Here is a 407,592-nt window from a genome sequence, read left to right on the forward strand (position 1 = left end):
TGAGGTGTTTCGAGAGGGGTGGGGTGGGGTGGCGTTCGACGCGGCGATCGAGCAGGCCCACCCAAGCGATATGTTGGTGTGCTCGACCAACAAGATGGGGGCCCTTGTTCAGCAGCGATTGGTAGAGCACCACAGAAAAAACTACCCCCGATTGCCAGCAACCATCCGCTTTGACCCCGATCCTAGCGTCGCGCATCGTTATCGCAAGCAAGGGCGGCCGGTGCCCGTGCCAGGCAAAAGGGGTGAGAAGGTCGACGCGTACAAAGGCACGGTAGTCGAGGTTCCTCTCGACGCGGTCCTTAACGGGCTTCCCCTCGAGTTGAAATACGCGGGCTGGGGGGCAGTCCACCAGGTGCAGGGAAAGACTATCCAGACTCCAAGACGTCTGTTTATCATAGACCACAGCTTAGAGGGCTGGATCACGAATGCTGTATACACCGGCATCTTCCGCGTGCGGCGCGCCGACCAGATAGTCCGCGTGATCCCCCCCGATAACACCCCCGGTGCCTTGGTTCCCAAAGGACTGCAGGCTACGCCCAGTGAAGAGCTCATTATAGCGCGAATCAAGCGATACGCTATAGACGACAGGCAAAAGGGTCGCACAAAGTAAACGGGACCGCACCACGTTCTGACGGTAGACCACGTACTCGGCATGATTGCTGACGCGGAAAAGAAGTGCACGGTCTGTGGCACTCAGCTTCTGCTTCAGGGGTACACCAAGGGTCATCCCCAATGCTTCAGTATCGACCGGTTGGACGACAGTCAGGGTCACTACAAGTGGAATGTCAGAATCACGTGCCTCAGCTGCAATAGAAGGCACAAGCGCTGATCACGCTAGCGTCACGCTACGCAACTGCGAACGCGTGAAGCCGTGCTTAGAGTACGCCGTTTAATACAACACTGGATGTCCGGGCTCCATGACCCTCTTTCGTATTGGGTATGCCTTGCTTGTCCACCACGGGTCCGTCGCTCGCCGTCGGCCCTTGTCCTGAAGGTCTTCCTCGTTTACGGCGATGTACACCTCCGTTCCTACCTCTAAGGGGGGCTTTTCGGCTTTGAGAGGCACGCGCCTCAGCTTTATGGCGTCTTTAGGCGCAAAGCCAGTCATGCGAGCCTTCGTTGCGTTTATGTCCGAGATGACGATTGGCAAAGCAGTAACCCACTCGCGGTTTGTCTCGCCGGATGCGAGCTCCTTCGAGTACTGCGCACGAAAGAGGCGCTGTGCCAGCCAGCGATGGAAAGACTCGGCGAAAGCTTGGCTCCTGTGGTGCCCTGGCTCAGCCCGTCGGACCTCAACCCCGTGGTCTGTTAGGAGCTTTGTGGTAGCACCCTTGAACTCCGTGCCGTCATCAACCATGAGGACTTTAGGCCATGTGAAAGGTCCCTCTGCATAGATGCCAGCGAGTTCGCGGGAGACGACGGCCGCGCTCTTAGTCCTCAGTGGGCGGGCGGCTTTATATCGTGAAGCAACGTCAACGACAGTCAGGGCATACTTGTACCCGCGGTCGGTTGGCAAGAATAGCAGGTCCGACTGGTGGATACGGTTTCGTATCTGCTCCGAGAAGTGGGCGTAGGTAGTCGGAGGAGGGGGTGTCTGTGTGTAGCCCCCGACGGGCTGCGAGCTTACCCACTTGCGCACTCGATCTATGGAGGCTGAGCCCTTGGGAAGTTTGGCATGCAGAGTGGTCACTCCCTAGTAGCCACCTCTGGCGTAGTATATAGGACGAAGGAACGCATCGTGATCTACGTCGGACATGCGCTTCGCCGCCATTACGTGTCGGCTATAATGTATCGCGATACATTGCAACAGGTGTATCAGTCTCCAACCGGCGGTTGCCGTCTGCTCGGGTAGTGCCGAGGTGGTCTTTCTGAGGCCGGTCTGCAATCATCTGCAATCATCTTCTACGTATACGTATACGAATACGCGTACGTATACGCATGCGCATACGCGCAGCATGGAAAAAGGCCGCCTAGATGCAGCGCCGGAACGGCAGCTACATCACAGCTGAACGCCAAGTTGACGAGCTGGTCAGAGCGCCTCTTTACGTCTTTCGAGGCCGCACAGTCGTCAAGTATGATTAGCGTATTAGTGCCTTCGAAGAGAGCAGAGACAAACCTCAGCAGTATGTCGATCTGATGAGAGCGTTAAATGGGATGTTTTTCGGGTCCATATCGCTTGCCGTTCCGGCGCAGCGCTTCGCGCAGAAACACGTTTCGGTGTCTGTGCTCAGTATTGTATGGACTCTAGCTGTTCGTTCATAAGGTTCACTTGGGCGTCGGCCACCACAAACACGTGACAGTTTACGGTACCCGTGCCGCTTGCCGTGCGTTTTATCTCGAGGTGCACACCGTCGCGGGTGTTGACCAATCGGAGACCACCCCCATGGATAGCACTGTCGTCCGTCGTTCGAAGGTCGATCCACAGAGCAAACTTGTCATCGCCATAGAACGACTCGGGGCCGATTGCCGGGGCGGCAGGCGCTCCGCTGTGCCCCCCCGGGGAGGGGCGGACGGACCGCCTTTTCGCCTCCCTCCAGAAATCCATGGGGCGCAGCCCCTGGCTGAAGACCTTGTTTGGCATGCCGTCGATCGTAACGCAAACGCTCTTGATGTCGGGGTACACGAACGAACGTTTTGGTAGGCGGCGGCTGCATACCGGGCGAGGTTGTCGTCCCTCAGGCTTTCGTATTCCAGCTCTAGATTTTTGATGCCATAGGATAATTTGGTAGCATCGCTTCCGACCACTACCTGGTCAACCGTTGCGAGCGTGATCTCGGAGAGCAGCGCCTCGGAGAGCGCCCTTGGGTACAGTACGCCGTGGTCCGTCAGCAGAGAATGGTCTAGCGGGATGGGGTACTTCGCCTCGTGGGCGGCGTTTAGAGCGTTTTCCTTGGCGTTACTAGTCGCTTTATCGCCAGCCTTGGAGCGAAGCTTGCGCATGTTTTCTGACTGTATGCCCTGCTCCAGGCGGTCCTCTCTCTCGACCTTGAACAGGTAAAGCTCCTCATACGTCTTGAAGACGTCGTAGCGGTTGGTGTCCTGGAGCGTTTCTCCTGCAAACGTGATTTTCAGGCGGCTCACGAGATTCCGGTCGACGTTGTTCACGACGGTATTATTTGCTTGGCCTGAGATGGAGAGATCGAAAGCGACCCTCAAGGAGCCAGGTACGAGCGTGACGCCTTCCGATAGCTTTGGGACCGCCACATATAGCGTCTCGCCTGGGGAGGCCGTCGACGGGTTGAGAGTGACCCGGTGAACAGTTCTCTCGGCTTTCAACCCCAGAGGAGTTCTGGGTGTTCGCTGGGGGTCAAGTTTATCGCTGACTGACATCCCTATTATATATCGTATGCGTATGTATACATAAAGTACGAAGCCGCATGGCTATGGTGCGGACTGTTAGACATGTCTAATATAGCATAGCACGAGTTATGCGCACGCATCATGGGTGATGTTGACGTCGACATTGACGATACCTTGCCGGGTACGTCCACCGATCGCGGAGCGGGGGACGACGAGACGACGCCCCTTATCCCGTTTGACCCCGACGATGGGGAGTCGATCCCAATGACGAGCACGTTATCGCGTATGCATGCTGCGCATAGCATGGCTACGCGAAGCGCAACGCAAACGACCGCTGAAACCTCGTTCATCACAGAGGGTGCAGCGACAAGACTCGGTCTCCAATCCCTCAGGGAGGAATACCCAAACCATAACGAGAATCTGATACGGTTCCAGTCAGACCGGAGGGGAAAGACGCTAATACAGCTTCGCAACCTCGGCAAAGGAGGTTGGACTAAACCAAGACAGCTGTTCAATGAGGACGGGGGCGTTCGACAGGACGTTGCAAAGCTGAAAGGCTTCAAGCTGGCGATGGGGTCCGTGGTCATCCAGGAGAACACAGAACGAGTCCAAGAGCTGCAAGGGGTGGTAGCCACAGACAGGGAGACCATCGACGACCTTAACACGTCAGAGAGTCGCCGCCAAGAGGCCCGTGAGCGCAACGAGGAGAGGCTATCCGAGATTGCTGAACTAGAACGCGAATACCGAGAGCTCGAGAACCAAAAGCCGCTAAGAGAGCGCATCAAAGCCATCTTCAAAAAGCCCGGCCTTACCGTTACCGCTATCGGGTTGGCCGTAGCGACGACGATCGCAGCCATTGTGAAGTCGCTCGGCAGGTCGCTCTACTCCGTGGCCAGAGTGGTCGGTAACGGGCTTAAGGCTATCGGGAAAAAGCTAGGCGAGGAAGAACCCTGGGCTAGTAGGCAGCATCACGAACTTCGTGTTTAAGGCTGCAGGGGAAGCGGTGAAATTCCTTGGCGAAAATGCGTGGCTGCTCATTCTAGCCGTAGCCGCGTTCTTGGTTCGTCGAATGCTAAGCAATCATCGGAACAAGTAATACGCCGCGGCCACTGCGAGTGCCGACAAACCCGCCTTGAGGGCGGTGTGGTAACTTTTTTCGCCCGGTCCGGGTGCGCTTGCCGTTCCGGCGGCTGTCATGCTATGCGCAGCATGCATACGTGGAGAGGGGGCAGGCGCTGCGCCCTCTGCGTGCACCTTCGCAGGGGCGGAAGCCTTGCTTCGCCGCCGGGACGGCACGCGGTCGGTCCCCGGATCAGTCACGTGTTGCACCCTAGGATGCCCACCGGCCATGTTATGAGTACCGACTGGCTTCGTCTCGGTGTTGATCGCGTTTGGGCCGAGCGTCATGGTATCTGTGGCTTTCTGCAGCTTATTGTTGTAGCCCACGACGCTCTGCGTGTTTATCACCAGATCGCTCGGCATCAGCCACACTCCTGGTGCGACCGCAAGACTCAGTCTCACCTTGGCCTCCTGCACGGCTAACTGGTACCTTTGCACGCTTTGAGCGATGTCGTTTTCTATGATCGCGTCTTCAAGCAGCTTCGTGAACTCCGCCTGCGCCTCCATGGCCGGCCCACCGGCCCCGGCGATAGAGGAACGGACGTTTACCTGCGCGCCAAGCACTGTGTAGACGAACGCCTCGACCGAGCGATCGAGTCTTCAAAGCCCTGCTTTTGTCAGCCCCTCACCTTTGGAAGGCGCAAACCAGCTATATTGCACACCCCATGGTCGTCGTTGCGTATGTAACCCACCTGCTTCCCACTATTGTACGTCCCACCTTCGTCGCTAAACAGATTGAGGTGGCTCGGGTACTCGTCCGCCGCCGTGTCGTAGCCACGGATCACGTGCACGTTGCGATACCCCTCCCCCGGGTAGAACACAAACACATCGCCTAGCCCGTGGTTCCGCCCGCCTTTCCATCGGAAGTCCGGCTTACGCGGCAAACCGAACTCTATACATAGACGCTCGAAAGCGGCCTTCTTGTAGGGGTTACCTTTTTGCGTGAACGGGCTGTCGCCAGGCAGGGTGGCGCCGAGCTCGTAGAGTATTCTCCGGGCGGTAAAGTAGACGTGAAACCTTAGAAAACCTCTGATGACAGAGGGGAGCGTGGCGAAAGCGCCGTCGGTTAGGGACACCCCGCACCCGGCGGTTGCGCACCAGACCGCAAAGTTGAGTTGCTGTGGCCAGTACCCATAGGAAGGCTCCGATAGCCACCGGCGAGACTCCTTGGCGGACTTGTGCGTGACTACCGTCTCTTTGAATATGTCTCGGACCCTAGTCGTGAACGATTTGTCCTCAGCCACGTGTATCTCTAGCTGCGTGAGTAGTGGGGTAATGTCTGAGGCCGTGCTCTCCACGGGGGTCGCGGGCACGGCGTAGAGCAACTTTTGCGCGAGGGTCGGAGACCTAGGGAAACCGGGTTTTGCGCGTTTGACTTGTTCGGCTATAGCGTGTTTGATATGTTCGGCTATAGAGGCTCCCGCCGCAGTTGCCGCCTTCTTCCTCTCTTCCACCTCCCTTCGGGGAATCGCCTCCTCGTTCAGCATCCGCCAGCCTTCCCAATCCATGCTCAGCCCTATTAAACACGAAGGCGGGCTATGTTCAACACAATGGTGGTCCTACATACTGTGTTCACCAAAGGCGAACAGACGCTCTTCTTCGAGCTGCCGATAAGGCGCCCACGCTTCGTGGCGCTCCGGCAGTGCTCGCTGTTTAACAGCTGGTATAATCTCGAGCGGGAGCATCAGATAACGACTATAGCCTCCCTCCCGCTCATCGCTACTCTGCCAGCCGGGCACCACACGGCCGAGTCCATCGTGGAAACGATCAACCGCGCTGAAAGCAAGATTCTGACCGCGAAGCTGGATCCCCTCACCGGGAAGATCGCGCTCATGTCCAATGGCGTTGCGTTCCTGAATGCCGAGCTTTGCGCACTATTTGGCCTAGAGGCTAAAGACGATCAGTTGGGGGGGGGGGGGGGGCTCGCACTGCCCCTTGGGGTGCCCCCACTTAAGGTGACTTTGCCGAAAATAGAGGCCCTCTACATCTTCTGCGATATCGTAGACCGCACGCAATGCCTCGCCATAGACGAACCTTCAAACGTTCTCGCTTGCCTAGAAACCCGCGGGAGGCCGCACGAAAAAGTCGTCTATGGACCCGACATCCCCGTTTGTGTCGCAGCATCTTCCTCTGAGTTTGTCTCGAGTATCGAAATATGGATCAGGGATGACCGCGGTAGACGGGTGGACTTTAAGGGCAAGCCTGTTCGCCTCGTATTAGAGAAAACCTAGGTCCGACATAACAAGCATGGCAAACAGCGAAGTTAGCAGCGGTGCCATATACCCCTCGCTTCCCAGAGTCTGCCCCCCGATTTGCCCGCAAACGCACATGACGCCTACCGCTCCGGCAAGCATCGGCGGCGACGTGCAAAGCTTCCGACTCCAGAAAATATGTGACACTCAGGCGGTTCTAGACAACGAGATAAAGCATCATCGACAGGTGCGGAAGAAGTATAAGCGCGCCTTTGCCGTTACCCATGCTGTGTCTGTGGCATCCGGCATCGCTGCAGGGGCGCTTTCCAGCGCCGGGGTGGGGGTCTCTTCGAGTGGGATAGGGGTTCTGATCGGCGGTCTGCTGGCAGGGGTCGCTGGGCTGGTCGGTGTCGTGGGCGCGGGGGTAGTCTCTAGGGGTCTTACGAGCAAGGTGGCTAAACACGAAGACACGATGGTTTTAGCGGAGAGTAAGAAAAACTCGATCAGCGAGCTGGTCTCTAAGGCTCTGCAGGACGGGCATATCTCAGACGAAGAGTTTCGGCTAATACTTCAGGAACAAGAGAGATACTACGCGCTCAAGGCCGCTATCAGAGCTCGACACGGCCTCGCACCGCGTGAGAAAAAAGCAGGAAAGGGCCCTCCCTGGTGACACGCGAAAAGATGAAAAAGAGGCTGCGAGAAATTCGCGAGGAGTTCGGGAGCGAGGTGTTCGAGTAAAACTCAGGTTTAAACGCCACGCCAGCGGCTTTGAATTTACGGCCGAAAAACGGTTATTCCGCGCTCCGTAGGTTGGCGGCCAAATCCACGTTCCTCGTTTTCACGGCCCTAGCACAAGGCGCTGGCGTCCCCGACATAGATTAATGATTGCTAACCATCTCTAATTTACCCATCTACGCGAAGTGTGTTTTGCGTAGATTTACCCATCTACGCGAAGTGTGTTTTGCGTAGATTAATAATCGGCAATAATTAATCTACGCGAAACGCGTTTCGGTGCCACTGGAAGCCCCCACCCTGGAATGGGGCTGGGGGGTCGGAAGGGGGGGGTGGGGGGGGGGGGTTCGCGCCTCCCAAGCCTAAGACGGGGGTGGGAGGCCCGGAGGGGCGATCCGCGCCTCCCACTCGTTTCTATGAAACCCCCCAGTCCCCCCCGATGCGACACGAACGAGATCCCCGAAGAAAGCACAAACTCCCTCTATAACGGGCGAACCCCGAACGCTGTTGTTCGACCGAAGACCGGTAGCACACGCAAAAGTATATATGGCTATTTCTAAAACTTGAGATATTGACTTAGGTAAGCATTTGGCTGTAGGTTCTGTTTGCGTGGATGCACAGGTCCCCCAAGCTAATATGTTTTATTATATGGCTACGATAGTACGCGCGCTGTGATTGCCTTATTGGTAGTCGTGACATTCCCGTATTGCCCGTCTCTGAGGGCATTACGGAATTCCGTATTGCCCTACAAAAAAAAAAATTACAATCTTCTGTTTTTTGAAATTTTTCCCACCTTCAAACTGCAAAATGAGCGACAGCGAACATTCGAGTAGCGAATTCTAACACCCAGACAAAGCAGAAATGGTTGGTTGGCGGGCCGTCTTTTTCCGGAACGGGACATTTTGTGAGCGCGCGGAGCTCCATAGGTATAGAGAAATGGAATATAACTATGCGACTTTTTCTTGGTCATCGCGCGGGTACACTGTGTGGTCGCCCGCCTGCCCGATGATTTTACAATGTCTCCTTTACACTTTTCCACTATCTGTGAATGTTGAATTATTTAATAAAACCCTGACAAATACAGTAAAACCTACAATAATTGGACTTTTTGTGTGTTTTTATTTTGAACATATGGGAACCCTGCGCCTGTTTCATTTCGCGCGCTTTTCGCAACTCGCTTCCCTCGTAATATAAGCACAACTTTGCTAAAAGAAATATTCGCTCGACAAATAATCCCGCAAACCTTCAAAAATTCAAGATATGGTAGGAGAAGCAAAGGAGGACTATACTGATAGAGAATGGACTAGTTGAGCTCTAAATTCCATCCAAATCTTTTCACCGACGAACTATTCAGAAATCAATGGAACATTGAAACCTTTAATTTACTTAACAAATTGCTGTCACAAACTCCCAAATAGATACCAGAATCTTGGCAAGACAATGTCTAATGACGAAAGGGGAACTAAAGATACCAGAATCTTGGCAAGACAATGTCAAATGACGAAAGGGGAACTATAAAGAAAGGAGAAAATATTTTGTCTCTATCAAAACGATGGAAAGTGCTAAACCGACGTAAGCTGTGTAAAACTTTATAATTCTTACTAAGTTCAGTTACTCGATAATTTTAATTGCTCATTCTTATAATGTATTTCCCTGTAATCCCTAGTAAACAATTTTAACTCGATGCATTGTATCAAGCGGTCTTTCGTCTTTTGTTTGGTTGATATTGTATTTTCATATTAATATACTCAGTGTTTTTTTTGTACGTTTGAGTTGTTATTTTTTTTATAGAAATGGTTATACTTACATAGAGAAATACAGGGTTGTGTCGTAAAGCGAGTAATTACAAAACCAAACAATCAACCTACAAGGCTGACAACTCACGCATTAGGCGGGTGTCACAAGATTTAGGACTTCATTACCAAGCCTAGTTTTTGTGAGAATGTTCATACATATTCTATATTTCACCCGATTTCACAAGATTTCTGTCCAAATTAGGTTGTCAGCCATGAACCTACAGCATTTATAAAGGACATAAGAAACAAGCCACCACTCGGTATCATCGACCACGCAAAGCCTCGGTCGATACACCAAAGCCTCAGTTTGATATTTCCCGGCATGACCTCACTCTCGGTTAGTAAGTAATTAATATTTTACGTGTCTCATTCACTGTAAATATAGGGTGCGTTATAATAAAAAAAAATTGGGGCGAAAAATATAATAAAAAAATTCCCTTCAAACTTTTCTAACCAGTTTGTGGAGTTGTTATTTAAATCCCTGTGAATTTTCAATCCATTTGGGGCAATATTGAGCGATTGAAGTTTCCAAACTGGTTAGAAAGGTTTAAAGGTACTTTATTATATTTTTCGTCCCAAATTTTTTTTTGTAACGCACGATATTTTTACAGTGAATAAGGACATTTTTATGTACTCACAGCATATTTTATGTGTTCATGCTTTGTTCAGTATCCTGTATATATTTTATGCACACAAGAAAATAACTAGATTCCTTAGATAACTTGATTCCTTAGATTCTAACGCAGAGCATAGCGCGCGATAGATAGATACACTGTTAGTTTCATGGAGTTATTTTTACTCCACTCAGAGAGTAAAAACTACTCTTTGCGATGGAGTACTTTTAAAGGAGTAATTTGAACTCCTTTATTGGAGTAAAAACTACTCCACTGAGGAGTAGTTTTTTTGTTTACTCCCTTAACGGAGTAAGTTTTACTCTGCTGAGAATTAGTATCGAATGTTTATTAGAAAAAGAGTAATTTTCACTCTTGTTGGTCAAATAATGGAGTAAAAAGTACTCTTTTCTGGGAGGTAATTTTAGCAGAGTAAAAGCTGCTCTAACTATCTGAAGTGAAAAGAGTTATTTTTACTCCAGATGGCCAAGAAATGGAGTAAAAAAGTACTCATTTGAGGGGGTAGGTTTTGAAGAGTAAAAACTACTCCAGCCATCTCGTGTTGAAAGAGTAGTTTTTACTCCAGCTGTATCTTTTTAGAGCAGTAACAAACCACTCTAAATATATAAAATAAAGGGAATTGTTTTTTTACTCTGAATTAGCTGAATTTAAGAAGGAAAACGATAGTCTTTATTATATAAGACAAAAGATAAAAAAAATAATTTATCGTATTTATTGGTATTGAGACAAAAAACTCTACCCTGTGCCTAGGAGTTTCCTAAGATTTCCTAAGTTCGATCAAAACAACAAAATATGATTAAACTTCCTAAAAATTCCTAGGATTTCCTAGTATAAGCAGTAGACCAGAAAATCGGAATAATTTGGATATGAAAATGTTAGGAAGAAGATTTGAAGTTCTACAATTTAGGAACTCTTAGGAAATTCTTAAGAAATCCTAAAAGAACATTTTCAATACAAGAACAGGCCTCACCATACTTGCATATATTGTCAGCTATACTATCGGCAAAGAGCAGGGCATTCAGAATGACCTGGAGACTCAGAAGAACTGGGACAAGGGAGTCATGGACATCCAGGCCATCCAATGACGTCACAGCACCTTGTGACATCTCAAACAAGTCTGCAAGCTAATGTTATCGAGAGCCCGCATTGTATTAACATGATGTATCAACAAAGTTTGGGTCTCAATGGACGCAAGTGCAAACATGCTGGTGAGAACCAACGGACATATCCAAGTCACCTTTCTTGTACACAGATCTATCCTATTGTCCTTCTAATAAACTATTCAGATAGGATTTGCAGGAGTAGAGTCAAGTTAAATTCATTTCTAAAAAACGTCACTAATAGTTATGAGAATATTCCTATAATAATTAATTACTCGATTACTACTTACACAGTCTCTCAGTATTTCTAATTAATTATTGGTATTTTTAAAGTATCTATAGAGAAATATTTTGGCTATTTGGGCATCTTACAACACCTATAACTCAGCTGTTTCCTTTGTAGGACACTTGAACTATAGTGTCCATGTTAACAAAAGGACAGGGATTAATAAATCCCTGAATACAAAAAATACTAGTTATCAACCTTTTTTATACCCATGACTACCCAGGGTCATAACATTATGTAACATGGGGGCAGCAGTGCCGTTATCTTTGCTAAGAATATCCATGATTGTCAGGAGTATTCATTTCCCTTGTAGTTCGTACACATCATCTCGCTTTTGGGACTGAACTGGTATCTGTGAGCGCACCTCATTTAGATATTTCAGATCTAAAAAGAAGATGATTAAATCAAACAAGAATACAGGAAACTTAGCTCTTACTAAGAGCCCATATTTCTTACCAATTTCAGCATATAAAATCTGCTCAGTATGATCGGCTTTTGACACAATTTTTCCCCTGAAACAAAAAAAGAAACTGTTATAAGGGCAACACAGAATAAAACAACACAAAATCATGCTAAGCATAGATATGAAATCCAAACAAAATAAAGAACTTGTCAGAAATTGACACAAAAATAGGAGTGAAAAAAAAAACCCTCCTTAACCACCCCGTATCCCTGGAATTGAACACTTACATCACCTCAAGCAGCCACTTACCAAGGGTTTACGACAGTGGAGTGTCCCCAAGCGATATAGGTAGCATTGTCATCCCGGGCAGGAGATATTGTGGCTACATATAACTAAAAGGTAAAGTGATATCAACATGAGAGAAGTAAAGTACAAAATACCACACTTAGAGGGGCCTGTGTGAAATGTTGAGGTCATTAAACGTATGATCTAATATTGGTGGATAAAACAGGCTGAGATCTGGGTTATCCCAGGTATAGTACAGGAAAGCAAAGAGATTTGATTACCCAGACTTGTCTTTGTCTTTAGTCAGCTGAAAAATGTAATCACCAACTAAATTATGTTGAAAACTTGGCTTAATAACTTGATTAATAACTGTTTTAATTTCCAAGTAATCCAGCAGTCAAATTCAGACCAGCCACCCCTAAGCATCCCTCTGATGGACATTTCAATGTAAAGGAGGTAACATTAAATAGCATCAAAATGTGTCTATGCAGGAGTTAAGGTGCAGCAATATGTGATTACCTGATTGTCCAGTGCTCTACAATAAAAACAGATATGTTATTTAAAGTGCAATGGCAAGGACTAAGTTAATTGTAAACTAGAAAAACAGTGCTTAACTCTATTGAGTAAAATATGATTAAAGCTACTACCACAAAATCATCTTGTTTATCTACATACTCTTTGTTAACTTTGTTAGCAGATTCTGGCTGTGTGAGAAGAGGTTTATCATAATGGCACATCCCCCTCTGGGGGGATGGGGTTTACAAATACGATTTGTAAAGAGAGTGACCAAGCCATCATGTTCAAAATCATGCAAACTGAGAAACAACATTCATGCTAAAGACCATTGGTGCAAGCTGTCTGTGCTCACATAAAGGGTGCACTACCTCTATGTATGGGTGTATTTCATATGTACCTTGCTCTTGTCAAGAGCTCCCAGTGTGCTGGCCCAGTTGTCATGTTGAATGCACCAGGATAGAGCAAGAGATGACAGCCTTAGAAAAAGAGCTACTTTTAAAATTTTTTAATTTGATTGAAAAATTTTCAGAGGAATGACAAAACAAAATTACAGAACTTCAAAGAACCTTCTCCAGGGAAGCACTGCTTGTTCTTATTATTTTTGGTCAGTGCGTACAATGATTAATAATGGTATCAAGGAACAAAATTAAACGAATGATACTGTACTATATGTATACTTACCCTTTTTAGCATATAACTGTGCCAACTCAGGAAATCGCATGTCGTAGCAGATACCAATTCCAATTTTGCAATATTCTGGTCATCAAAACATATTTTAGAAAAAAAAAATATATTATTAGGCAGGTGGAAAGGGAGCAGGTATGGTAGAGCAGTATTTTTAAAAGGTCATCAGTTGTAATTGTGATTGTAACTCTTTTCTATGCAGCGGATACTCAGATATTTATTTCAATGACAGGGATCAAACTTATTTCAGGGCTGAGAACATTGACTGGGATTTTTTTTTACTGTGAACATTGAGCAGAAGGATGGTGCATAGGGACGAAATCCTTATTTAAATCATGATACTGTAAAGTTGTGCTGTTTAGAAATTAGTACTAAGAAAGTAGTAAAAAATCAGGTACTTTGGGAAAAATAGAACTCAGGGTCTGGTATTTTAAAGGGCTGCGAGTTTATATCCTTTGTTTAAATACTAACCAGGACATGGACTAAGAAAATTTCATGGAATTTCATCTCTACCTGTGTCTAGTATGGTGAGATTTTCCCCAGGAGAGAGAACTTCTGATTCTTGAAATCGAATCTTGCCTGGGACATCAATGTCAAACAAGTGAATCTACAAAATCAAAAGAAATTCATGTTTCAAATACTGTGAATGGGTCTTTATCTAAATTCTAGTCAAAAGGGAGAGCTTTTCTGAAGAAGTGCACTTATTTCCTAAGCTGGGATGCTAGATTTTTGAGCAGAGATACAACATGGTCAAAGGCATACATGGTGCATACAGCAACTGTATCTAAATTGCTGGTTCTTGTGGGGGCAGAAGGCAGGGGAACCTAGACAAAAATCTTCGGAGCAAAGGCAAGCATCAATTAACTCAACTCAAGCCTGAACCAGGAATCAAACCTGAAACCAAGAGTCACAGGCAATATAGGGGACACTGGCAACTGGGCCACCCTACCAAAATTTGAAGGAGAGGTGAAATAGATTCCATAGGCACTTTTTTTAAGCTTGTCACTGTAACAAATAGATATGATACTGAATCTGCTTGTAGCATTGTGAAAAACATGAATGCATAACAATAACTTACCTTCCTGTGCTTTCCCATCAAGTTTCCTGACGGATCATAGGAGAGAGATGTGTTATAGAGCTTTCTGTTACTGGCCCGTTCAGGGATGGACCCTCCGACAATATATGCCCCAGTTTCCTTGGCAACCTCTGCTAGCATGTTGGAGCTTTCCCCCGGGATTTCCTCAGCATAGTCCTTAAAGTACTGGGTACCATATGGTGAGTTGAAGCACTCCTATCACAACAAATCCAATAACATTAACATTTACTTTGACTTACAGGCAAAGCAACAAACAAATTGACTTACTGGCAAAGCATCAAACAAACTGACTTACTGGCAAAGCAACAAACAAATTGACTTACTGGCAAAGCAACAAACAAATTGACTTACTGGCAAAGCATCAAACAAATTGACTTACAGGCAAAGCAACAAACAAATTGACTTACTGGCAAAGCATCAAACAAACTGACTTACTGGCAAAGCAACAAACAAATTGACTTACTGGCAAAGCAACAAACAAATTGACTTACTGGCAAAGCAACAAACAAATTGACTTACAGGCAAAGCAACAAACAAATTGACTTACTGGCAAAGCATCAAACAAACTGACTTACAGGCAAAGCAACAAACAAATTGACTTACAGGCAAAGCAACAAACAAATTGACTTACTGGCAAAGCATCAAACAAATTGACTTACAGGCAAAGCAACAAACAAATTGACTTACTGGCAAAGCATCAAACAAACTGACTTACTGGCAAAGCAACAAACAAATTGACTTACTGGCAAAGCAACAAACAAATTGACTTACTGGCAAAGCATCAAACAAATTGACTTACAGGCAAAGCAACAAACAAATTGACTTACTGGCAAAGCATCAAACAAACTGACTTACTGGCAAAGCAACAAACAAATTGACTTACTGGCAAAGCAACAAACAAATTGACTTACTGGCAAAGCAACAAACAAATTGACTTACAGGCAAAGCAACAAACAAATTGACTTACTGGCAAAGCATCAAACAAACTGACTTACAGGCAAAGCAACAAACAAATTGACTTACTGGCAAAGCAACAAACAAATTGACTTACTGGCAAAGCAACAAACAAATTGACTTACTGGCAAAGCATCAAACAAACTGACTTACTGGCAAAGCAACAAACAAATTGACTTACTGGCAAAGCATCAAACAAACTGACTTACTGGCAAAGCAACAAACAAATTGACTTACTGGCAAAGCATCAAACAAATTGACTTACAGGCAAAGCAACAAACAAATTGACTTACTGGCAAAGCATCAAACAAACTGACTTACTGGCAAAGCAACAAACAAATTGACTTACTGGCAAAGCATCAAACAAATTGACTTACAGGCAAAGCAACAAACAAATTGACTTACTGGCAACGCAACAAACAAATTTACTTACTGGCAAAGCAACAAACAAACTGACTTACTGGCAAAGCAACAAACAAATTGACTTACTGGCAAAGCATCAAACAAATTGACTTACAGGCAAAGCAAACAAATTGACTTACTGGCAACGCAACAAACAAATTGACTTACTGGCAAAGCAACAAACAAATTGACTTACTGGCAAAGCAACAAACAAATTGACTTACAGGCAAAGCAACAAACAAATTGACTTACAGGCAAAGCAACAAACAAATTGACTTACTGGCAATGCAACAAACAAATTGACTTACTGGCAAAGCAACAAACAAATTGACTTACTGGCAAAGCAACAAACAAATTGACTTACTGGCAAAGCAACAAACAAATTGACTTACTGGCAAAGCAACAAACAAATTGACTTACTGGCAAAGCAACAAACAAATTGACTTACTGGCAAAGCAACAAACAAATTGACTTACTGGCAAAGCAACAAACAAATTGACTTACTGGCAAAGCAACAAACAAATTGACTTACTGGCAAAGCAACAAACAAATTGACTTACTGGCAAAGCATCAAACAAACTGACTTACTGGCAAAGCAACAAACAAATTGACTTACTGGCAAAGCAAACAAATTGACTTACTGGCAAAGCATCAAACAAACTGACTTACTGGCAAAGCAACAAACAAATCGACTTACTGGCAAAGCATCAAACAAACTGACTTACTGGCAAAGCAACAAACAAATTGACTTACTGGCAAAGCAACAAACAAATTGACTTACTGGCAAAGCATCAAACAAACTGACTTACTGGCAAAGCAACAAACAAATTGACTTACTGGCAAAGCAACAAACAAATTGACTTACTGGCAATGCAACAAACAAATTGACTTACTGGCAAAGCAACAAACAAATTGACTTACTGGCAAAGCAACAAACAAATTGACTTACTGGAAAAGCAACAAACAAACTGACTTACTGGCAATGCAACAAACAAATTGACTTACTGGCAAAGCAACAAACAAATTGACTTACTGGCAATGCAACAAACAAATTGACTTACTGGCAAAGCAACAAACAAATTGACTTACTGGCAAAGCAACAAACAAATTGACTTACTGGCAATGCAACAAACAAATTGACTTACTGGCAAAGCAACAAACAAATTGACTTACTGGCAAAGCAACAAACAAATTGACTTACTGGCAAAGCAACAAACAAATTGACTTACTGGCAAAGCAACAAACAAATTGACTTACTGGCAAAGCAACAAACAAATTGACTTACTGGCAAAGCAACAAACAAACTGACTTACTGGCAAAGCAACAAACAAATTGACTTACTGGCAAAGCAACAAACAAATTGACTTACTGGCAAAGCAACAAACAAATTGACTTACTGGCAAAGCAACAAACAAATTGACTTACTGGCAAAGCAACAAACAAATTGACTTACTGGCAAAGCAACAAACAAATTGACTTACTGGCAAAGCATCAAACAAATTGACTTACTGGCAAAGCAACAAACAAACTGACTTACTGGCAAAGCAACAAACAAATTGACTTACTGGCAATGCAACAAACAAATTGACTTACTGGCAACGCAACAAACAAATTGACTTACTGGCAAAGCAACAAACAAATTGACTTACTGGCAAAGCAACAAACAAATTGACTTACTGGCAAAGCAACAAACAAATTGACTTACTGGCAAAGCAACAAACAAATTGACTTACTGGCAAAGCAACAAACAAATTGACTTACTGGCAAAGCAACAAACAAATTGACTTACTGGCAACGCAACAAACAAATTGACTTACTGGCAAAGCAACAAACAAATTGACTTACTGGCAAAGCAACAAACAAATTGACTTACTGGCAAAGCAACAAACAAATTGACTTACTGGCAAAGCAACAAACAAATTGACTTACTGGCAAAGCAACAAACAAATTGACTTACTGGCAACGCAACAAACAAATTGACTTACAGGCAAAGCAACAAACAAATTGACTTACTGGCAAAGCAACAAACAAATTGACTTACTGGCAAAGCAACAAACAAATTGACTTACAGGCAAAGCAACAAACAAATTGACTTACAGGCAAAGCAACAAACAAATTGACTTACTGGCAAAGCAACAATCTTGGCGCCAGCTGCAACTGCCTCTTTGATTTTCTCTCTTGCTCTCTGCAAGTTCTGCAACTTGTTGGCTGTGACGGCTAGCTGGACCAGGCCAATACGAAACACTAGGATAGGAACAGCCATTTTCACACTAAATACCTACGTGTATTGGGACTAGCTACTGTAAGCTACCAGCCCTTAGTGTTGAACCTAGAAAATCTAAAGGCTTTGAGAAAAAAGTGGTTAAATCCTCACCTTCCCCCCCTCCCCCCCCCCCCCCCCCCCCCCCCCACACACACACACACACAAACTGCCCGCACCAGAAACTTTGGAGCAACTATAGAATACAACGGCCAATTCGACATTGCACCTTGATTTCTATAGTACGGCGAATAAATACAATGGAAATGCATATAAATACAATGGAAATACAAATAAGTTTGGATGTGGCCTTAAATTCTATAGTTTAGCCGAAACTTTGCCAGCAAAAAATGGCGCTACACAAATTTTTTTTTCATTACTTACTAGTAATTAACAAGCAAAGTTCTTATATCCTTTATTTCCATAATAGAAGAATTTTCGAAAAGAGCGGACAATGATTGATATCTAATGTTATCCATAAGTGAGATAGATCTTTCTCCACTTTTAAGACTGCTAGGGCATTAAAAGAACTGTCTTGACGTTATTTCACGTCTTTGGAAAAGTCAAGTAACTACAATCGTGGAATAATTAGCAAAAATCGACCAAAATCTTATCCAAAATACTCACCTAAGGCGGCCATCTTGTCACCCAGCGCCTAAACCATAAATGGCTATGATTGCCTTATATGGACCGAGATAGTCGTGTGGGAAGTGCGAAAATACGCGCGAAAACAAAAGTCGAGCAAGAAAGCAAGAAATACAAAACTTGCAGGGCTCACCGTTGAATACCTTCTGTTTCATTGTCGATTATTTCCTGTAGATGATAACAGATCGAGATGACACCGTTCGTGGAAGGTTGGGATTTCATTGAGACACTCGGAGAAGGCGCTTATGGGGAGTAAGTGAGATTTATAACTGGAAATTTGACTTATCGAATGCAACACGTGTGCAGGAATGTGTTTGTTGTAAATATGTCGTATGAAATCAGTAATTATGGCTTTTATTGGCATTGATGGCTCTGATCTTTTGATGATCTGTTACAGAGTTAAGCTTGCAGTTAACCGAGAGACTCAGGAGGCAATCGCTGTAAAAATAATTAATATCGAACGTGTCAAGGCCGCTAGCTCACAAAACGGCACCAGCATACAAGACGATATCAGAAAGGAGGTAAAGTAAAAAGCTTTTGACTTTCTGTTAATGCAAGACCAATCTAATCTTGATGCTAAGTTGTTAGTGGGTAGAGTAATAATATCCCGACAACTGAGTATCGACTTCTTGTTTAAGACTTCAATCAAGCTATTGTTCGAGATTGTTATTGTTTTGGTCTACTGAGTTTGTATAGCTAGAGCGTACCTATCTAACGTCTTAAAAAAAAACTCATCCTTATATAATTAAACGTGAAGATTAGCTAATGTTTTTTTTCACAGATCTGTATTCACCGAATGCTCCAGGATGTCCATGTTATCAAGTTTTATGCCCAAAGAGTGGAAAACAGCAAGCAGTACCTCTTCCTGGAGTACTCCTCTGGCGGAGAATTGTTTGATAGAATAGGTAAAGTATCTGTTAACCTCTGGTGAATAATTGTTTGAAAGAATAGGTAAAGTATCTGTTAGCCTCTGGTGAATAATTGTTTGAAAGAATAGGTAAAGTATCTGTTAGCCTCTGGTGAATAATTGTTTGAAAGAATAGGTAAAGTATCTGTTAGCCTCTGGTGAATAATTGTTTGAAAGAATAGGTAAAGTATCTGTTAGCCTCTGGTGAATAATTGTTTGATAGAATAGGTAAAGTATCTGTTAGCCTCTGGTGAATAATTGTTTGATAGAATAGGTAAAGTATCTGTTAGCCTCTGGTGAATAATTGTTTGATAGAATAGGTAAAGTATCTGTTAGCCTCTGGTGAATAATTGTTTGAAAGAATAGGTAAAGTATCTGTTAGCCTCTGGTGAATAATTGTTTGAAAGAATAGGTAAAGTATCTGTTAGCCTCTGGTGAATAATTGTTTGATAGAATAGGTAAAGTATCTAAAACCTGTAAGTGGAGGGGTTATAAGCCTCTTCATCTCTGGCCCTTAGCCATGGTTTTGAATAGAGTAGGGTTGTTTGCCCATTAAGCAGAGCATTTTCTTGTGCATAGGTATCTCACTCATACTAGAACATTTTTTACTTACTTTTCTTTTCTTTGTGCTGACCTTCCAGTGTATTTTCGAAATCCCACTATTCCCAATCTCACTCGTCACACATTCTCGTCACACATTCTCTCACTATCCATTTGCAAATTTAGGTTCTGTATGTGAGTTAAGTTGAAGGGAATTATTGGCAATAATTTGGATTCCAAAAGATTTTGTTCCTTTTAAGACACATCCCGATTTTTAAATGTCTAAATATTAAACTCTAGAAAAAGTAAAATGGACAGGTAGGACTGGCTTCTCACAGCTGTGGCCCAGGTTTAAATCATGAATGAAAAACTTTGAATCTTTTGTTTCTAATGTCTCATTTCAGACTTAGTGTCTAAAGCAAGTTTGGTGTCTTTCGTCAAGGCTGCATTGACAATGTTCCCCCAGATGGCTTATGACAACACTAAATGAAGAAACAGCCACTTATTTCATTCTGTCAGAGTAGTAGACTGACACTACACGTATTGCAACTGATATATTTATCTTTGCTCAAAGCCATGAAATTATATTGTTTCCAGAACCTGACATCGGGATGCCCCAAGCGATGGCTCACAAGTACTTCAAACAGCTACTTGCAGGAGTGGAATACTTGCACAGACAGGGTGTGACACACCGTGATATCAAACCTGAGAATCTGCTCCTAGATGCTGATGGTATGCTCTGACATTTTTAAGAGGGCTCAGAGTTAGCAAACTAATGGTTGCATTTGCAACTATATGTATATTTGTTTTCAAAATTTGACTGAAAAACTTAACTTGTTGATAAACAAGCAACTCATGCTAATTGCATATTTAACAGATATTGAAGAAAATTATTATTTTTCAAATGAAATATGCCAAATCCATTGCAAAAGTGATATGGAAATCTGTGTCTGTCTACTAGGGTGCACTGCTTCTGTTCTAACTAGACCTTCTGTGACTAAAAATTTGCTTCATAAAAGTCACGAGCATTAAACTTTGTATAGAGGTGACATATTTTAAAAACATATACACATTTGTCACCCCAGATAACTTGAAAATCACAGACTTTGGATTTGCAACTGTATTTCGACACAAGGGGAGAGAGCGACTGCTGGGAAAATGCTGTGGAACACCACCATACGTCGCCCCAGAGGTGTGATAAACAAGAGCTACATTCAACATTTTTTGTAAGATTAAAAGAAGAGTACCTGATTTTTATTTTTTAATATTTCTTGATCAGGTCTTGGGGAAGATGGACTACCGTGCCCAGCCAGCTGATATCTGGTCATGTGGAATTGTGTTGGTAGCCATGTTAGCAGGAGGTTAGTCTTAGTCTAGTGAAAGGCAAAGAAGGTACTTCAGGTAGCTACAGTAGCATGTGACTCATGTCTGATCTCAAAATTGTTTGTTTTTGAAGAGGGAGGAAAGCCAAAACTCTCAGAGTATATGCAAGAATTATCAGACTCTTCTCACATTTGTACTGAATCGAACTTGGAATCTAGTGACACAAAGCAAAAGCTCTAAGAGTGATGCTTCATGAAGTGTGCCACCTAGATTCCCACATCTTTCTGTGAATCTTTTGATGTGTATTCTTATTTGAATGATTCCTTGTTTTAAATTGTAGAGCTCCCATGGGATGAGCCATCGCCAAGAAATAGAGAATATCTTGCATGGATAGAAAACAAAATAAATAGAACACCATGGGTCAAGATTGACCCACAACCTTTAGGTGAGTGAATTAAATTTTATTATGTATTTAAACCTTTAGGTGAGCCAAGTAGAGGTGATGCTGTAATTAGTGAATTGTTCTCATTAGGGGGGAGGTGGTCCAATACTATCCGATATTATTTAATACATAACTGCACACACCCCCCTCAGCAAATCCTGGGCACAGGCCTGCTAAAGACACACAGCTATTTGAATCCTGACAGACAGACTGAATATTATGTTGTTGTTATCCAGCACTTTTAAAGAAGATTTTACTGGCAAACCCTTCTAAAAGATGCACCATTCCACTGATCAAGGCCGACAGATGGTTTGATAGGTAGGTTCAGTTCTTATCTATTTCTTTTCCATAGTTTTAAATGGTCTTCATTTACTGTGAAAGCCCCCCCCCCCCCCCCCCCCCCACCCTCAGAAACACACTGATTTTTTGACTATGCAGTGTAATGCTCCAGTAACTGTGACTTCATACTTCATATGTGTTATCTAAAGTCCTTGTTTTTTAGGACATTTACTGTGACTACCAGAAGCCCTGGCAATAGTAAGTCAATATGTAATTTCATTATTTATTTATATGTTGAATTACGTGACAACCATTGTAGTAAGTTGGAATGGTCATTTTGTGGCCACAGTTGTATATTCATTGGGCCTGCTTTTGCTCGTCAGACTCCCGAATTGAGAGCTCACCTTGTAGTTCACCATGTAGCACTGGACCCTTTAAAAGACAGAGGTCAGAGGCAGACACACCTGTGCTCAAAGAAAAGAAGTAAGTAATTACACATGTAAAAAGGTCGTTCACTAAACAGCAGTCAAAGAAAAAGGATAACTGAGATGTTGTACATGCTGTATCTTTACATCTCATACACTTTATATCTGTGTTGATGCATTTTTTTAACAAACGAACTTGAGCACATAACTATATGAAGAGCAGACCCCATCATAATAAAATACTATTGTCTCTTGCAGCGAGGCACACATCTCTGCATCACAGCCCGAGCCTCGGCGGCACCTGGATAGTGGTTTAGGGAGTGCCATTGGCTCCACTGAGGATTGTGGTGAAGCTAAGGAAGCCTTGTGGTTCTCACAGCCAATCCACCCAGACCACATGCTACTTAGCAGCCAGTTGCCATGTACGCCGGGGTCATCACAGGTGAGCAAGGAAGCTACATGGTGTTGATAGAAGTTCTTTTGAGGAAGATGATGATGATGATTGTTATGGGGATCATGAACCATCATGAATGTGATCACAGTGATGTTCATGGTCAAGAAAGTGATGGTGATACTACTGTAACCAGCGCTATGACTTTGATGATGAAAACTTTACAGTTACTATGACAGGGTTCAAAGTTTTTTTTCTAAATGGGGTTGAAAAACTGCCTGACTATGTGAATATGGTTTTCAGACCCCGTTCCAGAGATTAGTGAAGAGAATGACAAGAATTCACTCCAAGAAAAACCAAGAAACTACCCTAGCCAAGTTAAAGGACGCTTTGGATAAGCTTTCTTACTCTTACAAATGCACTGGTGTTAAACTGGTATGTAAATAAGTAAGCAACAAGATAACAATTCAATTCTTTGTTGTACGGCTTCCACAAATACAGTTATTAATTACAGTATGGGTAATGATGACATTTTTGTCACATTTGTGTGTGAATTAATACTAGTTTGTTTCCTATGTATAGGACAGGGTAATGTTCCACAAAAATGGCAAACATTTTTTGTTTCATTTGATGTTTGTCCATTGATGAGTCTGATATTAACGCATTTTTTGCCTTGTAGTTAACAGTAGAAACAATTGACAGACGGAAAAATAAGATTGTGATGAAAGTGAGTCTGATTGATATGGCTCCTGCTGTCCTAGTGGACTTCAGACTTTCTAAGGTGGGTACCAATGAGAAATATATTAAGATGAGAAGCCTACAATGCGTGCTGTATGGCATTGGATCATTTTTTCATTCTCATAAAACATTTTTTGCTTTTCAAAAGTACTGCAAGCTGGATATACAGCCATTTTGGGAAGCCAAACATTGTTCTATCAACTAATAATGCACCTGTATGCATGTTAACATTATGAGCTAATAATGCTAATAAATATGATGTGCCTGTACGCATGTTAAACATGGTTCCATGATCTACTTTCATGATCTACTTTCATGATCTACTTTCAGGGTGATGGACTCGAGTTCAAGAGACAGTTTCTCAAGATAAAGGCAAACTTGAAAGACATAATGGAGCGATAGCATCCAAGAAAACACATATATACCATGATAACATAGTGCCATCCCTCAATTAGTCATATTATTGATCAAGAGGACCTAAAAAGTCAAACTAAAATGTCCTCGTTTACGATATCTTCAATCTGTGATGGACCTGGGAAAATGTTATAATCTAAAGAAAATATTATCAAACATACTCCCTATGCATGAAATAAAACAAATTTTACTAATTGATTTTAGTTAGACCAGTTTTGCTTCCACAAACTAGAACTGGTACCCTAGAATGGTGTTGCCTAAAAACATAATCAATAGCACAACTAGAAGAACTACAGAAAAATTGTAGAAAAAGCTAGATGGTCTGCATAGGGATGGTGTAGACAAGCAATAAATCAACACAAGGTTGAAAAGGTATGTTTTATTGCCTTTGTGAACTACTCTTTTTAAGAGGCATACAGCAAATTTTTTAAACTTGTGTTGATTCAAAGCATAGTCAATAGCAGTCGATTTTTATAAAGAATTGTTGATCTTTTCAATGCCAAACTGCTTAGCTAACCACAAGATAAAGGAAATGTTGGTAAAGTACTTCACTACCTCCCAACACGGTGTAGAAACAAGGACAGCATTCCAGGCTCAACAGGTCAGTACGCAGCTCTTACAAGCTGCAATTTGATTGGGCAAATGGACAATACCCGCACCTCGACACAAAGAACGAGAAGAATAGAGACAAAAGAACTCCTTTGTAGAACAAAGATAATAGGAGACAAAGTAGCTGCGTACTTACTCGGCTCAACACAGTGTAGAAACAGTGACAGCATTCCAGGCTCAACATAGTGTAGAAACAATGACAGCATTCCAGGCTCAACACAGTGTAGAAACAGTGACAGCATTCCAGGCTCAACACGGTGTTAGAAACAATGACAGCATTCCAGGCTGAACACGGTGTAGAAACAATGACAGCATTCCAGGCTCAACATGGTGTTAGAAACAATGACAGCATTCCAGGCTCAACATGGCGTTAGAAACAATGACAGCATTCCAGGCTCAACACGGTGTAGAAACAATGACAGCATTCCAGGCTTAACACGGTGTAGAAACAATGACAGCATTTCAGGCTCAACACGGTGTTAGAAACAATGACAGCATTCCAGGCTCAACATGGTGTTAGAAACAATGACAGCATTCCAGGCTCAACATGGTGTTAGAAACAATGACAGCATTCCAGGCTCAACACGGTGTAGAAACAATGACAGCATTCCAGGCTTAACACGGTGTAGAAACAATGACAGCATTTCAGGCTCAACACGGTGTTAGAAACAATGACAGCATTCCAGGCTCGACACAGTGTAGAAACAATGACAGCATTCCAGGCTTAACACGGTGTAGAAACAATGACAGCATTCCAGGCTCAACAGGGTGTAGAAACAATGACAGCATTCCAGGCTCGACACAGTGTAGAAACAATGACAGCATTCAAGGCTCAACACGGTGTAGAAACAATGACAGCATTCCAGGCTCAACAGGGTGTAGAAACAATGACAGCATTCCAGGCTCAACAGGGTGTAGAAACAATGACAGCATTCCAGGCTCAACAGGGTGTAGAAACACTGACAGCATTCTAGGCTCAACACGGTGTAGAAACAATGACAGCATTCCAGGCTTAACACGGTGTAGAAACAATGACAGCATTTCAGGCTCAACAGGGTGTAGAAACAATGACAGCATTCCAGGCTCGACACAGTGTAGAAACAATGACAGCATTCAAGGCTCAACACGGTGTAGAAACAATGACAGCATTCCAGGCTCAACATGGTGTTAGAAACAATGACAGCATTCCAGGCTCAACAGGGTGTAGAAACAATGACAGCATTCCAGGCTCAACAGGGTGTAGAAACAATGACAGCATTCCAGGCTCAACAGGGTGTAGAAACAATGACAGCATTCCAGGCTCGACACAGTGTAGAAACAATGACAGCATTCAAGGCTCAACACGGTGTAGAAACAATGACAGCATTCCAGGCTCAACATGGTGTTAGAAACAATGACAGCATTCCAGGCTCAACAGGGTGTAGAAACAATGACAGCATTCCAGGCTCAACAGGGTGTAGAAACAATGACAGCATTCCAGGTTTTTTTATTTCACCAGCAATGCGGTGCTGTTATACTGTAATATCACGCTTGTTTATAGCAATTTTGTTTTCCATGATATCTATTTTTTTATTATACAACAATTTGTTAGATAATTACTGAAATCCATAAATTACTCTTGATTTTAGCTGCAAGACTGTAAAATACAAAGAATGTATTATTGCTTCTACATACTTACTAAAATATGATACACATTTTAATTTTTTATATATTGCTTTCACACCAATATATTTTAGGTGATCACCTTTTTGCTCATTGCTCAAACACTAAAAACTCAATTCATTGTATCCTTGAAAAAGATCTTGCCACAATGCCATCCAAACAACAAAAATGTGCTCTTTCGTTGTAAAGAAAAACATTTTAGATCAGGTCATGAAATATTAGAACCTGTCTAGCTGAACCTTCCCAACACTTGACAGGATCTGTTGTCATTATCCTAATAAACAATACTCAGAATTAATAAGCATGGTCACGCCCCTAGTGGCCATCCCCTGTCTGAGCTATTGGGGGGAGGGGGGCACAGCCACACCCATACTGGACATTTCCTTATAATTATAATAAAATATAATTTTAAAATACTGGGGGGCACGTGTGCCGAGTGCACCATCTGCTACGAACCTGCCAGTAGACATCCTGTATAGGGTTTGTTTCCCATTTATTAGATGGGCATTTTATGTTTGGATGGTATTATACTGATTTATACTAAAAATACAGTTCAACATTATCATTTTGCATGGTGTTCCTCCACATCATAGAATAGTCTCACCAAATGGTATCTAATGATGAAAGCTGTGCAGCTACCAACCAGCTGAAAACAAGCAATGGGGAAAAAGTTTAGCATCAAGAACATGGCACCTCTGGAACAATAGGGGACCTGCACTAAGAGATCTTTCTGGGCGGCAAATTCAAAACAAAATTATCACAGAAATGACTGTGCCCATCACACCAGAGAACGACGAAAAAATAAAATCCTTAAATGAAACAAATCCTTTCTGGAAACAAAGAATTCTGTCTTTTCCTAAGAGCTGAATAAGTTTCTGTTATTTTGCGCTAAAACCCTGAGCGTGTGCTAGTTTGCCACCAAAAAATTAATTTGATCCCTTAGCGCAAGTCCCCTATTGACAGATTCAGGGGCGGCAGAAGGGGAGGGGCAGCCCCCCCCAATTTTCTGAGCAGATGTTTCTTTAGATGTATATGAACGTTTTTTTTTTAACCCACAGGGTTCAAGTGGTATTTATGCAACCGACAACAAATTTGTTGAACAGTTCTTATAAATAGGATTTGGAACCACCACCCATCCCTCCCCCCTGAAACCACAACCCACCCCTCCCCCACAACTTTGCCTCCTCCCACTTATGGGACCACTCTGCCGCCCCTGAGATTGAACAGGCTTATCATAAAGGGTAGGTTATCTGTCTTTTCCAAATGCTGCAAATACACCATCCTCACCTGTATACCCAGTATGATATACACCAGCATCTTCTCATGCGTAGGACCTAACAACTTTATCAGCAGGTTAATGATAGTAAAGTTACTGACTCTGGTGTACTTCTTGTCTTCTCCTATGCCATGCTCGACATGGATCAGTCTGAGTAGGCCGAATACCGTGATGACAAGTCTGCCGATAGGGTTAAGGTCTTGGGTCTTGAATGGTGCTGAGTAGCTCATGCCAAGCTTACCAGTCTCTGGATTTAACCTACACATGCAAAAATTTGCTGTAAAAGAGTGTTTGCAGAGTAAGATCAAGCCCATCATTAGAAGAATCTGATACACAGGCAGAGCAATTTAGAATTCATAAAAAAATTAAACTCAAAATTCATTTGAATGAATTTCATGAACTTGGCTTTTGAACTTGGACTTGGCTTCATGAACTGGAACTTGGCTTTTCACAAAATTATTTCTGAGACAAGTGCCTGACTGCCTAATGAGGAGGCTTGCAGGCATCAAAGTATGAGGTTGCATCTTTTCCATCAATTAGTTTGCAGTAGCTATCGTGATATATGCTTTTTAATCTTATCTACCAGGTGTGGCTAACTAGCAACAAATGTTTACTGTTAAAACAACCCTTAGAGGGGGTGGGTAAGTTTTTTTAAAAGCTTCTTTTCTATATATTTTCCAAAAATATCGATAGTTCCATTTCAGCCATATTAAATACCTTTTTTACTTAACAGTGAATCCCCCACAAAAGCATGTATAAAATGAAAATAAATTTCACCTTGGTAATCTGTGTCTTGGGCAGGGTACAAATTTGAATAGCTGAGGCAATGAGAAGACGAAATTGAATACTTGTGGGATAAAGAAGAGAAGCATTGTTTTGCTGAAGTGGCCGAGGATCCCAACAACAGCGAATGCCATGCCAGCAAAGTAGCAGAAAGTATCTCCCACAAAGATACTAGAGGGGTACCTGAGCAGAACAAAATAACGCTATATCAATAACGGGACAAAATAACCATATTTCAATAACAGAACAAAATAATGCTATATTTATGACGGGACAAACCATATATCATTAACCATATATCAATAACAGAACAAAATAATGCTTATGATGGGACAAAATAACCTACAGTATCAATAACAGAACAAAAAAATGCTATATTTATGACAAGACAAAATAATATATTAATAACAGAACAAAATAATTATTTATTTCTGGCGGGAAAAAATAACCATACATCAATAACAAAATTAAATAATGCTATATAAATAACCAGAAAAAAATAACCATATATCAATAATAGAACAAAATAATGCTATATTTATGACGGGACAAAATGGCATGCCACATGGGCGTCGGAGTGGTTGGCCTTTAAGTGATGAGGGAGAGGTCCAGTAAAAATATGAGGAGAAGGACAGGATAACATCTCAATCCCTCCATGCAAGGGGGCCATTGGGGGTAGCTTTTATGTGTCCCCCTGTGGTTGGCAAAACAAGTTGGGAGGAGGGGAAGGGATCACACTGATAATAATTTGTTTTAGCAATCCTTTGTATTTTTCAGGAAAGTAGTTGGGAATGGAGGAGAAGCCTGTGGTGGCCTGGTTTTAGAGTGCAGGAAGGGTTGTCTTCTTGAAATATTACACCAAAATAGTAAAAAATTCCAGTTAGTAACCTCCCAAACATGGCCATAACCAAAAATAAGTAAGGACTTAGGCCAAGGGTATGGGAGAGCCCTGTACTAAAGTATCATTCTAGATATTCATCATGACTGAGGTAAGAGCCTTGTTCTGTCATATACTGGCTACAACCCTGTTTTATCTAATAATGGTTTACAATAATCTGAGTAAGAGAATTCTACTTACCAGTTGTAATACAACAATGCAGAACATACTGCTATAAAAGGAAGCATGAAGTACAAAGAGAAAAGATGGTTTTGCCAACAACATGTTCCCTGCAGCTCCAGTAAGTTGAACAGCACAATAGACATGGCTATTATTAATGACTGTCCAGCCTCTACACCATTAATTCCCGCCAGGATGTTGATTGCATTTGTGCAAAAGACGGCAAGCATGCCCATGTACACATAGTACAGTATTCCTGGTACACAAGAAAAAGACAATAATCTCAGGGTGTTATCATTGCACAAAGAAAGGTTTCTTATCTGGATTGATGATAGAACATAACAAAATTGACTGTCTTTCTAAATAACACAAATTTTGACTGATTGAAAGTTCTAAGGTATATCTCACTGGTGGTAATAAAATAAATTGTATGGCAAATAGTAAAAATTTTCAACATTTTTGGGACCCAAAGCAATCAAAATCAAATACATGCTTGTTCTCCTATTCAGACTCGAAGACTAAATGTTTATTTTCTGTTAGTTTATGTTACAAAATTTTCTAGATACAAGAGGTAGTAGTACATTGATGGAGTACAATCCAAAAAATAACAATTATAGTCAAGTATAGACAACTAAATATAAACTGGTGCACATACCGAGATCAAGGTCAAATCCAAATATAAACCTGACAGGTTTAGGTACAATGATTGTGGTAATGCCGATATTCACGAAGTAGACCATGAGGAGGGGTAAGGATGCCATTGTGGGGAGGATGAGTTTGTCCCGCCATTTCAGGTCTAAGACATCATCGGCAAAGCCCAGGAAGATCATACAGCATATAGACAGCAGTGCAGCAATGAACATCACAAACTATCAAGGAAATAATTGCATTAAACAAGTACTATTTAAAAAGAAAGAACACACCCCTTTGATATCAGCATATGCACAAGTATACTATCCTGGTTAAATCAAAAAGAAAAAAAGGAAAATAAATGAAAAAGTCTAGGTAATGATGGGTTGGCAATTTAGGGTTTTCATTGTCACAAATCAAGCACAAACTTTAGGATAAGGCAAAATAAAGGATGCAAACCCACAACATTGAAATATTACAAGGCAATTCTTGTTTTAACCAAGTATTCGATGAAACCACCTAAATTAGCTGTTACGTGATTACTTTACTGATTGTTCTTAGCGCTATATTAAGACGATTGACAACTCAATGATACTGTATTATATTACCTACTCCCATGTAGATCTATTCTCTCTCTTTGTGAATAAACTATTGAACACAACACGTAACATTAGCTAGCTTTATTATCGCAAAAATATATTAAAATTTAATAAAATCAATAAACAATAAAGCAAGATGAATTGCATTTTTTTCAACCAAGAAGATTTCCCCTCTTTTTAATTGAAAGAAGAGGAAGAACAATTGAAGAAACTGTGTATAGCATACCTCATGGTGTGGAAAGTCAAAGTCTCCTTTCTCAAGCCAGATAGAAAGAAAGGGTAGCGGGATGAACAGGAACATACAAATAAGAAAGAGAGCACCGCCAACTGCACCCAGACCCTCAGGGCTAGAAATGGTCATTACAACAAATTCAGCATCAGACATGGCCATAAATAGTACAGCAGATATTTATTCCTGGTAAAACATGGCTTTGTTCATTCATATTTAAAGCATAGAAAAACACTAATGATTGTATGTTGGGTAAAAAGAACATGGTAAGAATGGTGGGGATGATAACAAATAATGGACCAATATAGTTTCATGGATTAGGCTAAGTTCAAACGTCGTATTATCCATGAGCCATATTCAATGCAAATGCATGCAAATGAAAATAAAACAATCGACTTAATTCATTCGCATGCATTTGCATTGAATACGGCTCATGGATAATACGATGTTTTAACTTAACCTCACAGATTAAAATATTCTAGGTCATTAATTCTTGTCATCGATCTATCATCTTTTGGGAATGTGTTTTAGCCTTATGCCTTTTCATTGTTTTGTCCCCTTAACCTTTATAGGTAGATATTAACTTTTCATGGTACACAATAACCGTATATTTGATTTTTGAATAATTGACAAGGAAAGCTGTGCACATATCTTTTTGATTTGAGTGTTTTTTAATTGACAGAAGAGGGGAGTTAAGAATGCACAGAGTGAGAGATAAAAAAACAGAGAAACTTATTCAGTGCAAGCATTCAGATAAAATTCAAGATACCTTTCCAACGGGGTGGTCTAATTGCAATGTACAGTATTTCCCAACAGTGATAGGATAGTCTGGGTCATGTGCTTCAAGAATAGATTACTTATCGGTTTCCTTGGTGGTGAACCAAAATAACATACTCGTCAAGGCGGTAGCATAAGCACTACAACCATGCAGGTATGGCATGGAACAATAATTCTGTGATGTAAAACTTGCAAAAGGAATGACTAAAAGGACTAGAATTTCACTCACATAGGGTCCTTGTTGTCCTTCTTGTTCATATCTTTCCCAGCCAATCCAGCAAAAGCAAAAAGCATTTTCACTCGCGGAATGACTTTCATTGCTATTATGAATGTAATTAAAGACATCAAAAGGTTTAAAACCAAGGGGTATACCATTCTATAGATCATTTTTAAGGCGAAATGTCGATATAAACAAATCAACAGATCAAATTTTCGACTTAGAGAAAATCATAACATTTTGGGGATAGCCGCTGGCCGTATTGGAGGCGTAACACAGAGATGGCTTCCATGCTGTGATTGGCCAAAAGATGTGTCAATTATTATCAATGCCTTTGTTATTATTGGCTATTGAATTATGGCGCGTATATTTCACCGCGGTTCACTTTGCTGCTGCTCTCGCAAGGAGACATCTCGTTTCTACCAAAATGTTGTTACAACCTTTGCGCAATTTAATAGGGTAAATTTATAATTTCAAGGTAAGAATCGGTCTCTTTTCGCAACTGTAGCTTCTGGGAGATGCATTTTGCTCAAGTTTTGAGATTTATAGTACAGAATCCGCACTTTATTTATCAACCGCTTCAAGTTGTCAAAGTCGAACAAGTCAAGAGCTCATTCATTGTTTAGGAGTATTTATTTTTGTTGAATTTTCCTTGTTCTTTGTATGAATGAAATAAGAAAGAAACGCCTTCTGAGCTGAACTTCTGAATTTTATATAGCTATTTACGTGTGTATGAAAATATTTACGATATTTACAAAAAACGTATTAACTACTAAGAAAATATTGACAATTTCATTTCAATTTGCAAGTGCGTTTGATTACTTAACTTATTTGATTGATTTTTATTGATAGGTATGTAGAACACAAAGGAAGAAAAACCTGGTAGGAATATTTCAAATTCAACAGTCTGGAGAACATAAAAAAAACTCCAAAGAATCCGCACTATATAGTAGATAGAGCCGAGATGAAGAAGAGAAATGGTTCTCGCAAGTTGTCCATCCCGGGAGCAATGGAGGGAAGCAAGCATAACATGAGCTTCCAGGACAAAAGCAGGCGTAGGAAAAGTGTGGCTGCGCAGTTTGCACACCCAGTGGCCGGAGAAACTGTCAAAGAGAGACAGGTTTGTTGAGTAGCATTTTATAACTGTTGTATATCTGTCACACGTAACATACACTAAAAGGCCAACACAAACTCTGACAACTCTAGTTTTCTTTTACTTTTTATCAAATGTTTTCTACAGCAACGGATAAGAGAGAGCCGAGAGTCCAGAAGGAAGAACATTAAGGATGAGCATAAATTTATCATGCGCATTGTCAGTGACTACCTGGGCACAATAGATGCAAGTGCAATTGAAGAATTCATTGTTGATTCCGATGAAGTAAGTAATGAAAATATGACAATTTCAATTGTTTTACAAAGAAGTAGAAACTATTGTTATATTTTTTTTTTCAGTCTATGGAAATTTTCCAAAGTTTCTTCAAAGTTGGCGGAAGAAGGTCATTGATGTTTTTCTTCCAAGAGTGCACTGATGAAGGGGGCGGTAAGTGAGATAGGCTTAGATCAAATGGCGTGTGAATTGCAGTCGCACCATTCTAAACAAAATTGATTAAGATTAACCATTGAACTGGTTCGGTCGAGATATGACCATGGAGCGGTAAACATGGGATCGAGCTTCTCGTTAATCCAATTTTTGTGTGCAATAAACAGCCATCTAGTCATTCCTAGGGAGGCATCGTAATAAAGCGTACCTGGCACACCATTTAATCTAGCCATAAACTTTTTAATCCATATCCAAAGGAATCATTACTTATGTTGTTTTGTAATGGTTTGTTAGAGCTGCGTGCACGTGCAGTGATGCAGACGCCAAAGGCTTCTCCTGCATACATCTTGCATCTGACGGACGGCATGTCAGAAGGCCTTCATGGTCAGATGGTGTATTGTATTAGGGCAGATAATAAGAAAGAAATGAAAATGAAGATAATCGGTGAGGTAATAAATTGTATTGAACATGTTTATATCATTATCAAATCCAAAATAATCAGAACCATCAATTCATCATTATCAGGATTTGTTGTTAAAGGTTACCGAAAGGTTGTAGATAATTGTCTTGTCAGTTTGTATGTGCAAGCACTCAGGTAGCTTTCTTTTTCAGGAGTGCTCTTTTGGAAAGCTAGATATTTCCAAGGATGGTATGCTTTCTTCAGTTAAGAAGCATCTTACATCAGTCTACGTGCCATCCATTCAGGCAATGGAGAGATGGGGCGATTTATCTGACACACCGCAGGGCATGCAAGTCAGGCAGGAATTCCTTGATTCCTTGGATAGCTTTGTCAAATTCACGGATAGTAAGTCATAATTACTATATATAGTTCATTTGCATGAAGTGATGAAATGTCACAATGAATGGAGGGTAATATTTTTTAGCATGTATTGTAAAAGAGGCCAGCCTAAATATTGTGCAATAGAAATCATTGAATGCCGGGGATTAGCCTATAGTACCTGAGAGCTAACATCCAATACCCTCAGGTGCTAGTGCTGGTGCTGCAGAGGCTGTCAAGCTGCATCCATGTGAAGTGGTAGACTTCTTAGATTATGAGACTCATGCAGACTTCCAGCAACTCGCTGCCAGTCAGGAGATCGTTACTGCTCTAGAAGAGCTTGTTGAGTCCTGGTGCAAGCAGGTTGAAAAGGTAAAATAATAGCAATCTACATAATACTGGTTTGGTGCCATGTTGGCTGAAAAGATCACAGCGCTAAAGTGAAATTCTAAATACGGAGGTGGACTTCTCTTCACCTACATGGCTGTGCTTGTGAATTTAAAAGATGCTGAAAGATGTGCGTTTCCTGGGTCTCATCTTCTTTGAGTTGATTCATAAGAATCTTCGCATAGAAGGAGATGGAGTTATATGGAAGAAGAAGACGATGATCATGGTCATTGATCTTAATCTTGTAGGTACTTGCAGAAAGTGAACAGATGCGCCGTGAGGCCGATGACACGGGACCCATGGCGGAACTCGAGCACTGGAAGATGAGAATGGCCAAGTTCAACTCGCTTGTCGAGCAGATCAAGGGGTTTGAGTGTCGCTGTGTCATCAAAACTCTGCAAATTGCCAAATCAAAAGTACTTAAGGTGAACAAATAGAACGGTTATTGGAAGGGGAAAAGTCTTAACCAAGCGCCTTATTTTGTCAGTCAAACCCTATTCTTCAAATTTTGTGGATTGTGGTGGTCAAAAAAAGCTCGCATTTGCGAAAATGCCATCCAGGTGGTATAGATTAGTCGTTTGTTTTCTCAGGGCTTTAGCTTGTGACTAATGCTACAGTAATGCAGTCCAGTCTAAGCACTTCAGATAAAATGGTGCTGTGGATGTTCTTTTTACCTTTTAATATTATCGTTTCTCCTTTTTTATCTCTGAAGTGGTGGCGCCAACTGGATTCCCGAATCACAGACGCTGCTAACGAATCTAAAGATAACGTCAAGTTCTTGTATACACTGGAGAAGGCGTGTGAGCCGCTCTACCGCACTGACCCGGTAAGAACCCGATAGCATGACAAGTACCACTTATACATCATCAGAACATCACCGAAATGAACTGAACTGAACCAATGGAACAATCGCAACAACAGCAAGAAAAGGGTATTACGTATCTAAGAATGTCTAATATTCCCAAAATAGAGATCGCCTAAACGGAACTCGCATATACAGTACGGAACACATTTCCAAGTCCCTGCTTATCATATCAAATTGCCTCAGATATGAGCTATTTTGTGTATAATTTAAAGTAATCACAGGTCTCAGATAAGCCTGTTTATTCGGGTTCTACTGTATTTCTTATCTAACAGACTATATCGATGGTTAACAGATTGTGGTATGTTTCAGGCGGGTATGATTGACTGTATCGCGGTGCTGATCAACTCGATCCAGATGATTCATTCGATCTCTCGTTACTATAATACCTCGCAGCACATGTCTGCCTTATTTGTCAAGGTCAGTAAGTCTGTCTTATATATGGAATAACAAATTAGAAAACCGACGATGGGATATCTCAGCAAACCTCTTAGCAAAAATAGCTTTCTTTCGTCAGCTGTAAGACAAACATCAAGCCAAACCTGATTGATATAGAATTCTCCCTCATACTCATGTTAATGTTTATGCGCTTCACATTTGTCGACGTATTCTTGGGGCTTGGAAGGGCTAGAGTATGTCAACTGGAAGATGCTAGATGTGTGAAGTTTCCTTGAGTTTATGTTGAATTTGCATTTAGGTGACAAACCAAATGGTGGCAGCGTGTAAGATTTACGTCACGGACCGTGGCATGACACGAGTGTGGGACCACCCCAGACAACCTCTCATTGAGAAGCTCAAGGTCTGCCTCAAGCTCAACGCCGAATACCAGAACTGCTTCCAAAGGACTAAGAAGCGGATCGCCCGGGACCCAGGCCAGAAGTCATTTGGCTTCTCTGAGATGTACATCTTTTGCAAGTTTGACGCGTTCTGCAAACGAATTGAAAAGGTAGAAAAATTCTAGCTGTTGCTACACAAAAAGCTCTTTACTGTTTCTGTGCTGTTGTGGTCTATGATATCTCAGCTGTTGTGGCCTACGATATATATATATTTTTTTTATTGTCGTTGTTCTTCTTGAGTTGGGCTGAAGATGATTATGATATTTCAGTAAAGACTATGATGCCAATGAGCTTCTTTTACTGTTTTCGTTTATTTTATTTTTTTTTTGGGGGGGGTGGGGGGTGGTATGAGAAACTTGATGGTGGAGCTTATCTCCGTCCTTCCGGCCCTTACCCAGCCAGCTCTTTGTGAATTCTAGATCATCACGGTCCTGAATGCATTGGAGACGTTCTCCGTCCTCTCCAAATCCAAGATCGAAGGCATCGAATCTATTGCACAGAAATTCAACCACATCTATTCGACTCTGCGCAAGAAGCCCTACGATCCACTTGACCATCGCAGATTAGATTTCGACACAGATTTCACTGAGTTCTCACGACAAATGAATGAACTGGAGGTAACAGATTCTTAGTAAACTGTCACACAATTCAGTCTCCTGCTTGATTTCATGTCTCATTGTCCTTGAATCATAATATAGGAATCACGGGTGACCCAGTGTGTCAGCGCGTCAGCGTATGGGGCCTCTCACCTCTGCTCAAACGAGTTCGATTCCCGGACGAGACATGGATAGTATCTTTCTGTTTCTCGGCCCTGAATTTGACTTGTTGAACGTTTGTGAGCTTACTAGAAGCTTGTGTTCCTCAGTTCCAAGATGGTTCATTATTAATACATTAGGATTTTAAATGTGAAGCGCTTAGAACATGGTTGGTATAAGCGCTATATAAATGCTAATTTATAATTTAAGTAATCTCTATTTCTTCCTATTTCTCCTCAGTGCTACTTGGAAAACTTTATGAATGCTTGCTTTGCTAAGATCAAGTCTACATCGATTGCCTTGGAACTGTTGTGCAGGTGATGTATAAACAAGTGTCTTGGATGTGACCAATAATTTATTTTATTTTATGTTGGTAAGGTTGCAATAACTTGTGTTTGGTTTGGGAATAGGTTCGAGAAGCTTGGCATCCCGAGACTAAAACAACCAATAGAAGACAAGTTCTCTGATTTGCTCCAGATGTTTGGCAAAGAGATCGAAATCATGAAGAAGGTATAACTCATATATAGTCGGTCCCTCCTCGAAAAGGTTACCCTAGATAAATAAGGGCTTGGCTGCCTTTAATTATAGGTGATGAAGGAGGCCTACATGTGCGAGAGGAACAGGGATTCACGTCTTTGCTTCTGTTTCACTGAAAATGATAGCACATCTTTTTGAAATATTTCTCCTCTCACTGTTTGCGTATTTCAGGTGTATCAAGCACAGTGCAACTCACCCGAGGTGGCACGTGACCTTCCGCCAATCGTGGGCCGCATCACATGGGCTAAGCAGATGATGCGTCATATCCGGGACCCAATGGACGTGTTCGAGAGGCATCCCTCTTGTTTTCGGACCAACGAGGCCCGTTCCATCATCAAGAACTTCAACCATCTGGCTGCAGTGCTGACTGAGTTTGAATACATTTATCACCAAGGCTGGCTGAGACAGGTTGATCAGGCCAGGAGTGGTAAGAAGACTTAAGATCAAAATTAAATTTGCCCATGCGATAAAACGCAAATCATCATCCGTCGTAAGGAGTATAGTATGTTATAGTTAGTTAAGATAAGTTTGTTAAGACATTTTTTATTGAGAGTGACACTTCACATGAATACAGATAGTATACATGTGGCTCACGGAAAATTATTAAATTATTACAAATATACATAACGATAATATAATCATAACAAATATACATATCGTTTTACAAAAGTGTTAAACGAAACAATTTTCAGTAGGAACAGTTTTTATATGTTTAACTATAAAGCCTTTAGTTCAGCACTAAAAGTAGCAAGGGATTTTGCTTTCTCTAACATTCAATGTTCTGTCCTAGTACCACACCCCCATCGATTATCAGCTTGTCGGCATCACGTATTCTTTTACATCGATAAGTCATTGTCACTGTTATCGATCTCAACGCACATTATCACAAATTTGCACCTCGCTTTATAAAACTTGAAAGTGAAAAGAAGGACCAGGGACAGTAAGAACCATGCAGATCACCGCATGATTCTTGTTCTAGGTCTGCAAGCGTCTTTGCTCGTTCGGCATCCGGACTCGGGCGAGCTGTACGTGAACTTTGACCCTCAGTTGTACCAACTTATCCGCGAGACGGAATGCATGATGAAGATGAACCTACAGGTCCCTAACAACGCCAAGCTTCTGTACATGAACCGTCACCAGCTGAAGAAGACATCCAGCAAGCTCAAGGTAACAATGTTAATAACATTGTTCTATAGGAGATAGGTAGACAGTTATTTTTTTAGGAGAATTAGGTGATAGGAAAAAGGGCAAATGTGGGAAGGACAAGATGGGAATAATGTGATCAACAAGTTTACTCCAATTTTTTCATTTTAACTCATGTTAGCTCATGTTGGAAGAAGTTGTGTCGGTGAAGGCAAATATCCCTAACATCTTCCAACCTCTGATGGCACCGCACATCGAAAGGGTATGAGCGTCCAATTTGTTGAATCTTTATCTACCCGTGCTAGGTATTCATTGTTATCTAATTCATCCTTTCTTGGTTATGTTGTCGCTTTTAAGGTGGATGCAGCTATCAGTCCAGGCATAACTATGCTGAACTGGAACTCACTAAACATCGAGAACTACTGCAAGAACGTCTACACGCGCCTTAGAGAACTGGATCTGCTCATAAAAACCGTATGTCGCAAATAAAAAAGACATTTCACAGAAATTCCTTTTTTTTACTCTTACCATTTTTATTATAGGTAAATGATATCCGTGACTCACGGATCGATAGTGTACTGAAGGAGATCAGCGAGATCACTTTGTGCGAAGTCCCTGATGATCAGCCTTGGACAACTGACGAGTTTATCACCAAAACTCAGGTAATACGAATAAGCCTTCAGTAGATGTGTCTACACATGAACAACAGCTGTAAGCATGGTCGCGGTTATTTGCTTTTTGTATATTGTTTTGGTTTCAGAAATCGTAAGAAATCGTAACGTTTTAATTATACGGTTACTACTATTGAGTTGCTCAAAATCGCTTATTATTTAGGAATCCCTTTGATATTCCCGAAAAAGTAAGCTTTTGGTGAGTCCGTTTCTAAACTAATGCTGAATGACATGATTCCAATTACACCAATTCACTTAAAACCTCACAGAAAATCTGTAACCGAGTGGGCGGCATCCTCGATAAGAAGAGCCTTCAAGTGGAAGAGGCTGTGCACGAGCTCGTCGACATCTTTAAGTTATCCCTCGAGCAAATAGGGGTCCACGAGCTTGGCAGCAAGGCCAAACCCCCGGACAAGGAGAAGGAACGGAAATCTGAAAGCCGAGAGGGTAAAGAGAAGGAAGGTCAGCGCGAAAAGACACCCAAGCCGACCGACGAGAAAACTCTAGAAGAGGAGATCGGGGAGCTCATCCTCTATTTCAATCAGAGAACGTTTGACGCGCTGCTTAGAGCGACACGGAATGCTTTGGACGGTATCAAGCGACGCGTGTTTTGTAGCAGGTACGCTATTAATCATCTGCACATTCTTACGTTCTTATACACCGACCAGTGGGTGATTATCTATATTTGCCTCTTAAAAGTTTGCCTTCCGAAAAGGGTCATGTCGAAAATGGTGTTTGTATGATACTTGCCAGCTAACTCAACAAAATGTGTAAATTGCAAATGCAAAGGATTGTCGTTGATCTACTAAGTACAGAATATATTAAACTAACGGGTTGCGGGTCTTTCAGAAAATGAATTAGTTAAATAGAAACAGCTTACCAGCACATATTTCCTATGGATTGACCTGACATTACTGGTTTTGTTATTACTGCAGCTCTACGCGGTCGTTCTCCAAGAGAGCCTTCTATGTCAGCAACGCACTTGCTGTCGAGAGCTACACCAAAGGACCTTTCTTCAAGGCGGAAATCACACTCGCTATTCCACAAGTGGTAAGAATCAGGCATAGTAACACTACACTCTTGATCGCCTTGATAATGTTTCTTTAATCTTACCGAATTTAAACTGGGCATACTTGTAAATTATTGTTTGCTGTTGTTGTTAGATTATTCAGCCATCCCTTGAAGATATCCAGCAGGCGCTGAACAAAGCCGCGCAGAGAGTGCTTGAGGTCAGTCGCTCTGTCGGGCAGTGGGGACAGAAACGCTTCAGGACTCTGGGTTTCTACGATGAGCCAGACCCAAGGGGGACCTTTCAACACACCAAGAAAACTGAACGAGCCGCAACATCAAGTAAGATGGGGTTAATTGTTATATGGAAAGTGTGAGAATTCCTGTTATTTTATTTCGTTTACGCAATAACATTTGCAATATGATAGCATTGTTTATAATCGTGGTTACCCTTATCAACTCGCTTTTCTATTGACGGAACGAAATGGCTGTTGTACCGATTTCAATACATTACGCCATTTCTGCAGATGAGGAGCTCGCACCTTCCAAGCTCAAGAACTACTACAAAGCGATATCGGAGCACAAGGACGTTACCAAACTTCTGATGATTCTCACTTCATCTATCAGCTCCACCAAGGCTGAAGTGATTGGATGTCTGGATCAGTTTAGCCAGTACCACTTTGTCTGGGAAGGGGACAAGGAAAGTGTTGTCAAGGTAAGCTGGAGAAAAAGAAGTATTTGGAGATATGCTAATAGCGAGAAGTGGAACAAGCTATCATTTTCCTAATCTTGTATTCAGATGTGCGCATTACCTCGGTAAATGGAGGTTCGAACTTCAGTCCTTTTGAGGAGTGATTGTTGTCCTCTACCTATATCAAGTCTTTGAACCTTAATTTTGTTCTCGTTAGGTATTCGTGGCGTCGGACCCTTTGCTGTCTGACTTCAGAACCGAGATCTTGAAGTACCAAACTTTAGAACAGGAGATTGAGAACATACCAGCATCATTCAGAGTGGGACACGGAGCGATCGAGTTATATTCTGGTAACATCAAATGTAGTAACAGCATTATTGATTGAACTGTACACTGTTACCTTGGTATGTCAATCCTTTGATTTGTCTAAAACTTCAAGCCTGCACTGTCTGGAATTCATACATACATACTTGCAGGCTCCTTGTATTACAAAGGTTATTCTTTGTTGGTTTCATAGAACCGTTGAAGATCGCGCTTACTGTTGAGATTCGCGGCTGGAAGTTGTTGTTCGGTCACAGCATCAATAACAAGTACCGTGTTTGCATGGATGAGATCTCGCAGTTCCTGGGAGACTACAGCAAGAGGCTGGGTAGACCTATCCAGGACTTGGAGGACGTGCGGGGTGCCATGGCTGCCTTGGAAGACGTGCGCCAGAACGAGATACGCATCGATATGACACTAGGCCCCGTAGAGGTAAGACATGCAGGAGAAGTAGCTGACAGTAGTTGAAGCAGCAGAAGAAAAAAAAAACAATGCTGTAGACAATGCCTTTTATCAACACAGCCTTCGACGCTCATTTTATGCAAGATGGTTTGGCGTGTGTGGTGTTTCGATTTAATACAACTTGACGACGACAAGCATGAGTGTAAACGCATTTGGGTCCCAAGGAAATAGTTTACCATTTATGCCAACTAAAATTTTATCTAGGAGTTGGTAAATTCTCAATGTTTTAATTACAGGAAGCGTATGCCATGCTGAACAAATTCGAGGTCGCTGTCGCTAGGGAAGAGGTGGAAAGAGTGGACACCTTGAGATATTCTTTTGAGAAGCTTCTGGCCCAGGCGGTAAGCACTTGTTTGCCAACTCTTTACTAACATTCCTTCAGTAAAATAACACGTTTTTACGTTATCAAACCAGAGGGATATTCAGAGCCACCTTGTCAAGATCCAGCCCAAGTTCAAGGCAGACCTCTTGGGCAGCGTCGAAATTTATCAACACAACGTCGTCGACTTCACAAGCAACTACGAGGAGGTAACGCTTTGCTTCGACTTAGATCTCCCCTGGGCAACCTAGAAATGACTGAGTCCATGTGTTTACAGATCGGACCAATGGTTGGAGGAATAACTCCGCAGGAAGCTAGCGAAAGACTCAGCGTTTTCCAGGTAATATATACCCTAGGTTTATGCACATAGTATTTCATGTTATGTTTTCCATATATTCTAGGCATCTGAAGACTTATAAGGTAACAGGTGGGGCACGGCGACTTGGAGGCATGGAAACTGTGATAAGAGTATGGTCTGTTTCCCTTCTGATATCACAGAGTGACAACATGCCTTTCTATCTGTAGAGTCGTTTTGACGATCTCTGGCGTAAGTTCGTCACCTACTCTGGCGGAGAGCAGCTGTTCGGCCTGGAAGTAACCGAGTACCCAGACTTGGTACGCATCAAGAAGGAGCTGGGCTTACTGCAGAAGCTCTACGGTCTGTACAACGCGGTGATTGACGGTGTCAACGGTTACTATGACATTCTTTGGACTGAGGTGGATATTGAGAAGATCAACAATGAGCTGCTAGACTTTCAGAACAGGTAGATTTGTACTATACTCATATAAAAATAATAATACGTCTTGCACTTAATTAATGCAAAATGGCTTCACTGGACAAACAAACATTTACGACCAAAGCTTTCAGGATAGACAGTAATTTTGAAAACAGTGATAAACCCATGTAACTTTCTACTTTTGGTTTAATTATAGATGTAGTCAAACGACAAAAAGTGCTGTTTGCTCATACCATTCTTTCTTTTCAGATGCCGTAAGCTCCCTAAAGCTTTAAAGGAGTGGGACGCTTTCAATGAGCTCAAAAAGAAAATCGACGACTTCAACGAATGCTGTCCACTTCTTGAATTGATGGCGAACAAGGCGATGAAGGAGAGGCATTGGGAACGCCTTTCCAACCTAACCGGCCATAAGTTTGATGTGGAGAATGAAAACTTTCTGCTTCGAAACATCATGGAGGCGCCTCTACTCAAACACAAGGAAGATATTGAGGTAGGTAACGGTCGTTTAAAAAAAAAGGTGGTTCTCCCTAGGACGTAAGCGAACAAGCGAGAATCGGACGGTTGCAAGCACAAGAAAAGCAAGCATTTGTTTACTTACCCCTTTTATTGCGTTTAAGTCGGAATCAAGCATTCTTAAGTTTTGATAGCTTTGCGAGAACCATAAGTTTTGATATTCATAATATCCTTTTTTAGCATAACTTAATTTTTTGTTCAAAGTAAATATGCTTGTGCGGACGCAGCAAAAGTCACCTCTTTGCAGTGATATGCTTTTATTTTCGCATAAGTTTGTAGGACTATATTTTTGTGATTTTTTTTTGCAAGCTCGTGCCTTTTTATGCGCTAAAGGGGATAGCAGAGTAATTTAGCTTAAGGCTGTGACTCTAGAAAGGTGATATTTTCTATCTTCCTCTTTTGCGTAGGATATCTGCATCTCGGCTGTCAAGGAGAAGGATATTGAGGCCAAACTGAGCCAGGTGGTGGCAGACTGGAAGTCACAAGAGTTCAGCTTTGCAAGCTTCAAGAATCGCGGTGAACTGCTACTGAAAGGTGGAGAGACAACTGAGATTGTGTCACTTTTAGAAGACAGCTTGATGGTCCTGGGTTCTCTGCTTAGCAACAGGTTTGTTGTCAACAAGTTTATTGATCTCTATTCTTCTCGTCTATTTTTTATGCTTAAAAATCAAACTTGAATCAAACCAAAATCCTTCACTAATCGGGTCCTAGCTAGACATTTTGGATTGAAACCCGATTTGCTATTGCAGCAAAAGAACGGATGATCTTTGTAAATAGCCTTTAGTTTTTTTTTTCTCAAGAAGCATGAAGTGCTGTTGTCTTCCATTTTATCACCTATTTTTTATTTCTCTTTTAAAAATATACTTTACATTGATGCAATAAAAACATTTTATTGTTACCCCTTTCAACCATTTTAATTGTTCTATTAACCGTGATTTCGATGGAATTTTGTTCCAATTCAGATACAATGCTCCATTCAAAAAGGACATCCAGTCATGGGTGCAGAAGTTGTCAAACACGTCGGACATTATCGAGAACTGGATGGTGGTGCAGAATTTATGGGTCTACTTGGAAGCCGTATTCGTGGGTGGTGACATCGCTAAACAACTACCTAAGGTACGGCATTTTGTTATGAGATGGTGCTAGCCATAAATGATTTTTATATTAATAATTATTGTGGTGTTGGTTATTATGTCGATATGTGATACAGTCATATCGTGATGACTGTACAATGCTGAAAATATTGTATTGGAGGGGGGGGGGGGGGGGGAGCGCGCGAGAAATGACTTACATTGAATCGTCAATGCAATGAAAAATTAAAAAAAAGGCGACAACATTTTTTTTTCAACATGGTAGCATGTTTTTTTAATGTTCTTAAGGGAAGATTATTTATGAAGACGTTAAAACCAACTCATTTGTTACTGTAGGAAGCAAAGAGGTTCGGGAACATCGACAAGTCGTGGGTGAAAATCATGACACGTGCGCACGAGACATCTAATGTAGTCACGTGCTGTGTAGGAGACGAGACCATGGGCCAGCTGCTACCTCATCTACTAGAGCAGCTTGAGCTCTGTCAGAAATCCCTTACAGGGTAGGTCATGTACCTATTGAATACTACTTTTTTTTACTAGAACAACTAAAATCTCTTCGCTTATTAACAAATATAGCAGAGTGCTATAGTGATATAGAGTGCTATAGTTGTAGGGTGGCTTAATTGTATGTATATAATTTAACTTGCTAGTGACATATTCTAAACAATATTGGGGCGTTTTGACTTAAAATTGAAACACATGATGATACACATAGTTTACCCGGTAAAGGACGCGAGCCCTCTTCTTAAAACGACTTTCCACACTACAAGCAACCAATCACACTGGTGTCATGCTCATGGTTGCCTTCTCTTTCAGATATCTCGAGAAGAAGCGACTCGTGTTTCCTCGATTCTTTTTCGTGTCGGATCCTGCGCTGCTCGAGATTCTCGGTCAAGCTAGTGACTCGCATACAATCCAGGTAACCAGCAGGGTGTATTGTTATAAGTCTTCCTGAAGCACCTGCTGGGGCAGGAACTCAAGGGGCATTGTAATCAAGGGAACCAAAGTTAAGGCAACTCTTTCAACCTGTTTACAGGCTCACCTGTTAAACGTCTTTGACAATGTGAAAACTGTGGATTTCCACGAGAAAGATTACGACAGGATTCTATCCATTGTGTCGTCTGAAGGTGAAACCGTTCCGGTGAGTGTGAAAATGGCAGTAAAACAGTGCAAATTATTTTTATACTACTGACAGCAGTAATATAGCAAACGATGGCAATAACGTTGGGATTCAACACTATACAACATTGTTGTCCCGTTCTAGGGAGTTTCGTAGTAGCCCTGTAAGTTGCAATAACTGTTTTTTTCAAGAGGCTATTCTTTGTTTTAGCTTGAGACAGCCGTGATGGCAAAAGGCAACGTCGAGATCTGGCTTGGTGACCTGCTGAATCAGGCAATGAGTTCCTTGCACGGTGTCATCAGGGATGCGTTCCACGCCATCAACGACCCTGCGTTCGCACTCATGTCCTTCATGAATACCTTTCCAGCCCAGGTAGGGTCATGAAGACAATCTTTTTTTTTTTTTTTTTTTTCAGGCATCACTTCTTTGATCCTTTGTTTTTATCACGATTTCATCACATTTGCATACACAGTTCTCGCTTTACTTGAATCTGCTTTTCTACGTTACGCGCTTTTCTCGTGGCAGGTTGGCTTGCTTGGCATTCAGATGATATGGACCCGGGACGCAGAAGAAGCGCTCAAACACGCGCGTCACGACAAGAAAATCATGGCGTCCACCAACCAGAAGTTTCTGAACCTGCTGAACTCCCTTATCGACGTCACAACTCAAGAGCTCACCAAGATGGAGCGCACCAAGTTCGAGACGCTCGTCACCATCCACGTGCATCAGAGGGACATCTTTGACGATCTGGTAAAGTGCTCCTGTGACAAACAAATGATTATAATGAATTATAAACGGGTCGATTGGTTATGAATGTACCAGTACAGTAAACGTAGAAATTATCGCGCTTATCTATTTTCTCTCATGTCGAAAACTAAAAACAAAAAATGCACAAATAACTTAAATTTGTGTTTATGTTAAGATAGGGAGTAATGAAAAGGGTGTTTCACGAAACACTGTATGCTAATATTATTAATTTAAAAATGTCAATGCCTTTGAAATTCTTGTAGGTAAAGATGCATATCCGGTCAGTTACAGACTTCGAATGGCTCAAACAGTCTCGCTTCTACTTCAAAGAGGATATCGACGACTGCATAGTTTCCATTACTGACGTAGATTTCAGCTACCAAAACGAGTTCCTGGGTTGCACTGACAGGCTTGTCATCACCCCGCTAACCGATAGATGTTACATCACGCTCGCCCAGGCGCTGGGCATGTCCATGGGAGGAGCTCCCGCCGGCCCTGCAGGGACAGGCAAGACGGGTAAGTTACTGGACACAACAAGTATATGCTCTGTATTCAAAGGTCAACTAGAACGCTTATCAATTGGTGGGCGATTTGATTTCTTATAGAGACGACTAAAGACATGGGTAAAGCCCTTGGCAAGTACGTGGTGGTATTTAACTGCTCTGATCAGATGGACTTCCGTGGATTAGGAAGAATCTACAAGGGTATTTTGTCTCTGTTATCTTTGTTGTTATCTTGATTATTAGTATTTACGTTGTCATAATAAAAATCACAATCGTCCACGTTTTATCAACCATTGACACATTGATGATTTTTTATCTTTATTTTCTATTTTTACTATTGCACATCGTAATGGATCGTCAAGAGTTACTGCCACAATAGCACTCCTCTTACCATACCAAATATTTTGCTGATAAAAAATCATTGCTTTCATTACTTGTTTTAGGTCTTGCTCAGTCCGGCAGTTGGGGGTGCTTTGACGAGTTTAACCGTATTGAGCTCCCTGTGCTCTCCGTGGCTGCGCAACAAATCTACATCGTGCTGACCGCCAAAAAAGACCGAAAAACGCAGTTTATTTTCTCTGATGGGGACGTGGTTGACCTAAATCCTGAGTTCGGTATCTTCCTCACAATGGTACATAACAAGCGTTTTCAAAAATATGAAAATGTTCATACTAAAAAAAAATAGATATAATCACAACCAAACGTCAGATGTTTGAACTTCTTATCAAGTGGATACAATATGAACAGACGGTCTTTGTTTTTTTTAACGCTGTTTGACTGTAATTGTGATTGTTTAGAATCCTGGCTATGCCGGTCGTCAGGAGCTGCCTGAGAACCTCAAAATCCAGTTCCGAACTGTCGCTATGATGGTTCCCGATAGACAGGTAGGCCAATCATTATCAAACCTGTACCCGCGATTCTACGTATTCGGGCACAGGAAACGCTAATCACGACACAAACTTTGATTACTCACCCGATCGATAACAACAACTCTGAACTTTATTTCGACACTACCGCTTACTGTAGCGATGAAAGGATATATGTATCTTGAGTCCTTGATCCTTGGGTTCACCAACTGTAGTCCCTGAGTCTGTAAACTATCCGTAAATCCGTAGACTGACTCTGAAACTGTCGTATTCGTTGCCGGGTTTCTTGTGAAACTGCCTTATTCGTTGCCGGGTTTGTTGTGAAACTGCCGTATTCGTTGTATGTTTCTTGTGGTATCAAATTCTACGAATGGGTAAATTATCAACAACTATAACCTGTAAAAATTATAATGAAATGTCAACGCTTACATTTGTGTCCTTGTAAAACCTTGAAACTAAACGCCTTGACCGTGTTCTTGTAAAACCTTGAAAGTAAATGCCTTCACCGAGTTCGACTGCTGTTCACGTGTTCTGAGCAGGGGTAGGCTCCTTGCCGGCCGTAACTAAACAAGTAACTCGAGGGTTGTGGAGTCAGCACATTCAGTCTTTATTCGTTTTGCAGATCATCATGCGTGTCAAGCTTGCCAGTTGTGGTTTCATCGAGAACGTCATCTTGGCACAGAAGTTTTACACGTTATACAAACTCTGCGAAGAGCAGCTCAGCAAACAGGTAAGATCGTAAAGGGGCGCCTACATCCTGTGTTGGAACGTATGGCGGGACGATTCGACCTCCAAGTACTGATTGCACTCTGCTTTGCAACAGGTTCACTACGATTTCGGTCTGCGTAACATCCTGTCTGTGCTTCGTACACTGGGCGCAGCCAAACGTGCTAGTCCTCAAGACAGCGAGTCCACAACCGTCATGAGAGTGTTGCGTGACATGAACCTCTCCAAGCTGGTGAGAATAATTAAATATTAGATTATTGTGCTCAAACCTCCAACTTTGTAATGGATGTTGCGTGACATTGTTTCACTTAATGGCCAGTTAACGATAACGACGCTATTTCAAAGGTCGATGAGGATGAGCCACTTTTCCTGAGCCTCATAAACGATCTCTTCCCTGGCATCACCTTGGACAAGGCTGGTTATCCAGAGCTGGAGGCTGCCATACAAAAGAACACGGAAAACGCCGGACTCATATTCCACCCACCCTGGGTACTTAAACTCATTCAGGTAATAAACAAATCAAATATCATTTGAAACTATGGGAAAAAGGAAACAATACAAGTTACCTTTTTTGCATTTTTCCAACAACAGCTCTTATATTTCTGTCTTTTTTTGTTTAGTATGGGTGTATGTTTGTTAGTAATTCGGAACTGACCTACAAGTGTCGTCTTGTTAACAGCTTTACGAGACTCAGCGTGTGCGCCACGGCATGATGGCACTCGGTCCTAGTGGCGCAGGCAAGACGGCTTGTATCAACGTGCTGATGAAGGCCATGGGTGAATGTGGACAGCCTCATCGCGAGCTCAGAATGAACCCCAAGGCCATCACGGCGCCGCAGATGTTCGGGCGACTTGACGTCGCCACCAATGACTGGACAGACGGTATCTTCTCAACTCTATGGAGAAAGACTCTCAAGGCCAAGAAAGGTAATGAAACTCTTCTTTGGATAAACAAAAATGTAATAAATTAACTTCTCTAAAGCGAACACGCTACTAATAGTACCTTGTGTTTTAAAGTATAGCCTTTCTGATCATTCAGGAAACCCAAATCCCTTTCCTGTTATGATGGGCTTGTAAATGGAGAACACGGAGCCTATTTTCTACCTACGCTCTCTTATCCATCTATGCTCGCATGATATATTGTCGCCATTTAAATTCTCTCTGTGCATTCCAGGTGAGAATATCTGGATCGTGCTGGACGGTCCCGTGGACGCCATCTGGATCGAGAACCTGAACAGCGTGCTGGATGATAACAAGACCCTGACGCTCGCAAACGGAGATAGGATTCCTATGAGCCCTCAGTGTAAAGTCGTGTTCGAGCCACACAACATCGACAACGCGTCACCCGCTACTGTGTCACGCAACGGCATGGTGTACATGAGCTCTTCCGTCATGGACTGGAAACCTATACTCAAGGTAGACTGTTGCTTCGTAGCTTCGTTTGTTTTTAAGGCAAAATCGCAACTTCCGAGCAACACGTTTCCCGAACATGTAGAAATAACTGTCGTTCCCCTTTCCTAATGCTACATTTTGTGTGTCTCCATATAAACATAGTTAAATATTATCTATCAACTATGATATAAAGGATTTCCAAGGTTTTACCACTCGCCATATGTAATCCGTCATTTGACCTTGCTCTTTTTTGTGTGTCTCTTCTTGTAGGCTTGGTTGAACTCCCGCGAGCCTAAAGAGCACGACGTTTTTGAGCAGCTTTTCGACTGTGTCTTTGATGAATTGCACACCTACATGAAGCAGAGCTTGCACCCCAAGATGGACGTACTGGAGTGTAATGTCATTGCGCAGGTACACAGACTTACACGGGCCTATGACGTTATGATCGTAGGTCATTATGTCGTAGTAAGGGAATGTAATGAGTTGCTTACCCTAGGGGAAAAACGCCATTATTTCGTAGTAAGGGAATGTAATGAGTTGCTTACCCTAGGGGAAACGCCATTATGGGATAAATGGATAAAAAGCACATTTATTCCTGAAAAATTACTTCTCAAGGAACAGGAGCCAGGTTTATCGAAAACAAACTACTGGCGCGACGCAATCAAAACGCGTATCATATGTTTCATCTTTTACACGTCAGCTAATGACATGTCTTGGTGAAGAATATTGCATGATAATCTATAATTAACTTCATTGACCATGGCCATGATGATGTTACCACTTAATAAAAGCCTACTAAAAGGTATCTGCGAATGTAAAATTGATCCTGTCTTTCCTATTCCAGTGCCTTGATATCCTTCAAGGGTTAATCCCTTCCAAGGAGGAGCACGGTATCCTTTCCGCCTCCCATCTAAGCCGCCTGTTCGTATTCGCACTGATGTGGGGCGTAGGTGCCTTGCTGGAGCTAGAGGATCGAGCCAAGATGGAGGAGTTCCTAGTTGATCATGGCAAGCTAGATCTGCCCAAGCTAGCAGAGGGTAGCCATGAAACAATCTTTGAGTTTGTTGTCGATAGTAAAGGTAAGAGGAAATTTAGATCGAGCTTCATTGTTAACGTGCATTTACAAAGCGGATATGGTATCAGTTTAAATATTAACAGGTTATAGGTTTGGGCTTATTACTCGGGCTACCTGTGGTAGCACGAGTCTAGGCTTGCCTTTCATTTAAGGTAATTCCCTTGAAATAGTTCTACAACACAGAATTTTTTTTTTAAACTTGGCATAAACAATATTGAATGTAAGGGCTTTCAAAAAATGTAATAAAAATGGGGGTACCGAACTCGTTTTTACAACAGAGGGGCGTAGAGATGACGCGTTTTTACTGATCGCGCAAGGAAAAATCCCTAGTCTTAGTTTTCAAAAAGAGTGCCTATTGTCTTTAGAAAATTATGTTCTGTTTGTCGAGCTGCCAAAATCCGATCTCCTAAACAATAACCCGTAGTAGCTAATGTTCAAAACAAATCACATTTTAAGAGATCGCACTAAAAGACATTGTTTTCGCCACTATTCATACAGTAAAAAGCGCCATTTTGAAGTATTTTTACGGCTTTCAAGAGAAATAACAAAACTTCTTCAACCCAACTTTTTTTCTTCTTTCAGTATATCATTTTTCCGTATATATTTAACTATTTGAGCAAATAAAAAATGGGTGTAACCGACTTCGTTTTTCTGTCAAATCGATTTTAATTAAAAAACGCGCGCCTTTTGCTGTGTTTTCTTGTACAACTGTGGCGCGCTCGCGCACTTAATACCGGAAAATTCGAACAAACAGCGCGCGCAACTACGCACAAAAACACGCAAAAACAACATCTCGATCTGGTGTTTTCGTCAAACCCAGGCCCAGAAGGGGTGCGCAGTGCAATTCAAGGGAATTACCTTAAGTCTAATCTATCTATCCATGTCGAAAACTTTTAAGCCTCCCTGAAAGCGAGGCGGCTTTTGTGGAGGACTCTTTTCGTTTGCGAAATTCGGAGGGACGCTCACCACTCACACAAATGCACACGCCGTCTGCGATAGACCCACACTAAAAAATGTGTATAACCGTATATTTTGGCCAGGGTTGTTTCAAGGACTGTCTAGCATGTTCTATAACCAGATTTTTGATGAAGTTTGAATTGTTTTGCTATAGACTTGCTCCGCCTCGGCCTTTTTTCTCTGCAGGTCGTAATGCAAATATTTCTTAGTTCTAACAAATTCAAAGGATACATGTGATTCCGAAAGAAGAAGAGAATCAATAACAGAGAAGATAAATTTGGATAAACTTTGTTTTTTTTTTTGTTTTGTCGAGCATTTTATCGCTCGTTAATCACTCGCTATCAGTAGCGTCATGCGTCATTCTCGGCGGCGACTTCAAGTGCCCCGGAATCGATTGGTCAAGCGGGGAAGCGCTTATCTCCTCTGCGCGCTCTTGGGACCACAAACTCATCGAAACAGCAGACATGATGTTTAGCCTTTCCCAACACGTAAAAGCCCCGACACGCAAAAACAACTATCTCGATCTGGTGTTTTCGTCTAACCCAGGCCTTAACCAGGCGTGTCATGTTACCAACGGCTTGAGCGACCACGAGGGGGCTGTTCTATTCGAGGTTGATACATCGCCAAAGTATATCCCAAAGGCGCCCCACAAAATCTACCAGTACCATAAAGCCGACTACGACGGCCTGAGGTCCTACTTGTCTACCTTCGGAACCGATTACATGGCATCATTCCCGCTAAGATCTGTCGATGAGAATTGGGCTGCACTTTTTGAAGGCTTGAAAGATGCTCTGGACAAGTTCGTCCCACACAAGATGTCGAAGGGGAAACGCCACCTTCCCTGGGTGAGCCCAGCCATCAAGCGGCTTATGCGTATACGAGATAGAGCTTACAAAAAAGCCAAACGCTCTTCGAAGGAAAAAGATTTCCGCTCGTACAGACGTATACGGAACTATACAACCAAATGCATCAGAGACATTCATAATATATAATTGAGCTATGTCCTGGGTGGGCTTGCGCCGGACCCTAGTACACCTAATCCTGGCGGAGCAAAAAGGGCGTGTTCGTACCTCAAGCTGCTGCGCTCCGAGTCCTTGGGTATCCCGACCCTCTTTCAAGGTGACCAGATCTGCGCGTCAGATTCATCCAAAGCGGAGGCATTGCGCGCCCAATACGACAGCGTTCCTGTTCTTGGTGATCCCCCTACCAAGACGTCGCTGACATGACGTTTACAGCTAATGGCATCTATAAGCAGCTTAAGAACATCCAGCCCAACAAGGCCTCCGGTCCCGACTCTGTGCCAGCTCGTATCCTGATAGAAGCCGCTGGCGAACTAGCCCCGTTGCTAGCGCTGCTATTCCAACAGTCTTATGACTCGGGATCTCTACCTGCCGCCTGGAAGGATGCCAACGTAACAGCCATCTTCAAGAAAGGACACAGAGCGGACCCCACGAATTATCGCCAAGTATCTCTTACATCTTTGATCTGTAAAGTCATGGAACACGTAGTCTGCAAGCATGTTACAAACCATCTTTGTGGGAATCAAATAATAACGCATCTCCAACATGGATTTCAGCAAGGTATTTCATGTGAGACTCTTCAGTGATCCACGACTGGGCCTCCGTCTTAAACGCCCATGGTCAAGTTGATGTTGTGTTTTTGGATTTTGCCAAAGCGTTTGACACTGTTCCCCATCAGCGTCTCCTCCCTAAAGCTCAATATTACGGGATCAGGGGGAAACTACTCACTTGGCTTCATTGCTTTCTTACGGATAGAAGGCAACGCGTCGTTGTGAACGGGTCTTGTTCAGAATGGTCAGTGACATCCGGAGTCCCCCAAGCCATTGTCTTAGGCCCGGTCTTATTCTTGCTCTTCATCAACGACATGCCAACTGGTCTGAAGTCGCATGTAAGGCTGTTTGCCGACGACAGTGTATTATACCACCCAAACAACTCAACTGACGACCACGATATTCTCCAAGAAGACCTACACCTCCTGGAACTCCTCCTGGAAATGGCAAATGGCTTTTGCGCCAAAAAAGCGGTTCCGTCCTCGAGAGCGTCACGTACCAAAAATACCTAGGCGTCTACATCACATCAAGCCTACGTTGGGACATGCAAGCTGAGGAAGTTAAAAAGAAGGCGAATCGAGTCCTAGTAGTGCTACAGAGGAACCTTTCATCGTGTTCCGTCCGAATCAAGGAGCGAACCTACATGTCCCTCGTCCGCCCCATCCTCGAGTACGGTTCGGTGGCATGGTCTCCACATACCAAGAGGGATATTAACACGTTGTAATCTGTCCAGCGTAGAGCCGCACGCTTTACAACAGGGGATTACCAAATAACAAGTAGCGTTACCCAAATGATTAATGTGTTAGGCTGGCAGTCACTCCAACATCGAAGAATAGTTAGCGACCTCGCACTTTTTTATAAGATAAACTCCGGCCTCGTCAAAATTGATTTTCCGCCGGATGTTTCACCTAAGCCTGACGTCTACTTCACAAGAACCAGTGCCTGTAATAGCTACCAATTTTTACTCCTGACAGCTAAAATTAATGCTTTCCAGTTCTCCTTATACTCACGCACTATCCCCGTCTGGAATGCTTTACCGCAGGCAGTTTATCCCTTTCCACCATTTGAAGCCAACTTTGTAGCGGCCTTACCTAGTGAGCTAATCCTATGATGGGCTTTCATCGTGTTTTTCGTTTGTTTGCTATTACATGTCACGTTAAGTTTTGCGCATCGCGAGTATTTTCATTGTATTATCATTGTTTTTGTATAAGTTGTCGCCCGTTATCGTTCTCACGCGCCAGCCTCCGCTGACCGCCAATTGCCGGATTAGCTCGCTAGTGGCAATTAAGTTTTTTAAAGTTATAGCGAGCGTGTCTTATGCCAATAAAGAGTCAAATTTATTACAAGAATACCGGTCTCGTTATGCTAAATCCCATACTCTTCAGTATTTCTAACACCGTATTACGGCGTAAAGCCCCGTGCATACTGCGCCAGCACAAGCCAGCATTGCTGGCGAATTCTTGCTCGACTGACCACAAGACAAAGGAAACGTCAGAAAGTCAATTTCCCATTTTGACATTTCCTTTGTCCTATAGCCAGTCGAGCGGAAATTCGCCAGCTATGCTGGCTGGTGCTGGCACTGTTTACACGGGGCTTTTAAGTGTACGAGCCCCCGAGAAAACAGCTCACCAGCAGGTATAAAATGCAGACTACATTTTTTGGTGAAATCTTTTGTAGCCCGTGTTAACGCTGGTGCAGCGTCTAGTTTGAAATCTTTCAAGATCTTAAATGAGTCATCAGGAGTTTTGTTGATATTGCCCGCGTAGTTTCTTCCAGTATAGGCATAACTTATCTAGCTTTCCACGCACAAGTATGTTAAGTTTATAACCGCATGAAAAATTTTATGTTTAAGGCGAGTGGGAGCATTGGAATAACCGAGTGGAAGAATGGGTCTACCCCACTGACTCCAAGCCAGATTACGCGTCGATCCTTGTGCCCAACGTGGACAACGTGCGCACCAACTTTCTAGTCGACACTATCGCCAAACAGAGCAAGGTAAATGTCCTAAGGGCCAATAGCCCACCGATAGAACAAGCTCCAACCCTGATTATACAGATAGCTAAATTTCAAGTCTTTTCTATATTCTATTTCTTAAGGGGCTTTTATAAACCAAATACCGTAAATAATTACACATGCATTCTGTTAGTTGAATTAATCTAGCTTTATTTATTGCTTATAGGCGGTACTTCTGATAGGTGAACAAGGGACGGCCAAGACGGTCATGATCAAAGGCTACATGTCGACCTATAACCCTGAGCTGCACATGACCAAAAGCTCGAACTTCTCTTCTGCTACAACGCCTTTACTTTTCCAGGTGTGTCTTTCTCCCCACACGGCTAGAAGCGTGACCTTTACTGATTGATACTGCTTGAAAGTGGTCACCACACTGCTCAGAACTACACCTTAAACACGTCTAATATTTGGAATCCTGACAACTTTTCATTCATGTTGATTGACTATATTAGACAGGAAGGTGCGACAATTCATAGTTCCGATGCGCGTACCAATATCCAATCAGAAAGCAGAAAAAAGAAGCCAGCTAAGTGCAACCCAAATGTCCCACAGAAGTCCCACAGAAATGCATTGCCGAGTCGACAAGGGAGGGCAAAATATTGAGACATTTTTGTGGGGCTTTCCAGCCACTTTAAAAATTGAAACACCATTTCGTGACTTGTCGGTAGTCGACAACCTGTCTTGTTAACAAAGCTGGATAAAATGATTGTAAAGAAACGAAAAAAAAGGAAACTCTACCTTCTAGATGGGAGGATGAATAGCATCGAGATGACAGCACATGAATACTGACACAAATATGAAACGATACACAAATACGAACCAATAAGATAAAGCAGTGCTCACTTTGGTAGGTAACTGTTATTTTCGAAGTTATTTTCGCCAACTTGCAGTGGTTTCAGTGCGGGAAAAGAAGAGAGAAAGGCACTTTTGTTTGACTCCCGACTACGAACTACCATCGGCGAAAATCATATAAATTTGCAGCTTTCTCTGATAATCACTAAAAATACAAACGAAAACATCATTCTTATATGTAGTTGAAACAACAAAGGGTAATACGATACACCATGTAAACAACAGAATTAGAAAATAACAGTTTTAATGGTAAGACTTAAAACCTTCTTGTCAGTGTTTTTGCATTTTACTTTTCGCTGCTTCATAATCATAGTAAACTTTTCGCTTTGTCTGCACTTAGAGTTTTATTTCAGAGCCTCTTAGGTGGCTTGTCAAAGAAAACAAGTTTAGCATTATCTAAGCTGTCCGTCAAGTCTTCATTTACCTCCGAAATTCGCCGGAAAACACCTCAAACCCATATTTTTTGTCGTCGCGATTTCAGTCTCTGTGAAACATTTTTGTGGGACAAAATGGCTGCCATAACGTCACCTCACTTCTGATTGGTTTATCGCCCAAGCGCGCGCAAGCTTAATTGACATGTCGAAACTATGAATTGTGTTAATGTTTGACACATACATTGCATACGTAGAACTGGACGTATAACTTGCACACAAAAAAGACGTTCCCTTATTGATTATATGCTTTGCTGTGTTGTGATAGCGTACTATCGAGAGCTATGTGGACAAGCGAGTCGGCACGACGTACGGCCCCCCTGCGGGTCGCAAGATGACAGCATTCATTGACGACATCAACATGCCAATCATCAACGAGTGGGGGGATCAGGTAGGGTCTTGATGGAATTTGTATTTTTTTTCCTATTACGATACTACGGTAGTTGTTTTTTTCCCGTCTGCTATAATATATGGAGGGATTGCTCAATAAAATAAAATAGGATACATTATTAAAACTTATTTTTGAAACTCCAATACATCCGGGTTTTTGATGCTGATAAATGGTGCTAATGCTGATAAATGATGTCAATGCTGATAAATGATGATGATGCTGATAAATAATGATAATGCTGATAAATGATGACGATGATGATTTGTTGATGTTACCATTGTTAGATGTTGTGTAATTCCCCCTTTTTCAGATCACGAATGAAATCGTCCGTCAACTGATGGAGATGAAGGGCTTTTATAACCTCGAGAAACCTGGCGAGTTCACGCACATCGTAGATATCCAGTTCCTTGCCGCAATGATCCACCCGGGTGGAGGGCGTAATGACATTCCTGAGCGACTAAAGAGGCAATTCTCCATCTTCAACTGCACGCTACCCTCTAACACCTCTATCGACAAGATCTTTGGTAAGGAAATCTACCGTTTCTTTTTTCTTTGGTACGTGTAGGATCATCTAGAAAAAAGCCTCTTTCAAATAGCGCCAACATCCTCTACTATTGCTTACACAGCCTTGCTTGGTCAAATTACTAGGCACAACAATGCTGTGTGGTTTTCCCTGTTTCCTCAGGGGTTAACGGTGGCAAAAAGAAAAGAAATATTTTCACCTTTTGTCAGAGATAACGAACGCTAATATCGTGATCAATATCGTGATGACTTCGTTTGCTTCTAAATCTTTCTTGTCTGTTTTTGTAGGTGTGATTGGATGTGGGTGGTTCTGTCCAGAGCGATTTAACTCAGAAGTTTCTGACATTATCAAGCAGCTTGTGGTGTGCACCAGAATTTTGTGGCAGCAAACCAAGGTACGCAAAAAAAAATATAATTTGATTAAATAAAGAGATCTAAATTAGTGCAACAACGCACCAAGCAATAACCATCCGGGAACAAAACATGTATTTTATACACAACATCAAACATAACTGGTGCTAGATTTGAAAGATTATATGCTTGATTTATTCTCATGGAGATTCTCAGGTTGAACTTTTACACAACATCAAACATAACTGGTACTAGATTTGAAAGATTATATGCTTGATTTATTCTCATGGAGATTCTCAGGTTGAACTTTTCATCTGCAGATCAAGATGTTACCGACACCTGCAAAGTTCCACTACATCTTTAACTTGCGTGACTTGTCACGAATCTGGGAAGGCATGCTGAACGTGACAGGCGACGAGATCGACAGTAGAAAGCTAGCATTGGCATTGTGGAAACACGAGGTCACCCGAGTAATCGCCGACCGCTTCACGAACGAGGTCGACAGGGAGTGGTTCGAAAAGCAAATAACCAAAACCCTTGTCGATACAGTAGGCGATGACGCAGCCGGCGAACTCATGGCAGAGCCTTTCTTCGTCGACTTTCTTAGGTACTGTTGACTGGTTGATATTTGAATAGATAGTTGGCACAGATATATGTGATGCTCTTGATTCGATCCAGGGATGCGCCTGAGGTAACGGGAGAGGAACCTGAAGATGCTGACCTGGATGCGCCGAAGATATACGAGTTGGTGGGTAGTGTATCAATAATATAATGCTGTTTGCACTCAATGTTGCATGATTTACATAGTGTTGAAGGATATGGTTCTGCTATTTGTGCATCCTTTGACCCAGCAATGCTACGGCTATGCACGCATCTACTTTTTCTTGTAAACTCAGAGGAAGAAATTATAAATACATTTTACTACTGTTATCGCCATAGTAATGTGTCATTAGTATATTGGGCTACCTTCGAACTTAATAACCTCTCTTTTATAGGTGCCAAGTCTGGAGTTCTTGAACGAGAAGCTCGGCATGTACATGATGATGTACAACGACACCGTGAGAGGAGGTCACCTCGACTTGGTGTTCTTCAAGGATGCCATGATTCATCTGGTTAAGGTATTACCTTGTAAGGTTTTATAGCACGATAGCCATCATAGCAATCGTTTGACTACTTAACCTTACTATACATTTGGCAGGTGTCCCGAATTATCCGTACACCTTGCGGTAACGCACTGCTCGTGGGTGTCGGAGGGTCGGGCAAGCAATCTCTCACCAGACTCGCCTCCTTCATTGCTGGCTACAAGATGTTCCAGATTACTCTAACAAGGTAGCGGCTGTTGAGGTGTCGACTTGGAAGATTTTAAAGTCCTCTCATGCTATACACAACTCTATTGTGTTAAAATAACAATCAAAATAACTACAACAGCGCAGAGTTTTGCAAAACCTTGAACGTGTATTGTGATTGGCCAGGTCGTACAATGCTACTAACCTGATGGACGACCTCAAGTATTTGTACCGCGTGGCGGGGTCAGACGGACAAGGGATCACCTTCATCTTCACCGACAACGAGATCAAGGATGAGGCCTTCCTCGAGTTCCTCAACAACGTCCTGTCTTCAGGAGAGGTGGGGTTGATATCTCAGTGAACAAAATATCGGGTGATGGCTATGCTACCATTGTCAGTGTATGTCTTTTATAAAAAGAACCATCTTAGTAGTGCTTGCGAGTATTTACTGCGTGATGAGCACCGCGAGGAATACACCTACTTTCTCGCATTGTGGCCTAATCTATATGTTCACTTCATCATTTATCCTAATGTACTAATGACACTTAATACTTTCCTTTCGTCGATTGTTGATTTAGTTGTGTTGCAAACGTATATCTAATGAGTTTCAGTACAAAAAGCCTCTCGTATTTAAATATGAATGATAATTGAGTGAGATGATTTTATTAGTATTGTATTTAGATTTATGAGTATTGTTGATCGCAGGTGTCCAATCTTTTCGCTCGGGATGAGCTGGACGAGATCACGCAGAATTTAATTTCGGTGATGAAGAAGGAGTTGCCGCGCGTGCCGCCCACACAGGACAATCTGTATAACTACTTCATCTCCCGAGCACGCAAAAACCTGCATGTCGTCCTCTGCTTCTCTCCGGTACGTATCATTCGCTGTGTCTCTATATTCGGCTGTTAATAAGCAGATAGACCAATGTTCAGATTTTACCAATAGGTAACAAAACTCCTCCCCAAAACCGATCGTAAAGTAAAGGATGCCCCCCCTAAATCATTTCATATCGCCCATAATAGAGAACATAGACACTAATTGATTCTGGTAGAATGTGGTTTGCACCAGGCCAGATGGTCACGATATTTTCAATAACACCAGTTGCCTTAGGCTTCTTCGAACTTCTTAACTAACTTGATGAATTATGACGTCGCCTAGTTGTTTTCGCTTAGGTTGGGGAAAAGTTCCGTAACCGTTCACTGAAATTCCCTGGACTCATCAGTGGCTGCACCATGGACTGGTTCACGCGCTGGCCAAAAGACGCGTTGATCGCTGTCGCAGACTACTTCCTGTCCAAGTTCGAGATCGTCTGCTCAGCAGAGATCAAGCAAAAGGTCGTGCAGACCATGGGTGTAGTGCACGACATGGTCGCCGAGGCCTGCATAGAGTACTTCGATCGGTTCCGCCGTCAAACACACGTGACCCCCAAATCCTACCTGTCCTTCCTTGACGGATATAAGACTATCTACGCTGAGAACAAGGGCCACATCGGCGAGCTCGCAAACCGCATGAAGACTGGGCTGGACAAGCTGGTAGAAGCGACTATGTCTGTTAATCAGCTATCTAAGGAGCTAGTGGTGAAGGAGAAAGATTTGGCTGTGGCTTCCGTGAAAGCTGACAAGGTACATCATTGTATGCATCGCCTCGCTATAAAATGGTCACTAATCATACTTTCTCAGCTTTCAACCATTTAACGAAAATCGCCATCTGTTATCCTTCAACTTTTAGCATATTTTCTTCGTCATGTTTTGAACTAATCATCTAGTGTGACACCATTAGATACATTCGAGCAACAGTGTTAATAAATATCCTGACAACACCTTCTTTGAGATAAAAGTGTTTCTCACCGATGCATGCATGCATGCTGGCTCACAGCGATGTTTTGTCTCAGGTGTTGGCAGAGGTGACAGTAAGTGCTCAAGCCGCGGAGAAGGTGAAGGCGTCCGTACAGAAAGTGAAGGACAAAGCTCAAATCATCGTAGATGAGATCAATGTAAGATTTCCAATAACGTCAATGTAAATTAGATAGAAGTAGTAGAAATGTTATTTTCTTATTAGCTTTACTTGAATATTTTATGCAGATTCAATGTACCTCCATTAAACGCCCTCCTTTTAGCGGCCAGTTAACCTAGGATCGAAATATCTCTTAATAATGTAATGTATTTGTTTTCCTCAATTAAAGTCCAACCTTTTGCTGTATCGAGGGTAGACGCTTAAAAGCGGCACCACTGTAGTAGCAACAAGGGCCTTGGCTCGGAATTGGGGGAGGGGTGATGGCAAAGCTGATATGATTTATTCCCCTCCTCCCCTTCCCAGAAAATATTCATAGAAACACAGTCGCACGCTTGTTGCTGTTGCATACTTGTGGTTAGTCTATCCTCTTCTTACAGTGATCCTGAACCTTTTTTTCTTTAACAGGCAGACAAAGTTGTAGCTGAAGGCAAGTTGGCAGCTGCAAAGCCTGCTCTCGAAGAAGCAGAGGCAGCGCTACAGGTAAGTGATACAATACCAATCCATCGCTGTTCTAGTTATGGGTCCGAGACTATCAGTTACAAGAAGCAGTGCGGTGAGGATAAAATTGACACTGCATTACCTCTAAGACACAGCTGAAACATTGGCTAACTACCATTCCAAACCGGTAAAATAACAGTGATCCATACATATCTTTAAAACGCATAGATGCCGTGTGGTTAAATGATATAGATAGTGTGTAACGAGAAATTCAAAATGTGTTCATGGTTTCATCACAGACCATTAAAGCGGCTGATATCTCTACCGTGCGTAAGCTGGCTAAACCTCCTCATCTCATCATGCGCATCATGGACTGTGTGCTACTGCTCTTCCGACGCAGCATCTCGAATGTGGTCCCTGACTTTGATCGCGGCTGCCCCACGCCCAGCTGGGGCGAGGCCCAAAAGGTAAGAGCAGCTTATCGCGTTTTGCATAAAAATCGTATTATATGGTACGAGCCCTTTATTGTTGTTTTCATTCAATAATGAAGGACAAGGTATCGGAATGATCCAACACGGCCGCCGTGGCGCGTTTTAGGTCACACGCTCGGAGCCTATTGGGGTGGCACTGTGACGTATCCACATTTATTTTCGCTTGAACCACGTACAGTCTTCAAGGTTTTATTTTGTCTTATGTTTCTCCTCTATTTCCCAGCTCATGAGTTCAAGTGGATTCCTGCAAGCGCTCATGAACTTTCAGAAAGACACTATCAACGAGGAAACAGTGGAGCTGCTACAGCCATATCTTGAGATGGAAGACTACAATCTGGAGACCGCCAAAAAGGTATCAGGCATTCTGTTTCGATCTATATTCTATCCCTTAAAAAATCCTAGATTAAATACCAGATTTCGAAATGAAAACCCAAATTTTTAGTCATTCACCTATTAACCATAGACATACTTCAGCGCTTACTCGTCATTATTTTCAGGTTTGCGGTAACGTAGCCGGCCTTTGCTCATGGACACAAGCAATGTCCTTCTTCTACGGAGTAAACAAAGAAGTGCTGCCGCTCAAGGTACCATTAGCGATAAGTAGTAAAAGCTCCGTCTGTCCTCTGACTTGCCTTTTCCGTGCAGGCAAATCTGATCGTACAAGAGGCGCGTCTCAAGGTTGCCATGGGAGACCTGAACAAAGCTCAGGGGCAGCTGGACGAGAAGCAGGCGGAGCTGGATAAGGTGCAGGCCATGTACGACGCAGCCGTCGGCGAGAAGCAGGTACGCATTCAATCATATACAGGGCATCATGTAACACAGCAATCATCAGGCATTCATTCTGAACTCCACCTTAGTGTGTAGTGGTAAGTTTTTTTTTTATTATCGTTTTTGCAATCTTCCCAATGGATCCGCATCGTTTTTCCACCCAGACTCTTCTGGACGATGCTGAATCGTGCAAGAATAAGATGGTTGCCGCGTCTGCGCTCATTAATGGACTCGGTGGGGAGAAGGAACGTTGGACCCAGCAGAGCAAAGAGTTCCAGGCTCAGATAGGAAGGTGATCAATTATGTATACATCCAAAATAGTGTTGTTTGGGTTAACATCTTGCTTGTTTGCTTTGTGCTACATGAATGGTTATAGGATATTCCAGCTCGTCCCTGTTCCTTAGACATGTGATGGACATGCATTTATTGTTCTCTGTTCCTCAGACGTATTGTTACGTGCTCTCATTTTTGTATGTGTTTCAGACTTGTCGGCATATTTTCCTTGTTCTCTTTTTCTCAGACGTATTGTTGACGTGCTCTCATTGTTCGTTGTTCCTCAGACGTGTTACTGACGTGCTTTTATTGTTCTCTGTTCCTCAAACTTGTCGGTGACGTGCTATCAATGATGCTCTCTGTTCCTCAGACTTGTCGGTGACGTGCTATCAATGATGCTCTCTGTTCCTCAGACTTGTCGGTGACGTGCTTTCAATGATGCTCTCTGTTCCTCAGACTTGTCGGTGACGTGCTATCAATGATGCTCTCTGTTCCTCAGACTTGTCGGTGACGTGCTTTCAATGATGCTCTCTGTTCCTCAGACTTGTCGGTGACGTGCTATCAATGATGCTCTCTGTTCCTCAGACTTGTCGGTGACGTGCTATCAATGATGCTCTCTGTTCCTCAGACTTGTCGGTGACGTGCTTTCAATGATGCTCTCTGTTCCTCAGACTTGTCGGTGACGTGCTATCAATGATGCTCTCTGTTCCTCAGACTTGTCGGTGACGTGCTATCAATGATGCTCTCTGTTCCTCAGACTTGTCGGTGACGTGCTATCAATGATGCTCTCTGTTCCTCAGACTTGTCGGTGACGTGCTTTCAATGATGCTCTCTGTTCCTCAGACTTGTCGGTGACGTGCTTTCAATGATGCTCTCTGTTCCTCAGACTTGAAGGTGACGTGCTTTCAATGATGCTCTCTGTTCCTCAGACTTGTCGGTGACGTGCTATCAATGATGCTCTCTGTTCCTCAGACTTGTCGGTGACGTGCTATCAATGATGCTCTCTGTTCCTCAGACTTGTCGGTGACGTGCTATCAATGATGCTCTCTGTTCCTCAGACTTATCGGTGACGTGCTATCAATGATGCTCTCTGTTCCTCAGACTTGTCGGTGACGTGCTATCAATGATGCTCTCTGTTCCTCAGACTTGTCGGTGACGTGCTATCAATGATGCTCTCTGTTCCTCAGACTTGTCGGTGACGTGCTGTCAATGATGCTCTCTGTTCCTCAGACTTATCGGTGACGTGCTATCAATGATGCTCTCTGTTCCTCAGACTTATCGGTGACGTGCTATCAATGATGCTCTCTGTTCCTCAGACTTGTCGGTGACGTGCTGTCAATGATGCTCTCTGTTCCTCAGACTTATCGGTGACGTGCTATCAATGATGCTCTCCGTTCCTCAGACTTGTCGGTGACGTGCTGTCAATGATGCTCTCCGTTCCTCAGACTTGTCGGTGACGTGCTTTCAATGATGCTCTCTGTTCCTCAGACTTGTCGGTGACGTGCTTTCAATGATGCTCTCTGTTCCTCAGACTTGTCGGTGACGTGCTATCAATGATGCTCTCTGTTCCTCAGACTTGTCGGTGACGTGCTATCAATGATGCTCTCTGTTCCTCAGACTTGTCGGTGACGTGCTATCAATGATGCTCTCTGTTCCTCAGACTTGTCGGTGACGTGCTATCAATGATGCTCTCTGTTCCTCAGACTTGTCGGTGACGTGCTATCAATGATGCTCTCTGTTCCTCAGACTTGTCGGTGACGTGCTATCAATGATGCTCTCTGTTCCTCAGACTTGTCGGTGACGTGCTGCTCGCCACGGGCTTCCTGTCGTACTCTGGTCCGTTCAATCAGACTTTCCGCACGCTTCTGTCAGCGAGATGGCAACAGGAGTTGGAAGCAAACAAGATCCCATTCACCGAGAATCTGAACCTGACGTCTATGCTTGCAGACCCCGCAACAGTACGTCCCTATTATCCGTTCGTTTGACAGTGTAGTTCATTCATCATTATGATACTTTTGGATATATACTCGAGTCACACCGCTGTACTAAAAATTCTATTTACTAACACTTCTTTTGTGTCAAAAACGCGCAGAATCGTTTCATTATCTTATACTCAATCAAATAACCCAGATGAGTAAAGCGTATTCGTTCTCGTATACTCATCCAAATTATCCAGACGATAAAGCGTCTGACTGCATGAGGAATCGTGTTGAATTCATTTTACTCTTTCCGGTGTTTAGATTGGTGAATGGAATCTCCAAGGTCTCCCCACGGACGATCTCTCTATTCAAAATGGCATAATCGTCAATAAAGCTACGCGGTATCCACTGCTCATCGACCCACAGACTCAAGGAAAGGCTTGGCTTCTTAATCGGGAGAAAGCCAACGATCTACAGGTATATTGGATATTGGGGATGCTGCTATTTGATCTTATGAATAATTTATTTAACTTTTACATTGTTGTCGTTAAAGTACACTACCGACACCTCTCTTGATTATTGTATTGTTTCATTTACCCCTAAAATCACGTTTATCAGCTTTGGATTGTTTTGTTGCGTGCTCAGGTAACATCGCTAAACCATAAGTACTTCAGGAATCATTTGGAAGATTCCCTTAGTCTCGGCAGGCCTATGCTGATTGAGGACGTTGGAGAAGAGCTTGACCCCGCCCTGGACAACGTACTCGAAAAGAACTTTATCAAGTCCGGCTCCACATACAAGGTAAAGCCACGAAAATACATGCTTCCCATTTCAATAATCTCATTGCTCTAGCGTTGTTACCTACTTGGTAACAAGAAACGCCTGTATTTAATTACTATGACTTTATCCATATACTGAAGGCTACTCTAACTTCAATCTCCCTCTCTCTTTCTCTCTGCAGTTGTTTTAATTTATCTTTATCCATGTTAACGTTTGCATGTGCTTACCTCAAGGTCAAAGTGGGGGACAAAGAGTGCGACGTCATGAGCGGGTTTACCATGTATATCACCACCAAGCTTGGCAATCCGGCATACACACCAGAGGTAGCCTTCAAACTACTTAGCATACAAATGTACAGCTTGTGTATGAGACGATGATAGTGAATACTTGTTAATTTGATACAATTTAGATCAGTGCCCGTACTGCTATCATCGACTTTACCGTGACCATGAAGGGTTTGGAAGAACAGCTCCTAGGACGCGTCATCAACACTGAGAAGGAGGTCGGTTCTCTTATTACCAGTGTATAGAAAGTTTTGAGGAAATGCCCATACGAGGGAATTTATTTGAAATAAAAGCTCCATTTTCAAGGGAACAATATTTCGAACATAAGTATTTATGTAGCAATTTTCGTACCTTTATGCCAGGAACTCGAGGCGGAGCGTGTGAAGCTAATGGAGGACGTGACCAGTAACAAGAGAAAGATGAAGGAGCTTGAGGACAACCTGCTATACAGGCTCACGAGCACCAAGGTGATTAATAATCAGCGGATACACTCAGTATCAATAACGACGGCGATAGCAACAGCAAAAAACTATTCTCTTGATACGTGCTCCTGACTTCGCTGCCAATTACGATAATAAGAGCAAATTTACCTTATTTCCTTTGCCCGCTGCGCTTTGGTGGTTTCATTCTCAAAGGGGTTAGAACACGGTGCGTAATGTCATGCTGTCTCTTTAAGGGTTCCCTTGTTGAAGACGAATCTCTGGTAGCTGTGCTCAAGATAACCAAGGAGACAGCTGAAGAAGTGAGCGAGAAGCTGGCGATTGCTGCTGAGACTGAGACCAAAATCAACCTGGCTCGCGAGGAGTTCCGTCCGGTGGCAACGCGTGGCAGCATCCTGTACTTCCTGATTGTTGAAATGAGCATGGTCAATATCATGTACCAGACGTCACTTAGACAATTCCTGGGCGTGTTCGACATGTCCATGGCAAGGTGAGGCTATCTCGACGTTCTCTAATGTTGATTCGCTGCCGTCGTCTCTGACTCTGACCTATCAGGGGTTGCTAATCGTTGCTTATTGGCTGATCATAAGACACGTGGACTTTCCCTCTATAGCTAAAAAAAATTGTGTTCATAGTATCAACAGCTTAAGGAAGAACGAGTAGAAGTAATCTCATTACAAGCATCCTATCTATAACGCCGGTGATACAAGATGCAATACCTTGTATCCTGTATTCAATCAATAATAACTATTGCTTTATTGTTGTCCCAAATTATTTGAATAAGATATTGTGATTTGCATAGTTGTCGATCAAGTACTCAAAATTCAAGGGGTCTTTCTATCTGTGCAAAAGGTCTGAGAAGTCGCCGATCCCGGCTAAGCGCATCCAGAACATCATCGAGTTCCTGACGTATGAGGTGTTCAAGTACTCGTGCCGCGGTCTGTACGAGAACCACAAGTTCCTGTTCACGCTGCTGCTGGCGCTCAAGATAGAGATCCAGGACGGCAAGGTCAAGAACCAGGAGTTCCAGACGCTCATCAAGGGTACCTAATACATGTTACCTGTTACTGTTACCATATTTGTTTTCATTTACTCTCTTCAACGTAGGGCCTATGATTTCAGAGAGTGCAAATATTTCCCAAGGATGTGTATTTTATTTCCTCTGTCTCGGGTTATTATTCTATGTCGTTTTAGAAGCTACTTAGTTCAAGTTCTATGGAAATAGATAGAATGGTATATAGAAGAAATACAGTAATACACCTTGATAGTGTAATACACCCCGATAATTATGCCTTAATGACAAATTCTCAGTCCTCCACCTCCTAAATGTAAACAACAATGGAAGGATGAAAAAGTTGGAGTTTTTTTTATGTACCTAGTATTTAGGATTTAGTTCAGCAACATTGATAGTCTAACTTGGGTTTAAATGTCGGGCCGTGCGAAGGTGGCGCGGCGCTTGATCTGAAGGCGTGCCCTGCGAAGCCGTTCAAGTGGATCACGGACATGACATGGCTGAATCTAGTCGAGCTGAGCAAGTTACCGCAGTTCTCAGGCATCTTAGATCAGGTTTGTAGGCAGGCAGATAAACATGAATAGTAACACATCGGGATAGGCTACGAGAGGTAATCCACCTTAAACTAGGTTAGAAGTTTAGTAGCATAATGTCACTGATTTACTGAGAAAGCGCTGTGCGAAGATTGAACTACATGCGCGCTTTTTATTGAACTTTATGCGCTCTATTGTGTCAGGTGCGGCGTAATGACAACGGGTGGCGGAGCTGGTTCGATAAGGACGCACCTGAAGAGCACCCTATCCCTGATGGCTATCATACGTCACTGGACACCTTCCGTAAACTGCTGCTTGTCAGGTGTGTCACCATTATACTATAGCCAAACTTAGGATAATAGATAACCACGCTTTTATTCACCGGCCCCGATAGTACCGACCATATGAAAACCAGTAATGGGTTAGAATGGTTGTATTAATTGATAACTTGTTATCACTGAGAATGTGATTTAATCTCCGTAACAGATGTTTTCCTTTCTCGTAGGTCTTGGTGTCCCGACCGTACCCTCCCCCAAGCGCGTAAGTACATCGCGGACGCCATGGGCGAAAGATACGCGGAGGGAGTCATCCTGAACCTGGAGGCTACCTGGGAGGAGAGCGACACCAAGACACCGCTCATCTGTTTCCTGTCCATGGGTTCTGACCCTACAGGCTCAATCGAGTCCCTGGCGAAGCGCAAGGGCATAGGTAATGGCCACACTGAAATCCCTGCTAGCTCACTTGAAATCATAATAATTACACAACAATGCTATTTTTATGTACAGAGTGTCGTGCAGTGTCTATGGGTCAAGGCCAGGAAGTGCACGCAAGAAGACTGATCCAACAGTCCTGTGCTACTGTGAGTACCATGTCTTGTTCTGGCTTCTACACCATCATATGTAACATATCTCTAAAAGAAGGCAATACATCAAGGCTGGAATTCGACTCTGCCAAATTTTCGTCTTTAATAAGACTTGTTGTGCCCTGAAGAAGTCTTATTAAAGACGAAAATTTAGCAGGGTCGATTTCCAGTTTTTGGTGTATTGTAATCATTCTTCTGGTTCACGAACACGACTATTTGGGCTTTTTGTATTTATTCTAAGACAAGGCAAATAGACTACAAGGGCGACATGTTTTTGTTCAGTCTAGAGAGATGAATATGTATTTTTATTACTTCAGGGCGGTTGGGTGCTGCTACAAAACTGCCATCTTGGACTGAACTTCATGGATGAGCTGTTGGAAACCGTGACTAATACAGAAAACGCACATGAGACGTTCCGCACGTGGATCACATGCGAGGCCCACCCACAGTTCCCCATCAGCCTCCTACAGGTCAGTTGTCATAGCATTCTAAAAACAACCCGCACTTTGTATGCAATGCGACAATTACCGTTCAGTTAATTTCATGACATTACCCGGCTTAAATTTATGACTAAGCCGTACCATATCGTGATCTCTATTTAGGTTTCTAGCGGTTCTAATGATTTATACTTTCTTTTATTATAGTCGTCCATCAAGTTCACCAACGAGCCGCCTCAGGGCGTGAAGCCGGGTCTAAAGCGAACGTACGCCGGCATCACTCAGGACCAGCTGGATATCACGAACATGCCGCAGTGGAAGCCTATACTCTACGCTGTCGCCTTCCTGCACACTGTTGTACAGGTAGCGTACTCCTGATGTACCTTGGTGATATTTGTTGAAAGATAGCTAGGGTTTAGGCTTTATAGTATGGCACATCTTGAAGCTGAGCAGTTGTCCATAGTGATTTGTGTATCACTTTGACATGTAAATGTTTCCATCGTAGGAGCGTCGTAAGTTTGGCCCTCTGGGTTGGAACATTCCGTACGAGTTCAACCAGGCAGACTTCACGGCAAGTGTACAGTTCATACAGAACCACTTGGACGACTTGGATATCAAGAAGGTACGGCCTAAGGCTCCAATAACATCTAGCCACAAGACCACATGATTTAAAAATCGAAAGATGTTCAAAGTTATCATTGAAATATGAGCTCTTCATATGATAGTTCTTTTTTTTTTTCGTAGGGGATCTCGTGGAACACAGTGCGCTACATGCTGGGTGAGGTACAGTACGGAGGACGTGTCACAGACGACTACGACAAGAGGCTTCTCAACACCTTTGCCAAGGTACTATGCTCTAGTGTGCTGAATGGTATTTTTTATTGCTCTGAAATATGTTTTTCGTTCCAGGTGTGGTTCGGGGAGCACATGTTTCCAGATGACTTCTGCTTCTACACTAGTTATCCGATCCCCAAGTGCAAGACGCTTGAGCAGTTTATGGAGGCAATACAGGCAATGCCCTCCACTGACACGCCGCAGGTGTTCGGCTTGCATCCAAACGCTGACATCACGTGAGTAACAGATCTCTCTACATACTTTACCCATAATATTTTTCGCTTAGATGTTGTACCAACTTTTTATCCCTTTTCCCTACTCCTTGTTTTGCTCTTTCGTCGCTTACTCCTCCTTTTTCCTACTTTCTCCTAATTCTTCCTGCTGTACTGTTCTTTTTCCATCTCCTGCGCCTATAAAATCTTAATCCTCCACCAACTCCGTCCCTATGCCGCTCACAAACGTACTCTTAAAATGTTGTAACACCCTCACTTACGCGTCATCGTCAATAAAATACCATCCTGTTTGCCAGATACCAGAGCAATACCGCCAAAGAGGTACTGGACACCATAATGAGTATTCAGCCTAAGGACAGCGGTGGTGGCGCAGGCGAGACACGCGAGAGCATCGTCATGCGTATGGCTAACGACATGCTGGAGAAACTTCCGCCAGACTACATCCCGCATGAGGTACTCCTCCTCCTTCTACTATCTCTATGCTATCCTTTATTCGAATTCGATTTTCTCTACAGAACCAAATGTCCCAGGCCTCGATTAAGAATGTCTTCTTGTTTCTTCAGGTTAAATCCCGCCTGCAAAAGATGGGTGCGCTGACCTCCATGAACATCTTCCTGCGGCAAGAGATCGACCGGATGCAGCGTGTCATCACCTTAGTCAGGCACACCTTGACCGACCTCAACCTTGCTATAGAGGGCACGATCATCATGAGTGAGGTATGAGCCACACCTTGACCGACCTCAACCTTACTATAGAGGGTACGATCATCATGAGTGAGGTATGAGCCACACCTTTACCGACCTCAACCTTGCTATAGAGGGCACGATCATCATGAGTGAGGTATGAGCCACACCTTGACCGACCTCAACCTTGCTATAGAGGGCACGATCATCATGAGTGAGGTATGAGCCACACCTTGACCGACCTCAACCTTGCTATAGAGGGCACGATCATCATGAGTGAGGTATGAGCCACACCTTGACCGACCTCAACCTTGCTATAGAGGGCACGATCATCATGAGTGAGGTATGAGCCACACCTTGACCGACCTCAACCTTGCTATAGAGGGCACGATTATCATGAGTGAGGTATGAACCACACCTTGACCGACCTCAACCTTGCTATAGAGGGCACGATCATCATGAGTGAGGTATGAGCCACACCTTGACCGACCTCAACCTTGCTATAGAGGGCACGATCATCATGAGTGAGGTATGAGCCACACCTTGACCGACCTCAACCTTGCTATAGAGGGCACGATCATCATGAGTGAGGTATGAGCCACACCTTGACCGACCTCAACCTTGCTATAGAGGGCACGATCATCATGAGTGAGGTATGAGCCACACCTTGACCGACCTCAACCTTGCTATAGAGGGCACGATCATCATGAGTGAGGTATGAGCCACACCTTGACCGACCTCAACCTTGCTATAGAGGGCACGATCATCATGAGTGAGGTATGAGCCACACCTCGACCGACCTCAACCTTGCTATAGAGGGCACGATCATCATGAGTGAGGTATGAGCCACACCTTGACCGACCTCAACCTTGCTATAGAGGGCACGATCATCATGAGTGAGGTATGAGCCACACCTTGACCGACCTTAACCTTGCTATAGAGGGCACGATCATCATGAGTGAGGTATGAGCCACACCTTGACCGACCTCAACCTTGCTATAGAGGGCACGATCATCATGAGTGAGGTATGAGCCACACCTCGACCGACCTCAACCTTGCTATAGAGGGCACGATCATCATGAGTGAGGTATGAGCCACACCTTGACCGACCTCAACCTTGCTATAGAGGGCACGATCATCATGAGTGAGGTATGAGCCACACCTTGACCGACCTCAACCTTGCTATAGAGGGCACGATTATCATGAGTGAGGTATGAACCACACCTTGACCGACCTCAACCTTGCTATAGAGGGCACGATCATCATGAGTGAGGTATGAGCCACACCTTGACCGACCTCAACCTTGCTATAGAGGGCACGATCATCATGAGTGAGGTATGAGCCACACCTTGACCGACCTCAACCTTGCTATAGAGGGCACGATCATCATGAGTGAGGTATGAGCCACACCTTGACCGACCTCAACCTTGCTATAGAGGGCACGATCATCATGAGTGAGGTATGAGCCACACCTTGACCGACCTCAACCTTGCTATAGAGGGCACGATCATCATGAGTGAGGTATGAGCCACACCTTGACCGACCTCAACCTTGCTATAGAGGGCACGATCATCATGAGTGAGGTATGAGCCACACCTCGACCGACCTCAACCTTGCTATAGAGGGCACGATCATCATGAGTGAGGTATGAGCCACACCTTGACCGACCTCAACCTTGCTATAGAGGGCACGATCATCATGAGTGAGGTATGAGCCACACCTTTACCGACCTCAACCTTGCTATAGAGGGCACGATCATCATGAGTGAGGTATGAGCCAAACAATTTACAAATCACTTATGTCACAGAAGAGAACAAACCGTGTAGATAATTTTAAGTTGATGATTATTTCAGAATCTTCGTGATGCGTTGGATAACATGTACGACGCACGGGTCCCTGCACTCTGGAGAAAAGTAAGAAAAGATAGACTTTTAAAGGACAGTATTTATCTCTTGCGTGTCCAGCACTTGCCTTTAATCTGTGTTCTCCTCGTAGATCTCGTGGGAGTCGTCCACGTTAGGATTCTGGTTCACTGAGTTCTTGGAGAGGAACTCTCAGTTCTCCGCATGGCTGTTCCAGGGCCGTCCGAACACATTCTGGATGACGGGTTTCTTCAATCCTCAAGGTTTCCTGACTGCCATGAGACAAGAAGTGACGCGTGCGCACAAGGGCTGGGCTCTGGACTCGGTGGTATTACACAACGACGTCATAAAGCAGATGAAGGAGGACATCACATCGCCTCCAGCGGTAAGCAAACCTTAGTTCACTAAGACGCTTAAAGTCCATATAACCTTTCAAAGTTGATAGACTTTGTCAATTCTTTATATTTTCATCTTCGAAATGGTATGTGATTCGTATGGACCCTATAAAACACGCGTTTGCGCGAATAACGCAAATCTGTAATATTGTGGTATTTTGTTCATCCTTCGAAAAAAAGGCCGTGAACTAAAAGGCCCGGGTCCAGTCATTTGTGACGTAGATCGAGACGTCAAGCAAACTACATGAGAAAACATATGCGCGCTCTAAACCGGTTCCCGTCTTCATGTCTTCTTAGTTATTGCTGAAGAACGTTGTGTGGTTACAACTTTTACCGTCATCTTTATATCTCAACCTGGTAGTCAAATTATTATTTAACCTGCAAAATTTAGCAGATATTTTTTAGTCTTTGAATTGTTTTTGCATTGTGCGCGCGCGCTGCATTCGCAATCAAGAATGGCGTTTTCTTTTTTCGCATACAATTCTCGACTTTAAGTTATTCTTAGCTTCATTGTGGGTAGCATTGAAATATAAAACAATTCACCAATATCTTGTGGTATTGCCGTCTCTGAATTTTAACGGATTTAAGTGAAATACGTTGTTCTCAGTGTTTCCCGCCAAAACTTGGAATTATTCACTCGATTCAATCTCCTTTCGCGCGGCTAGATCTGTAGAAAATTCAAATTTCAATCATATTCAATTCCCTTTTCAGAATTTTAAAGTTTATATATATGCTTTGTTTTGGCTAGATTGATATAAGTGAAAGGTTTTAAGAACTTTAAACGTCTACATTAAGGAAACAAATTGCTGCGGCAGTATATAGGTTGTCGCTTTCAAAATGCCAATCCAAATAATTTTATTAATGTGTCAGTTTATTTAGCTTGTAATAGCTAATTTTGGACACTGGACTTTAAGTCCTCTCAATAGAGGACCTGACCTTGGTTCAAATCTTTGTCTTTTTGCTTGGGAGATGACGCCCGTACCATTAGCCCAAGCCTGTATTCCGCCATCGCGCCACTCTACTTTGTATCGATGAACCGTGGTCTTTACTTTCTTGACGCGTTTGAATTGGTTTTATCAAATGTGTTGACATGTGGCAAAAAAGGGCGTGATTCCTGTTTGTATTAAAAAGGGAATTGTGTCGCTTTTTGATTTGTTTAATTGGCTATACGAAAGCGGTTATTTAATTACGATAAATATATAATAAATTACTAATAGTGCTTATGTTTCCTGGGTTGACACCTATCTAACGATCAACGTTCGAAGTAAATCCTGGTATAAAGTAAAATGCAGTATGTACATTTCTTACACGATGAAATTGTTGCGTGCAACTGGTTGATGTTTCTATGTATGGTGTTCACCTATACAGGAAGGGGTATACATCTATGGTCTGTACCTAGACGGTGCCAGTTGGGACCGCCGCGGCTGCAAGCTTGTCGAGTCGCAGCCCAAAGTCCTCTTCACCAACCTACCCGTAGTTCACGTGTACGCGGTCAACTCCACCGCGCCTAAGGATCCACGCCTGTACCAGTGCCCCGTGTACAAGAAGCCTCAGCGTACAGACCTGACTTACATCACACCCCTGTGGCTCAAGACCGTGCAGAACCCCGACCACTGGATCATGCGTGGCGTGGCTTTGTTGTGTGATATTAAGTAGAGATGGCGCTTCTCGCCGAACTTATTCATAGCCGTCACGTTTACTTTGATGTACTTGCTTATGATTTCCTGGAGTTTCTTGTGAAGGATAACAATGTTATGATTATACAGAGAAGAGAACAATAAATTATGTAACTATTGTGAAAAAAAGGATTGTAATTTACTCTCGAAACTACCCCCCCCCCCCCTAAATGACAGCCGTTCAATAAAAATGCAAGATATCAAAACTGGTAAGTTTACCGTCTTTTTTCTATGTTTTGTAATTGGTTCAAATCAATCTGTTTTATTTGCCTTATAGATCTTATCTTGAGAAACACACTGATATGCAACGAAACGGCAAATGGTATGTGTCTTCTGTGTTATTCGATAAATAAATATATAATAGATGACTGAATTAATTGGTTACATTATGGCGGATGACAAAAATTCATGTTCAGGCTAGCTTCCGTTTCTAAATAGGAGTTGTTGAGTAAACCTGGGGTCATGAAAAACGCACGTTTTAGCGTCGTTGAAATGGAGCCATTCAACTGCCTTTCAAACTTTAAATGTAACTTCTGTGTTTTAAGAGACTATTTTATTTCCATATTTGGTTGCAATTTTGCACGGACTTAAAAATGATCCACAGTCGGTACAAGCGCCTCGCTGCGACCTTTTCTAGTCTAATTTGTTTTCCAACAAAAGAGCTACAGAACACATTAATTTGCAGTACAGGAATGTTTTGAAACAGGGTTACGGTCACGATATATTGCATTTTGTTGTCCTGCGGTTCGTAACATGGCTACGGTCACGGTTTCTTGCATTTGTCGCCTTGCGGTTCGTAACATGGCTACCGTCACGGTTTATTGCATTTGTCGTCTCGCGGTTCGTAACATGGCTACGGTCACGGTATACTGCATTTGTCGTCTCGCGGTTCGTAACATGGCTACGGTCACGGTATACTGCATTTGTCGTCTCGCGGTTCGTAACATGGCTACGGTCACGGTATACTGCATTGTGCTGTCGCTCGGTGAGCATTGCTGGATAGTCCGCTGATGCAATCTGCCGGTCAAGCCAATACATCAAGTAGCGATCGAGACTACCTCGACAGTCCTTTTCGTGTGACTTAGAAATTTTGTGAACTTTGCCAGTCATTAACTTGTCACTCTCTCAACTAAAGTGGCACCTCTATTAAAGGGGCTTCTTTTCAAAGTCCTGAAATATTTGACACTCAAACGCTTTCCAGTGTGATTTGGGCATTTTGCGGCGGCAAAATCTTAAAGTATATACCGTATTTTCAGTTTTATTGTTTCCCCTTTAAGTCTCTATTTTACAAGCAAGCTCCCAGGGTGGCTGCGGTATTTGTCACAATCATAGTCACAATCGCTGCACATCACAAAACGTCACCAGATCGTTCTGCTGAAGAGCCTTACTTGAAGGCGGGCAAAGCTCACTGGGTTCATAAACTTAGAAGAAGGTCGCTCTTTCGTAGGCATTCGCAGTGTGCTGCGTATAGTTGCTTATAGTCTATCGGACTTGACACATCAACCAATAAAGTGGACGATGGTTAAGATATTCTCTGTGATCTTCTGTAAGGGTTCGGAGCTTTTTCTCACGGTGTTTAACTCTCTGTAACTAGTTCTCCTGCTGTTCGAATCTTGACTCTTGTCGAGCAACTGCTGTGTGACCTAAAGAGGAATTAGTTAGATAACTAGAAGTAAATATATGATGGGAGTGTCACAAACAACACGAAGACCTAGGTATAAATTAGGTCACTCGCAAAATGGTCTTTCTGGTCTTTTATTTATTTTTACTGGTATTCACTGTTTGCGCACTTGCGAGATATCGTTTTTTGGGGGAAATAGAAAACGAAAAAGATGGCTAAACCTTAGAACCATCCAATATGTGGCTGGAACACCGTAAGGGCTCACCCTTGTACGAAAAGGTCCCTCTATAGTCTACAATATGTAGTTTTATTTTTGTTTATATTAAGTTTCGAATTCATATCAAAGTTCCTTTCAAATAGTTAATTTTCACGATGGAATTTTTTTAACCGCCGAAAAAGGTAAACCGCAGAGTTTATTATTAGTTAAGGCTCACGCTTCATGTGTCCGAACATCAATTTCCAAAAATGAATGAATGAATGAAGACCTCAAGTTATATATGCTTTTTTTTCTAATAAGCATCACCTTTAGAATGAATGAATAATTAAAGATAGAATGTCAATACTTCAAGTATTTCAATTCGTGGAAGTCTCATTAGTTGTTAATTATTAATTAAGATTGTTATTGGACACGCAATTTTGCCCTGTCATGCGCCGACTAGTCTGCTTTCTGCGCACATCAAAATTGTGACAATTTAGACAGCCTACATTTGGCTATCGGTGTTCAACTCCAAGACCAATATAAAACACCATTCTTGCGTTTACTAAATATGCTAAATTATGCCATTCACTGAACGTAGTTCAATGATGCGAAAAGAGATAGAACTTCCTTAGAACTACAACGGGGTTAAAAAAAAACTTGGCCTCTTTGAGAGCATACTTATTGTAATATTAAGGCCGCTTCCATTGGTAAGAATCACTACAGTGTATCAGATATGACCATAAAAGGCACCGCTATCCACAGCGCGAGCTATGCACAAGGAAGCCCAGCAAATTCTATCCAATATTGCGCCCAATCACGCCATAGAATAGGTCTTTTGAACAACGCAACGTTTCTCTCAGTGTACTATTGTGTTGCTTAGATAGAGGTACGACTGTACTTTGCATGACTGATCACGCCACACGTCATACTGCGAGTTACGGAGTCTATGTTTTTATATGAATAAAATAAACTCGTTTACACAGCAAACATTTTTTACAGGATAGCAAAAAATTTTTTACAGAACTCCATTTATCATATCTTTATTGCACTTGGCCATTTGTTCCTAAAACAGGTCTGGACAATATTTTTATCTTTAAAGAATTAGAATTGCCACCTGTGACCTGGCACCTACGGCGAGTTGCGAACAGAATAAAAACGTCACTATGACACCTTACAAAACAACCAAGGGTTAACTTCGCGCGTCGTGTACGACGTGAAGCCTACCATTCAAACACCTTCAGGTTTCTTTTCGTGTTATTTTGTTCTTGGCATAGAATTTCGTAATGTTTTAGTGCATAGAAAACAAACATAACATTGAAAGCTGCTCTCCGGTGACGTTAATTTTTTGCTTTACCTCAAGCTGAGCTGCGGCGAGGCAGAAAACGAATACAAATAAATCGCGCCTTATTTACAGCAACTTACAACAAGCCCTTAGGTTTTAGGCGTCCTTCGTCTGAGATTAATAACATTTTGCTACGAGAGAACGAATGAATGTTATTAGCCTCAAGAAATGAATTGTAATAAAGTGTTAAGTTGTGAAATATTTTGAGAAATGCTTCAGTTGTTGTTTATGCATAGTTGATCTCAGCGAGAGAGAGAATCGGCTATGATATTGTAGACCAAATTGCCATAAATTTCGTTGAGTAAGAAAAATAATATGCACACCTTTCCTTAGGCACAAAGCACTTAGCATATCGTAAGGGTGCCTAAAAAACTATTAAATGCAGGTACCAGTTAAGCATGTTGATGACCAATTGGGATATCAAGTATATTTGCCAGCTCTGTTAATAATACCAGCTCTATTTCAAGCCAATTCTAACCCCTTTTTTTATAAGTTAGTCAACTGAATTTTTTTTTACTAAATACATAAACTAAAATTTTAGTGACAAACAAATGTCACCACGGATACCACTAGCTGTGAAAGTATTTTCTAAAATTGTCGAAAAACTTAAAGAAATAAAGGTAGAGAAAAGGGACCGTAAAGTAGTGATAAGCCAATAATTTCTAATCTCGCGCCTTTCCCTTGAGATCGCGCTACAATCCTCTTACTCTCTTTTATAAAGAATAAAGTCAAGTGTGGGACAGCAAAAACTTTCCACTCCGTTCAATATTCATGTGTTTGGAGAAATTCAGAATTATTTAGCCAATAAAGTTTGAGCTTTTAATAACAACTAACCACAAAATTAAAGCAATTTCCGAGGGCCGTTAAGAACTTGCGTCCAATAATTACATAATAGCTTGTACTTGAGATCGGTTTCCGATATTCTCTGCCTAAAATACTTTTCAATAGAACGTAGATAATGTAAAATGCGTGGGACTGGAATCCAAGTCGTTAATTTGCATATAGTTCCTGCTCGTTGTTTTCATTTGCCTCGGCGACCCAGATACGATGCAGTGAGATTGAAAGCTTGCCTTCATATGCGTACTTAGCCCGATAACAGAGTATTAAGATATAGCAAAAGCATCTTTTGTTGGTCCCTAATCTCGGCTTGGCGTCCGCCATGTATTTACTCGGGGCCCCTCGCTCATGGCTTGTCACCGGGTTTATTTTCATCGTATCGTTTCTTCCGCATACAGGTAGGACGAGCAACGAACGTTTTTACTTCCTCGTCAAAAGATACTTGGAATCGTGATGGTTGTTTGAGATGATGGCTGTGTAAATAAGGCCTTTGTTGTTAATCTGTGAATTTGTTTGAACTTGTCGTGTGTTGTAGGTGCAATACGTATTACATCCAAGCCGGAAAATATTACCAAAGTACTGCAAGGGACGTTGATCTATAATGTGAGCTGGTACTGGAACATTACACCACCGGCTACGATATCTATTCGTGTGGCTGATATTCTTGTCAAGGGTGTTAAGATTGGGGCATTGATGGACGGATCCCCTCCAACTCCAGTAGTTTTCACCGATTTTAAATCTCGGTACAGCCTCAGTACAGCGACGTTCAACCCCATAACACTGATCATTAAAGATGTCCAGCCTCAAGATGCTGGGGAGTATGCGATGATCTTGGCAGATAGTGGCGGAAAAAATACTTTTGAGGCATCCAAGTTCACCTTGGACGTGCTAGGTATGTTTCGTGCCATCTAGTACTAATTTAAGTGAATAATTTTTTTTAGATTATTGCTTTAGTCGATCTTTTCTTATACAATACCGTAAGGAAGACATTTTTTTGTGACCGTTCATTGCTCTGGCATTTTCCTCTTGTGCATGCCTGCAAAATACCTGGCACTAACCTTCATCTATTTAACTTTTATTTTTTAATAACAACTTAGAGGTAATTTGAGATAACAAATTTTTCACTTTCATAATACATATATTTCCTAACAAAGAAAGTTAAAAAAATATTCGCTATAAACGCGGGCATAAATATGCATGCTATGATTTCCGTATTCCCGGTTTTTTGTCCTTCATGCTTGGTATAACACGGAGCTACGAGTAAAACCTAAAACAATGACAATTCCTAAGGGATGGAACAAAAGTTATGTGTTTTTACAGATCCTCTCTAAAAGCTAGACAGACAAAGCTTGTTGTTCGTAATAAATTCTCAATTGTTCGCATCAGGAGGTGACTCTCCTTGCCGACGATTCATTGACTTGCGTATAACGGCGCGGTGTAACGTGCCAGTCACTTCACATTATCAAGGGTCTGTGATTCTAAACGAGATATCTCATCACGTTTACCATCATGTCGCGCCTAACAACCAGCTGGAGATGCGTCCATAGTTTGAGTAAAAAAAAAAAAAATTAAAAGGGGTCACAAACTTGTTATTCTTAATGTAAGATTTGTCAGCTGCGATAATATGCTGGATAGTTCTGAGCCCTTTTGGGTGCTTATTTTTTTTAAACATGGATATACATTCTGGCTCAATCGGATAAATAATTAGTGAGTTACGATGTTGAAAACTATATTTTTGAGGCGTTTATTAATGTTATTGTTCAGTACCTCTTACGATTGCAACAGAAATAGATCAAAACCGGGATGTTGAACCAATCATTTCGAGACAGAAAAGGGAATTTCTTGATGTTTTCAATGATGTCATTGATCAAACAATTTATGTTGCATAGCAAATACAACGATACAGCGCAATCTAGTTACTAATTAAAACCAATAGCGATCTGATTATGTAGTCACCATTTTCAGCATCAATGAAACACGTGTTTCTTTAAGACCCAAAGTGGCATTATAAGCCTTATCTAACCCTGAAAAAAACTTAACCAAAATCGGATAAACAAAAACAATAAATTTGAAATTCTTTGTCTTGGGGAGTAAAATCAATTAGGCCTAAAGGATCTGTTGCTACAATTTCACATTTAAAATGCTGCATTTGCAATTAATCATGTTGAAAAAAGAGTGTTTTTTAACACTTTTAAAAAATTCAAGTAGAGGTCCGGTGACCACATCCATTTGTGTATGTTATTCTCAATTCTAGAACTGGCCGCGTTTAGATATTCTTGAAGTGAACTCTAACCTGAGGGTGACATCTGATATATTGACGTGCCATCCTCGGCCAACGCCCTTGTTATATTCCACTGTTTTAAGACGAACACTCCTACACTATATCCCATAATTATATTCCCCAATTTATGGACATCTAATCAGTATGTAAGTACATATTTAATGGCTAGCATGGCTTGACCATGAGATTATGAAAATGTTTCATTATGTGGTCTGTGAAGTTGAACGATTTTCTCAAGTGTTGCCCATGCAGCAATCGATATTATAGTAACAGTATAGCAATTAGTAGAACGTATGCAACCGTTGCGTTGTTATGACAACCTCGCTGCAATCATTGGAAGAGGCGTGGTCACCTGCCGGTGTAATTGCCGTCGACGAGTGTTGGGCATCCATGCAAAGAGAATTGGTTTATTTTCTAGAATACATATAGATATATTGGCTAAGTCTTATTTAAGAAACAGACATTGAACGGCTCGCTTTAGTTCACCTATAACCAATTTCTACGGCTACGCGCCTTTCCAAATTTTGCATTGATAGCGACGGTGGTTTTTTCTTCCTTGAAAAATTTCACTGATAACGCTTGGTTGCTCGTTCTGAATTGCTATTATATTATTTGAATATGCGGTCATCAAAGATGACCGCATATTCAAATAATCAAGAGATAATCAAAACACTTTTAAGGTTTCAAGCAAAACAAAAACATGGAAATAAGGAATGCCCAAAGGCTAAAAACGCGTCATTATTCCGTTATCTGTCTGGAGACAGCATTAGGCGCTAAGACAAGTGAAGCCTGTCCTCTAATATATGTTTTGACATCAGTTTTTTATTTATCTTAGATCAGAAATTTAGGAAATCGATGTAATCCATCTAACTAAAGAAGACATTTTAAGATGACAATCGCGTTATTTATTAAAGTTTTGTCTTTCCTTCATATTATGTAGGTTTTTTCAAGGAATTACGTTTTGGACTATAGGATGTGATTACAAGGCATACAAGGCATTATTAGGCGGAGTAAATTGCTGCGAAAGAAAATCACCATGTTACTTCCATAACCCTAATGGGTTACATCTCATGTCTATCACAGGCTGTAAAACATTTTGATCTTGTGATTATTCTAATTGCATCAAAGTTATCTGTCAATGTCTGATAACATCGAAGGTCCTAGTTATTGATTTACTTGCTTTGACAAATCAGTTAACCATTTAAAAAAATACATGCTGAATAATAGTCATCATGGTAGTCTTAAGGCCTTGCTAAAATAGGCGACATGACGAGCGCGACATGTAGTGGCGACATGTCTCTTAAATGTTTCCTAGTTTAGCCACCACCAAAAACATGTAGGGCACGAAAAATTTTGTAGAGCGCGACACGAAAATGTTTCTCAACTATCGAAGAATCATTTTTTTGTCGCTTCTACAAGATTTGGCGCGCGCTACAATGTCTCTGGGTGGCTAAACTAGGAGACATGTCGCACACTACATGTCGCGCCCAACATGTCACCTAGTTTAGCCAGGCCTTTAAATTTTCAGGTTAAGTAGATAAAACTAGAATGGAAGTAACAACTATTTCATGGTGGAGTATTTTTACTTCCTAGTTTCCTTTATCTTCACTTCCATAGCAATATAAGATAAATTCTTGAAATTTACTACTTTTTCTTCAAAACCTTATTCAAAAGGAAGCTTCGATACGTTATATCGGTATTAAATTATTGTACAAAGCGTTGACATTATTAACACTGAAGCAAGTGAAACCGTGGCTGCTGATTTCACTGAGTTTCATAAATATAAATTTAAATATAAATATATGTGTTGTCTTCTCTAAACGATTGTGCCTTTAACTCCTACTCTTTTTCTACAGTTCCACCTGGCGTCACTCCAGGAGCTAACGTGACTGTCAACAAGACAGATAAGGCCGAACTGAGCTGCTCTGCCACAGGGAACCCAACGCCTAACGTGACCTGGACCAGGAGCGGAGGAGCCGATGTACTGGGGACTGGGGAGACTCTCACTATTAGCGATGTCAAGATATCGGACGGAGGGTGTTACGTGTGCACCGCTTATAATAACATCGGTAGTGAGGCAAGTGGCACCGTCTGCCTTACCGTGCAATGTAAGTTGATGCGGTCGTAATGCATAGGTACAATGTAAGTAAGAGGTACATAATGTAGATATGTATACAAGAATTACAGATACGTATACATATACATATATGTATGCAAGATAGATCATCTAAATTTCGCAAATAAAACTGTCTTAGCTTTTAAAACCTGTGGTTTTCGGGAAGAGGGTCAAGTATTTCAGGTCGTTTCTTCAAATTATGCGAATAGCACTGTTGACCTGTCTCGTATTTTCATTCTTTTAGATTATTTATCTTTGATGCTTATCATAAATATATATTAATTATTATTGAATATGTGACATGTAGCCAAATCCTTACTATTATAAACCTGTGACTCTCCCCTCGAACTCACTTGTTTTTTTTCTACAGACGCCCCGAATGCTACAATAAGTGTGAATACCACTTTAGTTTGTCAAGGCGACCACGTGGCATTGACGTGTACAGCCGACGACTCATTCCCTCCAGTCATCGGCTATCACTTCTACAGGGGTGGCACGCTAATCGTCACCAGCTCTAACAATGAATACACTGCCGCGGCATCCACAGGACTCCCAGAATTCAACGAGTTCACGTGTGCGGCATATAATCTTGCCGGTGGCGGACATAATGCTTCCGTGACTGTTCAAGCTAAAGGTATTGCTATTTCAGTTTTTGTCGCCGTTGTTATCATTATTAGCGAACTAAAAATTTACGACGGCGAAGAGACGACGACAGTGCACACGTTACATTTATCAATGCGGTGGAAAAAAAAAAGGTAGTTGTGCGCATTTGAACGCTGTCCGTAGAATCTCCGCCGTCATAAATATCAATGTCTCTACTATTTCTGTTGCTGCAGACGCTTTGTTTTTTTATCTTGAAATTTTACATGTTAGTGTTAATAGGTGGACTATCTATAAAGTCCATTTCTAATAAAGCTTCTTTTACAGAGCCTGTGTACTTCTGTCCTTTAAATTTGCTAAATTTGGCACACGTTAAAGGGTGCAGGCAGTGATCACCGTTTGGTTTCAGTTCCTCCCGCGATCACCGGATTCTCCCCGCCCCAGAATGTAGCTGAGGGATCCGAAGTAATGCTGGAGTGTAACGCGACCGGCTCCTCACCCAACATCACTATCGAGCGCAACGGAGAAGCTCAGCTGTCAACCACAGGAAAACACACGTTTGCAGCTATCAGCAGACGCGAGGAAGGCAGTTATAGATGCATCGTGCATAATGGCGGAGAATGTCCTACTGTGTATAGCACAACCAATATCACCGTCAACTGTGAGTAGTAACCACCAAAACCAACCCCGCTAGCTGCAGATTGCCCAGTTTACTGGGAAGGTAACAAATATACCTTTCTATCGTCGTTATCCTCCTTATGTTTAGTTGATGTCCTAAACATCTGTTCATTTTAGTACCGCGCATGCTCATCTTTCTTTGGAATAATGTTTTTCGGTCTTCTTCTGTCACACCTACCCTGCAATTAAATAGTTTTTTTTGCGCCTTATAAATTAAGGCTCTTTTTATGGTAAGTAATACTATATTGTTTAACCCTGTCAGGTGCATCATGTAGACATTGCACACTAAACTATTTGATACGATAGAATATGTACGGTGTAACTACGTGCATGTATGTACATATTGATTGTTGTGCTGCTGTTCTCACCAGACAAACCTGAGAATACGACCCTCACACCCAGCACCGCCTCATCCTGCCAGCACGACATGGTCACCCTGACGTGTGACGCCGCCGCGAAGCCTGTCGCCAGGTACCACATCTACGTCAACGGCGAGCTGAACACGACCACCACCAACAATACCCACACAGTGAGGCTTGAGAACACCGGAAGTGTGCAGTTTACCTGTGTTCCCGAGAACGATGTGGGGACTGGAAAGAATGCAACTGTCACTATCAACGTCAAGGGTGAGTAAAATCTTACTTGGACAGTTAACGACTGAACGGTATAATTTGGTAAACTGCTAGCATAGAATAGTATCCGTATTCGGAGTTCTGTATTTATATTTTAAAACTATACCATATAATTACTTAACTAATATTTATGGATTTCTCTTCCGTCTTCCAGCTGCTCCAAGCATTACGTTCATAACCGCCAACATGACGGTCACCGAGGGCTCTCTTTTGAACCTACAATGCAACACGAGTGGATCGCTACCGCTGAACGTTTCGTGGAGTAAAGTGGGCGCGGCGGGTGTTCTCGCGTCGAGTGGGAGTCAAGAGTTCAGCTCGATAACTCGCGCACAGGACGGGACGTACGAGTGCATGGTACACAATGGCGACGAGTGCCGAGCAGCGAGTCAACGAGTTACCATTACTGTCAATTGTAAGTGATAAACATTGAGATGTGTTTTCATTTGTGGAAGCATAAAGGAAGTATTAAAGGAAGTATTGAATCGGGTTTGAGTAAAAAGACAAAAAAAACCTACATCACCACTTGGCTGGCATTTTCAAATAACCAGCATCCCACCCAAATATTATATTCCCCTGTCAGTTTTGTATTTGTATCTGTTTTGTTATACAAAAAAAAAAACTGTAAATTCTAAACCTTAAATCATCAAACTGTAGCTCTCAAGCAGCCCCTTTAATTACAATAACATTATAAGCATGATAAATATGATTCGAACTAAATGTAGCTCAAAGCATCAGATCGCGTGTAACACTAGCATGTCTGCTAGGACAACTTCTAACGCTATAATCTCACGAACACCTTTAAAATATTTAAAACGATTTGCTTCTAATATTTTGTAAATAGTAAAATTGCTAGCTAAATGCATTATGAACTAAATTCTAAGAAACGCATAGGTGGCATAATACGTTTTTGTTTAATTTGTTTAATTTAAACTAAAATTTTCTAAAGCTTTTTTCATGTGTAATTGTATTAGTGAATTATATCAGTGTGAATATGATTAAAGATTTTTGATCAGCCAAGACCCTTTCACAAAACAGTTGTCTACTATGCTGTGTAGTATTTACGGATTTCAGGGAAAAGCCGAGTCGAAGAAATAGTGGTCTCGCGCACAAGCGAGTTTGATATATCCGTGGCGTTATTCTGTTAGAAGTTGATCTGAGCATGGCTTCGTGTGATTGTGAGCTTGTCGCCATAATGGCACAGTGCTCGTCTTCGCTTTCCTTGTTTCTTTGATGACAATACAGAAGTGTCTTTGAACACTGAATCTTTGTGTTTTCCCTGTCTTTTTTGTTGCTTTGGAAATATTGCATGGTCAAGGTATGTACTATGTTTTATTGATTTGTAAGTAATTTGCACAAACGTAGAATTGCTATGCACCTAGTCATGTCATTGCTAGAGAAATGTGTTACTTTAAGCACGTTAAGTTCTAACGTACGATGTTGTCACTGATTATATTCTTTTTACGGGATTAAAGTCTTATTCATAACTAAATACGTTACATTGATAGCATGATCACGGAGTTTTTGCCAAAATTTTACCTACCTGCCCCCCCCCCCTTTATCCTGATGCAATTTCACTGATAAGCTCCCATAAAGGGTATCTCCTATCACATTAAACACTCACCTGGTACTGGAGGGGGGAGGGTTAGGAGTGGGATAAGGGAGGCAGGTAGGGAGAATTCTTATACAGGGAGGAGGGGAGGCACGAGAGTATTCTGACATTTCATGGTCACGGAGCTCTAGCGTTCACATTTATCTCATATTCACTACTTGTAGACAAGCCTGAAAACTGCAGCCTGACCACAAACACCAGCTCTAATACCTACCTAAAGGGCGACGACGTGATGTTCTCTTGTCACGCTCACTCCAAGCCTTCAACGTGTAACGCAACGCTCCTCCACGACGGTACTTCCGTCACGTCACTCACTGACCAGACGTGCAGTGGCCTGGTGACCAGTCACGTGGTGCACAATATCCAGGGCTGCAATGCAGAAAGGTACTCGTGCAGGATGTCGAATGTGGCGGGACAGTGCGATGAGTCTATCACTCTGACCATCAATGGTAAGTAATTCCAACAGTGTTTGGTTATCTTTTATGTGTAATCATGGTTTCGTCTCCATTTCGTAGAAATTGTATAACGCTACCCAGTACAGACGAGCTGCAGAATGTGGTTTGCATAGGCTGGGTGGACGCAAGGAACTTTCGCATCTTTTTTCTTTACTTGCTCATGTACGGCCATGGAATAACAGTATCTTTAAAGTAAAATGTAATAAAATATTCTTTCTTCTTTCTTTGACGATGGTTCTCTATTTACCGTAAAATATATCTCCCATCTGATAGATCCAGCTTCGGTTCACGTGACATCAACTACCCCCAGCGGAGACACCTTCGCTTCAAACATCACCGTTATCGAGGGTGAATCCCTCACCTTGAACTGCACTGCAACAGGGTGCCCAACACCCAACATCACCTGGACCAAGCAGGGTGTATCTGCAGCCCTTAGGAGCAACATCACCACGGAGATAATACATCAGATCGCGAGTGTGCAGAAGTCTCACGCAGGGCGGTACACGTGCGCCGCTAATAACGAGATTGGCGCGGTCTCCAGGACACTCTCAGTAACGGTTCATTGTGAGTTCAATTAGATTATGCATTTTGATTACCGGACCGAAAATGGACTATTGGTCCAAAAACGTGGGAAGCACGTTAGTTTAAGTAACTTTTTCAAACATATTATTGGTCGACTTTCAACCCCATGTGACTCACTTCCAACTGTTTTCAAATAAGTGGAACCACTCTATCTGTGACCAAGCCACCTCCAGCTTACCTTTCGTAATAACTTACACGAGTAACGTTTAGATTAGATCCCTTGAATTCATCTTGAATTAATCACATGTATTATATTTTTTTCAGACAAGCCAATCAACACACAGCTTACTAGCACCAAGACAAGAGCATGCGTGAATGATTCCATAACGCTGAACTGTACGTCAGAGGCTCAACCTGCCGTTTACGAGTATCTGTTCTATCGTAATGGCGTCCACCATCAGACAAGTGCTTCCGGTGTACTGCACCTAAACCCACCGCTGGCCGGGGATCACGTGTACACATGTGTGCCCAATAATACCGTGGGGACTGGGGTGAACAAAACCGTACAGATCGCAGTGAAAGGTAAAAAATATTGTTTTCACTTTATAAAAAGAGTTATTTATTATTATATATTAGAATTATATAATATCTTTATTATGACTATTATTTTTAAGAATGATTATTAAATTTTGAAATGAATTTCCTCGTATTTTGCCGCCGTTGAGTTGTACAACACTTTTTGAAACACATATCTTTTTTTAAATGGCTTATCTGGTGAATACATACTTATCGATTTTGGAAATTTGGACGGCAATTTCCCTCTAATTCATTTGATATTAATCATCCTTCTGATAAATCCACTTCCAGCTGCTCCCAGCATTACGTTCATAAACGCCAACATGACGGTCACCGAGGGCTCTCTTGTGAACCTACAATGCAACACGAGTGGGTCGCTACCGCTGAACGTGTCTTGGAGTAAAGTGGGCGCGGCGGGTGTTCTCTCTTCGAGTGGGAGTCACGAGTTCAGCTCGATAACTCGCACACAGGACGGGACGTACAAGTGCATGGTACACAATGGCGACGAGTGCCCAGCAGCGAGTCAACGAGTTACTATTACTGTAAATTGTAAGTAATGTTCACGTTATTGTAAGACTGAGTATAATCGGAGTTTGGTAACGGAGATTTCGACTGCCGTCAGTGAAAACCATCATTTAAAAGAGTTTTAGCTCTTTTACCCTGCTGTCAGAGTTACTCTCTTCCCCGCTAACAGAGGCAAATTCTAGCAGTAGAAATATGACCACTGGAAAATGTCACTATTATAGTCAGTAACTTTATTGGCGTTTTTATCACAGAGTTGGCAGTATATATGGCTCTTTTATATGCTTTGTTTCGCAAAGTGGGTATGTTTGCAGGCCTTTTTTGTTCTTATTAATTCCGGCATGAAACTGAAATAGTCTAGATCTCTACACCTGTATTGAATTAGTACTCTTATCTCATTTTTCAATATTTTTCAGACAAGCCAATCAACACACAGCTTGCTACCACCAAGACGAGCGCATGCGTGAATGACTCCATAACGCTGAACTGTACGTCAGAGGCTCAACCTGCCGTTCACGAGTATCTGTTCTATCGTAATGGCGTCCACCATCAGACAAGTGCTTCCGGTGTACTGCACCTAAACCCACCGCTGGCCGGGGATCACGTGTACACATGTGTGCCCAATAATACCGTGGGGACTGGGGTGAACAAAACCGTACAGATCGCAGTGAAAGGTAAAAAATATTGTTTTCACTTTATAAAAAGAGTTATTTATTATTATATATTAGAATTATATAATATCTTTATTATGACTATTATTTTTAAGAATGATTATTAAATTTTGAAATAAATTTCCTCGTATTTTGCCGCCGTTTAGTTTTTGAAACACATATCTTTTTTAAATGGCTTATCTGGTGAATACATACTTATCGATTTTGGAAATTTGGACTGCAATTTCCCTCTAATTCATTTGATATTAATCATCCTTCTGATAAATCCACTTCCAGCTGCTCCCAGCATTACGTTCATAACCGCCAACATGACGGTCACCGAGGGCTCTCTTGTGAACCTACAATGCAACACGAGTGGGTCCCTACCGCTGAACGTGTCGTGGAGTAAAGTGGGCGCGGCGGGTGCTCTCTCGTCGAGTGGGAGTCACGAGTTCAGCTCGATAACTCGCGCACAGGACGGGACGTACGAGTGCATGGTACACAATGGCGACGAGTGCCGAGCAGCGAGTCAACGAGTTACTATCACTGTCAATTGTAAGTGCGAAGTGACGAAGGTATCTCACGTTTGAGGAAATCTTAACAGTCAGCTTGTCATCCTTTGCACTATAACAATGCTTTGCACATTGATACCACTTATATCGAAAAGATATTATCATGGAATTCGATAAATCTTTATTATCGTATCGTCAGTGCTTTTTGTCACATTGCATGCCCCACTCATCACTATCATCCGCATGTTACCCTCATCTTTACTTCGTCCAAACGACTCCAGATAAGAATTCTCCCGCCTTTGTTCACTCTCCTCACCGGGCTTCAAGAAATGGTTTAGCCACGATTAATCACGGTCACACAAATTTTGGTTTTGATTGGTTCTGTTACTAAAAACAAAGATTAAAAAAAAAAGATGAAATCTGAAAAGTACCAGAGTACTTAAGCCTAAAAAAAATACTTTTCGATATTGGTGCAAGTCATGACGACGTCCATCACCCAAGATGCCATTCTGTTTTTCCTTTTGTATGTTTTCGTGCGCGGAGTCACGTGACTGTCAGGTAGGTAAATCTTTACTACTCTTATTTCTTGTTTTAAAGCGAATAAGCCAAATTAAAGGAACATCTGTCATACGATCATCTTACTAATCCATTCCCATATTGCTTACTGCTAACCCATCGCTGCGGGTGATAGTTATTTCTTCTTTTTTTCATATACTTTATAAAGTTTGCATACTTCTATAAAATTTTATGACATAGCTTTGAATATCTATTGTAAGACAATTTACGAAATAATATTAAGTAATTTCTCTATTGCCGCCTAAAAATCTTGTTTTGTTGTAATAGAATTACCATAAAGACATGTAACAACAATGTTTGTTTAATTATTTTCTATTGATTGTTACTATAGTTTAAAAATCATCAATACCGCTGACAGTATCGTTATCATACCTGTCTTTTTAAAGATAAACCAGAGGCTACACAGTTCTCTCTGAATACATCGGATGGAGCTTATCTAAAAGGAGAGCCCGTCTCTCTTTACTGTAACTCATCCGCTAAACCCGCACTCTGCCACGTGGTCTTCCGGAAAAATGACGTCATCATCAAGAACTACACGAGCGACACGTGCTCAGCCAGTCACGTGATCAGTAGTGTGGAAGGCTGTGACAGGGAGAGTTTTTCGTGCCAGGCTTTCAACATTGCGGGGACTGGGGACGAGGTGTTTTACAATGCTACTATCCAAGGTGAGCTGTACTTCTGTAGCTACTATCGCATCATAGACAGGAAATCTCGAATTTTACTTTTAGATCAAGCATTTAAAGCAGAGTTCTTATTTTTAACAGTCTCTAAACAAATCTAATAATTTAAGGTGAACCTTGGTATGTAAGGCTTTGATGGCACCTTATTAGTGTATACAAGGACTGTTTTAGAAATAGCCAAACCTAGATACTTATCAGGTAGCCAAATTCCAAACTTAGATTACTGAATAATTGACTTGGCTCATTTGCGTTTTGTGTTTTTAGATGACCAAATGTGCCTCCCGTATTCTCATTCTTTTCTTATCTCCTTAGCCATGATATCACATCTCTTTCAATCCCCTTACACATGATAACTATCTTTTCTTCAGATGCCCCAGCAATTATAAGCGTGATGTCCCAGACCCCTCAAGGACCAAAGGCAGCCTCGTCTATCGCGTTACCAGAAGGCGAGACACTAACGCTGAACTGTACCGCTTCTGGCTGCCCCGCCCCCAACATCACGTGGTACAAGCATGATAGTGCTAGTTATCTGTCAACGGTGATAGGACGGGAGCTTGTACATCAGTTCCCAAGTCTGAAGAAGACGGACAAGGGAAGATATGTGTGTACTGTGGGAGCCGAGAATAAGACCATTACCCTGGATGTGCAATGTGAGTATACACGGTTGAATATGTGTTTATAGTCATGAGTCGATACGAGTGTTTATTGTGGGTTTATGTGTTGATACATGTATAAAGTTTTGGAGTTCATTAGTCGATATGTTTGTGGTCTGGGATCCGAGAATAAGATCATTACCCTAGATGTCCTATGGGAGTACATGGATTGAAATACGTGTGTATAGTTGTGACTACACGGCTCGATATGTGTGTGTTATGGGAGGCAAAAGTAGCATAACCCTAGATGTGTTGTATTGAATTTCGTACACTAATCTTCTTTTTTCGAATTTTTCAGACAAGCCAATCAACACACAGCTTACTAGCACCAAGACAAGAGCATGCGTGAATGACTCCATAACGCTAAACTGTACGTCCGAGGCTCAACCTGCTGTTCACGAGTATCTGTTCCATCGTAATGGCGTCCACCATCAGACAAGTGCTTCCGGTGTACTGCACCTAAACCCACCGCTGGCCGGGGATCACGTGTACACATGTGTGCCCAATAATACCGTGGGGACTGGGGTGAACAAAACCGTACATATCACAGTGAAAGGTAAAAGAATATAAACAATTCCTAATTTCTCGTTGAAGTCATTTGCTAGATCAAATATCCGTTTATATGGCAGCTTTGGAGATTTGCTAATGATAATAGTACTTAAAACACCTTGTATAACAAAGGCTATCTTTTTTATTATTTTCTTTACCATCTCCCAGCTGCTCCCAGCATTACTTTCATAACCGCCAACATGACGGTCACCGAGGGCTCTCTTGTGAACCTACAATGCAACACGAGTGGGTCCCTACCGCTGAACGTGTCGTGGAGTAAAGTGGGCGCGGCGGGTGCTCCCTCGTCGAGTGGGAGTCACGAGCTCAGCTCGATAACTCGTGCACAGGAAGGGACGTACGAGTGTATGGTACGAAATGGCGACGAGTGCGCAGCAGCGAGTCAACGAGTTACTATCACTCTCAATTGTAAGTGCCAAGTGACTATAACAATGCATTACATATTGATATCGGAATTATCACTTATATCGGATGGATATTATCACGAGCCATATTACTCCCCTAGATGCCCTATGGCAGTACATGGATTGAAATACATGTCTATAGTTGTGATTACACGGCTCGATATTTGTGTGTTATGGGAGGCGAAAGTAGCATCGCCCTAGATGTGCAATGTTAGTGTCTGTGCTGTGTGCAATGTGAGCAGACTAGTACAAGGGGGGTAATGAAGTGACAGCAAGGGGCTCGGATCCCTATAATGCTTTGTATATAATGCGGTGTATATAATGCCGTGTATAGTGTTGCGCAATGTCGCAACAGCGTTGCATCAGTATTTTAGGTCGTAATTGTAATCTGATTTTCATTTCATTTTGCTTTCTAGACAAGCCTCACGGGACAAAACTGTCGGCGTCAACTGCCAGAACGTGCGCAAATGAGACCATGACACTGAACTGCACAGGCTTAGCTAGTCCGCCCGTCCACGTGTACCACTTGTATCGTAACGGCGACGTGGTAGACGAGAGCGCAACGGGGATGTTTGTGATTAGCCCAACCCTAGCAGGAGATAACGCCTACACGTGCGTCCCTAATAACACTCTGGGTACAGGCCAGAACAGCTCGGTGCATATAACCACCACAGGTTAGTATATATCACACATTACATGGCAGAACAGCTCGGCGCATATAACCACCACAGGTTAGTATATATATCCCACATTACATGGCATAACAGCTCGGTGCATATAACCACCACAGGTTAGTATATATCACACATTACATGGTTGAACAGCTCGGTGCATATAACCACCACAGGTTAATATATATCACACATTACAGGGCAGAACAGCTCGGTGCATATAACCACCACAGGTTAGTATATATCACACATTACATGGCAGAACAGCTCGGTGCATATAACCACCACAGGTTAATATATATCACACATTACAGGGCAGAACAGCTCGGTGCATATAACCACCACAGGTTAGTATATATCACACATTACATGGCAGAACAGCTCGGCGCATATAACCACCACAGGTTAGTATATATCACACATTACATGGCAGAACAGCTCGGTGCATATAACCACCACAGGTTAATATATATCACACATTACAGGGCAGAACAGCTCGGCGCATATAACCACCACAGGTTAGTATATATCACACATTACATGGCAGAACAGCTTGGCGCATATAACCACCACAGGTTAATATATATCACACATTACAGGGCAGAACAGCTCGGCGCATATAACCACCACAGGTTAGTATATATCACACATTACATGGCAGAACAGCTTGGCGCATATAACCACCACAGGTTAGTATATATCACACATTACATGGCAGAACAGCTCGGTGCATATAACCACCACAGGTTAGTATATATCACACATTACATGGCAGAACAGCTCGGCGCATATAACCACCACAGGTTAGTATATATCACACATTACAGGGCAGAACAGCTTGGTGCATATAACCACCACAGGTTAGTATATATCACACATTACATGGTTGAACAGCTCGGTGCATATAACCACCACAGGTTAATATATATCACACATTACAGGGCAGAACAGCTCGGTGCATATAACCACCACAGGTTAATATATATCACACATTACAGGGCAGAACAGCTCGGTGCATATAACCACCACAGGTTAATATATATCACACATTACAGGGCAGAACAGCTCGGCGCATATAACCACCACAGGTTAGTATATATCACACATTACATGGCAGAACAGCTTGGCGCATATAACCACCACAGGTTAGTATATATCACACATTACATGGCAGAACAGCTTGGCGCATATAACCACCACAGGTTAGTATATATCACACATTACAGGGCAGAACAGCTCGGTGCATATAACCACCACAGGTTAGTATATATCACACATTACATGGCAGAACAGCTTGGCGCATATAACCACCACAGGTTAGTATATATCACACATTACATGGCAGAACAGCTCGGCGCATATAACCACCACAGGTTAGTATATATCCCACATTACATGGCAGAACAGCTTGGCGCATATAACCACCACAGGTTAGTATATATCACACATTACATGGCAGAACAGCTCGGCGCATATAACCACCACAGGTTAGTATATATCACACATTACATATATCACACATTACATGGCAGAACAGCTCGGTGCATATAACCACCACAGGTTAGTATATATCACACATTACATGGCAGAACAGCTCGGCGCATATAACCACCACAGGTTAGTATATATCACACATTACATGGCAGAACAGCTCGGCGCATATAACCACCACAGGTTAGTATATATCACACATTACATGGTTGAACAGCTCGGTGCATATAACCACCACAGGTTAGTATATATCACACATTACAGGGCAGAACAGCTTGGCGCATATAACCACCACAGGTTAATATATATCACACATTACAGGGCAGAACAGCTCGGTGCATATAACCACCACAGGTTAGTATATATCACACATTACAGGGCAGAACAGCTCGGTGCATATAACCACCACAGGTTAGTATATATCACACATTACAGGGCAGAACAGCTCGGTGCATATAACCACCACAGGTTAGTATATATCACACATTACAGGCCAGAACAGCTCGGTGCATATAACCACCACAGGTTAATATATATCACACATTACATGGCAGAACAGCTCGGTGCATATAACCACCACAGGTTAGTATATATCACACATTACATGGCAGAACAGCTGGGTGCATATAACCACCACAGGTTAGTATATATCACTATTAGTATATATCACTATTAGTATATATCACATGGCAGAACAGCTTGGCGCATATAATCAGCACAGGTTAGTATATATCACTATTAGTATATATCACTATTAGTATATATCACATGGCAGAACAGCTTGGCGCATATAATCACCACAGGTTAGTATATATCACACATTACATGGCATAACAGCTGGGTGCACATAACCACCACAGGTTAGTATATATCACACATTACATGGCATAACAGCTCGGTGCATATAACCATCACAAATTGCATATATCACACGGCAGAACAGCTTGGCGCATATAATCACCACAGGTTAGTATATATCACTATTAGTATATATCACATGGCAGAACAGCTCGGTGCATATAACCACCACAGGTTAGTATATATCACACATTACAGGGCAGAACAGCTCGGTGCATATAATCATTACAGGTTTGTATATAACCACCACAGGTTAGTATATATCACACATTACATGGCAGAACAGCTTGGCGCATATAATCACCACAGGTTAGTATATATCACACATTACATGGTTGAACAGCTCGGTGCATATAACCACCACAGGTTAGTATATATCCCACATTACAGGGCAGAACAGCTCGGTGCATATAACCACCACAGGTTAGTATATATCACACATTACAGGGCAGAACAGCTTGGCGCATATAACCACCACAGGTTAGTATATATCACACATTACATGGCAGAACAGCTTGGTGCATATAACCACCACAGGTTAGTATATATCCCACATTACAGGGCAGAACAGCTCGGCGCATATAACCACCACAGGTTAGTATATATCACACATTACATGGCAGAACAGCTCGGTGCATATAACCACCACAGGTTAGTATATATCACACATTACATGGCAGAACAGCTCGGTGCATATAACCACCACAGGTTAGTATATATCACACATTACAGGGCAGAACAGCTCGGTGCATATAACCACCACAGGTTAGTATATATCACACATTACATGGCAGAACAGCTCGGTGCATATAACCACCACAGGTTAGTATATATCACACATTACAGGGCAGAACAGCTCGGCGCATATAACCACCACAGGTTAGTATATATCACACATTACATATATCACACATTACATGGCAGAACAGCTCGGTGCATATAACCACCACAGGTTAGTATATATCACACATTACATGGCAGAACAGCTCGGTGCATATAACCACCACAGGTTAGTATATATCACACATTACATGGCAGAACAGCTCGGTGCATATAACCACCACAGGTTAGTATATATCACACATTACATGGTTGAACAGCTCGGTGCATATAACCACCACAGGTTAGTATATATCACACATTACATGGCAGAACAGCTCGGTGCATATAACCACCACACATTGCATATATCACACGGCAAAACAGCTTGGCGCATATAATCACCACAGGTTAGTATATATCACTATTAGTATATATCACTATTAGTATATATCACATGGCAGAACAGCTTGGCGCATATAATCACCACAGGTTAGTATATATCACACATTACACGGCAGAACAGCTTGGCGCATATAATCACCACAGGTTAGTATATATCACACATTACATGGCAGAACAGCTTGGCGCATATAATCACCACAGGTTAGTATATATCACACATTACATGGCAGAACAGCTCGGTGCATATAACCACCACACATTGCATATATCACACGGCAGAACAGCTTGGCGCATATAATCACCACAGGTTAGTATATATCACTATTAGTATATATCACATGGCAGAACAGCTTGGCGCATATAACCACCACAGGTTAGTATATATCACACATTACACGGCAGAACAGCTGGGTGCATATAATCATTACAGGTTTGTATATGACCGCCACAGGTTAGTTTACATCACACATGTACATAGGCTGGTTATATTCGGCAGATCACATGCACTAACAGAATATACATTTTTATCTCATTTCAGCACCACCAAGGATTCACGGGATAACTTCAGACCTTACTGTCACAGAAGGCTCAAATGTTGCGTTACAATGTAACGCAACAGGCAGCGAGCCTCTTAACGTGACATGGCGAAGCACGAATGGGGCTTTTCTTTCGTCTGGCGTGACACTAAACCTGAATATTTTATCGCGTAATGACGAGGGGTCTTATCAATGCTCTGCTAGCAATGGCAATGAGTGCCCTGTAGCAGAAGAGAGCGTGTTTGTGACCGTCATTTGTGAGTACTGCATGCTCAATGCTCAGCGGTATCCGAATTCACGAATTGGTGACTTCCATCTCTTACTTTGAGAAAAAATAAAGATGTTTTCTTTTTCTTGTGTGATGCTTGCATTTTTTAATGATATACATTCATTGTAGGTGCAAGCTTTCCTTCTTGCGCCCGCTAAATGGATACTTCTCTAATAGCAATATAGCTAACTACTCCAAATGACTTCTTTTGTCATGGAGCTATGCTTTCTAGAGAATGAAAATTTATATTTTAGCAAATATTGTATCTCTCGTACAATATATCAAACATGTCCTTCCTTTGAATTCTATAGCTCAATGCTCAGCATTACACTGAACATTTACTTAATATAAATAACTAGATTAACTTTCAGCCGGTTAGGGTTAGTCAGTATGTTTGCCTATTGAAATTAATGAAAAAAACTAAAAAGATGAATGGGGTTAACTATGCGTATTAATCTAAACCAATAAAGTGGTTAAATAGAATTAAAACTATGTACACCTTAAATGGTTAACAAGGATTTTATGACATAAAATTAGGAATTTACTTATGATATTGATTATTGTCCATCTCGTCATCATTAAATCATGTTTCGAATAACATACCTTGATAATAAATCAAATTTCTAACGATATTTTTTCTAGATAAACCTGAAAACACATCAATCACGGCTTCCAAGAGAATGGCTTGTGTGAACGACTCAGTAACCCTGACGTGCTCAAGCACGGCCAAGCCAGCCGCTGATAGGTACATATATTATCGCGGCGACTCACTGATTCATAATGGCACCAGCGGAACGCACACCTTCACCCTGTCCGCACACGGGACCCACGAGTACGCATGCGTAGCCAGCAATACCGCTGGCACTGGGGATAACAGTAGCGTGGTCATAACTGTGCAAGGTGAGGTTCTGCTCAAGAACATAACGGGTCATAACGATTCAAGGGAGAAAACTTTATCGTAAAAAGATAACTGGAGCCCAAACAGAAAACTGTATCGTAATATTAGGGCATCATTAAACGGAGATTCATTGATAGGTATTTGAAGATTCGTGTCACTGCATTTTTTTTCTAAACTCTATAATAAAATCGGGAGATCGTATCGCTAGATCTGGTATCGTTATGTTATAAAGTAAAATTGTAGAGTTCTCGGTTTCGGTTAAATTTTCCCTAGAGAAATACGTCTGTAAACAGCAAACTGATAAAGATATTACATTTCGTAAAGCAATATATCATTTCATTTTATCCCATACTCATGAATAAAAAAAGATCCGATCCTCTCCATTGTTCGATCATCTAATTTCGAAGTATATCACTCTGCTTTAATCACATGGAACGTCACCTCCACAGACCCTCCTACTATAACACACCCTCCAAGTGACGTCACAGTTGCCAGAGGCAGCGCCGCCTCGCTATCATGCAATGCGAGCGGCACGCCACCCCTGAACATCTCGTGGAGCAGGCCAGGCAGCTCGTTCTACTATGAGGGGGCGGTGCTTACGATCGACTCAGCCGCCACACAGGATGATGGTGTCTACCGGTGTGTGGTGCATAATGGAGCTCACTGCGCATCCCGGTCTGCTTCTGCCACGCTGAACGTCAACTGTAAGTACAGGCGCATGTCCAGAAGGGGGAGCCGAGGGGTCCGGACCCCACCCTGCTCATGTGACGAGATGAGTTTGGCTCCGGTTGAACCCCTTCGTAGTTAAGAAGTTGGTCAATTTTATGTTTGTATTTGTTTAGAAAAAGTTTCTAGATAGACCTAGTGCCCTATTACCCGAGCTTAGGATGTCAATTTGAACTTAACTGATCCATGGTCAGTGAATTTCTCTGGACACAACCCTACGATTTTCTCTAGACCTTCCCCTGAAGTAGTCGTCAAATAGAAACAAAGAGCTATTTAAGAAAAGAGAAAGACCCCCGAAACCAGAGTGAAGTTAGTTCCTTATTCGCAGTTCCTTTTTCGTCTGTTTCCTTATTCGCTCAGTTCCTTATTCAAATCGGGGGGGGGGGGGGGGTACTTACATGATACCTTTTAATTCGAGTTGAAACAGTATTTAGGTATAAAAGTTTATTCAGAACAAGTCCAACAACATTTTCGTCGGGTAAATTTCGATGCTTTAACGTGCTCGCTGCTAAGCGGAGCTGTGAACATGAGACTCTATCTGCTACAAAAGGTCAAATTACGAAATGCGTGCAATCGCTTTCACAAATGAATCTAGCAAAAGAGAGGAAATCTACCTCTCATCTAATAAATGTATTTGTATCTTGGGCTTTATTTCCAAACGCATTAATATATTTAGAGGAGAAATATTAACGCTTTACTTGACTACGTACGTATGTCGTGTGAATTTGACCTTGCTAACAAAACCACAATTTGACAGATAGTGCTTGTTGTCAATTAACACCTTGGCTACTACATAAGGCTCTGACAAAACAAATAGATTAGTGCAGTGACACGAATAGGGAACTGTTCCTTATTCAAGTTAGTTTTCGCGAATAAGGAAATGGAATCTCCAAACGTCTCATTTCGTTTTACGACTTATCCGAATAAGGAATAGACTATGAAGAGGATTGTCAGTGTTTGCTCATCATTTCTCAATAAAGGAAAGGAAATTTCATAACTCCCGATTTCGCTTTAACGACTCCTTTCGAAAGAGTTCTCGAAAAAGGAAATGGTATTTCATAACTCCCGATCTCGTTTTAACTACTTATCCGAATAAGGAATAGACTTAAAAGAGGGTCGTTAGTGTTTTTTAAACATTTCTCGAAAAAGGAAATGGTATTTCATAACGCCTGATTTCGTTTTACGACTTATTCGAATAAGGAATAGACTAAAGAGAGGGTTCTTTAGTATTTTCTAAACATTTCTCGAAAAAGGAAATGGTATTTTATAACGCCTGATTTCGTTTTACCTACTTATCCGAATAAGAATAGACTAAAGAGAGGATTCTTTAGTATTTTCTAAACATTTCTCGAAAAAGGAAATGGTATTTCATAACGCCTGATTTCTTTTTAAATATCTATTCGAATAAGGAATCTACTTTAAAGAGGATTGTTAGTATTTTCTCACAATTTGTTTAGAGGAGTATATTCGCGCTTTACTTGACTACGTACGTATGTCGTGTTAATTTGACCTTGCTAACAAAACCACAATTTGACAGATAGTGCTTGTTGTCAATTAACACCTTGACTACTACATAAGGCTCTGACAAAACAAATAGATTAGTGCAGTGACACGAATAGGGAACTGTTCCTTATTCAAGTTAGTTTTCGCGAATAAGGAAATGGAATCTCCCAACGTCCGATTTCGTTTTACGACTTTATCCGAATAAGGAATAGACTATGAAGAGGATTGTCAGTGTTTGCTCATCATTTCTCAATAAAGGAAATTAAATTTCATAACGCCTGATTTCGCTTTAATGACTCCTTTCGAAAGAGTTCTCGAAAAAGGAAATGGTATTTCATAACTCCCGATCTCGTTTTAACTACTTATCCGAATAAGGAATAGACTAAAAAGAGGGTCGTTAGTGTTTTTTAAACATTTCTCGAAAAAGGAAATGATATTTCATAACGCCTGATTTCGTTTTACCTACTTATCCGAATATGGAATAGACTAAAGAGAGGGTTCTTTAGTACTTTCTAAACATTTCTCGAAATGTGTACTGCGTCAACTGCGTTGTTTACCAGCACCCTGGCGTCGGAAAGTAGCTTTTCTGCAACGTTTCGATTGATATGGACGTTAATACCCATTTTGCGTGCTTTAACGACATAACTTCCCTGTCTCTTAGCCTTCCATTGCTAGCAAGCTAGCTACAAGGGGACAACGTTCAAATGATGGACTTGTATATTACAATGATACCATGAGGTAATAACGTGGGAACCATCCTTATCGAACATTTATATCAGTGTCAGGGTGTAACCTAAACTGTGAAACTGGTACTGTTGTAAAACGCATTGGTACAATGAGGAGTATAAATCTCCATCTACAGGCTGCATAGCTGTCTTAATCCAGTGGCTTTCTATTGGGGTGGGGTATCTGAGTTGCGCTTTGCAGCCTTATATTTATTTTCATATTTATTTTTATATTTATGTTATCTGTTTAATGTTCTTCGGGCCTAGCCCTAACCCACACACGAAGCGTTAAAATTCAAGGCAGGGGGGCCGCTAGAGTATCTAGTTACAAGGCCGATACACCTAAACAACAAACTATTTACCATAAGTAGTGTTTATTTACTTGTTGAGAAAGAAAGAACAGGGAGCCTTCCTATCACCGGCTTTGCTACATCATCTGATATAACCAGAGACCATTCAAATTAAAAGCATAGAATATGTATAAATTACCTTACTGACAGCGTTAACAAGAGCACGATGATAAAGATAAGCTGGACTACATGTCCTTGCGGCTTGGACATAGGACGCAAAGCGGCAATTTACTTGCTTGTATCGTGTATCATTTGCCAAAGTTGGTTAGAAAGTGTTGATCTTGGGCAACACACTGTACAGTGTTTTTATTGCAATAACATAGAATTAAACAAGACTTCAAATAATGGTACAAACTCTGTATTTTATTATATTTATAAATACATTTATAGCACACACTTGAGCTGGGCCAGAACCGTAGCATGCCATATAAGATTGCGGGGGGGGGGGGGGGGGGGGGGGGGGGGAGCACAATACAGAAACATTAAGAAAACTATTAGGGGGTACAGTCCCTACTGGTCATTTCCTTAAATTTTGTGAAAATATTGAAAGGGGGGGCACCCCCTGCTACGGTCCTGTGAGCTCACTATTTTCAACAAGATAAATTCTCTTAAACTAATTCCCCATTTAATGCAATACCATATTATAGTTTTTAAAAGAAAAACATTTTAAGAGTATCGTAAAATGAGCGCGAAAGCATTATAGCATTATTTCCAATGTGTGTATGCTAGTGTGCTTCTAAAGTTCACATTATTTCCTTATTTGAATAATTCGTAAAAACAAAAACGGAGTTTTTACATTCCATTCCCTTTTTCAAGAAATGTTAGGAAACCCAAACAAGCCGTAACATGAGTAGAAAATTTTGAAGGGGACACGGTTAAAGGGACATTATTTGGGAGACAACCATGCCCTTCTAGTCATTCGGCCTTATAATTCGCGTCGTTAAAGCTAATTCCATTTCCTTATTCGAGAAATTCGTTCCATTCCTATAATTCGTAAAAACAAAATCGGTCGTTATAAAATACCATCTCCTTATTCAAAAGATGTTGAAAAAAAAAAACACGCTAACAATCTTCTTTTTACTCCATTCCTTTTTCGGTAAAAAATGAAGTAAAAACGAAATCAGGCGTTATGTAATGCCATTTCCTTTTTCAAGAGATGTTGAAAAAACACTGACAATCTTTTTTTTGAGTTTATTCCTTATTCGGATAAGTAAGTTAAAACGAAATCGGGAGTTATGAAATACCATTTCCTTTTTCGAGAACTCTTTCGAAAGGCGTCGTTTAAGCGAAATCAGGCGTTATGAAATTCCATTCCCTTTATTGAGAAATGATGAGCAAACACTGACAATCCAGTTTTTAGTCTATTCCTTATTGGGATAGGTAGTTGTTGCGTTAGGTTCCCGTGAGGATTTCGCCACAAACCGTATAACAATCCAACGATGTGTAAAGATATATTTATTCGATCTAGAATGAATGAAAGTAATTTGATTTACATTGATTGCATGGAATCAAAGCTTATTTACAGTTATTCAAACTCACAAATTAACTTACTTCTGTGGCGTATCCGATCGTGTTTTCTGATTCTCAAAGTCCTGGTTAGCTGTAGGTTTTGTAATCGTACTGGTTAGCTGTATTTCAGAGTTCCGATCTCGGTTACTGTTGATCTGACTGATTTACAATAGATTATAATCACGTGGTTGAAATCGATATTAACGAAACTGTCACTTGTCACTTGTAATAGATTTATGCCGAAACAGTAGTTAAAACGAAATCAGGCGTTATGAAATACCATTTCCTTATTCGAGAAATGTTTAGAAAGTACTAAAGAACCCTCTCTTTAGTCTATTCCTTATTCGGATAAGTAATAAAACGAAATAGGACGTTGGGAGATTCCATTTACTTATTCGAGAAATGTTTAGAAAGTACTAAAGAACCCTCTCTTTAGTCTATTCCTTATTCAGATAAGTAGGTAAAACGAAATCAGGCGTTATGAAATACCATTTCCTTTTTCGAGAAATGTTTAGAAAATACTAAAGAACCCTCTCTTTAGTCTATCCCTCATTCGGATAAGTCGTAAAACGAAATCGGACGTTGGGAGATTCCATTTATTTATTCGAGTAATGTTTAGAAAACATTAACGACCCTCTTTTTAGTCTATTCCTTATTCGGATAAGTAGTTAAAACGAAATCAGGCATTATAAAATACAATTTCCTTATTCGAGAAATGTTTAGAAAGTACTAAAAAACCCTCTCTTAATCTATTCCTTATTCGGATAAGTCGTAAAACGAAATCGGACGTTGAGAGATTCCATTTACTTATTCGAAAAATGTTTAGAAAACATAAACGACCCTCTTTTTAGTCTATTCCTTATTCGGATAAGTAGTTAAAACGAGATCGTGAGTTATGAAATACCATTTCCTTTTTCGAGAACTCTTTCGAAAGGAGTCGTTAAAGCGAAATCGGGAGTTATGAAATTCCATTTCCTTTATTGAGAAATGATGAGCAAACACTGACACTCCTCTCTTTAGTCTATTCCTTATTCGGATAAGTAGGTAAAACGAAATCAGGCGTTATGAAATACCATTTCCTTAATCGAGAACTCTTTCGAAAGGAGTAGTTAAAGCGAAATCAGGCGTTATGAAATTTCCTTTCCTTTATTGAGAAATGATGAGCAAACACTGACAATCCTCTTCATAGTCTATTCCTTATTCGGATAAAGTCGTAAAACGAAATCGGACGTTGGAAGATTCCATTTCCTTATTCGCGAAAACTAACTTGAATAAGGAACAGTTCCCTATTCGTGTCACTGCACTAATCTATTTGTTTTGTCAGAGCCTTATGTAGTAGCCAAGGTGTTAATTGACAACAAGCACTATCTGTCAAATTGTGGTTTTGTTAGCAAGGTCAAATTCACACGACATACGTACGTAGTCAAGTAAAGCGCGAATATACTCCTCTAAACAAATTGTGAGAAAATACTAACAATCCTCTTTAAAGAAAATTCCTTAATCGAATAGATATTTAAAAAGAAATCGGGCGTTATGAAATACCATTTCCTTTTTCGAGAAATGTTTAGAAAATACTAAAGAACCCTCTCTTTAGTCTATTCCTTATTCGGATAAGTAGGTGAAACGAAATCAGGAGTTATGAAATACCATTTCCTTATTCGAGAAACGTTTAGAAAACATAAACGACCCTCTTTTTAGTCTATTCCTTATTCGGATAAGTAGTTAAAACGAGATCGGGAGTTATGGAATACCATTTCCTTTTTCGAGAACTCTTTCGAAAGGAGTAGTTAAAGCGAAATCGGGAGTTATGAAATTTCCTTTCCTTTATTGAGAAATGATGAGCAAACACTGACAATTCTCTTCATAGTCTATTCCTTATTCGGATAAAGTCGTAAAACGAAATCGGACGTTAGGAGATTCCATTTCCTTATTCGCGAAAACTAACTTGAATAAGGAACAGTTCCTTATTCGTGTCACTGCACTAATCTATTTGTTTTGTCAGAGCCTTATGTAGTAGCCAAGCACTATCTGTCAAATTGTGGTTTTGTTAGCAAGGTCAAATTCCATCTACACGCGTACGTAGTCAAGTAAAGCGTGAATATTTCTCCTCTAAATATATTAATGCGTTTGGAAAGAAAGCCCAAGATACAAATACATTTATTAGATGAGAGGTAGATTTCCTCTCTTTTGCTAGATTCATTTGTGAAAGCGATTGCACGCATTGCGTAATTTGACCTTTTGTAGCAGATAGAGTCTCATGTTCACAGCTCCGCTTAGCAGCGAGCACGTTAAAGCATCGAAATTTACCCGACGAAAATGCTGTTGGACTTGTTCTGAATAAACTGTTATGCCTAAATACTGTTTCAACTCGAATTAAAAGGTATCATGTAAGTACCCCCCCGGATTTGAATAGGGAACTGAGCGAATAAGGAAACAGACGAAAAAGGAACTGCGAATAAGGAACCAACTTCACTCTGGTCCCCCGAAAACATAAGATCTAACCTTATCTTTTAAATCTATTGTTTCAAATGACCAAATTTTCATTATAGATGGCCAGATAATTGAAACAACTTATTTACATATCGGCGGCAGCAGCATTAGTAGGAAGATGGAATTTCATAATCAAATGACTCGGTTGCTAGAGGCCACTCCATTTTTGTGGTAATAGGCCATTAAGTCATGGCATGCTCTTAGTTGGGATTCAGCCTATCACATTGTCTCTCTCAAACTTTATAATAACATACTATTTTTCTCTGTTCAAGATAGTAGTAAAACATAATTTGGTTTCTCATTAAAGGCATTTGTTATTCCAGACAAACCCAGTATTACCTCTCTGTCAAACACCACCGTTATAGCGGGTGACATACTCAGATTGTACTGCAACACATCAGGCAAACCACAGGCGAACATCACGTGGTCTGGACCAAGCGGAGCCGGCAACCTACCGAGCGGGAACCCTTTGGTTCTCACCTCTGTCATCAAAGAGCATGCTGGGAAGTACCTGTGTAATGCTAGTAATAGCATGGGTTGGGCCGTGGAGTCGGCACACGTAGATGTCCAGTGTAAGTATCATCATTCCCTCTTACTCCTTCTCTCTAAGTATCCTGTTATGTTATCATCATTCCCTCTTTTACTCTTTCTCTCTAAGTATCCTGTTATGTTATCATCATTCCCTCTTACTCCTTCTCTCTAAGTATCCTGTTATGTTACCATCATTCCCTCTTTTACTCTTTCTATCTAAGTATCCTGTTATTTTATCATTATTCCCTCTTACTCCTTCTCTCTAAGTATCCTGTTATGTTATCATCATTCCCTCTTACTCCTTCTCTCAAAGCACCCTGTTATGTTATCATCATTCCCTCTTACTCCTTCTCTCTAAGTATCCTGTTATGTTATCATCATTCCCTCTTTTACTCTTTCTCTCTAAGTATCCTGTTATGTTATCATCATTCCCTCTTACTCCTTCTCTCTAAGTATCCATCATTCCCTCTTTTACTCTTTCTATCTAAGTATCCTGTTATTTTATCATTATTCCCTCTTACTCCTTCTCTCTAAGTATCCTGTTATGTTATCATCATTCCCTCTTACTCCTTCTCTCAAAGCACCCTGTTATGTTATCATCATTCCCTCTTACTCCTTCTCTCTAAGTATCCTGTTATGTTATCATCATTCCCTCTTACTCCTTCTCTCTAAGTATCCTGTTATGTTATTATCATTCCCTTTTACTCCTTTTCTCTAAGTATCCTGTTATGTTATCATCATTCCCTCTTACTCCTTCTCTCTAAGTATCCTGTTATGTTACCATCATTCCCTCTTTTACTCTTTCTATCTAAGTATCCTGTTATTTTATCATTATTCCCTCTTACTCCTTCTCTCTAAGTATCCTGTTATGTTATCAATATTCCCTCTTACTCCTTCTCTCTAAGTATCCTGTTATGTTATCATCATTCCCTCTTACTCCTTCTCTCTAAGTATCCTGTTATGTTATCATCATTCCCTCTTACTCCTTCTCTCTAAGTATCCTGTTATGTTATCATCATTCCCTCTTACTCCTTCTCTCAAAGCACCCTGTTATGTTATCATCATTCCCTCTTACTCCTTCTCTCTAAGTATCCTGTTATGTTATCATCATTCCCTCTTACTCCTTCTCTCTAAGTATCCTGTTATGTTATCATCATTCCCTCTTACTCCTTCTCTCTAAGTATCCTGTTATGTTATCATCATTCCCTTTTACTCCTTTTCTCTAAGTATCCTGTTATGTTATCATCATTCCCTCTTACTCCTTCTCTCTAAGTATCCTGTTATGTTACCATCATTCCCTCTTTTACTCTTTCTATCTAAGTATCCTGTTATTTTATCATAATTCCCTTTTACTCCTTCTCTCTAAGTATCCTGTTATGTTATCATCATTCCCTCTTACTCCTTCTCTCTAAGTATCCTGTTATGTTATCATCATTCCCTCTTACTCCTTCTCTCTAAGTATCCTGTTATGTTATCATCATTCCCTCTTACTCCTTCTCTCTAAGTATCCTGTTATGTTATCATCATTCCCTCTTACTCCTTCTCTCAAAGCACCCTGTTATGTTATCATCATTCCCTCTTACTCCTTCTCTCTAAGTATCCTGTTATGTTATCATCATTCCCTCTTACTCCTTCTCTCTAAGTATCCTGTTATGTTACCATCATTCCCTCTTTTACTCTTTCTATCTAAGTATCCTGTTATTTTATCATTATTCCCTCTTACTCCTTCTCTCTAAGTATCCTGTTATGTTATCAATATTCCCTCTTACTCCTTCTCTCTAAGTATCCTGTTATGTTATCATCATTCCCTCTTACTCCTTCTCTCTAAGTATCCTGTTATGTTATCATCATTCCCTCTTACTCCTTCTCTCTAAGTATCCTGTTATGTTATCATCATTCCCTCTTACTCCTTCTCTCAAAGCACCCTGTTATGTTATCATCATTCCCTCTTACTCCTTCTCTCTAAGTATCCTGGTATGTTATCATCATTCCCTCTTACTCCTTCTCTCTAAGTATCCTGTTATGTTATCATCATTCCCTCTTACTCCTTCTCTCTAAGTATCCTGTTATGTTATCATCATTCCCTTTTACTCCTTTTCTCTAAGTATCCTGTTATGTTATCATCATTCCCTCTTACTCCTTCTCTCTAAGTATCCTGTTATGTTACCATCATTCCCTCTTTTACTCTTTCTATCTAAGTATCCTGTTATTTTATCATCATTCCCTTTTACTCCTTCTCTCTAAGTATCCTGTTATGTTATCATCATTCCCTCTTACTCCTTCTCTCTAAGTATCCTGTTATGTTATCATCATTCCCTCTTACTCCTTCTCTCTAAGTATCCTGTTATGTTATCATCATTCCCTCTTACTCCTTCTCTCTAAGTATCCTGTTATGTTATCATCATTCCCTCTTACTCCTTCTCTCAAAGCACCCTGTTATGTTATCATCATTCCCTCTTACTCCTTCTCTCTAAGTATCCTGTTATGTTATCATCATTCCCTCTTACTCCTTCTCTCTAAGTACCCTGTTATGTTATCATCATTCCCTCTAACTCTTTCTCTCTAAGTATCCTTTTATGTTATCATCATTCCCTCTTACTCCTTTTCTCTAAGTATCCTGTTATGTTATCATCATTCACTCTTACTCCTTCTCTCTAAGTATCCTGTTATGTTATCATCATTCCCTCTTACTCCTTCTCTCTAAGTATCCTGTTATGTTATCATCATTCACTCTTACTCCTTCTCTCTAAGTATCCTGTTATGTTATCATCATTCCCTCTAACTCTTTCTCTCTAAGTATCCTTTTATGTTATCATCATTCCCTCTTACTCCTTTTCTCTAAGTATCCTGTTATGTTATCATCATTCACTCTTACTCCTTCTCTCTAAGTATCCTGTTATGTTATCATCATTCCCTCTTACTCCTTCTCTCTAAGTATCCTGTTATGTTATCATCATTCCCTCTAACTCTTTCTCTCTAAGTATCCTGTTATGTTATCATCATTCCCTCTTACTCCTTCTCTCCAAGTATCCTGTTATGTTATCATCATTCCCTCTTCCTCCTTCTCTCTAAGTATCCTGTTATGGAGATTCTGGACCACATACATGTTTTACTACATTCTTGGCTATCTAAAATTCCGTCATCAAGATCTTTTGCCCAAAACTCTGTCTGTACACACGCTATCGAACTATTCATGTCATATCCATTGTTTTTATTCTCAACTAATATATGGCTTCAGATGCACCCGAGATCCATTATCGTCCCACCAACCTGACCGTCCAAACCGGTGACATGGTCACCCTGTTTTGCAACGCCACAGGAAACCCAACTCCGAGCATAATGTGGTCAAAACCTTCGGAACCGAGCCTGGCTTTCCCTCCTGGCGAAAGCTTGAATTTTACTGTGAACAGCGGAGCGGATCAGGGTATCTACCGCTGTACGGCGGAAAATGGCGTTAACCCGAATGCTCAAGCACAAGTCACGGTCACAGTCAAGACTTGTGAGTGAAAATATGGAAAGATTCCTTTAATTTTGTCTTCGGCAGATAAATCGTTTTGTTTTTTTTCTATTGCGATTGGTTATTGCGATCATTATCGAGAAAGGTTATTAAAACAAGTTATATGTTTTCTTTTGTTTTACTTTTGAAGTTTTGCTTTCGACAAACTGCTGTGGGATTATTAACCTTGTTACCGGTTTTGGTTGACATTTTTGAGAGTTTAGAATCTAATAAAGAATTCAATTTATAACCCAGCTCCATTGCCCATAACCATGTAAGTGAACACTCACCCAACGAAACCTTAACATTTCATCGCACGATTCTTATAATGTACCTAAGACATGGTAAAGCGATGGTATGAAATCCATTCACACTGTATAATTATAATTTATAATAATATAATTTATTGCATGTTGCAATCTCTAACCGATAAGCACGTGAAGAACACGTAACAAATTAAATAGTTGTTAACACTAAAATGAACGACAGCACTGAGATATCCGAATAACCTTAAACCTAAAATAAATAAAAATGATGACATCCAAACAAGAAGATAAAGTTAGGTGATAAGCCTTTACATCCAACTTTAAAAAACTTACGTCATATTCCCCATCAGATCCTCCTACTATAGTTACGACACCCAAGAACACGACAGCCTATCTTGGAGGGAATGTAACGCTGTACTGCAATGCGTCTTCTCATCCCGCGCCGCAGATTTACTGGGCAAAGAACGGTATACACATTGCTATGGGCGAGGTGTTGAGAGTGGCTGTCAGTAGCAGTACTGCTGGAACCTACACGTGTACGGCATCTAACGGAGATGGAGCTAATGCTACTGCATCTGCAAGCGTTACTGTAGAATGTAAGTATTTCGTATAATTTTATTAGAAATGTATGATCTTCATGTGGGTCAGTTGTCATTTTAAATTTCATTTTGATACAGCACTTATCAAAAAACTTACTTAAGAACTAGTTTGTGCATTGTTTGATAATGATGTTGCTTTCGTTGTAATTTACTACATTTGAACGTGAAGTGGTAGTAAACAATGGGAGTAGGTTAATCAAAATGTAGGTCTTGATGCAGTTCCTCTATAAGTACTCCCTCAGTCGTTGGATCATTATATCTAATTTCTCAACTTCTTTTAGCGTCATGCCAATCGAACAGTTGCAAAAATGGTGGCACGTGCGTCAGCAGAGGGCGGACGTTTGAGTGCACTTGCACTTCAGATTATACTGGAAGCACATGTGAGACAGGTAAACTAGCAATGCAACAGTTTCTACTTTTAATTTTTTTGTTGGTCGTAGCCTGATAGCACATGTGAGACGGGTAAACTTTACTAGCAATGCAACAGTTTCTACTTTCAATTTTTTTTGTTTGTCGTAGCCTGATAGCACATATGAGACAGGTAAACTTCACTAGCAATCCAACAGTTTCTACTTTTTTAATTTGTTTCTGTTGGTCGTAGCCTGATAGCACATGAGAGACAGGTAAACTACGCTAGCAATTTAACAGTTTCTACTTTCAATTTGTTTTTTGTTGGTCGTAGCCTGATTGAGCATATAAGAAAACAGTTATATCACAGCCAATACGCTTTCTTTTTGTAGTTTTGTATAAATCCACACAAGGTTGAAAAGTTCTGTTAAACGCCTCTGTGAAACAAAGCAGTTGCGCTGACGTGGTGAGCGTTATCCCGCCGTCGGAGCCAAAGGTAAAGTGGCGAACGCTCGAAACGTCAGCGCAACTACTTTGTTTCACCGAGGCGTTTAGCATACCTTTCCAACCTTGTGTGGATTTATACCTTGTCTACACCACGCCTACGTAGACCAGTTTTTCTACAGCTTGTCTGTATAGTCTTTCTAGTACACCATCTTTCGTTTTGGTTTTAGTTTTTATAATCACATAGTAAAACATTACACTTCGTCTAATTTAAATGTATATGTTTCTAAAGCTCGAAATTATGGCTAGTGCCGCCTATATTTATATATAGGATTTTATCATTCATGTTGAGTTTTCGCGATTTGGTAGTAGCGAATTGCATTTTTACGACCAAAATGTGCTATGAGTTTTATTCTTTCGCTATATACTGATCGTTATGGACAAGCAATGTCACTATTTTGTCAGAGTTCAAACATCACTGAAGTTTTCTTCTGATATTTTCTTGCCACGAGCATGTATAGCATGGTGTGCCATTCACAGGGATGTTTGTACTAAGAACAGTAACTCACGGTGTTTTTGTGCTGTATTATTGAAAACATCAAATATACTTTTACAGAGCTATCTACGCCTATGCCTACCTCTCCACCCAATATAGTGTATGAGGCTGAAGTCAGTGTGAGATGTAAAGACGAGCTATACGTAGCTGAATTGAAAAACAAGGACTCTCCACAGTTCAAAGACCTTGAGAAGAGGTTCCTTGAACAAGTAAGCGAAGAATATTTGTCTAGTTCTGTGATTTGAAGCGATAAGGTGATGCTTTAAGACCTTTAAGAGCCGCAAATTGTAAGCACATGTTTATTCTTATTCTTGTTTCTTTAACAAAGACATTGAAGTTGTGTTCAGGCCCGTATCCAGGATTTTTCTCGGGGGGGGGGCGGGGGTGCGAAATCATAAAAAGCGGATCTAATTCTTCTGGGAAGGGGGGGGGGGTCTGAAATCTGAACACCCCCGAAAAAAAGGATGTTTTTATGCTTTTGCAGAATCTCCATGGGATGTATATTGTCGGATTTGGCTACATACCAGAGTGATCTAGCTTATGCTTTATAGTTTTGTCTACAAATAGCACGTCTATTTAAAACCGAAAGTGGACCTTCGGCCGTTTGGTACGGGCCTGGTGTTGATCTACTTTTTTGTATTTCAGAGCTATAGAATCTGGATTATAGAGAAAAACTTTTTGAGATGCTCTGTGAAGTCATTCAAGTAGGTGTATTACTGTAACATGATAATTTGGTACCTTAACAGGGCTGGAAAAAGTTCAGAAACGTTAAATAAGTGGCGGCACATGCAAAAAAGTTTTTGATCATGAATTCTATAATATATATCATAATAGGAATTCTTTCCTTTTTAGCAACGGTAGCGTCATTGTCAACTTTATAGTGTCGTTTAACGAGACGAAGAGTGAGGAGGCTGTTTTACAGCGCATGCAGACTACGGTCTCAAGCGGGTACTATGGCACCTTCAAGGTGGACCCAGACTCCGTCAAGGTCACCTCCGTCAGTAAGTCTTGATTCGTGCCATAGAATTGATCCTTTGTCGCGGTCCTTATTCCTAGCTTAGATTCTATGGTTTGGACCAATATTAGTGAAAGATAGTTGTGGTGTGTTTGTTGAACAGGGGGTTTCCGTAAACACCTTATCGGATAAATTTTTGATTTCCAGTAAAATTGCTGAGTTTGAATGGCATGAAATCTGGACTTTGGAAAGTGCTCGTTATATAGATAATGTCAGCCTTGTAATGCCCCTTCTCCACTATACCTATTGAAGAAAAAAATGGGCGTAGCCCCATAAAAATGTGTCGGAGAAGTCATTCCCTTACTCCATCTGTCCTCGTTCCCCCATAGAAATGTGTCGGAGAAGTCATTCCCTTTTTCCATCTGTTCTCGTTCCCCCATAGAAATGTGTCGGAGAAGTCATTCCCTTATTCCATCTGTTCTCGTTCCCCCATAGAAATGTGTCGGAGAAGTCATTCCCTTACTCCATCTGTTCTCGTTCCCCCATAGAAATGTGTCGGAGAAGTCATTCCCTTATTCCATCTGTCCTCGTTCCCCCCATAGAAATGTGTCGGAGAAGTCATTCCCTTATTCCATCTGTTCTCGTTCCCCCATAGAAATGTGTCGGAGAAGTCATTCCCTTACTCCATCTGTTCTCGTTCCCCCATAGAAATGTGTCGAAGAAGTCATTCCCTTATTCCATCTGTTCTCGTTCCCCCATAGAAATGTGTCGAAGAAGTCATTCCCTTATTCCATCTGTTCTCGTTCCCCCATAGAAATGTGTCGGAGAAGTCGTTCCCTTATTCCATCTGTCCTCGTTCCCCCATAGAAATGTGTCGGAGAAGTCATTCCCTTACTCCATCTGTTCTCGTTCCCCCATAGAAATGTGTCGGAGAAGTCATTCCCTTACTCCATCTGTCCTCGTTCCCCCATAGAAATGTGTCGGAGAAGTCATTCCCTTACTCCATCTGTCCTCGTTCCCCCATAGAAATGTGTCGGAGAAGTCATTCCCTTACTCCATCTGTTCTCGTTCCCCCATAGAAATGTGTCGGGGAAGTCATTCCCTTACTCCATCTGTCCTCCTTCCCCCATAAAAATGTGTCGGAGAAGTCATTCCCTTACTCCATCTGTCCTCGTTCCCCCATAGAAATGTGTCGGAGAAGTCATTCCCTTACTCCATCTGTTCTCGTTCCCCCATAGAAATGTGTCGGAGAAGTCATTCCCTTACTCCATCTGTCCTCGTTTACCCATAGAAATGTGTCGGAGAAGTCATTCCCTTACTCCATCTGTTCTCGTTCCCCCCATAGAAATGTGTCGGAGAAGTCATTCCCTTACTCCATCTGTCCTCGTTCCCCCATAGAAATGTGTCGGAGAAGTCATTCCCTTATTCCATCTGTTCTCGTTTCCCCCATAGAAATGTGTCGGAGAAGTCATTCCCTTACTCCATCTGTTCTCGTTCCCCCATAGAAATGTGTCAGAGAAGTCATTCCCTTATTCCATCTGTTCTCGTTCCCCCATAGAAATGTGTCAGAGAAGTCATTCCCCTACTCCATCTGTCCTCGTTCCCCCATAGAAATGTGTCGGAGAAGTCATTCCCTTACTCCATCTGTTCTCGTTCCCCCATAGAAATGTGTCGGAGAAGTCATTCCCTTACTCCATCTGTCCTCGTTCCCCCATAGAAATGTGTCGGAGAAGTCATTCCCTTATTCCATCTGTTCTCGTTCTCCCATAGAAATGTGTCGGAGAAGTCATTCCCTTACTCCATCTGTCCTCGTTCCCCCATAGAAATGTGTCGGAGAAGTCATTCCCTTATTCCATCTGTTCTCGTTCCCCCATAGAAATGTGTCGGAGAAGTCATTCCCTTACTCCATCTGTCCTCGTTCCCCCATAGAAATGTGTCGGAGAAGTCATTCCCTTACTCCATCTGTCCTCGTTCCCCCATAGAAATGTGTCGGAGAAGTCATTCCCTTACTCCATCTGTTCTCGTTCCCCATAGAAATGTGTCGGAGAAGTCATTCCCTTACTCCATCTGTCCTCGTTCCCCCATAGAAATGTGTCGGAGAAGTCATTCCCTTACTCCATCTGTTCTCGTTCCCCATAGAAATGTGTCGGAGAAGTCATTCCCCTATTCCATCTGTTCTCGTTCCCCCCATAGAAATGTGTCGAAGAAGTCATTCCCTTACTCCATCTGTCCTCGTACCCCCATAGAAATGTGTCGGAGAAGTCATTCCCTTATTCCATCTGTCCTCGTTTACCCATAGAAATGTGTCGGAGAAGTCATTCCCTTATTCCATCTGTCCTCGTTCCCCCATAGAAATGTGTCGGAGAAGTCATTCTCTTACTCCATCTGTCCTCGTTCCCCCATAGAAATGTGTCGGAGAAGTCATTCCCTTACTCCATCTGTTCTCGTTCCCCCATAGAAATGTGTCGGAGAAGTCATTCCCTTATTCCATCTGTTCTCGTTCCCCCATAGAAATGTGTCGGAGAAGTCATTCCCTTATTCCATCTGTTCTCGTTCCCCCATAGAAATGTGTCGGAGAAGTCATTCCCTTACTCCATCTGTTCTCGTTCCCCCATAGAAATGTGTCGGAGAAGTCATTCCCTTATTCCATCTGTCCTCGTTCCCCCATAGAAATGTGTCGGAGAAGTCATTCCCTTATTCCATCTGTCCTCGTTCCCCCATAGAAATGTGTCGGAGAAGTCATTCCCTTATTCCATCTGTCCTCGTTCCCCCATAGAAATGTGTCGGAGAAGTCATTCCCTTACTCCATCTGTTCTCGTTCCCCCATAGAAATGTGTCGGAGAAGTCATTCCCTTATTCCATCTGTCCTCGTTCCCCCATAGAAATGTGTCGGAGAAGTCATTCCCTTACTCCATCTGTCCTCGTTTACCCATAGAAATGTGTCGGAGAAGTCATTCTCTTATTCCATCTGTCCTCGTTCCCCCATAGAAATGTGTCGGAGAAGTCATTCCCTTATTCCATCTGTTCTCGTTCCCCCATAGAAATGTGTCGGAGAAGTCATTCCCTTACTCCATCTGTCCTCGTTCCCCCATAGAAATGTGTCTTAGAAGTCATTCCCTTACTCCATCTGTCCTCGTTTCCCCATAGAAATGTGTAGGAGAAGTCATTCCCTTACTCCATCTGTCCTCGTTTCCCCATAGAAATGTGTCGGAGAAGTCATTCCCTTACTCCATCTGTCTTCGTTCCCCCATAGAAATGTGTCGGAGAAGTCATTCCCTTACTCCATCTGTCCTCGTTCCCCCATAGAAATGTGTCGGAGAAGTCATTCCCTTATTCCATCTGTTCTCGTTCCCCCATAGAAATGTGTCGGAGAAGTCATTCCCTTATTCCATCTGTTCTCGTTCCCCCATAGAAATGTGTCGGAGAAGTCATTCCCTTACTCCATCTGTCCTCGTTCCCCCATAGAAATGTGTCGGAGAATTCATTCCCTTACTCCATCTGTCCTCGTTCCCCCATAGAAATGTGTCGGAGAATTCATTCCCTTACTCCATCTGTCCTCGTTCCCCCATAGAAATGTGTCGGAGAAGTCATTCCCTTATTCCATCTGTCCTCGTTCCCCCATAGAAATGTGTCGGAGAAGTCATTCCCTTACTCCATCTGTTCTCGTTCCCCCATAGAAATGTGTCGGAGAAGTCATTCCCTTATTCCATCTGTCCTCGTTCCCCCATAGAAATGTGTCGGAGAAGTCATTCCCTTATTCCATCTGTTCTCGTTCCCTGTTCCAGCGACTCTGTGCAGCTCAAGCCCCTGCAAGTATGAAGACAGCACGTGCGTCGTCCACGGGAATGGGTACAAGTGTGAGTGCTCCACCTTCAGATACGGCACGCACTGTGAGAAAGGTAAGGACGTGTAAACAAAATTAATTGATAGTCATTCATGACTGGGCCGTGGTGTTGTCAACCTGGGGCGTATCCTTGATCTTTGGAAAACGGAGGCCTATATAAAAAAAAACATTTCATATAACTATCGTTATGAAAACGCAAATTTAACTGTGCCTCCTTTCACAACAAACATGTGTTGTTTCTAACGCCACAGATTTAGATATGAAATTTTGTAGTTTCCATTCTAAGTTTGGGCATTTCTTCGGTAAGATATGATCCATTTTAGGCTGTCAAGTTAGGGTGAGGGATGCAGGCGCCCGCTGTACCAGCCCCTAGCTACTCTTTTCCAGTCCTTAAATTTAAACAGTATAATTTTCCTTGTATTTTTTCTTCTCAGTATGCGCTACAATTTTTATGGGGTATGCAACCAAATAGTCCCTTTGATATAGTTTAGCTTTATCCTTGACGTTAACACGCCTTTGACCATGTCTCCTCTGTTGGCTGTCGCATTCTGATAGATGTTGGTGTCCTTCCTGGAATAGTCCCTTTGGTTTGGAGTATTAACCCATGTCTCCTCTGTTGGCTGTCGCATTCTGATAGGTGTCGGTGTCCTTCCTGGAATAGTCCCTTTGGTTTGGAGTATTAACCCATGTCTCCTCTGTTGGCTGTCGCATTCTGATAGATGTTGGTGTCCTTTCTGAAATACTCTCTATGGTTAAAGTATTAACCCATGTCTCCTCTGTGGCCTGTCGCATCCTGATAGATGTTTGTGTTTTTCCTGGAATAGTCCCTTTGGTTTAGAGTATTAACCCATGTCTCCTCTGTTGGCTGTCGCATCCTGATAGGTGTCGGTGTCCTTCCTGGAATAGTCCCTTTGGTTTAGAGTATTAACCCATGTCTCCTCTGTTGGCCGTCGCATCCTGATAGGTGTCGGTGTCCTTCCTGGAATAGTCATCATCGCCGCTTGTGGTGCTGTTATCTTTGTTCTGCTCGTACTTCTCATTTGGTGCTGCTGCTGTTCCAGGCGCTCTTCATATCCCAAAGGTACGTGGCAACGATAGTATGTGCACAAAGATACTTTGAGGCATAACCATAGATAAGACTGCAGGGGTTTCATTAGGCCCCGGCGGCCGGCGGAAGCGCTAGCTATTTTCCACCGAGCGCCGGCTACTTTTTTTTAAATGTCAACTTATGTTTTATTTGAACTAAAAAGATAAGAAAAAACTTCCACCCCCTACTAATCAATCTCCACGGCCTACTTTGAAAATTAATGAAAGCCCTGTTAAGATGACACCAACCCTATGTGCACAAAGATACTAACCCAAAACCACACATAGTACAGTATGTGAAAACGATCCCTCGTGCACAAAGGCAATGGAAACCATAAACGTACAGTACATGAAACTGAGCCTTTTCGCACGATTTAAAGACATATTATCAATACAGTATGCCTCAGTAGTATATCTGCGACTTTGAACACGTTTTCGTGACGCTGCTTCGTTTAAACGGAGAAAAAGGGCAAACATGTCGATGAAAAGTTGCCACTACATTTTTGCACTGTTACAAGATTAACAAATAGACTCTGTAACGCTCATATGTTATGCTATAGCTCAGATATGCAACCTTGTAAAACCGCTTCTTTGTTCTTATATACAACTGAAAATTATTTATATTTTTACCTATAATAGATCTAGAGCAGGATGGGACGAACCTGTAAGTATTCACCCTATACCCTTGTATTTCCTCTTCACCGAGACCTGCTCACTCCTGGTTACCACCCCTTACAGGAATACATTTAGCACCAATGACCACCCAAACTCACTTATCTTTTACCGCGACCTGCTCGCTCCTGTTTATCTTACAGGAATACATTCAGCACCAATGACCACCCAAACTTACTTCTCTTTTACCGCGTTCTGCTCACTTCTGTTTACCTTACAGGAATACATTTATCACTAATGACCACCCAAACTCACTTCTCTTTTACCGCGACCTGCTCACTCTTGTTTATCTTACAGGAATACATTCAGCACAAATGACCACCCAAACTCACTTCTCTTTTACCGTGACCTCCTCGATCCTGTTTGCCTTACAGGAATACATTTATCACCAATGACCACCCAAACTCACTTCTCTTTCACCGCGACCTGCTCGCTCCTGTTTGCCTTACAGGAATGCATTCTGCACCAATGACCACCCAAACTCACTTTTCTTTTACCGAGACCTGCTTTTCTTTTACCGAGACCTGCTCACTCCTGTGTATCTTACAGGAATACATTCAGCACCAATGACCACCCAAACTCACTTCTCTTTCACCGCGACCTGCTCACTCCTGTTTATCTTACAGGAATACATTCAGCACCAATGACCACCCAAACTTACTTCTCTTTTACCGAGACCTGCTCACTGCTGTTTATCTTACAGGAATACATTCAGCACCAATGACCACCCAAACTCACGGGTAAACCGAGGCGCCGATCATGTGGTCCGTAACGGTGCTGCTAATCCATCGGGGACATTTAAACCGGTAAGATTCGTGTTCAAAACCAATAAGACAAGTTTTGTTCGCCTGTAATACGAGTCAAACTGTTGGAGAAGCCCAACTTTCCCGGGAATATCTGTAAGTCTGACTCAGCTTCCGGGTTACTCTTTAGATTGAGGGCGAAAAAGCGGTTGCATTGAATACCGACGATTATGATAAGACCGTAAGGATTAATACTGAGTTCGTGTTGAATGCCGATGCTGATGATAAGATGAAGATTATGATGATGATAATGACACTCTAGTGTTAGTATGAGTCCCTATCTTGATACAATGGCATGCTACGATTACCGAATGCATGCAACAAGGGGACCTGGTTTGAAAAGAACAAAAAAAAATTGTTTGGAATTGTGTTGGCATGGCGGTGCATAGAAAAATGACGTCACAAAAATAAGTATCGCAGGTATATGACGATATGACGTCATTGGTAGTGGTGTGTATGAGGTTACGTGCACATGACATCATTGACGTCAATGATACGTGGATATGTTGGACATATCATATGCTTGGAAATTGATTATCATTCAAATTATGTAGCTTATAACTCCAATTTGCCCCATTAAAATATCGTCACGTGATCAACATCATAAAACAACACGTCATTAAAGCACAACAAGGTCATATGAAAATCGATTAAAAACCACATTTTTTGGTGGCTAAACTCGAAAACATCGAAAAGACGTGTCTTCTAGTCGTGTGTCTTCTAGTCATGAATACCGATTATTAACTTGAAAACGAGGCCAGAACGTCATCACCTCAGCTATCTAGTTTTGCTATCAACAGTTTGTAGAACCAAGCACCTTATTTGTAAAAAGCATAAAAAATGAAGGTTAATCATGAATATAACAATTAATCCATCTTTTGTTTATTTGTTTAATCATTAATTAATTAATTGAAATCATTTATTAGTCAATTTCCCTAGAAGAATGAAGCATGTAAAAGAAGCATCGTGACCTTTACATCTCATTTCACCAGAATTGCCATAACATGCGTCACACTAAGAAATGATCAAAACATAACAAAGCTCGTTGACGCGTTTTATAACCCTTTCAGATTCAGAGCTGATTCTCTTAGTATCTGAGGTAAGATAACGGTGGTGAATAGCGGGGCGAAGATTACAGTCGGGTTATAATCTTAAAATTCTATAACTAAAATTTTAACCTGTTAATAATCAATTTCTCTGTAACCTTTTTTCATCTATTTTGTCACTGTAACAGTTGTTGATACTGTCTGTTCTTTGGTTCTTTCGACTCTATTGTGGTTTTATTGTTGATAATGATGATGTTGATACAGTCTGTTCTCTGGTACTTTGGACTCTGTTATTGTTTTTATTGTTGACAATGATGGTTGTTGCCTCTAGCGTGATTCCGTTGTGGCTTATTTGTTGTGGTTTCGTTTTGTATTACTGCTGCTAATTAGTGTTGTAAAGTATATTTCGTTTCCTGTACAGTGTTTGTTGGTAATTGATGATAACAAGATAAATGTGTGGTGCAGTTCAAGAACCTACAATTAAACTCTAACAGTATTTCCCATTATAATGTTAAAAAAATAATCTAACTGCACCCGCAAGCACGACTAGACGACTGCATGATAACCGATGGATGATTTGCATGATCACTTAAACAAGCAAAAAGACTGTTGTTGTTGTTGTTCATATAGTATCACTCGGAGTGTCTGGGTCCTTGAATCCGTGTTGTGGGAGTCTTTTGATGGGGTTTATGGCTGCATTTTTCGGATTATGTTGAGTCCCTGCCAGATCCTCCGAAGGGAGGGGGAAGTGAACAGTGTTTCAGAGTGTTCAAGTACAAGTAGCCCTCTAAGTGAATCATGGTATAACCAAGTTAGCCTTCCCCGAAAGGTTTTTTTAAATGTAAGAGGTCATCCATTGTGGGTTCTGTAGTGCGTTTAATATGTGTGTTCTGTAGTGCGCTTATTGTGTTGTACTATTGACTTGCGACTTTCAGGATGGCACTGAAGATGACTCTGAGCTGATGTATGCAGACATAGACTTTAGTAATGCAAAGAACAAAGACAACAATAAGATTCCTTCTACCGATGACAAAACACTATACGCAGATATCACTAGCTTTGATAAGAAGGGTAACACGTTGAAAAACGGAGATGCACCAACCAACGGTCAATCAACGAACCGTCAAACCTCTTCGACCAACTGCCAAACCTCATCAGCAAACGGCAAAACACCATCGGCTAACGGCAAAACACCATCGAGCATCGGTCAACCAACATTAGTCAATGATGTTGAACAATCGGTCAGCGAAAACGTCCAGGGCGATCATGAGCAGGCGCATACGAATCCCGTCGCAGACGACACAGATGGAGCGGCCACTACAGGCCTTGTCCCGAAGATCGCTTATCCAACGAAGACTACCAAAGTTGACTTGTACAATATTGTATGAAAGAAAGGCAGTAGAATAACAGGGTTTTTAACAATTGACTTCCCTATGCACCTGGGAGACTTTAGCATCCGAAGGAGCACGCACTCAAGTCTTTTTGTTATTCGCACATCTTATGCATCGCGTATAATATTTCTCCTACGGAGGACTAACGGTCGTAGCGTCAGCGAAACCACGCCTACACAAAATCCTCTTAGAAATGCGCACAGCATAAAACTCCAACCTTTGCTACAGAATACCAGGTGATCTTCTGACTTGTCGAGTCATGTGTTATGACCATACCACTGTAATTCAGTATCACCTGCGATAGTGGTAGTTGAAATAAACTATTAGACCTTTTAGACCCTATTAGACCTTTTTTACAGAATACCATGTGATCTTCTGACGTGTCGAGTATTGGCCCTTCGTCGGCGCACTTCAACCTGGTGTTGATTTATTTGCCTTGTTTCCACCACGCCTACACAGACCACCAAGTATTTTTACTGGTTGCCTGTAGTCTGGAGTTCGCCTGTAGTTTTACCGTGATTTAGTAATAGAGAAACAAGGAAGGCTTTCAGAAGCGCTGCGTTCAGACTTCAAACTCTGAAATCTTTCACTGGTAACGGATTTTCCCCGTTTGAAAGGTATATTCTTTTAGGATATGGAGATCTCGATCTAGGGATACCTTGATGTTGATTTGGGTTGATGAAGACATAGTTTTTTTTAAAATCTTGTTTTGATTGGAGTAGAAGTGTTTAACGACTGACTGGAATTTTTTTTAATATTCAAAATTTCTAAGAAGCCTTTTCAGACACACGTCGCATTTTTTATTCCGATGTTTCAAACCATACGGCAGGGGCGGATCTAGGGTTTGGCCGAGGGGGCCCAGGCCCCCCTATTTTAAGACATTTGGCTTAAAAATAACAAGAAATACAAGGGAATCCACAAAAGGACAATGAATCCGGGCCCCCATTTCTTGAAACCCTTGCTTCGGCAGCATCTTTCTAGAGCTCCTTGATCCGCTCCTGATACGGTATACTTTATAAAATACGGATTGCTTCTGAAAAGAACTAGCCGCCATTTTTTTAAACCGAAATATTTTAACGGGCATCGTGCATGTTAAAAAAGTCACCACTCAACTCCATCCAGAAGTGAATGAAACAAACGCTTCTATAAAAAAAAAATATTTTTAATGTATAATAAACATTGTGCAACAATATTACTACTCGCCAAAAATGTCAATACATTGAAACTTGTAACATAGTGTAGGGTCTTAGGCCTACGTCACTAATCAATTTGTGCAATAAACAAACATTATGATAAATTGAGCATTACTTTGTAATCGCTGCAACCCCCTAACTGACTGAATATTCTGCCGTCGTGTGTGACTGCGTGAAATGCATGACATAGTGTCTGACTGCAGGAAATCCGTGACGTTTTGTCTGACTGCGTGAATTGTATGACGTTTTGTCTGACTGAGTGAAATGCATGACGTATTGTCTGACTGCGTGAAATGTATGACGTATTGTCTGACTGCGTGAAATGCATGACGTATTGTCTGACTGCGTGAAATGTATGACGTAGTGTCTGACTACGTGAATTGGATGACGTATTGTCTGACTGCGTGAATTGCATGACGTATTGTCTGACTGCGTGAAATGCGTGACGTATTGTCTGACTGCGTGAAATGCGTGACGTATTGTCTGACTGCGTGAAATGCGTGACGTATTGTCTGACTGCGTGACGTATTGTCTGACTGCGTGAAATGTATGACGTATTGTCTGACTGCGTGAAATGTATGACGTAGTGTCTGACTGCGTGAATTGTATGACGTATTGTCTGACTGCGTGAAATGCGTGACGTATTGTCTGACTGCGTGAAATGCGTGACGTATTGTCTGACTGCGTGAAATGCGTGACGTATTGTCTGACTGCGTGAGATGTATGACGTATTGTCTGACTGCGTGAAATGTATGACGTATTGTCTGACTGCGTGAATTTTATGACGTTTTGTCTGACTGCGTGAAATCCGTCACGTAGTGTCTGACTGCGTGAAATGCGTGACGTATTGTCTGACTGCGTGAAATGTATTACGTATTGTCTGACTGCGTGAAATGTATGACGTATTGCCTGACTGCGTGAAATTTATTACGTTTCGTCTGACTGCGTGAAATGTATGACGTAGTGTCTGACTGCGTGAAATCCGTCACGTAGTGTCTGACTGCGTGAAATGCGTGACGTAGTGTCTGACTGCACAGTGAGAATGCGCAGTACGGCGAACTGCATCCTGGGACACGCAAAGCGACCACGCCTGGTGGCAGGAAAGAGAAGGGAGTAGATTCAGCGATGAAAGAACTTCACTACTAGGAGCTGAACAGGGAGACCGCTAGAGGCCCGTGCTATCAGCGTATTGTTGCAGCACGTATCACAAATGCGTGAATAGACTTTCTTAAAGTCTTTCCTCAGCCTGCTTTGCTCTCTGTCAATTCAAACCAATTACGCTGGATTCTCTTGCTGAGAACTCAACGTCTACCGTCCTAGGAGAACGTGGACTTGTAGCAAGTTAAACGAATGCAGTATTCAGATAAATTCACAGACTTTACATTAGCAGTGACAGTGGAAAATGTGTCGTACAAAAGATTTTGTAGTATTTCTAGGGAGATACCTGGATCCAGGATCTCTCGGGCTGTCCGTGCAACAAGGACTCTACGGAATGCTTGGTCGGGCTCTGGACCAAAGCAATATTTGGATTCATGTGAACTTTATTTTAGTGATAATAGGTTTGTTCACGTTGAATTCGTAAAGGAAATCAGACTATTTAGCAGTTTCGAATTGATTGCCTTTAGTGCATCGTATAGAAAACTGTTATTATTGATGTCTTTGAAATGGATCAAAGCAGTATTAAACTAACCGCGGTGATCCTAGAGCCTAAAATTTCTTAGAACCTAAACAGAAACTAATAGCAAGGGGCGGTAATTGTTAATAACAAAAAAAATTAAAATTACCTATTTTTTTTACAGAGTAGGGCTGGAAATACGTCAAAAAAATTGCAGCGATTTGTTTCGCTATTCAGCGGCTTTAGGCTAGATTTCTATTTCAGTGATCTCTAGCGTGAAATATTCAAAACGCGATCCTACACATACACATAGCTTAATACAACTGAATAGAAAATACAGGGGAACGAATTTGGATTTTTTCGTATAAATAGCAGCTGGGTATGAACAGTTTTTTTCTTTATTTTTTGTTTGTTTGTTTGAACAGATCAGAAACTGGTCCAGAAAATTATGCAGATCTCATAAGGATAAAAATCCCCTTCTTTCGGATGATTTGATTTTATCCCGGCCAATTTGAGCCCAGTTTATATTTTGTCTGTAACTCAGAGCGCGTTCAAGACCTAGCGTATTCAGAGAACGCCGATATTGTCTTTATTAACGAAACATGGCTTAACAGCAGTATTAGTGATGAAGAGGTATTTCATTCTGGCTACACCATCTATAGAAGAGATCGCAACGATCGAGAAGGCGGGGGTGTGCTTATTGCAGCGAAATCAGACAGTTTTAAGGCGATAAAGGAATGGAAACCGGACATGACTTTATTTCAAGATCTTTAAGTTGTATCAGCAGAACTCACTACAAGTTGCAATCGGAAAGTCCTGTTCTCGTCGTTTTACTGGCCTGATCCAGACTCCGACCCTTATGTATGGCTTGAAAAATTTAATAACTATCTTGATTATGCCTGTGACTCATTTGATACTATGCTAATTTCCGGAGACTTCAACATGTCAAAAATCTCTTGGGCCTCAGAAGAACAATCATTAGGTGCCAGAGAGCGTTCTTTCACTGAGATTCTTAATGACCACTATCTATCACAAATGAACCATTTTCCAACACGGGATGATAAAATACTTGACTTGGTTATTACTAATGCCTCCGATCAAGTATGTGTGAATGAGGTATTGTCTCCTAATGAAGCAGGAGTGTTTTCCGATCATGGTGTGGTCTGTTTTGAGTTCTCTGCGTTTGTTAAAGCACCGTCCAAATTCCACCGTTCAGTCTACAACTATACAAAAGCCGATTTTGATGGCTTGCGCGCCTCTCTCAGTGCATTAGAATTGACAATGAGCTCTAACGAAAACAGCGATATTGACACGGACTGGCAAAATTGGAAAGATCTATTTTTGGCTGCCGTAGCAGATCACGTTCCATCCAAAAAGCTTAGGGGTCGCAATCCAGTACCTTGGATGAATGGAACTATTCTCGACCTAATTAAGAAGAAAGAAACGACTCGAAGGCGTCTAAAAAAGACCCCTGCTAAAGCGTCTCTGAGGGAAAAATTCAAAGCGCTGCGTGCGGAAGTCAAACAAGCACTGCGGGAAAGTCGTGAAAACTTTTTCCAGTCTCTCGAACGGGACTATAAAAACAACACCAAACGCTTTTGGTCTGTTCTAAAACAGAAATCCAAATCACGTGGGCTCCCATCTCAGGTCTCTATGGCAACCGTAAATCCACCCACTGGTTCCCAGGACCCCACGCCACTAAGAACCACAGCTGATGATCCGGAAGCAATTGCAAATTTATTTAATAAATACTTTGCTTCAGTGTTTTTAAAAGATTCTCTTCAAGACCTAAACACTGACCCGGAACATTGTGCACCCCCTGTACCCGAGCTATCTAATATTTCATTCGATATAAATGATATATTATCGGTTATCAGGGGGCTGGACGCCAGTAAAGCTTCTGGACCAGATAACATCCCCGTCAGATTACTAAAAGAGACCGCGGCTGTGATTGCTCCCTCTCTTTGTCAGATTTTCAATAAGTCTATCAAGCTTGGCAAATTTCCTTCTGAATGGAAAATTGCTCATATCGTTCCTGTTTACAAGAAAGACTCTGCTCAACAAGTTGAAAATTACAGACCGATATCACTCTTGTCTGTTGTGTCGAAAATTATGGAACGTTGTGTATTTAATAAGATAAGAGAGAGGGTGCACTGCCTCATCCAGAGGTGTCAACATGGGTTTATTGCAGGCCGCTCTTGTGTCACCCAGCTGGTGGAAGTCCTTGACACTATTGGCTCTCACTTAGACAATGGGAACCAAATTGATGTTGTATACCTTGATATGTCAAAGGCTTTCGATAGAGTAAGCCACCGTATGCTAACACGGAAACTAGTCCAATATGGTTTTGGCGGAAATCTGTTGAAGTGGTTTACATCATATATCACCAATCGGAGCCAACGCGTAGCTATTCCAGGGGGGGTCTCAACATGTCAACCTGTGACTTCCGGCGTCCCGCAAGGGTCAATTCTCGGTCCTATACTGTTCGTCCTCTTCGCAAATGACTTGCCAGATTCAGTTTGCTCATGCAGTGTTGCGACATTTGCAGACGACACTAAGGTCTTTAATGTTATCAACTCGGCGGACGACACGGATGTGTTACAATCTGACCTGAACAGTCTAAATGGCTGGGCGGCATCGACAGGCATGACATTTAATCAAACAAAGAGCAAAGTCATGCGGGTTTCGCGAAAGCGTAAACCAGTTCTCAAAACATATTCGCTTGGCGGTTTGCCTTTAGCCTGCACTGAGACGGAGAAGGATCTCGGCGTCTGGATGTCAGACGACCTCTCTTGGACTAAGCAAGTTGACGAGGCATGTAGTAAGGCCAACAGGACGCTGGGGTTCGTTAGAAGACACTCAAGATCCATAAAGAAAACCAACATAAGAAGATCGATGTATCTCGCCCTAGTACGTCCTCACCTAGGATACGCAACACAACTGTGGGCACCGCAGACAAAGGACCTGATTAGACGAGTTGAAAGAATCCAAAGACGAGCTAGCAAGTACATGTTAGGACTCCCATTTAGATGCAGCCAAACATACAAAGAAAGACTTATTCAACTTAAATTATTGCCACTATCGTATTGGCACGAATATTTGGACATGTCATACTTTTATAAAATCATAAATGGGCTTGTCAATATTAATCCATCAATTGTTCCCAAAGTCCGCTCAGTCCGTCCTACTAGATCATCTACAAACTCAAGCGCACCACAATTCTTCGCTCGCAAATGCAAAACTTCTGCTTTTTAAAAATCATATTTAAACCGTTGTACAAGAATATGGAACACTCTCACTAATTTGTTAAATAGTTCTAGCTACTCTGACCATGCTTCTTTCAAGCGCGCTTTATTAAATTACTACTTAAATGCTCTTTCGATAACTTACGATCAAGAGGATCCGCGCTCATGGAAATCTGTCTGCCTCACCTGCAATCAGGCCAGGGTGCTAACGCACCAAATTTCATGTTGTTTCTAATTTAGTTTTTGTGACCTTGTAACTTTTACACATTTTAAACTCGGGTCCGCCGTAATTGGCCTAGCTGTGGCGGATACCCTGCCCTTTCGTTATTGTATGTATTCATGTTCTGTTTCTCATGTATAACGTATTATGTATGTGTATTTTTTTTTTCTCCGTGGGCAAAGTCAATAAATAAATAAATAACTCTCCGTAATTTAAGCGCAGTTACTGTAGTTGATGTAGCTAGCGTGACGTCCAATCGCGTGATCCAAGCGTGACTTCGACTTGGGTGGTCTTCACCGTTCACAGCATTCATTTATGTCGTCGCCAAAAAGTAAACAAGTAGACGATTGCTGTTTGAAAACTCAGCAATAACTAAGAGCTAAATCGGTATAGAAACGTTTTAGAAATGCATATTATTGCTATTTCCTTGCGTATTGCATAGAAATTTGCAATCGTCTAAAACCAGACAAGGGATTCTAATCAGACATTAGTCTAAGATCCACACAAATTACAGAAGTTGCTATAAATAACTCAGGAAACCATATTTACATAATGTCGTCATCAATTCTAGCTGATTTAACTCGTTAAAAAGGTATTTTTTATTATTTAATTTTTTTTGAAGTACCCCCCCCCCCTTCCCTCCTGACCGTTTTTAGTTTTTGTTTAGGTTCTTAGTATTAAACTAACCGCCGAACGCTTTCTGATTGCTCCACAGAGAACTTAACGGACATAAACTTGACATCTAGTAAGTTCAACTCGGTGGTTGAAAAACATCTCACGATCCCTTTTAACTTTCCATGAAACATTTCTTGCACGCTATTGGTGGATAAGGATCACTGTCCTCATCATGTGACCCAATTGATCTGCCAATCAGATGAAAGATGCTCGAGATAAAACTCAACGAATAATTCTCAATTGCTCCTCGCTAATGAAGTCATTTGGTCTAGAGGTGTGGAACCATCTCTTTAGTATATTCTTGGCGGGAACTTCATAAGAACGCGCGCTCTGATTGGTTTGCTATCTCGGAATAATGGACAGTATTCACCGCTAAAACTCGGAACAATGGGTCCATTTGTGAAATTTCAATTTAAAAAAAACTTACTTTTAGCCCCCAAAGTTATCGAGCTTCACATTAAAACGGCATTTTTTGATAAAATAATCTAGATTCATTGTTTTTACGGAAAATAGGCTTCAAATTCCCTGTGTTTTGACAAATTTAAGCCTGTATGACGTATCAAAATCAAGAGAAGTATTTCAGTGAATTTACCTTCTTATCGTCTGTGGAGGATTTAAAGCGAAAGAAATAATTTCTCCGGTCGATTCGTGAAAACGAGGTGTCAAACGGGACTAAATAATGTTGGTCAAAATTCGTATATTGTCTTCATTAGAGGTTCGAGGTGGTTAAAAGCATTGTGTGGAAAAGAAGAATGGATTTGGTGCCCTCATTGTTCAGAGCGAGCAAAATCTTTAAAAAGATACGAACATCGACAACTCTCAGAAGCGATAACTCGTTTCGATAAAATAATTACAGCAAAATGTGTATTGTTCAGTTCTCGCCAAGTATATACTAAAACAATTATCCTCCTCAGACTTAGCGACGCTTCGCGTCTTGGGGAATATCCACCGCTATACACTTCGCCTTTGGCGAATAATTGTTTTAATAATTAAAATTATTTGCAAGGAAATTTCTTCAAAATTCAATATTGCATCAGATTTATCCTGTCAACCATGTGAGTCAAGTCGTGACCCAATCAGATGCAAGATTCTCGACTTATAACACCATAAATAATTGTTCCATTGTTTATGGTAAATAAGTTAACTGACCTATATATTGCAAAGGTCCAAAATTTCTCATTATCGAAAAACAATAGACAAATTATTCGTGCCGTAGTACCCTTGATTCTAGTGGAAACCTCACCAAACTTTTAAGATAAATTAGGCCTGGCCCTCTTTATTAACCTACCCATGTAGTAGGGAAATCAGATTAAAATTACTTGAGTTATGGGGCGGTGAATAATTTCCCCATTGTCTTTTGATAACGAGGTCAATTTCAACCTTAAAAATAACAACAACAACAAAACAAACTACACAAATCTGATGATGCATAAGGTTCACTGACTCGAGTTATACCATGAATAATTTGCTTATTTTTAATCTCGTTAATAAGCGTGTTCGTTGCAAACAATAGAATTGTTCAATCATGCAAAGAATGAAATTCGTCCTTGGGTGGGCTTGAACCACCAGCCTTTCGGTTAACAGCCGAGCATATGGTAAGCGATTGCGTACACAGACTTAGACTCTGGCACTACTTTTTAAGTAGAAAAAAAAACAATATTTCGTCCCTGTGTGGGATTGAACTACCAACCTTTCCGTTAGCAGCCGAACGCGCTAATCGATTGCGCCACGGAGACTTTAAGGGCGGGATCTTTCACTTTTTCTAAACACTGACCTCTCTCACAAACTAATATATGAATAAAATACTTTATTGAAGTAAAATAATCCAAGATATGCTTTTTGATTATTCAATTTGTGCAATAAACAGACGCCATAATAGATTGACTGTTGCTTGGCAACTATTTTAATTCACTGTGACGCGCGCTACTTTGGCCGCTCGCCTTTCCGGGTTTTCTGTACCCGGAGAACCGTGAGGCCTGTGACTGTCTGTGACGTCACAACACTAACCGACAAGAGGAAACTCAAGCACAAACCCGGATAAGAACGCGCGGGACTTGGCCTGGCCGCTTCTTATGTAATGCCTCACCGATCCTTTCAGATTAAGTACTGTGGTTTGGCTACTACAGAGACTCGTCATTATCAATGGGCTTTGGCGATAAGGACGCCACTGAGAGCAAAATGCAATTTAAAGAGACACCATGACGTCATAATATCCATGCAGTCATACTATATATGATTTCATAATATCCATGTAGTCACACTATATATGACGTCATAATATCCATGTAGTCACACTATATATGACGTCATAATATCCATGTAGTCACACTATATATGACGTCATAATATCCATTTAGTTACACTATATATGACGTCATAATATCCATTTAGTCATACTTTCCATGACGTCATACTATCGGGGTTCGCGGGCTGCAAGGCTGTGTATTCTCCTCGCTCTAGTCCTATTACATGTCATCGTCTCTGTAGCCATTATTTTCGAGCATTTCTTTTTTAAACCTTTTGGTTGGACTGGAAAAAAGAAGACAAATGGGCTGAGAATGCGGTATACTGAATAACTCTCAAAATCTTTGTTTTCTACATCTGTTTATTATTAATTTATCTATCTATTCATTTATTCACACATCCATTAAATGTGGATAATCCTGGTGTGGTTTCACCGGGCTTGGAAGACTTTGTTAGATTTTTAAAAATTGAACCCCTTGAAAAATTCTGGCCGGTAGCCGTACGACGCTGGTGTACGGCCAAGGGAGCACGGCAGAATGTATTCCTATTTAACGCGCGGTTGATATTGTTACGACAATAAACGCGTCATATGTGTTTGTTTTGTAAGGAGAGATATCAGTCGCGCTGTTGGGGGTGTGGGGCTCGGATTATGAAGTGGATTATGTTTGTCAACAGGGTCTTTGTTCATATAATGCACTTCGTGCATCTTTTGTCGGCACTACGCGTATCCGATTTCTTTGGGCCGATGATACGAACAAAGACCCTGTTGACAAACATCCAACAGCGCAATTCATGACTCTCATAAAACAAACACACATGAGGTGTTGCATAAGAAAGTGGTTTATTTTCGTAAAAAATATCAATCGCGCGTTGAATAGAAACACATTCTCGCCGTGCTCCCTTGGTACGGCTAGGCGATCCGCTTACAAACCCTACAATTTATGAAGTCGTTTTGAATAGAAGTTTACCAAAATTCGGCGCGAATACCACAAGAACAATTTCTCACCTGTATGTCGCCTTTTTGCGATCTGAAAACATTAAATAAATGTTGTTTAAGTCTGTAGCTCACGATATATTTGTCTTGGAATTTGGATTTTTAGATTAATTCAAATTTCTAAAAAAAAATTTCAAAGAGTGCATCAACGACAAGGAAGCGTTAAAACAGATGTATGCAGACGCACATATCAAAAACCTTTGGGACACCTCGTAATTACCTTCAGCTCTGCAAGCGTAACAGCAAACGACCATAAAGATAATGAAGATGAGAATACCCCCCGCGATGGCGAAACCCATGATGATACGGTTGACCTCGTCCTCGGGCGGGCACGACACCACATCTGACACGTGTTAACATTGTTAGCACGACACCACATCTGACACGTGTTAACATTGTTAGCACGACACCACATCTGACACGTGTTAACATTGTTAGCACGACACCACATCTGACACGTGTTAACATTGTTAGCACGACACCACATCTGACACGTGTAAACATTGTTAGCACGACACCACATCTGACACGTGTTAACATTGTTAGCACGACACCACATCTGACACGTGTTAACAATGTTAGCACGACACCACATCTGACACGTTTTAACAGGGAGGGAGGGAGGGAGGGGAAACAGTAACAAGTTAACAGTAGCTATTACATTCAGGCAAGCCATTCATTGCTGAGAATAAGAACCGCTTTAACACACAAGAACATGAAGCAGCTCCTCCATCCCCCACGATTTGTATCTAATTGATAACTAGTCTTGCGGAATCCACGCTCAATTACATCACTAACAAACAGCACAAGACGGAAAGCGTCGAGCAAGCAGGAATCTACAGAATCATGTGTTAGAGATAGATGATATAACTACTGCATGATAAGCCAGTCATCTGCCCATCACCATATAAAGCACAATAGATCAGTGTTTCTTACCTATCGTCTTCGCGTACGTGGTAATGTTATTGAAGCCGAACTCATTACGACACGTGATATATACCACGTGACGCTTTCCAGGATCCAGCCTGTCAACTGCGCATGACAGTTTACCAGTGGAGCCCTCGATTTCGCAAGTCCGCTGAACACTAGCGTCGTGTAATCTACTAACGTCAGCCTTACACTGGGCCAGTAATGGAGCCTTGGGGTACGCCCAAATGAAAGCGAGGCCGTGGGTCTGGAGTGTGATGTTATACAGCACAGGCATCGCTGGAATAAGAGAACGAGCGGAAACCCTTAGTCTAAAGCGTGCTGCTTTTAATTGTTTCCTTATTCTTTCTAAAGCATATCAACATATGCTTACTTTTACAACGATTTGGACTCTCAGGCCGGCAACAACCATAAACAAACCATCAAACGATAATTTTCATAATTGAAGCAATGGCTGTTCAGCCACGTGAACAACCCTACGTGGATCAATGACTTTTCAATCACGTGAACAACTCTACATGATTTTTTGGCTAGATATGAAGCATTCTCTTTACCGTTGGACCGTTTGCTTACCTAGTGGGAAGTAATAGATGAGATCTACGAGAGTCCCATTAATGTAGCCTCGGTTCCGTGCTGCCTCCAGCCTTAGAGGTAACAGAGGGTCACGTGCGTACGCCAGCATGGTCAGCGTAAACTCCACCACCAGGCTACCATTCCTGTCAATCAAAACCACCATCGGACCAATCAGGAGAAACGAGTTTGAGAAGATGCTTGGATTTTTTAAATTATCTTGTATGCTTGTCAAACAGATTGTTTAGTGGCGGGGCCTGGGGAGGGGCTGGGGTCGCAGCCTCCCCTCCCATATGAAAGAAAATGATGCTATAGAAATGGCTATACTTTGACCGTAATCTGGCAATCCTTTGGAAAAAATGCACCCCACACGATGTACGCTTACCCAAATCCTGTGACAGTGACGTTAGCTACGCCTGTGTTGTTAGCATACTCTTCAAACCACCCTGAAAGCTGAAAATGACACGTTAACGGTCCATTACTTATGCTAATGAGGCAAGTCAAAACGTTAGAAATCGTTAAAACTGAGTGTTTTGATTTTAGATCAAAAAGCTGTGGTACAAATATAGAATGACGATAACGCACACTAATCGTCTCTTTCCTAACAATCGATCCATCCTTTATCATTTGTACTAGTATTCATACATTTCTCGCTTTCTTGTGACCAAGATTTGTCAAATCTGGACAAGGTGCTTGTAGTAACATTCTTTCTAGAATTTTTTCTGCTCACCAGAATTTGGTAATACGCCGCTTGGTTCTTGTACAAGTCAGAGGTCGGGTCACTCAGCGCTCCTTGGAAAGTCTCATTGGGAAGCTTTATGATGCAGTATACCGTGTAGACTGGACCTGCGAGACAACGCACGCCACAAACACACGTATTAACCCTGACCTATGAGACAACGCACGCCACAAACCCGCATATTAACCCTGGCATGCGAGACAACGCACGGCACAAACACACGTATTAACCATGACCTGCGAGACAAGGCACGCCACAAACCCGCATATTAACCCTGACCTGCGAGACAATGCACGGCACAAACACACGTATTAAGCTTGACCTGCACGTATTAACCTTGACCTGCGAGACAAGGCACGCACGCCACAAACCCGCATATTAAGCCTGACCTGCACGTATTAACCTTGACCTGTGAGACAATACACGGCACAAATACACGTATTATACCTGACCTGCGAGACAATGCACGCCACAAACACACGTATTATACCTGACCTGCGAGACAACGCACGGCACAAGAAAAGTATAGGTGAATTCAAAATCTTTTTGGCTTTTTATCTTACAGTCTAACGCACGCTACCGAAACCAGCTTGACAGGTATGAGAAGCCAATGAGGATACAAGAAACGTAATTTTACATGAACATCACAAGCCAACAAGCGAACCAAAGGATGTGGTATTATATAAACAAAATATTTTGTCTAGTTTACAGGGATATGGCATTAACACAACCACATGATAACAGTACTTACTTTGCACTAAGACTACAGCACTTGAGTTGACGGTACGTCCGGCGGTAGAACGGACCGCGCATGTGTAGACGCCACTGCTAGTGTTCGTAGCGACAAACACGAGTGAGGACTGGTTACCAATAACTACTCCTTGGACGTCAAACCACGTCACGTGGGGGGAGGGGAGGGAAGTGATGCACTCTAGTGTAACGGTCTCGTTTTTGCGGACTTGGGTCAGCGCAGGTTGTACAGATACTGAGACAATCTGAGAGGATGCTAGATGAAAATGAATCGGTGAATGAATATAGAAAATGAATCGGTAAATGAATAGCGGAAATGAATCTTTAAATGAATAGCGAAAATGAATCGGTAAATAAATAGCGGAAATGAATCGGTAAATGAATAGCGGAAAGGAATCGGTAAATGAATAGCGGAAAGGATTGGGAAATGAATAGCGGAAATGAAACGGTAAATAAATAGCGAAAATGTATCAGTAAATAAATAGCGGAAATGAATCGGTAAATTGGCGGTTATGTTAAAAAAGAAAGTGTAAAATATGCTTGAATGAGGTCGAAATTTGGTCTTCGCCAATTTCCTTAATCTCGTGGTCAACAGTAACACAGATTCGCTGGGTCTGTATATATATATGAACAATAAAGAAATGTATCATGTGGAACTACAAAATTACGAGGAGTGGGGAGCGAACCAACGCGTACATTTGTACATTTGAAGTCTAACGCCTTGACCGCTCGGCCATCCCGGTTGCACATGATAATCTTGAAGTTATTAAAACGTGAACACTTACATTTGACAATGACGTTAACGTCGAGAGTAGCATTCCTACACTGATCCCCAGTGCTCGCAGTGCATCGGTAAACCCCTGCCTCCCCTCGGGAAATATTCGGAAAAAGGATCGGCGAGCCGAACCACTGCCGACCATCTCCTAGTCGAGTCCAGTTGATGTTAGGTGTTGGGTAACCTGTGGCGTTGCAGTAGAGAGAGGCCTGGTCTCCCTCGTTGAATGAGTGGGATGATTGCTCGGAGGTTATCACTGGTATTCCTAGAACATTTTAAGGTACAGCTTTACCGGCCTTTCGCACTGGGGCATTAGCAACATGCAGAGGAAATAAAAAATCTATTTGCTTTAGCTTCTGCTTATGCTGTGAAACTCCAGCGTGGGAACAGGAAAAATAAAACTCTGCAAGGCGCCATTCTTTTGTCATCGAGTCACTTAGCCCTATATGTTTGGGTTGTGAGCATAAGCCATTAAGATATACCTTTACCTTCTACCTCTATAGAATGCGTTATATTTACGGCGCTCCCTGTAGAAGTTTGGGAGACACATCTGAACATGTTAGGTCCGGTACTGTTGAGTCTCACACTCTGGCTCAAATTCTCAGAGACTGTCTGACCTATCTTGACCTCATTGAGATACAGGCTGTGATTGGCTGCTGGTTTAGCCGTCGATGAACACGTGACTAGCACGCTCTGTCCTTGACATGCGCGGTGGATGCTTGGGCTCAAGGTCAGGGATATGTTGTCAGGTTTGTCTGTAATGTGGAATTATAGAAATCATAAAAGATAAGGACGTGGGGGGTTTGACTGGGAGAAAGAAATTGACCCGTGATATTCAGAACCAGTGCTTACACAGTTAGTTCGATATCTCAAATATTTAGGGATAATCCCGGGATTTTAAGCCTACTGCAATTAGCGCCAGCATTGTGTCCAGAACAGCCAAAGCTAGCGAACATTGCTGGCCCAGTCATGCTTGTGCTGTAAGCATACCAGTACCATGTAGTGAAGTACTGCGAATCAACTTTCCTTTATCTCGGCGAAGGCAAGGAAGGCGGTATGAGAGATGTTTGCGTTTCCGTGGTGGTTAAGTCAATAATGAAAATGTTTAAACTGAAATGTTTATGTTGAGAAATAGACGACAGCAGCTCGCCCTTATGATGTTTTGCTGTACTTACTGACAAACACCCTTATCTGCTGCCGTGGATGACCTCCGCTGACTCCATTATCCGCTATGCATCTGTATTCACCCTCGTCACTCAGCTGTGCATTCGAGATGTTGATTGGCAGAGCGAAGCCACGCCCTCTAGCAATGATTTGTGATCCTTTCAACCACGTGAGTGTAGGTATTGGGCACCCTGTGGCGGAGCAGTTCAACTGAAGATTATCCCCAATGTTAAGGGTTCTATCTGCGTCTGGGCTGATGGCAGTTGTTGGTGGATCTGTAGAATAAGGAAAACAGGAATTGTAAAAGTGATCAAGCATCTTTTTCAAACTCTTGCCTCAAAACATTCTTACTCTACAAGCAAAGGAACACACAGGAATACAACCGCATGTTATAATTAAATTATCAAACTATCTAGCTTTACCATTTGTGTTTACATATATAAATCGAATAAAACATACAGGGAAACATGAGTTAAAAGTGTACCAGGAGTTGTGATGTAGTGATGTATTTCTTACCCTGTATCTCAAGTGTGATGTTCGACCAGGATCCTTCGCTAATCATGTTTTTGGAAAGACACGCGAATGTAGTATTTCCGCAGCCCCGGACACTGTTGATCACGTGACTCGTCACGCTACCCTCTTCACAAATACCAGGCAAGGTGACGAGTGCCACGTCGTCTTGGTAGAAGGTGAAATCACAAGAGGATGGTTTGGAGCGTGACTCACAGGAAAGGGCTAAGCTCTTGCCTTGTAGGACCGTCACGTCACTAGCATTGGTCAAGAGGGTGGTATTTCTTGGTTTAACTGGAAAAACAATGACACAACAGAATGACGATGATAATGGTAATTGATGATGATGATGATGATGATGATGATGATGGTGGTAATGATAATGATGATGACGTTTGAATCAGCCAGGGCTGATTTTATTCTCCGACTGATGAAAAGCGATTTTGTTGATGATAGTGACCTTAGGATTTTCGACAAAGGCCGGCAAGACTACTAACTGCAACTACTAACAGTTGAAAGCAATCTTAAGGTCCCTTACAGCTTACAGTAACTGCTTACAGTTAACAGCAATCTTAAGGTCCCTTACAGCTTACAGTAACTACTAACAGTTAACAGCAATCTTAAGGTCCCTTACAGCTTACAGTAACTACTAACAGTTAACAGCAATCTTAAGGTCCCTTACAGCTTACAGTAACTACTAACAGTTGACAGTAATCTTAAGGTCCCTTACAGCTTACAGTTACTACTTACAGTTGACAGCAATCTGCACAGATCGTTCATGTGACGCGCACTCGTCTCCGTTATCAGCTCTGCACGTGTACACGCCCTCGTGTACAGGAGTGACTGACGTCATATTTAGCCACGCCCCCTGCACCAGCAGTGGCTCCCCATGTCTAGACCACGTGATGTTCACTGGTGGAGAACCTGTGACGTCACAGTGAAGAGAGAAATCTGATGTCTCGTTGACGGTGAACTGGGATGCTGTAAACGGTGCTATGACGGGCGGAGCTAATTTGAAATGAATTAGGAAAATAAGCAAAAAAAAATTGGTAATGTGTAGCAAAGGAAAAGGAGTTTGAGAATATAACGGAAACGAAATCTACTTTCCACTCGTGTATAAATCAATAGATCAACGCCATGGAGACGCAAGCGGAGAAGAAAGCAGTAGGAACTTTCTTTTTGTGTGTGTCCGGGTCTTTTTCCGCGTTGATAATCACACGTGCGTTATCTTCGCTTCCTTCTTCGTCTACGTTTCTATGCTAATGGAAGCAGGTTTTGTGGGTTAATTGGGAAAAAAACCTGCTCAGCATTGCACTACTTAAGACAATCGAATCTCTTTTATTAACCGAACTCAAACCAGAAGCTAGGAGTTTTCGTAACCGCATTAAGTATCTTGACCCTTCAGCAACTAACATGCTGTTGCAGTATCTTTGGAAAACGACCACTCAATAACTACGACATGTGGACATCCAACAAATCGTTTGGTAAAACAAAAAAGAGAATCCTGACATCTTGTAGAAAGTTGTTGTCGGAAATAGAACAAAATCATAGACGTACCTTTCACCAACACGGTAACTGTAGCAATCGCACCAGTCCCTGCTACGTTTTCTGGGACGCAGCTGAACCGATGGGTGCCCTGTGTAGACAGGGTGAACGTGATATTTCCCGAGGATGTGTTGGCGATCTCAACTCCGTTTTTGTAAAACGTAAATTTTGTGGTAGCAGGCTTGGAGGCCGAGGTGCAACTTAGGCGCATGGAGCTATTGACACACACCGCTGACCCAACGGACTTTATTAGCGATGTGTTTTCAGGTTTAGCTGCAAATTAAGTTAGACTTTATACAGGAAGTGTTATGATAAGGCCAAATATGAAACTTAATTAAAGAAAGGTGAATTAATACCAATAATAAGAAAACCAATTAGACGCCATATTGTGATCAGGAAATAAATCAACAAAAGGTTGAAATGCTTTACGCCTCTTTAAAAACAAGCAGACTTTTAAGCAGATGAGACCTTCTTATCAGCAAAAGACTTTTAAGTATATGAGACCTTCTTATCAGCAAATTGAAAGTCTCAACCATATGCTGATGTATTTTCCAGACTCCATCACTGTCTACGGAGACCACCAAAACTTATAAAATAGGCAGTGTTTACGTACAAGTACAAATTAGCCTGCTTGTGTTTTTTTTGCTATTTGCCGTGTCGAAGGCCGCCATCTTGTTTTGTTCTGACCGCGCGCGAGCTGGGGAGAAGTAGAGGGGTTTCTCACGCGCAACGAGAACAAAGCAAGATGGCGGCCACGATTCGGTGCATAGTGAAAACACCGGGTAATCGCTTGCAAGCAGGCTACAGGCTTATTAGGAGAGACCTTGTTGTTAACATAAGGATGACATTTTAATTTTTAATTAAAATTCTTCACCAACACTTACAGTTCACGCTGACGTGCACATCAAGAGTAACGTTCCTACACTCGGCCCCAGAAATCGCCACACATCGATACACTCCGTCGTACTCTCGGGAAATGTTTTGGAATACAATCTGCGAGCCGAACCACTGCCGACCGTCCTCGAGTCGAATCAATGTCACTTCGGGTGTTGGGTACCCTGTTGCGTTGCAGTTGAGAGTAGCTGATTCGCCCTCGTTGAACGTAAGTGATGTTTTTTTAGATGTAATAACTGGTACTCCTGAACAGGGGAAAAGGAGATAATAAATAAAATATTCGGCAGTAACACAGAATGGCTACTACGCAATTTTAATTTTTAATATCCGTCTGGCTTCCACCATTCAAACTGACAGAGGTGGTGTGATTGGAAACAACTCAGTGGGCCTACAACTAAAGCAAAGACAGCAAAAGGATATCTCTATCCTCTGCCCTTAAGATAGAAGCTCTAAATCAGCACTTACCTTTCACTAACACAGTAACTGTTGCATTTTCCCCAGTCCCCGCTACGTTTTCTGGGACGCAGGTGAACTGGTGGGTTCCCTGGGTCGACAGGGTGACCGTGATATTCCCCGAGGACGTGTTTGCGATTTCAACGTTGTCTTTGTAAAATGTGAACTTAGTAGCAGCAGGCTTGGAGGTGGAGATGCAACTCAGACGCATGGAGCTATTGACGCACACCGCTGACCCGATTGATTTTGTGAGAATAGTATCTTTTGGTTTAGCTATGTGGATAGAAAACAGATCTTCAAATAAATAAAACGAAAACAGAAGATGCCGCAATGCCACTTAGAAATCAACTTCTTCTCATTTTCCTGGACAGAATAGTAAAAGTTCTCAAAACAGGCACAAATATCAGAAGGCTTGAATTGGCATGGACACGAAAAATAGACAAATAAAAAGTGGTATTTGGAAACCAATGCACGCAAATAATAATTGACGCGCATCATCAACTGGACATGAGAGAAGAAAATTCTATTTTTATAGAATTATAGCATTACAAAAAAATTAAGAATTTAAAATATAGCATGACATTTGTATATTGCAACTAAGTCCAACGCCTTAACCAATTGACCCCTGGCTATCTCAATAAGGAGAATCTCTATTTTGATCTAAGCAAAAAGACACTCACTATTAATGATGACATCAATATCAAGAGTAGCATTCCTACACTCGTCCCCAGTACTTGCCGTGCATCGGTAAACGCCTTCGTCTCCTCGGGAAATATTTGGGAAAACAATCGGCGACCCGAGCCATTGCCGACCATCGCCGAGTCTAATCCAGGTGACATTAGGTGTTGGGAAACCTGTGGCGTTGCAATGAAAAGAGGCCTGGTCTCCCTCGTTGAATGTGAGTGATGACAGTTTAGAAGTTATTACTGGTATTCCTAGAAGGGGAAACCGAGCTTAGGTTTTAAATCTGTTAAATGCTTATATTATTTAAGTAGCGAATCCTTCGTTAACTTATCCTAACGGAGACTGAAACTGAAATCCTTTTTTGCTTTTATACTCAACTATCTGCCAACGGAAACCGCATTAGGTAATTTTCCTTAAAACTCAATTTTTCACTCAGCCACATCTTTGTTATAAAGGACAATTTTTGCCGTTTTTCGATTTTAGACTGGCATGTCTAGCTCTAAAATAAATATTCTTTCTTGAACACTAAAAATTAATACTCTTTTGCCTTCGATTTTCTTTCCTTATCTTCGATTTTCTTTCCTTACCTTCGATCTTCTTTCCTTGCCTGCGATTTTACATCCTTTCCTTCGATTTTTTTCCTTACCTTTGATTTTCTTTCCTTACCTTCGATTTTCTTTCCTTGCCTGCGATTTTCCTTCCTTACCTTCGATTTTCTTTCCTTACCCTCGATTTCTATGGAATCAATTGTCTCCGTGTCGCTCCCTGCCTTATTTTGCGCGTCACATCTAAACACGTTGGACCCGGAATTGTTGAGCCTTACGGTAGATCCCAAACCCCCAGAGACTGTATGAGCAATAAGCTCTCCATTGAGATACAGGCTGTGATTGGCTGCTGGTTTAGCCGTTGATAAGCACGTGACTTGCACGCTCTGTCCTTGACATGCGCGGTGGATGCTTGGGGTCAAAGTCAGGGATAGGTTCTCAGGTTTGACTGTAATGGAATTTTCACACTTGAACAAGTTGCAGTAAAATGTAACAAAGAAAATAAAAATGTTAAGTTGGAGAGGTAAAAGTAGAAGAAAGGAAAGGAGAAATAAAGGATCACGAACTTTTCTGTTTTGCCCCATTCCTCTTTTACTTGTAATATTGTTAACAGTTTGAAAAAAGCGACCAAATTATCTGCGCCCTATTTACTCGGACATCCTGGATTCTTTATAGCGATACTTAAAATCTCTCAACTCTACTATGGGGTGTTATCCAATCTCATTAAGGAGAATCTCTATTTTGAACTAAGCAAAGAGACACTCACTATCAATGATGACGTCAACATCTAGAGTAGCATTCCTACACTCGTCCCCAGTACTTGCCGTGCATCGGTAAACGCCTTCGTCTCCTCGGGAAATATTAGAGAAAACAATCGGCGACCCGAGCCATTGCCGACCATCGCCGAGTCTGATCCAGGTGACATTAGGTGTTGGGTAACCTGTGGCGTTGCAGTGGAGAAAGGCCTGGCCTCCATTGTTGAATGTGAGTGATGACTGTTTAGAAGTTATTACTGGTATTCCTGGAAGTAGAAATCAAGGTTTAAAATCTGCCAGCCGGCCCAGGGACTTTTGTTACATAAGTTGATAGTGAACATTTCGTTATCAACAGTTACTAGGTAGACGAATATGAATGGTATTCGCCTTGTAGAGTACAAGGCACCAGGTACTTTTTCACAAAACCCAATTCCAAAATCATTTTTGTCACAATTATTTAATCATATTATTTAACCACATATACATTCTCGATTTCCAGTTTTATGCTTCTTAAAAGAAATCCTTTATATCGCTTAGTATTACTTAGTATAAAAATTAGTGTTTGTATTTAGGTCAAAATTAATTAATAACAATACGTGACACACGTTTATGAACCAGTTTCTACCTATACATCACACGATAAATGAGACATAAAAGAAATGCAGTATCACAAAAAACTGCTCACTTTGAATGTCTTACCCTCGATTTCTATGGAATTAATTGTCTCCGTGTCGCTCCCTGCCTTATTTTGCGCGTCACATCTAAGCACGTTGGACCCGGAATTGTTGAGTCTTACGGTAGATCCCAAACCCCCAGAGACTGAATGAGCAATAATCTCACCATTGAGATACAGGCTGTGATTGGCTGCTGGTTTAGCCTTTGATGAGCACGTGACTTGCACGCTCTGTCCTTGACATGCGCGGTGGATGCTTGGGGTCAAGGTCAGGGATAGGTTCTCAGGTTTGACTGTAATGGAATTTTCGCACTTGAACAAGTTGCAAGGAAATATACAAGAGGACAGAAAATAACAGTTGGATTGAAGGGGAAAACGTATACCAGGAGTGGTTCAAGTCCAACGTCTTAACGGCCATCCTGGTTAACTGTGTATATTTCCATTTGTGTTTACATATGAAGTTCGAATAAAAAAAACACAGAGAAATTAAAGTTAAAAGTATACCAGGAGTGGGGTTCGAACCCACGCGGACATCCATACATTTGAACTTAAGTCCAACGCCTTAACCACTCGGCCTTCCTGGTTAACTGTGTATACTTTCAGTAGTGTTTACATATAAAATTCGGATAAAGAAACACAGAGAAATAAAAGTTAAAACTCTGTATATTTCCAGTAGTGTTTACATATAAAATTCGGATAAAGAAATACAGAGAAATAAAAGTTAAAAGTATACCAGGAGTATACTACATTGGAACTTAAGTCCAACGCCTTAACCACTCGGCCATCCTGGTTAACTGTGTATACTTTCAGTAGTGTTTACATATAAAATTCGGATAAAGAAACACAGAGAAATAAAAGTTAAAACTCTGTATATTTCCAGTAGTGTTTACATATAAAATTCGGATAAAGAAATACAGAGAAATAAAAGTTAAAAGTATACCAGGAGTATACTACATTGGAACTTAAGTCCAACGCCTTAACCACTCGGCCATCCTGGTTAACTCTGTATATTTCCAGTTGTGTTTACATATAAAATTCGGATAAAGAAACCCAGAGAAATAAAAGTTAAAAGTATACCAGGACTTGGGTTGGAACCCACGCGTACATCCGTACATTGGAACTTGAGTACAACGCCTTCACCACTCGGCCATCCTCGTTAAATGTGTATATTTCGAGTTGTGTTTCATATGAAATTCGAATAAAAAAAAACACAGAGAAATAAAAGTTAAAAGTATACCAGGAGTGGGGTTCGAACCCACGCGTACATTCGTACATTGGAACTTACGTCCAACGCCTTAACCACTCGGCCATCCTGGTTAACTCTGTATATTTCCAGTTGTGTTTACATATAAAATTCGGATAAAGAAACCCAGAGAAATAAAAGTTAAAAGTATACCAGGACTTGGGTTGGAACCCACGCGTACATTCGTACATTGGAACTTAAGTCCAACGCCTTAACCACTCGGCCATCCTGGTTAAATGTGTATATTTCCATTTGTGTTTATATATGAAGTTCGAATAAAAAAAACACAGAGAAATAAAAGTTAAAAGTATACCAGGAGTGGGGTTAGAACCCACGCGTACATCCGTACATTTGAACTTAAGTCCAACGCCTTAACCACTCGGCCATCTTGGATAACTGTGTATATTTTCATTTGTGTTTATATATGAAGTTCGAATAAAAAAACACAGATAAATAAAAGTTAAAAGTATACCAGGAGTGGGGTTCGAACCCACGCGTGCATCCGAACATTGGAACTTAAGTCCAACGCCTTAACCACTCAGCCATCCTGGTTAACTGTGTATACTTCCATTTGTGTTTATATATGAAGTTCGAATAAAAAAAAACACAGAGAAATAAAAGTTAAAACTATACCAGGAGTGGGGTTCGAACCCACGCGTACATCCGTAAATTTGAACTTAAGTCCAACGCCTTAACCACTCGGCCATCCTTGTTACCTGTGTATATTTCCATTTGTGTTTATATATGAAGTTCGAATAAAAAAACACAGAGAAATAAAAGTTAAAAGTATACCAGGAGTGGGGTTCGAAACCACGCGTACATCCGTACATTTGAACTTAAGTACAACGCCATAACCACTCGGCCATCCTGGTTAACTGTGTATATTTCCAGTAGTGTTTACATATAAAATTCGGATAAAGAAATACAGAGAAATAAAAGTTAAAACTATACCAGGAGTGGGGTTCGAACCCACGCGTACATTCGTACATTGGAACTTAAGTCCAACGCCTTAACCACTCGGCCATCCTGGTTAACTGTGTATATTTCCAGTTGTGTTTACATGGGAAATTCGGATAAAGAAATACAGAGAAATAAAAATTAAAAGTATACCAGGAGTGGGGTTCGAACCCACGCGTACATTCGTACATTGGAACTTAAATCCAACACCTTAACCACTCGGCCATCCTGGTTAACTGTGTATATTTCCATTTGTGTTTATATATGAAGTTCGAATAAAAAAAACACAGATAAATAAAAGTTAAAAGTATACCAGGAGTGGTGTTCGAACCCACGCATAAATTCGTACATTTGAACTTAAGTCCAACGCCTTAACCACTCGGCCTTCCTGGTTAACTGTGTATACTTTCACTAGTGTTTACATATAAAATTCGGATAAAGAAATACAGAGAAATAAAAGTTAAAAGTATACCAGGAGTGGGGTTCGAACCCACGCGTACATCCGTACATTTGAACTTAAGTCCAACGCCTTAACCACTCGGCCATCCTGGTTAACTGTGTATACTTCGAGTAGGGTTTACATATAAAATTCGGATAAAGAAATACAGAGAAATAAAAGTTAAAAGTATACCAGGAGTGGGGTTAGGACCCACGCGTACATCCGTACATTTGAACTTAAGTCCAACGCCTTAACCACTCGGCCATCCTGGTTAACTGTGTATATTTTTAGTTGTGTTTACATATGAAATTCGGATAAAGAAATACAGAGAAATAAAAGTTAAAAGTATACCAGGAGTGGGGTTAGGACCCACGCGTACATCCGTACATTTGAACTTAAGTCCAACGCCTTAACCACTCGGCCATCCTGGATAACTGTGTATATTTCCATTTGTGTTTATATATGAAGTTCGAATAAAAAAACACAGATAAATAAAAGTTAAAAGTATACCAGGAGTGGGGTTCGAACCCACGCGTGCATCCGAACATTGGAACTTAAGTCCAACGCCTTAACCACTCGGCCATCCTGGTTAACTGTGTATATTTTTAGTTGTGCTTACATATGAAATTTGGATAAAGAAATACAGAGAAATAAAAGTTAAAAGTATACCAGGAGTGGGGTTAGAACCCACGCGTACATTCGTACATTGGAACTTAAGTCCAACGCCTTAACCACTCGGCCATCCTGGTTAACTCTGTATATTTCCAGTTGTGTTTATATATGAAGTTCGAATAAAAAAAACACAGAGAAATAAAAGTTAAAAGTATACCAGGAGTGGGGTTCGAACCCACGCGTACATCCGTACATTTGAACTTAAGTCCAACGCCTTAACCACTCGGCCATCCTGGATAACTGTGTATATTTCCATTTGTGTTTATATATGAAGTTCGAATAAAAAAAACACAGATAAATAAAAGTTAAAAGTATACCAGGAGTGGTGTTCGAACCCACGCATAAATTCGTACATTTGAACTTAAGTCCAACGCCTTAACCACTCGGCCTTCCTGGTTAACTGTGTATACTTTCACTAGTGTTTACATATAAAATTCGGATAAAGAAATACAAAGAAATAAAAGTTAAAAGTATACCAGGAGTGGGGTTCGAACCCACGCGTACATTCGTACATTGGAACTTAAGTCCAACGCCTTAACCACTCGGCCATCCTGGTTAACTCTGTATATTTCCAGTTGTGTTTACATGTGAAATTCGGATAAAGAAACAAAGAAAAATAAAAGTTAAAAGTATACCAGGAGTGGGGTTCGAACCCACGCGTACATCCGTACATTTGAACTTAAGTCAAACGCCTTAACCACTCGGCCATCCTGGTTAACTCTGTATATTTCCATTTGTGTTTATATATGAAGTTCGAATAAAAAAAACACAGATAAATAAAAGTTAAGAGTATACCAGGAGTGGGGTTCGAACCCACGCGTACATTCGTACATTGGAACTTAAGTCCAACGCCTTAACCACTCGGCCATCCTGGTTAACTCTGTATATTTCCAGTTGTGTTTACATATGAAATTCGAATGAAAAACCCAGAGAAATAAAAGTTAAAAGTATACCAGGACTTGGGTTGGAACCCACGCGTACATCCGTACATTTGAACTTAAGTCCAACGCCTTAACCACTCGGCCATCCTCGTTAACTGTGTATATTTCGAGTTGTGTTTCATATGAAATTCGAATAAACAAACACAGAGAAATAAAAGTTTAAAGTATACCAGGAGTGGGGTTAGAACCCACGCGTACATTCGTACATTGGAACTTGAGTACAACGCCTTAACCACTCGGCCATCCTGGTTAACTGTGTATATTTTTAGTTGTGTTTACATATGAAATTTGGATAAAGAAATACAGAGAAATAAAAGTTAAATGTATACCAGGAGTGGGGTTCGAACCCACGCGTACATTCGTACATTGGAACTTAAGTCCAACGCCTTAACCACTCGGCCATCCTGGTTAACAGTGTATATTTTTAGTTGTGTTTACATATGAAATTCGGATAAAGAAATACAGAGAAATAAAAGTTAAATGTATACCAGGAGTGGGGTTCGAACCCACGCGTACATCCGTACATTTGAACTTAAGTCCAACGCCTTAACCACTCGGCCATCCTCGTTAACTGTGTATATTTCGAGTTGTGTTTCATATGAAATTCGAATAAACAAACACAGAGAAATAAAAGTTTAAAGTATACCAGGAGTGGGGTTAGAACCCACGCGTACATTCGTACATTGGAACTTGAGTACAACGCCTTAACCACTCGGCCATCCTGGTTAACTGTGTATATTTTTAGTTGTGTTTACATATGAAATTTGGATAAAGAAATACAGAGAAATAAAAGTTAAAAGTATACCAGGAGTGGGGTTCGAACCCACGCGTACATTCGTACATTGGAATTTAAGTCCAACGCCTTAACCACTCGGCCATCCTGGTTAACTCTGTATATTTCCAGTTGTGTTTACATATGAAATTCGGATAAAGAAACAAAGAAAAATAAAAGTTAAAAGTATACCAGGAGTGGGGTTCGAACCCACGCGTACATCCGTACATTTGAACTTAAGTCCAACGCCTTAACCACTCGGCCATCCTGGTTAACTCTGTATATTTTTCAGTTGTGTTTACATATGAAATTCGAATGAAAAATCCAGAGAAATAAAAGTTAAAAGTATACCAGGAGTGGGGTTCGAACCCACGCGTACATGCGTACATTGGAACTTAAGTCCAACGCCTTAACCACTCGGCCATCCTGGTTAACTGTGTATATTGCCAGTTGTGTTTACATATGAAATTCGGATAAAGAAATACAGAGAAATAAAAGTTAAAAGTATACCAGGAGTGGGGTTCGAACCCACGCGTACATTCGTACATTGGAACTTAAGTCCAACGCCTTAACCACTCGGCCATCCTGGTTAACTCTGTATATTTCCACTTGTGTTTACATATGAAATTCGGATAAAGAAATACAGAGAAATAAAAGTTAAATGTATACCAGGAGTGGGGTTCGAACCCACGCGTACATGCGTACATTTGAACTTAAGTCCAACGCCTTAACCACTCGGCCATCCTGGATAACTGTGTATATTTCCATTTGTGTTTATATATGAAGTTCGAATAAAAAAACACAGATAAATAAAAGTTAAAAGTATACCAGGAGTGGGGTTCGAACCCACGCGTACATCCGTACATTGGAACTTAAGTCCAACGCCTTAACCACTCGGCCATCCTGGTTAACTCTGTATATTTCCAGTTGTGTTTACATATGAAATTCGAATGAAAAACCCAGAGAAATAAAAGTTAAAAGTATACCAGGACTTGGGTTGGAACCCACGCGTACATCCGTACATTTGAACTTAAGTCCAACGCCTTAACCACTCGGCCATCCTCGTTAACTGTGTATATTTCGAGTTGTGTTTCATATGAAATTCGAATAAACAAACACAGAGAAATAAAAGTTTAAAGTATACCAGGAGTGGGGTTAGAACCCACGCGTACATTCGTACATTGGAACTTGAGTACAACGCCTTAACCACTCGGCCATCCTGGTTAACTGTGTATATTTTTAGTTGTGTTTACATATGAAATTTGGATAAAAAAATACAGAGAAATAAAAGTTAAATGTATACCAGGAGTGGGGTTCGAACCCACGCGTACATTCGTACATTGGAACTTAAGTCCAACGCCTTAACCACTCGGCCATCCTGGTTAACAGTGTATATTTTCAGTTGTGTTTACATATGAAATTCGGATAAAGAAATACAGAGAAATAAAAGTTAAAAGTATACCAGGAGTGGGGTTCGAACCCACGCGTACATCCGTACATTTGAACTTAAGTCCAACGCTTTAACCACTCGGCCATCCTGGTTAACTGTGTATACTTCCAGTAGGGTTTACATATAAAATTCGGATAAAGAAATACAGAGAAATAAAAGTTAAAAGTATACCAGGAGTGGGGTTCGAACCCACGCGTACATTCGTACATTGGAACTTAAGTCTAACGCCTTAACCACTCGGCCATCCTGGTTAACTCTGTATATTTCCAGTTGTGTTTACATATGAAATTCGGATAAAGAAACAAAGAAAAATAAAAGTTAAAAGTATACCAGGAGTGGGGTTCGAACCCACGCGTACATCCGTACATTTGAACTTAAGTCAAACGCCTTAACCACTCGGCCATCCTGGTTAACTCTGTATATTTTTCAGTTGTGTTTACATATGAAATTCGAATGAAAAACCCAGAGAAATAAAAGTTAAAAGTATACCAGGAGTGGAGTTCGAACCCACGCGTACATCCGTACATTTGAACTTAAGTCCAACGCCTTAACCACTCGGCCATCCTGGTTAACTCTGTATATTTCCAGTTGTGTTTACATATGAAATTCGGATAAAGAAATACAGAGAAATAAAAGTTAAATGTATACCAGGAGTGGGGTTCGAACCCACGCGTACATGCGTACATTGGAACTTAAGTCCAACGCCTTAACCACTCGGCCATCCTGGTTAACTGTGTATATTTCCAGTTGTGTTTACATATGAAATTCGGATAAAGAAATACAGAGAAATAAAAGTTAAAAGTATACCAGGAGTGGGGTTCGAACCCACGCGTACATTCGTACATTGGAACTTAAGTCCAACGCCTTAACCACTCGGCCATCCTGGTTAACTCTGTATATTTCCAGTAGTGTTTACATATAAAATTCGGATAAAGAAACAAAGAAAAATAAAAGTTAAAAGTATACCAGGAGTGGGGTTCGAACCCACGCGTACATTCGTACATTGGAACTTAAGTCCAACGCCTTAACCACTCGGCCATCCTGGTTAACTCTGTATATTTCCACTTGTGTTTACATATGAAATTCGGATAAAGAAATACAGAGAAATAAAAGTTAAATGTATACCAGGAGTGGGGTTCGAACCCACGCGTACATGCGTACATTTGAACTTAAGTCCAACGCCTTAACCACTCGGCCATCCTGGATAACTGTGTATATTTCCATTTGTGTTTATATATGAAGTTCGAATAAAAAAACACAGATAAATAAAAGTTAAAAGTATACCAGGAGTGGGGTTCGAACCCACGCGTACATCCGTACATTGGAACTTAAGTCCAACGCCTTAACCACTCGGCCATCCTGGTTAACTCTGTATATTTCCAGTTGTGTTTACATATGAAATTCGAATGAAAAACCCAGAGAAATAAAAGTTAAAAGTATACCAGGACTTGGGTTGGAACCCACGCGTACATCCGTACATTTGAACTTAAGTCCAACGCCTTAACCACTCGGCCATCCTCGTTAACTGTGTATATTTCGAGTTGTGTTTCATATGAAATTCGAATAAACAAACACAGAGAAATAAAAGTTTAAAGTATACCAGGAGTGGGGTTAGAACCCACGCGTACATTCGTACATTGGAACTTGAGTACAACGCCTTAACCACTCGGCCATCCTGGTTAACTGTGTATATTTTTAGTTGTGTTTACATATGAAATTTGGATAAAAAAATACAGAGAAATAAAAGTTAAATGTATACCAGGAGTGGGGTTCGAACCCACGCGTACATTCGTACATTGGAACTTAAGTCCAACGCCTTAACCACTCGGCCATCCTGGTTAACAGTGTATATTTTCAGTTGTGTTTACATATGAAATTCGGATAAAGAAATACAGAGAAATAAAAGTTAAAAGTATACCAGGAGTGGGGTTCGAACCCACGCGTACATCCGTACATTTGAACTTAAGTCCAACGCTTTAACCACTCGGCCATCCTGGTTAACTGTGTATACTTCCAGTAGGGTTTACATATAAAATTCGGATAAAGAAATACAGAGAAATAAAAGTTAAAAGTATACCAGGAGTGGGGTTCGAACCCACGCGTACATTCGTACATTGGAACTTAAGTCTAACGCCTTAACCACTCGGCCATCCTGGTTAACTCTGTATATTTCCAGTTGTGTTTACATATGAAATTCGGATAAAGAAACAAAGAAAAATAAAAGTTAAAAGTATACCAGGAGTGGGGTTCGAACCCACGCGTACATCCGTACATTTGAACTTAAGTCAAACGCCTTAACCACTCGGCCATCCTGGTTAACTCTGTATATTTTTCAGTTGTGTTTACATATGAAATTCGAATGAAAAACCCAGAGAAATAAAAGTTAAAAGTATACCAGGAGTGGAGTTCGAACCCACGCGTACATCCGTACATTTGAACTTAAGTCCAACGCCTTAACCACTCGGCCATCCTGGTTAACTCTGTATATTTCCAGTTGTGTTTACATATGAAATTCGGATAAAGAAATACAGAGAAATAAAAGTTAAATGTATACCAGGAGTGGGGTTCGAACCCACGCGTACATGCGTACATTGGAACTTAAGTCCAACGCCTTAACCACTCGGCCATCCTGGTTAACTGTGTATATTTCCAGTTGTGTTTACATATGAAATTCGGATAAAGAAATACAGAGAAATAAAAGTTAAAAGTATACCAGGAGTGGGGTTCGAACCCACGCGTACATTCGTACATTGGAACTTAAGTCCAACGCCTTAACCACTCGGCCATCCTGGTTAACTCTGTATATTTCCAGTAGTGTTTACATATAAAATTCGGATAAAGAAACAAAGAAAAATAAAAGTTAAAAGTATACCAGGAGTGGGGTTCGAACCCACGCGTACATTCGTACATTGGAACTTAAGTCCAACGCCTTAACCACTCGGCCATCCTGGTTAACTCTGTATATTTCCACTTGTGTTTACATATGAAATTCGGATAAAGAAATACAGAGAAATAAAAGTTAAATGTATACCAGGAGTGGGGTTCGAACCCACGCGTACATGCGTACATTTGAACTTAAGTCCAACGCCTTAACCACTCGGCCATCCTGGATAACTGTGTATATTTCCATTTGTGTTTATATATGAAGTTCGAATAAAAAAACACAGATAAATAAAAGTTAAAAGTATACCAGGAGTGGGGTTCGAACCCACGCGTACATCCGTACATTGGAACTTAAGTCCAACGCCTTAACCACTCGGCCATCCTGGTTAACTCTGTATATTTCCAGTTGTGTTTACATATGAAATTCGAATGAAAAACCCAGAGAAATAAAAGTTAAAAGTATACCAGGACTTGGGTTGGAACCCACGCGTACATCCGTACATTTGAACTTAAGTCCAACGCCTTAACCACTCGGCCATCCTCGTTAACTGTGTATATTTCGAGTTGTGTTTCATATGAAATTCGAATAAACAAACACAGAGAAATAAAAGTTTAAAGTATACCAGGAGTGGGGTTAGAACCCACGCGTACATTCGTACATTGGAACTTGAGTACAACGCCTTAACCACTCGGCCATCCTGGTTAACTGTGTATATTTTTAGTTGTGTTTACATATGAAATTTGGATAAAGAAATACAGAGAAATAAAAGTTAAATGTATACCAGGAGTGGGGTTCGAACCCACGCGTACATTCGTACATTGGAACTTAAGTCCAACGCCTTAACCACTCGGCCATCCTGGTTAACAGTGTATATTTTCAGTTGTGTTTACATATGAAATTCGGATAAAGAAATACAGAGAAATAAAAGTTAAAAGTATACCAGGAGTGGGGTTCGAACCCACGCGTACATCCGTACATTTGAACTTAAGTCCAACGCTTTAACCACTCGGCCATCCTGGTTAACTGTGTATACTTCCAGTAGGGTTTACATATAAAATTCGGATAAAGAAATACAGAGAAATAAAAGTTAAAAGTATACCAGGAGTGGGGTTCGAACCCACGCGTACATTCGTACATTGGAACTTAAGTCTAACGCCTTAACCACTCGGCCATCCTGGTTAACTCTGTATATTTCCAGTTGTGTTTACATATGAAATTCGGATAAAGAAACAAAGAAAAATAAAAGTTAAAAGTATACCAGGAGTGGGGTTCGAACCCACGCGTACATCCGTACATTTGAACTTAAGTCAAACGCCTTAACCACTCGGCCATCCTGGTTAACTCTGTATATTTTTCAGTTGTGTTTACATATGAAATTCGAATGAAAAACCCAGAAAAATAAAAGTTAAAAGTATACCAGGAGTGGAGTTCGAACCCACGCGTACATGCGTACATTGGAACTTAAGTCCAACGCCTTAACCACTCGGCCATCCTGGTTAACTCTGTATATTTCCAGTTGTGTTTACATATGAAATTCGGATAAAGAAATACAGAGAAATAAAAGTTAAAAGTATACCAGGAGTGGGGTTCGAACCCACGCGTACATTCGTACATTGGAACTTAAGTCCAACGCCTTAACCACTCGGCCATCCTGGTTAACTCTGTATATTTCCAGTAGTGTTTACATATAAAATTCTGATAAAGAAATACAGAGAAATAAAAGTTAAAAGTATACCAGGAGTGGGGTTCGAAACCACGCGTACATGCGTACATTTGAACTTAAGTCCAACGCCTTAACCACTCGGCCATCCTGGTTAACTGTGTATATTTTTAGTTGTGTTTACATATGAAATTCGGATAAAGAAATACAGAGAAATAAAAGTTAAAAGTATACCAGGAGTGGGGTTAGAACCCACGCGTACATCCGTACATTTGAAGTTAAGTCCAACGCCTTAACCACTCGGCCATCCTGGATAACTCTGTATATTTCCATTTGTGTTTATATATGAAGTTCGAATAAAAAAACACAGAGAAATAAAAGTTAAAATTATACCAGGAGTGGGGTTCGAACCCACGCATAAATTTGTACATTGGATCTTAAGCCCCACGCCTTAACCACTCTACCATCCTGGTTAACTGTGTATATTTTTAGTTGTGTTATATATGAAAGTGGAATAAAAAAAACACAGAAATAAAAGTTAAAAGTATACCAGGAGTGGGGTTAGAACCCACGGGTACATCCGTACATTTAAACTTAAGTCCAACGCCTTAACCACTCGGCCATCCTGGTTAACTGTGTATATTTTTAGTTGTGTTTACATATGAAATTCGGATAAAGAAATACAGAGAAATAAAAGTTAAAAGTATACCAGGAGTGGGGTTAGAACCCACGCGTACATCCGTACATTTGAACTTAAGTCCAACGCCTTAACCACTCGGCCATCCTGGATAACTGTGTATATTTCCATTTGTGTTTATATATGAAGTTCAAATAAAAAAACACAGATAAATAAAAGTTAAAAGTATACCAGGAGTGGGGTTCGAACCCACGCGTACATCCGTACATTGGAACTTAAGTCCAACGCCTTAACCACTCGGCCATCCTGGTTAACTCTGTATATTTCCAGTTGTGTTTACATATGAAATTCGAATGAAAGACCCAGAGAAATAAAAGTTAAAAGTATACCAGGACTTGGGTTGGAACCCACGCGTACATCCGTACATTTGAACTTAAGTACAACGCCTTAACCACTCGGCCATCCTGGTTAACTGTGTATATTTTTAGTTGTGTTTACATATGAAATTCGAATAAACAAACACAGAGAAATAAAAGCTTAAAGTATACCAGGAGTGGGTTTAGAACCCACGTGTACATTCGTACATTGGAACTTAAGTCCAACGCCTTAACCACTTGGCCATCCTGGTTAAATCTGTATATTTCCAGTTGTGTTTCATATAAAATTCGAATAAACAAACACAGAGAAATAAAAGTTAAAAGTATACCAGGAGTGGGGTTCGAACCCACGCGTACACCCACGCTTTGGTTCGAACCCCAATCCTGGTATAATTTTAACTTTTATTTCTCTGTATTTCTTTATCCATTCGGCCATCCTGGTGAACTGTGTATATTTCCAGCTGTGTTTACATGGGAAATCCGGATAAAGAAATACAGAGAAATCAAAAGCGAAAAGTACACCATGACTGGGGTTCGAACGCACGCGTACATTCTTACATTGGAACCTTAGTCGAACGTGGGGAAACCGTGAACAGAAATCATTAAAGACTAGTATAAAATGCTAATAAGTTACCTGTGTAAATGATAATAGAATGCATTTATCTATTGGTCCTATGAGAATTAAAGAGCATTTGCAGAAATTGTTAACGAGCTCGTATCATCAATTGTAAATGTTAAAATGAAATTTTTGCCACACTTACAGTCCACTTGAATTTGTGCTGTTGAGTTTGCTGCTGAGCAGGAGTTCTCGGCCTGACAGACATACTCCCCCTCCTCGTCACGACCTATGCTGGGAATCAATAAATTTTCTCCTGAAGCCACAATCCTGCCATCCCTAAGCCACGTGGTGTTTAGAGGACTGGAGCCCGTCGCGTCGCACACCAGGGTTACATTTGCTCCCTCTACTGCTGTTTGTGATGGCGTTGGCCTTGTGATCATTGGGGGAGCTACGGGGATGAAAATAAGCATTTATATGTAAATAGAGCTCATTGTCCCATTAAAGTTAAATGAGGAAAATCTATCAAGATAAGTTCTCGCTGTATGTGACCGCGGTGATTTCTGGGATCACTGGTGGAGCTACAGGGATGAAAATATGCATCTATATGTAAATAGAGCTTTTCAAGTGAAAATATGACAATCTATCAAGATAAACTCTCGCAAGATAAACTCTCTTTTTGATTTCACTAGTGAGGTATGGGGATTGAAATATGCATTTCGTTTATCACGTGAAATGCTGGCTACCTGGATAGATAGATACAGTTTTTATATATTATAATAGCAAAGAGAACCTCATAAAGATCAGCTGTTTTAAAAATCCGGACAACAGGAATAGTAAAATCCAGTCATTTTGAGTAATAGTGATGTAATAGTTTTTTTAACCTAATTTATTCGATAACATCTTTATTTCCCTAGATAAAAAATGTAAAATTTAACATTCTGATACTTGCCTTTGATCAGAACTTCTACCGTGGCGTTCTCCCCAGGTCCCGCGCGGTTCTGCGGTACACATGTGACATGCATCACCCCTGCTGCTGTGGGATTGTGGGTAAGGGTGCCCGTATTGCTGGTGTAGGTCTTCTCGTTGATAACAAAGTCGTATGAGTAGGGCGAGGGGTTGGATGTCCCGGTACAGCTTAGGGCTACCTCTTGATTGACACACGTTATGTATGTTGAAGACCTCAAGGTTACATTTGTAGCTTTATCTAAATAAATGAGATTAGGCGTAAGTAGGCATAATCTTTGGAATAAGGTTTCATGCAATTTAGGTATAATCTTTGTGAACGTAGAAAGAGGACATGGAGAGTTCACTCAATTAGGAATCGGGATAGTTATTAGGCGCTGACTACACTAGGCTTGATTTGATGATGTTTTCCTGGCAATGGCAGCATCAGTGCGGGATGATGATTTGGTAAATATTATCAAGCACAAAATGCATGGTACATAAAACGAGTGTCCCTGGGGCCAATTTTAACAGCTAATAATTCAATTATTAAAGGAAAACAAGATTCCCTACAAGTTTTTCAGACGGTCTTACTCTAAGATGCGGACTTATTCAATTAAATCAAATAAATACCCGATCAAAAAAAATAGTAAAAGCTTTAAAGCAAACAAGTCCGATACTCACACTGTACGTTCAGGTACACGTCATCGCTCACTACTGGCTGGTTACCAGACCTCGCCGTGCATCGGTAGCTACCCGTGTCCGCTCTACCAGCGCTAGAGATAGTCAAGCTGTCACCAGCACCTCTTTGCTGTCCATCACGAGACCACGTGACGCTTGGGGGAGGAGCAACGTCCTCAGAGACGGAGCAAGATAATACCGTTGACTCGGTTTCGTTCACTGTGACGTTACCATTGGAACGAACAACCAATGGCACTTAAAAGAAACAATTTTATTGTCTTTTAAATCCGAATCTATTTTGACTATCAGGCTGTGACTCAAGAGAGAATGCGTGACAGAAGACGTGCCCAACATAGAAAATTTGAAAGCAGGGGCTATTTCAGTGCCGATTCCTAGGGGCAAAACAGCGTTCTTCCACAACAAAGATATATTTTGGTCAATTTTAGAAAGGGGAGATACTGGGTTCTTTCACAAAAAAATTCATTATAGGCATTATTCCGGAATAGCATGATGGACCATCTCAGAGATTGTAATTATTCTCTTTTTTTAAAAAAAAGAGTGCTCACCTGTAAACTTCACTGTGGCGTTTTGTTTGTAAGTGTTTTGATTAATGTCTATAATCTCGCATTGATAAACCCCTTCATCAGATTGTGTCGCGTTTTTGATAATCAGTGTCGCTTGCTCAGATTCACTAATGTCCAGAGACGATCCGAACCCTTGACGAATGAGCTTAGTATTGTTTGAGAGCTCTCCGATCTGGACACCATCTTTCCAGAACACGACTCGATCAATCGCCTCCGTCGTTCTGTACGTCCATTTTAGAGAACTCAGAGTTCCTTTCAAGATGTACACTGGGTTATTGAAGGAACTTGTGAAGGATGCAAATCCTGGAAAAAATATTGGTCGAGGAAAATAATAAATTCATGATAAAAAATATATATAAGGCGTATATAATGTATTGAAGGTGTGAGGCCAAGGGTGTATAGACTAATGACGACGATGATCATACGGGTGATTATATGATGGTGGGGGAAGATGCTGATTGTGTTGACTTTGACGATGATATAATGACATTTGATGATAATGACAATGGTGATGACGATTAATGTTATGATTATGATGAAGATGATGATGATAATGATGATTACTGCTATGATGATGATGATGATGATTACTGCTATGATGATGATGATACTAATGATGGAGGAAGAACAGAAGAATATTTATCCACGATTATTGATAAAAACTTTAATGGTCCTGGTGATGATGACGGTTTTGATGATAAAAGTAATGATGGTGCAAACGATGATTATAACAATAATGATAATGGAATGATGTAATAAAAAATAAAGAAGACGACTGTAGGAGTATTCACTGACCTTCTACTCTGACGATGACAGATTTTATGTACGTCGTCCCATCGGTCGCGTCAGTAAGTTCCACCGAGTAGTTCCCCGCATCAGACATCGTCGCATTCTTGATGATCAGAGTCGCCTGATCAGTTGTGCTGATGTCATGAGAAGACGCGAAACCGCCAAACATGGTCACCTGCCTTGTTGAGATTCTCAGAGAACCTATTCTCGTGGATCCTTTGTAGAAGTAGATGAGATCTTCCAGGTTTCTCCCTCCCACCAAGTAAGTCCACTTGAGCTGGTAGTTCTGCGTGCCTTGTGTTATTGTGACAGGACTGCTCGGCCAGATTCTGAACTTTATGAATGCTTTTAAAACAAGAAGCACAAACAATTGCCTTCTCAAATAGATATTTTTGTCTTGTTAGAATAAACAATTATTTCACAAAATAAATGGAGAGCTGGAATCTAGCGTATAGTTTGTCGGCACTTTTGGAAAGCTTGCCGGGCAACGCACATCTTGACTTTGTTCTGTCAAGCTAAATGATCCCACAGTCCCTTCCCTTCAGGCTCTCTAAAGCTAAGCCATTGAAGCAATCATGGTCAAGGAGAAAAAAAACTAGTAGAAGTTTCCAAAGATATTGCCTTTAAGTAAAAAAGAAAATTCGATTTCAAAGGTGCGGCCACAATGTGACTCTGCTAAAATATGTTTTGCAATTATAACATAAAAAGCCGTAATTCACCCACCTTCTACCCTGACGATGACACTTTTAATGTACGTCGTCCCATCGGTCGCGTCAGTAAGTTCCACCGAGTAGTTCCCCGCATCAGACATCGTCGCATTCTTGATGATCAGAGTCGCCTGATCAGTTGTGCTGATGTCATGAGAAGACGCGAAACCGCCAAACATGGCCACCTGCCTTGACGAGATTCTTAAAGAACCGACTATCGTGGATCCTTTGTAGAAGTAGATGAGATCATCCAGGCTTCGTCCTCCCACCACATAGGTCCACTTGAGAAGATAATCTATCGCCCCGTATGTTATATTAACGGGACTTTGGGGCCAGCTGGTGATCTTTAGAATTTCTATAAAAGAAGTTACAAATGTTTGCGATGTCACAGTTTGAGATCTAATTGACTAAAATATGCAAAGAGAGCTGTTTGATTACTCGCTACAAGCAATCAAGTGTCTTAAACCATTTTAAAACGAATAAAGATCACCGTGTCACGGTACCTTCTACTCTAACGATGACAGATTTAATGTACGTCGTCCCATCGGTCGCGTCAGTAAGTTCCACCGAGTAGTTTCCCGCATCAGACATCGTCGCATTCTTGATGATCAGAGTCGCCTGATCAGTGGTGCTGATGTCATGAGAAGACGCGAAACCGCCAAACATGGCCACCTGCCTTGACGAGATTCTTAAAGAACCGACTCTCGTGGATCCTTTGAAGAAGTAGATGAGATCTTCCAGGCTTCTTCCACCAACCAGATAGCTCCACTTGAGCTTGTGGTTTAGTTTCCCGTATTCAACTGTTACGGGGGAGCTTGGTGAACTGGTAAACTTGATAAATTCTGCAAAATATGAAAAAAGCGCATTAAAGCTACTAACACAACTTCCAACATTTTCCAAGTGTCTCCTATATAAGTACTAATTTATCATGATGAATTAGATTTCAGTAAATGCCCATTCTGTCTTCGTCTTCATAATTGATTTCTTTTTTAATGTGTAATCTCCAGAATTCACACGTGTTTGCGTCTGCGGACCCACCCCTCCCTTGTCAGCCTACGCCTCTCTGCTCTTGGAGGCCCCGATTTCTCACTACCCATTAAAACAAACTTATGATACTAGGATTCGCTAGAAAAGACGCTATGCACTCTATGCCAACTTCTAATACGCTGGCAATAACACAATTAACATCATAAACATATCATGAACTTCTGACAGGTTATTTAACAAATGTAAATACCTATTCAAATGTTTCAAATTATTTAGATTTTCCTAATCATATCTATATAACATACACGAAGATCTAGCTTCTTCACCTTCTACCCTGACGATGACACTTTTAATGTACTTCGTCCCATCGGTCGCGTCAGTAAGTTCCACCGAGTAGTTCCCCGCATCAGACATCGTCGCATTCTTGATGATCAGAGTCGCCTGATCAGTTGTGCTGATGTCATGAGAAGAATTGAAACCGCCAAACATAGTCACCTGCCTTGTTGAGATTCTCAGAGAACCCATTCTCGTGGTTTTTTTGTAGAAGTAGATGAGATCATCTAGATTTTTTCCTTCCACCAAATAGGTCCATTTTAGGGGATGGTTTTCTGTACCGTATGGAATAGTGACAGGACTACTCGGCCAGCCAGTGAACTTCATCACAGCTTCAAATTAAATCAGCTTATTAAAGCGCTTGATAATCTCGATACTATTTACATAAACTCGATACTTTTTACAGGTGAGGTGGGGAGTGAACTAAAGTAGATAAGAGATGAAGATGATAATATATAAATGGCATTTTTAAAGAAACACACATTTTTCCTTGTGGATATTCTGCTATAATAGATACTAGCCTGTCAAACAATAAAACTGACCGAGACTTGCCCAAAATTGGGTATCATTTTTCCTCAGCCAATCCTGGTTATGAGTCTGCCGATTGGAGAGATAAGAAGAAGGACTATTGCAAGCTATAGACGGATTCGTTGTTTTGTTTCGACTAGAATTGGAGATCCTTGTCGAGTCTGGGAATCGGGCGCACCCAATTGACCATCTAAACCAATCAATAGGTGGATTTAATGTTTCCACTGTCACAACATACATCATTCGACTACACACAGATAGGCAATTGATTGATTACTCTAGGTGGCATGGTTGGCTACGCGCCTTTCAGCAATTCAGCACATTCATTGCGAGGGAAACTTAAAAAAATTATGATTATTATAATCATAAGAGATACATTTTTTAATTCTGGGCTACGATTATTCTCAAAACTAAGAATTCAAGTAAAATGAAACCCACGTAAATGGAATTTTTATATACACAGCCGATCTTGTAAAGGTTGCCCGCCTTGAAAGACCTAAAAAGTCACGTGATTCATTAGATATTTATTTTTCGGGAAGAAATTGCATCACATTTAAATTTACACCGCCTCCACCTAAAACATGTTTGACAAAATGGCATTCCATACGTGCGGAAATCGATTATAGAACGATGTCTTTGAAGGTGGACAGATGGAAGATGAAAATCAGCTGTTTATAAAAAAACATCAATTACCTTGAACGTTCACGACAACGCTCATGATATAAGTAGTCCCGTCGTCTGCGTCAGTAAGTTCCACCGAGTAGTTTCCCGCATCAGACAGAGTCGCATTCTTGATGATCAGAGTCGCCTGATCAGTTGTGCTAATGTTATGAGAAGACGCGAAACCGCCAAACATGGTCACCTGCCTTGTTGAGATTCTTAAAGTACCGACTCTCGTGGATCCTTTGTAGAAGTAGATGAGATCGTCCAGGGTTTTATTATTAACTTCATAAGCCCAACTGAGGTTATAATCTCTTGTTCCGTATTCAATAACAATTGGACCTCTTGGCCATCTGGTGAAGGTGATCCCGGCGGCTGCAGAAAAGAACAGCATCAAAAATCACACCCATGCCTCCGGTCTTTGAGTACGCTGGATACAAGTGGCTCCGAGCTTCGCGGCGACAACGATTTGAGCGCTTCACTCAAATGTTGTCGCCGCGAAGCTCGGAGCCTTCGGTACCCAGGGTAGTCTTTGGACTGAAATTATTTAAACAATTGTATAACGACTGCCATATATTCATAATGAGATTATCTCCCCGAAAAATCCGAAATTCTGAATTCCTTCATTAGTACTACCATTACTAAAGGTACTCATTGTAAAATATATACCTAGATGGATATATATAGGTACTGTGCAACGCGAGCTTTCATGTCGATTAGCGGTATGGGGATGTACTTTGCAGTAGAAACCTTCTTAAAACACTGTATGATAAATATCGTATTGTCCTCGTTTGCTAATGTCGGTGGGGACCCTGTGGGGCCTCGAATTTCCGATCGTTTAATGGTCCGCAAGCTGTCTATAAAACCAAAATAAAGCCAAGAAAACATGTTTCAAAGCAAAGAAAGGCTGAAGTTACATAAAAAGTTGAGTTACTTAGAAATGCGTGTTGGATTCATTTCCTTTTTACTTGAGTATCAGAGCAGACAATTATTTAAAGAAATTGCTTAGAATATTTGTAAATGTTTAAAGGTATTAAATAAGGTCGAGTTCTCAAGGGTTTTCAATGATTGGGAGTCGACTCTTTTAATGTATTGAAATATTAATTAAAGATCTTTTATGGGAACGTCTTGAGTTCAGATTAAGGAATTCAGAGTATTTTGTCACAGTTTACAAATATAACAATACGGAACAAAATTCAACGAAAGGAATGAAATATTATAATTTAAGTAACAATGGCGAATATATATATAATTTAAGAAACAAAGTCGGAAAAAGTTTTTTGGATCATCAGACAGAAACATAGTTAGCAATGTTTCAAAATTCGCCCTAACCTTTTCTTGATATCAAAACCTATCACATGCACACCACGAAACCTATCTAAAACAAACCTGAAGATTCCTGAAGACAAGCAATCAAAACTACAACCATACATGTCCATCCATGACTTGGTATTAATAGGGCCATGCCTCCTTGAGGTTGTTGCCAATTGAATTTAAATAATTCACAGCCTAAAGCCTCAGCAAACTTAGCTTCATTTCAGGAATATAGTGTACATTCGCTTGTTGTTTGTGAATTCGTGAGCAGTTGGATGCCAGCTAGCGATGCTGTATTTCCATATCTGCATGATGTCTGAGTTGTGTTCACGCTATAGCGGGCATGTTGTCTAATGTGTGTTTTTGTGTAGTGTCTGTTGGACGCCGAAGTCGCCTCATACATAAAAGCGTAGCTTGACATACAAAGATATAGCAAATCTTTATTTTCACATCCTAAAAATGTCCTTTGAAAACACCAACAGGTAGTGCTCTTGTTGTATGAAGACTTGAGCCAACAAAAGTGTCATACTTTTATTATTGTGGGCTGAATGCTTCTATATTTGTTGATGTGGAGATTTCTTTGTAATTTGTCTAAATGTTACAATTGGTTTGGCAGGGCCCTATCTATAATCGCGATCGGACTTTACTGGAGAAACACTTAAAAAAAAAACGCCATCCGCCATGGTTGCGCTGCAATAAAACGCCTACAGACCTCCATTCTGTCGATAAACACTATTATATATCTAATCGTGCGACCCAGCAAATTTTGCAAAAATCTTCCAGTTTGCGCTTTATTTTTTCGGGTGCAAGTGCATCCATCACAACACAATTTTAATGGAATTCTGCCGGCATGTTGTCAAAAAAACTTGAAAAGCTCATGGTAAGAACCCAAAATATTGCGTGCTATATTGCAGGCGGTGGCAAACCGGTGGGGCATGTTGAGAAGTTCCCCGCAGCTTCGGTTTGCTTATCCACTATGTGCTAGCATGGATTTTCCGGTAGCGCTCCTTCTAGCAAGTGGTAGGGAGAGAGCTCTCCATAAAAGTAGACGATATGGTGATCGCCCTATCTTTTAGGGCATTCAATTCAACCAACTGCTATAAATTTCTTACGCTTTTGCTATCTATTAGGGGGTCTCACCGGTCTTACAGTGATTTTAGAGCAAAGGATTAGAAATTGCTTCGACCACATCCAATGTATCTTTTAGGGTTAAAAATGTTGTTGAAAAGTGCTTTTCTGTTCCGCCAGTCAGAACATTCTGATTCAAAATGCATGCCTTGTTTCGCCTAGTGCAGTGGCCTGGCTTTCTGTCACGAACATTGTCTGGTTTTTGTCCAGTGAATAGCATCGCGATAGATCCAATTCGGCAATAACGATTTGCAACGATTTATATCTTTATGTTTTTAAAGCCTTTATTTTTCGGCCAAAAGGGGGGTCACATGTCACCCCCGTCACCATCTAAGTGGTCAGTTATTGTCATTAGATGACTGAGTGAGAATCTTCACAGTATCATTATGTCCTTTCTTTCACATGAAATCCTGGTCATATCTCACATAGATAAGAGATTATTTCCGAATGGTCTTTGGCGAGCACCCCGTTTATTATGCGAGACCGAGCATTTTTTAGTTTTTTAATAAATCGAGCATTCAAGCACAACAAAAAATGGTACCCAAAGAGTACATGAGTCTAGGTGCCAACCAGCCTGCATAGCTGGCGATTATGTTGAGTTTCAAGTCTGTCCGAGAATCGTTCATAAAAAAACATTGTTCTGACAGTGTCTCTTGTGAATTTTATCATAAGAAAACATGTTTAGTAACTTAAAATTGAAAGTGAAAAAGGGGAAAAAATAACGAGAATAAAATGTAGTCAAGGTCTTGAACCTGCGCTTCGCAAAAATTTCGCATTGATGGACAGCCGATTGGACCACTAGACTATCGTAGCTTTGTTAAAATTGAAGGGACTATAATTAGAGTCATACTCTTTGTGTCGTATTATCGTTCGAGACTTTGAACTTTGAACAACATGTCAAATTTCACCTTTTCTTTTCGTACTCAAACTAAATAACCCAGCACATTTAATTGCCCTACCGTTATACAATGTGTGTTGTGAATGTAAATAATCTAGAAAAGTGCAAAACCGTAATTCGATCAATAAGGGAGGGGGGCAATGTGTTTGGACCTTCTCACCTCAAATAAACAATCGAACGTCGAGATGCGAATTGGCAAGTAAAGTACTAAAAAAGCTCTCCTAGCATTGTATTTTTTTGTTGACAAACTAACAGCTTAGTTAAACCGCAGAGGACACAAACTGCTTCAAACATAGTCACACGCTCTTCAAAACAAGCACTAGTCCTTACTAACGCAGTCGCGCTCTCTTCAAAAATACACGCGCTGCTTCACGAACTCAGTCGCTACCTTTGCTATCTTCAAAACATGCACCAATTGATTCAAACGCAGTCGCGCTCTCTTCAAAAATACACGCGCTGCTCCGCGGACTCAGTCGCTACCTTTGCTATCTTCAAAACATGCACCAATTGATTCAAACGCAGTCATGCAATTCTTCAAAACTGCACAAACTCAGTCTAGCATTTCTTAAAAAAATACAAATTGCAAACTTGGTATACGGCTCTCTAGAACAAGTGCCAATTGCTTCCAACCAATAATAATAATAATAATAATAATAATAATAATAATAATAATAATAATAATAATAATAATAATAATAATAATAATAATAATAATAATAATAATAATAATAATAATAATAATAATAATAATAATAATAATAATAATAATAATAACAAAAATAATACTAATAATAATAATAATAATAATAATAATAATAATAATAATAATAATAATAATAATAATAATAATAATAATAATAATAATAATAATAATAATAATAATAATAATAATAATAATTTATTGCATTTATATTGCGCAATTATCAATATAAAAATTTTCAACTGCGCATTACATCGAGTAAATAAAACTAGTAACAAATGCCAAACTACAATAATATTACGATAAAACTATGAATAATATAATTACAATAGACCTATGATAAAAAATAAAAGGAATATATATGTTGATTATAAATTAAACATTTCTTTAAATACAAATGTCTTAAGTGCCTTTTTAAAACTACCTAGAGAACTAGTGCATCTTACTTCATCCGAAGAATGTTCAAACGCAGTCGCGGTCTCTTAAAAAGAGACTGCTTCAAAATCAGTCAAGCTTTTTTTTCAAAACAAGCACAAATAATTAACGCAGTTTTCTTTATCTTACAAAGAGTATGTTGACAATTTTGAAACAAAGGGCGCGTAAAAGGTAACAGATACTAAGACAATGCGCATGCGCACGCACAACCCACATAGAAATCTTTCTTGCAGAAACCTGCTTATAAATATTTTTCGGCTTTACATTGAGTATAGAGGGAGATCACAGGTCGACAGAAAGCATTTTATACTTCCTATAGGCTTTAACCGAAAGTTACCACGCCAGAATGTTAAAAATAATTCAAGGATTACTGTACCGGGCAGGGAGGGGTTGCCGACATCGGGGATGTGGAATCTCCAAAATCCAGGCAGTTTAACCAGTGGAAAATGTTGTTGATGTCACTTGATGGTAAAAACTAAATACAAATACTACTGTTAACAGAGACTCCTACTGAGATTTCTAAGGTAAAAAATCGAGCTAAATGAAAGATTGTAACTTACGTCTGATGTGTCTCCTAAGGATGTGATTAAATATAACTTGAACTCCTTTATAACTCCGATCTGCTCCAAACTCCATGCTACCAAAAAGCGCTTATGTAACTAAACACCTTGTAACTGCTAATTATAAATCAAAGTTAATTATTGAATGTGAATATAATCTAAAAACAAAACAAGACAACAGTCCTTTCTGTAGGCTAGTCTATTTACACGTCCATGACAATTACTGTGTTGCGAAAAGCACAGAAAGACCACAAAAAGTTCACGCGGGCAGGCAGACAGGCAGGTAAAACGCGGACGCTGACATATAGAGAGGATGCCTAAAGCACCTAGACTCAAAAATACAATGCGAGCACGGCGGAAAAAATTGCGCGAGCATTCGAGCATTAGCCAAAAGCTGCGAGCACACCTAAATTTTCGGGGACCATCCGGAAGCCCTACAGCAGATAAACGCACAGTTTTGTGGGATTCGATGGTTCGGATGCTGATTTCGACTATCTCCGAAGTGTTGGGGAGTCTCGGGCCCTCTCGGCCACATACGCTAGTAGGATTCCATCCAGCCACGACTTGTTTCTTTGTCAGGCAAGATCGCGGGCTCTGGCCACAGTACACGCATGCGCAGGGGGCCGAAGCGCACGTTTGCCTGAAGAGAGGTTAAAATCCAGACAAGGCGCCAGATGACAAAGTATCGATAAGCTCATTATCCCATTAAGACCTCGGAGAATATTAGCTGCTGTCTCGACTCTAGGAGAAAAGTCAAACGATTTTTAAGTTGTTATCATGTGAATGTCGTTCGTTCTTCTTCTCCATCTATTCTTATCGAAAGTGAGGGAATACGCATTATCAGGAACATATTTTTGTATTTGAGAAATAAAAAACTATATGCGTACCTTTTTAAAAACCGCGGTGGTTCTGTTTGGTAAAATTCAAAAGCAGATCAGTGGCGCACGAGACCACAGGTCTCGAGAATTCCTCAAACACATACCGAGCCGCCCAAAAGAATGATAATTTTTAGTGATAAAATGCCAGAGTTTGTCGTAATTCACGGGGTTGTTGACTGATGATGCACGAGTTCTCCTTATATGAATGTGACCTTGCCGGATGCGAGCGTCTGGAAGTCCCAAAATTTTTACTTTTGTAACAGCGAAACTTCTGAATTAAAAGTTCTCGCAGGGGAAAGAGGGCTCAAGCAACTCTACATTTTTACGCAACCAGCCTATAAGCACTGATGTATGATAAAAAATATAGGCTCAAAAATATATTCAAAACTTCATGACTATATTCTAAAGAAAGGGCTTGGATATTCTTAACAAAGAAAATTTGTTTTAGAATAGATATTAGTTGAATTCAACAAGAAACATAGGATTATTTCGGACTGCCGAACTGCGCCTTTTTTTCGTTAACAGCAAAGGCTGTTGATGTCACATGACCAGGGATGAAAAAACCTACACTTAGCCAAAAAGCGCTCCTGTATGAATAAAAAAAGTCGTTCTAGAGAATATGCAGAACTGTTTTAGGGAAGGATCATTTGAAATATGAATGCATTTGTGATGCTCATTTTGGATTTGCTTGAGCCTGGGAGGGGGATGAGCCACTTCCCCTTAAGTATTCTGATCAATTAGATCGCCAATGAATACACTCATAGCTCTCATATGATATATATTTCAATGATAAGACCCATAGAGTATTGCTCCGGCGTGTGGGCTGGTTGCGGGAGGTCAACAGCGGAATGTTGGAACGCCTCCAAAATCGTGCGGCGCGCATTGTTTGCCCAGCCACCTGACATATTCTGAAATCGGTAAACAAGAGCCAGCATTTTAGGAATTATAACAATTTAGGAGTTATAACAATTTAGGAGTTATAACAATCTAGGAATTATAACAATTTAGGAGTTATATCAATTTAGGAGTTATAACAATCTAGGAGTTATAACAATTTAGGAGTTATAACAATCTAGGAATTATAACAATCTAGGAATTATAACAATTTAGGAGTTATAACAATTTAGGAGTTATAACAATTTAGGAGTTATAACAATCTAGGAATTATAACAATTTAGGAGTTATAACAGGGACATGTCAAGAAGAACGACCCGCCAAAGTAATTATCTGCACCATCCTCATGTGCGGACACAGACAGCTAAGCGTTCTTTTTATTATCGTGGCTGCACAGTTTTAGCCAATTGAAAAGCTTAAAAATTATATTTTTAGAGTTACTTAGTTACTTAGATTATGTGGCAAATGAAATAAGTATATATTTTATATATTCTTGGTTTCTCTGCACATGCAATATATATATGCAATATATATATATATAATGCGTGAGTGCAGGCGTTCTTTTAACAGTGCTTTTTTTATGTATTAAAATACATAGGTGTAGAGCGGGATAAATCTAGGTTTGTAGGAAAAAACACGCGAACTACCGTTTCATCTCTACAAGCCTGTTTCGTGGTTGCCCACCCATTAGGAGATGATATATATATATACAATAATATAATATTATGTAATATATATGCAATATATATATATATATATTGCATGTTAGCTATATATATATACATATTTTTAATTTTATATTTATACATATAACATTTTTGTTAAAACCCAGGGCTCCTATTGATAGCAGAATAGCCCTTTGTGGGGATCTGAATGGACTACCCTGGGCATTTTTCGAAATTTTGATTTTTTTTTGTAACCTCCCACCAGATTTTCTAATAGTCCGTCCTCTCTATCGATAAAACCGTGATATCGTAATTCGATCACCTTTTGACCCTTCGTTACCTTTGCGTAGACATATATTGCCGGGTCATACATTAGCATGAATTAGCGGTGTAAGAAATCCCGGGCGTATTTCGACTCGACAGTCAAATCCATGTGGATCGCATTTCGTTATTATCCTATCAAAAATAAGCAAATTAAACGGGAAAAAAAGGTTTTCACCACCTCGCACTGTAATTAGCGTTTCAGTCCCGTGTTATTTGTAGCAGTTTCAACGTTGTTTGGTCATTTCATATTCCCTGGGTTATTTTACCTATCAGCGGTGTTCTGGGAGACATTTACCAAACAGCGCCAGTTTTCTCCTTCAAGGTAAGAAAGCTATTATCCGTAAAGTTTTTTTTCTCTGCTTAACTCTATATGGCTGTAATGCAACGGTAATCGAAAACCTCGGACTAATATTTGGGCCGACAAACAAATTAGATTAAACGGGTTATCAAAAAATGCGGCGTTTGCTTAGAAAATATCTGTTGTTTGGTTTAAAGGTTGATAGAATAAGCTGCTCGGGGATGTTGTCCTTATAATAATCTTTAGTGGTTATATAGCTAAACAATTTGTACGGGATCAAAACTTTTAAGTGCTACACGCCCAGAGTTTAGAAAGCTTGTCAACCATATTGAAAGATTCCCCCCAAAAATATTGTAAGTTAATGACATATCACTTGGTTTGAATGATTGATATGTAAGACTTTAAAAGGGTACATACGAGCTTAAACATTTGTCGAACTCGCTAAACTAAACATTATCATTTAACTTTTGATCGCTTTTCCGATTTTGACGATCATAGACGCGTATGATCTTTGAGATACCAGGCGCTACAAGACCGTGCCCTTCGTCTTGCCTTTCGCCGTCTCTTTGGCGTCACTAACAGAGTACTGTGTCTTCAGCTGAAGTGTTTTATCAAGGTAGGATATATTGACCAAGAAAATATAACTCTCGCTACCTCGGGGCTCGATACGGTTAAATTTTCACCAGGTGCGCGTGCAGTAACGTACTTAACAACTGCTCCAACTGCTCAAATACTCAAAATCAAAAATACTCTCTTGCTATAAATATTTGCTATTCGAGATCGGCACTTGGAAAAATGAAATCGCCCATGCGTAAATCCGAATAATCGTACTCACCATAAAAGCTACTCGTTTTTGTTAAAAAAGGCCTAGCGCTTCCAGACGATTCAAATCTGTTGTTTAGTTATTGTGCAAGAATCAATTTTCGGGCCGCACTTATATTCAATTGTGTCCTGTACAATGTCAATAAAATATCAAACTGCTCGTTAATCAAATAATATATTAAAATTTAAATTTCATATATTCAGAAGAAAGGGCTTGGGTATTCCCAACAAAAAATTGTTTATAGGGCTCCGTTTATACAGTAGATATTACTTGAATTCAAGGAGAAACAGAGAAATATTTCTGACCGTCGGACCGTTAGTTTGTTTAGGACACCATCCTGCTGCCGGACCTCTCAATCACCTCGTATGATAAAATAGACATCTTCTTATTTTCGTAAAATCTATCGGGTTCCCCCCACCATTTATTTTTTTACAATGCTTCGGCAGTAATTGATTCTAAGATGTCTTTAAATGGCAAAGCTAGTCGTCTATTGCGGCACCAGGATGCAATATTTCCCTCTATTTTCACTAAACGATGACAGAGGAATGTTTTTGGTCAGTGCCTATGCCCTCTCTATTGGGCTATTAATTCAATGAATCTATCAATTGGGTTAGCAAATATCGTCCAATCGAGTGCGAGGCGTGATACGCGCAATAAGACGTTTTATGGTGGTTGTTGAGCTGGGTATAGCCATAGTAACTATGGAATAGCCAATAAGGGCGCGCTTGAACGCGCTTGCACTCTATATGGGGTCAGAGATACAAAAAGTCGGATTGATAACGACTAAATCGTGCCTTATGAGCAAGGCGATGGATTTTTCTCGCAGATTTGCCACCCTGTCGGGGGCGCCCTTGCCTGGGGCAAGAATAATCAAAAGAAAAACGCTGTCTTGACCCCAAGAGCAAGGACGCCCGTTGCGCGCATGGGAATATACTCCTTCAGTGTGATTGAGCGAGACTCGCACACGACCTCCCTTGATCCTTTTTGACCACAAACGTCGAGTGTCTTGTAAGCCACCCCATCCGAGAACTAAAGGGAACGTTATATCACCCCACGCTGAACTAGTCCGTTACCCGTCGCTATGAGAATAGGGTACCCTATTTAAAATGATACCGTTTCTACAGTTGTTCTTTAAGATTGAAATCCCCTCCACCCCCCCCTCCTCCAATCAGCCCTGCTCCCCCTCATGTTTTAAGAAAATTTAACATGACCCTTTTAATTGTGTTTGCACGTCTCGAACTTATGATCGGAAACCAGCGCTCTTTGCGTGCGTCAATACTGACTCTACAGCAGAAGTTTGGGCGTGACTCCTGACTCTGATAAGTGAGCGTTGGAACTTTGAGCATGTATGGAACTTATCAGTGCCAGCGTGGCGCAAACGAAAATACAATAGTTAATGGCTAATTCTTTATTACTACATTTTTTTGCTCTTTTTCTGAAAGTGCAATTCGCTGAAAGAGCCCCCTCCTACCACCACACACACAAAAAGTTTTCAAGTGGGTAAATATTAGAACGATACAGTGACAGCGCGTGAAAATCCCTCCTCCGCCCATGGCACTCTGTCGACGCTTACAAGAGGGTTTTTACACGAACACGAGCAAGTGTGTGTACGCGACTTTGAGAGACTAAAGCTTGCTCTCCTCTTTTTCAATGTTTTACCTTTTTGTATGGGACTTTATTCGGATGTTTTACTGTATTTCGATTGGACTTTATTCGGATGAGATTTAATTCGGATGTTTCACTGTATTTGTATGGCTTTATTCGGATGGGATTTTATTTGAGTGTTTCACTGTATTTGTATGGAGCTTTATTCGGATGTTTCACTGTATTTGTATGGCTTTATTCGGATAGGATTCAATTCGGATGTTTCACTGTATTTGTATGGCTTTATTCGGATGGGATTTTATTCGAGTGTTTCACTGTATTTGTATGGCTTTATTCGGATGGGATTTAATTCGGATGTTTTACTGTATTTCTATGGGGCTTTTTTGAATATTTAACTGTATTTGTATTAACGCTTTATTCGGATGTTTTACTGTATTTGTATGGAGCTTTATTCGGATCAGATTTAATTCGGATGTTTCACTGTGTTTGTATGGCTTTATTCGGATGGGATTTAATTGGGATGTTTCACTGTATTTGTATGGGACTTTTTTGGATATTTCACTGTATTTGTATTAACGCTTTATTCGGATGTTTTACTGTATTTGTATGTGGTTTTATTCGCTTGTTTCACTGTATTTGTATTATTAGGATGTTTCACTGTTTTTGTATGGCGCTTTATTAGGATGTTTTACTGTATTTGTATGGGCGTTTTATTCGTTTATTTCACTGCTGTATTTCTATGGGGTTTTATTCGTTTGTTTTACTGTATTTGCATGGGGCAATTCGGATGTTCAGAAGTACTCTTCGCCGGATGCTATTCTCTCATATTACCTGATGTCTGGATGTTTTTCTTCTCCTGTCATCACCTCATACTATTGCGGACCATATACCATTTTCCTTCGCAGAGATCATAACATGAGCGCTACGCAAAAAAGCGCCAAGGTGAAAAAGCCTTTAGGAGACGCCTCCGGTGGCAACATGGCCTCGGTAACCAAGACATTGGTTCAGCTGATGTTGGAATCCCCTGGGAAAACCATACGGTTAAATCAAGCGTTTGCACATATCTCTGCTCCTAAGCGACGGGTCTGTGACGCGATCGAAATCCTGGCAGGAATCGGACTGGTTGAAACGGAAGGAGACGAAATATACTGGCTCGAAATGTGGGATATGATAAGTGTTTTAAACTTAGCTCGACCTGGTAATACCCTGGTTCCAGAGCCTCGTGCGTCTCTCTAGTGGCCAGCGAGCTGAATAGAGAGACGCTCGAGGCTCTGGGATCAGGGTAACCTGGTAGGTATGCTTTTCAAACTCGGGCCAGAGGTATTTATAGGCGGTATCTGAGACAAAATAGGCTTTAGTTATACTGATAATAATAATAATGGTAATATTAATGATGATGATAATAGTTATATTGATAAGACCATATACAAGGCCATGATTTAGTCATAATTTATGATAATTTATGAGCATTTCTTTTTTCTAGGGATGACCCGCCCCCTGGCTTAAGAAGTACAAGTCACTCGACAGAAGAATTGAGAATGGAGCTGAAACTCCTTGACTCAGAGGAGAAACACTTGGACGAATTGATCGAGCACGCCCGAGAAGAACTAACAAGCGTAAAGACAGACCCAGAAAACAGAAAATATCCTTTTGTTAATTTGCTGTTCAATAACGAGAAAGGGACATTCATTTGTGCCAAACGTTGTATCGTTAACGTGCATTGTACGTTCATCAACATCGCACGAAACATCCTTAGCGTGACTAGACTTTCAATAACAATGATTGAATATGCGCGAACATTCAATAGCATCAACGGACAATCAATAACGCAATTGGGCATTCATTCGGGATGGGATGAACATTCTTTTGCATGCAATCGAAAATTCAATTAAACGTTTGGACAATCAGTAGCGTTTATTGACAACCAGTTATGAAAAATAGAAAATTAATTAGTGCTTTTAACATAAACAAAGACAATCAATAAGCCTTTTAGACAATCATGTTCATCAATGTGACATTCATCAATGTCTCTGACAAAGCTTCTAATAAAAGCCACCTTTTAGGTGTCTGATAAAACTACAGAATCTAAGGCGTGCGGAAACAATTGTAAAAAGTATTTTAGTTTTCTAATTGGATTAAAATAATTTGTTTCGGCGCAAACATGACACGACGAGTTTCATGTTTATCTTTTTTCCCGCCTTTTCAGTGTTATGGTTGTTCCCTTCCTTGTAGGCGCGCCGACAGCATCTATCTCCCCAGAGATCTGTTTCGGGAAGAGAGCCTATGGGGAAATTGTACAAATTGAACGAATTGTTTTGACGATCTTTACACCGAACAGTTTTCTAAACCGCCTTTTTCAAGATTCACGATTTGAACCCTTACCAGAACGAATATCGAAAAGGGCACGGCCAGAGAGCACGCAAAAAGTAAACATAAACACAACACAACACTACACACGTCTTTTCAATAAGTTGTTTTTTATTTTCCACTAATTTTGTTTTTGCCTTATGTTTTCCGTAAAAATCATTAGGGACAAATAATGAGCTTTGGCAACCTGTGGTCAAACGGGACTAAATTTGTCTACAAAATAATGTTGATCAAAATACGTATATTGTATTCATTGGAGGTTCTGTATTTCGTGGTGGTTAAAAGCATTGAATGGAAAAACAGAATGGATTTGGTGCCAAAAAGATCAACAACTGTCAGAAGCGATACCTTGCGTCGTATGACCATTTAGGAGAACAAAGTTGTAAAATTCGATCAAATTAGTACAGCAAAATGTGTCTTGTTCAGTCCCCGCCAAGTATATACTAACACAATTAGTGAACAGCGGTGTAAAGTCCCCGAGACGCGAAGCGTCTGAAAAGAGCAAAGTCGTCGTCTTTCGATTTCCCATTTAGCTAAAAACAAAACTTACTATTAGTATTTCTACCAAATTCCAGAGTTCTTCTTGAATGCTTTCGCCCAGTATATTCACCTTCCTTAGCGCTATCGCTGAACTAGACTGAACTAACATGAAATTCTTACTTATTTAGTATTAAAAGATTGTTTTTTACGCTGCGTATATGAAACAATATTCTTACCTCAATTTTCATTCAACATTCGTTTCGTTTTCCATAATTGTATTCGTGTATTTTCGCTGTGTTTTTGTAATAAGCTGCGTATAGCTTTTGTAGCAAACGAATGATGGAAATAGGAAAAATATTTTTCCCGTAGCTTTACGCGCGCTCCCACTTTCGCGCCATTTAATATTTTCGACCAATCAGAAAAGCGAAGGCCACAGACAACGACTAAAAAAACACACAGGTATCCTTTCGTGACCACCAGAACTTTATCGTAAAGCTTTTCCCTATACTCACTTCTATATACATCCACTCAATAAGAAATTACAAGGAAACAATCAGTCGTCATCTTGTAGAAGAATTCCACCGTGTACGGAAAATTTGCACAATTCACAATAGGCAAAAAAAACACCGTCCTCGTGTTTTTTCCCTAGACACGCCCCTCCTGAATATTTTTCCTGATAGAGTTGAAATGGGATAAAATTTCTTGGAACGCCACTGAGGAATGGTCTTATTCCACAATAAGTAAAAAAAAGAAATCAGTGAAAAGCCTTAATGTGCATACATATCTTTTCATCACTAAGACAGACATGCAGGGAATGAAAGCTTGTGCGTCATCAGACGGGGCCGATGAAGATGGACAAGACGTGGACCAAACGGAGGAGGAAAATGAATCAGTCAACATTTTACCGAACAATCTTTACCACGGTGTAGAAAACTGAAGTAGCACCAGAAGATCACCGCACAAATTGAGTGTGGCTCAGACATTTCAGGGTTTGTCATCCTGGGAGAACATATATATTCTTACTGCGGTTTTGAGTATGCTGCGAGACCTCGTAGACGATCTCTAACACCTTTTAAAATCGTCTTCAGGCTTCCGTCATTGAAAATATTAAAGCGTTTTTATTGGCAAGCACTGAGATGGCTTCCGATAACACGACCTCAAGGCGCTGACCAATCAAAAAGAACCAAATGAACCGTTTGTTTGAATGACGGTAGCCAGAAAGCGGAGCAGATAAACATCATTAACGAGAGCTCCGGGATATTGAGAATCGCTGTCACAAAATGTTTATTCTGGTTCTACCTTAATAAGTGCAAAAAGGTATTGTAGGGATAGAAAATACTACTAGCACTAAAGGGTATTAAGGAGATCAAGTTCTTACATGACTTGAAGGTAGAAAAATATGATTGTGAATATAACGAGCGAGTGATTACAAATGCGGCGATTTCTGAAATTTGGTAAAACGTTTTTATCATAACCTTCGCGCGGTCTAACCACATTAATTATTACTTATATATATAAAACAATTTCTTCAATAACTGGGTTGTATTTTCTCGACATTCCGGTAATCAGGATTTATGAAGGCAGCATTGCCGAAATGTCGAAAAAAAAAATCAGTGATTCAGTCCACCAAAAACTTCAGGACGACTCTACCAAACTTGTTTTTACTAAGACTTTTTCATGGCAGAAAGGGTAGACCAACCACACTTTTATAAAGTGTGCGAATAAAATGTTATAACCAATAAATTTAACAACATTTTTTAAAAATATTTGTGAATTTAACTAACAAGAGGTTGTAGTAATATTACACACCATAGCCCCAATAAAAGTGCTGAGAAAAATAAAACTAACGCTAAGAAAGTCCCGCAAGCCATCTTTATATATGACGGTACATTATTTTACCCACAGGAACACAGTTCATGCTTAAAGTAGTCATTATGGATGCACCACAAACGTTTTCCTCGGGGAAGTTATACATTTTAATTTTTTTTCTGTATTTTTTACTCCATGCATGGTGTGTGCAATAAACCGAATGATAACTGACGGTTATTGATATCCATCTATCTTACGAGATTGTTGTAAGGTAAACTTCCATTGCATTAAACACTAAGTCATTATCTCTCCCTGTCATTATCTCTTTCTTCAGTCGCGAAGTGTTACCCTTTCTTCCTTTTTTTTTGCTAGAGAAAAACAAGCGACACAGAAAGCTCTACGCATGAGTGTACTTTCTTTCCAGCGCTCCTCACATCCTAAAACTATGATGGTTGGAGGACTCTTGGGAATCAGGATTTCCAGGAATGGTACCAGATATACTTGTGTCTCTTAGGGAATCAAGATTTCCAGGAATGGTACCAGATATATACTTGTGTCTCTTAGGAATAAAGATTTCCAGGAATGGTACCAGATAGACTTGTGTCTCTTAGGAATCAAGATTTCCAGGAATGGTACCAGATATAGATATGTCTCTTTGCCATATCAACACACATGTAGGCAAAAGTCTGGTCATGTGAATCATTTGACGGGTAGAGCACGGTGCTGTCTTCACTCTGAATGGATAAGCATTCATTATCAATGCATAAGGGGACTTGGGCTGAGAGATCATGTGACTGTTTGGGTGGCAAACTAGCGCTCGCTCAGCCTTTTAGCAGCAAAATAACAGCAACAAAAAGCAACTTATTAAAAAAATGATGAAAGTGATGATGACAATGATTGGCTTGGTTGTATCACCATCTTCAACTATTTTTCTTTATTGATTTTTTATTTATGTTTTTCTCTTAATAATTGTGACTTTTTCCAGAGGCTCACCTCTGCCAAAAAGGAATTCTTTTTGATGTTTTGCTTGATAACATACTCACCATGCTAGCTATCTTCAAAATAATGGACCCTATTTGTAGCTTCTTTGTCTTCTGGTCTTTATACACACTATGGTGAATAAACAGATCAGTTTTCTCTGAGAATATGCTGAGTTGAGGGCAATTGAGACATAACTTGGATTTGAATTTGGAGGGTCTGACAGCATCAGGTCATACAAGGTCCGATTGGGTGGCTTTCATCACCCATTTTTGGTTTATTTTTGGTACATCCCTTATGATGTACACCCCTTATCTGTTTTTCAAAGCTTACATTAAAAGTCCAAATACAGTTATTGACTTCTGTAGCACCTGGAAACGTAATAATTGCCCGCAAATGTAAGAAACCTGCAAATGTAATAAGGTTTTACCGCAAATTGTAATAAACCTGCAAATGTAGTAAGGTTTTACTTGCAAATGTACGAAACCCACAAATGTAATGTGGCACCTGACTAAAAATAACTTTTCTATTTCATTCAAGGCCTTATAACATTTGCAGGGAAAACCATATTACATTTGCCGGTAGTTATTACTTTTGCAGGCATTACACTTCTACATAATACTAGAAATCAAAGAACCCAGATGAAGAAAATAATTGAGTTGCACTCACTTTGGCTTGAGTTGTCATGAAAGTTTTTGGATTTCTTTTTTATGATACTTATCTTAAAATATATAGGTGGCATGGAGGAAGTGTCCATGCCCAAAAGCACTGTAATAATTGAGTTATGTCTGATTATGTTCATGTGTCATACCTGACCAAGTCTTTGTATAGTGTTCGTGCTGTTTCCATATAGGGCTGAACAGAATCCTCGTATTGACACACTTGTCCACCCAAGCAAAGATGCTTTAAGATCTTAAAAAGAAACTCTGACCTTTCCTCTTCACTAAAAATGTCATAGTTTTCAGAATCTTCAAGGAGAAGCACCTGATAGGAAAATAAAAGATGTTTATGGCATGGAATGGAATTTTCATTAGCCAATTGCTCAAACTGTTATAGTCTAAGTTTGTGGGCTGATGCAGTATTGGCAACCAGTTACCCAATTTATGTCCTTAGAAATAAATGTAGATAAAATACCTTTCTTAGCTCATCTGATATGATAAAGTCTTCAAAATATTCATCAAAACACTTCCTAATATTACCAGATTCTCTCACAATTCCTAAAAAGTTAAAAGAAAAGTACATCAACTTGTTTAATGGTAGCACACATTTGCAATTGACTTGACACACACCTTCACTGTATAACTTATCAAAAAAGTCCATTGATGTGCTTGTACAGGGGACTTGCTCAGCCTCATACTTAGCCCCTTTTATCCCTAAAACAGAATACAAATAATCAAAAACAAATCAGAGAGATGGACAGACAGACGGGTAAAAACCAATGGACAAACAAATGGACACGCAGATAAGAGTCAAGTATTTTAGCATGGAATGATCCTACCAAGAGAACCCCAGGTGTTGGTAGATGAGACAACCTAAAAAAAGTGAAAAAGTTAATACATTGAGTAATTTATAAGTAATCATATAAAAATTAATCCTACAGTACCTGAAGGGTTGATAAGACATTTTGGTCTTCAAAGAAGTCCTGGAAAAAGAGTGGCAAACCCTTATATTACTTATAAATCAAAACATTCCAGTCATCAGCTCAAAAAATCTACAACTAATGGACGTAACTAACAGATAAAATTGTTAATAGGTATCAAAATTTTTTTATAACAATTAGATACCTAATAATCAATAATTCATATAAAAAATAGATAAAAATTGATAACCAAATACTTCACAACCTCCACCCCTCAGCCTACAGCCTGGCAGACTGACCAGATCTCTTTATATCATCATATAATATATAATCATTGCCAATCACCATACTGCCAATCACCATACTGCAAATCATCGTACTGCAAATCATCGTACTGCAAATCACCATTAAGCCCTGGCTAAACACGCAAACATGTTTGTCAAACATTGATAATTTGAACTCTTGCATGAGAATGTTTTGCGAGGTGGCTAGACATAAAAACATTTTTATAAAACATGAGCCCACGCAATTTTTTCGTTATGCAAGAGATCGAAGTGGCGCCATGGGAATTTCAAGCTGCGATTGGATAAAAGCACAAAGAATGCGCAATGTTTTGTGTGGTGAGTGGCTAAACAATAAAACATGTATGCTCAACACAAATGTTTGAAGAAAATGCTTTGATCTTGTTCAAACATCTGGACTTATTGTGGAAGCGGATTTAGTACCAGGTTTTGTGGGTGGCTTAACGTACAAACATTTGCATCAAATGCAATGTTTGACAAACATGTTTGAATGTTTAGCCAGGCCTTTAGAGCAGGCCCCCCTTCTCTTGTTCTCACTAACTAGTGATAAACGCTTTTTTTGTGAAACCTGAGCACGCAATGCAGAAGAGTGTTTAAAAAGATTTTATTCATGCCAAAAGAGTAAACAATTGTAAAACCTTGACAAATTCGTCCTTCTCGTATGCCTGAAAGTACTGTTCGTATGTGTACATCTGTATACATGTCCGTTTATCCATTCCCCTGCAAAAAAGGAATAACAAGATGCGAAACAAGGGTCGATGGTTTTGTAAAACATAGAAGAGTAAGTATCGCAACGACCAACTCTTGGCACGGCTTCAAACGCTAAAAAAAGGCAGATTAGCTATCAATAAAATGGTCCCAAATGATTTTTCCGGGACTGGGCGATGCATTGATGTGCTTACCATTTCAAGAGGAGCTCTTGTACTTCTGCGGATTCGAATCCTTGGAATTTTTTACCAGGGACATGTGTAAAGGTGAATTTTGCTCCTTTCTCTTCCGCCATTTTTTAAATGTGAGCCGCAGTGCTTTGTGGGTAATATTTGTTGACACGCAAATTCGATTGTTTTCTTTTCGATTTCTATAACAAAAATTTTTTTTAAAATATTTCTTATTTTCTAGCCCATAAGAATGAACAAAAATAAATCAAATTGCATTTATTTTCATATATTTTTTCGATGTTTCTGAAATTATGTGGGGTTTCTGGGGAAAGCTATCCCGTTCTTCGAGGAATCCCGTAGTCGCGGGATCGACGCAAACATAAAGCAAAGTTGCTTAGTTACTCCAATGCGTAATGGCGGCCGTCTCAAACTTTACAAGAAAACTAGCATAAGGTCTAGTTAGAAACGCCAGACGTGCCAAGAAAACGGAGTATATCCTGCTTGTTTCTTAATGATATTTAAGTATTGATCACATTGGGAAAAATCCTAAACGAAACTTCAAATTTAACCACCGTTCCTTGTGCCGTTCAAAGAAAGGGGTTTACACGGTTGTTGTTGTTTGGTTGTAAAATCTCAACATGGATTCTGAAAGAGAGGATGCTCCTAGCGCTAACGCAAGGGAATCTGTAGATGATATGTCAGAAGTAACAGGGCAAGATTCTGTGTCTGCCGTCCCAGAAAAGAGCAAAAATGGCGACTCTTCGTCCGATAATGGCGGCGAACAGGAATCCCCGTTCAACGGGTTTGGCAGCCCGCGCTCCGCAGACAACATCGAGATAGATCCAGCAGAAATGGTAGGCATTCGAGATTTGATAGTTCTCATTTGATATTTACTCCTTTTAGTGTTATTTATATACATATTTATATATATGAAGTGCTTTACTGTTTTGCGCGCCAAATAGGGATGGTGTACTTTTAATCTTTTTGGCTTCAGTATTTTTTGTCCTTTATTTTATTATCCCCAGAAACTTCAGAAGAAACCAGGTTATCTTATTCCATCTTTATCTTCCTTTATCCCCAGGTTCCCCTAATCAAGGAGAGAGTAACCCTCACTAACTTGACTTCCGATCTTTGGACGACGGAACATGATGACACGATTATCAAATTTCTAAACGACATCAGTTCGCGGTTACTGGTTGTGTACATAGATAAACTTCTTGGACTTCAAGTGTCCACATGCGTTCCACCACATCCCGTTGAGGAGCTCACCTATCTGATCCGTTTTGAAAATGCAGTTCTCACTCCTGATAATTTAGAGAAGACGTTGCAGTTTGGAACAGTCAAATCCAACTATGTTGAGAGCTTGCTCAGGCAGATGTCAAATGTCTACGCGCCTCTTCTCTTTGGAAATCAAAGTTGGCCGGACAGCATCAAAAATGATTTTTTGGCTCATCTTCACAAGTTCATGGCAAATCTGACAGATACTCGTTATAAGATGCAAGGCAAAACAGTGCTTTATGTTCCTAGTGAGAGTACAACCATCAACATTGAACAAGCTTCCAAGAACAAAGAGTTTGTACAACGCCTTGAAGGTATTATACAATTCTCTTGTTGGTTATGTCATTACAGGTTTTTAATAGCCAAATATATAATGGTATGCATTATTATCACATTCTTTTCAGTGCAACTCTTCTCTTCGTGATTGACACACTTTCACATTGTTTGAGTAGAATTGTCTACATTGGACATGCTTGAATTTGTAGTATTTCCTTATTATTTTGATACCTTATTCCATTGTTGTCCTGATTTGTACAGCGGCAATGATTCATTGGACAAGACAAATCAAGGAAGTGTTAAGTAGCCAAGACACATTCGAGACAGCTGAAAACTCTGGTCCTTTAGAGGAGATAGAGTTTTGGCGCAGTAGGTGTGCTGATCTGTCGGGAATCAGTGAGCAGCTGGACAAGCCAGGCGTCAAGCGTATCCAGGCAACCCTGGAGTTATCCAAGTCTTCTTATGTTACTCCATTCTTGAAGCTGTCCAAACTTATTCAGGTGAGTTTTTTATCAACAGTGACAGCACCGTAAATACTTATTAGTGTCAAGCTCCCAGTAACCACCAATAGTGCAGTGGGAATGATTCATTTGTAGTGTTTCCTCATTATTTATCACCTTAACACATTGACCCCTCAACCGGCCTGTACCGGCTTTGGGAAGTACCCACAACCCAAAAAATTCATAAATGCAAAATAAACACAACAAGATGAAGATACTCAGGCATCAGTCTAAGGGATAAATGGTCTTGCAGATATGCATCCAACCAAGGTGTTGGCATCTACTCTTAAGCCAAATAATAGCACAGGTTCTTTGACAAATCTCAAATCGAACAAGGAGAGAAAAGCAGAATCACCCCTCTCAATAAAATGCTCAAAATACCACACAAGGGAGAGAGATCAGCAAGTGGTAATGATTCATTTGTAGTGTTTCCTCATTATTTATCACCTTAACTAATTATTGTGCTGATTTGTGCAGTGGAAATTATTATTTCGTAGAGAATCCTTCTTATTTTATCATCTTATTTCCATCATTGTTCTACTTTATGCAGTGGAAATGATTTATTCATAGTGTTTCCTTGAATGGAAAGTGTGCTAAAATTGTAAGTCGTATTATATGTTACATACTTTGCTGACGAAGCCTGATAAGCCTCTGGCTTCGGCTTTTCCCTTATTGTATATACATAAAGAAATCCAATAAAGATTGATTGATTGGACTATAAACTCTCTGATGCAAATTATTCAGGATGGCTCATCCCAAGCACAGAGCAACTTGAAATTTCTGTCGACCCTGAAAGGTCCTTGTGAGGAGCTAGCGCAAGCTCAGCCCAAAGATGTGCCTGCCATGTTGCCACGCATCCTCCACACTATTCGGATGGTCTGGATGAACTCTGAGCACTACCGAAGCAGGGAAAGGCTCACAGGTATCTTGAGAAAGGTAATGCTATTTACACTGCTCAAAATGCCTGGAATCTTGGTGGTTATTCAATGGAATCTCAATTCTCAACATACAGCAATTTTACTTCTACTGTATTAATTATATTTTGGGTCCTGACAAAGGTGGAATACATAGTGATGCAATTGTACGGTATATTGCAATACAGATTCATACAGTAGTATCAAGGTATTTTGTAATGATAACTTGAACTGAAGTCTCTAGTATGGCATGGCAATAAAGCAGTCACTTCCCAAAGTCCTCATATATATTGTCATATTTTTATTCGTGAATGCTTGTAATTGGGGGGACTACTGCGTGACTCCATCGTCAGATGGATTGATGGTGCTGTGCTTTTTCAACACAGCAATCCTTAGATCATCCTGTAAACTTCCGGTGTTCAACTTCCGGTTAGAGCTTAGTACTATAAAAGGGCTTTGTCATTGACCTGTGACCACTTCTTCCCAATCAACTAAACTAAATATCAAACAAAACTTGTACAAACACATGGCCCCTGCTTATTCATTGAATAATGATTTTGCACCTTTCTAGAATGTTTAAGGGTATACTGACATTAGTGTTGCTCAGTAACGACGTTGCTACGCTGGTTACGTTGAGCGCGCGCATATAACACATTCCAAGCTTTCCTGAAGTAAAAGCAATAAAAATATGCGTTTCAAGGTTCCCAAAAATTGACTTCAAGTTGATCTCAGCCTTTTGGGGTGATGATATTTCCAATGTTTTGTAAAAACGAAGATTCAGCGAAGATTTAGTCAAGCCAACCTTTTTTAAGCCAAAGTTTTCAATTCACTACCTACGCGCTGCAAACACTAAACGCTCGCGCACGCACTGAAAATTTTATTTCAAAGTAGCGAGCGCTATATCAGAATTTAAAAATACTTTTCCAATTTTAATCATGACATGACAGATGTCGTTCCTTTAATGTATATATATACCATGAAACACTATTGGATTTTGTTTTTAAACTTCATTTAAATTTCATCATGTGAGATATCAGTGTGTCTGAGCAGGGCGAATGAGCACGCGCAGGCTTTGTTTCACTTCCGGTTCTGCGTTTTCTAAAAAAAAAGCTTTTTTTGTCGCCAAGTTATTTCAAAACACAATATTTTTCTGTATTCCTTTTTATGAAATTATAGCCAAGCATGGTTTTAGTGTTAATCTAACAGAAACCAAAATTATATCAAATAATCTGAATTTCAGGACCTTTGAAAAATCATAAAAAACAATTACTCAATCATTTCTAAAACGCATGCTTGGCTTAATGTGCCCATCCCTCAAGATTCATAAAACCTATTTAATATTTGTTTTCGAGCAATTTTACTTGAAATATTTGCTTTTATCTGTATCTATGACGTCACATTATGACGTCACTGAGTAACGTCATCATAATAGTCAGCACACTTGTGGTGGTCAACTTTGCAAATATCAGACCCATATAACTTTCCACAAAGCTTTTATGCTATATTCAATTTTCCTTAGCAACAGATGTCAGTACACCCTTAACATGCATAAAAAACTTTGTTTGACAGAAGTGTGATAAATTATTGCGGGTATTTTATTTTATTTCCGTAAAAAATATGCTGAAATTTGACATGCTAGCAAAAAGCAACAACCTGAGTTTTATTTCCAGTGATAGCACATTTTTTTTTACTTTTTATAATAGTAATAGTTATACTGTTCTTGGTGTGTCATGACAACAAAAAGATGTACTCTCAGCATCTTGGATGTTTTCATGCTTTATTCAGTATCCTGTATATCTTTTTTAATATATTTTTTTCCAAGGTGCATGGCCTACATACACCTTGAAAAACTGTCTGTTTCTTGTCACATTTGTAACTTTTCTCTTTCTCCAATAAGGTGAGCAATGAAATCATCAAGCGATGCAGCACCAAGATCAATCTTGATGACATCTTTGAGGGGCGTATCCGCACCAGTGTGGACGGCTTACAAGAGAGCATCCAGTGCTGTGAGGCTTGGAAGGAGATTTATGAGAGGGTAAGGGTTATCTTACCTGTTAACTGCAAGGCTTGAAAGGAGATCTATGAGAGGGTAAGGGTTATCCTACCTGTTAAATGTAAGGCTTGGAAGGAGATCTATGAGAGGGTAAGGGTTATCTTATCTGTTAACTGTGGGGCTTGGAAGGAGATCTACAAGAGGGTAAGGGTTATCTTACCTGTTAACTGTGAGGCTTGGAAGAAGATCTATTAGAGGGTAAGGGTTATCTTACCTGTTAACTGTGAGGCTTGCAAGGAGGCCTATGAGAAGGTAAGGGTTATCTTATCTGTTAACTGTGAGGCTTGGAAGGAGATCTATGAAAGGGTTAGGGTTATCTTACCTGTTAACTGTTGGGGCTGGAAGGAGATCTATTTGAGGGTAAGGGTTATCTTACCTGTTTACTGTGAGGCTTGGATTAGTCTATTGTGGCAAAGGGGTTTTTGTAAATTCTCCTAACATACATATCTTTTTGGTAATTGGATGTGGTAAGGATAGTTTTTTTATAGCTCATCACAAATTAATAGCAGTAGAGAGAATACTCAAACCATTCTGTCTTTTTGGGGACATTTATGCACATAAAGCAAAAATTTAGCACTTCGCATGTATGTAAGATCATCTTAAAGGTTGAGTGTCATCTTGACCTTCACAACTTGTGATGTGTAATGCTGCTTACTGTAAATGTTGCTCTTTATTTGTTTATTTATCAGATCAGCCGAGTACACTCCAAGCTTTCAAGTGAGCTGTGGATACTGGATCACAGTAGTATCTTTGCACAAGTTGATGCCTTTGTTCAGAGGTGCAAAGACTTGCTAGAGGTAAGACATAATGTTATAGTTACAGTATCTAATGGCTTATTATATGGCAATGACTGTACATGCACTGTGATTGGCTAATAAGCCTTTCAAGCTATAAGCATGCACGCCCACTCACCATGGAAACCTACCTCAACTACTGTCATGCAGCGCACACTTCATTTAGTGCAAGCTTAAAAATGCACCTGCTGCATTCTGTTAGTTGAGGTAGGTTTCTATGGTAATGTGCGCACAAACTTATAGCTGGAATGGCCTATTGGTGGTCATGACTTTCTTGTAGACATTAGGGAATTTTACTTCCCTACAGAAAATTAAAAAAGGAGAATTTGTAAAAAAAATACCCAATAAGAAACAAATCACTAACCTCGATCATTAGGTCATCAACATAAAGCCTTGTTAAATACACCAAAGCCTTCAGTTATTTCTTGGTGTGACATCATCACTCTTGGTTAGTAAGTAGTTAATGATGGGTGCATCATAGGAATGATGATATTTGCGCCATAATGGTTGTGTTAATGTTTCATTTAGGTATGTGAAGGGCAGATGCACTTTGCCCGTATGTACAATGGAGAACAATCTCCCCTTCCATGTTTCCATGGCGTGCGTGGACCAGAAATTGTGCGCAACTTGCTTGAGATTGAGGCCACGTTTGAAAAGAACATTCAGATTCTCAAGGCTGTGAAAAAGACTATCCTTGATGTCAAGGCAACAACATGGCATGACGACTTCAACAGGTATTTTAGCACCCGGAGTGCCTTATGTAATGTAGGTTAAGTGTAATGTAGGTTAAATAAAACTGAATCCTCATCACCATCAAGAGGCTCCACTTCTAAAGCTGTTTGTTTCTTAGGTTCCGTGCTGGTGTCAAAGATCTGGAAGTCATGGTACAAAACTTGATTGCATCAGCATTTGAGACCGTCACTACTGTCAAGGAAGGGGTAGAGATTCTAGACATCTTCCAGCACCTGTCGACACGCGAGGTGAGTTTAGAAATTGAAATTAAAATTAATTTTAGCAGAAGGCCTCACGCTGGAAATAAAGGTTGCCATTATTTGTTACCTAGTACATATCTTCTTGTTTGCTATTGACCAAAAGGCAAAAGGCATCACGCTGGAAAATGGTTTCACATTCACTTGGATTTTATAACAATTGAATGTCAAAGTATGAAGAAATAATACGGTATTCCAAATTGAAGATCTGATTGCTAAATGCTGCTCTTGGAAACATTTTACTTAACCATAGCTTATCTTTGAGTAAGAAATTGGAAAATTTAGAATACTGTAAGGCACAAGAGAAGTGAATTTATTAAACATTGACAGAAGTATTAGCTAAGACTGTGGCTGTAATATATAAAGCTTATTATATGAACCTGATAATTGTACTGCCATTACTTTAGGCAATACGAAGGACAATTGACAAAAAGACAGTTGAGGTCTACCAGCTTTTCAATGAGGAACTCAACCTTGTGAAGAAAGAGTTTAACACCAAGACAGTCGATCTGCCTCCACTCTATCCTAAGTATGCTGGCTCTGCTAGCTGGGCACGTATGTTGAAGAGACGCATTGACAAGTCTATGAATGTCCTTAGCAAGGCGTTTTTCCTGCCACAAATCGGCAGTGGCGATGAGATCAGGACGCAGTACCAGCAGCTTGCTCAGGTATGGTACAAATGTTAAAAACAATATCCTAAATCTGACTTACAAAGAATAGTCAATAGTGTCTACCACTAGGCGTGGCCACTGTGTTCTTCTCATATCCCTTGCCTCTCTTATCATGGAATAAATTTTGTTGTTGTTGTTGTTTTTGTTGTTGTTTTTGTTGTTGTTGTTGTTATTTGTTGTTGTTGTTGTTGTTGACATTGTCCCTCTTCCTTGGGTGTAAAATAAGATAAAAGAAATTCCACTATTGCCTCATTTTTGTTACTCAGGCTCTGGATGAATTTGTGCGGAAAACATTCAATGAGTGGACAGCAACAGTAGATAAGGTTTGTCCCAGACAAAACTGCACTAGAGTACCTTGTGTTATTGGATAACACACTCACACTGTACTAGAGTACCGTGTGTTATTGGACAACACGCTAACAATGCACTAGAGTACCTTGTGTTATTGGATAACACGCTAACACTGCACTAGAGTACCTTGTGTTATTGGATATCACGCTAACAATGCACTAGAGTACCGTGTGTTATTGAACAACACGCTAACAATGCACTAGAGTACCATTTGTTATTGGACAACACGCTAACAATGCACTAGAGTACCATGTGTTATTGGATATCACGCTAACAATGCACTAGAGTACCTTGTGTTATTGGATATCACGCTAACAATGCACTAGAGTACCATGTGTTATTGGATATCACGCTAACAATGCACTAGAGTACCTTTTGTTATTGGATATCACGCTAACAATGCACTAGAGTACCATGTGTTATTGGACAACACGCTAACAATGCACTAGAGTACCATGTGTTATTGGATATCACGCTAACAATGCACTAGAGTACCGTGTGTTATTGGACAACACGCTAACACTGCACTAGAGTACCATGTGTTATTGGACAACACGCTAACAATGCACTAGAGTACCTTGTGTTATTGGATAACACGCTAACAATGCACTAGAGTACCATGTGTTATTGGATATCACGCTAACAATGCACTAGAGTACCGTGTGTTATTGGATAACACGCTAACAATGCACTAGAGTACCATGTGTTATTGGATAACACGCTAACACTGCAATAGAGTACCGTGTGTTATTGGATATCACGCTAACACTGCACTAGAGTACCTTGTGTTATTGGATAACACGCTAACACTGTACTAGAGTACCATGTGTTATTGGATAACACGCTAACAATGCACTAGAGTACCATGTGTTATTGGATAACACGCTAACACTGCACTAGAGTACCGTGTGTTATTGGATAACACACTCACACTGTACTAAAGTCCTTTTGTTATTGGACAACACGCTAACACTGCAGTAGAGTACCGTGTGTTATTGGATATCACGCTAACAATGCACTAGAGTACCTTGTGTTATTGAATACCACGCTAACAATGCACTAGAGTACCATGTGTTATTGGACAACACGCTAACAATGCACTAGAGTACCATGTGTTATTGGATAACACGCTAACAATGCACTAGAGTACCATGTGTTATTGGATAACACGCTAACAATGCACTAGAGTACCATGTGTTATTGGATATCACGCTAACAATGCACTAGAGTACCTTGTGTTATTGGATAACACGCTAACAATGCACTAGAGTACCGTGTGTTATTGGATAACACACTCACACTGCACGAGAGTACCTTGTGTTATTGGACAACACGCTAACAATGCACTAGAGTACCTTGTATTATTGGATAACACGCTCACTGCACTTGACCATGTGTTATTGGACAACACGCTAACAATGCACTAGAGTACCGTTTGTTATTGGACAACACGCTAACAATGCACTAGAGTACCATTTGTTATTGGACAACACGCTAACAATGCACTAGAGTACCTTGTGTTATTGGATAACACGCTAACAATGCACTAGAGTACCTTGTGTTATTGGATATCACGCTAACAATGCACTAGAGTACCATGTGTTATTGGATATCACGCTAACAATGCACTAGAGTACCATGTGTTATTGGATATCACGCTAACAATGCACTAGAGTACCTTGTGTTATTGGACAACACGCTAACACTGCACTAGAGTACCTTGTGTTATTGGACAACACGCTAACAATGCACTAGAGTACCATGTGTTATTGGATATCACGCTAACAATGCACTAGAGTACCTTGTGTTATTGGATATCACGCTAACAATGCACTAGAGTACCTTGTGTTATTGGACAACACGCTAACACTGCACTAGAGTACCATGTGTTATTGGATAACACACTAACACTGCACTAGAGTACCGTGTGTTATTGGATAACACACTCACACTGTACTAAAGTCCTTTTGTTATTGGACAACACGCTAACACTGCAGTAGAGTACCGTGTGTTATTGGATATCACGCTAACAATGCACTAGAGTACCTTGTGTTATTGGACAACACACTCACACTGTACTAGAGTACCTTGTGTTATTGGATATCACGCTAACAATGCACTAGAGTACCATGTGTTATTGGATATCACGCTAACAACGCACTAGAGTACCTTGTGTTATTGGACAACACGCTAACAATGCACTAGAGTACCTTGTGTTATTGGATATCACGCTAACAATGCACTAGAATACCATGTGTTATTGGACAACACGCTAACAATGCACTAGAGTACCGTGTGTTATTGGATATCACGCTAACAATGCACTAGAGTACCTTGTGTTATTGGATAACACGCTAACAATGCACTAGAGTACCATGTGTTATTGTACAACACGCTAACACTGCACTAGAGTACCTTGTGTTATTGGATAACACGCTAACAATGCACTAGAGTACCATGTGTTATTGGACAACACGCTAACACTTCACTAGAGTACCGTGTGTTATTGGATAACACACTCACACTGTACTAGAGTACCTTGTGTTATTGGATAACACGCTAACAATGCACTAGAGTACCATGTGTTATTGGACAACACGCTAACACTTCACTAGAGTACCATGTGTTATTGGATATCACGCTAACAATGCACTAGAGTACCTTGTGTTATTGGATAACACGCTAACAATGCACTAGAGTACCTTGTGTTATTGGATATCACGCTAACAATGCACTAGAGTACCTTGTGTTATTGGACAACACGCTAACACTGCACTAGAGTACCTTGTGTTATTGGACAACACGCTAACAATGCACTAGAGTACCTTGTGTTATTGGATAACACGCTAACACTGCACTAGAGTACCTTGTGTTATTGGATATCACGCTAACAATGCACTAGAGTACCGTGTGTTATTGGATATCACGCTAACAATGCACTAGAGTACCTTGTGTTATTGGACAACACGCTAACAATGCACTAGAGTACCGTGTGTTATTGGATATCACGCTAACAATGCACTAGAGTACCTTGTGTTATTGGACAACACGCTAACAATGCACTAGAGTACCGTGTGTTATTGGATATCACGCTAACAATGCACTAGAGTACCTTGTGTTATTGGATATCACGCGAACAATGCACTAGAGTACCGTTTGTTATTGGACAACACGCTAACAATGCACTAGAGTACCATTTGTTATTGGACAACACGCTAACACTGCACTAGAGTACCTTGTGTTATTGGATAACACGCTAACAATGCACTAGAGTACCATGTGTTATTGGACAACACGCTAACACTGCACTAGAGTACCTTGTGTTATTGGACAACACGCTAACAATGCACTAGAATACCTTGTGTTATTGGACAACACGCTAACAATGCACTAGAGTACCTTGTGTTATTGGACAACACGCTAACACTGCACTAGAGTACCATGTGTTATTGGACAACACGCTAACACTGCACTAGAGTACCTTGTGTTATTGGATAACACGCTAACACTGCACTAGAGTACCTTGTGTTATTGGACAACACGCTAACACTGCACTAGAGTACCTTGTGTTATTGGACAACACGCTAACACTGCACTAGAGTACCTTGTGTTATTGGACAACACGCTAACACTGCACTAGAGTACCTTGTGTTATTGGATAACACGCTCACTGCACTTGACCTTGTGTTATTGGACAACACGCTAACAATGCACTAGAGTACCATGTGTTATTGGACAACACGCTAACACTGCACTAGAGTACCTTGTGTTATTGGACAACACGCTAACACTGCACTAGAGTACCTTGTGTTATTGGATAACACGCTAACACTGCACTAGAGTACCATGTGTTATTGGACAACACGCTAACACTGCACTAGAGTACCTTGTGTTATTGGACAACACGCTAACAATGCACTAGAGTACCTTGTGTTATTGGACAACACGCTAACAATGCACTAGAGTACCTTGTGTTATTGGACAACACGCTAACAATGCACTAGAGTACCATTTGTTATTGGACAACACGCTAACACTGCACTAGAGTACCATGTGTTATTGGATAACACGCTTACACTGCACCAGAGTCCTTGTTTAATTAGATAACACGGTCACAATGAACTTGAGTACCTTGTGTTATTGGAGAACACTGCACTAGAGTACATTGATTATTGTGTTTCTTATTATTTGTGTTTTTTTTTATTATTTCACTCTTGATTGATCCACAAATTCTACAGCTACTGTAATCCTACTGTTGTGTTTTAAAGGACTGTGGCAGACTGCTCGAGATTCCTCTAATGAGGCGGAGTGCAGAGAGAGCAGGCACACTTGACCTGAACTTTGACAAGTAAGCCTTTATTCCAGTGCCCTGAAATGCTGCTGACGATTTTTGCATAATTATGTGTGTGGCTTTGTATGTCAACATACATGTATATACATTATTGTGTTCAGCTTCTTGTTAGTGCTCGAATAATTAAATATTTGCACTCTATATTTGCACTCCATATTGTGCACTTCCGATTGGGTATGAATGATTGTATATTTGTGTCTTAGTATTTGTGTTTTTTATTTCCATTGGATGATGAGATATTTACACCTTACTGTGTACGGCCTTGTTTGTCTACTGGATGGTGACATATTTGTGCTACAATTGTGCAGGGTGCTGCTGAAGCTCTTTAATGAGATCCATTACTGGGAGAAGCTGATGTTGGAGACACCGCACTATGTGTCTGAGGTGTACCAGAAGAAGGAGGATCTGCGCATCCTCAGAGAGAACGTCCTGCTCGTGGTCAGAGACTACAACAGGTACCCCACACTCACCATTCACGCACTGGTGTAGGGTAGCCAGCATCGGACACACCCCCTATTTCCAGATATTGAGTTTATAAATATAGAGAAGGAAATAAAAAAAAACATTTTTTCTTAGGATAATTGCTGTCCTGTCACCTGAAGAGCGGGGCCTGTTTAGGGAGAGAATCCGGTCCCTGGACAAGAAGATCCATCCTGGCCTCACTAAACTATCATGGGCGTCTAAAGGCATCTCTGATTACTTCATTGGCGAGTGTAGGAACAACTGTAGCAAGGTAAGAATATCAACAATTGCTCACTCATCTGATTGGTGTTCACAACAAGTCTGTTAACCATTGTTTGTGTACAAATTTTAGAGAAGAGAAGTTCATCAAATCAAGATGATATGTTTCTTTCACGGCTACCTTCACTTCCAGCATCTTACATTTTTAAACAGCAACTACATAGTTTGCTACATTTGTTGACAATTTTTTCTATTCAATTAAATAAATACTCATCTTTAGGTTCAAGGTATTGTTGACGACTACAAGAACGCAAACCTGGTGATCAGCAAGAACTGCATCAAGATCAGTGAGATGTTACTGGTCAAGATAGACAGCAAAAGAGTCTATGATAACCTGGAGTTTGAAGAGGAACAAGTAAGTGATTTATTATGAACACCATGCAGGCCTGTAATACAACACCATGTACACCATGCATCATACCTGTGTGATTGATGTATTTTCTCCATCACAGAAAAAGCACATGGGTCTTGTGCAGACACGGCTTCAAGTTGCGCACGTTGAGATTGTTGGCACCATGAAGAACACTCACGAAGTCTTCAAGAACGATGGACAAGAGGTACAATAAGGAAAGCAATAGATCGCCCCCAGTTTACAGTACAGAGAGCTGAGTTCAAAAGCTCTCCTGTTGTTGTTGCGCTACACATGTTTTATACTGAAGTTTTTGTTGTTTTGTTTCACATGTCACTTTACTCATTGTTTTTATTGGTTCTAAGCATAATTGTTGCATTGCACATGTCACTGTTCTTGTTGCGTTACCTAGGTCCAAGCGCACTGGTTGCGTTACACTGAGAAGATGGACCGCATGGTGGAAGAAGCCTTCCGTCTGAACGTCAAGTGGTCGCTGCAGGAGTTGTCACGTGCTATTAACGGGGATGGCAAGAGTATTCCTAACCCTTTGCTACGAGTCAAGGTCGTACTGGAAGGAGACAAAGTGGAGTTCTCACCGACTCTAACCAAGCTTGCCAGTATGATGGATAACATCGCAAGTACACTCACCACATGTTTGCAGATCTTCAAAAGACTTCCAGACCTGTTAACACGAAAAAAGTCCATCAAAGAGGTAAGAGAGGGGATTGATATATAGGGCAAGGAGGTAGATTGGCAATTAGTAAGTCACAGTAAACGAAGGAAGCTCGCGGCGCTCGTTACTGTTTAAACATCTTCTAACACTGAGCCACAGGCTCTCATTGACCAACTCGGGTTCTGAAAAGTCCTGAAAGCTGCTGAGTTAAGGTTCCTGAACTCCTGAAAAGTTATGTTCATTTTCAGCCGGTACACCTGGTGATAGAGAGAGATGAGGAAACGAAAAAGATCCAAACAAGCATCAAGGCGGGCATGTCCGCTAATGCGTCACACTTGCAGTCATACCTCAGTACTTGGGATGGGTAAGTAAGGCAGACATGTTTGGTAATTTGGTTTGTCTTTTGCTCCGACGAAGGGCTAACGCTCGATACGTCAGCGCAACTACTCTACGGCGTTTAACATACCTTTTCAACCTTGTGTTAATTTATACCTTGTTTGGTAATGCGTCACATTTGCAGTCTTAGCTCAGTACTTGGGATGGGTATGTAAGGCTGGCATGCCAGCAGAACATCTTGGAAACAATTACTGCATAACACATAACGAGTGCCTAATTAATATTATGGGAATCTATAATGGGAATCTTGCAAAATCCGAACAACAATCTGTTTTTTATTTCCTCTTCAGGTACCGGGAAATCTGGGAGATCCAGAAAGACGCATTTATCCGTCGCTACCAGCGCTTGAACCCACCCGTATCATCGTTTGATGCTGACATAGCAAGATACACCGAGATCGCCAATAACTTTCAGAAAGAGGAGACAGTGTTGAATATCGACTTCGTGCTGTTAGACTGCTCGCCCCTCAAGTTTGCTCTCCTGAGTCACTGTAACGAGTGGCAGAGCAAGTTCACCACTCTACTGCGGGAAATGGCTAGCCAGAAGCTCATGGAGCTCAATAACTTCCTCAAGGGCAACGCCAAAAAGTTAGTATTTTGTCAAAGTTTCACAGATTTGGATTCTCTTCACATCCAAAGTTTACTTGCCCTACACTTACACTAGCAGAAATATTATGAGGCGAAATTCTAAGGATGGGAAAGTATATATAAGACAGGACAAGGCAGGAGGAACAGAGTTTTTAAGGCTAAGTTCTGAACCACGAAATTCTCTCTAATTTGGCTGAAATGCGCAAAGCGCTCTCCATGTTTTCTTAGAGTTGGTAAAGTTACGAGTTTGGAGAGTTCCTATGCTGATCACGTGTATTTCTATCCCAGGTTGAGTGCACCCCCTGAGACACTAGACGAATTGGGTGACAGCTTGAGCCTACTGGAGCAACTACAGAATGACTTGCCGAATATTGAGGCAAAATTCGCACCTCTCCACCAGCAGTTTGCCATCTTGGAGAAGTATGAGGTCGCCATCCCCGAGGAGGTTCGTGTTTGGGAAGTGTGCGGGAACTTATCCTGAAGTGATCACACCGGGGTTGGGGTGGGCGAAGGTGCCAGGGGGGTTGTAGGGTACAGTGGTGGGCGTGGTGACAGGAGATGGGGTGGGAGAAGGTGCTTGAGGGGGGGCTGTGTAGGGTACAGTGGTGGGCGTGGTCACAGGAGACGAAGGTGCCAGGGGGTGCGTAGGGTATAGGGTGGGCGTGGTCACAGGAGATTGGGTGGGCGAAGGTGCTGGAGGGGGGGGCTGTGTAGGGTACAGTGGTGGGCGTGGTCACAGGAGACGAAGGTGTCAGGGGGTGCGTAGGGTATAGGGTGGGCGTGGTCACAGGAGATTGGGTGGGCGAAGGTGCCGGAGGGAAGGGGGGACTGTGTAGGGTACAGTGGTGGGCGTGGTCACAGGAGATGGGGTGGTTGGTTGTGCAAGGGGTGTGCATAGGTACAAGGGTGGATGTAGTTTTAGGGGGATGAGGTGTGCTGGAGATTCAGGTTATTGTCATCTTGGATTTTTCTATATAATCATTTCTTTATTGAAATACTCTCTTACAAGTATATGTAAATTCTGCATCCGTTTTTCGTGTTTTCTCCTAGCCTCACTTACAGACGCCTTTTCCCTTTCTCCCCCGTATCTCATAAAACTAATCAATCAAGCAGTCCTTTTGTCTGTCCATCTGTCTGTCTGTCCATCCGTCCGTCTGTCTGTCTGTTTGTCCATCTTTTTAACATTTCTTCCTTACTGCAGGTCCAGGGGATGCTAGATGCGCTCAGTGGAGAGTGGTTGTTGTTCCAGCAGTGTTTGATTGACAGCGATGCGATGTTAAAGAAGAGTAAGGAAAAGTTCAAGACTGGCCTCATCCACTCGTCAGAGGAGTTCAAGAAGACTGTGAATGGTTTGTTTGACGACTTCCAGTCCAAGGGGCCATTCAGTAGCTCTATCGGTGTCAAGGAGGTGAGGTCCGGTAACTTATTTGTTAGCCAATGAGGTACGTGTCTAAGAGGTGAAGAAGTATTCTTATAGCGGTTCCCGTTTTTTATGGACTAGAGTAACCACATTCCAGAGATATTTATATAGCGTGATGTTAATAAGGCTGTCAACATTGTGTTTAAGACGAGCGTTCTATATTCTCGTAGACCAATGTTCCGATTGAGGTTTTTGTGGATGTACTCCAATTCGGATTTTATCTCTTGCGTTCGTGACATTCTTCTCTGCTTTTAAAGCTTTATTAATTGTTTTAGATTACAATTGTAGTCAATATCTGTGTTAGCAGCATAGGCTTTGAAGAACCTATATTAAAATATGAAACTTGTTTAGGCGAACTATTGAAATTTTAGATTCTTTGGGTTTTTATCGTATTCAGGCTCTGGAACAGGTCACACAATACCATGAGCAAGTTGTCAACCTGAAATCCCAAGAAACCAGTCTGAGGCGAGGCCTTAACATCTTCAAGATAGAGCAGGCGTTATCTAAAGACCTGCAGAACCTGGAGAAGGACCTGGAGCACCTGGAGCAAGTGTGGACTGTCACCAAAGAGTGGGAGGAGCTATGGGACACATGGAAAGTTGGCAAGTTTGTGGAGCTGGTCACCACCGACATGGAAACGCAGGCTCAACTACTGTTCAAGAGACTGAACAAGATCATCCGGGAGGTTAAGGTACGTTTGTAGACAAAGTAACAGCATGTGTAATTCTAAGTATGTATCTGATCTCTGTTTTTTTCTCTTTAGGATAAGAACTGGGAGATCTGTGACTCTATCAAGTCTCGCATTGAACAGTTCAAGCGCACAATGCCGCTCATCCAGGACCTGAAGAACTCGGCCATGAGAGACCGTCACTGGAGCCAGATCAAGACAGAGGTGCAAAAGCCTTTCGACCATACGGGTAAGCAGTCACCAATGAACCACTGCACCACACCGCTACACGCCGGCTTATTTATTTATTGATCAATTTTGCTCCACCTTTACAACATTGAACATGTAAAACCTTATTACATCTTCCATCAACTTTTTTTTTCACCAACTTTTTCATCCCCTTCCAGTCATCCATGAACCACAGCGGCTTATTTATTTACTGTATTTCAAGCGCATTTAACTTGTGATACAGGTGACTACTTCACGCTAGAGAAGATCATCGAGCTTGGCTTGGATCAGTTTGGAGAGCAGATTTGTGAGATTTCTGGTGCGGCAAGCAAGGAGTTGTCGATAGAACAGGTGAAAGCAGATTAAGAGATGGTCTTCAGACATCGAAACTGTTAACGTTTTTTTTAGAATCGTATATATATATTTGCTTCCATTTAGTAATTACTAAGACTACTGGATAAATAAAAAAGTAGGTAAAGTGGGTTGGTCTTTAAAAGGGAGCATAAAAATAACCCCCTCACCCCCAAAACCAGCCTACAGACCTGATATATGTATCATGTCAAATAGGAGTGATCCAAAAAGAACACATCACCATTACCGCTTCAGCAAAAGTGATAATGGATAAACTAATGTTTTTTCCCAGACCTGATGTATGTATCATGTCAAATAGGAGTGATCCAAAAAGGACACGTCACCATTACCGCTTCAGCAAAAGTGATAATGGATAAACTAATGGTTTGTCCCAGACCTGATGTATGTATCATGTCAAATAGGAGTGATCTAAAAAGAACACATCACCATTACCGCTTCAGCAAAAGTGATAATGAATTGACTAATGGGTTGTCCCTCTCGTCCAGGCTATTTCAGGCATTGCTTCAATCTGGGACCAGGTTTCATTGGATATCGGTCCCTACAAGGACCGCGGACACTTCAGACTCAAGTAAGACTCCACCCAATAGATTAAGAGTAATTCACAGAAGGGGGAGCAGTTTTGTTGAGGAGGAGTGAATCAGTTTTTTGAGGAGCAAATAAGTTTAATTGAGTAATCCAGTTAATTTGATAAGAAAATCAGTCTAGTTGAGGAGTAAATGTAAAATCTTATGGTAATCCCTGTTTTATTTCCGCGCAGGCAAACAGATGAGGTGTTCCAACAACTGGAGGATAACCAGGTGACATTGTCCACGATGAAGGCGTCCCGATACGTCAAGGCGTTCGAGGCGGAGGTGGACAAGTGGGAGCGGACCCTGTCCCTTATCTTGGAAGTGGTGGAGATGATCCTCACAGTGCAGCGCCAGTGGATGTACCTGGAGGTAGTTATCAAAGCGTTTGATATCTAATGGGGAAACTAGTTGATATATCTCTCAATGATTGGCTCTAGAGGGGCACGCTTGACCTGGTTTGACTGCAAGTCTTTTTGCTTTTCTTAGAATATATCTCCAAGTTGTATAGAAACTTAATCTCTTGTTTTTCTTAGAGTTTATCTCCAAGTTGTAGGATACTTAGTCTCTTGTTTTTCTTAGAATATTTTTCTGGGAGAAGATATACGAAAGCAGCTGCCAAGGGAATCTGCTGAGTTTGATGACGTCAATGCGAACTGGAAGGTAATACATCGATCGTAGTAATGATAGAATTGAATTGAATTGTGTTTACTCCTAACGATGTCGTGTCTCCATAGATCATCATGCAAAGACTCAACAAAGATCCTAACGCCCTCCGAGGCACTCATTATCCAGGTATGTAGGTAGTTTGCTATGGACCTAACGATTTTTATCAAGAGTCATGTTATGTTGCGTTTTCTGCATGATGTCTGGTTTTGCGGTGTTTCCTTGGCGGGTCCTTGTGTTTCATCAAAAGACGCATGATGCGTAAGGCCTTGTTGCTTGACATGTCTGCTTGACTCACTTCACTTTAATAAATTGCGCAACCTATTGTACAATATGCCAGTGCGCAGCGCTTTGTTGCGTGACATGTCTGCTTTGTTGCGTGATACGTCTGGCCATGTTGCGTGATAAGTTTGGCCATGTTGCGTGATACGTCTGGCCATGTTGCGTGATTCGTCTGGCCATGTTGCGTGATTCGTCTGGCCATGTTGCGTGATACGTCTGGCCATGTTGCGTGATACGTCTGGCCATGTTGCATGATAAGTCTGGCCATGTTGCGTGATACGTCTGGCTCTGTTTCGTGATACGTCTGGCCATGTTTCGTGATAAGTCTGGCCATGTTGCGTGATTTGTCTGGCCCTGTTTCGTGATATGTCTGGCCATGTTGCGTGATTCGTCTGGCCATGTTGCGTGATTCGTCTGGCCATGTTGCGTGATTCGTCTGGCCATGTTTCGTGATACGTCTGGCCATGTTGCGTGATACGTCTGGCCATGTTGCATGATAAGTCTGGCCATGTTGCGTGATACGTCTGGCTCTGTTTCGTGATACGTCTGGCCATGTTTCGTGATAAGTCTGGCCATGTTGCGTGATTTGTCTGGCCCTGTTTCGTGATATGTCTGGCCATGTTGCGTGATTCGTCTGGCCATGTTGCATGATAAGTCTGGCCATGTTGCGTGATACGTCTGGCTCTGTTTCGTGATACGTCTGGCCATGTTGCGTGATACGTCTGGCCATGTTGCGTGATTCGTCTGGCCATGTTGCGTGATTCGTCTGGCCATGTTGCGTGATACGTCTGGCCATGTTTCGTGATACGTCTGGCCATGTTTCGTGATACGTCTGGCCATGTTGCGTGATACGTCTGGCCATGTTGCATGATAAGTCTGGCCATGTTGCGTGATACGTCTGGCTCTGTTTCGTGATACGTCTGGCCATGTTGCGTGATTTGTCTGGCCCTGTTTCGTGATATGTCTGGCCATGTTGCGTGATTCGTCTGGCCATGTTGCATGATAAGTCTGGCCATGTTGCGTGATACGTCTGGCTCTGTTTCGTGATACGTCTGGCCATGTTGCGTTATACGTCTGGCCATGTTGCGTGATTCGTCTGGCCATGTTGCGTGATTCGTCTGGCCATGTTGCGTGATACGTCTGGCCATGTTTCGTGATACGTCTGGCCATGTTTCGTGATAAGTCTGGCCCTGTTTCGTGATAAGTCTGGCCATGTTGCGTGATAAGTCTGGCCCTGTTTCGTGATACGTCTGGCCCTGTTTCGTGATACGTCTGGCCCTGTTTCGTGATAAGTCTGGCCCTGTTTCGTGATTTGTCTGGCCCTGTTTCGTGATAAGCCTGGCCATGTTGCGTGATACGTCTGGCCATGTTGCGTGATACGTCTGGCCATGTTGCATGATAAGTCTGGCCATGTTGCGTGATTCGTCTGGCCATGTTGCGTGATAAGTCTGGCCATGTTGCGTGTCACGTGTGGTTTGTTCATGTTCCCGATGTTCTTGCAGGTTTACTGGAAACTTTGAACGACATGAACACGAAGCTTGAAGAAATCCAGAAATCCCTTGACATGTACCTGGAAACCAAGCGGCAGATATTCCCGCGATTCTACTTCCTCTCCAATGACGACCTCCTGGAGATTCTTGGACAGTCCAAGAACCCTGAAGCAGTGAGTAAATCCGCCTCTCCCTGCTCAACTACTTAGTTCAAGCCGGGCGTAATCAGTTCTTTAAGGAAATGCGAATATCGGATGGTGAAAATAGTAAATTTTGGCCTATGTGTGTGTGCGTTTTTTTTAATTTGGTTTTGTTTAAAGACGTCGGAGCTAGCGGGAGTTGAATGCCAAAAGCTGCATGAATGGTAGGTGCAAGTTTCTCATTAACATTCATATTAACATGTGATACTTTTGCGTTTTTCAGGTTCAGCCTCACCTGAAAAAGTGCTTTGATAACATCAAGACGCTTAAAATGGCGAGGGTAGGTCTGACATTTGATGTGCTTGTAAATGTGTCAAATACTCCACGCCTTTTGATGACGTTTGCTGTGCTTGTGAATGTGTCAATTCATGACGTCTGATGTGCTTGTGAATCTATCAAATAATCCACACTAGAAGAGGTGCCCTATGCAAAGGAAAACTCCCATGATCTTCTTGTTCCTGTAGATGGGCATAACGCAGAAGACTGAAGCAGTCGGGATGTACTCGGCCGAGGGTGAATATGTGGAGTTTGGCCACTCGGTGCTATTGGAGGGACCAGTAGAGGCCTGGCTATGTGATGTCGAACGGAGCATGCGCTGGACGCTGAAGGAACTGTTGAAACACTGCAGGCTTGGCTTAAAGAAGAGCTTGAGTAAGCGAGACAAGTGGGTCAAGGAGTGGCCCGGACAGGTAATGCATACCGGACAACAGGGTGACCGGACAGGTCATGCATACCGGACAACAAGGTGAGCGGACGGGTCATGCATACCGGACATCAGGGTGACCGGACAGGTCATGTATACCGGACAACAGGGTGACCGGACAGGTCATGTATACCGGACAACAGGGTGACCGGACAGGCCATGCATTCCGGACCTCAGGGTGACCGGACAGGTCATGTATACCGGACGACAGGGTGACCGGACAGGTCATGCATACTGGACAACATGGTGACCGGACAGGTCATGCATACCGGACAACATGGTGACCGGACAGGTCATGCGTACCGGACAACTCAAAGTCACCTACCTGTGAAAAAAGATCTTTTATTTGGTTGTCCTGCTTGCTAACGTTGTATCTCGTTTTAGCTGACGATCACATCAAGCCAGATGCAGTGGACGAGTGACTGCAATAAGGCTCTCAGCAGTTCCAAGGAACGTGGCGACAAGAAAGCCTTGAAGAGTCTCAAGAAAAAGCAGGTAGTTATATCTGCCGGAATACTTTACAGCACTTTACCTGTTAGGCCTAGATTAAACAGCGGGTCAGAGTCGCACCGCCCTGGTTTCGGTTGAGGTTGGGCCATAGAGTGGTTTCACAGTAAAGGTGGGGTAGAGGTTCTCATTTTTTCGATTGCGTGTACATTATACTGCGTGCCAACATTGCATTATCCTCTATCCACTTTTCTAGAGCAGCACGATGCGACTCAGTCGATCCCCATAATCTAGGCCTAAGACAGGAAAAGGGATAGGGTTGAAGGTGTTTTTCTTCTTCTTGTTAAGTGTTTCTCGTAGATTCATCGTGTTGAGAAATGTTTCCCTGCAACACAATTTACTTGATTACCAAATCTCCCGACGTGTAGGTGTCCATGCTGAACAAGTTCTCCGAGATGATCCGTGGCAGCCTCACCAAGATGCAGCGCCTGAAGATCGTAGCCCTGGTAACCATCGAGGTGCACGGACGTGACGTCATAGAGAAGCTAATAAAAGCCGGCTGTAATGACGTAACAGCGTTTGAATGGCTGAGTCAACTGCGGCTGTACTGGGACAAGGTGAGATAACAACAGCATGCTTTGAATGTGTTGAGAGAGCTTGCAAGTATGTTATCCGCATTGTATTGACGTAAAGCCATACCATTCATTAGGTGTAGTCGGTGCTAAAATCCAGACTGTTATCATTTTGGACGGATTCAATTGCAAGGTTTCTCTCTTGCTCGACCTTCTAATGCCAATCTCTGAGCAAAGGACCAGTGTTATGTGGAATCTAGGGCCACTTGTGCACAGTGTGCTAGCGTGTCAGGATATGGGGCCTCTCACCTCTGCTGAAACGGGTTTAATCCCTTGTCGAGACACAGGGAGTATCTTTCTGTTTCTGGCCCTCCAACTCTAGGCCGTTGGGTCCCCTCTGTGTCTGTCTAGTAATTGCTATTCTGTGTTTGACAGGATATCGATGACTGTGTGGTACGCCAGACCAACACGCAGTTCCAGTACGGGTACGAGTACCTCGGCAACTCTGGACGTCTCGTTATCACTCCACTGACAGACAGGTAATCACCTAGTGAATACCACAAAACGACGGAGAAACCTTGACCAAGCGCACTGCGAAGAGATACTAAGGAACCCACGATTTCGTTGAATGATCATTGGTCCTTATATTCCTGACTGATTCTGCCTACTCAGAACATTAAAACTGTGATGCCGAAATGCACTCCTCCAGTTTTTAGTGAATCTTTCCTGTGATCATCCTTCGAGCTATTTATGAACGCTTGGAAGAAATCTTCAAATTTCAAACACACATAAAAAAAGTCGCATTTGATATTTTGTATGTTATTACTTGCAATTTATATAAAATGAGTTTATTTGAAACATTTTCCTTTAGTAACTACACGCTCTAAATATGTACAGGTTTTTAGGCAACCTAGGACATCTGGTAATCTTTCCACTGGTAAAAATTTAAAATGTTATAGAATATATTTCCCGTTGCATGTATTGAACATAGGTATCTTGAGCATCCCTTGATTATTCCAAAAAGCCCAAACAGTCGTGTTCGTGAACTAGCAGAATAAATCAATACACCAAAAACTAAAAATTTAACTCTGCCAAATTGTCGTCTTTAATAAGACTTCTACAGGGCAGAAGAATTCTTATTAAAGACGAAAATTTAGCAGAGTCGAATACCAGTTTATGCTGTATTGTCTTGATTATTCCATGTACAGACAACACACTTTGGCATACACTTATGTGCAAATTCTATGGCATGTCCTTGTGGAACCTCAGTAACGTAACGGTTTCTAGGCAGGGTTTGATACTGTGCTGTATTTCCTCTCCAGGTGCTACATGACCCTGACCACGGCACTCCACCTCCATCGAGGCGGCAGCCCGAAGGGTCCCGCAGGTACAGGTAAGACCGAGACGGTCAAGGATCTGGGCAAGGCTCTTGGCAACTACGTCATCGTTGTCAACTGCTCTGAGGGCCTCGACTTCAAATCTATGGGCCGTATGTACAGCGGTCTCGCACAGGTAAATATGCGCTCTGGACGTGAGACTAATGCCCGTATGCCCTGTATCCTAAAAGGCGATACAAAGTTAAACATAGGAGATTTTAGCGAGAGGGTCATTTGATGAATATACTGTAGATGTTTGCTGGTTTTCTTAGATTTTATTTTCATTTGACTTTCTTATTTTTGCAAGGAAAACAATTCAAGAGATTAACACAAATCACAAGACTTGTTGTTGCCTTAAGTTCTGATGTGTTTGTTATCACTACAGACTGGTGCTTGGGGCTGTTTTGACGAGTTCAATCGTATCAACATCGAGGTGTTGTCTGTAGTAGCTCAGCAAATCCTGTCTATCTTGTCTGCTTTGTCCGCCGGCGCAACTCGCTTTGTGTTCGAAGGTCGTGAAATCAACCTAGTGTGGTCCTGTGGTATCTTCATCACAATGAACCCAGGTAATTCACAATGAACCCAGGTAAATCACAATGAACCCTGGTAAAACCCAATGAACCCATGTAAATCACAATGAACTCAGGTAAATCACAATTAACCCAGGTAAGCCAAAATTAACCCAGGTAAAGTCTGTTTTAGCATCAAACGGATTTTTTATTGGCTGTACCGAACATCATGTTCAACATCTCCATGTGCTACACTTTGTGCTCATAGATTGTATTTTTGACTAGGTTATGCTGGCCGTACCGAGTTACCTGATAACTTAAAGAGCATGTTTAGACCCATCTCCATGTGCGTGCCTGATTCGGGCATGATCGCCGAGATCATCCTCTTCGCCGAGGGATTTAACAACACAAAGGTGCCTACCCCCTCTCCCTCCAATAAGGTTTTCACCTCGACACACCAAACCTCTTCACAAATTCCACCTCACCCACTGCAAACTGACATGACATAGTACTAACACCGTCTTGTTATCCCAGGTGCTCGCCAAAAAGGTGCACACCCTGTATACGCTACACCTCACTACTACTACTACCTCATCGACTGCAAACGACATGACATATTACTAGCACCATGTTGTCACGCCAACTGATATAACATCGTCTTGTTACCCCAGGTGCTCGCCAAGAAGGTTCACACCCTCTACACGCTACACCTCACTACAACTACTACCTCATCCACTGCAAACGACATGACATATTACTAGCACCATGTTGTCACGCCAACTGATATAACATCGTCTTGTTACCCCAGGTGCTCGCCAAGAAGGTTCACACCCTCTACACGCTACACCTCACTACAACTACTACCTCATCCACTGCAAACGACATGACATATTACTAGCACCATGTTGTCACGCCAACTGATATAACATCGTCTTGTTACCCCAGGTGCTCGCCAAGAAGGTTCACAACCTCTACACGCTACACCTCACTACAACTACCACCTTACCTACTGCGAACTGACATGACATATTACTAGCACCATGTTGTCACGCCAACTGATATAACACCATGTTATTACCCCAGGTGCTTGCTAAGAAGGTTCACACCCTCTACACGTTGGCTGTCCAGCAGCTGTCCAAGCAGGACCATTACGACTTCGGTCTGCGTGCTCTTACTTCCGTACTCCGGTATGCCGGCCGTAAGAAGCGGGCCAATCCAGACATGTCAGACGAGGAGGTATGACATTTTAGCCAATCCGAACTTATCTTTAACAATTTTGCTAGAGATTCATGTGATAAGATGACGGCTTCATGGTATAGATTGTTATACATATAAACAATCAAAATATTTTTGAGGATCTCATTAAAATCATATGTACTGAAAGTGTGCATATATTTCCGATGATTTTTTTAACACAGCCAAGTAACGTTTTGTGCAAATCGCCTCCTATAGTAGGTTTCAACTTGTGTACGACCCGTTTATTCAGCTAGATCTTGCTGCTGTCCATGGTCTATTTTTTTCGAACTGTACAGTAACCCGTTTATTTGGTTAGATTTTGCTGTTGTCCATGAAAGACATGAACGTGGCTAAGCTCACTACCCAGGATGCCCCGCTGTTCAATGGCATCGTCTCGGATCTGTTTCCTGGCATCGAGGCGCCAGTTATTGACTATGGCAAGGTTAGTGAGGTCTCAAGGTCTCCAGGACCTAAGGGGGTGGGGGACTGGATGTGCTTAAAGGATAGTAATGCATTCTCTCCGTGACAAAGTTAAATGGGTCACGCAAACTTCCCCTATTTTACTGATGACTTTTTGCCTCTGGTTTGTAATTGCGTAACTCAGCCTTTATCCGTTGTTAAATTGCTTTTTTGTCTTTTGCATTGTGGAGTCATTGGCCTATCTAATGATTGTGTGCTTCTGTTTTTGTTTTTTAGCTGCGTAACGCGATAGTGGCGGAGCTAAAGGATGGGGGCTACCAGCCTACCCCTAACACAATCCTGAAGATCATTCAGCTTTACGAGACCAAGAACTCCAGGTAAGTGTAAGGGTTCTAATGCATGTTGTAATGGTACTAAGCGTGAGGCGTGGTTTTGCCAGGGGTCTAATGCATGTTGTAATGGCACTAAGCATGGAGCGTGGTGTTGCCAGGGGTATAATGCATGTTGTAGTAATACTAAGCATAGGGCGTGGTGTTGCCAAGGGTCTAATGAATGTTGTAATGATACTAAGCGTGAGGCATGGTGTTGCCAGGGGTCTAATGCGTGTTGTAATGGTACTAAGCATGGAGCGTGGTGTTGCCAGGGGTCTAATGCGTGTTGTAATGGTACTAAGCATGGGGCGTGATGTTGCCAGGGGTCTAATGCATGTTGCAATAGTACTAATCGTGTGGTGTTATGCTGTCCAGGCACTCGACGATGGTGGTAGGCCAGACAGGATCTGGTAAGAGTGTGACATGGCGGGTTTTACAGTCTGCCATGACTAGGCTGAAGAGAGATGGGGAACCAGGCTTCAACGTGGTCAGGGTGAGTGTTCTATCCTTGACTTGGGTAGACTTGGCAAGGCTTAAATAACTATAACAATAACAATATTATTTACAATAACAACAACAAAAACAATCATTTTCATCGTGGTATTGTGGGTTTGGTCAAGCTAGAATAAAATGGCCTTTTTGGAAGATTGTTGCAAGATCTCTTTACAAAAATATCACTTCTTCAATGGAAGAATAGAAATTATATGTTTCTATTCGCTTTACAGGAGTTCCCTATCAACCCTAAGGCAGTGTCCCTTGGCGAGCTGTATGGTGAATTCGATCTGAACACAAACGAGTGGACAGATGGTGTGTTGTCAAGTGTGATGCGTCAGACGTGCTCAGGTGCGTGCTTATTATAATCCTATTAATCCCTCTCTTGCCCAACACTGCCCGACTATTGTATTATAGTCACACTATACGAGACAACACGTGTATAATTTTATAACATAAGCCATGTGAACAAAGACATTCGACTAAGCGTTGTCAGTTGTCACTCCTGAGTGACTTTCCGAAGTGTCAAACCGAATCAACCAGAATTGAAACTGACTCCGGGGCTTACAGCGGCAATCGCACCAGTGTACTGCGCGTCAATTACTTAACCATCCTGGACGATTATTTATAACTGAAAACGCGAAAAATATCTCAAAGTTGTAAAAAAAGCTTTTCTTTTGCCTTGTCTTGGTTGAGTCTACGCCGGCCAGCCGGAAGTAAACTGGTACGTTTGCCGCTTTAGATCGTCACCACAACTTGTCTTTGCCTCAGTTCCTCTGCTAACTTGAAAAAGTTGGGCCGGTTACATGGAAAATCTTATCTCTTTGATGGTAGACATTCTTGGGAATGATGAAGGCAAATCTCAACAGATTCAGGTCATTGTACCATTTTTTCCTTATTACAGACGAGAAGCCAGAAGAAAAATGGATCCTATTTGATGCACCTGTCGACACGCTATGGATCGAATCGATGAACTCTGTCATGGACGACAACAAAGTGCTGACACTCATCAATGGCGAGCGTATTAGTATGCCAGACATGGTAAGTTCCACGGTAAAGGTATCAGTGTGTCAGACATGGTAAGTTCCACGGTAAAGGTATCAGTGTGCGAGACATGGTAAGTACCACGGTAAAGGTATCAGTGTGCGAGACATGGTAAGAATCACGGTAAAGGTATCAGTGTGCGAGACATGGTAAGTACCACGATAAGGGTATCAGTATACCAGACATGGTAAGTACCACGATAAGGGTATCAGTATACCAGACATGGTAAGTACCACGGTAAGGGTATCAGTATACCAGACATGGTAAGAATCACGGTAAGGGTATCAGTATGCCAGACATGGTAAGTACCACGGTAAAGGTATCAGTATGCCAGACATGGTAAGAATCACGGTAAGGGTATCAGTATACCAGACATGGTAAGTACCACGATAAGGGTATCAGTATCCCAGACATGGTAAGTATTACGGCAAGAGTATCAGTATACCAGACATGGTAAGTACCACGATAAAGGTATCAGTATCCCAGACATGGTAAGTACCACGGTAAGGGTATCAGTATACCAGACATGGTAAGAATCACGGTTAGGGTATCAGTATACCAGACATGGTAAGTACCACGGTAAGGGTATCAGTATGCCAGACATGGTAAGTATTACGGCAAGAGTATCAGTATACCAGACATGGTAAGTACCACGATAAAGGTATCAGTATCCCAGACATGGTAAGTACCACGGTAAGGGTATCAGTATACCAGACATGGTAAGTACCACGATAAGGGTATCAGTGTGCCAGACATGGTAAGTACCACGGTAAGGGTATCAGTGTGCCAGACATGGTAAGTACCACGGTAAGGGTATCAGTATCCCAGACATGGTAAGAATCACGGTAAGGGTATCAGTATGCCAGACATGGTAAGTACCACGATAAGGGTATCAGTATGCCAGACATGGTAAGTACCACGGTAAAGGTATCAGTATGCCAGACATGGTAAGTACCACGGTAAAAGTATCAGTGTGCCAGACATGGTAAGAATCACGGTAAGGGTATCAGTATACCAGACATGGTAAGTACCACGATAAGTGTATCAGTATGCCAGACATGGTAAGTACTACGGTAAAGGTATCAGTATGCCAGACATGGTAAGAATCACGGTAAGGGTATCAGTATACCAGACATGGTAAGTACCACGGTAAGGGTATCAGTATCCCAGACATGGTAAGTACCACGGTAAGGGTATAAGAATGCCAGACATGATAAGTACTACGGCAAGGGTAATCAGTATGCCGGACATGGAAGTACCACGGCAAGAGTATCAGAATGCCAGACATGGTAAGTACCGCAACAAGGGTAATCAGAATGTCCAACGTTTTTATTTCTATCAAGCGATTTAAAAGTTTGCGTGTTGAAGGCTATCATTATTATTAATTGCCAAGAAGATTGAAACGGTGTGACTACAAAAAAGTAAGCTGCTGGGCGTGGTGGAATCAGGGAACACAAGGTTGAAATGCTATGTTATGTCTGTTGGAGCCAAACAAAGCAAACAGTTACTTGATTCAATGCTTTCAACGCTCGAAACATGTTTAATTTCAATAAAGCGTAAAACATACCATTTCAACCATGTGCTGATTTATTTCCCGCACTTCTGACTGGCACTAACCACAAGTCAAAACCGACTACGACTACTGCCGCCTGTTAACGTCCCTCCCGTCCACTTCAGTGACCCTATTCCACCACGAGACTAAGGTACTGACCACGTATTTCCACCAGGTGTCCCTACTGTTTGAGGTAGAAGACCTTGCCGTCGCATCCCCAGCCACTGTCAGTCGTTGTGGAATGGTGTACACAGACTTCAGAGACCTCGGCTGGCAACCGTACGTGGACTCGTGGCTGGATCGCCGTGTCGATAAGCAATCTGTGGAACACCTGCAGAGGCTGTTTGAGAAGTTCGTTCCCAAAGTTCTGGAGTTCCGCAAGCATCACTGCAAAGAGCCTGTGCCAACATCAGAGCTGAACTCTGTCGTCTCGCTTTGTGTGCTGTTTGATGCTCTGGCCACAGAGGAGAATGGGGTAAGAATGTCTTATCCAACAAATGGGGTTAAAATGTTTGACCAACTTATCCAGCTTATTTATCCAATGAATGTCAAAAGAGATGTTTGTTATTCAAGTGGTTTTCTAAAGAAAGCAAAGCTAAACCGACTAGACCTTTTCTCGATGTCTCATATACAGTTTCTGAATGGTCTTTTTTGTAAGTACTTTTTCTTACGTTTTAAATCTTTCAGGTCCATGCCCACGAGGAGAGCTATGCGCGCATGCTGGAGCTATGGTTCTTGTTCTGCCTTATCTGGTCTGTGTGCGCATCCGTAGACGAGGACAGCCGAAAAAAGATGGACAACTTCCTACGAGAACTCGAGGGACAGTTCCCTGCCAAGGTAAGCAACATTGTTTGGAACCAGATCTTTACTGTTTCACTCTGTTACTTTGCCATGTTATTCCACACGTGTCGTGAGAGAAACATCAGGATATGTTATTAACTCCTGTCTTAGGACACGGTGTATGAATACCACGTGGACATCAAGCAGAAGACGTGGGCCTCATGGGAAGACAAGCTGAGAAGTGGATGGCGCTACAACCCAAGGTACCCTTCCCCTTCCCTTATCGAACCCCCTTCCTCCTACCCCAACCCTAGCTACCCCCCTTTCCCTCCCTGTTCTATCAAAGTCTGTTACAACGAGGTATTAATGATTCTTCTTTGTCTTATCTGATTGTTTTTTTCTACGTGTAAAGTATATCAATTAGTGGTGTATTTTTTACAAGCTTTGTACTCTATCGCAGTGTCCCGTTCTACAAGATCATGATCCCTACAGTAGATACCGTCAGGTACGACTTCTTGGTCTACAACCTGATCCAGGCTAAGCGTCCGGTCCTACTGACCGGTCCAGTCGGCACTGGAAAGACGTCAGTGGCGCAGAAAGTGCTGCAGAAGCTGGACCCAAAGACCTTCGGGCTGCTCGTGATAAACATGTCTGCGCAGACGTCATCCAACGATGTGCAGGAAATCATAGAGAGCAAGGTGGAGAAGAGAACTAAAGGTAACAATCACTCGCACATGGGTGTGTTTATTACATGTCGACCCCCCTCTTACTGTATACCGTAGCTCACAGATAGCAAGTAGGTGTTATCCTCCCCCCGCCTTTTCCTTTTGGCCATATATGTACGTGGATATTTCTTTCTCTTCCTCGCCAGGGGTGTACGTGCCTATCGGAGGCAAGCAGATGATCACCTTCATGGATGACTTCAACATGCCTGCTAAAGATACGTTCGGTTCCCAGCCTCCTCTAGAGCTGATCCGACTGTGGATAGACTATGGCTTCTGGTATGACAGGATGAAGCAGACAGTCAAGTACGTTAAGGTAAGGGTGGAAATCCGGTGCAATACAATCTGCTCAGGAACAGAATAAAAAGGGAAAGAAAGCTTGCCGTGCTAAGTACTACGAAGCAAAAGTAAAAGATCTTCAAGGCTGCAAGCCTGTCCAGTGGTGGAAGGATATTAAACAGCTTAGTGGCTTTTCTAAGATTGAACGCAAAATCTCCATCACCGATCGCCAACACCTTGCTGGTGAAGAACAAGACTCCAAGCGGCTGGCCAACGTCATCAACGACGAATTTTGTCACCAATGAGCGTTTACATAACTTTTTTTTCTTAATCTCTTTTAGTATTCTTTATATAATATAGTTTTTTAATAATGAAATATACATTTTTAAATTAATTTTGTAATTAATTATTTATAGTTATATCTTACTTTTTGTAATTGTCCGTAATTCAGACTAGTGGCTGCCATGGATTTTAAAATAAAGCTATTGCACAACTATTGCTGCAGGCTTTTTCTAATACAAGATTTGATGATGGCCATTGATTGAAATTGCTCGATATTCTGTTGAAATCTCAACTTGTTACAGGATATGCACTTGTTGGCGTCCATGGGTCCTCCTGGCGGTGGCAGGATGGTGATCTCTAAGCGACTGCAGAGCAGATTCAATTTGATCAACATGACGTTTCCACAGGTACCGACCCAATTAGCCCCAAGCTAATAAGTATAAATGTCTAACAGCCACCCCGCTTTTATTGACAAATCTCTGACAAAATTCAACCATATGGATGCGCCTACTATTTTTTATTACCCATCTCTAGGAGAGCCAGATCAAGCGTATCTTCGGCACAATGATCAACCAGAAACTGCAGGATTTCGAGGAGGATGTCAAACCACTGGGCGATATCATGACCCAAGCCACCATCGAGATCTACAACACTATCGTGGCCAAGATGCTGCCAACTCCCACCAGGATACACTATCTCTTTAATCTTAGAGACATTTCTAAGGTAAGCCATAGGGTGTTTCCAAATATACGCTATCCAATCAATCTTAGACCTTTATCGTAGCTCGTAGTATTCCATACCACCTCTAGCAGCTATTGGGAGAATTTTGTTTGGTATCTCGATGGCATGTTTGTTTTGTATTCTTAGCTACGGGTATAGGAAAGGGTTAAAGATTGGGACTGACTATGGAAGGACCTTTTGTCAGAGACATTTTTAAAGCCAGTATATGAGACCTGTCTAAGGCAAATACTGGCTATGGGGACTACAGATATGTCTCATGCTAATTGAGTCTTCTTGTCCATTGTGACAGATTTTCCAAGGGCTTCTCCGCGCGAACAAAGATCTGCATGACACCAAGACGGCCATCTCCCGACTTTGGGTGCATGAATGCTTTAGGTAGGTTCTTCTGCTTTACTTGTGAACTACTACTACTTCCCTTTTTTTACTTATGAACTAATAACTAAAGTATGTCGGGATAAGGTTCCAGAAAGTGAACTGTTTGTTGTATATTTCAGAGTGTTCTCGGATCGTCTGATCGACAACACCGATCGCGAGTCGTTTGTCACGCTGCTCAGCGACAAGCTCGGCTCCATGTTCGACCTGACCTTTCATAACCTCTGCCCCAACAGGCAGTCGCCGATATTCGGTGAGTAGACATACCAAATTACCGATATTCGGTGAGTAGACATACCAAATTACCGATATTCGGTGAGTGGACATACCAAATTACCGATATTCGGTGAGAAGACATACCAAATTACCGATATTCGATGAGTGGTTATTTTGAAGTTCTCTTAAAAATATACGGTTGTTTTTAGAATATAAACAATAACAAAGGAGTGGCTGCTCAAGATTCTTTAATGTACAGGTAACTTCATGAAGGACGACACGATGTATGAGGACCTAGTAGACTTCAAGGCAATCAAGAGGTACATGGAGGACCAGATGGAAGATTACAACATGGAGCCAGGCGTCATCGCCATCAACCTCGTGCTCTTCCGTGACGCCATAGAACACGGTATGCATTACTACAATATCACACACACGCCATAGAACAGGGTATTCATGACTACAATAATAAAAACACGTCATAGAACAGGGTATGCATTACTACAATAACAAACAAACGCCATAGAACACGGTATGCATTACTACAATATCACACACACGCCATAGAACACAGTATGCACCTGTCGATGTGTGCTCACAAACAAACAGTGAAGACATTACGACACCGATTAGCTAAGGCCTGTTACGCTAGCAATTTTTTGCTTCGCGATCACGCTTACCTTGTTATTAGCTTCTTGTTTATTCTCACTAGTTACGCGTATCGTCCGTGTGATTGGCCAGCCTCGCGGTAACATGCTACTTGTTGGTATCGGCGGTAGCGGCCGCCAAAGTCTCACTCGTCTGGCATCATACATCATCGAGTACAAGGTGTTCCAGATAGAGGTCACTAAACACTACAGGCGACAGGAGTTCAGAGATGGTGAGTAGTATACACGTACCGAGTGACGTCTTTGTTCCTTTACGTACCGAGTGACAACATGCCTCCTGACATCAAGTTGATTAATCTTCTTGTAGATCTAAAGCGGTTGTTCCTGACATCTCGTTGATGAATCTTCTTCTTGTAGATCTAAAGCGGTTGTTCCTGACTTCACGTTGATGAATCTTCTTCTTGTAGATCTAAAGCGGTTGTTCTTGACATCTCGTTGATGAATCTTCTTCTTGTAGATCTAAAGCGGTTGTTCCTGACATCAAGTTGAGGAATCTTCTTGTAGATCTTAAGCGGTTGTTCCTGACATCAAGTTGAGGAATCTTCTTGTAGATCTAAAGCGGTTGTTCCTGACATCCCGTTGATGAATCTTCTTCTTGTAGATCTAAAGCGGTTGTTCCTGACATCCCGTTGATGAATCTTCTTCTTGTAGATCTAAAGCGGTTGTTCCTGACATCACGTTGATGAATCTTCTTCTTGTAGATCTAAAGTGGTTGTTCCTGACATCTCGTTGATGAATCTTCTTCTTGTAGATCTAAAGCGGTTGTTCCTGACATCACGTTGATGAATCTTCTTCTTGTAGATCTAAAGTGGTTGTTCCTGACATCAAGTTGATGAATCTTCTTCTTGTAGATCTAAAGTGGTTGTTCCTGACATCAAGTTGATGAATCTTCTTCTTGTAGATCTAAAGCGGTTGTTCCTGACTTCACGTTGATGAATCTTCTTCTTGTAGATCTAAAGCGGTTGTTCCTGGCATCACGTTGATGAATCTTCTTCTTGTAGATCTAAAGGGGTTGTTCCTGGCATCAAGTTGATGAATCTTCTTCTTGTAGATCTAAAGCGGTTGTTCCTGACTTCACGTTGATGAATCTTCTTCTTGTAGATCTAAAGCGGTTTTTCCTGGCATCATCTTTATGAATCTTCTTCTTGTAGATCTAAAGCGGTTGTTCCTGACTTCACGTTGACGAATCTTCTTCTTGTAGATCTAAAGCGGTTGTTCCTGACTTCCCGTTTATGAATCTTCTTCTTGTAGATCTAAAATGGTTGTTCCTGACTTCACGTTGATGAATCTTCTTCTTGTAGACCTAAAGCGGTTGTACTACCAGGCTGGAGTGGATAACAAGCCAACAGTATTTCTCTTCAATGACACCCAGGCCCTGGAGGAAGGCTTCCTTGAGGATGTCAACAATATTCTCAGCAGCGGGGAGGTGCCCAACCTCTATAAACCGGACGAGTTTGAGGAGGTGGGTATATGCTGATATGCTGTTGCACCTGATAAACCGGGCATGGTCGAGTCGGATAGAGTTTATGTACGCTATTCCAAGATAATACTTTTTTGGTTGACACGAAACAACGACTTTGGCTGTAGATAAACAACCTTGACAAGTTGTTTGATTCAGCTTATTATTTCCCTTGATAATTTTTACTATTTCTTCTTTTGCGTGGATGATCCAGGGGTTAAAGTTATAAGCAGGAACACGCTAAGTTTTCATTTTGTTTACGGCCTTTTTTTTTTTGCTTGATGTTTATTGCTTCGTCTGGTATCATGTTCTGCTAACCAAAACGTTTAGTGTACAATCATGAACATGTCACATGCTAAGGATTTGTTTGTCGTCCAGGTCTGTACCGCGTTGCGTGAAATACTAAGGCTTTGTTTGTCGCGCAGGTTCATACCGGGTTGCGTGACATGCTAAGGCGTTGCATCACATGCTAAGGCTTTGTTTGTCGTGCATGTCCGTACCGCGTTGCGTGACATGCTAAGGATTTTGTCGTGTAGGTCCGTACCGCGTTGGTGACATGCTAAGGCTTTGTTTGTCGTGCAGGTCCGTACCGCGTTGCGTGACATGCTAAGGCTTTGATTGTCGTGCAAGTCCGTATCGGGTTGCGTGACATGCTAAGGCTTTGATTGTCGTGCAGGTCCGTATCGGGTTGCGTGACATGCTAAGGCTTTGTCGTGCAGGTCCGTACTGCGTTGCGTGACATGCTTAGGCTTTGTTTGTCGTGCAGGTCCGTACCGCATTGCGTGACATGCTAAGGCTTTGTTTGTCGTGTAGGTCCGTACCGCGTTGCGTGACATGCCAAGGCTTTGTCGTGCAGGTCCGTACCGGGTTGCGTGACATGCTAAGGCTTTGTTTGTCGTGCAGGTCCGTACCGGGTTGCGTGACATGCTAAGGCTTTGTCGTGCAGGTCCGTACCGCGTTGCGTGACATGCTAAGGCTTTGTTTGTCGTGCAGGTCCGTACCGCGTTGCGTGACATGCTAAGGCTTTGTTTGTCGTGCAGGTCCGTACCGGGTTGCGTGACATGCTAAGGCTTTGTCGTGCAGGTCCGTACCGGGTTGCGTGACATGCTAAGGCTTTGTTAGTCGTGCAGGTCCGTACCGGGTTGCGTGACATGCTAAGGATTTTGTCGTGCAGGTCCGTACCGCGTTGCGTGACATGCTAAGGCTTTGTTTGTCGTGCAGGTCCGTACCGCGTTGAGTGACATCGCCGCAAAGGAAGACGTACAGGACACCCCCGAGTCCATGTTCCTCTTCTTCATTGAGCGCGTGCGCAGTAACCTCCACATCGTGTTGTGTATGAGCCCTGTCGGCGATCCTTTCAGGTGGGTTGCCTGTGGACCGCATTTTTTCTTCTTCTGTGAAGACCCAGCAAACTAGAAACTATCGTTGAGAAAGTCTAGATGAAGCTTTTTTTATAGTTTATATTCAGTCCTAAGCTATTCAAAAGATTCCACCTAACTTATAAAGTTTTGTTATTGATCAGATCATCTTAGCGCTGTGTGAGAAATGCCATTCTACTGTTCTTGTCTTAGAAATCGCATTCGTATGTACCCCGCCTTCGTAAACTGTACGACGATAGACTGGTTCAGCGAGTGGCCAGGTGATGCGTTGCTCGAGGTCGCAGAGCGATACCTGGAGAATATCGAGCTAGGAGATGAGGAGACGAAAGCCAACGTAGCGCAAATCTTTGTGACGGTCCACCGCTCAGTCGTGGACATGTCCGCCCGTATGTTGCTAGAGCTGAAAAGGCACAATTATGTCACGCCCACGAACTACCTAGAGCTTGTGTCTGGCTACCAGAGGTGAGGGGACCTTTACACAACGACTTTTAACAATTATGTCATCCCCACGAACTACCTAGAGCGTGTCTGGCTACCAGAGGTTAGGCGACCTTTACACAACGACTTATAACAATTATGTTACACCCACGAACTACCTAGAGCTTGTGTCTGGCTTCCAGAGGTAAAGCGACCTTTACAAATCGACTTACACCAATTATGTCACCCCCACGAACTACGTAGAGCCTGTGTCTGGCTACCAGAGGTGAGGGGACCTTTTCATGTTTAAGGACATTTAGTTTCCTTCGAATAACGTCTGTTATTTCACAGTGAAGTTGTGTTGTTATGAGTGGGTTTTGGGGGCGTGGTGAAGAAATGGGTGGGTGCTTGGGTCGTGCGCGAGCCCCCTCATGAAAAGTTTTAAAGTTGCCTTCATTCCATACTCCTAGCAGGACTTCTTTCTAAATTAACTCTTACTAAAGTAGGTTTTTCATTGGAGATGAATTCCCTACTGTTTTATTATAATTGTTGATTAACTGTTTCTGCACAGTCTGTTATTTTACAGCGAAGGTGTGTTGGTATGGGTGGGTCCTAATTAAAAAACGGTTCCCTTGATTTCATACCTACTTCATACTGAAGTAGGTTATTTATTGGAGATGAATTCCCTACTGTTTTATTATTATTATCATTGTTGATTAACTTCTTTATAGTCTCCTGGGAGAAAAGAAAAAGACGGAGCACTGTTATTTTACCTTCGAAAGCAACTGCCACTTACATAACCACAATGTCCCTTTTGTGTTTAGTCTTCTGGCGGAGAAAAAGAAGGAGCTTGGTGACGCGGCGAGTAAACTTCGTAACGGCTTGGACAAGATCGATGATACGCGCGCTAAGGTGGAGGTGATGTCCGTGGAGCTGGAAGACGCCACACTCAAGGTTGCCGAGTTCCAGAAGCAGTGCGAGGAGTACCTCGTGGTCATCGTGCAGCAGAAGCGAGAGGCGGACGAACAGCAGAAGGTAGGTGCTAAAGCAGACAACGACTCGCTCATCGAAAGACGCAATGGAATTTAAGTGAGAAGCATGTATTTATTAACCTTCACCTCCAAACGATACTTTCCTGGACAAATGGCACAGACGAGGAGTGATGCTAGGCTAGTATTCATGTAAAACTCTCGTTGATCTCCTTACAAATGGCAAAGCCGTGATGTTATTCTATTATCCATGTAAAACTCTGGTTGATCTCTTAACAGATGGTGCAGGCGAGAAGTGAAAAGATCGCTATTGAGGAAGACAAGTGCCGCGTGATGGCAGAGAATGCTCAGCATGACCTGGACGAGGCGATCCCCGCACTGCAAGAAGCAATGAAGGCATTGGAGTCGCTCAATAAGAAGGACATGACAGAGATCAAGTCGTACGGCCGCCCCCCTGCACTCGTCGAGAAGGTCATGGAGGCAGTCATGATCCTCAGGCAGTCGGAGCCCACATGGGCGGAAGCCAAGAGGCAACTAGGTAAGTGTTACCCCACATGGCGGAGGCCAATATTCAACTGGATAAGTGTTACCCCACATGGCGGAGGCCAATATTCAACTGGATAAGTGTTACCCCACATGGCGGAGGCCAATATTCAACTAGATAAGTGTTACCCCACATGGCGGAGGCCAATAGTCAACTAGATAAGTGTTACCCCATATGTCGGAGGCTAATATTCAACTAGATAATTGATACCCCACATGGCGGAGGCCAATATTCAACTTGATAAGTGTTACCCCCCATGACGGAGGCCAATATTCAACTAGATAAGTGTTACCCCACATGGCGGAGGCCAATAGTCAACTAGATAAGTGTTACCCCACATCGCGGAGGCCAGTATTCAACTAGATAAGTGTTACCCCACATGGCGGAGGCTAGTATTCAACTAGATAATTGTTACCCCATATGGCGGAGGCTAATATTCAACTAGATAAGTGTTACCCCACATGGCGGAGACCAAGAGGCAAGTAGGTGGGTGTTACTTCTCATGTGTGTTTTTTTTCCTCAAAATACGTACCTTTTAAGATTCCGTCAATACATTCGATTCTTTCAGGTGACGGCAACTTTATCAAGCAGCTTGTTAACTACGATAAGGACAACATGACTGATCGTATTCTCAAGAAGATCGGTACATATTGTGCACAGCCTGACTTCCAGCCTGAGATCATCGGCCGCGTGTCTCTTGCCGCCAAGTCCCTATGCATGTGGGTACGGGCTATGGAGGTATACGGCAGGATCTACCGGGTGGTGGAACCCAAGAAACAGAGACTTCACCAAGCTACTGCTCAGCTAGAGGAGAAACAAGCCATCTTGGCGGAGGCTAAAGCCAAGCTCAAGGAGGTGAGGCTAGGGGGTGGGAAAGGTATTATTGGGCTTTGGTGAAAAAAGGTAAGGCACCACATCCTTGTAGAAACAGGGGGAGGGAGATGGAATATAAGATGGTAAGGGGGGGAAATGGAATATGAGATGGTGAGGGGGGGAGATGGAATATGAGATGGAGGGTGGGGGAAGGTGGAATATAAGATGGTGATGGGGGAGATGGAATATAAGATGGTGAGGGGGGGGGGGGAGATGGAATATGAGGGCAAGTTGACTTGGGCGCTAAGGCATCAAGTTACTACTCAGCTCGAAGTAAATCTTGGCAGACACTGAAGGCAAGCTGACGGAGGAAGTGTAGCATGGGGTTTTGTTGAACTGGGTGGTAAAGGTTGAAGCTCAAAGAGAAACAGGGCACGTTTAAGCCAATATCAGGGACCCAGGGAAGTGAGGGGTGGAGGGGGAGCGTGGGATTGGGGTATATAAGTTTCAGGGTGTTGTTTTGATGAATTTATGACGAGTTGAGGCATTGCGGCAAAGTTTTAACAGTACTCGAAACTTGCACTTTTTTATCCTTTCAAAAAAGGGACTTCTAAGGGTTAGATCACGGTATATTCTTTTTATTCAAGCTACTTGCTGACTTACAATGAGCCATTTTCTGATCAAATTGAGTTCTGTTTATCCAGGTTACAGACCGGATGGAGGAGCTTAAGCGCCAGTACGACGAGAAGTCCGCTCAGAAAGAAGAGCTGCGAGCGAAAGCCGAGCTCCTGGAGATCAAGCTCGACCGTGCTGGCAAACTGGTGTCTGGACTGGCGGGGGAGAGGGACCGATGGGAAGCAAGTGTCACGGTGAGTCGGCATTTTTATCAGCAGTTTAATATCTTCCTTAAAGCCGCATTGACACCAGTTTACTTCCGGAGGTCCAACGAAAACCTCAAACGTTAAAAGACAAAAGAATCTATTAGAATCCGAGATATTTAACAGGCCATCCGCTCTAAATTATCAATCACATCCTCAAAGAGACTTCCAATAGGCACAATGTTACGTAATCGACCGGAAGTAAACTGGTGACAATGCGGCTTTAATGTCTTGTCCAATGGAACAATAGCCATTAAAGGGCGCCACCATTTAAGGCAAGTTAAGTTCTAGGTCTTCCTCGGTTGTCCAGTGGAGCAATAGCCTTTCGTGTGGCGTGGAAAACTTTCCTTTGTTAGGCTGGCCCTACCTCCCATATTACTAGCACTGTATAATATTTCGTTTGTGCCATATTATGCATCGTGTTACATCTCTGTGATTACATCTCGCCTGTATTAGACTTATTGCGCCACTCCTACTTTTTAAATTTTTCGCTGGCAGTAGGTTTTCCCCGTATGGTCTGTTACTTGTATAAGGGGCTCCATTTAAAACTTTTCGCCCTTACTGACAAAGTGTATTTGTGTTGTTTAGATACTGGAGGAGAATATCGGTTATCTGGTGGGAGACTGTCTGATTGCCGCTGCCTTTATGTCATACGCTGGTCCTTTCCTCTCCAACTACCGGGACGAGCTGGTACTCAAGACGTGGCTGGCACAGGTCCGGCAGCTAGGCGTGGCCTGCAACCCGAACTTCTCCTTCTCGGGGTTCCTGGCCAAGCCTACCACAGTTCGGGAATGGAATATCCAGGTAAACCTTCTGCAGTACGTTAGTGGAATATCTAGGTAAGCCTACCACAGTGCGTTAGTGGAATATCCAGGTAAGCCTACCACAGTTCGTGAATGGAATATCCAGGTAAACCTTCTGCAGTCCGTTAGTGGAATATCTAGGTAAGCCTACCACAGTGCGTTAGTGGAATATCCAGGTAAGCCTACCACAGTCCGTTAGTGGAATATCCAGGTAAGACTACTGCAGTCCGTTAGTGGAATATCCAGGTAAGACTACTGCAGTCCGTTAGTGGAATATTTTTATTTGCTTACCGTCTCATGTCTTTTTTTGAGCATATATCTTTGTTACAGGGCTTACCGTCTGATGCCTTCTCCACTGAGAATGGTGTCATGGTAACACGAGGGAACCGCTGGCCACTGATGATCGACCCTCAAGGACAGGCGCTCAAATGGATCAAGAACATGGAGGGGAAAAGTGTAAGTCGTGATGTCCTTTCTACAAAATCAGACACCCATCCGACACCATATAAGCTCATTTTTCTAATTTACTTATAAAGCAATTGTGTCTCTAGCAATGTTTCGTCAGTTTGCTTAAGAGGAAACACTACAGAAACATGTTGCACTTGCAATGCTTTGTTTAGTTTTTTTTAACCCGTATTTCGTGGTTTTCTCTCAGGGTCTCAAGATAATCGATTTGCAACAGTCAGATTACCTCAGGACTCTTGAGAACGCCGTGCAGTTCGGGAGCCCTGTGTTACTCCAGAATGTGCAGGTATGTTCTGCTACACGCCCTCTTTTGCGGGTATGACAAAAAATATTCATTTTGGTCCAAATCCTGGTCATGGTGCGGCCAGGAAATGAGCAAGACCTTTATGTTAAACTTTGAAATGAGCAATCCATTATGCTACGTTACACTGTATGCATCATTCTATTCTATAATATCTCTCATCCGCAGGAAGAACTTGATCCCTCACTCGCTCCTATCCTCAACAAGTCTGTCGTCAAAGTCGGTAAGAAAGGGGATACAAAACCATGTCAAACCATGTTACTCACCACACTATGGTTTTCCCCCTCCAGAAGTTATTACCATCGTAAATAAATCCAGAGAAACGCTGTTAAGCCTAGCATCACTTATTCCACTAGCTTGCGACCACTGCGCATGTCAACACTAGCATTCGTCCCTTTTCCCACATGCAGGCGGCCGCTACCTGATCAAGTTAGGCGACAAGGAGGTTGAGTACAGCCCTGACTTCCGGTTCTACATCACCACTAAACTTAGTAACCCTCACTACACCCCGGAGATCTCTACCAAGACCACTATCGTCAACTTCGCCGTCAAAGAGCAAGGTAAGATAACAGCTGAGCAATGGGCAACCTTGTAGCCGAAAACCTCAGTATCGTAAACAGGTGGGGCTTCAGCTAGAAAAAGAACGATCCGCAGTGAGCTCTGAACCAAGAAGTCCTCCAGTAAGAGAACGAATGTCCCTCTGTGGAGCGGACAAGCTCGGTTCAGAAGAGTTACCAATAGTTTATGTGATACCTATGGCCAGTACATTGGTTTACGTGATATCCGCTGATTTCTAATTGGCTAAAGTATATACCGCTCATTGCTTGTAGTAGATCTCGCCAGCTGATTGGTTGTGATATTTCCCTTAGGTCTCGAGGCACAGTTGTTGGGTATTGTGGTGCGAAGAGAGCGACCGGAGCTTGAGGAGCAGAAGGATGCGCTGGTCATCAACATCGCTGCTGGCAAGAAGAAGCTGGAAGAGTTGGAAGACGAGATTCTCAGGTAACACTCAATAGCAGTACTGCCAGTCTAACATGACCACATTCTTTGCTCAGGCTACTAACTAGTCACATCGGCCCCTGTCTAACATGACCACATTCTTTGCTCAGGCTACTAACTAGTCATATCAGCCCCTGTCTAACATAACCACATTCTTTGCTCAGGCTACTAACTAGTCACATCGGCTCCTGTCTAACATGACCATGTACTTTGCTCAGGCTACTAACTAGTCATATCGGCCCCTGTCTAACATGACCATGTCCTCTGCTCAGGCTACTAACTAGTCATATCGGCCCCTGTCTAACATGACCATGTCCTTTGCTTGGGCTGCTAACAAGTCACATCGACCCCTGTCTAACATGACCATGTCCTTTGCTCCGTCTACTAACAAGTCACATCGGCCCCTGTCTAACATGGCCATGTCCTTTGCTTGGGCTACTAACTAGTCACATTGGCCCCTGTCTAACATGACCATGTCCTTTGCTTGGGCTGCTAACAAGTCACATCGACGCCTGTCTAACATGACCATGTCCTTTGCTCAAGCTACTAACTAGTCACGTCGACCCCTGTCTAACATGACCATGTCCTTTGCTTGGGCTACTAACTAGTCACATCGGCTCCTGTCTAACATGGCCATGTCCTCTGCTCAGGCTACTAACAAGTCACATCGACCCATGTCTAACATGACCATGTCCTTTGCTTGGGCTGCTAACAAGTCACATCGACCCCTGTCTAACATGGCCATGTCCTTTGCTTGGGCTGCTAACAAGTCACATCCGCCCCTGTCTAGCATGACCATGTCCTTTGCTTGGGCTGCTAACAAGTCACATCCGCCCCTGTCTAACATGACCATGTCCTTTGCTTGGGCTGCTAACAAGTCACATCCGCCCCTGTCTAACATGACCATGTCCTTTGCTTGGGCTGCTAACAAGTCACATCCGCCCCTGTCTAACATGACCATGTCCTTTGCTTGGGCTGCTAACAAGTCACATCCGCCCCTGTCTAACATGACCATGTCCTTTGCTTGGGCTGCTAACAAGTCACATCCGCCCCTGTCTAACATGACCATGTCCTTTGCTTGGGCTGCTAACAAGTCACATCCGCCCCTGTCTAACATGACCATGTCCTTTGCTTGGGCTGCTAACAAGTCACATCCGCCCCTGTCTAACATGACCATGTCCTTTGCTTGGGCTGCTAACAAGTCACATCAGCCCCTGTCTAACATGACCATGTCCTTTGCTTGGGCTGCTAACAAGTCACATCGGCCCCTGTCTTACATGACCATGTCCTTTGCTCAGGCTACTAACTAGTCATATCGGCCCCTGTCTAACATGACCATGTCCTTTGCTTGGGCTGCTAACAAGTCACATCGGCCCCTGTCTTACATGACCATGTCCTTTGCTCAGGCTACTAACTAGTCATATCGGCCCCTGTCTTACATGACCATGTCCTTTGCTCAGGCTACTAACTAGTCATATCGGCCCCTGTCTAGCATGACCATGTCCTTTGCTTGGGCTGCTAACAAGGCACATCGACCCCTGTCTAACATGACCATGTCCTCTGCTCAGGCTACTAACTAGTCACATCGACCCCTGTCTAACATGACCATGTCCTTTGCTCCGTCTACTAACAAGTCACATCGGCCCCTGTCTAACATGGCCATGTCCTTTGCTCAGGCTGCTAGCTTGTCACATTGGCCCCTGTCTAACATGACCATGTCCTTTGCTTGGGCTGCTAACGAGTCACATCGACCCCTGTCTAACATGACCATGTCCTTTGCTCAAGCTATTAACTAGTCACGTCGACCCCTGTCTAACATGACCATGTCCTTTGCTTGGGCTACTAACTAGTCACATCGGCTCCTGTCTAACATGGCCATGTCCTCTGCTCAGGCTACTAACAAGTCACATCGGCCCCTGTCTAACATGACCATGTCCTTTGCTTGGGCTGCTAACAAGTCACATCGACCCCTGTCTAACATGGCCATGTCCTTTGCTTGGGCTGCTAACAAGTCACATCCGCCCCTGTCTAACATGACCATGTCCTTTGCTTGGGCTGCTAACAAGTCACATCCGCCCCTGTCTAACATGACCATGTCCTTTGCTTGGGCTGCTAACAAGTCACATCCGCCCCTGTCTAACATGACCATGTCCTTTGCTTGGGCTGCTAACAAGTCACATCCGCCCCTGTCTAACATGACCATTTCCTTTGCTTGGGCTGCTAACAAGTCACATCCGCCCCTGTCTAACATGACCATGTCCTTTGCTTGGGCTGCTAACAAGTCACATCTGCCCCTGTCTAACATGACCATGTCCTTTGCTTGGGCTGCTAACAAGTCACATCCGCCCCTGTCTAACATGACCATGTCCTTTGCTTGGGCTGCTAACAAGTCACATCCGCCCCTGTCTAACATGACCATGTCCTTTGCTTGGGCTGCTAACAAGTCACATCCGCCCCTGTCTAACATGACCATGTCCTTTGCTTGGGCTGCTAACAAGTCACATCCGCCCCTGTCTAACATGACCATGTCCTTTGCTTGGGCTGCTAACAAGTCACATCGGCCCCTGTCTTACATGACCATGTCCTTTGCTCAGGCTACTAACTAGTCATATCGGCCCCTGTCTAACATGACCATGTCCTTTGCTTGGGCTGCTAACAAGTCACATCGGCCCCTGTCTTACATGACCATGTCCTTTGCTCAGGCTACTAACTAGTCATATCGGCCCCTGTCTTACATGACCATGTCCTTTGCTCAGGCTACTAACTAGTCATATCGGCCCCTGTCTAACATGACCATGTCCTTTGCTTGGGCTGCTAACAAGTCACATCGACCCCTGTCTAACATGACCATGTCCTCTGCTCAGGCTACTAACTAGTCACATCGACCCCTGTCTAACATGACCATGTCCTTTGCTCCGTCTACTAACAAGTCACATCGGCCCCTGTCTAACATGGCCATGTCCTTTGCTCAGGCTGCTAGCTTGTCACATTGGCCCCTGTCTAACATGACCATGTCCTTTGCTTGGGCTGCTAACAAGTCACATCGACCCCTGTCTAACATGACCATGTCCTTTGCTCAAGCTATTAACTAGTCACGTCGACCCCTGTCTAACATGACCATGTCCTTTGCTTGGGCTACTAACTAGTCACATCGGCTCCTGTCTAACATGGCCATGTCCTCTGCTCAGGCTACTAACAAGTCACATCGGCCCCTGTCTAACATGACCATGTCCTTTGCTTGGGCTGCTAACAAGTCACATCGACCCCTGTCTAACATGGCCATGTCCTTTGCTTGGGCTGCTAACAAGTCACATCCGCCCCTGTCTAACATGACCATTTCCTTTGCTTGGGCTGCTAACAAGTCACATCCGCCCCTGTCTAACATGACCATTTCCTTTGCTTGGGCTGCTAACAAGTCACATCCGCCCCTGTCTAACATGACCATGTCCTTTGCTTGGGCTGCTAACAAGTCACATCCGCCCCTGTCTAACATGACCATGTCCTTTGCTTGGGCTGCTAACAAGTCACATCCGCCCCTGTCTAACATGACCATGTCCTTTGCTTGGGCTGCTAACAAGTCACATCCGCCCCTGTCTAACATGACCATGTCCTTTGCTTGGGCTGCTAACAAGTCTCATCCGCCCCTGTCTAACATGACCATGTCCTTTGCTTGGGCTGCTAACAAGTCACATCCGCCCCTGTCTAACATGACCATGTCCTTTGCTTGGGCTGCTAACAAGTCTCATCGGCCCCTGTCTAACATGACCATGTCCTTTGCTTGGGCTGCTAACAAGTCACATCCGCCCCTGTCTAACATGACCATGTCCTTTGCTTGGGCTGCTAACAAGTCACATCCGCCCCTGTCTAACATGACCATGTCCTTTGCTTGGGCTGCTAACAAGTCACATCGACCCCTGTCTAACATGACCATGTCCTTTGCTCAAGCTATTAACTAGTCACGTCGACCCCTGTCTAACATGACCATGTCCTTTGCTTGGGCTACTAACTAGTCACATCGGCTCCTGTCTAACATGGCCATGTCCTCTGCTCAGGCTACTAACAAGTCACATCGGCCCCTGTCTAACATGACCATGTCCTTTGCTTGGGCTGCTAACAAGTCACATCGACCCCTGTCTAACATGGCCATGTCCTTTGCTTGGGCTGCTAACAAGTCACATCCGCCCCTGTCTAACATGACCATTTCCTTTGCTTGGGCTGCTAACAAGTCACATCCGCCCCTGTCTAACATGACCATTTCCTTTGCTTGGGCTGCTAACAAGTCACATCCGCCCCTGTCTAACATGACCATGTCCTTTGCTTGGGCTGCTAACAAGTCACATCCGCCCCTGTCTAACATGACCATGTCCTTTGCTTGGGCTGCTAACAAGTCACATCCGCCCCTGTCTAACATGACCATGTCCTTTGCTTGGGCTGCTAACAAGTCACATCCGCCCCTGTCTAACATGACCATGTCCTTTGCTTGGGCTGCTAACAAGTCTCATCCGCCCCTGTCTAACATGACCATGTCCTTTGCTTGGGCTGCTAACAAGTCACATCCGCCCCTGTCTAACATGACCATGTCCTTTGCTTGGGCTGCTAACAAGTCTCATCGGCCCCTGTCTAACATGACCATGTCCTTTGCTTGGGCTGCTAACAAGTCACATCCGCCCCTGTCTAACATGACCATGTCCTTTGCTTGGGCTGCTAACAAGTCACATCCGCCCCTGTCTAACATGACCATGTCCTTTGCTTGGGCTGCTAACAAGTCACATCCGCCCATGTCTAACATGACCATGTCCTCTGCTCCGGCTGCTAACTAGTCACATCGGCCCCTGTCTAACATGGCCATGTCCTTTGCTTGGGCTGCTAACAAGTCACATCCGCCCATGTCTAACATGACCATGTCCTCTGCTCCGGCTGCTAACTAGTCACATCGGCCCCTGTCTAACATGACCATGTCCTTTGCTTGGGCTGCTAACAAGTCTCATCGGCCCCTGTCTAACATGGCCATGTCCTTTGCTTGGGCTGCTAACAAGTCTCATCGGCCCCTGTCTAACATGACCATGTCCTTTGCTTGGGCTGCTAACAAGTCTCATCGGCCCCTGTCTAACATGGCCATGTCCTTTGCTTGGGCTGCTAACAAGTCTCATCGGCCCCTGTCTAACATGACCATGTCCTTTGCTTGGGCTGCTAACTAGTCACGTCGGGCCCTGTCTAACATGACCATGTCCTTTGCTTGGGCTGCTAACTAGTCACGTCGGGCCCTGTCTAACATGACCATGTCCTTTGCTTGGGCTGCTAACCAGTCACATCGGCCCCTGTCTAACATGGCCATGTCCTTTGCTTGGGCTGCTAACAAGTCTCATCGGCCCCTGTCTAACATGGCCATGTCCTTTGCTTGGGCTGCTAACAAGTCTCATCGGCCCCTGTCTAACATGACCATGTCCTTTGCTTGGGCTGCTAACTAGTCACGTCGGGCCCTGTCTAACATGACCATGTCCTTTGCTTGGGCTGCTAACTAGTCACGTCGGGCCCTGTCTAACATGACCATGTCCTTTGCTTGGGCTGCTAACAAGTCTCATCGGCCCCTGTCTAACATGACCATGTCCTTTGCTTGGGCTGCTAACTAGTCACGTCGGGCCCTGTCTAACATGACCATGTCCTTTGCTTGGGCTGCTAACTAGTCACGTCGGGCCCTGTCTAACATGACCATGTCCTTTGCTTGGGCTGCTAACAAGTCACATCCGCCCCTGTCTAACATGGCCATGTCCTTTGCTTGGGCTGCTAACAAGTGTCATCGGCCCCTGTCTAACATGACCATGTCCTTTGCTTGGGCTGCTAACAAGTCTCATCCGCCCCTGTCTAACATGACCATGTCCTTTGCTTGGGCTGCTAACAAGTCACATCCGCCCCTGTCTAACATGACCATGTCCTTTGCTTGGGCTGCTAACAAGTCTCATCCGCCCCTGTCTAACATGGCCATGTCCTTTGCTTGGGCTGCTAACAAGTCTCATCGGCCCCTGTCTAACATGACCATGTCCTTTGCTTGGGCTGCTAACAAGTCACATCGACCCCTGTCTAACATGGCCATGTCCTTTGCTTGGGCTGCTAACAAGTCACATCCGCCCCTGTCTAACATGGCCATGTCCTTTGCTTGGGCTGCTAACAAGTCTCATCGGCCCCTGTCTAACATGGCCATGTCCTTTGCTTGGGCTACTAACTAGTCACGTCGGGCCCTGTCTAACATGGCCATGTCCTTTGCTTGGGCTGCTAACAAGTCTCATCGGCCCCTGTCTAACATGACCATGTCCTTTGCTTGGGCTGCTAACAAGTCTCATCGGCCCCTGTCTAACATGGCCATGTCCTTTGCTTGGGCTGCTAACAAGTCTCATCAGCCCCTGTCTAACATGACCATGTCCTTTGCTTGGGCTGCTAACAAGTCACATCCGCCCCTGTCTAACATGGCCATGTCCTTTGCTTGGGCTGCTAACAAGTCTCATCGGCCCCTGTCTAACATGGCCATGTCCTTTGCTTGGGCTACTAACTAGTCACGTCGGGCCCTGTCTAACATGACCATGTCCTCAGGTTGCTGCAGACAGCACAGGGTTCACTGCTGGACGATGAGCAGCTGGTGAATACGCTTAACTCCTCCAAGACCACATCGCAAGAAGTGGCGGAACAGCTAACAGTCAGCGAACAGACAGAGATCAAGATCGACGCTGCACGTGAGGTGAGGTGACACCTGTCACGCAACACTGTCTGTCAAGTTCTCTTGTCATACACCTACACTATAAGTGATACAATCACAATTAGTCACACCACTACAGCTCTCATGCAATGCAGTGTCCTTAAATTTCATGTCACGCTCATTTCTTTGAGGGATAAACATGCAACAATACCCTGTTGCGCTATAACCCTTGTCACACAACACTATTTGGTCACGCCACAGCACCGGTAACTTAGCAATATCATAGCATGCGTCAAACCCAAGTCGATTAGTGACAGTGCTATAAGGGTATCATTTAGCATGCGTAACCTGTATGTTATCTTACCACAGGGTTACCGCCCGTGTGCTCAAGTCGATTATTGACAGTGCTATAAGGGTATCATTTAGCATTCGTAGCTACCTGTATGTTATCTTACCACAGGGTTACCGACCGTGTGCCCAACGTGCGTCCATTCTGTTCTTCGTGCTGAATGACATGGGGCGTATAGACCCTATGTACCAGTTCTCACTCGACGCCTATATTGATCTGTTCAACAACTCGATCGAGAAGAGTCAAAGAAGCCCCAACCTCGACAACCGAATCCAGAATCTCAACGAGTACCACACTTATGCAGTGTATAAGTAAGTGCCATATTTACTGGAATAAGTGCCGCCCTCCAACGGCCCTAATTTTGCTCATGATTTATAAGCAAGTGTTCTGTACTCTTATTACTTTCTGATCAAGTGTTCTGTACTCTTGCTATTTCCTGACCAAGTGATCTGTGCTCTGGCTATTTCCTAATCAAGTGGTCTGTACTCTTTTTACTTTCTGATCAAGTGATCAGAAAGTGTTCTGTTGTCTGATTATTTCCCGACCAAGTGTTCTTTCATCTGATTATTTACTGATCAAGTGATCTGTGCTCTGATTATTTTCTGGTCAAGAAATCTGTGGTCTAATTATTTTCTGATCAAGTGTTCTGTGGTCTGATTATTAACTGATCAAGTGATCTGTGGTCTGATTATTTTCTGATCAAGTGATCTGTGGTCTGATTATTAACTGATCAAGTGATCTGTGGTCTGTGGTCTGATTATTTTCTGATCCAGTGCTCTGTGGTCTGATTATTGTCTGATCCAGTGTTCTGTGGTCTGATTATTAACTGATCAAGTGATCTGTGGTCTGATTATTTTCTGATCAAGTGATCTGTGGTCTGATTATTAACTGATCAAGTGATCTGTGGTCTGTGGTCTGATTATTTTCTGATCCAGTGCTCTGTGGTCTGATTATTTTCTGATCCAGTGCTCTGTGGTCTGATTATTTACTGATCAAGGGTTCTGGGGTCTGATTATTTACTGATCAAGTGTTCTTTCTCAGGTACACGTGCCGGGGTCTGTTTGAGAGGCACAAGCTGCTCTTCTCATTCCAGATGTGCTCCAAGATCCTGGAGGCCGCCGGTAAACTCAACATGGACGAGTACAACTTCTTCCTCAGAGGAGGGGTGGTAAGTACAACCCCTCCCCCCCCACCACCACCACCATCACCACAACCACTACCACCATCACCACCACCACCACCCCTCCCACCACCCCTCCCACCACCCCTCCCACCACCCCTCCCACCACCCCTCCCACCACCCCTCCCACCACTTTATCCCGGTGTGGAGGCCTCAGAATGTGTCTTTTTACATTGTAAAGCTTCGCACTTCAAATTTGTATTTCTGTCATCTATCCGTGATTGTATTTCTTATATTTGTAATTGCATAGGTTCTTGATCGCGAGGGTCAAATGGACAATCCGTGCACGCAGTGGCTAACAGACACCTCTTGGGATAACGTAACCGAGTTGGACAAGTAAGACCTGCAGGCCATCATGGTTAAAGCCGCATTCTCACCACTTTACTTCCAGAGGTCCGACGGAAGCCTCTACCGTTAAAAGACAAAATAATATATTAGGATCATCCCTTCTACATTATCAATCACATATTCAAAGAAACTTCCAATAGACACACTGCTTTCGATATTTTGAAATATTTTTTGCGTTTTTAAAAACCATAGAAGATTGTTACGTAATTTACCAGTAAAATGGCGACAATGCGGCTTTAAGGCTAGTACGAGGTGATGTACTCAGTTAGATCATGCTTTTTTCCACAGGCTTCCCAATTTCCATGGCATCGTGACGTCATTTGAGCAGTACCCACGTGACTGGAACCAGTGGTACACAAGTTCTGAGCCCGAGAACACACCCCTTCCTGGTGAGCAAAAAAATGTTGAATAAGAATTCCCCTTCTCTGATTCTAATTTCTTGGTATATTTCGGTATGTTTGGCAGCAAATATGTTTATTTACTTCCATTCAATCATAGCACAGCTTAACGCCGTTCGAAGCCGTTTTGGATCCTGAATACCTTCCGCCCTGGAATAGTAGACAATATTTTTATATATCGAGTCACTCTCGTAACTCAACTTTCAAAGTTGTCTCAAAGAAAATATTGAGCTTCTACATGTTGCCAAGCGTTCTCTAACCACAATATAGCTGGCGATAACCGTTCTCACAGGTGTCAGCTTGCGCTAAGGAACAACCCTGATGTTTTGTTCAATTGCAGGCGAGTGGGAGAATGCTTGTAACGAGCTGCAAAGGATGCTGGTAGTTAGATCACTCAGACCAGACAGAGTCTCATTCACGGCTACCTCCTTCATCGTCAACAACCTCGGATCAAAGTGAGTCCGTCTATAACTATCTAGAACCATCTTAATCACTGTTATCAACTTCGGATCCGTCTATAGCTATTTAGAACCGTCCTAGTCACTGTTATCAACTTCGGATCAAAGTCAGTCCGTCTAGAACCGTCCTAGTCACTGTTATCAACCTCGGATCAAAGTCAGTCCGTCTAGAACCGTCCTAGTCACTGTTATCAACCTCGGATCAAAGTCAGTCCGTCTAGAACCGTCCTAGTCACTGTTAACAACCTCAGATCAAAGTCAGTCCGTCTAGAACCGTCCTAGTCACTGTTATCAACCTCGGATCAAAGTCAGTCCGTCTAGAACCGTCCTAGTCACTGTTATCAACCTCAGATCAAAGTCAGTCCGTCTAGAACCGTCCTAGTCACTGTTATCAACCTCGGATCAAAGTCAGTCCGTCTAGAACCGTCCTAGTCACTGTTAACAACCTCGGATCAAAGTCAGTCCGTCTAGAACCGTCCTAGTCACTGTTATCAACCTCAGATCAAAGTCAGTCCGTCTAGAACCGTCCTAGTCACTGTTATCAACCTCGGATCAAAGTCAGTCCGTCTAGAACCGTCCTAGTCACTGTTATCAACCTCGGATCAAAGTCAGTCCGTCTAGAACCGTCCTAGTCACTGTTATCAACCTCGGATCAAAGTCAGTCCGTCTAGAACCGTCCTAGTCACTGTTATCAACCTCGGATCAAAGTCAGTCCGTCTAGAACCGTCCTAGTCACTGTTAACAACCTCGGATCAAAGTCAGTCCGTCTAGAACCATACTAGTCACTGTTATCAACCTCAGATCAAAGTCAGTCCGTCTAGAACCGTCCTAGTCACTGTTATCAACCTCGGATCAAAGTCAGTCCGTCTAGACCGTCCTAGTCACTGTTATCAACCTCGGATCAAAGTCAGTCCGTCTAGAACCGTCCTAGTCACTGTTATCAACCTCGGATCAAAGTCAGTCCGTCTAAAACCATCCTAGTAACTGTTATCAACCTCAGATCAAAGTCAGTCCGTCTAGAACCGTTTTAATCACTGTTAACAACCAATGACAAAAGTTCAGCTCATTCTAATATAAGTCGCTCTAGATTCAGCTTGTGTGTTATAAATGAACTGAGTCTGTGTGCTATAAATTAGTTGTTTTGTGCATATTTTAATATATGTCACTCTAGATTTAGTGCATGTGCTATAAATGACTTGAGCCCGTGTGCTATAACTTATTGTTTTGTTCTCATTCTAATGTCTTTTGCTCCAGGTTTGTCGAGCCTCCTGTTCTGGACATGTCCTCTGTGGTAGATGATTCCTCCACACGTACGCCGCTGATCTTTGTGTTGTCACCAGGAGTAGTAAGTACCCTGTTCCCTAGATAACCATCGCACCTTAGCTCTGACCAAGAACTTATGCACGTCTGCAAAACCACTCTGTTTTCACAAGGCGTAAAACGTGACGTCCTATTCGTGTGCTGATTTATTTCTCTACCCCATCATGTTTGTTTTTAAAACAGAGATCTCTATTTTATTGTACCTGACATTAACTAAACTGTCATGTTGGCAAATATTTATAGTTAGGTAAAGGGCTTATTAGGAACGTCTACAAATAAATATGAAACCCTTTCATTCTTCTATCGGCCTAAATCCCCCGGACATAAGAGTGCCGCCTTGCTGTTTGTTGTGAGTAACCTGTTTGTCATTTTTATCCTAGGACCCAACAAGTGCTTTGCTTCAGCTTGCGGAGAACTGTGGCATGTCCAACCGGTTCCATGCCCTCTCCCTGGGTCAGGGCCAAGCCCCTATAGCCACACGCATGATCAAGGAAGGTGTTAAAGATGTGAGTCTCAGCCTTTACATTAACCAGACAATTGTTATTTAAGCTGTTTCCTGCTATCTCACCATTGTCAATAACAGTGCAGAATGAGCTGGATCTCCAGATTAATCTTTGAACGAGCAGATAAGCAGTATAGCAGTAATGGCTTCATATGAAGTTTACTAACTTCTTCTCAGGATCACTGGGTGTTTCTGGCTAACTGTCACTTGTCGCTTGTAGGGTAACTGGGTGTTCTTGGCTAACTGTCGCTTGTAGGGTAACTGAGTGTTCCTGGCTAACTGTCGCTTGTAGGGTAACTGGGTGTTTCTGGCTAACTGTCCCTTGTAGGGTAACTGGGTGTTCCTGGCTAACTGTCGCTTGTAGGGTAACTGGGTGTTCCTGGCTAACTGTCGCTTGTAGGGTAACTGGGTGTTCTTGGCTAACTGTCGCTTGTAGGGTAACTGGGTGTTCCTGGCTAACTGTCGCTTGTAGGGTAACTGAGTGTTCTTGGCTAACTGTCGCTTGTAGGGTAACTGAGTGTTCTTGGCTAACTGTCGCTTGTAGGGTAACTGAGTGTTCCTGGCTAACTGTCGCTTGTAGGGTAACTGGGTGTTCTTGGCTAACTGTCGCTGGTAGGGTAACTGGGTGTTTCTGGCTAACTGTCGCTTGTAGGGTAACTGAGTGTTCCTGGCTAACTGTCGCTTGTAGGGTAACTGGGTGTTCTTGGCTAACTGTCGCTTGTAGGGTAACTGGGTGTTCTTGGCTAACTGTTGCTTGTAGGGTAACTGGGTGTTTCTGGCTAACTGTTGCTTGTAGGGTAACTGGGTGTTCCTGGCTAACTGTCGTTTGTAGTGTAACTGGGTGTTCTTGGCTAACTGTCGTTTGTTGGGTAACTGGGTGTTCCTGGCTAACTGTCGTTTGTAGGGTAACTGGGTGTTCCTGGCTAACTGTCGCTTGTAGGGTAACTGGGTGTTCTTGGCTAACTGTCGCTTGTAGGGTAACTGGGTGTTCTTGGCTAACTGTCGCTTGTAGGGTAACTGGGTGTTCTTGGCTAACTGTCGCTTGTAGGGTAACTGGGTGTTCTTGGCTAACTGCCGCTTGTATGGTAACTGGGTGTTCCTGCCTAACTGTCGCTTGTAGGGTAACTGGGAGTTCTTGGCTAACTGTCGCTTGTAGGGTAACTGGGTGTTTCTGGCTAACTGTCGCTTGTAGGGTAACTGGGTGTTCTTGGCTAACTGTGGCTTGTAGGGTAACTGGGTGTTCCTGGCTAACTGTCGCTTGTAGGGTAACTGGGTGTTCCTGGCTAACTGTCGCTTGTAGGGTAACTGGGTGTTCTTGGCTAACTGTCGCTTGTAGGGTAACTGAGTGTTCTTGGCTAACTGTCGCTTGTAGGGTAACTGGGTGTTCTTGGCTAACTGTCACTTGTAGGGTAACTGGGTGTTTCTGGCTAACTGTCGCTTGTAGGGTAACTGAGTGTTCTTGGCTAACTGTCACTTGTAGGGTAACTGAGTGTTCCTGGCTAACTGTCGCTTGTAGGGTAACTGGGTGTTCTTGGCTAACTGCCGCTTGTAGGGTAACTGGGTGTTCCTGGCTAACTGTCACTTGTCGCTGAGCTGGATGCCGCAGCTGGACAAACTTGTGGAGCAGCTTCAGGTGGAGGACCCACATCCGGACTTCAGACTCTGGCTCAGCAGCAGTCCCCATCCCGAGTTTCCCATTTCCATCTTGCAAGTTGGCATCAAAATGACCACCGAGCCGCCCAAGGTGGGTCGCCATCTTCTTAACGTAGTTGTTTGGCTCTGTGACTTTATGGATTGGATCTGAAGGCGAAATTAGAGCCTTTTCTTTGAACCTTAGACAAACCAGTAGTTGAAAGTATTTTTGCTCTGGAGGCTTTGCGCGCATTTTTTTGTATTTGCCCAATCTCCCCCTTAAATATATAATGGTCCGTCCTCATCTTGATTTGTTTGTTACCTTGTTTTGTTTTGTGTTTGTACACGGCTTTGCAGCCTTATCCTTGTTTGTTTCTGTGTGTGAACAGGGCTTAAAGGCGAACATGAAGCGTCTCTACCAGTTGATCACCGAGCAGCAGTTCTCCCGGTGCCATAAGCAGGACAAGTACAAAAAGTTGTTGTTCGGTTTGTGTTTCTTCCACTCCGTTCTGCTTGAACGACGCAAGTTCCTTATGCTCGGCTGGAACATCGTCTACGGGTTCAACGACTCCGACTTTGAGGTACATGGAGTGTAGTCTATTCAGTCTAACATGACATTTACATAAAATCAGGATGCATTTACACAAAACAAAATCTTAGAACCACATAACCCTGAAACTTATAAAAGCAACGAAATCTCAAACAGGGTTCACTGTTATTGTTTTATCTCCACTCGTTAGGTATCCGAAAATCGTCCGAGCATCTACCTAAATTGACTGGGTTCTTTGTTATTGATTAGTTTGCATTCCTTAGGTATCCAAAAATCTTCTGAGCATCTACCTAAATGGACTGGGTTCTTTGTTATTGTTTAATCTGCATTCGTTAGATATCCGGAAATCGTCTGAGCATCTACCTAAATAAACTGGGTTCTTTGTTATTGTTTAATCTCCACTCGTTAGGTGTCCGCGAATCTTCTGAGCATCTGCCTTAATAGACTGGGTTCAATATTATTGTTTAATCTCCACTCGTTAGGTGTCCGCGAATCTTCTGAGCATCTGCCTTAATAAACTGGTTTCACTATTATTGTTCAATCTCCACTCGTTAGGTGTCTGAGAATCTTCTGAGCATCTACCTAGATGAGTACGAAGAGACCCCCTGGGACGCGCTAAAATATCTGGTATGTCACATACGATTACTGTTTTGTGGTTTGCATAGCAAGTTTTTCAATGCATTTTATGGGTTTCGATGCTCGCTCATAATTCTCGTATGTCAAATATGAATGCTACATTTCAAATGCAACTATATGCGCAAGTTCAATCAAAAGAAAAGCTTGAAAAAGAACCAACTTAAAAGTGTTTATAAATAACGTTACCGTGTGGTAGAAAAACGTGCACGTGTGTGAGAATAACGTGAACGTGTGTAAAAATAACATGGACATGTGCAAGAATAACGTGAACGTGTGTGAGAATAACGTGAACGTGTGTGAGAATAACGAGAACGTGTGTGAGAATAACTTGAATGTGTGTGAGAATAACGAGAATGTGTTTGAGAATAACGTGAACGTGTGTAAAAATAACGTGAACATGTGCAAGAATAACGTGAACGTGTGTGAGAATAACGTGAGCGTGTGTGAGAATAACGAGAACGTGTGTGAGAATAACTTGAATGTGTGTGAGAATAACTTGAATGTGTGTGAGAATAACGAGAATGTGTGTGAGAATAACGAGAACGTGTGTGAGAATAATTTAACTTATAATCAGAAACTGTAGAAAACATGACACAACAACTATGTACAATATATATATCAATCCTTTATTGTTTTGCTGGATATAGCAAAGCCACATCGCGCAGGGGGTAGCCGAAGCCGCGCCCGGCGCGATGTGGCCCGCCCAAACCGCCAGACAACAAGGAGTTCACAAGAAAAGGGAAATTATAGAAGAGGGATAATAGGTAGATTGTGGTAATTAAGGGGAGGAGATAATGTTCGAAGCAATAAGCTTAGCCACAGAAAGGCGGCGTTCCAACGGCTGAGCAATATATAGCAAAACCGCATCAGAAGACCAGTCCCCAGTCCCCTTGGAGGCTGATCAGTTCAACAAGAGCGCCACATTTAAACGCGTAGGATGCGCCACCGCGACGGAGGGAGTGTGCAGAGTACATGGAAGCGTTCAAGCCGGTGGCAGTAAAGACCCTTCGTAATTTCGAACTAAGTGATTCATGACTAATTGGTGCACTAGCGCCCTTGGAAGACTGTAGGAATGCAGGCGAGGATGGTGGGGCCGGATAGCAACGTAGTGGCGCTCATAGGCCTGGACTGGACACAGTGGATGGCCCGCTGTGAGACGAACAACAGGAATCAGTAAACGGCGCTGTTTAAACTGGATGGTTTTGGACCAACGCACACAAATAACCATTCCCCACGCGCGAATAGAAATGTCTGACCGTGACAAATTGCTCGAGGGATCATACGATTTGGGAGACTTTGGAACGAGGTTTGATTTACGGAAAAAGGTGTAAAATTCGACAAGGATAGCAGCCAAGAAACCGGAATCCGCATCGTCAGACAGGAGGGGGTGAATGCGATGGAGTATATCCGGTGTAATCGGCAATTTCTGCTCACGTGCGTCGCCCAAAATGCGACGCAGGCCACGAGTAATTTAATGGCGAAGAATTCTTGAAAGGTTACGGGGTAACCAAAATGTCGATGAAGGACAAATAGTTAGCAATGGTAGAATATTTGCAGTAAGTAGACAGATGAATAAGAAACCTGACAATCGTTCGGTGTTGAGCGGGAATGGGAACCAATCCGTACGCTGAACAAAATCGTAGGTAGACACGCCACTGAGATCGTCGTGTGCCTAACGTAGAGGCCGCATATGCGGCAGCGGAGACTAATTTGGCTAGCTCGTCGGGTTGGTACAGGTATCCTGGAAAGGAAGCGAAGAGACGCCATTAGAATCATAAAGTAAACGACTTAGTCTGTCCGCAAAACAGTTAATGTGACCACGCAAATGTCGAGAAAATAAGCGAAAGTTGTAGCGCACACTTAGCCAGAATAGTTCACGAAGCCAAGACATGGCGGATGGGTGTTTGATGGGTGTAAGTCCCCTTATTTACAAATGCCATGGCCTGAGTATTATCTGTTTCGACGCACACACGTTTATTCGACCAGCTAGAGCCCCAACGACGAGCGGCAATGAGGATTGGGAACAATTCTAAATAGTTAATATTTGAGCGTAGCGCAGGGTTAATTGCGTGACCAGCAGAGCACCAGTTGTGAGGGTGTAGCGACTGGTAATGTGTAACAAGAGAATTGGGAGTCCATGCTCCTGCAAACCAGTCATCGGAACAAACCGCGCCAAACCCAAGAAGGGATGCGTCAGTTTTAAAGTATATAGGCGTGCTGAAGTCTAGCATCATAGAGCGACCATGTGACGAGAAATTCCTGCCACCAGGATATGTCAGCGCGAAACTGAGAGTTAAGGCGACAGCGATGAGAAGAACTTCTAAGCTTCTTAACACTATCAATAACGCGCCGTAAAAACGTGCGACCTCCGTGCACTACGTGGCATGCAAAGTTAAGAGAGCCTGCGAGCGACTGTAGTTGACGCTTTGAGGCCGAAATCTTCCGTGAAAAATTATCCACAAGACACTTGAGACGTTCGAGCTTATCTCTAGGCAGACGGAGAGACATAGATAACGACTGTAATTCGATGCCCAGGAAGGTGACACGCTGAGTGGGTGAGACAACTTTCTTCCAGCTAATATTAAAACCGAGATAATAGAGCAGATGGATGAGAGCGATAAGGCCCCGCTGGCACTCGTCCTTAGTTTTTCCAACTATAAGGAAATCGCCCAGATAATTTACAACTGAGGTAAAACCTCGATTAAACATCATACGCACTATTGCGTTAGAGAGGCGTTTGAAAATCGACGGGGCGCAAGACAAACCAAACAAGAGACGGTTATCATTAAAATATTCATATTTAGAGGGGTCGAAAGCCCCAAACATCCAACGAAATCCCTGAAGCTGTCGATGAGGCGGAAAAACCGGGACCCAGCGCCAGGCGGCCATGTGGGCGACTGCAATCGGTGATAAGGCGAGATTTTCCGGAGTCCTTCCTCGGGACACGACCAATAGAATGAATACACTTGGGCTTTTCGGTAACACGCGAGATTCGCCCAAGCGCAAGTTCCTTTGCAAATATTTCGTCCATTTCGTGTTTGAATTCCGTGCACGTAGCACTAGAGTAATTTTTATTGTCATAACCATCAATACGTGAAGCGACAGAATGGGAGGTTAATTTAAATTTATAGCGTAGACCATCCAAAATAAACGATTTATCAAAATCGGTCGATAGTTCTTTTTCCCAAGCGTGGAAATGTAATGGGCATTCCTCTAGCGGGGTAGACATAGTGAAAGGAGATAAATTCACAAGCGGTGCAGAATGATTAGAATACGTAGATAAAGGAGATAAAGCCACAAGCGGGGCAGAATGGATAGAGGTCATTCACTTCTTGTTGCTATTAGCCCCGGTGGTTGATGCTGACCAAGCCTCGCCCTGGTGGTTGATGCTGACCAAGCCTCGCCCCGGTGGTTGATGCTGACCAAGCCTTGCCCCCGTGGTTAATGCTGACCAAGCCTTGCCCCCGTGGTTGATGCTGACCAAGCCTCGCCCCGGTGGTTGATGCTGACCAAGCCTTGCCCCCGTGGTTAATGCTGACCAAGCCTTGCCCCCGTGGTTGATGCTGACCTAGCCTCGCCCCGGTGCCCCGGTGGGAAGGTCGAGAGCACTGAATACATGCATGCTTGTATTTGCACGAAAGTGGGTTTGGGCAACCATCGGGGCTAAAGTTCCATCTGAAGCAATACTCCTCGGATGATGGTGGGTTTCGCTTGTCCAAGGGACGTGAAAAGCCGGTATTCACTGGCTTTAACGCGACAGCAGCGTCAAAGAACTGCGCACTGAGGTCATCGAGATTCGACCCCCAAGGAAAGTTTTCTCGCCGCCGGGTCGCTCGATAATCCTGGTCAAAAGCCAGGATAGCCCTTGTTTGAAATCGGGTCCCCTTGACTGCGAGAAACTTGAGGTAGGATAGATAGTTGCAAGCCTCGATTATGGAGCCTTGATGTCAATGCCCAACATCGATTCCAGAATTTTAATGTTCGCTAACATAAATACTAAAGTGGCTTCAGTTGTTTGCCATCGGCGCCCAAGATCAAATCTGACGGGAGCAATGGTTTACCTTCAGCCTTGTCGTCGGGAGTCGTAGAGGAAGAACTAGCGGCGAGTTGGGAGTCGTAGAGGAAGAACCAGCGGCGAGTCGGGAGTCGTAGAGGAAGAACCAGCGGCGAGTCGGGAGTCCTAGAGGAAGAACAAGCGGCGAGTCGGGAGTCGTAGAGGAAGAACCAGTGGCGAGTCGGCAGTCGTAGAGGAAGAACCAGCGGCGAGTCGGGAGTCGTAGAGGAAGAACCAGCGGCGAGTGGACCAAGGGGTGCCTTCTCCACGTCCTTCGCATTGAACAAGGCCTCAATTGTTGCTAACTCACCCTCTAAAAGAGGGGGATTGTCCCTCGATGAGGACGCGACGGGACTACGAGTCCCCAATTCCTCCTCTGTGTGTCCTGGGTTCCCAGCCTTCTGTATAACCTTGGCGATGACTCGCCGCAGGAGAATCTTGTGTCCTACAGAGAGCCCAAGATCAGAGATGTCTCTTTGTCATACCAGTGAGAATGTCCACGGAGGAGACTTAATTTGAGGCCAGCACGTCCAACAGCGTGTCTGGAAGTTCGTTTTCTGCCACGAACGAGAACAACCAAGAAGAAGAAAAGCCGAGAACAAGTGATACTACGACGGCGAAGTCTAAATAAAACTGATTCTAAATCACGTGCGTCCAGGCACTTGAGTCTAGCTCAAACAATTATTAACTGATGTAAATTATACCGCTATTGGACGAAATCCAATACCACACATAACGAGAACGTGTGAGAATAACGAGAACGTGAACGTAAACGTGTACGAATAACGTGCACGTGTGTGAGAATAACGTGAACGTGTGTAAAAATAACGTGAACGTGTGTAAAAATAACGTGAACATGTGCAAGAATAACGTGAACGTGTGTAAGAATAACGTGAACGTGTGTAAGAATAACGAGAACGTGTGTGAGAATAACGTGAACGTGTGTGAGAATAACGAGAACGTGTGTGAGAATAACGAGAACATGTTTGAGAATAACGTGAACGTGTGTGAGAATAGCGAGAACGTGTGTGAGAATAGCGAGAAAGTGTGTGAGAATAAGGAGAACGTGTGTGAGAATAGCGAGAAAGTGTGTGAGAATAACGTGAACGTGTGTGAGAATAGCGAGAACGTGTGTGAGAATAGCGAGAAAGTGTGTGAGAATAACGAGAACGTGTGAGAGAATAACGTGAACGTGTGTGAGAATAACGAGAGCGTGTGTGAGAATGGTATCATGTACTATCTATGATACAGTGTATCATCATGTGTTGTATACGTGTCTCTCTTAGGTGGCTGGTGTTAATTACGGTGGTCATGTGACTGATGACTTTGACCGCCGCCTGTTGCACTCGTACATCAACGAGATGTTTAATGACCAGGCCATCCAGACGCCTTACTATAAGTGAGTTCTATTTGTTGGCGAATACTTGAATTAACCGCCATTTTAGGTGATAGTTTTGTAAATAAGTTTTAGCGCGGAAACAAATAGTTATGACATCACAACTCAATGTTTTCAAGGTGTCATTTACGGTTTCACTCAGGCCGCGCCCGTTGAGGAATTGTAAAATGGCGCAAATGGATAAGAAAGGCCAAACACACAAACCAGGTTGTCCTCTCGGTAGTAAGAACCTATTGTCCTCTCGTAATAACAATCTAAAAACATTCATTATTTACGATATTCATTCAGGGCGGGTTGGACTCAGCCAGATGTATAATTATCACAGGAAATTGACTATTTCGTCGCGAACAAGTTCAAGTAAATCGTCCGTTGGTCAATTAAATTTGGAAAGAGTTTTTGCGCAAAATAAATACAATACAGATTGTACCTCCCCTAAATCCGTAAAAGCCGTATTGGGCTTTAACTTTAGTTTAGTTCATTGTCAAAAGAATTCTAGAGTCGAGAATGCGTCCTACAAACACTCCGACGTTTGACAGCACCTTGAATTGACTTGTTACTTGGCAACAAGTCAATTCAAGGTCTCACCACCCCAGAAAATCAGACAGCCCGTTAAAATTCCACTTGCCTTTTACCTAACAACATTCAAAGCTCGCCTTGACAACATGCTGTTGTGACGTCAAAACTTTTATTTATTTATTTACGCAAAAACTTATCGACAAAACTACTGGCATTTCACGGAGCCTATCCTATCCTCAACTGGATAGAGTAATATCTAAGATTGTCTTGGCATCACACCGTTGGCACCTTGATAGAAACTGTGGTTGACTGGGTGTCCAGTAGAGGGTAATTAAGCTGTTTTTATGCGCTTTTGTCACAGGTTGTCTTCATTGCCCACATATTACGTGCCCAAGGATGGACCTCTGTCCACATACAGGGTTAGTGTTATACTATTGATGTACATACAGGGTTAGTGTTATACTATTGATGTACATACAGGGTTAGTGTTATACTATTGATATACATACAGGGTTAGTGTTATACTATTGATGTACATACAGGGTTAGTGTTATACTATTGATGTACATACAGGGTTAGTGTTATACTATTGATGTACATACAGGGTTAGTGTTATACTATTGATGTACATACAGGGTTAGTGTTATACTATTGATGTACATACAGGGTTAGTGTTATACTATTGATGTACATACAGGGTTAGTGTTATACTATTGATGTACATACAGGGTTAGTGTTATACTATTGATGTACATACAGGGTTAGTGTTATACTATTGATGTACATACAGGGTTAGTGTTATACTATTGATGTACATAAAGGGTTAGTGTTATACTATTGATGTACATACAGGGTTAGTGTTATACTATTGATGTACATACAGGGTTAGTGTTATACTATTGATGTACATACAGGGTTAGTGTTATACTATTGATGTACATACAGGGTTAGTGTTATACTATTGATGTACATACAGGGTTAGTGTTATACTATTGATGTACATACAGGGTTAGTGTTATACTATTGATGTACATACAGGGTTAGTGTTATACTATTGATGTACATACAGGGTTAGTGTTATACTATTGATGTACATACAGGGTTAGTGTTATACTATTGATGTACATACAGGGTTAGTGTTATACTATTGATGTACATACAGGGTTAGTGTTATTCTATTGATGTACATACAGGGTTAGTGTTATACTATTGATGTACATACAGGGTTAGTGTTATACTATTGATGTACATAAAGGGTTAGTGTTATACTATTGATGTACATACAGGGTTAGTGTTATACTATTGATGTACATACAGGATTAGTGTTATACTATTGATATACATACAGGATTAGTGTTATACTATTGATGTACATACAGGGTTAGTGTTATACTATTGATGTACATACAGGGTTAGTGTTATACTATTGATGTACATACAGGGTTAGTGTCATACTATTGATGTACATACAGGGTTAGTGTTATACTATTGATGTACATACAGGGTTAGTGTCATACTATTGATGTACATACAGGGTTAGTGTTATACTATTGATATACATACAGGGTTAGTGTTATACTATTGATGTACATACAGGGTTAGTGTTATACTATTGATGTACATACAGGGTTAGTGTTATACTATTGGTGTACATCCAGGGTTAGTGTTATACTATTGGTGTACATACAGGGTTAGTGTTATACTATTGGTGTACATACAGGGTTAGTGTTATACTATTGGTGTACATACAGGGTTAGTGTTATACTATTGATGTACATACAGGGTTAGTGTTATACTATTGATATACATACAGGGTTAGTGTTATACTATTGATGTACATAAAGGGTTAGTGTTATACTATTGATGTACATACAGGGTTAGTGTTATACTATTGATGTACATAAAGGGTTAGTGTTATACTATTGATGTACATACAGGGTTAGTGTTATACTATTGATGTACATACAGGGTTAGTGTTATACTATTGATGTACATAAAGGGTTAGTGTTATACTATTGATGTACATACAGGGTTAGTGTTATACTATTGATGTACATACAGGGTTAGTGTTATACTATTGATGTACATACAGGGTTAGTGTTATACTATTGATGTACAGGGTTAGTGTTATACTATTGATATACATACAGGGTTAGTGTTATACTATTGATGTACATACAGGGTTAGTGTTATACTATTGATGTACATACAGGGTTAGTGTTATACTATTGATGTACATACAGGGTTAGTGTTATACTATTGATGTACATACAGGGTTAGTGTTATACTATTGATGTACATACAGGGTTAGTGTTATACTATTGATGTACATACAGGGTTAGTGTTATTCTATTGATGTACATACAGGGTTAGTGTTATACTATTGATGTACATACAGGGTTAGTGTTATACTATTGATGTACATAAAGGGTTAGTGTTATACTATTGATGTACATACAGGGTTAGTGTTATACTATTGATGTACATACAGGGTTAGTGTTATACTATTGATGTACAGGGTTAGTGTTATACTATTGATATACATACAGGGTTAGTGTTATACTATTGATGTACATACAGGGTTAGTGTTATACTATTGATGTACATACAGGGTTAGTGTTATACTATTGATGTACATACAGGGTTAGTGTTATACTATTGATGTACATACAGGGTTAGTGTTATACTATTGATGTACATACAGGGTTAGTGTTATACTATTGATGTACATACAGGGTTAGTGTTATACTATTGATGTACATACAGGGTTAGTGTTATTCTATTGATGTACATACAGGGTTAGTGTTATACTATTGATGTACATACAGGGTTAGTGTTATACTATTGATGTACATAAAGGGTTAGTGTTATACTATTGATGTACATACAGGGTTAGTGTTATACTATTGATGTACATACAGGATTAGTGTTATACTATTGATATACATACAGGATTAGTGTTATACTATTGATGTACATACAGGGTTAGTGTTATACTATTGATGTACATACAGGGTTAGTGTTATACTATTGATGTACATAAAGGGTTAGTGTTATACTATTGATGTACATACAGGGTTAGTGTTATACTATTGATGTACATACAGGATTAGTGTTATACTATTGATATACATACAGGATTAGTGTTATACTATTGATATACATACAGGATTAGTGTTATACTATTGATGTACATACAGGGTTAGTGTTATACTATTGATGTACATACAGGGTTAGTGTTATACTATTGATGTACATACAGGGTTAGTGTTATACTATTGATGTACATACAGGGTTAGTGTTATACTATTGATGTACATACAGGGTTAGTGTTATTCTATTGATATACATACAGGGTTAGTGTTATACTATTGATGTACATACAGGGTTAGTGTGATACTATTGATGTACATACAGGGTTAGTGTTATACTATTGATGTACATACAGGGTTAGTGTTATACTATTGATGTACAGGGTTAGTGTTATACTATTGATGTACATACAGGGTTAGTGTTATACTATTGATGTACATACAGGGTTAGTGTTATTCTATTGATGTACATACAGGGTTAGTGTTATACTATTGATGTACATACAGGGTTAGTGTTATACTATTGATGTACATACAGGGTTAGTGTCATACTATTGATGTACATACAGGGTTAGTGTTATACTATTGATGTACATACAGGGTTAGTGTTATACTATTGATGTACATACAGGGTTAGTGTTATTCTATTGATGTACATACAGGGTTAGTGTTATACTATTGGTGTACATACAGGGTTAGTGTTATACTATTGATGTACATACAGGGTTAGTGTTATACTATTGATATACATACAGGGTTAGTGTTATACTATTGATGTACATACAGGGTTAGTGTTATACTATTGATGTACATACAGGGTTAGTGTTATACTATTGATGTACATACAGGGTTAGTGTTATACTATTGATGTACATACAGGGTTAGTGTTATACTATTGATGTACATACAGGGTTAGTGTGATACTATTGATGTACATACATGGTTAGTGTCATACTATTGATGTACATACAGGGTTAGTGTCATACTATTGATGTACATACAGGGTTAGTGTCATACTATTGATGTACATACAGGGTTAGTGTTATACTATTGATGTACATACAGGGTTAGTGTCATACTATTGATGTACATACTGGGTTAGTGTTATACTATTGATGTACATACAGGGTTAGTGTTATACTATTGATGTACATACAGGGTTAGTGTTATACTATTGATGTACATACAGGGTTAGTGTTATACTATTGATGTACATACAGGGTTAGTGTTATACTATTGATGTACACACAGGGTTAGTGTTATACTATTGATGTACATACAGGGTTAGTGTTATACTATTGATGTACATACAGGGTTAGTGTCATACTATTGATGTACATACAGGGTTAGTGTTATACTATTGATGTACATACAGGGTTAGTGTTATACTATTGATGTACATACAGGGTTAGTGTTATACTATTGATGTACATACAGGGTTAGTGTTATACTATTGATGTACATACAGGGTTAGTGTTATACTATTGATGTACATACAGGGTTAGTGTTATACTATTGATGTACATACAGGGTTAGTGTTATACTATTGATGTACATACAGGGTTAGTGTTATACTATTGATGTACATACAGGGTTAGTGTTATACTATTGATGTACATACAGGGTTAGTGTTATACTATTGATGTACATACAGGGTTAGTGTTATTCTATTGATGTACATACAGGGTTAGTGTTATACTATTGATGTACATACAGGGTTAGTGTTATACTATTGATGTACATACAGGGTTAGTGTTATACTATTGATGTACATACAGGGTTAGTGTTATACTATTGATATACATACAGGGTTAGTGTTATACTATTGATGTACATACAGGGTTAGTGTCATACTATTGATGTACATACAGGGTTAGTGTTATACTATTGATGTACATACAGGGTTAGTGTTATACTATTGATGTACATACAGGGTTAGTGTTATACTATTGATGTACATACAGGGTTAGTGTTATACTATTGATGTACATACAGGGTTAGTGTTATACTATTGATGTACATACAGGGTTAGTGTTATACTATTGATGTACATAAAGGGTTAGTGTTATACTATTGATGTACACACAGGATTAGTGTTATACTATTGATGTACATACAGGGTTAGTGTGATACTATTGATGTACATACAGGATTAGTGTTATACTATTGATGTACATACAGGGTTAGTGTTATACTATTGATGTACATACAGGGTTAGTGTGATACTATTGATGTACATACAGGATTAGTGTTATACTATTGATGTACATACAGGGTTAGTGTGATACTATTGATGTACATACAGGGTTAGTGTGATACTATTGATGTACATACAGGATTAGTGTTATACTATTGATGTACATACAGGGTTAGTGTGATACTATTGATGTACATACAGGGTTAGTGTTATACTATTGATGTACATACAGGGTTAGTGTTATACTATTGATGTACATACAGGGTTAGTGTTATACTATTGATGTACATAAAGGGTTAGTGTTATACTATTGATGTACACACAGGGTTAGTGTTATACTATTGATGTACATACAGGGTTAGTGTCATACTATTGATGTACATACAGGGTTAGTGTTATACTATTGATGTACATACAGGGTTAGTGTTATACTATTGATGTACATACAGGGTTAGTGTTATACTATTGATGTACATACAGGGTTAGTGTTATACTATTGATGTACATACAGGGTTAGTGTTATACTATTGATGTACATACAGGGTTAGTGTGATACTATTGATGTACATACAGGATTAGTGTTATACTATTGATGTACATACAGGGTTAGTGTGATACTATTGATGTACATACAGGATTAGTGTTATACTATTGATGTACATACAGGGTTAGTGTGATACTATTGATGTACATACAGGGTTAGTGTTATACTATTGATGTACATACAGGGTTAGTGTTATACTATTGATGTACATACAGGGTTAGTGTTATACTATTGATGTACATAAAGGGTTAGTGTTATACTATTGATGTACACACAGGGTTAGTGTTATACTATTGATGTACATACAGGGTTAGTGTTATACTATTGATGTACATACAGGGTTAGTGTCATACTATTGATGTACATACAGGGTTAGTGTTATACTATTGATGTACATACAGGGTTAGTGTGATACTATTGATGTACATACAGGGTTAGTGTTATACTATTGATGTACATACAGGGTTAGTGTTATACTATTGATGTACATACAGGGTTAGTGTTATACTATTGATGTACATACAGGGTTAGTGTTATACTATTGATGTACAGGGTTAGTGTTATACTATTGATATACATACAGGGTTAGTGTTATACTATTGATGTACAGGGTTAGTGTTATACTATTGATGTACATACAGTGTTAGTGTTATACTATTGATGTACACACAGGGTTAGTGTTATTCTATTGATGTACATACAGGGTTAGTGTTATACTATTGATGTACATACAGGGTTAGTGTTATACTATTGATGTACATACAGGGTTAGTGTTATACTATTGATGTACATACAGGGTTAGTGTTATACTATTGATGTACATACAGGGTTAGTGTTATTCTATTGATGTACATACAGGGTTAGTGTTATACTATTGATGTACATACAGGGTTAGTGTTATACTATTGATGTACATACAGGGTTAGTGTTATACTATTGATGTACATACAGGGTTAGTGTTATACTATTGATGTACATACAGGGTTAGTGTTATACTATTGATGTACATACAGGGTTAGTGTTATACTATTGATGTACATACAGGGTTAGTGTTATACTATTGATGTACATACAGGGTTAGTGTGATACTATTGATGTACATACAGGATTAGTGTTATACTATTGATGTACATACAGGGTTAGTGTCATACTATTGATGTACATACAGGGTTAGTGTTATACTATTGATGTACATACAGGGTTAGTGTTATACTATTGATGTACATACAGGGTTAGTGTTATACTATTGATGTACATACAGGGTTAGTGTTATACTATTGATGTACATACAGGGTTAGTGTTATACTATTGATGTACATACAGGGTTAGTGTTATACTATTGATGTACATAAAGGGTTAGTGTTATACTATTGATGTACACACAGGATTAGTGTTATACTATTGATGTACATACAGGGTTAGTGTGATACTATTGATGTACATACAGGATTAGTGTTATACTATTGATGTACATACAGGGTTAGTGTTATACTATTGATGTACATACAGGGTTAGTGTGATACTATTGATGTACATACAGGATTAGTGTTATACTATTGATGTACATACAGGGTTAGTGTGATACTATTGATGTACATACAGGGTTAGTGTGATACTATTGATGTACATACAGGATTAGTGTTATACTATTGATGTACATACAGGGTTAGTGTGATACTATTGATGTACATACAGGGTTAGTGTTATACTATTGATGTACATACAGGGTTAGTGTTATACTATTGATGTACATACAGGGTTAGTGTTATACTATTGATGTACATAAAGGGTTAGTGTTATACTATTGATGTACACACAGGGTTAGTGTTATACTATTGATGTACATACAGGGTTAGTGTCATACTATTGATGTACATACAGGGTTAGTGTTATACTATTGATGTACATACAGGGTTAGTGTTATACTATTGATGTACATACAGGGTTAGTGTTATACTATTGATGTACATACAGGGTTAGTGTTATACTATTGATGTACATACAGGGTTAGTGTTATACTATTGATGTACATACAGGGTTAGTGTGATACTATTGATGTACATACAGGATTAGTGTTATACTATTGATGTACATACAGGGTTAGTGTGATACTATTGATGTACATACAGGATTAGTGTTATACTATTGATGTACATACAGGGTTAGTGTGATACTATTGATGTACATACAGGGTTAGTGTTATACTATTGATGTACATACAGGGTTAGTGTTATACTATTGATGTACATACAGGGTTAGTGTTATACTATTGATGTACATAAAGGGTTAGTGTTATACTATTGATGTACACACAGGGTTAGTGTTATACTATTGATGTACATACAGGGTTAGTGTTATACTATTGATGTACATACAGGGTTAGTGTCATACTATTGATGTACATACAGGGTTAGTGTTATACTATTGATGTACATACAGGGTTAGTGTGATACTATTGATGTACATACAGGGTTAGTGTTATACTATTGATGTACATACAGGGTTAGTGTTATACTATTGATGTACATACAGGGTTAGTGTTATACTATTGATGTACATACAGGGTTAGTGTTATACTATTGATGTACAGGGTTAGTGTTATACTATTGATATACATACAGGGTTAGTGTTATACTATTGATGTACAGGGTTAGTGTTATACTATTGATGTACATACAGTGTTAGTGTTATACTATTGATGTACACACAGGGTTAGTGTTATTCTATTGATGTACATACAGGGTTAGTGTTATACTATTGATGTACATACAGGGTTAGTGTTATACTATTGATGTACATACAGGGTTAGTGTTATACTATTGATGTACATACAGGGTTAGTGTTATACTATTGATGTACATACAGGGTTAGTGTTATTCTATTGATGTACATACAGGGTTAGTGTTATACTATTGATGTACATACAGGGTTAGTGTTATACTATTGATGTACATACAGGGTTAGTGTTATACTATTGATGTACATACAGGGTTAGTGTTATACTATTGATGTACATACAGGGTTAGTGTTATACTATTGATGTACATACAGGGTTAGTGTTATACTATTGATGTACATACAGGGTTAGTGTTATACTATTGATGTACATACAGGGTTAGTGTGATACTATTGATGTACATACAGGATTAGTGTTATACTATTGATGTACATACAGGGTTAGTGTGATACTATTGATGTACATACAGGATTAGTGTTATACTATTGATGTACATACAGGGTTAGTGTGATACTATTGATGTACATACAGGGTTAGTGTTATACTATTGATGTACATACAGGGTTAGTGTTATTCTATTGATGTACATACAGGGTTAGTGTTATACTATTGATGTACATACAGGATTAGTGTTATACTATTGATGTACATACAGGGTTAGTGTTATACTATTGATGTACATACAGGGTTAGTGTTATACAATTGATGTACATACAGGGTTAGTGTTATACAATTGATGTACATACAGGGTTAGTGTTATACTATTGATGTACATACAGGGTTAGTGTTATACTATTGATGTACATACAGGGTTAGTGTTATTCTATTGATGTACATACAGGGTTAGTGTTATACTATTGGTGTACATACAGGGTTAGTGTTATACTATTGATGTACATACAGGGTTAGTGTTATACTATTGATGTACATACAGGGTTAGTGTTATTCTATTGATGTACATACAGGGTTAGTGTTATACTATTGGTGTACATACAGGGTTAGTGTTATACTATTGATGTACATACAGGGTTAGTGTTATACTATTGATATACATACAGGGTTAGTGTTATACTATTGATGTACATACAGGGTTAGTGTTATACTATTGATGTACATACAGGGTTAGTGTTATACTATTGATGTACATACAGGGTTAGTGTTATACTATTGATGTACATACAGGGTTAGTGTTATACTATTGATGTACATACAGGGTTAGTGTGATACTATTGATGTACATACATGGTTAGTGTCATACTATTGATGTACATACAGGGTTAGTGTCATACTATTGATGTACATACAGGGTTAGTGTCATACTATTGATGTACATACAGGGTTAGTGTCATACTATTGATGTACATACAGGGTTAGTGTCATACTATTGATGTACATACAGGGTTAGTGTTATACTATTGATGTACATACAGGGTTAGTGTCATACTATTGATGTACATACTGGGTTAGTGTTATACTATTGATGTACATACAGGGTTAGTGTTATACTATTGATGTACATACAGGGTTAGTGTTATACTATTGATGTACATACAGGGTTAGTGTTATACTATTGATGTACATACAGGGTTAGTGTTATACTATTGATGTACACACAGGGTTAGTGTTATACTATTGATGTACATACAGGGTTAGTGTTATACTATTGATGTACATACAGGGTTAGTGTCATACTATTGATGTACATACAGGGTTAGTGTTATACTATTGATGTACATACAGGGTTAGTGTTATACTATTGATGTACATACAGGGTTAGTGTTATACTATTGATGTACATACAGGGTTAGTGTTATACTATTGATGTACATACAGGGTTAGTGTTATACTATTGATGTACATACAGGGTTAGTGTTATACTATTGATGTACATACAGGGTTAGTGTTATACTATTGATGTACATACAGGGTTAGTGTTATACTATTGATGTACATACAGGGTTAGTGTTATACTATTGATGTACATACAGGGTTAGTGTTATACTATTGATGTACATACAGGGTTAGTGTTATTCTATTGATGTACATACAGGGTTAGTGTTATACTATTGATGTACATACAGGGTTAGTGTTATACTATTGATGTACATACAGGGTTAGTGTTATACTATTGATGTACATACAGGGTTAGTGTTATACTATTGATATACATACAGGGTTAGTGTTATACTATTGATGTACATACAGGGTTAGTGTCATACTATTGATGTACATACAGGGTTAGTGTTATACTATTGATGTACATACAGGGTTAGTGTTATACTATTGATGTACATACAGGGTTAGTGTTATACTATTGATGTACATACAGGGTTAGTGTTATACTATTGATGTACATACAGGGTTAGTGTTATACTATTGATGTACATACAGGGTTAGTGTTATACTATTGATGTACATAAAGGGTTAGTGTTATACTATTGATGTACACACAGGATTAGTGTTATACTATTGATGTACATACAGGGTTAGTGTGATACTATTGATGTACATACAGGATTAGTGTTATACTATTGATGTACATACAGGGTTAGTGTTATACTATTGATGTACATACAGGGTTAGTGTGATACTATTGATGTACATACAGGATTAGTGTTATACTATTGATGTACATACAGGGTTAGTGTGATACTATTGATGTACATACAGGGTTAGTGTGATACTATTGATGTACATACAGGATTAGTGTTATACTATTGATGTACATACAGGGTTAGTGTGATACTATTGATGTACATACAGGGTTAGTGTTATACTATTGATGTACATACAGGGTTAGTGTTATACTATTGATGTACATACAGGGTTAGTGTTATACTATTGATGTACATAAAGGGTTAGTGTTATACTATTGATGTACACACAGGGTTAGTGTTATACTATTGATGTACATACAGGGTTAGTGTCATACTATTGATGTACATACAGGGTTAGTGTTATACTATTGATGTACATACAGGGTTAGTGTTATACTATTGATGTACATACAGGGTTAGTGTTATACTATTGATGTACATACAGGGTTAGTGTTATACTATTGATGTACATACAGGGTTAGTGTTATACTATTGATGTACATACAGGGTTAGTGTGATACTATTGATGTACATACAGGATTAGTGTTATACTATTGATGTACATACAGGGTTAGTGTGATACTATTGATGTACATACAGGATTAGTGTTATACTATTGATGTACATACAGGGTTAGTGTGATACTATTGATGTACATACAGGGTTAGTGTTATACTATTGATGTACATACAGGGTTAGTGTTATACTATTGATGTACATACAGGGTTAGTGTTATACTATTGATGTACATAAAGGGTTAGTGTTATACTATTGATGTACACACAGGGTTAGTGTTATACTATTGATGTACATACAGGGTTAGTGTTATACTATTGATGTACATACAGGGTTAGTGTCATACTATTGATGTACATACAGGGTTAGTGTTATACTATTGATGTACATACAGGGTTAGTGTTATACTATTGATGTACATACAGGGTTAGTGTTATACTATTGATGTACATACAGGGTTAGTGTTATACTATTGATGTACATACAGGGTTAGTGTTATACTATTGATGTACATACAGGGTTAGTGTTATACTATTGATGTACATACAGGGTTAGTGTTATACTATTGATGTACATACAGGGTTAGTGTGATACTATTGATGTACATACAGGGTTAGTGTTATTCTATTGATGTACATACAGGGTTAGTGTTATACTATTGATGTACATACAGGGTTAGTGTTATACTATTGATGTACATACAGGGTTAGTGTTATACTATTGATGTACATACAGGGTTAGTGTTATACTATTGATGTACATACAGGGTTAGTGTTATACTATTGATGTACATACAGGGTTAGTGTTATACTATTGATGTACATACAGGGTTAGTGTTATACTATTGATGTACATACAGGGTTAGTGTCATACTATTGATGTACATACTGGGTTAGTGTTATACTATTGATGTACATACAGGGTTAGTGTTATACTGTTGATGTACATACAGGGTTAGTGTTATACTATTGATGTACATACAGGGTTAGTGTTATACTATTGATGTACATACAGGGTTAGTGTTATACTATTGATGTACATACAGGGTTAGTGTTATACTATTGATGTACATACAGGGTAAGTGTTATGATATACATACAGGGTTAGTGTTATACTATTGATGTACATACAGGGTTAGTGTTATACTATTGATGTACATACAGGGTTAGTGTTATACTATTGATGTACATACAGGGTTAGTGTTATACTATTGATGTACATAAAGGGTTAGTGTTATACTATTGATGTACACACAGGATTAGTGTTATACTATTGATGTACATACAGGGTTAGTGTGATACTATTGATGTACATACAGGATTAGTGTTATACTATTGATGTACATACAGGGTTAGTGTTATACTATTGATGTACATACAGGGTTAGTGTGATACTATTGATGTACATACAGGATTAGTGTTATACTATTGATGTACATACAGGGTTAGTGTGATACTATTGATGTACATACAGGATTAGTGTTATACTATTGATGTACATACAGGGTTAGTGTGATACTATTGATGTACATACAGGATTAGTGTTATACTATTGATGTACATACAGGGTTAGTGTTATACTATTGATGTACATACAGGATTAGTGTTATACTATTGATGTACATACAGGGTTAGTGTGATACTATTGATGTACATACAGGGTTAGTGTTATACTATTGATGTACATACAGGATTAGTGTTATACTATTGATGTACATACAGGGTTAGTGTTATACTATTGATGTACATACAGGGTTAGTGTTATACTATTGATGTACATACAGGGTTAGTGTTATACTATTGATGTACATACAGGGTTAGTGTTATACTATTGATGTACATACAGGGTTAGTGTTATACTATTGATGTACATACAGGATTAGTGTTATACTATTGATGTACATACAGGGTTAGTGTTATACTATTGATGTACATACAGGATTAGTGTTATACTATTGATGTACATACAGGGTTAGTGTTATACTATTGATGTACATACAGGGTTAGTGTCATACTATTGATGTACATACAGGGTTAGTGTTATACTATTGATGTACATACAGGGTTAGTGTTATACTATTGATGTACATACAGGGTTAGTGTGATACTATTGATATACATACAGGGTTAGTGTTATACTATTGATGTACATACAGGGTTAGTGTTATACTATTGATGTACATACAGGGTTAGTGTTATACTATTGATGTACATACAGGGTTAGTGTCATACTATTGATGTACATACAGGGTTAGTGTTATACTATTGATGTACATACAGGGTTAGTGTTATACTATTGATGTACATACAGGGTTAGTGTTATACTATTGATGTACATACAGGGTTAGTGTGATACTATTGATGTACATACAGGGTTAGTGTTATACTATTGATGTACATACAGGGTTAGTGTTATACTATTGATGTACATACAGGGTTAGTGTTATACTATTGATGTACATACAGGGTTAGTGTTATACTATTGTTTTGCCACAGGAGTATATTAGCATGCTACCCAATGTGGACCACCCCGAGGCTTTCGGTCAGCATCCCAACGCAGACATTGCCAGTCAGATCATCGAAACGAGGTGCGTTACTCAGTCTCGCATCATCATTTGCGTCTCCCTGCCAGGGTGAAATACCTGCACTGATTGTTATGGTCTTTGTTGGTGTTCGTTGAAATGTTGATGTTTGTTACAGGACGCTGTTTGACACGTTGTTGTCACTTCAGCCACAAGTGTCAACAGGTGGACAAGGTGAAAGCAGAGAGGAGAAGGTAACTAACCTTTGTCTTACGACCTTAACCCCTTCTGAGCCTTACCCCTATTCGCTTGTCACAGCTCTCTCATCCAGTCTGTGAATGACATGTTTCATAATCATGTAGGTGCTAGAGCTTGCTGCTGATGTCCTCAAGAAAATACCTGAAGAGATCGACTATGAACAGACAGCCAAGATCATGTCAGAAGACCCCTCCCCTCTCAATGTTGTGTTGCTTCAAGAGGTGTGTTGCAGCTACGTTGTGTACTGCAATTTTCAATATTGTGCAAACTCTTGTCAACAATTTTTAACTGCTTTCTGGTTTCCTTCACTCCAACATATGAATTACGTTTGGTTGTTTGTTATACCAGATAGAATAGACAAAATCCATGCTAAAGATTTGGTTGTTTGTTATACCAGATAGAATAGACAAAATCCATGCTAAAGATATACAAGATAGAATAGACAAAATCCATTCTAAAGATATACCAGAAAGAACAGACGAAATCCATGCATCTGTTTCTGGCCTCTTTTATAGCGATTTTCTGCCATCATATATTATTGCTGCTCTTAGTGGGTTCAGGGTAGCACTGTTGTTTTTAGTTCTAAATTCTGTGGTATTTGCCATAGATTGAGGGTTATATTTTCCCTGTTTGCCTTATTATTACTATCATTATTATAGGGTGTGATAATGTCCTCCTTTGCATTATTATTGCTTTTTTTATTATTATAATCATTATCATAGATTGAGCGTTATAATGCACTCCTTCGCCTGATGAAGAGGTCCCTGATAGACCTAGAGCGTGGAATCAAGGGCTTAGTGGTCATGTCCTCTGACTTGGAGGAGACCTTCAACTGCATCTTTGATGCCAGGGTCCCCTCCCTATGGGGCAAGGTGAGTATTGCAAAAAAGAAACAGCATCGCCCTTGACGCCCAAAATGAAGTAGAATCTTTTTATTGTGAAGACAAAAATTTCCCACCATTAGCATATCGGACGCTGCCCAAGGCTGAAACACCAATGCACTCTAATACCATTTTGTTTCTGGAATCAGACTTGCCAGTCATTCTAATCCAATTTGTTCTCGGAATCAGTCACTCTAATACCATTTTGTTTCTGGAAGCAGACTTGCCAGTCATTCTAATCCAATTTGTTCTCAGAATCAGTCACTCTAACACCATTTTGTTTCTGGAAGCAGACTTGCCAGTCATTCTAATCCAATTTGTTCTCGGAATCAGGCATATCAGTCACTCTAATACCATTTTGTATCTGGAATCTGGTTTTCCATCACTCTAATAACATTTCGTACCTGGAATCAGGCTGTTCCATCACTCTAATACCATTATGTTCCTGGAATCAGGCTTATCCATCCAGGAAACCTCTAGCTGCGTGGACTAGGGATCTGGTCGTGCGAGTTGAGCAGTTTGATAAGTGGGCCACAACTGCACATCAGCCCATCATATTCTGGATGTCGGCATTCACATTCCCAACAGGCTTCTTGACAGCAGTACTGCAGACATGTGCTCGGCAGAACAACATCTCAGTGGACTCGCTATCCTGGGAGTTTGTTGTGTCTACTGTAGACGACAGTAACATCACCCAGCAGCCTAAGGTGAGCAAGTAGATGGTCACAGTGATCATTGTGATTATTACAGGTTATTGCTTATGATGTTTATTGCTGTAGGTGATGGTGGTTGTGGTGGTAATGATTATAATGATTTTAGTATTGTTGTTGATGGTTGTGAATGTTTAGAATGGGGGGGGGGGGGGGGTGCCTATGGCTCATACTATGGCCATTTTGTCCAGCTGATGGCTGTTTCAAACCTGAGTTTCTGGACAAGATTGTCACTTTGTATGGCAAATGTGCTTTCCTCTTTTAGGATGGTGTGTGGATCAAGGGACTATACCTGGAAGGTGCTGGCTGGGACAAGAAGAATGCGTGCCTGGTGGAGGCGGACCCCATGCAACTTGTGTCCAAGATACCCACAATTCATTTCAAGCCCGTTGAAAACAAGAAAAAATCTGGCAAAGGTAGCCTTTACTGGGGTTTTCATCTTGAGAAGCTTTCATCTTGTAAAGTATTTGACTGATACCCCTACTAGCTATCAAATTTAAAAGAGTATAAATTAACAAATCTTTCCCCAAAAATGTACATCGTAAGACATAACGGAAAAACAAATAAGCCAATTCAAATCTAATAAAGCGTAAAATTTCTCTGCGTACTTAGTAATAGCAAACAAATTATCAAATGCGACTTTTTATTGGTGTGACTTTTTGTAGTGTCATTGAAATTTGAGCTTTTTGTCCCTAAGCCCAAACATAGCTGTAGGATGATCATGGAAAAAAAGCCCAAATCTGGGTATATGCATTTCAGCCTCACATTATTTTTGTTTTGGAAATCATTCTGGAATACAAAGAAGCGATGGCCATTGTAAGAAATTGTCTTCTTTCTCTATCTGGAATTGCGCATTTTCCAGGTTTTTCTGTCACGTCCCATCATGATCAACCTTATCTCTTTGATGTCACTGTAATAAAGTTTTGGTAATCACTTCTAGCAGTGCAAGGATGTAACTAAGGTGGCTTAGGAAATTATTTGGAGAAATCTTATAGCAATTCATGTCATAATTAACAAGGTATGTATCATGATTTTTTTCCTGCAGGAATGTACACCTGCCCTTGCTACTACTACCCTAACCGCGCAGGTACCTCTGACCGCGCCTCCTTTGTGGTGGCCATTGAACTCAAGGCGGGAGCTATGACATCTGATCATTGGATCAAGAGAGGCACAGCTATCTTAATGAGTTTGGATTACTAGGGTTGCTATCCTAATGAGTCTGTATCACTAGGGTTATGATTAGTTTCTCTGAATAACCATAATGCAACTCTGTTGGAATAGAAGTATTAATGTCTACCTAGATTTCAAAAAAAAGAAATGTAAAAAAAATGTATGTGTAAATAGTTTTATACCTGAGAATAGGTTTCCTTGTGTTTTTTTAAAGTGTGTATTGACATAAATTATTTTTAAAAATAAAGTTGGAAATATTTAAGAAAAAGCTACTTCCACTGCCATCAAATTCACACTTTCAAAAGTCAATATCCGATTCACCCATGCTAATTTTGTTTCATTGTTATGTAATCATCTTCCATGTCACCCTCGTTGCTCACTTTGAAACAAATGTGTCTGATATAAAGGTAAAAACACTTACACAAACAAGCAAATCAGTACAATTACAAGTTTATTTACAAATATGTTCTGTATAAGCAGTAGACTCCAGGTTTTAAACATTCCTTCACCAACATCTTGCACCGTACATCATAGTCCCTGAAAACAAGACATTAAAATATTGAATCAAACTAAATAGCTTGGTCACACCTCATAAGAAAAAAAAAAAACAGACCATAAAAGCTCTATCTGCTTTTACAGATTTTTTTTTATGGAATTAATATCTCAGTTCAGCACAGTGGAATTTGAAAATGGTCAACTGTTCATTTCTTTGGATTTGAACCAGAAAATGAGCAATTGTAATAAAAAATAATCACTGCACCTTCTGAACATAGTCACTTCCAGTTATAGCCTTATCTCTCTCCATCATCCTCTTGGCAAATTCATCCACATTATACCTTCTAGGCTGTGGATAAAAAAAGAACAACTTTTGAGGGTAACACAGAAAGGTCGTGTCATTCTGACAAGTTAGGGCAAGGTAGTGATGGGAGGAAGTGAGGAAAGTTTGAAGGTCATGTCATTTTGACATGTTAGGGCAAGGTAGTGACGGGGCGTGAGGCAAATTTAAAGGTTGTCACATTACACCTGATTTCAAGATGGTTCAAACGTCATATTATCCATGGGCTGTGTTAAATGCAAATGCATGTAAATGATTCAAGTCGATTGTTTCATCTTCATTTGCATGCATTTGCATTGAATACAGCTCATGGATAATATGACGTTTGAACTTATAGCCTTAGTGAGGCTAACAGATATAGTGAAAGTGATGCCTTACAACCAATCTTCCCACATCACTTGAACAGGAGTGTTTTAAATGTTAGGGTGATTTAACAACAGTGAGGGCAATCACAGAATATAACCTTACGCAAGACACGCTTTTGGTTCAAAGAGAGTCCCTTTGAACTACCCCCCTCCCTCCTCTTCACTGTGTTGTTGATTTACATTGTGTTTGTGTGATTAGCAAATTTACCATAATTTGTATTTGTTATCACAGTTTTCACAACAAAATTATAGGTTAAAAGAAAATATGTAATCATTATCATGGTTATAAGTTTAAGTAGCTAAATAACTTAAGTAAAGCAAACCCATGTTCACTATCTGTTGAATAAACTCAATAACTCAACTCAATAACTTTAATTAGCAATTTAAGTCAATTTACAGCAATACTGCCTGCAAATAGCTAAGGCTTATCGAGGTGGGCAGCAAAAAGGTGACAAATACTTATGAATATAAACATGAAGAGCTATTTATGAACTAGTCAATTGAAACCCCCCACCCCCATGGTCCCGGGGAAGGGTGGGGGATTAGACTTTGAACCTGTACAAAACAGAGAAAAGCCCCCACCCCCTCGGAACAAAACTCTGGTCAAATGCTTCTGCTCTACGGGATGCAAACTATTGGCAACTACCAGACAAACATTTGACAAAAGCCTCTAACTTTCAAAGCCAGTACACTTGAGGGAGAACTTTTTTTCTTAGTATACAAAACTTGGGAACCTTGCAAGAACAAGCGATTTGATTGGTTGAGAAACTTGTTTTAATATGCTAAAAGAACTATATAATTTCCATTTCGGAGGATAGTGGCTCTAAAAATATCAACCTCGAGCCTTCAGCTCTCGGTAGATATTTTGCCACTATACACCTCAATGAAAATGGTATAATTGTTAATCATAAATATGAAGATAACAGTTGCCAAATTTATATATTATTATACAATTACCAAATTATATATTCGTTTTGGCACATTCCGCCATGAAGCTTGCCACATGCTGATATACATGGAATTGCTTGCTACATAGTCAGAGTCTCAAACCAGAAACTGACATGACTTTTGCGAAGTACATTTGTGATGTTATTTATTTGTCCCCACCCCAATAGTGGGAACAAGTCTTAAAGTAAAAACCTGTCAATTCATCCACTCGGGACAGCTTATTGTTCAAAAGTGCTCTAACGTTAACCCCACACTTCCCAGGGACCATGGGGGTGGAGGTTTCAAATGACTAGTGCATATAACTTGTATTTCTTATGGACAGGAATGTTCTCCTACCTTGCCTTTGTGAAATAACTTGTCTACTGTCTTCATCCCTATCCCCGTGACTGTAATACAGCCAATCATTATGGCAAATGGCGGTAGAACCTCCCACCACATCGTCTCGGAGAACAACCAAGATGGCGGCCAAGGACCTCAACCCAGCATGCCTCGCAGGACGGGACGCCAGAAATGCATTGCGCTATTCACCACAGGGGTCCCGCAAGGATTTGTTATTTAATCAAAATAGTGCCATCTGCAAGAAATGAAATAAAAATGCGTGTAAAGTATCAGAAGAAAAGGGCACTTTGGCTTAACTTATGCTTATTGTGGTTTAGAGCGATATGTGTTTTTTTGCCAATGGTTCCCGGCTCAGCCAATCCAGCGGTGCTGCGTGTCAAAAGAGTCCACATCTGAATCACTCTCAAAATGAGTGCAAAGAATCTCTCGCGCTTCCTGCGACGATCAAACCTTCCATTCTACGCTAGACATATACCGCACACGGGGCAACTCATATACACGACTCCAACAATGAAATCCAGCCAAATTATACGGAATTTATCTCTCTTTGCCTTGCTAGTTTTTAACCGAATTCGGAGCTCTGGAGCTAGCGTAAATTGTACAACGATGACACCAAGACAACGGTTCACTCATATGTTAGGAGTTACCGAAAGGGGACAGTGTGCTTGTGCTAAACGGACAATTACATCTACTATTCCTATCAAGGACCCTGAGACAGAGGTATCGATAGAAGAGCTCCAGCTTTTGATCAAGCAACAAGCAATTCAGTTATTCGACGTGCGTGAGCCTTATGAGCTAGAGGAATCAGGGAAGATCCCTTTTTCTATCAACATTCCGTGTGAGTAGTGATGCTGCTGGTTAATACTGTGCTGATTGTGAGTCGCACTTTTGTTGCTAAGCTCCAAATGCCATAACATGTCTTTACCACCAGTGAGAATTAACACTATGAAGTGATAATTCTTTTTATGTTGTTTTGTTACGAGGTTGAGAAGGTTCGCACTGTTTAAAAGTTAATTTGTATTGCTCTTAAGTTTGAACAATTCATTCATTTTTCATATCTCCCCATTCGTATTAATGTCAATTTTAAACAATTCATTATCGTTCAGATGAGCAAAGTATTGTGTTAGCAAACATTTTTCGAGCTTTTTTTGTATCGTACAAAATAGTCTTATTGTATTTATTGTATCCCTTGAAAAAAATTATGACGAATGATTATGTGAATTAAATTATCTACTTTTTATTTGGTGTACATCTAAGCATTAAGGTTGCAGTGTGCTTTGAGTCAATGTGATGCAGAATTGTGAACACAGAATGTGAACACAGAATTTCAACAAAAAGTTGATACACGTGTCATTTGGAACCTTTCAATCCTGTTTGTTCTAAAGGTCACTTATTGATTGTTTTGAGGTTTCTATAGCTTGTTTCTAGCAAATCCCTTGTCTGCATAATGAATGTAATAATAGCTGCCTGTTTTTTTTTTGTTGTTGGGGGAGGAATTTTGCCAAACAATAAGTGCTCTATGAGTGACTATGACTATAAGTGGCCAGCTGCACCTACACCAGGTTGTCACATGTGTGACAGTGAAAGGTGTCATGCCCATGGTCAGGGGGGTTCAGAAGAATCCCCCACTCAACTGGAAGGTCCACTCTAATTAAGGAAAATTGAGTATCGCTGCGAGCTAGGGCGAGCTACTTAAGAGAAAATTGTTTGTCCTCTTTATGGGTAAACAGACCCTCTCCCCTGCTTGAAATCCTGGCTACGGGCCTGGGTGTAGGTGTGTAGCTTTATGGCAGGTTAGGAGTTTTGTAGTACTGTTACCAGTAATAATAAGTGATTAATTTTTACTTAGACTGTAACTCTGAGTCTCAGCATAGGGAAAGAAAGGGCTGATGCATGGGCTTATTGGTCTAGTTTCCATCACAGGGTCTTACTAGTGATGGGCTTATTGGTCTAGTATCCATCACAGTGTCCTACTAGTGATGACTTATTGGTCTAGTATCCATCTCAGTGTCTTACTAGTGATGACTAATCGGTCTAGTATCCATCACAGAGTCTAACTAGTGTAACTTATCGGTCTAGTATCCATCACATGGTCTTACTAGTGATGACCTATCAATCTAGTACCCATCACAGGGTCTTACTAGTGATAGGCTTATTGGTCTAGTATCCATTAACCTGAGTATCAGGCCCTCCTATGTTCCTATCGCGCCGGCGAGGAACAAGACAAGGGCCTGATACAAGTACTGTTCAGATTGCATGTTCTCATGCCGGATTCCGGCATGGCTCCTGATTGGTAAGAAAACAAAGGGTACTAGAATGGGACGCGCTGATTGGTTCAGCTATATATAGTACCCTAACCCGTCGACTGCTTGTTCTCAGAGTAATGGCGGACTCCAAAAGTACTTTTGACCTTGCCTTAGCAGAATCAGAGAAATCGTTTTCTATAACATTAAAAAAACATATATTTTCCTCTCTTCATTTTCTTGAGAAAAATTCTGCCTGATATCTAAGGTTAGATGTTCAAATGTTTTGCCAAGGCCAGTCATTGCATGTGTTTATGTCTCATTGGTATCGTTTTTCGAAGCAAAGATCTACTAGTTAGATCAAAGGCGCTGGATGTCATAGAAGCTGCTACTACTGCTACTACTACAGACATCATTAGTCGTAGCTATAAATTTTTTTAGACAGACCAGGCGCCGAAAACTTTGTCTGTGAGAAATTTGTCTGTGAGAGCAGGAAGAATGCTTGGGATTTTTTGCACTTCCCGCTTGTTGTTGATTGAGTGAGCTTATCAAATAATGGCATTTGTGTTCAAGCAGCGGTTTGTCTATTTAGACGAAAACGCCTTTAGTAAATTGGTGATGTGAATACCCTGTAGTAATTTAGTGATGTGTGGATCTGCAGTCGTATACTTAAACCGTAAATCTCCTGAGCCGTGAACTATCTTTGCGTTTCAAAACATTTAGCATAGAGTAACCCTTACCGGGGTTCGTCGTTACTAAAATTATTGCCCTTGCATATAATACCAATGCTGTTTTGATTTGATATGGGAATTTGATTGTGCCACCACGCGAGTCATTGGAAAATTTACAGCCGATGTATTTTGACAGTGGCCTGAAAAGGGGTGGCAGGCGTCGCGTCTAGTATTTGTGTCAGGCGTACTTTTATTTTTCCTCTCCGACTTTTGAAAAATAAAATTACCTGATACTCAGGCTAAGTATCCATCACAGGGTCTTCCTAGTAATTACTTATAGGTCTAGTATCCATCACAGGGTCTTCCTAGTGATGACTTTCTATTTAGAAGAAACCAACATAGAGATATTTAAATTCTTTTTTGATCTAGAGTGAGCACACCGCAACGGTTGTTATGTTTTGGTGTCTTGCCCCACTAATTTGATGTAAAAAAGCTTATTCACCTATTCAGTCTGCCCGGGAGAGGTTTTATTAGACAAACATTTTGCAGAACTGTGTACCAGTTTTTGGTGAACCATATTCTCTACTCTGGTTAATGTGCACAACTATTTGGGTATTTTGATTGGTATGTTACACATGGATGTATGATGATTTTTTTACAAATCTGACCATATGACATATAATGTTGATTTGTGCTAAACTGAATGTATTTTTTTTTACAGTAAGACAAGTTCCAGAAGCATTCACCATGAAACCAAAAGAATTTAAGCTTAAATATGGAGCAAAAAAGCCAAAGAGAAAAGATACTGATATAGTGTTTCACTGTAAAGCTGGGATTAGAAGCAAGACAGCATTAAAGGCTGTAAGAAGCATGGGATTCAGGAAGTAAGTTGATTCAATAAATCATAAATAAATAGAGTAAGTAAGCACTTACTACAAGTTTGTACTAAGCTAAAACCTATACCTGCGATAAAAGCTGACACAATATGTTAAAAAAAACATCCCCACTAATACTAGAACTGGAACCTTTAATACCCTGGGTCAAAGTTTCATGATTGCACAAAATGTTAAGCTAGATAAGGTTAATGCATTGCATTTAAATTCTTGTTATTATTGCTTTTTTTTAATGACTTTTTATATTTCAGAGCTAAGCATTACCCCGGAGGATTTGATGAGTGGGAGACTTGCATTAAGAGAGGTGGAGCTGTTTAGAATAATTTGAAAATTCTTATACCATGATAATAGCTGCATTCATTGTTGAGCCACTGTGAATTAAAATCCATTTCTTGTCTTGGTATAGTGCGTAAGTCAATCATACAACTTTGACCAATCAATAACCTTGCTGTGTGCAGTCAAATGGTCTGTGACGTGACAGTGAAAACATGAAAGCCTTTGATTGGTTTAGACAGTTGATTGACTGCACACTATTCCCAAATGAGACAAGGATTTTGGATTTGCCAAGGTCGTGCAACAACAGATCTGGCTATAAAACAAATGGAACCCTTCTGAGGAATGGCTAAACAACATGGATTCTCCTTTAAGAAGCCTTCTCTAATGTTTCACCTCCCTACCACTCCCCCAGAATGGCTTGCCAAGTCAGACCTTTGGGAGTGCCCCTGAATTATCTTATCTTGCACAAAAGAGCAATGTTCATAAATTGTGATTATAGCACAAATAAGGGTTTTTATAATTAAATACACTTTCATAATTAAGAGGTTTCTCATTTGATAGTGATTTGTAGGGTTTGACGTAGATAAAATGTGGTGAACTCAAAGGCATAATGGCCATGCCATACTTACGTAGAATCAAAACATCAAAACCTGTGAAATAAAATTAAAGCCAGGAACCAACAAACTTAAAGTCATGTTGGAGCCATGACTTGAACCTGAAATCAATGGTGAGAGGCACAGATTGTGCAATATGATGAAAGTGACCAAACCTATCTGGGTGTTCTTGGGGTAGTTTTTCAAGAAATAAAAGAACAAAAAAGTCCAGGTGAAGACAATGCTATTCTTGCTGGCATTTCCCACCCCAACCCCACCCCCACCCCCACTCACCAACCTCTATGTTGCTTTTTTTAAACCCATTGACCTCTGGCAAATTTTTAGCAGAATTTACAAAAAAGACAGACCAAAAACAGATACCTTCACCCTTGATACTACCTACAGCCCGTGTGAGGTGTCATTGGGTTAACAGGCTGTAGCGGATCTAAGAGCTTTCCCCCCCCCCCCCCCCATTATCAGACATTTGGCTAAAAAATAACAAGAATTATAAGGAAATATACGGAAGAACAATAAGTTCGCCCCCCCCCCCCTCTCCCCCCTTTTTTGAAACTTTTGCTTCGGCCCCCACTTTTCTAAACTTCTGGATCCGACGTTTTTAAACGTTTTCCTTGTTTTTTGTTTTGTTTTTCTATATGTTCTATATTTTAGATTATGGGTTTTGTCCATTTTTTTAATTATCATTAATTACGGTCATGGCAGTCACTTTTCTGTCAACGTCACGTTGATGAAGCATGTATAACGTCATTCTCGTGATGTACACGAAACAGCGGGTTGTGTAATCAGATCTGTCAAGTCACTCTTATACAGATTTGAAGGTCAAACCGCCTGCGCGAACGACACTCAAAAACCTGCAATTTCAACTTTTAAATATCTCTTTTTGGCATTTGTTTCCGTTTTAGTAAAGAGAGCAATCCTTTTAGACGACAAATTTCGGCATATCAGCGTTATAATAGCATGACGAGAAATGACCATCATTCTGACTCAGTAATTACAAGATTTCGTGACGTCGACGTTACTAGGCAACAATTCAGCGAATAGAATGAAATGCTGCAAGAATATATAATTAGGCAAAGCGCCTGTCACGTAAATCATCACAAGTGCTAAGGAACGACATCCCGTTCTATCATTTTGTGCGATTTTTCTGAGTCTTTTAAAATGGCGTCTTTACGGATCCGACCTGTGCTTAGCCTTTCCCCACGAGTCGTCACAGGCGTTCGTGCCGTTTTCTTACGACAAGCTCCAGTTATCAATCGAAATCTGCTTGCATTTTACGCAAGTCAAGAACAACAAGACAAAAATTCTAAGAGACCTTGTTACGATGAAAATGGCGGTGAAGTGACGTTAACGTGTTTAAAGGAACTTCTTTCGAAGGCAGATATTCAGCTTTTCGATGTTCGAAACCCCGAGGAATTACTCGAAACTGGCCAAATACCTGGAGCAGTTAATATCCCTCGTAAGTAAATTTGTTTTTAAGAATTCAGTCACTTTTATGCTGCTAAGCTAGCTCATTTATTTATTTTCTTATATATATATATATATATATATATATAAGCTCAATTTCGTTTAAAGAATCAAGGTGTAAAGATCTTATAGTTCACACTACCTTTCCTCCCCCATACTCAAGTGCCGAGACACTCGGTTCTATTCTACTCTCTAGCATATTAACACAGGAAACCCAGCAGCTTGTATAGGCCAACTCGCGCACCCTCGCGCACTCGGGCTTTTAGTCCAGCCAGACTGTCGAGCGCAAAGAGAGTCCAAAGTCTGGACAAAAAGCCCGAAACTGACTTTCAGAAGCTGCTAAGTGACAGCAAACTGGCTTTATTGGTCTTGTTTCAGCTGTTGGGTAGCATCAATTTTTTTTGTAAAAACGAGAAAATAAAGTAAATTTGAACTTCAAATTTGTGAAATTTTTACTCTGAGGTCACAAAATTAAAGACTCGCAAAATGGGCCAAGAATAATTTTGCAAAAATAAAGGCCGCGAAAATAAAGGCAAATAAGGTATATAAAAACTACTAAGGTTTTAATGTTTTTATAATTCTCTTTCGCAGTTTCAGACATCACTGCAGCATTTAGTTTGCCTCCTGCAATTTTCGAACAGATCTACGATGTTCCAATGCCAAGCAAAACAGACAACAACATTGTATTTCACTGTAGAACTGGTGTAAGGGCCCAGAATGCCATAGACACCCTGAAAAACCTTGGTTTCAAAGGGTAAGAACATTATGATATGATACAATAATATGATATCAAAAGAGTTGATAATGGGGATTTACTGGAAGTTGTATTATTATTTTGTTGTTAAATCACATTTATGTGTATTTCTTACTTTTTTTTTGTTGCAGGGGGGGGGGGGGGGGGGGGGGTGAGAAAAGATCATTCTTATCAAGCAACCCCAACCAAATATCCCCATGCCTGCCTGTTGTTTTTATATAGCTTTTCAATTCTGTCAATTATTGTTATTATTTCATTGTGTGTTGTCAACTTGAATGCGGTGTTTAAACAAGTCTACAGACTTAACAAGTATGAAACCAAGTTTTACTTTTCGTTTTTAGGACACATAATTACACCGGAGGGTGGGTAGAATGGCAAGAAGCAATGAAGAAAGACACAGAGTCAAATTCCTGACTCAGGATTATTAGTTTATTGATCTAAGATTTTTCTACCTTCTTCATGCATGGATATCCACACCTCTGCCTAATCCTTTAAAATTAAGGTGTTATTTGAAGTGTTTGTGTGGGTTGATTTAATGTAATGAGAATTATATTTTAAATTCTATATTTATATAATATTATTTGACAATCTTCAATAATCAAATAACTCACTTTTTGGTGGTCAGGGAAAGTACACAGCCTGCTCCTTTGCTACACACCTGATGTGCCTGTAGTTTATTTATTTTATCATTTTCTATTTTTGGTAGCTGTAGGCCTCTGTTATTTATGTATACAGAAAACATATATTTTAATGTACAAAAAAACATGCAAACTACCGCTTCATCCCTAGAAGCTCGTTTCGTGGTTGCTCACTCATAGATGAAAGCAGGCCAATAGCCAGAATTTTGACTTGGGTGGGGGGTTCGTTTACCCATTTAGCAGACCATTTCCTCTTAGATAGAGCTCTTCCTAGTACTCGTAGTGGTATTCAATTTTTCTTTATTAGAGCGAACCTTCCAGTCTTCTAGGGGGGGGGGGGGGGGTCTTGTTCTTGTTCCCACTTGGCTATGGAAATGGAAATATTATATATATAGATAAATTATATATATCACTACTGTAAATAATTTTTAAAGCACTAAATAAAGTATGTAGTTGCTGTCTAGCTGATCCGTTTGCCTAAGAAAGTATCGGAAAAAACTTCAGCTTCTGAAATAATTTAATAGTCATGTAAACTCATCTCTTCACTGCCTTTTATTGCATACATTATTATGTATGATAAAAAAAAATAAAATAAAAAAACATTCTAAAAAAATTCAGGCCAAGGTTGTTGCAACTTTGATCTATGCATTCAAATTTTGAATGCATAGATCTAGTAAGTTGCTGGTTTGGACCCCCAAAGAATGAAGGCGAAACAGATAAATGCGGTTCGTCACCGCGTTATACATACACTGGCTATCATGGTTATCACCCATGTTGGAAATATGCGGTGCTCGCTCTAGTGGCAATTGTTTCAATTAAAAAAATATTTGGGAATCTTTAGAATGATTGAAATTTCAAAGACTCAGAACAAGGCATCACTCCGTCTGATTCAGCCACAACATATTTTATTTCACGCAAGTGTCACGCAAGGCATCAGCCTTGTTAGTGTGACGGAAATGGTCTCACGATGACTAAGCAAAATTTGCCAGATTCCGTGACCTGTCAAGCTAGCAACCAATGAACAAAAAGAAGACTACGTGCCCCGAATATAAATTACTGGAATTGTGCTCGTTTCACGATAGAAAGCGGATTATTTTTTGTAGACAGCATCACAATTTTAGGTAGAGGACGCTAAGGATTTTTTCTTTTTATTCACTTGAAATGGCGTCCTTACGGATCCGAGCTGCGCTTAGCCTCTCCCCGCGAGTTGTCAGAGGCGTTTGTGCCGTGTTCTTACGACAAGCTCCAGTTATCAATCGAAATCTGCTTGCATTTTACGCAAGTCAAGAACAACGAGATGAGGGCTGGAGTCGTTGTTACGAAGAAAATGGTGGCGAAGTAACGTTATCGTGTTTAAAGGAATTGCTTTCGAAGGAAGATATTCAGCTTTTCGATGTACGAGACCCCGAGGAATTACTCGAAACTGGCCAAATACCTGGAGCGGTGAATATTCCTCGTAAGTGAATCAATCTTTGTTATTTTCTGCTTATATAAAGAGACAATTTTATAAAAAGATTTGGCTAAAAACATCTAAAGGTTCTTTTATCAATATCGAAAGTACGTTTGACTTTTTTAATAAATTCTTGCTTCACAGCCCCTCCCGTGTAAGGGGCTAGTAATGTCAAGGCCAAATATTTCCTGTCTGACCCTATTATTTCTTTATAAGGATTGAAAAATGGTGTTAAGTTTCACCGAAAACACTTGTAGACTAGCTGTCATGTTTTTAAATAGAAAAGTTTTGTTCAAAATGTGCACGCGTACCCTTGGTACCACAGGCTCGACCTTCGCTTGCGGCTCATTTTGACGGAGTGAAGCCGTGAGTGCACACAAAGAATGCAAACAATTTTCTCCATTGTTCGTCTCTTGTTCTGTTCTTTTTTTTGTTTTTTGTTTTGTTTTTGTTTTTGAAAGACATTGCGCAAAAGACAGGATTACCTTCAATAAATATCACCTCAATATTACGTCAATAATTAGTGACTTCCATTTCCAGGCCAGTACCCAGGGGGAGGGGGGGTGCGAACGCCAAAGGTCCACTTCCGGTTCTCAATAGACGTGCTATTTTTTTTGTAGACAAAGCTATTAAGCATCTGCTAGATCACTCTGGTATGTAGCCAATCCGACAATAAACGTCCCATGGAGATACTGCAAATGCATGGTTAGATTTTTATCAGAGAAATCCCTTCCCCCTGGAAATATAAGGTCCACTTTTTCGGATTTTGCACCCCCTCCCAAAAAATAATCCTGGGTACGGGCCTTATTTCTTAGGGTCACAGAATAACCATTGTTGTTTCATGTGTTTCTCAGTCTCAGACATCACTTCAGCCTTCAGTTTACCACCAAACATATTCGAGCAGATCTACAACGTCCCCATGCCGACTAAAACAGACAACAACATCGTTTTCCATTGCAGAACTGGTAGAAGATCGCAACAAGCCATAGATACTCTGCAAAACATTGGTTACACTGGGTAAGAAAGCTTCAGCTAGAGTGTGTTTTATGTGTCCCTAGTGTTTTCCCATTGTGTCCCTAGTGTGTTCTTGGGTGTTCAATTTGCACCCTTCCCCCCCCCCCCCCTAAAAATGCCAGACTCAAAGACTCATACGAGCAAGTTGGTAAGAACTCCCGGGGGGGGGGGGGGGGGGGGGGGGGAAAGAAAAGAAAAGTAGACGGGGGTGTTCGACCTATCTTTTAGGGTATAAAATTCTTAGCAACTGCTATCTCTTAGGGTGTGTTTTAGGATTTTTTTTTTTCGATTCTGCTATCTTTGAGTGGTTTTCACGTCTGGGGAGGAGGATTTTTCCGATTCTGCTATCTTTTAGGGTGTCTTACGCTAAATGTTGGCCCAATCGCTTGAAACTAATTTTAAAATAAACAACAAGTCAACTGATCAGTTAATACAGTCGACTTTATTGTCGGTAACATATCAATATATCCGTCAGCTGATCAAAACAAGCTTTGTTTTTTAATGCTATCTCTCAGGGTTAAAATTCCTTCAACGACACCCAATGTGCTATCTTTTAGGGGTAAGAATTGTTGTTGACCACACCCTTAGTGCTATCCCTTAGGGAAAATCATTTGCAATACTTTGTTTAATTTTTCTGCTCCAAAATAATCCTCTGGCCCTATTCCCGCTTCATGGTATTCTCCCTTCATCTCTAAATTGTTTGGGTTTCATTTTGGTTTCTAGGACACATAACTACACTGGCGGTTGGGTAGAATGGCAAGAAGCAATGATGAAAGACACAGAATCTGAATCCTGAGTCATGTAAATTGATATTTCTACCACTTAGACTATCCAAAAACAATGTTTCTTCTTTCGTACACAACTTTTATAGATAGAGTAAGGCAGGAGGACTTGATGGTGATTATATTTATTTATTCAATGTGAAATGTACAAAATAGAAAATATTTAAGCAAATGTAGAGCTGGTAATCTACATTGGCTACCTTAAAATATTAGTTTTGTGAAAATTAGGAACAGTTTTCCCAATATTGTAATGACTTTTATCATATTGAGTTCTTGCTTTTTTGTTGTGTCATGCGTGAATCAATTAAACGCGTCATGTAATTTGAAGAAAAAAACGCGTTCTTCATGGCTAAATTATACATTGTCATAAGATATTGTTACAGGAATGTGAAAATTATCATTACTGGATGCATTATTAGGTAATCTAAAAAAATATTGTAGCAAAGGCGTTTTCATCATATTAAATGATTTCTTGAACTGCGTCCTAATGGTTTCTTCTTGTAACCTTGGCCTCCTGCCCCCAAACTACCACATTGCATGACTGACTACAGCTAATGAACCAATCAGATTATTGTGACGTCATGACGAGTGAGGCATTCGATGCGTTACGGATGCAGTGCTGCTGAGGTAAAAGAATACACACGACTTGGGAATTGCAGAATTGTTTAAAAAACAATTCCTTATCGACGGTAGGGTGAATTATCTTACGATTTGAGACGTTTTGAAAGTTATGAAAAAATTTTGAACTGATCAGTTTTAATGTACGCGTGATTTTAATATTGATACATGAACATGCATATTTACAACAATGTATTCAGATCCTTATTCGCTTTGCTTTTAGTTCTAGGGAGCCATGGAGGGAGAATCATCCGAGCCGTGTTACAACGACACTCCTGGACGGGTAACTATATGTTGCTTGAAAAAGCTTATTTCTGAGAAAAACATCCAACTCTTTGATGTGAGAAGCCGAGAAGAGATCATGCAGTCTGGCGAGATTCCCATGGCTGTGAATATCCCACGTGAGTGTTCAGAGAAAACTCTGCAGTTCTAATAATCCACTTGAGGCGAAATTCCACAGGGAGCTCACCTCTACGGTTTAAATAAAGTTAGAGTTTTTTCTTAGGTTTTATGCGCTGTTGTCACGCTGACGTCACTCTTTAAAACCACTTCCGCTCATTTCACATCCGTCCACCGCTGCTCGAGAGCCTAGCGACAGAAACTTTAGCGAGAGTTTCATTCCTTGTCTCTTTTACTAGGTATGTCGTGACACGGAAGCTATTTTGCAGTCGAGACGGCCGTTAGACCGCAATGAGAGAGCGCCAAAAAGCACTGGGCGCCGAAAAAGTAGACAAGAGATACAAACACACGCACTAATAATCATAAACCACGCCAAAGCCAAAGAAACAACTCATTTATTCAATCCGTAGAGGTGAAAATAGTTCCAGTACCGCGCAAGAAAACCCACCCTGGTCACATTTTACCAGAAACTGTAATATTTGCAGGAGAAAAAAACAGCTGTTAAGTCTGCGTTTTACTCGTAGATTTAACGATACCATTTTGCCGCCACAACAGCCACCGCGATATCGTTCTGGCCGCGTTTTTTACCGCGGAACCTGCGCCGGCTGCAAATAGAGCCTACATCAGCGAACACCCTCACACCTATAGACTGTGTTACGTGTTTCGCGCGCCTGTAACCTAATTCTTTCATTTTTCCTTCCCCCCAGGCCGGCATAGCCTCTTCTCCTTTAGCCCCCAGCCTTTTGCGCTTATTCATTTTTGTGAATGGGTAAAAGAAATGACGATTCATGAAGCTTTTGCGAATCCTATCAGACGTCTCCAAGAATATGTTCTTTTTTTCACGCGCAGAAGGTGTTTCAGTATGCGCAGAATATAAAGATAACCTGGCTCCAACCATGTCAATCAAACAGTATTTCACTTTCGCAGTTTATCAAATACATGCTAAATTTATTTTGAAATGATGCCATGTTTATTTGAGGTAACTTATCCCTCGGATATTCTTGGAATAATCTCACTTTACGATCATACTTGTCAGTGTGATTATCAGCTGATACACCCTTAGCCAATCAGGGCCCGCTAAGCGTTAATAAACTTTTAGTATTCCGGCAATTGGTGTTATTTGCTCTATTTTGATATATTTCTATACTATATTTCTCATTAGTCATGTCTAATTTTGCAGTTTCTGACATCGCGTCTGCGTTCAGCCTGACACCTGAGAAATTTGAACAGACCTACCGCGTACCGATGCCAAAGAAAACAGACAATAATATTGTTATTCATTGTCGATCGGGTAGACGTGCAGAAAGAGCTATGGAAATATTGAGAGAGCATGGATTTACTGGGTAAGAACTGTCAAGATGCTGAACTCAATGCGAATACCGTCACTTTCCTTGAACTTTGTTTGACTCTCTAGGGGTGGGGAGGATAAGTGGAAATAGCAACGTAACTCTTCCTTTAACTCCTCTTATTGTCCACGAATTGATTGAGTGCAAATGGAACTGATTGTAATAGAAAAAATATGTAGCTACTCCGTCGTTTATGAGATAGAGTAGCAGAAAGAACCACACCACTTTCACCACCACCTACTTCTAGCTGCTTTTTTTCCAGAACCCATAACTTCACAGGTGGTTGGACAGAATGGCAAGAAGCGATGAAGAAAAGCGCAGAAATGGCTCTCTCCACTGTGTCGTAGTCATATAAATGGAGGGCAAGAGAGCTGAATAAAAACAATTAATGAAAACAATTTAAAAAATAATAAAATTAAGGCGATTTCTTTTTCCCGTTTTACCCCTTCAGAACCCTGCTCTTTAACATACCGTAAACTTTTAATGATATCGTGCTCGCCGGCACCTGCTGAGTTTTCAAATATGCCCCTCCCAATGTTCCGTATGCCTTGTGCTCAAAGGAAGATGGCTTCCACGACCAGGTTTCTCCCGATTGGCCCGGACATACGATAAATGATATAAAGATTAAGCCTTGAAAAACATTTGGAGAAAACCTGTTGAAAATTTAGCCTCGCAAGATTACAAATCATATTGATCGATGCCTAATAGAATCAAGGATTATTCTAAAGCCCTATTATCTATCTAAAAGTCGCCTCAGATGTACCCTTACCACGGCTCAATTCCAGCGCCTTCTACACATGCGCAGTGGGGTAGTTAGAGGGAGGGATAAGAATGACCTCACTCTCCTTGACATGCCCTACGTCATCACACCATGGCAGGGCGTGGCAAATATCGGGGTCATTTAGTATCTATCAATCGCAATAGTGTTTCTAAGAAACATAAGCATATAGGGGATCAATTACTAAATTTTCCATTCCCGTTTGTCTAGCCTGCGTAGCGACCCAAGGAGAGGGACTGGAGGAAAGGCGACGAGGGAAGAAAAAGCGAGCGTGCGGCCTCCTCTTGAGCCGCTACGCAGGCTAATGTTTGTCCGACCTTGTTTACGCACCCAACCTTCCCGGGAACTTTTAGGGGAAGATTGTCGTACCTCTATACATAACATGCCCATGCCCCTAAGACAGCCTTCCCCCTTCCCCGGGAACTTATAGGGGAAGATTGTCGTACCTCTATACATAACATGCCCATGCCCCTAAGACAGCCTTCCCCGGGAACTTTTAGGGGAAGATTGTCGTACCTCTATACATAACATGCCCATGCCCCTAAGACAGCCTTCCCCCTTCCCTGGGAACTTATAGGGGAAGATTGTCGTACCTCTATACATAACATCCCCATGCCCCTTAGACAGCCTTCCATCTTTCTTATTTGCCTTATGCATAGGGGAAGATTGTCGTACCTCTATACATAACATGTCCATGACCCTAAAGACAGCCTTCCCCCTTCCCCGGGAACTTATAGGGGACGATTGTCGTACCTCTATACATAACATGCCCATGCCCCTTAGACAGCCTTCCATCTTTCTTATTTGCTTTATGCATGCTCATTGTCATTTCATTTTCTGGCCCATGTCTCCCTGTGGCAAGTTTTGGAGGTGAAAGGGTGGATCACCCAAGGATAAGGATGATGATGGTGTACTTTTTCGTCGCTAGACACAACTCAAAGCAGTAGCGTGGTCTATAACACTTAAATGGCATGTTAAGTTGATATCTTTGTTGATATATTCCAGACAAATGTCGATTTGAAGGGGTAATGATTTAGCTTTTTACGTGTGTTTTTTTTTTGTGTGATTCTATTCTTAGATTTCCTTTTATCCTTACATTTATAGCAAAAGCTTTAACGTTGACCTACATTCAGATCTAGTTTTTTTGATTGTCATTTCTGTTGCAAGCGCAATCTCTTTATTGAAAAATTCAATTCAGGTAAAAGCCAGTCACTGGAATGGGGAAATTAAAGTATCGACACTGTGTGAAACAATAACGAAAGAAAACAATGCTTTAGAACTTAGGAGATGTATACCCTTTTTAATAAAAAATAGAAAGTCAACACTTTTTTGTTAAGTCTACTTAGCTGGCTAGACTTTGGCGTGGTACTGTATTTATAGGTTATCTTGATCAGAATGATTTTTACAAATCTGACAACTAAGAACTAAATTGCGTGACAATCTTCAGCAAAGGACCAATCAGATTGTGTTTACGTCATTGTAGGTCGAGGTTTGGGATTACGTTACAGATGCGGGAGTGGATGTATAAAGACTTGGACGTGACCAGTGAATTTTAGAATTGTTTATATCAACTGATAAACGGTACGATTTGAAAATTAGTTTTTACACATTGTGATTCAAGGGGATTTTTGAGCAAATGGCGGCGTTGCGAAGCCGTTGTTTTTTCGTTCCACGGGTGGCAGGATTCGTACGAGCTTCGCTCCTCGCACCGAACACAAAAACTACAAGTAACCCGAACTTATTCGCTATTTATGCCGTCAAAAAACAGGAAAACTATTCTACAAAACCATGCTATAGTAAGGAATCTGTCGGAGAGCCGCTGTTTTACTTGAGGAAGCTTATGGCCGAGAAAAACATTCAACTGTTTGACGTGCGAAATCCAGAGGAAGTATTTGAAGATGGTAAAATACCTGGCGCTGTGAATATACCGCGTAAGTAATATAAAGCATAACCAAACGATTAAACACGGTGAGGGGTTAAAAGATCCTTTAATGTCTAGTGAAAATGATATCTTCGAATTCAAGACCTTGGCAGCCCGTGTGATTGAGGAAATCTGAAGTTTTACTTTTGAAACTGCTTTCCGCTCGCACAAAAATTGAACGCGCGCGAAAAATTCATTCTTTGCTTCTCATTAGAAGAAGAGATTTAAAAAAACGTGCAAGATTTCATGTGACCGCGGTTTATTTGAACTTGAACCGTTCATGTCATGGATCTGTAAGCTTTGAGAATTTACGAGCCGTTTTTCACGCCTCGGCCATCGAGCGTGTTGACATGTCAATTGCTCAGTCACACGTCTACGCTTTTATTAAAATATGGCGTGACAACCAGTCAAAACGAACCATCATAAATGACAATAAAGAATAGACTAAGAAGAAAGATGTAGAAAAAGCCGTGGTGTAGTTTTTTAAAAGTAATAAATTATTACTTCTTATGGAAACATTGGATTTCTTATTAACCAAAGGTATGCATTTACAACTTTCGCAAAGTATTAAAGACTGTGATTTTGTATTTATTTATTTATTTATTTATGTATTTATTTATTTATTTATTTATTTATTTATAAGGCTTCTACCACTATTATACATATTGAAATAGCGGTAAGGTTGACACAACAGAGCACGGCTCCGACTCAAGTGTAACCCTTAGTATTAAAGACTAAAGTATTAAAGACTGTGATTTTGTGTGGCGCACGTTAATTCATTTCTTGTGAAAACATTTGACACATTACGAAAATAGAAGAATTTCTACATTAATATGACAATAATATTAATAGCCGTATTAGAACAGGTCCCTGCGAATACTTCAAAAGATAAAAAAAATAACATAAATATTCAAAAGCTCAACGTAGCGTAACTTATGATACGCAAAAAGACACGTTTCTGAGCAGATTCCTTCAAGATTTTTCTTTTGCTGGAATTTTCTGTTTGACGGTGTTGTTATATTGAAAAACGATTCTGGTTTTTCCATCAACTATGGCTGACTAAAGGAGAGTTGGTCATATTTGCTACAGTAGTTTTGATTACTCAGGAATAGGAGGAAATTCTTTACTTTGCTGCAAAAGTTTAAGCGGTGAAAACAAACTGACAAAAGTCCGTATTATAACATCCAGCTTTCTACAATTTATGCTGAGAAAATATATTTATTTAAAGTTACCTTTGTAACTACCTTTATAAAAAGAGCCAAAATAATGAACTATTTGTTTCTACCGTATTCGTGTATCCACGTTCTAGTCTCACCCCTTGTCACGCTACTACGCTCCTTTTCCTTGTCACGTTACTAGCATAGTAATGCTCCTAGTCACGCCACTACTAGCAGACTTATTATTACCTCCTGCTGTAAAGATCATTGATAACGTACAGTTATAAAGTCATTAAGCCTAGAAGTAGTTCCTGTAAAGGTATCAGTTCTCTGTGTTCTGTGTACCAGATCTAGGAGAGTAGCCATGGCTTTTTGTATTGCCTCTAGGAAAAAACATAGCACAGAGGAGGAGACGTTCTAGCATTGGTCGCAAATAAGCGACATAGGTAATCCGGGCACTCAGCAAGGGACCTAGTCCAGAGCAGTGAAGGGCGGCGATATACCCGAGCTGCAGGAAAATGATGCGCATCGCCCACCTCTGAACTGTTTCAAGCATGTCTGATAGATAGGCAGGAAGCCCAGCCCAGACGGGCACGGCATATTTAAGGACAGATCTAAATAGTGAGCAGTATATGCGCACCAGATCATCAGGCTGGATACCTGCCCTCTTGAGTGATCGTAACGCATTAAGGTGTTGGTTTGCCTAATAAAAAAGTCGACGTGCACATTCCACCTGAGGTCGCTTCATAAATGAACCCCAAGAATCTTATAACTGTCCACTTTCTTCACAGGAGTTCCAAAAATGTCCAATTAGACCGATCTAGCTGGGAAAAACTTCAGGAAATTTATCTCTAGCTCCCTACATTTTTTAGGATTTAAACGCATACCCCGACTTTTGGCAAAGGCCTTATATCAAATAGCTATGACTGCACCGTTATATACTTCGAAAACGTTCGTATCATCTACGTACTTCAGTCGCACAGGCTAGCCGATTAACTAAGATCGCTAATAGCATGGGCGCAAGTTTGGTCCCCTGGTTCCCAGGGGGTAAACGTCCGGCAAAAAAGACTGCATAAGTGTCAGATGGAGTTTGCAACTGTCTCCTAATTATTATTATTAGGTATTTTTATATTTTGCGGTTTCTTGGATGAACGTTATAAAAGCTCCTGTGATCGGTTGAGCGTGTAAGAAAGTGGGAGAAATAATAAGGTCTCGTCCTGGTAAAGAAGTCGCATTTTTTTGGAGACAAGACAGTACTAATAGGAATAGGAAGTAAGTTTTGCACACTCATTTTCCTCTTGTCATAGCATTCTCTAATTCTATTTTAACTAACAATATTTTTTTCATTTTTTTTATGCATCACGTCATGTGGTTGTGCGTTTTTATTATATTTTGGACAAAATTGTGAGAAAAACAGACTAAAAACAGAAACCTCCCCCTCTTTCCTCCTTTTTCAAGATCGACACTAGACCAGTCAAGATAAGCCACCGCTGACCCAAGTCGGTATGTCTTGAAGTCTCCAACAATGCACTGCGGCGTCTCTTTTGTCTAGCGATGGTGCTATCACGGTGTTATGGCCAGTTGCTCACAACTTGTAATTTGCTCCAAAATTACAGTTTTTTCACATCAGGAGAGTGCGCTAGGACATCATTAAACCTATTTGGGCATAATTAATGCTGTGCTTATAGATGTTTGCACGCTGAGGTTGATTCAATGGGATGATTTCTTGTCTGGGCTTCAGCGAGTGAGATAGGACTTTTCTAGTGAATGGCCTCCTACTCTCTGAAGTGGAACATTTTTGCACCCTACCTTATCCAAAAATTGTTTTCAGGCTTATTCTTGGTTCCTTGGATCGGTAAATGTTTTTGGGGGCAACTAAGCCTCCCATGATGCAATGCAGGCATGTAAAATAGCGGATAAAAACGTCTTGGCTGTCGTGATATCAGTATTGTCGAGATATCAGTATTAATAATTGTTGTTGATGGCTGTAAAAGACCTGATTGAGTGCAATAAAGGTTTCTATTTGGGACTTTAGCAGTATTTGCTTGTTTGTTTTTTCTTAGTTTGGTAGTATTTTACGAATTGTTCAGAAATCAAGGTTGATATTTTGACAGCAGATTTAATTCTATTCCCCGCGCATGAGCCAAATTGACAATAACTCCCCTGAGACCCTGTATGTAGCCTGAAAGCCCGTATGTAGCCCCTTGCCTCACACTTTTAAGACAATAGTGAAAATTTCGGCGTTTTGGAAATCATTACCTGAGGACTCGACGGGTCGGGTACAGATGTGCAGCTATTGTTTCGGGGACACGAAATACGAGTGCATTTCATGCGAAATGCCGTTCTGTAATTAAAAAAAGAAAAACAAGAAAAACAGAAGACGCAGCAGGAGTCGTCGCCTTTTTATCCAATCTATTACGTCATGTAATAAATTTATTCCTATTAGACCATATTGCTCTGACCAAGAAGGCTTTTCTTGTCATTTCTAGTCTCCGTGTTCTGACCCCCATTTTAGCGTCATAAGACAAAGCAGCATGTATTTTGTGCCTAATGACTATATTGTTACACTCCATACCCATGGAAGTTAACAAACAAAAAGTTCGACGTTTATTGTAGGGCCGCTCTACGATCGAACCTCTACCGAAACAGAACGGTGCGACTCTGGCACGCCGTTTAATCTAGGCCTAAGGCACTCTGTGCAACTCACCCTCCCTCCGGTCTGTGTGCGCGCCTGGGAACCTCGTATCACCGTGCGTACTGCTAAACTGAAGCGCCAGAGAACCATTTATTCTGACCGGTATCATTAAGCAACTTTCAGTAATCCGATTAGGCAAAACTCAGCATACCGTTATCCGAACAAATGTTCGAGAGAGTCTGGAGTGTTTTCTGAGGTTGAATATTAACGGTTATTCGCAGTAGCTCATATGTAATACGAGATTATGGACATTTATGTAAACAGCTTCACTAATAGAATACGCCTATTGTTAATTAATATACGCACATTTTATAAACTAAAAACGTCTGTAGTCCGAACTGTTATAAACTTGCATTTTAATCAATTTCATGATGCTTTTTATAAAGTGCGTTTTTTATCACAAAGTGCGTCACGTTTATTAAGTGCGTCACGATTATAACAAAGTGCGTCATGTTTTTAAGAAAGTGCGTCACGATTATAACAAAGTGCGTCATGTTTATAACAAAGTGCGTCACGTTTATAACAAAGTGCGTCATGATTATAACAACGTGCGTCACGATTATAACAAAGTGTGTCATGTTTATAACAAAGTACGTCACGTTTATAACAAAGTGCGTCACGTTTATATAACAAAGTGCGTCACATTTATAACAAAATGTGTCACGTTTTTAACAAAGTGCGTCACGTTTATATAACAAAATGTGTCACGATTATAGCAAAGTGCGTCAAGTTTATATAACAAAGTGCATCACGTTTATATAACAAAATATGTCATATTATAGCAAAGTGCGTCACGTTTATATAAAAAGTGTTTCACATTTATAACAAAATACGTCATGTTTATATGACAAATGTGCCAAACACAGCTATTTTTTGTGTGTGAGTGAGTACGGTTAAGGTAAGGTTAAGTAAATCAGCTCAGGTATAGTTTATGCATTTGCATTTGCTGTATTCCTGTTAAACCCAAACCACTTACTAAATAGTTTGTGGCTTCTTCAAACCCCAAACCCAAAAACAGCAGTTACTTTACAATTTTCGGCAATTGGTGACTGTAATCCCCCTTTAAGGTGTCTTTGTCAGTCATGCTTTTTCACTCTTGTTACTTTCCTAGGATGAAAAAATCGTAGCTGACAAGAGGCTTGTTAATGCAATATTCTAGCTTTTCCCTTGAATCTTTCATAACCCCTGACCGGCGACCCCTTGTAACCCTCTAATTATGTATTTGCAGTTACTGACTTTGAGTCTGCATTCGCACTGTCACCTGTGGTGTTTGAATTTGTCTACCGAGCACCCATGCCAAAGAAATCAGACAACAACATTGTCATCCACTGCATATCAGGAGAACATGCCCAAGAAGCTATAGACATACTAAAGGAGAATGGATTCACAGGGTGAGTTAACTTATTGCGGAAGGACTTCAATTATTAGTTGCTTGAAACCATCCAATTATGGTAGCACTCTAATTCCATGGAAAACGTATTTTGCAAGGAAACAGAGGGTAAAATATAGAAAACATTCTAATAACCTACTGAATGACCTTATTGCAAAGCTTTCTTGTGAGCAAAGCTAGATTTGTTGGTAATATTGAACAGAACACTGCTTTTTGTTTGGCAAGAGGTTACTGGCAATGTGCTTATTCCCCTGCCACCTGTCTAGTGTCTGTAGAAATTATTTTGCCAAGCCATTAATGTACCTCAGTATCTCTTAGTTTGCAAGGTATCAATTTTTCTTTCATTTCATTGGGCCTTGCAGTTAAATGTGAGGGGTGGGGTAGGGGAACTTGTCAAGTGTGAAAAGCTAGCTGTCAACAGAAAGTATTGGGGTATGGGGGAGGTACAAGTAAACTATGAGTGGAAAGGGGGGTACCAACCAATCAACAGTGATTGGGGAGGGGGGGGGGGCTACAAGTCAACTCTGAGTGGGGAGGGGTGGGGGGGCTAGCAGTCAACCTTGGGTGGGGAAAGGGTTTGGCTGCCAGTAACTGTGAGTGAGTAGGGGGGCTACCTGTTGAGCATGTGTGTGTTGGGGGAGGGGGATTCCAGTCAACTGGGAGGGGGAGGAGCCTGCCACTCAAATGATAGTGGGATTGGGGCTACCATTTGATTGTGTGCTTCGGGGTGCCTACAAGCCTAGTTTAAGGGGGAGAAGAAGCCACAAGTTGCCAGGTGAGGGGCCTTAAGGTGATTGTGAGAATGGGGTTATCCTATCCTATAGCTGAGAGAAAGTGGCCTCTGCTAGCAGGGAAATTGGCCGACTTTTTTTTTAAACTTTGTATTGGTGGCTTTAGTAGCTTGTGTTGTACTGTTACCAGTCAATGACTTTATGTATCATCTACCTTTTAGGGAGCACTATTTCACAGGCAGTTGGGATGAATGGCAAGAAGCCTTAAGAAAAGACACCGAGTCAGCCTCTTGTTGAACTAACTGTACATACAAATTATAGAGATGTCAAAGACAACTCTACTTCCTATTTATCTATCAAATTTGAATAGTTGTAGATAAAAAAGTATATAGAAGAGATGAATCAAAGAAAGCCAAATGGTAGTTTTTTTTAAAAGCCATGAAACGAAAAGAAGTATGTAGCTGATTCAGCAGACGCCTGAAAACCGTTTTTCTTTCCTCCCCTTGACACAAACTGGTAAGCAAAGCTGAGAGAAAAAAAAAACTGGAAACTCTCTGAAAAAAAAAGATGTTTGAATAAACCAAAACTGAGCATGAATAATTAGGGGTTTAAATGGCGATTATGACAGCATCAAAGTTAATGGACAGTATGACTTCTTAAAATGACAGGAAATTGTAGAAATGAAATACAGATGTTATGATCACTGTAAAATACCATAGGTATTGTTGCACCCCTTTTAAGCGCATCACCCATTTTGCCAGAGGTTTAGAATAAAGTATTAATTTATTGTCTTATTGTCTACCCTCAGTTCTTATATCCAGCCCCCCCCCCCCCCCCCCATATTTTGGATGCACTTTATAGGTGCATACTATTTTCTCACCTCCCTTACCAAAATATGTAAAATGATATTTTTCATGCCCCCCCCTCTCCCCCCTATACACACACAATCAAGTACACATTTCCCGCTGGTGAATTCACGTGAGCTTTAGGAGACTATCTCAGTTTAGTAGAAGTTGGATTCAAGAATATATCTTTTTATGTGTATCTTGTCTCTAAATTTAAAATGAATAAGTACAATGTACAGACAAGTACCGAACATAACGTAGTTTCCGTCACAAAGCATTTGATCTTTATTACGTTACTTAGTCTGTTCATTGAATGAAGAGGGGCGAATCAAACAAGATTTATAAAGCTTTTTGATTTACTAAAGTTAATGGAACGAAAATATTGGACAAGCGACTCGACTGTTTTGCCCTTTGAACAATCTAGGCTCTTTCTTACATCAGGCGCAAAAGCCCTCGCCGCGAGAATACATCGCTTGATGGAGTTCACAGTGAGAGATCAAGAAAAATACGTCCGTATAACTACAAACTAAACTACTTCAGGTAGGAATTGGGAATTTGGACGATATACGCAAAGAAAATACCGAGAAATTCCAGCGCCACAGTCCGCCACGTTGCGAAAACAAAAGCGACCAAGAAATAATATTTTCGCCAAGACATGCGCAGTAATGAGAAGTACTATAAGTAAGATTACAAGGGTCCCCTAGGTATAGTCAGAGGTTTTGTTCATGATCCCAAGGGCACCCCGGTGCGTAGTGTTTTGTATCACGTGGTTAGCTATGCATCGTGGAGGCGTAAGTTAGCTGCGCCCCAAAGCAGCTCTATAGCGGGCGCCATAATGGTCAGGGGAAAAATATGCTCTCGTTCTCGAAAACTAAAGCCTTTCAAAATCAACTAACCACCCAAAACAATCCATAACCCTTCACCAAACACTATGGTGATATTAGTTTTTGTTGTTGATACCTCTGCTTCTATGAACCAGAGAACGTCTCTTGGTACAACTTTGCTAGATGTCGCCAAAAATGCCGTGGAAACCTTTATTAAGGTAATGATAAGTCGATTATAAGTGCCAGGACATGTAGTCCGATGATGGTTGTGTTTATTTATGGGGTTATTTTGCTTATGGATAGATTCGGCAGCGAGATCAGTCGAGTCGAAATGATCGCTACATGTTGGTGACGTTAGACGAACCGCCGGCCTCCATCAAGGTGAGGGATTGGGTCAGGGTAGCTATTGTCCACCCGGACCCAGATCTAATACTTCATCAAGTTTTTCCGAAATCCCCGTCACATATCTCTCTGTACACGCAGAATCAAACTCTCTGCGCCTTATTTCAGGTGTTTATAAAAATTATTATAAGTTTGCGTAGTTTTCAGGGAAAGTTTCCAACTTGTGGCTTTGTGTTGTCCAGAGGTTTGCAAAGGATCATGGGGTTTGTTTTGAGGACATTTTATTGTGGGACAGAGTTTTCATTCAAAACTTGGAAAATGATCAAGTCATATTTGATCTCCAAACTACACTTTCAAACCATTTTGCAAATCTTGCATGATCTGAACACCTAATGTAAACATTATTATGTAAATATTTGAGGTTATATTTTGCAACAGCTATTGAAATAGTTTTACAACTACTATAGATTACTTATATTTTATTCCCTTTCTATGGTGTTTGGTTATCTTTTATATATTTTTTTGTATTCATAAATTTATGTTCGCAGTGTTGTTCCTCACAACTATATTATACATTTTTTGCTCATTTTACATAATGCTGGTTTGATTTTTGACTCGTTGAAAAGTTGTACCAGAAACTTTTTAAGCTATTAATGCTGTGTGCCAGTGTCTTGCTTTTGTTAACAATATTTTCCATTGTTCTTCAACTCTCCTTCTTTCATGAGAACCAATTCTTGACCCCCCCTCTTTCTAGTTAAAGGACCCCCTTCCCCAACTAAAGGGCCTTTCCCAGTTAAAGGACCCCCCTCCCCAATTAAAGGGCCTTCCCCAGTTAAAGGACCCCCCTCCCCAATTAAAGGGCCTTCCCCAGTTAAAGGACCCCCCTCCCCAATTAAAGGGCCTTCCCCAGTTAAAGGAACCCCTTCCCCAAGTTAAGGGACCTCCTCCTTTGAGCCCCCCTAATCAGTTAAAGGATCCCCCCCCTTTATCAGTTAAAGAAGCCCTCCCTTGATCAGTTAAAGGATCCCCCCCTTTATCAGTTAAGGAAGCCCTCCCTTGATCAGTTAAGGGATCCCCCCATTATCAGTTAAGGAAGCCCCCCTTTCATCAGTTAAATGGAAAGTAAATCAGCATTGCCATCAAAATGATAAATTCAATGTCATAAAATTCCATCCATTTGTATGATTAGACTTTCCCTGCTAGCAGAGGCCTCTTTTCTCTGTATTTCGCTGGGCTGGAGTTCGCGAGGAAAAGATACCTCTGCCATGGGTCGAGACTGTTTCTGTTGCGCATGCGTGAGCGTTAATAAGCGACCGACGTGCCAAAACCCGTACCATCGCGCGAAAGCTGTCAATATGCTTTGCATGGGTTTAGTCGGAAATCATGAATCAAACTCCGGTTAGTTCTCCTCTTTGAAAAAAAAAACAACTGTTCAATTTCAATCACCTAAAACGTCACTAAAAAGATTGAGCAACAAACGCAGCAAAGACGAGTTTTGTCTTGTTTGTGGGATTAATTTCAAGACATCTGGGCAGGCGAGTTTCTTCAATGTAAATATCGCACAGTTGGATTCGAAGAAAATGTTACAAAACTTTTTGGTAAAATTAGATCAGCTATTCCCAGAAGAATATGCAAAACCTGTAAACGGAAGATTGACTCGTTTGTCAAAAGAGAGAAAATTCTGAATGAAGATAAGGCATTGAATGGCTTCTTTTTATAATTCGTCGCGTGATATTTCTACGGAGGACGCCGTTTCGAATGCGGGCTTATTATCCGGCAGCGGATATACGTTTCATGCATGCGCTAGTCATTGTAGGCTCAAAATAGTGGCCAGTAATTAATGAACGGAGCATGCGCTCTGGATCTCGTCCATGATCGTGGACGGCGGTTTGATCAAACGAACGTGCGACCCATGGCAGAGGTATCTTTTCCTCGCGAACTCCAGCCCAGCGAAATACAGAGAAAAGAGGCCTCTGCTAGCAGGGAAGATTAGACTCAATTTAGACTCATTTCTCTACATATAGTTATCACTATGTAATCACGCTAAATCTATATTGATTATAACATTAAACTATTTCAATTTCCTGTTAACATGAATATATTAAAATGAAAGAATGTTATTTTACACTACCTAATTTCTACCTTTATTTGTCCCAGTTAACATGACTCTGTGGTATATAATTTTTCACTGATTGATCATCTCAACAGGCTGGGTGGCGAGAAAACCAAGCAATATTTATGAATGAGCTGAGAAATCTGCAGGCTACCGGACTTTCCAAACTTGGCACAGCACTCAAAGAGAGTTTTGACCTTTTAAACCTGTACAGGTTGCATTCAGGCATTGACAGTTATGGCATGGTATGTAAAATTATCTATCAACATCCCTCAAAGATAAGTACAATAAGTATAAAGTCTCTCTCAACAGCAATTTAAGTGATTTGAACGTTACTTGATATTTAAGCTTTACTTGATTTGGTATTAGCAAGCCAGTCCTACGATAGGTTGAGCTGCTAATTTAAAATATACCGTTAAATATGTTAGGGGCTAAAATTACTTAGGATTGTACAATATACCATAAATGTCACTATTGAATGTTAGCCAATGCAAATTAGATCAACAAAAATATTGAAATTATCTGTTTTAGACTAATTTTTGATCTGTTATACTATAAACAATACTAGCAAGTAAAGTAACAATGAATGGTGGGAATCTTTTTTATTGCATCGAATGCCCAGTTTTCTATGGTTTGTTATTGAGACTATATTACCGGTTATTCCTACTGTAGCCATGTATATGTAGAATAATTGTGTCAAATATGTGTAACGTATTACTGGCAACTGCACAGGAATGTATTGACTTTTGTCACTTCACATGAAATTTCAGAGGACTAGAAAGTGAGGTTCATTAACATATTTTCTAGATCTCTTTATTAGCATGTGAAAATTGACTCCCTGTTTTATTTAAAGGGCCGTAATCCATTCTTTCTGGATCCTGCCATGGTTATTTGTATAACCGACGGTGGCCGATTCTCAACGCAGGCTGAGGTTGAGGAGGAGGTAATGTAATTCATTATATTATAGATTTGATTTAACTGTAGATTGCTTCAGCTGGGCTTTTGTCAATTCAAAGTGTTGTAAACGACAGACTTGCAACTAGTAATTTGTAACTCGCTGATAATCCAAGAGAGCATCCTTTTTCGCTGAAACAATCAAAACAAAACAAAAACAATTAAACTCTTCCTACACAACATTAAATTGGGTATTTTAACTTTGAGTGTGGATTTTAGTGGACTTTAGTCATAAAGTGAAACATGCTTTAGCACTTAATCAAATTTACTAGAATTCTACAAGTATCTAATTAATAAGGCCTGTTTTTTTATGTCTACTCTGTGCTGTTAGTATTTTATTCCATATATTTTTTCCATTCAGCTTCATCTACCTATGCACTCAAATCTTCCTGGCAGTGAGTTGACCAAAGAACCATTCCGCTGGGACCAGAGGCTCTTTGGGTTAATTCTGAGAATGGCAGGTTGCCGTGGTAACTCTCAGGCCAAACCAGGAATGCCGGCGTCTTCTGTCACTACCGAGTCTGCGATTGGAGCCATGTGTGAAGTAACTGGAGGTATGGAATATTCTTCACAAAAAGATGAAAATGATTAGAGTCTAATTAAGTTGGGAAAATCAACACCAATAAATACAAAAAAACCCAAATTGTCGTGTTCGTGAATCAGAAGATTAAATACAATACACCAAAAACTGGTATTAGACTGCCAAATTTTTCGTCTAAAATAAGATTACTGTAAATGATCTAATAAACGCCTGGGGCATTTATTAAATTTTGACAGGCCGAGGGGGGCATTCTATAGAAAAGAGGCGTTTATTAGAGAGGGGTGTTCTTAACAAACTATAAAAAGACACCAACCCCAAGTGCAGTGGGTTTCTAGTCTCACTCAGGATCATGTTAAAATTAAAGCTTCCATAGCAAGCATTTCTTAAAATTAAGCAAGTCTCACCCAGTAGAAGCCAAACACAGATTAATTTAAATTTGATATATTACCCAAATTACTATGCTGTTTGTTTGTTTTTTGCTGGGAGGGAGGGTAAGGGCGTTTATTGCAAAAATGTAAGCTTAGGGGGGCGTTCATTACATAGGAGGTGTTCTTTAGATTGGGGGTGTTTTTTAGGTCATTTCGGTATTTGTAAATTTTTTATGCTTTTCATGACTACAGTTATTATCCATCGATTGTAATTTGTTAGTGATTTTTGGCTAGAGAAGGGTTTTCCTTATTTGGAATGTACAGTACATCCAATTGACTCAAACCCTCCCCCTCTGGGGAGTTGTTGACCTGTCATGAATCTAAACAAAGATGGCATATCAATGGCATTTCTTGCTGTCATCAGATGTACTGGTCGCCACTTTTTGTCTCTTGCTAAGAGTGGACGTGTTTGACCCGCCTCCTCCCCTATACCGCCACTGACCAGTTAGGATAGTGGGTTTTTAGTTCAACTTGTAAGCGTTTTTTCTTTGCCCTCACCTTTGTGTGGCAGATTTATTTAATAATATTTGTAATGTTATATTGAGAATATATTTGAATAAAATATGTTAACGGCTATACCTTTGTATAGCCAATATATCCCATATGGTTGTTTGCAAACAAAGCTCAGCATCTATAACTTATCGTTCAATATATGGTAACAATGGAAAAGCATAAATAAGAATTTTACAGGGCAGACTCAGATTCTGCCCTGAAGAAATCTTATTTAAGACAAAAATTTGGCAGGTCGAATACCAGTTTTTGGTGTATTCTAAGTTGGGTTAGACTATTTTGATTGTTACTTACTAACAAGTTTTGATCTAAAATGTTTGTATATGACTCAATAAGATACTAAGATTAGATTAAAAAAGTTAAGAATTTCCTGTGAATTTATTATATTTGACAAATAAAGTTAGTTGTTTCTTTAAGAATTAATTGTTAATTTCCTTTGTTAGAATAGGTCCATGTTCTTTTTGCATATTATTTCTTAAATTGGACAAAAAGTTGTCACTGATTCATAGTTATTGAATTCAATCAATGCTAGTGAATGTTCTATATGGTATATTGTCCCTGATCTCTACTAAGTTATTACCCCTCTTGTTGTAGGCAAATGTTACAAATGTTCCTCCTCCAAGTCTCTTAACCAAGCCCTTGAGTCCGTCGCCCAGAAAGTCCAGTTTGGGATTGTGGTCAACTTTGAGAAGATTGGAGGTCCAGAGGCCCCTCCCCCTCCGGTGATGTCCGATAGTGAGTATAATGTACATAGAACTACCCCTCCAGTGATGTCGGATAGTGAGTATACTGTACAGTGGACTACCCTTCCAGTGATGTCGGATAGTGAGTATACTGTACAGTGGACTACCCTTCCAGTGATGTCGGATAGTGAGTATACTGTACAGTGGACTACCCTTCCAGTGATGGCGGATAGTGAGTATACTGTACAGTGGACTACCCTTCCAGTGATGTCGGATAGTGAGTATACTGTACAGTGGACTACCCTTCCAGTGATGTCCGATAGTGAGTATACTGTACAGTTGGCTACCCTTCCAGTGATGTCCGATAGTGAGTATACTGTACAGTGGACTACCCTTCCAGTGATGTCGGATAGTGAGTATACTGTACATTGAACTACCCTTCCAGTGATGTCGGATAGTGAGTATACTGTACAGTGAACTACCCTTCCAGTGATGTCCGATAGTGAGTATACTGTACAGTTGACTACCCCTCCAGTGATGTCAGATAGTGAGTATACTGTACAGTGAACTACCCTTCCAGTGATGTCGGATAGTGAGTATACTGTACATTGAACTACCCCTCCAGTGATGTCGGATAGTGAGTATACTGTACAGTGAACTACCCCTCCAGTGATGTCCGGTAGTGAGTATACTGTACAGTGAACTACCCTTCCAGTGATGTCCGGTAGTGAGTATACTGTACAGTGAACTACCCTTCCAGTGATGTCCGGTAGTGAGTATACTGTACATTGAACTACCCTTCCAGTGATGTCCGGTAGTGAGTATACTGTACAGTGAACTACCCTTCCAGTGATGTCCGATAGTGAGTATACTGTACAGTGAACTACCCCTCCAGTGATGTCGGATAGTGAGTATACTGTACAGTTGACTACCCCTCCAGTGATGTCCGGTAGTGAGTATACTGTACAGTTGACTACCCCTCCAGTGATGTCCGGTAGTGAGTATACTGTACAGTGAACTACCCCTCCAGTGATGTCGGATAGTGAGTATACTGTACAGTTGACTACCCCTCCAGTGATGTCCGGTAGTGAGTATACTGTACATTGAACTACCCCTCCAGTGATGTCCGGTAGTGAGTATACTGTACATTGAACTACCCCTCCAGTGATGTCGGATAGTGAGTATACTGTACATTGAACTACCCTTCCAGTGATGTCGGATAGTGAGTATACTGTACAGTGAACTACCCTTCCAGTGATGTCCGATAGTGAGTATACTGTACAGTTGACTACCCCTCCAGTGATGTCAGATAGTGAGTATACTGTACAGTGAACTACCCTTCCAGTGATGTCGGATAGTGAGTATACTGTACATTGAACTACCCCTCCAGTGATGTCGGATAGTGAGTATACTGTACAGTGAACTACCCCTCCAGTGATGTCCGGTAGTGAGTATACTGTACAGTGAACTACCCTTCCAGTGATGTCCGGTAGTGAGTATACTGTACAGTGAACTACCCTTCCAGTGATGTCCGGTAGTGAGTATACTGTACATTGAACTACCCTTCCAGTGATGTCCGGTAGTGAGTATACTGTACAGTGAACTACCGTTCCAGTGATGTCCGGTAGTGAGTATACTGTACAGTGAACTACCCCTCCAGTGATGTCGGATAGTGAGTATACTGTACAGTTGACTACCCCTCCAGTGATGTCCGGTAGTGAGTATACTGTACAGTTGACTACCCCTCCAGTGATGTCCGGTAGTGAGTATACTGTACAGTGAACTACCCCTCCAGTGATGTCGGATAGTGAGTATACTGTACAGTTGACTACCCCTCCAGTGATGTCCGGTAGTGAGTATACTGTACATTGAACTACCCCTCCAGTGATGTCCGGTAGTGAGTATACTGTACATTGAACTACCCCTCCAGTGATGTCCGGTAGTGAGTATACTGTACATTGAACTACCCCTCCAGTGATGTCGGATAGTGAGTATACTGTACAGTGAACTACCCTCCGGTGATGTCCGGTAGTGAGTATACTGTACATTGAACTACCCCTCCAGTGATGTCCGGTAGTGAGTATACTGTACAGTGGACTACCCCTCCAGTGATGTCCGGTAGTGAGTATACTGTACAGTGGACTACCCCTCCAGTGATGTCTGATGGAACTTCCCCTGGTAATTACGTCTTGTCCTCCTTGTTTCCTTCTCTCATTGCTCTTTTCTGTGCACTTATACATTGATGCTGTATAAGCAGATTTTTACTGACATTTTCTGAATCTAACCTACACTGCCTGTTGATAGTTTAAATCTTTGCTTGCTGCTCTTCTTGACCTGATTGGCATTCATGTTTTCCCTTAGCCACCAAGGCCATTGAGTCCAAGGGCCAGAGACACACTGATTCCCCTACCCCTCCACTCCAGCTTGACTTACCCAATCACTTGAGTAATAACTTTGATGCTGTGGAGGAAGAGTTAAAGATTGAACCAGTTGAGAATCACGTGGTCATCAAGACAGAGGGGCTCCCCACAAGGTGAGCTCATAACTGATTCATGTGTCACAACACCACGCAGTTGTTATGTCCTTATAACTGATTCATGTGTCACAACACCACGCAGTTGTTATGTTCTTATAACTGATTCATGTGTCACAACACCACGCAGTTGTTATGTTCTTATAACTGATTCATCTGTCACAACACCACGCAGTTGTTATGTTCTTATAACTGATTCATGTGTCACAACACCGCGCAGTTGTTATGTTCTTAAACCTGTTTCATGTGTCACAACACCACGCAGTTGTTATGTTCTTATGACAGGCCTTCTAGAATTTTTTTCAGCCAAATTATGTGCATTTTGAAGTTATTTCTGTAATACAAATAGTGAATTATGTATTGGTAATTTTCTGAAAGAAATGCATGAAAAGTTGGACATAGACATTTGGATGTATATGAAGTGACTAAGCTGTTTTCATTGGTGTTCTTATTTTTCGAAATTATATGCTATTATAGTCTTTTTGGCACATTATTCTGGATGGCCTGTTGTTGTAAAAGGTTTTACTCATTGTTGCAAAACAAAAGCAAAATAATATACTGTATTCACCTCATGATTCTCAAAGATAATGCACCCCAATAGTTTAGTTGTCCATGGGGTTTTCCGTTGGCGTGATAGTTAATGGTTTAATTTATTTCAATGTTAATGATTAATAATTTTCCTTTTACCTAACTTTTAGCCCCTTCACAAAATGCGAATTCTCTTGCTAACTACGTTTGCCACAGTGGCTAATGCCCCTTTCCTATACACGTGAATTTTGAATCTTGATCTTTCACCTCTTCTTCTTTCACTTGTTTCCTAGTTCCAGGTGGCATAATATTTTCACGAAGAGGATAATTCTTGACAATGTCCAGTTACTATTGGTTACAATATTGTACTATGTTTCACAGGCACTTAATTTTGCAAAAAAAAGAATCGGCATATTTTGCGAGATTTTGTGATTTGGGTGCAAAATCATTTCGAGATAATTTTATTAAACAATACAGCAAAACTGTAGAACTCATATTGTGCTTGATGCTATTTTCTAAGACATTTACATACATTGAAGCTGTATGATACTATAGTTAAGTCACAGCATAAGTAAGCTTGATTGTCTTGGTCTTGGTGGTCATTAAAAAAAAAAACAAGGAAAACAAAACGGAAAGGGTATTGAATTTTGTGATATTAAAGTTTGTAGGAATAGGATTTCGTTGGGCTTAAATGTTGTGAAATTAAAGAGACCAATAAGGTATTTTGATTAAATTTTTCCCTATAACTTCCCAGTTGTCGCTTATTCCCCATCAGTGTGGCTAATTCCTTTGGCTTAAAATAAGGCACAGTAACTTGAGACCTCAAGATCCTAGCACAAACGGAGGGATTAATGATGAGGATTATTAACTGTTTACTCTTTTCAGCGGGCTTTCCTCCCCCGGCAGCCCACGGGGTGACAGTTTGAATTGTCAGTTACTAGAAGAACCCAGTGCATTGGGCATAGTCAACTCCAGATCCACAACAGCCTCGCCTATCCCCCAATCAGTACAAAACACAGCCTGGACAAGCTGCTGCCGAATGATTTACGTCAAGACCAACCCCAAACTCAACACCCCTGTGGGCTTCTGGCCAATCCCAGAGTCCTTCTGGCCTGACCCGTCACTTGCGACTTTGGTATGATATGTTAGCATTATCTATTTTATCACTGCTTTAATATGATATGTTGGCATTATCTATTTTTATCACTACTTTGATATGATATGTTGGCCTTTGTTTAAGAGGTTTGCTATAGACTGATAACATATTTTTTAGCTTTCACATAACATTCCCCCTCTTTGTCTATTACACCCAATTTGCTTAATAATATCACACTTGCCCACTTAATCCACACTTGTGTTTTGTGTCAACTATATTTCTAGAACAATTTTGTACTTATCAGGTTGTACATTAATTTTTCAGCCATCTCGGGATTCCCACCCATCCGTATATTTTTCGTGTGTAGACACAGAACCCCTTGTGCTTGATAACTTGCCATTTGATAAGTACGAACTTGAGCCGTCTCCACTAACTCAGTACATACTGGAACGCAAGTCTCCCTCATCATGTTGGCAGGTGAGAAATCTTATCAAGCGCACCCAACGACCATTTTTGGTCAAATATCTGTTTGGATACATGGTCACCTAAAGATTTCGGGGTTGCCCTAGAAATGTCTACTTTCTCCGGAATTTGTATTTCTAGATCACCTATGTTTCTGGTAAAGAGTGCTGGATCACCTATGTTTTTCGGAATTGCTTTTGTTACCGCCATCACCATTTTCGGGAGATTTTTACTTCCGACATGCTTTAAAAAAGGAACCCTAGTATTTTCGGGAGTGAGTATACAAGGGACATAACCTAGAAATTTCACTTAAGAATCTTAGAATCGCTAGGAGTTTCGGATGCCTCTGGATGAGTACCTAGATTATTCGGATGGCTGTAATTTTGCCTAGCAAATCCGAACAGATAAAAGATATCTAGGAAAGCTCTATATTGAATAAGAATGACTGCAAATGAAAAAAACGGTATCTTAACTCATTCTAGGCCAGTTGTGAAATTTTTGTCCTTGGGTGCCCTTGTCTTTTAACTTTAAAATCTTTTAACTGATGATGAAGGGGAATCTACATTAGAAGGGAAGTAACAATAACTGATAATTCCCGACACAACATTCTAGCTTTGAATGTATGTTTTGTTGATGGTTCTTTCGAGGGCATTTTTACTCTTTGCACATTTTGAAAGTAAAACGCACCACAGCCCTTATTTGAGAAATTGTGGTAACTTCTTCCCTTCTTTAATTGTGGTTCATGGAAAACAATTTGGGTAGTCCCTTGAATACTTTTTAAACTACTAAAACTACCATGCCATGACTCAGTAAGCATAATTAAGGCGGCAATTGCAGAAGTCTACTCCCAGTCAATTACCCAGGCTCCTTGAAGCCAAGATTTTTAACAGAAAACATGAAAAATATTTTAAAGATGTAAAAGCAGTGTGCTTATTGGACGTTTTTTAGAGGATGTGATTGATAATTTAGAGTGGATAAATAGCACAGATGCTAATAGATTCTTTTGTCTTTTGTTGGTTGAGGTTTCTGCCAGCCCACCAGATTGTTAGTATTTGACTGGAAATTAACTGGTGCAATTGCCGCTTTAATAACTTAATAAGCTAATTGATTATTTTAATCTCTCTCTAGAAATACATTTCCTTCACTTGACTTGATTAGCTATATTTAATCCATGTCTTTTGTCTTCAGACATTCATTTGTAACAGTGGTAGAAGGAACGGTGAGAACTCCCAACTTGGTGCACCATTTGGTTACCTAAAAGCCAGCTCAAACCTGTTGACAGTCAACTTGTTCGTAATGCCCTACAACTACCCTACTCTCTTCCCACTTATTGGTAAGTTTTGGTACTCTCTTTCCACTCGTCCGTAAGGTTCAGTACTCTCTTCCCACTCATTGGTAAGGTTCAGTATTCTCTTACCACTCATTGGTAAGGTTCAATACCCTCTTACCACTCATCCGTAAGGTTCAGTACTCTCTTACCACTCATCCGTAAGGTTCAGTACTCTCTTCCCACTCATTGGTAAGGTTCAGTACTCTCTTACCACTCATTGGTAAGATTCAGTACTCTCTTCCCACTCATTGGTAAGATTCAGTACTCTCCTCCCACTCATCGGTAAGGTTCAGTACTCTTTTCCCACTCATTGGTAAGGTTCAGTACTCTCTTACCACTCATTGGTAAGGTTCAGTACTCTCTTCCCACTCATTGGTAAGGTTCAGTACTCTCTTACCACTCATTGGTTAGGTTCAGTACTCTCTTACCACTAATTGGTAAGGTTCAATACTCTCTTACCACTCGTTGGTAAGGTTTGGTACTCTCTTTAAATTTATTATTAGTGTTCTCTTCTACCTTAAAATTAATAGGTAAGGCTTTTTATTTTATGCTCCCACTCAATGTAGAGTCGCACAAAGCATCTATTTCCTTTGGCTAAAAACTAGGATATTTTTAATCAAATATCATCAATAACTTATCATACATTATCTGTAGATTGATATTTTGTAGTTTTCTTGCCAAAAAACTGTTTTATTCTTGCTAAACAATAGCAAAGAGGTGGTTGATCAACATTCTTTAAAGCTGCATTGTCACCAGTTTACTTTTGGAGGCTTGATGAAAAACAAAACAACAAGAGACAAAAGAATCTATTAGAAATCGCACTGTTAAACAGGCCATCCCCTCTAAATCATCAGTCACATCCTAAAAGAAACTTCCAAGACACAGGATATTGTTATGTAGTCGACTGGAAGTAAACTGGTGACATTGTGCTTTTATATTCTCTTTTATTCCATCATTTGTAAGATGCATATGTGTGTACCGTTATAATACAAGAAAAAAAAATATTGTTGGTTCTTGAAATTGTTCAAACAAGGTGGGGGAATACTGAACATTTTTTTTGCATTATGCAAGTATATAAGTATATAAATGTATTCTTTATAGGTTAGTGTCGTAGAAGCATTACCTTTGTTTATTTGTATTTTTAGATGAATTAGTCAAAGTTCACAAGATGAAGCCTGTCCCTCGGTGGAAGCAAGCATTTGAAGCATATCTAGATGCCACGCCTTGTTACTATGCTGGGGTAAGTTTTATCATGACTCCTTACTGTAGTAGCAAATAAAGACAAAACATAAATAATAATAATAATAATAAAGTTTATTCAAACCTATCACAGTCATGACTGAATTAAAGGCTGATTACATAAATAAGTATTGGATGCGCAAGGAATAGTGCCTTAACAAATAGGCTGGTACTTTACACTAACAAAATTAGGGAGCGTTCAGTATTAGTTAGTACAGGGTAGTTGATGGGGTTTGGTAAGGTTAGGTTAAAGTGGCCAGAAGACTTTAGAACTCTGTTACTTATAAGAGGGAAAAAGAGGGTTATCACTTCCTTTCCTACTTATAAAAAGTTTACATGCATCAACGCGGCGACTACTAAGTGTTTGGATCTGTGCCCTTTCCACGGCGTCATTGTAAAAAAAACATCATAAAAAACATCCTTGAGGCTGAGAGAGGAGTTCTGAGATTTAACCTACAATGGACGTTGAAGAGTTGTTATTTCTTACTTCATTACTTGTTTTATGCATTGGCACTTAAACATTTGTAACATCTTCATATTGTCCTTTTTGCACAACTTATGATAATGAGTTTGTATTTTAGCCTTTACGAAATGCATTCAAGCGTATGGGCCTTCCGATATCGCTGATCCCTGATCACATTGATGGCTCCCTTAGTGCCACAATTTTAAACTACCTCAAGAAGATCAAGCAACAGGTTTGTTAACATTTGAACTAGGAACAAGTGTTGAGAGAAGAGCTTGTTCAATCCTCAATCTGTATTTTTACATGCAAACTAGGAACATCCATTGAGGAAAAAGGTTGCTGAATCCTCAATCCGTTAATAATCAAACTAGAAACAACCAATTGAGGGAAAAGGTTGTTTAATCCTAAATCTTATGTATTTGTTTATTTTGTGATTATCTTTTATTTATTTCTTTATTTTATGATTTTTTAAATTTTGCAACAGGTAGCAAGTTAAAAGCTTTTGGTCTTTTAAAAGTCTGTTAGGAAATTAGTTGTGTGATACTGTAGTTGCTGATGTCATTGATTATTCTGATTTTTCTAGGGGAAGATAGAAGCAGAGCGTATGGTAGTTCTTGTCACTCAAAATCTTTCACGAGAGAATGTGGGCAGAGTACAACCAAGGTATGCCATAAATGTTGTATACTTGTCCAAACTCTTTAAAAAAAAGCCTAAGAGACGGGAAATTGTATACCATACAGTATTCACAACAGCCACAGAGATACATATCATCTGAAACAGAAAAAACGGCTTTCTTGGAGTTGTGCTGTACTTGTTTATGTTATCGTTTTGCTGTAGACAACCTCTAGGAATGTGTTGATTTAGGGCATTTGCAGGTCAAATGCATACCCCTAATTCAAATTCAAATGGTGGATGGCAGTTCAAAGGGAGAAGGGTGCTTAGGTGTGATAATTGTTTTAAAAAATGAAGATTATAAATCAACCAGATGCCAGGGCTAGGTATTAATGTCCTTCAGTGGATTATCACATGATAGACCCATATTCTCCTGCATTTGGTTGAAATACGAGACCCAGGGGACCCTTCTGTTGTCTCATCTGCCATTTACCAATGTGAATTTGCTGTTTGCAATGAAAAGGTGTATACTGCCCAAGAGAAGAAACTAAAAAACCCACAACTGGTGGCCCCTACTCTATCCAGGATGTTATGTACTGTAGGGAGAATACACCTGTGAAAAGCTTTCACTTATACATACTCATATAGTAAATACATGATATTATTTTTTTTTTCTTATTTTCAGTAATGTTCAACTTCAACTTCCTGAACTCTCGGCATCAGATAAGAAAGACTTTTACAAAACGGTTCAGGATTTGAAGAAGAAATCTAAGGATAAACTGCACTCGGGGTAAAAACCTGTTTCACCACAGTGATTTATTTGATTTCTTAGGGAAAATTGGATTTGTTTTGTTAGGGGAAAAGGTTGTTTATTAGGGGAAATGGGATTTTTTTCTTAGGGAAAGGGGGGGCAAAATGTTGATTCTTAGGGCAAAGGCTTGATTCTTAGGGGAAATTGAGTTTGTTTTGTTGGGGAAAAGGGTTGATTTCTTAGGGAAAGGGGGGGGCAAAGTGTTTATTCTTAGGGCAAAGGCGTTGATTTTTTAAGGGAAAGGAAATTTGATTTCTTAGGGGAAAGGGGTTTGGTTTATGACATTATACTTAGTGTAGAAGATGCTTTTAAACGTAAAAATATATTCTTGTGTATTTCTGTCTGTTTTCCCCTAGTGATATTGATATTCCAAGTGAACCAGTCAATTCAGTAAAAGAGGTAAGTGTTTTGTACCTCTTTCTTCAATTGAATACACAGAATATTGTTAATCGCTACTGTCTGTTTGTTGTAGAACCTGACATCCAAGAGTTACAAAAACCCATTTGATATCACAAGGAAGGAGTTATTAGACCAGTTATCCCGAATGCGGATCAACTTCTTTCACATGGCTGCAACATCAACAAGACTTCAAGATGAAGGTGAAGGATATAACAAGCAATACAAATAGTTGTGTGGGATATTTCTTTAAATTTTTTGACTTATGTACCTACAAATCACTCTTCTGTCTTGCAAGAGATCCGTTTAATGCAGATCAGGCTAATCTAATGGATCTGCTGTTTTTAGACAATCGACACACTGTTGCTATTGCTGACATGGGGAACTACCAGGAAGTCCTGAGACAGGGGAACCAGTTACGGGAATTAGACCCTGGCCAAAACCGTGTTCACATGTTTGGCAACCCTTTCAAGCTGGCCAAAGATCAGGTATTTGTCACATGATCTCACCAGCACTTCTCCCTACTTATCAGTCAAAGTGATCAACTAAGAAGAATCAGTCAAAGTAATTAACTAAGGGGAATCAGTCAAAGTAATCAACTAAGGAGAATCAGTCAAAGTAATCAACTAAGGAGAATCAGTCAAAGTAATCAACTAAGGAGAATCAGTCAAAGTAATCAACTAAGGAGAGTCAGTCAAAGTAATCAACTAAGGAGAATCAGTCAAAGTAATCAACTAAGGAGAATCAGTCAAAGTAATCAACTAAGGAGAATCAGTCAAAGTAATCAACTAAGGAGAATCAGTCAAAGTAATCAACTAAGTAGAATCAGTCAAAGTAATCAACTAAGGAGAATCAGTCAAAGTAATCAACTAAGAAGAATCAGTCAAAGTAATCAACTAAGGAGAATCAGTCAAAGTAATCAACTAAGGAGAATCAGTCAAAGTAATCAACTAAGGAGAATCAGTCAAAGTAATCAACTAAGAAGAATCAGTCAAAGTAATCAACTAAGGAGAATCAGTCAAAGTAATCAACTAAGGAGAATCAAAATGAACAAGTAAGGGAATTTATTATGTATGCTATTCTGTGTGTTATAGTAATATAATTTTAATTGGAAGTATCATTCCGGCTATTAACAAAAACACCTGCGCAATGGAATGTGTGTGTTAAAGCGGAGATAGTTACGTAATCGACTGGAAGTAAACTGGTGACAATGCGACTTTAATTTTCTATTCTTCAATCTCAGTTTTCTATTGGCTAATAGCTTGGAATTGTGTGCTTATTCCTCTATTCTTCTGTAGCGTGTTATGGTCGATGAAGCAGACGTGAATGAGGCAATGGCAGGTCCGCCGTCTCGCAAAAGACAAAATGACAGCCGGCCTGGATCCCCCAGGGATAAACGAAAGAGGCCTGATTCACCCCCTGTCAAATGGCCCAGCACCACGAACAATCACACGGCCACACCCATTAATCAGATTCAACCGCAGAGACAGCAAACTCCAAACAATAAACCTGTCACTAAGATCTCTACTCTGAACGACATTAAGCCAAATAATGTGGTATCCAACAAACCAAAGAAGAGAAAACCTTCTGAGGACCTTCTTGATAAAACGGATACTGGTGTGAGGCCTGCAAAAGTTGTGCGTCATCACATAAACCCTCAACTGAAAAAGCTCCAGAAACTTCACCAAATCAAAGGACCTAACAGTAAAACTCCATTAAACAATCTAGAGAAAGATAACGCATCTTCTGATATCTCTTCTATCTTAAGGAACTCTATAGAGTCTCAGGGACGGACTGAGAAAGGTTTGGAAGAAAGCAAGAAATTACTGAACTCTCACAAAGATGCTTTAGGTGGCGACGGTAACAGCTCAGGGAGTTCCAAGGAGTCCTCCCCAGTTGCTGTCTCCGAGCAGCAGCTGATGCGAGAGTCGCATGAAAGCAACATCCAGATCAGGAAATTGGTCTCAAGGAAGATGCGAAGGCCAGAAAAAGGTGGATTATTTTTAGTAATGATAATCTATCATTAAACTGATAATCTCTCTGTTAAAGTTAGTCTTGTGCAACGAGAGTACAGTGGTGCTTATTCGCTATTCTTGCGTTGAGTGAGAGATTGTTTTGGTTGATGTGAAGACAGCATACTGTTATGATTTCAGGGGGTGCAATTCAACATGGCTTCGAATGATGCCAATGTTTTTTTTTTTTTAATCTAAATAAAGATATTCCTGGAGAAGAATTTCCTAAACCTTCAATTTACTAGCTTTAATTCAGTATTACATCAACATGTTTATGACACCAAGATTAATTGTGTTCCCTAAAATCTATTCTGATTCATGACACTACCCACACTCACGTTTTGCCAGCCAAGGAGGGTTGCATGCCCCCACCCCCACCGCCCCCCCCCCCCCCCCACCCCTGTGTTCATACCTGCATACTGCTAACACTGTGTTAATTCTCTAAACAGTTGATGATGCGGTTATGGCCCAGGTGGCTAATCTGCAAGGACCTGCTGAGCTACAAGTACCTTATCTACATGACATCATCGAAGAGGCCAAGGTGTTCAAGCGCCGGACATTGGTCACAAAGCTGTTGGTTCAATTGAACTCTTTGAAAGAAGTGTCATCATTAATAAGACTTGAACAAGATGGTCCAACACGGAGGTCCAAGAGATGACATCAGTAGATCTTTGTTAATGTATATAGCTAGCAGGAGTGAATTTTGTACAGCTTTGTCAGAGTATTTTTCCATATTTCTATGCCAATGTTCTGGAACTTGTACAAAATGTGCCTTTCTCTTTATTAGCAAGAGACAAATCAAACTAGGAACAGGAAGAAAGGAAAACAAACAGGCTTTGACACAATGAGTTATGGCAACTCTTTCCCTCATAAAGTATGCAGTTTTGTCTATCTTGTTTGCCATGTTGTCTTACCATGCCCTTCCAATGCTGACCTTCTGTCTTTGTATTATCAATGTATTTCCAAGGCTTTTAGCATGCACAGAGAACATAACAATAAAAAGCTATGCATACATTTTGTGCATTTCTCCCTAACATTGACTGACTTCATAGGCAGGTCTGGCCTCAACTCTAATAATGATTATTATATTATTATGATCCATTTGATCTAGTATATCATTATGATGTCTGGGTGGTAGAGCGATAAAATGAGAATGCCGTTCTGGATTTGCCTTCATCAGATCACGGACATCAATGCCCTTTTTCTGTAATTCTTAAGCGTGCTTGAGCTCTCTATTGAAGCACTAGACAGTCATTCTAGAATCTCAAGTTTTTGTTTTTCGTAAGCCCCCCCCCCCCCCCCCCGTAAGGGAAGCATGACCCTTGACTTCTCTTAACACCCCCCCTCCCCCCCCCTCTCTCCTATATGTCAGTTAGGCCCCTAAAGGAACCACCTAGATTGTGGTGGTTCAAAAAAAAAAGGAAAGGCATATTTTGTTGAATTTAAAAAAAAACATGTATTTTTAAGCCTCTTATTTTCCAATACTTCAGAACAGCAATTTTTGTGAGTGACATATGCCACTCAAAAAAAAGTAGTTGGTAAACCGAGGTCAATAAAATGCATTTTGCTTACATGTCTAGTGTCTGAGTGTAAACCACCTAATATTTCTACATTTACCCCCCCCCCCCCCCCATACGCAATATTACAGATACTACTTACTCACGAATTCACTAAAACAAGAAAATGCTTTGCCTTCAGCAGGTTATGAAAATGATATACCACAACAACAAAAGATATTTCATTCTTTACCTTTTAATTCATCATTAATTGAAATTCTTATGGCATTACCAAAATCAAAGGGCACCCTGGGTGAGCTCGTGGAGTGCTTTTATTAATAAACACAACAAAAGATGTTCTGAACGTATTTCTATAAACAAGCAAAAATGATACTATCTAAGAACAGATATTCTTAGTTATAACAGTGACTTAGGTTCAACTTTAACGAACATTTTGAACTAACTTTGACTAACATCTAAGGATGCATCCATTTTAGGCAATGTAATTTTAAAAGCTGACTTTCCATACTATGCATTGGAAATTAATCACCGATTATAACAATAATAATCATTGCTTTATTATTGTTATTATTTCATTATAAACGTAATCATAATTTGAGATCTATTTTGCATTTAGAACGAAAATGGCTTAAAACATGTACCATTAAACGCAACTATTATTTTGGAACGTATCAAATAACTAAGTTTTTCAATTCCAACAATACTATTTGGGACAGACCAGTTAAAAGTGTGGGGTTGGGTCGTTTCGAACATGCAACTGACCCAACGTTTTTTGGGTCAGATGGCACGAGTATGAAAGTTTCTTAAGAATTTTTCCTTCAAGTTGGTTCCTTACATGAATTATTGAACTGCTCATTGACCACCCCCATTTCTGTCCTGATGGTTCGTCCCTTAGTTTATAAAATAACGTTTATTCTGAACTACTATCAATGTTGCTATAGTTAAATACTGGAAAATATTGGTTTACATTGTAAAATGTCCAGTATTAGAAGCCATTATTATAAACATAACATGAAGAGGTCATAGCCTCACAAATATAAATAAACTGTAACAATAACTTTGTAATAGCGTGCGTAATCAGTTCATTTCTTGTTCCTTTCCACATTTGGTGGTTTCACACTCTTCTGCTTGCTTTCTCGTGTGTGTTTCTTAATGGGCTGTTTCTTTTTCGTTTCAGGATTTTCTCTTTCTGGCTTATCCTATTCTTGTGGTTCGAACTGATTATCTATGTTCATCGCCAGGAGATCCTCGTCATTCACTTGATCTTCTTGATTGGTAGTCTGATTTTCTCCTTTCTTCGGTATCAAATCAGACAATGGCTGCCGTTCGTCTAGCATAGGTTGTTGTACATGGTCTGTTTCTGGTGAGTGATCCGACAATGGCAGCTGTTCGTCTGGCATTGCTTGTTCTGTTCGGTCTGTTTCTAGTGAGTGTACTTTCATGTTGGTCATGAGTTTTTGGCTTGGTGACAGCTGGAAATCAATACATTCAAGGAGTAAAAGCTTTTCTTCCAGCGCACCTGTGTTGTCTTTGAAATTATAAACTCGGGGGGGACTGGGGACTTTCATAGAACGCGAATCGCCCCTCCGGGCCTCCCAGCCCCATTTTAGGCTTGGGAGGTGCGCTGGGCCCCTCCGACCCCCCAGCCCCATTCCAGGCTTGGGATTTTCGTAGACACCGAAACGCGTTTCGCGTAGATAAATAATTGCTAATTATCAATCTACGTCGGGACCACTTCGCGTAGATAAATAATTGGCAATTACTAATCTACGTCGGGACTACTTCGCGTAGATAAATAATTAGCAATCATTGATCTACGGCGGGACTGGGGCCTTTCATAGAAACGGGTGGGAACCTTGCAATTAGACCCCCGTCTGTCCTGTAGTATATATATGTATATAGCATGTGCATAGCATTAGAAGGATGAAGTGCGGAAAAGATTACTGCGGGTGGCTAAAGGTCGGCCATGCAGACACGTGCGGCCAGAGGTGCATGGACACCTACTGCAAGGTGCACCTCCAAAGGCTCCATAAGGGCAGCCCCCTCCCCGTGCCGTGCAGGATCTGCGGCATAGGGACGCAGTCGGAGACGCGGTTGTGTCGCCCCTGCGGAGCGAATCGCGTAGGGCAGAGGATGCGCGGCACCGAGAGGCGCGCTCGGGAATGGTTCGCACTCGTCCTGTCTGACATCGCAGCCCGCGATACGGGCAATTAGAGATTAGGTGGCACAAGGCATACCCAAACACTCGTCCCGCCGGCTTGATACGGGCAATTAGAGACTGAGTGGCACAAGGCGTACCCAAACACTCGTCCTGTCTGACGTCGCAGCCCGCGATACGGGCAATTAGAGACTGGGTGGCACAAGGCATACCCAAACACTCGTCCCGCCGGCTTGATACGGGCAATTAGAGACTGAGTGGCACAAGGCGTACCCAAACACTCGTCCTGTCTGACGTCGCAGCCCGCGATACGGGCAATTAGAGATTGGGTCGCACAAGGCATACCCAAACACTCGTCCCGCCGGCTGTGATACGGGCAATTAGAGACTGGGTGGCACAAGGCATACCCAAACATGGACGCCTACATAGAGGAGGTTCTCAATAGCATGCCTGACAAAGAGGCGCCTGCCGTACTAGCAGGGCTGGTCCAGAACATCCTGGACGAGGACATTCCCAACGATGTCAAACACAAGCTGCTTAAGCCGCTCGTACCGGCGAAAGCGTGGACAGAGGAAGTCTGGCGCGAGTTTGACCCATTGCTGCTGGAACGGCGGCAAGAGGGCCCAGAGGGCTTAGACCCCGAGAAGTACTATTCTCTCTTCGTCGGCGGCGCCTATCTTTGGTCCCCAAGCGTGGATGCCACTCTTCGGGGCCAAGACATAAGCGCCGGTGTTTACCAGGAGATACGAGATCTTGGTGGAGTAGGTGTCATTGCTCTAAAGCCGGTTATGCGGGGGCCTGATATTAATGACAATGGCTCGTTGTGGTGGGTCTCGCACGAGCGAGAGTCTCTGCGGACAAACGCAGTGTTGCCACCGGTGCTCGAGATGGTAGACCCCGACCGGCGTTACAGACTCTTTACGGTCGTTGGTAAGGCCCCCGCAGAGCCATTGGCGCCAATCACAGAGGAGGAAGGGCGCTCGGAGCACAAGATTGGTGGGTCATTAGTCAAAAGAGGAGACCAAATCGCAGTCGGCGCTCTGGAAGGTATCGATGCGGGTATTTGGGGGAAAGGGCGAAAGTGCCTCGTTTACGTGAAATACGAGCTTCGCCCTTTACCTGAGCAAAATGGTGAGCTTGGGCCAATGTTTGAGCGAGAGGGGGGTGAGGGGGGTGACACCTTCGCTAACTGTGTTGTGAGTTATGTTACCGACTTCTTGAGGAATCGCGGCACCTCTCGCTCCCTTGGTCTAACCAAGACACGAGGCAAGATCCTCGAGCGATATTACAAGAAGCTGGCCACTACGGGATGCACCAAAGAAGACCTCTTTGAGATGGAAAAGAAGCTCGAGGTAAAGCTAGTAGCCGTGGACGCCCTGAGTAACGTTCTGTGGGACTCGGGGAAGTACAAGACTAAGGCGAGGGTCACTATCCCTTGCCACAATAACCACGCCTGGGCGGAGCTTCCGACCGAACCACCTGCGATCACGAGCGTCCACGGCCAAGACTTCGAGGCTGAGGGGGAGCTTCGTTCGTTATGTCAGGAGAAGGCAGCGCTTCGCGCTACCAGTGCCGCCACAAAAACGCGCGAGGCAAAAGTGCGAGAGGTGCTCATTCGCTTTATAAACAGGGCGATCCCCAGAAGCACGAGGATCTGGCTGTGCGGGCGTGTTATAGTCACGCACGAAGGCAAACTGTACCGATCGGGACAGGACGGAGCGGCTATCGACAGGGCGTTTACAGACGAGACAGGATATGATCCTCAATGGCTCCCTGATGACCACCCAGCCTACCAAGAGTACACCGAAGCTACGCACTCGATGGGCGCTGCAATAGGGTATCGCTTCAAGAAGTGGACCCAAAGAGAGAACATCAGGCCAACGCCCCTTAAGTACAGGGACGTCTGGCGAGCGGCGCAGGTTGAGTCCAAAGTGTGGAATAGCAAGGAAAACTTAGGGGCGCAGCGTCATGCGCACATCGACATGCGTGCGGCGTACCTAGGATGCGAGGACAGTCTCTCCGGCGGCGCCTTGGACGCCATTGATTTGGTACGAAAATACGGCTTCCCTACGAACGTGTATCGTATCGCGGATGTTGTGGGACGGCCATTGAGCGAGGTTCTTCAACTAACCGGGGTCATTCAGCTGACCGAGTGGGAGTTCTCTGAGGCCTGCCACCCCTACACTTCCGGGAGGGTAGGGCAGCACTTGGAACAAAACGAGGGCTGGATCACCACGCCAGAGCTCAAGGACCTGTTAGACTCGGGTGACCTCGTCATGGCCACGGCGAGGGAGGTGTTGTATAGCGTCGGAAAAAAGGACTCAATCAAGTTCCCCCACTCCATCGCGTGCCGCCCCGGCGGCGAAGACTCGCAGTACCCTGAGGGTCGAGATCTCGCTGTCCGTTTCGTAGGCAAGTGCGCTCGCCATGGCGACGAGTCCTCGATCGTAGTCCGCGACCGTGAAGAATCCGCGTATCTGACAAAGGCACCGACCAATAACTTAACTTCGAGCATGCCAACGGGGCTCATCTGATCCAATACAAAGACGGTGTCCGACGCTCACAATGGTACCATATCAGGGCCTTCGTCTTGGCGTACACATACATAGCGTTGCGACGCATGTTGAGGCGGATCCCTCGCGAAGACGTCCTCCGAGTGTGCACAGATGCCATATACGCAAAGGGGGTGCCCAGTGGTGTAAAGCTCGTGGAGCGAAATCCGAGGTATGGAGAGTGGCGCCACAAGAAGCCTGGGTACGAGTGGCGACCCGAAGCGGCTTGGGGTCCGAAGAAGTCGGGGAACTTGGCCAAGGAGCCAAGCACTGCGCCGAGTCTGCCGTGCGATCTAGTGGCCGCAACCTCTGCAAAGATGTATCTAGCCTGCCAAGGAGGATCGGGGAAGACCGAGTGGGCATTGAGCATGTTCCGCGGCCGCAACGTTGTGGTGCTCACCCCCGAGAACGACCTCGCCCACGACCATCGCAACAACCCGGGCCTCGCGGTGAAGGCTCAAACCTACCACAACTACCTCTGCATACCAGCGGAGAAGCCGATAGAGGAGTGGAGACCTTCCGAGCTGGGGCACAAACTCGACCGTCTCGCAGAAGTGATCATCATTGACGAGTGCTGTAAGGTACAGACTAAAGTGCTACGCGCCATCCTAGGGTATCTCGCTACGCGGCCGTGTCAGGTAGTGTGTTGTGGCGACTATGGGCAGGTCCCGCCCTGGAGAGATAACGAGGGGCCTCACGATATGCTCAAGGAGTGGGCACAAGGGAACATCCGCTGGTTCGAGTCCGACTACCGCTGCCTGTGTGAAGACTGCGGAAAGCCGTACAGTACATGCGACTGCGGCTCTGCCGCGCCCTCCTCCAGGCTCCACGACATAAAGGGCCGGATTTGGAGTCAGCCATATTCCCAACAGCTGGGAGGTGTTTCGAGAGGAGTGGGATGGGGTGGTGTTCGACGCGGCGATCGAGCAGGTCCACCCAAGCGATATGTTGGTGTGCTCGACCAACAAGATGGGGGCTCTTGTTCAGCAGCGATTGGTAGAGCACCACAGGAAAAAAACTACCCCCGATTGCCAGCAACCATCCGCTTTGACCCCGATCCTAGCGTCGCGCATCGTTATCGCAAGCAAGGGTGGCCAGTGCACGTGCCAGGCAAAAGGGGTGAGAAGGTCGACGCGTACAAAGGCACGGTAGTCGAGGTTCCTCTCGGCGCGGTCCTTAACGGGCTTCCCCTCGAGCGGAAATACGCGGGCTGGGGAACCGTCCACCGGGTGCAGGGCAAGACTATCCAGACTTCAAGACGTCTGTTTATCATAGACCACAGCTTAGAGGGCTGGATCACGAATGCTGTATACACCGGCATCTCCCGCGTGCGTCACGCCGACCAGATAGTCCGCGTGATCCCCCCGATAACACCCCCGGTGCCTTGGTTCCCACAGGACTGCAGGCTACGCCCAGTGAAGAGCTTATTATAGCGCGAATCAAGCGATACGCTATAGACGACAGGCAAAAGGGTCACCAAAGCTACATAACCCACCCATCGACGGCACCTTCGGTGTTACTCGCTTAGCAGCGGCTGCTACCTCGTGCATAGCACTCCACAACTGGTCTGCAATCATCTTATACGTATACGTATACGCATACGTATACGCGCAGTATGGAAACAGGCCGCCTAGATGCAGCGCCGGAACGGCAGTTGCATCACAGCAAGCGGCTAGCTGTGTAGCCGATGGCGAGAGCGTCGGCGCCAATGTACGCCAACTCGGCGTTTTTCTGCGTTTTGCTGGGGATGTAGTAGTCGGACAGCTCAGGAGCCCGCATCGACTCCAGGGATTGTTTTGGTCGGGTCTGGTTGGAGAGTTTGAGCGCGTAGTCAGTGTCGGTGAAGTTTTGCTTTGCGAGGGCCCTTCTCTCGCGACTTTGCGCTTGTCAATCGAGGATTTTTTGTCCCCGCTGTTGGTAGCGTCCATAGTCTTGTTGGTATTTCTCTAGGGCCTTGTCATGCCTCTCCTTCTCAGCTAAGGCAGGGCTCTCATCGTTCGACAGGAACTTTGCGAGATAGTTGCCACAAACGAATGCAGTCGCGTGTAGAACGGCGCCACCAACCAAAATCGCGATGGAGGCCATTGAGTAGTGTAGCACACTTCACGTGCTGTGTGTACGTGAACACGAGTCTAATACATGGCCTACACATGTAGTAGTGTGCCACAGTACACTACTACATGGGCAGGATCTTCTGGTCCTCAAGGTAACCCTTCAAAGCGACAGCACCTGCAACGGCGGCAGTCATTTTTGCGTAGTTCATGGCGTTCGCAGAGGGGTCTTTGGTGAAGTCTTCGCGCAAGACCTTGCGCCCAACCCAGCCGATACCGGCGAAGAGGCCGGTTATGACTGCGGCGTCGGTGATGGTCTTTGTAATCTTGCTTTGCTGCGTCGTCGACATATATACGCGTGTACGTATACGTATAAGATGCACGGACGTACGGATATGGGTGGGGCCCTTGTGTTTAAATGTCTGCTTACTCCACTGCTAACAGTCGAGATTTGCACTGTCCGGGTCGGCTCGCCGGAACGGCCAATGGTCGATCCTTGAGATCTACTGTGCATAGACACGAAGTGTCGGCGGAGTCACGTCGTCGGTACCTTCGGTTCCGCTGACCCGTTTGCAGTTCCGGCAGGCTGAGCACTAGTACTTCCTTGAGGTCCCTCCATTGAGGTCCTCTCCATGTGGTGCAACTACTTGGTTGCTGAAGAAGTGGTAAGCTTTCAAATGAACTTTTACTCTGGGATGGCAGACTCGCCAGTGTGCGTACCCTTCGGGGGGCAAACCACTGGTGGGTCCGCGACTGCTACCTCGTGTTGGCACCGCGTTTCAGCGCTTGCCGTTCCAGCGGTGTTCACATGGCGTGCTACGTGTAACGCCCCGACGGCTAAAGCCATCAAACGACCGCAGCGTAGAGACAGGCTTCCGCACAATGTGCGGAGCTCGTTGTTGATGATGTAGTCGGACACAAGGTCGTTGTGGAGATCGACCACAATGTCTATCGGCAGCGCCATGCCTACTAGCTTGGTCGTAAGCTTCAGAAAGCTGTCTGCCAGGGCGTCTGTAGTCCGGCTGGCTAGAGCGGTCTCGTATCGCTTCTCGTACTTCCTCACCTCCTCGGCGCTCATGCGTTTGACGTCGTTGTGAATCAGGGCCTTGCCTACCATTTCTCTCGACTTCCCCGAGGCTACGAGAATCGCGAGTTTCTCCCTCGCGTCTGCTATCTCAGTTTGCTCACCTCCGGTAGCCGTCCCGGCTGGCTGCTTCGAGCAGCCCAGCGACTCAACGGCTGGGAGGCCGGCGGCGCCCTCCTCAAGAAGACTCTCAAAGTATTCGTTGCTCATCATGCCTTCCTGCCGTGGCTAAGGTGCAACACGTGTGTATATATACGTATACGTATTCACGTGCCTTGAGGGCGGTGTGATTGTCTTCTATATATATATACGCATCGATCACACCGCCCTCAAGGCACGTGAATACGTATACGTAAATATACGTATACGTGGGCGGTGGTTAAAGGCGCTTACCCTTCAACTAGGGCGATGGTATAAGGGTGACGCGAGCAAAACTCTAACTTCGAGAACTTTTTCGTCTTGAGGGCCTTCATGTACTCTTTCATCTTCTCTTCTGAGACCTCCGCGCCGTAGTCATGCAGGATAGCTTTCATGTCCGCCTTGCTCGGCGTATAGAAGACCACCAAGGCCGCGATGTTGTCACGGAACGGCTTCGTGATGCTGGTGAGGTGCTGCGTGATCACCCACACGCTAATACCCACGTGGCGCGCGCTGAACGCCAAGTTGACGAGCTGGTCAGAGCGCCTCTTTACGTCTTTCGAGGCCGCACAGTCGTCGAGTATGATTAGCGTATTAGTGCCTTCGAAGACGGCGGATGCAAACCTCAGCAGTATGTCGATCTGACCCGCCTCAGGTGTGACGACAAACAGACGATTGTCTCCTTCGCCAAAGACGTCGTATGTTTTGTTGTAGGTAGGGCACACGAGTACCATGTAGTCAAACTTGCCCAGGAAATGGCCGCACAGCCGGTCCACTATGAATCGGGTTATACCGCATGACGTCGGGGCCACGATGAGAGCGTTAAATGTTATGTTTTTCGGGTCCATACCGCTTGCCGTTGTGCCCCCCCCCCCCCCCCCCCCCGGATAGGGGCGGACGAACCGCCTTTTCGCCTTCCTCCAGAAATCCGTGGGGCGTAGTCCCTGGCTGAAGACCTTGTTTGGCATGCCGTCGATTGTAACGCGGACGCTCTTGATGTCGAACTTCTCAGAGTCGCGAGCCCCTGCCGTGTATGGCTCCACAAAGAGGAGCAACAAACCACTCATAGACCTTCGCGGCAGGTTGACACTCTCGTTAATTATGCTGTCCGTCCCTTTGCTAATCACGAAGGTCTTGTGGAGGTTCACTTGCTCGTAGAAGAACGTTGTGCAGTTTTGGCAAGCGGCGGCTGCAGACCGGGCGAGGTTGTCGTCCCTCAGGCTTTCGTATTCCAGCTCTAGGTTTTTGATTCCGTAGGATAATTTGGTAGCATCGCTTCCGACTACTACCTGGTCAACCGTTGCAAGCGTGATCTCCTTGGGTCCTTGGGTACAGTACGCCGTGGTCCGTCAGCAGAGAATGGTCTAGCGGGATGGTGTACTTCGCCCCGTGGGCGGCGTTCTCCTTGGCGTTACTAGTCGCTTTATCGCCAGCCTTGGAGCGAAGCTTGCGCATGTTTTCTGACTGTATGCCCTGCTCCAGACGGTCCACTCTCTCGATCTTGGACAGGTAAAGCTCCTCATACGTCTTGAAGACATCGTAGCGGCTGGTGTCCTGGAGCGTTTCTCCTGCAAACGTGATTTTCAGGCGGCTCACGAGATTTCGGCCGACGTTGTTCACGACGGTATTATTCGCTTGGCCTGAGATGGAGAGATCGAAACCGACCCTCAACGAGCCAGGCACAAGCGTGACGCCTTCCGATAGCTTTGGGACCACCACATATAGCGTCTCGCCGGGGGAAGCCGTCGACGGGTTGAGAGTGACCCGGTGAACAGTTCTCTCTGCTTTCAACCCCAGAGGAGTTCTGGGTGTTCGTTGGGGTTCAAATTTATCGCTGACTGACATTCCTATTACGTATATTATATATATAATATATATAATATATAATATATAATATATAATATATAATATATAATATATAATATATAATATATAATATATAATATATAATATATAATATATAATATATAATATATAATATATAATATATAATATATAATATATAATATATATACATAAAGTGCGAAGCCGCTTGGCTATGGTGCGGACTGTTAGACATGTCTAATATAGCGTCGCACGAGTTATGCGCACGCATCATGGGTGATGTTGACGTTGACATTAACGATACCTTGCCGGGTGCGTCCGCCGATTGCGGAGCGGGGGACGACGAGACGACGCCCCTTATCCCGTTTGATGCCGACGGTGGGGAGTCGATCCCAATGACGAGCACGTCATCGCGGGGGGCCCGGACGCAAACGACCGCCGAAACCTCGTTCACCACAGTGGGTGCAGCGACAAGACTCGGTCTCCAGTCCCTCAGGGAGAAATACCCAAACCTTAACGAGAATCTGATACGGTTCCAGTCAGACCGGAGGGGAAAGACGCTAATACAGCTTCGCAACCTCGACAAAGGAGGTTGGACTAAACCAAGACAGCTGTGCAATGAGAACGGGGGCGTTCGACAGGACGTTGCAAAGCTGAAAGGCTTCAAGATGGCTATGGGGTCCGTGGCAGAGATAGACGCGGTCATCCAGGAGAACACAGAACGAGTCCAAGAGCTGCAAGGGGTGGTAGCCACAGACAGGGAGACCATCGACGACCCTAACACGTCAGAGAGTCGCCGCCAAGAGGCCCGTGAGCGCAACGAGGAGAGGCTATCCGAGTTTGACGAACTAGAACGCGAAAACCGAGAGCTCGAGAACCGAAAGCCGCTAAGAGAGCGCATCAAAGCCATCTTCAAAAAGTACGGCTTTACCGTCACCGCTATCGGGTTTGCCGTAGCGACGACGATCGCGGCCATTGTGACGTCACTCGGCAGGCCGCTCTCCTCCGCGGCCAGAAGCGTCGGTAACGGGCTTAAGGCTTTCGGGAAAAAGCTAGGCGTGCTTCTCCCTGGGCTAGTAGGCAGCATCGCGAACTTCGTGTTTAAGGCTGCAGGGAAAGTGGTGAAATTCCTTGGCGAGAATGCGTGGCTGCTCATTCTAGCCGTAGCCGCGTTCTTGGTTCGTCGAATGCAAAGCAATCATCGGAACAAGTAATACGCCGCGGCCAACGCGAGTGCCAACAACCCCGCTTTGAGGGCGGTGTGGTCACTCTTTTCGCCCGGTCCGGGTGCGCCTGCCGTTCCGGCGGCAGTCATGCTATGCGCAACATGCATACGTGGAGAGGGGGCAGGCGCCGCGCCGCGGTTGCTCTTTCGCAGGTGTTAAAGCCTTGCTCCGCCGCCGGAAAGGCACGTGGTCGACCCTCGGATCAGTCACGTGTTGCACCCTAGGATGCCCACCAGCCATGTTATGAGCACCGACTGGCTTTGTCACGGTGTTGATCGCGTTTGCGCCGAGTGTCATGGAGTCTGTGGCTTTCTGCAGTTTATTGTTGTAGCCCACGACGCTTTGCGTGTTTATCACCAGATCGCTCGGCATCAGCCACACTCCTGGTGCGGCCGCAAGACTCAGTCTCACCTTGGCCTCCTGCACGGCTAACTGGTACCTTTGCACGCTTTGAGCGATGTCGTTTTCTATGATCGCGTCTTCAAGCAGCTTCGTGAACTCCGCCTGCCCCTCCATGGCCGGCCCACCGGCCCCCGCGATAAAGGAACGGACGTTTACCTGCGCGCCAAGCACTGTGTAGACGAACGCCTCGAGCGACCGAGTCTTCCTAGCCCTGATTTTGTCAGCCCCTCACCTTTGGGAGGCGCAAACCAGCTATATTGCACGCCCCCGTGGTCGTCGTTGCGTATGAAACCCACCTGCTTCCCACTATTGTACGTCCCACCTTCGTCGCTAGACAGATTGAGGTGGCTCGGGTACTCGTCCGCCGCCGTGTCGTAGCCACGGATCACGTGCACGTTGCGATACCCCTCCCCCGGGTAGAACACAAACACATCGCCTAGCCCGTGGTTCCGCCCGCCTTTCCATCGGAAGTCCGGCTTACGCGGCAAACCAAACTCTATACATAGACGCTCGAAAGCGGCCTTCTTGTAGGGGTTACCTTTTCGCGTGAACGGGCTGTCGCCAGGCAGGGGGGCGCCGAGCTCGTAGAGTATCCTCCGCGTGGTAAAGTAGACGTGAAACCTTAGAAATCCCCTGATAACAGAGGGGAGCGTGGCGAAAGCGGGGTCGGTTAGGGACACCCCGCATCCGGCGGTTGTGCACCAGACCGCAAAGTTGAGTTGCTGTGGCCAGTACCCATAGGAAGGCTCCGATAGCCAACGGCGAGACTCCTTGGTGGACTTGTGCGTGACTACTGTCTCTATGAATATGTCTCGGACCCTAGTCGTGAATGATTTGTCCTCAGCCACGTGTATCTCTAGCTGCGTGAGTAGTGGGGTGATGTCCGAGCCCGTGCTCTCCACGGGGGTCGCGGGCACGGCGTAGAGGAGATTTTGCCCGAGGGTCAGAGACCTAGGGAAACCGGGTTTTGCGCGTTTCACTTGTTCTGCTATAGCGTGTTCGATATGTTCGGCTATAGAGGCTCCCGCCGCAGTTGCCGCCTTCTTCGTATCTTCCACCTCCCTTCGGGGAATAGCCTCCTCGTTCAGCATCCGCCAGCCTTCCCAATCCATGCTCAGTCCTATTAAACACGAAGGCGGGCTGTGTTCAACACAATGGTGGTCCTACATACTGTGCTCACCAAAGGCGAACAGACGCTCTTCTTCAAGCGGCCGATAAGGCGCCCACGCTTCGTGGCGCTCCGGCAGTGCTCGCTGTTTAACAGCTGGTATAATCTCGAGCGGGAGCATCAGATAACGACTATAGTCGCCCTCTCGCCCATCGCTACTCTGCCAGCCGGGCACCACACGGCCAAGTCCATCGTGGAAACGATCAACCGCGCTGAAAGCGCGATTCTGACCGCGGAGCTGGATCCCCTCACCGGGAAGATCGCGCTCATGTCCAATGGCGTTGCGTTCCTGAATGCCGAGCTTTGCGCACTATTTGGCCTAGAGGCTAAAGACGATCAGTTGGGGGAGCGGGGCCTCGCACTGCCCTTGGGAGGGCCCCCACTTAAGGTGGCTTTGCCGAAAATAGAAGCCCTCTACATCTGCTGCGATATCGTAGACCGCACGCAATGCCTCTCCTTAGGCGAGCCTTCAAACGTTCTCGCTTGCCTAGAAACCCGCGGGAGGCCGCACGAGAAAGTCGTCTATGGACCCGACATCCCCGTTTGTGCCGCAGCATCTTCCTCTGAGTTTGTCTCGAGTATCCAAATATGGATCAAGGATGACCGCGGTAGACGGGTGGACTTTAAGGGAAGCCTTTTCGCCTTGTATTAGAGCTAACCTAGGTCCGACATAACAAGCATGGCAAACAGCGACGTTAGCAGTGGTGCCATATACCCCTTGCTTCCCAGTGTTTGCTCCCCGAAGGGTACGCACATGACGCCTGCCGTTCCGGCAAGCATCGGCGGCGACGTGCAAAGCTTCCGACTCCAGAAAATATGTGACACTCAGGCGGTTCTAGACAACGAGATAACGCATCATCGACAGGTGCGGAAGAAGTATAAGCGCGCCTTTGCCGTTACCCATGCTGTGTCTGTGGCATCCGGCATCGCTGCAGGGGCGCTTCCCAGCGCCGGGGTGGGGGTCTCTTTGAGTGGGATAGGGGTTCTGATCGGCGGTCCGCTGGCAGGGTTCGCTGGGCTGGTCGGTGTCGTGGGCGCGGGCGCAGGGGTAGTCTCTAGGGGTCTTACGAGCAAGGTGGCTAAACACGAAGACACGATGGTTTTAGCGGAGAGTGAGAAAAACTCGATCAGCGAGCTGGTCTCTAAGGCTCTGCAAGACGGGCATATCTCAGACGAAGAGTTTCGGCTAATACTACGGGAACAAGAGAGATACTACGCGCTCAAGGCCGCTATCAGAGCTCGACACGGCCTCGCATCGCGTGAGAAAAAAAGCAGGAAAGGGCAATCCCTGAAGACACGCGAAAAGATGAAAAAGAGGCTGCGAGGAATTCGGGAGCGAGGTGTTCGAGTAAAGCTCAGGTTTAAACGCCACGAAAGCGGCTTAGAATTTAGGGCCGAAAAACGGTCGTTCCGCGCTCCGTAGGGTGGCGTCCCAACCCAATGCTATACATATATACACGTGTCTGCATGGCCGACCTTTAGCCACCCGCAGTAATCTTTTCCACACTTCATCCTTCGAATGCTGTGCACATGCTATATACATATATATACTACAGGACAGACGGGGGTCTAATTGCAAGGTTCCCACCCGTTTCTATGAAAGGACCCAGTCCCGCCGTAGATCAATGTTTGCTAATTATTTATCTACGCGAAGTGGTCCCGACGTAAATTAGTAATTGCCAATTATTTATCTACGCCAAGTGGTCCCGACGAATATTGATAATTAGCAATTATTAATCTACGCGGGGCCTCATCTGCATGAGACGGGGCTGGGGGGCTCGGAGGGGCGCGCCGCGCCTCCCAAGCCTAAAATGGGGCTGGGAGGCCCGGAGGGGCGTTTCGGTGTCTATGAAAGTCCCCAGTCCCCCCCAACTTCTACTTCTACAACTCGACTGATTAAAATTTGGTCATAAACGGGGAGATTTAAGGTAAAACCGGGAGATTTGGTAAAAAACCGGGAGTCTCTCGGCAAAACCGGGAGAGTTGGCAGGTATGAAGGGAGAATACCGTTCTAGATTTGCCTTCATCAGATCACGGACATCAATGCCCTTTTTCTGTAATTTCATAAGCGTGCTTGAGCTCTCTATTGAAGCACTAGACAGACATTCTAAAATCTCAAGTTTTTGTTTTTCGTAAGGCACCCCCCGTAAGGGAAGCATGACCCTTGACTTCTCTTAACACCCCCCCCCCCCTCCCCCTCTCTCCTATATGTCAGTTAGGCCCCTAAAGGAACCACCTAGATTGCGCATAGCTCACAAGATAGTGTTGTTAATGAGACTCGAGAAGAGTGAGAAACATCAGTCGACAATGGTTATGGAAATGACATACCACAGCAACAAAAGAGATTTCATTCTTAACCTCTTTTAATTCGTTATTAATTACAATTCTTCTGCCATTACCAAAAAAAGAGTTTTGTTTTATTGTGTCGGGAAGGCAGAAGGGCTCGCTGAAATGCGTAAGGCTTCCAACCTTATCCCTGTCTGCGTACAATATATGTATACGTAAAAACTACAAAAGAAATACACAGACAACAAGATTTATACAACAGATTTAAAAAAATTCAAGCCAGATCAATTTCTAGTTTAGTTTAACAGTTTTCAATAATTAGTTGTGTCTACAATATTTTCGTTTACACCTTTTCGAGAATGTTTGGTCTGATTAGGTAATAGTCCAGTAGTTTACCCATCTCAATAATGTTTGTGTTTCACTCTCTACTTATCCTTGAGAACCTTCAGCTCTCGGACTGGCGGTAACGCCGGAGCATTCCTTTTCTTCGCCTCAAAGTGCAGCTTGCCTTCCTTATCAAGGCGAGTAGTGAGTGAGTCCATGTCGACCTCTCTCGGCAGTACGAACTGGCGATTGAAGTGCATGGCATGGTAATGTCCTTCGTGTTCAACTTCGTGGTTTGCAGACACCAGCAACTCGTTACCGAGAACTTGGACCTTGATGCTGTCTGGAGGGAAACCCGTTACGTCCATTGCCATACTAAACTTGTCGTCGCCCTTGCTTTCTTCCTCTCCGCCGTCTGGTCCTGGTAGTGCTTTCATCGCCTCTATGTGTAGTTGTCCATGGTTGGAGATTCGAGTTTTCACATTGCTCGCCTCGACTCCTTCAGGCAGAGCAAATGTGCGTCTGAACTCTTTCAGCTCAAACCCAAATGGCCCCTCGTTCACATGTCTGCCTTGCACTTTCACAAATCCGTTTTCCACTTTGAAGGAGATTTCCTCCGGTCTATACTCCCTCACATCCAGCTTGGCAATCTCCAGCTTGTTTTCGTTGGCCATAATATCTTATTTTGCTGTTGTTGTGATCGTTTGTTTTGTGATCTCTTTCTTCTGCTTTGGTTCTGTAAAACATGCTTAAATCGCAAACTGTCTTTCTTTTATACCCTTTCACTTGCTATTCTAGAAAACTCGGTCCGAAAAAAGTATTTTTCGTCACTTGGAAGTTTCTTGAAACTTCGGGAAAAGCCCGGAGAACACTACCACAGGAAACCCGCGACCAAGATTTTGCAAAGTCGAAGAAAAAATACATTTTTCCTAATAGATACCTATTTTTGTCGTCAAATCCATTGTTTTGTTTTTATCTTTATATGCATGCATGCATATAGCGTTAAATTCATTATTTCTGTAGAAATGAGCTGTCGTAAAAGCTGTCGGGTTTTTTTTTAGTTTGTGAGAAGCCTGGGTACTAATAATGGCGAGCGTAAATTCTAGAATCGGCTCGAATAATGTCTTGTTGACAAATTTCATCATGTTTTCTCGTTCTCTCTCGATCTTTCGATAGTTTACCTACTTTTTGCCGAGTCATCGCACGCAAGGAGTTATTTTAAACACTTCTAGAATTTTCTGGACAATGTCTGTACCGGGTATAAATATGAGCGGACTACCGAGAGGAGAAAAAGCAAAACTTCTACAAGAGGTACAGCGAGACAGAGGTGAAAAGCAGCGAAGCGCCATTTTGCGCACATCATGTCACAAGCAGGCATGGATGCGGATAAATTCCAAATCGCTACTCTAGACGTCAGAGAATTTAAACCGGAGGAAATCACTTGCAAAGTGGAAAATGGGAAGATCAAAGTCTCCGGCTTACAGCGACATGAGAGCGAAGAGGGATTTGATTCCAAGGAATTCCGTCGATGCTACAATCTTCCCGAGGGAGTTGACGAGTCTTCCATCTCCACACGGATTGCAGAGGATGGCATGTTGCATGTTGAAGCCCTAAAGAAGTCACCTCCTGCCACTACAGAGAACAAAGCACCGGCCACTAAAGACGATACCAAGTTTACGCTTGCACTAGATGTGAGTGACTTTAAGCCAGAGGAAGTGGACGTCAAGGTGTACGGGCACGAGCTATCAGTAAGGGCCAGACAGGAGTGTGAGGAGCATGGATTCTTTACTGCACGTCAGTTCAACAGGCACTTTGTGTTGCCGCGGGAGGTAGACATGGACACCCTTGTGCCACGCCTTGCGAAAGATGGGGTGTTGTACATTGAAGCAGATAAGAGACCTCTGAGACAGCTTGACATTGTCATGGAGAAGTGAGATGTTTAGCATTATCGACAGAACAAGTGTTATGCATCAACAGCAGACAGGAATGGACTATAGTGGATAAATAGACTTGGTGAATGATTGTTAACTTGGCATTGTCGGTGCAAAAAAGTTATGCTTTGTCTACATATGTAAAGGATTTTATCAGTCAGTGGTAATAAGAAGTCTCTTTAGCAGGGCTAGTGAAAGTGCTCTACTGTTTTGTGAACAATAGATTATGTAACCTCTTCTTGTCTTTGCTGTATAAATTGTAGCTTGCCCAAAGTTAAAGTTTGTTTGTTAGTTTTTTTGGTATGAAATGACCTAGAAAGAGTAAATCTATTGCAGAGTGTCCACAAATAGAAAAATGTAAATCTGTAAATGTTAATAAATCAAACTAGTTTGAATGTTTTTATTTATATCTTTATTTTTGTTAAGTCACCCACTAGCATTTGGCAGACAATTCCTACTATGTATGTCCAATTAAGCTAAACAAGGCGGCAAGATACTACCTCATCCAACTGAAGGTAAACAAGACAGCAAGATACTACCTGTTCCAACTGAAGGTAAACACGACGGCAAGATACTTCCTCATCCAACTGAAGGTAAACAAGATGGCAAGATACTTCCTCATCCAACTGAAGGTAAACAAGGCAGTGAGACACTCTGCCTCCTTACTGTTGTATTATCCCTGGTCAACAATGAGGTGGTATTAAAATAACAATAACCAACAAGACTTATCAAGGCCAGACCATGGTAGCCAAACCAACAAGATTTCTCAAGGATAGATGAGGGTAGCTGGCGTGTAACCAGGAATTGCTGAGGGGGTTGCACAGTCATAGGTATCATATCGAAAAAAAACATGTAAAACCATAAGCACATGAGGGAGGTTTGGGACAAACCTGTCCAAAGAAATTATTTATAAGCTTTATACTATTAATTTTAAAAAGATAATTATTACAACTGTGAGCTAGGATAAATGTCAGAAAACCTGGATGGGTTAATGAAGCCAATACCATAGTTAAGACTACAGGCCCTTATCCCGGATATATTCTTACTGTATTTATATATTACAGACTATGTGCCCTTATTTCGGATATAATCTTACTGTATTTAAATATTACAGAAGGAAATCATGTGTGGAAGAAGTTTGAACCATCACATTACAATGGGATTTTGCATAATTCTTGCATAGATGATGATAATATGATAATCAAAATGTTTGATGCAATCAACAGATTTGAGAATTTTATCCCTACAGAGCTTAAAGTCCTACAAGTTTATGGGCTTATTCAACAGAATGTGCATATAATTACAATTATTTAGGGGCATCCATTCTGTTATTTAACCAAAACTAAACAATGCAAACAATAATAGTCATGAAAATAATAAAAAGCATATTAATATATAACACTCTGAATCATGATTGAGAAGGGGGCTACCTTCAAACTGCTAACAGAGTTTTCTTTATGTCTTTTTTTGTGTCGTTTTTTGTTGTGGCCTTGTGGCTCAGAAATGGACCTTTTCCTTTTGTTGGGGGTGCAAGCCCACCCCTTGCCCCACCCTCCTCTGGGCACAGGCCTGGCAGCTAAGTAATACGTATTTTTAAACAGGTAATAAAACATATAGGTTTAAAATTTTTCACTCATTAAATATGAAGTTTTGTCAGGTATTGATCATGAATTTCTTCACGGTACCCACTGTTTTTGTTTGCCATGTTGTCTTACCATGCCCTTCCAATGCTGACTTTCTGTCTTTGTATTATCAATGTATTTCCAAGGCTTTTAGCATGCACAGAGCACATAACAATAAAAAGCTATGCATACATTTTGTGTATTTCTTCCTAACATTGACTGACTCCCATATGTAGGTCTGGCCTCAACTCTAATAATGATCCATATGATCTAGTATATCATTATGATGTCTGGATAGTAAAGCGATAAAATAGCATACCTGCCAACCCCCAGACTTAAAAAAACCGGGAGATTTTTTAGGGGGGAGGGGAGGGGGTACTCTTATTGTTGTTGGGTACCCCGTGGTGAAGTGAAAGACAAAAAAATGAAATCGAAATTTTCGAGATTCCCCCCCTCCCCCCCCCCCCCCGAGAACTTTGGAGAACTTTTGGGGAGTTAATAAGGACATGCTACTCTGTCATTTAAGGGCACAATCACTTGAAGTGCAATAACTTTTTGGTAAAACACTTAATTGACTCGACTAATGGTTCGAGAGAACATCAATTTCAACTACTTTTTGAGAGGCCAGCGTTTTGATTCCATCATATCCTGACCACAGAGCGCCGAAAAATTCTCTTTGAAGAGCCTTGAAGTTTGTGGCTGGCATGATTTACAACTCCAAAGGTAATTTATTATCTATCTAAAGCACAAAAATGGTGACCCTCCCATAAAATGGTGACGCAAAATTGAATGCCCTCCCCCAAACAAAAAAATCTCAAAGAAGCGTATTCTTAACTTTCTTCAAATTATACTCTAGTCGTGCAATGCTCTAGCTACACGGCACGGTTTTTCAGGAGCACCAGCAAATTTTATAACCGTATGGAGCACTCTTTTATGAGCCGTGACGTGTTACAAAAATAGTAAGGGATGAGGCACTTTGTTAAGAAAAGAAAATATATGCTTTATATTTTTTAACAAGGATATGGCGTGAATGTCGTTGCTTTCAGCATAATTGTGGGGAGAAAGAATCTGTGTTTGAGGTGGGGAGGGGGGCACTGACTTATTTAGGAGCAGTGGTGATTTAAAGCCCATATTCCAGGGATATAAATAAAATTGTATAGGGTGGGCATGCTCTCCCATGAAAATTTTGCCATTTTCAAACATTTAAAATGCTAATTATTGCTAAAACCACATGGCGGAAAAACATGAAATAACGCTTGAAATAAGACGGAAAAGGCGGAAAATTTCTACTTAGTGAGTGATCAGGTGATAGCAAACAAAATATCAAATACATAGCGCAAGGATAATCATGAAAAAATATCTTAAAAAGCCAAAATCTGGGTAATTGCATTTCGGCCACACGTTATTTGTGTTTTGAAAATTCCGGAATACAAGGAACCATTGTAAGAAATCGAGTCTTCTATCTCGAATTGCACAAGTTTTTCCGTCATTTTCCAGGTTTTTCCGTCATGTCTGCTACCTAAATATAAAACAGCGTCATTAGCTCCTTCCCACCAGAATACTTATTTTTTTTCATACCGCCAATGAAAAGATAGTGGGCAGGTAGGGGAGAGGAGAACTTTGACATGAATGGAAATTTGTTAATTCATTGATGGAAATTATCAAAACCAAACTGCAATAGACAAAAAGAGAAAAAAAAAATAGAAGCAACACGTCTGGGGTTCTCCTTAGAAAAATTTTGAGATTCCAGACTTTAAGGAGTCTTGGAAATTGATCAGAATACCTGTTAAAAAAATAAGGGCCTTTCCTAATCCTTGTATTAAAATTTGAGACCCTCCCCCAAAAAGGAGCTAAAAAAATCGCAACCCTCCCCCTGAACATAGCAGCCATCCCCCCCGTTAAATAATGACCCTTCCCTTACAAACTCGCGCGAAGACACGGCTCCAAAGTATGAGCCAATTTCTCAACAGTTCGCGCGAAAATTGTCTAACTTGATTGGTCGATATCTGCAATCATTTCGGTATTGCGGTAGTCCTGTGTTCTGCAAGAAACGCCTGGAAAAGGCTGCTCTTTGACTATTTAGTTCGAAAAAACTGAAAACGTCATAACTTGAATTACAAACTATGAGATTTGCAGAATTTTGGGGCTAAAATTCAACTTCTACTTAAAAAACAACTCGACTGATTAAAATTTGGTCATAAACCGGGAGATTTAAGGTAAAACCGGGAGGCTTGAGCTCTCTATTGAAGCACTAGACAGACATTCTAGAATCTCAAGTTTTTGTTTTTTGTAAGGCCCATCCGGAAGGGAAGCATGACCCTTGACATCTCTTAACACCCCCCCTCCCCCCTCTCTCCTGTATGTCAGTTAGGCCCCTAAAGGAACCACCTAGATTGCGCATAGCTCACAAGATATTGTTGTTAATGAGACTCGAGAAGAGTGAGAAACATCAGTCGACAATGGTTATGAAAATGACATACCACAGCAACAAAAGAGATTTTATTCTTAACCTCTTTTAATTCGTTATTAATTACAATTCTTCTGGCATTACCAAAAAAAGAGTTTTGTTTTATTGTGTCGGGAAGGCAGAAGGGCTCGCTGAAATGCGCAAGGCTTCCACCCTTACTCCTGTCTGCGTACAATATATGTATACGTGAAAACTACAAAAGAAATACACAGACAACAAGATTTATACAACAGATTAAAAAAAATTCAAGCCAGATCAATTTCTAGTTTAGTTTAACAGTTTTCAATAATTAGTTGTGTCTACAATATTTTCGTTTACACCTTTTCGAGAATGTTTGGTCTGATTAGGTAATAGTCCAGTAGTTTACCCATCTCAATAATGTTTGTGTTTCACTCTCTACTTATCCTTGAGAACCTTCAGCTCTCGGACTGGCGGTAACGCCGGAGCATTCCTTTTCTTCGCCTCAAAGTGCAGCTTGCCTTCCTTATCAAGGCGAGTAGTGAGTGAGTCCATGTCGACCTCTCTCGGCAGTACGAACTGGCGATTGAAGTGCATGGCATGGTAATGTCCTTCGTGTTCAACTTCGTGGTTTGCAGACACCAGCAACTCGTTACCGAGAACTTGGACCTTGATGCTGTCTGGAGGGAAACCCGTTACGTCCATTGCCATACTAAACTTGTCGTCGCCCTTGCTTTCTTCCTCTCCGCCGTCTGGTCCTGGTAGTGCTTTCATCGCCTCTATGTGTAGTTGTCCATAGTTGGAGATTCGAGTTTTCACATTGCTCGCCTCGACTCCTTCAGGCAGAGCAAATGTGCGTCTGAACTCTTTCAGCTCAAACCCAAATGGCCCCTCGTTCACATGTCTGCCTTGCACTTTCACAAATCCGTTTTCCACTTTGAAGGAGATTTCCTCCGGTCTATACTCCCTCACATCCAGCTTGGCAATCTCCAGCTTGTTTTCGTTGGCCATAATATCTTATTTTGCTGTTGTTGTGATCGTTTGTTTTGTGATCTCTTTCTTCTGCTTTGATTCTGTAAAACATGCTTAAATCGCAAACTGTCTTTCTTTTATACCCTTTCACTTGCTATTCTAGAAAACTCGGTCCGAAAAAAGTATTTTTCGTCACTTGGAAGTTTCTTGAAACTTCGGGAAAAGCCCGGAGAACACTACCACAGGAAACCCGCGACCAAGATTTTGCAAAGTCGAAGAAAAAATACATTTTTCCTAATAGATACCTATTTTTGTCGTCAAATCCATTGTTTTGTTTTTATCTTTATATGCATGCATGCATATAGCGTTAAATTCATTATTTCTGTAGAAATGAGCTGTCGTAAAAGCTGTCGGGTTTTTTTTTAGTTTGTGAGAAGCCTGGGTACTAATAATGGCGAGCGTAAATTCTAGAATCGACTCGAATAATGTCTTGTTGACAAATTTCATCATGTTTTCTCGTTCTCTCTCGATCTTTCGATAGTTTACCTACTTTTTGCCGAGTCATCGCACGCAAGGAGTTATTTTAAACACTTCTAGAATTTTCTGGACAATGTCTGTACCGGGTATAAATATGAGCGGACTACCGAGAGGAGAAAAAGCAAAACTTCTACAAGAGGTACAGCGAGACAGAGGTGAAAAGCAGCCAAGCGCCATTTTGCGCACATCATGTCACAAGCGGTAATGGATGCGGATAAATTCCAAATCGCTACTCTAGACGTCAGAGAATTTAAACCGGAGGAAATCACTTGCAAAGTGGAAAATGGGAAGATCAAAGTCTCCGGCTTACAGCGACATGAGAGCGAAGAGGGATTTGATTCTAAGGAATTCCGTCGATGCTACAATCTTCCCGAGGGAGTTGACGAGTCTTCCATCTCAACACGGATTGCAGAGGATGGCATGTTGCATGTTGAAGCCCTAAAGAAGTCACCTCCTGCCACTACAGAGAACAAAGCACCGGCCACTAAAGACGATACCAAGTTTACGCTTGCACTAGATGTGAGCGACTTTAAGCCAGAGGAAGTGGACGTCAAGGTGTACGGGCACGAGCTATCAGTAAGGGCCAGACAGGAGTGTGAGGAGCATGGATTCTTTACTGCACGTCAGTTCAACAGGCACTTTGTGTTGCCGCGGGAGGTAGACATGGACACCCTTGTGCCACGCCTTGCGAAAGATGGGGTGTTGTACATTGAAGCAGATAAGAGACCTCTGAGACAGCTTGACATTGTCATGGAGAAGTGAGTTGTTTAGTATTATCAACAGAACAAGTGTTATGCATCAACAGCAGACAGGAATGGACTATAGTGGATAAATAGACTTGGTGAATGATTGTTAACTTGGCATTGTCGATGCAAAAAAGTTATGCTTTGTCTACATATGTAAAGGATTTTATCAGTCAGGGGTAATAAGAAGTCTCTTTAGCAGGGCTAGTGAAAGTGCTCTACTGTTTTGTGAACAATAGATTATGTAACCTCTGCTTGCCTTTGCTGTATAAATTGTAGCTTGCCCAAATTTAATTTAAAGTTTGTTTGTTAGTTTTTTTGGTATGAAATGACCTAGAAAGAGTAAATCTATTGCAGAGTGTCCACAAATAGAAAAATGTAAATCTGTAAACGTTAATAAATCAAACTAGTTTGAATGTTTTTATTTATATCTTTATTTTTGTTAAGTCACCCACTAGCATTTGGCAGACAATTCCTACTATGTATGTCCAATAAAGCTAAACAAGGCGGCAAGATACTACCTCATCCAACTGAAGGTAAACAAGACGGCAAGATACTACCTCATCCAACTGAAGGTAAACAAGGAAGTGAGACACTCTGCCTCCTTACTGTCGTATTATCCCTGGTCAACAATGAGGTGGCATTAAAATAACAAAAAACAAAAAAAACAGTTGATTGCTTTAAAGATGACGACATACGAAATTTAAAGAAATAGATGTAGAGCTGATTTGCAAGAATGCTTCTTCTGAATTAACTGCAAAACAGGCAATTAAAAGTGTTGACTCGCAGAGTGTTGTATTTGTCATTACAGTAAGGAGAAATTGTAAGTTGGACGTACTGTAGTGTTCTGTCTAGGATGTCTATCTGGTTTATCCTTATTTTATTAAATCTGTTTTTCATCCAAGTACAAAACAACACGCCTCTGTTTACAGAATTATCTCCAACTATGCTCCCAGCATTGAACATGTCGGTACAAGTCAAATGCATGTCCCCCACCACCACCATCATCATCATCATCAACTTCATTGTCAACTTCCTCTGGCCCAGGGAACACACATCTTGATGTCTCCTCCTCAAACTCTTCAGAAAAAAAGTCCATGATCTGAGGCTCATTATCAGGTACCTTGGGTTCTCTGGGTTTAAATGATGCCCTTTGCTGAGTATGTACCCCAATAAGGTCCTCAGCAACTAAATCCAAGGGGACTAGGTCAGAGTACTTGTTTTGGTCCCTTTTCACGTTCACTCCCAATGCAGCCCGTTCAAGCAATGCAGTCTTTGTCGTCTCTGATTTTTCCAATTCTGCAGCAATTGCAATTGCAGAGTTAAATTTGCATTCTTGGAGCATTTGTAGTTTATGGCTGATTCTTGCTGAAGAGTTGACACATGGTTTGTTTAGTCTGGGGAAAGGAATTTGCAAATATAAGTTACTCTTTTTATGCTATTTTAAAAGGTTAAGCTTTTATGCTAAAAATATCAGTCAAATTGTTTTACATATTTACTTAGTAGAAGACTGCAACTTAGGATAGGTTGGCCATGAAATGGTCGCCAACAAGATTTATCAAGGCCAGACAATGGTATCCAAACCAACAAGATTTATCAAGGCAACACAATGGTATCCAAACCAACACGATTTCTCGACGATAGATGAGGGTAGCTGGCGTGTACCCAGGAATTGCTGAGGGGGTGCACAGTCATAAGGTGTCATATAGAAAAAAAACATGTAAAACCATAAGCACATGTGAGGGTGGTTTGGGCCCAGATCTCTAATTCCTTAACTTAAGATAGCCCCCTGCTCAACTGGAAGGTCCGCTCTTATAAAAGACAATTTATAACAACTGAGAGCTAGGATGAAAATCTTAAGATAAAGCAGAATGGATTAAGGAAGCCAACATCATAGTTCAGACTACAGGCCCTTATCCTGGATATATTCTTACTGTATTTTATATATTACAGACTACGGGCCCTTATCCTGGATATATTATTAGTATTTTATATATTACAGACTACAGGCCCTTATCCCAGATATAGTCTTACTGTATTTATATATTACAGACTACAGGCCCTTATCCCAGATATAGTCTTACTGTATTTATATATTACAGACTACTGGCCCTTATCCTGGATATAATCTTACTGTATTTATATATTACAGAAGGGAATCATGTGTGGAAGAAGTTTGAACCATCACATTACAATGGGATTTTGCATAATTCTTGCATAGATGATGATAATCTGATAATCAAAATGTTTGATGCAATCAACAGATTTGAGAATTTTATCCCTTCAGAGCTTAAAGTCCTACAAGTTTATGGGCTTATTCAACAGAATGTGCATATAATTACAATTATTTAGGGGCATCCATTCTGTTATTTAACCAAAACTAAACAATAGTTAGTAATGCAAACAATAATAGTCATGGAAATAATAAAAAGCATATAAATATATAACACTCTGAATCATGATTGAGAAGGGGGCTACCTTCAAACTGCTAACAGAGTTTTCTTTATGTCTTTTTTGTGTCGTTTTTTGTTGTGGCCTTGTGACTCAGAAATGGACCTTTTCCTTTTGTTGGGGGTGCAAGCCCACCCCTTGCCCCACCCTCCTTTGGGCACAGGCCTGGCAGCTAAGATATATGTATTCTTAAATAGGTAATAAAACATATAGGTTTGAAATACTAATGCACACATTTCGCATTTAGAGCAAAATGTAAACATTGTAATTTATTTATACTTTATGTGCATAGTACCTCACACTTATTCCTCCGTTTTTCCCTTTGTTTGGCACCGTAGTTTCTAGAGGTCTAATGTCTGTGCTGTTTCTCTCTACAAATACACCTGTCTCAGGCAAGGCACTGCTGTATGCAGTTCGTTTGGGATGCTTTTTTTCGGGCGTTAAGTCCAGTTGTGGACTGAAATTTGGTCCAGCGAGAACGGACGGTTTCGATGATGGTTTTGGTGCGATTCTCACGACATCGCCGCTCATGCTGAAGGTACACCCTACTTAGTGTTAATCAGTTCTATTCAACCTTCCAATGTCGTTATTTAGATCTGATTTTGGTTTCGCGACTAACTTTTAGCCCAAGATAAAAACTGTAAATAAAACTGATTTGGATGCCCGCGCGCCTTTTTGAAGAGCTGACATTAGTTCCAGTCCCTCCAGAAAGACACAGGCTACCCACAAAATAGCAATGCATGTAGCTGACCCAAGACAACCTAACTATTTGTTTTTAAATAGTGGCACGCTCCCATGGCAACTATGTGTTAGTGGTTTAGGGTTAGAGATATGGGGTTAGTGTTGCGATTTGTGTTTATTTATAAAAAGCCGCCCGCCCGACTGCTCGATTTTTTTAGAAATCCGGAGGGGAAACATTTGTTTATTTTTACTTGGCCTAAGTGAAAGCCGAGCCTGCAATGTATATGCTGTGGGTTCATTATGATAATGGTTCAAATATATTCAAACCAGTTTCAATATCAATTTCAACCATCTTCACTGTGTCCAATGTGATGTTGGCTCAAATTTATTCAAACCACATTCAATACTATAAATGAAACCAGTTTATCATTGAAACTGGTTTGTCTACAAGAAAACCAGTTTAGTTATAATAAAACCAGCACTTACATTGAAAAGTCGAGCCGTAAAAAGTCGAGCCGTAGAAAGTCGAGCCGTAGAAAGTCGAAAAACTTGAACTCGATCCAGTAAAATATAAACACGAAAATGTGCACGATCACATGGACCTTCTAAGGCTTCGTATAAGTGTGATATATCACATGGACCTTCTAGGGCTTCGTATAAGTGTGATATATCACATGGACCTTCTAAGGCTTCGTATAAGTGTGATATATCACATGGACCTTCTAAGGCTTCGTATAAGTGTGATATATCACATGGACCTTCTAAGGCTTCGTATAAGTGTGATATATCACATGGACCTTCTAGGGCTTCGTATAAGTGTGATATATCACATGGACCTTCTAAGGCTTCGTATAAGTGTGATATATCACATGGACCTTCTAAGGCTTCGTATAAGTGTGATATATCGCATGGACCTTCTAAGGCTTCGTATAAGTGTGATATATCACATGGACCTTCTAAGGCTTCGTATAAGTGTGATATATCGCATGGACCTTCTAAGGCTTCGTATAAGTGTGATATATCGCATGGACCTTCTAAGGCTTCGTATAAGTGTGATATATCGCATGGACCTTCTAAGGCTTCGTATAAGTGTGATATATCACATGGACCTTCTAAGGCTTCGTATAAGTGTGATATATCGCATGGACCTTCTAAGGCTTCGTATAAGTGTGATATATCACATGGACCTTCTAAGGCTTCGTATAAGTGTGATATATCACATGGACCTTCTAAGGCTTCGTATAAGTGTGATATATCGCATGGACCTTCTAAGGCTTCGTATAAGTGTGATATATCGCATGGACCTTCTAAGGCTTCGTATAAGTGTGATATATCGCATGGACCTTCTAAGGCTTCGTATAAGTGTGATATATCACATGGACCTTCTAAGGCTTCGTATAAGTGTGATATATCGCATGGACCTTCTAAGGCTTCGTATAAGTGTGATATATCACATGGACCTTCTAAGGCTTCGTATAAGTGTGATATATCACATGGACCTTCTAAGGCTTCGTATAAGTGTGATATATCGCATGGACCTTCTAAGGCTTCGTATAAGTGTGATATATCGCATGGATCTTCTAAGGCTTCGTATAAGTGTGATATATCGCATGGACCTTCTAAGGCTTCGTATAAGTGTGATATATCGCATGGACCTTCTAAGGCTTCGTATAAGTGTGATATATCGCATGGACCTTCTAAGGCTTCGTATAAGTGTGATATATCACATGGACCTTCTAAGGCTTCGTATAAGTGTGATATATCACATGGACCTTCTAAGGCTTCGTATAAGTGTGATATATCGCATGGACCTTCTAAGGCTTCGTATAAGTGTGATATATCGCATGGGCCTTCTAAGGCTTCGTATAAGTGTGATATATCGCATGGGCCTTCTAAGGCTTCGTATAAGTGTGATATATCACATGGACCTTCTAAGGCTTCGTATAAGTGTGATATATCACATGGACCTTCTAAGGCTTCGTATAAGTGTGATATATCACATGGACCTTCTAAGGCTTCGTATAAGTGTGATATATCACATGGACCTTCTAAGGCTTCGTATAAGTGTGATATATCACATGGACCTTCTAGGGCTTCGTATAAGTGTGATATATCGCATGGACCTTCTAAGGCTTCGTATAAGTGTGATATATTGCATGGACCTTCTAGGGCTTCGTATAAGTGTGATATATCGCATGGACCTTCTAAGGCTTCGTATAAGTGTGATATATCGCATGGACCTTCTAAGGCTTCGTATAAGTGTGATATATCACATAGACCTTCTAAGGCTTCGTATAAGTGTGATATATCACATAGACCTTCTAAGGCTTCGTATAAGTGTGATATATCGCATGGACCTTCTAAGGCTTCGTATAAGTGTGATATATCACATGGACCTTCTAAGGCTTCGTATAAGTGTGATATATCACATGGACCTTCTAAGGCTTCGTATAAGTGTGATATATCGCATGGACCTTCTAAGGCTTCGTATAAGTGTGATATATCGCATGGACCTTCTAGGGCTTCGTATAAGTGTGATATATCGCATGGACCTTCTAAGGCTTCGTATAAGTGTGATATAACTACCGTCATTAGGCCGGGGGGTTTCAAGATTGAATAGAAAATTGTTTACAGGAGGTGAAATTATTTGCGATAAGACTATAAGTTTTGATTAAACAAACATCCATCCGTCGTCAAGCCAGCGAGAAGCATCCGTACGGGACCTCTATTGGTCCCCAAAATACAATTTATAGTACCCGTATTTGTACATCGTGTCTAAGAAGTTTGCGGAAGTTTGTGGAAATAGCTCTAAGTTTATACATCCATATAAAGCGCCCGCAAACTCTCGAGTCTATCGAGTTAATCGATTTGCACTTTGACCACTAATGATTTTATTAGTTTGGCCTTTGGCCATCAACATTCAAAATCTAATCTATAATAGAACTACATACGTTTGCTCCTCCAATAGACCCTGGCGGTAGCTCAGTCCTGATCAAAACTACCACTAGATTCCCAGAACTGATGAAGAACTCTTGCAGGATTCAACTGTTTCATGTTTGGGTTTCATGTCGTTATTTGTCAAGTGCGTCAAGCGCCTTTTTATTGCGAGCGTTGACAGACAGATTACAAAGTATGTAAACAAATATAGCTAATGCGAAGCGCCGAGCAAACGATCGTTCCCAACGGGCAAATTGAATCGTCCAGCTAAGCACGTTAGAACGCTGTCAAGAATTACACTTCAAGGGCAGAATAGAGTCGAAGATGGGCCTGCAAATCCCAGCCTTGGCAGGGCTTTTTATCGCTTGTAAGTCAGAGTTTAATAGTTTAATACTTCGGAGGGTGGTCCATTGCTACCCTTATTTAAGTAAACGAAATTGTCAATTCTCTATCATTTCTTCTTCCTTCTCAACTCTTAGTGTTACTGGGTGTGTTTTCAGGTCTCTTTTCTACAGATGTCATCGTTTCTGCAGCGGCTCAAACCTCGGGTTAGTAGCCTGTTCACGATTAATACATGAATTAGCAACAACTGACTTTTTAAACTAGCGAAGTGAAAAACCTTATTATTATTGAAATGCCGTTTCTTTGGAAAGCTTTTCTGTCTCGTTAACAAATATCATTTTTACTTTAAAATTACAGCTTTCATTAAGCGTCAATTAATCACGTATGGATCAAAGGTTTCGAATATGTTTTTGTTACTCCTCACATGCAGTTGTTTGGCGCGCTTTTAGTCATAGAATATTAAAATATCAAATGCATAAGAATTGTTTGCTAAACCTTATTGCTATAAGGCCTTAGGGATTGTAGTTTTACCAGACGGTCTTTGCTATAAGGCCTTAGGGATTGTAGTTTTACCAGACGGTCTTTGCTATAAGGCCTTAGGGATTGTAGTTTTACCAGACGGTCTTTGCTATAAGGCCTTAGGGATTGTAGTTTTACCAGACGGTCTTTGCTATAAGGCCTTAGGGATTGTAGTTTTACCAGACGGTCTTTGCTATAAGGCCTTAGGGATTGTAGTTTTACCAGACGGTCTTTGCTATAAGGCCTTAGGGATTGTAGTTTTACCAGACGGTCTTTGCTATAAGGCCTTAGGGATTGTAGTTTTACCAGACGGTTCATTTTATGCCATTCAAGACTGTGACAAATCTGTCCATACCAAAAAGCAAAGCCGTTAAGAACATCATCTCTCAAGTGTAGGATGACACAGACCAGAAAGGACAAATGCTGATGCGGTGAACTGTAACTAAGTAGCGGTTTATTTATTTGAGCAAGAGAGCATAAGATATCTTATAAGATATCTTAAGATATCTTATGCTCTCTTGATTTGAGTTTTATTTATTTTTGAGTATTGTTGGAAACCTTATAAACACAAAACTTAAAGAGTATGAGACAGCCGCCATTTTGTCATATCCTAGCAAAATGCTAATTACATACTGCTTGCCTGCTTGAATTTTATCTTATGGATTCCCTTCCAATTTTTCGGACTTGGATTTCTCTAAGTCACGTGATGTTAATGGGTGACAGGTTGCCCTAGCCCCCTTGGAATGCAAAACGGCTGGATCGACGACAGTTCCGTGACAGCCACAACTTTCCTGTCTTTGGAGCACGATCCAGGCCGCGCGCGGCTTAATTCGACCGGGGCCTGGATGCCTAGGACCCAAGGTTCTAGCGAGATTCTACAAGTCCATTTCCACAGTCAGACCAATGTATCTGGTGTTGCGATCCAAGGGCATCCGACCCAGGACTACTGGGTCACGCGGTATAGAGTTGACTTCAGCAAGGACGGTGTCACGTGGGAGTCATATCCACAGGTGTGCTGATATAGTAGTGTGGCATATAGCAGGGGGTCATGGGTGTGGAATATAGCAGGGGTTTATGAGTATGGAAAATAGCAGGGGGTTAAGGGTATGGAATATAGCAGGGGGTTATGGGTATGGAATATAGCAGGGGGTCATGGGTGTGGAATATAGCAGGGGGTTAAGGGTATGGAATATAGCAGGGGGTTATGGGTATGGAATATAGCAGGGGGTTAAGGGTATGGAATATAGCAGGGGGTTATGGGTATGGAATATAGCAGGGGGTTAAGGGTATGGAATATAACAGGGGGTTATGGGTATGGAATATAGCAGGGGGTTAAGGGTATGAAATATAGCAGGGGGTTATGGGTATGGAATATAGCAGGGGGTTAAGGGTATGGAATATAGCAGGGGGTTAAGGGTATGGAATATAGCAGGGGGTTATGAGTATGGAATATAGCAGGGGGTTATGGGTATGGAATATAGCAGGAGGTTATGGGTATGGAATATAGCAGGGGGTTATGGGTATGGAATATAGCAGGGGTTTATGAGTATGGAATATAGCAGGGGGTTAAGGGTGTAGTATATAGCATAGGGGTTATGGGTGTGGTATAGCATAGGGGTTATGGGTGTGGTACATAGCACATGGGAGCTAAGCCTGCTATATAGCAGGGGGTTATAGCTGTGGTTAAAAGCACATGGTAGAGGAGTTTAACTTGCTGGATTGTGCCAAATAAATATCGTTGACTGCACATGGTATAAGAGTTAAGCCTGCTGTTTGTGCCTAATGAATATCGTTCACTGGTATAGGAGCTTACTGGAAGTACGGACCGGAGCACGCCAGTCAAGTCCCAATTCACAGCAGTCAGGCCTGTACGGTACTTACGGGTGAAACCTACCGCGTGGAACAACGGTATTGCGATTCGACTGGAAATATATGGATGCGAGAAAGGTAAAAGGGGGATAACGAGTAAAAATAAAGGGGGGGGGGTCGAGTTCACAGGACAAGATGGAGCATAAATTAAGAAGTAGGCGAATAGGCAATATGCCTCTATCATACACTTACGGGCTAGGCGCGCCCTCATTAGTTTCGTTCTCGTTTTCTTGGGACGTATGGAAGCTCATTGCGCGAGCCTCGATTTTTCCATCGTTCTTATTACCGTTTAATTACGAAAGTTCAAAAGATTCCATAAGTTCCCATACAGCCAGAACACTCAATCTAAGACCTATATATAGCGCACTCGATCTAAGACCTATATATAGCGCACCCGATCTAAGACTTATATATAGCGCACTCGATCTAAGACCTATATATAGCGCACTCGATCTAAGACCTATATATAGCGCACTCGGTCTAAGACCTATATATAGCGCACTCGGTCTAAGACCTATATATAGCGCACTCGATCTAAGACCTATATATAGCGCACTCGATATAAGACCTATATATAGCGCACTCGATATAAGACCTATATATAGCGCACTCGATCTAAGACCTATATATAGCGCACTCGATCTAAGACCTATATATAGCGCACTCGATATAAGACCTATATATAGCGCACTCGATATAAGACCTATATATAGCGCACCCAATCTAAGACCTGTATATAGCGCACACGATCTAAGACCTATATATAGCGCACTCGATCTAAGACCTATATATAGCGCACCCAATCTAAGACCTATATATAGCGCACTCGATCTAAGACTTATATATAGCGCACTCGATCTAAGACCTATATATAGCGCACTCGATCTAAGACCTATATACAGCGCACTCGATCTAAGACCTATATATAGCGCACTCGATCTAAGACCTATATATAGCGCACTCGATCTAAGACCTATATATAGCGCACTCGATCTAAGACCTATATATAGCGCACTCGATCTAAGACCTATATATAGCGCACCCGATCTAAGACCTATATATAGCGCACCCAATCTAAGACCTATATATAGAGCACTCGATCTAAGACCTATATATAGCGCACCCGATCTAAGACCTATATATAGCGCACTTGATCTAAGACCTATATATAGCGCACTCGATCTAAGACCTATATATAGCGCACTTGATCTAAGACCTATGTATAGCGCACTCGATCTAAGACCTATATATAGCGCAACCGATCTAAGACCTATATATAGCGCACTCGATCTAAGACCTATATATAGCGCACTCGATCTAAGACCTATATATAGCGCACTCGATGTAAGACCTATATTTAGCGCACTCGATATAAGACCTATATATAGCGCACTCGATGTAATACCTATATATAGCGCACTCGATCTAAGACCTATATATAGCGCACTCGATGTAAGACCAATATATAGCGCACTCGATGTAAGACCTATATATAGCGCACTCGATAGAAGACCTATACATAGCGCACTCGATATAAGACCTATATATAGCGCACCCGATCTAAGACCTATATTTAGCGAACTCGATCTAAGACCTATATATAGCGCACTCGATCTAAGACCTACATATAGCGCACTCGATCTTAGACCTATATATAGCGCACTCGATCTAAGACCTATATATAGCGCACTCGAACAAAGACCTATATATAGCGCACTCGATCTAAGACCTATATATAGCGCACTCGATCTAAGACCTATATATAGCGCACTCGAACGAAGACCTATATATAGCGCACTCGATCTAAGACTTATATATAGCGCACTCGATCTAAGACCTATATATAGCGCACTCGATCTAAGACCTATATATAGCGCACTCGATCTAAGACTTATATTTAGCGCACTCGATATAAGACCTATATATAGCGCACTCGATCTTAGACCTATATATAGCGCACTCGATCTAAGACCTATATATAGCGCACTCGATCTAAGACCTATATATAGCGCACTCGACCTACGACCTATATATAGCGCACCCGATCTAAGACCTATATAGCGCACTCGATAGAAGACCTATATAGTTCATCTCTCTCTAAACTGTGTCAAATTTTTATTATCCTACTTGTGTACTATTATACTTGTCCTATTGTATTATAATTGTACTATTATATTATAATTGTACTATTATATCCGCCAGCTAACTCCAACTGCGGCAAGAGACCACTGTATGATCCACGTGAAGAACGCATAATCGGAGGTCAAGAGGCTGCCAAGAACACATGGCCTTGGATGGTGGACGTGAGTCTGTACTAGTATACTATGGGGGGGGGGTCTGTGAAGTACTAAGGTGGTACAAGTACTTAAGGGGTAAGTCTGTACTACATTTACTGCTACTAGGGGAAGTCTGTACTAGTACTATGGGGGGTAAGTCTGTACTAGTACTATGGGGGGGGGTAAGTATGTACTAGTACTATGGGGGGGTAAGTCTGTACTAGTACTATGGGGGGGTAAGTCTGTACTAGTACTATGGGGGGGTAAGTCTGTACTAGTACTATGGGGGGTAAGTCTGTGCTAGTACTATGTGGGGGGGGGGTAAGTATGTACTAGTACTATGGGGGATAAGTCTGTACTAGTACTATGGGGGTAAGTCTGTACTAGTACTATGGGGGGGGGGGGTAAGTCTGTACTAGTACTATGGGGGGTAAGCCAGTACTAGTACTATGGGGGGGGTAAGTCTGTACTAGTAGTATGGGGGGGTAAGTCTGTACTAGTACTATGGGGGTAAGTCTGTACTAGTACTATGGGGGGGGGGTAAGTCTGTACTAGTACTATGGGGGGTAAGCCAGTACTAGTACTATGGGGGGGGGGTAAGTCTGTACTAGTACTAGTACTATGGGGGAGGGGGGGGTAAGTCTGTACTAGTACTATGGGGGGTAAGTCTGTACTGGTACTATGGGGGATAAGTCTGTACTGGTACTATGGGGGATAAGTCTGTACTAGTACTATGGGGGGGTAAGTCTGTACTAGTACTATGGGGGGTAAGTCTGTGCTAGTACTATGTGGGGGGGGGGGTAAGTATGTACTAGTACTATGGGGGATAAGTCTGTACTAGTACTATGGGGGTAAGTCTGTACTAGTACTATGGGGGGGGGGTAAGTCTGTACTAGTACTATGGGGGGTAAGCCAGTACTAGTACTATGGGGGGGGTAAGTCTGTACTAGTAGTATGGGGGGGGTAAGTCTGTACTAGTACTATGGGGGTAAGTCTGTACTAGTACTATGGGGGGGGGTAAGTCTGTACTAGTACTATGGGGGGTAAGCCAGTACTAGTACTATGGGGGGGGTAAGTCTGTACTAGTAGTATGGGGGGGGGGGGTAAGTCTGTACTAGTACTATGGGGGGTAAGTCTGTACTAGTACTATGGGGGGTAAGTCTGTACCAGTACTATCGGGGGGTAAGTCTGTACTAGTACTATGGGGGGGGGGTAAGTCTGTACTAGTACTATGGGGGGGTAAGTCTGTACTAGTACTATGGGGGGGGGGGGGTAAGTCTGTACTAGTACTATGGGGGGGGGGGTAAGTCTGAACTAGTCAAAAAGAGCGCTCACACTGCATGGCCCGAAATCTGATTTTGGTATGGTCTCCAAGGTAACTGTCAATAATACTGGTCACTGGTGCGGTGGCTCAATCATCGACCCTCACTGGGTTGTGACCGCTGGCCATTGTGTGGTACCGTGGAGTCCTCGCGCTATCGGCACTCGTGTTTTGCGGTTCGCCGAGCATGATTCTTCGCGAATGGAGGGCTATGAGCAGTACGCTATTCCTGACCGTATCCACCTACACCCGGGATTCGTCATAGGGGGAGTATCACACCCAGGTACCAGGGTAACATTAGCCTTTTCTGGTAGCAGTGCAGAGGTGCAGTGCATAGGAAGTCAAGAGGCCGTAGCAGGGGGTGGGGCACTGGGGGCTATTCCTCCCACCCCCCCCCCCCCCCCCCCACCACCACCCCTAATCTTACGTGGCCTGCTACGGCTCTCCTAGTTCCTACATGTGTAAACCTGTGCGGTGCAAAATGACAAGACAAAATGCCCGCAACCTAAAGCAGGGAAGTTTATAAACAGGGTTTAGGTTATGTGTTGTTCGCTTCTCGGAAAACGGAATTGTTTCGAAGGAAGTACACATAGAACTTAGCTCGTCTTTAGTCTTCCTATTGGCTTTAATCAGTCTTGTACAAGTACAAAGAAGTCCGTGACGCCAAAAGCTCAAGTATCGTTCTCTACTATCCTCTTATCTGCTCTACTTGATATTACATATGCAGGTTATTATGACATTGCTCTTCTACACCTGGGTAAACCTATCCAGTTTAGTGATCGCATTCAACCAATATGCCTCCCGCAAGATGACACCGAGTTTCCCGCGGGAAAGATGTGCTATTTGACAGGCTGGGGAGAAACGGTGCTCGACAGCGGAGTATTTTCTCCCACCCTTAAACAGCTCAAGGTACCTCGTGAATGTTTTTTTTGTCTCTAGATACTCCCGGATAATCAAGAGGCTATTTCTCGGTCAATCAATAGGTCTCTAGCTGCTCTCCAACAATCAATATAGCTTAATTCCCGGACAATCAATAGTTTATTTTTCGGACAATCAATAGTTTATTTCTCGGACCATCAATTGGTCTCTCGATATACTGTCGGACAACCAATAGGTCTCTAGAGGTCTTTAGATACTTTCGGAGAGTCAATAGGTCTCTAGATACTCTCGGACAATCAATAGGTCTCTAGATACTCTCGGACAATCAATAGGTCTCTAGATACTCTCGGACAATCAATAGGTCTCTAGATACTCTCGGACAATCAATAGGTCTCTAGATACTCTCGGACAATCAATAGGTCTTTAGATAGTGTCGGACAATCAATAGGTCTCTAGATACTCTCGGACAATCAATAGGTCTCTAGATACTCTCGGACAATCAATAGGTCTCTAGATACTCTCGGACAATTAATAGGTCTCTAGATACTCTCGGACAATCAATAGGTCTCTAGATACTCTCGGACAATCAATAGGTCTCTAGATACTCTCGGACAATCAATAGGTCTCTAGATACTCTCGGACAATCAATAGGTCTCTAGATACTCTCGGACAATCAATAGGTCTCTAGATACTCTCAGACAATCAATAGGTCTCTAGATACTCTCGGACGATCAATAGGTCTCTAGATACTCTCGGTCAATCAATAGGTCTCTAGATACTCGGACAATCAATAGGTCTCTAGATACTCTCGGTCAATCAATAGGTCTTTAGATAGTGTCAGACAATCAATAGGTCTCTAAATATTCTCGGTCAATCAATAGGTCTCTAGATACTCTCGGACAATCAATAGGTCTCTAGATACTCTCGGACAATCAATAGGTCTCTAGATACTCTCGGACAATCAATAGGTCTCTAGATACTCTCGGACAATCAATAGGTCTCTAGATACTCTCGGACAATCAATAGGTCTCTAGATACTCTCGGACAATCAATAGGTCTCTAGATACTCTCGGACAATCAATAGGTCTCTAGATACTCTCGGTCAATCAATAGGTCTCTAGATACTCTAGGACAATCAATAGGTCTCTAGATACTCTCGGACAATCAATAGGTCTCTAGATACTCTCGGACAATCAATAGGTCTCTAGATACTCTCGGTCAATCAATAGGTCTTTAGATACTCTCGGACAATCAATAGGTCTCTAGATACTCTCGGACAATCAATAGGTCTCTAGATACTCTCGGACAATCAATAGGTCTCTAAATACTTTCGGACAATCAATAGGTCTCTAGATACTCTCGGACAATCAATAGGTCTCTAGATACTCTCGGACAATCAATAGGTCTCTAGATACTCTCGGACAATCAATAGGTCTCTAGTTACTCTCGGTCAATCAATAGGTCTCTAGATACTCTCTGTCGATCAATAGGTCTTTAGATAGTGTCGGACAATCAATAGGTCTCTAGATACTCTCGGACAATCAATAGGTCTCTAGATACTCTCGGACAATCAATAGGTCTCTAGATACTCTCGGACAATCAATAGGTCTCTAGATACTCTCGGACAATCAATAGGTCTCTAGATACTCTCGGACAATCAATAGGTCTCTAGATACTCTCGGACAATCAATAGGTCTCTAGATACTCTCGGACAATCAATAGGTCTCTAGATACTCTCGGACGATCAATAGGTCTCTAGATACTCTCGGACAATCAATAGGTCTCTAGATACTCTCGGTCAATCAATAGGTCTCTAGATACTCGGACAATCAATAGGTCTCTAGATACTCTCGGTCAATCAATAGGTCTTTAGATACTCTCGGACAATCACTAGGTCTCTAGATACTCTCGGACAATCAATAGGTCTCTAGATACTCTCGGACAATCAATAGGTCTCTAGATACTCTCGGACAATCAATAGGTCTCTAGATACTCTCGGACAATCAATAGGTCTCTAGATACTCTCGGACAATCAATAGGTCTCTAGATACTCTCGGACAATCAATAGGTCTCTAGATACTCTCGGACAATCAATAGGTCTCTAGATACTCTCGGACAATCAATAGGTCTCTAGATACTCTCGGACAATCAATAGGTCTCTAGATACTCTCGGACGATCAATAGGTCTCTAGATACTCTCGGACAATCAATAGGTCTCTAGATACTCTCGGACGATCAATAGGTCTCTAGATACTCTAGGACAATCAATAGGTCTTTAGATACTCTCGGACAATCAATAGGTCTCTAGATACTCTCGGTCAATCAATAGGTCTCTAGATACTCGGACAATCAATAGGTCTCTAGATACTCTCGGTCAATCAATAGGTCTCTAGATACTCTCGGACAATCAATAGGTCTCTAGATACTCTCGGACAATCAATAGGTCTCTAGATACTCTCGGACAATCAATAGGTCTCTAGATACTTTCGGACAATCAATAGGTCTCTAGATACTCTCGGACAATCAATAGGTCTCTAGATACTCTCGGACAATCAATAGGTCTCTAGATACTATCGGACAATCAATAAGTCTCTAGATACTCTCGGAGAATCAATAGGTCTCTAGATACTCTCGGACAATCAATAGGTCTCTAGATACTCTCGGACAATCAATAGGTCTCTAGATACTCTCGGTCAATCAATAGGTCTCTAGATACTCTCGGACAATCAATAGGTCTCTAGATACTCTCGGACAATCAATAGGTCTCTAGATACTCTCGGACAATCAATAGGTCTCTAGATACTCTCGGACAATCAATAGGTCTCTAGATACTCTCGGACAATCAATAGGTCTTTAGATAGTGTCGGACAATCAATAGGTCTCTAGTTACTCTCGGTCAATCAATAGGTCTCTAGATACTCTCGGTCAATCAATAGGTCTTTAGATAGTGTCGGACAATCAATAGGTCTCTAGATACTCTCGGACAATCAATAGGTCTCTAGATACTCTCAGACAATCAATAGGTCTCTAGATACTCTCGGACAATCAATAGGTCTCTAGATACTCTCGGACAATCAATAGGTCTCTAGATACTCTCGGACAATCAATAGGTCTCTAGATACTCTCGGGCAATCAATAGATCTCTAGATACTCTCGGACAATCAATAGGTCTCTAGATACTCTCAGACAATCAATAGGTCTCTAGATACTCTCGGACAATCAATAGGTCTCTAGATACTCTCGGACAATCAATAGGTCTCTAGATACTCTCGGACAATCAATAGGTCTCTAGATACTCTCGGGCAATCAATAGATCTCTAGATACTCTCGGACAATCAATAGGTCTCTAGATACTCTCGGACAATCAATAGGTCTCTAGATACTCTCGGGCAATCAATAGATCTCTAGATACTCTCGGACAATCAATAGGTCTCTAGATACTCTCGGACAATCAATAGGTCTCTAGATACTCTCGGTCAATCAATAGGTCTCTAGATACTCTAGGACAATCAATAGGTCTTTAGATAGTGTCGGACAATCAATAGGTCTCTAAATACTCTCGGACAATCAATAGGTCTCTAGATACTCTCGGTCAATCAATAGGTCTCTAGATACTCTCGGACAATCAATAGGTCTCTAGATACTCTCGGGCAATCAATAGATCTCTAGATACTCTCGGACAATCAATAGGTCTCTAGATACTCTCGGACAATCAATAGGTCTCTAGATACTCTCGGGCAATCAATAGATCTCTAGATACTCTCGGACAATCAATAGGTCTCTAGATACTCTCGGACAATCAATAGGTCTCTAGATACTCTCGGTCAATCAATAGGTCTCTAGATACTCTAGGACAATCAATAGGTCTTTAGATAGTGTCGGACAATCAATAGGTCTCTAGATACTCTCGGACAATCAATAGGTCTCTAGATACTCTCGGTCAATCAATAGGTCTTTAGATAGTGTCGGACAATTAATAGGTCTCTAGATACTCTCGGACAATCAATAGGTCTCTAGATACTCTCGGTCAATCAATAGGTCTCTAGATACTCTCGGACAATCAATAGGTCTCTAGATACTCTCGGACAATCAATAGGTCTCTAGATACTCTCGGACAATCAATAGGTCTCTAGATACTCTCGGACAATCAATAGGTCTCTAGATACTCTCGGGCAATCAATAGATCTCTAGATACTCTCGGACAATCAATAGGTCTCTAGATACTCTCGGACAATCAATAGGTCTCTAGATACTCTCGGTCAATCAATAGGTCTCTAGATACTCTCGGGCAATCAATAGATCTCTAGATACTCTCGGACAATCAATAGGTCTCTAGATACTCTCGGACAATCAATAGGTCTCTAGATACTCTCGGGCAATCAATAGATCTCTAGATACTCTCGGACAATCAATAGGTCTCGAGATACTCTCGGACAATCAATAGGTCTCTAGATACTCTCGGTCAATCAATAGGTCTCTAGATACTCTAGGACAATCAATAGGTCTTTAGATAGTGTCGGACAATCAATAGGTCTCTAGATACTCTCGGACAATCAATAGGTCTCTAGATACTCTCGGTCAATCAATAGGTCTTTAGATAGTGTCGGACAATTAATAGGTCTCTAGATACTCTCGGACAATCAATAGGTCTCTAGATACTCTCGGTCAATCAATAGGTCTCTAGATACTCTCGGACAATCAATAGGTCTCTAGATACTCTCGGACAATCAATAGGTCTCTAGATACTCTCGGACAATCAATAGGTCTCTAGATACTCTCGGACAATCAATAGGTCTCTAGATACTCTCGGGCAATCAATAGATCTCTAGATACTCTCGGACAATCAATAGGTCTCTAGATACTCTCGGACAATCAATAGGTCTCTAGATACTCTCGGTCAATCAATAGGTCTCTAGATACTCTCGGGCAATCAATAGGTCTCTAGATACTCTCGGACAATCAATAGGTCTCTAAATACTTTCGGACAATCAATAGGTCTCTAGATACTCTCGGGCAATCAATAGATCTCTAGATACTCTCGGACAATCAATAGGTCTCTAGATACTCTCGGACAATCAATAGGTCTCTAGATACTCTCGGTCAATCAATAGGTCTCTAGATACTCTCGGACAATCAATAGGTCTCTAGATACTCTCGGTCAATCAATAGGTCTCTAGATACTCTCGGACAATCAATAGGTCTCTAAATACTCTCGGACAATCAATAGGTCTCTAGATACTCTCGGACGATCAATAGGTCTCTAGATACTCTCGGACAATCAATAGGTCTCTAGATACTCTCGGACAATCAATAGGTCTCTAGATACTCTCGGACAATCAATAGGTCTCTAGATACTCTCGGACAATCAATAGGTCTCTAGATACTCTCGGACAATCAATAGGTCTCTAGATACTCTCGGACAATCAATAGGTCTCTAGATACTCTCGGACAATCAATAGGTCTCTAGATACTCTCGGACGATCAATAGGTCTCTAGATACTCTCGGACAATCAATAGGTCTCTAGATACTCTCGGACGATCAATAGGTCTCTAGATACTCTAGGACAATCAATAGGTCTTTAGATACTCTCGGACAATCAATAGGTCTCTAGATACTCTCGGTCAATCAATAGGTCTCTAGATACTCGGACAATCAATAGGTCTCTAGATACTCTCGGACAATCAATAGGTCTTTAGATAGTGTCGGACAATGAAAATGTTATTTTGTTACGATTTTAATGGGCCCGCTGTGACTAATCAAAAGTAATTGTGTATTGTGTAATAAGTGTATTATTAATTTGCAATTCTAAAAAGGGTTGATTTCGCACTTTGGGCCTAAAAAAACTTATATTAAGCGAAATAAAGTGACTATTTTACGAGATAAATACAGTTATTCAGCTTAAAAACGATGTAAAATTTGTTGGTGTTAGCTCATCGTCGTTCCCAGGGTAGTCCTCTCATATCCCCCTTGGGGGTAGGGGATGGTGGGACCCTGGGAACAAGGATTGTGTTAGTTTTGATTCAACGCGAGCGCGAGCGACGAAACGATCGAGTTTATCACGGCACGGGTCTACGGTTTCCTTAACAGAGATATTTTTAAAAATGTACAAGGAATAATTATGTCCTGACAACCCTTTTAACACAGATAACTCATTTCCAGGTCCCCCTCGTCAACAAATCCGTCTGCAATAGTAACAACTCGTACAGCGGTATCATCCATGAGCAGTTCATGTGTGCCGGGTACAACCAAGGAGGTCAAGACGGCTGTTTAGGCGATAGCGGGGGTCCTTTGTCGTGTCAGACCGAGTCAGGAGATTGGGTACTGACAGGTTTGATGAGCTGGGGCGAGAAATGCGCACTCCCAGATAAATATGGAGTTTACACAGATGTCAGGAGAATGTTACCTTTTATAGAAAGTACCTTGTATGGTAAGCATGCCCTTGTATTCCGAGGGGGGGGGGGGGGGGGGGTGTTGCGTCTTCCCATATGTAGACCTGATAGGGATACTTGTCGCAATTTTTAAAGGGGTCAAAATTTGGCCTCGGGTATTTTTAGGGGTATTGGCTTTTCTACTCTTTTTTTAAGGGGTTCACAGAAAAAGGCGCTACGAGCTAACGTTTTCTAGATTATTTTTTAATATTTTCGATTTTTAAACAAAGTACTTGTGTAATTCGAGACCTTGCCATACAATAAGACACTTAAATCTGCGTTTTGGTATTTTTAGGGGTAATTTTTGCTTCTGGGATATTTATTTAGGATGTTCAGGCATCCCAATCACTTCCCTATCCCATAATAAAATATCTAAATGAAAATAAGCCCTTTTTGACAGATTTATTAGCGCTGAATAAGTTGCTCCGGATTACGTGAGTTTGCCACCCAACAAATCACGTGATCTCTGCGTTGCATGTGCAAATCATCTCCAGGTTACCCTAAGTGCGGAATACGTTACCTGCCCTCTGGCCCTCCCCCTGAGTCGCGTATCGTGGGGGGGAGGGAGGCACCTCGCAACTCCTGGCCGTGGCAAGTGGAGATTATCCTGAAGACGCCTAACCTTACTACGCACTACTGCGGGGGGTCCCTTATCGACCCCTACTGGATTCTGACGTCGTCGCATTGCTTCTGGACTTACAACAACATCTCGACGCAATTTGAAATAAGGTGAAGGTTATTGGTCTTCCTGTGTCCTAGGGCAGCTGGCGATGGCACATCCTAAATACACAGTGGGGAGGAAATAACAAATCACCTTATGTTTCTTAAATTGCTTTTGCTTACCTTCTGTAAAGGCGTATACAAGGGGAGGCTACTTAGACTATGCTTGTATACCTTCTGTAAAGGCGTATACAAGGGGAGGCTACTTAGACTATGCTTGTATACCTTCTGTTAAGGCGAATACAAGGGGAGGCTACTTAGACTATGCTTGTATACCTTCTGTTAAGGCGAATACAAGGGGAGGTTACTTAGACATGGTTGTATACCTTCTGTTAAGGCGAATACAAGGGGAGGCTACTTAGACTATGCGTGTATACCTTCTGTTGAGGCGAATACAAGGGGAGGCTACTTAGACTATGCGTGTATACCTTCTGTTAAGGCGAATACAAGGGGAGGCTACTTAGACTATGCTTGTATACCTTCTGTTAAGGCGAATACAAGGGGAGGCTACTTAGACTATGCTTGTATACCTTCTGTTAAGGCGAATACAAGGGGAGGCTACTTAGACTATGCTTGTATACCTTCTGTTAAGGCGAATACAAGGGGAGGCTACTTAGACTATGCTTGTATACCTTCTGTTAAGGCGAATACAAGGGGAGGCTACTTAGACTATGCTTGTATACCTTCTGTTAAGGCGAATACAAGGGGAGGCTACTTAGACTATGCTTGTATACCTTCTGTTAAGGCGAATACAAGGGGAGACTACTTAGACTATGCTTGTATACCTTCTGTTAAGGCGAATACAAGGGGAGGCTACTTAGACTATGCTTGTATACCTTCTGTTAAGGCGAATACAAGGGGAGGTTACTTAGACATGGTTGTATACCTTCTGTTAAGGCGAATACAAGGGGAGGCTACTTAGACTATGCTTGTATACCTTCTATTAAGGCGAATACAAGGGGAGGCTACTTAGACTATGCTTGTATACCTTCTGTTAAGGCGAATACAAGAAGACTGTACTGTACTCAAAGAAGGGTGCACTTTCATGATGAGCAATGCATACTGGGAAGGCCGGTCTAGCTTATTCTATTTATTCACTTTCTCCCCTTCAGCTGGTTTGTTCCTCTTCTAGGCTGGGAGAACATGATGTGCGAAAGTACGAAGGGTTTGAGGAGATCATCCAAGGAGACAAACTCTTCATACATCCGGGACTTGTCGTTGGTGACCTGATATCCCCCGGTGACTATGACGTGGCTCTGATCAAACTCAAACGTCCTGCTGTCTTCCATAAGCGCGTGCATTCCGTCTGTCTGCCTAGCGTGACAGCGAACCTTACCACCGGGACCAAGTGTTACGTGACGGGGTGGGGTAAGACCGCTGAGGGGAGCCCGTACTCGCTTGTCCTGAACGAGGTTGAGGTCGATATTGTCTCTAAGGAAGTGTGTAACGCCAACGACTCCTACAATGGGACCATAAATGACAGGTGAGTTTACATTATAAAGGGAAGCAACCAGAGAAGAGAATAGATAAGAGAGAATAGATAGAAGAGTATAGATAAAAGAGAAAAGATAGAAGAGAATAGATAAAAGAGAATGGATAGAAGAGAATAGATAGGAGATAATAGATATAAGAGGATAGATAGAAGAGAATAGATAGAAGAAAATAGATAGAAGAGAATAGATAGGAGAGCATAGATAGAAAAGAATAGATATAAGAGGATGGATAGATGAGTGAAAGATGGTGAAAGGCGCAGAAATATCACATTTGTCTTATTTTGTTTTAGGTATAAGTGTATCTGAAGTTACTTTTAGAGGTGGATTCATACTTTCAGGGGTAGGGAGGGGTATTCATACTTACAGGGGTAGGGAGGGTATTCATACTTTCAGGGGTAGGGAGGGTATTCGTACTTTCAGGGGTAGGGGGGTATTCATACTTTCAGGGGTAGGGAGGGTATTCATACTTTCAAGGGTAAGGAGGGGTATTCATACTTTCAGGGGTAGGGAGGGTATTCATACTTTCAGGGGTAGGGAGATGTATTCATACTTACAGGGGTATGGAGGAGTATTCATACTTTGAACTAAATTACTCATGGCTTTTTCTTTATCATACAGGTATTTTTGCGCAGGGTTCCCACAAGGAGGGCGGGATTCCTGTGGTGGGGACAGTGGAGGACCACTAGTGTGTCCGAATGCTGACGGGCAGTACGTCCTAAGGGGTGTGGTCAGTTGGGGTGAAGGGTGCGCCCGTCCCAAGAAATACGGGGTCTATCTGGACGTGAGGAGGATCTTGCCTTTCATCGAAGGAACAATTGAGGGTAGGAAATAATTTTTTTAAATCAAAGATACCCCACCCATTACACCCCTGCTCCCCCACCCATGTCCCCCTCTCCACGGATACCCAACCCCTGTCACCCCTCCCCCTCTCCACGGATACCCAACCCCTGTCACCCCTCCCCCTCTCCACGGATACCCAACCCCTGTCACCCCTCCCCCTCTCCACGGATACCCAACCCCTGTCACCCCTCCCCCTCTCCACAGATACCCAACCCCTGTCACCCCTCCCCCTCTCCACGGATACCCAACCCCTGTCACCCCTCCCCCTCTCCACGGATACCACACCCCTGCCACCCCTCCCCCTCTCCACGGATACCCTACCCTTATCACCCCTCCCCCTCTCCACGGATACCCCACCCGCCACCGACGGAATCTTAAAAATAGCAAGAAAAATTAACCAAAAATTGTAGTTTTTGTGAAACGCGGTCACTTCCATATAGGAGATCTAATGAGTTCCTTATTTGGAGTACCTGCAGGCTAACGTTATTGTTAAGATGGTCATACCGCGGGCGCATGGTAAACTTTATGACTTGTAATCAGAAGAGAAAGACAGTGCTTGTGACCATTTTTAGTCAATTGAAAAGGTCTTTCAAAACAAAAGTTTTTTGGGTACCGAAGCCCCAAAACGACAACATTTTCTTTATATGTAGGGTATTCCCAGAAAGACAACCGAGAAGCTCATAATTCTAAAATAATCTCCAGGTTACCCTAAGTGCGGAATACGTTACCTCCCCTCTGGCCCTCCCCCTGAGTCGCGTATCGTTGGGGGGAGGGAAGCACCTCGCAACTCCTGGCCGTGGCAAGTGGAGATTATCCTGAAGACGCCTAACCTCACCACGCACTACTGCGGGGGGTCCCTTATCGACCCCTACTGGATTCTGACGTCATCGCATTGCTTCTGGACTTACAACAACATCTCGACGCAATTTGAAATAAGGTGAAGTTTGAGTGGCAAACACGCCGAAATTTACACACGGCGAAAAATAAATCACTATTTCCAATTTTCCAGCATTCCCTTGTTCAAGACAATGAGAGATATGTATCACTATTTCCAAGTTTCCAGCATTCCCTTTTTCCAGGCAATGAGAGATATGTATCACTATTTCCAATTTTCCAGCATTCTCTTTTTCCAGACAATGAGAGATATGTATCACTAGTTCCAATTTTCCAGCATTCCCTTGTACAAGACAATGAGAGATATGTATCACTATTTCCAATTTTCCAGCATTCCCTTTTTCCAGGCAATGAGAGATATGTATCACTATTTCCAATTTTCCAGCATTCCCTTTTTCCAGACAATAAGAGATATGTATCACTATTTCCAATTTTCCAGCATTCCCTTGTACAAGACAATGAGAGATATGTATCACTAGTTCCAATTTTCCAGCATTCCCTTATTCCAGGCTGGGTGAGCACGACGAGAGAAAGATCGAGGGTTACGAGGAGATAATACAAGGAGACCAACTCTTCATACATCCGGGACTTGTCGTTGGTGACTTGGTATCCCCCGGTGACTATGACGTGGCTCTGATCAAACTCAAACGTCCTGCTGTCTTCCATAAGCGCGTGCATTCCGTCTGTCTGCCTAGCGTGACAGCGAACCTTACCACCGGGACCAAGTGTTTCGTGACGGGGTGGGGTAAGACCGCTGAGGGGAGCCCGTACTCGCCTGTCCTGAACGAGGTCGAGGTCGATATTGTCTCTAAGGAAGTGTGTAACGCCAACGACTCCTACAATGGGACCATAAATGACAGGTGGGCTGTAGTAACGTACTATGTACATCTGATATAAAGCGGTGTGATCGTGCGGTTAGGTTGTAGATTGTAGTGAGGATCAGAGCAAGGGTTAGCGTAAAGGTAAGTGTTAGTAGTGTTCTTGGACATGACTTACGCCAGGTGTGTCAGCGTATTCATTGCGCCTTTTATTGTATTGCAGGTATTTTTGCGTAGGAATATATACCTTTATCTAACATCTGCCTTTTGCTTTATCATACAGGTATTTTTGCGCAGGGTTCCCACAAGGAGGGCGGGATTCCTGTGGTGGGGACAGTGGGGGGCCGCTAGTATGTTCGAATGCTGACGGGCAGTACGTCCTAAGGGGTGTGGTCAGTTGGGGTGAAGGGTGCGCCCGTCCCAAGAAATACGGTGTCTACCTGGACGTGAGGAGGACTCTGCCTTTCATCGAAGGAACAATCCAAGGTATGAACGTAGCTCGAAAAATACCAAAAAGGTGTTTTAGTGGAATTGTCAATATGCACACAAAACGATTCCGTTTTGAGACTGAATTCATGGGACCAGTGCACTCTTTTATATCTCAGGGTACCCGAAATGTTTCTTCCTTTATGCCACAGGGTACTCAAAATGTTTCTTCCTTTATGCCACAGGGTACCCGAAATGTTTCTTCCTTTATGCCACAGGGTACCCGAAATGTTTCTTCCCTTTTGCACAGAGTAAATTGTCTTGCTTAATTCCTCAGGGTACCTAAAATGTGTCTACTTTAATGCCACAGGGTGCCCGAAATGTGTTTATCTTCATTCCACAGGGTGCCTGAAGTGTTTTTATACCATGCACAGGTAACGCGAAGCCGTGTATACGTTTTTCCACAGGGTACCCGAAGTGTGGAGTGCGTTATCTTCCTCCGGAAAACAACAAGCCTCAACCGCGTATCGTGGGGGGGAGGGAGGCGAGCCCAAACTCGTGGCCTTGGCAGGTCGACCTTGTGGTTAACGGGACACGTCATAACTGCGGAGGTTCTTTGATTGACAAGCAGTGGGTGGTTACCTCGGGACATTGTTTCGACCAGGTACGGATTACCGACAATGCATAGTATGTGTAGTCGAGTTTGCTTTCTGTTCCTATTTAATATTTATATGGAGACAGGTAAGAACATTACTGATATGTTTAAATATCTTCCTTTTTTTAAATGTATAGTCCTCTGCAGCCACTTTTTAGGCGGTTGGAAGCAAGGAGTTGGCGTAGGGGCGCGTGTACCCCTTATCAACATTCCCATACATATATACACTGTTACTGTACTTCATAACAAAGACCATATGCGTACATCCTTCAATAATACATGACCCTGTTACACAGAGACCATATGCGTACATCTCCTGAATAATGCATTACTTTGTTCCACAGAGACCATATGCGTACATCCCTTTGTCGTATTACGAGTTCCGTCTTGGTGAGCACCGTGAGTCTACGACTGAAGGCTGGGAGGAAATCATCAAAGGAGAAAAGCTTTTTATCCATCCCAAGTACAAACTCGGCGGCCTCGACTATACCGGAGACTACGATATAGCACTTGTCAAACTCAAACGGCCCGCCGTCTTCTACAAGCGTGTCCACTCTGTGTGTTTACCGGAAAAGAGCTGGTCCCCACCGGACGGGGCAGGGTGCTATGTGACCGGATGGGGCCGGACGGCCGAAAATGAAGGATACTCCGACGTGTTGCGCGAAGCACAAGTGAGACTAGTGTCACGTGACACCTGTAATGCGTCATATAGCGGAATCATCAATGAGCGCTATATCTGCGCAGGGTACCCTGGAGGTGGGGTTGACTCCTGTGGGGGGGATAGTGGGGGACCATTGGTGTGCCCTAGGGGGGATGGGAGCTTTGTATTAACTGGTATCGTGAGCTGGGGAAAAGGATGCGCGAGGCCTAATTATGTTGGTGTCTATCTCCAGGTCACGAGTATGATGTCGTTTATTAATGAAACAATATCGGCAAACTCGTGATGAGAGAATCGAGATAAGAGAATCTCTTATTTCGCTAACGGGTGAGCCTATTTCCAGTATCAGTGAGGACTAGTAACGAGCTCAGCTAGTACCAAGGACGACAAGGCGCCTGGCTAGGGGTAGAGACGTGTTCCCCTTTACATCATTCAAAGAATGTCAACCAGCCAATTAAATGTTGTTGTTAACATGAAAAAAAAAAAAGAGAAGACAGTCTTTGATAAATACAAATGCATGCACGAAGTGTTCCTTTGGATACCAGCGGGTCGGTCCATATGACGGTTATTTTTATGACTTTTTTAACACCTGCTTTGTATGGCAATGGAGTTTACCTCGATAAAAACTGCTATAAACGGTATTAGTTTAGTGACATTTTATTGTAATTTGTGTACAATTATGTATGTAACCGTGTCTGTCTATTACTTCAAACATTGTAAAATAGAAACTTTAAAATAATAAATAGTCAACTGAGTATCTCCTAAGCTTCCCTGACTCCCCCAAATATTGTTTGATGATTTTTTTATAGAATTTACCTGACACCCCCTCTGTGTCATTTTAGATTTCCAGCTGATAATTATAATTACTTTGTTATACAGATTATACAGGCAATACAGGTTATACAGGTTATACAGGTTATACAGGTAATGTGCTGCCCCGCCTTATTGGTTGTTAAGTGGGTCTTACAAATCGCTTTTATATACACCGCTTTTATATACACCGTGTTAAATAATATATTAATAATAAATGTATGTTTATTATGTAATATATTCTAATTATGTTAATACATAATATGTTTATGTCCTCGTTTGTGCGGGCCGTACTGATACTTGTGGAGCCTCATTTTTGATCTTCTATGAGCCCAAGAGCTTCCGTAATTGGGCCACGAAACGATGGAAAAAACTATCGGGCCCATGCCGCGCAACCGCGAACTCCGACAAGAGCTAATTACCCTAGAAGATGCATCATGGGAAGGGTATCCGTCCCCCCAAGAGATAATTACCATACAGGATGCATCATGGGAAGGGTATCAACCCCCCCCTCCCCAAGAGCTAATTACCATACAGGATGCATCATGGGAAGGGTATCGATCCCCCAAAGAGCTAATTACCCTACAGGATGCATCATGGGAAGGGTGTCGATCCCCCCCCAAGAGCTAATTACCATACAGGATGCATCATGGGAAGGGTGTCGATCCCCCTAGAGCTAATTACCCTACAAGATGCATCATGGGAAGGGTGTTAACCCCCATCCCCCATAATAGTTAATTACCCTACAAGAGAAAGCGCGCGCTCTCAGCGAAAATGGGCCTGAACAACAGGTATCGGTATGTATTGGCCAGCAGGTATTAACGCTAGGTTCGGTTCCACGACAGCGACTCAAACGGTCAACAGGTCGTTACCAACAGGTGACACGCGAACCAAAACAAGAAAAATACAAAATGGCAGACGCAAGAGGATCAAAACTATGTGTTTGGTCAACACCTCGACGCAAGTAAACACGGATTTTGGAACTTTTCGCTGGCAGGGTTTCGTGTACAGTATTTTTGTGTCGGATTTTTATCAAACGTGCAATGAAAAAGAGTAATTTCTTGAAATCTTGAAATTAAACGCGTGTAAAATTCTGTTTGTGTTTGGAGGTATCTCAAGATCACCTGTCTACACTGATATTGGACGCGTTGACAACCCAGTTATCAAATGTTTACTCTCGAATTATATGTTATAAAGGCTGGATGTGGACGGGCTTTTAGGTAGAAAATCTTTGATGTCCTGATTTCTACTCTATATTTGGTACAGCCGGAAATGAGGCGTGCGCCGATGTTTGGAGTTGTTTGGTTGGTTCTATTCACTGCTAGATGCCGCTCCTCGCCACAAGGGAAGAACAGACTAGCGCATTTATTCAATTACACGAAAATCGCAGCTCACCTTTTATCTGAAGTCGAGTCTCGCGGGAGCAATCTATCGGCTTACGAGATGTCTGCGCTCTGGGACTTTATGACGGATATCCGTCCATCCACGAAGAACGCCGTGGTCCTCGCAAGCACCCTCGTCAAGGAATTCACGCTTTCCACGAGTAGAAATGCGTCCGCCATTAAAGAGCTAGATCTTCCGCGGGACGTCGCGAGACAGATTAGAATTCTTAGGCGAAATTCGCAGCCAAACGATCAGGCAGATGTCGCGAGGCTACAGTCCTTGATTACAAACATGACCGAGATATACAGCACGGGGAAAGTTTGCCTCAATATCACACGGAACAACACGTGCATGTCGCTAGACCCAGATCTAGGGAACCTCATGTCGAGATCACGTAACCAGGACGAGTTGGTGTGGGCGTGGCGGGGATGGCGGGACGCTGTCGCACCCCCTGTGCGCGGGATGTTTCAGCAAATGGTTGATCTCTTGAATAAGGGCGCGCGCCAGCATGGCTTGGGGGACTACGGGCATTTCGAGCGGGGCGAGTACGAGATGGGAAATGATTTCACGGCTGTCATCAAGAAGCTGTGGACTGACGTAAAACCGCTGTACAAAGAATTGCACGCTTATGTCAGGTGAGGTTAACGGCAAAACTTATTATCATTATCATCACCATATCAACAACATTATTATCACCATAACAACAATATTATCCTCACCATTATCAACATAACATTAACGAAAACATTATCACCATAATAACGACATTATCATTATCACTATAACGACATCATCATCATCACCATAACAACAACATTATCACCACTATAACGACATCATCATGAACATCGTCACCATAACAACAACATTATCACCACTAAAACGACATCATCACAATCTGTTCAATCAATTATCATTATCATCACCACTACCATCATTACGAATTCGTTGTTGCGCGACTTTGGCGAATCCAAAATCCTGGTCTCATTTGGTTCAATTAACCGTCTAAACCAATCGATGGCTTTTATGTTTTTACTGTCGCGTCATAGACAATTTGACTGAACACAGTACCCGCCATTCCCAGACGAGAAATGCGTTTGAACTAACGGCGTTCGCGCAACAACGATTTTGGCTACAAAATCATGATAATCAAATAGAAAAATAATCATTATCACAATTACACTGCATTACTCACACGATGATTAGCAAAAGACAATGGTGCTTTTTTAATATAACATATTAACAATCAATAACTTGATTGAACTTCTTGTTTATTGGTTTTCTAACAATGATCTTTGATAAGGTATAGCGTCTAAGCAAACGGTTCTCTTAGCGTCTAAGCAAACGGTTCTCTTAGCGTCTAAGCAAACGGTTCTCTTAGCGTCTAAGCAAACGGTTCTCTTAGCGTCTAAGCAAACGGTTCTCTTAGCGTCTTAGTAATGTTCAGTGGTCTAACGGTTCTCTTATCGTCTAAGCAATGTTTAGTGGTCTAACGGTTCTTATAGCGTCTAAGCAATGTTTAGTGGTCTAACGGTTCTCTTAGCGTCTAAGCAATGTTTAGTGGTCTAACGGTTCTCTTAGCGTCTAAGCAATGTTTAGTGGTCTAACGGTTCTCTTAGCGTCTAAGCAATGTTTAGTGGTCTAACGGTTCTCTTAGCGTCTAAGCAATGTTTAGTGGTCTAACGGTTCTCTTAGCGTATAAGCAATGTTCAGTGGTCTAACGGTTCTCTTATCGTCTAAGCAATGTTTAGTGGTCTAACGGTTCTCTTATCGTCTAAGCAATGTTTAGTGGTCTAACGGTTCTCTTATTGTCTAAGCAATGTTTAGTGGTCTAACGGTTTTCTTAGCGTCTAAGCAATGTTTAGTGGTCTAACGGTTTTCTTATCGTCTAAGCAATGTTCAGTGGTCTAACGGTTCTCTTAGCGTCTAAGTAATGTTTAGTGGTCTAACGGTTATCTTAGCGTCTAAGCAATGTTTAGTGGTCTAACGGTTCTCTTAGCGTCTAAGCAATGTTCAGTGGTCTAATGGTTCTCTTAGCGTCTAAGCAATGTTTAGTGGTCTAACGGTTCTCTTTAAGATTTCAGCTGAAGAAGAAGTACGCAGGAATGAGTGGGTCAGGCCCAATCCCCGCTCATCTACTAGGCAACATGTGGGCTCAGAACTGGGACGGTATCTACGACATGGTACAACCCTATCCTGACGCCACGCCCTTGGATGTGACCCCCAGCCTGATCAAGCAGCACTATACCCCCGAGAAGATGTTTAAACTCGCACAGTCATTCTTTGTCTCTATTGGCCTCGATCCCATGCCAAAATCCTTTTGGAATAAGTCAATGCTGAGAAAGCCTGGGAACAAGAGTGTGGTGTGTCACGCCAGCGCTTTTGATTTTCTCAAAGATGACGTCAGGTGCGTTTAACTTTGTAGCTATTAGTACTGGTTGTTTATATGTGTTTATGTTTATTGCCTATTTTTAGAAATCTTTTAATGAACACAGTAAAGCTGCACGTTTCTGAAGGGAAATCAATAATCTTTCATCAGCATTTGTTTAATTTCAACCCTCATTTTGTTGATTTAACTACCCATATTTCTCTGCTCGCCTTACGATCATTTTTGTTCATTTCATTGCAAAGAAGAATTTAGAAGTAGCTTTAGCAGATTGTTAACAACTACATGATAAAATACTCAAGCATCTAGACGGCGAAAAGTGACGAAAAGGAAATCGAATGTATTGTCATTTGATTGACAGGATAAAAATGTGCACGCGCCTCAAGCAAGAAGACCTGATTACCATTCATCACGAGATGGGGCATTGCGAGTACTTTCTCGCGTACAAAGACCAGCCGTACGCGTACAGGAATGGCGCCAACCCGGGCTTCCACGAGGCGATTGGCGATACCATAGCCCTATCTGTGGTCACGCCCAAGCACTTAAATTCTGTTGGCTTGCTGTACACGCTTCCTAAAGGCGATGGTAAGAACTTACTAAAGGAGATCGCAAGAACTCTATCAATTTGCTGTACACATTTCCTAAAGGCGATGTTAAGAACTTTATCAATTTGCTGCACACATTTCCTAAAGGCAATGGTAAAAACTCTATCAACTTGCTGTACACATTTCCTAAAGGCGATGGTAAAAACTCTATCAACTTGCTGTACACATTTCCTAAAGGCGATGGTAAGAACTCTATCAATTTGCTGCACACACTTCCTAAAGGCGATGGTAAGAACTCTATCAACTTGCTGTACACACTTCCTAAAGGCAATGGTAAGAACTCTATCAATTTGCTGCACACATTTCCTAAAGGCGATGGTAAGAACTCTATCAACTTGCTAAACACACTTCCTAAAGGCGATCAACTTGCTGTACACACTTTTTAAAACACACTTCCTAAAGGCGATGGTAAGAAAATGGTAAATTCATTGGTAAATTATTTCTTTATAATATATATTATACAATTCAATGTATTTCTATACATACCGTCTCCCAACAGAAGCGAGCATAAACTTCCTGATGACGCAAGCCTTGAGTCACGTGGCACCCCTCCCGTTCACGTACCTCGTCGACCAATGGCGGTGGAAGGTTCTGGCGGGAGAAATAAGCCCATCCAATTACAACTCAGCATGGTGGCGAATGCGGACGCTCTACCAGGGCGTTAAGCCTCCGGTGGCGCGAAATGAGTCGGACTTTGACCCCGGCGCCAAGTTCCACATCGTGTCGAACTCGCCATATATTGGGTGAGTCAGGTTTTTATCTTCAAGAGTACGAAACAGTCCTCCTTAGATAGCGAAAAATATATTGATCTGTGAGCGATACACAGCGCATTTCGTCACCCCCCCCTCCGAATAAATGTGTCCTACCTTTAGTTTCATAGATCTGTTATGTCGTTCCTTTTATTTAATATATTCTTTATGTAGTTCCTATTTCATAATGACTTTATTTCATAGATATAACTTTATTAAAAAAATATGACTTTTATTTCATAGATATGGCTTTTATTTCATAGATATGGCTTTTATTTCATAGATATGACTTTATTTCATAGATTTGACTTTTATAGATATGGCTTTATTCCATAGATTTGACTTTTATAGATATGACTTTATTTCATAGATTTGACTTTTATAGATATGACTTTATTTCATAGATTTGACTTTTATAGATATGACTTTATTTCATAGATTTGACTTTTATAGATATAACTTTATTTCATAGATTTGACTTCTATAGATATGACTTTATTTCATAGATTTGACTTTTATAGATATGACTTTATTTCATAGATGTGACTTTTATAGATATGACTTTATTCCATAGATTTGACTTTTATAGATATGACTTTATCTCATAGATTTGATTTTTATAGATAGACTTTATCTCATAGATTTGACTTTTATAGATATGACTTTATTTCATAGATTTGACTTTTATAGATATGACTTTATTTCATAGATTTGACTTTCATAGATTTGACTTTTATAGATATGACTTTTATAGATATGACTTTATCTCATAGATTTGACTTTTATAGATATGACTTTATCTCATAGATATTTCGTCAGCCTGATACTACAGTTCCAGTTCCACCGAGCCCTTTGTAACCTGGCCAAACACACGGGACCTCTGCACGAGTGTTCCATATACCAATCGAAAGAGGCGGGGAAGAAATTCAAGTAAGTCAGTGCTAACCACTAAATACGGTAACATAGGAAATCGGCAAATAAACATTTCCAATCGCACATTTTTCCATCGCAGAATGTCCAGCACGGGACCGGGACACGAGACACCCCCAATCATATATTTGATGCGTGAATGCCACGTGTTTGATACACATATTTGATGTGTGAATGTTACGTGTTTGATACACATGTTTGAAGTGGGAATGTCACGTGTTTGATACACATGTTTGATGTGTGAATGTCAGGTGTTTGATACACATGTTTGATGTGCGAATGTAATGTGTTTGATACACATGTTTGAAGTGTGAATGTCTCGTGTTTGATACACATATTTGATGTGTGAATGTTACGTGTTTGATACACATGTTTGAAGTGGGAATGTCACGTGTTTGATACACATGTTTGATGTGTGAATGTCAGGTGTTTGATACACATGTTTGATGTGTGAATGTCATGTGTTCGATACACATGTTTGAAGTGTGAATGTCTCGTGTTTGATACACATGTTTGATGTCTGAATATTACGTGTTTGAAACATATGTTTGAGGTGCGTATGTCACGTGTTTGATACACATATTTGATGTGTGAATGTCATGTGTTCGATACACATGTCTGATGTGTGAATGTTACGTGTTTGATACACATGTTTGATGTGTGAATGACACGTGTTTGATACACATATTTGAAGTGTGAATGTCTCGTGTTTGATACACATGTTTGATGTGTGAATGTCTCGTGTTTGATACACATGTTTGATGTGTGAATGACACGTGTTTGATACACATATTTGAAGTGTGAATGTCTCGTGTTTGATACACATATTTGAAGTGTGAATGTCTCGTGTTTGATACACATGTTTGATGTGTGAATGACACTAGCCTGAGTATCAGGTGATTTTATTTTTCAAAACTCGGAGAGGAAAAATAAAAGTACGCCTGACACAAATACTACACGCGACGCCTGCCGCCTCTTTTCAGGCCACTGTCAAAATACGTCGGCTGTCAATTTTCCAATGAATCGCGTGGTGGCACAATCAAATGCCCAAATCAAATTATAAACAGCATTTATGTCAAACAAAACTACATTGGTGTTATAGGCAAGGGTAACAATTTTAGTAACGACAAACCCCGGTTCGCTCATAATTTGAAACGCAAAGGTAATTCACGGATCAGGAGATTTACGATATGACTGCAGATCCTCACATCACTAACTTACAACAGCATATTCACATCACCAATTTACTACAGGCTTTTTCGTCTAAATAGACAAACCTCTGCTTGAACACAAATGCCATTATTTGATAAGCTCACAAGATCAACAACTCGCGGGAAGTGCCGTAAACAATCCCAAGCATTCTTCGTGCTCTCACAGACAAATTTCTCGAATATTCGGCGCCTAGTCTGTTGTAAAATTTGATAGCTACGACTAATGACGTCTGTAGTATTAAGCAGCTTCTATGACATCCAGCGCCTTTGATCTAACTAGTAGATCTTCGCTTCGAAAAACGATACCAATGAGAAATAAACACACGCAACGAACGACCTGGGCAAAACATTTGAACATCTAACCTGAGTATCAGGCGGAATGTTTCCGAAGAAAATGAAGAGAGGAAAAAATATTTTTTTTCAATGTTATAGAAAACGATTTCTCTGGTTCTGCTAACGCAAGGTCAAAAGCACTTTTGGAGTCCGCCATTACTCTGAGAACGAGCAGTCGACGGGACAGGGTACTATATATAGCTGAACCAATCAGCGCGTCCCATTCGAGTACCCTTTGTTTTTTCGACCAATCTGGAGCAATGCCGGAATCCGGCATGAGAACATGCGATTCGAACAGTACTTGTATCAGGCCCTTGTCTTGTTTCTCGCCGGCGCGATAGGAACATAGGAGGGCCTGATACTCAGGTTAGAATGACACGTGTTTGATACACATGTTTGAAGTATGAATATCATGTGTTAAATACGCATGAAGTGTTAATATCCCGTGTTAGTGGGAATGTCACGTGTTTGATACACATGTTTGATGTGTGAATGTCAGGTGTTTGATACACATGTTTTATGTGTTAATGACACATGTTTGATACACATGTTTGAAGTGTGAATGTCATGTGTTTGATACACATTCATAGGGAGATGCTAGCCGCAGGCCGGAGTCGTCCTTGGCCCCAGACTCTCTTCAAACTCACGGGCGAGCGAGAAATGTCAGCCGATCCTTTACTTGAATACTTCGCACCACTGAGAAAGTGGCTTTTCAACTACCGCATTAAAAACAACTACACGCTGGGATGGAAACAAGCCAAGAAAACAACAACAACAACAGGAGGAGTACGAAAAACGCTGACTTCTTCTACCACGGGCTCACCTGGGTCTAAAGGTGGCCATCAGGGAAAAGGAGTCTCATTTACAAAGACGGCTCTACCGAACGACGGATTGAATCTAAAAAAGCCGGATCTGAAGACGGCGCTAGAGGCGATGCAACCAAACACGGCGGCGAACTCGGCAAGAAATCGGATAGTCGAGGGGGAACTGGAAACAAAGTCTATTATCCAGGAAGCGAAGCCCATGTTTGTCCCGAATAAGGTCAAAGATCAACTGGAATTGAGATCGGGGAAGACCTGGAAGAAAAAACCGGGAGAGAAAACTATTTGAAAACCCTACCTGACTTGAGATCGGGAAAGGAGAAGAGCTTTTTTAACACACGCATGTTTTAATATGAGGACTAAGGCTATTGACTTGATTCATTTGCGTGCATTTGCATTGAATACGGCTCATGGATAATACGATGTTTGAACTTACTTACTCACTCTGCCTATTAAAGAGCAACAGTCAATACTTCGTACTCATCCACATTCGTTAGGCTCATCAGGGGCTCGTTTCTCAAGTGCCGCTAATCACTGGGCCCGTTAGGTTACCGGGAGAGTTTTGGGATACTTTTACGGGTGCGGAAATGCTTTTCTCAAAGCTAGCGGTAGCCTACCGTTATGAATAGATTTTATGAATGGATTGGCTGAAGAATTATTAAATTTCGATAAAAATCCTAGATTTGTCGATTTCTGCATCATCTGCAGTTTTCAAAAAAGGGAAAAAGAAAGAGAAAGAGGGAGAAAGTCTCAGAACTTCGCAAACTTGTTTACAGCTACATATAAATGACAGCTACATACAAATGATACAAAGATTGGTTGGTTGGTTGATTGATTGATTGGTTGATAAGTGGTCTCATTATGACATAAAATGATGTGAGCCTTGATTGCATTGGTTCACTTCTTCCGGGTTTGTGTAAAAGCATTGGAATGGTTGTCTCTCTGGATTCTGTGACACAAAATGTTACCGTCGATATGGAGAGACGGGCCTTTTTGTTTTTACTGCTGCAATTAAGAGTTCTCGCTGGTTTTCCGGTTTCTAAATAAAGATAGGAAAGGGAGCATTTTTAAAGTCAAGCTCAACAGTGTTAGTCCCAGGGGCAGTCTCAAACTTGATGAATGGGTCAGAGTCAAAGGGAGGTTTTAACTGTCTACTAGTCGAGAATGAAAGGGGATCGAATGCTTTGAATTATGAAATACTCATTGCGCTCCCCAACAAGGGTTTATTAGCACTCGACTTTCTCGAGTAAATGATAGAAGATCTTACCATGCCCATCCAGAACCATACTCTCAGAGCATTCCTCTGTGTTTATATTAAAGTGCAACAATTTCCTGGAAAAGGCTGGACTACGGCTCGCTTGTACAAACTGCTACTAAAATTCTTTATCCTTGTATGTCAGACTACCCTATTTTTTTTTTTGCCTATCTTTAAAGCCCATTTTGTGTACTTACAATGAACTTTATTACTTGAGTCCAAGACAAAAGACGGATTACAGTAAGTAGAGGGGCGCATTCGCGAGCCGTCAATAAGCACATGGAATGAGAAATATTTCCCTCCCCCTTGCTCTATTTGTTTGTATCGATGGCCTTTTATGGTGCATTATTGCCCGCGGGCGGGTGTTCTTGTCTAGTAATTGAGTCTGGAATGGTACATGACTGCATTATGAGACTACTGCCAGTTGCTGCGTGGCATCGATTTTTATATCTGCGTTGTTACACTCACGTTAGATGTGTTATTTCGATAGTAATTCACAAATGTTTGACTTTTTTCCAATATCAAATATACAGTGGTGCCGAAAGTAAAGAAATTAACATCGAAATAACAGAGGGCATAATAATGACAATCTCTAATTGAGATAATTGACAGTTTCCATGACAACTGGTATTATTCTCTTACTCATCTTGTAAAAATATACATTGTTGACAGTTTATTTTATCGTTGTCTATGGCCTGTTTTACTTTCATAAACTCATTAGCATTACCTGCTATATTTTGAGAATGTTGAAGCCCTAACACCCATTTTATTGTGACATACGAGCCTGATATAAATACAAATGGTATCTTGTTTACATCTAAAAATGCAGAACTCTTAGACACTTTTGGACAGAACTGTGACAAAACCAACATTTCTATTATAAAAATTAAACTATATTGGCTGTAGAGAACATAAAATTTTTCTTCGAATTTGTAATGTATTATTCTGAATTTTGCAATCATGCATTTGGACAGGTTGTCACATATGTTTGTATAATATTAAAAAACGAGACTACCCGACGAGTCAAGAGACTTCTGTCGAGATATCAGCTCTACTTATCTATTCTTCCACCATGCATTGCTTTGACGAGTTTATCAAAGCGTGGGAATATTCGAGAGAATTGTGTAAACTATGCTCTATTTCACCGGGCAGATATTTGAAAAGTTGAACAAAAACGTACGTCCTAGGGGTTATGATGGAAACAAACAGCGCTCAGAAAGATTATTATCGTATCTCAGCTTGCTACATTTGTAGGAAGTTGGTTTTAGAATCGCAGTACAAATATCTTTTGAAATCACTTCCAAAAGCAATCATGGAAGAATTTGTTAATGCTAAAGTTGTAAAGCCCGCTCTTATCGAAGCATGAACTTCAACGACATCGCGCCGAAAATTTATCACTCGGCGATATAAGGTATTTATGGATGGTATGCAAAGAGGGCATTTCAAAAGAGTTCTTTATCGGTTTAGTTTCCTATCATCGTGTTTGTCATCCTTTTAGGATTCCGTCTTCTGGGTTTGTATTACATGCGTGACTGGACTTGATACCTTATTATTGAAGCGTGACAGCGAGCCGTTGGGAGTATGCAAATCATCGATCACTAGCTTGTGTCGTAAACGGTCTGGAACTCAGCATAGCTAATTCTGCGACCTGTGACCAACTGTTTGGCGCTTATAGCTATTGTTGGCAGGATTCTTTGCAAATTCTCGCCGCTTTTTCGCCGAGGAATCAGTGTTCGAGAGGGTCAGCGTCTTTAGAGAGTAAGTATTTTAGTGGTATTCTGGCCAATTCTTAAACTTCGTGCACGCATAAACGTATCTTTTGTAAAGTTGTCTTGAATTTAAGTTCTTATATGAAGCCATAGCCTCGGTAATTGTCTTTGTTATGGTATCTGTCTTTTGAAGTTTCATATAGGCGTGTGAATACCCTCAAATTCCTTCATCAGTCATCGCCGAGTTGTTGTCAAAGCAAAGCAAACTAGGCGAGTGTAGCCGTTAGCTCGCTCGATATTGATGCACGGTTGAAAAAAAAAGGATATCGGAAACTATCATGAAGTAGATTTTAGGCATTATATGGAATTATTATTGTTCATTTTATAGCTTGTATATCCATCGGCAAGGTGTCAAGGACGACGCGAAGAGTTCACCGTAAACACTGACTTGTGATATTTGTCAGTTTAATGGACTTGCATTCAAGAGCTTCGTCTATTTATATGCCCTCGGTGTAGACGGGTTCTTAATTGCCGCTATTTTACCCCTGGTTGTGGTTTTTTGCCAAAGTTGTCGCCATGAGTCAATATAAACAACAATCCAAAGCTGATTACCGAGATTCCGAAGCAATTGGGGTTGGTAATGGGAACGCAAACGGGGCCAAAGACCCAAATAAGAACGACGAATTTGATGTGTACGAAACAAGCTCAAAATCTACGAAAGTTCAGGAAAGTCATACAACTGTGATCACTGAATATAGAAGCGAAGAACAAGACGAGTTGAAGAAAAAGTTTGAAGAGGCAAAACTTCGACTGGTTGATTTGGAAGGGGAGCTGCGAAACACCCGGGAAAAACTCGGGAATTTGCAAGGAGCATGCGAAAGCACGGAATTGAAAATCGGATATTTGAAAGATGCTACGATCATCTACCAAGATGTGGTAAGCTCTCATGAGTACACATTCAAGTCGATCACGGAAGAAAACAGGATCCTAAGGATTCAAGTTCAGCGTACGAAAGGCCTGGAGGAGGAACTCGAGAAAGAGAAGGACAGGAATAAAGTGCTGGAGGAACGCATTGCAGGGCTGGAGCGAGATAAAGATGACGCAGAATCTGCCATTGATCGCCTCACGACTCAGTTGACTGATTCCGAGTTGGGTTCGAACAAGTTGCGTGAGCGCGTGACAGATTTGGAAGCGGAGTGCGCGGAATTGCGTGACATGCTTGCCGCGTCTGAAGACGAGTGTAAGAAGTTGAGAGGTGACCTTGTTGACCGAGACGATCAGATTGACGCTCTGAAAGAGGAATTGGCGCGAAAACACGACGAGTGTACTATTTATGTCACGCAATCCGAGACGCTCTCCCAAGAATGCGACACGCTGAAGCAAGACAAGATCGACAATGAGCAAAACTTGTTGAAAGAAATCGAGTCGTTGAAACTCAAGTACGATGAAATAGAAAAAGAAAAAGGCGTATTGGAAAAGGAAAAAATCGAAATCTTTGACGAGTTGAATAAGTTGGAGGAACGCTTGCAGGATTTGGAAGATCTTCAAGCGCAGCGCTTCGAGTTACAGAAGAAATACGACAGTCTCAAAGAGAAATACGAGACTCTACGAGCGGAGAATGACGACTTTGTGGGTCAGATAAACGCCTACGTGGACCTGGAAGCGAAAGGAAGAGAACAGTTCGCAAGACTGCAGGCCAAGTATGATGAGCTTGTGGCCGAAAACGCGGAACTGACGGAAAACTGCGACTTGCTGGAGAAGAATGAAGCGAGGCTGAAAAAGGAAATTGATGACCTGCGCGCACAGCTTGCGGACAATGACGATCTGGAAAAGAACCTAGACGACATGCGAAAGCTCGAGTCTAAATACGAGCTCGTGATAATCGAAAAGGAGAAGCTAGAGAGGGAGATCATAGTCCTCCGCGAAGTAGAGACCAAGTACAAGCTACTTGTGATCGAGAAGGAGGGACTGGAGCGGAAGCTGAAGGATGAACAGAAAGTTGTCTCCGAGCTCAAGATCAAGTTGGAAAGGTTTTCCGAAGACGGGACAGAGCTCGAGGAGAAAATCAGATCGCAGCGCAACAGGATAACCGAACTCGAGCGTCGAGTTAAAGAACTCGAGAGAGAGAAGAACCTTCTAGAACAGCAAGTGAAGACCATGAAGAACAAGTCTGATGATGATGACAAGAAAATCAAAGATTTGAACGAAAAAGTTCGCGTTCTTGAGAAGCAATTGAAGGAAAACGACGCTGAGATCCAAGGCTTGAAGGACGATAACGAAAGGTTAGAAGATGAATTGGAGGACTTGTCAACCACCATAAAGCGCGGGAGAGCGGAATACGAGCGTATTTTGAAGGAAAACGCCGAGCTTAAAGATGAAAATGAGGCTCTAAAGGCAGAGATTGACGCATTAAAACCGAAAATTGAGGAAGAGGTTGTGGTGCAATCCGCGGCTCCCGTGGCTGCCGGCGAACCCGACTTTGACGATAAAGAACAGCTAGACATGCTTGAAAACGAGCTGAGAGAAGTCAAGCAAAAGCTAGAAGATGTCGAAAAAGAATATCAACAATACAGGGAAGAAAAGGAACCGGAGTTGAAGTCACTACGCGACCAGGTCAAAAATCTTGGGGAACGGCTTAAGGACGCCGAGTTCGTCAAGAAGAAGCAATTAGACGACTTGAAAAAGCTACAGAAGAAATACGACCAAATGGTGGAGGACTTTGAAAAACGAATCAAGATTCTAGAGGACAGGAGTGAAGGCCAGAGGAAAGACTTGATCGATAAAGAGATTGTGATCAGTCAACTTAAGAAGGACGAGGCGAAGAACAAGATTCAGATAAAGCGCTTGGAAGACCAGCTTGCTGACAACAAGAAGGAAATGGACAAGGGGCTCGCTCTGGTAAATAAGCTCCGAGACGAGATTGCTGATCTAAAAAAGCGACTTGCTGCAGCAGACGACAATGACGAGCTGATGAAACAGAACGAGAGCCTCCGTAAGAAGGTGAGCAAACTTGAAGACGAGGTTCGTTTCCTCAACGACGAGCTAAGGGAAGCCGACAGTTCATCGATTAAAGACACAGAGAAGCTTAATGCTGAGATTCGTGAGTTCAAAAAGAAGATAGTGGAACTCGAGAAGTTGGTCGATGATCAAGAAGAGGAGATTAAAAAGTTGGAGGATGAGTTGAAAAATGTACCGAAAGATAAAAAGGACGGAGGCGATGGCGAATGGAAGTCGCGGTATGACATCCTGTTGATTAAGTTTGAGGGTCTTGAGCGCGAGAGAGACTCACTGAAGCGAGACAAGGACAAGTTACACAAGGATTATATCACTATTGACGACGAGCTTCAGAACGTCCGATCGCGATACACTAGGACCAAGAAACAGCTCGAAGAAACTAACATCGAGATCAACTCGTTACGGATCCAGATCAACGAGTACAAATTCGGTGATGATGCATCTGCCCTCAAGCGTGAGATCAAGCGACTCGAAGACGCACTCGACAGAAAGGAGAGAGACTGCAAGGAGCACTTGAGCGAACTCGACGAATGGCGAGAGAAGTACGAGTCCCTGAAGCTGAAATACGACGAGTTAGAGTACGAAAAGGGATCCCTACATAACGAGAAGAACGCGCTGCAGAGCGAGCTCAAGACCAACGCAGAGAAACTCGCCGAGATGGAGATCAAACTGAGTCAGGGGAACAAGGACGAGTTGCGCCTGCGCAATGAGATTCAGGTCCTGAAGATCAAGATTACGGAGATTGAGCAGCGGGGTGGCGATACGGACGAGGTCGAGCGGTTGCGCATGCGCGTAGTGGAGCTTGAGAGGGAAGTTGGACGGCTGAAGAAGCTGTTGATGGATGCGAGTGATGACAACAAGTCACGTGACGCGCTACAGGGGGAGATAGAAGACCTGGAAAAGGAGGTAAGGAACGCGCGTTTATTATCATTCTAGAAAAGTTACTTGGAAACTAACCATTTGCATAGAAGTGTTCCTTTGAAACGAACCATTTGCACAAAAAAAGTTTCTTAGAAACTAACCATTTGCATAGAAAAGTTACTTGTATAAAGTACGTTTAAAAATTTACTGTTTAGACACGATTTACAATGAGAATTTCCATTGGAGAATTTCCATTTTTATAATATATCTGTACATTATAGTAGTGTCTACCTCTATATGTAGAATTACTAATAAGAAATACCGAGACCTAAAATTCAACCCCGCTAAACTCAAGAGCTCGTTGTTACCAGCCTGAAACAAGTCATTTATATAAATCATCTTCGATCATCTTCGGTGAGAATCTTGCATTGTTGTGCCAAAAGCTTAACCTGTTCTCAGAACAGTCCATAAACAGGAATTCAAACTAAATCATGCTAATTCTGAGTATTTAAGGCTTGTGATGACACCAAACAACTAATTCATGAATGCTCATAGGAATAATAAATAATTGATATCTGCGGTAACTCGAGAATCTCATTTATTTTCAAAGTGACACAAGACTGTGTTGTGTTGGTTTGAACTTTGTGAGGTTCACTACAAATAAATATTGTTTTAATTAGAGTAAATTTGCTGTCTCCTGTTTTGACAACAATTTTAACGACTTGTGGACAGAATCTGGCTGTAGATCGGGTCAGTACTTGGTCCAGAGTGGTTGTTTCAACTGCAAATTAAAAGCTTAAAGTATGAATGTATCCACCATCAAATCATTAGCAGGTTTATGTCAGAAAAAGGTCTAAGTTAAGGTTTAAGCGGTTCCCAAAAATGTTTTTTTAGCCTCACCTTAACTGATCACGTTTAAACTCTTGTTATTTTTTCGGATGCTAGTCTGAATTTGGTCGATTCTTTCTTTAATGTGCTAGCTATTTGTACTTTTCAAATTTAGCATTAATTATCAGCGTGACTATCTCGGTATGACATCGTTCCTATCTCGTATAAAATCGTAACTATCTCGATATAAAATCGTAACTATCTCGGTATAATATCGTAAATATCTCGGTACAATATCGTGACTATCTCGGTACGACAGTAACTATATTGGTATAACACCGTAACTATCTCGGTCTAACATCAGGGGCGGATCTATGGGGGGCCGATTTGGCTTAAAAATAACAAGAAATATAATTAAATATACGGAAGACAAAAAAGTCCGCCCTTCCCCTTTCTTGAAACTTTTGCTTCGGCCCCCCCTTTTTTAAACTTCTGGATCCACCCCTGAACATCGTGACAAGACCGTCTCGGAAACCTGTTAGTTTCTGTGCTGTCGATTAGTTCTCAAGAATAAGTGTTAATCACGCCGCCATTTTACGCTCCAACACAGTATCGAGTCACACAGTATCAATTTACATCGGTTAATTTAGGCGAGTAACTGATATATTATTAATCAAATACAGGGGCTCATAAGTAGGGGCAATCATCTGCATTACATAAGTGTCACGGCGTTTCCTAGGATCAGGCTATTTTTAGACGCGCGCGCACGAACGGGCCAATCAGCTACGTTGACGTTGGTCGCGCGCGCCAGTGACGTGAGGCTGCACGCGCAAATTTCAGTTAGGAAGAATATATTTTTATCGATAATCCGTCGGTTTTGTTTGTTCAACAAAAGAATTGCAAGCCAGAATTTAAATTCGTAGGTAAAACTTGATTCATCAATGAAGAAGAGAGCAACAAAAGTCAAAGTACCGAAGAGAAAACATAGCTTTTTTGTCTGAGACTGCGCGTGCAGTTGAGCTCAGCCAAAACGTAAGCACTAAGGTCGCATCTAATTGGCTAATACGCGTGTCTAAAAAAGCCTGATCCTAGGAAACGCCCTGACACATATATAATACAAGAATGTGAGGAAGTTGATTGCCACTACTTATGAGCCCCTGTCAAATATTATTAATCATAATCATAGCTATTAATACTCAAATCCTAACATTACCCTTTATAGGTGATTATACTGACACACGAGATTGAGCTGAAAACGGCACGTCTCAACGAATCAAAGAAGGAAAACGAAAACTTGAAAAACCGGATAAACGAGCTAGAGAACCAAGGCGTAGCCGTGCCGATGATCCAGCCTCAGAAGATTGAGACGGTGCAAGCGGTGGTGGAGGAATCAGTGCCTCCAGTTCCCATGATCCCCGCGTGCCGCGAGACGTCAAGGCTCGTCATTGACGTGGAGGAACGCCTGGAGGAAATCGTGCTTGGCGTGTTGATCAAGAGCCGGGTTCATCGCGTCGTGCATCGCTACCAGGGCCGCGGACGCGAGCACTCGAAACTCGACTTCACTGTGGAGGCTCTACCCGGCACCGTGCTTGTCGGTACCCCTGTGGCGGTCAAGGTTGATGCCGCGGAGACACCCTCAGTACAGAAGCCTGACCTGATAGACGGCTTTCGGGTACCGGGTTTCGAGCAAGAGGTGGAATCGCCGCTCATGGCAGACTTCAACCTATCGGCCCCGCCCAGTGTGTATCCACAGGAAGACCGCAACATCTCCCCTGTGGCGTACACCCTTCAGTCTTCGGATCTGGAAGAGACTCCCGCCGGAGATGACTACATCCTCGTGGACGCCATCCCCGCACACCGCCTGCAGAGCGATTCCTCAGACGGTCCCTACGGGGGACACGGGGAACCTTATTACCAGTACCCAGGGGACCACGAGGGATTCCGTCCCTCTCCGTCGAGAGAGCCCGAGGACTTGAAGGTCCCACGAGGAAAACTGGTTCCCATCAGAGCCGTGATTCGCGACTCTGGTGTGGTGATGCGCGCAGAACGACCCCCTACCCCTCCCGGGGTCAGTCACCGTGTTCCCAGCGATCAGGAGATTTTCAGGTAAGCCTTGTTTGTGCTGCGATTATCGCTCGCTTTTGCTGTTATTTTCTTCTTATTCTTATTTCGCATTTAACTTTGTCTGAATGAAATTTAGACGAAGTTAAACCGTGGCCGTGTTAGCGCGAGCCTAGGTGCTGGTCCGTGATTGAGGCCTACGGCCACCCCTCCCCTCTTGGGCAAACTGTCCTTTCAGAGTTTGTAGATTGAGCAGGGCTTGCAATTTTGTATTGATCACACTTTTTATTTTAAACCATTTAAATAGCACTTTCGGGAACTGGAAACCGAATAAAACTGATTATTTCTCGCATTGACATCCGCACATTACAACGATATTGTAGTCTATTTATAAACAATGAAATCCCCTCCATGAATGTACTATATCAAGTCTAAAACATTTCAAATGCCATTTCAGTTTATCGCAAAGAAAGTTTTTTTCTCAATCGATTCAGAAGCTGGTATTTTCCGCCGAAATGAAATAACCGCCCCCACCCCCAAAGACCCGAAAACAAACATAAGCGATATATATTATTATTATATCCTCATCCCTCTTTAGTTATATGATATCCTTATCCCTCTTCAGGCCTATAATGATTTGATATCCCTATACCTTTTCAGGCCAATTGCGGCAGAAATTACGCATGAACAACATAATGAGCCAGTGTTCGAGGACCAGCGGTATCCCGTTCGTGAGGAGATGCCACAGGCAGACCGCTATTCGCCAAGAGAGCGAGTCCCCTCTCACGAGCGTCACACCAAGGGACGCTACAACGGCTATTCCAACGGCTACAACGACAACCAACCGAAAGGAAAACGATCGAGCGGGTACCAAGACGACCCTAGGAATAACCGAGACAGCTACGGAGATTACTCGAGGAGCTCCCGAAGCAGCTACGAGGATCATCCGAGAAGTTCCCGAAGCAGCTACGAGGATCGCTCGAGAGATAGCCGAGGAAGTTATGGTGCCAGGGATTCATACGGCAGTTATCCCGAATATTCAAGAGGTTCCCGCGGAGGATACGCCAACCTATCGAGGGATTCTCGACATGGCTACGACGACCATACGGGGGATAATCGAATGAGTGGAGATTACGAGCCGAGAGATAATCGACTGATTTATGAAGAGGAGCGAAGGGAAGCGAAGTCGTACCGAAAGGTTTCCGATGGTGATGGAGTGAGGCGGCCATGGTACGGTGGGAACTAATTTGAATAGTCACTGTAGAATATCATACTGTTCTTATTAGTTCGAATGATAAGCCGGTTGTCAGAAAAAGATGGGATTCGAGGCCATAGATGAACAGGTAGCATAAACCCTGTATAGAAGGGCGGGATTCGAGGCCATAGATGAACAGGTAGCATAAAACCCTGAATAGAAGGGTGGGATTCGAAACCAGAATTTCATAGATAGCATATAGAGCTTTTTGCAACACCTCGAGCACATTTTGATATTTAACAACGCACGATTCAAATTGATCTTAATCCTTTGTAGTGATATGCTTTCAATAAAGATTTAACACCCAAGGAATAAACTAATGGCACGAAGACGGTGAAGCCACGAGGGCACGCCGAGTCCCTTCGGAAAAACTAACGGAACGAGGACGTTACGAGGACACGACCAGTCCTTTCGTTTTTGTTGTAAAAATGGGACCTTTTAAAAGTATTCCGATGCGTAAGGGACCAAAATTTACTAACCGGCTTGGACTTAAGATTAGATTTAGTCGTAGATTTAGTGACTACATAAACATTTCACTTAAAATACTTAAGGAAGAAGTAGAAGTATTGTAGATTAGTATTCGGAGTATAACTATTTCAAGTAGTATTAATATTTTATTGTTATAAACACATTTTGCTATAAAAAGGCATGCCCTATTTTACCACTGCATATTTTTCTGCGAAAGTACAATATTCTTTGCATGACCTGGAAGCTAGCTTTCTAATTGCCCTCCCCTTCCTTATGGAACTAAAAAATGTCGGAAAATCTGTTAAGATAAGACTCTAGTCTAGACTCGATCACCATTTATTAACTTTAAGCATTATTTCTACCTTTTTAGAAACAGTAGATTTTGTAAACGTTCAGATGTGAATTTTTAGAATAAAAGTGTAATTTAACGTTAAATTTCATTAAGAGAATTAAGTGTTAGTTAGTGGAGGGGGCCAACATTTCTTTCGTTAGGGGACTTGGGGGTGGGGGGGGGGGTATCTCTGAACATATACCACACGGTACCACCCTGAAAGAAACAATGCGTTGGCCTGTGGTATGGCATGGGCTACCTGTGCTAAGGATTGGACTTCCTGTGGTATGGGATGGGATAATAGTCGCACCCAGTTCTCCACCCATACACCACACAGTGGCTCGCTAAAGAAGACGGTTGAAAGGTTTATTTGGCTCGGTCCCAATAGTCGTCATACATTTGCATATGAAGGCTTGTTTTGTGCCTCAAAGATCGACAGAGTCAGGGAGTGCTGAAAACTTAAAATACAAAACATGAAAATTAATCTCATTTTTGACGTCTGAAGCACTAAATTGTCCCAAATGCTTGAATACTACTATAGTAAGAAATGTGATACTTATTCCTCTGAAATTAAAGCTATTGTGAGATGTTCTTTATATTTTTAGAATATGATCTTTCTCATATGTGAGTTAAAATTCAAATAAAAATTGTGGGTACCCAACCATGTTTTTGTGAATTTCTGAAACAAGTTATGATGAGATCTTTGTAGAACGACTAAAGGAACAGTATTTTGAACTTAAAAATTGGGGTACCAGGATTGGTTTTAGCGCAAAATCTAAAATGCGTTATTTTCTTCAATGATTATAAAGTTTCCTCACGTGATCGTCTTTTCCAAGATCTCCGGACCCTCCGCTATCCGCGAGTTCTCTCACGTGATCGTCTTTTCCAAGATCCCCGGACCCTCCGTCATCCGCGAGTTCTCTCACGTGATCGTCTTTGCCAAGATCCCCTGATCCTCCGCCATCCGGGAGTTCCCTCACGTGATCGTCTTTTCCAAGATCTCCGGACCCTCCGCTATCCGCGAGTTCTCTCACGTGATCGTCTTTTCCAAGATCCCCGGACCCTCCGTCATCCGCGAGTTCTCTCGCGTGATCGTCTTTGCCAAGATCTCCTGATCCTCCGCCATCCGGGAGTTCCCTCACGTGATCGTCTTTTCCAAGATCTCCGGACCCTCCGCTATCCGCGAGTTCTCTCACGTGATCGTCTTTTCCAAGATCTCCGGACCCACCGCCATCCGCGAGTTCTCTCACGTGATCGACCTTTCCTAGATATGCACTAATGACTAGCCTGCTAGCTAGTAAGGTAGTCAGAGCGTGAAGCAGAACAAGTCCAGTCACCATGGCGACTAGCACTCTTGTAGCTCGTATGCCAAATGAGGCATTAGTACATAAGAAGTCGATTTGAGGATCGAGACTTATGTACTACCACCAACAGCTGTTACGACAAAAGAAGATATTATGCATAATTAACGATGGCAGGGGGGGGGGGGGGGGCAGCGTGAAGTACTCACTGGGTCTCGGTCGAGCAAAAAAAAAAAAAAAACATTGAAATGGATGTAAGCGAATTAATCAATAAAATATAGTGAAATAAAAAAAGTAATAATATATTGAATATCTTTTGTTGAAAAATCGTATTTTTTAGGATCAATCAATAAAATCTTTTTGTCTTCTTCTTCGAGCGGTCCCATCCTCCCATCCTCATCCGGTCCGGTCCGGTCCGGCCCCCCCCCCCCCCACTAGAACCCTCTCCTGTTGTCAAGTGCACTGCGAGCCGTCATGTTGATATAGCTGTCAGGCTGAACTGCTTGAAAACTTTAATAAACTTTTAGTTAATAGAAATGGTCGAATTTACAGATTTATTTGCAAAATTTATTTTGTTTTAAACAAATATTGGACCGATTATATATTTAAAAAATCACTTTTGGTGTACAAAAGCTTTTGAACGCTAATCAACTGCAAAAATCAATACAACATATTAAAAAAAATGAATGATTATCAAATTGAGTTCACATCGCGCTTTTGTGTTATTTTTAGATAAAGGACTCTAAGGATTTTTGTACTCTTGTGACTTTTGTGCAATGACATGGAGCACTATCTGTCGTAGGATGACATTCCACAGTGATTCAAGTGCATTTTGTTCGCTACATCTAATTTGCGCTTTTCCCACTAAAAGTTTTGCCGCTCTTCGTCGGCCACAGAAGCTTTTGATATGCCGGTAAATAAATGACAAACTACACACGTATCGATCAAACACCTTCTAAGAGACCAAAGAGTCTAGCAAGCCTTTCTTAATATTGACTTCTCGACTTAGCAAATCAAATTAAAGAAACAAAAAGAAATCACGAGTTTTTACCGCTTAGAAAATTTAATTCTGGTGGTATTGAGCAATAGAATAGTTTGGCAATTTGGTACCCCCTCCAACTACTTTGAATTTTACCATTTCTGTTTTTAATGTGTTTGTGTTTTTTTTTTCACTTTTTTGCGGAAAAGTACGCGGGGGTGAGGGGATTAAACAATAAGAAAAAAAAATTGAAATAAAAAAAAAGTAATTGGCCTGGAATCGAACCCGGCCTGAAGAACAAAACGGAAACCATACATTCGGATTACCCAATCGGTATGGCAGCACAAGGCTTTTACGGAAGGCTTGTAAAGAACCCGAAGGCCCCAAGCACCGTTATTTCCGGCGAATATGCTGTACAATACTCTTGCAAGGTATTCCAACCCGCGCATTAATGGGGAGGCAATAACTAGGATCCCAGGCCTATATTACGGTTACGCCATTCACAGCTCGCCGGGATATTGAAGGAAAAAAAAATACAGGTCTATTTGGGCGTCTTGGGTCCCTTGGGGGCTGCCTTTGTCGCCGTGGCCGTCTTTTATTGTGTACAGGATATCAAATTTAAAAAGAATAAATGACGCTGTTTTGGGAACCGTTGTTTTTCATATGAAAAGCAAAAAAATACATAGAAATATATAAAGTGCGATCCTCTTTTTCTTTATGGTTTAAGCTTATTAACCCATTGACCGGCCTAAATCAGCACAAGCAAAAAAAAAAAAAAAAACGAAAATGCAAATAAAGACGGGGATGTAAGAGGAGGGGGGGGGGGGGGCGTTTAACCACAAAATTCGCAATACTGAATACGCTAAAATATGGGGAATACCCTTAAATATGGGGAAGATCTTTTTATTTTTTTTAAATACCCTGCTTAAAATAGCCAGGGGTCAAAGGAAAGAGTCCAATCCACTCCTATTCTCGGAATAATACAGCTAGACATATAGTGTCATCCAGGCGAGAACGCCCTCCTTGGCTGCCAAGAAGTGGGTTATTCCTTATTGAAGGACCATCAGATACTATACTTTTTCCATGTTATACCCATGAATGCGCATATCCAGAATTTTGTCAGATCTCTCATCTTCGCAGATGGATCAAATGACTATATATTTTTAAATTATAAGATGGACCAAGCTTAAATTTCCCAATAAGCAACTAGTACAAAAGATATTGGTTTTGCAGTCTTTTATTCAATATATTCCAGGTTATCTTGCGATTCCGTAGTTTGACTGCAAATATAAATTTTTTTTCTTTTCATTTAAAGTTTTATGTACAGTGTGACCATAGCTATGATTATAATTATTGTTTTTACCTACTAATAGAAAAGAAACTTGACTGCAAAACACTTACTGCAGGGCATTCTATATTAGGCATTTCTTTCATGCGGCTGTGCTGTGATGAGCCACACCCAACTCGGAATCATGGGGGCCCATGAAAACATGGTGTCGCATGTCAGTACTTATACGCTGGCCTCATTGTTTACAAAATTTATACATCGAAACAGATCAGTTTATCGATGATAATACTCCGTCTTGTGTGTGACTTTTAACAACCATGTCTCTTTATCATACAGTAAAAAGCTCGATTATTAATTACCTAAGATCAACCCTTCAAAATATTTACATAAGCGATTGGAATAAAATCATAGCATGGATAAAATCAATGAATAAAATAGTAAAATTGAGTAGAATGTAGCTCGTAATATTGAAATGTTCGGGGTGCATAATAATGCCTGTATTATGGGACAGGTAAGTCCCAGTCTCCTGCATAGCCGCCCTTAGGGTGAGTGAGTCTCTATCATTTGGGGAGGAGATGGGAGGGGGGGGGGGGGGGGAGCTCAGTTTCACACTAAGGACGGCTGGGCGGGAGACTGAGTACCATGGTCACGTGATGCACCAATTGCTCTTTCCATTATCACGTGATGCACCAACATGTACCGAAGTTGACAATTTGCTAAACGTGATCAGGAATGCACTCGTAAAAATATCTCTTAGCAGTTGATCCAAGCTCACGCAATCATTTCTTGGTTTTAACACGTGATTAAACCACGTGCCGCCTCGGTAATTCGTCGCAGGTTCACGTGATCACTTCCCATTCTGCCCTTCCCCAGGCTTCAGTCGTTCGTGTGCTTCTCTTCTCAATCTGCTCACCAGACGCCTTGGTAATGACCCGGGGAGCTCAAAACAGTTCTACAAAATCGTATCAATCAATACAATTGATATGGCTCCGGTATCAGTTAACATAACATAACATAACAAACTCTCAAGTTACCGTCATAAATGAATGGCAATCCATAACATAACATAACATAACATAACATAACATAACATAACATAACATAACATAACATAACATAACATAACATAACATAACATAACATAACATAACATAACATAACATAACAAACTCTAAGTTACCGTCATAAATGAATGGCAATCCATAACATAACATAACATAACATAACATAACATAACATAACATAACATAACATAACATAACAAACTCTAAGTTACCGTCATAAATGAATGGCAATCCATAACATAACATAACATAACATAACATAACATAACATAACATAACATAACATAACATAACATAACATAACATAACATAACAAACTCTAAGTTACCGTCATAAATTAATGGCAATCCATAACATAACATAACATAACATAACATAACATAACAAACTCTTAAGTTACCGTCATAAATGAATGGCAATCCATAACATAACATAACATAACATAACATAACATAACATAACATAACATAACATAACATAACATAACATAACAAACTCTAAGTTACCGTCATAAATGAATGGCAATCCATAACATAACATAACATAACATAACAAACTCTAAGTTACCGTCATAAATGAATGGCAATCCATTACATAACATAACATAACATAACATAACATAACATAACATAACATAACATAACATAACATAACATAACATAACATAACATAACAAACTCTAAGTTACCGTCATAAATGAATGGCAATCCATAACATAACATAACATAACATAACATAACATAACATAACATAACATAACATAACATAACATAACATAACATAACAAACTCTAAGTTACCGTCATAAATGAATGGCAATCCATAACATAACATAACATAACATAACATAACATAACATAACATAACATAACATAACAAACTCTAAGTTACCGTCATAAATGAATGGCAATCCATAACATAACATAACATAACATAACATAACATAACATAACATAACATAACATAACATAACATAACATAACATAACAAACTCTAAGTTACCGTCATAAATTAATGGCAATCCATAACATAACATAACATAACATAACATAACATAACAAACTCTTAAGTTACCGTCATAAATGAATGGCAATCCATAACATAACATAACATAACATAACATAACATAACATAACATAACATAACATAACATAACATAACATAACATAACATAACATAACATAACAAACTCTAAGTTACCGTCATAAATGAATGGCAATCCATAACATAACATAACATAACATAACAAACTCTAAGTTACCGTCATAAATGAATGGCAATCCATTACATAACATAACATAACATAACATAACATAACATAACATAACATAACATAACATAACATAACATAACATAACAAACTCTAAGTTACCGTCATAAATGAATGGCAATCCATAACATAACATAACATAACATAACATAACATAACATAACATAACATAACATAACATAACATAACATAACATAACATAACATAACATAACATAACATAACAAACTCTAAGTTACCGTCATAAATAAATGGCAATCTATAACATAACATAACATAACATAACATAACATAACATAACATAACATAACATAACAAACTCTAAGTTACCGTCATAAATGAATGGCAATCCATGACATAACATAACATAACATAACATAACATAACATAACATAACATAACATAACATAACATAACATACCATAACATAACATAACATAACATAACATAACATAACATAACATAACATAACATAACATAACATAACATAACATAACATAACATAACATAACATAACATAACATAACAAACAAAGTTACCGTCATAAATGAATGGCAATCCATTGTGGACGGTGTAGTAGTAATGTCCTGCAAAAAATCACAAAGCTCATGTAAATAATATAACTTTAAATCAACCTTTTTTTGTACAAAGTGTGGGGCCCGTTTTTTTTGCGCATTTACTGTTCACGTACAGTTCCTTCCATAGGGCGTGTGGTTTGCATACAATCTTCTTTTATAAGAACGTCTAATTTTTAGTTGAGTTTGGGCAGTTCTTAAGGTAATTCCCTTGAAATAGTTCTACAACCCAGAATTTTTTAAAACTTGGCATAAACAAAATTGTAGTAAGGCTTTCAAAAAATGTAATAAAAAAATGGGGGTACCAACCTCGTTTTCACAACAGAGGGGCGTAGAGTTGACGCGTTTTTAATGATCGCGCAAGGAAAAATCCCAACTCTTAGTTTTCAAAAAGAGTGCCTATAGTCTTTAGAAAATTAAGTTCTGTTTGTCGAGCTGCCAAGATCCGATCTCCTAAACAATAACCTGTAGTAGCTAATGTTCAAAACAAATCACATTTTAAGAGATCGCACAAAAAGACATTGTTTTCGCCGGTAAAAAGCGCTATTTTGATGTATTTTTACGGCTTTTAAGAGAAATAACAAAACTTCTACAACCCAACTTTTTTTCTTTTTTCAGTATATCACTATTCCGTATATGTTTAACTATTTGAGCAAATAAAAAATAGGGGTAACCGACTTCGTTTTTCTGTCAAAGCGATTTTAAGTAAAAAACGCGCGCCTTTTGCTGTGTTTTCTTGTACAACTGTGGCGCGCGCACATTTAATACCGGAAAATTCGAACAACAGCGCGCGCCAATATGCACAGAAGAGGTGCGCAGTGCAATTCAAGGGAATTACCTTAAAGTTGAATTTACCTGAGAGCAAATCATGTGTTGTTCGATGATCGCATGTGTCTGTTCTTCTAAGGAAAGTACCAGGCGCGTACACAGGGGGTGCACGCGCACCCCCCCCTTGGCGACCAAAAAGTGATTCATTTCTCATTAAGAAATCTTCAAATACTATGCTTTTTCCATATGATACCTATTACTGCGCACACCTGTGTGCGCGCCTAAATACCATGTACAGATAACAAACCAACATCGAAAACAATAGTCCTAAATCTTCGCCAAACTCTGGAAGCTCAAATTTCGGCTCGCTTAAACTGCCGAAAATACCGTAACCGAACTTCGGCGAAAACATCTGAAATTTCGGATTGAGAACAAAAGGCCGTAATTCAGCGAACTTTGGCTAATTTTGTTTGTATTACTTTCCGTCAGTAATGTATACACAACCGCGATAGAGCTATCAAAAAACCTGTTACAGCAGCTGTTCTTTTTTCGTCTATCTAGTTTGCTTTAATCATCAGACATTCTAAAGTAGTCTGCTTAGCAGTCTTTACTGAAATTTTTATCTTACAGTATCACCATTCATAATTTATCAAAGGTAGCCACCAATAGATCACTCTGACTGGTACACCTAAATAAGCACTGTTCTGAGTATGCGACAACCTACCTTCATGACATTGCAGAGCTGAGGAAAGTCTTTTGCGGCGAGCAGTTTGTCTTGGTGAAGGGCTAACAGAGTGATAGCCACTCTTAACAAGATCTTGGAGCCTTCATAAAACAGGCTGTCCCATATCCGAAGAACCGTCTAAATAAAACAAGAAAATTAGCCTTACAAAGATTTGATTGAAATGTGTTTCCTTGACAAAATATGTGTCAGGTGGTAGCCATATACCTAACATGGACGAGATACTAGAAAGAAAAAAGATCTGCTAATAAGCTTAACAAACCCTCCAGCTTAAAACCCTGGATACTGAAATTCGTCCCTTCTGCACCAACTGTAGCTGTAGCTTTGCAAGAGTGAATAAGATCAGGGGCCTAGCCAGGGGGGGGTGCTAGGGTGCCCGGGCCTGGCCCCCCCTTTTCAGTAGCCAAAAATACAGAAAATGTATGAGACATTATCTAAAACACAGAAGAAAATGCTACGCGGCTGAAGATGCTGTGATGAGAGACAGTTTTGCATGGGCTGAAAATGGTAAGTTGTACTGGAGCACCAAAATGCATGGCTTTGCAAAAGGTATATTTACCTCAACAGGTAGGACGTCAATATAAAGGCAGATAAACCACTTAGTAGAGAATATGCTGTAGGATAGACCGATAGACTCGATGTGATGGTGAAGGGTTGGTAGCTTAATTCTGAAATGAATAAATATGACTTCAGTACATATTGTGTGTTCAAATGTGATACACAAAAAGTCTGAGTACTTGATGAGCTTTGGTATAAAAATTTTTCAAATAAATAAATGAAATTTAATGGCCCTGAAGGGAGGGTGAACTTGAATAATTCCTCAACCAGCTACCTTCATTGAACATAAGGAACAGTCCCAGAGAGAGGGTTGGGGTTAGATAAGTTACTTAGATGAAAACTCACTTGACAAGTTCCGAGAGGACCTCTTGTTCCACCTGCAGACCCATCATATCTTTGGCGTAATAATCTAGAGAATCACAAATAGGATGGTGAAAGGGTTTCATATTTATTTGCATAAGGGATTGAAGAATAATATGCAATGGCACCTGGGGATAGGAACAATGGTGTTGTGATTTGAGATAAGATTCTTTACTAGGTATTTACAAACCTTAAAAATATGACCCCCAGTCCATAAAAACAACAGAGATCATGCATCTAAATACCTGGTAGCCTCTTCATCATCATAGCTTCCAGTAACCAGAAGGCAGGCTCCTCTGTCTTGATTATGAGCAGAAGTAGACCAGCTATGTAATTCAACCCCTGTGATAGTGATGACAAAGGTAGTGGCATTAAAAAAAACAAAAAAAACAGCTGTGTCCACTTCTTATGTATCAGGGGAGGATGTGTGGGAGAATCTGTTCTGTGTTGGATGTTCCTACCTGACAGTAGCCAATCTTAGGATTGTGATGTATCAGGGGAGGATGTGTGGGAGAATCTGTTCTGTGTTGAATGTTCCAACCTGACAGGATGTGTGGTAGAATCTGTTCTGTATTGAATGTTCCTACCTGACAGTAGCCAATCTTAGGATTGTGAACTGCATAAGCAACTAAAATGTTCTTTAATTTCTGTTTAAGGCTATCAGATGAGGAACCAAAGTAGATATTTTCTGGAAAGGTCCTGTCAATATCTGTGAATACAACAAACATGAATGCGTCAGCTGCAGGTACAACTGCAAAAGAAAACAGTTAGGTATTCTTAGGTATTGATGAAGGGTTTGCCTTTAAGCCTGTCTTAAACAAGCATGAAATGAGCTACAAATGATTGTGGCATAGCCAGCCCCATTGCCTGTGCAGTGATAGAGGGGGCTAAATAACAAAGTAATATCAGTTTTGTAGAGGGGTTACAGCCCTCCAGCCCCCTTAAATGTGTGGTGTGTAAACATACACAAGGGCGTTTACAGGGGGGTGCACAAGGTGCATGCGGACCCCCCTTGGTGGTCAAAAAGTGGGTCATTTCTCTTGGGATATTTAAATGCTGTGCTTTTTCAATATGTTACCTATAACTGTGCACTCCCCTCAGCCAATCCTGGGTAGGTGCCTGATACATGTGTGCTTTCCCTATTTCTGTCTTTCATTGTTAGGCACCCTAAGTCAAGCCAAGCTCACCTGTTAATATACTGTTCCTCACAATATCATCCAACTCAGATTCTAACAGTGATTGATAGTATCCCGGAAGCTTCTTCATTCTCTTCCGGGCCCCACTTATATCCATCCATACCTAAATACAAGGAAATACATATTACACACTGTTGAAAAACCTAAACATTATACACACTTGTTGATAGATAGCAGAAAGGAATTGAATAAGATACTTGAAATGATTGATGCACACTTATTTACTGTCATTACAAACTAATAGGGAAAAAATGACAGACATCAAAATTCAAGAATATAAAAATGTATATGAACCGAAAATTAAAGAGTCAAGAAAAAAAAACAGACAAATGTCTACAGAGAGATGGACAGACATACAAAGTCAGTCAGGAGTCAGACAATAGCTTCCAATTGTAGTAACACTCACCTGTGCTCTATGACTTGAAGGCACTCCTTTCCTAACAAATCTCTTGACTGAAAGACAAAACAATCACTTTCAAGCTACACTGCAAGTCAGGAAAATAGAATATAGTGACACAATACAGTAGCTCATTGATATGGACTTTTTTTTCTCTCACAAAGGTGTGGGAAATTGGCTACACATAGGAACTAGGAATCCTTCCACTTTTTAGATAAGAACATCAGGCTTGTGGTCCCATCTCTAACTGCACTTTTTTCTTGTATTGGTAAAAGAAAAGTTGTCCAATCTTCAGTGACAGTACTAGCTCTCACTCATGGTTGTAAAATATGAGAATCAGTCTGTATCTACATACCGATGAGTAAAGTCTGTCACATGTGAAGTGCAATTGATTATGTCTCATAGTGTAAATTTACATTCATTTTCATTTCCATGCATCCACACTTACTTTTTCTAGACTTTTTAACTTTTGAAGAACCCTTTAATACACTGCCCCATCGAGTAGCTCTATGTGCCAGGATACGTATGTAAGATGACATAAATTCGCTGTAGGTTTTGTAATCAAAGTCGTCTGGTCGGTGGAAACCATACTCATCAACTGGACTTTAAAAGAAGAACTCAATAATCAAGAGCTGATCTGGTTAATTGGCTAATGGGAGAGGGGAGGTGTTTATTCGATGGTAATGGGGTGTGAACCTGCAATTATTATTTTTTAATGGAGAGTTTTTATTCCAAAATAATAAATTTTATACTGTACTGTATTCCTGATTAGCTGAGCTATTTCAGTGATAATCTGTACTCTATTATATGCATTATGTCTGTGCAGCCTAACATCATTTGCATGTGCAACCAACATCAACACAGCTGATTGGCTCATTTGTGCGCTCACATCTAAAGCTAGCCTGCTTCACCAAAATGCTGTGACACATAATCCAGATGACTTGACATACTAATATGCCCTTGCTTACATTTTATAACAAAATAAAAAACAGGTTTAAAATCGCAATATGGGCAAACGACTATGCAATAATACTGAACCTCTGAGAAATGTCAGGAAGAAAAATATTCTCAATAGACATACTTTGTGCAGATCAACACGATTCGTTGTGTACCTTCAGTTCTTTTCAGCACTACATGTGATACATGTAAGTTCTATCGATTCATGTGATTTCGACGTGGCTACATTAGATTTTAATCATTTACTGCTCTAAATGGTATAAATATTACATAATCTAATTCAATCTAATCCTGTAACTCTTAGCAAAGGCCCAATATTGCCAAGTTAGCAAGCGATCACTAGTTCCGCATTACCTCCATCGCCGTTCAAAAAGCTGATCAGGATGTTGTGTGTCAAATTTGTTTTCATTCATACTCACCAAAAACGACCGATTTAGAATAGAAATTGAATCGGTAGAGAAGCCAAATATTTGGTTATAAGCTTACCTTTCTATTGTAGACATATTAATGTCTTGATATGAGGAATGGAAGCTGAAAATAGTACGGCCCCTTACGTTCTTGTCACGACCAGAAATTGATTACAAACAAATCTACACTAAACACGAATCTAATTGGTCTAGAGTTATCTATTGTCTGCAATATACCAATCATGCTACTTGTTATTTGCAATTACAATGGATTGTGGGTAATGACGAGGCGATGTCTAACAAAATGGCGGTCTTGCTTTCGATCGAGAATCACAAAGACGAGAAACAATGAATCGCAGATCTCCTTAGAATGAGGACTGCGCATTTTGGAGTATTTTATTGATAGCGCGTGTCTGCTGGTTGTGTGTTCTGCGCGTTTTGTCACGTCATGGCGTCTGACAGCGATTCCGAGGGGGAGTTCTATGATGCCCCCGATTCGCACTGTGACAGCAGGTACGATGTTCTACCTGGGACTTTTTTTATTCCATCCCACTTGACCACTGCCTGAAATCACCCCATGTGTCACATTTCACCTGTGCCTTTGTTGCATTTTAAGACTAAAAAAAAATGAAAATAACGCCCACGAAAGAAATTCTAGTATTATATAAACAATAATCCAAAGATCCAAACTCGTTGTGTACCTGAAAGAAAAACAATTCACGAAAGTATTATTAATTTTTCAGTTTTGGGACGCCAAAGGGAGACATGAATATTGAGGTAAATATGAGGAATTATTGTTTATATCGTAGTATGTGATTTTGAATTGAATAATTGTATAATTTCTGTCCTCCAAAAGAGTTGATAAAAAGAAACCATGACCACCGTCATAATCTATGTTATCAATCTGAATAATGCGCAATAGCCAATTATAAAACTAAGCCATTTTTTATATTTATTACATACCTTAAATTTGAACAACTTGCACTTTGGTATGTTTAATTTTAAATCCATACCAAACACTTATAAGCTTCCTGAAACAATAAGCACTTCAAAAACAAATCAAACAAGGCTCACAATAGAATACTTATCATCTTATGGCATTGTCTTGTATTGAATTATTGAAGGGAGCGTTGTTTGATTTATTGAATTTGTGCTGATTTTTTAGTGTTGTTGTATAGAGGGTGCTAAGTATTTTAAATCATAGGTGTGTTAAGCTACCACAAAACCCCAGGGGGATGGGAAAAGGTCTGCTATGATCAGTCACTAGGAGGAAGGGGGGGGGGGGGGGGGGCAGACCCCAAAATATTGTACTACCAAAAATACTAAGTATAGAAAAACTCAACTTCTCCAAACTCCAGAATATTCAGCACATATCAAATTACTTGGTTCACAACAACCAAGCAGCACTTTTTCATGAGTTGAATACAAAATATATTTCTTACCCAGGCCGCTGGGTAAAATATCTTAAAAGCCCCCTAAGCTCTTGACACCCCAAAAAATCCAAGGCAAGGTTTTTATGGCAAAAACAAGGAATATATGATCCCTAGACACCCTGTCATGCTACTGCGATAAACACTGGAAAATGCTTTTGACAGAATTTTACATGTTTGATTATAATCTAAAGTCGAGCAAAAAAAAAAAATACAATTAGATTATTCTGTTACAATATGAATGTTTGTGTTAACAATAGTATATATTTAAGTAAACTATATTGTGATTTGAATAATAAATGAGGTATTTTTATTTTAGTCACCAGTTAAAGAACTCCTGCTAAAGACAGATAGTGAAGTGATAAAAAACAAAGACTTGGACAGACCAAGTACTCATATAAGTGATGTCATAGTCCCAACTTCAGACTCATTAGAGATTTCTTGTGATACCCAATCAACCCAATCAGACAATGCTGAATCTAATCAAGACTGTGGAGCTACAAGTGGAGGTGAAAAAAACTCTTCTTACCAAGCAGAACCAGCCCCACTGACCTCACCCCCTGCAGATGTCCCCCCTGTTTGTCTCCCAGTTGTTAGTAATACTAGTTTACCAAATGAGCCTCAGAGCACTGAAGTAGTAAAAAATACAGTAGGTGATCCACCTCCCCCTGTTGCTCCGCCCAGGAGGAAGCGAAAGAAAAAGTCCGCTGGACAAGTTGAGGATAAAGTTGATGGGCCGGCAGCCTCAACACAGCAAGATCCCTCGCAAACCGTTGCTGCAGTGTTAGCAGCACCCTCTAAGGAGTCCGAGGGTGCTTTAGGTGTGGCTGTTGCCTTAATCTCTAACGACACAGACAAACAAACAGTGTTAGTTGCTGGTGCAAAATGTACTGATAATGGAACAATTAAAACTGCTGTGGGCTCTGTTATCCAACCTGCTAGTTCTATCAACAATCCTGCAGATCCTAGCATTCAACTGGACTACAAATCTCAGGAAATGAAGGAAATTTTAGCAAAAGCAAGCTCCACAGAGGTCATTCCTGCCCTTACGTTAGACTCCCGCTTAAAATCACACTCCGTTACTTCACTGGGGAGCAGTGGTAATAAGTCAGATAGTTTCATGAGTTTATCAAGTAATGCATCTAATGGTCCAATCATGCGCAAGTCAGGTTCTTCTGCTTCTGTTGGAAGCATCCATTCTTTTCAACATGGTGAGCTTGTGCGCGTCAGATCAGCTTCAGGACGGCCACTTTCTGACATTGTAAGTATCCGTGACTTGAAGTCTCCCCAGAAATGTATTTATTGATGCATTTATGCGTTTTTGCCAAAAGAATAAAAAGGGTAAATATGTTCAGATGTCCACCACAATAAAGAACTTTGTTTCAGATTTTTGTAATAAGTCAAATCACTTTTAATCAGTGCCCAGTGTAAGCAGAGCTTGAGCTTCTCTGTAAAGTTGAAGGCTTTGTTATGACAAAATGTGTGATTAAATGTGTTTTTTTGGTTAAGGAAATTCTTGAGCAAGTGTTGGTGAAGAACCTGGATACGGGAGAAAGTATTCCACTTAGTCTTGCTGAGGAACGGCTTCCAAAGGGCACTAATCCGCTTGCTTTACACATCATGCGACTCACCTCAGAGTACCACAGGTGTGTGCTCAGCTATGAATATAAAAGCGTAGAGGGTTGGGTCTGCCAGAGCCCAAAATTTAATACACACTTACTCACCCAATCCCTATCTGTTACGTCATTTATACACTTCTGAGTGTGTTTGCAGTTGCATGGTACTGCACTGCTCGGCCAGGGTATAGGCCCCATAAAGCTTAACCTAGCCTACAGTACCCCTGACTTGATCTACCCCTGACCTGAGCCACCCCTGACATGATCCACCCCTGACATGATCCACCCCTGACTTGATCCACCCCTGACCTGATCCACCCCTGACTTGATCCACCCCTGACTTGATCTACCCCTGACCTGATCCACCCCTGACTTGATCCACCCCTATTTCATTTCTTCTCAATTTAACATTAGTGGTTACCCAACCAACAAATACCGTAGCTTTATCATCAGTTTGGATACAGAAGAACTCATATAAACTGGACTTGTTGATACACCTGATTTAGGAATAGGAAATCCCTAATGTAAAGTGAGTCTCGATAGTAGTTTTCATAACACTGTAAGGGACTTGAAAACCAGATTTTTTATGCGGTTATCCTTTATATATTAAAGGCAAGCTTTAAGGGGGGGCTCATAAAATCCTATGAGGGAATGTTAAAACATAAACTCTACTTTGCAGCAACTCAAATTTGTCTACAATTGATGCTGAAGATGGCATTGAGGTTGGTCGTAAAGTCAAGAAAAAGACGTAAGAGTTATTCCCAAGAATAGTGATAGTGACAAAGGATGAGAGAAGTTAGCATTTATATATAACAGTTATTTAAAAAAGCATTTCTTTACTCTTCTTACACAACAGCAAAATGGCAGAAGATTATTATAAGTTATAGCATGACACAAGGGGAATTTAGTGTTTAAATGTCCCCGCAACCGAGGGATGATTAGTTGAAGTCCCGACGCTGCAGGCTGACCATGATCACCAAGGAAATAAAATTGTGACTACGAGTAATATTAGGTTGGATTAGTGAACATGGTTTAATGGATCAGGGCATTGCATATGCATTGTTCTTTTTATCCCTCTAGAGACCACACATTTTCACTTACAATTTTCAAACCAAACATAGTTGATTTACATAGTTGCCTACTTATTGACAGTTTAGTTCTTTGACGTCATTAGCACACATGTGTATAGCAATCAAAATCATCTTACATGGATCTAGTTTAACATTGTTTAGGTATCACAAGATGAAATATTATTTTTCTGCATTAATCAGCAAGCTGCCTTCTATTTATTTCCCTGGTGGAAACTAGAAGACAATGATCTTGGTTCTAAATTTCTCTTATGCACTGATGTAGGGGGAAATTTAGAAGACGAAAGATTTTTTTGTCTTTTTGTAAATTTTCCTCATTATTAATGTGTGAGGGAAATTTAGAAACTTAATCTCCCTCATTAATAATGTATGAGGGAAATTTAGAACCATCTATTGTTTTCAAGGAAATTTCGCTAGTAATCATCTCTCAGAAAACAAAAGAATCTGAGGTGAGGGTAGTGTTTTATAAGTGCGTCTTAGGACATCTGAATTGATAAAAATGATTATTAAAATTGTAAGGTGGAGTATAAATTGTCTTACTTTACCATTTTTGTATCAGGAAAAAGCTGAAGAAGTTCTTAGGTAGGACAGTCAACAAGATGAAAGTTGAGAAAAAGATGAAGGACATGACAATCAAGGAGGGCAAGGAATGTAAGCACTGTTCAAATGAAGGCCGTCCTATGCCAACCATTCTTATAAAGGGAAATCTTACAGCATATCAACAATGACAACAATCAAACAAAAAGTCACCACACACAAAATAAAGAAAGAGATCAATAGCATTTATTAGCACCTAAACCCTACAATGATTTACCAACAATTGTTGTCTGAGGAAATGTCCTTTACAATGACATTTGAGCACATTATAAACTAATAAACACTACCTACATACATGTATAACATTATTTTGATGGTTTGTTTTGTTTTATCTCTCTGTTGTTTGCAAGACCCCCACTTATACCAGGCCTTTTATGAAGAGTTTATCTTAGTTGCTAAATAGAAAACTATTGAATAACCATTTGTGTTCTTATTACAGCTGTTCGCAGTGAAGAGAGTTCTTCTAGTGATGAAGATGGAGCTTCTCAGGAGACTCCTTCTGTCCCATTCATCAAGGTGTGGTCAGGAGTGGTATCCTAGGAAAACAAATTTTGATACCATACAGCACTGGTGACAATTGATTCCCACATCAGACGCTGTCTCTATATTTCGAACTCTTCATAGCTCTTGTGGTCAGATTGTTTTAAAAGGTTTTGAATTGGTCAGGCATGTGTCATGCATGCCCCCTTGATTGCCCCTTGATTGCCAAAAAATGTTATTATGTATTGAAAAAATTTACCTCTCCCACCAAATCCTGGCTACATGCATAGTGCCTGCTGCATTGAAGAGAGTGTATCAAGTAAACTATGTTACTATCACGTCAAAAAAGCAATGTTATAATGTTTGACCTGGCACATTCCTCGAACATAATCAGATTTTGCCTGTTGAGACAATATTTATTTTTAGATCTGTTATTTATTTTGACTGTTTTTTCAATCTGTTATTTGTTTAGACTGTTTTTTGTATCTCTGTTATTTATTTAGACTGTTTGTTTTGTAGATAAAGTCTGCCCATGGCAAGGGCCCTGTGGAGTTTGAGAAACTCAAGTTGTTACAGGACCTGAGTGGGGAACATGTGGTGAGTGATGCACAATATAAGCCATGCATATTAGAGGCTGGGTTGCACAATATAAGCCATGCATATTAGAGGCTGGGTTGCCCAATATCAGCCATTCATATTAGAGGCTGGGTTGCACAATATAAGCCATTTATATTAGAGGCTGGGTTGCACAATATAAGCCATTCATTAGAGACTGGGTTGAACAATATAAGCCATTCATATTAGAGGCTGGGTTGCACAATATAAGCCATTCATATTAGAGGCTTGGTTGCACAATATAAGCCATTCATTTTAGGGGCTGGGTTGAACAATATAAGCCATTTATATTAGAGGCTGCATTGCACAATATAAGCCTTTCATATTAGAGGCTGGGTTGAACAATATAAGCCATTCATATTAGAGGCTGAGTTGCACAATATAAGCCATTCATATTAGAGGCTGGGTTGCACAATATAAGCCATTCATTTTAGGGGCTGGGTTGCACGATATAAGCCATTTATATTAGAGGCTGCATTGCACAATATAAGCCTTTCATATTAGAGGCTGGGTTGAACAATATAAGCCATTCATATTAGAGGCTGGGTGGCGCTTTTGACAGAGCGTCCTTTTGAGATGCCTGTGCCTTTCACTAATAGGTTCTGGATTTGATTCCTTGTTATGACGTGTATTGTGTTGGTTTGTCTGTGCTTTTTGTGAGGTTTTCCTCCCTATAGCAGTTTTTGTGGTCAGACATGAATTATATGGCAGCAACCTAAAGTGCCTTCTAATTGACCATGTCCAGCATTCAGCTGCAGTGAGAGTGCGTTGCTTCCTAATTGACCATGTCCAGCAGTCAAGCTGCAGTGAGAGTTCATTGCTTCCTAATTGACCATGTCAGCAGTCAAGCTACAGTGAGAGTGCGTTGCTTCTTAATTGACCATGTCCAGCAGTCAAGCTGCAGTGAGAGTGCGTTGCTTCCTAATTGACCATGTCCAGCAGTCAAGCTGCAGTGAGAGTGCATTGCTTCCTAATTGACCATGTACAGCAGTCAAGCTGCAGTGAGAGTTCATTACTTCCTAATTGACCATGTCCAGCAGTCAAGCTGCAGTGAGAGTGCGTTGCTTCCTAATTGACCATGTCCAGCAGTCAAGCTGCAGTGGGAGTGCGTTGCTTCCTCAGTTGTCTGTAAGCCCACAAGAGGCTCTATACCCCTACATTAATTTAAGAGGTGGTATGGCAGAGAAAAGAACTCATCATGGCTTACTAAACTTTTAAAATTACTTGTCAGTGGGTGTGTTAGGGTAAGGCATGTCCCCAAGTACTTATGTCAAAGCCAGGAATCAGTGGGATGAGACATATTATAATTTTTATGTTTTCTCCTTTTTTTATTACACTATGTTGATGCCTGCATTTTCTATCTCCAGGGAGCTGTGTGGACTATTAAGTTTTCTGTCTGTGGCAGGCTTATGGTATGTTGTTCACAAGATAGTCTAGGGTGTGGAAGGGGTGGAGGGGGGGTGGTAGTCTAGGGTGTGGAAGGGGTGGAGGGCGGGTGGCAGTCTAGGGTGTGGAAGGGGTGGAGGGCGGGTGTTAGGCTAGGGTGTGGAAGGGGTGGAGGGCGGGTAGTAGCCTAGGGTGTGGAAGGGTGGAGTGCGGGCAGTAGTTTGGAGTGTGGAAGGGGTAGAGGGCAGGTTAGTGTGGGGTATGGAAGGGGTGGAGGGCGGGTGGTAGTCTAAGGTGTGGAAAGGATGGATGGCGGGTGGTCGTCTAGGGTGTGGAATTGATGAAGGGTGGGTGGTAGTTTGGAGTGTGGAAGGGGTGAAGGGCGGGTGGCAGTCTAGGGTGTGGAAGGGGTGGAGGGCGGGTGTTAGGCTAGGGTGTGGAAGGGGTGGAGGGCGGGTAGTAGCCTAGGGTGTGGAAGGGGTGGAGGGCGGGTGGTAGCCTAGGGTGTGGAAGGGGTGGAGGGCGGGTAGTAGCCTAGGGTGTGGAAGGGTGGAGTGCGGGTAGTAGTTTGGAGTTTGGAAGGGGTAGAGGGCAGGTTAGTGTGGGGTGTGGAAGGGGTGGAGGGCGGGTGGTAGTCTAGGGTGTGTAAGGGATGGAGGGTGGGTGGTAGTCTAGGGTGTGGGAGGGGTGGAGGGCAGATGGAAGTCTAAGGTGTGGAAGGGGTGGAAGGCGGGTGGTCGTCTAGGGTGTGGAATTGATAGGGGGCGGGTGGTAGTCTAGGGTGTGGAAGGGATGGAGGGTGGGTGGTAGTCTAGGGTGTTTAAGGGGTGGAGGGCAGATGGAAGTGTTGTGGTTTGAAATGCTTCTTGGTTTGAAATTGTTAAAACCAGTTTGAAAAAAATTCAAACCATGCCACATTTGTTGTGGTTTGAAATGCTTCTTGGTTTGAATTTTTTCAAACTGGTTTTAACAATTTCAAACCAAGAAGCATTTCAAACCACAACAGAAGTCTAAGGTGTGGAAGGGGTGGAGGGCGGGTAGTAGTTTGGAGTGTGGAAGGGGTGGAGGGCAGGGTAGTCTGAGGTGTGGAAGGGGTGGAGGGCGGGTGTTAGTCTAAGGTGTGGAAAGGATGGATGGCGGGTGGTCGTCTAGGGTGTGGAATTGATGAAGGGTGGGTGGTAGTTTGGAGTGTGGAAGGGGTTGAGGGCAGGGTAGTTTGGGGTGTGGGAAGGGTGGATGACGGATGGAAGTCTAAGGTGTGAAATTGATAGAGGGTGGGTGGTAGTCTAGGGTGTGAAATTGATAGAGGGTGGGTGGTAGTCTAGGGTGTGGAAGGGGTGGAGGGTGGGTGGTAGCCTAGGGTGTGAAATTGATAGAGGGTGGGTGGTAGTCTAGGGTGTGAAATTGATAGAGGGTGGGTGGTAGTCTAGGGTGTGGAAGGGGTGGAGCGCGGGTGGTAGTCTAGGGTGTGGAAGGGATGGAGGGTGGGTCATAGTCTAGGGTGTGGAAGGGGTGGAAGCGGGTGGTAGTCTAGTAGCACCTAATTTTTTTAATTTTGTTGTGTTTTAGGCAACAGCTGGACAAGACCATATGGTGGTGAGTAGGTGATAGGGGTTATTGCAAAAGAGTACACAACTACGTTCAATGCCTCCTCCTTCATATTGCAACAGAGGATGTTCTCACCCTCTCATTATTATCGTTTATATGTTTATATTAACCACTGTTGGGGTACAATCCATGGATTCTCGAAGGCGACCTTATTTAAAATAGGTTCACAAGACTGACTTTACTTTTTTTAACTCAAAAGGATGGTGGATATCCACCAACCCTTTCTCTCTTTATCCACTTTCTGTGCCAGTTGTGCTTGGCCATATTGGATACTATATGGTTACTGTATTTTTCTGCATTTGGAGGGTTTGGGTAGCAGTAGAGTAATTATTGCCTGGTTATTTTTCTGCATTCAGAGGGTTTGGGTGTTGAAAGAATGCCAAGAATCCTTCGAGGAGATGAGGACAAAATACTCCAAGCCTGCAGGTGAAAAATATATAGTGTTTAGCTCCAGCTCATGAAAATGCTTGTGTGAGTGTTCAATTTCAATGTTTGACAAAGATGTTTGCATGTTTAGCCAGGCCTTAGCCACGCAGCAGATGTCTCTGTGTTTGTACCTTCTTGTCAGGTTTTAAATTAAACATTTTTTGATAATGTTAGTAACATAAGAGCCCTATTCTGACAAATTAGGGGAGTTTTTTCCCAGTTTTACCTTGGAAATCGCACAGAATGGCGATGGTTCATGCTGACTGTTTTTTTATGCCCTCATTTAATGGCAGCAGAAAATTTAGAAATGATTTGAATATTATCTCAATAGGCACATCATCTCAAACAAACTCTGAGGAGGATCTAGAGAAAACACCCAAACATGATACAGAGGATGCTCAAGAAGATGGTAAAACTGAGGATCAAGCATCCCCAAGCAAAAAGGTGAATGAAGCTCACCTAAAATTCCATAAATAAACATTACAGGGGCCAGGAGAGCCCCTAAAGGCTAATAATGACCAGCCACCCCCCCCCCCCCCCCCCCAAATACTTGACTTGTTCAAGTGAACAATGATAATGACTTAACTATGTTGGAATTGAAATGCAACCAGCTCTGCTTCCTGTTTACTAAAAAGCTTTTATTCTAGTGGCACTAGTTAAAATACTGACCCCTCCCCCAAAAAGGTACCTTAATGATGTATTCTAGTCCACAAAAATTATTTTTATACCACGACCACACCCCCTAGTCATGCTGATAGACTGATGTCTGAGTAGCTACCTGGGGGTGATGATGTTGTTGATGGCAAATGTTATTGAGTATGTTTTTTGAGGTAGATTTTTTACTTGTACAGGAGGAAGAAGAGGACACTGGTCCATTCATGAAAAAGCCATTTTGTACATACTGTGGACATACGGGGGATGTGCTAGACCTCTCCTGGTCTAAGGTAACTCCTATGAATCGTACATGTTGGAGATGGGGTAGGCGTGGCTATGATTAGAGGGGTAACATACAGTATTGTGGTCACGCACATGATGGGCTAGACCTCTCCTGGTCTAAGGAGATTACTGAAAAGCAAATCCTGTTATTACAGAGTCCTAAGGGTGTCTTTGATAGTGGGAGCTGACTATTAACTTTCCTGGTGAAACCTTTCTCATAGATGTGGTAGGGAGGGGTTGTAGAGCAAACAATGGTCAAGTCTCTATTGACAGTCTTTTTTGTTTCAGAATTATTTCCTCTTGTCTTCTTCCATGGACAAGACAGTAAGGTGTGTATTACTGTTTGGTGAAGGGTATTTATTTTTTACATTGTATAATATCTAACATCTATGTGCCTTCCCACAGACTGTGGCATATCTCAAGAAATGAATGCTTATGCTGTTTCCAGCATATTGATTTTGTAACAGCAATAGTCTTCCACCCAAGGGTAAGTGCCTATCTATTGTAAGCTATGTTTAGCTTGTTGTTTAGTTATAATGACAGCAAAAGGGCTAATGCTCAAAATGTAAGCGAAACAATATTCTTTCACAAAGGCCTAAAAAATACAACTTCAACCTTGATTTACCTACCAAGATTTCTTCCACCAAGCCTTCGAAGACCACCTAGTTCTTCTCCATCTTTATTTCCTGGATATACCATATTTTTATTATAATTTTTTCATATGTATCTTATAGGATGATAGATATTTTCTAAGTGGGTCATTGGATGGCAAGATAAGATTATGGAATATCCCAGATAAGAAAGTTGCACTGTGGAATGAAGTTGAAGGCACAGGTATTTAAGCATGGCAAAAAAAATAATATTTTACTAGTTTTTAGATATTGATTCCCCCCATAAAGCATAGAAAATGCCATATAGGCAAATGATTTTAAAACAACTATTTTGAGCCTTGGCGTCAGTTTTTATTGGCAAAATGAGTAACTGAGATGCTTTCAACCAAATTTCATTGATAAAAAAAACATCCTTTAGTTGTAGATGGTTATATGAAGTGTTTGTGGGAGAAAGTTCAATCTCATCAATAACAAGCAGTGGGTTGATCAACTTTAAACTGAGTTGACTAATTCTTGCTGGGCTTGCTCATTCCAGGAAGCAACCTGATCACTGCGGCTAATTTCTGCTTGCAAGGCAGGTTTGCTGTCATTGGCACCTACGATGGTAGATGCATTTTCTATGAAACAGAGGTGAGTGATTTAAAACGATGTACTATGGTGTTAGTAAAACCTTTCCTTTCCACCAGCTTTTTATCAGGTTGTTTTAGAGTTCCTAGCAATACTTGGTCAAAGATCTTGTTACATAAACGATTGACAACTACTGCCTTTTTTTGTATGGATATTAAGGTTCCTGGTGGGAAATTAATCAACAGATTTTGTTTACCCATTTAGTAGACCATTTTAGATATTAGCTTATTCTACCTCGCAGTGATACTAATTTTCCTTCATTAATTGAAGTGGACCTTCCCAGCCCCTTAACCAGCCTACTGTACGTAGGGTAGCACTATAACCCCCCCTGGCTACCGGCCTACTGTACGTCGGGTATCACTATAACCCCCCCTGGCTACCGGCCTGCTGTACATAGGGTAGCACTATAACCCCCCCTGGCTACCGGCCTGCTGTATGAAGGGTATCACTATAACCCCCCCTGGCTACCGGCCTGCTGTACATAGGGTAGCACTATAACCCCCCCTGGCTACCGGCCTGCTGTACAAAGGGTAGCACTATAACCCCCCCTGGCTACCGGCCTGCTGTACGTCGGGTATCACTATAACCCCCCCTGGCTACCGGCCTGCTGTACGTAGGGTAGCACTATAACCCCCCCTGGCTACCGGCCTGCTGTACATAGGGTAGCACTATAACCCCCCCTGGCTACCGGCCTGCTGTACGTAGGGTAACACTATAACCCCCCCTGGCTACCGGCCTGCTGTCCATAGGGTAGCACTATAACCCCCCCTGGCTACCGGCCTGCTGTACGTAGGGTAGCACTATAACCCCCCCCTGGCTACCGGCCTGCTGTACGTAGGGTAACACTATAACCCCCCCTGGCTACCGGCCTGCTGTACATAGGGTAGCACTATAACCCCCCCTGGCTACCGGCCTGCTGTACGTAGAATAGCACTATAACCCCCCTGGCTACCGGCCTGCTGTACGTAGGGTAGCACTATAACCCCCCCTGGCTACCGGCCTGCTGTACATAGGGTAGCACTATAACCCCCCCTGGCTACCGGCCTGCTGTACGTAGGGTATCACTATAACCCCCCCTGGCTACCGGCCTGCTGTACATAGGGTAGCACTATAACCCCCCTGGCTACCGGCCTGCTGTACGTAGAATAGCACTATAACCCCCCCTGGCTACCGGCCTGCTGTACATAGGGTAGCACTATAACCCCCCCTGGCTACCGGCCTGCTGTACGTAGGGTAGCACTATAACCCCCCCTGGCTACCGGCCTGCTGTACATAGGGTAGCACTATAACCCCCCCTGGCTACCGGCCTGCTGTATGAAGGGTAGCACTATAACCCCCCCTGGCTACCGGCCTGCTGTACGTAGGGTAGCACCATAACCCCCCTGGCTACCGGCTGAAACCGGCTACCTATGCTGAACCTGTTTTTTTTTCCTTTTGTCATTGTTCCAGCGTCTGAAATACCACACTCAGTGGCAAGTTCGATCTGGGCGTAATAAACGATCTCGTGGAAGAAAAATCAGTGGAATTGAACCAATGCCTGGGGAAGAAAAAGTTTTGATTACATCGAATGATTCCAGGATACGCCTTTATGATCTCAAAGATAACTCTTTATACTGCAAGTACAAGGGCTGCTCTAATTCAAGTAGCCAAATAAAGGCCAGCTTCAGGTGAGGAATAGATCTATAGAGATTTATTTAACTGATGATATAGATCTATAGAGATTATAACCATATTGAAAGCAAATGGAATCAGAGGCACTCGTTGTTGAATGATGGTGAAAATTCAATCCATCCTGCATTAAAACTGGCTCCTTTCTTTTGCTAAAATTAACAAATAGATCTCAGACTGCATTTCGTTGCATACTTTTTTGTTCATGACCTGCTGTTACACATCTGTGCATCTTTTAGAGGACAGACACACATAAAAATGAGATCTTTTTGTTTTAAACAGCAGAGAAAATGTTTTCTTACATTACTATCTATAGTATTGGGGAGCGCACATGCATACTGACACCATGCAAGCATAAATCCTCTAATAACACATGGACCCTTGACCAATCAGAGCGTGTAATTTACAAGTGTTGTTGTATAACATAAAATACGGTATTCTATGGGTGATTTTGTTTCAAGATGATAACACATTTTAATATTCAAGTACGTAATTTGTGGCTCAAAAGATCTTTAAGTGCTCATGCCTCAAATTTTGAAAATGTTCTGCTCATTTGTGTTGTAGCCATGATGGCCAGTACCTGATCTGCGGCTCAGAGGACCACTTTGTGTACATTTGGAGGACCCAGCATGGAATCCCATCTTCACGTCGCGACAAAAATGAATTCTATGAGAGCTTCTCAGGTAGAATGAAGGTTACAGTACGGTAGTTACTCGGATAAGAAAAACAAATTCAAATACACCAATAAAAAAGTCAATGCAAATAGGATTTAAATAACAAATGAAATTCACTTAAAAATTGTTATATAATTCTATATTTATTTTGCAATAAAACAACTCTATTTCATTGCTTGAGCATAAATTAATGTATGAATATGAGATAAAATGATATCTTCCAAAAAGATTATTATTTTGTTGACTTTTCTATCTTGTTTGCAGCCCATGACGCCGTGGTAACAGCTGCCATATTCGCGCCAGTGCCGTGGCTAGTAGTAGAGCCTGACCAGAGTGGGAACCCTGTGTCTTCTGAAGTCCTTGTCACAGCAGATTGGGGTGGAGCCATCAAGTTGTTTGTCAATAGATAGCATAACATCAATCATGGTCACATAATGGGAGTCAAATAATTCAAGGATGGCTTTGTCAGTATAATACATCAGCTGTAATTATTCAGGGCTCATTTGACTGCAAGGTCAAATGATTCAGAGGTCACATGAATTCAAAGTCACATGATTAATAGGTCACATGACAGGTCACCTGATCCGTGACTCACTTGACTTCGAAGCCCTATGACCCAGAAGTCACATGAATGCAAACATGGCTCACAGCTCAAAATTAAATAATGGGAAAGCATTTGCTTTATAATTTTGCTGCCCATTTGAAAGGGAAAAAAGATTAAATGGTCATATGACCAGGTTGATGACGTGTGACCAGACAACTATGATTATGTGTTTTGAATGAGGTATGGTGATTAGACTCGAGAAATTTCAGATGTTTTAGAATCACAGATTTGAAAGACCTACCAATAGAGAAAATGTTTTCTGGCTGGATTATTTCCTCTTGGCCATGAGTTTAGATAACCACAGTTTAAATTCTACTTCATAGATAACCTCCAATTTGAAAACATATAAAAATTAGCTCCCTTAGAGGGGAGAGGCTAGGCATGCTGCCTAAGAGGGGAGGTCTGCTGTTCTGTTCTGGTGCAGACTGTGTCTGTAATTCAGCCTCTGTGAGGAATACAGGACAGTATACTTTTAATAGCGGGCAGAACTGGACAAAGTTATCCATTGTTATGATAGAATCTCACTTGCAGATGATAGTTGGGATGGATTCAGGTTGGTTCAGAGGGGGGTTAGGGTTTGGTTGATTTTTGGGCACATTGATTTGGGGGGATGCAACACATAACAATGGTGAGAGTCAAAAGTTGACTTTCTTTTTATAGCATTTCATTACTTTAGTAGAGTGATTTGCACCCCCCCCCATGACCCCCCTAGACCCACCACTTGGTAGGTGGTGCTTTTACCAGACAACATCAGTCACTAGTGTTTGTAGAGAGTACATGGTAATAATTGTATACATTCTATCGATATAACCAGCAAAAACAGTTGAATTTTAGTTTTTTTTAACTGTCTTAAGCGTAACTACAAGAGATCTTCTATTCCTTCTGTATGATAAAGTTAAGCTTAAGTCAGTATACACCCTATCAATATCCAACAGATACAATTGAATTAGGTCTTTTTTTTTGGAAACTGTCTTAGGCGAGGGCTAGAAAATATTTAGATTGATTCTTTAATTGTATAGTACTTTCTTTCAGTTAGAAAATATAACTTTGTAAGCCATAAATAGGAGAGAGTTACTTCTTCGAAAGAAGTGAGAGAAAGTGGAGGTCTGGAACCCCTGGCTATGATTTTGTGAGTGTGGAGAAAAAAAGACAAACCTTATGCGTTCTTGATGCCATGAATGTCTAAATCATCAAAGCCACTCTGTAAGTTCTCTTAATGGTTTTGAAAATAGTATGAATAAACTGATATTTGAATAATGCAAAATGTTACATTGTATTCATTGAAAACAGGGGAAGGGGGCTTGGCTAAACACTACTAGTAATTTAGAATATGGGGGTTGGAGGGGGGGGGGGGGGGGGGGGAATAGCCCCTCCCACTGATATTGTCCTGCAGTGGTAGAATGGTTAGGGGGTCACCGTCATTTATGTTGCTACTTGCTAAAATATATAAACACAGTTATTTTTGCATCTGCTCTTAGAATTACTGCAAACATTAATATTGTAAAGATCATAAAGAGTTGTTTTACCTAAAAAAGAAGCTGATTGAAAAACCATTTAAAACAAAGACCCATGTTATATTCTATTGTTTGTAGAATTATATTTCTTATTTGTAGTTTTTTTGTCCTACATACAATTGTTGTTTTGTTGTTGTTGCTGCTGAATCATTATGATAGTTTTTATATGTTTGAAGAAACAAATTATTTGTGATCTTCCTAAATGATCACTATGCCTAATTTTTGCAGCGGAAATTGATTTTGCAGGCATTATTACTCAAACAATATAACTCAAACTGTGAATCCGTGCCCTGATTGGCTCAAACACAATACCAATTGTCTGAGCTGTCGCCGGAAAAACAAACGCGCACAATACGCGCCTTGTAGCTTTCAGCCTGTAGTCCGATGCTCTTCATTTTGATAATATTGAGTTGATGTGCTCGGACAAAATACAAATGGCTTGACTTGACAGGAATAAGGCGTAGAAATGCCGGGCAAAACTTCCATCTTTTTTTTGGCAGTTTTTGCATGCTTTACTCTCGGCCATGTGTCTGCGAGATTGAATCTCTACATGAACGAAACCGAAGCGAAAAGAGTCCTCGGTTAGTATGTGAAGTCTCTTACAAGGGTTATTCAGTTTGTTGCTAGTTACTCTGTTTATATTGCTTGTGTTTGTGGTATAGTTTACGACGGGGTTTCTTTCAGGCTTTAAAGGTAAATTCTTCTTTGTTCATGACGGGGAAGTAAAGAAGAACGCCGTGTTCTACCGAATGCGTGTTCCATCCTCAGTTGATTGCCTTGGCTTCACATGGTTTCGCGAAGACACGGTGAGACATTTATCCGGGTCTTTATAACACTGGGAAGCATCGGGTTTGGCTCAAGGGCAGTTAAACTGTGGTCTATTCGCTAGCGGCTATCGTAGGGCAGTACTAGAGACAATACGATCAACTGTTACCATTTTCACACTGTGCATCATGTACTCGCAAGATCAATCACTATCGTCCCTAATTCTTATCTATAACATGCATCACCAGGTTTCGCAACTTTAACCTAAATAGCCATCTCAGTATGTATTGTTGAATTCTAGTATAATGAAATTGAGTGCTTTGTGCGGCCTTGGCTTTGTTTACATCTTTCCATAGCCACTCGAGCTAACGGCGTCCCAAGTGTTTACCTACACTATTTTGTGTTTCTTCACAGCCTACGACCTACTCGATCCTCATAGAATCTCTCACCCCAAGACTCGTATATCCCCCGGAACTCAACATCCAATCGACCGGGCAAGTTCCTCAAAATGCTCAGAGTAAGTTGATTTATACTGTTTGACGAAAGTGCTTGCGCTGTGTCAAAATATGTCACTTTTTGCTTTGAAAGTAATCACTTTAACGCCATTTTAAGTAGGTGGAATATAAAATAGTGCAAAATTAATACCCGATTGGTGCTGTTTATGAAAAAAATATTTTGCCAAGCCTCGTTCAAGGCATATAAAGCTTGGTGTTTTCTTGCAGGAAACCATTTCGCAATAATTAAGGCACGTACTCCGGAAAATAAAATGTACAAACGGATTCCTCAAAACATACGTGTGCCTTACCCCTAAAATATGCTCACTAGGATAGCATATTAAGCGTAATGTGTCGACCTTTTGACTTTTGACCCGGAATATTGTGTTTATTAGAAATTTAATTCAACTTTTTTGTTTAGACTTTTGAATATGGGTAAATAAACACTGCAGTTTCATTGTCAAAAAATCTAAATGTTCCTTGCAGGATTATAGGAAATGCAAGAGGGGGGGGGGGGGGGGGTTAACTCTCTCTTTTCTTTACTCCTACCCTTTTTTTACAAGTGTAGAGCCTACTTCTATTAGCTATCTCTTATCATCTAATTCCTGTTATTCTATCTCCTTCTTCATATCCAATGTTAAATCACTTTTCCTTTGTACTTGCAGCTTTTTGCCTGCAGTTCAAGTGCCGGCAGGAGAAAGTGGGTGAAGCACAGATACAGATGAATGTGACACTCTTTGCTGGCTCCACTCTTAGGGTTCTATCTTTTCTAAGAATCAAGTCCTGTCGTAGAGAAGGTGAGATCAGTGCTTGTTGTGAAACTAACACTCAGGCCCCTATCAGAGCTAAAACTCCTAGGGGGGGGGGGGGTATGATCTCTGCCCCTCTACCCCTACTAAAAACATCCCATCAGCATGAATTTTAAAGATGATATAGGGTCAATACATTCAGTTAACTTTCTGCTAGTATTTTGTTTACTTTGTAATTGAAAAGCTGAGGAATTTTAACAGAAGCTTACCATGCTTTTAGCATTATCTCATGTTTGATTTATATCTCTCCTACTTCAGTTGTTGCTGACAAGTTTTCTGAAGCCAACCCTACGGCACAAGCCAAACCAAATACAGGTATGCCTTTCCATAATTGGTAGATAGATTACTCTTTTCTTTACATATCACCAGGGGGTTACCAATGCCATAGCCAGAAGGGGACAGGGAGGGGCTACTGGACTGTCACTAGTACTACGAGGGGGCAGGGGTTAACTGGACTGAAATCTTTTGATAATTTCAATCCCTTTACAGATGGTAAGACCTCTTTCTCTGCATCAGAGAAAACCAAAGTTTTCTACATAGCAGTGGGTGTGGCCTGTAGCGTCATTCTTGTCATCGCCCTAGCTGTCGCTGCCATCCATGTACACTCAATGCCTTCTCCTTCACAAAACAAAGATAGAGCCAGGTATGTAACATCCTCAAAAAAATAAAAAACTTCAATTGGAATTTAAAATAACAGCATTAGGCTCAGATTATCCAGGACCACAAGAAAGATGTGGTCAGTGACCTTTGGCGAATTTGACAAGGTGTCCTACAATCCTCTCTAAATATCTCTTTGTTTGCCTTCTAGTCATTGATAAGAAATAGAAATATATATAAGCATGACATTGTACAATTAAAAGCATATCATCACCTTTTTGGACTGAAATTTTAGAATAGATTTATATTAGCTAAAATTTAGGAATTCCAATTCCAGATCACAATTCCAGATAATTGTTTTTGAAGGTTATAAGCATTGATTGTTCTTCTTTCATTTGTACAGCATCTCTGATGGCAGTGAGTTGGGCCATGGGGGCAGTCCCAATAAGATGGCGTCTGCAAAGAGACCCTTACTTAATGGCTCCGTGAAGAATAAAGGACAGTCTTCTAGGCCAGGAGATGCTGTGCAAAGTAAGCCATGTCCATTGGAATGCTTTTAGCTGTAAAACGTCAGCAAATGAATATTGTGTTTAGATTATTTGGGGTTTGACCTAGTGGTAAAGGCAGTTACATAGATAAAATGCTCTTGGCAGAACGAGAGTGGGAATTAAACCTTCTAATTTCTCCCCTGTATTTAAACATAAAGAATGGGATAAATCATTCCAAAACCAAAAGATAGTTTGACCCCATAACACCTGTCTAAACAGCCTTGATGGTTGGTTAGT

At 41.6% G+C, this 407,592-nt stretch overlaps 26 protein-coding genes, 3 long non-coding RNA genes and 58 other non-coding genes across 109 annotated transcripts in view; 17 read left to right on the forward strand and 70 right to left on the reverse strand.

The window, feature by feature from the left end:
- Window positions 1-10,417: 10,417 nt before the first annotated feature.
- LOC5501529 (omega-amidase NIT2) lies at window positions 10,418-18,450 on the reverse strand. Of its 2 annotated transcripts, none has more exons than XM_001622759.3 (10): window positions 18,385-18,450; window positions 17,623-17,741; window positions 14,124-14,336; window positions 13,559-13,652; window positions 13,043-13,117; window positions 12,759-12,837; window positions 12,365-12,380; window positions 11,870-11,952; window positions 11,614-11,669; window positions 10,418-11,541 (listed from the first exon to the last, which is right to left on the reverse strand). In XM_001622759.3, exons 1-10 carry the CDS (start codon window positions 18,395-18,397, stop codon window positions 11,456-11,458), a joined length of 834 nt encoding a protein of 277 aa, XP_001622809.3. In that variant the 5' UTR covers window positions 18,398-18,450; the 3' UTR covers window positions 10,418-11,455. The 2 variants fall into 2 exon arrangements, with proteins under 2 accessions (XP_001622809.3, XP_048588545.1); XM_048732588.1 differs by lacking the exon at window positions 18,385-18,450 and adding an exon at window positions 18,142-18,284.
- A 16-nt stretch (window positions 18,451-18,466) lies between these two features.
- On the forward strand, window positions 18,467-24,057 carry LOC5501525 (serine/threonine-protein kinase Chk1). Of its 2 annotated transcripts, XM_048732586.1 has the most exons (14): window positions 18,467-18,654; window positions 18,800-18,923; window positions 19,184-19,307; window positions 20,447-20,581; window positions 20,935-21,041; window positions 21,129-21,210; window positions 21,513-21,617; window positions 21,851-21,932; window positions 22,117-22,151; window positions 22,277-22,376; window positions 22,577-22,760; window positions 23,013-23,144; window positions 23,389-23,490; window positions 23,778-24,057. In XM_048732586.1, exons 1-14 carry the CDS (start codon window positions 18,593-18,595, stop codon window positions 23,847-23,849), a joined length of 1,446 nt encoding a protein of 481 aa, XP_048588543.1. In that variant the 5' UTR covers window positions 18,467-18,592; the 3' UTR covers window positions 23,850-24,057. The 2 variants fall into 2 exon arrangements, with proteins under 2 accessions (XP_048588543.1, XP_048588544.1); XM_048732587.1 differs by lacking the exons at window positions 18,467-18,654; window positions 18,800-18,923; window positions 19,184-19,307 and adding an exon at window positions 19,756-19,767.
- Window positions 24,058-26,018: 1,961 nt separating this feature from the next.
- LOC5502982 (UDP-N-acetylglucosamine--dolichyl-phosphate N-acetylglucosaminephosphotransferase) lies at window positions 26,019-31,930 on the reverse strand. The gene is made up of 7 exons (XM_001624050.3): window positions 31,713-31,930; window positions 30,704-30,824; window positions 29,904-30,117; window positions 29,270-29,504; window positions 28,186-28,374; window positions 27,420-27,666; window positions 26,019-26,778 (listed from the first exon to the last, which is right to left on the reverse strand). The coding sequence occupies exons 1-7, from the start codon at window positions 31,868-31,870 to the stop codon at window positions 26,695-26,697; spliced, it is 1,248 nt and encodes a 415-aa protein (XP_001624100.3). The 5' UTR covers window positions 31,871-31,930; the 3' UTR covers window positions 26,019-26,694.
- Window positions 31,931-32,070: 140 nt separating this feature from the next.
- On the forward strand, window positions 32,071-75,214 carry LOC5502981 (dynein axonemal heavy chain 8). Of its 2 annotated transcripts, XM_048732130.1 has the most exons (89): window positions 32,071-32,178; window positions 32,553-32,820; window positions 32,941-33,078; window positions 33,153-33,240; window positions 33,535-33,689; window positions 33,853-34,045; window positions 34,227-34,390; window positions 34,654-34,830; window positions 35,118-35,231; window positions 35,580-35,687; window positions 35,965-36,213; window positions 36,523-36,720; window positions 37,099-37,175; window positions 37,269-37,368; window positions 37,567-37,822; window positions 38,375-38,562; window positions 38,720-38,800; window positions 38,896-39,012; window positions 39,081-39,200; window positions 39,479-39,828; window positions 40,145-40,259; window positions 40,373-40,559; window positions 40,745-40,932; window positions 41,126-41,258; window positions 41,426-41,661; window positions 41,928-42,032; window positions 42,106-42,219; window positions 42,288-42,350; window positions 42,536-42,774; window positions 42,997-43,237; window positions 43,668-43,867; window positions 44,223-44,376; window positions 44,688-44,851; window positions 45,168-45,270; window positions 45,388-45,492; window positions 45,682-45,843; window positions 45,997-46,221; window positions 46,482-46,734; window positions 46,824-46,922; window positions 47,165-47,352; window positions 47,519-47,605; window positions 48,210-48,317; window positions 48,411-48,545; window positions 48,659-48,820; window positions 48,993-49,239; window positions 49,487-49,728; window positions 49,975-50,115; window positions 50,549-50,783; window positions 55,159-55,301; window positions 55,486-55,620; window positions 56,871-56,993; window positions 57,304-57,517; window positions 57,804-57,910; window positions 58,187-58,473; window positions 58,545-58,614; window positions 58,862-58,984; window positions 59,065-59,195; window positions 59,339-59,492; window positions 59,858-60,022; window positions 60,325-60,774; window positions 61,044-61,145; window positions 61,571-61,645; window positions 61,903-62,070; window positions 62,318-62,446; window positions 62,592-62,678; window positions 62,740-62,877; window positions 63,027-63,154; window positions 64,925-65,093; window positions 65,376-65,531; window positions 65,700-65,855; window positions 66,068-66,157; window positions 66,244-66,336; window positions 66,481-66,585; window positions 66,795-67,048; window positions 67,411-67,601; window positions 68,003-68,124; window positions 68,307-68,425; window positions 68,609-68,811; window positions 68,889-68,962; window positions 69,283-69,435; window positions 69,610-69,765; window positions 69,908-70,024; window positions 70,147-70,248; window positions 70,312-70,472; window positions 70,766-70,922; window positions 71,033-71,185; window positions 73,006-73,065; window positions 73,148-73,399; window positions 74,778-75,214. In XM_048732130.1, the coding sequence occupies exons 2-89, from the start codon at window positions 32,665-32,667 to the stop codon at window positions 75,063-75,065; spliced, it is 13,920 nt and encodes a 4,639-aa protein (XP_048588087.1). In that variant the 5' UTR covers window positions 32,071-32,178; window positions 32,553-32,664; the 3' UTR covers window positions 75,066-75,214. The 2 variants fall into 2 exon arrangements, 1 of the variants encoding a protein (XP_048588087.1); XR_007313627.1 differs by lacking the exons at window positions 68,003-68,124; window positions 68,889-68,962; window positions 69,283-69,435; ... (7 more) ...; window positions 73,148-73,399; window positions 74,778-75,214 and having other exon boundaries at window positions 68,609-68,638.
- Window positions 44,597-48,195, reverse strand: LOC125572162. Its single transcript, XR_007313629.1, has 2 exons — window positions 47,695-48,195; window positions 44,597-46,713 (listed from the first exon to the last, which is right to left on the reverse strand). It is a non-coding gene; the product is annotated as an uncharacterized LOC125572162 (long non-coding RNA).
- Window positions 75,215-79,127: 3,913 nt separating the features above from the next.
- Window positions 79,128-123,700, forward strand: LOC5502977 (hemicentin-1). Of its 9 annotated transcripts, XM_048732134.1 has the most exons (33): window positions 79,129-79,482; window positions 79,620-79,976; window positions 83,222-83,473; window positions 83,852-84,115; window positions 84,491-84,742; window positions 85,131-85,385; window positions 85,546-85,803; window positions 87,165-87,449; window positions 87,729-88,019; window positions 88,302-88,559; window positions 88,845-89,102; window positions 89,492-89,749; window positions 90,023-90,280; window positions 91,200-91,478; window positions 91,862-92,143; window positions 92,445-92,702; window positions 92,864-93,121; window positions 93,534-93,791; window positions 97,900-98,154; window positions 98,808-99,065; window positions 99,513-99,767; window positions 106,690-106,938; window positions 111,010-111,255; window positions 111,540-111,647; window positions 112,667-112,815; window positions 113,252-113,310; window positions 113,459-113,607; window positions 117,347-117,460; window positions 118,370-118,486; window positions 119,131-119,155; window positions 119,867-119,969; window positions 121,037-121,065; window positions 121,948-122,006. In XM_048732134.1, exons 1-32 carry the CDS (start codon window positions 79,407-79,409, stop codon window positions 121,046-121,048), a joined length of 6,756 nt encoding a protein of 2,251 aa, XP_048588091.1. In that variant the 5' UTR covers window positions 79,129-79,406; the 3' UTR covers window positions 121,049-121,065; window positions 121,948-122,006. The 9 variants fall into 9 exon arrangements, with proteins under 9 accessions (XP_048588090.1, XP_048588095.1, XP_048588091.1 ...); XM_048732131.1 differs by lacking the exon at window positions 121,037-121,065 and having other exon boundaries at window positions 79,131-79,482; window positions 121,948-123,700; XM_048732133.1 differs by lacking the exons at window positions 119,867-119,969; window positions 121,037-121,065; window positions 121,948-122,006 and adding an exon at window positions 119,307-119,496 and having other exon boundaries at window positions 79,128-79,482.
- LOC125572161 lies at window positions 103,688-104,095 on the reverse strand. Its single transcript, XR_007313628.1, has 2 exons — window positions 103,919-104,095; window positions 103,688-103,831 (listed from the first exon to the last, which is right to left on the reverse strand). It is a non-coding gene; the product is annotated as an uncharacterized LOC125572161 (long non-coding RNA).
- A 7,443-nt stretch (window positions 123,701-131,143) lies between the features above and the next one.
- Window positions 131,144-168,068, reverse strand: LOC5502976 (hemicentin-1). 4 transcript variants are annotated; one of them, XM_048732396.1, is made up of 32 exons: window positions 167,817-168,068; window positions 167,411-167,527; window positions 167,227-167,325; window positions 162,409-162,750; window positions 161,181-161,519; window positions 160,371-160,709; window positions 159,884-160,222; window positions 159,167-159,505; window positions 158,354-158,674; window positions 157,791-158,042; window positions 157,114-157,368; window positions 156,367-156,612; window positions 143,600-143,866; window positions 142,912-143,166; window positions 142,327-142,593; window positions 141,597-141,851; window positions 140,929-141,189; window positions 140,454-140,708; window positions 139,582-139,842; window positions 138,775-139,032; window positions 138,031-138,318; window positions 137,526-137,789; window positions 136,839-137,105; window positions 136,361-136,615; window positions 135,577-135,831; window positions 134,817-134,932; window positions 134,472-134,539; window positions 134,090-134,232; window positions 133,526-133,795; window positions 132,810-132,932; window positions 132,602-132,623; window positions 131,144-131,880 (listed from the first exon to the last, which is right to left on the reverse strand). In XM_048732396.1, exons 4-32 carry the CDS (start codon window positions 162,569-162,571, stop codon window positions 131,817-131,819), a joined length of 6,807 nt encoding a protein of 2,268 aa, XP_048588353.1. In that variant the 5' UTR covers window positions 162,572-162,750; window positions 167,227-167,325; window positions 167,411-167,527; window positions 167,817-168,068; the 3' UTR covers window positions 131,144-131,816. The 4 variants fall into 4 exon arrangements, with proteins under 4 accessions (XP_048588353.1, XP_048588351.1, XP_048588352.1 ...); XM_048732394.1 differs by lacking the exons at window positions 167,227-167,325; window positions 167,411-167,527; window positions 167,817-168,068 and adding an exon at window positions 163,765-163,975; XM_048732395.1 differs by lacking the exons at window positions 131,144-131,880; window positions 167,227-167,325; window positions 167,411-167,527; window positions 167,817-168,068 and adding an exon at window positions 163,765-163,975 and having other exon boundaries at window positions 132,602-132,709.
- Window positions 144,075-144,157, reverse strand: Trnal-uaa. Its single transcript has one exon. It is a non-coding gene; the product is annotated as a tRNA-Leu (tRNA).
- Window positions 144,808-144,890, reverse strand: Trnal-uaa. Its single transcript has one exon. It is a non-coding gene; the product is annotated as a tRNA-Leu (tRNA).
- On the reverse strand, window positions 144,967-145,049 carry Trnal-uaa. The gene has a single exon. It is a non-coding gene; the product is annotated as a tRNA-Leu (tRNA).
- Window positions 145,286-145,368, reverse strand: Trnal-uaa. Its single transcript has one exon. It is a non-coding gene; the product is annotated as a tRNA-Leu (tRNA).
- Window positions 145,447-145,529, reverse strand: Trnal-uaa. The gene has a single exon. It is a non-coding gene; the product is annotated as a tRNA-Leu (tRNA).
- On the reverse strand, window positions 145,765-145,847 carry Trnas-uga. The gene has a single exon. It is a non-coding gene; the product is annotated as a tRNA-Leu (tRNA).
- On the reverse strand, window positions 145,924-146,006 carry Trnal-uaa. Its single transcript has one exon. It is a non-coding gene; the product is annotated as a tRNA-Leu (tRNA).
- Window positions 146,243-146,325, reverse strand: Trnal-uaa. The gene has a single exon. It is a non-coding gene; the product is annotated as a tRNA-Leu (tRNA).
- Trnal-uaa lies at window positions 146,402-146,484 on the reverse strand. The gene has a single exon. It is a non-coding gene; the product is annotated as a tRNA-Leu (tRNA).
- Trnal-uaa lies at window positions 146,720-146,802 on the reverse strand. The gene has a single exon. It is a non-coding gene; the product is annotated as a tRNA-Leu (tRNA).
- Trnal-uaa lies at window positions 146,879-146,961 on the reverse strand. The gene has a single exon. It is a non-coding gene; the product is annotated as a tRNA-Leu (tRNA).
- Window positions 147,039-147,121, reverse strand: Trnal-uaa. The gene has a single exon. It is a non-coding gene; the product is annotated as a tRNA-Leu (tRNA).
- Window positions 147,358-147,440, reverse strand: Trnal-uaa. The gene has a single exon. It is a non-coding gene; the product is annotated as a tRNA-Leu (tRNA).
- Trnal-uaa lies at window positions 147,517-147,599 on the reverse strand. Its single transcript has one exon. It is a non-coding gene; the product is annotated as a tRNA-Leu (tRNA).
- Trnal-uaa lies at window positions 147,677-147,759 on the reverse strand. Its single transcript has one exon. It is a non-coding gene; the product is annotated as a tRNA-Leu (tRNA).
- Window positions 147,993-148,075, reverse strand: Trnal-uaa. The gene has a single exon. It is a non-coding gene; the product is annotated as a tRNA-Leu (tRNA).
- Window positions 148,152-148,234, reverse strand: Trnal-uaa. The gene has a single exon. It is a non-coding gene; the product is annotated as a tRNA-Leu (tRNA).
- Window positions 148,311-148,393, reverse strand: Trnal-uaa. The gene has a single exon. It is a non-coding gene; the product is annotated as a tRNA-Leu (tRNA).
- On the reverse strand, window positions 148,469-148,551 carry Trnal-uaa. Its single transcript has one exon. It is a non-coding gene; the product is annotated as a tRNA-Leu (tRNA).
- On the reverse strand, window positions 148,628-148,710 carry Trnal-uaa. Its single transcript has one exon. It is a non-coding gene; the product is annotated as a tRNA-Leu (tRNA).
- Window positions 148,787-148,869, reverse strand: Trnal-uaa. The gene has a single exon. It is a non-coding gene; the product is annotated as a tRNA-Leu (tRNA).
- On the reverse strand, window positions 148,946-149,028 carry Trnal-uaa. Its single transcript has one exon. It is a non-coding gene; the product is annotated as a tRNA-Leu (tRNA).
- Window positions 149,105-149,187, reverse strand: Trnal-uaa. The gene has a single exon. It is a non-coding gene; the product is annotated as a tRNA-Leu (tRNA).
- Window positions 149,264-149,346, reverse strand: Trnal-uaa. The gene has a single exon. It is a non-coding gene; the product is annotated as a tRNA-Leu (tRNA).
- On the reverse strand, window positions 149,423-149,505 carry Trnal-uaa. The gene has a single exon. It is a non-coding gene; the product is annotated as a tRNA-Leu (tRNA).
- Trnal-uaa lies at window positions 149,739-149,821 on the reverse strand. Its single transcript has one exon. It is a non-coding gene; the product is annotated as a tRNA-Leu (tRNA).
- Window positions 149,898-149,980, reverse strand: Trnal-uaa. The gene has a single exon. It is a non-coding gene; the product is annotated as a tRNA-Leu (tRNA).
- Window positions 150,057-150,139, reverse strand: Trnal-uaa. The gene has a single exon. It is a non-coding gene; the product is annotated as a tRNA-Leu (tRNA).
- Trnal-uaa lies at window positions 150,216-150,298 on the reverse strand. Its single transcript has one exon. It is a non-coding gene; the product is annotated as a tRNA-Leu (tRNA).
- Trnal-uaa lies at window positions 150,375-150,457 on the reverse strand. Its single transcript has one exon. It is a non-coding gene; the product is annotated as a tRNA-Leu (tRNA).
- Trnal-uaa lies at window positions 150,534-150,616 on the reverse strand. The gene has a single exon. It is a non-coding gene; the product is annotated as a tRNA-Leu (tRNA).
- On the reverse strand, window positions 150,693-150,775 carry Trnal-uaa. The gene has a single exon. It is a non-coding gene; the product is annotated as a tRNA-Leu (tRNA).
- On the reverse strand, window positions 150,852-150,934 carry Trnal-uaa. Its single transcript has one exon. It is a non-coding gene; the product is annotated as a tRNA-Leu (tRNA).
- Window positions 151,011-151,093, reverse strand: Trnal-uaa. The gene has a single exon. It is a non-coding gene; the product is annotated as a tRNA-Leu (tRNA).
- Trnal-uaa lies at window positions 151,170-151,252 on the reverse strand. The gene has a single exon. It is a non-coding gene; the product is annotated as a tRNA-Leu (tRNA).
- On the reverse strand, window positions 151,329-151,411 carry Trnal-uaa. Its single transcript has one exon. It is a non-coding gene; the product is annotated as a tRNA-Leu (tRNA).
- Trnal-caa lies at window positions 151,645-151,727 on the reverse strand. Its single transcript has one exon. It is a non-coding gene; the product is annotated as a tRNA-Leu (tRNA).
- Trnal-uaa lies at window positions 151,804-151,886 on the reverse strand. The gene has a single exon. It is a non-coding gene; the product is annotated as a tRNA-Leu (tRNA).
- On the reverse strand, window positions 151,963-152,045 carry Trnal-uaa. Its single transcript has one exon. It is a non-coding gene; the product is annotated as a tRNA-Leu (tRNA).
- Window positions 152,122-152,204, reverse strand: Trnal-uaa. The gene has a single exon. It is a non-coding gene; the product is annotated as a tRNA-Leu (tRNA).
- On the reverse strand, window positions 152,281-152,363 carry Trnal-uaa. The gene has a single exon. It is a non-coding gene; the product is annotated as a tRNA-Leu (tRNA).
- Trnal-uaa lies at window positions 152,440-152,522 on the reverse strand. Its single transcript has one exon. It is a non-coding gene; the product is annotated as a tRNA-Leu (tRNA).
- On the reverse strand, window positions 152,599-152,681 carry Trnal-uaa. Its single transcript has one exon. It is a non-coding gene; the product is annotated as a tRNA-Leu (tRNA).
- Trnal-uaa lies at window positions 152,758-152,840 on the reverse strand. The gene has a single exon. It is a non-coding gene; the product is annotated as a tRNA-Leu (tRNA).
- On the reverse strand, window positions 152,917-152,999 carry Trnal-uaa. Its single transcript has one exon. It is a non-coding gene; the product is annotated as a tRNA-Leu (tRNA).
- Window positions 153,076-153,158, reverse strand: Trnal-uaa. The gene has a single exon. It is a non-coding gene; the product is annotated as a tRNA-Leu (tRNA).
- Window positions 153,235-153,317, reverse strand: Trnal-uaa. Its single transcript has one exon. It is a non-coding gene; the product is annotated as a tRNA-Leu (tRNA).
- Trnal-caa lies at window positions 153,551-153,633 on the reverse strand. The gene has a single exon. It is a non-coding gene; the product is annotated as a tRNA-Leu (tRNA).
- Trnal-uaa lies at window positions 153,710-153,792 on the reverse strand. Its single transcript has one exon. It is a non-coding gene; the product is annotated as a tRNA-Leu (tRNA).
- Window positions 153,869-153,951, reverse strand: Trnal-uaa. Its single transcript has one exon. It is a non-coding gene; the product is annotated as a tRNA-Leu (tRNA).
- Trnal-uaa lies at window positions 154,028-154,110 on the reverse strand. The gene has a single exon. It is a non-coding gene; the product is annotated as a tRNA-Leu (tRNA).
- Window positions 154,187-154,269, reverse strand: Trnal-uaa. The gene has a single exon. It is a non-coding gene; the product is annotated as a tRNA-Leu (tRNA).
- Trnal-uaa lies at window positions 154,346-154,428 on the reverse strand. The gene has a single exon. It is a non-coding gene; the product is annotated as a tRNA-Leu (tRNA).
- On the reverse strand, window positions 154,505-154,587 carry Trnal-uaa. Its single transcript has one exon. It is a non-coding gene; the product is annotated as a tRNA-Leu (tRNA).
- On the reverse strand, window positions 154,664-154,746 carry Trnal-uaa. The gene has a single exon. It is a non-coding gene; the product is annotated as a tRNA-Leu (tRNA).
- Window positions 155,298-155,380, reverse strand: Trnal-uaa. Its single transcript has one exon. It is a non-coding gene; the product is annotated as a tRNA-Leu (tRNA).
- On the reverse strand, window positions 155,457-155,539 carry Trnal-uaa. Its single transcript has one exon. It is a non-coding gene; the product is annotated as a tRNA-Leu (tRNA).
- Window positions 155,774-155,856, reverse strand: Trnal-uaa. Its single transcript has one exon. It is a non-coding gene; the product is annotated as a tRNA-Leu (tRNA).
- A 2,194-nt stretch (window positions 168,069-170,262) lies between the features above and the next one.
- LOC116613120 lies at window positions 170,263-177,860 on the forward strand. The gene is made up of 5 exons (XM_048732398.1): window positions 170,263-170,493; window positions 170,968-171,085; window positions 173,803-174,057; window positions 174,381-174,539; window positions 176,525-177,860. The coding sequence occupies exons 3-5, from the start codon at window positions 173,813-173,815 to the stop codon at window positions 176,679-176,681; spliced, it is 561 nt and encodes a 186-aa protein (XP_048588355.1). The 5' UTR covers window positions 170,263-170,493; window positions 170,968-171,085; window positions 173,803-173,812; the 3' UTR covers window positions 176,682-177,860.
- LOC5505339 (cilia- and flagella-associated protein 300) lies at window positions 177,390-181,429 on the reverse strand. Its single transcript, XM_001626104.3, has 9 exons — window positions 181,315-181,429; window positions 181,051-181,132; window positions 180,135-180,173; window positions 180,030-180,063; window positions 179,821-179,904; window positions 179,666-179,748; window positions 179,343-179,515; window positions 178,597-178,663; window positions 177,390-178,287 (listed from the first exon to the last, which is right to left on the reverse strand). Exons 1-9 carry the CDS (start codon window positions 181,413-181,415, stop codon window positions 178,168-178,170), a joined length of 783 nt encoding a protein of 260 aa, XP_001626154.2. The 5' UTR covers window positions 181,416-181,429; the 3' UTR covers window positions 177,390-178,167.
- A 240-nt stretch (window positions 181,430-181,669) lies between these two features.
- On the forward strand, window positions 181,670-261,942 carry LOC5505338 (dynein axonemal heavy chain 2). 4 transcript variants are annotated; one of them, XM_048732144.1, is made up of 86 exons: window positions 181,671-182,144; window positions 182,372-182,882; window positions 183,106-183,344; window positions 184,089-184,280; window positions 186,156-186,293; window positions 187,001-187,108; window positions 187,634-187,839; window positions 187,956-188,085; window positions 188,502-188,762; window positions 189,032-189,088; window positions 193,385-193,464; window positions 193,776-193,922; window positions 194,044-194,200; window positions 194,429-194,563; window positions 194,661-194,765; window positions 194,970-195,269; window positions 195,479-195,594; window positions 195,917-196,213; window positions 196,502-196,658; window positions 197,415-197,621; window positions 198,031-198,324; window positions 198,397-198,550; window positions 198,773-198,879; window positions 199,386-199,468; window positions 199,658-199,838; window positions 200,049-200,129; window positions 200,204-200,261; window positions 201,917-202,077; window positions 202,328-202,384; window positions 202,569-202,793; window positions 203,192-203,302; window positions 203,683-203,871; window positions 204,262-204,365; window positions 205,149-205,338; window positions 205,588-205,768; window positions 205,997-206,124; window positions 206,795-206,947; window positions 207,264-207,389; window positions 207,644-207,744; window positions 208,114-208,231; window positions 208,464-208,581; window positions 209,135-209,271; window positions 211,002-211,301; window positions 211,514-211,663; window positions 211,778-211,869; window positions 212,067-212,323; window positions 212,478-212,644; window positions 213,192-213,296; window positions 213,424-213,612; window positions 213,920-214,005; window positions 214,125-214,255; window positions 214,478-214,627; window positions 214,931-215,098; window positions 216,188-216,348; window positions 217,567-217,706; window positions 217,917-218,186; window positions 218,966-219,176; window positions 219,410-219,668; window positions 220,243-220,529; window positions 221,192-221,356; window positions 221,954-222,169; window positions 222,499-222,624; window positions 222,824-222,919; window positions 223,103-223,157; window positions 223,345-223,494; window positions 223,804-223,936; window positions 230,519-230,663; window positions 231,082-231,281; window positions 232,012-232,138; window positions 232,401-232,486; window positions 232,787-232,887; window positions 233,237-233,351; window positions 234,609-234,699; window positions 235,055-235,180; window positions 236,729-236,920; window positions 237,198-237,389; window positions 237,914-237,985; window positions 243,335-243,447; window positions 244,322-244,379; window positions 258,139-258,230; window positions 258,343-258,418; window positions 258,527-258,643; window positions 259,145-259,294; window positions 259,759-260,010; window positions 260,279-260,429; window positions 261,059-261,942. In XM_048732144.1, the coding sequence occupies exons 1-86, from the start codon at window positions 181,929-181,931 to the stop codon at window positions 261,211-261,213; spliced, it is 13,491 nt and encodes a 4,496-aa protein (XP_048588101.1). In that variant the 5' UTR covers window positions 181,671-181,928; the 3' UTR covers window positions 261,214-261,942. The 4 variants fall into 4 exon arrangements, with proteins under 4 accessions (XP_048588104.1, XP_048588101.1, XP_048588102.1 ...); XM_048732145.1 differs by lacking the exons at window positions 181,671-182,144; window positions 182,372-182,882; window positions 183,106-183,344; window positions 184,089-184,280; window positions 186,156-186,293 and adding an exon at window positions 186,326-186,347; XM_048732146.1 differs by lacking the exons at window positions 181,671-182,144; window positions 182,372-182,882; window positions 183,106-183,344; window positions 184,089-184,280; window positions 186,156-186,293 and adding an exon at window positions 186,377-186,401.
- On the reverse strand, window positions 261,618-263,823 carry LOC116613121. Its single transcript, XR_004294102.2, has 3 exons — window positions 263,668-263,823; window positions 261,944-262,027; window positions 261,618-261,720 (listed from the first exon to the last, which is right to left on the reverse strand). It is a non-coding gene; the product is annotated as an uncharacterized LOC116613121 (long non-coding RNA).
- Window positions 263,824-263,927: 104 nt separating this feature from the next.
- LOC5505337 lies at window positions 263,928-268,575 on the forward strand. Its single transcript, XM_001626126.3, has 3 exons — window positions 263,928-264,508; window positions 267,306-267,468; window positions 267,729-268,575. The coding sequence occupies exons 1-3, from the start codon at window positions 264,079-264,081 to the stop codon at window positions 267,793-267,795; spliced, it is 660 nt and encodes a 219-aa protein (XP_001626176.2). The 5' UTR covers window positions 263,928-264,078; the 3' UTR covers window positions 267,796-268,575.
- An 845-nt stretch (window positions 268,576-269,420) lies between these two features.
- Window positions 269,421-274,948, forward strand: LOC5500552 (thiosulfate:glutathione sulfurtransferase). Of its 3 annotated transcripts, none has more exons than XM_048732326.1 (3): window positions 269,421-269,820; window positions 273,525-273,687; window positions 274,408-274,948. In XM_048732326.1, exons 1-3 carry the CDS (start codon window positions 269,523-269,525, stop codon window positions 274,478-274,480), a joined length of 534 nt encoding a protein of 177 aa, XP_048588283.1. In that variant the 5' UTR covers window positions 269,421-269,522; the 3' UTR covers window positions 274,481-274,948. The 3 variants fall into 3 exon arrangements, with proteins under 3 accessions (XP_048588283.1, XP_048588282.1, XP_001626174.3); XM_048732325.1 differs by lacking the exons at window positions 273,525-273,687; window positions 274,408-274,948 and adding exons at window positions 270,420-270,582; window positions 270,924-271,683 and having other exon boundaries at window positions 269,424-269,820; XM_001626124.3 differs by lacking the exon at window positions 269,421-269,820 and adding an exon at window positions 272,278-272,676.
- A 93-nt stretch (window positions 274,949-275,041) lies between these two features.
- On the forward strand, window positions 275,042-277,260 carry LOC116613115 (thiosulfate:glutathione sulfurtransferase). The gene is made up of 4 exons (XM_048732327.1): window positions 275,042-275,155; window positions 275,308-275,485; window positions 276,664-276,826; window positions 277,092-277,260. The coding sequence occupies exons 2-4, from the start codon at window positions 275,320-275,322 to the stop codon at window positions 277,174-277,176; spliced, it is 414 nt and encodes a 137-aa protein (XP_048588284.1). The 5' UTR covers window positions 275,042-275,155; window positions 275,308-275,319; the 3' UTR covers window positions 277,177-277,260.
- A 1,840-nt stretch (window positions 277,261-279,100) lies between these two features.
- On the forward strand, window positions 279,101-286,292 carry LOC116613114 (thiosulfate:glutathione sulfurtransferase). The gene is made up of 3 exons (XM_032373745.2): window positions 279,101-279,538; window positions 284,609-284,771; window positions 285,723-286,292. Exons 1-3 carry the CDS (start codon window positions 279,244-279,246, stop codon window positions 285,796-285,798), a joined length of 534 nt encoding a protein of 177 aa, XP_032229636.2. The 5' UTR covers window positions 279,101-279,243; the 3' UTR covers window positions 285,799-286,292.
- An 834-nt stretch (window positions 286,293-287,126) lies between these two features.
- LOC5505333 (integrator complex subunit 6) lies at window positions 287,127-305,794 on the forward strand. The gene is made up of 19 exons (XM_048732633.1): window positions 287,127-287,388; window positions 287,474-287,551; window positions 289,721-289,870; window positions 290,479-290,568; window positions 290,941-291,133; window positions 292,653-292,793; window positions 295,103-295,274; window positions 296,688-296,937; window positions 297,223-297,375; window positions 298,549-298,693; window positions 299,836-299,930; window positions 300,511-300,624; window positions 300,976-301,055; window positions 301,690-301,794; window positions 302,172-302,214; window positions 302,288-302,414; window positions 302,560-302,699; window positions 303,510-304,203; window positions 304,673-305,794. Exons 1-19 carry the CDS (start codon window positions 287,278-287,280, stop codon window positions 304,879-304,881), a joined length of 3,090 nt encoding a protein of 1,029 aa, XP_048588590.1. The 5' UTR covers window positions 287,127-287,277; the 3' UTR covers window positions 304,882-305,794.
- Window positions 305,795-320,688: 14,894 nt separating this feature from the next.
- On the reverse strand, window positions 320,689-321,708 carry LOC5505316. Its single transcript, XM_001626102.3, has one exon. The coding sequence runs from the start codon at window positions 321,625-321,627 to the stop codon at window positions 321,055-321,057; it is 573 nt and encodes a 190-aa protein (XP_001626152.3). The 5' UTR covers window positions 321,628-321,708; the 3' UTR covers window positions 320,689-321,054.
- Window positions 321,709-322,077: 369 nt separating this feature from the next.
- On the forward strand, window positions 322,078-323,279 carry LOC5505323 (alpha-crystallin B chain). The gene has a single exon (XM_032373743.2). The coding sequence runs from the start codon at window positions 322,315-322,317 to the stop codon at window positions 322,885-322,887; it is 573 nt and encodes a 190-aa protein (XP_032229634.2). The 5' UTR covers window positions 322,078-322,314; the 3' UTR covers window positions 322,888-323,279.
- A 3,724-nt stretch (window positions 323,280-327,003) lies between these two features.
- Window positions 327,004-328,032, reverse strand: LOC5505313. The gene has a single exon (XM_001626101.3). It carries the CDS (start codon window positions 327,940-327,942, stop codon window positions 327,370-327,372), a length of 573 nt encoding a protein of 190 aa, XP_001626151.3. The 5' UTR covers window positions 327,943-328,032; the 3' UTR covers window positions 327,004-327,369.
- A 612-nt stretch (window positions 328,033-328,644) lies between these two features.
- On the forward strand, window positions 328,645-329,202 carry LOC5505319 (alpha-crystallin B chain). Its single transcript, XM_032373753.2, has one exon. The coding sequence runs from the start codon at window positions 328,645-328,647 to the stop codon at window positions 329,200-329,202; it is 558 nt and encodes a 185-aa protein (XP_032229644.2).
- Window positions 329,203-329,599: 397 nt separating this feature from the next.
- On the reverse strand, window positions 329,600-332,344 carry LOC5505318. Its single transcript, XM_001626100.3, has 2 exons — window positions 331,930-332,344; window positions 329,600-330,580 (listed from the first exon to the last, which is right to left on the reverse strand). Exons 1-2 carry the CDS (start codon window positions 332,163-332,165, stop codon window positions 330,118-330,120), a joined length of 699 nt encoding a protein of 232 aa, XP_001626150.1. The 5' UTR covers window positions 332,166-332,344; the 3' UTR covers window positions 329,600-330,117.
- A 2,913-nt stretch (window positions 332,345-335,257) lies between these two features.
- On the forward strand, window positions 335,258-356,437 carry LOC5505321 (transmembrane protease serine 9). The gene is made up of 16 exons (XM_048732805.1): window positions 335,258-335,619; window positions 335,753-335,800; window positions 336,837-337,123; window positions 337,919-338,060; window positions 340,185-340,285; window positions 341,634-341,862; window positions 342,307-342,488; window positions 348,619-348,886; window positions 349,382-349,616; window positions 350,740-351,090; window positions 351,719-351,921; window positions 352,643-352,877; window positions 353,344-353,694; window positions 353,936-354,138; window positions 354,546-354,742; window positions 355,078-356,437. Exons 1-16 carry the CDS (start codon window positions 335,577-335,579, stop codon window positions 355,675-355,677), a joined length of 3,675 nt encoding a protein of 1,224 aa, XP_048588762.1. The 5' UTR covers window positions 335,258-335,576; the 3' UTR covers window positions 355,678-356,437.
- Window positions 356,438-357,034: 597 nt separating this feature from the next.
- On the forward strand, window positions 357,035-360,001 carry LOC5505310 (angiotensin-converting enzyme). The gene is made up of 2 exons (XM_048732344.1): window positions 357,035-358,219; window positions 359,662-360,001. Exons 1-2 carry the CDS (start codon window positions 357,474-357,476, stop codon window positions 359,999-360,001), a joined length of 1,086 nt encoding a protein of 361 aa, XP_048588301.1. The 5' UTR covers window positions 357,035-357,473.
- Window positions 360,002-367,422: 7,421 nt separating this feature from the next.
- LOC5505309 (myosin-2 heavy chain) lies at window positions 367,423-376,506 on the forward strand. Of its 2 annotated transcripts, XR_007313787.1 has the most exons (5): window positions 367,423-367,632; window positions 367,972-371,504; window positions 373,510-374,393; window positions 375,009-375,691; window positions 375,743-376,506. XR_007313787.1 is itself a non-coding variant. In XM_001626112.3 (4 exons), the coding sequence occupies exons 2-4, from the start codon at window positions 368,160-368,162 to the stop codon at window positions 375,592-375,594; spliced, it is 4,815 nt and encodes a 1,604-aa protein (XP_001626162.2). In that variant the 5' UTR covers window positions 367,423-367,632; window positions 367,972-368,159; the 3' UTR covers window positions 375,595-376,506. The 2 variants fall into 2 exon arrangements, 1 of the variants encoding a protein (XP_001626162.2); XM_001626112.3 differs by having other exon boundaries at window positions 375,009-376,506.
- A 690-nt stretch (window positions 376,507-377,196) lies between these two features.
- Window positions 377,197-377,742, reverse strand: LOC116613111 (paraneoplastic antigen Ma6E). The gene has a single exon (XM_032373734.2). It carries the CDS (start codon window positions 377,740-377,742, stop codon window positions 377,197-377,199), a length of 546 nt encoding a protein of 181 aa, XP_032229625.2.
- A 2,161-nt stretch (window positions 377,743-379,903) lies between these two features.
- Window positions 379,904-388,446, reverse strand: LOC5505311 (growth hormone-regulated TBC protein 1-A). Of its 3 annotated transcripts, none has more exons than XM_048732807.1 (11): window positions 388,342-388,446; window positions 387,347-387,501; window positions 386,908-386,954; window positions 386,493-386,604; window positions 385,893-386,014; window positions 385,551-385,647; window positions 385,291-385,354; window positions 384,947-385,001; window positions 384,370-384,507; window positions 382,842-382,889; window positions 379,904-380,922 (listed from the first exon to the last, which is right to left on the reverse strand). In XM_048732807.1, exons 1-11 carry the CDS (start codon window positions 388,356-388,358, stop codon window positions 380,818-380,820), a joined length of 960 nt encoding a protein of 319 aa, XP_048588764.1. In that variant the 5' UTR covers window positions 388,359-388,446; the 3' UTR covers window positions 379,904-380,817. The 3 variants fall into 3 exon arrangements, with proteins under 3 accessions (XP_048588764.1, XP_048588763.1, XP_048588765.1); XM_048732806.1 differs by having other exon boundaries at window positions 384,947-385,055; XM_048732808.1 differs by having other exon boundaries at window positions 384,947-385,055; window positions 387,347-387,496; window positions 388,342-388,428.
- An 86-nt stretch (window positions 388,447-388,532) lies between these two features.
- LOC5505308 (WD repeat-containing protein 44) lies at window positions 388,533-403,892 on the forward strand. The gene is made up of 20 exons (XM_048732433.1): window positions 388,533-388,775; window positions 389,006-389,039; window positions 390,012-390,953; window positions 391,202-391,338; window positions 391,988-392,056; window positions 392,956-393,047; window positions 393,433-393,509; window positions 393,993-394,070; window positions 395,456-395,500; window positions 397,044-397,070; window positions 397,439-397,508; window positions 397,840-397,952; window positions 398,360-398,452; window positions 398,733-398,773; window positions 398,850-398,931; window positions 399,179-399,278; window positions 399,591-399,685; window positions 401,132-401,349; window positions 401,915-402,033; window positions 402,289-403,892. Exons 1-20 carry the CDS (start codon window positions 388,711-388,713, stop codon window positions 402,432-402,434), a joined length of 2,643 nt encoding a protein of 880 aa, XP_048588390.1. The 5' UTR covers window positions 388,533-388,710; the 3' UTR covers window positions 402,435-403,892.
- Window positions 403,893-404,417: 525 nt separating this feature from the next.
- Window positions 404,418-407,592, forward strand: part of LOC116613113 (tyrosine-protein kinase RYK) — a 12,475-nt gene continuing 9,300 nt past the window's right edge. Inside the window, exons 1-7 of the mRNA XM_048732434.1 lie at window positions 404,418-404,723; window positions 404,827-404,948; window positions 405,322-405,424; window positions 406,067-406,198; window positions 406,469-406,525; window positions 406,700-406,853; window positions 407,211-407,338. Of these exons, the coding sequence (XP_048588391.1) occupies window positions 404,609-404,723; window positions 404,827-404,948; window positions 405,322-405,424; window positions 406,067-406,198; window positions 406,469-406,525; window positions 406,700-406,853; window positions 407,211-407,338 (811 nt within the window). The 5' untranslated portion in view covers window positions 404,418-404,608. The remainder of the gene's footprint in view (window positions 404,724-404,826; window positions 404,949-405,321; window positions 405,425-406,066; window positions 406,199-406,468; window positions 406,526-406,699; window positions 406,854-407,210; window positions 407,339-407,592) is intronic.

The sequence above is a fragment of the Nematostella vectensis genome, chromosome 9 (genome assembly GCF_932526225.1).
Source record: "Nematostella vectensis chromosome 9, jaNemVect1.1, whole genome shotgun sequence".
Taxonomy (NCBI): domain Eukaryota; kingdom Metazoa; phylum Cnidaria; class Anthozoa; order Actiniaria; family Edwardsiidae; genus Nematostella; species Nematostella vectensis.

Bases quoted from the DNA above. Each gene is read 5' to 3' on its own strand.
- LOC5505318 (XM_001626100.3), bottom strand. From the start codon at position 332,165: ATGAGCGGCGATGTCGTGAGAATCGCACCAAAACCATCATCGAAACCG. The intron at 330,581-331,929 runs GTACTATGCACA...TCCTTTCCCCAG, and splicing joins AACGGAGGAATAAGTGTGAG to ACTAAACAAACCATGTGTCA.
- LOC5501525 (XM_048732586.1), top strand. From the start codon at position 18,593: ATGACACCGTTCGTGGAAGGTTGGGATTTCATTGAGACACTCGGAGAA. The intron at 19,308-20,446 runs GTAAAGTATCTG...TATTGTTTCCAG, and splicing joins AGAATTGTTTGATAGAATAG to AACCTGACATCGGGATGCCC. The intron at 22,761-23,012 runs GTGAGCAAGGAA...TATGGTTTTCAG, and splicing joins GTACGCCGGGGTCATCACAG to ACCCCGTTCCAGAGATTAGT.
- LOC116613111 (XM_032373734.2), bottom strand. From the start codon at position 377,742: ATGGTGACTGGACTTGTTCTGCTTCACGCTCTGACTACCTTACTAGCT.
- LOC5505313 (XM_001626101.3), bottom strand. From the start codon at position 327,942: ATGGCCAACGAAAACAAGCTGGAGATTGCCAAGCTGGATGTGAGGGAG.
- LOC5502976 (XM_048732394.1), bottom strand. From the start codon at position 163,840: ATGGCCCTATTAATACCAAGTCATGGATGGACATGTATGGTTGTAGTT. The intron at 157,369-157,790 runs GTGAGTATCGGA...TCATTTATTTAG, and splicing joins CGTGTACCTGAACGTACAGT to ATAAAGCTACAAATGTAACC. The intron at 156,613-157,113 runs GCAAGTATCAGA...TCATCCCCGTAG, and splicing joins GGTAGAAGTTCTGATCAAAG to CTCCCCCAATGATCACAAGG.
- LOC5505338 (XM_048732144.1), top strand. From the start codon at position 181,929: ATGGATTCTGAAAGAGAGGATGCTCCTAGCGCTAACGCAAGGGAATCT. The intron at 194,201-194,428 runs GTAAGAATATCA...ACTCATCTTTAG, and splicing joins GTAGGAACAACTGTAGCAAG to GTTCAAGGTATTGTTGACGA. The intron at 211,664-211,777 runs GTAAGCAACATT...CTCCTGTCTTAG, and splicing joins AGGGACAGTTCCCTGCCAAG to GACACGGTGTATGAATACCA.
- LOC5505310 (XM_048732344.1), top strand. From the start codon at position 357,474: ATGAGGCGTGCGCCGATGTTTGGAGTTGTTTGGTTGGTTCTATTCACT. The intron at 358,220-359,661 runs GTGAGGTTAACG...GTTCTCTTTAAG, and splicing joins GAATTGCACGCTTATGTCAG to ATTTCAGCTGAAGAAGAAGT.
- LOC5502982 (XM_001624050.3), bottom strand. From the start codon at position 31,870: ATGATCTATAGAATGGTATACCCCTTGGTTTTAAACCTTTTGATGTCT. The intron at 30,118-30,703 runs GTATGCTATACA...TTTCCTTGATAG, and splicing joins TTGACTTTCCACACCATGAG to TTTGTGATGTTCATTGCTGC. The intron at 29,505-29,903 runs GTATGTGCACCA...CTTGTGTACCAG, and splicing joins TGGATTTGACCTTGATCTCG to GAATACTGTACTATGTGTAC.
- LOC5505337 (XM_001626126.3), top strand. From the start codon at position 264,079: ATGAGTGCAAAGAATCTCTCGCGCTTCCTGCGACGATCAAACCTTCCA. The intron at 264,509-267,305 runs GTGAGTAGTGAT...TTTTTTTTACAG, and splicing joins TTTTTCTATCAACATTCCGT to TAAGACAAGTTCCAGAAGCA. The intron at 267,469-267,728 runs GTAAGTTGATTC...TTTATATTTCAG, and splicing joins AGAAGCATGGGATTCAGGAA to AGCTAAGCATTACCCCGGAG.
- LOC5505323 (XM_032373743.2), top strand. From the start codon at position 322,315: ATGTCACAAGCAGGCATGGATGCGGATAAATTCCAAATCGCTACTCTA.
- LOC116613120 (XM_048732398.1), top strand. From the start codon at position 173,813: ATGAGCGCTACGCAAAAAAGCGCCAAGGTGAAAAAGCCTTTAGGAGAC. The intron at 174,058-174,380 runs GTGGGATATGAT...TCTTTTTTCTAG, and splicing joins GAAATATACTGGCTCGAAAT to GGATGACCCGCCCCCTGGCT. The intron at 174,540-176,524 runs ATATCCTTTTGT...TAATGTGCATAC, and splicing joins ACAGACCCAGAAAACAGAAA to ATATCTTTTCATCACTAAGA.
- LOC5505311 (XM_048732806.1), bottom strand. The intron at 385,648-385,892 runs GTAGGAACATTC...TCACTATCACAG, and splicing joins CTAAGATTGGCTACTGTCAG to GGGTTGAATTACATAGCTGG. The intron at 382,890-384,369 runs GTAGGTTGTCGC...GATTTTTTGCAG, and splicing joins AGCTCTGCAATGTCATGAAG to GACATTACTACTACACCGTC.
- LOC5502981 (XM_048732130.1), top strand. From the start codon at position 32,665: ATGAAGAAGAGAAATGGTTCTCGCAAGTTGTCCATCCCGGGAGCAATG. The intron at 34,391-34,653 runs GTAAAATAATAG...TTAATCTTGTAG, and splicing joins GGTGCAAGCAGGTTGAAAAG to GTACTTGCAGAAAGTGAACA. The intron at 40,260-40,372 runs GTAAGAATCAGG...TGTTGTTGTTAG, and splicing joins CACTCGCTATTCCACAAGTG to ATTATTCAGCCATCCCTTGA.
- LOC116613114 (XM_032373745.2), top strand. From the start codon at position 279,244: ATGGCGGCGTTGCGAAGCCGTTGTTTTTTCGTTCCACGGGTGGCAGGA. The intron at 279,539-284,608 runs GTAAGTAATATA...ATGTATTTGCAG, and splicing joins TGGCGCTGTGAATATACCGC to TTACTGACTTTGAGTCTGCA. The intron at 284,772-285,722 runs GTGAGTTAACTT...TCTACCTTTTAG, and splicing joins AAGGAGAATGGATTCACAGG to GGAGCACTATTTCACAGGCA.
- LOC5505309 (XM_001626112.3), top strand. From the start codon at position 368,160: ATGAGTCAATATAAACAACAATCCAAAGCTGATTACCGAGATTCCGAA. The intron at 371,505-373,509 runs GTAAGGAACGCG...TACCCTTTATAG, and splicing joins TAGAAGACCTGGAAAAGGAG to GTGATTATACTGACACACGA. The intron at 374,394-375,008 runs GTAAGCCTTGTT...ATACCTTTTCAG, and splicing joins AGCGATCAGGAGATTTTCAG to GCCAATTGCGGCAGAAATTA.
- LOC5505333 (XM_048732633.1), top strand. From the start codon at position 287,278: ATGGTGATATTAGTTTTTGTTGTTGATACCTCTGCTTCTATGAACCAG. The intron at 302,215-302,287 runs GTAAGTGTTTTG...TGTTTGTTGTAG, and splicing joins CAGTCAATTCAGTAAAAGAG to AACCTGACATCCAAGAGTTA. The intron at 304,204-304,672 runs GTGGATTATTTT...TTCTCTAAACAG, and splicing joins GATGCGAAGGCCAGAAAAAG to TTGATGATGCGGTTATGGCC.
- LOC5505308 (XM_048732433.1), top strand. From the start codon at position 388,711: ATGGCGTCTGACAGCGATTCCGAGGGGGAGTTCTATGATGCCCCCGAT. The intron at 397,509-397,839 runs GTGAAAAATATA...TTATCTCAATAG, and splicing joins AAAATACTCCAAGCCTGCAG to GCACATCATCTCAAACAAAC. The intron at 399,279-399,590 runs GTATTTAAGCAT...TGCTCATTCCAG, and splicing joins GAATGAAGTTGAAGGCACAG to GAAGCAACCTGATCACTGCG.
- LOC5500552 (XM_048732326.1), top strand. From the start codon at position 269,523: ATGGCGTCTTTACGGATCCGACCTGTGCTTAGCCTTTCCCCACGAGTC. The intron at 269,821-273,524 runs GTAAGTAAATTT...TGTGTTTCTCAG, and splicing joins TGGAGCAGTTAATATCCCTC to TCTCAGACATCACTTCAGCC. The intron at 273,688-274,407 runs GTAAGAAAGCTT...TTTGGTTTCTAG, and splicing joins CAAAACATTGGTTACACTGG to GACACATAACTACACTGGCG.
- LOC5505321 (XM_048732805.1), top strand. From the start codon at position 335,577: ATGGGCCTGCAAATCCCAGCCTTGGCAGGGCTTTTTATCGCTT. The intron at 348,887-349,381 runs GTAAGCATGCCC...AATCATCTCCAG, and splicing joins TATAGAAAGTACCTTGTATG to GTTACCCTAAGTGCGGAATA. The intron at 349,617-350,739 runs GTGAAGGTTATT...TTCCTCTTCTAG, and splicing joins TCGACGCAATTTGAAATAAG to GCTGGGAGAACATGATGTGC.
- LOC116613115 (XM_048732327.1), top strand. From the start codon at position 275,320: ATGGAGGGAGAATCATCCGAGCCGTGTTACAACGACACTCCTGGACGG. The intron at 275,486-276,663 runs GTGAGTGTTCAG...CTAATTTTGCAG, and splicing joins CATGGCTGTGAATATCCCAC to TTTCTGACATCGCGTCTGCG. The intron at 276,827-277,091 runs GTAAGAACTGTC...CTTTTTTTCCAG, and splicing joins AGAGAGCATGGATTTACTGG to AACCCATAACTTCACAGGTG.
- LOC5505339 (XM_001626104.3), bottom strand. From the start codon at position 181,415: ATGGCGGAAGAGAAAGGAGCAAAATTCACCTTTACACATGTCCCTGGT. The intron at 178,664-179,342 runs GTATGACACATG...TATTCACCATAG, and splicing joins CTATACAAAGACTTGGTCAG to TGTGTATAAAGACCAGAAGA. The intron at 178,288-178,596 runs GTGAGTATGTTA...TTATCCATTCAG, and splicing joins TTTTGAAGATAGCTAGCATG to AGTGAAGACAGCACCGTGCT.
- LOC5501529 (XM_001622759.3), bottom strand. The intron at 11,670-11,869 runs GTAAGTGGCTGC...TTTTTGTTTCAG, and splicing joins TCCACTGTCGTAAACCCTTG to GGGAAAAATTGTGTCAAAAG. The intron at 11,542-11,613 runs GTAAGAAATATG...TCTTCTTTTTAG, and splicing joins GATTTTATATGCTGAAATTG to ATCTGAAATATCTAAATGAG.
- LOC5502977 (XM_048732131.1), top strand. From the start codon at position 79,407: ATGTATTTACTCGGGGCCCCTCGCTCATGGCTTGTCACCGGGTTTATT. The intron at 119,156-119,866 runs GTAAGTATTCAC...TTTATCTTACAG, and splicing joins GAGCAGGATGGGACGAACCT to GAATACATTCAGCACCAATG. The intron at 119,970-121,947 runs GTAAGATTCGTG...TGCGACTTTCAG, and splicing joins CATCGGGGACATTTAAACCG to GATGGCACTGAAGATGACTC.
- LOC5505316 (XM_001626102.3), bottom strand. From the start codon at position 321,627: ATGGCCAACGAAAACAAGCTGGAGATTGCCAAGCTGGATGTGAGGGAG.
- LOC5505319 (XM_032373753.2), top strand. From the start codon at position 328,645: ATGGATGCGGATAAATTCCAAATCGCTACTCTAGACGTCAGAGAATTT.